At 41.1% G+C, this 576716-nt stretch overlaps 8 protein-coding genes and 1 pseudogene across 41 annotated transcripts; 4 read left to right on the top strand and 5 right to left on the bottom strand.

Moving 5' to 3' along the window:
* Nucleotides 1-45504: 45504 nt before the first annotated feature.
* On the top strand, nt 45505-76435 carry GEMIN8 (gem nuclear organelle associated protein 8). Of its 9 annotated transcripts, none has more exons than XR_004668816.3 (6): nt 45563-45731; nt 54013-54060; nt 54987-55443; nt 66331-66629; nt 67630-67772; nt 72096-76435. XR_004668816.3 is itself a non-coding variant. In XM_063601707.1 (6 exons), exons 3-5 carry the CDS (start codon nt 54046-54048, stop codon nt 66585-66587), a joined length of 729 nt encoding a protein of 242 aa, XP_063457777.1. In that variant the 5' UTR covers nt 45579-45731; nt 49310-49479; nt 54013-54045; the 3' UTR covers nt 66588-66629; nt 67630-68774. The 9 variants fall into 9 exon arrangements, 8 of the variants coding, with proteins under 8 accessions (XP_008972289.2, XP_034805898.1, XP_054962222.1 ...); XM_063601707.1 differs by lacking the exon at nt 72096-76435 and adding an exon at nt 49310-49479 and having other exon boundaries at nt 45579-45731; nt 67630-68774; XM_034950007.3 differs by lacking the exon at nt 67630-67772.
* Nucleotides 76436-136760: 60325 nt separating this feature from the next.
* GPM6B (glycoprotein M6B) lies at nt 136761-303618 on the top strand. 8 transcript variants are annotated; one of them, XM_034950002.2, is made up of 8 exons: nt 136890-137087; nt 266856-266975; nt 288807-288993; nt 291059-291215; nt 294580-294751; nt 297144-297217; nt 298365-298430; nt 301620-303618. In XM_034950002.2, the coding sequence occupies exons 1-8, from the start codon at nt 137084-137086 to the stop codon at nt 301767-301769; spliced, it is 930 nt and encodes a 309-aa protein (XP_034805893.1). In that variant the 5' UTR covers nt 136890-137083; the 3' UTR covers nt 301770-303618. The 8 variants fall into 8 exon arrangements, with proteins under 8 accessions (XP_034805894.1, XP_034805893.1, XP_034805895.1 ...); XM_003805697.6 differs by lacking the exon at nt 136890-137087 and adding an exon at nt 257363-257816; XM_003805696.6 differs by lacking the exons at nt 136890-137087; nt 301620-303618 and adding exons at nt 257368-257816; nt 300044-301201.
* OFD1 (OFD1 centriole and centriolar satellite protein) lies at nt 301381-385161 on the bottom strand. Of its 8 annotated transcripts, XM_034949994.2 has the most exons (25): nt 384968-385161; nt 370362-370450; nt 358608-358682; nt 339284-339382; nt 337952-338152; nt 335717-335785; nt 335599-335629; nt 330125-330229; nt 328185-328321; nt 327687-327860; nt 325105-325211; nt 323270-323389; nt 321194-321267; nt 319379-319470; nt 317861-318050; nt 316838-316968; nt 316184-316295; nt 313911-314516; nt 313420-313546; nt 312201-312301; nt 310793-310903; nt 307369-307526; nt 306428-306598; nt 305867-305934; nt 305424-305582 (listed from the first exon to the last, which is right to left on the bottom strand). In XM_034949994.2, the coding sequence occupies exons 3-25, from the start codon at nt 358638-358640 to the stop codon at nt 305540-305542; spliced, it is 3060 nt and encodes a 1019-aa protein (XP_034805885.1). In that variant the 5' UTR covers nt 358641-358682; nt 370362-370450; nt 384968-385161; the 3' UTR covers nt 305424-305539. The 8 variants fall into 8 exon arrangements, with proteins under 8 accessions (XP_063457997.1, XP_034805885.1, XP_034805886.1 ...); XM_034949995.3 differs by lacking the exon at nt 323270-323389; XM_063601927.1 differs by lacking the exons at nt 305424-305582; nt 358608-358682; nt 370362-370450; nt 384968-385161 and adding exons at nt 301381-304966; nt 339547-339937.
* TRAPPC2 (trafficking protein particle complex subunit 2) lies at nt 339975-362007 on the top strand. 5 transcript variants are annotated; one of them, XM_055106479.1, is made up of 7 exons: nt 339975-340105; nt 340445-340586; nt 353926-353995; nt 354441-354552; nt 357724-357872; nt 358317-358398; nt 359897-362007. In XM_055106479.1, exons 4-7 carry the CDS (start codon nt 354460-354462, stop codon nt 359993-359995), a joined length of 423 nt encoding a protein of 140 aa, XP_054962454.1. In that variant the 5' UTR covers nt 339975-340105; nt 340445-340586; nt 353926-353995; nt 354441-354459; the 3' UTR covers nt 359996-362007. The 5 variants fall into 5 exon arrangements, 4 of the variants coding, with proteins under 4 accessions (XP_054962454.1, XP_054962455.1, XP_054962456.1 ...); XM_055106480.1 differs by lacking the exon at nt 353926-353995; XM_055106482.1 differs by lacking the exon at nt 340445-340586 and having other exon boundaries at nt 339998-340105.
* Nucleotides 364430-385200, bottom strand: RAB9A (RAB9A, member RAS oncogene family). 2 transcript variants are annotated; one of them, XM_008973986.4, is made up of 3 exons: nt 384968-385200; nt 370362-370450; nt 364430-365534 (listed from the first exon to the last, which is right to left on the bottom strand). In XM_008973986.4, the coding sequence occupies exon 3, from the start codon at nt 365506-365508 to the stop codon at nt 364903-364905; it is 606 nt and encodes a 201-aa protein (XP_008972234.1). In that variant the 5' UTR covers nt 365509-365534; nt 370362-370450; nt 384968-385200; the 3' UTR covers nt 364430-364902. The 2 variants fall into 2 exon arrangements, with proteins under 2 accessions (XP_008972234.1, XP_003805740.1); XM_003805692.5 differs by lacking the exon at nt 370362-370450 and having other exon boundaries at nt 384968-385155.
* Nucleotides 385201-407372: 22172 nt separating this feature from the next.
* Nucleotides 407373-421115, bottom strand: TCEANC (transcription elongation factor A N-terminal and central domain containing). Of its 6 annotated transcripts, XM_055106475.1 has the most exons (5): nt 420925-421055; nt 418867-418951; nt 414469-414585; nt 413117-413371; nt 409492-411741 (listed from the first exon to the last, which is right to left on the bottom strand). In XM_055106475.1, exon 5 carries the CDS (start codon nt 411731-411733, stop codon nt 410678-410680), a length of 1056 nt encoding a protein of 351 aa, XP_054962450.1. In that variant the 5' UTR covers nt 411734-411741; nt 413117-413371; nt 414469-414585; nt 418867-418951; nt 420925-421055; the 3' UTR covers nt 409492-410677. The 6 variants fall into 6 exon arrangements, 5 of the variants coding, with proteins under 5 accessions (XP_054962450.1, XP_008972203.1, XP_034805888.1 ...); XR_010111305.1 differs by lacking the exons at nt 409492-411741; nt 413117-413371 and adding an exon at nt 407373-407940; XM_008973955.5 differs by lacking the exon at nt 413117-413371 and having other exon boundaries at nt 421049-421115.
* On the top strand, nt 420446-421239 carry LOC130541163 (uncharacterized). Its single transcript, XM_057301108.2, has one exon. It carries the CDS (start codon nt 420823-420825, stop codon nt 421237-421239), a length of 417 nt encoding a protein of 138 aa, XP_057157091.1. The 5' UTR covers nt 420446-420822.
* Nucleotides 421240-440556: 19317 nt separating this feature from the next.
* On the bottom strand, nt 440557-505247 carry EGFL6 (EGF like domain multiple 6). 2 transcript variants are annotated; one of them, XM_008973947.4, is made up of 12 exons: nt 504097-505247; nt 484422-484534; nt 479154-479246; nt 473911-474030; nt 470566-470685; nt 467502-467636; nt 465569-465691; nt 456175-456498; nt 454987-455067; nt 450291-450392; nt 446956-447221; nt 440557-441238 (listed from the first exon to the last, which is right to left on the bottom strand). In XM_008973947.4, the coding sequence occupies exons 1-12, from the start codon at nt 504168-504170 to the stop codon at nt 441128-441130; spliced, it is 1662 nt and encodes a 553-aa protein (XP_008972195.1). In that variant the 5' UTR covers nt 504171-505247; the 3' UTR covers nt 440557-441127. The 2 variants fall into 2 exon arrangements, with proteins under 2 accessions (XP_008972195.1, XP_003805735.1); XM_003805687.5 differs by having other exon boundaries at nt 450291-450395; nt 504097-504501.
* On the bottom strand, nt 498965-504006 carry LOC106634279 (large ribosomal subunit protein eL30-like; annotated as a pseudogene).
* Nucleotides 505248-576716: the final 71469 nt, after the last annotated feature.

The following is a 576716-nucleotide window of genomic DNA, read 5'->3' as shown; positions in this document are numbered from 1 at the left end:
AAATCTGTGTCTGAATTTCCAATCAGTTCCTTTAAATAGATTCCTAATAAATTTTTAGAAGTGAACAACTAGGCCAGAGAATGTATGAGGAACTGGATGCATGTGGCTAAACTGATTTATTGAAATGATGTACAATGCTCAACAGCACTGTCCAGAAGTGTCTGTCTCACTGTAATCATGCCAGTTCTATTACCATATTTTAACTTTTGATAATTTGATAGATGAAAATTAATATCATGTTTTACCATTCATTTCTCTGATTACTAGCGAGGTTGATCAACTTTTCACATTTATTGATCATGTTCACTTCCTCATTTGTGACTTATCTGTCATATTCCATTTTCCCATGTGTTACTAAAATATTGTTTCTTTGTTAAAGTTTACATGAGTTTTTTTTTAATATACTGGGCCTATTATTCCTTCTTATCCTTAGCAAATGCCTTTTTTTTTTTTTTGAGACAGGGTCTTACTCTGTTGCCCAGGCTGGAGTGCAGTGGCATGATCACGGCTCACTGCAGCCTCGACCACACAGGCTTAAGCGGTCCTCCCACCTCAGCCTCCTGAGTAGATGGGGCCACAGGTATGCGCCACCATGCCTGGCTAAGCATTTAAGTATCTGTAGATATGGGGTCTTGCTATGTTGCCTAGGCTGGTCTTGAACTCCTAGGTTCAAGCAATCCTCCTGCCTCGGCCTCCCAAAGTGCTGGAATTACAGGCATGAGCACCCAGCCAGCAAATACTTTCTTAACCTGTCAACATTTTGAGTTTGATATTTTCTGTTGTAGAGATAATTTTGAACTTCATACATTGATTATAGATTGACTATAGACATGAACTATAGATTGATGTACATTTATAAATCTATCAGTTATTTCCATCTTGGCTTCTTCCTCTGTTTTTATAGATGGAAAATAATTTTTTATCAAAGATTATTTGAATAGTTAACCAAATTGTCTCAATTTTATTATAATTCTGTATCTTACATTTATTTCTTCCTATCGTCTGGCATTCATTTGATGCATGGTGTGAGGTGAGGTCCTAAACTGGTTTTCTCTGAATTGCTTTTTTTAATTTTCCAAATTCAGTTTTCCCACCACCATTTATTATATAATCTACCCTTTCCCAAATGACCATTATTTTCTCTTATGTAAATATAAGGGTCTAAATACAGGTAAAAATGAGATCTAAGATGGGGGTACATACAAGAGGCATATTTGAGCCATCCCATTTATCTATCTCCCCTTCCTTACCATAGCTCAACACTATTTCAGCTATTGTCACTTAAGTATACATTTGAACATCTGTGTTAAAATATATGCCAAAAGACCACTCTACTAATTACTCCAAGTTCTTACTTCTCAGAAGAAATTAAGGGCATCTTGGGGGTATTTGTGTTAGGGAAGACATTCCCAGCATATTAATGAATAATATGTGACAGAAACCATGCACAGATAATTGGCATCAAGTTTACTAAGAGAAAAGAAACAGACATGAACTAAAACAAACAAACAAACAAACAAACAAGAAAAGCTGAGAGTAAGTGTAAAGGACACACATCATCTTGGGAAAAACTATTTACCTATAGATAACAGTCAATTTTTAATTCCTCCAGTTAAATCTGCTACCAAAAAAAAAAAAAAAAAAAAAAAGTGGCTAGAACTCCATGAATCATCAGTCCCATGTTAGCTATAACTTTACCCTTGTCCTTGGCCAAATGCATTAGCAGAGTCAACAGAAAATGTGCTCTGTGTGAACAGTATCTTTTTCTTCCCTGGTCACTTTCCTTGGGTAGGTTATAAACACAGAAATCCTCAAAAGTGTATCAGCAAGAAAGGAAACAGCAGCAACCCTGTCCTGACCAAACCTCAGATTAATTGTGTAGACCTGGACTGACAAACTATGACCCCCAAGCCAAATATGGCCCACAGCCTATTTTTGCAAATGAAGTTTTATTGGAGCACAGCCATGCTCTTTCATTTACTTATTGTCTGTAATGGTTTTCAAAATGCAATGGCAGAGTTGAATAATTGCAACAGAGACTTTATGGCCTACAAAGCTGAAAATATTTACTATCTGTCCCTTTACAGAAAGTTTTCTGATTGTGTCATGGAACATCTCCTTCCCTACTTCCCACTAGTGCAGGCCCTCACAAATATGCTTCACTGATTATAAAGACAGATTCTTATTTCTCTTTTACTTTCACCTCAGTAGTTCCTGTCTGCTTTTAATTAAAATCAAATCCAGACCTCAGTCACTCACACAGAAAACCAAAGGGTAATGCAGTCACAACTTTTAATTTCCCTCCACTATGCTGCAATCAGCTCATAAATTAAAACAGATTGTCAACGCCTGAGAAATGCTCAAGCTGTGGCCCAGAGAAATAAAAGTAAAAGAGCTGAGAAAAGGGCAAGGTGCCCCTTTTGTTGTGCTATTTCTGATGCATAACAGAAGCCTAGACTAAGGTGAGAATAGCAATGTGGAAACGTCCACGTTTCTGGATCTCTAAAATAGATGCATTATTTTTAAGCACATTTCTTCTGCCACTCTGAAACCTCTCCAGTGTAAGAGCCAAGACATGTATAGGCCTTTGATATCAGCAAGGTAATTGCTGCCTCTGGCCCAAGAAGCTCAGTCCCTGAGCCATAAATTGAGAGACACTTTTTACCAGTAATCTTGTTTCCACAGCAGCAAATGAGAATAGCAACAGACCAAATGATAACGATGTTCTCAGTCTTATACTGCATTTCAGACTTCAGTTTCTCAGCATGTAAATTATTTTTTTCAAATCCTTTCCTAAGAGGTCGTGTACAACATTTGGTGAACAAAATTATAAGAATGCCTTGCTTAGTCTACTTTATGAGAAAATGAGCTGTTTCATATAGTTTCCAAATAAATTTGAAAGTTCAGAACTTTTTAGTCATAATCACCTTGAAAAGAATTTTTTCCAAAATATATTATTTCACTTTGCATTAAACGCAAAACACTAGATTTTTCAGTACCTAAGGGCCATCATTTTGAACATTTAAGGCTCTGCCCTCAGACAACTTATCCCTCTCCTCAAGGAGTTTATAGTTCAGCAAATATTTTCTGTAAAGAACTAGATGGTAAATATTTTACACTTTGCAAGCCACAAACACAGTCTTTGTTGCATGTTCTCTGATTGTGAAGAAATAAAATTCTACCTGGAAACATCAGGCTTTTTGGAGGACCTGAGTTGAATCTTCAAAGAATAAGACTCTTTGTTTTCAAAAGTAAATATATACCTAGAATACATAAAGAACTCTTTCAACTCAACAATAAAAAGGCAAACTACCCAACTGAAAAATGGGCAAAGGACTTGAACAGACATTTCTTTGAAGAATATATACAAGTGACCAAAAAGCACATGAAAAGAAGTTCAACATCATAGTCATTAGGGAAATGCAAACCCAAACCACAAGATCCCACTTCACTTCACATTCACAAAATATGGAAAAGAATAAGTGTTGGAGAAGATATGGAGAAATTGGAACATGTAAACATTGCTGGTGGAAATGTAAAATGTAAACTGTGGAAAACAGTTTGTTGGTTCCTCAAAAAGTTAAACAGAGTTATCGTGTGACCCAGCAATTCCTAGGCATATACCCAAGAGAACTGAAAAAAGGCAGTCAAACAAGCACATGTACATGCATGTTCATAGAAGCTCCATTCACAATAGCCCAAAGCTGGAAAAAGCCCAAATGTCCATCAACAAGTGGCTACCAAGAGCAGCGGGAAGAAGGGAATAGTGAGCAACTACTTAACGGGTACAGACTTTTGTTCTGGAGTGATGAAACTATTTTGGAATTAGATACAGGTAGCGGTTGTACAACCTTGTGAATGTATTAAGTGCCACTGAAATGTTCACTTTAAAATGGTTAATTTTATGTTATGTAAATTTCACCTCAGTTGTTGAATAACTAGAAAATAAATATACAGGTAGTCATAAAGTCAGGAATCATAGATGTTATTATATTGTGATATAATATCGACAATCCATTATGTATGTATATTTGCCTGTATTTTTAGGTTTTGTGGCCACTTTGTACATGCATTTTTTTTACTATTAAGGTAATTCATGTTTGTTGTAAAAATTAAAGGCATATAGAAAAATGTCATAATGATAACTAAAATGTATTAAGTCCTGGCTATTTGGTAACAGTGTGCTGAAATATAACAATACATATACACATGAATCCTCATAAAGGCCCTGGGATCTAGACACTGTGTCTATGCCCAATTTGGAATATGAGAAAATAGAGCAGAAAAACAATTATGAAAAAGATCTAAAGATAGGAAGCTAGTAAACAGCAGAGACAAAATTTGAAACTCCACAGTCTGACTCCAGAAGTTTGTCTCTTAAACACTGCCTTCCATTGCCTTGAAAGAAAAGATAGCATCTTCCTTAATTCCACTCCCCAGAAGGAATCACCATTGACTAAGTATCTTCAGGTTCTTTTTTTTTTTTTTTTAAGAAAATAAGTATCTCACTATAGCCAATATGCCAAAAGCCAGTTTTTAAACTTAATATATCAGAAGCATGTTTTCATGTCTATATATTTATTTCATCTGCATGATATGCTATTGAACAGATATATCCCCATTCAGTTATCCAATCCCCTAGTGTTGGGCGCTTGTTTCCATTTTTTCCACTCTTACAGTGTTATGATAAAAATTCCAATATCATTATCCATTTGCTTGATAATGTTGTCAGGATAAATTTCTACAAGTGAAATTGCTTGGGTAAAAGGTTATGTCTATTAGTCACAGTGATGAATGTCGCTGAATTGTCCACCCCAAATTTGATATGGTTCTAGATTCCCACCACTAATGTGTGAGAGGGTGTCTTTTCCTCATACCATCACCAATCCTGGGTATTGTTGATCTTTTTAGTCTTTAATAACTGATAAGTCAACGTTTGTTAATAATGAAAGAAATGCAAACTTATTTAAGTTTATGTTAAGTTACTTAAGTTCACATTTCTTTCATTAACAAACTTGAGCATACACTCATATGTATTTGACATTGAACTGCTTTTAAGAATTGCTTCTTTGGCTGGGCGTGGTGGCTCATGCCTGTAATCCCAACACTTTGGGAGGCCAAGGCGGGCGGATCACGTCAGGAGTTCAAGACCAGCCTGGCCAACATAGTGAAACCCTGTCTCTACTAAAAATACAAAAAAATTAGCCAGGCATGGTGGCGCACACCTGTAGTCCCAGCTACTCGGGAGGCTGTGGCAGGAGAAACGCTTGAACCCAGGAGGTGGAGGTTGCAGTGAGCCGAGACTGCACCATTGCACTCCAGCCTGGGTGACAGAGCAAGATTCCGTCTCAAAAAAAAAAAAAAAAAAAAAAAAAAAACCATAAACAAAAAGAATTGCTTCTTTATGTCCATCCTTTGCTTATTTTTGTATTCAGCATTTGTTTTATTTATTTGTAAGACTCTTGCTACATATTATAGATATTAAATCCTCTGGTTTTGTTCTGTCATATAAGTTGCAGCTTCTTCTGTGGGCTACTATTTTTCTTTTAACTTATGGTATTTTTAGCCACCTATTAGGTTTATTGTGTTTTTTTAATGAAGTAAAATCTCTCAGTATTTTAATTTAATGTTTCTACCCTCAGTGACATGCTTTAAAGGAGGGCAGAGGGCTCCAAGTCAAGATTATGAAAATATTTTTTTCTGTTTTTCAGGAACTGTTTTACTTTTCGTAGTTAAGTCTTAGCACACCTGAAACTGATGTTTGTATGTGGCAAAAATCAGGGCTCTAACTTGAGAGATGAGGACAGCAGAAAAGATTATTCTGATTTTGCTTTGTATTTGATTGGTTGGATGGTTAATTTGAGTTTTGAAATTTGGTTTCGTTTTTGGAGGAGTGAGTTTTTTTAAATTCTAATTTTTTTCAATTCTCTTTGTGCATTTGTTTCTATGGAGAGTGATTTTAATTGCAATTCACAACAGAATTTATTCAAGAATAAAGGTCAGAGCCTAATTTTGCCTATATTGTACCCCGTTTTCCTTTCCATGGATGTGTTTTATGATTCCAGATTTGGTTCCTTGGGACTCGAACCAAAGTAGAGAGTGTAGACGTGAATAAAATCAAGATCAAATAAAAGAGAAAAAAGGAAAAATGCCTGAGGGGCGACACTATGATTACATGGTATTGACACTTACCTACAATTCAGGTCTATGCTCACATGACCAAGTCTTGCAAAACTGGGTCTGGGGCCAAGTTGACTCGGCCACCCTCAGAGCTATTCTGAGCTTGTAGTGCATTCAGTGGAGATAAAATATTGGCTGACAAGTTCATCTTTGCTTGTGATGATTCTTAATTCACAGGTGTCAACAAGGAGCTGGAGAAAGAACAACACAGTAATAGTGGTAGGTTCCCAGAGTCCACAGGGAACACCTAACTCCTCAGAGATGCCAACTCCCCTGGCTGGAATTCCTGTGCAGGACAAGGAAGATCAATGAAGAAGTGAACCCATAGTCCTTCAGGCACATCTGGCCCAACTGGCAGACAGAATTCGTGTGTCTCTCCTTTACTCCTTTAGTTTATCACTCCCCCTGTGAGATTCAGCACCAGCCTACTTGAGACCTGTCACTGTTAATACCATTGCCTTGCTTTATTTTCAAAGCACTTTCTGAAATTATTCATCTATTTTTTTTACAGGTATACATGTTGCTATGGGTTGAATTGTGTCCCCTAGAAAGATATGTTGAAGTCTTAATCTCTGATTCCTGTGAATGTGATCCTATTTGGAAATAGAGTCTTTATAGAGGTAACTAGGTGAGGTTATACTGGAGTAGGATGGCTCCTCAATCCAATATGACTAGTATGCTTCTAAGAAGAGGGAAATTTGATATGTTGTCATTCCACCCTGAATGTGTCCAATCTTATCTGATCTTTGAAGAACAGGGAAATATGGTCACAGACACAGAGAGGTAATATGGTCACGTGAAAACAGAGGCAGAGATGGAGATCAGAGTTATGCTACCACAAACCCAGGAAGGCCTGGGGCCCAGAAGCTAGAAAGAGACCAGGAAGGTTTCTTTTCTAGAGCCTTTAGAGAAAGCATGGCCCCACGGACAACTTGATTTAAGATTTTGCTAGTGTACACACAGGAATCTAATACTCATGTTTACAATCCATCTTTCACCCCTGCCCTCAACACATACACCACAAACAAACCGAGGGCAAGGACCGGTCCTGTATCTCCAACACTTAGCACTATGCCTAACACATAGTTGGTACACAATATTTATCGGAAAGAAATTATTGTAGCATGCTTTGGCTCTGTACCTGAGAAGATGTGGATGTCACTTCCTGCACTATCCACCCCTCCCTCTTGCCTGTCTTCATGTCCCTTGACTCTTCACAAATTTGTCTCAAGACCTTTGCTGGAGAGCTTCCCATGACTGCCTCTCACTGCCTCTTTATAGCTTAGAGCTGTGCTGCCCAGGTCAGTGGTGACTAGCCACACATGGCTGTTGAGCACTTAAAATATGCCTAGTGCATCTGAGGAATTGAATTTTTAATTTTATTCCATTTTAATTTAAATTTAAATATAAAAATAAATGCTCAATTCAGTTACCAGAAAAATTATAAGTGTGCCTCAAACATGTGAATCTCCTTTTTCAACTGTAATTTTAATGAAATCTAAATATGAGCTAAGTATGTTCAATAAAAATTTAGCATCCAAATCAAGATGTGCATTGAGTGTAAAATACACACTGGGTTTTGAGGATTCAGTATGAAAAAAATGTAAGAGATCTTGAAAATGTTAATATTGATTATATTTTGAAATAATATTTTAAATATATTGGGTTAAGTAAAATATATTATTAAAATTAAGTTCACCTGTTTGTCTTTAGTTTTTAATGTGGCTACTAGAAAATTTAAAATTACAGATGTAGTTCACATCGTATTTCTATTGGACAGCGCTGGCTTAGAAGTTAAGAACTCAGCATGTAGTCAATCAGAGCCTGGTTTCAGTCTCTACTTACCAGGTTTATGAATTTGAGCAAATGTCACAACTTTCTGTTTTTTTGTATAAATGTAAGGGGTCCAAGTGCAATTTTGTTACAAGGATATATTGCCTAATGGTGAAGTCTAGGCTTTTAGTGTAACCATCACCCAAATAATATACATTGTACCCATTAAGTAATTTCTCATCTCTCACCTCCCTCCCATTCTTCTCACGGTTCAGTCTCCAATGTCTATTATTCCACACTCTATGTCCTGTGTACACATTATTTAGCTCCCACTTATAAGACAGAAGATGCAGTATTTGACTATTTCCGAGTTGTTTTACTTAAGATAATGGCCTCTGGTTCCATCCATGTGGCAGCAAAAGACATGATTGCATTCTTTATGGCACAAATGGCACGACTTTCTGAGTGTCAGTTTTGTCATCTATGGCTTGCAGGGTCTTTGCTAAGCTTAAAAGAGATAAATAAGGCAATGTGTACAGTGAGTGGCAGGTAAGAGCTTAAAAATGGTAATTCTTCTTAAAATTTTATTATCATTATTACTTTTCCTGATGTGAGCATTAAAATGTTTCCTCATGCTCTGACCTGCTATAGCAATCTCTCTATTTAAAATTATCTCATCTTGGCAGGGCGCAGTGGCTCATGGCTGTAATCCCAGCACTTTGAGGGGCTGAGGCGGGCGGATCACTTGAGGTCAGGAGTTCGAGAACAGCCTGGCCAACATGGTAAGACCCCGTCTCTACTAAAAATACAAAAATTAGCAGGCAGTAGTAGCGCATGCCTGTAATCCCAGCTACTCAGGAGGCTGAGGCAGGAGAATCGCTTGAACCCAAGAGGCAGAGGTTGCAGTGAGCGGAGATCGCACCACTGCACTCCAACCTGGGCAACAGAGCAAGACTCCAAGAAAAAAAAAAAATATATATATATATATATATATATATATATATACACACACATATCTATATATCTCATCTTGACCCAGGGCTGGCTATACAATTTGCAGAGCTCAGTGCAAAATAAAAATGAGGCTCCTTGCTGGTGTGGGCGGGGGGGGGGGGGGGGGCGGCGGGGGTGAGACAGGAAAAAGTGCTCTTAACGTTATTATAATATGAAACTTTTTTTTCCCTTCTTCACAGTTTCTCTCAATCCGTGGTGGTAACTTTTATTTGCTATTTCACACCAGGTTCAGGCACAGGGTAATGAATAAGGTGAGTTACAGCCCCTCTCAGGCTCCAGGGCGGGGGTAGGGATGGGGGGCGTCTAGGTTGGCAGGGTCTCAAGTGTCCTTCTGGCGGGGATCCATCTCCCCTTCCCACTCGACCGTCATAGCCACCCACTGCTGAAGAGCAACCCCCTCAAGGCATGAAAAGCCAGAGGCCAGGACCCCCTCAGGCCCAGGGCTACTGATGGGTGGGAGTCCCACCCCTCCTGACGGGCCAAGGTCCGTGATGACGGCAGCCACGCCTCACCCGCGAGACATCGCGGGGCCTGCACTCAACCCAGCCCTCTGCATGCCCACGTGCTAGTGCCCCAAGCAGAGGGTGGCCGATGGGCAGGGCAGGTAGGCGCGGACACCAGGGACTGGGAGGTAGGGCTGCCCCTGCCCACCCCCATGCTCCGTCGTCTCCCCCCAACTTCGCTTACAAAACACATTGCAAGAGATAACGCTGCAGGCTTCAAGATGGCAACTGCAGAGGCTTGAATCCCAAGGTTCTTCGAAAGGCAGGGCCCTGTGCTGCTGCGGTGGCTGCAGGCCCCTGAAGTCGGCCCTTCCTTGACCTAGAAGTAGATACTGTCGTCACACGGCCTGCCCCTTTCAGATTCCCTTTCTAGGACCCGTGCTTCCATTGCCGGGTCCCAGCACTATCCCTCGACTTCTGTAGCCACTTCATCGTCTCGTCCAGGGAGCAGAAATGCCTGGGAGCTCACTTGCTCCAAAAGCCAACTGCAGCCAGCAGTGACCGTAGGAATATGGAGGCCTAGCTCCCTGGCCTAGAGGCTCTGAGCCTTCATTGATCCTCCAGAGCTCCCCAAGGATCAGGCTGAGGCAGGGACTTCCCTGGCCTGTTCTCCTGCCCTCACTTCCTGAGAAACTCACTGGCTCTTAGATTCTCCCGTCAGCGTCTGCTGCCGGGGAACCTGACTTCAGACAGACTTTTCTTTCACTGCTTTTAGATAATCGTATCATTTATTCAGCGCTGTCGTGTACCAGGCATGGCGCTGAACGTTTCATCCCATGAGGCAGCCCGTGTCTTCCCCGGTGTGCAGCACAGCAATCGATGATTCGCTTGGAATGAATAGCGCAAACGTAAGAGAGCAGTCGTAATTTACAGAGCTGAATGTTTGCATTGAGGGAGTGGTGTGACTCATCTTGGGTTAGCAAGGCGCTTCAGATAAGGAATTGCCAGTCATTAAGGTTCTTCTTTCAGTGTTATTCAGACAGTCAGAGTGCTCCCTAGCTAGGATTTAAAGAAGCTGAAGACTTCATTTGCTGCCTTTAAGCCAAAATATTAAGATAAGCATAAAGTCCTCACTTAGACATGACCATATGTGACACCAAGGAGCAGAATCATTTATTTTGCTCTAATGGAGTAAGTGAAAGAAACACCATCAAAAACAATACACTGAATGCAAAGGCACAGTGCACTCTGTTATTCTCTTAAAAAGCCACGTTTTATTCAGATGGATAATACTAGCTATCCTAGAAAGAACAGAAGGTGGGGAAAGGCCTCTCTTAAGGAGGCAATTGGATCATCAAAGAATGTCTTTGATTCGCAAGAGTTTGCTTGAATTATGGAATTATGTCTTAACACTCTTCACTCCTGTCATCAGACAATGTCATTTTTCTCCTTTGAAGTCAAAGCCTGACTTTTCCCTTTTCAACACCAAAAGTTAGCAGCTGTTCCCACATGAAGGTGAAAATGCTGAACAAAATGCTTTTTAAATTGAGTCATAGGTATATTTTACCTAAATGATGACTACTTACAAAAGTTTTAGTTATGTTCATTTAATAAGTCTATATTTTAGCAAACTTGGAACATATAATCCCATAGAAATAGGATTCAAGGGCAAGACAATCAAAAGGCCAGTTTAATCCATTAGGTAAAGAAATTTAATATGATAGTATTATTTTGACTCCAACTAATTCCCATTAATTTCTATGGGATATTTGTCCACAATGTCCACATGATATGCCCCAAATCTGGCTTCTTGGCAGTAGCACCTTGAAACAGAAGGGTCATGGGGTATGGTAGACAGATAGTCCAAGGCAAAAAAAAAAAATGTTTAACCATTTACATCTGTATAGGTATTATGTAGATAATTTTTAATTTTTGAATACATGCTAAATTTCCAAGGTTCAAAATTCAAAGTTACAAAAGGGCATACAGCAAAACGTCTTCTCTCAGCATGCCCATACCTACCCAATGTCTTTCTCATGTTTCTTGTTTTTCCTCCAAAGATTTTCTCTGCATGCCCAAGCAAATATGAATCCTTTTTATTTTCTTTTTATATCCATACTGTATACACTGGAATGTTTCTTGCTCTTTTCCACTTAAGGATAATGGCCCATTTTAATCAGAGGCCACATCAAATTTAATGCACTGCCAAAACAGGAGTTACTCAAAGTGACATCCAGTGTACAACCAGTATGAGAATCACCAAAAGCAGATGCCTGGACCCAGCTTAGACTTACAGAATCAGAAATATATACACACTAGAATGTGTGATCTGAGGAAGTAGAGAAAAGTACATTGGCTTTCAAGTCAGATCTGAATTGGATTCAAATCCTGTTACTGTGGGTGCCGCTTGGCACTCTCATCTGAGCAATGGGGATAATGATGTCTACCTTTCCATGCCACTGGGAGGAAGAGAGATAAGTTGCATATTTCAATTAGGAACAATCTCAGGAACTGGTTTATGAATTCACAGGCACCCATACCCAAAGGTTGGCTCTGCCTTTCCATTCCACTCTACTAGACTTTCCTTTGCCTCCCAGATAAACTGCTTGCATTCAAATTCTTGTCTCAACAGTCTTCTAGGGGAATCTAAGCTGAGACAACACCTTTCCATAGCAGGAAGGATGAAGAAGGATGCTGTGAAGATTAAAAGAGTGAATGTCTATAAAGTGTTAGAAAGTTGCCAAGTATATAATAAGCACTACATGTGTTTGCTTCATTAGTATTATACTATTATTATCACTACATCTTCATTTTTAGTGGTGGCAAGCTTACTCCTAATAATTGTCCCAAATGCATCCTACCTTGTTTCACTAAGGAATAGTTTGTTCACCAAGCAATTGGACATGGCCCATCATTTGCATTCCCCATGGGCTATAGCAGGCATTTATCCTTGGTGATAATTCATAGAATTTCAATCGCATGTATCTGAATTACATTATTTTGTTGTAATCAGTCTCCAAAGCCTTCACGCTCTTCCCTCTCACTCAGATATGGGGCATGCATTATTAATTAAATGACAAAGTTATTACAGCCAGTAATTGAATTACTCCATAGCTCCTGCCTGCAGTAATTAACATCTATCAAAATAAAAGAGGAGGAGCTGTGTCACCCTTATTACAAATGGTTTGGTTTCATGGGTTTTTGATCAAATTAAATAGAATCAAACTAACAAGCGATTGGATTAAGCCAAAAGTCATTGTACTTATATTGCCTTTATTTGTTCCTGGGCACAACTGAACACTGAGAATCCACTTTATAGGCTACATATTTTTCCTTAACAAACTTCCTCCTTCTCAGTGCAGACTCAAGAATGTGACTGGGCTTTCAAACTGATGAACAGTATTCTCATCAGACTATATTCAGTAGCTGTTTTGCACACAAGAAACTATTTAAAAGTAAGTCAAGAACAACCAATTAAATCTAAAAATGATTCTGCAGCCACTGTACCAATTATAGGCATAACCAAGGAGCAGTTTATGTACAAAAATACTCATAAAATCAGAATCATGTCAGAGTCGTTCGACAGCTATCAATTGTTATTAGTGTACAGAAACAGTAATGCCGGCAAGTGCTGAGCAGGCCAAAAAATGAATCAAAAGGATGTTTTCTCATGAATAGGCAAACAGATTGTCTCTCATAAACAGACACACAATTACATGCAGGAAAAGGATGGAGAGAAAGGGATAAAGGAAAGGGAAAGGAGAGGGAGCCCTAACTGTTGAGTGATACATGAGAAAGAGAAGATATACCACCCCCCCAAAAAAGAGCTGTCCATCAAAGCATATCCCCACCAATATTCAGAGCATCACAAACCACAAAAAAATAAAATTAAATCTGTATTTGTAACAATATTCATGACAGCTATAGACCTCAACAAAAACGTGGACTACTTTTGCTCTTTACTGCAATCCACAAAGACAAAGCCTGCTTTAATTGGAATCTTCCTCTTTTTAGATGCTGTTCCCTCACCCCATTCTGGTGCATAGGCAAACACACATGCAATCCCTCAACAGTTGGCTAAAAGCAGCTTACATATACTTGTTCTAGTTTAGGTTGCCTGGGATAGTACTGTTTATGGCTATTGTGTCAGCTACATTACTAATAGTATCATTTTCACTCTCACAGGTGTTCTGGTTCAGAGGCTGGGGATGAGGAATTAGGAGATGTTGGTCAAAGGATACAGTTTTAGTCAGATGGGAGAAATAAGTTCTGGAGATCTATTGTACAGCAAAATGACTATAATTAATAATGTACTGTATATTTAAAATTGCTAAAAATAGATTATAAATGTTCTCAACACAAAAAAATCATAAGGATACGAGGTGATGAATCCAATAATTAGCTTGATTTAATCATTTCACTATATATGTATGTATATATATATATATAAATATATAGTGCCCCATAAATACATACAATTTTAAAAAGTAGTCTTGGTTTGGAAAATAAGTTATTTGCTCCTATTGTGTCAACATTAAAGGCCTCCAATGTATATATTAATTCTCTTCTGATCTGGTATAATAAAGAGTTCTGAATCCAGTCACCATTCCTGAACATCTCCAAATTTCCTTTGGAATTATCTCTCAGGTTGTATTAGTCCGTTTCCATACTGCTATAAAGAACTGCCTGGAACCGGGTAATTTATAAAGGAAAGCGGTTTAGTTGACTCACAGTTTAGCATGGCAGGGGAGGCCTCAGGAATCTTACAATCATGGCAGAAGATGAAGGGAAAGCAAGACACCTTCCTCACGAGGCGACAGGCGGAGAAGTGGCAAGCAAAGTGGGGGAAGAGCCCCTTATAAAACCATCAGATCTCGTGAGAACTCACTATCACAAGAACAACGTGGGGAAAACACCCCTGTGATTCAATTACACCCACCTGGTCCGGTCTCTTCCTTGACACATGGGGATTATGGGGATTACAATTCAAGATGAGATTTGGGTGGAGAAACACCCAAACCATATCACAGGTGCTAGAGCATGGGGGGGCTTGCAAAATAAATTAGAGGAAAAGAAAGGGCTTGGAGATCAGAAAGTAAATGATAAAGGAATGAGAGAAAGGGATAAAGGAAAGGGAAAAGGTAGGGTGCCCTAATTGTTGACTGATACACGATGCAATGTTGTGATTCTCTATTTGTGAACACCTGTTCCTCATAAGAATTTGAGATAATTCATACAAGTTTCTTGACAAGTTATTTCCTCCCTAGTTAATATGTAAAGGACACTGAACTAAAGGCAAAGCATCATCATGGAGCTGAAGTGCTTCATGCTTACAATTTTTAGAAATAATAACAGGAATTTGACATTAAAGAAAGTAGCGTTTCACACATGCAAACAGCTCTTTAATTTCATTTTAGAAAATAGAATATTTAAACTATAAAAATATTACTGATCTAGCAATACGATCAAGTGAGTTGAAGAATATTTTAGAAGTCAATAACCTCAATTTGTCCTCAACATAATAGTATTCCACCTGGCTTTTACCTGCCTCAAAGAGATCTTCTAAGTAATCATCCATCAATATGACAAAGTATTATAAGAAGTTGGCTAAAGAAGTGGTAAAGCCTGGCTCTATCCCTAGATGTATACCAGAAGAAAATAAATAACCACCCCTCCTGAGTGCTACAGACATCAATCTTTTGGGTCAGCTTATTGTTCAAGTTACTTTCCAGCCATACGAAATCTATAATTCATTGGAACTTTGAAATCCTCTGTAGGCAATATGCTAATACAAATGTTAGAGCATTAAGTACATCCAGAGAAAATGTGACCTTGTATGGACATAAATTTGTAAATAGCCAAAATATTAAAGAATATTAGCTTGCCAGCTCAAACAACGAAACACAATTTATGTCTTAAAAATATATTCTAGTTATCCAAGAAATGCAGATTCACTGGGAAAAACTTGGAAAACACAGATATCTCAAATAAGAAAACAAGATCATTCCATTCCAACATGGTTAACATTTTGGCTTCTTAGTGTACTACTGGATGAATTACGATATACATATAAGTAAACTCCACCCAAATCAAGAACTACAAGATTCCCACTCCCCCAGAAGGTTCCCTTATGATTCCTTCTAGTCAATCCCTACCCTTCATAGGCAAACACTATTCTGATTTCTATCACTGTGGACTAATTTTGCCTGTTCTTGAACTTCACAAAAGTGGAATTACACAACATAATGTTACTGAGATCCATTCATGTTGTTGCCTGTGTATGTATTTAACTCATTTATATTGCTGAGCCATTTTCCATCATATGAATATAGTAATATTACATTGTATTGCTATGCCACATTTTGTTTACCAGTCTCCTAGGGATAGCGAAGGGTGAATAGACTCTAGAGTGGGTAGTAGAGGAAGGCGCCGATAAGTGTCCGTTGTGGCCTCAAGAACAGCTGCAGAAATAAAGACCATAGTGAAGATTCACTAACCTTCATCTTAAAAGTTTTTGCAGGAAAGGAGACCAACCAGCCTTGTAGAGGAGCTGTTCCCAGAACTTGTTGTAAAATGCAAGGACATCCAAGTGGCACAAAGGGTGGATGAGAGTGAATGCTCTGAAGCACCAGCCAGATCCCCTTTAAGAACTGAAGCACTAATTTCCCCAGCTGCTGGAAGTGCTGGTAGCTGATGGCCCTCAGCTGAAGAATGTTGACTCACACAAGCTTGTAGCCTCTCCCTGACGGAAACCAGCAGCCAACGGGTGGTCGAATTGAGGGTATAAAAGTCAGCACCTGCCCCCGCATGCTTGCTTCAAAGAAGGGCAATTATCTCAATTACAGGGTTCCCTGAGCCATGGACTGAAGCATCCACTGTAACTCGTTCACCATTCTATTTCTTCCTCTGTGTAATCATGTTTTTTTCAATCCTCACAAGTGTTATTACTGAGAGCAATTTCCAATAAAGTTTCTGTCTACAAACATCATAGTCTCAGAAGCTTTTCCTCATGAAATCTGACCCACAACAAGCACGTTTTGAAGTAAGGCCTCCAACTTCATTCTTCTGTTTCAAGATGGTTTTCGTAATTCTAGGTCTTTTGCATTAACATGCAAATTTTTGAATCAGCTTGCTCATTACTACCAAAAGCCTTTCGGGATTTGAATTAGAATTGTGTGGACTCTGTAGATCAATTTTAGATTGAGGTTCATCTTTTTCCGTATGGATATCCAGTTGTTCCAGGCCATCTGTTTAAAAGACTATGCTTTCTCCCATTAAATGACCTAGGCACGATCATATCATCTGCAAATAGAGATCATATTTATATGCCTTTTTTGTATTTTTCTTGCCTTATTGCGCTCTCTAGGACATCCAGTACAATATTGAATACAAATTGCAAGAGCAGATATCCCTGCCTTCTTTCCAGTCTTTGGGGGAAGCATTGGTCTTTTACCAATGAGCATGTAATTGTAGATGCTCCCGCCCCACCACCAACTTGTAATACTGTCTTTATTAAATACCAAATTCCTCTATGTTCACAGGTCTATCTGCATTGATCTGTCTTTTCCTTCACTAGTACCATAATGTTTTAATCACTATAGTTTTATAGGTCAGTTTTATGTCAGGAAGAATAAGTTATTCTTTTTAATTTTTTTGGTCATTCTCCGTTTATTCTTCTAGATACACTTTAGAATGCTATTTGTTTCATTTGTCTCGTATGTTTTTGTTGTTGTTTCTTTCTTACTTTCTATTTGATTAATCAAATATTGTTCTATTCCATTTTAATTCCTCTATTGACTTTTTATCTATACCTCTTTGTATTACTTTTAGTAATTATGCTAAACATGACAATACACACCCTGAATTTATCAGAAACTATGTGGATTTAACATTATACCACTTCACATCAAACATAAGAACGTGTAGCAGTGCAATTTTATTAACCCCCTTCCTTGTTACCATTGTTATGTATAAACACATATGTTAGAAACCGCAAAATAAAATATTACTTTTGCTTTGAAAAGTCAGTTGTATTTTAAGGGAATTAAGATTAAAAACAAAAAGAGAAAGTCTCATATTTATGCAAATACTTCATTTTTAGTTCTTTTTATTCCTTCTCTTATATTTGAGATACTATTTGATGCCATTTCCTTTCAGCCTAAAGAACTTCCTTTTTCATTTCTTGTAATTCAGTTGTGCTTGGAACAAATTCTCTCAACTTTTCTTCATCTCAAAATATGTATTCGGCCGGGCGCAGTGGCTCACACCTGTAATCCCAACATTTTGGGAGGCCGAGGAGGGCAGATCACTTGAGATCAGGAATTTGAGACCAGCCTGGCCAACATGGTGAAACCCCCATCTCTACAAAAAATACAAAAATTAGCTGGGTGTGGTGGTGGGCGCCTGTAATCCCAGCTACTCAGGAGGCCGAGGCACAAGAATCGCTTGACCCCAGGAGGCAGAGGTTGCCGTGAGCTGAGATCATGCCACTGCACTCCAGCCTGGGCGACAGAGTGAGACTCCATCTCAATAAAATAAAATAAAATAAGTCATTCCATTGTCTTTAGGTCTTTATTATATCTGATGAGAAACTGGCCAATATCTATATCATTGTTTTCTGATGTGTCCCTCTCTCCACCAGCTGCTTTTAACATTTTCTCTTTATCTTTGATAATCAGCAGTTTGACTATGATGTGCCTAGGTGTGGTTTTATTTGTATCTTTTCTACTTAGTGTTCACTTAATTTCTTGGCTCTGTAAATTGATTATCTTCAGCATTGGGAACTTTTCAGCCATCATTTCTTCCATTTTTTTTCTTCTCTTCCTTTCTCTCCAGTCCTTCTCAGACACAATTACACATATGTAAGATCACTTGATATTGTCCCACCTGCCACTGAGACGTGTTCATTTGTTTCAATCTTCTTTCCTCCCTATTCTTCAATTTGGGTAATTTCTATTGATTTTTCGTTAAAATACATTGATCCTTTCTTCTGCCAATTCCAAGCTGCTGTTAAGCCCATCTGGTGAATTTTTTATTTCTGTTATTGTATTTTACACTTTTAGAATTTCATTTGGTTCTTTTTTATAGTTTTTATTTCTCTGCTTTGGTTCCCCATCTGTTTACTTGTTATGATTTTTTTTCACTTAAGTTCTTGGATGTGAGCATAATAGCTCCTTCAAAGTTCCTGTATATGAATTTAGTCTGTTTATATTCACTGCTTTCTTTCCTGACCTTAGGTTATATGTTTCTGTTTTCATGCATATCTTGTATTTTTTTGTATGTTAGACATTGTGGATGGTATGTTTTATAGAATCTGGTCTCTCTTACTCTCTATAAAATATTATTGATTTTTGTTTTATCATGTAGTTAAATTACTGGCTGATAATCTTGAACTTATGGAGACTTCATTTTATACTTTGTCAGGGTAGATCTGTTTTGATTTGTCCTTAGTTTTAGGGTAAATCTTAGTCCTATGACAAAGTTTTAACACCCTAAGTATGGCCTTTCTGAGATTTCAAAGAAAATCCAAAGTACATACCAAGCTGACATAACTTGGCAGGACTCAAATTCCAATCTTTATCTCCCTTGTTTGGGCAGAGGCTTAAATCCCTGCTCACATTTTTCAGCCTTCCAGCTTCCTTTCACTGGTACCCTTGGATTCTCCTTAAGGCAAGTTCAATTCAGGGATCAGCCTGGGACTTAAGAAGAAATTGTATGCAGATTTTTATGCATATATGAGATACGTAGATAGGACTTAATGGGAGATTATATGCAGCCACCTCTGTGACTTCCTCCTTTCTAGAATTTTACATTCAAATTCTAGCCACTTTTGCATCTCCTAACTCAATCCTCTGATACCTCTAGCCAATGTGACATCAGCTTTCTGCTTGAGTTTTAACCTAGACTGGAGCATCCCTTCAGGGGAAAAGCTATATAAACTTGGATTTTTACCCAGTGCAGTTCTCTTCTTTCAAAAGCCAAATCCAATTTCTGCCTCCTTTTTGTCACTCTCTTTTGCCTTCCAATAATTATTTTGCTAATATCATGTCAAGAATTTAATGTAGTTAGAATTTTCTTCTACAATATAGTTTTTCAGGTTCAGGCATAACTTGAATGGATAAAGAAAACATGATATATATACATAATGGATTACTACTTGGCTATTTTGAAAAGTATGAAATCCTGTCATTTGTGGCAACATGGATAAACTTGGAGGACATAATGTTAAGTGAAATAAGCCAGACACAGAAAGACAAATACTGCATCGTTTCACTTATACAAGGAATCTAAAAAAATTGAGCACACAAGAGTAAAGAGTAGAACAGTGGTTACCAGAAGCTGCGGAAGGGAGGGGGGAATGGAAGAGGTTGGTCAACAGGTACAAAGTTTCAGTTAGAAAGGAAGAATAAGTTCTGTTGTTCTACTACATAGCATGGTGATTAGCAGCTAATAACAATATATTATATATTTCGAGATAGCTAGAAAAGAGTATCTTAAAAGTTACCACCACAAAGAAATGATAAAGGTTTGTGGTAATGGGCATGCTAACTGCCCTAATTTAACTATTATACAATATACGCATGTACTGAAATATCACACTTACCCTATAAACATGTACAATTATGCATCAATTATAAACAAAATTTAAAAATTTTTGAAGTATAAAAAACATAATGTTTCAAATAAACTTACTACATTTGTGTCAGAATTGTGGAAAATACTAAAATACCTAACTTTAGTTTTCTTAGAAGATTATGATGATAGTCTGGTTTGCAGCACCATAGAGATGGCAAGAAAATATTAAGTGACCTCCGTGAAAATTCAGAACTTTACAAACTATTCCACTGAGACAAATAACTTTTGTGTGATTTCTGCCTTCTGAATGTACTTTGGCTGATATACCAACCTTAAGGATATTCAAAAACTATGACTCAGGTTCTAAAGAGAACCCCTCCCTCAAAAAATTAAAAGCTCTATGCATCTTTCAGGTATTTTCCCATTTCTTAGCATGTCTTCCCTTTACCCACAAGTGTTTGCCTTATGGGAGCTCTAGGTAAAAGTGTAGGAAGAAATTGACATTAATAGCAACTCCTAACCACACATCAGAGCTCACCATTACTTGATATTTCAAGCGCGCTCTATGACTTACAAACACAGTAAAACAAGAGAGCTTGACAGAATGTGTTAAGTCTGTGGGGGACCTCTTCATACATAATACTGACAGATAAACACCCTATCTATCAGAAACAAACTGAGGTGCTTTTCCTAATATACTGTTTGGCAACGCTCACAACTTACAGTAAAGATTTCAAGCATTAGTTATCAGTTCTGACAAGATTTATATTCAGGTTTTTTTTTTTAATTCAGAGTTTTCTAGGCAATTCCATCTCCTGGAAAAAAATATATTCCTTCACAGTTTGTGCTTGTGTTTATTATTCACCATGGAGAGTAAACAGCTGAAATGAAATGACTACAAAATGAGGTTTCTCTTTAGTCATTTGAATGTGGGACACAGATTTTCCTGCATTATCATTCTGCTATTGGGGGTTCAGAAGTGGAGCTGTGATTGTCTTTACTCAGGACACCTGAGCCCCTGTATTAAAAAGCTACACATACTGGAAAATACAAGATTTCCCAGGCCTCAAATCATTAAATACTCAGTGCCAAATCTGCAAAGATCCCACTGCAGCTCTCCATTGCTTGGATAGAAGTGCTGGCTGAAAATACAAGTAATAAATGTGATAAATTATTTCATGGTGCTTACTCTAAGCTTTTTAATAAGAAACATACATTTTGAGGGACAGAAGTCATGTTTATCTTTATTTCAATCAGCACACTTTCAATTAGCCACATACACAGATGAGTGGCTTGGACCAAACACCACCACCACCACCCAAAGGTAAAGTAGCTGAATTTAAGGCAAGGTAGTATCAGGGATGAATAAAACACTTTTAATTTGAATCTTCAAACTTTAAGTTATCATGCTATCCATGAGGAAAATCAGACATCTGTCTTGTGGCCACTAGAGTATCCCGTACACTCTGAACTTTTTTAAGAAGCTATAGTCAAAGCCCTATAATTCTAGGAATTTTTCTATCCTACTCTCACGAATAGGTTCATTCTTATGTACAAGAATGATCTTCAGGTACTCGCTTGACAACAAAACATAGGCTAGAATAAATAAGAAACACGCAAAAAAAAAGGTGCAAATAACATATTTTTGCCAAAGGTAGAATGTACTGAATAGGCAATTCATGGTACTTGAAAAGCAGAAGTAATGACAACAAATGGAAATAAAGGCCACTGGCAGAAGAAACAAGGACAAATGATTGGGTAAACAAGACCCCCAAATTGGTTAAAATTTATAAAAGTGGGGCTCATAAGTGTACAGCAATAAGCCCATGTGAGTTATAAGAGAGAGAAAAAAAACTGAGACATGGTTATGGATAAAGATGAAAGACGAGCCTAGATATTATAAACAGCAGGCTAATATAAGTGCTGTACTGCTGCATGTCAGTTCACTGTTCCTAGAGGTGATGCCCATATGCCATACAGAGAAGGGGAAGAAGGAAAGACCTCATATGTCCCAAGAATTTTCTGGGGCCCGTCTGGGTTTACAGTGTAAAATGATATAGCTCCAATAGGGTCTAGAAGAAAATTCCCTTCCTAAGAAGGAAAAAAATATGGCATTTGGGGAATGCTCACTGTGAATCAGGAGCTTCACATGTTACTTTACTTAATCTTCAAAAAAAAAAAAAAAAAGGAAGAGTATTACAATAGACCCTTGAACAACATGGATTTGAACTGCAAGGGTCCACTTATTTGTGGATCTTATTCTGTCTCTGCCACCCCTGAGACAGCAAGACCAACCCCTCCTCTCCCTCTTCCTCCTCAGCTTACTCAATGTGAAGACAAGGATGAAGACCTTTGTGATGATCCACTTCCACTTAATAAATAGTAAAAATATTTTCTCTTCCTTATGATTTTTAATAGTGTTTTCTTTTCTCTAGTTTACTTTATTGTAAGAATACAGTATGTAATATGTATAACATACAAAATATATGTTAATCAACAGTTCATGTTATCAGTGAGGCTTCCAATCAACAGTAGGCTATTAGTAGTTAAGTTTTGGGGGAGGCAAAAGTTATACATGAAATTTTGACTGCAGGTGGGGGTTGGTGCCCTAACCCTCATGTTGTTCAAGGATCAGCCATATATTCATTTTAAAACCATAAAACTAAAGCTTTATTAAGCTCTTACTATGTATAAGCACTTCACAAGCATTATCTCATTTTATCTTCACAACGATCCTTCAAGTAGGTATTACTGTCTCCAGTTTACATACAAGTATTAGCTGTACTGACCCTTGCTTTTGAGATTTATATGAGTCTGAAGTGAACCCCCATTTTATGAAAAACAAATGTTAGCTACAACTTTCTTAAGGGCTTCCTTTATCATGGTTTCCTCTGCCTCTTAGCTCCTGCTTTACTGAATTTGTTTAGCTTATTAACTGTCTAATCACTCCATGTTTTCCCTTTTCCATTCCATTGTAGTCTAAACATTAGGCTTATTCCCTTTACTTAATACACACACACACACACACACACACACACACACACACACACACATCCAACCAAGACATTTATGTTTACAGCAAACTTGACCCAAGGTTTGGAAAAACAGCATCATACAAGTAACTGAAAACTAATATTAGCTCTCCCTATTCCTAAGAGTCCTTTTGCCACCCCCAACATTCCATGTAGCCCCCAAACTTTCTTACTGGCTCTTCTTTCCCTTTCTTCCCTTACTCCTCCTCACTCAGAGCCAACAATAAATGAATAATTTCTCCCATATAATTTCTTATAGAAAATGACTTGGTCCTTCTTGAGTTCTGCATTTCTTCTCCAGACCCTTCTCTGAAGCCTTGGTTTTGATGGCCAAATTACCTATTGAGATATTTTTTCAAACAAGGACAGTTCCGTCTCTAACAGGAATTCTGGTGCCAGCACACAAGAAATACAGATGAGGGAACCAAGGCTTGGAGGTGTCTAGAAACTAACCCTGTAAGGTTTGTTCTTGAGAGCTGCTTGTTCAATATAGAAGCCACCAGCCTCATGTGGCCACTCAAATTTAAATTGTACTTAATTAAAATTGAATAAAATTAAAATTTCAGTTATTCATTCTCATTACCTCATTTCAAGTGCTCGAGTGCTCTTGTGTCTAGTGGCCATTGTACTGGACAGTGCAGATGTACAGCAGTTCTACCAACCTGGAAAGTTCTATTGGACAGTGACACTTCCACAGTAGCCGTGTGGTTCCCAGACGCTGCTATCTCTTGTCCATGTGCCACTGCTGAAGATGGTGACATATCCCTCTCCTTCTTTTTATGTTGGACTGCCATCTGCTGTGCCATTTCTAAATGAAAAGAAATACACTGTCCAATTACAAGTATGGAGTCTATGAACAAGTCAGCCGATAATCTCTGCTGTCTGTGTGAAGGCCGCCTCTTACGCTGCACAGTGTCCTGCCTTCAGATGAAGAAGTCCTCAGACCATACTCTGCCAAGGTTTCTACCTGCCCTGGAGGCCCATTGAGACTGCTTATCCTCCAGAAACAAAGGCCTTATTTCATAATCAAGGCACAGACCAATTTATGAACCTGAAGAAGCAGCAGGTCTTTTAAAGAGTGTTGGTGTTTCCCGTTCACCCACCACACTCCCCAATCCTGGCTAATCTTTCAATGATAAAGTCCGACTGTCTCAAAGAAAAAGTGCTGTTAATGGTGTTACCTTGGTGATGATGCCCCAGTCCACTCCCTCTGTAACAGTTCTCACTGAATCCTTTCTTCTGATCTTTGAATTCTACTGAATTCTCTGATTCAGTTATTCAAACTGCCACCATTTCTTCATTTTAAGCTTTGATAGCAAGAGAGATGATTCATCAGGATTGAATGCCTTTAAGCCAATGGTCTCAGTGTGGCTGTACATTGCTGTCCCCTGGGAAGGTGGGAAAAATCCAGATGCTTAGGCACACTGAAAACCAATGACATGGGAATGTATAGGGTTGGGATCCAGGCAACAGCATTTTTAACACTCACCAGATGATTCTGATGTGCAGCAGTAAGACAGGCACCACTGACTTAAGTGGAGTGACTGTACTATAGAGATTCTCAAACCTCTGTAAGCAGTGACTAAGAAAGCTTTGCAAAAATACAGACTCCCAGGCTCCTCACCCACCAACTGAGTCACAGTCTTAGGACTTGGGATCGAGCTATTTGCATTTTTCTAAAGACCCACAAGAGATTCTAAAGGGAAGACAGATTTGTAAATACGTGCCTAGGTGCAGTTGCAGCCCTGCAGATATCAGGGCAAAACTGCAAGGCGAGAGAATTCTGCTTCTCTCTCTCTCCTGCACCTCCTCTCCAGCACGGTGCAAAAGCCCGCAGAGCCCTTTCCCACCTCCAGGTTTGGGTTTCATCTCTGCTTTCTAAAAAGGGAAACAAAAATAAAGCTAGAGTCTAGAAAATCTTCAGTTTGAAAGTTCCTAAGCAACGGATCCTTTTCTGTTTATAACTTTCCTGCTTCAGGATCAGCCTTTCTCTCTAGCACCCTGCCCATTTTGTAATTGAGTTAATCATGCCATAATCTTGCCTTATATGCAGTAGGTGCTCAATAAATGTTTGAATGTGAATCATAAATGTGTAGAAGTAGTCCTGTATTCATAATTTGACATCCAATGATTTTTTTAAAGGGCTGGATTTTTTTCCAGGAAAATAAAATCTCTTTTGTGTTGATCAAATTAGTTTAGGAGAACATCTCTGCATATGAAAGAGATAAAGCAAAATTTAGGGAAATTATTGAAATTAGCAGAAGATGGACCCTACAAGCTGTCTAATTAATGCCTTGGGAATTAACATCAATCCTATTTTAAATCAATTTTCTGAAGTAAGTGGAAGAGTCCACTGAAACTTTCTTCCACGTATTTGTATGAATTTTGCTCTTAAATACATCTAAACTAACTAGAAGACCAAATGAAATAGAAGATGTTACTTTTCTCTAAGGGGATTTCCTTGGAGAAACCCCAGCAGTTTCAGAGCTCATGTGGCATTTATTCAAACTGTCCATAGGTGGAAGTTGGGAGGAGGGTGAGGATCAAAATACTACCTATCAGGTACTATGCTGATTACCTGGGTGACTAAATAATCTGTACACCAAACCCCCATGACACGTAGCTTACCTACATAACAAACTGCACATATTCCCCTGAACCTAAAATAAAAGTTAAAATAAATAAATAATAAAACAAAAAAAAAAAATAAGAAAATGGCAATGATTTTCTCATTCCCAAGAGGGGATTTTTCTTTTATTTTTATTTATACATATTTTTTGAAAGAGAGTCTCGCTCCCTTTGTTGAGCAGGCTGGTCTCAAACCCAGAAAGAGATTTTTCTTTCCTTCCTTTTGCTTATGTTATCTGGCTTTCATACAATACAAATCCATGTTTAGGTAATAATAAATGTAAGTGTACCATCTTAATAGTGAATATTGGCATACACCTAAGTTTAGTTTTATTCAAGTGAAGGCAGGGAGAAGCTATTCATCTCCACTCAAAGATGGGTTAGGTAGCCAAACTAGTGTTCACTGCCTGTTTGAAATTCTCTTTTGGGGAGCTTTCTCCCAGTTTAATCCTTTAATGATAATTATTAATCCATTTTACAAGTTTCTCCATTACACAAAATTTTCCAGTTGCACATTCCTTTATGCATTCTTCATGGACAAAGAAAGACTTCAAAATAGATCTTGAATGTGGCTTTAAAAATAATCCATTTATCTAATTTTTGCTTTTGTTGCCTGTGCTTTTGAGGTCTTAACTAAAAATCCTTGCCCAGCTCATTGTCATCAAATGTTTCCCAACGTTTTCTTCTAGTCGTTTCATAGTTTCTGGTTTTACATGTAAGTCTTTAATCCATTTTGAGTTAATTTTTGTGTATGGTAAAAGAGGTAGGGATCTAGTCTCATCCTTCTGCATGTGGATATCCAGCTTTTCTAGTACCATCTTTTGAAGAGACTATTCTTTCCCCAGTGTGTGTTCTTGTCACCATTATCAAAAATCAGTTTGGTCATAAGTGCGTGGATTTATTTCTGGACTTTCTGTTGTGTTTCATTTGTCCGTGTGTTTATTTTTATGCCAGTACCATGCTGTTTTGGTTACCACAGCTTTGTAGTATATTTTGAAGTCAGGTAGTGTGATGCCTCCAGCTTTGTTCTTTTTGCTTAAGATTGCTTTGGCTATTTGGGGGTTTTTCGTGGTTTCCCATGAATTTTTGGATCATTTTGTTCTATTTCTGTGAAAAAGATCATTGGTATTTTGATAGGGATTATATTAAATCTGTAGATTGCTTTGGGTGGTAAGACCATTTTAACAATATCGATTTTTCCCACCCATAAACATGAGCTATCTTTTCATTTATTTGTGTCATCTTCAATTTCTTTCAGTGTTTTATAGTTTTGATGTAGAAATCTTTCACCTCCTCAGTTAAGTTTATTCCTATGTACATTTTATAACTATGCTAAATATAATTGTTTTCTTGATTTCTTTTTCAAATCATTTACTATCAGCATACAGAAATGCTACTGATTTTTGTATGTTTGTCAAACTAAGAAGCTTTTCCACAGCAACAGAAACAACAGAGTGAAGAGACAACCTATAGAGTGGGAGAAAATATTTGCAAACTATACATCTCACAAGGGGCTAATGTCCACAATACATAAGGAACTTAAACAACAGCAAACAAAAACATAATCTGATTTTTAAATGGGCAAAAGACCTTAACAGACATTTCTCAAAAGAAAACATACAAATGACCAACAGGTATATGAAAAAATGCTCAGCATCACTAATCATCAGGGAAATGCAAATGAAAACCACAATGAAATGTGACCTCACTCTAATTAGAATGGCTATTTTCAAAAAGATGAAAGAAAACCACTCTTGGCAAGGATATGGAGAAAAGGGAACCCTTACCCAGTGCTGGTGGGAATGTAAATTAGTAGAGTCATTATGGAAAACAGTATGGTGGCTCCTCAAAAAGTTAGAAATAGAACTACTGTATAATCCAGCAATCCCACTACTGGATATATATCCAAAGGAAATGAAATCAGTACATCAAAGAGATATCTGCACTCCCATGTTTACTGCAGCACTATCCACAACAGCCAAGACTTGGAATCAACCTAAATGTCCAAAAACAGATGAATGGATAAGGAAAATGTGATATATCTACACAATAGAATAGTATTCAGCCATTAAAAAGAATGATATTCTGTCATTTGAGACAAAATGGACAAACCTGGAGGATATCATATTAATACATGAAATGAGCCAGACACAGAATGACAAATACCACATGATCTCACTGTTATGTGGAATCTAAGAAAAAGTGATCTCATAGAAGTAGAGAGAAGAACAGTGTTTATATCAGAGACTGGGGAGGGAATGGGGAAGGGCAGGATGAGGAGAGGTTGGTCAGTGTGTACAAAGTTAAAATTAGGCAACAGGGATAAGTTCTGGTGTTGTATTACACAGTAGGGTGACTATGGTCAATGGCAAAGTATTGTATATTACAAATTAGAAGAGAGATTTTTTAATGTTCTCACCATAAAGAAATGATATATGCATGGGGTGATAGATATGCTAGCTACCCTGCTTTGAACGTTATACAATCTGTACATATATCAAAGCATCAAATTGTACATCACAAATATGTACAATTATAATGTATCAATTAAAGAATAAAAAGTTTTAAAAATAAAATAATCCAAATATTTAAAAATCTACATGCAGAAAAATCTACTTATAGTGGTAAAAAATTAGAAACAACTTAAATATCCCCACATAGAAGAAAGACCTAGCAAATTATGATATAGCCATTTGAAGAGACATTTTGAAGCCATACTAAAAACTATTGAATTGTGTATTTTAAATTGGTGAACTATATGGTATGTGAGTTATACCTCAATAAAGTTGTTATAAAAACATGCATAGTTTTGCACACACTATGAGTACAGGAAAGCATATGCATAGAGAAAAATTCAAATTGTGTGATATGATTATATAATTATAATGACAAAAATTAAAAATGAATCTGATTCATGGACAGCAATCGACGTAGGAATTTTATACCTAATTTTGTGAGCATTCCATATTGTCTTCAGTAAAGATTCATTTATTAGTTTCAAGCCAGATTCAGAACACTTGGGGATGAGGACTGTGAATAGGAGGTGACTCTCCCTAAAAGCCAAATGTAGTATAATAGATTAGAAAGGTGACCAGCAAGCACACAGTAGGTTTGCACTAACTATTAGCTGACTTTATTTCTCACATTACATCCTGAGCCCTCTTCTCTCTTCTCCCTACAGTCTCCCTTGAAATCTCATTCTTTCCCATAACTTTGACTCCTTCTGTAGTAATAAGTCCCAGATTTCTATTTCCAACACAGAGCTTTTTTTTCCCCGAATTTCAAACTCCTGTTGCTATCTGCTTCTTGTTAATAATAAATATAAAGTTTACAAATAAACCGTGTTAATCAGAAAACGAAGCACCACATATTCTCACTTATAAGTGGGAGCTGAACAATGAGGACACATGGACACAGGGAGGAGAACAATACACTGGGGCCTGTCGGGGGATGGGGCCGAGAGCATTAGGGAAAAGAGCTAATGCATGCTGGGCTTAATATCTAGGTGGTGGGTTGATAGGTACAGCAAACCACCATGGCACATGTTTACCTATGTAACAAATCTGCACATCATGCACGTGTACCCTAGAGCTTTCAAAAATAATAATAAAATAATAAATAAATAAACTGTGCTCATTGCTGTTAAGCACTTTCCCTTAGAACCTGTACTTACAAGAATCTCTTTGACTTTTATTTGGCTGAATACAAGCTTTTTATTTGAATACTCCAACCCAATACAATTGTCAAGCTAGTGGTGAGCTGGGGGAGGAAAGTGAAAAGTGGGAGAAGGAATTTAACAGTGTGCTGTGTAACTATCTCCTCTGAATTCCCACTTAAAATTGAAAGCATGTACATGTTCAAAGACAACTCCAGCCTCCAACCCCTTTTTCTCTTCTCCCACTGAACCACGGAATATGAACTCAGATTATCAAGAGATATATCAAACAAATTATCTCAGGGATACTGACAAAAGGCCATAAATGCCCCAGAACAGAAAGACACATATTGCGGTAATAATTTGCACTGTATTAATGCTCCAAATGCATTATCCCATTTAAACCTCCCATCAACTCCAAAGTGGGTGCTAATAATATCTGCATTTTCACATGGGATTCAGGCAAGAATACATTGAGTAAATTGCTCAAGATTACACAGTTAGGAAGTAGAGAAATAAGACTTTGAATGCAGTCAGACTCTAGAGCCTCACTCTGTAGATCAGGGTTCCTTTACCTCAGCACTAGTGACTTTTGGGGCCAGATAATTCTTTGCTATGGCTCTGTCCTGTGCATTGTAGGATGTTGAGCAGCATCCCTGGCCTCTACCCAGTAGATGTCAAAAACAACTCCCCAGCAGTAACAATCAAAAACATCTCCAACATTGACAAATGTCTCCTGGTGGGAAAAAATTGCCTCCAGTAGATATCAAAAACAACTCCCCAGCAGTAACAATCAAAAACATCTCCAACATTGACAAATGTCTCCTGGTGGGAAAAAATTGCCTCCAGTTGAGAAATACTGCTATAGATGGGGCAGGGGGAAACTTGCTTAGAGATTAAATACATTGCCAATCTATGACAACTGGTAAATAGCCCAATCTGCATTCAAACTGAGAATGACCTGACTCCATATGCCATTATGCTATATTGATCAACTTGGCAAAAATAAAACAAAATGAAACAAGAGCAAAGAAAAAGAGATAGGAATAAAATAAAACAAATAAACTATTATTTTGGAATGATTTGCTTCCATTTAAAGAAAAAGAAACAGAAACAGTCCCTAAAGACTGTTTAAGAAAAAGACTGTTAATGATTGTTAAAGAAAGAGTCCCTGAAATACTTAAACTTAACTAAGAGTAAGCAGAGATGTTCTATAAAATAGTATTTCTCAAAGTTGGCTACATATTAGAATTATCTAGTGAGCTTTAAAAGTACTGGTATCTGGGCCTCATCCCCAAGAGATTCTAGTTTAATTGGTCTGGGATGTGACCTGGGTTTGGGATTTTTTAAAGCTGTTCAAGTGTTTCCAATATGAATTCAAAGCTAAGAACCACTGCTGTAAAGGATTCAACTAGTATTTTATTTCTATGGGTCTTATCAATCATGCATATTAAATTGATTACATACATTTAGTTTAATAGAAAACCAATGGATACCTAATAAATTGAGAGCGTACATTACCCTTAACATTCACTGAGCTACTGATCACCAAATTTGTAGATGTTTATAGGATCATATAGCCAGAAGAGAAAGTATTCTCTAGTTCCTAACCTTTGGACCATCTTGTCCCCCATCATCCTTTCCAACAAAAAATTAGCCAAAATTTGAAAGGGTACTGTTATTTCATGATTATTCACAGTGCTTTCAAAGTGTGATGGAAGAATATTTTTTCAGTTATTGGGTAAAATGTGATTTTGGAATGGTTTCAAGACTCTAAACACTTTATTTTGGCTTATTCCAATATGTGTGATTAAGTAATTTTTCCAAACATTAACCTTGTCACTACCACCATGAATAATTCAGAATTCAATAGATACATTCATTTCTAATATGTAATATGTTCAGATAACAATAAGACACCTTAGGTTTTCATTACTGTAGCCATCAAACTACGGAAGTGATAACATTTGCTTAAATGGCTTTCTATAACAATGACCAGCAAATCTAGCCTAATGTAGACAACACTGTTATTCACTCCAAATATACTCCCTTTCCTTCCATAGACAGTCTATGCCTGCACATGGCAAGCAATAAAACAGTATGAACATTCAGATAATTTATCCAGTGTTGATGATCATTTCTAATTATACTGTATAATAATTTGTCCAGTGATTAGCATTGATTATTACAAAATGGTCACTTCTCAGACATTAATCTAAGCTGACAGGCTCAGAACACAACACCCCAAAATACAGTAGCTTGGCAATTGAGAAAATGGCAGAGGCAGGAAGGTCTCTCTCATCTTCTCCCACCATTCTCCCCTGAAACAGGCCATAGAATCTAGGAAGGTCAGTCTCTGACCCTCTCCTTCCTTTCTCCCCTGAAGACCCTCATATGAGAGGTGTCCTGCCCTATACCTAGAGTAAAGAAATGTTACACAGAGAGGCCAAAAAGAATCTGAACAAACAGGCCTTGCTAAGTTCCCCCAAATTTACTACCACTATGTCATATTATTTTGTCCTCCAATCACACTTCTGCATGACTGTCCACAAAAATACGGTTTTCCCTTAGTCTCTGGGTTTTCATTTCTGAAGCTTCCTGTGTTATGTAAAATTTATATTAAGTAAACTTGCTATGCTTTTCTCCTTTTAATCTGTCATTTGTTATTGGGGTGTCAGCCATGAAGGAACCCAAAATATTCCTGTCTAAAACACTGAGGACTATTGACCTGAAGAAGGTTAAAACACCAGAGGACACTCTGCCCCTCCCTCTGCCTGCCTGATGACAGGACAGCAATTTACAAAGACAAAGGTCTTCCTGTCCTCCTCCCTGACTTTTCCTGCCTACACTTGCTTATCAGCTGAGAGACAACAGTGCCAGAGGACCTAGGAACAAACTTGACTCTTCCCATAAGTTTACCTTCCCACATTTGCCCACCTTTTGGAAGCCTGAAAATGCTCTCTTCTTTGTCTTGTCACTATAGGATTTAAGGCTCTTTGTTGAAATACTATTTAAGCAAGTCCCCTAAGCCACTGCCTTAAGAGAGAAATACTTTTGAACAGAGGCCTCTCCCAAGTGATGGGTACAGCACGTGTCAATAAACTTCTGCTGGTTTTTCTCTTGTTAACGTGACTTTCGTTTTCAGGAGTGTCTCAACTAAGAGAGGGGTAAAAATAAGAAATTATATTTTCTCCCCTATAGTCATGAACCTTATAATGAGTGAGGAAAGACACTCCTTCTCCCCTACAAAGTGTAGATGACTTTTTATACATTGATCCTTGGAATCTGTAAGGTTCTTGAGAATTAAGCAATAGAAACCAAAAATTATGTCCCATTACAAGTTATCTTCCAACCACCATTCTGAAGATTAGGAGGTGGGTTTGCTTATTCGTTTTGTGGTTACTGCAAATTTTGTTGGGTATTTTTTTTTTTTTTGGAAGAAAGAGAAGGCTTGGAAGTGTAATAAATTTTCCCAAGCCCTGGAAGTGCATAAATACTTTCAAGAGCAGGGTGAAGCTCAACAAATTATAGTATAAACTCTCTTCAATAAAATACCCACACATCCATTGTGGCTAAGGTTGAACTGGAGTCTTATTTTAGACAGCAGAACTAAAAGAAAATAGCACTCACCCTGGGTAGCAGAAATGCCTGAGTTTATATAACACCTATATTCACAGAGTTAATGTACAATTTAGTGAAATTAAATTAATTAATTTTTAATTGCACAGAGGGTCCACTCTACTCCTATTTTTAATTCTTTTGTAGGAAGGAAAAAGAAAGGCTCCAGTGAGTTGTAATTGTGCCACTGCCCTCCAGCCTGGGCAAAAGAGTAAAAGCTTATCTCTAAATAAATAAATAGGCCAGGCAGGCATGGTGGCTCATGACTGTAATCCCAACACTTTTAGAGGCCAAGGTGGGCAGATTGCTTGAGCCCAGAAGTTCGATACCAGCCTGGGAAACATGGCAAAAACCCATCTCTACCAAAAATGCAAAAATTAGCTGGGCGTAGTGGTGTATGCCTGTGGTCCCAGCTACTTGGGAGGCTGAGGTGGGAGGATCACTTGACCCTAGGAGTTCGAGGCTGCAGTGAGCCGTAATCGTGCCACTACACTCCAGCCTGGGTGACACAGCAAGACTCTATCTCAAAAAAATTTTTTTAATTAAAAATGAGTGAGGGTAGGGAGCATAAATACATCCTTCTTTTGAGTCTCCACAGCACCTAGCAACCTGCTTTACACATTCAAAATATGTCTTATATATTTGAAATATGGGCTATTTATTGATTGGCTGAAGGAAAAGATCCTTGAATTCCATAAATTATGATTCTCTAATTTATCTTTTATCATTTCTTCTTTTCCTCATTCCATTGCTTCTTTCTCAACTGGAGGTAAATTTGTCCCAGGATGAAATCTATGAATGGAATGGATGAAGTGTCATGGAAACAGAATGGAGCAAATCCAAGTGTGGGGTTTTTTTTTTTTATATAACTATTGATTTCTTGACTCTGCTTTCAGTTTCCATTGATTTGTTGGTGTTAACTGGATTTATGACTACTATGCTTTGTTTCTGTGAGTCAGTATTCTATTTTCCCTGAAGCAACATGTCTGTTGTACACAGGCCATCTCCCTGAGACCTCAACGCATCCAGAAAACAGCCAAGAGCTGAGAAGTAAGCAAAATATCTCTGAACAACCAAAACAGGTATCACCATGTCTCCACTGTCCAAACACTTACATAAGATGGAACACCTTTTGGAGCTCTCTGCACATAATTCTAGTCAATTCGTTTGTGTGATTTTCCTAACAAGGCATGTTAGAAGCAGCAAATTTGTTGGCAGGTTAGGAAGGATAGGTTGCCAAAGGCTGGAACACTGACAATCATTAAAATGACACCTGATAGACTAAAAGTGAGAAAAAGAACAAACAACAAAAAAAGAAAACATGTAAAAATAAGAACCAAGGAATCAAAACTCAAAAGAGATTTGATCATGCCATGTAGAGGCAAATAACCCTATATTTGTATTGCTCGTTGCATTCTAGTGTGGGAGAGAAATTGACATTCATCATGGTAAGCCTGAGATATAAAGACAAGAATAAAATGTGCTCAGGAAACTGTTGGAGAAGACAGGAAAGTACACAATAGATTTTAGAAAGATTTCTAGCCAAAATGGTTTTGTTGTTGTTGTTTTTGTGTTTAGAGGAGTAAACATCAGTTAATGGGGAAAAGAAGATTCATAAGTCATTTAAATAGGCCACTTCTTTCCTAACAGACTGGACAAACTGGGCATTACTGTATTTCAAACAAAGCACGAAAAATCTCTTTAGAAGTGTCTCATTCTACAAATATACTATAACCGCAATAATGTGATTTAGGAGGGAAAGAGAGAGACACACACACAAAGACTGCTACTAACTCCTGGACAGGTTAGAAGTTATTACCATTCCATCTTTCTTGCCATTGTTCCCCAACCACATATATTCTCAACTTTTACATAGCTATTAACATAATATATGATTTATTTTGCTTTGATTTGACTTATCATTCATCACGTACTTTCCATGTGCCTATATAATATTCATAATTTTCATTTTGATGGCTGCCTAATAGTCCATGTTCCTAAATTGCTTTCAATTTTACCAATTATCAATAAACAATACTGCAATAAACACCTTCACATATACGGCTATTCTGTCCTTGTGTAGTTTTGGATTACTATCAAACAATAAATTCACCAAAGTGAAATTAGAAATATATCTAAATTAAGAAATGTATTTGAACAGTGACTTGCTTTACGAGGTTGTGGTGAAAATGAGGTTGTAATACCAGTCAAAGCCCTCCTCCCCAGATTAGCAGAAATTTAACTCCTCACTTGACTCTCCCCCACTTCCCTGAATTGCCCAAGAACCCAGAGATTCATTCAGTCAAACTCTTAGCAGAGGGAAAACTAGAGAATCTGACCACCGTCCAGTGGACACTTCTTGACGCCTGCTGTTGCTTCAGTTACTCAGTTACTCCTGTCCTATGGCACATGCATCTAATGAGTGGATATCCATGGCTCTTAAACCATGAACTCACAACACCCATGTGTGAAGAGGGCCCCGTGGGCATCATTGTTCCTCTACTAACAGATGAAGATAGGCAGGCTCTGAGAAGTAGTGACACAACCAGGAAGGGACAAAGACAGACCTTCCATCCCTCGGACAGGGATTCATCCATTTCACCGTGCAAGCTCATCATGTACAAGATCCATGCCAAGAAAAATCTGACAGTATACAGGGACAGGACCTGATTTTTTTTCTTAATGTAGAAGGGTGATTCTGCACAGTATATGTAGTTGTGCTTCTATGTCAATGACCCATAAAATATCTTGTGAGGACAGAAAACATAACATATGTAAAATTATGCTCTAAAAAAGCCTTACACATTGTTGGCCTCAAATTATTTTAGCCGGTTGAAATGAAAATTATTTAGAGATTAATTTTAACCTAATTCGGATTTTGTTGAAGATGTAGTAACTTTAAAAACAATGTGAAAGAATAGAGCTGGAAACGCAGTAGTGAAATATCATCTAAAAACAATACACTATTGAATTTTAGATGTATAGAGTCATTTACATGTGACTGACATGTGTCACTACAGCCTATGACTGAGAGATTAATGCACTTCCTTTTAAAAGCATTTCTCCAATACTTTGTACAATTGTGCCCTCTGCTGGATGCACATGGGTATTATTTTACAGGGCTATACATAGGAAACAATGCTTTATAATCACATCTTTCTAAAGTAAAACTTTTCAATACTTGAATTCTGTGTATATTTCAGCAATTAGTTGGTTCTATCCCACACAAACTTCCTAATCCTCTTTTTAAATTACTGATAATCTCATTTACAGAAATTCAAAACATTGTTAAAGATTAGCTCAGTACTGTTTAGTGCTGTCAGCTGAGTAAATTGTTACTTCTCAAAAAAGAACTCATAATTAAATATAAATATGGATAAATCTCTTGAAAGTTTCTCATATCTCAATAAAATGCATAATGAAACCATTTATTATCGTATTTAAGTTTACAAATATCCACCCAATTATTGTCTCATTTCGTTTCATTATTTAAAAATATTTATTCCCATGTAGCATACTGGATTTCAATGATACACAACAAAATAATATGTGGTCTCAATTCTCAAGAATTTTGTTATTAAATGGAAAATGGTGAGAAGTAAATGAACAACTGCAGAGTAGCACATGCCATGAACACTGGGATGTTCCAGATTCCCCTTCAATGAGGAACTTGTGGCTCCAGTCACAGAGAGCCTCCTTACGCAATGTCTCACCCCTTTTCAGGAGCCCACATCCAATGACTGATCCATGCTGGAGAAAAAAGTGCCCACGATATCAGCCCAACTTTCTACAACTCAGAAGGGCCATTCTGGCTCCCTAAATCCCCTGGGGTTTACCACAGTTGTTAGGCACACATCCAAGCTCAGCCCTTCTCTCTACCCCAGTGGTTTTCAACTGAGGGCAATTTGCTATCCCCTCCTTCCCCACCACCAGCATATTTTGCAATGCCTGAAAACACTTTTGGTCATCACAACTGAAGGGGAGGGAGGTGTGTATGTGTGCTACTGGCATCTAGTGGGTAGAGCCCAGGGATACTGCTATGCATCCCATAGTGCACAGGAGAGCCCCACAACAAAGTGTTACACCTAGTCTGAAATGTCGCTATGCCACAGTTGAAAAACCCTGTTCTACCCAATCTCGTGCTTTCCTTTCCCTTTCATAGGTGTTGGTCTGAGGTCATTCTTTTTTTTTGCGGGGGGGGGGGGGTGTTTTGGTTTTGTTTTTCAACTTTTGTTTTAGATTTGGGGGTACACACGCAGGTTTGTTACAAAGGTGTATTGCATGATGCTGAGGTTTGCAGTACAATTGAAACCATCACCCAGGAAGTGAGCATAGTACCTAACAGGTAGTATTTCAACCCTTTCTCCCCTCCATGTCTCCCTCCTCTTGTATTCCCTGGTGTCTATTGTTCCCATCTTTATGTCCATGTGTGCCCAGTGTTTAGCTCTCACTTATAAGTGAGAACATGTGATATTTGGTTTTCCGTTCCTGCATTAGTTCACTTAGGATAATCACCTCCATCTGCATCCATGTTTCTGCAAAGGACATAATTTCATTATTTATTATGGCTGTGTAGTATTCCATGGCGCATATGTACCACATTTTCTTTATCCAATCCACCATTGATGGGTGCTTGGGCTAATTCCATTTCTTTGCTATTGTGAATAGCACTGCAAAGAACATACAGGTGCATGTGTCTTTTTGGTAGAATTTCTTTTCCTTTGAGTATATACCCAGTAATGGGATTGCTGGGTCGAACAGTAGTTCAACTCTCACTTCTTTGAGAAATCTCCAAACTGCTTTCCACAGTGGATGACCTAATTTACAGTCCCACAAGTAGTGTATAAGCATTCACTTTTTTTTTTTTTTTTTTTTTGTGAGGGGAGACGGAGTCTCGCTCTGTCTCCCAGGCTGGAGTGCAGCGGCGCGATCTCGGCTCACTGCAACCTCCGCCTCCTGGGTTCAAGCGATTCTCCTGCTTCAGCCTCCTGAGTAGCTGGAACTACAGGCACGCACCACCACGCCCGGCTAATTTTTGCATTTTTAGTAGAGACGGGGTTTCACCATGTTGGCCAGGCTGGTCTCCAACTCCCAACCTCAGGTGATACGGCCGCCTCAGCCTCCCAAAGCACTTTCGCAGGCCCACCAGCATCTGTTTTTTGCCAAGGTCATTCTTTACCGAACATCCTGCACCCTAAACTCCATCAAAGAGTTGGCTTTCTGGGAAACAGTTACAATAGTATCCATAAGAAACCATTTGGTCTTATACGTGTGTATGAGAGAGACAAAGTAGTATGTATGTATATAAATTTATTAGTATGAACAAAACTAGGAGGACATACGCTAAATATAAAGAGTGGTTATTTCATTTTTTAAATGTTTTGTTTTTAATTATTGTGGGAATATAGTAGGTGTATGTATTTATGGGATACATGAAATGTTTTGATATAGGCATGCAATGTAATTATCACATAATGAAAGATAGGGTATCCATCCTCTCAAGCATTTATCTTTTGTGTTACAATCCAATTATCCTCTTTTAATTTAAAATGCACAATTAAATTATTATGAATTATAGTCACCCTGTTGTGCTATCAAATACTAGGCCTTATTCATTCACTTTATTTTTTGTGCCCATTAACCACCCCCACCTCCCCATCACCCCCCACTATGCTTCCTAGCCTCTTGTAATCATCCTTCTACTTTCTATCTCCATGGGTTCAATTATTTTGATGTTTAGGTCCCACAAATAAGTAAGAATATGCAATGTTTGTCTTTCTTTTCCTGGCTTATTTCACTTAACATAATGACTTCCAGTTCCATCTATGTTGTTGCAATCTCATTTTTTTTTTTATGGCCGAAGAGTACTCGGTTGTGTATATGTACCACATTTTCTTTATCCATTCATCTGTTGATGGACACTTAGGTTGCTTCCAAATCTTGCCTATTGTGAACAGAGCTGCAACAAACATGGGAGTGCAGATATCTCTTCGATATGTTGATATCCTTTCGTTTGGATATATGCCCAGCAGTGGGATTGCTAGATCATATGGTAGCTCTATTTTTAGTTTTTTGAAGAACCTCCAAACTGTTCTCCATAGTGGTTATACTAATTTACATTCCCAACAACAGTGTATGAGGGTTCCCTTTTCTCCACATCCTTGCCAGCATTTGTTACCGCCTGTCTTTTGGATATCAGCCATTTTAACTGGGGTGAGATGATATCTCATTATAGTTTTGATTTGCATTTCTCTCATGATCAATGATGTTGAGCACCTTTTCATATGCTTGTTTGCCATTTGTATGTTTTCTTTTGAGAAATGTCTATTCAAATCTTTTGCCCATTTTAAAAATCAGATTATTAGAGTTTTTTTTCTGTAGAGTTGTTTGAGCTCCTTATATATTCTGGTGATTAATCCCTTGTCAGAGGGGAAAATATTTGTGTTCAAATATTTCCTCCCATTCTGTGGACTGTTTCTTCACGTTGTTGATTGTTTCCTTTGCTGTGCAGAAGCTTTTTAATTTGATATGATCCCACTTGTCCATTTTTGCTTTGGTTGCTTGTGTTTGTGGGGTATTACTCAAGAAATATTTGCCCAGAATGTGGTCCTGGAGAGTTTCCCAAATGTTTTCTTGTAGTAGCTTCATAATCTGAGATCTTAGACTTAATTATTTAATTCATTTTGATTTGATTTTTGTATATGGTGAGAGAGATAGGAGTCTAGTTTCATTCTTCTGCATATGGACATCCAGTTTCCCCAGCACCATTTATTGAAAAGATTATCTTTTCCCCAGTGTATGTTCTTCCCCCCTTTGTCGAAAATGAGTTCACTGTAGGTATGCAGATTTTTTTCTGGGTTCTCTGTTCATTGGTCTATGTGTCTGTTTTTATGCCAATACCAAGCTGTTTTGGTTACTATAGCTCTGTAGTATAATTTGAAGTCAGGTAATGTGATTCCTCTAGCTTTTTTTTCTCTTATGATAGCTTTGGATATTCTGGGTGTTTCGTGGTTCCATATAGATTTTATGATTTGTTTTTTCGATTTCTGTGAAGAATGTCATTGGTATTTTGAAAGGGATTGCATTGAATCTGTAGATCACTTTGGGTAGTATGAACATCTTAATGATATTGATTCTTCCAATTCATGAACATGGGTTTCCATTTTTTGGTGTCCTCTTCAATTTCTTTCATCAGTGTTTTATAGTTTTCATTAAAGAGACATTTCACATTTTTGGTTAATTCCTATATATTTAATTTTATTTGTGGCTATTGTAAATTAGACCACTTTATTTCTTTTTCAGTTTGTTCACTGTTAGCATAAGAAATGCTACTGATTTTCGTATATTGATTTTGTATCCTACTACTTTACTGAATTTATCAGTTCTAATGTTTTGGTAGATTCTTTTGAGGTTTTTTGGCATGAAAGGATGGTGAATTTTATCCAATGTTTCTTCAGCATCAATCTAAATAATCATACGGTTTTTGTCCTTCATTCTGTTGATATGATGTATCACATTGATTGATTTGCCTATGTTGCATCCCAAGGATAAATCCCACTTGAGCATGATGAATGATCTTTCTAGCGTTTGATGAATTCAGTTTGCTAATATTTTGTTGAGGATTTTTGCATCAATATTCATCAGGGATATTGGCCTGTAGCTTTTGTATTCTTTTTGTGTTGTTGTTAGATGTGTCTTCGTCTGGTTTTGGTATCAGGGTAATATTGGCCTTATAGAATGAGTTTGGAAGTACTGCCTCTTCCTCTATTTTCATTTGTTTCAAGACATTTTTCAATTTCCTTCTTAATTTCTTCATTGACTCACTGGTCATTCAGGAGCATATTGTTTAATTTTCATGTATTTGAATAGTTTCCAAAATTCTTCATCGATTTCTAGTTTTATTCCATTATGGTCAGAGAAGATGCTTGATATCATTGTAATTTTTTTGAATGCTTTAAGACTTGTTTTATGACCTAACATATGGTCTATCCTTGAGAATAATCCATGTGTTGAGGGAAAAAAATGTGTCTTCTGCAGCTATTGGATAAAATATTCTCTAAATATCTATTAAATATTTGGTCTATAGTGCAGATTAAGTTTGATATTTCCTTGTTGATTTTCTGTCTGGAAGATCTGTCAAATGCTGAAAAGTGGGGTGTTGAAATCTCCAGCTATTATTGTAATGGAGCCTATCTCTTTCTTTAGCTCCAATAATATTTGCTTTATATATCTGAATGCTCCAGTATTGAGTGCATATATATATATATAATTGTTATATCCTAAAGAGTAGTTATTTTAAAGTAATGGCATTGCAAGCCATTCTTGTTGTTTTCCTTTGTACTTAAGTGCCTCAGTTGTCCAAGATTTGTGTTTTTATTATTGTATTTTTCTTTTTTGCAGTAAGCACATGTTACCTTTGCAGTCTGGGGAGATAAAATCTTGTAATTTTAAAGAAAAAGGGCATGGACAATAGTATTAAATACTGCAGAGAGGCCAAAGTATAGTAGATGGAAAGTCAGCCGTGATGCCAGTGAGACAGTTGTACCGGAATGGACATGCCTGAAGAGAAACAGCTGTGGGATGAGTGGAAAGTAGGTGAGGAAATAAAGGTATCTCACTTTTTACAGAAGTATAACCAAAAAGAGAGGTGGAAAAATAGAAAGGTGAGGAGAGGAGAGTGAAAAATCTGCCCAAATGATTTTAAAGATCAGAGAACCTGAGCAAGTTTGATGCTGATGGGGAAGAAGCCAGGAAAGAGAGAGGCAATGATACGAGAGGTGTACAGTTGAGGGTGTGAGGTGCCTGTGAGGACATGGAATTGGATCCAGAGAACAACCCTTGACGGGGTTGGCCTAAGCACAAGCAAAGGCATTCATCATGCCTCTTTAAACCAAGAGGCATGGTGAGTGCAGATGGCAATATATTTCAAGGTGATGAAATCCATGCCTGGTCATCTCAATTGTGTCAATAGGAAGTGGTCATCTGCTGAAACGAAGGGTCTGGGGCTGGTGAGGCAGGGGCTTGAGAAGGTGAAATCAAAGAGAAATTATGGCAGAGGACCTGAGCCGGACCTGAAGCGAGGGCCTGCTAGGGGGTGCTCCTGGGAAACTGCTCTTTCCTTTACCCAACTTCAAAGTAAGAATTCAGGACTACTGTTTGCAGGTGGTTTAGCACCATTTACTTGATCCAGGTAAGGGGACTGGTTCCCAAGCTGTTTCTTCACAACACTTAGGTGGCAGATGGGTCCCAGCTGGGGGACAGGGGAGGATCCAAAAAGCCCCATGAGATTAGCTATGGCTTCCCACAGCTGGCAGGATTTCCACACCTGGCACCTGAACTTTGGGGCCCCAGTAACAGAGTTTGAGATTCGTCTGTGCTACTTCCTGTGTTAGGTAATAACCTCTATATATTTCCTTACCATAGGGCCTTTAAAGAAACTACATCATGTAGCCACGCCTTTTGGCTTCTCTCCCTCAATCTCATCTCCTATGGTTGAGATAAACAGGAGTGAAATTCTCCAAAGTGTAAACCAGAGGACACGTCCTGCTGCATCTGGTGCCGTTTTCTCCCAGCACTGCCTCCCAATCCTTTCCAGACACACCAGGATACACTGATAGGGGACTACTATGCCTTAACAGGCACTGGGATTTTAGATGCCTTGTTTCAAGGAGTGGTTCTCAACCAGGAGCCATTCCCCACACCCTCACCCTAGGGACATTTGGCAATGGCTGGAAACATTTTTGATTGTCACAAATGGGGGCAGGGAGGGACATCCAGTGGGCAGAGGCCAAGAATGCTTCTAAATATCCTACAATGCACAGAATAGTCCCCACAATGAATTATGCAGCCCCAAATGCCAATAGTGCAGAAAGTGAGAGATCATGCTTTAGAGTTCGTCATCTGACAGGATTCTTTAAAGTTTTGCTATAATCCATTTAAAATTTGAAGCATATGCCTGAGAAAAATTAAATACTGAGGAATTGCCATTTGTAAATTTCCACCAGGTGGCGCCAAATGACAAGTGAAAATCCAACCTCCTCTAGCCTCCATTTCAAAATTCAGTTTCTCTCCCTGGTTAATCCCCTGGAGTAACAATCCCCATTCTTTTCAAATAGGATTGTCGCTCCTTAGGTGCTTAGTGTTCCCCACCACCAGTATTTTTATGCAAGTGAGTTAAAGTGAGTAATGACTAAAACTCAGATTTAAAGATGAAAAGAACAGGACTACATCCTCAATCAGCTACAGAATTTCCATTCCCTGCAGCAACAAGGGTATGGGAGAATCAGCTAGTTTCTTTTCTTCTTTAGTCAACTTTTAGCTGGGCACTTGGCCATCTGAAAAAGACAATTCCAAGCTCCTGCACCCTTAGGAGGGCTAAGTAATGAAGTTCAGGCCATTAGTAGGAAGTGATCAGAAGTGCTGTGTGCTGCCTCTGGGTAGTACTCTTAAAGCAGTGGTTCTCAACTGGGGGTGACTTTGCCCCCTCCTCCCCCAGCCCAGGAGACATTTGGCAATGTCTGAGGACATTTTTGGCTGTCACAACTGGGAGACAGTACTGGCATCTTGTGAGTAGAGACCAGAGATGCTACTAAAACTCCTACAATGCACAGGACAACCCCCAAAACACAGAATTATCCAACCCCAAATGTGAATAGTGCCAAGGTGGAGAAATCCTTAGAGGGAAAGGGCATGCCCTTGGCTTTCTCTTTCCCACTGGCTGAAAGGTGCAGTGGCGCACCATCTTGGACCATGTGGGCCAAGGCAAGAAACCAGGGAGGGTGGAGCTATGAGACAGGTGGAGCTGCCATACTCTGGACTCCTTACACCCAGACTGCCATGAGATAGAAATACACTTCTCAACAGTTTGAGCCACTCCTCTTCTGGGTCTCTGTGACGGCAGCCAACTAATATTCTATCTAATGCCATAGTATACCATATATATTGTATTTTTTCATTCATAGAACCAGGAATCGCTCTACCTGAACTATATCCACTCTAGGCCTGCATCCTTCTGCCTTTCCCAGGAACCCCCTGAGCTCTTTCTCCCTATCTTACCCCTCTCCATCTTTCTTTCCTGCCTCTCTAGATGCTGGCTTCTTCCTTGAGGTAGAGATTGCACCAGGCCCCATCTGACTTATCTGTCTCAATCCACACCTGACTTTTCCCACAAGACTTCACCCTCCTACCATCTCCTGCTTCTATCCATAGATATCTCATTTCCTCCCACATCCATTTTCTGAGGTGGAGGAATAATCTTTTCTAAAATAATCCCCCTCTATATACACATACTTTCTGGCCCTTACCCTGCTATACTGTCTTCATATAACTCACCACAACATACAATTCTATTTATCTGCTTATTGTTTATGTTCTACACAAAAGATTTAATTTTATGAGCCCCAAAACTGTATTGTTTACTACTGTGTATCCGGTAAATAGAATACCACGGTACAATAGAAATGCAATGCATGCCACATATATAATTTTAAATGTTCTAGTAGCCACACTAATAAAGTAAAAAGATAATTTTAGTCTTTAACCTCAATAGTCCTTCTCTAAGATGTTATCACTATAAAGAAATTGAGATATTTTACATTTTCTCATTCTTCTTCAAAATCTAGAGTGTAATTTACCCTTACAGTATATCTCAGTTCAGACTACTACAATTCAGGTTCTCAGGGCCACATGTAGTGGTTACAATGGACAGCGCTAACATAGAATACTTGGCACATAGCCGGCATCCAGTAAATATTTGTTAAAGTTAATATTCTTCTATACCATTTTAATTCTTCTGTAGTCCAGGAATAATACAGTAATGTCACGTCATTAATACCACCCAATTGACTTAGCCATTTCCTTGTTGGGCATTTAGGTCTTTTCCAATTTTCACTTTTTAAAATAATTCTGTAATAAACATCTATCTGGTTCGTACCTGTTTTTCCTTGGAATAAATTCCCAGAAAGTATTAAATATGGTAATTGCCCCAGAAATGATATGTCACGTAAGACTTCTAATTGTTTATGCTTGGTTCTTGTTAATGACTCTTGTGATGTTAACAGGGCAGGTATTGCTGTGATGGTTATAATTACAAACATATTAGTACTAATGTTTTGTCTGCTGCAATGCATCAGGCACTCTGCATTAGGTTATGCATATCTTATAGATGAGACACACGAGGCTTGGGGAAGTTACAAACTTAGCACTGGACTCGCACTCAAACTGAGATCTGGGTTAATCTATTTTCAAAGACTGGGTGTTTTACGCTGGGACAAATTAAGAAACTAAAACTGTTTTAGTTAAGAAAGAAAACAGAAAGGAAGAAAGAAAAGGCTAAGTAAAGACAAGGGAAGGAAAACGAAGAAAGCTGAGGAAAGGACAAAAAGTTAAAGGCTGGAAACCCGGGCGGTGCAGAAGCGACCCTTATCTCGCCGGTGCAGAAGCACCGTCCGACCCCCGGCGCGGGTGCCCGCCACAGTCCCAGTGCCCCGCCCGGTGCAGCTCCCTCTCCGCCGGCCCCGCCACCCGCAGCCATCCCACGCCTGCCGCCCAGGCGCTCCACTCGGGGTAGCCGATTAGCTGGCAGCTTCCGGCCTCCAGCACTGCACCGCCTGCGGTGCGAACGTGACGTCCGCGACACAGGGGAGGACTTCCGGCGCGCCGCGCCACGCCACGTGTTCCGCACCGGAAGCGCGCTTCCAGTCGCCCCGGCAACAGCCGCCCCCCTCGCGTTCCCCACTCCCCCTCTGTCTCTCCAAGGAAAACTAGGCCCCTGCGCGGCCAACGCCCAGGATCCGCAAGCTGCGCGCCCACGAGGTGACTTCGGGGACGGCTGGGTTTCCTTTGGGGAGGGAGGGAGGAGCTTAGACGCCCCGGGCCCTGGCTTCTTCTGATGCGCAGAGAGCCGAGGTCTTGGACGTCACATTGCTCTCATAATTATCTTAATCCCGCGACAAAAGGTGGGGCCGGAGGCCCATGAGATTCTTAAATCATTGCAGGTTAATTGTGAGAGGGGACCAGTCCCAGAGGCTCTCAGCTCTGCAGTGCTTCCGAATCACTGGACGACTCTTTAAGAATTCTGATCCCCGGGCCCCCATCCCGGACCAATGAAATCAGAATCTCTAATAGTGGGGCCCTGGCATCGGTAGTTTTTAAAGCTGCCCAGGTGATTCTGGGGTGCCGAGAACCACCGTGTTAAGGTCTATAGGTGAATTCGGATTTTGCCCGTCCAGTCCAGTATCTGAATAGAAGATCGCCCAGGACAGCCACATACTTGAAGGATGTCTAGGATATTGCCCTCTCTGCTCAAAAATTCGGGTTTCTTTCTTTTCTCTTGCACTTTAGCCTCTGCAGGAGGTCAGCTTTTGGTGGGAGTTATCTTGAGACATCTGGCGCCTACAGTTTATGGGCCTTGTGTCTCTGCCCACTTATCAGTAATGAGCTGTAGTTGAACCAGTGGCCAACGAAGTGCATTTTAGCTCTGAAATCTTGATGTTTCCTTAGTACAGATAAGATGGTTCTGAACAATTTTATTTTTTTCAGGAATGATGTTTTTAAACTCGTTTGACAGGCTAGCCTGTGTATTCAGCTGTTTTTCATCTCAAATCAGAACAATATTACTTAAAAAATCTAGACTAAAGATTAGTAACGCAACACTTCTAGGATTATTTATGCTCACAGCCCCCATGAATTGTGGGATGAGAGCTACCCTTTAAAAATACTATTTTTGCTAGCATAATTTATCGGAATAACAGTCTCTTTGTAATTTCAATGTGAACAGAAACCATATATTTTTAAAGACTGCTGGTTAGTAACTTGGAATAAGCATAACTGAAAGCAAGTTCACAGGTGTATAAATCCCCTCTGTGTGTTCATTGCTGTGCTGGGGAAGTATACAAACTAAAGTTCCAGAGAGAAATGTTCATTCTGAAACTGTTCTATAGATGGTGATTAATCATTTTGGGTTTTTTTTTAAAGGATAGGGTGAGATGAGAATGACGGGGGAAAGTTTTGAACAGTTAAGGCTAGAGTGTAAATTGGAGAGTTTGCAAAGTAGGTACAGAACTTTTTTTGAACAACTTCTCTACAAGAGGAAATTCAGCCACGGAACAGCTGGACACGTGAAAAAAGAATGTACTTGATCAAATATCAGATGAATTGAAAAGATCTTTGAAAACATAATGTATTTAAATATTTGCTTCCTGAAAAGATTTGGTGCTTTATAGTCAGTTTTTTGAGTTACTAGGTCCTCAGAGATTTTGGGGAGTAGATGCAGGAGGAGAGAACGTTATCAGGAAACAACAGACAAGCTCAACAATTTCAGCAGCATCTAAGAGCATGAAATATTAGCTATTATTTTTATGCTGGAAGGAAAATAGGAAACTTAAAAGGAGTAGATTGTAGAATCCATGCCTACAGGTAACTGAGTAAGTGCCCAAGTAAATGAGGCATAGTGAGTGCCTATAAATTCAGAAAAGAGAGATTAACATGGAATTACCATGAATATGTTTATAGAAAAAAGTAAATCTGAAATAAGACGCCTGAAATGTACTAGCGATCTTAACTACTTTAAACTAGCCATGGTTTTTGCTGTTATGCTCTTAATTTGCAGAACCTGCCTATTCAACCCTTATTACCTTATAGTCACACTAGGTTTTGCTTATGAAGGACATGCTTGCTGTGAAACAAACTTATCTGTTTCCTCTTTTGAACTATGTTATCATTATGTCATTCTCAGTCATCCCATTGCTTGTTGTGTTCCTGAGTCAGAGGGTAACTTTGTTCCTGGCCTCATATTTCACTTTTGATTCTGATATTAGTCACAAGGGGATTCAGAGAACTTGCAAATAAATCCATTCACAAATTCATCACACTTGCTGACAAATTAAACAATGCCCTTCTGTGGGTGGAATGTCATTTGTATGAAAAAAAGAATTGTTAACTGCATCCTTTCAGTCTTACTCCTTCCCCATGCTATGCCTTCTTTGTGACAGTACTTATTACAACATCCAGAAGAGGGTAAATTGGGGTTGGGGATTGAGGGAATGAAAAGAAAATAAAACTCAGTTTTTTGGCTCCCTTGCCTATCAGTTTTAACTGTAGCTATTATAGACGGGGAGGTGCAGGCTTTCTGAACACAGTGGCATGTGCACTTGAATAGGCCTGTGTCCTGCCCAAGATGGAGCTTGGATGTCTGCAGGTGGAAGAAGGCCATTTGGACTTGAGCCATCTTTGATGTCCAAATCACTAAGCAGAGACCATGCAAAGACACAGGAGGGAGGCCATGAGGGCATCAAGCCAGATGAGCTTGCCAGCCTCAGCAACCAGCCAGGGATGGGGGCAGGGCTGCCCAAGTAGGTGGGGCAGGGCTGCCCAAGTAGGTGGGGCAGGAAGCCCAGCCCTCAACAAAACCCTATTATATTCTTTGTCTTAGTGAGGAAGTTCTTACTGTTGTGTGTATTATTGGAAGACATCTTCTGTGATAGGGTTATTATTGCATGTACAGAGAGATTCCTTGGAACCACATATGACTCAATCTATCTCACTCAGATTTCTCACCATACCTTCACTTATTTTGCTGCAGTGTCCAGCAGATCTCCTTGAAACAGTGTGTACTGAAGACCTAACTAAATCCTCCAAATTACCTGGTTGGTTCAGAGAACCAAATCACTGGAGCTTTGTAGGGAAGGTTTGAGTTTCAGGGCTTTAGCCAGAGTAACTTATTTAATGATTGGCTTTTAATGTGTTTCTGTGCAAAGATCAAAGCAGGTGAATTTTCATGTATTTTTAGAATTGTAGTAGAAAAGGAAGATAGGAAAATCTAGTTCAAGTATACATTCTAGTTTTTAGGGGAATTTGTGTTTTTATTTTACTTTTTTGGTTGCTACGATTTGTCCTATATTCTATATTTATAAGAACATAAATATGTAATTAAAAGAATATATTTGATGGCACTACCTGTCAACAAAGCCACTTATTTGTGAAATTTTTTGGTAACTTGATGGAAATAGTCACCTTTTATCCATTGAAAACTACAAAGCTCTTATCTATTGTTCTTTATGTATATTTATGCATTAAAAATAGATCCTGCAGGATGAGCAGATGTACTGAAGTGTAAATCCGTTTTTTAAGAGAGGCTATATGGAAAAATATATCATTCAAGACTCAGTCTCTGCCTTGCCTGTAGGCCTCGTCAGTGTTTAGTGAATGACCTCAACCCTGTTTTTTTCCTTCCTTCTTTGGTGGTTGAGGACAGACAATGAATGGTCTCTGTACTCGCCTGGGCTCAGCTGGGTGGTGGCCATTATGCCATTGTGCTCACTGGAGAGGGCTGCCGGGTTTGTAGAGCTGCGGATCCCGGCCTTCCCTGACATTGCCAATCTCTTTTCTTTCAGCTCCACCAGCCCATTGGAGAAAAGTTACTGTTCAGTCCCTGAAGGCTTGTGCCATAAAAGAGTGGGAGACATTCCCAGGGAAGTGAGGAATGAAAGATCGAATTAAAGACCATTAAAGACCAAAGGGCATCTAAATCTGCAGCAACCATCAGCTCTCTTTTCTTTGAGAGGTAGTAGTCTCTGAAGATGTTGCTGTAATGTCTATAATTATTTAGATGTTGGCTTTTCAGAAACCCAGGCATTCTTATTAGCTCCTTAAGTTCTCCATGCGTGAAGAAAATAACCAGCTTAAAAAAGCTAATCGGACCCATCTCTAGAAGAGGACCTCTTCTTCCCTTGGGAGCTAACTGATATTAACTGACTAACTGATTGCTTAGCAGGAAAGAATATATATTCTTTCCAGGGAATAGAGATTCAGAGCTCTGTCCTGTTTGCTTTCTAAGCCCTGCTGATTGATATGGTTTTGCAGAATTTTTATTGTTATTTTTAGTTAAGTCTTTAAATGTTTATGTGGATATTTAAGAAAAGATCCAATTTCCTTATTTAGTCATGGAGAGTGTTTTTTTGTCCCACATATTAGCAACCGGTCAACATGATTGCTATTGGTCATAGTCAGTTTTCTTGCCTCCACTAGTCTTTCTCCAAACCTAATCATTTATGAAACGTGTGAGAATCGTGAAGTTCGTCTACTGATTCCCAAGTGGAAACTGAGGAACAATCAGGATGCTCAGTATATTCAGAGAGAATCTATACAACTTCAAAATGTGTTAACATGAAACAGGGGTGGGCAAAATAAAAGCCCACAGCCTGTTTTTTGTACTTCAGGAAGCTAAGAATTGTTTTTACATTTTTAAAGGGTTGTTTGGTGTGTGTTTTTGTTTTTTTTTTTAAAGCAAAGAACATGAAGACTATGCGACAAAGACTGTATGTGGCCCACAAGCCTAAAATATTTATCTCGCCCTTTACTGAAAAGAAATTGCTGGCATAAAGTAATAATACTGGAAAGACCTAGCTAAAAATAATTATAAAGCTCTATGCAAGTTGCTATTCCTTTAAACATGTTTTTCTATGCCTTATTTGACTTTTGAGAGACGAATGTGTAATTCTTCAAGTCAGTTATTCAAATTGGTTAATTTGAATGTAGGATTTTAGGAATCTTAAAAAGACTTAAAATGTAAAAGGCTATTACAAGTACAAGTACGTTTTGGGATTTTGGGAGAGAAAATAATAAAGCCAAGAGTGAGATGAGCACAGTCTACATACAGCCTCAGGACTTTAAACTTGATGGAAGATGGCAGCAAGTTTGATTATAAATGTCCCAGTGGTCAAAACTGTGAGGAAAGCATAATCAAAGCAAAGCAAAATTGCCTACAGAGTTTCTTGCACTCCATCATTAACATAAATTCATCCTTTCATAATGTCCTGGGTCTTAAGAGTCTAGCACCTTAGCTGATGAATTAATATATTTAATTAATGTAGATAGTGGGCACTCTGGGCTTATTCTGAACTGCCTCTGGTTCAGAAGCTGGAACTGGCTTTCTTCAGTCATCTCAAATGATTCTCTTGGCTTCTTTCTTGCATAAGTGCTCAGGATGTACCTGGGTGATCTCTGAGGCCTTCTAACATAGCAGCCCTTCTACCAGATGATTTGTTGGATCAAAGTTACCTCTCCTCAAACTAGTGCTCCCTCCCTCTTCTTTTTTTTTTTTTGTTTTTGTTTTTGAGACTGAGTCTCACTCTGTCACTCAGGCTGGAGTGCAGTGGCACGATCTCAGCTCACTGCAACCCCCACTTCCTGGGTTCAAGCAATTCTTGTGCCTCAGCCTCCCAAGTAGCTGGGATTACAGATGTGCGCCACCAGACCCAGCTAATTTTTGTATTTTTAGTAGACATGGGGTTTCACCATGTTGGCCAGGCTGGTCTTGAACTCCTGACCTCGGGTGATCCACCCACCTCGGCCTCCCAAAGTGCTGGGATTATAGGCGTGAGCCACAGTGTCTGGCCCCTCCCTCTAAATCACAGCCATTGACATTTGAGCAGCCTGGAGAACATCATCAATTACCCTTGAACTCCTTAAAATGGTAGTCTACTTTATCTCACATGCCTAAACTTCCAGCTTTGCAAAATGGAGCCTCTCTTAGCCGTCTGGTGGATTTTCAGAATATTGGTGCTACAACCTTTAATACCACACTGGATTTTCCCAATTATAACTAAAAACAAGATTTTGTCTATAGTAGTGTTTGATCTCAATGGTGTTTATTCCATATTTGAGGCTATCACACTTCCCGGTTTGGAATAATTGATATTTTAGTTGACCTGGTTCTAAATGCCTTATGATGCGTAGAAAGAAGTCTGGATTCAAAACACTTAATTTCCAGAACACATGCAGATGTCTCCTAGACTTTTCTAATTTAATTCCTGTGCTGCTTGTTAATCTATAAAACAAAGTTGATTAAGATACACATGCAGTTTGCGTTAATGTCATTATGTGCTGCAGGCTCTCAGAAAATTATTCAGATTTTAGTGATAGAAATATAAAACCTGGGCCGGGCACGGTGGCTCACGCCTGTAATCCCAGCACTTTGGGAGGCCGAGGCGGGCGGATCATGAGGTCAGGAGTTTGGACCAGCCTGGCCAACATAGTGAAACCCCATCTCTACTAAAAATACAAAAATTAGCCAGGCATGGTGCCACGCGCCTGTAATCCCAGCTACTCGGGAGGCTGAGGCAGGAGAATCGCTTGAACCTGGGAGGCGGAGGTTGCAGGGAGCAGAGATCATGCCATTGCACTCCAGCCTGGGTGACAGTGTGAGACTTCGTCTCAAAAAAAAAAAAAAAGGAATATAAAACCTGGTTCTAGTGAATTAGCCACTTAAAGGCTGCACCTTACAGTTTTGCTCTTAAGTACATACTAATTTCTACATAATTTCAAGTATGTTTTATTTCTCTGAGTGGTAAGCCACCTAAGTATTAACTTTTATATTTCTTCAGTGGCCTGGAAAGCACATAGCAGTTAGCTAGGTTTTCAGGTACTTGTTCATGTTTTAAACCTTTAAAACATTAAAATTATAGATTAATGTGAACTTAATTTACACTGCATTTGTTAACTTTTTCAGTTTATATTCGTTGCATGTATGCATAGTATTGAATTTAAGACAAGGAACAGGAACTATGGGCTATGTTTAAGATAAATTTACAGAAGGTTATGTCAGCCCTCTTAGAAGTACCCTATTTGAAAGTTTATTATATTCAAAAAGAATGTGAATGATTCTCTTTCAGCTAAATCTTAAAATATAGAAGTGGTTGATTTAGCATCTCAGTTCTTAATATAACCATAGCAAAACATCTGATAGAGATTATAAAACAAGTAAAGTTTGTTTCTTAAGGGTTGGGGAATGTTTTAATTCTACCCTATAGTTAAGTGAAAAGGAAAAATAAGACTGCTTTGGTATCTGATTTCCAAAGTTTCAAAACCTAAGTAGTTGTTTGCTCAGCATTACATTGTGTTAGTGGTTTTGTCTCACAGAAACTTAAATTATCATGCATTTTTGGATATTTTTGTTTAACTTTTTTAAAAGTACATTCTGGTGTGGCTCTGAACCTCTGAATAGAAAAAAAAAAAGTCTATTTTAAATAGATTGAAAAAGCTACAGCTGCAGATTAGCCATTACTTTTGGGTATTTCATGCATCGAATCAGCAAATCACAACAGGTGGGTAGAGAGAAAAGGAGTAAATCTCAGCAGAGCAATGCTATTTGCCAGAGGCAGTCTATCTGGTGCCTCAGTAGAGACTCCATGGAGTGTTTTTTTCTCCTGTGAAGAGACAGGGTGGTTAGGCAAGGAGAGTGTGATGTCACATGCTGGCTGAGAAATGCATATTGCAATCAAAATGAAAACAAAGCCCATTTGGGGAACTTAAAGCCCAGGGCACAACTGAGGCTGGAGAGATGTCTTATTCTCCAAGTCCCAAACCTAAGGCAAGACCCAACAGAGGTTTCTGGTCATTTGGAAAGATGTGTTCCCCTCAAGCCTCAGGAAGACCCAGGGTTAATTTAAGTAAGCATTAGCATGAGTTAAGGATTAGTAAATAAAGTAATAACTGTAAATTTTTAGTTCATGTTTTGTATATTGTGTATGTGTGTGTGTATATATATATACACACACACATATATATACACATTATGTGTATATATACATGTGTATACATACATATATGTGTATATATACATTATATATACACACATATATATGTGTATACATACATATACATGTATATGTGTGTATATATACATTATACATTATACATATACATTATCTGGGACTTGGAGAATAAGACATCTCTCCAGCCTCAGTATATATATCAGTATATATATGTGTATATATACTGATATATATATATATACACACATTAACTACTAAATATTTATATGGTCATTTTCATAGACTTTACTTCCTATAGGGAAATAAGTAATTGAACCATGCAGGATTTTTTGACCCACTTAATCAAACCTAAGTGGATCCCTCCTTTTCAGACCACAAAGTCATAGCCCAGGAACCAACGTCATATAGATAGGTTGCATGAAATCAGGCATGGTCCTGGGAAGAGGCAGTTCCTTGGGAGCTGCCTCACAAACCACAGAATAGCCACAAATATCACACAGCCATACTGATCAGACGTTTGCACTGTGATTCTTCTTTCCTAGTTTCAGCACCCATTTGGACTTTCACAATCAGAGATGGCAGCGGTAAAGGTAAGATTTTTATTTTTTTATTTTTTTTGAGCTCGTAAGTAAAAAAGGTCAACTTTAGTCTTTTTTTTTATACTTTAAGTTTTAGGGTACATGTGCACAACGTGCAGGTTTGTTATATATGTATACATGTGCCATGTTGGTGTGCTGCACCCATTAACTCGTCATTTAACATTAAGTATATCTCCTAATGCTATCCCTCCCCCCTCCCCCCACCCCACAACAGTCCCTGGTGTGTGATGTTCCCCTTCCTGTGTCCATGTGTTCTCATTGTTCAATTCCCACCTGTGAGTGAGAACATGCGGTGTTTGGTTTTTTGTCCTTGCGATAGTTTGCTGGTAAACTTTAGTCTTTAAAGTTTGGTATTCTCATTCCACGATGGAGAAGACCTAAGAAATACAAAAGTAAAAGCACTATTGGGTGCATTCCTAGACATCTCTTGCCCCAGGCATTTAGGGGTGGCTCAGGCCAGCAAGTTAGTTTAGGGGGCAGAAAGGGAAAAACTAAAGTCTGTCATGCTTGTCAGTCTAGTGTGGTTCTTAGCAGGCCGTTGCTCAGTTGGCAGTAGTCATTTAATTACAGTGGGTAGAGAGGGCTAAGGTGATAAACATCCAGTCTTCTCTCTCCCTGCGTCTCATCTAGAAACGATCACTAGCCTTCATCCCCACATTATAATGCTCCATAGCTTTAATTGGCTGGCTTGTGCATACCTCATGTACATGGACTTAGCAAGTGTGCATACACTTGGTGTCCACTGTGGGCCTGGACCTATCTCACACAATTTTGGGCCCAGTAGCCTCCTCATGTAGAGTAGGTATTTAGCAAATACTAAGTAAATACCTGTTGGGTAGCAGATTAAACATTTGAAGATTTCTCTTGAGGATAATAAACACTTTGGTGTCCACCCTCCACCTCCTTTCATTTTGTAGGCATCAACATCGAAAGCTACCAGGCCTTGGTATTCTCATCCGGTATATGCAAGATACTGGCAACATTATCATCAAGCAATGGCTTGGATGCAAAGCCATCACAATGCCTACAGGAAGGCCGTGGAATCCTGTTTCAATCTTCCATGGTACTTACCTTCTGCACTTCTTCCCCAAAGCTCTTACGATAACGAGGCTGCGTATCCTCAGTCCTTCTATGACCATCATGTGGCCTGGCAGGACTACCCCTACAGTTCTTCACATTTCAGAAGATCTGGCCAGCATCCGCGTTACAGCAGTAGGATCCAGGCATCCACAAAAGAAGACCAAGCTTTGTCCAAAGAGGAAGAGGTGGAGACTGAGTCAGATGCAGAGGTAGAATGTGACCTGAGCAATATGGAAATCACTGAAGAGCTCCGCCAGTACTTTGCAGAGACCGAGAGGCATAGAGAAGAACGACGTAAGTTCAGGCCTCTGTGTCTTCATGCTTCCTTTCCTTGCCCTGCCTTTTACATTTTTTTTCTCTAATATATAAAGTAATTTTATAATTCTTCATTGGCTAGGGTAATATTCCAAATCCAGTCCTAAGCCTGGAAAAGCTATGGGGATGCTGTACCTTGCTTATGTTAGTTTCTGGAGTTGTTTTAGTATAAGACTTTTTTTTGTCCCAGAACAAAGCTTATCCTAATAGTAGTTCTACTATTTATTAACCATTAGACACTCTACCAAATGGAGCGTGTATGCATGCATGCTTCTGTGTGTGCGCGCTCTGATCTACACAGCAGTCCCTCAGAGTATTAAACTCATTTTATATATGAGGAAAGTGAACCTTAAAAAGGTTAATTGACTTGTTCCGTGGTACACAACTAGTAATTTGCTGTTAGGATCCAAACCAAATCTGCCTACCTCTACTTCCTGTACTGCTTTCTGTATACTAGGACTTGTCCCTGAGACTGCTAGGTTCCTAAAATACTTTTGCCATTCCTCTGGGACACATCTTGGAGATGTCCTTGGTGCTAGAGGTCCCAAATCTTAAATAGCATGAACCTAAACAGAGTAACGAAATGCCTGGCACTTACAACTTTCCTGTTGGTTCTGCATTGAGGCCCTGTCCATGGGGTCAGAGAATTATGATAAAGGTCTTATGTCTTCAGTCAAAAACAGGAATTTTCTTTTTAAATTTCTTACCACCTTACTAGAAAGAACTAGAACAGCTTTTGTGCTCTCCTATTAAAATTCACCAGACCATTTCTAAGTACCTCTAACTGAGATACAAATGCTTCTCTCCCTATTATAACCAGTATTCATTCTCAATTTTGTTTTAAGTGAGGCCTAATTGTATGACATTTTACCTACAATTTTCCAATGACACAGAAGCGTAGAAACCTGGGAATGGGAGTTTCATTCCTGTCTGTCATTGTCAGCATTTTCCTAATGATGAATTAGCTTTTATTGATCCCCACTGGATGCCAAGAACTGAGCACTGGGCTTTGTATAAAATATTATATCCTTTAGTATCTTCGTCCGTGATTCTTCACTAAACTACTTGTTCAGATTTTTTTGACTTCCTTTCTTTTGTTTAAACTGTGTACTTCTTTAAGCATATTAGAAAGTATATCCAGCCAGGTGTGGTGGCTCACACCTGTAGTCCCAGCAACTCGGGAGGATGGCTTGAGCCCAGGAGTTTGAGGCTGCAGCGAGCCACGATCACACCACTGTACTCCAGCCTGGGCGACAGAGCGAGACCCTGGCTCAAAAAAAAAAAAAAAAGAAAGAAAAGAAAGAAAAGAAAAGAAAGAAAGAAGTATATCCAAACAAATACTTTTAAGACAGTACTTTCTATTACACACAGAATACTTTTCCTTGATCTCCAGAAATAAATTTTACCCTTTTTAAAAATATAGATACGAAACAACCATTAGTCTAATATATACAACAAATGAGAGGCATTGGAGCATGTCCATGTTTGAGTTGGAATGCTGTTTGTTACAGCTTTTGACAGAGAAAATGGGATGGAGATCGAGTTTATTACTCTTGTCCTTACCAGAAAGTAGAATAACATGTTTTGCCCACTAGAGGTTGATACTTTTATGATGGAAATTGTAATTATGGATGGAAGCAAATCCCAGTCATCTAAAAGTTGACTTTGAATTATCTGCTGGTTTAAAATAAACTTGAGTTAGTCAATAAAAAGTGGATATGAATAAAATAAAGATAAAACAATGAAATGTGTCCTTGCACCAAAGGAAAAAAAACGTGAACGGTTCAGTTACAGATATTGTTAACAACCATCCCTATTCCTCCCTCTTGCCATTGTTAGGTAGAACTCTAGGTAGGTAAACAAAATCATGAAAATTACCTGCTAAGTCATACTTGCCACTTAATATTATTTTGAGTGAATAAATGAAGTCTTTCAGTGTGAATTAGAAGCCTTAAATCAGAGGTTGGCAAATCTTACCCATAGAGTGCTACACTTGCAGTGATTCTGTGGGACATTTTACAGAATGAGCTAGGCCTTGTGTGCATTATAAACTTGATAAGCTTCATCTCTGTGTTTCATATTATTTCCAAATCTGTCTAGTTACTTTACGGCTCCAAATTGCACTTTCATCATCTGGGTTGAATTGTATCTCCCCAAGAAAGATACAGTGGAATCCTAACCCCCAGTTCCTCAGAATGTGACCTTATTTAAAGACAGGGTCTTTCCAGAGGTAATTGAGGTTAAGTGAGGTCATTACAGGGACCCTAATCCTATGTGACTCAGGTCCTTATAAAAAGGGCAAAATCCGGACACAGAGACAGACACACATGCAGTGAAAACACCATGTGAAGATTGACATTATGTCGCCACAAGCCAAGGAACATCCAGAAGCTGGGAGAGGCCTGGAACAGATCCTTCCCTAGCACCTTTAGAGGGTTTATGGCCCTGCCAACACCTCGATTGCAGTCTTCTGACCTCCAGAGCCATGAGACAATACATTTCTGTTGTTTTAAACCACCCAGTATATGGTACTTTGTTATGGCAGCCCTAGGAAAGGAGTACAATCACCCTGGGAGAATTTTCTTTGTCCCCAAATGCAATCTGTGACTGGGACATAAAGTAAACCCACAGTTCTTGTCATCTGTCTGAAAAAACTGTATTACTTATTTGTTTTACCGTGATCTAGATAGCAAACCATCATAAAAGGGAATTTTATGAAAACCCTTGCAACTTCCGTCTTGAACCTCATTTTCCATATTCATATTATTGCTGGCAACAGTGTATGGAGGCAGCTGTGGCAGAACTGCTTGAATCACAGAGGTCCAGCCTCACTCTACCACTCGCTGATTAGTGGTTCTCGTCCTCCTGTAAGCCCCCTGCCTTCACCATTCTTTGACTCAGTTGCCTCACCTATGAAATAGGATCCTAATTAGTGGGTAGTAATTATGAAGAATCCCTAATGGGTAGTAATTGTGAAGAATCCATGAGATAATATGAGAAAAGTTATAGAATGGTGCTTGGTACCAAGTTGGTGCCCAATAAATGTTATTGTTACAGTTAGTTGCTAGTAACCCATCCTTTAACATGGATTATTAACCATAAATTGGTTTTTCTCTGATACCGTTTGCCTTGATTAGTGCTTGATTGAGATTCTGTACATATATATATATATTTTTTTTTTTTTTTTTTTTTTTTGAGACAGATTCTTACTCTGTCACCCAGGCTAGAGTGCAGTGGCGCCATCTCAGCTCGCTACAACCTATGCCTCCCGGGTTCAAGCGATTCTCCTGCCTCGGCCTCCCAAGTAGCTGGGATTTCAGGCGCCAACCACCACACCCAGCTAATTTTTTTATTATTAGTAGCGATGGTGTTTCACCATGTTGTCCAGAGTGGTCTTGAACTCCTGACCTCAGGTGATCCACCTGCCTCGGCCTCCCAAAGTGCTGGAATTATAGGCATGAGCTACCGCGCCCAGCTAAGATTCTGCATATTTTTAATAAGATGTTCTGTGACTTCAGAAAGGTCATATTTCTGCTCTGGGTGTCACCTTTCAAACTTTTAAACTGATTTAGAATATTAAAGACATGAAAGAATGAAAGTTTTGGTGTCTATCAAATTTAGCAATTAACACAGTTTTTAGTTCTGTTTCAAGGATATTCTTGCTTGATAAAATTTAATGCAGTAAAGTACATGGACTGGGAAAATTAACCCACTTCAATATTACTAATAATGTCCCTAAACAAGCTTTCAATTCTTTGTATTTTTAAAATGTGTAGTTACAGCATGATTCAAAACTACTTTTCTTAGCGTCTGTGTCATGCTCCTACAGCCTTCCCTGAATGCATTAGCTGGTCCCAGGGAGATGTGAGAATTGTCTGGTGAGGGTGAGAACAGACTGTGGTGTCAGACTGGAATCTAAAGACTTTGTCTATATTAGAAGCAGCTGCCAGGGCCCGATCTTGCACCAATAAGAAAATAATGGGCAATAGATCACTAGCATTATTTTTTTCAGCAGCACTTTTGGTGGGTACAGGATGAACAAGTGTTCCTTCAAGCGGTAATGAATGATGGAATTCATATGTAAGTAATCTGAGTGCCCATGGCGCTTTCCAATTCATTACCTTCACCAGAAATTTTCATGGAGGGTTAGTTACATACACTGTTGGAAAAAGCTTTAATAAAGAGATAAGGGACCTGGGTAGTATGAATAATTGGTTCAAGTTTTTTGTTTCATTTTGCTCTCAAAACCACTAGAAGCTACTTATTCAATAAGGACATTTTCAGCTTTGAACATGAATGCTTTGAAGAACACAGGATTTTAGAAAATGTTACTAGCAAGAGGAAATGTCACTAAATTTGAAAGATTTAACTTTTCAGTATTATTCACTTCCACAGGAACATACAAGTTATGCAATTCATCATCGCCTGAGTCTTGTTTAATATTTTCTTAGGATAAAGGCCTTCAGATTGGACAGTATGTTCTTGTTTGTGATTGCTACTCAGATTCCAGATAGTCTCTACTTTAACATATTTCAAGGATAAAAAACACCAAAAGCTTGACTAGGATAAGAACTCCTTTTGTACAGTGGGAACATGCATGCTTTTGATTATGTCTGTCATCATTTCCTAACAAGATATTTCCGTTACTTAAAGCTTCAATGGAAAATAACTTATGAGAAAGTTTACAGTTATGAAGTTTTAAAGGTCAGCTGTGTTTTCAATTATTTCTTAGGAAAAATGTTTATTATTAGGTTAAGAAAAATACCATTTTGTAGTCATAAGTGACCACCGGTCGAGACTGCAAGGTTATATTGCTAATACTTAGAGGGAAAATGAGTGGAAGTCACCCTCAAAAGAGAGTAAGGCCCTCTGAAACAAACACCACCACTGTTTTCTCGGGTTTGAGCCAATCAGGTATTTATGACCTATGTTTTGAGGGTGTTGGGTCAAAACAGGGACATATTCTAAAAGCTTAAACCCCATTGGGAAGAGGAGACAAAATGAAATGTAAAGTGACACATAGAAGAAGAGTGTCTATGGTGTGGTTCATGGTTATACATGCACATGAGGGGTAGAGCCAGTGACCCAGGCAGTCAAAGGAGGAGCACCGCGGGGCAGCTGTCAAGAAGTAAGGTATGCACTAGGCCAATTTGAGGGATAGGGTCAATTTGGAATGAGAGAAAAAAGGACTTAGTTCACTCCCGGCTTAGACACTCAAAGTGCTGTTCCTACCAGAGAGCCCAGATGTGGTTTTCATATGCCCAGATGTGGTTTTCATACGTTTGAGGGGAGACATCTGCTCCATTACACTGTGTCCATCTGAGTGGGAAGGCTGAGACTGTAGTTTTCATAGTGAACCTTTAGTCAGTCAAACCTAGAGAGAACCCGGTGAAGTTTATGGCCCAGTATTTAGTGAGCTGTCTTGCTTTAGTCAATGAGGTTGAAGGATGAAATTGCAGTGATTGAGCACAATCCTGACATGCGTGTGTGTTTCATCTGGTGCAGATATTCACAGGTGCACAAAACCGATCAGTGAGATGATATGTGTTAATGGCTGTAGAAAAGTGGAAAGAAACATGAAAATGCACTTCTGTTGTAAAAGTAAAAATGGCGGTTGTCCAGTAACTTCAGGATTACATTTGTCATGGGGCAAGGGATGTGCGACGAAGAGAGAAGACCAGTCTGAAATGGCTCCAGTTCTGCTGGCATGTACCTGTGTTCTGGGTGGTTGCTGACAAGCCAGAAATGAGGCATTCATGGCATACATCAAGTTTGTGCTTTCCCTCGGTTGTGCTACAATTATTCATTTTGGCAAAATAGCAGAAAATATAATCAGAAAGATGTACTAGTCCTAGGAAAGTGAGGGAAAAAAACATTCTTTGCCACTTGCTGCCTCCATGCTTTATCCTCTAACATGTTCTGCCTTTGGGCTCTATGTGTGGAATAATCTTGGATGAATGTTTTCCTGCTATATAAGATTCTTTGAAGTCCTGGTAACTTTCCATGATTTTTTTTTTTCCTTTATGGACTATTATGTGATGTGACATTGGTCACATCATGTAGACAAATAGATTGATGTGAAAAATACCAGGATTATGTATCCTGAACCCAGATGGAATCCAGTAAAGCTTTTCCTTAATAATACATGCCTATTGTTCTTGTTTTAACCTATATGCATATTAACCCTTGTATTAGCCTCCCAGGGCTGCTGTAACAAATTACACAACCTGGGTGGATTAAAAAAAAAAAAAAAAAAAACAGATTTATTCTCTCACAGTTCTCAAATCAAGCTGTCAACAGGACCACACGCCCTCTGAAGGCTGTAGGGCCTCACCTCTTCCAACTTCTGGTGTTTCCTGGTGTTCCTTGGCTTGTGGCAGCATCATTCCATCTCTGCCTCCATCTTCATGTGGCCTTTCCCCTGTGTCTGTGTGTCCTTTTCTGTCTCATACAAGGACTTTGTCATTGGAGTTAGGGTCCACCCTAATCCAGTATGATCTCATCTTGATCCTTTAATTACATCTACAAAGCCCTATTTCCAAATAAGGTCACCTTCTGTGGTTCCAGGTGGACATGGATTTGAAGTGACACTATTCAACCCACTACAATCCTATTTTGAAGCTGGAATAGAATCAAAAAAGATTTCTGATTCATATTAAAACAAATTATCTTGCCAAAATACCATATAAAAGTGTATGGCAACATTGAGTCCTACAGCTGTTTCCAATAAAAATGACCAAACCCTCCATGACAAGGCAACTGTTCATTGGCATCTGAAGTGTGATGTCCGTACTGGTCTGCTTTGGTCAGATGATTTTCCATTTGGCTGGCTGAGCGCTCACCTTGTTTTGACAGCAAGGAAAACTGCCAGTGATTGAGAATCCGTTTTCGTTGGAAGGAAGGAAGGAAGCAATAAATAGAAAACAGAATGAGTGGATGCCTTCAAACTCTGATACTCCATTCTGAGGTTTACTTGGTCCCCTAAGTCAGTACACGCTAAAGTACTTTCACATGCTGGCTGTGACCATCAGGGCACAGCCTGTCTGCAGTTATTTGGTTTTAAACTGACTGGTTTTCAACTTGTAGCCTAGCCTTAGAACTTTTTAAAAAATTGTGTGAGTAAGTAGAGGCAAAGCAATTCGAATGTAAGAGAACAGGGTCTGACCCCAACTCATTGGTGCCCCCCCGCCCCCCCGTAGCCCCTCTGCCTGGGAGGTTCTGAGGAACCCACAGGGAAGGGAGTTCTGCCCAGCACCTAGTGAGATTTGAACATCTGTTTCTCAATCCCCGAGTTGTCATTATTGTTCTTTAACAGCATCTGGAAGGAAAAGAGCTGTTTACAAAAAAATCATGCATGGCCTTTGAGCATTCATTTGACAGTCACTTCCTGAGCATCTGCTTTGTGTCAGGCATTGTGTCCTGTCAGGTCTGGGGGTACAGCTGTGAGTAAAGGTGACAGTGCCCTTCCACCATAAATGACCCCCACAGGGTAGGTCGCAGGTGACAGGCTTCTTGCCCTTTAGTTCAGTGTTTTAGGGCCACTGTTCACTATGCAGGAAACCATTAAACCTCCAAATCTCTTGAGAGGCAAGGAGGGGATAAGGGTTGGGTCTTAAATTTTCATGAGGGGCCAGGCATGGTGGCTTTACGCCTGTAATTCCAGCACTTTGGTAGGCCAAGGCAGGTGGATCGCTTGAGTTCAGGAGTTCAAGACCAGCCTGGGCAACATGGCAAAACCCCATCTCCAAAAAAAAAAAAAATACAAAAATTATCCAGGCGTGGTGGCACACACCTGTAGTCCCAGCTACTCAGGAAACCAAGGTGGGAGGATCGCTTGAGCCCAGGAGGCAGAGGTTGCAGTGAGCCAAGATTGCACCACTGCACTCCAGCCTGAGTGACAGAGCGAAAAAAAAAAAAAGATTCATGAGGAAGCCTGAATGGGAATGAAAAACAAATAAAAGCAGAGGGCTGTGTCTTTTATTTTTGTATTCTTACACCGTATGAACTTTATTAAGAACTAAAATCATGTGATGGTAACCCATGGGCACACGCTGAGTACAAAGTTGGAAAATTGTACCAGCATCATTAACTGGGGTTGCTTTGTGTTAACATTGTGTATCATTCACAGATGTCAACAATAAGAGAACACATCTCTCTATATATAATTGTTACAAACATTTTAAATTATAAGGAAAAGAAAAAAAAAGATGCAAAAGTTCAAAGACTAAACTCACAACATCCTACTGACAGAGAATACTTAGGATAGCTAAGATCTCAGTGTTCATTCAAACTTCTAAACTCAAAGACTCGGATTTATGCAGGAAGTTGAACATGTCTTGTGTCACCAGATCTGTCAGTGAAGCTGATTATAGTCTTGGGACAAATTTGAGAGTAATGTGACAGTGGTCTGGGAACTCTGACTGTGGGCTCTGCCCTCTGGATGCAGAGACTCCAAGGCACTCAGCAAACCCACCTGTGGGATCGTCTCCTCCAGATAGACCAAAAAAAAAAAAAAAAAAGAGCCATAGGATTGGTAATGGGTACAAGGCTGCTCATAGATGGCAGAGGGACTGTGTTGTGCTAATGTGGAAATGCCAAGCCTTCAGAAAAGTAGCCCTTGAATGAGAGATTCTTCAGCCAAATTCTACCTTTCCTGGAAAGCCTGGGCAGTGCCATCAGCCCACCCACTGCCTGCTCAAGGTTCCTAGAAAGAGGCAAGTGGGAAAGGCCTGTATGAACTTAGTGACTGAATATATCTCACCAGTCTGTACTGCCCATACCAAGACCCAGTGTCCTAGGTCACCCCCGCTCTTCCTTCTAAAAGCACGAAGCTAAGCTTTCCTTCAAAGTCAGGTTCAATCATCCCAGGACAGAGGCAGGAGAAAAACAGAGATGCCCCCAGGGAGAAGCTAGTCCCCAGCGGGGCTTTCACCCTGACCTGAGTACCAGGAACACACAGAACTCTTGCGGAAATAAGAAGCTGTCATGGAGGTTGTCGAGTGCTTTCTCTAACCCACTGTTTGGCTCATCCACTCCCACGCCACTCCAACACAACTCAGTTTAGGGGGCATAGAATTTAAACACCTGTGAGAACTGAACAACTTATATGCTGATGTTTCAAACTTGGCAGAAAGACCAAAAATTAGAAACAAATGCTTGGTGGCCCCCATTCATTTGCATATTAGGCCAATATTTTGGTTTCATTCTGCATTGCCCAATGAGTGAATCATATATTTTTTCCATGGGTGAGGTAGCAGTTACGCAGCTTTTATTGTGTTTGATAGTCATTGGGCTTATTCATATAAGCCCTTAGGTAAAAATAAACTGTGGATGTTCCAAGACAGCAATGGCCACATACATTTTTAATAATGTTTCCAAGTTTATAAAACTCCTTCCCTCCAATGCCATGATGATGCTTATAAAGAGCAGGATTTATGCGAGCGACTATGCATGGCCTTATAAATATCTTTCCATTCACACTTGATTAGCTCACTACCATGTTCTGTTCCATGTATTAGTACAGGGAGGACCAACAATGGAAGAATGATTTATATGATTCTTTTATTTCCCTACAACCATCTTCACTCCTTATCTCGTGGTGTTTCTCTTGATAGCCATAGTAGCCGTGGATATGTGTTCTCTGCTATCAATTTCTCTCTTGACAGAGTCGCTTACAAGAGCTATGGAAATTGGCTAAATTTAACCTTATGCAGCATTGTCTTACTGATACTTTTATGTTGTTGCAGTTTACATAAGAATAAAAATTATGATATTGGGACTTGCCATAGTAAAAAACAGAGGGAAGAGTAAATTGAATAGATACTTCTTGCTTTACAAGAATCCATTTAAATTAGTAGGATTAAAAGTATGTAATGATACCACTTGCAGTTTAACCTAGGCCAACCTATGAAGTGGAAAGTCAAATCCCGTAGTGAGAAAACCAACCCTTTATTGCAGATTTTTTGATATAGCGGGAAGATTAGAAGTCAGAGGCCTTAATTCCATTTGTAGAATTGCCCTTTCCTCACCCTTCTTCCTTCAGCAAGTGTTGACTCATTTAACTTTTCCTTGCTTGGTATGATTTGCATTTCGAATCTGTGGAAGGATAATCAATCATCCATCATCATTGCATACTGTGCTTGCTAGCACTTGTTCTTTTCCAGGTTACCTAAAATCAATACCTCTTCCAAAGGAGTGATTTTTTCCCCCCATATCACCTCATTCATGGTGGTAAGCACTGCTCCCAACACTGGACTTTCCAGGAAGCTTTTTGTTTCCCTGCTGGCCTGGGGCAGTGTTTGAAACCAAGCAAGCTCTATCAGCCATTCCTAGCTGGGCAGGTGGTGAGTGGGCCGTGCAGATGAAAAGAGAGAACCTCAGGTGGGTTCATTTCTTTCCTGTGTTTTCAGGGCTTGTTGCAGAGGTTTGGTAGTTTGGAGTGATGAGTTTCCTTGTGGCTCTTCACCATTTCTTTTTCTTTTTTTTTTTTGACACCGGGTCTGGCTTTGTCACCTGGGCTGGAGTATAGTGGTACACTGCAATCTCTGCCCCCTGGGCTCAAGCCATCCTCCCACCTCAGCCTCGCAAGTAGGTGGGACTATAGGCACTCAACTCTTTGTCATTTCTCTCAGTGTATAATAACCCCTTGGTAGGTGAATGATGATAATAATCTGCAGGTCTTGCCTCGAAATCTGGTAAGCATCTCATCTGGAACACTTGGGCCTGGTTTCACAGTTGGAAAGGGAAAGATGAGGGACCTTAGGGGGCTGCAGATGGCATGGCCAGCAGCAGCAGCACTCACTGGGCTCCTTCTGCAGTGCACACACGTGTGTTTATGTTCATGTTCACGTTCGTGTTTGTTCTCAGGGCGGCAGCAGCAGCTGGATGCAGAGCGCCTGGACAGCTATGTGAACGCTGACCACGACCTGTACTGCAACACCCGCCGGTCGGTAGAAGCCCCAACTGAGAGGCCTGGTGAGCGGCGCCAGGCCGAGATGAAGCGTTTGTACGGGGACAGTGCTGCCAAGATCCAAGCCATGGAGGCCGCGGTGCAGCTGAGCTTTGACAAGCACTGTGACCGAAAGCAGCCCAAGTACTGGCCGGTCATCCCCCTGAAGTTCTGAGCTCAGGGCACAGGGTACCCAGCCTCTCCTTCTTCCTTTTGGGTACACGCTCTTTATCTCTCCTTCTGTACATTTCTTAGGGAAAGGGGACTTTGTACTGGGGTACAGGCATGTTCACCACAGTCCCAGTGGGCCTGTCACGGGGTGGATGTACTATGCCAGCCACTTGGAGGTCTGCAGGACATGTTCTGTTGCCAACATGATAAATTTTCTCCTGACATAAAATAATTTTGCATATACTATACTGGTTTTTTATGTTGTTGGTAACAGTTCAATTCATTAACGTTCTTGCCTAGAGATACTGCCTGGTGTTTTGCTTTTTTATCTTTTCTTGTCTTTAACCTGTCTGAACTACACAAATGCCTTTAAAAAACCAGATATCCTCTCTGACTCTAGCTCCATTAGCCCCCACTAAAAATGAGCCAAGTGTGTAGTGGGACAAATACCACTTCCTGTAGTGGAGAGGGATGCATGTTCTATAAAGGGCCAGAGAGTGAATATCTTTGGCACTGCAGGCCACACGGTCAGTGTTGTGACTACTCAACCCTCCCTTTGTAGTGTGAAAGCAGCTGTAGACAGTAAGTAAACAAATGGGTGTGGCTGTGTTCTAATAAAACTTTATTTATAAAAACAGGCGGCCGGGCGCAGTGGTTCATGCCTGTAATCCCAGCACTTTGGGAGGCCAAGGTGGGCAGATCACAAGGTCAGGAGATGGAGACCATCCTGGCCAACAGGGTGAAACCCGTCGCTACTAAAATACAAAAAATTAGCCGGGCATGGTGGTGTGTGCCTGTAATCCCAGCTACGTGGGAGACTGAGGCAGGGGAATTGCTTGAACCCAGGAGGCGGAGGTTGCAGTAAGCTGAGATCGCGCCACTGCACTCCAGCCTAGAGACAGAGCAAGACTCCGTCTCAAAACAAAAACAAAAACAGACTGCAGGCCAGATTTGGTCTACAGATGGTAGTTTGCCAACTGCACCTCTCATGGAATGAAAATCACCTGCCTGACATTTTTATTCTTGTTATCTCATTATGTCTACAGAGCTTAGATGTCATACAGAATTGAGAGCAAAGAACAATAATTCCAGCCCGGCACGGTGGCTCATGCCTGTAATCCCAGCACTTTGGGAGGCTGAGGCGGGCGGATCACGAGATCAGGAGATCAAGACCATCCTGGCTAACACGGTGAAACCCCATCTCTACTAAAAATACAAAAAATTAGCCGGGCGTGGTGGCGGGCACCTGTAGTCCTAGCTACTTGGGAGGCTGAGGCAGGAGAATGGTGTGAACCCAGGAGGCGGAGCTTGCAGTGAGCCGAGCTCCAGCCTGGGCAACAGAGTGAGACTCCATCTCAAAAGAAAAAAAAAAAAGAACAATAATTCCCAAACCTGCTCACTGCTGCAGTCACCTCTGTTGCAGAAAACGCACAGTTGATTTCTTACTATATACAGCAAATATTGATTTGATAAAGGAATACATTTCTGAAAATGAAATCTAAAAGCTGATGGAGCAGGTCATTTATAAAAGCCAGCTGCCTTTTAAATAAGTTATTACAGTACATTGCCAGGGTGAGCCCATGTTGACCTGAGAAGATTAGCACATCCATCAAAGGCTGGTGAAAAGATTTAGTATTGACATGTTTCTCTCTAAGAACAGTTGGCTTCACATTCAGCCCCTGCCCTGAGACAAATGCATTATTTTCATCAGCCCTGGGTGCTTATTTTTCTAAGCTCTCATTTTATTACTGGAGTCACAATTTGTGTGTAGGTGTTGCCGACAAAAATGATAATTAACTTTCCCTTCAGGTGACACATAACTAAAATTTCAAATCTTTAGTATTTCTCTCTTTCATTTTAAATTCATATGCCTAACTATAAAATAACTGTGACTGAGATACAAGTACAAACCAAAGCCTGGAATTGTAGCAGGTGCTGAGGCATTTGAAAGTGAAATGTTTCTCTTCACAAAGGACTCTTATACCCTCCCCTAAAGAAATCACCATGCCGGTCTCACCCCTACTGGCTTTGTTACCTAAGGCTTCACCTCTCAGTGCTTCTGGTTCCTTCCTTATCCTTAAAATGAGTGTTAATAATTCTCTCGTGGGGTCATTGTGCGGACCACATTGAGTAGTGCCTGTAAAACAGTGCTGGCTACACGGTAAATACTCAATAAATGTTGACACGTTTATTCCCTGTCTTTAAAAATCACTGGGAAGTGCCAGTGGGAGTCTTGAGTATAAAATTTCTAAATACGGAGAAATGTTTCCCTGTCAGCTCTCCGAATGGATGCGCTGGCTTCTGGACACCTCATGCCAGCCCATCCTTCCTCCTGCTTGTCTCAGATAATTTGTGATACAAGGCACACGTGACTCGTTTGTTTGTTTATCCAACAAATATTTGAATTTCTTCCATCACAGTTAGTTAAACCATAGTCTCTTCCCTCAGGATTTTTTTTCTCCCTTTTTTTCTTCTAAATCCTACTTTTGCTTCTGTCTGTTGGTGACAGTCTGATGGCTATTCTCCCTGTGTCCCTGTGTATGTGAGAGTAGATGGGCATGCAGAGCTTATTAGATGTCTCTAGCTCAGGCCAGGAGCGGTGGCTCACACCTGTAATCCCAGCGCTTTAGGAGGCCAAGGTGGGCGGATCGCCTGAAGTCAGGAGTTCGAGACCAGCCTGGCCAACATGGTGAAGCCCTGTCTTTACTAAAAATACAAAAATTAGCCAGGTGTGGTGGTGCACACCTATAGTCCCAGCTACTCGGGAGGCTGAGGCAGGAGAATTGCTTGAACCCAGGAGGCAGAGGTTGCAGTGAGCCGAGATCGCGCCATTGCACTCCAGCCTGGATGACAGAGTGAAAAAAAAAAAAAAAAAAAGTGTCCCTAGCTCTTTGGCCAGTCACAGAAGAATCTGTGGATGCCTTCACTGATAGGATCACATGGCCTTTTAACAAGGCCACCTTTGCCACCGAGGGGAACGTGTTGGAGGCACCAATGTCTGATGGAAAAAACAAACTTCTTTTTCTCTACTCGCACTCAATACAACAGAGAGCACTTCTGACACCAGATGTCAGGGGGCTTTTCCCTACACATCAAGCAATTTCTCCAGGGGCCACCAACTGGGTGTCCTATAATTCACTTCTGACACTATCTATCTGGAGGTAGCATCAGATCCCACAAGTTAAAGGCCCAGTCCCACAGGATTGCCCCCGACTTCAGATGCCAATCACAAGTAGTAGGTTGTCACGTATACTTCTGACCGAACAGCTATCAATTAGGGTTCCCACGACCTCCTCTTTGGGTTCAATTAATTTCCTAGGAAGGCTCACAGAACTCAGGCTCACACTTCTTGAGTTTACCTGCTTACTAAAGGATAGTACAAAAGATACAGATGAACAGTGAAGAGATGCATTGGGCAAGGTATGTGGAAAGGGGTGCAGAGTTTCTTTGTCTCTCTGAGCACACAGCCCTTCAGGAACCTCCACATGTTCAGCAATCCAGAGGCTCTCCAAACCCAGTTCTTCTGGGGTTTTTATGAAGGCTTCATTACATAGTCATGATTGATTAAATCATTGGCCATTAGTGACCAACTCAACCATCAGCCCATCTCCCTTCCCTGGAGGTTAGGGGGTGGGCCTGAAAATTCCAACCTTCTAATCATGTGGTTGGTTCCCCTGGCAGCTGGCCCCATCCTGAAGCTGTCCAAGAGCCCACCAGGAGTCGCCTCATTAGAACAAAAGACTCCCATCACCCAGGAAATTCCAAAGCATTTAGGAGCTCTGTGTCAGGAACCAGGGTCAAAGACCAAGTATTACAACAAAAGACTTTCCTAGTGCCTCTATCTACAAGAGTTTCAGGGGGTCTATGTCAGAGACCAAATATATATATTTTTTATTATCTCACAATATCACACAATGGGGGGCAGGCAGACCACTTACAAGCCTATTGCAGAAAAGATGTTCAACCTCACTGGTAACCAGAGAACCACTAATTACAATAAGAGTGATATTCCATACCCTTCAGATAGGCAAATGTCTAAAAAGAATAAAAATGCTGGCCAGTCACGGTGGCTCATATCTGTAATCCCAGCACTTGGGAGGCCAAGGCGGTTGGATTGCTTGAGGCCAGGAGTTCGAGACCAGCCTGGCCAATATGGTGAAACCCCGTCTCTACTAAAAATACAAGAAAAAAATTAGCCAGGCATGGTGCCATGCACCTGTAGTCCCAGCTACTTGGGAGGCTGAAGCAGGAGAATCACTTGAACCCAGGAGGCAGAGGTTGCAGTGAGCTGAGGCCGTGTCAGCCTGGGCAACAGAGCGAGACGCTGTCTCACAAAAGAAAAAGAATAAAAATGCCAAGTGTGGCAAGGATGTAGAGAGATGAGAACTCACATTGCTATGGGAGTATAGGTTGGTCCACCCTATCGAAGGGCACGGTGGCATTTTTCTTGCAAAGTTAAAACAGGCACATATGACCCAGCAATCCTACTCTCAGGTATATGCCCAAGAGACACTCTTCCATGTGGGCACAAGGAGGTGCACAAGAGAGTGGGCACTGCCACATAATAATAGCAAACAATTGGAAACAAATTAAGTGCCCATCTACAGGATGTGGGTAAGTAAACTGTGGAGTGTTCAATGATGGCATACTACAGGAGCCCTTAAGAGAAATGAGCTAGACTACATGTATGAAAATGCTAGTGTCAAGGTGAAAAAGGAAGTTGTGTAGGTATAGCATGATAACATTTAGCCATAACTTTAAAAAATACACACCATGCACGCATATATGTACTAAAATCTAGAAACATGCATGGAAAAGATTCACACACATACACCCCAACTTCAGAATAGTGGTTAGTTCTGAGTAGGGAGAGGTTGAGACACCACTCAAAGGGGGTTTTTCTATCTGTCTAATGTTTAATTTCTTCAGAACAGAAAAGCAATGGTAATAACCCAGCTTTGATGGAGGCCCCTAAGTTTATCAAACTCTATTCTAACAAAGTAGTTTATCTTTCACTTCATTTCTAGGGTTAAATGTTACAGGAAATGTTTACTTTATCAAACACTTAAATAGAGCTTACTATAAGCTTCACACTCTTCTAATTGCTTTACAAATACTAATTTCTTTAGCAATCTATCTATGACAAACCTATGAGGTAGCTATTACAGGTACAAAACCTGTTTTCCAAAACCCTTAGGTCATGTATGTTTCAGAATGTAGGCATTTTTGTACTTTTGAAAAGTAAAACAACATATTCTAGAACTTGGCCCAGTGGGCTAGGGTAGCCTGCCACCAAGATAGCTGGACTATAAAATGGAAGAATATTCTAAGTATGATAAATACAGACCATAAATATCCTCAGTTCCATCCAGGTCAGGTTTTGTCATCAAATCATTAAGGTCAAGTCAGGTTGTGCTGCCAAACAAATTTTAAAACAAGAAAAACCCTTCCAGTTTTCAGAGCTTTGGGAATTTCAGAAATGTGTTGAAGGAATATTATTCTCATTTTGCAGATGAGGAGACTGAAGCACAGAGAAATTAACCAACATCACCAAATTCACTTCAAGTGATGGATGTGAGCTTCAAACACAGATATTCTGACTCCTAACTTCCCTGCCGTTAGCTGCTCCAGCATGCTGAAATCTGGTTCTAACAACCACATTCACAGGAAGTGGAAGGTACATGTCTTCAAAGCACAGGAGCTGAGCTGAATCTGGAGCTGAGCATGAGGTTAGGGTCTAGTCCCTGCTGGGCTTGAGAACGTGTGACTCTGGATAATGCAGTTGCATTCTTTAACTGAATTTTATAACTGAGGCTAAGGCAGTGAGAAGAGGGGACACATTCCAGAGACACCAAAGAAATAGACATCCCATGGCTTGGTGACTTGGGCCAGGTGATGAACCAGCCTAGGATGGCTCAGGTGTGTGTCTTGGATGGAAGTTGTAGTCACTGAGGTAAAGCGAACAATGAGAAACAGGTTTGAGAGGGACAATCAATTCCATTTGGGACATAGTGAATTTGAGGAGTTCAAAAAACATCCAGTGACATCCTACCACTCACTGGCTATTTGGGTTTGGAACTCAGTAGAGAGGGCCTGCATTAAAAATACAGATGTTGGCTGGGCGTGCTGGCTCATGCCTGTAATCCCAGCACTTTGGGAGGTCGAGGTGAGTGGATCACCTGAGGTCAGGAGTTGGAGACCAGCCTGGCCAACATGGTAAAACTCTGTCTCTACTAATAATACAAAAATTAGCTGAGCATGGTAGTGCACACCTGTAATCCCAGCTACTCCCGAAGCTGAGGCAGGAGAATCGCTTGTACCAGAGAGGCGGAGTTTGCAGTGAGCGGAGGTTGCAGTGAGCCGAGATTGCACCATTGCACTCCAGCCTGGGCGACAAGAGCGAAACTCCATCTCAAATAAATAAATAAATAAATAAAACAAAAATATAGATGTTTCAGCCCTCGGCCTTAGGAATGTGGAAAAAGGGACAGTATGTAAACTAAGAGGAATTGACCTGTGACAGTGGGGCCCTGAAGAACTCTATTTATCTATCTATCTATCTATCTATCTATCTATCTATCTATCTATCTCTACCCATCTTATCTGTATATCTATCATCTATATTTGCAACCGAAATCTAATCAAGACTCTATGTCTAATTACCAGTCACAGGAAGTTCAGGGAGAAGACCAATATATTAAAAGACACTGAAGATGTCATCAGCCAAATCCAGAATGTGAGAAATTTCATAGGATGGAAGACCCAGTTTCTTTAACAAACTTTTTTTTTTTTTTTTTTTTTTTTTTGCTGGAGTGCAGTGGTGTGATCTTGGCTCACTCACTGCAACCTTCGCCTCCTGGGTTCAAGGGTTTCTCCCACCTCAACCTCCAGAGTAGCTGGGATTAGAGGTGCCTACCACCACGCCCGGCTTTTTTGTATGTTTAGTACAGACGGGGTTTCACCATGTTGGCCAGGCTGGTCTCCAACTCCTGACCTCAGGTGATCCGCCCACCTCGGCCTCCCAAAGTGCTGGGATTACAGGCGTGAGCTACCAAGCCAGGCCACAAATGGACTTTTAAGAAGCACATGTTGGGGCCAGGCATGGTGGCTCACGCCTGTAATCCCAACACTCTGGGAGGCCGAGGCGAGCAGATCACAAGGTCAAGAGATGGAGACTATCCTGGCCAACGTGGTGAAATGACAAAAAATACAAAAATTAGCGGGGTGTGGTGGTGCACACCTGTAGTCCCAGCTACTTGGGAGGCTGAGGTGAGAGGATCACTTGAACCCAGGAGGTGGAGGTTGCAGTGAGCCCAGATTGCGCCACTGCACTCTAGCCTGGCGACAGAGTGAGACTCTGTCTTGGGGAAAAAAGCGCATGTTGGAGAAAGAGTGATGGCGAGGGCGAGGAGGTGTTATGTGATATGGTGTGGAACTTGTATGTGTCCTAACTTGGACAAATTGATTATTAAAACACTTTTAGATCATTGAAGAAATTTGAGTATGGACCGAGTGTTAGACGATATTAAAGACTTATTAACTTTGTTAGGTATAATAATTGTTTTATGGTTATGGGTTTTTTGTTTCTTTGTTCGTTTAGTTTTTATCTGTTAAAGACACTGAACTATTTCAGGTTGAGCTGATATGATACCCGGGGTTTTCTTTAAAGTGCTCCAGTGACAGGGCATGGGAGAGGCAACAGTTGAAATCAGATCAGCAAAATGTTGAGAATTACTGAAGCCGAGTGATGGACACGTGGAGATGCAGTATGCTATTCTCTCTAGTTTTGTTTTTGTTTGAAAATTTCATAGTAAATTTTTCAAATGAAATAGAATTTGAAGGAAAGAGGTTTACAGTACTAAATGTTACGGAGAGGTCTGATAAGCTGAAGAGAGAAAAGTAGACAATCTAGAAACCATTGTCATCTGAAGGACCTTAAAGCAATTTCAGTGTATAGATGGGGAAGAAAACCAAGTTTTACATCAAAGCTAATATACTCAAAACAAAATAAAAGGATGGCGGCATGTCAAAGGGGCACAGAAGCCACTCCCGGAAGAGCTCCCAGTGGCCAAACTGGACAGCCTGAGCAACAAAATAAATAATATGGTGTTAGATTGTAACCCAAAGTATAACATAAAAATACTTGAGTCTATACTGATAAACGATTGACTAATAAATAAATATATGGAGAGAAGAGACAAATCTTCCTTACAGAATAATTCCAAATAATAGCTATAGATACTACCCCCTCCAAGATGTGGGACTCACCCTCCATCTCCATCTTTTTTAATTTTTTTTTTTTTTTTTCAAGATGGAGTCTTGCTCTGTCACCCAGGCTGGAGTGCGGTGGCACGATCTGGGCTCACTGCAAGGTCCGCCTCCCGGGTTCACGCCATTCTCCTGCCTCAGCCTCCCAAGAAGCTGGGAGTACAGGCGCCCACCACCACGCCTGGCTAATTTTTTTGTGTTTTTAGTAGAGACGGGGTTTCACTGTGTTAGCCAGGATGGTCTCGATCTCCTAACCTTGTGATCCACTCGCCTCAGCCTCCCAAAGTGCTGGGATTACAAGCGTGAGCCACCGCGCCCGGCTTAAATTTCTTTTTTAGAGACAGGGTCTTGCTCTGTTGCCCAGGCTGGAGTACAGTGGTGTGATCTTGGCTCACTGGAGTCTCAACCTCCTGGGCTCAACCAATTCTCCCACCTCAACACTTCCAAGTAGCTGGGACTGTAGGCATGAGCCACCATGCCCAGCTAATTTTTTTTTAAGAGATGGGGCCTCACTATATTGCCTAGGTTGATCTCAAACTCCTGGGCTCAAGCAATCCTCCTGCCTCAGCCTCTCAAAGTGCTGGGATTACACGTGTGAGCCACCATGCCTCACTCTCTCTCCCCCATTTGAGTGTGGGCTAGACTAGTGACTCACTTCCAAACAACAAAGTACAGAAAGGGGAAAATAACAGCTTTTGGAAGAACCTGGCAGATACCATATTATCCAAGTGATCAAGGTCAACATCACCAGTCGTAAGTTCTGCTGATGTTGTGGACAACCTGATATGATATGATGAGAAGGGAGCTTTACCTCTGTGGGATTCTCAAAACCCATAACCCCAATTTAAACATGAGAAAAATATCAGATAAGCCCAAATTGAGGGGCATTTGACAAAATACCTGACCAGTATGAGTCAAAATCCTCAAGGTCACAAAAGGCAAAGAAAGACTGAGAAACTGTCACAGAGGAGACTAAGGGGACATGACAACTAAATGCAATGTGGGATCTTGGAGCAGAAAAAGGATATTAGTGGAAAATCTGGTAAAATCTAGATACAGCTGGCCGGGCGCAGTGGCTCACGCCTGTAATCCCAGCACTTTGGGAGGCCGAGGCGGGCGGATTACCTGAGGTCAAGAGTTCAAGATCAGCCTGGGCAACACGGTGAAACCCCGTCTCTACTAAAAATACAAAATTAGCCGGGCGTGGTGACACATGCCTGTAATCCCAGCTACTCAGGAGGCTGAGGCAGGAGAATCACTTGAACCTGGGAGGCAGAGGATGCAGTTAGCCGAGATCATGCCATTGCACTCCAGCCTGGGCAACAAGAGTAAATCTCCATCTCACCAAAAAAAAAAAAAAAAAAAAAAAAAAAATTCTAGATACAGCCCGTAGCTTTATTTAACAGGAATGTGCCAATGTAAATTTCTTGGTTTTGACACATGTACCATAGTTATGTATAATGTTAACAATGAGGGTAACTGAGTAAGGGTGTATAGGAACTCCGCACTGTCTGTATAACTTTTCTATTTGAAAATAATTCCAAAATAAAAAGGCTTTAAAAATAAAAACAAAAATTTAATATCGATTTTTGCAAGTTGTGTTTATATCAGTTATACTTATTCCACTTTTCAAAGGGAGGAGATATATTTTTATCTGTCTAAAAAAAGACTTTACAAAGCCTTTTTTCTTCTTTTGAGTGCTATAGAATCTGACAGTGACACCAGAATGACAAGTCAGAAGGGAAAGTGAAGGATTCAGCCTTTACAAGGTATGTAATATGTGTTATAGTGCTAGACAACTTACACACATTACCTGCCTTGTATTCTCCTAACCACCTTATAAAGCATAAGCCCCAATTTTCTGATGAGCAAGTTGGTTCAAAGTAAGTATAAGAAGCCAAGTGCAGTGGCTCATGCCTGTAATCCTAACACTTTGGAAGGTCGAGGCAAGTGGATCTCTTGAGCCCAGGAGTTTGAGACCAGCCTGGGCAACATAGTGAGGTCCCCTGTATTAGTCTGTTTTCACACTGCTATAAGGACATACCTGAGACTGGGTAACTTATTTTTTTTTTAATATGTTTAATTGACTCACAGTTTCGCATGGCTGGGGAGGCCTCAGGAAATTTACAATCATGGCGGAAGGCAAAGGGGAAGCAAGCACGTCTTTACCATGGTGGAGCAGGAGAGAGAGAGCACGAAGGGGGAAGTGATACTTTTAAACCATCAGATCTCGTGAGAACTCAATTCACTATCACAAGAACAGCAAGGAGGAAACTGCCCCCATGAGCCAATCACCTCCCACCAGGTCCCTCCCTTGACATGGGGATTGCAATTTGAGATGAAATTCGGGTGGGGACACAAAGCCAAACCATATCACCCCCTCTCTATAAAAAAAATTTAAAAATTAGCCAGGTGTGGTTGCATGTACTTGTAGTCCTAGCTATGTGGGGGACTGAGGTGGGAGAATCACCCGAGCTTGAGAAGTCAAGCGGCAGAGAGCCGTGATTGCACCACTGCACTCCAGTCAGAATGACAGTGCAAGACTCTATCTCAAAAAAAAAAAAAAAAAGCAAAAATGGTAAGAATAAGTAACATACCTAGGGTCACATTAGCTGAAGTGTGGATTTTCCTTCATAGAGGTTAAATTTTCTCCTAATTTTAAAAATACGTCGTGACTGTTAATTTATTCTTGCCTCCAGGATTTTTAAGATACATCACTTCTATGATTTTTTTTTTTTTTTGAGACAGAGTCTTGTTCTGTCGCCCAGGCCGGAGTGCAGTGGCATGATCTCGGCTCACTGCAACCCCTGCCTCCTAGGTTCAAGCAATTCTCATGCCTCAAGCCTCCCGAGTAGCTTGGATTACATGCATGCATCACCACACCTGGCTAATAATTTTTGTATTTTTAGTAGAGACGGGGTTTTGCCATGTTGGCCAGGCTGGTCTCGAACTCCTGACCTCAGGTGATCCGCCCACCTCAGCCTCCCAAAGTGCTGGGATTACAGGCGTGAGCCGCTGCACCTGGCCTCTATGATTCTTTTGATCAGAAAAATTGCCCCTTATGTAAGTTAGCTTTTGTTACATAACAACTTGTCCCCAAACTTAGTGACTTAACCATTTTTTATGTGGGTTGGCAACTTAGGCTGGGCTCAGCTAGGTGGGTCTTCTGCCAGTCTCCCCTGGGCTCACTCTTATAGCTGCAGTCAGCTGATGGGTCAGCCAGGGGCTGGTTAGTCGAGGATGGCCTCAATCACATATCTGGGGTTTGGAGCTGGCTGTCTTATGGTTATCTGCTAAAGTAATAGGAGCAACTGGGCCACATGTCTCCAGCAAGCTAGCCTGGGTTTGTTCCCATGGTAGTTATAACAAGGGTCCCAAAAGCAACAAAAGAGGACAAGCCAGCCGGGCACGGTGGCTCATGTCTGTAATCCCAGCACTTTGGGAGGCCAAGGTGGGCAGATCATGAGTTCAGGAGATTGAGACCATCCTGGCCAACACAGTGAAACCCCATCTCTACTAAAAATGCAAAAATTAGCTGGGCGTGGTGACGCACACCTGTAGTCCTAGCTACTCCAGAGGCTGAGGCAGAAGAATCGCTTGAACTCGGGAGGTGGAGGTCGCAGTGAGCTGAGCCGAGATATCGCCACTACACTCCAGCCTGGCAACAGAGAGAGACTCTGTCTCAAAAAAAAAAAAAAAAATGACAAGCCACAGCATGCAAGCATTTTATAAGCCTCTGCTTTCTTCACATTTTCTGATGTCCCATTGCCCAAAGCAGATCACATGGCCAAGCCCAGATTCGAGGGGTGAAAAAATAGGCTCCACCTCTTGATGGAAAGAGCTTTGAGTCACATTGCAAGAGGATGTGCATACAGGGATGGGAGAAATTATTGCAGCCTTTTTTGCAAGTAATCTACTGCACCCCTTTTGTGTTCCTTTTCACGTGATAGCTTATAGAATTTTACTGCTTAGGGTATAGGATTAAGATTCTATTTCTTTGCCAAGCTCCTATGTAACTATGGATATTGATATGGTTTGGCTGTACCCTCACCCAACTCTCATCTTGAATTCCCATGTGTTGCGGGAGGGACCCAGTGAGAGGTCATTTAATCATGGGGTCAGGTCTCTCCCATGCTGTTCTCATGATAGTGAATAAGTCTCACAAATCTGCTGCCATGTGAGACAGGCCTTTCACCTTCTGCCATGATTGCAAGGCCTCTCCAGCCATGTGGACCTGTAGGTCCATTAAATCTCTTTCTTTTGTAAATTGCTCAGTCTTGGGTATGTCTCTATCAGCATTATGAAAACGAACTAATACAGATATACAATTAGCCCTTGTCTTATGACTTTGAGAATCACAGAGTTGGAAGGAGATTTAATGGCTAGTCAATTCAATATTATACTTAATAGAGGACCATCTTGTGGACACAGAAGCACAAGATCGCATCCATGTGGTAGGCCTTCAAATCCTTAAAAATAGTAGGTTCTATGATATCTCTTTTCCATTTTAAATATTCCAAATGTCGTAATGTCCCCATTTTATATAATGGACATACAAGACAAGCATTGCAGATTTACCAGATATGCTGATCTTCAGACTGCTCTTCCTCATTGCCAGCTAGATTTGACTGAGCTTCACATTAGCTTCAAACAGAGTGGGAAGTTAGAAAATGACAGGGTAGGCATGGATGTTGACCTACGTGGGTCCTTGAGGTGGTGTGATAGGCCCCCCAGTGTGTCCAGCGTTCCACAATGTGGAACCTGTGAATACATTCCTTTGCATCGCAAAAGATTTTGCAAATGTGACCAAGTTAAGGAGCTTGCCATGGAGAGAGCATCCTGTATCCTCCAAGTGGGCCCAATGTCATCACAAGGGTCCTTATAAGAGGGAGGGAGGTGGGTCAGAGTCAAAGAAGGAATGTGAGAAGCAGAGGTTGGAGTAATGAAAGGAAGGGGCTATATATCAAGGAATGCCGGCAGTCTCTAGAAACCAGAAAAATCAAGAAAACGGATTCTCCCCTAGAACTTCCAGAAGACATGCAGCCCTGCCAACACCTTGATTTTAGCCCAGTAAGACCCCTTTCAGATTTCTGCCCTCCAGAACTATAAAAGGACATATCTGTGTGCTTTAAGTCACTGAGTTTGTGGTAATTTGTCACAGCAGTAACAGGAAACCAATAGAGATGGGAAATGTGTGATTGGTTAGTGATGAGTGTAATAATACGAGCTTGCTGTGCACTGAACACTTTACATATGCTACCTTATTTCATCCCAGCACAACACTGGGAGTCAATTTCTCATTTCCCAGATACAGAAATGAACTTAGATTAAGTAACTTGTCCAAAGCCAGCAAGCTAGAAAGCGTCATTGAGGGGTGAAGATTGAACCCAGGTTTCAAGTCTTTCTGAGCCCTTGCCTCTGTGCTATACTTTACCATCCTAATAGGGAGTTGAGCCCCTGGCTTGGGAGATTGGGGGTAATGTCGCCATTGAGTGAGCTAACAAATTCAAGAAGAGAAAAGGAGAAGAGGAGGTTTTCCTATAATTGCAGGTGACAGAACCAGCGTGGTCCAGTGGGCACTTAAGTGCACTGTCGCCTTCCCTACTTTTGAGGTTTTGGGACTCTGACTGATCCACCACTGGCTTCCTTGTTCCTCAGCTTGCAGACAGCCTGTTGTGGGACTTCACCTTTTGATTGTGTGAGTCAATTCTTCGTAATAAACTCCCTTTCATATAGACACCTATCCTATTAGTCCTGTCCCTCTAGAGAACCCTGACTAATACATGCAGAAATCGTGTGGTTTGTAGTATTTCTTAATTTTTATTTTCTGGTCAAAGAACAGTTGTTCTATAGAATGGTATTCATATATGCTGACCACAAATACTCCATGGGACACAGTTTGAGGAACAGTTTTTCATGGAATGAGGCCTCATTTTAACAAGAGTACAATGTAGGGGTCACATTTGGCCACAAGTGCCATAGCAGCCACCCATGAGGTTTCAATAAAATGTGAATTCTCTCCAATGCTACTGGAACTGTTCTTTCACCACAAACATATTTTAAGCATCCATCCACCATTTTCTGGGTCACTGCAAAGATATAAAAGAGATCAGAAATGGATATTACACCAAACATTATGTAGTAAGAAATTTTTAAAGTAACAAAAGTGAGTAACAAATGTGACAAAGGTAGTAGAGACTTTGGTTAGTGAGGACAGTGCAGCTCAGATGCAGCAGGAACTGAGGGGAGGAGAAGCTCGGGGGCCAATGTGTGTGGGAGTTGAGTCTGGGCTCAGCTTCCCAGAATGAATAGAGTTGGCAACATGGAGATGGCACAAACAAGCACTCCAGGAAGAGAGAACAGTGCAAGGCAGAAAATACGGCTGTGTGTGGGAAACAGAATGGAGATCCGTCTGCCAGCTTGCGAGGTTCTCAGACCTGGCTGCATGTTAGAGTCACTTGGATCCCACCCTAGACCAATTAAAGCAGAATCGCTGGTCATCGGGGCCCAGCCATTGCTGGTTTTGGTTTTGTTTTTTAAAGCTTCCCTGGTGATTCTTGTACAGCCAGAGTTGCACCCACTAGGCTAAGTTGGCTGTTCTCAACTATGGTGTGGGGACCTACTGATGTTTAATTTGAGGTATGACAGGTACTACTTCTCAAACTTTAGTATGTGTTAGAATATCCTGGGGAGCTCATTAAAACACCGATTCCTGGGCCCTGCTGTCAGAGATTCTCATTCAGTAGGTCTGGGGTGGGGTCCAAGAACATGTATTTCTATCAAGCTCCCAGGTGATGCTCTGGTCTATAGACTTCACATTGAGTAGCACAGATGTAAATAATTTGATATAATGATAAAAGAACAGTGAAGGAAAGTTTACAAATGGTTTGCTTTCTTAAAGGATATACATCCAGGCCAGGCATGGTGGCTCACACCTGTAATCCCAGTAGTTTGAGAGGCTCGAAGTGGGAGGATTGCTAGAGGCCAGGAGTTCCAGACCAGCCTGGGCAACATGATGAGACCTCATCTGTATAAAAAAAATTTTTTTTGTTTAATTAGCCAGGCATGGTGGTGCATGCCTGTAGTCCCAGCTGCTCAAGAGGCTGATGTGGAAGGATCACTTGAGCCCAGGAGGTCATACCACTTCACTCCAACAGAATGAGATCCTGTCTCTTTAAAAAAAAAAAAAAAGTATACACAACAAAAGCAGATTAAAGCATTTGACTGGGAGACAACGTGGTGGCCTTAAGGTGACTGTGCCAGTGTTTGCAAATATCTCACAGCTCAACACCCCCTATATCCTGTGCATCATGATGGGGAGACAGTCATGAAGCCCTGGGCTAGAACAATTAGTTCATGAAGCAGAGTGATGACATAGAAGCATGGGGAAGAGCCAGTTCATGAAGGGTCCTCCCTGCTAAACCATGGATGCTGTGAGCAACCACAAGGTCTTTACAAAGGTTAGGAATGAACAAAGCCATTTCTCAAGACAAATATGTTTATAGTATCTGTTCAAAGGCGATGACAGTAATGCGAATTGATGGGGCCTACCCTGGAGAAGTGGCAGTGGAACTGGAGAGAGAAGATAGATGTGAGAGATGGTGCAGAAATGGCAACTCCACCCTTCAAGGTGCTCAAGCAACTCCTTTTTCATGCCTCCAACCAACCTATCAGAAAGCCTGCTGGATCTCCCAACTTCTCCCATCCCACCACCTCCTCCTAGTCCAAAGCATCACCATCTCTCACCTGGATTAGTTCCATAGCTTCCTAACTGCCTTTGCCCTCCTACAATCTATTCTAAAACATAAGCCAGATCGTCACTTTTCTGCTCCTGTGTCACTTGCAATATGAGCTCAAGCCCTTACAGTGGCCTACAAGCATGGCACGATCTGGCCCCCTATTATCTTTCTGTCATCGGTTCCTTCTACTCACCCATTTCTCTCATTCTGCTCCAGCCCCATTGACTTCCTAACTTTTTCTAGGACCTTGCTTCTCAAAATGTGGCCCCTAGACCAGTAACATCAGCATCAATTGGGAGCTCAATAGAAATGCAGAGTCTCAGGTCCCTCTCCGGCCCCACTGAATGAGAGTCTGCGTTTCATCAAGACCCTCAGGGGATTCCTCTACCCCTCTATGTGAGGAGCAGTGATCCAGAACAGCCCAGAACACTCCCACCCCTGGACTTTGACATTTCTCTACCTATACAGCTTGCCTGCTGGGTATCCATGTAAATCACTCCCTGCATCCTTTTCTTAAATGTCAGTTTCTCAATATTCTACTTAAAACTGCAATGCCTCCACAGCAGGGCACTCCTTAACCCCTCTGATGCCTTTATTTCTCCCACAGCATTTGTCACCACCTGAAAATGGTGACCTCTGAGAGTCAGAATAAGGTGGAGAGGTGAGGCACAGGACTACTACTTTTTTAAGTCTTAAGTTTGTGAAGGATTATTTGACATTTATGTTGTGTACATGTATATCTTTCACTTGTTTATTGGTAGAGATTAAAAACTGCCAGAGAATAAAGTCTGAGTTCCCATCAGGCTTCATGAATGAGGATGTTGAGTTCAGCCTCAGCTTCATGGCCAGTAGACGAGTACTGTGGGCAAGAAATAAATCTTTGCTGTTTCAAGCCACTGACATTTTGGAGTCATTTTCACAGCCAACTTCAAGCTTCTCTTCATTGCCGCAGGAAGAGACAATTGAAATGGAAGAACATGGTTTTTGAAAGAGTCAATAGGGATTAGGCTCAGTAAACAGTCACAACAGAGCCACCTCCTTTCCATGGAGGTTATAACTCAAATTTATAGGATGTCACCTCTTGCTGAAAGGCTGCAAGTAGTCCACAGATGTGGTTTATCTGGTTAGGATAGTATTTGCTTAAATGTTTAAACAGGGGAGATGGGAAATGTGTGTGTGTGCGTGTATGTCATTTATTCTCCTCTTAGCTATAGTCCCCACTACTCCCTATTACTTAGGACAGCCTCAATTGACTCATTTACTTGCCTGAATAGCCCTGAAGACATTTGGATTTGCAACACTGGCCTGTCCACGCATCAAACCCATTGAGAGGAGGTAGAACAGGCATTAGCATACTCACCTAATAGACAAGAAGACAGAGGCCCTGAAAGTCCAAGAGGCTTCAAAAATGACACAAGTCAATGGCAGAGCTGGGGCCCCAACTCAGGACTTCTGATGCCTCTGTTCAGGACAAGCTAAGGATGTCCCCGCTCAGAGACAGCTGCTATCTGCTGCTGCAGTCATCCTAGGAGGTTAATGCATTGATTGTATGCTCTATTGTCTAATCAGCCCACACACTGCTTGAGTTTATCACCAAGCAAATTCTCATTTGTTTTTAACAGGAAAATCACTCCATCCCAAAATGCCTTAAACCAAACTCTGCAATCTCAACAAACAGCTTGCCTTTTAAATCCATAAGCTAAACACAAGGCTCTTTGCATTCCTTCAGCCAAGCCATTGCAGCTCTTTTCTCTTTCGGTCTGAATTTGTTTGTAATAAGTACAGCCAAGAAAAGGAGTTAAAGAAATGACTCCAACAGAGAATCTCCAAGGTATATTTTTAAGTGCAAAAAGCAAAGTGCAGGCCAGGCGCAGTGGCTCACACCTGTAATCTCAGCACTTTGGTGGGCCAAGGTGGAAGGATTACTTGAGCCCAGGAGTTTGAGACCAGCCTGGGCAACATAGTGAGACCGCGTCTCTACAAAAGATAATAAATTAGCTAGCCATGGTGGTACATGCCTGTAGACCTAGCTACTTAGGAAGCTGAGGCAGGAGGATGGCTTAAGGCCAGGAGGTTGAGGCTACAGTGAGCCATGATGACGCCACTGCACTCCAGCTCTGGACTCCAGAGACCCTGTCTCAACAAAAACAAAAAAGCAAAGTGCAGAAGAGTATACATGGAATAAGCCCATTTGGATAAATGGAAAAATACATCTCTTTACATATATGCATTTATACTTATGTATGCAAAAGTGTCTCCAAGGATGCACATGATACATTATGGCCATGCCTGGAGAGCAGCCTGGGGGTCAGGAGTGAAGGAGGCAGGCACTGTGGGTGACCCATGCACTCAAGCCCTGCCAACTCCAACAATTCTCTTCTGTGACTCTTCCTGAAGGTAAAAGTGCTGAGAAGCCACACACCCTGGGGCAGCCATCAATCAGTGATTGGCAGGAATTCATAGAGAAATATACCAACTCCTTCACCTCTTGGGTGGGATGATTCTGAGGTACATGCTGTACATCTGTTCCCAGAGTTCCCCAGCATGACTCAGCTCCAGTTGCCCCCAGAGCAAATGCGCTCAACAACACAGCCTTTTCTGGCTGCCTTTGTTTTCTGTCTCCCTTTCCCACACCCTTACTCTTCCAAATGAATTTCAAGTCCTATCTCAGGACTGGTTTCTGGAGGAATAATGCTGTCCAATAGAAATTTCTTCAATGATGGAAATGTTCAATGTCTGCACTGTCCAATACAGTAACAACTAGCCACATGTGGCATTTAAATTTAACTTAATTAAAATGAATAAAATTTAAAATGCAATTCCCTGGTCACATAGCCACATTTCAGGTGCCCAACAGCCACATGGACAGCACATAATAGTCCATTTTCATGATCGCACATGGCTCTATTGGACAGTACTGGTTTGCAGTGCATTGGAGCAAATGAGTGTAGACTTGTACCACATGTGTCAAGAAGCAAGAAGATGTTTTCAAAGGGGAAAAGGATATAATATACTTCTATGAGTGTCTCTGAAATCTGTGTGTGGGATCTATGTGTGAAGCCTGACTCTCACTCAAGTACTCCTCTAAATCTATTACCTAAACCTTAACCCTTTCTGTTCTCAGCTAAGGCGCAGGCTGTTTCAAACCCCTATGGCATCTTTGTGCAAATAAGACCAAGGCGCCTCTCTTCCCAGAGGAAGCAATCCCATGTCAGTGCACACTGGATCTGAGCAGTGCCACCAAACAGGGCCCACCTAACAACGCTGCACAAGTCTGGCCTAAGGGCCAGGATTTGAAATTTAGAAGGCAGGAAGAGGTTCTTCATTGCTCTGTGTTCTGCTTCTCAATACTTCTTTTAGCAATGAGTGCAGACAGAATGACAGGGCTTGAGTTTGTGAGTTGGCGGGAAGGCCAAAGGATAAAGGAAATACCAAGAACAACAATTTTTTTAAAAACACTAATAATACTACAAGTCAAAAACATGGTCTTTGCTGGGCACAGTGGCTCACGCCTGTAATGTCAACACTTTGGAAGACTGAGGCAGGAGGATAGCTTGAGGCCAGGAATTTTAGACCAACCTGGGCAACATGGCAAGACTTCATCTCTACCAAAAAAAAAAAATTTAAATTTAAAAATTAGCCAGGGTTGGTGGCATGCACCTGTAGTCCCAGCTACTCAGGAGGCTGAGGCGGGAGCATCCATTTAACCCAGAAGTTTGAGGCTGCAGTGAGCCCTGATTGTGCCATTGCATTCCAGCCTGGGCAACAGAGAAAGACCCTCTCTCAAAAAATTAATTAAAAAGAGAAGAGTTTTGCTCCTCATAGGTAAGCTTTAACTCTCAACCTGCTCTTACTCAAACTATAACAATTTGCATTAATTCAAGTTCTATAACCCAGTTCTACCATTTTTCCAAAGTATAACAATTTGCATTAATTCAAGTTCTATAACCTAGTTCTACCATTTTTCTGTTGGGCACCGTAGCACTCACTGCAGAAAATCCCTTCCATCTTGAACATTTTCCAACTTTGACCCTTTCTTTCCATTCCCTTTCCGTGAAACAGGCGTGACTTCTTAATCCTGTATTGACATGGAATGATACTCTAGTCATCTTGGCTTGATCTAGTGTGCCTCATTGTCCTGATCAGAAAAATCAGAAACTTTGGGGGACCTGAAACATCATCTCTCTGGACTTGTTGCAAAGGTTATTGTTCAATCTGTTGACTTATTTAATAGCTCCCTTTCCTGCTCCTAGGAGAGGTTCTTTATCTTTTTAGTTTGTGACAAGTTTGACCACTTGCTAAGTGTCAGGTGTTGGGGATACAAGGGCAAGCTTCTGCCCTCAAGGAGCTGCAGTCTACCTGGTGGTACAGATGAGTGTGATGAGAAATATTCTGCCCTGTAACCCTGCCCCTGCTCAGTTGTTTATTAACTGAGAGAAGGGATGAGATCTGGAAACGGTGAAAATACGATTCACCTCTGGGCTTTTGAGTTCCGAAAGCCTCATGCTCAGGAGAGACAGATAGAACTCATATGTGGAAATACCATCAATATTGAAGAATATAAAACAATGCTTTGCCACCTTCTTCCAGCCACTCCTCCCCACCAGATGACTCCCTGTGGGAGGGAGGTTGTCAGAGGGGCAGTTGTACGTGCGCAAGTATGCTTTTGGTCCTAGAATTGCTACGCCCGCATCCCACCCCCAGAAGATTCTAGGGTAAGGAGAGGACAGAAAGAATCTGTGGCAGACACTATTGGCTGTCCTTAACCCTAATAGTATTCAGACAGTGGGTGACAATGTACTGAGCCCCAGGGAATGAATCATGATTGCTCTAAACCAGCCATTGTAATCCAGTGACCCAGTCCTGCCCAATGACTTGTGAAGGGAAAGGGTATTGTAAAGATTTTTCCTTCTTGAAAGAAAGCGAAATACCATTTCTTGCTGCTTTGGATGGTCAGGAGAGAACACGGTGCTTGGCATCACAGCAAGTATGTTATAACTAAGGGGGAAGCCAAGAGATTGGCTGAGAAAGCTTAACAGAGCTGACTACCTGAATTAGCCTGTCTACTTCCAACCTTCTTGCTATATAAAATGATTCAATCCATACTTTTAAGCCATTTGACTTGCAAGCAAAAGCCTTCTACAACATGGGCCTATGGTCTCTGGAAGAGGGGTCTCACATAGCCATGCATGAGTGTGCCAGGGTGTTCCCCATACATTAGAGGTTGGCAGAAGAGGACAGTGTCTTAGGGAGCTCCACAGAAGTTCCTGTGACCCAGCGCAGTGAGAACACATCTGTTTATTCCCATGTCCCCCAGTGGAAACTGGAGAGCTGAGAGAAAGCCTGGCCAGATAGGCCCTTGACAATGGGATGAGGAACAGAAGTCATGGGGAAGGGTGACAAAGAGCCAAGCAAGAAGAGGACACCTCAGGTGATGCAGAAGTGAACAGAGGACCCAAAGCCCAGATCCCTACCTCCACCACCCCCAACTCCAAACTTAGACCCAATGCCACAGAAAAGGGAAGAGTCATGATTCTAGTAAATTTACATTTCCTCACTCTGCTGAATGATGGGTTGAAATAGAAATTAACATGAAATGCAGAAAAATAAGGTTTTATTTCTGCACCTTAGAGCTTGAAGACCAAGATTTGAACCCACTACCCAAGTCAACAGGCCATTACACCATCATGGGAAAAGGGACTTGAGAGCACTCAAGTGGGGTGCCTGTCAAAGACTGAGGAAGGGGCTCCCTGGAGTGAGTGCAGTAGAATGCCTAGAACACAAGTAGATTAGGAGTAAGGACACAGGGTAGCCAACGACAACCACATATTCCCATCCTGATTTCAAAAAGAAATAACTTTTTAACATTAAAAAGTCCATGAGACATAAAGGCAAGATAAAGGCAGAATGAAGGACAGTTCCTTAAATAAAACTATTAAAAAATCTGTACTTTGCACAAATTTGTTTACATTTCAATAGAGCCTAGTGAATACTTTCTTGTTGGTTGGCAACAGTCTTTAGAACCAGCATTTGGGAACAACATATGGAAGGTACATCCCAGTGAACAATTTCTGGCCCATTGTGGTCATCCCCCAATATCTAAGTCCCTTCTTCCATAGTAGTAGAAACCTTGGTTTTCAGCCAGGGACATGTAAAGACTACATTTCTCAGCCCCTGTTGCTGCTAGGTGTGGCCATGTGGCTATGTTCTGACCAATGAGGTGTGAGCAAAAGAGCCCTGTGGCTGCTGCCAGGCACCTCCTTTAAAATACAGCTGGTGCATGCCCATTCCACAGTTTTCTTCTTCATCCTTTCTCCTCCTGCTGCCCAGAATTCTGACATAGTGGCTGACCTTCATTCTCCACCATAGATGGAAGGTAACACCCTGGAGACGGTAGAGCATTGAGACGAGAAGAGTGTGGGTCCTTGAAGACTTCATGAAACACAGCAGCCACACACCAGCTCTGGACTGCCCCACCCTGACTTTGACATTAGAGAAGTAAACTTCATTTTCTTGAGCTACTGTGATTTGAAGTCTTTGTTACCTACAGCTGGGGCTAATCCTTTCTGATACACGTGGCCACCAGCCATACTATGAGAAAGCCCCAGGTCAAGAGTGAGGATCTGGGCTATTGAAGATGTAAGACAGGCATGGCAAATCTCACCCATCATTGACTCCCAGCTCACATCCTCTGTCCACCTGAACCACATTTATAACATGCTTAGTCCAACTTTTCCATTTCCCTAGTCAATTTTCTTTCTACTTTCTGTTAGGGCCATTTCATAAGATGTTTCAAGTTTGTTGTTGTTGTTGTTTGTTTGTTTGTTTTTTAGCACAGTAGAAATAGCAGTAGTTACTAAATAGAAACAACACAAATAGCAGAGAATCTCATATGTATGAATGTCATTATGCATGAAGTAAAAAAGAAACTTGATAAGAATCAAGTTTCGAAAAAGAAACCATAAAAGGCATTACTGTTCACTCACATATGGCTTCCTTCCACTTTCTCTGGGGGTAAATGGCACTCCCTGTGCAAGTCTCTTTTTATGGTAGACATGCATATCTGTTATTTCTGTTTTAGGATATAGTGTGTCTCTCTAGGTCACAAAAGGCCATTGTTGATCAAGTTATGAAGAGAAGAGTATTAATACCTCATGAGCATTTTTCAGTACACAGCACTTTTCTGTCATCTTTCCAGAAAAAGAGTTGTGTGTACTAATTGGAAAAGTAGGTTTCCAATACAACATTCAATACTCTGTACTCAGTCTTGTTTCGTATAAGGAAACTATACTGAGCAAATATAGCCACAATACATCCATCCCACAAATTGGGCACTGGTTGAGTTTTTCACAGTAATTTGTTAGGTTATATTAAGAACGTAAGGAAGTCAGTACATAAAAATAATAATAATCTGTGGAGTTTAAGAGCCTAACAAATTGCAGCCCTCTTTTCTGCCCAAGTTCAGGACCAATTGAGAAGTCCAACCAGTGGAGAAGGAAATAATCAACTTTGTTACTAATAAGATGATTAAGGAGCATGGCTTTAAATCCAGCTCCAAATGGACTTCCTAATGCAGTCCCATTGACTTGAACTTAACTATGGGCTCCCCTGTTTCTGGGGGCAGTGCTTACCCCATAAGCTCCTTTCATAGTGGAGAGCAAACCAGAATGGACCCTTTATGTGGGCAGGCAAATTTGGAAGAGAAATAACCCAAAAAATCCTGAGCCAAGCATGTTCATTTCCTTCTACCCAATTCAATAATTAGAGGTGTCACACCTTTTTCTCTGGTGAGAGGTTGTTACAGAGGTGAGGCAATGGAGAGAAGTTAGACTTGTCCTCAGGTCCTTTTCCTCCTGTAGCAGACCCTGTCCCTGCCCCACCACTATCCACCAGCTTTAATTTTGCCAATTAAAGCTGCCTGTCACCATCTTTTTGCCCGAAGGCCTTCTTCAAAGCCGTGGAAGCAGCAGTCCTCAACCAATGACTGACCCAAGTTGATAAATAAATACCCCAACTCCCTTGCCCTAGTGGCTATAGAACTCTGAGGTGCATGTTCTATACTGTTTCCCAGAGCTTTCTGGCAAAACTAAGCCCCAGACACACACAATGGTAGCCAGCTCAATAATGCACCCTTCCTTGGCTTCCTTCCTTTACCTGTCTCATCTTCCCACTTGCCTAGTGTGTCCTGGAATCACCACTCAAGTATTTACTGAGAGTAAATCCTTGCTCTCAAGTACTTACTGAGAGTAAATCCTTGCTCTCAAGTACTTATCTCAAGGTCTTCTTTTAGATCAGGGGTCAGCAGATTTTTTCTAGAAAGAGCCAGATATTAATGTTTTAGGCATTGCAACTGCACAACTCTAGCATTGCAATGTGAAAGCAGTCATAGACAATATGTAAAGAAATGGGCATGGACTGTGTTCCAACAAAACTGTATTTACAAAATCAGGTGGTAGGCTGGATTTGGTATCTGAGCCAGGCCATAGTGTGCTGACCCTTATTCTAGAGGAATTTGAGATAAATCATTCCCTGAATTTGTATTTTTATAGCTGTGTAACAAATTATCACAAACTTGGCAGCTTAAAACAACACAAATTTATTATCTCACAGTTTCCATGGGTCAGGAGTCCAAGCACTATATAACTGGGTTCTATGTTCAGGGTCTCACAAGGTTGAAATAAAGCTTCCAGCTGAGCCACGTTCTCATCTAAGGCTCAGAGTCGTCTTGTAACTTCACACAGTTCTTGGCAGAATTTAGCTCCTTGCAGTTGTAGGACTCAGATCCCAGTCTTCTTGCTAGCTGTCAGCCAGGGACCATTTTCAGCTCCTAAAGGCCATTCCCTGACACACAGCTCTCTCTGCAACATTACAATTTGCTTTTTTTTTTTCTTTTGAAAAAGATTTATAGACAAAAAAGGGAAGTGAGGCACAGAAATCGGAAGTGAGGTACAGAAACAACTGGTTTGGTTACAAGTTGGTGTTTGCCTTATTTGAACACAGTTTGAACACTCAGCAGTGTATGAATGGTTGAAGTACGGCTGCTGGGATTGGCCGAGACTCAGCTATTGTTACAGGCACATACTCATAAGTTAGGTTTTCAGTCTTGTCTACATATTAAGTTAGGTTGCAGTTTGTCCACAAGGACTCAAATATAGAATTATGGAGTCCTTCTCAGGCCACATTTAGTTTGCTTTAACAATTCCCTCTTTTCGGTCATTTTCTCAATTTTGAAAGATTGACCAAAACTTTATTTTATTTTTATTTTTATTTATTTATTTATTTATTTATTTATTTATTTATTTATTTTTGAGACAGAGTCTGGCTCTTGTTGCCCAGGCTGGAGTGCAATGGTGCGATCTCGGCTCACTGCAACCTCAGCCTCCCGGGCTCAAGCGATTCTCCTGTCTCAGCCTCCCGAGTAGCTGGGATTACAGGCATGAGCCACCACGCCCAGCTAATTTTTGTATTTTTAGTAGAGACGGGGTTTCACCATGTTGGCCAGGCTGGTCTCGAACTCCTGACCTCGTGATCCACCCGCCTCGGCCTCCCAAAGTGCTGGGATTACAGGCGTGAGCCACCGCACCCAGCCTGACCAAAACTTTAGTCACTGATGTCACTGTTACCATCGTAACTGTACTTATTTGGTCTTGAAACCCACTGGGAAACAGTAAAACAGTGAGTTTTGCAAAGGTAGGAACAAGGACTGAGTAGAAGTCACCCCATCATGCTAGAACATACTGTTTAGAGGAGAAAAACAAAACCTGGTCTGTTCCAGGATCTATGTGTTTCCTTAAAGTATTAGTTTGGTTATGTCACATTTAGCATGAGCAGCTCCATTTTGATTGGGTTTTGTGCGTTGGGGTATAGTGCATGAGCTCAGTCCAAAACAGTGGCCTCCCATAATGCTGTTTTTTAAAAAAATTCCCCCTTTTTGGTCAGGTTCTAGCTTAGGTGAGAGTGTGACAAAACTTACGGCCTTAGTGCCACTCTCAGTTACCAACATTTTGGGTTTCTGGTCTCAGCATGACATTCATGGGTTACGGTGACCTCATGATCATACATTTCTTTCAGCTGTTGTCATTCCAGTTGAAGAGAGGCCATTTGGCATTCTAGAGGTGGCTGTATGTAAACATTTAAAAACTTGGAGAGAATTTGGCACACCAGGGAGACTATTTTTATTACTATCAGGAGGATAGAGTTTGGAGTATGCTCCCAAAGAATGAGCTAGGTAAAGAGTCTATTCACTTTACTAAGCAATCTCATTAATCCCCTGCAACTGAATCTCTATAATACCTGATGTTTTCTCCATAGGGCATAAGTGCCAGCAGCTGCACAGATACTTCTCTGTTTAGCCAATTCTATTATTTAGCATAACTTTCACAAAAGAATTTAAAGTCTGTTGTGTAACCATAGCCTTTACAGTAGAATCTCCTATAGAGCCTATCACGAGGGATACATTTCTAATCATTGCCTCTTTTATTCCAAACCATGGAAAAAGGACCTAACAAATGATGCCCTTCTAGAAGAGTGAAGGCTTCCTGGCATTTTTTTTAAACCCATGATGTGGGTTAAGAGGAGTGAATCAGTGTTCTGTATTTCACTGATTATGAGGCAACGTATGTACCATTAAAGTTTCTCACCTACATTGGGCTTTCATCTTTTATCTATCAAAGTATAAGTTTATCAATGTATAAGGCTGGCCACAAAATCCTTCACAAATAAAAGTATACCCCATAAGTGCACATAACAGACCCCCTTTTCATTTCTGTTGTTCATAGAGGCATAAACAAGGAAAAATATTCAAAGATAACAGTCTCATGATAGTAGAGAAGTCTTGCTCCATGAACTTGGGAAAAGCTGTTCACATCAAGAATGTCATCTTCTTCTGGGGGGAAGCTTCCCTGGTTAGGTTTACCTTAAGGTTCCAATGGGTGTACAGTTCCAAGAGTGTGGAGGGACCGTTCTCAGTTTCTTTAAAACCAGCAAGAGAATTATTTTAAAGAATTCGCTTGATTAGTTCAGGCCCTCCCAGGATTATCTCTCTTTTGACGGACTCAAAGTCAACTGATTAGGAACTGTAATTACATCTTTAAAATATTTTCACCTTTGAGTTATAATGTAACCTAGTCACAGAGCTAGTCTGCAGTGAGGTAAGAGTTAAACCCAGAATCCTGACTCCATAGCTCATGCCGTTAACCACCTTTTCATACTGGCTTGCCTCTGAGATTTTACATACAATTCCCCACATACCCAACACAAGCCATCTAAATCAGACACTATTATGCTGCATAGCTTTCTTAATATTTAAAATTTGGCCAAGCAATCCTTCAGCCTTTTTAAAAAAGTCAAGCAATATTTGCACAAACTGGGCTTTGGGCAAACCTTTCCTAAAGCTAGAATTAATCAACTATGCCAGATATAAATGAAAACTCAAGACTCAAGTTGGAAGAAATGATATAATCAACATTGCCTTCATTATTGTTTGCTTTCTCAGACGAAACAATACTGTGAAAGTCAATTTTAAAAAGGGAAGAGGAAGGAACCAAGTATTAATAGAGCATTGCATTCATTATTTCATTTGAGTCTGACATCACCCCTGGAAAGCCTATTATTGTTGCAGATGAAACTAAGCTTAAAGAGTAGAAAAACGCTTCAAACTGTCGCATAATGTCTAATCTCCCCTTCTTCATGAGTAACAGAAGGCTGGATTTATTCAGGGTAACAATGTCACCAGCTAAAAGACTACATTTCCCAGCCTCCCTTGTGGCTAGGTGAGATTATGTGACAAGTATTTGGCTAATAAGAGCTAAGTAAAAGTGTGTGGGCCCTCTGGGAGGTTGCTTAAAGAAAGCGAAATCAATCAAGACTTGACTTTTTTGTCCTTTCTTCCTTATACCTTCCTGCTATTTGGAACTCTGGCATTATGGCTAGAGCTCCAGCTGTCACCTTGAATCCTGAGGCAACCTTGAGATGGGAGCAATCTGCTAAGACATGGAGCAGGAAGGTACGAGGAGTTTATATCCCTGATGATCATGGAGCTAGAGCCATCATACCAACCCTGGGGTTCCCAGCTTTGGAATGATTGTTTTGCAAGACAGGAAAAAAAACATTTACCACTTTTAAAACCCTGTTATTTAGAGTTTGTCTTACACAGAGCTTAATAACTGATGGAGATGACCTAAATAACCTTCCCTAGGTCACCCCTTAGTAAGAAGATGCAAAATGCAAACCTTACTCTCTCAGACTACTGTATGCTTGGGGCTAATCATCTATATGTTTTGTTTGGAAAGTGGGGATGTTACGTTGGTTGGGAGATGAAGATAACCTTATCTGACCTCATGGACTTCAGTCAAGTTACTATTTCTTTTATGTATGTATGTATGTATTTATTGAGACGGAGTTTCGCTCTTGTCGCCTAGGCTGGAGTGCAATGACGTGATCTCAGCTCACTGCAACCTCCACCTCCTGGGTTCAAGCAATTCTTCTGTCTCAGCCTCCTGAGTAGCTGGCATTACAGGCGCCTGCCACCATGCCTGGCTAATTTTTGTATTTTTAGTAGAGACGGGGTTTCACCATGTTGGCCAGGCTGGTCTCGAACTCCTAACCTCAGGTGATCCGCCCGCCTCAGCCTCCCAAAGTGCTGGGATTACAGGCGTGAGCCACCATGCCCGGCATTAAGTCTCTATTTCTTAGATTCTCTTTTGAATCCAGCTTCCAGCCTCTGCAAAGTTCCTTTTATTATTGCTGACAAAGATAATATGAGTCCATACAATTTATAACTACCTTCCACAGTTGGACCTTAGTCCTCTACAATTAGAACCATGTTTAGAGTATAATTTAACCTGTTTTTACATTGTTATAATAAATCTAACACATGCACATTGAAAAAATGAGAACCAGGTCAGGTGTGGTGGCTCACGCCCGTAATCACAGCATTTTGGGAGGCCAAGGTGGGCAGATGACTTGAGCCCAGGAGTTTGAGACCAGCCTGGGCAACATGGAAAAACCCTGTCTCTGCCAAAAAAACAACAACAACAAAAAAGAAATCAGCTGGGTGTGGTGGCACGTGCCTGTAGTCTCAGCTACTCTAAAGGGTGAGGTGGGAGGATTACCTGAGCCCAGGAGGTTAAGCCTGGGTGACAGAGTGAGACCCTGTCAAAAAAAAAGAAAGAAGAAAGAGAAAGAAAGAAAGAAAAAGAAAGAAAGAAAGAAAGAAAGAAAGAAAGAAAGAAAGAAAGAAAGAAGAGAGAGAGAGAAAGAAAGAAAGAAAGAGAAAGAAAAAGAAAGAAAGAAAGAAGAGAGAGAGAGACAGAAAGAAAGAAAGAAAGAAAGAAAGAGAAAGAAAGAAAGAAAGAAGAAAGAAAGAAAGAAGAAAGAAAGAAAGAAAGAAAGAGAGGGAGAAAGAAAGCAGGAAAAAAAGAAAGAGAAAGAAAGAAAGAGAGAAGAGAAAGGTAAAGTTTTTCCTCCCCAAACCTAGACTCAAGTCCCACTACCCAGGTGTAACATAATGAATCTTTCCAGAAAGTTTTTGTACGTATACAATAATATATATTGATATCCATTATATTACAAATGAAAATACACTACATGCATGGTTTGCATTTACTGGGTCTTGTATCATATAATCACATATAAGCCCCCGGGTCATTTATTATATGGCTATAGAGCATTCCATTGTATGGGTGCAAAATAGTTTATTTAACCAGTATTTCCTTATTACTGGACAGTTAGTTTTTGTATTTATTTATTTATTTTGAGAAGGGATCTCACTCTGTCACCCAGGCTAAAGTGCAGTGGTGCAATCTCAGCTCACTGCAACCTCTGCTTCCTGGGTTCAAGTGATTCTCCTGCCTCAGTCTCCCAAGTGCCTGGGATTACAGACACATGCCACCACACCAGGCTAATTTTTGTATTTTTTGTGGAAACAGGGTTTTGCCATGTTGTCCAGGCTAGTCTCAAACTCCCGACCTCAAGTGATCTGCCTGTCTCAGCCTCTCAAAGTGCTGGGATTACAGGTGTGAGCCACCACGACTGGCCAGTATTTTCTTTTTTTTTTCTAGATATGCAATCATGTCATCTACAAACAGGGACAATTTGACTTCCTCTTTTCCTAATTGAATACCCTTTATTTCCTTCTCCTGCCTGATTGCCCTGGCCAGAACTTCCAACACTATGTTGAATAGGAGTGGTGAGAGAGGACATCCCTGTCTTGTGCCAGTTTTCAAAGGGCATGCTTCCAGTTTTTGCCCATTCAGTATGATATTGGCTGTGGGTTTGTCATAAATAGCTCTTATTATTTTGAGATACATGCCATCAATACCTAATTTATTGAGAGTTTTTAGCATGAAGGTTATTGAATTTTGTCAAAGGCCTTTTCTGCATCTATTGAGATAATCATGTGGATTTTGTCGTTGGTTCTGTTTATATGCTGGATTACGTTTATTGATTTGTGTATGTTGAACCAGCCTTGCATCCCAGGGATGAAGCCCACTTGATCATGGTGGATAAGCTTTTTGATGTGCTGCTGGATTCGGTTTGCCAGTATTTTATTGAGGATTTTTGCATCGATGTTCATCAGGGATATTGGTCTAAAATTCTCTTTTTTTGTTGTGTCTCTGCCTGGCTTTGGTATCAGGATGATGCTGGCCTCAAAATGAGTTAGGGAAGATTCCCTCTTTTTCATTGATTGGAATAGTTTCCGAAGGAATGCTACCAGCTCCTCCTTGTACCTCTGGTAGAATTCGGCTGTGAATCCATCTGGTCCTGGACCTTTTTGGTTGGTAAGCTATTGATTATTGCCACAATTTCAGATCCTGTTATTGGTCTATTCAGAGATTCAACTTCTTCCTGGTTTAGTCTTGGGAGAGTGTATGTGTCGAGGAATGTATCCATTTCTTCTAGATTTTCTAGTTTATTTGCGTAGAGGTGTTTATAGTATTATCTGATGGTAGTTTGTATTTCTGTGGGATTGGTGGTGATATCCCCTTTATCATTTTTTATTGCGTCTATTTGATTCTTCTCTCTTTTCTTCTTTATTAGTCTTGCTAGCGGTCTATCAATTTTGTTGATCTTTTCAAAAAACCAGCTCCTGGATTCATTGATTTTTTGAAGGGTTTTTTTCGTGTCTCTTTTTCCTTCAGTTCTGCTCTGATCTTAGTTATTTCTTGCCTTCTGCCTGCTTTTGAATGTGTTTGCTCTTGCTTCTCTAGTTCTTTTAATTGTGATGTTAGGGTGTCAATTTTAGATCTTTCCTGCTTTCTGTTGTGGGCATTTAGTGCTATAAATTTCCCTCTACACACTGCTTTAAATGTATCCCAGAGATTCTGGTATGTTGTGTCTTTGTTCTCATTGGTTTCAAAGAACATCTTTCTTTCTTCCTTCATTTTGTTATGTACCCAGTAGTCATTCAGGAGCAGGTTGTTCAGTTTCCTTGTAGTTGAGCAGTTTTGAGTGAGTTTCTTAATCCTGAGTTCTAGTTTGATTGCACTGTGGTCTGAGAGACAGTTTGTTATAATTTCTGTTCTTTTATATTTGCTGAGGAGTGCTTTACTTCCAAGTATGTGGTCAATTTTGGAATAGGTGTGGTGTGGTGCTGAGAAGAATGTATATTCTGTTGATTTGGGGTAGAGAGTTCTGTAGATGTCTATTAGGTCCGCTTGGTGCAGAGTTCAGTTCAGTTCCTGGATATCCTTGTTAACTTTCTTTCTCGTTGATCCGTCTAATGTTGACAGTGGGGTGTTAAAATTCTCCCATTATTATTGTGTGGGAGTCTAAGTCTCTTTGTAGGTCTCTAAGGACTTGCTTTATGAATCTGGGTGCTCCTGTATTGGGTGCATATATATTTAGGATAGTTAGCTCTTCTTGTTGAATTGATCCCTTTACCATTATGTAATGGCCTCCTTTGTCTCTTTTGATCTTTGTTGGTTTAAAGTCTGTTTTATCCGAGACTAGGATTGCAACCCCTGCCTTTTTTCGTTTTCCATTTGCTTGGTAGATCTTCTTCCATCCCTTTATTTTGAGCCTATGTGTGTCTCTGCACGTGAGATGGGTTTCCTGAATACAGCACACTGATGGGTCTTGACTCTTTATCCAATTTGCCAGTCTGTGTCTTTTAATTGGAGCATTTAGCCCATTTACATTTAAGGTTAATATTGTTATGTGTGAATTTGATCCTGTCATGATGATGTTAGCTGGTTATTTTGCTCGTTAGTTGATGCAGTTTCTTCGTAGCCTTGATGGTCTTTACAATTTGGCATGTGTTTGCAGTGGCTGGTACTGGTTGTTCCTTTCCATGTTTAGTGCTTCCTTCAGCTGCTCTTTTAGGGCAGGCCTGGTGGTGACAAAATCTCTCAGCATTTGCTTGTCTGTAAAGTATTTTATTTCTCCTTCACTTATGAAGCTTAGTTTGGCTGGATATGAAATTCTGGGTTGAAAATTCTTTTCTTTAAGAATGTTGAATATTGGCCCCCAGTCTCTTCTGGCTTGTAGAGTTTGGCCAGTATTTTCTAATGTAAATAATGCTACCATATACATCTCTGAACATGAATCTTTTTTGCACACTTTTGTCTCTGTAGGATAAATTCCTAGAGGTGGAATTGCTATATCAAAGAGCATGTCTAGCTTTGAATTTTGCAGTTATTGCCAAAGTGCTCTGCAGAGATTGCTCAAAATTGCACTGCCCCCGACAAGTGGATGAGTGTGTCTATTTCTCTTCCCTGCCCATATTGGCTATTAACAAATCACTGGATCTTTGTCAATCTGAAATTCTTTTAATGTACTTTCTTGATATCTTAATTTGCATTTTAAAATTATAAATGAAATTGTTACTATTTATTGACCATTGAGATTTCTTGTTCTGAGAACTGCTTACTCATGTCCTACCCCAATTTTCTGTTAGGTTCTTTATCTCTTTCTTATAGATTTATAAGAGATTTTTGTAATTTTAGGAAATTAATCCTAAGTCACATATGTTGCAAAGTCTTCACTAGTATGTGTTGTTTTCTAACTCTGTTTATGATGATTTTCCCTGCAGAAGCTTATTTACTTTTAGTGAAATTTATTAACCTTTTCCAGATTCCTGACCTCAGGATATCTTCTTAGTTTTATGTCATGCCTCAAAAGACTGTTCCCAAGTTAATTTCTTTGAATTTTAGTCTTGGATTTTTTTGTGTGTTTTATTTTTTATTTTTGTTATTATATTTTTTGAGACAGAATCTCACCCTGTCACCCAGGCTGGAGTACAGTGGTGCAGTCTTGACTCACTGCAACCTCTGCCTCCCAGGTTCAAGCAATTCTCCTGCCTTAGGCTCCCGAGTAACTGGGATTACAGGTGCCTGCCACCACGCCCAGCTAATTTTTGTATTTTTCATAGAGACGGGGTTTCACCATGTTGGTGAGGCTGGTCTTGAACTCCTGGCCTCAGGTGATCCGCCCACCTTGGCCTCCCAAAGTGCTGAGATTACAGGTGTGAGCCACTGTGCCTGGCCTATTTTTTTACATGTATATTATTGGTCCTTTTATTTAAGGAGAGATGTAGTGACTTCATTTTGTTTTTCTCCATATAACTAGAGAGGTATTCCAAAGCTATTTATTGGATAACCCATCTGTTTAGATTTGATACGTGACTTGCATTATATTTTAAATTATCATATGGATTTGGGTCTATTTATGAACTCTTTGTTCTATTTTGTTCTACTCAATTTATTCTTGGTCCAGAAACCAAACTATGTTACTTTATAACATATTTTACTAGCTGGTCAAGCTAATAACCACTCTTTACCCATTAATCACTTTCCCCCAGAGCTCCCTAGCCATTCTCACAGGTTTATTTAAATCCGTAAATGTTGACTGAGCACCTATGAAGTACCAGGCAGCAGGGCTAAGCACTTAGGATACAGCAATGAACAGAAAAGGGAAGATCCCGGTCCACAGGGTGCTTACATTCCACCTGGGAGAGAAAGACATAAACAAATCAGTCAAATTGATACAGTATCCGAGGGTGGCAACCCATATGGAGAAAGACAAAACAGGGAAGGTTCCTATCTAGGAAGTAGGGGAAGTACAGACCCAGGTAGTCAGAGCAGACATCATTGAGAATCTGGCAGTTGAGGTGAAGGAGTAAGCTGCACCAACATCTAGGGGAAGACTGGCGGGAACAGCACACGCAAAAGCCCTGAGGTGGGAAGTCAGTGTACCTGGAGTAAAGTGAGTGAGAAGAACGTGAGGGCAGAGAAGTAACAGGGAGTGACATCCAGGAGGGCCTCGCAGGCAAATGTAAAAACTTGGGCTGTTTCTCCGAGCAAGGTGAAAAGCCATTGTTGAGCAGAGGTGCATCATGAGCTAACTTAAAGTTCCAGAAATTGATGCTATCGGTATTTTGGTTGTGATCACGTTGAATCTTTCATTCATTTATGGAGGACTGATATCTTTATAATCCCGTGCCCTATCCAAAAAATCAGACATGTGGCAATATTATAAATGTATAAAATGACAAAAAGATCCACTTCTAACAATGTATTCTACAGATAGACTTGCATATGTGCAAAGTAACTTATGGAGAAGCGTCATTTATGATGACAAAATACTGGAAATAATGCAGACATCCAGACATCCACCCATAAGGATTAAGTCAATTATGAGGCATGCACATGACAGAATACTATGCCACTACAAAAAGAGTAAGAACTTTTATGTACTGATATGGAATCATCTCCTTGATAAACTCAGAATAAAAACAAGGTACAGAATGGTGTGTCTAGTACACTATCATTTGGGTAAAAAACAGAAAAATTATATTATATATGAGTTTGCTTTTGTATGGATAAAATATCTCCATAAGAATACATATGAAACTGCTAGCAGGACTGATCAGTAGGGAGGGGAACTGAGTAGCTTGAAGACAGAGATACAAATGAAAGGTTTCATTGTATACACTTTTCTATCTTTGGACTATTGAGCCATGTGAATATACCACCCATTAAAAAACAAATAAGTATAAATTTTAATGAAATAAAGTATGCATTTATCTCAGGGCCATTTTGGAAATGTATCCAACAGCTGAAACAGAATTAGCAGAGACCTAAATCATATAGCAAAGATGACCTATATGATGTATCTTTACATGTCAGTTTTAATAAATGTGCAATAAATATACGAATCAATAAATAGACAAATGTAAGGCTGAATACATAAATGTGCTCATTTCTCTGCCAAAATAAAAGTGTTTTGGAAGAGGACAAATGGCACAAAATGAAATTTGCACATTATCATTGTGCAAGTGAGTTAGAAGAGCTCAATCTCTTGGCCAGCCAATTGCAGATTAAGGCCTGTGATGAAGAAGGGTGCTGTATAGTCTGCCCAAGGTAATTCATAGATTCAATGCCATCCCGATCAAGCTACCAATGACTTTCTTCACAGAATTGGAAAAAACTACTTTAAAGTTCATATGGAACCAAAAAAGAGCCCGCATTTACCAAGTCAATCCTAAGCCAAAAGAACAAACCTGGAGGCATCACGCTACCTGACTTCAAACTATACTACAAGGCTGCAGTAACCAAAACAGCATGGTACTGGTACCAAAACAGAGATATAGACCAATGGAACAGAACAGAGCCCTCAGAAATAATACCACACATCTACAACCATCTGATCTTTGACAAAACTGACAAAAACAAGAAATGGGGAAAGGATTCCCTATTTAATAAATGGTGCTGGGAAAACTGGCTAGCCATATGTAGAAAGCTGAAACTGGATCCCTTCCTTACACCTTACACAAAAATTAATTCTAGATGGATTAAAAACTTAAATGTTAGACCTAAAACCATAAAAACCCTAGAAGAAAACCTAGGCAATACCATTCAGGACATAGGCATGGGCAAGGACTTCATGTCTAAAACACCAAAGGCAATGGCAACAAAAGCCAAAATTGACAAATGTGATCTAATTAAACTAAAGAGCTTCTGCACAGCAAAAGAAACTACCATCAGAGTGAAAAGGCAACCTACAGAATGGGAGAAAAATTTTACAATCTACCCATCTGACAAAGGGCTAATATTCAGAACCTACAAAGAACTTAAACAAATTTACAAGAAAAAATCAAAAAACCCCATCAAAAAGTGGGTGAAGGATATTAACAGACACTTCTCAAAAGAAGACATTTATGCAGCCAACAGACACATGAAAAAATGCTCATCATCACTGGCCATCAGAGAAATACAAATCAAAACCACAATGAGATATCATCTCATACCAGTTAGGATGGCGATCATTAAAAAGTCAGGAAACAACAGGTGCTAGAGAGGATGTGAAGAAGTAGGAACACTTTTACAGTGTTGGTAGGACTGTAAACTAGTTCAACCATTGTGGAAGACAGTGTGGCAATTCCTCAAGGATCTAGAACTAGAAATACCATTAGACCCAGCCATCCCATTTCTGGTTATATACCCACAGGAGTATAAATCATGCTGCTATAAAGACACATGCACATGTATGTTTATTACGGCGCTATTCACAATAGCAAAGACTTGGAACCAACCCCAATGTCCAACAATGATAGACTGGATTAAGAAAATGTGGCACATATACACCATGGAATACTATAAAGCCATAAAAAAGGATGAGTTCATGTTCTTTGTAGGGACATGGATGAAGTTGGAAACCATCATTCTGAGCCAACTATCGTAAGGACAGAAAAGCAAACACCGCATGTTCTTACTCATAGGTGGGAATTGAACAATGAGAACACTTGGAGACAGGGTGGGGAACATCACACACCGGGGCCTGTTGTGGGGTGGGGAGGGGGGAGGGATAGCATTAGAAGATATACCTAACGTAAAGGACAAGTTAATGGGTGCAGCACACCAACATGGCACATGTATACATATATAACAAAGCTGCATGTTGTGCATGTGTACCCTAGAACTTAAAGTATAATAAAAAATAATAATTTTAAAAAGGGTGCTGTATAGTATATTAAAAGATGAAGCATCCTAAAAATTTAAAGAAATGATTCCAGTAAGAGGGTTAGAGATTGTGGGATGGATATTGAGATTGAGAATGGGCTGTACAGATCTGAATTGGTTGGTTAGGGAAGGTTCACTGAGAAGTGATATTTGGGGAAAAACATGAAGATGGGAAGGGAGCAGCCATGTGTGAGAGAAAAGCATTCTCCGTAGAGGAAACAGACAGTGCAAAGGCCCTGAGGCAGGAGCATGCCTGGCCTATAGGAAGGACAGCAAGGAGGCCAGTGTGACTGGAGCAGATGGAGTGGGAAAGCATAGGTGGATAGGAGGGGCAGCAGATCCCACAGGGCTTTGTCAGCTGTCCTAAAGGCAGTGCCTTAATGAGTTGGGAACCCCTGGAGAGGAGGGAAATTGACTCTTTTAGATTATATACATATATGGGTGTTTTTTGTTTTTGTATTTGTTTTTTTGAGACAGGGTCTCACTCTGTTGCCCAGGCTGGAGTACAGTGGCATGATCATAGCTGACTGCAGCCTCAACCTCCTTGGCTCAAGCAATACTCCCAACTCAGCCTCCTGAGTAGCTGAGATTATAGGCGTGAGCCACCGAACTTGGAGAATTTTCAAAATTGTTTTGTAGAGACAGGGGTCTCACTATGTTGCCCAGGCTGGGCTCAAACTCCTGGGCTCAAGCAATCCACCTGCCTCAGCATCCCAAAGTGTTGGGATTACAGGCGTGAGCCACCGTGCCTGGCCAAAAATTCACTCTTATATTTTAAGAACATCCCTCTGGCTGCTGTGTTGAAAATGGGTCACAGGAAGTCAGAAGTAGAAGCAGGGAGGCCAGTGCCAAGATGATTTCCAGTTACTCCTCACATGACCGCCCTCTGAAGCAGATTCTTAGAACTATTCAAAGTAAATGTGTGTAAAGAAGCTACATTTAGGCCGGGCGCGGTGGCTCACGCCTGTAATCCCAGCACTTTGGGTGGCCGAGGTGGGCGGATCAGCAGGTCAGGAGATCAAGACCATCCTTGCTAACACGGTGAAACCCTGTCTCTACTAAAAATACAAAAAATTAGCTGGACGTGGTGGTGGGAGCCTGTAGTCCCAGCTACTCGGGAGGCTGATGCAGGAGAATGGTGAACCCAGGAGGCGGAGCTTGCAGTGAGCCGAGATTGCGCCACTGCGCTACAGCCTGGGCGACAGAGCGAGACTCCGTCTCAAAAAAAAAAAAAAAAAAAAAAAACCTACATTTAGTACACAAGCAGTCTTTAAAACACAATCCTTCTCCTGATTATAAAAATAATGTACAGTCATGGTAGATAACTTGAGAAAGCCAGAGGCATATTAATAGATAAGAAAAAAATTTACCAATAGAATACCTCCCAGATACAATACCTTTAACATTTTGGTGTATTTCCCTCTCAGTTATCTGGTTTTATATAGCTAGATTCATAAAACACATATACTGTGGTATGCCACTTAATCACTCAACCTAATATAATTAGCATTTTATCACTAAAAGAATTACTTATTCTAATGGAAACATAATATTCTATTTTATGACTATATAAAATTTAACCAGTCCACTAAATTATTAGTCTTCTAGGTTATTTCCACTTTTTCACTACTATGGATAATGCTTTATTATTTATAAATAATGCTTCAATGAAGATTTTTATGCATAAATTTTGGTCTGCATTTTAGATTTGTTTTCCTTAGAACAGATTCCAGAGGTGGAATTAGCAAGTCAAATGTAGAATATATTTTAGGTTTTTGATACTCACTATCAGATTACTCTCCAAAAAGGTCATGCCTATATAAATCCCCATAACTTTACTAAAGTCATAGACAACTTTTAAGGAAAAAAAATTCCCTAATTAGTATCATCCTCCTTTAAAAAGATTTTTTTTTGAGCGAGCCATAATTTCACACATCATATGCATAGCAGAGAGAGTGAAAAATAAGATTCTGAGTATGAAGGAGTCATTAGAATTTTAAACCAAAGCTGCAGTTAAATTATGATCCTCCTTGAGGAGTACATATGAAACCCAGTGCACATTGGACATGCTTTATAGGCATTGAAGTAGTCATTACTAAATATACGTGGTTGCTAAGATACAAAACTGAGAACTAAGAATTAAATTTAACATGTTCTCCTCAAATTGAGTTATTTCAGGACTAGCCTTCTCTTCTTTATAAATGGCATAATATGGAGACATTTGTGACAAATTGGTGTTCGGCCAGAAGAAAAGAAATGGGCAGAATTAAGAGGAGATAAGTAGGAAGATGTGGGTTCTAGAACAAGGCCTTACTTCCTAATTTCATGTCAGTCATTTGACCCTTTGGGTCAAGTATAGTGGGAATAATATTGCTTGTCTTGTCTCATCTACCTCACAAAGCTTTCTGAAGGTCAAATATGCTAATAAATGGCAAAGTGACATACAACGAGAGGGTGTTATTACCACATTGAAGTCTCAGGCCCACTGCTTTGGAAACTTACGTGTAATGAGGTTCTTTAAATTGCTGTTGCTGGGTTTCTTTTGCATTCAATTAAAGAAGATTAAATGATCTGTTTTTGGTGAAATCCGTTCAAAAAGGAAAGAATGGTAATGCAGGCCATAATTCTGAGCCCCCGATTAGACTGAAGCTTCCTAAAGGGAAAGGATTGTATCTCATTCTCCCATGCGAACAAGTGTCCAAAACCCTGTTAGGACAAAGTAAGATTATACACTCCTGCTTTGTCTTGTTTCTCAATGGTGTATTATAGATGAGGACAAGAAAGAGGCTCATGGATTAATTTCTTTCCTACCCCACCCCTACTTGCTTTTCCATATTCACCCTGAGCTGCCAGGCAAGCTACTGCTCATCACTCAAGTCAGCTCTTTCCCTGATCCCATCAATCCAGTCCCAGTCTTCCATTAGTGCCCAGTTCACCTGGTCACAACACCGTCTCATTGGATGCTATGATGCTTTCTTCCTCACTGGCTGACCAGGCTCCACGGACCTGCCCTGCCATGTTATGCCCCTTTGTATCTGCTTCGGTGCCTAGCACAGGCTCAACACATGACCTCCCAGTAAAGGAATGGCTGGGTTTTCAAAGGCCTGGGCCACAAAAAAGGCAAATGCTCACCTGATGAAAAAGAAGTCATTATGTATCTTGGTTCCAGAAACATAGCCATGAGCCAACCTCTACATAGATACATTACTACTTACTTACATGTGTTTATGTATATATATATATCCAGGATTCTCTTGGTAACACAAAATGTTGAGAATAGTAACAAGTTGAGGTTACTGAGGCCTGATACTAATCATGTTGAGGTCTTACATGTAAATAGAATTGGAGTATAGTCAGAAGGGCAGAGGATTTTTTAATCTGGTTCTTTTCAATTTTCTGTCAGAAACCTAATTCAGTGGTTCTCAGTCATCTGATGATTCTATATAGCAGTGGAAACTTTAATAAATAACTGATGTCTGTGATTCAGATGTAATTGATCTGGGGTAGGACTTGGGTGTCCGTACCTTTCAAAAGCTCCTCAGGGGATTCTAATGTGTAGTCAAGACTGAGAACCATTGCTCTAAAGTGTCTGGGGTGGAGATGACTCATCGAACTAATTAAACCTTCAGGTTGAACACACTAGGCTTCCTGGGCATCTGTATAAAGTTTCTTGATCGCTCCCACACTCTCCCTCTTTCACTCCCTCACTCTCATTCTTTCTTCTATTTATCCAATAAATTGCTTTGGAATGAGTCTCCCGCTTTTCAATTCAATCAGGAAGAGCCCAGATCCTGATGGTTCAAATTGAAGCAACCTGGGATCTTTAAGGCCCAGGACATAATGGTATAAATCATGGACTGTGAAAAGATGAGACAATGCCATTGGCTCCCTCTCCTACTTCAGCTTGTGTTATATGGGTGGCCTTAATGATGGGAGGGCATTGGAGAAGCCCAGAGTAAACACTGATATGCTGGGATTTACCAAACCTCCGAAAAATTTCACTCTTGGAATCAGGCACAGACTACGTGAAATATCATCTGACTCCCATGTGATGAATACTGTGTGGCCAATAAGTATCCTAAGATTCTCTGAAGCAGGCAGTTCCTGCAATTTTCTTTCGAGTCCCATGACTCTTGGGGTAGGGTGGAGGATGGATGGAGATGTGTGTCTCAGTGTCAGTGAAACAAAAGCACTCTTTACGTAACTCATCCTTGCACAGGGGGAGCCAATCGTGGCCAATCTCTGACTGTAAGTTCCCAGAGGGCTTAGTTCTTTTTTCCGATGGTTCTGATCATCACTGCCTCTTACGAACAGATGATCACCCAGCAGACGCTCAATGAATATCTACAAAACAAACGCCCTCTAGCTCCTCGGTATTTCAATAAACCATTGACGCCCCATGATTTGCTTGTTCTCAAGTCAGAAATTGTTAACTTAGAGACACACAGGCCCTGAGGTTTCTTCCATTGGCCTTTTTAAAGGTGTAAGGTATGAACCACAAGGGTACAAGGGGCAAGACTGAAATAACATGGGTGCCTTCCTGGTGCCATGTCTCTCTGGGGAGGGATGGTGCTCTCCTGGAGTGTATTGATGAACCAAGAGGTCTCAAAAGACTGGCCTGCAGGCTCGCTGGCAGCCACCTAGCTGGGTCCTGTCCCACGGTCCTACATGGATCATCTCCCTGACAACCAGCATCTTAGCATGATTCAGATGAATATTACTTCTAAAACCCTGAGCTTCACAATTCTCCCAAAAAATTGCATTATCCTGGGAGCTGATTCAACTGATGATCCACTCAAATTTGATTGCTATAGTCACAGTCTCAACTATCATGAGGATTGAAGAAGTAAAAATCCATGCAGATCATGATACTTTTCAGAAAACATCAAATAGCAATTGTGCCATGTCTTTTATCTTGGTGTGTTGGTTCTTTTTTTGTCCCACTATTTCTTTTTTTGTTATTACGTCACATAACCAAGGTTTTTTTTGTTTTTGTTTTTGTTTTTGTTTTCTAAAAGAAATGATTACAAAAGATTGCTGTTTCCGCTGCCTATGAAAACAGAGGAAGCTAGTCCTAAGGCTTCTGCTGGAAGGAAGCCCTATTTCTATTTTCGTTGGAAGGTTCTCAAAGCAAGTTAATGAGGATTTCTCAGGGCCCGATGTTTGCCTCTTGCCCTCCATAATGTCAGCCAATTATCATGCAGATATACTTCATGAAATTCCATGGAATAGATACATTTCATGGAGCTTTTTCCTACAGCATTTTTTTTTTTTTTTTCAAATCCTGGAACAGGCCATTCCCCCAACAGATAGCATGACTTTTAATTACACCAGACAGCCTGACTCCAAGCCACGAGTGCCCGGGCTGAGCCGCAAGAATGCCAGCAGAGGCCTCTTGACATTCATGCTCATTTCTGAATCGGATATTGCACCAGTTTTCCAGCTTCCGATTTCTGTTATAGCATCAGATTTTGGTTTTAATTGGCTGCCAGAAATAAGCAAGCATTTTTACAGGGTAGGAGGCTGTGGAGTTTTAGGAAACTCTGCCATGATGAGTTTAGAAAAACTGTCAGACAAAGCAATGTATTGTTTCCTTTCTGTCTGATGTTGAATTTAATTCCTAGATTTATAGGCTATTAAATCAGCCTACCTGAAACTCGTTTGCAGATATTGCTAATTGTGATAATAGTGGCATTTCTCAAGCATTCCTTCCTTATGAACTAGGCATTCATATGCCTAAAAATCCCGTGCCTTGGGCAGGGGTGAGCCTGCTGGACAGGGAGCCATGAGACCCAGGCTGTAGCCTTGATCCTGCCACTCCTCGGTTGTGCTATTTTGGGCAGGCACTTTCCTGAACCTCCTTTTCTTTCTTTCTTTTTTTTTTTTTCCTTAAACTTCTCTAAATCTCTGTTTCTTCTTTATAAAGTTATGTGTTGGGCTGCATGGTCTATTTCAGGTCCCTTCCAACATCTACAGTACTAAGTAGATACAAATTCCTAAAACCTCACTCAGCCCAATTTTTAAAAATGAAAGACACAAGAAGAGAAAAAGAAAAAAAATTAAAAAGAACCAAATAAATAATTTGGGTATTTTTTTGCTCTTGCTAAGCTTTTAGTTCTGTGAGTACCAGTTTTTCCTATTATGTTAGTGGGAAGGATAGAAGGGCTTAAAAAGAAGAAAAGAAAAAGGCAGAAATAGAAAGCAGAGGCGCCAAAAAGGGACGAGGCAAAGAGAAAGAGCCAAGTAGCGTGGGACAGAAGCCGCATCCCCCGGGCCTGCTGTTCCCGTCTTCTGCCAGTAGCCCTGAGAACTGCGACAAAGCACAACAGCGCGAGATGCTGGCAGCATTTCCCACTCTTATGGTCATAATATAATGGGTCATAATATAACTTGCTTCAACAAATAATGAGAGATCCCCTCTTCATATTTGAGGAATGGCAGTCTCAGGCCTCCGGAACTTGCAAGGAGATTGGGGAGAAAAGATGTTCACAGAGAAAACAATTTCAGGAGACAGAGAATTCAATCCAAGGTTGTGTGGTAGAGACAGGATGTTGTGGAGCAGTAGGAGAACAAGGGGACCTGGATGGACTGAGGAGGTCTGAGAATGCAGGGGAGAGGTGGAGCTGGATTGAACTTGAGAGTTGTTTGCAGGCAAGAAAGAACCGGAAGGACCTTCTAGATCCATCCTTTCTTTCTCCTGCCGCTGCTCCATCATGTGGCGGGGGCCTTTGGGGCACAGCTTCCCTACTTTTCTTCAGGTATTCAGTTATTGTTTTAAATCAACCTGCATATATCTGTTATTAATGAAAGAATCAGCACTTTTCTTCAGACAGAACCATTTGTCCAACACATTAAACATTTCTATTTCCTACTAATGTGGGTCTAATTTCCTGAAAATTTTTATTATTTATGTTTTTCCATTAAGACCTCGTTCTGCAGTGGATTTCACCAGGCTCAATTGATGGACTCATCCTCTCATTTGGAGTTTTACATTGTTATTTGCATGATGATCCTACTAAAGTGTGAATGATTTATTACTTCTTTTTTCCATTCCTCCATCTCTGGAGATCTGTGTTTAGGTAGGGAGGCTAGGGGGCACCAAAGAGAGAAAATAAACTCTCCTTTTTACAGGTGGTTCAGTTTCACTCACTGTAAGAATCAGCCCCTCAGACTCAGGCAAAAAAAAAATGGTCCGATTTCTGCTCTAGGGGCCCATTTCTAAAAGATGCCTAATGTCTGGATTTCACACACACAAACACACACACATGCACACACACATATCAGAAAACTATGGCTTAGAAAAAGACCAAATCTAGATCCAGAATATATAAAGAACTCTTGCAACTCAATAATAATAACACAAATAACTAAAATAATGGGCAAAGGAGTGGAATAGACATTTCTTCAAAGAAGATATACAAATGACCAATAAACAATGAAAGCTGTTCAATAACATTAGCTATCAGGGAAATGCAAATCAAACTCACAATCAGATACCACTTCACACCCACTAGGATGGCTATAACAAGAAAGATAGACAAGAACGAGTGTTGGTGAGAATGTGGAAACGATGGAACCCTCATACACTGCTGGTGTGAATGTAAAATTATACAGCTGCTTTGGAAAAGACTTTGGCAGTTTCTCAAAAAGTCAAACACAAAATTATCATGCCACCCAGCAATTCTACTCCTAGGTGTATACCCAAGAGAAATGAAAACATATGTTCACACAAAAACTCGTACACAAATGCCCATAGCAGCCTTATTCATAATAGCCAAAAACTGGAAACAACTCAAATGTCCATGAACCAGTGAATGGATAAATACAATGTGGTCCATCCATAGAAGGGATATATATTATTCGGAATGGAATATTATTCAGCCATGAAAATAATGAAGTACTGATTCATGCTACGACATGCATGAACCTTGACAACATTATGCTAAGTGGAAGAAGCCAGTCACAAAAGGCCACATAATGGGATTCCCATTTACATGAAATGTACAGAATAGGCAAATCTATAGAAGCCGAAAACAGATTAGAGATCGCCTGGTGTGGGGAGAGAGGGGGTGGCAGCTGGGTTGGTGGATAATTGGAAGTGACTGCTAACTAGCCTAATGTTTCTTTTAGAGGTGATGAAAATGGTCTAAAATTGATTATGGTGATGACTGGTACTGAAAACCATTTAAATCTTACACTTTAAGAAAAGGTGTTCCAGAAAAAAGAAATTCCAAATATTTGTCCCACTTTTGCTTGCTGACAGGCATGAAAAACGAAGGGACAGAAATCAAGCGACAATGATTCAATTGCTGCTACTTTCTAACACAATGCACCAAAACAGTTAAAACTGGTGCCCATATATTTCAATGAACCAGTCCTGTTGGCATAAATGGTTATAGGGCACATCTCATAACCTATGACGGAGGACATCATCCTGGAAGAAAAGAATCCTTGGTTGGGAGCAGGTCATCCCTCCGCAATGTCACTAGGTATCTTCCAGGACTGGCATCATTTTCACAGGCTGAAACCAAGCCGAGTTGTTCAGGAGGCAGAGGTGAGGTATTATCACTCTGTCGTGGAATCTAGATGAAAAAACAGATTTCTGTGCTCAGAAAAACAAGTTCCCGGTTTAGACACACTTCCAGACAATGTAGCACTGATTTCTTAAAATGTTCTTTTTTGAGTGTTAATTACCAGGAACCCAGCAATTCCACTTTTGGAAATCCATTCTAAAGAAAATCTTAAATTAAAAAAAAGTTATGTGCGCTAAGACATTTATCACAATATTGTTTACATTGGTGAACAGTTGCCCAAAAATTGGGGAAAGGTGAAATGAACCATTCCACAAGCATAATGCCATTGAAGTAATGGTGGTAAAACTGATTTTAAGACAACGTTCATTGAAAAAGCATTTTAAAGGAATGTAGAGCATGATGTGGATGTACAGTATATGTATATGAAAATATACCCATTGTAAAAATAGTGGTTACATTACATTAGAGTCTTAGGAAAGAAGGTGATATTTTTCTTTTTTATCTTCTCCATTTTTCTATAATGAGATTTAATTACTTTTAGGATAAAACAATTAATTTTTTAATCATTGGAAGAATTAAAATTGTACTTTTTCCTTTTAGAAAGCAATTATAGGCCTGGCACAGTGGCTCACGCCTATAATCCCAGCACAGTGGGAGGATTGCTTGAGGCCAGAAGTTCGAGACCAGCCTGGGCAACATAGGGAGATCCTGTCTCCGCAAAAAAATACAAAAATTAGCTGGGCGTGGTAGTGCATGCCTGTAGTACCAGTTACACGGGAGGCTGAGGTGAGAGGATCACATGAGCCCAGGAGGTTGAGGCTGCAGTGAGCTGTGATCACGCCACTGTACTCCAGCCTGGGCAACAGAGCAAGACCCCGCCTCAAAAAAATATATATATGTAAAATAATAAAAATAATAAAAATGAAAGCAATTATGGCTATGAAATACTGTCTGTATTTTCTGGTTGTCCAGAACAGGACTGTTTTTTTTTGAGACAGAGTCTCACTCCATCGCCCAGGCTGGAGTGCAGTGGTGCAATCTTGGCTCACTGGAACCTCCACCTCCCGGGTTCAAGCAATTCTCCTGTCTCAGCCTCCCGAGTAGCTGGGTCTACAGGCACCCACCACCACACCCTGCTAATTTTTGTATGTTTAGTAGAGACGGGGTTTCTTAAGCTTTAATGTGTGTGCAAATCACCTGGGATCTTGTTCAAATGCGGGTTTTGACTCAGCAGGTCTTGGGACATGAGATTCTGCATTTCTAATAAGCTCCCAGGGCTGCTGCTGCTGCCCCATGTTCTTGGTCTATGCAGCACTCTTGGAGTAACAAAGGGCCTAAGAGTTTCTTCAGAGAAATTGTCCACAAAACAAAAACAGACTAAAATAACACTGAAAATCATTAAATTCAGGAAACGGTTTCTATAAAATTGGTAGCGTGGACATCCAGGTAGCCAAACTTGCCCCTGGGTTTTTAAACTGAAAGGCCAGTTTTTGTCCCTATTCAGTGACTTGAGTTTAGTTCAGAGATCTTGGAAGCAATCCATGATTCCTTCCCTCTCTACACATTGACCCCCAGCTGTTGACTTTCCAAGAATAAAGCAATCAAAAGTCGGTAGACCTTTTCCGTGAAACGTTGTACAATACTCACTTTTCCCCTGGGGCTTTCACTGGGTCACTGGGCAATAACTTGCCTGAACTTTCTCCAATCTGCCAACTATACTAAAAAGTAGAGACGCTTTTCTGCTCTGCATCCCTCAGGTACAAAGGCTCATAGCCTTTACATGCTGCTGCTCATGGTATTGCCACAGTGTTCAGATAGTGATTGTATTAGTTTCCTGCTTGTGCTGTAACAAATTACCACAAACAGAAATGTATTTTCTTATAGTCGTGGAGTTCAGAAACATAAAATCAAGTTGTTGGCAGGGCCATATTCCTTCTGGAGGCTTCAGGGGAAAATCTTTCCTCCACTGGCAAAATGCATCATTCCAACCTCTGATTTCATTGTCTATTGTCACATCTCCTTTTTCTACTTCTCGTCCTCCTGCCTCTCTCTCTCTCTCTTTTTTTTTTTTTTTTTTTTGAGACAGAGCCTCACTCTATTGCCCAGGCTGGAGTGCAGTGGTGTGATCTTGGTTCACTATAACCTCTGCTCCCAGGTTCAAGCGAGTCTCATGCCTCAGCCTCCGGAATAGCTGGGACTACTGGCACGGGCCACCACACCCAGCTAATTTTTGTAATTTTTGGTAAAGATAGGGTTTCGCCCTGTTGACCAGGCTGGTCTTGAACTCCTCACCTCAAATGATCTGGCTGCCTCAGCCTCCCATAGTGCTGGGATTACAGGCATGAGCCACTGTGCCTGGCCCCACTTCCCTCTTATAAGGACCCTTGTGATGACATTGGGCCCACCCAGATAATCCAGTATAATCTCCCTCCTCAAGATCCTTAACTTAATCACATCTACAAAATCCCTTTTACCATATAATGTAATATAGTCAAAGGTTCCAGGAATTAGGATATGGATATTTTTGGGGGGTGATGTTGTTCAGCCTATCACAGCAGTCTAAATGCAGCCCATAGCTACTTGCCCTTTGTTGAGTATGTTTCCTTCTTTCTATTAATTGTTTGGTTGGCACCCAGGGTTAGCCATAGCTTACCATATGTAAGCTCAAGTAAGCGCACTGTGTTAGTTTTTTATTACTACGTAACAAATTACCACAAATTTAGTGGCTTAAAACAATGCAAATTTATTACCTCATAGTTTCCATAGGTCAGGAGTCTAGGCATGGCATGGCTGGATTCTCTGCTCAGGGTCTTTTTAGTCTGAAATAAAAATGTTGGCAGGCCTACATGACGTTTTGGAGGCTCTGGGGAATCATGTTCTTCCAAGTCCACTCAGGTTGTTGGCAGAATTCATTTCCTTATGGTTGTAGGACTGAGGCCCCCAATCTCAGCAGGCTGTTGGCTGAGAGCCCCTCTCTCAGGTCCTTAAGGTGCCCTGCATTCATTTCATTCTTGTGTAGCCCCCTTCAATCCTCAAGCCAGCAATGGTGAGGTTTCAAATCTCTCTGGCTTCTTTCTGCCTTCCTCTTGTCCAACCAGCCAGAGAAATTTCTCTGCTTTTAAGAGCTCATATTAGGTGATATTAGATGAGACTATCCAGGTCATGTCCTTTTTTTTTTTTTTTTTTGAGACGGAGTCTCGCTCTGTCGCCCAGGCTGGAGTGCAGTGGCACGATCTCAGCTCATTGCAAGCTCCACCTCCCAGGTTCACGCCATTCTCCTGCCTCAGCCTTCCAAGTAGCTGGGACTACAGGTGCAGTAATGTCCCTTTCAAAACTCAGCTATACCACATAGCATAACACAATCACAGGAGTAGTAGCTCATCACATTCACAGTTCTGGGGATTAGGGAATATAAAATCTTGGGGGATTCATTTTTAGAATTCTGTCTATTTTACTTATGCACACATAACTCTGCAACTTCCCATCCATACATCTTGTAGGTGACAAGAGAAAGCCTCAGTGAGGTAGAGTGACTCACTGTAAAAAATACTGTTGGTGCCCCACCTATATCACTGGGGGTCTTACTTCCTCAATGATACCCACCAGCCAACTTCTAACTGCCAGTGTCCACATCTCTTTGCCTAAAGTCTTTCCCTAAAGCCAATGAAGGTGACTCAGCCTGAATTGCTGAGGAATTATAACCCTCTGGGAGCAGACCTCAACTAAGACAGAGTAGCTGGTAGATAAAGACCCCAGCTCCCTCGGCCTTGGGTTAACCCTGAGACATGCATTTTATACCAGAGCAGATTGGTTATAGCACTAGCAGCAACAGCATCAAGGAAGCTTGCCTTAAATGCATATCCATGGGCCTCACTCCAGACCCGCTGAATCGGAAACTGTAGAAGTGCAGCCCAGGAATTTTACAAGCTTTCCCGGTGATCTGATGCTTGCCAAAGTTTGACCAAGTGACTAGAGGAGCATCAGTTCTTCCGAAGTGAGGAGGTTCTTAGAGTTCAGCCTGAACTCTAAGAGGTCCACAGCAGTGCTAGTAAAAGCCTGACTCACAGATTGGCAATATCACCCACATCACTTTGAGATTGTTAGAATGCAGATTCACGGGCCCCATCCCAGACCTGTTGAATCAGAAGCCTATATTTTAACAAGCCCTTCAGATTATTCTGATGCACACTAAAGTTTGAGAAGCACTGCTCTGGTCATAATAGAAACCATCTATAAGGGACTACAGCAAAGCCACCTGCTGTGTGGCTTTAGAGTCAAAATGGCTGCCTCACATTGCTCTCTATCTCAAGTTAGCTGTGTGAGTGTGGGCAAGCTACTTGTCTGCCCAGTGTCCTAGTTATCTGACTTTTAATAGGAATGATCTAACCATGCTTACTGCTCAGGAGATTGTTCTAGAGAATCTCTAAGACAATCCCTTAACAACACCTAGAATATTGAGGTGCTCATTCAAAGGGACCTTAGGGATTCCTCTCACTAACCTTTGGAATGGCATGGATTCGTAGGATAATTACACCCAAGACCTTCGATAAATGCTGGTCTGTTGGCTTTGAGGTGACACAATTTACATATTTACAAGGAGCTTTTCAGATACTGCCTGTGGAAGGCTGAATAAAGCCCCCTTACCAACCAAATATGTCCATGTCCTAATTCCAGAGGCTGAAAATATGTTGCCTTATATGGCAAAGGAAACTTTGCAGATGTGATTAAGGATTTGGGGAAGAGGAGATGATCCAGGTGGGCCCAATGTCATCATAAGGGTCCTTATGAGAGGAAGGCAGGAAGAGATGGAAGAGAATGCAATGTGATGTCAGAAGAGATTAGAGTGATGTGCTTTGAAGATGGAGGAAGTGGCCACAAGTCAAGGAATACAGGCGATAACAAGAAACTGAAAAAGGCAAGTAAAAAAATTCTTCCCTGGAGGCTGCAGAAGGAACCAGTGCTGCTGACACTTTGACTTGATCTCAGTGAAATTGATTTCACTCTTCTGACCACTGGAACTTTAAGGGAATCCATTTTGGTGGTTTTAAGCTTGTGGTAATTTGTTACAGCAGCCTTAGGAAACGAATATACTACCTTAACCTAGACCAACATCAGCATGCATCACAATCACCCAGAGCCTGGGCACAACCTCCAGAGCTTCTGATGCAAGAGGTCAAGGATGAGGCCATGAATTTGCATTTCTAGCAAGCTCCCAGCTGATACTGTTGCTGCTGATTCCACTGCTACTCTGAGTAGCAGTGACCCAAAAAACTTGTTAAAATCCAGACCCTGGCAGATAACTTTTGATTCACATGGTCAAGAGCATCCCCAACTAGCTGTGAGTCACACTCAGAGACATGAAACTTAACCTGAGCAGCTCAGAGCATGGGAACACCGTGCTTTGGGCAGGCCAGTGGCAGAGAGAGGTGTTGAGGCTCCCTTGAACCAACTAATTCATCACACAGAGGGGTCACTGTATTAGTCTGTTTTCATGATGCTGATAACAACATACGCAAGACTGGGAAGAAAACGAGGTTTAATTGGACTTACAGTTCCACATGGCTAGGGAGGCCTCAGAATCATGGTGGGAGGTGAAAGGCACTTCTTACATGGCGGCGGCAAGAGAAAACGAGGAAGATGCAAAAGCAAAACCCCTGATAAAACCATCAGATCTCGTGAGACTTATTCACTGCCATGGGAACAATATGGGGGAAACCACCTCCATGATTCAAATTATCTCCCACCAGGTCCCTCCCACAACATGTGCGAATTATGGGAGTACAATTCAAGATGAGATGTGGGTGGGGACACGGAGCCAAACCATATCAGGCTCTAACTGTGCTTGTGATTTAGTTTACCCAAATGACCATCCAACAGGTCACCAGGGCCACCAGTGTGTACACAGAGGAGACATTTACAGAGAGCAGAGACCACTGTCCTGTGGGACCAATAAGCACACTACATCACTTGGCCTCATCCTACCAAAAAGCAGAGAAGGCTGGGAAGCATCGACTCAAGGCCACGCTACCCTCTGGCTCTGTACAAAGCAATCTCTGCAATGTTTGGCTGCTCCTGGTTAACACAGAGAACAGCATAAGAAAGGAAAACCGGGGCTGGTGGGAATTGAAGGAGGAAATGGAAACCAAAAAAAAAAAAAAAAAAAAAAATGAGGCGGTGGAAGAATAAGAAAAAGGAAATCAGGAAAAAACAAATTGAGAACAGTCAGTGATTATGAGTAAGATGTGGGAACAGCAAGGGAGACAACTGCTGTGGGTCCAAGCCAAGGACACAGTGGGGGTGGGAGAATGGGGTTTAAGCAGCCGGTGGCTTCTGTCAAAACAACCAGGCTTTGCCATTAACTCGTCCTCCACCTCCCCCCCCTTGGAGCCCCCTTTATGCACATGTGGACATCCCTGCTACATCACCTTCAGTGGGGAGCAATGAACTGCTAGATGGTTTGAGCTCATAGGGAGAAAAAGCTCTCCAAAGCAAACTTAAGTTAATGCTGGGTTTAGAGCTCCATTCCAGGAATTCCTTTTTCCTTCTGATAAAATCTATTTTTTTTTTTTTTTACTTTTTTATTTAAGTTCAGGCATACAAGTACAGGTTTGTTATATAGGTTTGTTGTACAGATTATTCATCACCCAGGTAATAAGCATAGTGCTCGAGAGGTATTTTTTCCGATCCTCTCCCTCCTCCCAACCTCCACCCTCAAGTAGGCCCCAGTGTCTGGAAATGGAGACACAAAAAGCCATGCAAAAGATCAACAAATCCAGGAGTTGGTTTTCTGAAAAAATTAATAAGATAGACCACTAGCTAGACTAATAAAAAGAGAGAAGATCCAAATAAACACAGTTAGAAATGACAATGGGGATATTATCACTGACCCCACAGAAATACAAAAAAACTCAGAGACTATTATGAACAGCTTTATGCACACAAACCAGAAAATCTAGATAAAATCTTAATAAAAGGAGACAACCAAGAAAAACATCATTTAATGCTACCAAAAGGGGAGAGGTGTCAATATTTATATAAGTAAATATACATAAATACTTGCATGTATATCTCCACCTATTTATATATATACATCAAGTGGAAGTCTGGAGGTCACTCACAGTTAAAGGGTGTCCTTGAGACACACACAACCCCACACAAAATAGCATGAATTGACAAGCAAAGCCTTCTGAAGAAGCTAAGGAGTGAAGATGAGCTAGGTTTTGCCCACACTGGGTCCTTCCAGGGCCGCCCCAGCTGCTCAGTAACCATAGTTACTGTTTATCAAGAACTTTCTGAGAGTGAGGCTTGGCACTACACCCTAAAGAGTGCCAAGAGTTCATTTCATAGCAAACCTTTTAAGAGAGGCAGAATTCCTCTCCCATTCTAGAGAGGAGGAAGGGCTGCTCAAACAGGTTCAGGTCATTCAAAGTTTCACAGCATGCGTGAAGCCAGGGGCAGAATTTGAACCTCTGTTTCTTAGCTGAAATACTGGGCTCAATTTTTTTTTTTTTTTTTTGAGACAGAGTCTTGCTCCGTCGCCTAGGTTGGAGTGCAATGGCGCGATCTCGGCTCACTGCAACCTCTGCCTCCCGGGTTCAAGCAATTCTCCTGCCTCAGCCTCTCCAGTAGCTGGGATTACAGGTGCATGTCACCATACCCAGCTAATTTTATATTTTTAGTAGAGACAAGGTTTCATCATGTTGCCCAGGCTGGTCTCAAACTACTGGCCCCAAGTGATACGCCCACCTCAGCCTCCCAAAATGCTGGGATTACAAGCATGAGCCATTGTGCCCAGTCGACTACTGGGCTCACTTCTGAGTGGAGTGTAGTTTCTTGGAGCAGACCAAGGACCACTTACCATCACCACTTGCCCTTCTTGCTAGGATTTGATAATTAACTTCTCCAGAGAAGGAGCTGGGCTCAAGTGGGCCAGCAGGCAGCGAGGTGAGACACGACCACACAACAGGCATCAGGAAGAGTGGGGAGAACCGTCCCCAAAGGACCTGGCTCTGAAGGCAGAGCCAAGACACCAAGCTGTCCCCAGGGGAGGTGCAGAAGCCCTGTGCACAGCTGCTGCAAAGGGACATCTCTCCCCCAGAGAAGGAGCCTGGTTTTCTAAGACTGCCAATCTGCTCTCACCACCCACACAAACTTCTTAGCAAAGCAAAAGCCGAAAACAGAGAGAGGATTAATCCTACTTCAATAGCCGCACTCCTACATACTTTTTCCTGGCCCTTTGCTGTGGCACAAAGATGTACACACCCAAAAGTCGATTAGCAAATTGGCTTCCTAAATGGCATTTCCAATGGTTAGGTTGACTCACAAAATTGCTGTTTCCCAATGCACTCAAGGGAGAAAAACACAGTCAACTGTGGGGGATAATGGGCATGCTATTAAGTGGTGAAAAATAATGCAGTGATTTATCATTGCTTCAGAATCAGTCATTTGACAGAACAAAGAAAAAATTAACAGAGTTAAAATCCCTTTTGGGTATGTAATTATGATTATTCTAAAGCAATCATTATTCATTTTACATATTGGGAAATTGCTCCCAAAATGTGACCTGTTTGGAGATAGAAAGCTACTTCAGTGTAATTCCCCAAGAGGATTTTGATTCTTTATCTCAAATTCAATTGCATTGCAAGAAATCAAAAGAAACGTAACAGTTTTTAGAATTAGAATTAGGTTTTTTTGATTGCCTTACTTTAAACAGGACATTATGTAGCTTGACTGATTGGCTAATGTTTTATCCTTGTGTGTGCTATGCTTTCGTTTGTGACCCACAAAGCACAAAAGATATTTTAAAACTCATGATTAGATGAAGGAGGGACCAAAAAAATGGATGGAAGTGCGGTTTGGAGCAGATCAGATGGCAGGGAGAAGGCAAATCTATCTACTTCCTCATTTGCTTCTACCTTTGACAACGAGCAAAATAATGGAAAGAAAGAACAAAATGTAAAGAGGATACCATTATGAAAGGGGGAGAGAGCTGAGGTTAAGTTGAATGTGGGAAAGAGAAAAATACCAAGTAGCTATGATATAAATCCTCCTACCAACCCTGTAAGGAGGCTATTTTCTTCACTTTACAGATGGGCAAACAGAGGCTCAGCTTTTAAGGGCCCAGGGTGAGATTTGATCCCAGGTCTGTCTTCTCTTTATATTTATCTATTCATTCATTCAATAAACATTCTGTGAGGGACTGAGGACACAGAGGACAATAAGGGGAAGAGTTTAGCCAGTCTTGAGAGCATTCCAGGTGAGCTGGGAATGAGCACTCCACTGTGGGCTGAATGATGCACCCCCAAAATTCCTATGTTGAAATCCTAATCCCCAAGATGATGGTATTAGGAGGCTTTAGAAAGGTGATATGGTCAAGATGGCAGAACTCTCCTGAATGGGATTAATTCTCTTATAAGAGACCCCAGAGAGACTCCTCGCCCTTCTACCACTTGAGGATACAGTGAGAAGGCGCCATTTATGAACCAGGAAGCGAGCCCTCACCAGACACTGAGTCGGCCAGCGTCTTGATCTTGTACTTCCCAGAGTCCCCATCTCAAATAAAAGGAGACATTGATTCAACAGATCATGGCAATACCAACAAAAATAGTAAGCCTGGAGGCAGGGCTTTACCTTAAACCTTGTGTTTTCAAACATCATTTTGTGAACCTCCTCAAACTTCCACAAAGATAGCATGGGCCAATGGTATCTTTTTTTGGTTTGTTTCTGGGACGGAGTCTCGCTCTATTGCCAGGCTGGAGTGCAGTGATGCGATGTCAGCTGGCTGCAACCTCCACCTACCGGGTTCAAGCGATTCTCCTGCCTCAGCCTCCTGGGTAGCTGGGACTACAGGTGTGCGCCACCATGCTCAGCTAATTTTTGTATTTTTAGTAGAAACGGGGTTTCACCATGTTGGCCAGGATGGTCTCAATCTCTTGACCTCGTGATCCACCCACCTCGGCCTCCCAAAGTGCTGGGAGTGCAGGCATGAGCCACTGTGCCCGGCTGGGCCAATGGTATTCTTATCTGCCTCTCAAAGATGAGGAAACAGGCTCAAAGGGGTTAGGTAATTTGTCCAAAAGAAAACAGCAGGTCACCTAGTTAGTGCATCACACTTCTAAGTGGATGCTGATATTGGTAGGCGGGAAGGGAAATTCACAAGGAGTCCTTGTGACTGGAGACTTAGAAACATAGCTAAGGCACTCTCACACTGAATCTTAATTTTCTCTTCTGCAAAGTTTTGATAATACTTTTCCTGCCAACCTCTATTTCACGAATACATTGGGGAAATATATGGTGATGTATAGGGTACATCTACAAATGTATGGTGGATTTACCATACAACTAAGGTCTCTGTGCACATTTTAAAAGAAAGAGATGATTATAGGGAACCAGAAAATATCAAATCACAGCAGTTGGCTCCTCACCGTCAACTTCATTGCTCTCCTGGATAAAGTTTCTAGGTGGGAGAATAGAGACATGTTCGTCCTCCTAAAGTCTGGACTTTAGAAAGTGCTAAAGCAGACGAATGGTCATTCACAAGAGAGAAGAGTCCTGAAACCACATTTAATGGCCTCATTAGAGCAGCAGAAACTGTTGCACTGCAGGTGTTCCTTGACCTTGCTTAGAATATGGTACAAGAGCTGGTTCCTACTCCATGAGGCAGTTTCTGGGCCTTGAAATATGCAGCGGGTTGCATAATTGTTACATCTGTTCTTCTTTCTGGGGTTTAAGTGGGACTTGCTCACAGTGCATTTTGGAAATCACCCTGTTAACAGGTGCCTGTCCCAGCTGAACAGCTGAATAAACCTAGGACTTCGTGTGTGCTAAACAGACGGTGGCCTTTTTCCACAACAGAAGTTGTTATTTCCTTGTGGACAATATACAGAAATGTGTGCTGAGTGTCAGCACAATCAAGGATTACCAAGCTGGCTGAAAACAATTGTGCTCAAAGAATGCTGATCAATGAATTGAGGTCACCCTGAAGGAAGAAAGATTGTTAAGATCTATATTTTTATCCACAAGGTGGATGAAAATTTAGGAGTGTTTGCCAAGAGTAGACGGGGCTAGCTAATACACTAGGTAGAAGAATCATAAATTAATAAATCCAAATGGAGGAGGTACTCATTCATTCATTTAACAAAGACTTGAGCATCTGATACATTCTGCACGTGGAGGATACAGTAGTGATCAAAGCAAACAAGGTTCCTGCCATGTGGATCATCCAATCTACTAGATGAAACTGACAATAAAGAAATAAACCTAGTCATGACAAAATCACTTTAGGTAGTAGCAAATAAGACTGAGAAATTGAATCCAGTGAGGTCGAAGGAAAGCCAGGAATATGTGGGTTTATGAAAGCCAAGATAAGAACATGTTTCTACAAGAATGGACGCAGGCACTGCAAGAGTTCTATCTTGTCACATGGCGACTGGTCATTTGTGTCCTTGACAAAAGCAGTTTCAGCGAAATGATGGGGACACAGGCTTATGAAAGTGGGCTCCAGAGAGTGGGAGGTGAGAAAAGCACAGACAAGTACGGATGACTCTTCCAAGAGGTTTTGCTAAGAAGGGGAGTGTGAAAATGAGGCAGTATCTAGACATGTGTATGAACCAGTGGGACTGGCAAGTTAAAAAGGAGATATTGATAATGCAGGAGAGATAAGACTATTATGCAGGAGCAGAATCCTGGGAAGGAAGAGATGGGACATGAATTTAGAGAACTTTATGTTCAAAAGACTTTCGGATTTTAGTTAGCCACAAGTTCAAAGTCTCAGAGGTTCCCCAAAATGTTTTTCATTCATTAATTGGCACATTTTAATTGTACTTGCACTATAGTCATGGCCCAATGGAGGAGAAAAACAAATATTATGTATTCACATAATCCAAAGTTAAATTGCAACTGGGGCAGGTCCTAGGAAAGGGAGGTATTTGGCGTAATGAAACTCAATTGGGTCATTTGACCCAGTGGGGAGGTCAGATGAGGCTTCTTTGGAGAAGTGATGCTCAGGCTGAGAGCCAAACGATGATTGGGATCTAGCCAGGCAAAGTGGCAGTGGGAATGGTATGTGCAAAGGTCCTGCATTTGGAGAGAGGGCCTGAAAGCAAGGTAAGTGAGGCTGGAGCAGGAAGAACGGGGGCATGCAGGGGGAGATTAGGGTTGCCCTGGGCGGAGCCTTGGAAGCCATGGCAAGCAGGTCTTAAAAAATAGATCACTTAGGCCAGGCGCGGTGGCTCACGCCTGTAATCCCAGCACTTTGGGAGGCCGAGGCGGGTGGATCACGAAGTCAGGAGATCGAGACCATCCTGGCTAACACGGTGAAACCCTGTCTCTACTAAAAAAAAATTATAAAAAATTAGCCTGGCTTGGTGGCGGGCGCCTGTTGTCCCAGCTACTCGGGAGGCTGAGGCAGGAGAATGGCGTGAACCCGGGAGGTGGAGGTTGCAGTGAGCCGAGATTGTGTCACTGCCCTCCAGCCTGGGCGACAGAGCGAGACTCCATCTCAAAAAAAACAAAAACAAAAACAAAAAAAACCGATGACTTAGAATACTACTTCATACCCACTAGGATGACTGTAATTAAAAAGATGGAAAATAACAGGTGTTGGTGAGGATGCAGAGAAATCAGAACCCTCACACACTACTGGTGGAAATGTGAAATGGCACAGCCACTGTGGAAGACAGTATGGTGGTTCCTCAAAAAGGTAAACATACAATTACCACATGATACAACAATTCCACTTCTAGGCATATACACAAAAGAATTGAAAGCAGGGACTCAAACAGGTTATCTGTACACCAATGCCCTTAGCAGCATTATTCACAATAGCCAAAAGGGAGAAGTAACCCAAGTGTCTGAAGGACAAATGGATAAAGAAAATATGGCCCAACCATACAATGGTATATCATTCAGCCATAAAAATGGAATGAAATACTGCTACATGCTACAGCCTTACGCTCAGTGAGAGAAGCCAGACACAAAAGGCCACGTGTTGTATGATTCCGTATATATGAAAACCCAGAAGAGGCAAATCCATAGGGAGAGAAAGCAGATTAGTGTTTGCCAGGGACCAGAAGAGGGGGTGATGGAGAGAGACTACTTAATGGACATGGGATTTCCCTTTGGGCTGATGAAAATGTTCTGGAACTAGACTGTGTTAATGTGCCCAATCACACTGGGAATGTACTAAGTGCCACTCAATTCTACACTTTAAAACGGCTAATTTTATGTTGTGTGAATTTTACCTCAATAAAAACAAACAAACAAAATACGTATTACCAGAGTGTTACCAACTTAAGAGAAGAAAGAGTTTCAACCTAACCAGCTGGAGATGTACATCTTATCTAGAGCCCCCCACTTGAAGAGGAATTTTGATAAAATTAGACTGTGTTCACTGCAGGACAATCAGGAGGCTGATTTTCTAAACTTTCATTAAAAGTTTTGAAAAATCATAGACACTTTGATTTTGTTGTTTGCTTGTTTGGAGACAGAGTCTCTCTCTGTTGCCCAGGCTGAAGTGCAGTGGCATGATCTCGGCTCGCTGCAGCCTCCACCTCCTGGGTTCAAGTGATTCTCCCATCTCAGCCTCCTGAGTAGCTGGGATTACAGGCGTGCACCACCACATCCAGCTAATTTTTGTATTTTTATTAGAGATGGGGTTTCACCATGTTGGCCAGGCTGGTCTCGAACTCGCAGCCTCAAGCAATCCACCTGCCTCAGACTCCCAAAGTGCTCGGATTACAGGCATGAGTCACTGCACCAGCCTCATTTTGCTCTGTATAACAGAGGAGCTTGACCTAGCTTGGAATAAAAGGAGCCTCCCTCCAGGATAGGTGATGGAGGTTGAAAACACAGTAGCTGAGGATGGAAAACATTTTAACAATCACAGTTGTTGAGAAATAATAGTGTTGAGCTCCCCATCATGAAAAGTACTCAAATATACCTGAATGACTAATGGGCATGGACAGACACAAGGGATTACTGAACGTGAAGAATGGGACTGGATGAACCAAGTTCCCTTTAACTCAGAGATGCTTTGATACATTTTTAAGAATCACTTGGGGGCCGGGTGCAGTGGCTCACGCTTGTAATCCCAGCACTTTGGGAGGCCGAGGTGGGCAGATCACGAGGTCAGGAGATCGAGACCATCCTGGCTAACACGGTGAAACCCCGTCTCTACTAAAAAATACAAAAAATTAGCTGGGTGTGGTGGCAGGTGCCTGTAGTCCCAGCTACTTGGGAGGCTGAGGCAGGAGAATCACTTGAACCTGGGAGGCAGAGGTTTCAGTGAGCCGAGATCGCACCACTGCACTCCAGCCTAACAACAGAGCAAGACTCCGTTTCAAAAAAAAAAAAAAAAAGAATCACTTGGGTGGGGAGATAGCAAAATTCTAGCCCAAAGTGACATTCCTTTTTTCCAACAGGGTACCAAATTCATTATTACTAGGCAATTGGGAAGTGTAGAAGAAGTAAGAGAAATCATTGTCAGCTAATACAGGTGAAGGGGTATTTCAATACCTATTGAGCTCTTTGCATGATTCAATTTTCAGTATCATCTGTAAACACAAGGACACACTGTCAGATTAGCTATAATTTTTGGCATTCATTGCGAGTTCCTGATGCACTGCTGTGAACTCTGTTCTAGATTCACATATGTGGGTAACATAGCCACAGTGCAAAACTATAGAACATCCCATGAAAGACACAAGCTTTAGAGGTAGACATAGTCCAGACTTCGGGATTGAAATGCTCAGTAAAAACCAAAGGAAAATCACTTGCCAATTGCTCTGACTCACAGGAGACATCATGAAATGACCTGTGTTTTAAAGGCAGGATCTGCTTTTAACCAGCTGTGAACTCCAGAGGCCCTTGGGATGCTGCTATTTTCTTTTTTGCCTGCATTCTCCTCACTTCTGGCCTGCAATTCCATAAGATACATCACAGCATGTAGGCCTTTTCCCTGTTCTCTAAATTGCAGCCAAACTGGACCTAGATTCTGAAAGTGGGCCCTAGAATGTAATCCTGGCTGAGGGCTTCCACCTGTTCCTTGTAGCCCAGACCAGCAATCCTACAATCTGGAAACATCTTCTACAGAGAGTAACATGGTAGAGTAGACGGAGTTTAGATTTGGATAGAGGTGAGCCCAAATCCAAATCTAGGCTGGGGGTGGTGGCTCATGCCTGTAATCCCAGCACTTTGGGAGGCCAGGGCAGGAAGATCACTTGAACCTACCATTTCAAGACCAGCCTGGGCAACATAGCAAGACCCCCATCTCTACAAAAAAACTTTTTTTTTTTTTTTTTTTTTAGATTTGTTGGGCATGGTGGCTTTGTACCTGCAGTCCCAGCTACTTGGGAGGCTGAGGTGGGAGGATGGCTTGAGCCTAGGAGGTTGAGGCTGCAGTGAGCTATGATCAGGCCACTGGACTTCAGCCTGGGCAACAGAGCAAAACCCTGTCTCTAAATAAATAAAACCTAAATGTGCCATGTACTCAGTGTGTGATCTGGGACACACAATCTAATATCTCCAAGACCCAGTTCCTTCATTAAAGGAGCACGAGGAAAGATTCAGACACCTTAAGATAACCAGAAAAGTGTGAGAGGGAATCTAGGGTCCTCACCTGATGCTCAGGAAGATCCTCAGGAGAAAGCCAAGGGCACAGAGAGCCAGGACACCTCACTCTGTCACCTGCAGATGACTGGAAGAGCCCCCAGAAGAGTTACAGAGGTCCTGTTTTCTCCCATCCCAGAGGACAATTAGCCCCTTAAACATCTTGTAGTCAGAAATTGCATTTTCTCCTCTTCCGTCCCCAAGTTGAACATAGTAAAATGTAGGAGAAGGAAGTTGATCGGGTGCTTTATGTCAGCTTCCTCTCCAAGGTCTGGCAGCTCCTCCTTGTAGGTCTTCCTGGCTGTCTCCATGCCAGGCGCGGGCTGCCCAGGCTTCCTAGAGCTCTATAATTTCCCTTGTACTTCCCGTCTTTCCTTCTTCCATTAAAGTTGCCTACTCTCAGGAAGGCTGATCTCAAGTAGGCATTTCCAAAGCCATCTAAATTCACACTCAAGGTGTGAGTGATCTTTAGTGTTCGGGGGCATTTGTGGTCTTAAGATGTATGTATTTAAACTCAAAGTATTTTTTTTTTCTAATTAAATGATGGACAGTCCCACAGCATAAGAAAGTTATCTTTGTTAATTGCCTGTTGCTTCTTGCTACTTTGGGCTACTTTTTACTCACTTAACTACTCAAGACCTCCTGACCTCCGCTCCTCACCAATAGGTAGACAAACAAACAAACCACTACATAATAGAAGAATGGAAATCAGCAATTTCTTTCCACCTTCCAGAGCAGATGCACAGCCAAGGGAGGGCACCCCCTGCCTAAAATAATATGAGACAAAATTTCAAACCAGGAACATTCATCCCTTTCTTTACTGCAAAAGCTTGGAATGCCTTTGCCCTAAAGCTGCTTTCTGGCTACCCCAGGGACCCCTCTGGCTCCCCAAGGTAAAAAGAAGGGATAATAATGATAACATTAACAACAACAAGATCCGCATCAATAGCTACCATTTATTGAGTCCCAAATGATAAGTGCTTTACTCATATTATCTCCTTTAATCTCTACAACAATAATACGAGGTAAGGATTGGATTATACCCATTTAACAGATGAGGTATGTCGGGAAATAAGGTCTTAGGGGCCCAGAAGGAATAGAAGTAAACATTCAATAGACTCAGGTGCCTTATTTCTTTTTATTATTCTACTTTAAGTTGTAGGGTACATGTGCACAACGTGCAGGTTTGTTACATATGTATACATGTGTCATGTTGGTGTGCTGCACCCAGTAACTCGTCATTTAACATGAGGTATATCTCCTAATGCTATCCCTCCCCACTGCCCCCACCCAACAGTCCCCAGTGTGTGATGTTCCACTTCCTGTGTCCAAGTGTCCTCATTGTTCAATTCCCACCTATGAGTGAGAACATGCGGTGTTTGTTTTTTTGTCCTTGCGATAGTTTGCTCAGAATGATGGTTTCCAGCTTCATCCATGTCCCTACAAAGGACACGAACTCATCCTTTTTTATGGCTGCATAGTATTCCATGGTGTATATGTGCCACGTTTTCTTAATCCAGTCTATCACTGATGGACATTTGAGTTGGTTCCAAGTCTTTGCTATTGTGAATAGTGCTGCAATAAACATACATGTGCATGTGTCTTTATAGCAGCATGATTTATAATCCTTTGGGTATATACCCAGTAATGGGACGGCTGGGTCAAATGGTATTTCTAGTTCTAGATCCTTGAGGAATTGCCACACTGTCTTCCACAATGGTTGAACTAGTTTACAGTCCCACCAACAGTGTAAAAGCGTTCCTATTTCTCCACATCCTCTCTAGCACCTGTTGTTTCCTGACTTTTTAATGATCGCCATTCTAACTGGTGTGAGATGGTATCTCATTGTGGTTTTGATTTGCATTTCTCTGATGGCCAGTGATGATACGCATTTTTTCATATGTCTGTGGGCTGCATAAATGTCTTCTTTTGAGAAGTGTCTGTTCATATCCTTCGCCCACTTGTTGATGGGGTTGTTTGTTTTTTTCTTGTAAATTTGTTTGAGTTCTTTGTAGATTCTGGATATTAGCCCTTTGTCAGATGGGTAGATTGCAAAAATTTTTTCCCATTCTGTAGGTTGCCTTTTCACTCTGATGGTAGTTTCTTTTGCTGTGCAGAAGCTCTTTAGTTTAATTAGATCCCATTTGTCAATTTTGGCTTTTGTTGCCATTGCTTTTGGTGTTTTAGACATGAAGTCCTTGCCCATGCCTATGTCCTGAATGGTATTGCCTAGGTTTTCTTCTAGGGTTTTTATGGTTTTAGGTCTAACATTTAAGTTTTTAATCCATCTTGAATTAATTTTTGTATAAGGTGTAAGGAAGTGATCCAGTTTCAGCTTTCTACATATGGCTAGCCAGTTTTCCCAAGGTGCCTTATTTTTTAAAAAATGTACATATATATGTAACGCATATACATGGTAAAAATTAAATAGAACACAAGGACTTATGATAAAAAACAACAGTCTCCCAGCCCTCCTCTCCTAGCCAGTGGTCTCCCTCCCAGAAACAATCTCTTTTAACTATTTCTTGTTTTGGTTCTTCTGGAAGTAACTTCCACAGTCTAGACTCATGGAAGTCAGGAAGCTTGGATTTTGGCATGAGTGTTTTTAGTTGTCACGGTGAGGGGGTGTGGGGGAACTACTGGCATTTAATGGGCCCAGGACAAGGTGACAGGCCTCCTGCAATGCACAACATGGTCTTGAACAATGAAGACATGTTCCCATTTCTCACCCAGCTTACTGTCCTCTGGACATTCATATAGATGAAAAATCTGCTTCTAATTATCAGTATATCTCCATCTCACATATAAACGTGAGATATTTGGGGGGTGGTTTTAAGACATGGTGATTTTTTTCCAGGGAGGCAATTATCTTGTAAATTGAGGGAAGATTGCATTTTCTTTTGCTGGGAAATTTACCAAGTTGTTCTCTATTTTGGAACATTGTGACTTTGATGGCAAGGCCACTCTTGGTATTTGAATTACAAAACAACACATCTCTGTAGGTGGCCTTTGTCCTACTCATGGGGATTCTATAAGTAGGTTGCTTGTTAGATGACTTTATTACATCTTCCACTGTCATTGTACCTGAGGACTTACACATCAAGATAGACACTATGCATGCAATTATTTTCAGTTATCCTTCATAGTTAAGGAATTATATTGAGTTTTTTCTTTGATTTGGATTTAAGGAGCGCAGAAATGGCATTACAAATGTTTGTTTATAAGCAACATCAGATCCAGTGGGGTTGAGAACAATGGCCCTAGCCTAAAAAATATGCTTAGTCCTCTCTTTCTTGACTTAGCAACTTTAAACAGTATCTACTAACTCCCTGACATAAAAGATGAAGATTTATGTTACTTACATTAGCCCCCCTCCCAAATCTCTATTTTCAATCAAAATTTGACAGTATCTTTTGACTTCCACTTGAGAAGCTGAGGATATTAGTGATGTTGCTTTTTTTATAATGCACTTCATGTTTTTCAGAGCAGTTTTAGATTCACAGTAAAACTGAGCAGTGTACGGACAGTTCTCAGAGACCCCCTGCTTTGCCATGCATAGCTTCCCCCACTATCGATATCCTGCATCAGAGTGGGACAGTTGTTACAATGAATGGATCTACACTGACACATCACTTCACCCAAAGTCCATAGTTTACATCACGATTCACTCTTGATGTTGTATATTCTGAGGGTTTTGGCAAATGTATAATGACATGGATCTACCACGGTAGTATCATACAGAGTGGTTACACTGCCCTGAAAATCCTCTGTGCTCTGCCTACTCATCCCTCTCTCCCCACTAACCTCTGGCAACCACTGATCTGTGATGCTGCTTTTTCATTCATATTCTCCTGTGTTCCACTTTGTGTCAGCTACACTTTTACATTGTCAAGGTTTGCTAACATTTTCATTTAGTTGTACAAATGGAACTGTCTTTTTTCATTTTGTCCATAGGTGACCAGTTCATGGACCTCCCATTGGCTTGAGAAAGTAGCCGTCTTGCTGAGAGACAGGAGAGAAGTCTATAAAGGATATAAACCGGGCCAGGCGTGGTAGCTTAAGCCTGTAATCCCAGTACTTTGGGAGGCCGAGGCGGGCGGATCACCAGGTCAGGAGATTGAGACCATCCTGGCTAACACGGTGAAACCCCGTCTCTACTAAAAATACAAAAAATTAGCTGGGCATGGTGGCAGGCACCTGTAGTTCCAGCTACTCAGGAGGCTGAGGCAGGAGAATGGCGTGAACCCGAGAGGCGGAGGTTGCAGTGAGCCGAGATAGTGCCGCTGCACTCCAGCCTGGGTGACAGAGCAAGACTCCGTCAAAAAAAAAAAAAAAAAAAAAGGATCTAAACCATGCATGATATGCTGAGAAAGGAACTAGAGTAAGCAGGAGGTAAAGAGATTTGTAAGAATCAAACATCAAGCCAGGTTTCTGCCCATACAGGGATTGTGCTGGAGAGACAAGATCCCTGAGTGCTTATTAAACAGGAAGGAGTGAGGCACACAAGTGAGTAAATGTCCCCCAAAAGACTATAGTTAATATCACTGTATTGTATACCTGAAAATTGCTAAGAGAGTAGGTTGTTGTTTGTTTGTGGACAGGGTCTCACTCTGTCACCCAGGCTGGTGCAATCTCAGCTTACTGCAACCTCCACCTCCCAGCTAAAGTGATTCTCATGCCTCAGCCTCCTGAGGTGCTAGGATTATAGGCGCACACCACCATGCCTGGCTAATTTTTTTTTTTTTTTTTTTGTAGAGACAGGGTTTTGCCATGTTGCCCAGGCTGGTCTTGAACTCTTGGACTCAGGTGATCCACCCCCCCTTGGCTTCCCAAAGTGCTGGGATTACTGGCGTGAGCCACTGCGCCTGGCCTAAGAGAGTAGGTCTTAAATGTTTTCACCACACACATACATACACACACACACACACACACACACACACACAGAAATAACTAGATATGGCGATAGATGTTAACTTGATTATGATTATCATTTTACAATGTATACACATATCAAAACATCTCGTTATACATGGTAAATACATACAATTTTAATTTATCAATTATACTTCAACAAAGCTGGATAAAAAAGATTGGAACAGGCTGGGCGCAGTGACTCACGCCTGTAATCCCAGCACTTTGGGAGGCTGAGGTGGGCGGATCATGAGGTCAAGAGTTCGAGACCAGTCTGGCGAACGTAGTGAAACCCCGTCTCTACTAAAAATACAAAAAATTAGCCAGGTGTGGTGGTGTGTGCCTGTAATCCCAGCTACTTGGGAGGCTGAGGCAGGAGAATCACGTGAACCCAGGAGGCGGAGGTTGCAGTGAGCTGAGACTGTGCCATTACACTCCAGCCCAGGCAACAGTGCGAGACTACGTCTCAAAAAAAAAAAAAAGATTGGAACAGACAAAATGCATCCTTATGGTTTATAATTATTTTGTACTCCTAGATGAGGTATCGAAGTTCTGCTAAACCTCAATTTTTTGTGTGTGTTTTGTTTTTTAGAGACAGGGTCTCGCTCTGTCGCCCAGGCTCAAGTACAATGACACCATCATAACTCACTGCAGCCTCTGCCTCCCGGGCTCAAGCGTTCCTCTTACCTCAGCCTCCCAAGTAGCTAGGACTACAGCAGTGCACCACCATGCCTGGCTAAGTTTTTTGTTTTTGCAGAGACAGGGTATCACCACATTGCCCAGGCTGTTCTTGAACTCTTGGGCTCAAGTGATCCTCCCGCCTCAGCCTCTCAAAGTGTTGGGATTACAGGCATGAGCCACTGCATCTGGCCCCTCAATCAAATTTTAAAAATTAGTTGGAAATATGATTTTATTGATAGTTTAAAATCAAATTATTAGAAGACTGTATCTACTGTGGAGTAAGGTATGCCTGTGTTTTCCTCATTATAAAAGTAATTCTTGCTCATTATAGAAGTCCGGGAAAACACAACAAGGTATACAAATAAAACTAACAATTCTATTAATCTCACATCCCAGAGACAAACCCTGTTAATATTTTGGTAGAAGTGAATATATGGATATATTAGTTAGGGTTGGGTCGCTGTTATAACAAATAACTCCCAAAATACATAATGGCTTAAACATAATAGCAGTTTATTTCTGGGTCACAAACATGTCCAAGTCAGTTACAAATTGTCAGTGTGTGGAGGAGGACGGAGGCAAAGTCATTCAGTGACCTAGGCTGATAAGACAATTTCAACTTCAACCCGTGGCTTCCAAAAGCACCCTAGGGGTCAACGTCTCATTCCTGCTGGGAGAAGAGGAAGGCATGTAGAAGCGATATGTTTAAGGTTTTAGGGATAAGCCCGGAAGTGGTGGACCTCACTTCTGACCTCTTTGGCTATAACTCAATCAGGTAGCCCCATTTAACTGTTAAGGAGTTAAGGGGAAATGGAGTCTGGCCGTGTGGCCAGATAGAAAAAAATGTTGAAAAAGTAATAGTCTCTACCATAGTGTATTTTCTTTGTGTTTTTCAATACACACACACAGACACACACACACGTACACACGTATACACTAACATGACTAGGATTATGTTGTATATTCAGCTTTTTATTTGGCTTTTAAAACATCTCTGAGCATTTTTCTACATAATTCTTTGCAAACAAGGCTACATGATATCCGATCATACAGATCAGGGTTTCTCAACCTCGGCACTATTGACATCTGGGGCCAGATCATTCTTTGTTGGGGGGAGGGGAGCTGTCCTCTGCACTGTAGGACATTGAGCTGCATCCCTGACCCTTACCCACTGGATGCCAGTAAGCCCCCCACCCTATCCCCAGTTGTGACAACCAAAACTCTCTCCAGACACTGCTAAATGTCTCCTGGGGGCGAAATTGCTCCCAGTCAAGAACCCCTGAACTAGGTCGACAATCATTTATATAACTAATTCCCTTCTGTTGAGCAACTGTTGCTTTTTTTGTTTTGTTTTGTTGTTTTTTTGCTATTACATCTCACTCTACAATAAACCTCCTTTCACATTAATTTTGATCAAAACAGTTGTTATTTACTTAGGAGAGAGTCCCAGAAGAGGGATTATTAGGTCAGAGGCTGTGAATATTTTTAATTCTCTTGGTAGTACAGCCAAATGGCTTTCCAGAAAGGCTAGACCAATTGACTCACCCACCTGCAGGTGTAGTCTTGCTTTAATTTTTAAAGATTTCAGTTACTTGAGAAAAATGGTTTATTATTTTAAGATAGCATTTCTTTGAATAATAGTGAAATGAAATATACTTACTAGCCATCATCTGCATCATCTATAGCAGCCTTCACTAATTTCCCAAATGCTATTTTTTTTTCTTAAGGGTTTTAGGGACAATTGCTTGTTGAAATCAATCCATGATACTCACAAAGTGAGGAAAATTTTCTGTTAAAATGTGGCTTTCCCCTGATTGTATACACAATTGTTAGAACTCAGTTTTTATCACAGCATCCATTGTGGCTAGCTCCAATATTTAGACAGCTGTTCTTTCTTTGGGGAAAAAAAAAGACAAAAACAACAACAACAACAACAAAAAAAAAAACCTAAGACTTCTAGGGAATGACAGAAAGTAGACCAAGGAGTTTACTTTCATCTCAGTACATAAAACCTTAGAGTTCCTCGTTCCAGAGAGGCTCATTAAGGTCATGTCTTGCCAAAGTACTATTTCAGATGGTCATGCCTGAGTTCCCTTCTGTTGTTTTCAGGGTCTCCTAGGAAACCCTCAAGATGTAGGAACCGACCAAACTCACCCTTCCCTCAACTAGGACTTAGCATGAATTCCTCATTGCTCTCACCCAGTCCACCTTTGTTTTCCTCTCCCTTACAGGCAGCCTCTGTTATTGTTGGATTCCTACATACACTTGCACTCAGGAATGGCGCAAATGGATTACTTCCTCTTAACAGGAGGACAACAAGTTATACCTATGAGCTCCCTGTTGTTTTATGACTGCATGAAGATTGGTTAGAAATTACTATTCCCGTGGGATTGTGAAAATGAGCCACTGATCCGCCTAGCACAAATCTCTGTCCTTTCATGTAAAATATTATTAGGCTTTCTAGAGCTCTGCCTTGATAAAATCTTTCCTAATCCAATAAATTTCAATAGATGAAATGTTTGCCTCCTCCATCCTTTCTCAGTCCTAAAGCCTCTCTTTTGGCTTAAATGTCCCTTAAGTGTACTATCTATTGTCACTGTTTATGTAACCCTCTGTTCAAATAACATGATGTATTTTCAGAACAATAAAAGAACACAACAAAAAATATCAGGGGGGAACATCAGGCTCAGAAATGTCACAGAGAGCGTTAGTCCTACAAAAACTGCAAGGGTCTCATGACTCTTCTAATACCTTTGGAGACAGGAAAATTCTTCTCTAAGGAGACAGAAGGAATTTAAGCCCTGGACACTGTTAAACCATTTAATTCACTTAAAGGCTCAAGCGCGAGGCCTGAGCAGCGGGAGAAATGGTTGACTGGAGCTAGCCTGCAAAGTCTCCAAGAGCCTTCCAGGGGTGGACTTCCAGGAATCAAGAGGGGTGATAACGGACACCAGCAAATCTGGCACCACTCTAGATTGGAGGGTGCTACCTGTGTCTTTCTAAGTCATTAGCCACCGACAAGTTACTTATGTCAATGTTTCGCAACCTTGGATGCACATTGGAATCACCTGGGGAGCTTTTAAAGAACGGATGCCTGGGTCCCACCCGCAGAGGCCATGATGAAATCCGGTTTCCAGAAGCTCCCCAGCTGATTTCTCCTCTGCAGCCAGGGTTGAGACCACTGAATTAAGTAACGACTCGTATCTGAACAAAAGGAACTGAGACTGTGGATTGAGGCAACGCTAAGTACTAAGTGCCCTTGGTCCAGTGTCCCGGGCCTCAGTTTCTTTATCTATACAACGGGTGTGGCTAAGACCTCAAAGCCCCCCGCTCCCCCCAACCTCCCCAGGCCATAATAGTTTTCATCTGGGACGCGGATCGCCGCCTCCGCGATCCTAGAAGCCCACTCCCCTCTCTACCCATCCCCCTCGCTGGCTTTTCCGGTTCCCGCGCCCCTCGGCGCTCGCCCGGGGGTCCCAGAGGAAGCCGCGAGCTTTGCCTGCAGACTCCGCGCGCCCGCTGCCCCCAATCGGGCCCTAGCTCCGGGCGCACAAAGCCCCCGGCGCTGACGTCAGGGCCCCTCTCCGCGCGGCCGGCCCCCAGTGCAGGCGGAGCCGCGCCGCGCTCCCACCCCGGCCGGGAGCTAGGAGCCAGCGGCCAGCCCCGCGCAGCGCAGCGCAGCCCGCAGGAGCCCGGTCAGCGCACGTGCCCGCGAGACCTGCAAACTTGTGCCACCGGCTCTGCCCGTCCCCGGGGAGCCCGAACGCCCGCAGCCCTCACCCCTCCCGCCAGTCTCCAGCCATGGGTAAGCGAGCGCGCTGGCTGCGCGCCACGGCCACGGTCTCGCGCCCCCGCCCCGGGAGGGCGCGCCCTTCCGAGGGTCCCGCCCCTCCCCCGCTCAGGTGGCGCCTCCTCGGCCACCTCTGCGACGAAGCCGGGACGCTGGAGGTGGGAGGGGCGCGGCGCAGGTGTCCGGAACGCCCAGGTGCGCTTCCCTGTTGTATCCTGTGGGGGGGTGGTCCCCGCTCCGGCTGCGGCCAGGCTGCACCCTCGCACGTGCGGCTCGCGGGAGCCTAAGAGCTGGGTACCCGGGAGGGGTTGCAGAGAGAACAGACGGCGCGTCCCGGGCTAGTGCTTTATTTTAAGGGGCCAGTAGAGAGTCGCTTCTTGCCTGTTTCCCGGGACGCTCTCCCTGTCGCCCGAGCTCCCAGTCCAGTCCTGCCCCGCCCCGCCCCGGTTCTGTTCTCCTTAAGCCCGCGCGAAACAAACACCCGGTTCCCCAAGCCTGGGGTCTTCCGGGAGCTCATTTCGAAACCATGACCCTTGAAACCAGGAAAGTGACAGGAGAGAGGGACAGCATGGGACGGAGGCTGAGTCTCTCCTCTTTGTCCCTTGTTCCAACTATCAAAATGCGGCCCGGGTGCAGGTGGAGACGGTGTGCTGAGCGGGTTCCAATGCAACGGGGGAACGACTAGCAACGGCAAAAGGCTCAGCTCCGGAGGGTTAAAATCTGAAATCTCCAACCTGGCCCGAGGCTGGTGTAAGGCGGCTGTAGGATTCTTTTTGTCACTTCCTAACACCCTGAAATGCCGCCGTCAGCAACATGTCTTTAAGTGGGGACTCTGTATTGGGAGGAAAACTCGTAAAGAGTGCTGTGGAAATCAGCCTCATTCCGCAGCACTCCTGAAAACGTGTGACAGCTGTGCTTGGGAAAGGGTTTTTCTCCTCCTGCTCCGTTATCTTTCTCTAGTGACAGACTCCAGCCACAAGCCACAAAGACTGTGAAGAGCATTCCTAACGAGGACGTCAGTGGGTTTAACCATTGCGAGTTAATGGTGAGGGCTTGGGAATTGCTTGCCCGCTCCTCCGCTTCCCCTAATCATTTATCCCCCTCTTTCACATTATCTCTGCTATTAATTGTGTGTGGGGGGGCGATAATTTTGTACTGATTAAAATTTTGGTGAGGAGTAAAGGGGGCACTTTTTTGCATTTCAAAGGAAGCTCAAATAATTTTCTAGTTTACATTTTTAAAAAATTTACTAGGTGATCAAAATATGAAAGGAGATAAGGCCCACCAAATCCAACAGGAAAATTTCTTTCTAAAAAGGCAAGAACTAGCATAAGATCCTTCTAGAAAGGGCAGAATCGAGTGGCCTGTAACTCAGGTTCCTACTTCTCTTAATGTCCCCCATGTGAGCAGTCAAACCATTCAACCTCCGTTTTAAATGAGGCTCATACACAAAATGAGGCTCAGAGGATGACTGCTACTCAGCCTGTGATCACTTTGGTGATAATTGCCACCAAAGATGTTACAGTTACGAACAAGTGTGGTATTGAGGAAAGCATCAACTACTTTTTCTGAAATCGTTATTTTAATTTAACGCTAGGCGTTTGGATTTGTACGTGGAATTATCACACGGGGACCTTCTCCAGAATAGCTTTCACAATACTTTGGACTGATTTAGGGGTAGGGTGGGCTTCATTTTTAAACAGGTGTGGAGTTGGGTGCAGTTCTCATGAAGCAAAGGCCCGAGCCAGAGACCTGTTCTTAAGGAAGTACTTTGTGTTTTGGACAATTGTTGGCTCCACATTTCAATTGCCAATTTATGTTAATTTGTGCATACTTCACTGGTTCTGGCAGTATCCTTGGTTTTGGTTTTAGTTTTTACATTAAAAAGAAAGTTCCCTTCATGTAAAAAAGGAAACATACTGATTTCCTTTGGTAGACTCTTAGTAAATACACCACAGGGCCATGAACTGGTTTTATTTTTCCAGATGTATTTAATTACCGTACATCCTCTTATGAATGTTTTAATTGAAATGATTTAACGTTGGGAAAATTCTGACCATTGGCCCATTAAGTCGGGACTTTGGTTCTTAATACAATTAGTTCCTTAACCAGGATCAGTTAATTTACTGGTAAAATAAATGAGGTTTGTAGAAATAAAAGTCCCTTCAGACTCAAATTTTAAGGTATTTGCAATCTTTAACCTAAAAATAAAATAATGAGTAGTGGTGATATGTATAATTTCACTTTTCATTACATCTTGAAAGAAAACATGTGTTTTTCATTGTTAAGCCAGTTTTTTTATAGCCTTAAGATGTAATTCACATATCATACAATTCACACGTTTAAGTATACAAGTCAGTGGTCTTCAGTATATTCAGATTTGTGCAGCCATCACTACTATCTAATGTTAGAACATTGTCATCAACCCCAAAAAGAAATCTTGTACCCATTTAGCAGTCACTCCTCATTCTCTTCTCCCCCCAGCCCCTGGCAACCACTAACCTACTTTCTGTGTCTATGGATTTGCCTCTTCTGGAGGGTTCAGGTAAATGGAATGAGCCAATTGATGTTTGAAGTGTATTTGACTGTTCAGTAACTTTGGTTGTTTTGCACAATGAGATGTTGCTGTATTGTGTATGCAGTACACTACCTAAATGAGTGTGTTGAAACTAATTATTTCTCTGGCTGAAGGGTTCCATGTTTGGCTGCACATATTGTGAAGGTGAGTGAGAGTGCACACACACAGCACACAGACACACACACCCTTCAGTGTTAACTCTGGTTTTATCTGATAGGAACTTGCATTGCCCAACAGAATTTTGATTCTGTTACCTTGTTCATAGGCCTGAAGGCATAGCAATTAAGTGAATTCCATGTAATAACCTCTTATAAGGCATTTGTGGAATATCCAAGCTGCTTTAATATGGCTTATGTATCCAGAGAGAAATGCGGATTTTGTTTCTTTGCCTGTAATTTTTTAATTTTTATTTATTTATCTTTTGGAGACAGGGTCTCACTCTGTCCGTGCTGTACTGCAGTGGCCTGATGTAATAACTCACTGTGGCCTGGAACTCCTGGGCTGAAGCAGTCGTCCCACCTCAGCCTCCCAAGTAGCTGGGGCTACAGGCATGTGTCACCATGCCCGATTAAGCTTTACAGTTTTTTTTTTTTGTAGAGATAGGGTATTTCTATGGTGCCCAAACTGGTCTCAAACTCCTGGCCTCAAGTGATCCTCCCTCCTCTGCTTCCCAAAGTGCTGGGATTACAGGCGTGAGCCACTGTGAGTGGCCAATTGCCTATCATTTTAAATGGAAACTGTATACGAAATGATCAGATACAACAAAATATTGAAATAATTGTTTCAACCCATTTTGTGGTAAGGAAGTTTTTATAAGGATTATGTATTTAAATGTCAATAATTTCACTAAATAGCATTATAAAAAATTTTGGTCTAGAGCAGTTCTTTTTAATATGTGTACAGATCATCTAGCTATCTTGTTAAAAAAGCAGTGTCTGATTCAGTGGGCCTGGGTGGGGCCTGAGTTTCTGCATTTGTAACAAGCTCCCAGTGGGTGCTCATGCTTCTGGTTCCTGGAGCCAGGAAGCAAAGAAGGCTGTTAAGCAGAGAGGCCCTGGTGCCTGCCCCAGCTTGCCCACTAGTTTGCTGTGTGATCGTGGGTAAATCATTTTCTCTTCATAATTTTAGTTGACTATAAAATAAAAGAATTTGATGAAATTATTTCTTTGGGTCTTTACAGGTCAACCAATATGTAATTTAGAAAAAAAGAAATGAGAGAGTAATGTTATGCTTGAAAACCACGAGAAAACAGCTCCCTGATGGTCTAAACACTACTTGAATGCATGAAGCCAGCATCAGAAGTGTCACCTGTAGTTGGGTTAAATGCTGGCATCTTCGATGTGCATGCTTCCAGTATGATTGGCTCTTCTCCAAGGGAACTGGTGGAGGAAGCTATAATGTTCTCCTTCTTTAACACTTCCACCTTTGGCTTCTCCTGACCTCTTCTCCTTAAATCCCTTTCTTCCACGACATCCAGGCTCAAGCCACCCTCAGAGGCTGCACTCAGAAAGAAGCACGCTGAAGACCCATACATGCAATGCTTGGTTCTGGAAGCTTGCTCAGGAATTCAGATGCAGTGGGAGACAAAAAGGAATGGAATCCTGCTGAATAACTGGGCAGGAAGTGATCCCAGAATATGCTAGCTTCCCTCCCTCTGAGTCTAAAGATCTAGTAAGGAACCCACCCTTGGATCTTGGAGAGAGCTCCCTTTTAATATTGGGACACAAACCGACATTTTGAGTAAACCTCATAGTCGAATACCACGGAGTACTGTTTGTGACAAACAGGAAGTCATTAATTCTTTATTATATTTTTGCTCTACCGAAAGCTGTTGACCAAACCACCTGGCTTCTCCGAGAAAACCCTTATCTGCTACATCCAGGACCAAGCAGCTGGATGGTTTATTGAAAATGCCAAAGGGATGAATCATAAAACGTGCCACATATGTAGCCTAAACATTTTGTTTAACTTTAAACATTAATTTGCTGATATTTTATTGTAGAGTCAAGGCCTTTGCTTTGAGTGCAAGGACCTGATTGGAGTTCCTAGAAGTCTTTCTTACATTAAATCACAGCCAAAATTCATTGGCTTCTGATTTTCAGCTTCACATTCTTACATTAAAGTAGAATGAAAACCTAAAGGCATTGGGAACCAATCTCTGGGCAGAATCCCTTTATATCACCTACCCCACTCCCCTTAAACCTTTAAATTTGCCCGTACTTACTTTTGCAACTATTTTCTCAAGTGACTCATTTTTGTTAAGACTCTCCAAAGTAATCAACCTGGTTTTCAAAGAAAGGAAAAAACTCTCTCTTTTGGCACTCCTATTTTATTAGTTTATGTAATATCAAATTAAGTTTCATAATTCTAGTAACAAGTACAACTGGCATAAACAGGTTTGGGAACAAACACCACTGACTCTTCTTAAGTACACTACTTGGGGGAGAAGCAGTACATAGATATATTGCAAAAGAGCCTACAACCCAAGTTCTGGACAATGATCAGTATGGTTTAGAAAAAGAATGGAGGATATGGGGTAAATGGGTGGGGTCCTTTAGGTAAACATTGGTAAGAGAGCATCTGGTATATTTTGAGCCATCATCATCCATTTAATAATTTTAACATGATGGCTGGCTTGTTAGTGTTTTTCATATGCTTCTTTCTGTTCAAATACCAAATTTGTCAAGAGCAGAAATCGTTTTATTCATTGTTATACCCCGATGTTCATTGGAATGATTGGGATATTATAGGTGTTCCACAAACATTTGTTTAAAAATGAGGATTCATATGCATTTTATTAAGGTCTGTCAACATTAAAATTATAGATTTCAAGGTATTTAAATTAACATTGATGTACTGCAAACTCTGGTAAACTATGCTAAATTAAATAGGGTAAATTACGTAAATTATTGTTCTTTAATAATAATACTTTTATCACAGAATAACAATTTCAGAGCTTGAAGTTGCTTTAGAAGTAATTTGATTGCTGCCAGGCATACAGACACAAAAACAATTGAAAGAGCAGTTTGGATGTTCTTTCATTAGCTTTTTTTTTGCCTTGAGCTTTTTTTCTTCTGCTGCTATAAAATACTTTTCTTTCTCTGGTGAAAAGTACTTCCGTCTCATCAGGTTTTTGAAGTTCTGGAAAGATTGGGGTTGAAGGCTTTGTTTCCGTGAAACTCATTATTGCCCTGAGGATTAAAAGGCAATGGCAGCTTTGTGTTTCCATCCTCACCATGTGTATTAGGGTTAAACGAGTACCTACCACAATATCATGCAACTAGCATGTGCCAGTCTCTAAGCCTTTGAATTCCTGTCACATGTCCATCACCATGGGGCTCTCAGGGGAGTATTGGACAGCTGCTCACTCAGCAAGCATTCACAGAGTCCTGTTCAGATCAGCCAAGTACTGTGCTAAGTCTTGAAGCAAAAAATAAACAAGACTCTGTTCTCAAATAACCACAGTCATTTCTGAAAGGCAGATAAACAACTATAATAAAAGTACAAGATCCTGTAGGAAAAAGAATATCTGTCTGAGGAAAAAAGTGGGGAGGTGGTATTTCAAAGAGGTATTCCCTAGGGAGGCAGTTACTTTAAATCTGAGAGTCTTCAAGCATGAGCAGGAAGATAGGGGTCAGGGTGTCCAGGTGTCTGGGAGAGGATGGTCCAGGCCCTGGATACAAATGTGTAAAAGCAGGAGCCGTGGCAGAGGCTGCTGTGTGGGTATGTTGAGTTGGGAATGGCCTCAATGTGGGGGAGTGGGGAGAGCTGAGGCCAGATTGTAAAGTACCAGGAAATAACTTGGTCATTACCCTGTTGGTCACAGAGAATCAGGAAGGGATTTTAAGCAGGCACATGGCAGCTGGAGGGAAATGACAGTCTCCCCAAGGGGATAAAAGAAACCCACTGAGAGAATCATTTGTGTCTAACTATAAAATTCCAGATAAAAGTTTAGAAGTTCTGATAAAGGTAAAACTTTGTGGCTTATATGAAGTTTCCAGTGGTGACTTAGATTTGAGGAGTGTTGAGAAGGGTGGAAGGGATTAGGATAACCCATGAAAGAGAGGTAGGAGTGAGCAAGGTTTGTTGGGGTAATTCTTAAGAAACTGACCTGGCCATAGCAGAGAGTAGGTATGGGAGAGAGTAGGAAATACGATTTGGTCAGGGAACTGAAAGCCAGATGGGAGTAATGAATTTTAGTTGATTACAAATGGACACATATAAATGAATCTTACAAAAATGTTTTTTTGTAAGTCCATTGTTTCATCCCTCTTGAGAAGGAAGGGAAGTATTAGCTTTCTGGGATGGAAAGATATTGGGGTGATCTTTGGCGTGACTACAGAGGGGTTGAGGATTGGAACAGAACCAACTTCCATGTCTATTTATTTACTCGATTATTAATTTTATTTATTTATTTTTCTTTTTTTCTTTTTTCTTTTTTTTTGAGAAGGAGTCTCGCTCTGTAGCCCAGGCTGGAGTGCAGTGGTGCGATCTCGGCTCACTGCAAGCTCTGCCTCCTGGGTTCACGCCATTCTCTCGCCTCAGCCTCCAGAGTAGCTGGGACTACAGGCGCCCACCACCACGCCCTGCTAATTTTTTGTATTTTTAGTAGAGATGGGGTTTCACCATGTTAGCCTGACCTTGTGATCCGCCCGCCTTGGCCTCCCAAAGTGCTGGGATTACAGGCGTGATGGATTATTAATTTTAAAAGTGGGATTTGTTGTTGTTGTTGTTTTGTTTTTGTTTTTTTGAGACAGTCTAGTTCTGTCACCCAGGCTGAAGTGCAGTGGTGTGATCTCAGCTCACTGCAACCTCAGCCTCTTGGGTCCAAGCGATTCTCCTGTCTCAGCCTCCAAAGTAACTGGGATTACAGGTATGCACCACCATGCCTGGCTAATTTTTTGTATTTTTAGTAGATACAGATTTCACTATGTTGGCCAGGCTGGTCTTGAGCTACTGACCTCAGGTGATCTGCCCGCCTCAGCCTCCCAAAGTGCTGGGATTAAAGGTGTGAGCCACTGTGCCCAGCCATTTTTTTTTTCTTAAATATTTGCAAGAATTTACCAGTGAAGCCAGTTGGGTCTGGAGTTTTCTTTGTAGAAATGTTTAAGTTATGAAGTGTATTTCTTTAGCAGAGGAATATTCAGACTTTCTCTTTGTTTCAATTTTGGTAAATTGTGGCTTTCAAGGGCTTTGTCCATTTTATCTAAGTTATTTGTTGGCATAAAGTTGTTCATAATATTTTGTATTATCTGTTTAATCCTGTTATCTATAGTATCTGTAGTGATGTTCCCTTGTTCGTTTCTTTTTTTTTTTTTTGAGACAGAGTCTCGCTCTGTTGCCCAGGCTGGAGTGCAGTGGCATGATCTCGGCTTGCTGCAAGCTTCACCTCCCGGGTTCACGCCATTCTCCTGCCTCAGTCTCTCGAGTAGCTGGGACTACAGGTGCCCACCACCACGCCTGGCTAATTTTTTGTATTTTTAGTAGAGACGGGGTTTCACCGTGTTAGCCAGGGTGGTCTCGATCTCCTGACCTCGTGATCCGCCCGCCTCGGCCTCCCAAAGTGCTGGGATTATAGGTGTGAGCCACTGTGCCCAGCCTCCCTTGTTCATTTCTAGTGATGTAGGTAATTGGTATTCTCATTATTTTTCTTGATCAATATTTCTAAAATTTATTTTAATAGCTTGATACTTACATGTAATAATTATATCTGATAGGTAAGTTGACCACTTAATGAAAAAGGAGTACATTTTCTAGTAATCAAAAATAGAATTTAAGTATCTAAAAGTAAGAATTGCTTACTTGGTTAGAAAAAAATAAAATCTGCCAAAAGAAAAAGTATTTAAACCTGATCTTTGGAATTTTACTCTTAATGGCTGTATATAATTCAGTATATTTGAACTTGGTATAACAAGATCTATTATAAACAATCTTGAGTTAGAGTAGATCTTGAGTTGAGCTTAGTATTTGCTTGGGTATTTATTTGTTTAGTTTTTGTAGGACTGTTAAATTCTATTTTCTTCTTTGGACCAACTGGAGATAGATACTAAAATAAAAGAAGTCTTTTTTTCTTCCTTTCTAAGTATAGTTTTAGAGCAGGGTTTCTCAACCTCAGCACTATTGACATTTTGGGCTGGATGATTCTTTGTTGGGGGAGTATGAGGGCTGTCCTGCGCATTGTAGAGTGTTTTGCAGCATCTGTGTTCTCTACATACTACATGTTGTAACAGTCCTCTAGTTGTAACAACCAAAAATGTCTCCAGACATTGCCAGATAACCCAGGGAGGGAGGAGGGGAGCACCATATTGATAACCACTACTTAAAGGGTAAGAGGGATTGAAAACCTTTTGTTTCTCACAATATCATAAAATCTGAGTAGTAGCATTGTTGAGAACTTGGTTGAGCACATCTGCAGAATGGGAGGATTTCTTGTCTAAAAGGTTTTTCCTTCCAAAAGGAATGCTTGTTTTTTTTTTAGTTGAAGGAAGTTTTTTTTTTTTTTTAATCTTTTTCTTACGTCATCAGAGAATCTGGAGATATAATGAGGAGCTTTGCAGACCACCTAAGTCATTCTTCCTTGGAGTAAAATGGTGCCTAAACCATCTCGATAATGAGGCCAACCTCCTGGGGAAATAGTGTGCCTGGCTTTCCTTGGTAACTTCTAATGATTAGTGCACCTTATCTCTGAAAGGACTGAATCTGTGAAGATCCTTTTGCTTACTAAAATAGTTTTCATCATCTTTTGTTCTCATTAAGTGGAAAGACATGAAGGATCTAGTCACATCCTTAGTTACCTTGATGGCCTTTCCAAATTTAGAATTCATCTTCTTAGCTGTAATCAAATCTAACCAGATTAAGCCCTTAAGGCAACCTTCCTGCACGTTCCGTCCTTAGTCATGTCTTCATTATGTTTGTTCATGTGTTTGAGAGATGCAGGAGTTGGAAGAGAAAGGACTGATTTCCCCCTTGTTTAGAGATCCGTTTTCTATAGCCATTGATCTCTGCCATTCCTACATCCCAGCCCCCACAACCTAGACTCCTCCCTGCAAATGGAGACTATAAGTCAATGTTTTCTGAGACATCTGACCATACTTGCAAAATAGTTCCAGCGCAAAAAGAACAAGAACATTGGAAGCGAGGGTCAGAAGGAGCCTAGAAAACCTGCTATATTGTATGTGCATTGGGTCACTGTTTTAGATTTAGAAATGTTTCACAATGTCTTCCTGAAAAGAATGTTTAAATGGTGGATTTTAAGATGGGTGCTTAAATTCAGGCATCTGTTCCTTCACACAATGGGCAAAGAATGGAAATGTAATTAGCAATGTAAGTCAAGCTCTTAAGATAATGTGATTTGATGCAGTACTTTATATTTTCCTTTTTGTTTTCTCATTTGGCATATTCTGACAGTTTCCATGGTAATTAAAAAGAATTTGGGACCTTAAAGGGATGAATTTCCATCCTATGAATTCTTACCATTTTGCAAAGCCACTGTACCGGTTTACTAAAAACTGTTTTGAGCTCTATTATATGATGTCACAAATATTTTTAGATGTTTTGTAAGAGGCACAAATATCGTAAACTCATTAAAAATTGTTATTGAAGTATAATATGTGTACACGAAAAGTGGGCAAATCATAAGTGTACAGCTTAATAAGTTTTTATAAATGTAACCAGCAGTTATAGATTAATAAGCAGAATATTACCAGCCCCTTAGAAGCCTCCTCAGGCTGCCTTACAGATATACCTGATCAAGGCTAATCACCCCTAATTTCTGTCAGCAGAGCTTTGCACTTTATATAAATGGAATAATACAGTATGAGCTCTTGTGACTGGTGTGGCTTGCCCAACATTTGATAACATTATTTTGAAACAGGAGGATGTTTTCTGTCTGGAAAAGAGATCTGCTTCTAAATCATTATGGTTAAAAGCATTTATTAAATGCTTTCGTGTGTAGAACCGTACTAGGAAGTACACATATCATTGGTTCCTACCCTCTATTTTAAGTGGAAAGCATTGACACAGCAGCTGTGAGAAGGACTTTGAAAATCCTTGATGAAAGATGAGATAGATACATGAAAACATGTATACAGCTGGAGAGATTACAAAAATAAAGTGTCCCCATTATCCGCTTCAGAAATGGAAAGTACATTTTGAGGAGTTGTGAATGAAGACAAAGCTGTAAGTGTTGCATACCTATTCAGGATTTGATCAACGTGAATGCTTGCTAACTTCAGGACTTAAGGATGTAATAGATGTTGAGGCCTGCCTCCTCCCAATTAGTTTCCTGTAGAAGGTGAAATTTTAGGAATTGTTTGAATTAGCAGTAGTTAGTGAATCTTTGGCTAGTGGATATTCCAAATGGAGTAGAGGTGTGGACAAAGGCCCAAAGGCCTGGGATGATTTTTGGTTCTCATCCTGAAAATGGAACTACATAGGAAATTGTGGTTTGCCAGTTGACTTTTCTTCTCGTTTGTTTGGACTTAGACAATAATACTTTGCCTATGTTCCTTCAGTGAGGAACTTTGTCATCTTCTTAACCAGAGTAAATGATGCAGTCAGCAAAATGAATGCTTTGTCACCACACTGAACTAGCTTTAAATCGTATGGTGTTACCACTGCTTCTCAAGTGGTGGTATCAATTTATACTCTCACCAAGAGTGAATGAACATTCCAGCTTCTCTGTATCTTTACCAGCATTTGCTATTGTCACATTGTTTATTTTTTCAAATATCTGATAGGTGTGAAGTGGTATTTCATTGTTTTTTTTTTTTTATGTTGAATTTCTCTAGAGAGGTTGAAAGTTTTGTGTAGGTTATTGGTCATTTGGGTTTTCTCTTCCATTTAGATCCTTATTTGTATTTGTCTTGATTTGTAGTAGTTCTTTATGCCTTCTGTATACTAATCCTTAGTTAAAATGTGTTTTCAATATCATCTTCCTCTCTATGGCTTATCTTTTAACTTTGTTGAATACATCTTTTGTTGTACTAAATCTTTTTTGTTGTAATAAAGTCCTAATTATCAATCTTTTCCTTTAATTTTTTATGACTTGTGCTTTTTATCTTTGCCTTGTTTTAAAATTGTTTCTATCCCCAAAGTCATGAAAATGTTCTTCTAATCCTCAGTATTTTCTAAAAGAAAGTTTTTCTAAAATCACGCTTTTCACTTTTCAGCCTTTATTCCATTGGGATTCTATTTTTTGGTATAGTTTTAGATAGAAAGCTATTTTTAAATTTGTTTATTTCCTATACAGAAATACCATGCACTTAATAATTCACTCTTTCCTCCCGATAATATCTATATCTGTACTTCCTTACTATATGTGTGAGTACATCTATGGACTTCATTCTGTTCCTTGATCTGTTTTGGCATCTCTGTGCTACTATTACACTGTCTTCATTACTATAGATTTAGAGTAAGCCTGGCTATTTCTTAGGAGAAATTTTCCCTTTTTGCTCTTATTTAAAAGTGACCTATTCTTGATCCTCTGCTTTTTTTTTTTTTTTTTTTTTTTTTTTTTTTGAGATGGAGTCTCGCTCTGTGTCACCCAGGCTGGAGTGCAGTGGCGCAATCTGGGCTCACTGCAAGCTCCGCCTCCTGGGTTCACGCCATTGTCCTGCTTCAGCCTCCCGAGTAGCTGGGACTACAGGCGCCCACCACTACGCCCGGCTAATTTTTTGTATTTTTTTTTTTTAGTAGAGACGGGGTTTCACCGCGTTAGCCAGGATGGTCTCGATCTCCTGACCTCGTGCTCTGCCTGCCTCGGCCTCCCAAAGTGCGATCCTTTGCTTTTGGAATCAGCGTTTTATGCTCCACAAACATACCTGTCAGGATTTTGAGTGGGGTTGCAGTGAACTTATAGAATAATTTTTTTTTTTTTTGAGATGGAGTCTCGCTCTGTTGCCCAGGCTGGAGTGCCGTGGCGCGATCTCGGGTCGCTGCAAACTCCGCCTCCTGGGTTCACGCCATTCTCCTGCCTCAGCCTCCTGAGTAGCTGGGACTACAGGCGCCCGCCACCATGCCTGGCTAATGTTTTTGTATTTTTAGTAGAGATGGGGTTTCGCCATGTTAGCCAGGATGATCTCGATCTCCTGACCTTGTGATCCACCTGCCTCGGTCTCCCAAAGTGCTGGGATTAGAGGTGTGAGCCACGGCGCCTGGCCAGAATAATTTCATGATAGTCAATGTATTTACTGTATTAAGTCTTTCATTTGTGTATATGGTATATCTCTTCATACATTTAGATTTTCCTTTGTACCCCAAGATGTTTTTGCATACCTTTAAAAATTTTATTTCAAGGTCCCTCATAGTTTTTGTGGCATTTTTTAAAGGTAAAATGTAAGGTAATCCCAGTGCTTTGGGAGGCCAAGGCAGGAGGATCACTTGGGGCCAGGAGTTTGAGCAACATAGCGAGACCCCATCTCTACCAAAAAAAAAAAAAAAAAAAAAAAAAAGCCAGACATGGTGGCGCCTGCCTGTAGTTCCAGCTACTTGGGAAACAGAGGTGGGAGGATTGCTTGAGCTGAGGATTTTGAGGTTACAGTGAACTATGAATTGCACTCCAGCCTGGGTGACAGAATGACACTCTGTTTCTAAAAAATAAAAAAGTAAAGCAATTAGGGTTAAATCTAATTCCATGCAATGCCATGGTTCCCTTCCATAGACCTGTGACTTCTGAAAGTCCAGCTGGATGGACAAACTTGTTCAGATTAGCATAGAAACTGTGAAGGGAAGCTGATTCTGAGTTATCACATACCAGCCTGGTCATAAGAGCTGTATATGGTAACTCTGTGACTATGTCCCAGAACCTGCTGAGTAGCAAACGTATGGGATGCATCATGGGCTAGATCCTTTGAATAGAATTTCATCTCTTCCTGGAAGAGAACAGAATCCATCATCACTGAGGGAAAACTCAGTTTCTAAGCTGAGTTTTAGCTGCTTGCTTGTGCTATATTTTCCAACTAGTAGTATTTTCATGAAAGATATTGATTTCATTGTCATATTGATGCAGAATGAGAAGTCAAATCAGTTCTTCTACTAATTCAAGAATAAAATCTGTTTGCCAATGGAAGACAAAGCTAGTGGGTAACATACCACAATTAATTTTGCTTACCTGATATTTTCTCCAAGAGCAGGGAGCCCATGAGTCCTGGGAGTCACATGTTGAATGTTAAAACTTCCAAACAGTGATAGAGTTCACAATTTAGCTAAGAAGGGACCTCATCAAAGTCCACAGGAGTCCTGAAGATGGGATCCTGTTTTTAGATATTTATGCAGAATACAAGAAAAGAGGAAATAGAGTTTGAGTTAGATATTGGAATATCCTTCCATTGAAGGTGGTTGTGGCCGGGCATGGAGGCTCATTCCTGATCCCAGCACTTCGAGAGGCCGAGGTGGGAGGGTCGCTTGAGCCTAGCAGTTTGAGACCAGCCTAGGAAACATGATGAGGCCCTGTTTCTATTAAACTAAATTTTAAAAATTAGCCTGGCCGGTGATACGCACCTTTAGTCCCAGTTACTCAGGAGGCTGAGGTGAGAGGATTGCTTGAGCCTAGTAGATCAAGGCTGCAGTGAGCCATGATTGCGCCACTGCACTCCAGCCTGGGCGACAGAGTGAGACCTTGTCTCAAAAAAGAATAAAAATAAAAAATAAAGGATCGATTTTATCCATTCACCAAATACTTATTAGACTGAGTGCTAAGCTTGTAATAGAAGGATGGTTAAGTCATGATTTTCACACCCGGTAAGTGATTTGGTCCCATGCAGGTGAATTAAGGTTATATGCAGATGAGTCTGCTGTGTAGCAATTGTACTCTGTGTTGGCTAGTGATGACGTGTAACAGTTTCTGCCCTCAAGGCACTCTGCCTTCATTGAGGATAGTTAACAAGGTAACACCTGTCATGATCCCATGTGGAAAACGTTACGGATAAAACAGGTGGAAGACCCACAGTGCCACTCAGTGGAGGTAAAATGCCCGGGAGGAGCCTTGGAGGGTGAACTAAAGTGAAATGAGATATTTTTACTTAAACCAACCTTCACCATATCATAACATAAGAAAATAAAAAAGAAAATAAAAATCCTTAATATGTTAAAATGCAGATTTCTTCTATAAGAAAAATATGACTCGATGTGCACCATTACAGAGACCAAGTTTACATTCAAGATGCAAATTCTTGGTTGAAAGAAAGAAAAAAGGCCAGTTTTTATTATCTTAGAGCAATACAGCTAAAGTAACCCAGGAAAGATTTAATTGGAGCTCTTCTGTTCAAACATTACTTCCATGTTTGGAGATGTTATTCATGATAATGAAATTTCCTTGGTCGATTCAAGATTACCTAGTTTCCCTAAGACATTTAATGGAAAACTTCTCCTGGCAGATTTTACATAGCTGCTCACCCTGCGAAGAAGGGGCCAGCACTTGGGCTGTAGCAAGAGCTTGATTTATTCCGGAAAGCAGTTTATTCAGCTGTCAAATGAGATTATATGTGTGGCTGTTAGCCATCACTTCACAGAAATATTCTTATTCCTCAACAAGGCCTCAAACTTTTGTTTATTTAAGGGCAACAAAAATCACAAATGTAGATTCTCCTAAAACATCTCTTTGGAAATGTGATTTTTCACAGGGTGCTGCCATTCCCTGTCTGCTGATGATGGCTACAACCAAACTGGACTGCCAGACATTTTCTACATGTCACCTGCTGTCCCTGGGCAGCAGTATCCCCCACTAGCCAGCACACTTAGGTATGCTTAGGTTTTTTTTTTTTTTTTCTGAGACGGAGTTTCACTCTTGTTGTCCAAGCTGGAGTGCAATGGCGTGATCTCAGCTTATTGCAACCTCTGCGTCCTGGGTTCAAGCTATTCTCCTGCCTCAGCCTCCCAAGTAGCTAAGATTACAGGTGCGCACCACCACACCAGGCTAATTTCTTGTATTTTTAGTAGAAATGGGTTTCACCATGTTAGCCAGGCTGGTCTCAAACTCCTGACCTCAGGTGATTTGCCCGCCTCGACCTCCCAAAGTGCTGGGATTACAGGCGTGAGCCACCGCACCCGGCCAGGTACACTTAGGTTTGTGTAATCCTGAAAGGCCTCAGGCATAAAAATCCCTTTTTAAAATTAACTTCTTTTGTCATATGTTTCTGTCTTGGGGGTGGTCTCTCAATGTAGAAACTCTAGAATTTAAAATTGAAGTCTAAATTTGGATGTGAAAGTGAAGTTTATTTTTTATCTTATTTTAGCATTTAGGGATTTGAGTAAAAGTGGTGGTATTTCTACTCTGTGATTCAATTGCAGTTTCCTCAGCCCAACATGACAAGTGACATAGCATTAAAAAGAAAAACTCATATGTGAAGTAGCTGTGACGTAGAGTGGGCTGTTGATTCAAAAGGTCGACCTGGTTGGAGGCTTGAAGGCGTTGGGCTTTCCGCCTGGCAGTCTCTCCCTCGTGTACCTACAGGTAATGTTTGGAAAGTCAAGGACTGGGGAGAAATTGAGACTTCAGATTCCTTAAGAAGCAAAGGCGAGGTTCTTTTTGTCTCAAGAAGAGTTTGTCAGTTAGACTCATGGTTCTCAACTAGGGTGGATTCTGTCCCCCTCAAGGGACAGTTGGCAATGTCTGGAGACCTTGTTGGTTGTTACAGATTCGGGGGATGGGGAGGTGCTCCTGGCATCTAGTGGGTGGAGGCCAGGGTTGCTGCTAACCGTCCTATAGTGCACAGGACAGCCTCTCCTCAACAAAGAGTTATCAGGCCCCAAATGTCAAGAGTGCTGAGGTTAAGAAACACTAAGGCAGACTGAGTTTTGAAGTGAGGTAGAAAGTGGGACTCTACTCCAGAGACAGGCTCAGATGCTGGACCAAATTGAGGACTAGGTAAAACAGGGCCAGGGTGGAAGCAGCTTTCTGTAAGACATGCCCACTAGTGTGCCATGTCAGCTTACCATTGCCATGGCAACACCTGGGCATTACCTCCCCTTTACATGGCAATGACCTGATGACCTAAAAGGTACTACCCCTTCCCTAGAAATTTCTGCATGTAATACCCCTTAACCTCCATATTATTAAAAGTGGGTATAGGCCAGGCACGGTGGCTCACGCCTGTAGTCCCAGCACTTTGGGAGGCCGAGGCAGGTGGATCACGAGGTCAGGAGTTTGAGACCAGCGTGACCAACATGGCGAAACCCCGTCTCTACTAAAAATACAAAAATTAGTTGGGCATGGTGGCACACGCCTGTAATCCCAGCTACTTAGGAGGCTGAGGCAGGAGAACTGCTGCTTGAACTCGCGAGGCGGAGGTTGCAGTGAGCTGAGATTGCGCCACGGCACTCCAGCCTGGGTGACAGAGTAAGACTCTGTCTAAAAAAAAAAAAAAAAAGGGGGGGGGTTATAAATGTGATTGCAAAACTGCTCTGAGCTGCTACTCTCTGGCTATGGGGTAGCCTTGCTCTACAGGAGCAGTCACAGAGCTGTAACATCTCCTCTTCAATAAAGCTGTTTTTTCCTCTACCTCTGGCTAGCCCTTGAAATCTTCCCTGGGCAAAGCCAAGAACCCCTGTGGGCTAAGCCCCACTCTTCTACTAAAGTAGTGTAAGACCATCATTGCAAACCTTTAAAACATATAACCTGTAAGAAGGTTTGGGATTTGGGCTGGAATAGGGCAAAAAATTCTAGACAGCAAATAAAGAGACCCAGGTATAGATAGGAGTTGCCCAGTTCAGGAGGTACTTTCTGAAGGGCATCTTTCAGGACAAATCTTTTCCTGATGCAGACAGACGTAGTACTGGTTTTCATTCATTACTATTGCTGATGTGGGCCTACTTGTGTAAGTCAGTTGATATTCATTAAACTCTTACAAGGCATTCTTTATGATAATGAAACATAAATGATGATAGCATATATGATATAAAACTGAATTGTAATTAGCTTTGGAAAATAGTACTTGGAAGTTTCTATTTAAGCCTCTTTCTAGCAAACTCTCAAATATTCATGTAACAAAAGAAGACAGCATAAAACATTGAAGTGAACTGTTTTTTTCATTTACCCATTAATTTCTTTTTCTTTTTTTTTTTTTTTTTTTGAGGCGGAATCTCACTCTATCACCCAGGCTGGAGTATAGTAGCGCGATCTCGGCTCACTGCAAGCTCTGCCTCCCGGGTTCACACCATTCTCCTGCCTCAGCCTCCCGAGTAGCTGGGACTACAGGCGCCCGCCACCACGCCCGGCTAATTTTTTGTATTTTTAGTAGAGATGGAGTTTCACCGTGTTAGCCAGGATGGTCTCTATCTCCTGACCTTGTGATCTGCCCTCCTCAGCCTCCCAAAGTGCTGGGATTACAGGCGTGAGCCACTGCACCCGGCCTTACCCATTAATTTCAAGCAATAGGTTTAATCTTTTTATTTTCTTCTAAGAGCTGCTAATGAATAGTACAATGGCTGGTTTACGTATCGTGTTTCCCTGGCTTTCCCAATCCTTGGTGAAGATGTTAGGTTCAGATTATGAAATAGACAATATTTGACCCTTTGTGGTATACAAATATAGCATTTTCATGTGGTTCTAATAGAAGAAGGTAGTGATCTAAATACAACCCCACCACCCCTACCAGGGCCGTTTCCAGCCTGATACTGAAGTAGGACAAATAAATTGCCTATTTTTCTTTCTTTTTTTTTCTTTCTTTCTTTTTTTTTTTTTTTTTTTTGAGACAGAGTCTTACTCTGTTGCCCAGGCTGGAGTGCAGTGGCCCAATCTTGGCTCACTGCAACCTCCGCCTCCTGAGTTCAAGTGATTCTCCTGCCTTAGCCTCCCAAGTAGCTAGCTGGGATTATAGGTGCGTGCCACCACGCCTGGCTAGTTTTGTATTTTTAGTAGAGATGGGGTTTCACCATGTTGGCCGGGCTGGTCTCGAACTCCTGAACTCAAGTGGTCCACCTGCCTCGGCCTCCCAAAGTGCTGGGATTACAGGCTTGAGCACCTGCGCCTGGCCTCTTTTTCTTCTGAAACTTTGCAGATGTAGCTATAGTCTCATTCTGACCAGTCTTCAAAGGACTCTGGCTTTAGACCTGGGGTTTCTCTCTGAAATACTTAAGAGCCAGAGGATGCTGTCCTTCAACAGCTCCTTTGGAGAAGCAAAGACTCATCCCCCAGTTTCTCTCCTCTGTAAGTATTGATTTCTGTGTGTTCTCTTTTCTGCAGGCGTATGGTATTCCTGTTTGGGTAATTGTTAAGGATGACATGGGAGAAATTCTCGGTTATGTTCAGTCTGTCATTCAATTTATATTTCATAAATGCTTCTCAGTAACTAAATATAGGTGTATAAAATTGATTGTAATAGATATTTGCAGGAAAGTTTTCACCCATATATTTAGTTGAAGTCAGTAAAAATGTCATTTTCAGATAATTATTCAATGTCAGGTGCTTATGTTTATACAGTTTACTTATTCCTAAATATATTTGGATCTCTATCTTACTATAAATTTTCAGTTGGTGCATCTTTAACATCTTTGTGAGAAAAATTCAATATAATCTCACATACTACAGGTTGTTTGAAAGTCTTATTTTTTCATTGTTTATGTAAAACTGTTAAACATTCATGAACATTATTTAAAATAAAAATGTTGGTCTTTGAGGATGAAATTAAGAATGTAGAAATGCATACCTTGGTTTCCCAGAATTGAGTTCATCCTAATATGAAACAGCAAGAAATCAGAACCCTGTTTATTATAGTATTATCTTTGTATTTGAAAGCAGGTGTGTGTTCTTGAAAATATTAAACGAAAGTCATAGAGCTACATATTGGCCAGTCAGGAAACTCTCTTCTTCTTACCTTCCATCCCACCTCCAGACTGTTTGCCTAATCCCGCTTTGTGATGTCTGTTGTGCTGGTATAACGATATTTGAACTCTCTGATGAAAACTTTGGCCGCAATTGACCCTTTCCTAAAGTTGAAGAGATTTCTCCAAATAAGGAAATGAAGGGAGTTAAGAGGGTAAGTCATACAGTTTGGATGTGTATCCCCGCCCAAATCTCATATGGAAATGTAATCCCCAGCATTGGCAATGCTGCCTGGTGGAAGGATTGTGGGAGTGGATTTGTCATGAATGGTTTAGCACCATCTGCCTTGGTACTGTCCTCCTGATAGTTCTCATGAGCTCTGATCTTTTAAAAGTGTTTGGCACCTCCCCGCTCTCTCTCTTGGTCTTGCTCTGGCCATGTTAGGTGCCTGCTTCCCCTTTGTCTTCTGCCGTGATTGTAAGTTTCCCGAGGCCTCCCCAGAAGCCAAGCAGATGCCAGCATCATGCTTTCTGTACAGCCTGCAGAACCATGAGCCAGTTAAACTTTTTAAAATAAATTACCCAATCTCGGGTGTTTTCTTTACAGCAGTGTGAGAATGGGCTAATACAATAAGTGAGAAAGAAAGGAAAATTTGCCCAACTATATATCATCTTTCCCAGGTAATTGGGAGTTTTCTGTGCTTTCATTCCCATGAGGAAATGTCTCTATACATGCTACAGAAAAGATCTACTCTTTTGTGATTGTCATAGTCAGCTACAGTGATGCCTCGGGAAAAATAAGACTGCCACAGCTGAAGCCCAAGCTCTTAATGACCAAGGTAGTTATTTGCTGTGATGTTGCTGCTTTTGTTGATACCATCAAAGGCATTATTTGAGGCATAGCTTGCTTTCCTAGCCAGCTTCCCAACTTTCGTTGTGCACGTTCATTGCCCAAGTGCAATTGCAAGTGCAGGGGCTACAGTGATGAATAAGACAGTCCTTGTCCTTGAGGAAGAGCCCACAGTCTGGTGGGCAGAAAAATTATAAGGGTTATAAGCAAAACAATAGCAATTTTTATTGTGTTCAAAAACGCACTTTCTTCTGGTGACAGGATAGTCCTAATACTGGTCTACATTTCTACCACATATGAATATGTAACATGCATTTCTCTTTTCTTTTACATAGTAGCTGGCTATCTTAATGACTGTATTAACAATTTTCAGATTTTAGTTATATCTAAATGTCGCTACTTTTGCAAGTGAACATCCTGCTGAAACGTATTCAGTTGGGAAGAATCTGGCCTTTTTGAAAGGGCATTTTCTGAATGTAGCAAATTACCACTGATAGTTTAATGCAATTAGGAAAATGGAAGTGAATGGCAATGAAACTGATTAAAACCATGAGTTGTGTCACAGAATAAACCATAAATGATATGAGTAACTATAATGCCATAATAAGACACTGTCATTACTTGGTACTTCCTTCTTCAGAAGCCTGGTAACAGCATCACAGGAGCCTGAAAATGGATTAAGTCATTGTTTGAATGTGGACATATTCTAGTCTCACATATTTTAGTCTCAGATACGATGCTTCATTTAATTATGTCTATAAATTTATTACCTACAGACATTATCTTTAGGGTCAAGGAGACAAGGTATATGTTATTGTTCCCATGGTAACTTTGTACTTAAAATGGCAGGCTGCGCTTACTTCATTTAAAAATATCTACAGTTTGATTGCTGTAAAAACCTGTGTTCATAATTTGCTCACGTCCAGTGACTCACTCCTCATTTAACTGGCATTTCAGCAAATGGCTTGATCACATAAATTGTTTGGAGAACTAACAGAAGGTTATTGCTCTAGGGCACTAAAGATATTTTAGATTTCTATCATTTAAGATTTTGAATTTTAAAAAATAGTTTACATGTGTTTTTGCCAAGTTAAGAGTGAAACAACCTTAGTGGAATGTTTCTTTTCTTTTTGAGACAGGATCTCACCCTGTTGCCCAGGCTGGAGTGCAGTAGCAGTGATTATGGCTCATTGCAACCTCGGCCTCCTGCGCTCAAGCGATTCCCCCACCTCAGCCTCCCAAGTAGCTGGAACCACAGTTGTGCACCACCACATCTGGCTAATTTTTGTGTTTTTTGTAGAGATGGGGTTTTGCCATGTTGTCCAGGCTGATCTCGAACTCCTGAGCTCAAGCTGTCTGCCTGCCTCAGCCTCCTAAAGTGCTGGGATTACAGGCATGAGCCACTGGACCTGGCCTCATGTTTGTTGATAATTCATGGGCACAGTGATGAATTGTACTTTGGTATGATATGGGGCATATTAAGCTAGCAGAAGTTATGAGGCAGATGTGCCTACTGGCTTTTCACTTGAATTTATAACAGTGGACTTGAAAGTTTCGATCTATTTGTATCTCTCCTCTGCTGTCACAGAAGTCCCATTTTAGCCAACCTGCTGCCTTATTTTTTAAGATGGAGCCTCCTTATACACACACACACACACACACACACACACACACACACACACATTAATAAACTAATACATGTTCTTTTCAAACAAACTTAAACAGTGCAGACATGCTGCATTAGTTTCCATCCAATAGCTTGGCGTGGGTGCCTGGGAACAGCTCTACCTCAGGAGGAAGGTGCTGGGCTTTGTGGCTGCCCTTAACCACTGAGAGTCTTTATACGTGACTATTTTGCAGATGACTGGGGTTTCCAACGCACTTCAAATTTGAGACAAGCAGGGAATAACAATTTATGTAGATATATCTGAGCCTGAATTGCATTGTGTATCCCCATTGGTGACTCCAAAGTCTCCTACTTTGGAGACGTGAGCAATGACAATTCTGTGTTGGTTTTTTCTTTCTGTTTAGATATCCATTCCAAAAACTTGGGGACAGTGTAGGAAGAGAACTGCTTCCACTGTGAGCTTCTCTTTTATCCATCTCTGCCTTTATGGCACTCTTTCATTGGCAGAGTGTGTGTGTATTTCTGTGTTGGCATCTTTTTTTGATGGCTCAGACAACCTCCCTTGGTCTCTGAGAAAATAAAATTATAGCTCTAGCCTCATGAGGCAGGCCCAGAGACTGCTGCCTCAGGCGCCCTTCCTGCTGTATACCTCCTGAGGTTGGATACAGCAGCTGAAAATCCGGCCGAGCCTTTCAGAGCCTCTTAGGGGATGTTTAAGTGGCAGATGCACTTAATTATTAGACATGTTCCAAATGCAGGAGAATGAGCTTTGAGAGAGTTTTGAATTTGGGACAAAAGGATGCTTTTTATGAATCAACTTGATTTTCACAGAAATCAGAATGTGTATATCAGTCAAGAAATGAAGGGATATATACACACACATATACGTAATACATATATACATGTACATACATACCTATTATAAAATGGCAGATATGCAGGCAGACATGCATATACAAGTATGTGGTGTGTATATAACAACCATTTTACACATATATACATATTATATGCACATACACATGATACATATATACGCGCAAAAAAATTTACTGAGTCCTTACTATGTGTAAGTCCTGTTTCACCTGAATCAACTAATGTAATCCTCATTGTATCACAGATGTGACAACTGAGGTCACATGGCTAGGGAGTGGCAAGGCCAGTATTTAAGCCCAAGAATTCTGGCTCCAGCTGTGTTTCTCACCTCCTCCTGATGGAGGGGGTGCAGTCAGTGTCATTTAAAGGCATGATTGATTTGGTTTGTTGGGTGTTGGTGTTCATAACCACAAAGGGACCTGCTGAGAGAGAGAGAGAATGGAGAATGCCATTTTTCCTACCTGTTTTCATCAGCCAGTACAGGAGAGAGAATAGGGGAACTTGTGGCTCATTTTAAAATGGTACCAATGATGGCACAGGCACACCTTTTTTTTTTTTTTTTTTTTTACACATTTTTTAGAGATGGGGTCTGGCTCTGTTGCCCAGGCTGGAGTACAGTGGTGCAGTCACAGCTCTCTGCAGCCTCAGATCCTGAGCTCAAGCGATCCTGCCACTTCAGCCTCCCAAGTAGCTGGAACTACAGGGGCACACCACCACGCCCAGCTAATTTTTGTATTTCTGGTAGAGATGGGGTCTCACTATGTTGCCCAGGCTGGTCTTGAACTCCTGGGCTTAACTGATCCTCCTGTCTTGGCCTCCCAAAGTGCTGGGATTACCGGAATGAGCCACCGTGCCCAGCTGTGGCACACTTTTGTTGGTGGGTTAGATCTGGGGAAAGTAGTCACAATCAATTGGGCCAGATCTGATGAGTAAGGTGGATGACACCCCAGAGGTCTGTCATTTTAGGATTCAGTAAAAATAATATAAATTGTTGATCCTCTCTGGAGGCACTTCCAAAGGAAGAGTGGGAGCATCTTTGGCTGCCAGGTGGCTTGAAAGAACAGTTTGTTGTATGGATGCTTTTGTAATTATTAATAAAACACACCTAATTTCATTACTTCATTATACTCTGTTAGCTACAATATAGATTTGTTTGCTCTAATAGAACCCCCCAAAATGTTATTCAGCATGCCGGAAGTTTCCATACCTCTGATGTGGAAGTCCAAGCTGGCACAGGGACACTCCTCCCCAGAGGGGTCAGAGACCTAGGCTCTGTCTTATTCTATCATACTCAACACTTGGCTTCCATTTCATGATCTAAGACAGCTGCTGCAGTTCCTGCAATCACCTTCACATCCCTGCTCATAGGAAGAAGAAAAGGGAGTTTAGGCCCTTCTCTTTAAAGGCCATTCTGTGGACGTTGCATCTGTCACTTTTCACATCCCAGTAGCCGGAACTTGGTCATAGACTCACATCTAGCTTCAAAAGACTCTGGAAAATGTAATCTTTAGCTGGGCAGCCAGCTAAAAATATTATTACCATAGAAGATGGGGGAGTAGATATTGGAAAACAGTGAAGAGCATCTGCCATACTTATGTATAAAAAAAGTAAAACTAGTAAAAACATATCACATGAACCTTCAGATTTTTTTAAAATCTCAGATGTTAGAATAATTTGATTTTTCTTTCAGAATAATGATACACTGGCAATTAATGTTCCACATTAACATTGCAAATGTAAAACTTTGAAAGACCCATGTAGCTTATGGTATAACTATTAAGAAATCCATGATGAGGCAGGGTACAGTGGCTCACATCTGTGATTTCAGCACTTTGGGAGGCCGAAGTGGGCAGATCTCTTGAGCCCAGGAGTTCGGGACCAGCCTGGGCAACATGGCGAAACCCCATCTCTATAAAAAATAAAAAAATTAGCCAGGCATGTTGGCACATGCCTGTGGTCCCAGCTACTCGGGAGGCTGAGATGGGAGGATTGCTTGAGCCTGGGAGGTTGAGGCTGTGGAGAGCCGTGTTCATGCCACTGCACTCCAACCTGGGCAACAGAATGAGACCCTGTCTCGAAAAATTCACGATGGAGAAAAGGGAGAGTTTTTCACATAGTTGAGAGTATGAAAGCATGTTGAGTATAAATTTTGTTATTTTGTGAAATGCTCCAAAATTAAGACCGAACAAGACAGAACAAGAAGATACCCAACTGTTTATGGTTAGCATTTGAAGTTGGTTCACCCTCTGCTTTTGATTCATGTTTTGACCAGTGTAAATTGAGAAAGGATATATTTCATAATATGAGATTATGCTAGTTTGAAGTTACATTGAACACTGAGGCCTAACCCTACCTCAAGGTCAGGTGCAGTGTAGTGATCTAAAAAGAATGGAGGCTGGGCATGGTGGCTTACGCCTGCAGTCCCAGCACTTTGGGAGGCTGAGGTGGGCAGATTGCTTGAGCCCAGGAGTTCGACCAGCCTGGGCAAGATGGTGACATCCTGCCTCTACAAAAAAAAAATACGAAAATTAGCCAGGCATGGTGGTGCATGCCTGTGGTCCCAGCTGCTCAGGAGGCTAAAGTGGGAGGATCACTTGAGCCCAGGAGGTCGAGGCTGCAGTGAACCAAGGTTGTGACACTGCACTGCAGCCTGGGCAACAAAGTGAGATCCTGTCTCAGATAGATAGATAGACAGACAGACAGACAGGGAAGACTGGGACGTGCTATAATTGTCTTGAACTTTTTATTCAAGGTAATATCTAATATTTTCCTATGTTCTAATTATAAGCATATGGCTCTCAGCTACACAAACTTTTGATTACAAATATTTAATACTTTTCATCTAAATAAAAGGTAACTAAAGTATATGCTGTATTTTCCTCACACTGACATAAGATGGATTCAGTGATTTTGCAGATGTCAAGTGGAGTTTTCTTCAGGCCAAGATACGGAAACAAAATAAACAAACTGGAAATATGTAATTTTCCTCCTATAGTAACCATATGGGGAGTCATTTTTAAATAGCCAAGATTGTATCAAGTGCAGAAGGCGATGATTATCCTAGTGGCACTTGTAAAATGAAGTGACAGTTTCTTACAATGTTCCAACCTTCCACTGAGGAAAAGTAGGAATTCCTGCCCTCCCTAAGCTAAGTGCCCCAACTATTTCTTTCATTGCCTGAGCAGTTCTCTCTTTTGCCTTCACATTATTGGCTCTCTATTTAGATTAACATTTTAATTTTTTTTTCAAATTTGAAAAAATACTGACCTTTTTCCAGTTGTATCTATCAAAAGGATTGCTTCAAAAGCATCTTGTTCCCTAGTCTTTTACCAGATTATTCTAGGCACAAACCTCATATTAACATCAAAATCATAAAGAACAAAAGTAATGGAGGAGGTCAGATGATTTGGGGTGTTAAAGCAAGTTTCTGCAGTTGGGTTTTAGATGCTATTAAAGCATTCTGTGTACGAAGTGCTTTAAACAGTAACAACAATTACATCTTTTATTGGTTCAGCATCTCTTGGCTGTCTGAACTATAGAGATTTCGCAGCAGTGGAATATGCATCCCTAGAGAAACTACACAAAAACTGTACTTTCTTTAGCAGTGTTTTTGGAATTGAATTTTAGAAATAGAAGTTAATATTTTGGATTTTATTCTTGGATTCACTATAGATGAAGCCTATTCACTATAGATTTGGTAAGTTTGTTCACCTTTGTCTTGGCCTCAGTTTTCTGTTCTATGAAAAGAAAATAGTGGTAGGACAAAGGAAATAACGCCCTATGTGGTTGGAGCCTAGGGAAGGGCGTCTGGTGGTAATAATGTCTTAAATGTCACAAATTTGTGACAGTATTTCAGGTCAGCCAGGAGATTGGTTATTGGTGAGTGGAGTTCACATTTGCCTTACCTTGAAATGTTTTCCAACACTTTGGTAGCAAACTACATCCTCAGTGTGAAGGGAAATGTGTAACAGTTTTTCTTTGGGAAATATTTTTATTGACTTAGCTCCATTTTGTGAGTCACATATTCCAGCTTATAGCAGAGCCTGCTGCAGTTAGTTGGCCAGGCAAATACCCAATAAGATCACAGAGCTCAAGCTTGTATTATGTAAACCTCTTGGTGTGTTATTTTATTTCAGGAGGGCTTGAGACAGACTGATGAGCTGTTACATGATCGTGGAAACAGAGCCTAGTTTTAGAAGTAAATTTAGTTTGAAAAGTAATTGTAAAGGCCAAAATTGATAGACCTTTCATGGTCTGTGTAGCTGCCTTTCCAATATGATGGTCACTAGCCGTTTAAATTGAAATTAGTTACAATTAAGTTAAACTCAGTTCTTTAACCGCAGTAACTACATTTAAAATCTTCAGTGGTGGCATGTGGCTTGAGACTACTATGTTGGACGACAAAATACAGTATATTTCCATCATCACCAAAATTTCCTTGCTGGACAGCATTTGTCTGTAGCCACCTAAGAAAGAATTATGGTATAGCAAGGAGGAGGTTTGAGATGGAAGTTAAGAGATGACTCTATTCTAATTTGGGCCCTTAAAAGTTCTGTGACCATATATCTGAACCACTCTAGGCCTCAGTGCACACATCAGTACTGCAGTGACTTCTGTATACTTTTGTATATTTATATTGCAATGCTAACATGAAGATCGGATATACTAGTATCATTTTATGGTTTAGAGAGTGGACTTTGTAGTCAGACTGCCAGATTTAAAATACCAGTTACTTCTAAATTAATGTCTGGGCCTTGATTTTCTGATCTGAAAAACTGGAGCAATAAAATACCTCCTTTGCATGATTGAGTGTTAAATAGTTTCATACATGTGAAGCGCATAGAACAATTCCTGGCCCATGGAAAATAGTGTTTTAACTATTATGTATATCATCCATTGAAGAGTATAAGGTGCTATCAAAAGCTTTTGTTACAAATGCTGTTTTCAGTTTGCCGTTACTTTCTGGGTCTTTGAACCTCCTTGTAACATGTTATATAGGAATGTAAATGTGCCACATGGTAGCTTCTTAATGCTTAGTTGTCCTGCATAAATTAATCCCCTTTAGAAAGTAAATTACGTACAATTTAGAATGGCATACTCATGGTTTGTTCTTTAATCCACCTGTATAATTGGTTCTTCTCCAAAGATATTAACAAGCTTGACGTCGATGCTGAGAAATTCTAGAGCAGAAGAGCAGACTCTCCCTTCACTGTTATTTGTGTTCCTCTCTCTCCAATTCCTTAGATTGTAGGACGAAGTAAATCACAAGGGCCAGTGTCTTGTTTGGAAAGGTTTTGTCATACCGCACAGGCGGCCTGCATCCGTTTTCAGTGAGGTGGTTTAACTTGATGAGGCTAATGCCAAGATACAGTACTCAGAGTCCACCGTGTTTGACATAGTCATCAACGGTCTTCCTTTTGGACTTCTTTTTGGATGAGGGGAAATGTGCATTCGCCCAGTGGCTCTCACCCTGACTGTACAGTGGAGTCACCTAGAGAGCTTTAAAAATGCCGATGCCTGGCCCCACTCACAGAGGTTCTGATGTAATTGTGCAGGGTGCTGACTGGGCTTGGGGATTTTTAAAAGCTTCCCAAATGATTCTGATGTGTAGCCAGGGTTGAGAAGTGCTAGGATGGCCTGCACTGAGTGATATGGAAAGGATACTTTTTGAAATATGGCCCAAACATTGCCGGTTAAGGGGCAGCCACACCACCCTCCAGGGTGGAGGTAGCTGGTGGCTTTTCTCCGGGTCTTGTCCAGTTCCACAGTTTCATCAGTAATAGGAATCAGTGCAAAGTATACTGATCAGACCCATGGATAACGCGGTTCACCTGAAAGGGGAGACTAGCTGTTAGGTTACAGGTGCCAAAGGCCTTATTGACGGGTAGGAGGGAAAGATGAGTGAATCTAAGGGGAAGGCAAACCTTTTAGTTACTTTAAATAAAACCAACTGAGCAGGTATAGGATACAGAAAGCTTAGCTCAACAGCTGCATGGAAGTTTTGGTTGACTGACAGCTGCAGTAGTTAAGAGTGTATACTTAGAAACCAGTCCTGTGTTTGAATCTGGCTTTACTGTTTCCTCCTGGGGGATCTGGAGCATGTTCCTTAACCTTTCTGAGCTTCGGCCTCCTCTTCTATTTAGTGGGAATAAGAAAAGGCACCCACTTAATTTCATTATTATGATAATTAAATGAGATGATTTGTGAAAACTGTGACTATAATACCTGGCCCATAGTCAGTACCATGATTATAAATAATAAGGGCATGATTAGCATCATGTTGATCTTCGTCATCATCCTTGTAATAAGCCTGTCTGAAGAGCCTGTGGCATCAGCAATGACATAAATTGAAATATCTGGCATGGAGCATCTTCATTGTTCAAATATACCATACTAATGTAAGATATTAACAATAGGGCTGAGCACGGTGGCTCACACCTGTAATCCCAGCACTTTGGGAGGCCTAGGTGGGCAGGCGGATTACTTGAGGACAGGAGTTTGAGACCAGCCTTGCCAACATGGTGAAGCCCTGTCTCTACTAAAAATACAAAAATTAGCTGGGTATGGTGGTGCACACCTATAATCCCAGCTACTCAGGAGGCAGAGGCACAAGAATCACTTGAACCTGGGAGATGGAGGTTGTAGTGAGTTAAGATCATGCCACTGCACTCCAGCCTGGGCAACAGAGTGAGACTGTCTCCAAAAAAAAAAAAAAAAAAAAAAGGATATGAACAACAGGGCAGATTAGATGTGAGGTATGTTATGAACAATAGGGCAGACTGGGTGTGAGTGAGGTATGTGGGAACCCTCTGTACCATCTTTGCAATAATTCTGTAAATCTAAAAATGCTTTAAAGGTTAAAAATGTTATTGCCAATGTAGTACTTGGCTTAAGTGGGAATATAATATTTTTTTGTTCATTTTCCAACAAATATTTGTGTGCTAGCTTTGTGTTCAGTAAATCTGAAGTTTAGCCCTCTCATGAAGAACGAAAATGTTTTTGTGTTAAGTATTTCTGAGGCAGACGTTTCTAGGATATGTATCTCCATATGCATGCTGAACCAAATTTGATCCATTTAAAATTTCTTTATTTTGAAATAATTTTGGATACAGAAAAGTTATAAAAATAGTACAAAGTTTCTGTTAAACCGTTCACCAAGCTTCCCCTAACCTTAACAACTTACATAATCTTAGTACAACTGTCAAAACTGGGAAATTGACACTGATAAAATGCCAGTAACTATAGCATTTACTTGGATTTCCCCAGTTTTTCTCTTTGCTGTGGCAGGATCCAATTCAGGATCTCACATGGCATTGAGTTGTCCCATCTCCTTAGTTTCCTCCAACTTGTGATAGTTCCTAAGTTTTTCCTTGTCTTTTGACTTTGACTCTTGAAGAGTACGAGTCAGGTATTTTGTAGCATGTCCCTCAATTTGGATTTGTCTGACATTTTCTCATGAGTACATTAAGGTTGTACATTTGAGGCAAAAATGCCACAGATGGGATGTTGCACCCTTTGCAGTGTGTCATATAAGGGGGCACATGATGCCAATATATCTCACTGCTGGTGATATTAATCCTGATCATTTGGTTAAGGGGGGCATCTGCAGGTTTTGATCAATTTTTTTTAAGACTTAATGTTTTCAGAATAGTTTCAGGTTCACAGCAAAATTAAAAGCAAGGTACAGAGATTTCCTATATACTCACTGCCCTCACACATGCATTGCCTCCCCCAAGTTTTAATGTATTTTTTATAAGTATCTTTGATAATAGATACCACTCATGTGCCATATCACAATATAAGAGTGAGATGGGAGGAATTATGCCAACACATTAAGTGGTTTCAAATAGCTGTGCTTTTGACTTTTTACATGTAATTTCCATAATTTTCTCTCTTTAATCTCATTTGTGCTCTCAGTAATGACTTCTCCCTATTTTCAGAGTTGTGCCACCAGTAGCAATTGATAAAGCGGAGAAGCTGTTATAATTGTGTGTAAAGTAAAAGTGAATAGGCTATAAATCAAGACTTGAGAGAGTCCTCTGGAAATAAAGTACATTAATAGGTGTTATTTGAAGCATTTTTTTCTGCCAATTTTAAAAACGAAGTGCAATCTTTAATAGTCCATTTTAACATTAAACAAACCTGGATTTGAATCTATAAGTTTGTTTTTGTTTTTTTAGAGACAGAGTTTTGCTCTTGTTGCCCAGGCTGGAGTACAATGGCGTGATCTCGGCTCACTGCAACCTCCGCCTCCCGGGTTCAAGTGATTCTCCTGCCTCACTGGGATTACAGGCATGCACCACTACACTTGGCTAATTTTGTATTTTTAGTAGAGACGGGGTTTCACCATGTTGGTCAGGCTGGTCTCGAACTCCTGACCTCAAGTGATCCACCCACCTCGGCCTCCCAAAGTGCTGGGATTACAGGCATGAGCCACTGTGCCCAGCCGAATTTAACTATAAATGGTTAAGAGTAATTTGTAAAGTCAGACAGACGAACCTGGGTTTAAATCCTGGTATTACCCCTCACTAGCAAATTATTTAGCTTTTCCAAGCCACAGTCTCTACAACCAAAAAACCATCTCTTGGGTTGTCATAAAGAGTAAATGAAAAGATGTAGGGAATGTGCTAGGCTCTGTGTCAGTACATGGGAAGTACCCAATCAATGTCAGCTGCTGTCTTTGATATTATCCCCCATAGGGCTTTTGTGGTCGCTTAAGAGTTGACAGAGCACAAAAGGATAAATAATTAGCTTTACACCCTAATTAATCTGTAATTGTGCTGTAGGACTACCAGGAGACACAGAAGCAGAAAAAGCATAGAGACTATTTTGTATATTTATTCCATCATATTTATGTGTAGTTGAGATCATTCTAAAGTTAGTGGTCTTGCTTTTATGACCATCATTCCTGAATCAATCTGGAGATGACCGGAGAACACAAGAGCATTTTGCCCCATAACTACCACATAATTTACTAGTAAAAGAGGGATCTGTTGAGATTAGCTTATGAAAATTGTCCTTTGGAGTCAAGTTTGGGAATATCTGATCATTAAAAAGAGTTTATGAACTTGGGTGATTTTTCCTTCCCAATAATTCTTTGAAGTACTAGATATTTCTAATGAATTTGAGCCTAAAATATGAAGATCATATAGGCTAGACATTTCTTTTAAAACCCATAAAAATCCTATATTTGCTCTATGTCTAGAAAGGTAAGGTCTAGTTAGGTTGTGGTTTGAAAGATATGAGTTACAACATGAGTGATATAGAGTACATCCATTGAGTTTAAAATTTCATCTAATCACAATTATTTCAAACTGATAATCTTTTAACAGCCTAGCTCTATGGGTAGCCGTTAAAGAAAAAATGTATCAAATCTCCAATACTTAGTGACCAGTAGAGTCAAATTCAGCTATCCTCCCCACCCCCTTCCCCCAATAGGGACATGGTGTCCTAGAAACAGCCAGACCTATACTGGATTCCATTTTAGTGCTGAGCCTCCAAAATGGGTCTTTAGAATTAAATTTGGCTATTAGCCCAGACTTACTCAAATTTGTAACAAGCAGTGCTTTGTATTTCAGCATGCTCCCTAGCCCCCAACTTTGTAACTGGTTAGGGGAGGGGAAGTGGGAGGAGGTGCATGAACAAAAAACAAAAGCAGCTGCTGGAGAGAAAACCCAGTGAAAGGGGGTGAAGAAAAACAATTCGGCCACAGCAGCTGTTCAGATTCTCAAAAGAAGAAGCCTTCACTTTACATTTGATCTCTCTAAAGTTTTTGAAGGTTTCGAGATGTTCTTTATTTGGGGAGAAATGAAATGAAGTCTATGAAGCTGGTGGATTAATGTATAAATGAAATTGATTTAGGAGACCAGTGACTCTTGAATTAACACAGCCCTTGCCTCTTTTTACAATTCTGAACTATTGTTTAATATTCAGCATCAAGATGGATTCAGAGGGTTTTTTTTTAATCCCATTGTGTCACGAATGGAGGATATAACTGGCTCAGACCAAATCTTCTCACATCCAAGATCAAATAGGGGTTTTTAAGCTTATGGCAGTAGAATAACAAGTATATGTGGTACAAGGCTAGGAAACTGGGAAGGCAGGCAGCAGTAGAACCTTGATCTATCTTGTGGGAAGCTCTTATGATAGCTAATTACACATATTGCTGGTCTAAAAAATCAGAATTACCCAGGCAACATGGAAGAGGCAGAATGGTTGGCTGGACTAGAAAACTCCTTCTTGGAGGCGGTCATCTTCATGTTGTACTAGAAAAATCCTTCTTGGAGGCGGTCATCTTCATGTTGTACAGATGGCCTACGTATGTGCAATATTTACATCATTGCGTTTCTTAGCACCACGGGCGAGTTTGGCATCTTACAAGGTAGCTCACTCTGAAAGGTAATTTTATCATAGTATTTAGGAAATATTCCACGTCAGCCACTGAGTTTAAGAAACTGTGTGAAGAACTAAAATTCTTCATAGAGCCACATTTGAGTATGGAATGATTTGGTATGCTAGAGGCCATAGCACATCTTTGAGCATCAAATAATTGGATTTTTTGAGCATCAAATAATTGAATTTTTCTTTTCTTTTCTTTTCTTTTTTTTTTTTTTTGAGACAGGGCCTCACTCTGCTGCCCAGTCTGAAGTGCAGTAGCATGATCACAGCTCACGGCAGTCTTGACCTCCTGGGCTCAAACGATCCTCTTACCTTAGTCTCTCGAGTAGCTGGGACTACAGGCGTGCACCACCATGCCTGGCTAATTTTTTAATTGTAGAGATGAGGTCTCGCCATGTTGCCCAGGCTGGTCTCAAACTCCTGGGCTCAAGCAATCCCCCTGCCTTGGCCTCTCAAAGTACTGAGATTATAGGTGCGAGCCACCACATCTGGCTTGATTTTTCTTGAAGGCAGATGTGGGCCTGAACTGGAGGAAGCCTGCTCTGAGCCTCACTCTATCTTGATCCCAGAAATAAATTTATTGTATAGCCTTAAGTTTTAGAGAGTTCAGGACACCTAGAGGATGGTTGTGGTGTAAACTGCTTGCCTGGTCAAACCTTAAGGATCTGCTTGGACTCTTCAGGACACATACCCCGAGAGTGTCAGGCCTGAGCCCCAGCTGGTCCCAGAGATTTAATTCCTAGCACACCTAGTTTGTCTAACGTAGGGGTCTGCAAACTGTGTCTGCAAAGAGCCAGATAGTGAATATCTGTTGCAAGTAAACGGTGTTGTCGTAGTACAAAAGCAGCACTAGATGATACGGAAGTGAATGGGTGTGGCTCTGTGCCAATATAATTTGATTTGTGCTATAGTTTGCTAACCCCTGATCTGGAGAGAGGGCTCCCAAACAAGTGAGTCCACATGCCTCCAACAGGACTGTGGGGGATAGAACTCAGGAGGGATTGGGATAGGAAAAAAAATCTATCTGTATTGTCACTAACCTCTAACTGAAACAGCATTTGTTCTCTTACGAATACAGGCAGCAAACCAGTGACTTAGCAATACTTGTGACTTTGGTCATTAATAGAAATCAAAGGTAATTTCATATCCCATTACAGTTATTGCAGGTATCTCAAAATATCATTAAACTCATCACTACTTTGGAAGTGTATGTTATACCTCCACTAGCATTAACAGAACATATGTATTCTACATTTATATAAAATTAAATGATTACATATATTTATTATATATTATGTATTTCAAACTTGTTTTTTATTTTGATGTACTTCAATTTAGTTTTCTTTCTAATGCTATGTATATTTTTTCGTGCATTTAAGAACACTGTTCTGTAAAGGAGATCTGGAGGGTTCAGCTGACTGCCCAGGGAGTCTAAGAAGCCCTGTCTAACTGGTGTCTTCATAATGGGGAGAACCTCCCCTTCCTCAAATGATCCTATCCCTCTCCTCCCAGCCACTGAGGGGCAGTCATCTCTAGCTCTACGGAGATGCCCCCACCCCATTTTCTCATATCATATTCCACCCAGCCTTCAAAGCCCTGCATGAGTCCACCTAGTCCTTTGTTCCTCTGGCTCCACCACCCTGGCTGCCAGACACAGGCATTCACCCCCGGCCCGTCTCATGGGGTGTTCTATTTGTTTAGTTTATGTTTCAGCCCTAGTGAGAGTCAGTTCTGGAATCCAATGGATCTGTGATTCCTTGTTGGAAGGAACCACTTCTCTTGCGCTGAGTAACGCATTGGTGTTGGATGACGGTGTTCATGATGACGAACTTATGCTGTCCTGACCATGCCTGGAGACTGGCCCTGCATTGGAGAAGATCCAAGAGTCTGCGTGGTAAAATGATAATGAACGTGAGCTTAGGGGCAGAATGCTGATGTGTTTATTCTGCTAACTATGTGCTTTGGGCAAGTGCCTATACTTATTCTCCCTGAGCTTCAATTTCCTCATTGGTAAATTGGGGATTATACTTACCTTTCAGGATGACATCAAGAGTAAATAATATACTGACTCTAAGAAAAGTGCCTGGAGTGGTGCCTGGTGCATGGCAAATGCTCAGTACCTGCGAGGTAGTATTTGCCTGGGCTGGTTGATGGTTGGGCGCTGGGGGTTAGCCTGGTATAAATCGAGATTTTGAGGTGGCCCTGTGAACCCAAAGATGCCTTGAGACCCTGCGTGGGAGACAGATGGAAGGAGATGTCTAGGCCTGGTGTCAAGGTGCTCTCACCTTGCAGAGTCACAGTTGGGAGTGGTGGACCAGGAGAAGACCCCTTAACAAAGTGTGGGAGTGAGTCTGTCTAAGTCAGCTAGCCCTTAATGAGGTCCTCCTCGAGTGAAGCTCTGATTCTGACACCCATGTTAGGTTGTGGTCATTTCTAGGACCCAGGGTCCAGCCCCAGAGATTCCTAGATAGTTCTAGGACCATCTGGTGGAATCAAACTATGGATAGACCCATTAATATCCAACTGGGTCCTCTTTCCTTGAGTCTCCCGCCCTCTTGAGGGAGACTGATCTTTAGTAACTTCTTTATGAGACTGGGTCAGGTGGGCCTCCTGTTGTTGTCTGTGGTGCTGCAGGTCATGTGCTTTGGTGGGCACCAGTAACTGTCATTGGAATTGCCAAGGTGGTGGGAATAAAGAGAGATGGGCTTCTCTGTGATTGAATTGAAGTTTGGTTGTGAGTGTGGGTCATGAGCCCTGACCGGGTAGGAGACAGAAGCCTGTGGTTCTTCTGGTTTCCTTAGGGATTTTCGGCTGGCTCTTGGGCAGCTCCTTCAGGTGGTAGCTGTTGTGGCAGAATAGAAGAGTGCTGGACTGAGGAGCAGAGACCTGGGTCTCATGAGATCATGAGAGATCAAACCACTTAAACTCTGTGTGCTTAAGTGACTTCGTTGGCAATAGAGTAATACCCTCCCTGAAGAATAAATGAGGCGATGTTGAGAAAGCATTTTATGAGCAAGCCATTTTCATTAATGCAATGGGGGAAACATGCTATGTCTAGCTTAGAGGGCTGAAACGGTCAAATGAAATAATCAACGTAAATGCTAAAAAAAAAAAAATCCAATCCACATTTATGGAATTGCCTTTAATGACAAATTGAGCGAGGGTAAACATTCGTGTATTTAAGGCATGGAGTGTTTCCCAGTTGCTTTTGAAGGTACCCATTGTCACAAAGGAGTAAAGACCTTACTAAATGGGATCTTATTTGTATTTCTGTAGCAAAGGATTTTTGTTAAAGAAGATTCAAACTCAGAGATGGTAGACTGAGTCTGCCAGGAAAACCACACACTTATACTCCTGTTCCATAGTCAACTAATATTCTGCTTCTGCTACAAACTTAATGATCGTATAGGAATTATGAATTTAGACCAACAAATGCCAAAACTTGAACTATACAAGTGTATAGTTTTAGTGTAACTTTGTGTTGTCACTTTTTGCTTCTGTGTGACACTTAGCAATTCTTTTTTTAAAATAAAACAACATTAGAGGTCATTTAATTGTAATGACAAATAAAATCAGCAGGTAGACTTAGGATTTCAAAGCATCTCTTTCTTGGTTGGGAAAGCTCCCTGGAGGTCCAACTTGTAGTCCTAGGTTGAGTAGGGATCAATAGGAGAATTTACTGAAGGGGCCCTATGCTCAGTTTCACCAAGTTCACAGCCAGGTTCTTATGATCTGCATCCTTCAGGTACAAGTGTGTGTTCTCTACTCCAGTAGCAGACTTGAACCCAGAGTCCCCAGTACAAGGAAGCACATATTTTTGGATTTTGCCATGTGACCTTGTCTGGCTGGCTGGACTTTAGGAACAACTGGTCCTCATCCCTGGCAGGTTTAGGGGGAGAGTGAAACCAAGTCAGATGACTCTGAAGCTCCTTCAAACACCACGACAGAAGGAATGGATTGAGCAAGAATAATTTTTATAGACTTGGAAGTTTGAGTCCTTTTTTTAAAAAAAAAAAAAACAAGGAAGTGGGGCATTCCAGATGGTAACACAAGAAACCAGGGAGATGAGAGCAGATGAAACCTTGAGGGAGAAAATGAAATTCTCTCTGAATTAGGAGAAGCGGCTGCTTTCCCTCACATCTTCCTGTGTCTGTAACTAGCTTAGTGTTTGGGATGCTTATTTTCTATTTTCTCTTCATTTTTTTAGCTGCCTCAGTGACCACTTGACCATTTATGCCGAGGCAGTAGTGGATGTTTCCAATTCAGTGCTCCTTACCTCTTAGAAAGAGAAGGATTATGCTTTCTTCATGATTGTGAGTCAGTCTATGTTCAGATTTACATTCAACTAATATTTTTCAAATATTGGCCCAGATAATTTCAAGATATGCTATCTGATCCTCAAAACAATCTTATAAATGAGGCTCAGAGAGGCAAAGGGACATTGCAAGTCATACAGGGGTTTGCATATAGCCTCCTCTCTGTAAGTCTAGAACCATCTCTGCAGCTTCCTCCTGTGTTCACCATGTTGTGTGACTTTTGTAAATACTTGAACTCTATGGAAACTCAGGAATGATGTGAAATGTTATTAGTTGGAAGCCTTGTCAGAGAAAAATGGGCTAGAGAGTTCCGTTTGCAGGCTTGAGACTATAGTTGATGGGTCTGATTCTGAATTAAAACAGCCTTTAGAAAATAGATCCCGCTTTTTTTAGAGACTATCCAAGATTTAAAAGTTAAGCAGCTTTGGAATATAGCAGGCAGATAGTTCTCCTGTAATGCTTGCTTTGAAACCATGAACAATATGTGCATAATCAGAATCTTGGATTTGCTTAATACCATTTTTTCTTGCTGAAACATTAGGTGAATGCAGAAAACTGCGCCCACCTGAACTACATGACGTCAGAATACACAAAACACGCACGTGGCACAACCTCATATGTCTACAGCTACCTCAGTTTACCCCGCGTGTTAAGAGCCACATCTGTCCATACCTGGTGTTATGACCGTCCCTCCAATTTCGGGTAACCCTCCCTCCAGCCCTTCCCAGTAACTCACCAACCGCAGCCCTTCCGACACCCACCCCACAGCCAACTTCAGGCCTTTTTCTAGGCGAAGTGACACATTTATTGTTGTGTTTATGTATTTCTTAACTATTTAATGTGTGTAAAATGGTGCTACTATTTTTATTAGGTTGCAATCTTTTTGTAAATGTCACTGATTAAATTTTTGAGTGTTGTTTTCCTAACCCCATTTTTCCCATAAGCCCTGTGTTTTTTATTGTGCATTTTGCAAAGAGTGATGATTTTTAGGACCACCTATGAGGCATTACAGAACAAGTGACTGTGTGAAGCTTTTGGACTAAACCTTCCATCTAACTTCACTCTATTAAATGAGTTATTTTCAGGATAAGACAGTCTCATCTATTTACGAATACTTTATCATATAATAAAGTTGTACTTATGATTTATTCAGAATCCACACAAGAAGGCATAGATTTGCTCAAGGAACAAAATTAATGACATTTAAAAATCTTACAACTGGAAAGGATGATTAATGGGAAAAGAGCTAACATTTCACGAAAACTAGCTTTATGCCAGGTCCTGTTGGATGCCTTCCAATAATGACTGCATTTCATTCTCATGTCAACCTGCTCGGGTGGTAGGGAATTTGGGCATGGAGAGAGTGAAAGTTGCTCAATGTCCGTACAGCTCCTAAGTGACTGGGCTGGGAGTCACCACTGAGGAGCAGCCCATCTGGAGGTATGATCACAGCAACATGGGCTCCAGACTGTTCTTGGTCCTTGTTGTTCATCGTCTTTCCCATTCCATACTTGCGTGTTTCTGTCTTCTGACACAAATTGACTACTAGTGGGTTCCTGTGGGTTGCTGCTGACAATCCATCCATTTACCCAGGCTACATTTTTGTATCCATTTTTTTCAACCTTTTAATTTTTTATCACCCCACAACCTGGGAGACTTTTTAAGCATTTTTTTTCCTAATTGCCTCCCTATGCAATCTTTTTTTTTTTTTTCTTTTTCAGACAGAGTCTCGCTCTGTCATCCAGGCTGGAGTGGCACCATCTCGGCTCACTGCAACCTCTACCTCTTGGGTTCAAGTGATTCTCCTGTCTCAGCCTCCTGACTAGCTGGGATTACAGGCGCCCACCACCACGCATGGCTAATTTTTGTATTTTTAGTAGAGATGGGGTTTCACCATGTTGGTCAGGCTGGTCTTGAACTCCTGAGCTCAAGTGATCTGCCCACCTCAGCCTCCCAAAGAGCTGGGATTACAGGCATGAGCCACCATGCCCAGCCCCTATGCAGTCTTAACACCCCAGATACACTGCATATCTGTCTATGTGCTGTGTGTATATTTGTGCTTTATATGCATTAAAGAGTAAAGTTGTTTTTGCCCCTCAAGAAGCCATTTTCATCCTATTGGGGTGATCTTGCCTGTGTTGAAAAGGCATGTTCTGTATCTTCAGTTATTTTTAATATGTAGATCCGCTTTTAAAATTAGTATCATGCTACCTTAGAAGCATATACCTGAGTTTGTAGAAGACAAGCCCCCTTGTCTGGGCTGTGATTCCTAGTATCTTATGATGAGCCTGACAGGATGACACAGCCAGGTGACTCACATAGAGCTAAGCTCTGTGAGAAAGCGAGGCCTCAGAGGTAGCACATGATTTCCCTTCTTCCAGTTTCTCTATATAAAGAAATAAAGAGCACACATCAAACCAAACATAAATGGAAAGAAATCAATGGTTGAATGACACATGATTCTGGCTTGTCAGCCCTAGTTGGCACCTTTCGCTCCAAATCATCATCTTTCTAAGATACTAAATTATAGATTCCAACCAAGGTGATTAGTGCTGCTCACACTTTAATGTGCATTGGCATCACCCATGAATCTTGTTAAATTGCAGATTCTGATTCAAGTAGGCCTGGGATTCTGCATTTCTGACAAACTCCCAGGTAATACAGCCACTTCTTGGTCCCAGAACCATACTTTGAGCAGCAGTAGCCTAAGAATACACAGAGGCAATTGAAACTAGCCCTCAAACTATTTTAAGAATTTCAGAAAGCCGAAAGCAGTGGTTCTCACTCAGAAGCGATTTGTTCCCCAGGGGCCATTTGGCAATGTCTTGCAGACATTTTTGGTCGTTATAACTAGAGGATGCTACTGACATCTAGTGGGTGGAGGCCAGGGATGCTGCTAAATAGTCTACAATTCACAGGACAGCCCCCATCAGAAAGAATTATCTGGCCCAGAATATCCATTGTGCTGAGGTTGGAAACCCTTGCCTAAAGGAAATCACACATTTACTCCCAGTAAAGCAGCATGGACAAATACAGATACCCTCTCTCCTTGGCAAGAGTGATATTCAATTCAATGTGATAGCCCCAAATAGTTTGTAGTGGTCAAGCTCTGCAGTTGACATTAATAGATTACTCTAACTGATATGGGGAAGTAAGTTAATTGTAATATAAAGAAATGCAGTTAAGCAGATTAAAAGGAAAACACTTTTGGAGTCATGAGCTGTCAGAGGAGATTTACATGTAGCAAAGGAGACCCTGCTGGTTGAAGGATGGGAATGCCTGTCCCTTATTGGGCAGGAATTAGGTGGGCTGACCAGGCTGTGTACGCCTGGCTGGCACTGTTTATTGGAGTGGTGTTCGAGCGAGCCCATCTGGACATTTTTGGAACAAACTTGGGACATTCCTTTGGCCTTCTGAATATGACTTGCAGCTGGGTAGGGAAATAGTGCAATATTATCCACAGATTGAAGATTCTTTCAACCAACAGAAATATTCAAGAATTCACTGTGGAGGATTTTCCCCTCCAGAGAGTAACAGATAGATTGATGCGTAGATCTAGGTATGCTTATTAACAAACCATTCCTGTTTCATGGGATGTACATGTGGCAGCATCTGGATTATTTAATGTGTTAATATAGTCAGTTTGTATATGAATAATTTAAAACAGTAGCAAGAGATAAAAGTGGCTCATATGAAGAAGGGTTGTTTGAGAGCTTTTTTTCTGTCAAGTATAATTTTACTCTCAGGTTAAATGAAATTTATTAAGATGCAATTTGCTCCTGGGAGGTATTTGTGAGTTTAACCACAGTCTGTCTTGGAAGATATTATGACAGTAAGTAAATGTCACCTGGATAATACTGATCCATTCATAGAAGGGAGAAAAGGTGTGTTGGGTCAATTAAGGTGGTTTAAAAATGTGTTGACTCTGAAGAAGAAAAGCATCTAAAGTACACAACTCTAACAAATCTCAAGGCCAGTGGGACTTTACAGACTGAGCCCAATTGTGTTGAGTCTGTGTATTGTATATACTCAAGACAAGCAAATACAGACTTTTTCTACAAATGAAAACATGTCTGCTGAGCAGTTGACTCAGTCATCTGGAATAAATGTTCTTTATTTGTGTTTCCATGGGTAAAATCAAGTTAATGAACTGAACCATCACAATTTCTCTTATTTAATTTTTAAAACTCTAGATTACCCTGTCTTCTATCTCTATGTAATTCCTGTGTTAGAGCAAACATAGGAAATTGTCAATATGGCAGAGTGCGGTGGCTCATGCCTGTAATCCCAGCACTTTGGGAGGCCGAGGCAGGTGGATCACCTGAGGTCAGGAGTTCGAGACCAGCCTGGCTAGCATGGTGAAACCCTGTCTCTACTAAAAATACAAAAATTAGCTGGGTGTGGTGACACACACCTGTAGTCTCAGCTACTTGGGAGGCTGAGGCAGGAAAATCACTTGAACCTGGGAGGCAGAGGATGCAGTGAGCCGAGATCACACCACTGTGCACTCCAGCCTGGGCGACAGAGCAAGACTCTGTCTCAATTTAAAAAAAAAGAGAGAAATTGTCAATATGGGGCCATGTTTTACCTACAAAACTAGCAATTTCATGTTGTCCTGTCTAATATTATTTAGGAACATTTTAATTCTTGCATTAAAAAGTAGCTTTTATAAGCATGAGGGTTAATATCTAGGCATAATGTGTTTTCTGAACAGCTGGCTCTGTTTTTCGTCTCTGTGCAGGATATGATTTCACACCAGTAATCCTTCAACTTGGGGTGACACCTTTCATAGGAGTCATGGTAGTTCTTTCTGTTATTTTTCTAGCCATATGGAGGTCTCATTTCTCTTAATTCTTAAAATGATGGACTACCTGTCTTCTAGCTGTATATTATTTACTTTTTTGTTCATAAGCACCATACTTAAGATTTTTTTCTTTTATTTTTAAGGAGAAAAAAAGGCTGCAGTGAGCTATGATTATGACACTACACTCACCCAGGATGGAGTGCAGTGTCATGATCATAGCTCACTGCAGCCTTGACCTCCTGGGCTCAAGAGATCCTCCTGCCTCAGCCTCCCAAATAGCTGGGACTACAAGTGTATGCCACCACACACGGTTAATTAAAAAAAAAAAAAAATGTTTTTCTAGCAACAGTGTCTCACTATGTTGCCCAGGCTGGTTTTGAACTCCTGGGCTCAAGTGGTCCTCCCATCTGGGCCTCGCAAAATGTTGGCATTACAGGAGTGAGCCACCATGCCCAGTCCCATATTTAAGATTTTTCTAAAGCCCTAATTTTAAGATTTTCAAAAATGCTAATTGTATCCTAGTGTTTCTGCCCCAAGAACCAGACACCTAGATCGCAAGATATGGACAGGTATTTATTGGAAAGAAATGAGGATTTTGAGGTCATAGAAGTGTCTAAAACATCAAGATTTATTAAAATGATTTTTTACAGCTGATGTTCTAACATTCATTATTGTTTCCTATGATAGAGATACAAATTGAGTCACTTTTCAAACATACTTTACTGTTGAATACCTATAAAAATCTCATGGAACTAGCAGTCCTTAGTATACAGTCAGGAAAATTCTGTTTTACACTAGTCACTTTCCAGAAAGGTTTATTAATAACTGGCTATATAATTCTGTCCCCAGAATATGTTGTTCTTTGTGGGTTTTTTCACCCCCCACCCCCAGCTTTTGGTCTATTCCAAAATACACACGGGCTTGACCTAAGAATTTTGCTAAAGGAATTATTCTCCTCTAGGGAAATGAAGCAGCATGTTTCAACACAAGCTTAGAAATCTTAAAACAACTAAAAATGAAGAAAAAAAAGTACCAGGTCGTTATTATGTTCTGCAAAAATTAGATTTACGGGTTTTACTGTAGCCATTGTCAATGCCTTACTGAGGGATAGGATCATAGCAGAAAGATGCTAAGGAGCTTATGGTCCCCCTGGGCTGTTGTGATTATGTGGATATATTTAGAAGCTACAAAGAAAGCAGAGCATCAGCTGAGATGCCCCAGTAGGCACTCTCAAATTCAGATCTCTCCCATTATGAGAAAAACCCTCAAAAGAAAATATTCACTTGGCAAGGAATGAAGAGCTTTTTTTCTCACCAAAATGATGTTGTAATGTTTCAGGGAGAACAGTGACTGCGACTTACTTATTATTGTCATTTATATCTCCTAGGGCTGAACAGTTGTCAGAGAGGATAAGAGATAGGGGGAGTGTATGGGAGGCCCGCTTTGGTTCTCTGCTTATATAAACCTCCACATTTTAGCAGATTTATGTTTCATCCTTAAAATGAGTTAAAAACAGCAGACCCTTTTGTTGCAGATGCAAGATATAACATGTAAAGTGGTTCCATAGCAAATTGCTATTTAGAAAAGAACCCAACGTTATTTTTAACCAACTGTTTGATCTCCTGTATTCTTTCTTATGTGGTTTTATGAATTTTTGTTTCACTTGTAAATAATCGGTAGCAAATGAGTGTGTGAGGCTATGATTTAATTTGTAACAAGGTACAATAAAATACCTCAGCCTGTGACTCAACTATTTTAAGAGGACAAATATGCTAAATAGGAATATTCGTTTCTAACCCTATAGTAAATGAAATGTACCTAAGATCCATGGCTGAAAAAACCTGCCTTATACAAATTCACATAAGAGAGATCAAATGTGGTGAAGGTTGCTTGATAAACTTCTATTGTCTAGCTTGTCTGATGAGCTAGATTTCACAGTATTATGTCCAGATTTACCACAATAATACTGCATAGTTTTTTTCAAGTCTTCGATCTAAGAGTGAGGTTCTAGTTTGAAGAGGAGGGGTTCTGTGTCATTCATACAGTGGCTGTGATGCACATCCGTTTGATCTGTGGGCTCATTTAAAGGCTTAGTGGACTGAAATGTTTTGGGGTCACCTGGAGGGGATCAGTGTGTCTGGGCTTTGCTTCCCTGTCTTCCTTACGTATGTGGAAACGGTGAGTGTTGTTCCCTGAGATGTCCTAGAGAGACAACCTTTTCCCAAGTGACAGTGAGTTTCCATCTTGGAATCAGCTTTGCTTATCCCGGGGAGGATCCAGGCCTGGCGCCAGCAAGTTCTCCCCATGAGGTCTCTGAGGATGTGGAGAGAAGGAATGCCCTGCAGAGTTTCAGCCTGTTACTCTAAACCTCCAGGCATGTTTAAGACCCCTTGGGAGAAGAGGAGGGAGACCTCCATCCGTTTACAACATCTCTGCACAGAAGGCAAATTCTCTTCTCTTGCATAGTACCCTAATGGCAAAGGCATACATGCACCAGGCTCAATTACTTTTAGTGAAGAAAATAAACCAGATCTGTGGAAGGCTTCCCTTCAGTGACTTGGGGAACTCTAGTTTATGAGTGAAAGTAAAGATACGAGCTAGTAGGTGACTTTTGGTGTATGAGCCCTTATTTGTGGGGTATTAAAAACCATGGGCTATCCAGTAACTCAGTAACTCAGGACACACACAGCATTTTGTGGTCCCTGATGTCTTTCTTTGTTTTGGCTGCTGCTTTGGCCATTCAGTCAAATTTGACCATTGGTTTTCATTAAGATTGGCCCTCAGATACAGAGCAGGGAAAAGAAATGAAATTTAAGCTTGCACATGATATAAATTGTCATCAACTCCATTAATGTGTTGGTCAGAGAGAAGGCGGAAGCCAATATTTGACAGGAAGCATGTTTTTTTTTTTTTTTGTAGATTCAGTGTGACCACCACACCGTCTCGTGCTTGTAGGTAATTTAATTTAACCTAGGAGGAAAATCTAGTCATTTGAGAAACTAAGATAATTAATTATATGCTTTTAAGATGGAGTTCTTAGATGTGAGATCTTGGAGATCCCTGAGACCATGTTTAAGAAATGCTACATTTGTACTGAAAATCTTTGACTTGATATTAAGTTATGATAAACACAACTGCCAATTCAGGTATGTAATTTAGGGATGAAATCTGATCATAAAATGGCCGTCTAGATCAGAGTTTGGCAAAGCATGACCCATGGACCAAATCTGGCCCGCTGTTTTTGAACAGCTCACAAGCTAAGAATGATTTTTAAATGTTTATTATGTATTTGTTTTTGAGTCATGGTCTTGCTCAAGTCACCCAGGATGGGGTACAATGGTGCAATCATAGCTCACTGTAACCTTCAACTTCTGGGCTCAAGCAATCCCAAGTAGCTGGGACTACAGGTATGCACCACCATACCCGGTGAAGGTATTTTATTTTTGTAGAGACACGGGATCTTGCCCAGGCTGGTCTTGAATTCCTGACCTCAATACTCCTGCCTCGGCCTCCCAAAGTGCTGAGATTACAGGTAAAGATTTTGTTATTTGCAAAGAGCTTTTCAGAGGAGGGACTAAAATGATAATTCACCCTGTATTTACTGGGTAAACAGTATTAAGACCCCAGATTTTGCCAGTAGCAGTGGCATGTGCCTGTAGTCCCAGCTACTTTGGGAGGCCAAGACAGGAGAATCACTTGAGCCCAGGAGTTTGAATCCAGCCTGGGTGACAGTGAGACCCCATCTATTAAAACAAAACAAAAAACAGATTTTGTCTGAAGAAGTGAGTATTCTTGGACTTCTCAAAATGTCAGTTTGGAGACAGTTTTGGTAGGCCACTTGGTATATAAGCATGGACAGAAATTGTGTGTGTTGTATTAGGTTGGTGCAAAAGTAATTGTGGCTTTTACCATTAAAAGTAATGGCAAAACCCGCAAATATTATGATCTATGTTAGTCCATGTGAGAGCATATTTATGGAGAATACTGACATGATTTGTCAAGTTAGTAGACAAATAATGACTGAACACTCAAAGGCAACATGATTATCCTCCAGCTGTGCCTAGGAGATTCTTGATACCATTTTACTATGTCAATATTCAGCTACATGGACAACCGCTATTGTTTTGAACGCTCGCTTTTCCTTGAGAAAGGGATTTCCAGAAAAAGAAATTCTGTCATAGCACCAAGAGCTATGCTGGACAGGAGGTTCAAATGTTCATTTTCCTGGCCCTGAAATGAAATGCTTCTTAGGTACACAATTTGCTGTCCAGGTCTAGAGCCGAGCCCAGCAAGAAACATGCCCAGTGCATGGTAGGCAGAATTTTCTGCCTGTGGACTTTCACAAGGCTGCATTGTGGGAACAGAAGCTGCTCAGATTGTTCATTGTTCTGTGGCTCCTATTTGGCAGCCAGTGGAGAATTCATTATGCAGTGACTGGCATACTTTTCTTCTGTTTTTTCCCTGCCCCGAGTACAGCAGTGCATCCGTGCTCTCTGTAACCCCTTGCTTCACCCCTTACTGTTCTAATCTTCCCCTCCTTGCCTTCCTCCAGCCTCACTGCTTTGCAAAACCTAGAGACAAGCAGACTTAAATCATATGGACTGATTAGGGGATCAATTTCCCCCAATGCTGAGGAAACACACTTTGTTCTCACATTTGGGTGGGTGAGCCTGCCACCAAATATTAAACACCCACGGAACACATAGCAGTGCGTCGGTTCCCTTTTTGGGGACTGCAAGCTCAGACAAATGTCCACAATGGCGAACATGCCACATTTCTCCCTCTGTGTTTCCGCCCCCAAAAGTGTGGCCTCCTGGGCTGAGAGGAAGAAAATTGAGAAGCAGCTCTTTCAAAATTACCATTTGCAGGGTTTGTTGTTGTTGTTGTTGTTTGTTTTTTTTGGTTTCTATCTGACTTGCTTTGTAAAGCTGGAAGAAAAGATTAGCATGACTCCGAAAGCACTATTTTTTATGAATTCCAGAGCAGCAGTTCTCAACCTTTAAAATGTATTTGAATCACCTGGGGGTCTGGTTAATATGCAGATTCTGATTTGTTGGGTCTGGGGTGGGGCCAGATTTCTAATGACCTTCCAGGTAATGCTGAGACTACTGGGCCATGGACCACCACATTGAATAGCAAGTATTAGGTTGGTGCAAAAATAATTGTGGTTTTTGCCCTTTTTTTTGAAAGTAATGGCAAAAACTGAAATTACTTTTGCACCAATCTAAACACTAGTTCAGTGGCTCTCAACCTTGGCTGCATGTTGGGATCACCTGGGGAGCTTTAAAAACTACTGATGCCAGAGCCCCACCCTCAGAGATTCTGGTTTAACTGGTCTGGAGTGTGATCTGAGCCTAGGGAGTTTTTAAAACTCCTCAGATGGTCTCAATATGCACCATTGTGGTTATATTGCAGCTTTACAGGTGTAAGAATCGGATTTGTTCTCTTAAAAGGGAAGATAAGTCTTCTTTTTGGTCCTAGGTCAATCTGAGCTGAGTTCTTCAGCCCTTGAAGAAAGAGCATCCTTCTAACTCACCAGTTCTCAACCAGGGGACATCTGGCAGATGCGTTTGGTTGTCACAACTGGAGTTGGGGGTGCTACTGGAATTAAGTGGATAGAGTCCAGGGGTGCTACTAAACATCCTACAGTGCAACAGCTCCCCACAGCAAAGAATGAAAGGGCCCCAAGTATCGATGGTGCTGAGACAGAAACCCTGGTATAGCTTACCTCACTCCCGCCCTCAAAAGGCTGGGAAGTTCAACACTTCCTTCTTCAATGACTATTGAGAGTAACTAACTAATAGTGTTACAACAAAGGGGTCCCAATCCAGATCCCAAGAGAGGGTTCTTGGATCTCATGCAAGAAAGAATTCAGGGCGAGTCCATAGAGTAAAGTGAAAGCAAGTTTATTAAGAAAGTGAAGGAATAAAAGAATGGCTACTCCATAGAGCCATTTTATGGTTGTTTCTTGATTACATGCTAAACAAGGAGTGGATTATTCATGCCTCCCCTTTCTAGACCATATAGGGTAACTTTCTGACGTTGCCATGGTATTTGTAAACTGTCATGGCGCTGGTGGGAGTGTAGCAGTGAGGACAACCAGAGGTCACTCTCATCACCGTCTTGGTTTTGGTGGGTTTTAGCCAGCAAAACTTTACTGCAACCTGTTTTATCAGCAAGGTCTTTATGACCTGTATCTTGTGCCGACCTTGTATCTCATCCCGTGACACAGAATGCCTTAACCATCTGAGAATGCAGCCCAGTAGGTCTCAGCCTCATTTTACCCAGCTCCTATTTAAGATGGAGTTGCTCTGGTTCACATGCCTCTGACAATAGCACGTAGCTAATAGCATTTCTTTCATGTCTAATTCTGTTTTACAACACACTACTGTCGCAAGTATTCTGAACTGGAAAGTCAGTCTTCCTCCCCTGTAAAATTAGGCTATTGAAATACAAGCTTCCAAAGTCCTTTTCAGTTAAAAAAAAAAATTATGTGATTGCCAGGGGGAATGGGGAGTAGTTATTTCATGGTTACAGATTTTCTGCTTCTGGTGATAAAAAAAAAAAAGTTCTGGAAATGGGTGGTGAGAGTTACATAACTTTGTGAATGTCATTAATGCCACTGAACTGTAAAGTTCATGTTATGTATAGTTTACCACAATTTTTTTTTAAAAAAACCATGATTCTGAGATCATTGGTTGAACCATAAACCATATGCTTGCCTGCATCTAATGTGAAACCATCCCTGCTCCATGTTCTTAGCATCCTAGGTTCGTTTCCTTCTTGGCACTCACCGTGGCTTGAAATCACATGGATTTATGTGATTATTTGAGTAATGCCTTTCCCCACTAAACTGTCAGCTTCATGAAGGTAAGAACCAAGTCTGTTTTATTCTTCATGGTACTCCCAATGCCCAGCACAGTTTTCCTGGGATTTAGTAGGCATTCCACAGATATTTGTTGGGTAGGTGGTTTTACTACTAGTACATATGTTAACCTCCCTAGGAACAGGAATTAGCCATTATCCACACATTTGTATTTAGTATCATCTGTCTCCTAGCCCTTTGCTACTGGAGGAATTGTGGAATGGAGAGGTTATGGCTAAGTACTATTTTATGATGTTATTCTCTGGGAATTGGCTTAGATTAGAATCACCTGGAGTAGTTTTATAATTATTAATGGCCACATCACAAGGATTCAGGTTCTTCAGGTTCTGTTGATCTGCGGTGGGGTTGGGCATCAGTAGTTTATAAAGGTCTCCAGTTAATTCCAACGTGCATCAAGACGGAAAACCACCGTGTAACTCCTTGCTTCTCAAAATGTCCCAGGACAAAGGCCCCAGGTAGATTGTTTGTATATTCAAGCCTGAGAAACCTACAGGTTCCTTTCTAGTTAAAAGCCCATTGTTCTAGTTGGCCTAGAGAGCTGTTGACTCCGCAATGAAGGAAAGTGTTGTATATTTCTGGAGGCAGAGAGAGGTCTGCAATGCAAAAATAGTTTACAGAGAAAGCGGTATTGTTACCATCAGAATCAGTTGTGATTCTATTTTAGATCATTGGCTTCAGAGGAAAAAGGCAAAAAAACATTTTTTTCTACTTCATTTCTAGTCTTGGTTTTTCACCACCAAACAAAACAGGAAAAAAAAGGGGGTGGGGGGTTGGTGGTGGCGAGGGACTGCAGGAACCAAATGGATAGAATAAAATAGTCTTGTCTCATGCAGAAGAAAAATAAAAGACAAGTTACATCTTTTTCTGCTAGAGACAAGAATGTGTTTCCTGTTTGCCCTCGCCGAGAGCCTGGGCATAATGCGGCAGTGTGCACAGAGCCGCTGAACAAAGAATACAGAAATGGCTGAGAGGACAGAGTTTGAACCGCCAAATACTGGCTCAGTTAGAAACCATGTGACAGATGCAGCTTCTGATTTCATTTACTAGGGCGAAACAGAAATGTGTATGTGTTTCTCTATATCCTTGGAGGCTTTGAGTGAAAGAAAATGGAAGGTAATTAATTTTCCCTTCCAGAGTTTTGCATGTACATTGGAAGATCTGTTATGATTGAAAGCCTTTTAAATACCAAGCTTGTTAACCAAATGGCTTCTGCAAGAAAGTGGGCTTTATAATAAGCCCTGGCTGCATAAAGAAATGTTCCCAAACCATGACGTTTTCCGTTGGTGTTTATAACATTCCATAGATTATGTGAGATGCTATTCGAATCACTGAAAAATAGTTGGGTACTGAAAGTGTCTTTAGGGATCATCTAATTCAGTGGTTCTCAATCTGTTTTTCTGTCCTCAACACACCCATAGAATATAAAATTCTGCAATTAGGAGCGCCAGCTGTATGTCTTTTTAAGCTGGGTGTGGGGCATAGCAGAATCAGGAGGGGTGGAGAAGAGGCCATTTTATAACAAAAAATCCTCAGTAGTTCTGAGATGCCCATATCCCACTGGTTCTCAAACTTCACTGTACATTGGAATCAGCTGAGGAGCTTTGCAAGCGACTGCTCTCTGGGTTCCATTTGCAGAAATTCTGATTTAATTTTTCTAGGGTGCAGCCTAGTGAGAGACTATGAAACTCTACCCAGGTGATTCTAAGTGCAGCCAACTTTAAGTCTAATTTCCTTAAAAACCACCACTCTTTTCTCCCTCCGTTGCAAATGGCTGTATTTTGAATACTTACAGAGGGGAGAGGTTGTATGTTTCCTCTTGTCCCATTTATTTGCATCTTTGTCTCTTTGATCTGGAGTCCTTGGTCAGGAATCCAGGCTCAGTTATCTAATGTCTGTGGGAAAACGCAGCCCACTTAATTATAACTTCAAGGAGGAAAGTAAGCCCAGGAGGCTCAAATCTGTGACTGGTCTGTGGTAAAAACAGACTGGTGGGCTTCTGAGACTTTCCTGTGGACGCTGTTGCCTCTGCAGCCACTGGAAGAGATGTGGTGTCCTCTTGTTACCAGTGTGTCTTGTGTAATCAAGATGGTATGCCATGCTATTCACTCCAACATGCTTTTCTGTATCTTCCCCCAAGATGTCCCTACAGGCCCTCCTGAAGGAGAAACCCAAAGTGATTAACTTAACTCTTCCCTCTTTAGTCCTCATCATTTGAGGTTATCTTTTGTCATTGTTACCAGCAGGGAAAACACAAAGCATTTATCAGTGGACAGATTGGCATGGATAGGATGGCAGTTAATGTCGTTCAAAGATGAAGGCTTGGGCCAGGCACAGTGACTCAAGCCTGTAATCCCAGCACTTTGGGAGGCCGAGGTGGGCAGATCACTTGAGGTCAGGAATTCGAGACTAGCCTGGCCAACATGGCAAAACCCTACCTCTACTAAAAATACAAAAAAATTAGCTGGCTATGGTGGCATGCACTTGTAGTCCCAGCTACTCGGGAGGCTGAGGGAGGAGAATCACTGGAACCCTGGAGACAGAGGTTGCAGTGAGCCGTGATCGTGCTACTGCACTCCAGCCTGGGTGATAGAGTGAGACTCCATCTCCAAAACAAAAAGATGAAGGCTGTGTTAGAGGGGGCATTTGTAGACTGGTACCCAACATCATACATCAAACACTGAGAACAAGAGTTTCTAGATTTTTTTTTTTTTTTTTTTTAGTAGTGACTTAAGGTAGAGAGAGGTGGCACTTAGGAGATGTCATTCTCTTTGGTTTGATGTTGATGGTCAGTCCTGTTCAGGGCTGGGGAAGTGACCATGTCAGCAGAAGAACGACTGCTTAGGGTTTTGTGGCCTCTTTTCATGTAGGCTAAGAGAGGAAATGTCTTGAAATTCGGGTATAGAGGTGTGGAATGACTGGGATTATATAGGGACTCTATCCCTTCCATGCCCTGTAATGTCCATAGTGCTGGGAACTTATAAATACTGCCTTTGTGTGGAAGCGTTTTTCAGGTACTCAAGTAAAGTAACTCTATCCTGATACTCACAGTACTATAAACATAAAGATGAAAAAATGCAGGATTTAGGGGAAATGTTTTCAGATTTCACTGGAGAAAAATGTAGTAGCCTACAAAGATAGCAATTGAGTTCCTAAAGGCATTTGGGTTAAATTAATCATTGATTAAACGTGAAACTTCAGAGTGAGATTTTGCTTTCTGATTCATTAGCTTAGATTTGAATACATTTGCATCCCTGCATATGTAGAAAGCTAATTCAGTGAGGTCTTTTTGCAGCACATAATGAAAAAAATGAATGTGTTTTATGCTTAGGAGTTGTAGAATCAGGAGAAAGTGGTAGATAGGTCAAAATTTTATTTCTGTTGCTAACTTAACATATTACAAGTATATCGCAAAAGCATACGTATACATTTTGTGCTTCTTAGGCATTCGTTCTTTGTGTTTTAGCTTAACAAAAAGATATGTCAGTTTTTCATTTGGAGCCATTATAACATTGGAAAGCAGTAGGAGTGAAAAACTAAAACCACCCGAAACTCAAACATAAAATACTATCAGACTTCCTCTCTAAGGCAGCCTTGTTTCTCTGGCACGCACCCTTTGCTTCTCCGCTCATTCTTGCGGTCACTGACTGCCTTGACTGTACTTCATAGGCACCATCCATCACGCTTGTCTGCAGCAGTGACTTAAGATGGAGGGGGGTGGGACCACAAGATGCCTGGCCCTCGGTGGGGCGGGGGCGGGGGGTTGTTGTTCATACAAAGGACCTTTGCATCCTTCCGAAGCGGGTGGCACCTCCCTGCCATCACTTGGGCATCCTCCACCAGCCTCTGAAGATTTCGCTGAGGAGGAGGGGCCAGAAGTAGCAGGGTATAGGATGGAGGCCAGGGCCACCTCTAGGAGCCCTGGCCCGCTCACCCCAATCAGACTTTACATGCCTTCTTTCACTATTGAGAAACTGTAAGGGTTAATTTTGGGGATGTCATTTTTGAATGCTTCTATTTGCCAGGGGGAAACTGATTAAAAGGAAAAAAAAAGAGAGATTGAGCTTAAACTTCCTGAACATCTATTTAAACAGCTAAGAATTCCTTTTTCTAAGGTGGCAAGTAAGATAATTAATGGAATATTTGGTGCTTATGTTATCTAATATGTTAGTTTGGGATGAAATAAAGTCACAATGAAATTTTATTTTTTATATGATACCTATATACTTTATAGTAAACCAATCCTCCGTGTATACTTGATAATTTTACTTATGCACAGGTTAGGACTTTGTAAGAAAAGTGGTACAGATAGTTGTTTTCAAATGTCCTGTTCTGGGAATGCAGAGTTGGGGAACAAGATGCCTTCCTGTACTAAGAAATTACTGGATGTCTCCCTCGATGAGGTGACATGTGAAGAATATATAGAGATGCCCAACAAATGTTATTTTCTACCCCTTTTTCTGGGTTTTTCGTTTTCTCTCCTATAAATTTTGGGCAGGCCGTGTGCTCTGTTGGGTCGTGTCATTTGAGTCCATCACTACATAGAACCTTCTCTCAATATTTCAAATACTTACACAAGCTAGAGGTTGTATGTTTCCTTCTGTCACATTTATTTGCATCTTTGTCTCTTTTATCTGGAGTCCTTGGTCAGGAACCCAGGTTTAATTATCTGATGTCTATGGGAAAACTCAACCCACTTAATGACATGCTGCATTATTTTGTAGCTCTCAGGGGAAAATGTGGCAAGAAAATGGAGACTGCTTATTATTTCTTCTTACGCCATGGTTCCAGAATCTTTTCATGAGAGTAAATAAAAGTGAGGTAAAATCTGCAGAATCCTTAGGTTAGAGAGTTTGCATTATCGATTGATAGGTCCTTAAAAACATTTTCTCTTTATTTCAGAACAATGGTTTATGACAACCCCATTCACTACTCTTGAAACTGATGAGGAACATCAGATTATGTAATCTTGTGCATTTGGCTAAGTCAGAGGAGGCCTGGTGAATTCATTTGTCATTCAGAGTCTAGAGGAATCTAATATTTGTTTCCAGATAAAAACCTGACTGAGAAAGTATATATTTCTGACATGGAGAACTATGCTAGATATTTTATATAATATGAACTATTCTAGAGTATTCTAGACCAGCACTGTCTGATAGAAATGTGAGCCACATATGTAACTTTTTTAAGGTTAGCAGCCTATTGAAAATTATTTGAATGGTTAAAATCAGGTGAAATTAACTTTTTAAAATTTATTTATTTTTTGAAATGGAGTCTCACTCTGTCGCCCAGGCTGGAGCGCAGTGGTGCGATCTCGGCTCACCGCAACCTCTGCCTCCCGGGTTCAAGCCATTCTCCTGTCTCAGTCCCCCTGAGTAGCTGGTATTACAGGCGTGTGCCACCACGCCTGGCTAATTTTTGTACTTTTTAGTAGAGACAGAGTTTTACCATGTTGGCCATGCTGGTCTTGAACTCCTGACCTTGTGATCTGCCCGCCTTGGCCTCCCAAAGTGCTGGGATTACAGGCATGAGCTACCACGCCTGGCCGTGAAATTAATTTAACAATATATTAAAAAATTTTTTTTTTGGTTTAGAGACAGGGTCTCACGCTATCGCCCAGGCTGGAATGCAGTGGTGCAATCATAGCTCACTGCAGCCTCAGACTCCTGAGTTCAAGCGATCCTCCTTAGTAGCTAGGACTACAGGTGTGTACCACCACGCCTGACTAATTTTTTTTTTTTTTTTTTTTTTTTTTTTTAAGAGACGAAGTCTCGTTATGTTCCCCAGGCTGGTGTCAAACTCCTGGGCTCAAGTGATTCTCCCACCTTGACCTCTCCAAAGTGCTGAGATTATAGGCTTGTATGCCACTGTGCCTGGCCCTAACAATATATGTCATTTAACCCAGTATTTCCAAAATGTTATTTCAACATGTGACCAATATAAAAAATTACTGAGTTGTTTTACATTATTTTTGAAGTCCAATGTAAATTTTACACTTAGAGCACTTCTCATTTGGGATTAGCCCCAATCATATGCCCACTGGTGACATGTGGCCAGCGGCTACCATGTTGGACAACACAGCTTTGGACCTTCATTCCTAAACCCAGGCACTGAGAGATTGATAACCAATCAAGACTCCTGCTCCGATTTAGAAAGAGGACTTAAACATTGAGAAAAGGAGCTCTCTGAAAAAAAAAAATATGAAAGACTCCTTCAAATAGTTGATATTAGAAACTAAACCACTTTCCACATAAAATCTGTGTTTTTGTCTGAAGAGCGCAGTGGGGAACTAGCAATTTGTAAAATGTTTCTATGTGAATTGGAAGAACATTCTGCCTTCAGATTGTGCTTCTGGAAAACCAGATCAGGATGACATTGAGAGGCAGATGATTGTATTGTAGCTTTTAAGAGAATAAGCTCTGTAGCTTCAATGCCTGGATTCACAGCCAAGCTCTGCTATTTAGGTTGGTGCAAAAGCATTTGCAGTTTTGGCCATTGCTTTTGATGGCTAAAGCCGCAATTGCTTTTGCGCCAACCTAATACTTGCTCGCTTTGTGATCTTTCGCAGATTCCTCTTCATGTGTACTTTTCCTCACCTGAAGACTCAGGACAGTAATAGTAACTATCTCCTAGGGTCATGAGGATTAAATAAACTAAAACAAAGGCCTCAGATTGGTACTTAGCAGTGAGCTATTCTATTACAGCATTAGCTGTTAAATCATCATCATCGTCACTGAAAATTGTGCTCTTATATCTCATTCTTTTTTTTTTTTTGGTGACAGGGTCTTGCTCTGTCACCCAGGCCAGGGTGCAGTGATGCAATCATGGCTCACTGCACCCTCAGTTTCCTGGGCCTAAGCGATTCTCCCACCTCAGCCTCCCAAGTAGCTGGGACTAGAGACATGTGCCACCATGCCACGCTATTTTTTAAAAATATTTTGTAGAGATGGGGTCTCGCTGTGTTGCCCAGGCTGGTCTCGAGCTCCTGGGCTAAAGCAGTCCTCCCACCTTGGCCTTCCAAAATGCTGGGATTACAGGCGTGAGCCACGTGCCCAGTTCTGTATTTCACTTTCGCACTCTCTATGCTCCACTTAGTGTTTCAGTTGCCTGTTTCAGTTGCTGGGCCTATAGTGGTGGGCAAGGTAGACAAGATTCCTGTTCTCACATCTTACATTTTAGGGATGGGAAATAGGCAATAAACAAGACAGGAGAACAGGCAAATGAACAAGGTATTTCCAGAGTGTGAGCAGAGTGTTCAGAGAGTCTCTAGAACAGGTTAACATGACCATGAGAAGCTGGAGGTGATGTTTGAGCCAAGACATGCATGACTTGGTGCAAATTTGGGGCAGAGCATCAAGCCCAGGGAACGGCAGGTTGCAAAGGCCCCATGGAGAAACCGGTGTAACGTATTTGAACACCTGAAAGCTGGCTCCTGTGTTTGGAGTGTAAGAAGGGGGTAAAGATTGGAGATGAGGTCAATAAGCAGGCAGGGGCTGGAACCTCAAAGGCCTTGCAGAGCTTGATAAAGAGTTTGAAATTTTATTCTAAGAGCCTTGAAAGGTTTAAGGCAGGGAAGTAATAGAACCTGATTTGCCTTTTTTTTTTTTTTTTTTTTTTGAGATGGAGTCTCGCTCTGTCTCCCAGGCTGGAGTGCAGTGGCACAATCTTGGCTCACTGCAAGCTCTGCCTCCCGGGTTCACACCATTCTCCCGCCTCAGCCTCCCGAGTAGCTGGGACTACAGGCGCCCGCCACCACGCCCGGCTAATTTTTTGTATTTTTAGTAGAGACGGGGTTTCACCATGTTAGCCAGGATGGTCTCGATCTCCTGACCTGGTGACCCGCCCGCCTCGGCCTCCCAAAGTGCTGGGATTACAGGCGTGAGCCACCGCGCCCGGCCTGATTTGCCTTTTTTTAAATGGTCACTCTGGCTTCAGGAGATTTAATGGGAGCAGGAGAGAGAGGACCACTACTATCTGCTTTCAAGAATGTAAGATTGGACATAGCTCTCTGTCCCCTGCTTTGAGCATAGCTGATTCCTCTACAACAACCCCATCACTGGCCTTGTGTTGTGAAAGAGATCATTTTCTGCTTGTATAGGAGAGTAGAGAGACCTTTACGCTAACGTGGCCTGCCATTTCAGACTATGACGTAACCATGCACATGCTCACACATTCCTAGAAGAATCCGTGTGTTAGCAAAAAGATTGTTGTGTTCTTTGCGAAGCAAGAGCAAAGAATCCCTCACAGAAGCTGAAAATTGCCACTGATGAGTCAAATGGCCATGCTCTGGCCTTCATAAACAAAAGGCAGGCTCTGATTCCTCCAAGTGCAGCTAATTTTCAGGTAGTACTAATGGGTTTATACTAGCGGTTCTCAAAGTGTGCTTCCTGGACGAGCAACATCAGCATCACCTGGGAACTTGCTAGAAATGCAAATCCTCAAGTCCCACCCCAGGAGACATACTGAACTCTGAAGTGGGCCCAGCAATGTGTTTTAACAAGCCCTCCAGCTGATGCACCTCAGAATTTGGGGAATCCCTGTTTTTTGCTGATAGAGATGATTGCTCAGAGTAAAAAGCACTACTAAACATGGCTGGGGAGCAGAGTGATATTCCTTTCATTGTAATCTTTTTAATGTAAATGCTGAGTATTTGGGTAGCTTTTGGAATCAAGTGTTTGAACCAAGCCTTTTGTGTTTGAAGCTATTCATGTTTTATTTAGGTTCTTTTGTTGGATGCTGCTGTATGGTATAATATTTACAAGGTTTCCGGGCTGGCTTCTCCTTACTGGAATTTTCAGAATTGATGTAATTACATCCTCCCTGAGTCGAATTTAACAGTCTAAATTGGAAGAAGCCTCTGGCTGTCCTGATAGAAAGTTCCCACTGAAAACAACCAGCAGCATTGTATTTGAATCTTTGTTGTCCACAGGTAGACTGTCTATACTACAGCTTCCCTTCAGTGAGTTTTTAACCCCTGGGTGGCTCATGCTGCCAGCCAATCTGTTCTTATGTGGATCTTCACTGTAAGTTATGACCTGCTTACGGAAAGCAGACAGATTTTTAGTTTAGATACATCATAAAAGGTATATCTACTTGTTGGGGGAGGGAGGGAAATAAACATTCCAAATACAGTACTGTTGTCAAAGCCAAGGATGTTCTACTGTGGGGCTGTTCTTATATCCCTGCTGTATCTGTTTCCTGTGGCCGCTCTAAGACACTACCACAAATTTAGTGGCTTAAAACAATGCAAATTTGTTATAGTCCTGGAGGTCAGAAGTCTGACGCAGGTCTCACTGGGCTAAAATCCAGGTGTAGATGAACTGTGTTTCTTTCTAGAAGCCCTAGGGGAGAATCCATTTCCTTGCCCTTTCCACCTTCTAGGGGCTACATGCATTTTTTGGCTTGTGGCCATTTTCCTACATCTTCAAAGCCAGGAACTGTGGGTTAAGTTTTTCTCACATCGCATCACTTGGACCTCTTCTGCCTCTCTCTTGTACACTTAAGTACCCTGTGATAACGTTGGGTCTACCTGGATGATTCAGGATAATCTTTGGTCATCTGATTAGCAACCTTAATTCTATCTGCAACCTTAATCCCCCGTTTGCCATGTCATGTAATTCACAGGTTCCAAGGATTAGGATGTGGACATCTTGGGGTGGGGGGTATGATGCTGCCTACCACAGCAGGCCACTAAACTTCCTTACAGCCTCAGTTTCCTTATCTGCATAATGACATTAGTAAAAAATTATTGAAGGCTCTCCTTGAGCATTACAGGAGATACATGTGAAATTATTTGGCACAGAGCTGCCCTTCAGTAGATGCTGGTGGCCTAACACTATTTTATGTTCACAAAGTGTCTACATAGATTCTTTTAAAAATTATTTGAATGCTTGCTTCTCACTCCCAGACCCCTCTGCTCTGTTCTTTGGTACCCCTTCCCCCACCTTCCCATTGGGCGGTCTCCCTGACCCATGCTGATAGGAATAATTAGAGCATATGCAAGTGGAAAGGGTAGGGGAGAGGAAAAAAAAAACCTTCTTGTCTCTAATCAGTTACTATTTTCCCCCATACTTTAAACTCTGAATAGAATATTCGTAAGAGTTTGGGAGATTCCTTTGATTTTTTTTTTAACAGCTTTATTAAGGTATAATTTTCCATTTGTCGTTCTCTACCTTACTAGAGTTACTTCTGACCTTGTCAAATCCTGGTTCAATCAAACCAACTGTCATTAACTATTTGGGGGGATAATTGTTGAAATTTGAATATAGGCAGATCTTGGATGATATTAAGAAACATTAACTCTTGTATGAGTGATAATAGTGTTGTGCTTATGTAAGAAAATGCTTATTTTTTCAAGATACTTACTGAGATATTTAGTTGTGAAATGTCAGAAGGACTTAAACTGGGGGGAAAAAAAAGGCGAAGCAAATATGGTGAATTTTTTTTTTTTTTTTTTTTTTTTTTGGCAGAGTCTGGCTCTAATGCCCAGGCTGGGGTGTAGTGGCATGATCACAGCTCACTGCAGCCTCAACCTCCCTAGGCTCAGGTGATCCTCCCACCTCAGCCTCCCAAGTAGCTTTGACTACAGAAATGTACCACCATGCCTGGCTAATTTTCAGGGCTTTTTTTTGTAAAGATGGGATTTTGCCATGTTGCTCAGGCTGGTCTTGAACTCCTGGGCTCAAGCGATCTGCCTGCCTTGGCCTCCAAAGTGCTGGGATTACAGATGTATGCCATTGTGCCTGGTTCATTTTTTTAAAATATTAGATACAATCAAGTGATGCAAAGGACCCAGGTGGCCAGATGTATAGTTTCTGGAACAACTTCTTTTTCTTAATACTGCACTTAAATGACTTGGTTCTCTGTGAACTTTACCAATTCTAGTCCACTCACTCCCAAACTCTGCTCTGTTGACATAGCTCATGCTTTATCAGATGTCCTAAGGAAACTCTACTTCACTATCCTTGTCAAGTTTACATGCTCCCACACCTTTTGGTGGAACATAATTTACATTTTAGAGAACATTGGGATCTTGTTAGGTTTGTTTCGTCCCGTATCACAATCCACTCTTCAACTGCTAGATGATGCATCCCACTTCTAGAAAGAGAGCCTTACTTAGTGGGACTGAGAGCTGCTCTAATCATCTGCAGTTCTAGCTGTTACGCGTTTCCCAGTGGATCTTGAGCTGCCTTGGGGTGGTGAGGGGCTGTTTTGTGGAAGTGTAAGGTCAGGGAAGTGTCCTCTCCTGCCCTGTGACCCAGGCCTTGCAATGATACTGAAATACACAGCTGGAAATTGTGTGATCCAAAAAATGGTCTTGTCTGTGCACTTGCATGAACTACAGCCCTGCCCCCAAATTCGGGAGTTGAGATGGTGTTCCCAAATTACTCCAGTGAGTTGTCTGTTATTCCAGGAGGTGACACAGCATCATGGTATGTGCATGATGTCACCTCAGACGTTGCCAGACAACAAGCCCACTCAAGTCGGACATACAGCACTTTATAATGGAGGCTGGGTTCCACCGAGAACAGCCATTCTCTTGTCCGCTGTCCCCAGTGATTATAGGCAGATGTGCTGTGACTTGAGCTTGCACAGGCTTAAAGTTCCTTCTGCCTTCAGAGTCAGCAGTCAGCCATCTTCACAAATGGAAGATTGTTCCAGACCATCATTGACCATCTGGCTGGATCCATCCCACCATCTGCCCTGCACAGTGGCCTCTCATTTCCTAATGTTTCTCATAAACAGCTTAAAGTTCCCTGTGACATTATCTACTGCAGCAGGGCTTTTGGTACCACTCCTGGGCATGCCAGGAACATAGGGCCTATGGGTATTCATCAGAGAACATTTGTATGTCAAAAATTTTAACAAATGAGACTTCCATTTTGAAGATAATGATGCAGACATGTTGTACGTTCACTTATGTGTCTTCCTTGATAACCAGTCAACAATTTATCAGTGATCCTTTATGGACATATTAATACACTTATTGGTGATCTGGAAGTAGTGTAGGACCTAATCTGTAATCTTAAGCTGTGCAGAGCCTTGAGGATGGCCATTGTTTGTTGGTTATGGTGTCCTCCTTGATCTTTGATGAAAGAAAGATTGCCTTAGGTGCTTATATCAAGTTAATCTCATCTCTGTGACAATTGAAATTACCATTGGTTCTCTTCTTTCCACATAACACATCGTTGTAACTCAGCATGTCTTTTTCGTTGTTGTTCTTGTGGAATTCTTTTAATTTAATTTATCGTGGTAAAATATGTCCAACATAAAATTGATCATTGTAACCATTTTAAAGTGTACAATTCAGTAGCATTTAGTACATTCACAATGTTGTACAAACATCACTATCTAGTTCTAGGACATTTTTGTCATCCAAAGAAAACCCTATACCATTAAGCAGTCACTCCCCATCTCCTTCCCCCACCTCTGGCAACCACTAATCTGCTTTCTGTCTCTATGGATTTGCTTATCCTGGACATTTCATATAAATAGAATCACACAACATGTGGCCTACCGTGTCTGGCTTCTTTCACTGAGCATAATGTTGTCAACATTCATCCATGTCGTAGCATGTGCCAGGAGTTCATTCCTTTGTATCGTTGACTGCTATTCCATTGTACAGATAGATCACATTTCATGTATCCATTCCTCAGTTGATGGGCATTTGGGCTGTTTTTACCTTGTGGCTATTGTGAAGAGTGCTCCTGTGACCATGTGTGTACAAGTGTTTGAGCACCTGTTTTCAATTCGTTTGGGTATGTAGCTAGAAGTGGAATTGTTGGGTCATACAGTAATTGGATGTTTAACTTCTTGAGGAGCTACCCGTGGCCTTTTGCTCATGCCAGTCCTCCTCTGCCATATGATGTCTGTTCTCTTTCAAACCTATGTTAGGACTCGCCTCCACCTTGATTCCTTTTCCTGATAGTCCCCTGCAGCTTCCCGTAATTCATGCATCCTTACTAGTCCCTGTGAGCACCCCTCATTCAGCTCTGCCTGGAGAAACTTCACTTTTGCCTCCTCATATATTCATTTGGGGTTACCCTACTTCTTTTGGCTTTGAGGATGTTTTTCCCACTAACTGCATCCAACTGTCACCATCTCAAGGATGGAGATGGATACTCGTTCTCTGTGCTCAAAGGCACTTGTCACTATTTTTGCCTTTCTATTGTTGGGCTATTCTAGTAACAGCTGGAAATTACAGAAATAGGTTTTGATTTTATTGCTCATCAAGGTCAGGTTTCCACTGAAATACAGTCATCATAGGGCCTATCCTGTTTGAAATATTAAAATGTCAGAAGATTCAAACAGGCCAAAGAGGGAGAGTTTGAAGCGGGGGTGGGGGGGGGATTGGTATGTGTATGGAGTATAAATAAAGAGGTTCAAAATAACAATAATAGCATTAATGCAACCTTCTTGAGTTTGACCTCGTTTAGTCTTCACAACGACCATGTGAGATGGAGATTTAGTGTGCATGGCTCAAAGCCACACATCCCTTATGTGGCAAAATCAGTATGTTTGACTCCAGAGTCTGTGTTTTTTTGTTTTTGTCTTTTGTTTGTTTGTTTTTGGAGATGGAGTCTTACTCTGTCACCCAGGCTGGAGTGCAGTGGCATGATCTCAGCTCACTGCAACCTCTGCCTCCCAGGTTCAAGGAATTCTCCTGCCCCGGCTTCCCAAGTACCTGGGATTACAGGGATGTGCCACCATGCCCAGCTAATTTTTTTTTTTTTTTTTGTATTTTTAGTAGAGATGGGGTTTCACCATGTTGGCCAGGCTGGTCTTGAACTCTTGACCTCAAGTGATCCACCCATCTCGGCCTCCCAAAGTGCTGAGATTATAGGCGTGGGCCACTGCGCCCACCCTGGGCCTCCCACTTTAAAAGTTGCTCACCAGTTCTTGTATCCCTAGCACCTTCCAGAATGTGTTGAGTATAGTCAGTGCTCAGTGAATATTTATTGAATCTAATTGTCAAGGAATATGCCATTTGCTGTGTTAATTTTCCCCAATATAGTTTTTGTTGTTACATTTTTCTCCTTAAGCCCTAGAAAAGTGTAGGCTTTTTAAAAAATGAAAATGTTTCATTTTATTTCAAGAAAGGAGCCTTAATCTTTATTTGTATCTATTTACAAACTGTTAAAGATTTTGACTGCCTCCTAATGTCTTTCTTAATCTCACACTTTTTGAATAAAAAGTGTTAATATATCCATTGTAAATTGCTGGTAGCTCAATTTGAAATATCTTTTTGCACAATATGTACTATTAAGTATTCTCGTGTTATTGCTCAGGGTAAGAAAAGATGACTGTTTTTTTGCCATTTAAAGCAGTCGTCTTTTTTTAATGCTGTATTTAATTTTTAAAAGACAAAGTACAGCTTAATGAAACAGGAACTTGCTGTTTCAATGTGAAGGACATGATACTCCAGACACATTCTAAAAGGAAATACATTTTTAAATATAAATGTTTGGTGTTTAATCATTCATTAGGCAAAAATGGAGACATTTGAGTTGTCTGGATCCCTTGAGCACATTTTCATGGCACTTACATGTAATGAAGCAGCTGGCCCAGGATATAATCATAATCAGTGTCACTGGAGGGCTTACCATATGCCAGGCTTGGTTCTAATTGCTTAATGTGGATTGACCCATTTAATCCCAAAATAACCCTACAAAGTTGATGTAGTCATCCCTCTTTTAAAATTGAGATTAAATTTGCATAGCATAAAATGAACCATTTTAAGATCAACAATTTAGTGACATTCAGTCCATTCACCACATTGGGCAACCACCAGCTCTATTTCCAAAACATTTTGATCACCCTCAAAGGAACCCCATAATCCCTCGTTTAAGAATCGGGAAACAGAGACATGGAGATAAGCCCCTTTCCTTAAGTTACCCAACTGGGAAGTGATGGAGCCATGTTTGAGCCCGGACACTGGGACTCAAGGCCACTCTCTGTCGCTCTCTGAAGATCTATACTTTAGTCCCACTGCCACCTTACCCACCTCCTACCAACCTCCAGTGTAGTGGGGGCAAAGCACTTCACTTCTAACTTCAGGTTCTTGAAGTGAAAAGCAGTAAGATAATGTGCTGGTTGCCAAGACCTCGGGGCTGCAAAAAAAAAAAATTCCTTACGCTATTCTCCATGGGAATCAGGCCAAAGCTTTTCTTCATCAAATTTCCCGACCCCATTTCTGCAGAACAAACAGCACACCAGGCAGGGAATCCCCTCTGTTTCTTGATATCCCACTTCCACATTTATCTATTATCATCACTCTCTCATTCATGTTTCAGAAGATTCCCACCTCTTCACTAGGGTCGAGACTAGCATAAAACAAAAGAGATGACCAGGGTGCGAAATGGAAGGGGGCACTCCCTCTCAGGGTCCTGTAAGCCGAGTAAGTACTCTCTGGCCTCACGTAGTCCTGGTCCTGCCCCACACCTCCTCCAAGATCATGTTCAGTTGCTACTCCCTCTCATTCCTTGCCTCCCTCTAAAGAATTCTAGGATCCTTTTCACTTCTGACTCCTCGTCCTGTCTCTGACCATTTATGTCCCTCCTCTCTGGAGATCCTCCTGCTCTGTTCGCCCTCTAAATTGTCTTTTTTTTTTTTTTTTCTTACTCTATATCCAGCTGGGTCATCTCGTCCGCTCTGTGTGCTACTGTCTTTGTGTTAACTCTCATACCTGCAGTTCTCTTTCACCCTCAGCCTAGGTGACCGTATGTCCTGGTTGGCCTGGAAAGTCCCAGTGTATGCTTGTTGTCTTGGAATCATTATTGGCAGTGCCTCTTGTCACTCTCAAAAGTGATATGTAGGCTTGGCATGGTGGCTCACGCCTGTAATCCCAGCACTTTGGGAGGTCAAGGCAGGAGGATTGCTTGAGCCCAGGAGTTTGAGACCAGCCCGGGCAACATAGTGAAACCCCGTATCTACAAAAAATAAAAAAATAGCCCGGTGTGGTGGCACATGCCTGTAGTCCTAGCTACCTGGAAGGCTGAAGGTGGGAGGATCATGAGCCTGGTAGGTTGAAGCTGCAGTGAGCTAAAATCACGCCACTGCATTCCAGCCTGAGTGACAGAGTGAGACCCTGTCTAAAAAAAAAAAAAAAAAAAAAAGTGATGTCACATATTGCAGCCTTCTCCCCAGCACTCCTATTCTGCTAGCATGTTTCTCAGGCATACAAAATGCAACAGATCAGAAATAAAACTTCTCAGGGTCTTGCCTAAAGGCTGCACCACCTCGATTTTCTCTATCTTGACTAATTATATCCACAAGGAAAGCTGTTGGCTCTTCATAAACTCAATCTCAGTTCTCCAAGGCTGAAGGAAGACCACCACACCTGGAAGAACAGCTGGACCCAGCAGTCTGCACCTCTGTTCCCTGTCACCCTTCCTTGGAATCAAGGGCTACTGCTCATTTAATTCTCTAGCCCAGCACTTCCCAGCAGCTCTTTCCGCCATGACAGAAATGCTCTATATTTGTGTTGTCCGATTTGGCAGCCACTAGCACATGTGGCTATTGAGCACATGAAATAGGGCTTGTGCAGCTGAGGAACTGACTTAACAAAGTACAAGTAGCTAGTGGCTACTATATGTTATAGAGCAGCTCTACCTCAGTACTTCTCAAACTTTAACATGCATACAAAACACCTGGATCTCACTGAAAGGTGCAATCTGCTTCAGTACATCTGCAACAAGACCTGAGCGTCCCCATTGTAGTAGGCTTCCAGGTGAAACTGACACTGCTGGTCTAAGGGCCACACTTTGAGGAGAAAGGCGCTAATCTAACTCGATTCTCATCCGTGGCTCACATGAGCCACACCGGGGAAGGTTTAAAAATGTGTCAGATGCCCAGGGCCTTTCCCAAGTCAATTAAATCAGGACCTCAGAGAGTAACCTGGGCATTGACATGTTTTGAAAGCTCCTCAGGTGATTCTAATGTAAGATGAGCCCAGACTGAGCTGCTCAAATAAGACTTTACTAAAGATTTAGGGTTAAGAAGATGGAATTAACCAGTGAATACAAGTCAGTTAGCCACTGGGATTTCTGTGTGGCACCTACTCATCTTCAGCCTGAAGTCCCTAATAGAGTCTCTGTATCTGCCTTCTCCCCCAGATCTCCTGAAACTGGCAGAGAATGAAACAGCTCTAACTTCTTTGTTTTGTTTTGTTTTGTTTTGTTTTTGTTTTTGTTTTAGAGATAGGGTCTCGCTCTGTCACCGAGGCTGGAGTGCAGTGGTGTGATCATGGCTCACTGCAGCTTCAACCTCCTGGGCCCAAGTGATCTACTTCAACCTCCCAAGTAGCTGAGACTGCAGGTGTGCACCACTGCACCTACCTAGTTTTTATTTTTTTTGTAGAGACAGGGTCTTGCTATGTTACCCAGCCTGGTCTAACTTCTTTAAATAGATCTGGAAGGTGCCAGACATAGCCTCACAGTTGTAAAAGATTTCTGTCTTTGCAAAGGGCTGTTCTAGACAATGTGGCTTTTCTGACATATTGCATACATACTCTTTGAATTACTTTATACTTTTCTTCACACACATGTTCATTGTATACTTTTTAAAAAGCAAATACAGAGACCAGAGCTGTTTAATAGTTGAGGACCTCCCTGGACTCAGATTCTCCCTGAAGCAGTGTTAGGGGCTCTGTTTTCTGTGTTCATACAACCCTCAGTCCATACCTTGTTGGAATGGTTGTTATTGCTTTATGATTTCTCTATTTGTACTTCTTTCTAGACTGAGAGCTCCTTCAAAGTAGGGCCACTGCCCTATTTCTCTCTGCCTGTCTATCCCGGCCACTATCAGAACCTCCTGGGGAATTCCTCCCTCAGACCTACTGGTTCAGAATCTTAAGGGGATGAGCCCTAGAATGTGTATGTTTAAAAGGCTTCACAGATGATCTTTATTTTCAGACAGGAATGAACATCATTGCCTTAGAGACTGACATTATATCTGGAACATGGTAAACATTAAATAACTATTTGTTGAGTGCATGAAAATCAGTCTTAAATTCGACTTGTGGCATCTCGAGGCAGATGCCACCTTAGCCAAGTGATCAAGGTTAATGTCATGAGTAACCTGCATCAATACCATTTGCCCCCCATGCAATGCATTGCAAAGGATACAGTATTACTACTCTGGTTTCCTTCCAAGTGATGCATAACCCCAGCTGAATCATGAGGAAACAGCAGACAAACCCAAATTGAGGGATATTCTACAAAATTTGTGACCAATACTCTTCAAAAGAGTCAAGGTCATGAAAAACAAGTAAAGACTGGGGAATTTGCACAGATTGAAGGAGACCAAGGAGACAGGACAACTAAATGCCGCACAAGATTCTGAATTGTATCCTGGAATGGAAAAGGGACATTAGTGGGAAAACTGGTGAAATCCAAATAAGTTCTGTGCTTTAGTTAACAGCATTGTGCCAAGGCTAATTTCTTAGTTTTGATAAATGTTCTGTAGTTATGTAAGATGTTAACATAAGGAGAAGCTCAGTGAAGGATGTATTGGAACTCTTTGTAATATTTTTGCAACACTGCTGAAAGTCTGAATTTATCTCAAAACCAACAAAAGGTTAAATTTAAAAAATGAATGGAAGATAATTGAAATGTCACTGAACATGGGCATTCTGGAAGGAGAGTAAAGAAGTCCAAGGGGAGACCATTGGTTCGACAATCGGAACCAAACTGGACCATCATAGATTACAAGTTGATGCCCCTATGGTTTTGTCAAAACTCCCTCATGTTTTTATAGCTATTTTGAGGTATAATTTACATACCATACGGTTCACCCATTTAAAGTGTATAATTCAGTGTGTTTTAGAATATTTACAGGGTTGCACCACCATCATCACAATCTAATTTTGGAACGTTTTTGTCCCTTTAAAAAAAAAAAAACAACCTATATCCATTTGCTGTCACTCAATATCCCACCCCACCACCTGTTGCCAAGCAACCATTTTTTTCCTTTCTGTCTCTATAGGTTTTCCTATTCTGGACATTTATTTTAAATTGAATCATATGTGATATTTTGTGTCTGGCTTCTTTCACTTAGCATGATGTTTCTGAGGTTTATCCATGTGGTAGCATGTGTCAGTACTTCATTCCTATTTGTGGCCCAATAACATTCTGTTGTATGAATACGGACCACATTTATTTATTCATTCATCAGTCGATGAACACCTAATACCTTTTGGACTATTATTCTGATGGGTTTGGTTGAATACTAGGGTAGACTGCCCTTCCAGCCTCCCATGCTCTATGCATCCATTGCTCCAGAAGATAGACTCTTAGGATAAAGAGTTGACACCATCTCCAAGCATCCCAAACAGCATTGTGTACTTATATACATGATTAGCCACTTTGGAATGTCTTTAGTGTTAAGGCAAGAAATGTCCTTAGAGTCCCAGAGAGGGAAAAAATGGGGGTTATGTTATGTCCAAATCCATAACCACCACTTCAGGGAGTTGTGCAGTGAATTGCTTTATTGAATAAGTGTGAGAAAGGAAAGATATTAGTTGTCCAAGAATGCTATTGCCAAACTTTGTGAAAACAGAGTATTTTCTGTGGAAACAGCATACATTTTATTCTGTGCCATGGAATTTCCCCTCATTTGACCCAAGGGATAAAGAAAAACTCTTATGCAACCATCCCATTTTAAAAGTTATTCTTTTATATGTAGGCTGGTTAATAACCAACAACAGACAATTTTATCTAAGATGACTAAGATCTTGCATTTCGCTTTTAGTGAGAGCTGATTTACATATCTAATTCATGTTCTATTAGCAGAGTTATGGGAATATAAGGAAATGCAAGAAAAACCCAGAACTTGGATCAGATTTTAAAGTCCTACAGTTATATACAGTTGTGAAGATGTCCTTCAAAATCCAGAAACCCAAACAGACTCTGTCATCTTACTTTTTGCTGAGGTGTTGGCCTTTTATTTTTGAAATCTAGCAATTTTCACTTCTTGTTATCTAAAAGTTATTAATACAAAGCATTTCCTCCCGTCATTTACATAACTCTTTTCCAGCAGTATGCACGCGTACACACACACACACACACACACACACAATTTAAATGTCTATGAGCAACTTTTGACTTTCCGGAAAATTCTTTCCCCAGCTTGAAACTTTCTCCATATTCTGCTGTTTCACCTGAATGTGAAATGAAGACATTTCACAGAATCTAAGAGTTCAGAAAGAGGCGCCGTGCTAGATACTCATGTGCATAGTTTCTGGTCTTCTCACTGGCCCTTCCAGTAACTTGTGGTTATTCTAGAAGTCCATGTCCAGAACAGAACACTGAGCAACAGATATCATCTGGGATCCATGTTTTTGGTCTAATTGGCCTTTTGGGTGAACACATCATTTGGGCTCAAGTTGATGATTGTATCAAGTAAGCCTTTTCAGTCTCTTCTGTGCTGCCACTGAGCCTGTTCCACCACCACCTTCCCTCACCCCCATCTTGAAATCATGCATTTGGTTGCTGAGACCCAAGTGTAGGATACAACCGTTTGTTCCCATGACCTTTTCAGGTCCTCCTCATCTTTCTGGTTTGTCTTCCTTTCAGCATCTGGTAATTTTGTTGTTGAATGGGTTGGCCTCACTTCCTAGCTTCATGTTACCTGCAGACTTGGTCACGAAGATGTGTATAACTTCATGTGAGCCATTGATAAGCAGGGCAAAATAGGGAAAGTGCCACCCCCACACCATGCCCATCACTGGAGACTGCTCGGCAGTTTCATACTTTATTACCCCTGAGATCTGTTGTGAATCAGCCTCACTAAAGGTCTTCCCCTCTACATTCCCTTGTGAACAAGAATAGCTGGAAAGCCCTTACAAATGCCTTGCCTGCCAGGCACAGTGGCTCACGCTTGTAGTCCCAGCACTTTGGGAGGCTGAGGTGGGTGGATCGCTTGAGCCCAGGAGTTTGAGACCAGCTGGGGCAACGTGGCAAAACCCCATCTCTACAGAAGATACAAAAATTAGCCAGGCGTAGTGGCACACACTTGTAGCCCCAGCTGCTTGGGAGGCTGAGGTGGGAGGATTTCTTGAGCCCAGGAGATTGAGGCTACAGTGAGCTGTGATTGCTCCACTTCACTCCAGCCTGGGTGACAGAGTGAGACCCTGTCTCAAAACAAAAACAAAAATAAATGCCTCTTCATGATTCCCATGGTTTGTGTCTAGAGATTTCCCTCAGCCTAAGAATCTAGCCATACCAAGTGAAAGCAAGAGAGGCTGATCTTGCATGTAATAGTCACTGAATGTTCTAAGTGCTTGCAGAATATTCTTCAATTGTCTCTTCTAGACTCTTGACTAGGATGTATATCAGATTCACCAATCTGTGGTTTTTGAAGCATGTTTTTTCCTTTTCCCTTTTGAAAACTGCAAATGCATTTCTCTGACTCCATTCGTATTACAGGGGAAGATTTAGTTATTTTATCTTCAAGTTCTCCAAGTATCTGGGTATAATTTGTCTTCACTATAATGCTAAAATTCATTTAGAATATCTTCTAATCAATTTGGGACCTCAGTTCTCTCTTCCTAGATTTTTTTCGTCTACTCTTCCCTGGCTGAAGCTCATTGTTTTTTTAAAAATAGATATATATTTTTAATTTTTAAATAGTTAATTGACATGTAATAATTGTACATATTTATGGGGTACAATGTGATATTTCTGTACATTAATGCATTGTGTAATGATCAAATCAGGGTAATTGGTATATCCATCACTTCAAACATTTATCACTTCTTTGTGGTGAGAATATTCAAATTCCTGTCTTCTAGCTTTTTTGAAATATGTGTTGTTAACTATAGTCATTCTAGTGTGCATTAGAGCACCAGAACTTATTCCTCCTAACTGGTGATGTTGTACCCATTGAGTGACCTCTTCCTACTTTTTTGAGACGGAGTTTCACTCTTGTTGCCCAGGCTGGAGTGCAATGGCGCGATCTCAGCTCACCGCAACCTCCGCCTCCCAGGTTCAAGTGATTCTCCTGCCTCAGCCTCCCTAGTAGCTGGGATTACAGGCATGTGCCACCACGCCCGGCTAATTTTGTATTTTTAGTAGAGGCGGGGTTTCTCCATGTTGGTCAGGCTGGTCTCAAACTCCCGACCTCAGGTGATCCGCCAGCCTCAGCCTCTCAAAGTGCTGGGATTACCGGCGTGAGCCACTGCGCCCGGCTTGACCTCTTCCTACTTCTAACTCCCCTCACCATAACCCTCCATAGCCCCTAGTAACTTCTATCCAATTCTCTACTTTTATGAGCTCAAGTTTTAAAAATTCCACATACAAGCAGGATCATGAGGTATTTGTCTTTCTGGGCCTGGCTTATTTATTTCACTTAATATGATGTCCTCCAGGTGTATCCGTGTTGTCAAAAATGACAGGATTTATTGTTTTTTTATGGCTGAATAGTAGTCTGTGTTTTTATCCAAGCAGTCAGAAGCAAAGTGCAGAAGAGAATGGGTTTTTTTTCTTTCATTTTTTATTTTTACTTTTTCTTTTTGAGACAGGGTCTTGCTCTGTCACCCAGGCTGGAGAGCAGTGGTGCAATCTCAGCTCACTGCAGCCTTGACCTCTTGGACTCAAGTGATCCTCCTGCCTCAGCCTCCTGAGTAGCTGGGACTATAGGTGTGCACCACCATGCCCAGCTAATATTTTTCTTTGTTTTTTTTTTCTTTTCTTTTCTTTCTTTCTTTTTTTTTTTTTTTTTGGAAGAGATGGATTTTTACCGTGTGGTCCAGTGATCTGCCGGCCTCAGGCTCCCAAAGTGCTGAGACTACAGGCATGAACCACCGTGCCTGGCTGAGAATGGGGTTTTCTTTGCCTATTGTAATGGAAACATAAATCCGTGAATTTGGCCCGTGACCTCTTTGCTGTTTTTTATCACAATGTCATGAACTGCTTTGCAGTTTACAAAGTGCCCGCATGTGCATGTGATCTTTACAACCACCTTGTGAGCTAGTGAGTTTACTACCTATATTTTAGAAACAAAGAAGCAGAGTTGAACTTGCATTTAGTGACATGGAGGGTTGGGTGACTTTTCCAAGTTGTGGAGCCTGTTCATGACCAAGTTGGATGCCTCCCAGCTTGTTCACTATGCAATCTTTGCCACATTTATCACATACAGTAGTCCCCCTTTATTCACGGTTTCACTCTCCATGGTGTCAGTTACCTGTGGTCAACAGTGGTCCAAAATAGGTAAGTACAGAACAATAAGATAAGAAAGAGAGACTACATTCACATAACTTTGATTACAGTATATTGTTATAGTTGATCTATTATTAGTTATTGTTGCTAATTTCTCACTGTGCCTAATTTATAAATGAAACTTTATTGTATGTATATACAGGGAAAAACACTGTATATAGGGTTTGTTACTATCTGCAGTTTTAGGCATCCACTGGGGGTCTTGGAATGTATACCTCATGGATAAGTGGGGACCTGTACTTTACTATACGTTGGAAGCACACCTTTCTGACTTTCTCCCCTGAAATCCTTGTTTACTCTTTAATTCATGCCATTCTCTGTCTTTCATACACAGTATGTGGGAAGGGTGATGCCCATAAGCCACTCTAACTTCCTGCACTCCCTTTCATTTCTCTGTGGGGCTCACCGATGCGTATATTTCCAGAACATCATTTCTGACATCATCCAAATCCTCTAAAGCAGCCTTCCTTTAAAAACTCCAACCCTGGAATCTAATCTGCATTTTTGGAACGTTTGGAATATGCTGAAGTCAGAGCTACTCCCTTTGTTGTGCCCCACGTGCCTGGGCACCAGCCCCTCGGCTCCACCACCTGATGTGCAAGTCATGTCAGTGTCCTCCCAAGATTCCTTTCACTTCCCCAACTTGGTGCCCAAGGGGGGTCTGCACTGGGTCTAGTGCAGCATCCCCCCTAACGTGCTTTCTACAAGAGGGAATTGGCAGCAATGCTAGGCAAGGCGATTCAGAATCAGCGACTCTACTTTTTCGCTGAATAAGACACTGCAGATCTACTTTGCTGATTTATTTACATTACTCTGCATGTCCTTGGAGAGATGGCAGAAGGTTAAGGGACAGCATCGATTCTTTCAGATTCCTCAAGGCTCTTGCAGATTTCCCATGGTCCTTTGTACTACAAAGTGGGAGAATCAAGCATCAGATGACCTTTTCAATGTTACTCTGTTGGTTCAATCTGTAACAACTTTTTCTCTTGTCTTCACCAACCTCTCACTGCTTTCCACAAAAAATGAACCATGGCCTGCTATTATTTGTTTTCAATTCTGAATATAATAAAATAAGATACCATAAATTGCTTTCACGAAAGTACTGATTTGATTATCACTTATGATACAAATTATGAAACTGCAACATGAGTGTTTTCTCTCTGATTCCTTTCACCATTTCACTGCAGACTTGAAAAGGGACCAGAATGGACCAAAAAGAAATTATTTCTTTGTTGTTTTGCCAAAGACCTTTCCTTTCAAAATGCACACATCCTGGAGTTTTGAAAACTGCTATAATTATCACAAGGCAGTCTTTCTCTGGGAAGAAAGTGAGTGAATTTCCCATTAGGAGATCATGGTTAAAATAATCTCTCGGCTCTGGGACCAAATGGAACTAGAAAGTGTGTTCAAAAGCTGCATTCATTTCAGAAGGGAGAAAGAACAACCTTTCTCATAATGAGCCCTGGGAAGCAGCCAGCGTGGAAAAAGGTCACACAATTGCCACTTTGGTATCTGAATAACTACTCCTAGCTTACTTTTGCTTGTGGTGTGATAGCTTTTGTGGTTTTCTCTGGGGCTGAATCCCTGCTGTCTTCAAGCATAGTTTTCACTGAGTCTGTCTTGGAAACCACTGTGCGTGTGGCATTGTCATCTACCATTTTTATAGGAGACAGAAACAGTTACTCTGACCCAAGTGACTAAAATGCAGCTCAGTAATTTTTTTTCCCAATAGTCTTAGCATGTGGATAGGACATTTGTTCTTATCCAGAAATGAAATGTGTTAAGATTGTGTGAAATTATCTGTATCTTTTGCTGCTCATTTTTCAAAGGTTGCCCCTGGAGGGTGTTTTGATGAAATTATTTATGGAATATGTAAAAATGTTCAAGACCCCTTATCAGAACAGAACTGAGGAGGATGCTGTTCCTGAAGATTCTGCCTACTGCCTATCCAAGATGCAAAATATTAGTGGTATTGAAGATAGATGAGAGGGGAGATTATTTTAAGGTTATGTGTCTTTCTACAATTATACCAATTTTTAAAGTGTATTTCCAGCTGGGCATGGTGGCTCACACCTGTAATCCCAGCACTTTGGGAGACCAAGGTGGGAGGGTTGCCTAAACCTTGGAATTTGAGACCAGCCTGGGCAATGTAGCGAAACCCCATCTCTACAGAAAAAAAAAAAAAAAAATCACAAAAGTTAGCCGGGCATGGTGGCATGTACCTGTAGTCCCAGCTACTGGGGAGGCTGGGGTTGGAGGGTCACTTGAGCCCAGGAAGTCAAGGCTGTAGTGAGCCGTGATTGTGCCACTGCACTCCAGCCTGGGTGGTAGAGACCCTGTATCAAAAAAATAAAATAAAAAATAGTAAAGAATATTTCCACAAATCAGAAGTGAAAGAGACAGCTCTTGGAGAAGGGTTCATATTCATAATACTTTTCTCATTGCTTATTTTCCAAAAGCTCTAAAATGGACTTCTATGTATTACCACTGCTTCATATTGCCCACCTACCCACCTTGTTGCTCCTGTCATCTAATGTTATGAAAATACTGTTTGGGATTTAAAGCGGAAGCCATGGGTTGATTTTTAAGAAGTCACAGAAGCCAAGACTGCTGAGCACTCTGGTGTCATCAGAATGAACATTCCCTGACTCCAGTGAGTATCCTGACGTGTGTAGTTAACTCTCACAAACTCAGGCACGTGAATGATCTCAGCAGAAGAGAGAGAAGGGCCAGTGGTTTACCCCATTGTCTCTCCCCTCTTTCAACATAGGTCTTGACTACCTTGCTTCCAGGAAGCAAGGGTGACAGCTGAAAACCAACCGGAAGCGTTGTTTTTTTTGTTGTTGTTGTTTTTTGTTGTTGTTGTTGTTGCTGTTGCTTCTGAGCCTCCAAAGACCAAGATCCGCTTAATAGACCGTGGCATTTTTGCCTTATCTACTGACTTAAGAACTTAATCCATGACCCTGTCACTACACCCCCTGCACCCCCACCCATGCACATTTATATGCTCACTCGTACACTCATTCACACTCACCTCTACCTTTAGATTTAACCCACTGAGCTGTACTGAGCCAGATGAACTGGACTGTTGATTCTCGCCATTTCTGGATCGTGGGTTCCTGAAGAATCTGGTGAGAAGTTGTAAACCCTCTTCCCTGAAAAGTGTCTATACAAATGTGTGCAGATTTGGCTTATGATTCTGGAGGGATTCATGGCCAGGAAATCCATGTTAGGGGATTTACTTTTCACTATATACCCTTTGTTTCTGTTGTGAGGTTGTTACTGTCTGTGTATATTACTTCTGTTAATTGAATCTGTCTAGGTTACTTTTTCAATTAACAAATTAATTAGAAGACTAAGAGCCTAAAAGAGATTTTTCTTATCTGATTAAGTTCAGTATTGAATCCTGAGAGTCCATTTGAAAGCGTAGTATTTGTCGGCTTTTTCAATTGCAAAATATTTATCGTGATTGCCAAGAAATATTGCTGAGAGCCAAAATAATAATAGAGGAAATGATCTACAGTTGAATTTTTATCTGAATTATTTTGAACATAGAAAATGAATTTTTGTAAATAAAAAAATAATAGATGTTGGTGTGGATGCAGTGAAAGGGAACACTTCTACACTGCTGGTGGGAATGTAAACTACTACAACCACTATAGAAATAGTGGGGAGATTGCTTAAAGAACTAAAAGTAGATCTACCATTTGATCCAGCAATTCCACTACTAGCTGTCTACCCAGGGGGAAAAAAAATCATATGAAAAAGATACTTGCACGTGCATGTTTATAGCAGCACAGTTTGCAATTGCAAAAGTATGGAACCAGCCCAAGTGCCCATCAATCAACGAGTGGATAAAGAAAATGAGGTGTGTGTGTATATATATATGTATGTGTGTATATGTATATATATGTATGTGTATATGTATGTGTGTATATGTATATATATGTATGTGTATATATGTGTGTATATGTATGTGTATATATATGTGTGTATATGTATATATATGTATGTGTATATAGATGTGTATATATATGTGTGTGTGTGTGTGTGTATGCACATTCATTCTGTGGAATACTCAGCCATATAAAGGAACTAAACAATGGCATTCGTGGCAACCTGGATGGAATTGGAGGCAATTATTCTAAATGAAGTAACTCAGGAATGGAAAACCAAACATCGCATGTTCTCAGTTGTATGTGGGAGCTAAGTTATGAGGATGCAAAGGCATAAGAATGATACACTGGGATTTGGGGACTCGGGGGGAAAGGCTGGGGGTGGCAAGGGATAAAAGACTACACATTGGGTATAGTGTACACTGCTTGGGCTATGGGTGCACCAAAATCTCAGAAATTACCACTAAAGAAGTTATTCATGTAACCAAACACTACCTGTTCCCCAAAAACCTATTGAAATAAAAAATAAAATATTAAAATGAATTTTTGTGTTAATGGTCTCATATTCAGGTGGGAAAAATCTCCTTACAGTTGCCAAAAATGGTTACCTGGTAGTATGAAAAGGGTAAGAGTTGATAATCCTCGAGAATAAGGATACCTTCCTACAGTGTTTTCAGCATAGCTTATTTTGTGTGATTCTTTGAGAGCAAAAAAAAAAAAAACCCACGTTTTGGGATTGTAGTGACTGCTTTGCCTTGATTGGGCTCCTCATGGGAGCCATTTCTTATACTGAATCTTTCACCATACCAAAGAGTGTTATAACCTTCATGTACATTTTAAATGACAGTCATATTTTACCCTTCCCAACAGGGTTTATGTAACATCTTTGTGCAGTATGCTTAAAATCCACAAAACTAAAATATCTCAAAGGAGAAAAGAGAGGTTAGTGATGAATAAAAATTGTAGTGAAGATTGTCTTGTTTTTTCCTTCTAAAATTCCTTCCTGTGTAAAAGCCGCCTGGCCAACTGATAGTTTTTCTTTCAACTCACTGTGAAATATTTTTCTTAGCTTGCGTGTTAGCACCAAGTGATGTATCCATTGTCACTACTGTGTGATATCAGTTGCTGAGGTGATAAAACATGGATTTCTTTTTTAACCTGGTACTGGAATGGAGGATGGGGAAGAGAGTCAAGAAAAGGAATGATACAACTGACAGGCATACATTAGTGAGGTGCCCTATTCATTTATTTCAGTAGCTGTACATCCTTACTTTCCAGCACTATTGAATACTCTGTGGGTGGTAGGATCGTGTGGGGGAAAGAGCATAGTTATAATAGCTGACATTTATTGAACATTTGCTATTCTAAGCACATTATTTATATTAACTCATCTAATCCCTATGACAACTATATGGATTAGCTGGGTTCAAATCCGGACTCCTCCACTTCCTAGCTGTATAAACTTGTGCAACTTCACTTTTTTTTTAGATGAACAAAAACTATCCATCTCTTAGGGTAGATGTTAGCATTAATTGAGATGGTAGTTCTATTGCATATATAATCATGTCTGGTATATAAAAGAACTCAAATGATGTAAAAAAAAAAAACCTCTGTACACAAAGACTTCATGGCAGCATGATTCATAATAGCTCCAAACTGAAGACAGCCCAAATGTCCTTCAACTGGTAAATAGATTTAAAAAAGAACTGTGGTATATTCATAGTATGGAATATTACTCAGCAATGAAAAAAAGGACATGGATACACACAAAAACATGGAAAAATCTCAAACATTATGTTAAGTGAAGAAATAGAAACACAAACATACTGTGTGATTTCATTTATGTAACATTCTAGAAAAGCCTAACTGTGGCAACAAAAAGTAGATCAGTGGTTGCCAGAGGTTGGGGAAGGAGATCAGCTGCAGAAAGATACTAGGAAACTTTGTAGAGTGGGGGAACTGTTCTGTATGTTGATTGTGGTGATTACACAACTGCATATGATTACTAAATTTCGTAAAATTGTACACTTAAAAATGGGTGAAGCTTAATGTATGTAAATTATACCTCAAAGCTAGAAAAACACTTGCTGCAAATTGTAAGGTTGTATAACATTAGACTTTCTCGTATTTTAGAACAGTTGAATGGGTTTTATGCAGCTTGGGTTTTCAGAGCTACTTAGATTATCTCAAAGGAAACTTAATGCAGGTGCTATTGAGCACGCTTCATACACATGCCTATGAAAGGTACAATGGATGATGCCAAAGGGACCTGTGATAGTCTGTATTAGAGAAATTGTAGAGAAATTGCAGACAGTTTATATACACTAAACCATCAAGAAATCCCATGAGAATTGAGGATATGTGTCGCAGGTGAGTATTGGGGCAGGTCAGAAAGAAGGGAGATAATTTAGTAGGGATAGGGGTGGTCAGGGAAGGCCTCTGACAGAAATAAGACTTGAAAGTGTTGGATAAGTTTTCTGGAAATAATTTGAGCAGAGATGTGGCAGTTACAATACATACTTAAAAATGGCTGGACTGGAGTATGTTGGAAAGACTCGAGGACTTTGAGGTCTGTCAGCTTCACAAATAAGGTTGCAGAGTGTTCCCAGTTCTCCAGCCTGGAGCTTGTGTGTACTGGTTCTTACCCTGATTATGTCCTCTTCCAATTCTGAGTTTAGTGACGTTTCATTTATTGCCTGAGATTGGCCACGCTGGGAATATTTACAGCGTGCAAATTGACAATCATTTTGGAAATCTGTCTCCGCCAACTTCCTACCCACCCCACCAGCCAGTTGTCAACCATTCACCAGCACACTACTGATTGTAATCCTGAGAATTATGAACTTCAGAGAGGAGAACGAACAGAAGATCCAGAGGTGGCTGGAGAGGTGTAGAGAGAGCCAAAGGGGAAAAAGATACTCTTAAGGGAGATGACAAGGCACAAATATTCAATGCTGAAAGAGAAGTAGGATTTTTGTTGTTGTTTCCAAGAGAACTGAAGCAGTAGGATGCCTTATCACAAGCACACATGTAAAAAGCACCTCTCATACAAGTCTTTTCAGACCTTCAGTAAACAGTGCTCCTCCTTGCCTCAACTTGTCTGATATATACACAGCACTTTGATGGTCAATGCATGCAGTGCAGAATTAGGTCCTCCCTTCTCTGTGCTTCCTGGTATTCTTTCAGTTTCTGGCACATGGAAGGCAGTCGTAGTGGCTGAATGAATGAAATCATGAACTAATCCTTATTGCGGTATTGCTCATACTGTATGCTTGCAATACAAAACCTTGCTTACTTGTTTATCTACCTCATTGAAGTGCAAACTTCAGAAGAACCAGGAATTTTGTATCTTGTTGTACCCTAGCACCTGCCACTGCACAGTTGGTGCTCAAGAAATGCTTATTGAAATAATGAAATTAGGCAATTTCAGTTTTAGATAACATGCAATTACCAAAAGATCAAATAGCATTCTGTTCCATGAAACAAACCCATGTCCTTTCTTAAAACATTCAAAAGAGGTGCTATTGAGTTATGTAAAACATGCTAGTCTCTATTGTGGGAGGGCATTAGTCTGCCAACATCTCAGTTTCTTTTTAACAGTACAGAAATTGAAGCAACTTACTATCAAAGTTTCTTCCAGATCTAAGATGCTATGATTCTAAGAGGAAAGAAAATTCAGACCTTGTGGGCTTAAAACCAGGGGTCCTTTATTGCTTTCTGTTAAGGTGGAAAGTTATATATGACATAGACACTTTCTGTACTTTTGGCTTCTTTATATGGATTCTATCTATATAAGTGATAAGTGATTAAGTGAGGTTGGCTAGTAATTATTGCCTCACTCTATTCAATTTCTCTTCTGTCTTATCTGTGGTAGGCTGAACAATGGCCCCCCTAGATGTCCAGGTCATAAGCCATGAAACCTGTGAATATGTTCCCTTATGTGGCAAAAGAGACTTTGCAGATGTGATTAAGGATCTCAAAATGGGGAGATTACTCTGGATTATCTCAGTGGGCCCAATGTCATCACAGCATCCTTATAAGAAGGAGGCAGGAGAGTTAGAAGGAGATGTGAGGATGGAAGCAGAGATTAGAAAGACAAAGATCGGAAAGATGTTATGTTGCTGACTTTGAAGATGGAGAAAGGGGCCACAAGCCACAGATTATAAGAGGCGAGTAGAAGCTGAAAAAAGCAAGGAAATGGATTCTCCTTTAGAGCTTCCGTAAGAACTCAGTCCCCCAGTGTGGGCAATATGGCAAATCCCTGTCTCTACAAAATATACAAAAAGTAGCTGGGCATGGTGGCGCATGCCTGTAATCCCAGCTACTTGGGAGGCTGCGGCAGGGGGATTGCATGAGCCCAGGAGGTCAAGGCTGCAGTGAGCTGTGATCACATCTCTGCACTCCAGCCTGGGTGACAGAGTGAGAACCTGTCAAAAAAAAAAAAAAAAAAGAAAAGAAAAAAAAAGGTGCAGACACCTTGACTTCAGCCTAGCAGAACTGATTTTGAACTTCTGGCCTCAAGAACTTTCAGAGAATAAATTTGCATTGTTTTAAGCGATTAAATCCGTGGTCATTCGTTACAACAGCCATAGGAAACTAATAAAACATCTCTTCTGAAGATTTAAAAATAGCATTCTTTGCTTTCCAAATTTCACTGTGCATAGGACCACCTGGGGATCTTGTTAAAATGCAGATTCTGATTCAGGGGGGTCTGAGGATGGTCATGAAGATTTACAATTGTCTTGAGATCCCAGATGCTGCTGCTGCTGCTGGTTGTAGCCCACACTTTGAATGGGAAAGCTCTAGAGGAGGTATTCATTGTCTGGGCTTCTCTTTCCTTTATTGCCTTTGGTCATCATTACTAAAATATTGTATCCTGTTGGGACTCTTTGGTTTCTGTGAGCATGTAGAGAATTAGAAAGCCACAAAGACTTGGAGTAGAGCCAACATGGGGAGGATTTTAAAAAGCTGCAATTGTTCAACCTGAAGAAAAGACAGAAGATGATTTAATAATGATATGTAAGAAACCAGAGAGTTAATATGTGGGAAATGGTGATTAACTGCCCCTCATCTTTACTTTACAGGATAAAATAGCAAGAAGAATTTGGGCTTAAGAACTCCATACTGGCAGGGAGGTGGTGGTTCTCTTTGACTGTTAGAATTGTACAGCTGCAAGGGCCCTGGGATCCATCTAGTTGTACCCACTCATTTTGTAGATGAAACTGAAGCTGAGAGTGACCTTTGGAAGGTCACAAGCAAATGACAGAATCTGTACTAGAACTGGTGGCTTGGCCATGTTCACTGCACCACCGCAGTGGAGGCTGTGCCATGGGGTTTAGATAATTGGTAGTTGCTCATCACTTTGAAGTGATTTAAAATTGGGGCTGTCCCAGGGAGCCTTCTAGGGTGACAGAAGTGTTCTGTATCTTGCTCTTGGGTTCAGTTATACAGGTGTATGCATGTGTGTGTAAAACTCATCAAGTTGTAAACTTGACCTTTGCATACTTGACCGTACACTGATTATTCAGCAATTTTGAAATTTTTTGCTAGCATTTAGAGAATGAAAATGCTGAACTCTTCGTTGTAGCCAAACACTGGAAATGATCCAAATGTCCTTCAAATTAGACTAGATACATAAACTGTGGCAAATTTATAGAATGGATTTCTATATAGCAGTGAGAGTAAATGAACTGTACCATACAGCAACATAGATGAGTCTCACAAGCATGTTGGTGACTGAAAGAAGCCAGACACAAAAGAGAACATTCCATAGGATTCTATCTATATAAAAGTCGAAACTGAGCAAACTTAACATGGCCTTAAAAGTCAGGGGAGCCGGGCGCGGTGGCTCACGCCTATAATCGCAACACTTTGAGAGACCAAGGTGGTCAGATCACTTGAAGCCAGGAGTTTGAGACCAGCCTGGCCAGCATTGTGAAACCTCCTCTCTACTAAAAATACAAAAATTAGCCAGGTGTGGTGGCATGCGCCTGTAATGCCAGCTGCTTGGGAGGCTGAGGCAGGAGAATCGCTTGAACCTGGGAGGTGGAGGTTGCAGTGAACCGAGATCGCACCACTGCACTCCAGCCTGGGGACAGAGTAAGACTCTGTGTCAAAAAAAAGGGGAGTGGCTAACTATGAGGGAAGTATTAGGGACACAAGGGGGGCTCTACCTGGCTACATGGTTATATCCACTTTGTGAAAATGAAGCACAGTGTATTCATTTGCACATTTTCTTTATGTACATTTCAATTAAAAGTTAAAATTGGTTGAGAGAGGTTGGGAGAAGAACTTCTCACAAACCTGTATACTATTAAGCTTTGAAGAATTTAGGTTTTTTAAAGCTTTTTAAATTGACAAATAATAATTGTTCATATCCATAGAGTACGTAGTGATGTTTCAATGCATATAATGTTTAGCAGTCAGATCAGGGTAATTAGCATATCCCTCATCTCAAACATTTATTTCCTTTTGTTAGGAATGTTCAATATCTTCTTAGCTATTTGAAATGATATATTGTTAACTCTAGCCATCCCAGAGTGGTATAGAACACTAAAACTTATTCCTCCTGTCTAGCTGTAATTTTGGTTTCATTACTTATTTTTTAAAAGCACAGGTGGAGGTAATTGCATTAGAAAACATGTACTTTCATAGAATCCCTGGAAGATAACTTGCTGTGGAGAGAAACCTTCAGTTAAGGAGTCTGTATATTTAAATCTCAGTTCTAAGCCAAAAGCCATCTCTTCTCTTGTCAGCTTTCTCTCTGAGCTAGTACAGTCTTTCTTTCATGAAAATCTATGAAGCCAGCACCATCCTCAGATCCTTTTTGGCCCTTTGTAGTTCTACAGAATGGGGGCATTTTTTAAAAGAAGCAGCTTGAAATAAATAGTAATTTTGTTAGGAGACAATGTTGTCATGCCAGGCACACTTCCCTGCAGCAGTGCCTGGAGCGCCACAGTTGGTTTCAAATGGTGTGAAGCGGTTCCAGACAAGCAGCCGACCAAACAGAACTTGTCACCCCAAGCCAGAATTCCCCCAAAGCCATATCTGCTTCCTGCCACTGGTGGTATAGTTTCAAACCAGCTGGCTAGCCTACCTGAGATAATTTCATCATGTGAGGTTGTACAGAAAAGGGTTGACTTGGCCAATCTGAGACTATCTTGGACAAGGCCAGCTTGCAAGGTTGGCCCTTGGCTGGCATCGGGAACTTGGTGGTAAGCAGTTCCCTGCAGTGATAAGAACTTTCCCTAAGTGATAAGGCTGGTTCAGGATGGCTAGACTGTGCTAACACTATGGCTTATGCTGAACACCTTTCCTTCCTTCCTGGAGTCTGGAATTTCAATATGTTTAGGCAGAGGGTGCCTCCATGACCAGCCTGCCTTTCTAACCAGCTTTTCTGGGCAGAACTGTCACACATATTATTGTGACTTCATTGGTAAGGGCAAAGTGTGCCCATGCGATATCTCCTGGGAAGAGAGAGCATAAGGAAGTCTGCATGTGGATTCTTCCAGACTCCACGTGTGTCTTTTTCCCTTTTTTTTTTTTTTTTTTTTTTTTTTTGGAGGTGGTGTCTCACCCTGTCGCCCAGGGAGTAACCTCAGCTCACTGCAACCTCTGCCTCCCAGGTTCAAGTGATTCTCATGCCTCAACCTCCCGAGTAGCTGGGATTACAGGCATGCACCACTACGTCTGGCTAATTTTTGTATTTTTAGTAGAGATGGGGTTTCACCATGTTGGCCAGGCTGGTCCTGAACTCCTGACCTCAAGTGATTCACCCACCTCAGCCTTCCAAAGTGTTGGGATTACAGGCATGAGCCACTGTGCCCGGCTTGTGTCTTTTTCCTTTATGATCCGTGTATCCTTGTTAAGTTGCTGTAATAAATATTGGCTCTAAGTACAACTATATACTAAGTCCCATGGATCCTTCTGTCGAATCTCAGAACATGGGGTGGTCTTTGGGACGCAGGTACCTAAGTGAATATTTAAAGTAGTTTTCAGCTTTTTTCCTGATGAAAATAAGGTGAGAAGATACTCCTGGGTGCTTCTGGTGGGAGTACGAACATGGAACAACCCTTGTCGAGGACATGTTGTCAGTTTCTAGCAGATCATACATTCATTGACCCTTTGATCCAGGATTCCCACTTCTGGAAATTTATCCTGTAGCTGTAACAATACCTGTACAAAATGATACACATAAAAGGTTTTTGGCTGGGCATGGTGGTGTGCACCTGTAGTCTTAGCTACTTGGGAGGCTGAGGCGGGAGGATCACTTGAGCCCAGGAGTTTGAGGATCAAGGCTGCAGTGAGCCATGGTCATGCCACTGCACTCCAACCTGGGTGACAGAGTGAAACCCAGTCTTTAAAAAAAAAAAAAAGTTTTTGTTGTACTCTTCCCCCAGCCTTTATTTGTAATAGCAAAAGACCAGAAACTAGTATTGTCCTGTATGGGGCTGCTGAGTCTCTGAGGGTACATTCACACTAGGAATGACTGCAGCTAGAATAGAACGAAGAAGTTGTATGTGATTAATAGAAAGTTTTCTCATGTGAATTAAATCAAAAGCAGGGTACAGAACAGTTAAGTCTAGTACTGTGTGCTCCTTTTCTGGGCGAAGGGTGTGTGATGCTCTGAATAACTATTAAAAGTGGTGACCTGTAGGGGGCAAGTTAGACAGTGAATGAAGGCAGAAATGAGAACTCTGTGTATACTTCCTTATATTGCTTTCATTTTTGTGTCAATTACCTATTAAGTTTTTTTAATTGAAAATGAAAAGAGCTGAGAGGAGGCAGTCTGCTTGAGGTGAATCAAAATCAAGGTATTATAAGTGAAATAAAAATTTTACATACTTAATTTTCTCTTTGTTTACATCAGGTATGGCCCATGAGTCAGCCACCTGTTTTTGTAAATAAAAAAATCTTGGAACACAGTCATGTCCATTGTTTTACATATGCTCCTTGGCTGCTTTTTTGCTACAGCGGCAGAGTTGAGTCATTGCAAAAGAGACCAGATGGCCCACAAAACCTAAAATATTGACTATTCTGGCCATTTACAAAAAAGTTTGATGACCCTGCACCTGTAGTGTTTAGTTATGGCTTATATCAGTGTTGATGCCCTGCCTAAGGATATCAGGATGGATTGGAATTTGATTCATCTGTAGTAGGTAAGACCAATGGTAGTCATTTGAAAGATGCCATTTTTTATAAACTCTGAGCAAGTCTCCATGGAATTTGGTATGTGTTACATGATTGCTGGGGGGTCAGGGGAGGGGGATTTTACTCTACAAAGACACATTAGTCTATTTCTAAAACCTGCCAAGAGAAATTTTAAGAAGCAATGAATGATCTCTTTTCTAAAGTGTGGTGCCTCTGAGACAATCTACCTTCCTGGCAATGATACCCTAGCTAAATGTTGTCTGAAGATTTATATCATCAGAATCATGGAAACTGGACCTCTCCAGGAGAAACTGAGGTCTGCACTGTGCAAGATGGGATCATTGTCCCTCGATTTCAGCTGTTTTTTTTTTTTCATTGCATGCCTGAGGTGACTTTACCCATCCTTCCAGAACAAAATGGATTATTCTTTGAGATGTCTGGTGATTATCATAAACCATTATCATATGGTTCTGTGATATAGAACCGTAAGCAAGGCATTTGAATAATCATGATTTTATATGAGTAATGATGATAGCTACTGTTCACTGAGGGCCTACTGTGTGTCAGGCAGCGTGTAACGTGTTTTATGTGTATTACATCTATTTAATCTTCCCCTCAACCTTCAGGGATTGATATGATCATTTTCACTCTACAGGTAAGGAAACCAAGGCTTAGAGTTTAAGTTACTGAAGAGGTGATGTTGCTGGTAAGTGGCAGAGGTGAAATTAGAACCCAGCTCTGGCTCAGAATCTATATTCTGTTCCATACTTCAGTGACTTGGAATGGGAATTAGTTACGAGGTAGAACCCCATTCAGATTAACTAACTTTTTTTTTTTTTTTTTTTTTTTTTTGGAGATGGAGTCTCGCTCTGTTGCCCAGGTTGGAGTGCAATGGCACAATCTCGGCTCACTGCAGCCTCTGCCTCCTGGGTTCAAGCGATTCGCCTGCCTCAGCCTCCCGAGTAGCTGGGACTACAGGCATGCACCACCGCGCCCAGCTAATTTTTGTATTTTTAGTAGAGATGGAGTTTCACCACTTGGCCAGGCTGGTCTTGAACTCCTGACCTCAAGTGATTTGCCCACCTTGGCCTCCCAAAGTGCTGGGATTACAGGCACGAGCCCCCATGCCTGGACTAGATTAACTTTTTTTCAAAGAAGTGAGTTCAATATAGTTTTAATTTATTAGTAAAATGAATCATTACAAATATTTTAAATAACGATACCAATAAAAACAATGCTTTTATTCATTGCATGTCCTAAAGACTACATGTAGTTTCATTGACGTCTTCCATTGACTTTGTGAAAGATATTTAGTATTCTCATTTTTTCAAAGAAGCTGGATATTAAAGAGCTTAAGTATATTGCCCATACTCACATGTATGGTTCAACCAAGGTCCAGACTCCCATCCCCTGGAACCTGTTCTGTCTACTGTGCTACATGGATTTAAGACTTGAATTAGTAACTTGGCAGACTGTCCAAGAGACAAACATGCTGTTCAAAGTATTTGTCCTAGTCCATTTGTATTGCTATAAAGGAACGCCTGAGGCTGGGTAATTTATAAGAAAAGAGGTTTATTTGACTCACAGTTCTGGAGACTGTACAAGAAGCATGGCACCAGCATCTGCATCCAGTAAAGGCCTCAGGAAGCTTCCACTCATGGCAGAAGGGAAAGGAGCTATCACATAGAGTGTGAGAGAGGAAGCAAGAGAAAGAGGGGAAGGAGGTGCCAGGCTCTTTTTAACAACCAGCTCTCTCAGGAGCTGACAGAGGAAGAACCCACTCACTCCCTTCCACTCAGAGAGGACATTAATGTATTCATGAGGGATTCACCTCCGTGACTCAAACACCTCTCATTGGGCCCCATCTCCAATATTGGCATCAGATTTCAAAATGAGATTTGGAGGGGACAAACATCCAAACTATAGTAGTGTTCCTATATTTTATTTATTATTTTTTGAGACAGAGTCTTGCTCTGTCACCCAGGCTGGAGCGCAGTGATGCCATCTCGGCTCACTGCGGCCTCTCCTTTGCAGGTTCAAGCGATTCTCCTGCCTCAGCCTCCTGAGTTGGTGGGACTACAGGTGCGTGCCACCATGCCTGGCTAATTTTTGTATTTTTAGTAAAGATGAGGTTTCACCATGTTGGCCAGGCTGGTATCGAACTCCTGACCTCAGGTGACCCGCCCCCTCAGCCTCCCAAAATGCTGAGATTACAGGGATGAGCCACCACACCGGGCCTATATTTTATTACTCTCCCCCCCACCCCCAAAATAACATATATTAAAAATGTTGCTTTTGGCCAACTCCCTGATTCTGTTTCTATTCCCTTTTTGCCATCAATTATGGTAGTTATGTTCTAACAAATTGATTTTTACTTTCTTGTGCTGATGACTTTAGCAACTCCTATGTGAAGGTAATTGCTAGTTTTATTGTCTTAACATTATGCTAACTGTTAGTGTAATCCAGAGTAATCAATGGTATCCAGCCTGGAGCTGATTATGTTCAATTGTTTCACCAATCATTTGTCTGTATTTATGATACACCCATGTACACATCTGGCCTCCAGGCAATGGCAATGACAGTGTGTATGAAAGAATCAAGTGAATGTAATGTAAGGCAGTGTGTGATTATGTCAAAATGGATGGGACAGGGTGTTGGTGCCGTAAGAGTTCACAGAAAGCTAAAGTGGTAAGAAAATGCCTTGTGGAAACCCTGATGATTCTATCTTCTTGGCGTCAGCCTACTTTTGAATTCAGCCTACCTTTCTCAAATTCTGTTTCTACCTGGTCCAAGTCACCATCATCTCTGATGTGGATTACTATGCTTACTCCCTATTTCTTCCACATTTTTTTTTAAACAATTGTATTTTGGTATAATTTACATATTATAAAATTTACCAGAATATTTCCATCACTCAGTAAAATTCGATGAGCTTATTTACAGTTAGTTCCTATTCCCATCTCTAGTCCCAGGTTCCTTGAGGAACCATGCATCAAGTTTTCATCTCTACTGTGTGCCTGTTTTGGACATTTTATGTAAATGGGCTTACATATGTTCTTTTGTGTCTGGCTTTTTTCTCTGAGCATGGTATTTTTCAGGTTCATCCATATTGTACCATGTATTAGTACTTTGTTTTTATTGCCAGAAAATGTTCCACAGTGTGGATTGACCATATTTTGTTTATCCATGTACCAGTTGATGGATGCTTAGATTCTGTGAACATTCATGTACAAGTTTTTGTGTGGACAGAAGTTTTTATTTCTCTTGAGTATATACCTAGGAGCAGAATTATCATATGATAACTCTTTAACTTTTTGAGAAACTTCCGTATTGTTTCCCAAAGTAGCTGCATCATTTTATATTCAGTGTATGAGGGTTCTTGGTTTTCCACATCCTCACTAACACTTGTTATTGTCTTTTTTCTTATAGCCATTCTAGTTTGTGTAAAGTTGTATTTCATTCCCTCTTTCAGTCTCTAAACAACCGGCAGAATAATTTTTTATTGTTTTTTTACAAATGCATATCTGCTATCTTACACCCTGACTGAATCTCTTTAATGGCTTCCATCACATGTAAAATAAAGTCTAAATAAATTCTTTGACCTGTTGTCACAGGTCGGGTTCCCTAGGAAGTACACTCTGAGATGGAGAGGTTTGTTGAGGATTGCTTTCAGGGTAAACACCTGTAGGGGCATGAAAGAAGCAGGACTGAGCAGAGGGAGAAGTTGGGCTGCAGCATCATCCCAACCAAGGTCTCAGCTTATCCTATTGGAACCTTCAGAGGTGGGAAGGCTCTGCAAGGTTGGCTGGACAAGGGATCTGGGTCTTTATGCACCCATATTGACCAGTCACTGAGTGCCAGATGCCCCTGAGCCAGGGACATGACCATGGGCAAGACGGCTTTCTTCAGTAGAGTACAATCACTAGGAGGAAGTCCTCAGCCACAAGCTGTCATCTGTCAACTTTGCCAGCAGCTGGGGGTATCAGTATATCAGTCCGGAAGGAGGGGAATCTGGGTGATATATTACAGCATCCACTATACCTGAGCTGAGAGCCATCACATTCTGGTCTTCTCTACTTATCTCTTAATACTTCTTTTCTTGCTGTCTGGGCTCTAGCCACACTGCTTTAAATTTCTTTATGTTCTCAAGTTTCTTCCAACCTTAGGATCTTTGCACATACTATTCCTATTGGTTTATGGCCATACCAATTTAAACACCTCCAATCTCATCTAGAAAGTGAGAGCATTTTAAAAATCAGTGTTTAAATCGTATTTGTAAAGTTGCTTGAAAAAGGACTAGGCTATTAGGCTAGTGTTAAAGCTGTCATTTGGAGGGCCTTTTTAGCTTTATTATAAATTCCAATATTGGGAATTGCTCATTTGACATGATGTATAGGAGCCATTTTCTAATGGACCAGCATTAATCCACTTATAGCTGAGTGGCCAACAGATGAGCAAGCACTTCCATTTTCTATAAAGAAATGGATATTGTAAAGGCCTGGGTGATGCTGAGGAGGAGGCTCAGTAGGATCATATTTCTTGTATTCAAACTGCAAAAATATAAGTAGGATTAATGTTATGTTAGAGTTTAGATGGAGGTATTAATACATTGCATTTAGAAATAATACACTGAAATCTATAAAGAACAAGAGTATTTGTTTAAAGTAGACTTTGGAGAGAAACTCATTGGTAAATCTTGAAATTTGGTCTCTAAATAATTATATTAAAAGTTGTTTGGATTTTTAAAAAAATTGCCATGTTTCCCTCTTAACTGATTTTCTGCCAAATTTTCCTGTTCAGCACTCAGAACTTGGGCAGCAGTTGGTGTGTAAGGGATGTTTGCAGACATATAAGATGGTTTTTTTTCCTTCATCTCTAATGATTTCATAAGGTCTCAGTTCTATATGACATTTGGATTTTGAATTTATAATACCATGTTTATATATTTAACATGGACACATGGCAAGTGCTGGGAATTAAAGCTAAATATAGACTTGTTGACTGAACAATCAAACTATCTGCTTGTCTTAGTCCATTAGTAGTAGTTTCACTGGTATGGTTGATAGAAAGCACTCACCCTCCTCATACGTGCATGAGACGAGGCCAAGAAGTGATTCCTGTTTAAATTGGCAGCCATGACAGTAATGATGTTTGCCTAAAACATGTGTCAGTAATAGGAAAGATGATTAGGCAAAGAAGAAAAAGTTAAAAAAAAAAAAAAAGGCCGGCGCGGTGGCTCATGCCTGTAATCCCAGCACTTTGGGAGGCCGAGGCGGGTGGATCATAAGGTCAGGAGATCGAGTCCATCCTGGCTAACATGGTGAAACCCCGTCTCTACTAAAAAAAAATACAAAAATTTAGCCTGGCATTGTGGTGGGCGCCTGTAGTACCAGCTACTTGGGAGGCTGAGGCAGGGGAATGGCGTGAACCCAGAGGGCGGAGCTTGCAGTGAGCCGAGATCACGCCACTGCACTCCAGCCTGGGTGACAGAGCAAGACTCCATCTCAAAAAAATGAAATAAAAAATACAAAATAAAAAAAAGATGGTCGAGGGAGAGATGCGTATTTGCTCTGAGTGTTCAGAGATTTCCTTACACTTCTCTATATAGATAAGAAAACAAATATGAGCCCACAGTGGGTATAAAGCAACCTTTTTCTAAGAAGTGGACTGGAAATAAGTCTGGTTTTTGGTTCAAGGAGGGCCTGGGAAGTATCCAGCATGCTGTCCGGGAACACAGATCAGAAGTAGACAACTGAGCCTAGAAATGCTGGGGTTGAGTGGGAGATGGGATGGATGCATGAGTAGGTGGGTGCGTGGGTGGGAATTCAGAATTTCGTAGAGGAAATGGAAGTAGGGAAAAGGGACAGCACTCAGGTGGGAAACTCAGAGGTTTAGCTGTCACTGGGAGACAGCCAAATGGGAGAGGAAGGGAAAGGTGGAAAATGAGAAAGAGAGAAAGGAATGCAGGATGGAGAACGGGGTTTTGGCATTCTTTTCTGTCCTTACTTGTTCTACCTGTGATAAAGAACCCATCAGTTTGGACACAGTGTCCCTTCATGGCCTGGCAAGAATCCTCAGTAGGACACAACCTCCTATGTGGGAGTGGTGATTCAGAGAAAACACATGGTGAGGATAATTAATTTGGACGTTGACCATGTTCTGTGTGGGTGTTTACCTCTTTCAGAACATGTAGCTGAAAGTTCAGCGTGTACTATTGAAAAGCTCTCTTGCAACGTTGCTGGCTGTCCTTGGTCTTGAGACTAAAGCATCCCATAGAAGTGGTGGAATGCTAAAGATTGAAACAAACCACTGAAAATTGATTTATAAATATATAACTAGTTGTAAGCTGAAGACTAAAGCATCCCATAGAAGTGGTAGAATGCTAAAGATTGAAACAAACCACTGAAAATTGATTTATAAATATATAACTAGTTGTAAGCTGAAATCTAAATAACTTTTTAAGTTAAATATAAATACAAAAATATTAGAAGAAGGAGAATTTTCACTCTCAACTCATTCTTGCATAGAAAAATAAAATCTATCATCTCTGTATATTAGAAGCATTTTGTTTTTGGAAGAGGTTGTTGGAATAGGTTATATGGAAGGCCATTTCATTCAAATGAACAAAAATTATGTGAGATGGAAATTGGCAAATTTATCCCAAGTAAATACTGAAAAACCTGGAAGCCTTTCAGGTGCTCAGATTTCCACTATAGAAAAGAAAACATTCTGGCCAGGTGCAGTGGCTCATGCCTGTAATCCCGGCACTTTGGGAGGCCCAGGTAGGTGGATCACCTGAGGTCAGGAGTTTGAGACCAGCATGGCCAACCTGGTGAAACCTCGTCTCTACTAAAAATACAAAAATTAGCAGGGCATGGTGACGTATGCCTGTAGTCCCAGCTACTCGGGAGGCTGAGGCATGGGAATCGCTTGAACCCAGGAGATGGAGGTTGCCGTGAGCCAAGATCACACCACTGCACTCCAGCCTGGGCAACAGAGCGAGACTCCGTCTCAAAAAAAAAAAGAAAAAAAAAAGAAAAAAAACGTTCTGAAAATAAATAAAAAGAAACATTCTGGCACATATTAGAAGGTACCAGAGTAAGAGAGGCAAGATAAATCCCAGCTTTGTTGGTCATACTGCATATCAAAAACAATGAATTGTCTTTTCTGTTTTCTTATTTTTGTTTAGAGCATAGTCAGTGGTTCAAGAACTCTAAGCCATAGATAGCTCAGACACTAGGAAAGATGTTGGCTGACTTTGAGGGGGAACCACTTGTAGCTATAGACAACCAGAAAATGCTGTGGTCCATACCATGAAATATTTTGTCTTACTGAAGTTTGAAGATCCTTCTAGATCCCAGCATTGATCTGGAGAATGATATTCTCCACATACTTGGGCTCCAAGTCTTTGTGTCCAGGGCTTGGCAATTACCTTATTGTATCCAGTGGATTAATAATTTTGATGCTATTTGTTCAAATAATTCTGAATGTACTAAATGGATGACATTGTTAAATGGGACATTTGGCTGTTACAGGATGTGTGTGTGATTGATTAAAGCAAATTTTAACTATCAGAAGATGAAGGCACTAAAAGTTTTTGCCATCTAACAAGCATCAGTCAGATATGAAAATAGGTGTTTCCAGTCACTTTTATTAATAACATAATCAACATTTGTGCTAAACTAGAGTTCTTTCAAAATGGAATTTGGCAATGCCAAAATAGCCAAAACTACAAAGCTACCGTGTGGTACTGGCCTAAGAATGGACATATAGATCAATAGGATATCATTGAGAGTCCAGAAATAACCCTTATGTTTATAGTCAATTGATTTTCATCAAGGATACTAAGACAATTCAGTGGGGAAAGAATACTGTTTTCAATAAATGGTGCTGGGACAATTGGATATCCACATGTAAAAGAATGAAGTTGCACCCCTACCTCATATACACAAAAATTAACTCATGATGGATCATAGACCTAGATGTAAAAACTAAAATTATAAAACTGTTAGAAGAAAACACAGGAGTAAATCTTCATGACCTTGGTTTAGACAGTGGTTTCTTAGATGCAACAATAGCAACAAAGGAAAAGAATAGATACATTGGACTTTATCAGAATTAAAAACTATTGAGCTGCAAAGGACACCATCAAGAAAGTAAAAAGACAACTCACAGAATGGGAGAAAATATTTAAAATCATATATCTAAGAGACTTGCATCCAGAATATATTAAAAATAATAAGACAACCCAAAATAAAAATAAAGGATGTGATAGGCATTTCTCTAAAAAATTTACAAATATCCAATAAGCTTATGAAAGACGTTCAACATCATTAGTTGGGAAATGCAAATTGAAACCACAATGAGATATCACTTCACACCCACTATCATGGCTGAAATCAAAAGACAGTAAATACATGTTGGTGAGGATGTGGAGAAACTGAAACCCTCACATGCTACTAGTGGGAATGTAAAATGGTACAGCTGCTTTGGAAAACATAATGGCAGTTTCTCTAATGGTTAAATATAGGATTACCATATGACCCAACAATTCTACTTTCAGGTATATACCCAAAAGAAATGAAAACTTATGTTCACACAAAAGCTTGTACATGAGTGTTCATAGTAGTAGTGTTCATAATAGCCAACAGGTGGAAACAACTCAAATGTCCATCAACTGATGAGTGGATCAACAAAATGTGGTATATCCTGCAATGCAGTATGATTCAGCAATAAAAAGAAAGGAAATACTAACACATGCTACAGCATCAATGATCCTTGAAAACATTAAGTAAAAGACTCCAGTCACAAAGGACTACATATCCATGTGTCCAGAAAAGACAAGTTTATGGAGAAAGTAGAAAGTTTATGGAGAAAGCTCCTAATGGTTGCTTTGAACCAGAGTTGAGGGGTGAGGGTAGGGTAGGGAGGAATACAGATTGACTGCTAATGGGATCTTTTAGTAGGGACTGAAGTGTTCAAAATTAGATCGTGTTAACAGTTGCGATCATATATTTTGAACAAGTGGAAAGGGGGGAATATATTAAAAATTGTACACTTAAAATGGTGAATTGTATGGTATGTCAATGATAATAAAGGTGTTTGTTAAAAAAATGAGTTTTGGCTTCATCGTAATCAGTGAAAGAAATATGTTGAGTAAATATTAATACATTATTTTATGCTGTGTCCATTGACTCATATTTTAATCTGGGAAATATGCATCTTTAATTACTGCCATTGTGTGCTTAAGGCTGATGTGTTTGGGTAGCTTTTAAAAAATTTTTTTTCTTTTAAAAAATTTTTTGTAGACATGGGGGCCTCACTATGTTGCCCAGGCTGCTCCTGAACTCCTGGCCTCAAGCAATCCTCCCATCTCAGCCTCCCAGAGCACTAAGTTATAGGCATGAGCCACCAGGTCTGGCCACAGATCTTTTTGACAATGGAAATGGTTGTTCTTTGGTCAGGTCAATAAAATAATTACTGCTGGCAGAGGGATGTGCCTCCTGTTCAATGTGGAGGTCATTAGGGGCCCCTGGGCTTCATAAACCACAGGGGGAAATTGAGAACTACTTAGTGTTTCTATGCACTGAGCTGCTACCAACGTAATGTGTTAGGTGTCTAAATTTGCACTTTATGATATATTTTGCCAAATTTTCTCTCCCTGGCAATGAAGTGATGTTTACTTAACAGTTTCTTAAAAGAGATGGTACTCTGTGATCCATTTTTATTTATGATAGGAAAATTATACTTTTATTTTAAAAGCCAAAGGTCATAGCCATTGCAGATATTCTAGTTATTATTATTTGAGAAATCAGTTCTCACTGAATGCAATGACAATTTTCTAAACCTAGAATAGGTGCTGTGGCGTGGTACCAGAGGAGTAACATATGTGGCCCTTGTTCCATGAGAGATCAAAGTCTTTTTGGAATGTAAAACTTAAACACATGAATAGTTTGGAGAAAAAGAATGTCATATTGTAGTAAATTGGGGGGACAGAGACCTATGACATGGTGAGAATCGATTCATTGAGGTTTCCCACAAGCTGTAGCCCTTGAGTTGCACCTTGAAGATGAATAGAATAGAATTAGAACAAATCGAAAGGGAGGAAGAGTGAGAAGGAAACTGGTCCAAGAAGCAGAGGTGAGTAGGTACATGGGGTAGCCAAGAGAAACATGGTGGGCGAGCATGGCAGAGAGTCCAGCAATCCATGAAGGTCGGTGATAGCCAGCCCATCTATTAAGCAGGGGTTCCATTGTAGATTGGTTGAACAACTCCATGAAAGTGTTATTTCTGGACAGATAAGCCTTGGCCTGTGATTTGAAGTGGGAGAACATAGAAGTAGAAAACCAGGTAGATTGCCATTACCTCCACCCAAGTCTGAGGCCAGGAGGAGAGGCTGAAGAAAGGGGCGAGGGTGGATTTAAACTACTGACAAACACCTCCCACCACCGCCCCCACACATGTATATTTGGTGACTAATCAAATGTGGGGAAACCATAGCTAACTCATGTATTTTAGAGAGAACATGCCTACGATATGTAAAGGCATTCTGTAGATCTTGGATGACTGCTCCAGACTCTTAAGGTGATGTCAAAATATATTATGACAACCATCATACAGACATCCAGAGGGATGGAAGTGAGATAACTTCCCATAGCGACCTAGCTGGCAAATGGCAGAGCTGAGGTTCTGAAGTCTTGAAATGAAGATGTTGGAAGGGTAGTGATGCCTTTGATGGGAAGGACAGCCTTGGGAAGGATGACGGAGGCATCTGCTGGGGAGTGGGAAGATGAACTCAACTTATCATACTGAGTTTAGGAGGATGTGAAATATTTAAGTGAAAGTATGTGTACGTATAAATGTGTATATGTGCATGGATACATATGTATATGTTATGTATATATAAATGTGTATGTGTGGGCACATGTGCGTTCATGCATGCATGTATATATGTTTATTCATATATGAATGTCTAAATTATGCAGGTATGCCTTATGCATGTATATATGAGACATGCACATACACCCATGCATGCATATATGCAATGACATACTTTCACTTAAATATTTTACATCCTCCTAAATTCAAAATATTCTAAGCTGAATTCATCTTCTCTGTCCCTATCCGACACCTCCTTTGTGCTTCCCTTCATATGTGTGTATATGTGCATATATGTAAATGTGTATATACCTACATACACACACACATTTGTGTGTCTGTGTGGTAAATGAGCCATTAGAGCTTAGAAAAGAAATCATGGCCTAAAATTTAGAATTGAGAGTTTGGGGCCGGGAGGAATCATGTGAATCTATTATAAAGGGTAATGTCCGGGGAGAGGAGAGAGAGGAGCCTTTTGAACATTCACAGATAGATCACAGGGAGAAATGGAGATGTAGCCACAACAAAGGAAGATTCGCTGGGGGTGGAGGAATTCCTTCTTACTTGGGCAACTGCTCTAGGGAGTGCTAGCTTCCAAGTAGGAGCCCAAGAAGTATCATCTGATGTTTGTCAGTATTTTAAAAAATATATTTATTGTGCTCCTACTATACACCAGTCAACAAGTGAGGGGATGGGGACACCAGGAAATGTCAGGCGCGTGGTGTCAGCCTTCCCGGAGCCCGCAGGCAGGGAGGTTGTGCTAAAATTGCTAGCATAGCACACTGAGGTGAGCTGTGGCTTCCCAGTACAGAGCAGCTTAGATTGCTGTAGGTGGGTGGCTGGAGGCAGGGGTTACAGAAGAGAGCATCAGAGCTGAGCCTGGAGGGTCGGTGGCATGCTGCTTAGTCAGGTACTCCTCTTGGAGGACAGGAATGAGGTATTGCATGTAAATTCCTTAGCTAAATGAAATATGTCTTTAAAACTTTTCGTCCAAGTATTACATGCCTTCTCAAGCTATCATTTTAATAAGGTCCACATTGCCAGTTGTTTTCATTTGTGGATTGTACTTTTGGTGTTGTATCTAAACACCTTTGTCAAAAGCCAGTTGACTACATTTCTGTGGGTCTATTTCAGGGCGTTCTATTCTGTTCTACTAATCCATGTACGTCCATTTATCACTACCACACTGCCTTGATCTGCATAGCTTTATAGTTGTCTTGAAATCCAGTAGTCTGAGTCCTCTTTGTTCTTTTTCAGAATAACCTTGGCTATCCTAGATTCTTTTCCTTTCCGATAAGAACTTTAGAATCAGCTTGTCAGTATCTACAATAAGGCTTGCCAGGATTTTGACCTGATTGCATTAAATCTATAAATGAAATAGAAAATGAAACCCTCATTTTGAACATCAGTTTTCCAGTTGGGCTTTAATTCCTAGAAGACCTGGAATTAGGAGAGGCCCAAATTGAGACATGATCCAGGCCAATGAAACATCACTTAACAGGGAAAGAGGGGTGTGTGTGTGCGGTACATGAGAAAGCAAGATGGAAATCAGAACCAGAAAGAGGCTGAGCCAGGATCAATGACTGGAGACTCGGTCCCACAGGCATGGATGTTGGTCCCAGTGTGGTGTATCGCTGAAAAGAGTCAAACTCTGTAAAAATATTTAAAGAAGTTTATTCGGAGCCAAATATGAGTGACCATGGCCCAAGGCACAGTCTCAAGAGGTCCTGAGAACATATGTCTAAGGTGATTGGGTAATAGCTTGATTTTAAACATTTTAGGTAGACAGAAGTTATAGGCAGACATCAATCAATACATGTAAGATTGGTTCAGTCCAGAAAGGTGGGACATCTTGAAGTTGGTGGGGCAGAGTCCAGACCATAGGTGCATTTAAAGATTTCCTGATTGGCAGTTGGTTGAAATGGTTAAGCTCTGCCTTGAAGGGTTGAAATCAGCAAAAAGAAATGATAGTAGTTAAGATAAGGGGGGTTGTGGAAGCCAAGGTTCTTCTTATATAGATGAAGCTTCCAGGTAGCAGGCTTCAGAGAGATTAGATAGTAAATGTCTCTTATCAGACCCTAAAAGGTGCCAGGGTCTTAGTTAAATCTCTCCTGGATCAGGAAAAGACCTGGAAAGGGAAGGGGATTCTCTATAGAATGTAGATTTTCCCCACAAGAAACAGCTTTGTAGGGCCATTTCAAAATATGTCAAAGAAATATATTTTGGGGTAAAATACTTTGATTTCTTTCAGGACCTGCCACCTGTCATGCGAAGCTGTACTAGAGTCAGGTTGGAATTTGGTATATTATTGCTACAAATATTCTGTTTGGTCCATTCTAAGATCTCTGTTTTAATGTGAATGCTGGTCAGTTGTGCCTTATTTCCAAATTGGGAGGAGGGTATCATGAGGCATCTTGGTCTGAACTAGTTTTTCAGATTTACTTTGGAATCCCCTTGGCAGGAGGGGTCCAGTCAATAGGTTGGGGGCTTAGAATTTTATTTTTGGTTTACAGGAGGATGGGCAGAGCTGAGCACCTAGGCCTGAGGGAGAGGGACAATGTCTAGGCCTCTAATAAAGGCAATAGGCTACAGTAGTTCTGCAGGGACCATGTGTAGGATGCCAAGCACATGGTCCCTTGCCATCAGGTTCAGCTGCCTCCTCTTCCTCCCTTTGGGCAGGGGAAGGCAGGAATGCATGGGCCTTCCAGAGCCAAGCTCAGCCCCCAGCTGGTGCCTGGTTCCACCTTGGCCCTTAGGAGAGCTCTGACACTCTGAATGTCACTGGCCTTGTCTTAGGGGCCTTAGAAACCAATGGGTGATAATTAAGGAACTGGAGCTTGTATGAAGAAGGTGCCACTTTAAGTGTCCCTGATGGTTTTGAGTTGCCACTAAAGAGCTCAGAGCCCTTTCAAAGAATTCAGTCTGAGCCAGATGAATCTTAATTTCTCACCCTCAAATTGAGATGCAGTCCTTTGGAGAATTAATGTTTAGTGGCATGGAACACAAATCATTTCTTTTGCTGGACTCTTAAAGATGTACTAGATTGATTTTGTTTTTATGATCTTTCAAAAACATCGCAGTCTGTTTTGCTAGCTCCAGCCTGTTGAAGTTTTAGAACTCGTCTTTAGCAACATCAAAGGTGACAGGGACAGCCTTTGAGAAAGGTACGCATGAAGTGATTGCTGGCATCCCATAGTCAAGTCTCAGGATAAAGCATCCGTATTGCCTTTTTTTTTTTTTTTCTTTTTTTTCCTTTTTACTAGTGGAGATAGGAAACCTATAAATAAGCATGGCAGAGGTGTCCCCTCTGAAGATTGCCCCTTAGTAAGTATTTACAGTAACTGGATTTCTTTATTTTGTCAGTTTCTCCAGGAAGAAAGGTGATGTCATGCTCCATAGCAAGATGAGAGAAGGAGTTTAGGGTTTGTAATTTTTTTTAATCAAAGAATTTAATTGCAATTTAATGATGAGAGAGAGGATGTTTATTACACGGTGGTTCAATAAATACTTTCTAATAAGTTTTTAAGCCATTTGAGGGAAGGCTTGCTACAACAAAATTGACAAACAGGCAAGCCGCTTTGAAGGAAGCAAATCCATGAATTTCAGACACTGTTGCTAAGCGCAGCCTTGCTTTCCCCTCTGCTCCCCCGCCCCCCCCCCAACTTGCTTTGAAAAAGCAAAGCTTAAAAGCCTCTATTGTGTGGAGGGGGGAAATATGCTAATTTGCAGCACATTTCCCATCAGACTCTTTTTTTGGCCTGTCATAGCTGAGATATGAATGATGATAAAGAGAGGAGAAGGTGGCATTATGAGGGTTCGGGGTTTTGTTATTGTGCAGAGAGAAAGGGGATGAATAGGGTGGCACCTCCAGTCACCCGTGAAGCCCCCCCGGGTCTGCGGGCTGCCTGGAGTTGAGTGGGTTCTCATGGGTCTGTTCTGCCCTTCCCCCAGGCACTGCCACAATCTACTGGTGACTCAGCGGCCCCCTGGGGGAAGGCCGTGTGTGTAAAATGAATAAACACGCCAGGGTGGGGAACTTCTACAGGGGACTAGGAAAGGGGACTTCTACCTCCTAGATAAGTCGTAACAAAGAAAAAGAGAAATCAGTGTTTTGACATGGCAGTAACAACTTTATGATGTCAAGGTTGTGATTGAAGGGGTATCTAGATACATATCCCTTCAAAGCTGTCATGTCGTGGTTTCATACAATTTGGGTTGCGTTTATTTTTGTCAAGTCTTCAGCTTATTCAGTTGGCTCTCTTGCCGGATAACTAGATATGTAGTTAAATTTTTATGCATTAAATATTGATTTTTATGGGGCAAAGTTAGCTAGCATTTCTGAACAATGAGACAACAGTATTGGATGCTTACTCCTGTGTTCAACAATATGAAAAACATGTTTTCCTTCTTGCTCTGAGTGGTTGATTTTTTTTGCAGGAAAGCGCATTGATTTTGTTCCTCGTGAGCACTCCTTAGCTCAGTTTTTTAAATGTATGAATTTTATAACTGAAGAATAATGCATGCATTAGCAAACAGCTATTAAGACCTGCAAAAGTGCTTCCAAATTGAAATTTCGCATGAGTCATTGGAGGCAATTTGTATATGTCAGGTACACACGTAGTGTGTTCTGTATAGTTTATGAAAGTGAATCGTTTGAAGCTAAAAAAGGAATGTTAATTGCATTCTAGGTTTGTGTTGAGTACTTAGTAGATACTGATGGTAGTATGCTTTAGGTGTGAAACAAAAATATAGGATGTATTTACTGCAATAGTAAGGTGCTTTTAAAAATAAATACATAAATAAATAAACATAGCATCTTTGCTTCTCTTGACTCTAAATTCTGAACAGCTAAAGCATGACAAATCTTTGCACTGTAAAAATGGGATGTTATTTATATCCACAGAACTTCATTGGATAGAAACTAGGGTTAGTGCTCATTCATTTACCTCTACAAATAGGTAGCTCACTTATCCAGATGCATGCAGGTATTAAATGATTAAGCCTCTGTAGATTTTTTTCTTCCTTAAATTAAGGTCTGGAGTCTTCTGTTTGGTGAGTCTTTCACTGGTATGGTAAGCATGCTTTAGCATTAGAATCACACAACCCATTAAGTTACCATTAATTTTTTTCTGATTGAAGTTGTAGCAGATCAAGGATATCATCGTGAAGGAGCAGATCAGCCACCTGTATGAGTGATTTAAAGTGCAAACTGCTACTGGTTGTAAGCCTAAGACTTGTCTCATTCAAACTCTGGCAGATCACAAAACGTTTAACACATCTTGCTTATTAACCTCAACAGGTGGTGTAAGATTAGCATTTGAGAGCCACGTGTTCTGAAGACCATCCTGCATTTGTTTGAGTCAGCTTTGGCATGTGGCTAAGCTGTCACTCTGTTCATATCTTCAGAAACTAGAAGCTAATACATTGTCTTGCCAAGCATTTTTCACATCTAGCACTGATGGTGTACCTCTGTGTTTTACTATAAAATGTAAAAGTTGAATGAAGTTGGGAGTTAAGCAGACTCTGAAAGTGAGACTTCTTGTCACTGATTTGAAACTCAGGGATGCACTAGCCCCTCTTAGTTCTTGATGTTTCAGGCAAAACCCTGATGATGGTGCCATGACTGGAAAAAAATCCTGTATAGACAGCTTTTTAAAAGGTACGCGTAAGACTAGCTTTTATCTACATGTTGTATTTAATACTTAATCTAGCCAGGAACTCTTCTCATCTGTTTACTACATCCTCATTTAATCTTCCCAGTCACTTGAAGGTGGATATGACTAAATATTACAGTGTACAGGTGAGGCTCTGAGGCACCAAGGAGTTAAGAAACTTGCTCCCATTGTAGAGTTGAAGAAAAAATCCTAGCTTTTTCACTGGGGTCTAGGACACCCCCCAAAAAACTGAAATTCCTAAAAGTGTATCAGATAGAGAACTTCTGATTATTTCTCAAGTACCCATTCAGATAGTATTTCTTCTAGGAAGCCGTGCTTGCCACACATCCTCTGCCCCTTCCAGCTTTTATTGGCCATTCTTGCTGGCAGAGTTAAGCTTGACTACATACTTGCCCCCATGGTTCCACTCATCCTTCCATGGGTTGTGTGAGTTTGGGAAGGCTGAGGACCAGATGGCTCTTGTTGGCCATTTAGCAACACCAATAATAGTTGTCCCGGGCTAGATGCTGGGTCTATATTGGTGAATGAATGAGACATGGACCCAACATTCATGTACTCATGCACGGTTTAGTCTGCTGAGATGCTCTGTGGTTCTAGCTGCCATGACAGTGGCACCACTCCCACACACAGGGAAACAGGTAAATATTTGCTGAATAAAAAAATTAATGTTTGTGTCCCTCTGTTCACATGAGCCCATTAGCTCCTCCAGTGAGAAGCAGTCTCCACTCTTTTTATATCCACAGTACCTGACACAATCCTTGGCACATGGCTGGTACTTGATAAATATCCATTAAGTAAACAGATGAGTTATTAACTGACAGCTAAGATGTTTCGAACTGGTATGTCTTAATACGATGACAAGTATCCATTTATTCTTATGTACCACTGTTGCTGCCTTCCACTGAGAAGCTTTCCTGAGAATGAGTGGGATCTCAGGTTGAGAGCTAGAAATTGCTTATAATCCAAGGTTCTCCCCTGTGAGTGGGTGGAGCAGGTGACCATTATCCATCTACTATACTCTGACAGAGACAGGTTGACAAGCTCCATCCCAGAGTTTTATTGCCTTCATGAAAAAAACTTTTAAGCCCTACTCTGGCCTCGCCTATCAATCATCACAACTACTTTTTATTGACTGTTCCTTGGTCTTGAGCAAAGCCCATGGCATGCATTCGCTTACTTAATTGTATGGCATGGTTTGTCAGTGGCTTTTCATTAAAAAGATAAATTGACATTAACAAGCATTGATTTCCAAAGACTTATGTTGTCTTCTCTATTGTGCTCTCTCTTGGCCCAGTAAGATTTTACTTTTAAAAGGCATTTTGTAAAAATACAGGAATGTGGCTTGGCAAAGATGTAATGTATATCTTTAGGAAGAATTATCTCTGCCTAGTGAATATATTGTAGATTTGGCATTTGAGCCTTATCCTAACAGAATATTTGCTTTGCTAACTATACATCAGGTGAAAAAAGAGCATGTTTGGGTGGGAATCAAGAGACTTGAATTCTTTAGTCCTATCCATCCTGATTACAGACTGGAAAAGGAAAGATGAGCTGGATGGTTTTAAAATTTCCCTCCTGTTTTAGAATTCTGGGCACATAATGTTTATTTCAAATAAGACCGGATAATCAGAAGAATTGAACAAAATTCTTCTCGTTGTAGTTTCTGGGAAGAAATCCTAGGTTGTTTGACTCCAGTGCCTTCATCTTAAATGTCTGTGTGGTAAAATGAAGGTACATAGCCTGCCCTCTCAGGGCCCTGGGTGACATTGTCACCTTCATGGCATGAACCAAAGACAAAGCCCAATGGCGGAGCACTAGAAACCTTCCTCTCTGAATTGAAAGCCATCACTTAGTTACCACTTAGAAAGCATGTTAGCCCGTTCTGATTCCACTTGAGTGTATGACTAACTGACCTCAAATTGTTTGTACATTGAAAGCACAGATGAACACAGTTTTGTTTTTGTTTTTTAATAGGGTCTCTCTTTGTCACCCAGGCTGGAGTGCAATAGTGTGCTCATGGCTAACTGCAGCCTTAAACTCCTGGGTTCAAGAGATCCTCACCCCTCAGCCTCCTGAATAGGACTACAGATGCATGCCACCAAGCCTAGCTAATTTTTTTTCTAGTTTTTTTTTTTTTTTTTTTTTTTAAGAGATAGAGTCTTGCTCTGTTGCCCAGGCTGGGCTCGAACTCCTGGGATCAAGAGATCCTCCCACCTCAGCCTCCCAAAGTGCTGGGATTACAGGAGTGAGCCACAGTGCCTGGCTGACACAATTTTTAAAGTGTACCATTATGTTACTAACATTGCACTATCTTATTCTCAAATATATGGAAAGAGGTTTTATCAAATAGCTTGTGAGGTCAGCATAGACAATAGCATTCACTTGATCTAGTAATCCTATCTAAAAATAGAAAATACATTTGTTTCGGCAATACAGTATGTCATTGATGTAGAAATTATGAATGTACAATTACAGGATAAATTAAAACTGCCCAGCCCTTAAGTTATTATGGGTTAATGCGAGTGGATATTTGTCATCTGCTGTATGAATGTCAGCGTCATACACAGATTTTTAGGGAATGCTGAATGTCAGACAGCTCACAAAGAAGCAAAGATCATAACTCACTATAACCTCAAACTCCTGGGCTCAAGTGATCCTCTTGGCTCAGCTCTTGAGTAGCTAAGACTACAGGCCTGAGCCACCAAGCCCAACTGTTCCTCAGATTTTGACCTTTCCTCGGAGATGATCTAAATCTGCAGATTCTGTGCTATGAAAACATTGTGTGCTTTTTAATGACTTAAAATATTATTGGTAGATTCCATGAGATCACTGAGATTTACTCTTCATTGGTTGCCCTTTCTACCCAATAGGATATTTTATGTTTGACCTGGCAGGGATCATTATTTCAAGTTGTCCCAATGCTTTTCAATTTTCAAAGGCCACTGACTATTTAGTGGATTAAAGGACCTAAATGACTTCATCCTACTTCTAATTTCCATCCTAGAAGATAAACAGATGAGACAATTGAACAAAAGATTGCATTTGAATAATGTGAATATATTTTAAAATGTGTGGCCTTGTCTTAGTGTGAATTATCATCAGCAATAGACCAAATGAAATAGCTCCAATTTTTGTGCAGTTTGTGTTTTATACCAACCGTGGCCCACCCAAGCAGCTGACCCAACAAGGCACTGGTTTTCTGTAGACTTTAGTCTGAGGGCCATTGACTTACATATCTATAAGTCCTGGGTACTTTCCTGAACTAGCAAAAGCAAGAATGCTAACATCAGAAAGTAAATTTCGGATACTTCAACAAGCCACATGTTGGTAAATTTCAAATATTTTGTCTAACTGCGTGTTGGATAGTCACGTTCTTCTGTAAATTAATGGTTTTCAGTCTTTGGTGTATCTCAGAATCACCTGGTGTGAGGCTGCTGGGTCTAGGATGTTCATCTCCCTTCATTTGAGTAGGTAGCTTCATGAAAGTCACACTTGCAGTAGAGTCAAAGGAAGGTGACAACTACATGCTCACTCAGATCACCTGAATCCACCCTGCCAGTTAGAGGGCTGGCAAATATATTCCTCCTAGTCTATCAATAGCCTGTTTTTTTAATTGTAAAAAGTACATAAATATATTGTTTTAATTATATTTAACAAATTGTAATTCCCAGTTCGTGAAAAGATCTTAACCAATCTTAAAACTCTCTATCAGATTTCTGTTGAGGGTGGGGAAATACATTCGAATGTTAAGTTTGGTTTTTCAATTTTTATATATTTGATAGCACTAAATTTTATCCATTTTGTTTCTAAAATACATCTCCAAGCAGATAACAGAGCCTGAATTTTATTATAAAATATCTTTGTAATGGTTTTATTGGTTTATCTTTTCATTTTTTGCTCTTAGCAATCTGAAGATAATAATTTCAGTGTAACTGCTTTGAGAGGTTGAAGGGCACAGGTTAGTAAGATCAATGCTGAGAAAAACTTAATTGCACCATATACTTTCAAAGAAACAGTTTTGACATCTTGCCCCAAAGAACGCCAGGAGCCCAGTGGAATCCATCCCAGGGTTGGATGATGTTTAGAGGTCAGTAAGAGCAGGTGCATAGTCACTTGACCTGCACAGTCAGAGGATGGCTTAGGTCAGTAGGAGTGGTGATGGAGCTGGGGCCATGCCTGCTGGGTTGTAGGGCTTCCTACCTGATGTTCTTTTTTCCTTATAACCATCCTGCTGAACTGGTCACTTAAGACCTAGCGTATCTTAGAGCCAGGACAAGCTCTATAAGCATCTTGTCCATGGCCTCGTGACTGGCAAGTGACAGAGCCAAGATTAGAACCTTAGAACCCAGACCTCCCAATTCCCATCCCAACCATCAGAGCCAACCATCTCAATAGATTTTTGAGACCCTAAATGTTTAGACAGGGCCTGATTGTAAATAAACCAGTTTCCATGTGGGTTCCCCAAGCCATTTCTGTGTGTGTGTGTGTGTGTGTGTGTGTGTGTGTGTGTGTGTGTGTGTGTGTGTATGTGTATGTGTACTGAGCTCTTCTACATCCCTTTACTCACCATATATTGGTGAGTAAGCCTGTGCCTGCCTTGTACTATAGTATCCATAGCTTATTTATGAAATGTCATCGAGCCAGTAAGGGGAAGGTACCAGTGACCTGCCACAGCAGCAAAAGAACAGACTCCTATAGAATCATCACATACACCCTTAATCCCACTGAAATTGCATTAGCATGCCACCACATGGCCACAGCGACCCCTGCCCCCTTTCCCTTGCAGTGACAATTTACTGGATCAGGCCTTGCAGTGAGGGGCCAGCTTCTGAACTTGCAGAGCCAGGTACAAAATGAAAATGCAGGCCAGTTGTTCAAAAGGCAGGAAAAAAGGGCCATTCACGATACAAAAATAAAAACGTTTCCCTTTCTTCCAGTTTCTCTCTCGATTTGTCAAGACATTTTTGTTTGCAACTTAATGTCATTTTAAATTATTAGTGTGAATCTTACCAACCATCCTTCAATTGTACAGTGCAAATTTTAGATGCAAGTATAAGACCATTTGCTATGTATGTGGGATCACTGACACACAATTTGTATTTTGTAGCTAGTACATACGTGTATTTTATACTAACTAGAACAGTGGAAATGCTGCACAAAGTTAACTCAACTGTTTTGATTTTACTTATTGATATTAGCACATCCTCAACACTCCCGCCCTGTGGCTTGCTAGTAAGTAAGGAAGAACTGAAAGGAAAAGGAACTCGGTTGCCCTATCTTTCCCTTTCCTTCTGGATTATTTTCAGTTTAAGTGCTTGGCCAATACAGGGAAGTAACAGGAGTAAGGAAGGATATGGTCAGGTTCCTTGGTCATTCATGTCTCTTAGAACTCCAGTACCTTCTTTCTGCATTTGAAGCAAGTTGAGCTTAGAACAGAAAGTGTGACCTTTAGGACTGTTCACACCAGTGCTTACTTAGTCATAGATGGAACATGCTTACCTTTTACGGACTTTGAGTCCTTATTGAACTCCCCATGCACCAGGGATTCACAAGAATTCTGAGCTCATGGGACATCATGAATGTGGTATGCAACTGAGGTGGCAAGGAGCACGTAGCTCCTTTGCTCACATGCGTGCATCATGGTCCCGTTGGACTTCACTTGAAAACACAGGTTCGAAGATAAAATGATTAAGAATTTCAAGACAGTGCCATCAGAGTATTAAACCAAGCTTCAGGCCCTTCTGAGGGCAAGGCTCTATGCACATCACATGCCCCTGTAGCTGACCCTGCTTGCCTGATTCTCTGACATGAAGAAAGAAATTCCACTGTGCTTTAAAAAAAAAAAAAAAAAAAATTCAGGGCAGATTTAATTTGGACTTGAGTACCCAGGTGTTAGCAATATCCTACAGATTCCAGAAAACAATTTAGTCCATTGTTGAAAGAGTACCCTTGAAGGCATGTCTTTTTTTAATCCCATTATCTTATTCATCTCAGTTCCTTTTATTTATTTGCAACTTAGTCAATCTCAGGTCTCACATCCAAACTGGACCTCCTCAGGGAGGACCATGCTACAATTTGAGGACAGAGCACAGGTCTGGGGTGGGACCGGGTAGAGTGGGGAGTGCCCCTAGAAATCCAGGCCAGGCAAGGGCACAGAAATGAACTTTTCAGGGTCAGGGAAAGATCTAGAAGGACGTGAAATCACCAGCTAGTCTTTCCTCTCTCTACCTCTCCCTGGGACCTGTATGATGGTGGTGGGAGCATAAAGGACTTTGAAAATAGAAATAGCATTTTGTAAGTGTCATGTAGGAGGTATCGTGCTGAGGTGCTGCATGCAGTGTTACACTCCTAACAATAGCCTTATGGGGGAAGTTCTCTTATGAGTCCTTTTGGTAGACAATGAAGCTGAAACTCAGGAAGGTCACATGGTATCATAAGGCTGGTAAGCATTGGAGTGGGGCTGGCAGGGATGCTGGACAAGGTTGCAGACATGAGAGCCTTACTGAGTTGCGGAAGTGTGTGGCCCCATGTTTTATCAGAGTTTGAAGGGGAACTCCAGATTACTAGGTTTTGGGGAGATAGTTGCAAGTGATGGAATAGCCATTCTGAGTGAAGCTTTCTTTGGTGGTGACCTGGAATCTCTGAGTTCAACAGTTGATGCTGCTGATCACCTAGTCACCTGGGGCCTTATTGAGCTTTCGTTCCTGCCATCATTGTTGCCTGACTCTTGGTTTCCCTACTCTGGCATCCAATGGCCTGAGTCAAGGTTCAGCTCAGCTTCTGACCAGCTTCTTGACCACCTTGGCCAAGTCCGTGTGCAGTTCCCTTTGGTCTTTGTTTCTTCATCCATGCAAGGGGGATGGTGATGCCCAACTCTCAGTACTGTCATGAAGGCAAAAATGAAATAACTTGGGTTAAAGTTATTGTAGTAGTGCTGGTGCTGAGGAGACCCTCAGCTTTGAGTGTTGGCTTCTGTCCATTCCTCCTGAGCTACTGTCACATCTCATGTGGGTGCAGTGGGTCCTCTGGACACAGCGTTGAGCCCAGTCCATGGGTTCCTCATACAGCCAGCACCTTGGCCTGTAGCAAATAAAAACAAACCACTTGAAAGGAACTCGCCAAGTATCCCTGATAGCTGGCACTCACAGTTTGTTTGTGTGATGACTTTGCATATTAGTCATTTTCCTGTTGCTTATAACAAGATACCTGAAATTGGGAAACTTACAAAGAAAAAAAATTATTTCTTACAGTTACGGAGGCTGAGAAGTGCAAGGTCCAGGGGGCTGCATCTGGTGAGGGCCTTCTTGCTGATGGGGACAGTCCCAAGGCGGTACAGAGCATCGCATGGCAAGGGGGCTGAGTGTGCTAACTCAGGTCTCTCTTCCTCTTCTTATAAAACCACCAGTACCCTCCCATGATAATCCATTCATCCATTAACACATTAATTTATTAATCATGAATGATTAATAAATTATCATGACCCAATCACCTCTTAAAGGACTCACCTTTCAGTACTGCCACATTGGGGATTAAGTTTCCAACACATGAAATTTGGGGATACGTTCAAACCATAACAGTTGGTGATAGTTGCAGAGGAGCATGTACAAAGATTAGAAAAATATAACCAACCCCTGGGTTTGTTGGATGCTTTCTGTTGCTCAGATCATTGTGACATGAGCACTGTAGGAGGGGTGGATTTGAAGGGGTCTGGTTCCCCAAGAGGTATGTGGGCATCTGTGTGCCTGCATGAGAAAGCACCTTTCCTGGCAGCCCGACAGGTAGAAACTCATTAATCCACACATTGACTCTATTTCAGGGAAAGATGACGTCAACTCCTGCATGTTGAAGGCAGGGAGTGGCTGAAACAGCATCAAGGCGTGAAGGCTTCCCTGAGCCACCCTGAGTTCTCAGAAGTGTTCTTAAAGAAGTCACGTCATCTTTATCGCTACTTCTGCTGCACTTATCCCATAATTTTCCAACTTCTGTTGTGAGAACTTTTACAGCCCAAGTGTCCTGTGATTTAACCTTCAATTTGGTAATGTCTGTCTTCCTTTAGCAAAGCAGGCTGAAGGTGTTGAGATCCGCCTACCTTGGGAAGCTTTCCATGGTGGCACAGTATTGAAGGTTAGGCCTCATCCAAGTTGGCACAAGCCTTTGTCTCCAACCTGGGTGGGAGGAAGGTCAAGGCAGATGAGTGTCCTTTCAGTGCAGGGAACTGCCATCCAGGGAGGCTTGCATTTATAACTGAGAGACAGCGGGGTGAGTTAGAATGCTAAGAAGGGGGAAATAGGCTGGGCGTGGTCACACCTGTAATGCCAGCTATTTGGGAGGCTGAGACAGGCAGATGGCTTGAGCCCAGGAGTTTGAGGCTGCAGTGATCCATGATCGCACCACTGCACCCCAGCCTGGGTGATAAAGTGAGACCTGGACTCTAAAAAAAAAAAAAAAAAAAAAAGGAAGTGGGTAGTTCACCAAGGAGGCTTTAGCCCGTGCCTTTCAGGAGGGGACTTGGAGATGGGGAGACAGTGCGATTGGGATTTTGGCAGATGATATAAGGCAAATCTTCAGCAGAGCACCCCGGGTTCCCCCAGCTTTGTGGTTGAGTTGCAGACTCTTTGAGTGAGAGAATAACCCAGCCCCGGTGGTTTCTGCTGAACCGAGAAGGAACTGCTCCAGAAACATGACAGGGATTCCAATAACGGCGGTTAAACAGCTAACAAAGAGGAGTCTGGAAGGCTGGCCCTTGTTCATGTTGGCTGGAACATGCTGGGTAGATGAGTTAATTGGGGGCCCTCACAGGGAATGCTCATTGTGCCACTCTTAATGAGAGAATCCAAGCGCCCCATGGGATGTAATAATTAGGAAGCATGTTGTCAGTAGATCAGCTGTCTGTCTCCTGATGTATGCCTTGTGTACACAGGAAGAAATAGAAGCTTTCCTTTAAAAAAAAAAAAAAACAAAAAAACCAAAAAACCAGGGTCTCACTCTGTCACCCAGGCTGGAGTGCAGTAGTGTGATCATAGCTCACTGCAGCCTCCAACTCCTGGGCTCATGCGATCTTCTCACATCGGCCTTCTGAGTAACTGGAACTATAGGTGTGCCCCGCTACACTTGGCTATCTTGTATGTATGTATGTATGTATGTATTTTAATAGAGGCAGGGTCTTGCTATGTTGCCCAGGCTGGTCTTGAACTCCTAGGCTCAAGCAATCCTCTGCCTTGACCTCCCAAAGTGCTGGGATTACAGGCATGAGCCACACTGTACCCGGCCAGAAACTTTCTTAAAGCTAGTTTAAAAACCCATCATTTGGTCCTCATTTCCCGTTTTGGCTTTGTTTCTTCAGCGTGGCTCTGTCATGTTGGGGCCCATTCCCCTCAGGATGGTGAGACGTAAGGTAAGGGTATTCCTTGTCTCCTTCACTCTACCTCCCTAGGGTCTCTGTGCCCCTGGAAACTCAGCCCCACTCAAGTCCCCGGGCAGTCTAGACTCAGGGCAATCCACCTACCTCACTAAGACTCAAGATCATCGTGCCTTCCGTTTTGTCACCCATAAAACAGAGCTGATGCTTTCTCCTTCTTAGGGCTATGAGGTGAACTAAATCAAGACACAAATGTACCCTTCTCAGTGCTGGACAGGTTGCCCTTTTAACCTCTCCATCCCTACTACCTCTTCTAAGATGAAATTCCTTAAATCTTGGAGTTGGATGACTTTTCCTTTTCCCTCTATTTCCTCTTCCTCACTTCCATTTCAGAAGGAGAAGCATCACATCCTGCCACCCACAGCTGGCCCTCTTCCTCTCCTGTGATCTCCATTCATCATCTGTACATCTTCACCGGCATCTTTTGAAACCTGTCTTTCAGTGGCCGTCACTGCCTTTTCAGCATAAGACATGTTTGGGCCTCTCTTCCTGACTGTGTTTTTCTCCTTAAGCTGCCTGCATCTTTCTCTGGCCTTCCCCTCACCACCAAATTTCTTTAGAAAGTGGGCTGCCCCTGCTTCCTCTTCTTCACTTCCCAACCGAACTTCTGTAGCCCCCCTGTAAAGTGGTTTCCATTCCAGGCTTTGCACTGATGCTGGCAAGGACATCGGAATTTTCCATTTCAGTGGCCTTTGCCAAGTCCTCGCCTTCTGGTTGCCTTGACTGTGGGGACACCCCCTCCTTCTTAAAATTCCCTCCTCCTCTGTGACAGGGCCCTGTCCTGGATCTTTGCCAACATCTTGTGCGTCCTTCGAGGGTGGTTCTCCCACTAGAGATCCCCTGAATTAGGAGGCACCTGAAAGGTTTTCTCCTCTGTACCTTCTGCCTTGGCATCCCACCCACTCCTGTGATGATAATAGGTTCCTCTCTGCTGATGGTAACGCTCAAGTCTTCATTTCCAAACTCTGCTTAGATTGAGCAGCTGCACAGACACCACCCACATGGCTTCCAAACTTGATAGTCCTTCTCACTCTCCTTATCTGGTGTGGGTAGGATTGTGTCCCCCACCCCCCTCAAAAAATATGTTGAAGTCCTAACTCCTGCTACCTATGAATGTGGCCTTATTTGGAAGTAGGGTCTTTGTAGGCATAATCGAGTTAAGATGAGGTCATACTCAATGAGGGTAGGCCCCAGTCCAATGTGACTGGTGTCCTTATAAGAAGAGACACAGACATACACACACAGAGAGGACACCATGTGATGACGGAGGCAGAGATGGAGTGATGCATCTGCAAGCCAAGGAACGTCAGGATTGCAGGCTGAAAAAAGGATCTTCCCCTAGAGCATTCAGAGAAAACATGGAAAACACGGCCCCGCCCACACTTTGACTTTGGACTTCTCAGCTCCAGAACTGTGAGAGAATAATTTCTGTTGTTTAAAGCCACCCACTTTGTGGTACTTTGTTCTGGCAGCCCCAGAAAACCAATACATCACCCGATCTCTCCAGTTCCCTATGGGACTCACTATCCTTTTAGGGATCCAAGCTGAAAGTCTCAGGATCAACCCTGAATCTCTCCCTCTTGCCTTAATACCCAGCTTTTCATTTCTGCCTCAGCTGAGTATGCAGTCCCCACCTCTTCCCTAATCAAGTATGGTCGCCCTGACTCTGCCCTCTTCAGTCTCCTATCTGTCCATCCAGCTGCCCTCTGGACACTTTTCCTAAAACAGCTGTGATTGTATCACCATCATCGTAGCACACATTGTCTGTTTCCCTCCTGCCTCCAGCAGTTGGCTGCATATTGGAATTACCTGGGGAGATTTGAAAGCTCTCATGCCCACCACACAACCCCATCTGTCAAATCAGAATCTCTGGGGGTGATGCCCCAGCATCAATATTTTAAAAACTTCCCCTATGATTCCAGTGCACAGCTAGGCCTGAGAACCGTTTGCTGATAGAATATCACAATAGCCAGACGAAGCTTAGGGAAGAAAAGATAGCTCTAAGGCAATGGTTCTCAACTGGGGATGATATTACCCTCCAGGAGACACTTGGCAGTGTTTAGAAACATTTTAGGTCATCAGAACAGGGGTGGTGCTCCTGGCATCTACTGAGTAGAGGCCAGGGATGCTGTTACACATCCACAATGCCCAAGACAGCCTCACAATAATGATCCAGCCCCAAACATCACTAGTGCCAAGGTGGAGCAATCCTGATTTAAGAGCGAGGAGAGGAGCAGCAATACCGACCTTGACTTTGGGACAGACAGATGCAGTAGACACCAGTGCTGAGGAGGCACATGCCCCCTCATGCCGCAGTACTGCCTGTGCTGTGCCCATTTGGCAGCCCAGTATGTTGAAACTTTTCATGCAGCACCAGTTTCCATCACAGGAAGCCTCAGCCTGCTGGTGCCAAACTTATTCTCTTGTTCTCCTTTTGAAAATGAGGTTCAGTGGAAGCTGGGTGCGGTGGCTCATGCCTAATCGCAGCACTTTGGGAGGCTGAGGCAGGCGGATCACTTGAGGTCAGGAGTTTGAGACCAGCCTGGCCAACATGGCAAAAACCCTTCTCTACTAAAAATACAAAAGTTAGCTGGGCATGGTGGCACACGCCTGTAGTCCCAGCTATTTGGGAGGCTGTGGCAGGAGAATCGCTTGAACTCGAGAGGCAGAGGTTGCAGGGAGCCGAGATCATGTCACTGCACTCCAGCCTGGGCAACAGATCAGGACTCTGTCAAAAAAAAAAAAAAGTTCAGTGGAATGTTTTTGTCAGGAGAGAAAGGGTCATTACAACTCAAGTTGGCTTTTGCCAAACTCAGCAATCACTGTTTTGGTGGCTCCTGAGGCTCCTAATGAGGACACTGACAGTCGTTAAATAAACAAGTGATTAAGTTGAGAAGAGACTGGCTAACAGAGGTTCCATGTGTGCTCATTGTCATCGATGTTAGCCAGTTTCATGACAGTGACCTGCCTGGGCTCCACCTCTACCATTAAAGAGAAACACTAGCAATGATGGCTTATAGTTCACGTAGCTTTACCATTTATAAGCATTTTCCTATACACCAACCAGTTTGATTTGTCTTTTCAACTCTTAGCTTTATGCAGTGTCATTTCCTATAAAGGAAAGTATAGCAAATATACAAGAGGTACTCAGAAAATACAAGAAGAAAAAAACTAAAAAGAGTAAGGGATCAAAAGATATTTTTTTAAAAACCCACATTGGATGAAAAATGAGAAATTTAATTCCGGTAATGGAGGACAAAGTCTTTGCCAAACTGATAAAGCTTTGGGAAATTCTGATTATGGAAAGGACCCAAATGTAGACAATCACATTCTAAATTCCTGGCTCCATGCTATGTGTCCAGTTTCTGTGTTTTTAAATGTATGCAGCATTTTTAACATCACAGAATTATTAATATGTTGAATATCGTTGCTACTTTATATAAAAAGTATCTTTTCTGTCTCCTATTTAAGAATTCTTGCTGTATTCATCATTCTGTTTTCTCCAAGTAGACAGAGGGCCGATGTATTTGATACCAGAACACATCTTTGATTTTGTCATGGGGAGCAGTGTGAAAATAGGAGACACAAGACCAGGCGTGGTGACTCATGTCTGTAATCCCAGCACTTTGGGAAGCCAAGGTGGGCAGATCACCTGAGGTCAGGAGTTTGAGAACGTCTGGCCAATATGGTGAAACCCCACCTCTACTAAAAATACAAAAAAAAAAAAAAAAAAAAATTAGCTGGGCGTGGTGGCCCCACGCCTGTAGTCCCAGCGACTGGGGAGGCTGAAGCAGGAGAATCGCTTGAACCTGGGAGGCAGAGGTTACAGTGAGCCGAGATTGCACCACTGTACTCCAGCCTGGGCAACAGCGCGAAACTCCGTCTCAGAAAAAGAAAAAAAAAAAATAGGAGTCACTTAACACAAACTTATTTTAAGCACAATTTATTTACAATTTAGAAAAAAGAAAAATTGCTGTGTAATGGGGCTTGAAGAGAAAAAGAAAATTTGTTGAGGGAGGTGTGAGCTTGTTCTGGGTATTGATTTCCTTTGAGGGGCAATAAGGAAGGATTATGCCAGGGTGTTTCTTGTTGCTTAAATGTTCCATGAAACACCAAAATTGCAGAGGTATTAGTAGTTAGAAAGAATGTGGAAACATCCCTCCTTCTGATTAATGACTGCCCCCTGAGGAGTCCTTCAAAAGCCAGAAGAAACCTAAAATATCATCCTAGAAAGTTGGAAGGAGGCATTTGACAAAGTCTTTGCTAGCTATGTGACTAGGATAAGGATGTGTCAGTATATCATTATGCAACTTGATGAATTCTCGGTCAGCTGAACAGTCATAGTCATATTAGCATAGAATAGTGATTCGGGTCAGGCACGATGGCTCATGCCTGTAATCCCAGCACTTTGGGAGGCTGAGGCAGGCGGATCACCTGAGGTCAGGAGCTCAAGACCAGCCTGACCAACGTGGAGAAACGCCGTCTCTACTAAAAGTACAAAATTAGCCAGGGTGGTGGTGCATGCCTGTAATCCCAGCTACTTGGGAGGCTGAGGCAGGAGAATCACTTGAACCCGGGAGGCGGAGGTTGCAGTGAGCCGAGATCACGCCATTGCACTCCAGCCTAGGCAACAAGAGCAAAACTCCGTCTCAAAAAAGAAAAAGAAAAAAAAAAACTGATTTGATTTCTGGCCTTTAATAGGTGCTTAATGAATCTTGGATGAATAAACGAATGAATGAACAAAGAAATGAAAGAATGAACCAGCCAACTGACCAGGACGATGTCCATAGAGGTCTACATGGGATTCCCTCACCTTGGTCTTGTTGTGTTCAACATTTCTATCAATGATTTGAATCCCAGACACACAAAGCATATTTACTATACTTGGAAGCAGAACAAATCTGGGAAGATCATTAATGTAATAGATCACAGAAGAAAAATCCAATATGATCTTGCCAGGTTAAAAACAGGGCCAAGATGTACAGGCATCAGCCAAAGCCCTATGTATGAGTTTAACATGTCAACTGGACCTTGGGAGCCTCCTATTTTGAGGGTGATCGTGAAAGAGACTGGGAAGTGTTATATCCTTCCCCATCATTCAGCCTTCTCACAGAAGTTCCAAAGGCTATTTGGTGGTAAAACTCCTTTCTGCTTGCTAGTCCTCATCCTTTTTCCTCCTTTTATGGTATTTGACACTATTTTACACTGTTAACTTGATGCCCTTCACAGAACCTTTCTCGAATTTCATGATTCCACTTTGGTCTTATTTCCCTCGTTTTCTAATTTGTCCTTCTTTGTTTCTTTTACCCTCTTTTTAAAGTTTTTCCTTTACCTTTACATTTAAAAGGTAGTGTACCCTAAGCTCTAATCTTGGCATACTTGAAATCTGTATCTCTCCCTGGTTGTTTAACATTCATTTAGAATAGATTTTGTTGAGAACCCGCTATGTGCCCAGAAGTGTTCCAAGAGCTCTTAGAATGCAGTGGAGAATAAGACAACAATTTCTGCCTTTAAGGAGCCTGTATTCTAGGAGGATGGGAAGTGATGAACAAATAAGTGAATAACAGTGTTGAGTCGTGGTTAAAGCTATGATGAAACTCAAATCCAGATTAAGGGGACCAGGAATGTCAGGGCTGCTATTTTAGACAAGAGTCAGGGAGAGTCCCCTGAGAAGATGGCATTTGAGCAGAACTGGGCTTCTTGTACTCCCAGGGCTACCTCCACACTGAAGACTCCCGGATGCTGCTCTCTGGCCAGCTCCTCTCCTCTGGAGCCATATTCCTGAATGCCTCTTAGTCCCTGCAGGATGTCCTAAGAGCACCTTCAACCACGCTTGATAATCTCCCCTACCAAACTTCTTCCTTCTCTTTGGTTCCCCATATTGGTTCCCAGCATGACCATCTCCTCACTCACCCAAGCTAGAAACTCTAGCCTCCCCTTCAAATCCTCCTCCACCTCTACTCATACAGATCTAATCCAATGACATCTGGGTCCTCACTTCCTCCCTGTGCCATAGTTCAGGTTCACACTATCTCTTACTGGTACTGTTTCAGGAGACTCCTGACTAGTTTGCCAGCCTCTAGTCTCATCATACTCCACCCACCCTGTCTTCCACATTACCAATAGAATGACCTTTGTAAAGCACGATCAGCTCTGCTCTTGAGCCTTCTATCTCTACCTACTGCCTCCAGGGCTAGCAAGGTGTTCAACCTACCTGGTTCCCAACCTACTGGCTCAGCCATCTCCCTTCAGTCCCTCTGTCAGAAAAATCACTTCCTGACCCTTTGACAGTACCCTCTTTTTCCTCTCATATGCCCTTCAGTTTTTCCTAGAACTCTTTCCGTTCCTCTTTCCTACTTTTCCCTTCCCTACCCTACCCAGCAGGTTTCTAAGCATTACTGCAATAGCCAACTCAACTCTGCAAAGCTTTTTTCAAATTCTCTTCCCCCTCCATCCATTTTCTTTGTTGTGATACCATAGTGCTTGTGGCAGGCAGGAGCACCCTGTTTTAGAAGAGTTTTCTGTGTCCCATTAGCCGTGGGTTACCTGGAGACAGGCATCGTCACTTGTGCATGTCTGTGCTGCTTGTAGATGTTGGCACTAGGGAGGTTACTTCATGCATGTTTACTGAGCTGGCTGCAATTATACAGAAGACTTACAAACATATAAGTCAAACCACGTGAAACTGCTGTTCTTCTTGGTCAATATCAGCAATTTCATATGTTTATTCTAATCTGTTTTGTTCAGTATTTTGTATTCCTGTTTTGGCTTTCAGAAGTGTTCTTACCTTCAACCAGACTGCCTTAGAGCATGGGGCTCAAAGAAATATTTTCAGCTCTGGAAGACATGTTCCATCCTACTTCTACATATAGAACTTTTCTGGCCAAAAATGGATGCATATCTCAGAAATGTAATAAGCAATACTCTTCTCTCTTCCTCTTGACAATTGTTTTTCAAATGGTTTATCATAAACATCAGTGAGATCTTGAGGCTGTTATAAAGTGATATAATGGTAATTTCTAGAATTGTAATACATTATCCTAGTGAAAAGAAAATGATGAAGTTGTGAATAAGGCAAAAGTGATGAATTGCTCATTTCCATGTAGTTTTTCAGGCGGAAAGTAGGTGCAGGTATCAACTGGAGGATGTGTGAATATTTTGTCTAATGGTTTTGATCTCGATATAGAACTAGAGTTGTTCTTAAATTAAGAATGTCTTTCATATTCTGCCTTTTCAGCAGCATCACTATTAAAATAATATTCTTAAGCAACAGCCAAAAAATTATTAGGATCTGCTGGTTCTATAATCAGATGATTTTGCTGGACACTTTAAAAACCAATAACAGCTAATCACAGTGTCCTCTTTTGTGCTGAATTGAATTTTGTTTTGGTTTTAATTCTCATTCGAACTGCTGGGAAAGCAAGCCTGTTACATACCAACACTTGCCACCTTTCTATATTTGAATGGACCTAAGTAGTCTTTGCAAAAAATGTCTAAGACTGTCCTATCCGGACACACCATAGGGTTTTCCCATGGAAATAATTATATCACAAACGAATCTTTTTTCTAAAGTCTGTGGTTTTAGGCTGCCATACTTCTCAATCCCCTGACCAGGAGACAATAAAATTGGCTGGGGCCTTAATTTGAGGGGATACATATTTGATTGTGGGCGTGGTCTTCTAAGACAATGGTAAAGGGAAAAGCAAGATGTAAAATTAAATGTTGAAACAAGCTAAACTGGTTTTCAAAATCTTCTCGACTGTAACACATCTAGAAGTTCTAAATATAAGAAGGTTTGAGGGATTATCTAAAACCAAGGTATTAAAAGATCAGGTTTTTAGAAGATTTTGATTCAGTACCTTATACTTTTTTTTCAAGGAGTTGAGCAAGAAACCATCAAAACTTAGGAGAGTGATTTTAGGAGAGGGTGGTCTCCAACTTGTCTTTATGTTTGCTTCCAAGATAAGTGTTAAGCCCAACCAACTAGCAGACTATTCATGATCTGGGAATCCTATCAGTGGTCATCCCTGTATTTGACTTGAGTCTCTCTCATTTTTTATAGGGACGGCGAAGGCCAGTTGGTCAGCCAAATGCATAAAAAATGGTGCAGAAATTAGTGATGCTTGGAAACATGGCTCATAATCATGATAAAGGCTTATATGTTGGTATGGGTTGAGAATGTTGGCCTCATGGTATCTGGGTATGCAAGAAGGCAAATCATTATTGGTATACTAGCCTTTATGTTGAATATTTAGAGAGCTCTTGAAAACACCCCTTCGATTTGGAGCGAGGAATTCTAATGAGTAAAACTCCATGTAGAAATAACCATATCCAATTAAAAAACTATTTTGATTTTCATTCCAAGAAACTACCAAAATGTCAGCTAGATATACTTGTGAACATGTTATGCTTATTTTTAAATAAGGAAGGGTGCCTTTTTACAAATTAGGCTTGAGTTTCTCTTACTATCATATATATTAACTATAGACAAGGGAGTGGGTTCTAATAACAAATTGCTACATTGCTATCGTTAAATCCATGTTTGAGTTTTCTTCCCTCTAATGTATTTTCTCCCTCTCTTTAATTTATATTTTTAAAAAGCAATGTACTTATCTAGAAATTGTATGAAAGACAAATATTTAAGAAAGTAAATAGAGACTATGGGCACGTCCTTTGAATATGTTTTGCCAGGGTCGAGGGGTAAATGAAATAAACTGATACATCATAAATGGACCACACAGGAAAGAAAGTGTCATGCCTATGCAAAGACATGCATTCTCCTTAGAGACGACATATATTGCTGTCGACCAACAAAGTCACGTGGTGGGAGGGGGCTCTTTTCTTTCTCCTTCACATCCCCTCCTCTGATGTCACAAATCTATTTTTTCCTGGGAGAATTAATTAGCATTCATTGGGTGTACTTGGCTAGAAGAAATGAGGTGGGGAGAAAGAGAGAGAGAGAGAGATCGAGATTGAGATCTTAAGAAAGAGAGCAAGGAGGAAGAGCCCGGTGGGGAGCAGGTCCTTCTCCCCCACCCCCCTACCCCCAACTCCCACCGGAGCCACATTGAGACTGTAGGCACCACCGGGTGCCGAATGGCTGTTTTCTAACTGGGATCCTCGGTGACGTATGGCTGCCTGCCCCTTGGCAGCTGTCTTTATGGACCAGTAGGCAGAGCGAAATTGACGCTGACAAGACTTTTGCATCTTGGAAGGGACTGTAATCTACTGTAGTGAAGAACAGAGCCTCTCAATCAGACGGGTGTAAATAAGAGACGGAGGGGAGTCCAAAAGAAAAGGAAGAGGAGGAAAAACAAGTGTGTGTTGGGGGGAACAGGGGGAAAAGCATTTTTGGTGGATGGTATGAAGCCAGCCATGGAAACTGCAGCCGAGGAAAATACTGAACAAAGCCAAGAGAGAAAAGGTACCCAGCGCTCTGACAATAGCCTGTTTAAAGCTTTTCACTGGGGGGTGCTTAAAAAGGGTTAGCTGGGTTTTGTCTCTCTTTTAAAATGGCTCTGAGACAATCCCTATGGCATGGTCTTGCTTTCAGGGTTGATTTTTTTCCTGTGGGCTGATGTTAAATTAATAGAGCAGCCTTTCTTCAATCCATTCCTGTTCCAAATCTTTCTACCGACGTGATATTTCATAGAGGGATGTCTATAGTTTGTCACCTTGGGCTGATGCATTGGGGAAACTGTCTTTTTTTATTAATATAATTAATCGTAACTTAGGTCTTGTGTCCTGCATGTTATATTCCAGGAACGTGGAATGTGTAGTTTTCTGCTAATGCTGAGGAGGAACTGGAGGGGCATGCATGTTAATTCTGCTTTGGTTCCGCTAATGCTGTAGTGATTTGGGCATTCTCTAATTTTCTCATTCTAATATGATTGCTCTTTCTTGTATCAGGCCCTGACTACGACATGTAATAATCATTTACAGTTGGAGCTTCAGAGAGGGGACATCAGCTCTGTCACCCAGTGCTGATGGAAAGGCAGGGCGGGGGATCTTCTGCTAATTATGACTTGGAGACTGGGGGGAAGAAAATTGATAAAGGTCCTATTTCTTAAAGAGAATCTTAGAACGTACCACAATTTTCATATGCAGAATGGTTTTTTGGAGGAATAAAGTGTTTTTGCAGTAAGAAAATGGCAGAAAGTAGGAACTAAAATTAATCTCTTTTTTCTAAATAATGACTGATTTCAAGTTTGATGTCCCATAGAATCGACTCAGCCACTGTTAGGTTAATGGATCTCACTGCATTGTAATTTTCCCTCACTCAAAGTCATAGACTGTCATAAATGCCCAAAAACATATTCTGTAACCGCAGTGGCTCTAATATAAAAAGCCATCATGCTAAGGTTATTTCTCACAGCCCTTGCGTCCACTGATAGTCACTAAAGAGTAATTCTCCAGTACGGGGACAAAACTTCGTTTTATTTATAAAGATACAGGCTGAACCATATGAAATTGCTGATAGTCAACCATTTTAAACCTACAAAAACGGCAATTACATGTACTTCAGCTTCACAGTATGCTGGGGTAAAGACTGCTTGTTTTTATATAAAATTTCTTTGGTACACAATAATATTTTATCCTAAACAGAGCAATTTTACTTTTTAAATTAATTTTTTTAGGTATCACACAATACACATAACATAAAATTTACCATTTTAAGTATACGATTCAGTGGCATTAAGTACATAGCACCTTAATTTTAAAATCGTTTGTTTAGTTCAATCCTCTTACCAAATCTACACCTCCCCACCAAAAACCCAGCCTGTATTTTCTTGTGTGTCTTTAAAAAAAAAATCTTCATCAATGACCAAATAGCTATAAGAGAAGCTCTTGGGAATATTTATCAAGATGAAGAAGTGAGATCAAAGTTTTTTCCATGATGACTAGAGACTAAGTTGATTGCATGTTGTCGGGGCATGATAATGTAATAGCATTGTTCCAAGGAAGCCTATCACGATTTTATCCTAAAATGATGATTTTACTTAGTACATACTTTTAATTTTTATTAATGTGGTATTCAACCATGGCAGATAAAACCGTTTTGGTCTTTGCAAAAAAATCCCTTTTTTAAATTTCTCTCTGAAAGGAAGCAAAGGTCATAGAACCAATATAAAATCATTACTACACAACTGTGTATCTTATCACTTAGTCTTATGGACTACTATTATTTTATGTCAATTAAATCTTATTTAATAACAGATCTACAGGTAGCTAGTACATCCCTGACAACCTGTATATGAAAAGTCATTAGTTGTGATTTTAGAGACAAAATTAGAAGCAAAAGATAATTTCCGAAGGAACTTTAAAAATTACCTAAATGTATAAACACTAGCTGCTTGTTAAATAATTCAAAAATATCACACTACCAGAAGCTAGTGTGACATGTATGGTACATGCTTGAATAAGAATACAAGCCAGGGGATTTGTTTTTCCTGATCTACAGCAAGAGGGGTTGTGATTGTTGTGTGACCCACCATAATTGTTGATCTGGAGGGTGGCTTATCTAATCTGCATTTAGATGAACAAGTTCATTTGCTGGCTACACAAAATCAAAGCCCACACAAGACACTTTGTAGTTTCCCAATTTGCTCACCCATCATCATTAAGGTACACATAGGATAAAATGATAGCCACAAATGTTTCTGCGTGATTGTCACATCAGTATTCCTTCAGATTTAACTTTGTTTATTAAAAAATTATTTTTCCATTGAAATTAACATTTGAAAACTTGACATAATTATTTATAGAATGTGTTATATAATTCTTGAGCTGGTGGATCCGTTTTTTATGTTTTTCTTTTAAGCCTTTCAGCAAAGGATTTTATTCATTAAATTTAATCCTGTAAATTTTGTCACTTTACGCAGAGTTTTTTATGCACATATATATTTTTTTCCTGTGTTTCTCCTTTCCCATCTGTTTTCAATGGTTGGTGATGGAGTGATGCCTGTCTCTTAATTTGGGGCATTATTGCCCAATGGCTAATACCCAATAGCATGTGAATTAATATCTTTGGATAATTATTTCAGTGTCTATTAAGAACTAAGAATGTAAATTAAACTTAGCTTTATAAATTGACCTTGCTTTTCTAGTTGGGATCTTTCCTGGGAGTTTCAGCGGGACAACACAACCCAGCTATTGTGATTCACTAACTCCTACAAAGAGAGCTCTTTCTTTAAACTTAATCACAATGACTTTGTTTCTACTTTAGACAAAATTAACATGTCCTTAAAAAAGGAAAGCATTTGTGTTTTTTCAGTCTCATAGTTTTCATCACAGCATGCTACCAGATACCAAAATTCACAAGAAGTATTTAGTAGATATTTAGGGATTTTTAAGGAAAACAAGCAGATTTTCTTAGATGGATGTAAGAAATGCCAAATTATTACAAATGATAGTTTTTAAATTAAAAGCATTAAAGTGTGAAGATTGAGTAAGCAGATTCACTGACATGGAATAAGCAGAGGAAATGAATAAGACAGAATCAAAAGAAATAGATCATGGAACCCAATAATAAAAAGATGGAGAGTCGGTTTCCATTGATTTCAGTGGAGTATTACTTGTTGTCATTTCATTTGTGAAAATAAATGCATCTGAAATTGCTGAGAGTGGATAATCACTGAGTAGAAAAACAATTGAATCATAACAACTTTGTATGCTCTATTATGGGGGAAAAATCTATCTGTTATGAAAATTATTTTCATTATATGTAGGTAATTGAATTCTACTGAAACAATTACAGTCAGGTTAGTTAACTTCCTATGAATCATTGCTGAAATAAATTACAGGCATCAAATTAAATTCCTAACCACACAGGAAGAAAAATATAGTGAATGGGAAACAATGTGTAATTTAAAATAAATTACAGGATATAGTCAAAGTAAGAAATGAATTTAAATTATTGACTTCCTTAAAAAATTAATACATCTATTTTAATCTTTTTGATCAAATAGATACAATTTCTTATGTTTTTTTTTAATTTAGCAAAATGTATGCACTTTTGGCTCTCATTTTTCGTTTAGGAAGAAAAGCACTCCTCTAGAATATACGACTTGTGTGATTAAAAACCCAAAGGGACACATAACACACGTCACACTATTCCTGATGATCTGCGAATTATTGCATTTTGAAATTTGTGTTGACATTTTCTAACTTGGCTATATAAATATGGTACAGAGGAAGTTTTAGATGCAGTTATTATCTGTAAGAATTTGCCAAGGTGGACATCTGAAGAGTTGGTGTCTGGGGAATAGGCTGTAGAGAAAAGTGGCTGGCCAGATGGTGCGGAACATATGTGGTAGGTATGATACAGCTTCCTTTGATTTTTTTTTTTTTTTTTTAGAACATTTAAATGTGGAAAAGATCTCAACGAGCCATTTGGTACATCTTCTACTTTTACATTATTAATTCCATTAGGATTTTTTTAAAGACTTGGCCTTGCTATTTCGTTAGAAAAAGAATTCTGGGCCATTTTTGGAAATTTAGATTTGCCTTCCCTGAAATTGAGTGTAAACCCTGAATTAAGATTATTATGATTTTCAAGATCACATTTCTCTGTTATTTGGAAGTACAGGGTCAATTTAGACTAAATGATCTTAATAAAGTGACTTAGTCTTGATGTATCTGAGAACATGCAAAATAACCAGTGTCCCCATGACTTAAACTTCCCCTCTCTGTGACTGTGATGGATTGGATTGGATTGTTACAAAGACACTCTCGCTTTTTTCTCCTTTGGACCAAATGTACATACATGGGAGATAGTTGGCCAGGAGTAGGGATGGCCATGGAATGGAGGAAGAAAGTGACCACACCGACTGTTTTTAAGAGAGGAAGGTTACAATCCCAGTTTCACAAATGTGCTTTGTTGTTCATTCATTGATTCGTTTAATGGTGTTCTCTGCCGGGTGTGGTGGCTCATGCCTGTAATCCCACCACTTTGGGAGGCCGAGGCGGGCGGATCAAGAGGTCAAGAGATCGAGACCATCCTGGCTAACATGGTGAAACCCAGTCTCTACTAAAAATACAAAAACAAAATTAGCCGGGCGTGGTGGCGTGTGCCTGTAATCCCAGCTACTCAGGAGGCTGAGGCAGGAGAATGGCGTGAACCCGAGAGGCGGAGGTTGCAGTGAGCCGAGATAGTGCCGCTGCACTCCAGCCTGGGTGACAGAGCGAGACTCTGTCTCAAAAAAAAAAAAAAAAAAAGTGTTCTCCTTTGAAATGTCATTCTTCCTCTGTCCCTTCAGCTCACGTTACAGGAGTACAAGGGTGCTAAGTCATCGTAGGGACCATTAGGGGTAGTATAATCTTGGTTTTAATAATAATTTTGCTGATTGGTGGCAGATTAAATAGCAGACAAAATGCCATAGACGAGAATTTTGATCCTTAGCCAGCTGAGTGATATTTCTCGTCAAAGAGTGTATAAGAGAAAATGTAATAATTTCCTATTTGATAAGCTGATTTTATCAATTGCATTAACTGCTTTATGTAGCCAAGCCTTACTATGGTATATTTAAAATCAAGGGTCAACACACTTTTTCCGTAAAGGTCAGATAGTAAATATTTTAGGTGCTGCAGACCACTCAGTGTCTGTTGTAACTATTCAAATCTGCCACTATAGCATGAAAGCAGCCCTAGATAGTATGTAAACAAATGGGTGCAACTGTGTTCCAATAAAACCTTATAAATAAAAACAGATGGCTATAATTTACCAACCTTTACTATATTTATAGCATTGTTATGGCATTCCTTAATATTTTAAATAATAGCTAAAAATGAAGGATAATAAATATAGCTTTGAAAGACCTTGCTCAGTGAATATGGTCTTTCTTGGAAGCTCAGTGTTTGTCACTTAGTTGCTTCCGGTGATAATTTCCTAGGTGCTAAGAAGCATGACAGTCTGAAGTTCATTTGTTCAGCCTTCTCACTAAATTACATTAAATAAGTAAATGGGGAAAAATAAACAAGGCATTGTTTTGCTTTCCTTTTTGCAATTTCCCCTTGTTTCATGCCCACCTTTGGCAATGACCACTCACAGCTGTGTCTGTCTTCATAAGCCACCACTGGTCACCTCATCTCTATCTTCACTCTCTTAGGGGGAACATTTTGCAGTTTTCCCTCTGCAGGGCATAAACCATTTTCCCATTTCTTTCCAGGTGCCCAGAATCAAGACATTTTAAAAGACCTTTTGAGCCAAGGCATCCTCTTGGAATCCTGTGACTGCCTTTTAGGTGTTGGGATCCTGTCCTTGGGATTAAAATGTATACTGTGTTTTTTGAAATTTTATAAATAACTTTATATTTAATGCCTTTATTTAAATTTGGCTCAAAAATATAAAATAGAAGTGATTTTTCTTTTCTTTCATATCTAAAGATTTACTGTTGTAAAAAGGCCCCTCCAGAAGTGTAGGTCCAGGGGATTTGGAACACATCCATCCAGTTGCCGATTCCATCGGTGTGTCTTCTGGATCTATTCTTTTTTTTTTTTTTTTTTTAATCCTGAATTAAGGGTCTTAGGCATGGCTGCCATGTTTTTCTCAGAAAACACGTTAACATTGAGCAGTCCATGGTTTTTCATTGTCATTGCCTAGCAGCCTGTGCTTGCTTGCCTGAACATCTGGAGACTTATCCCATCCATATGAGGAGATGAGCACAGAGCATGGATGAATCTTCTGCAGAGATACCCTGAATTGCATGGCCTGGCTTGGGTAAAAGTCAGCATGGTGGGGGATCTAGAGGTCCATTTCTGGTCCACAGGGTCCCAGGGTGCTCCCTTCCTTTCAACCAAATATTTATTCAGCCAGCGTTTATTGGGCACCTGTGTGCTGAGTATATAGAGACAATTTTTTTAAAAGGATAAAAATTTCCAGATCAAAAGTGATAGAACTACTTAGAATCCTCTTGCTTAGGGGTCTATGTGGAGGGCTCATAGCCCCCTTTACCAAGAGGAAATCAGATCATACCATGAAGTGCCTTGACCTTCTGTTTTTTTTCTGTCAGCCCCACTGGGTTTTCTTGCCTTTGAAGAATGTAGCAACATCTATTTCTGAGAGAGAATCTCCTGAACAGTAAAGCAAAAATCTAAATCTGTTTTTTGGGGTTTTTTTTTCTTTCTTTTTTTGAGACAGAGTCTCACCCTGTCACCCAGGCTGGAGTGCAGTGGCATGATCTCAGCTCACTGCAACCTCCACCTCCCAGGTTTAAGTGATTCTCCTGCCTCAGCCTCCAGAGTAGCTGGGACTATAGGCGTATGCCACCATGCCCGGCTAATTTTTTTTTTTTTTCCTGAGATGGAGTTTTACTCTTTTTTTTTTTTTTTTTTGCCCAGGCTGGAATGCAGTGGCGTGATCTCAACTCACTGCAACCTCCATCTCCTGGGTTCAAGCAATTCTTCTGCCTCAGCCTCCCGGGTAGCTGGGACTACAAGTGTGCGCCACTATGCCCAGCTAATTTTTGTATTTTTAGTAGAGACAGGGTTTCACCATGTTGGCCAGGCTGGTATCAAACTCCTCACCTCAGGTGATCTGGCTGCCTCGGCCTCCCAAAGTGTTGGAATTACAGGCATGAGCCACCACACCTGGCCAATTTTTTTTTATTTTTTTTTATTTTTAGTAGAGACAGAGTTTCACCATGTTGGCCAGGCTGGTTTTGAACTCCTGACCTCAAGTGATCCGCCCGCCTTGGCCTCCCAAAGTGCTGGGATTACAGGCGTGAGCCACCGCACCCAGCCCACAAAAATCTCAATCTAAGGAAGACTGAAAGTTAAGAAATTTTAAGAAGCCTGAGATAACATCAGTAGCTTAGGACCTGGACCGTTTCTTTAGGAGACGCAGAAGCACAACTCAACTGCAAATGCACCTCAGAAAAACTCTCATTGGGTTAACTGTTGCCTCAGCAGAAGAGTAGAAAATTGCAATACATGCAGAGGTCACAGTAGGATGTATGGTGGTTTCCAAAGTGTGCCCTCTTGAGTGAAATTGCTAAGGTTCACATTCAGGCTTCTCTACCTCCTGGCTGAAAGATCTTGGGCAAGTGATCTTTACCTTCTCCTTGCCCTCGGGTTGTTCCCTTGTAAAAATGGAATAATAATAGTACCTATTTCAGAGGGTGGTTGTGACAAATGTAATAAGTACCACATGCTGAGTGCAGTGCATAGTACATCATAAGCACTCCATAAATTTTTGCTGTCATCATCATTGACCACAAAAATAGTTTCATTGTGCAGTTCTGATCTTATCCCAGCATCTTTTCTGTACCTCCCTACCCTGGTTTTAAATGAGTTATGTATACCTTACCTTGAAGTCAAATAGATTTTTTCTAAAACACTCTAGAAAAGCATGTTTCTGCTTCCAAACTTGAAATACCTTACAAGTTTTCAGAGATTGTGGAGAGTGGAGTTGGGATTTTATAAAGGCTTTGTGAGGTTTTACTTGCCTCACACTGTGGCTTTAGTAGGTTCTTCTCCTCAGAGACCTGAGCTGCCAGATGGTGCATTATGACCTGATCTTCTGATGGAATCATTACCCACATCAATGGCACAATTTTTTTTTAATCCTTAAATATTTGTGGTGCCCCAGAGGATATAACCCCTTATTAGGTTTTATGGGATTCTCGGAGATAAACTGGCCATAGCGACCTTATGATCTCTTTGAGATTTCAAGATTGTAATTCAACTAACTTTTATGAGAAGCCTACTCTGTGCCAGGCAAATTGGTAGGTATTTTTCTTTGCAATCCCCTAAGAAGTGGGAAATATTGTATCATATTACCAGATAGAGACCTGAGTCCTCAGGGAGTGCCACCTGTCACCATGTGTGTAATTAAGCAGTGGTTCGAGCCCAAGACCAGTAGCCCTTTCTGTATAGCACATGGGAGAAAATTGGAACAGGATTTAATCCAGAACATTCTAGACTCTGACGTTCTGAGTTTAAGATAAGGTGACAGACAATACTGCAGACGTCAATGGGAGGACAAGCATTTCATCCAAGAAACAGCAGACCATTGGGTTGTTTGCCAGGTTTTCTGGACTAGAGCTGGGTACCCTTACAGAGAGGGAGCCTGCGTTCACCTTTGCTAGTGCAGCTGGCAATAATTGTAGTGCTCTGTTAGTGCTCTGTTGGTCTGAAAAGGAAACAGAAAGAAAAATATTATTGTGAGAAGCCAAATTTTCACTATAAATAGTATCTTCCCCAAATGAGCATTTTAAGAAGCAGGATATGGTGTGTGGGGGGGAAAGATGTAGAAAATAAAGATCATTTTGGTGATTTACATAAACTTCAATTTAGAAATGGAGGACATTCTTAATGGATCATGCTGGTACTGAAGGGTTGCATTTCAATAGCATATTTTTTAAACTCCCCATTTCCTTTCTATGGTAAAGAATAAATAAAAATGCTGATATAGAATCTTTGCTGGAGATAGAGACACTGACTCTTTGCCACCTGAAATTGGCAGTGAACAGCAGAGCTGAAATGGAAATTGGCAGGTACCACTGGATGTACCCAGGCTCAAAGAACCACCAGTACCATCCCGTGCCAACCCTGGGGGACAGGGCTAGCCCCTTGAGCAGTCCAGGTAAATACAGCCTTGGGGTGAATTCTAATAGCAAGTCAACTGTTATCTTTAATATTATTTGTAATGGCTCTTGCAGCTTGGTGATATTTTATGTTTTGCTTGGTGCATTAATTTGTTCACACGGGCATGGGTGGAATTCGCCCTATAAACATTTTTTAATCATCTTTCTTTTTCTCTCTCCCTCTCCATTCCACCCCATCTTTCTCCACTTTCTTCTCCTTCTTCCCTCTTCCCTCTTTCACCTTCAATCACTTCTTCTCAAAGGGAACAATGTACAGTGAGATATGCCTTTGGTTAACCATGAAATTTCCAATGCCTGAACCAATAATGGGGGAGGGGGGCCACCCACATCCCCCATGTGGCCAAGAACTGGGCCAGGGCCTTCAAGGAGCCTTGGCTCTGAGAGTACTGTGAGTGTCCCCAAATGTCTTCCCAGCCCTGCTGCTCTGCACCACCCTCTCACATCAGTCATTGCCTTTGAGAAAGAGAAATCAAAGCTGTGAAAGTAGGATTGGATAACCATGTACCCGATTCCCATCAGGTAGGTTCAGTGGGTCCGGTTTCCATTTTCCTTGCTCGTGAGGAACATTGGCCATTCAGAACCGCTAGGTGCTGGATCTGGGTGAGGTGTGCGACAGCTGATTTGGGGACCTAGAAGGGGCAAAAGGTGAAGCAGTATGAACATCCAACCTCCCACGTTCCCAAAACCAACACAAGTTGTAATGCCCAGCTCAGTTAGCTAAAACTCAATGATTTTGCCAGTGTACAACCATAGTTCAAACTACATAAAATGCAGACATAAAGGGCTGGTGGTAGGTCGGATAAACACAGTAAGAGGCTTAAAGTATTTCTGTGATTTTGCATCAATCCATAACATTTCTCCCAAATGCTTGCTAACTTTTTCAGGAGTAAATGTAGCATGGTACAGCTCCAGAAAGGGCAATCCCAAGGTACAATGTAAGTTACCCATTGAATTACAAAGTCATAAAATCCATGATTAATAAAACCTTTTCCTTTAAAATCTAAATTGTGTTGTCAGGTTAATTAAAATGAAATCTGACGTTGGATTTAGTTCTGTCTTGGGTTATGCATTCCTTCATCTGTCCTATGGCTATCAGGTGTTGGTTCTGTGTGTGCCTGTGCAGCGCTGGCTAAATAGGGTGAGCATGAGGTGACATCAGCCATCCATTCTCATGGATCCTATAAAGAATATGGAGGGTTCTGGAATCTTGATTTAAAAAAAGTCATTAGACGTGATATATCCATACAATAGCTACTATTCAGCAATAAAAAGGAATGAAATATTTGTGCATGCTACAACATGGATGAACCTCAAAAACATCATGCTAAGTGAAAGAAGCCAGACACAAGAGACCAAATGTTCTACCACTCTGTTTATGTTAAATTTACAGAATTGGTGAGATAAGAAGTAGATTAGTGGTTGCCAGAGGCTGAGAGAAGGGAGGATTGGGGAGCAACTACAGATGGGTACAAGGGATCATTTTTGCTGTGATGAAAATGTTCTAAAATTAGATTGTGGTGATGGTCACACAACGCTGTACATTTACTCAAAATCATTGAATTGTATAGTTGAAACAGGTGAATTTTATAGAATATAAATTATATCTCAATAAAGCTGCTTTTGAAAAAAAAGCAGCAAAAAAAACCATGAGATGTGCATAATTCAAGGGTGGGGAGCGGGGAAAGGGGTATTTTTTAACATGACAAGAAGCCCCCAAGTTATCAGAAACTACTGCTTGAGGGAGGAGTCCCTCTTCATCTTAAGAGTCTTTAAGAGTCTTCATTTTAAGAGTGTTGAATGACATCAGGCCAGCTGGAAACCCAGAAAAATACTTATTCTTTTCTGTATTTTAGTTCATTAAACTGGTAAAGAATAAACACAATATCTTATTGGGGGGGAATAAAAGAAACCTCTATCAATTGCTCTTGAAGAGTTTTCTCCACTTGTTGAGCAGTTCCCTGTAAAAGCATTGCAATAATATTTGTGTGCTTTTGATCCTACGGTGAAACACCAGAATCTGGGCATTCATAGCAGCAGTGGCAGCTGAGAAGAAAAATACGAGGCTCCATTTTCTGTTTTTCTGAAACTGATTTCTTTCAGAATTCCAAAGAATTTGGGTTTCCAAAAGATAACATAGTGCATACATCATGTACTGCATGATACTACCACTGAGTGTCTCTGCAGATCTAACTCATTAATCTTTCTGGAGAGCCCAAGACTATAAACAACTCCTTGTCCATTCAGGTGAGATTTTGGCACCAAGGAAGATGAGATCAGAACAGGTTTTGCTGCCAGATGAGTTAGGGGAGAAAAAAAAAATTACTTTTCAAGTTTTTTGGAATTCCATAATGATATGATGAAAGATTGTGGAAGTCTAATAGTATCAGGTTGCTGGTGATACTACTGCAAGCGAGAATTCCATGAACTAACAGGTTCTTGCCTGAGGGGGAGAAACAAAATCACTGAATTTGATTTAAAGAATTATCTTCCCAGATCCTGAAACAATCTCCACCTACACATAGTTTTAACTTTTTGTGTGTATTGATGGAAATAATCGGAAAAAAGATGCCTCCACGGGGACTGTTAATGTCTGGAGCTGTCTGCAGAGACCTTATGTGTGATAGTGTAAAGCCTACAGCGCAGGCCACAGAGTGAAGGGACCCACTCCAGCCATGCCATCGCCTTTCCAGACACTTACAGATTTTGTTGGGTCCTAAATCAATGCCGTTGCCATTCTATACTTAGATCTCCAACCCCAACCAGATGGTACGAGGCAAAAAATAGGGAATTCTGTATGGCTCTTTTTTTTTCTTCTTTTTTTTTCTTTTTTTTTTTATTAATTTTTTTGCAGAGTTGTCAGCCTTTTTCCATGGGGGAAAAAGAGGTTTTGATACAGGCTGACCAGGAAATTTTTGCCAAAGGAAAATGCCTCTCCCACTCATGCAGTTACTGTAGCGGAGACTGCCCTTCTCCAGGAACTTCCTTATTCCCCATTGGAAAGGTCATGGCGGTTCCAGGATGGTTCCAGGGTCCTTTTCATGGTTTTCTTTTTCTTGCTACTACTTCCCAGTAGAATTCCATCTTTAGGGGTTAGATAGTTATTCTTTCCTTATCTCTTTTTCCTTTTCAATTTTTAGCTGCGTTGGACATGTAGTGTCCACATCTTTTCTGCCTTCAGGAGATGAAATGATATATGGCCACATGGGCTACCCCCCCCCCCCCCGTCCATGATGCTGCCCTAGGGGCCTGGCCTGAGGTGGTGGTCTGAGATGCAGGCAAGCGATGAAGCAGGAAGTAGTTCATGCTAAGTCTCCAGTCAATGGAATATTGTGCTTAACATTGGAGGGAGCACTTCCAGACTGTTGTAGATTGTGTTACACAGGCTCCAGAGGATAGCCTAAGAAAATCTAGATTCTCTATTCCAAGTGCGGGCTGTGGACCAGCAGAATCAACACCTCCAGGAGCTCGTTAGAAATGCAGAGTCCCAGGTCCCACCCAGCCCCACTGAATCAGAATCTGCATTTTCATAAGACTTCCAGGTAGTTCCTATGCACATTAAAGCTTGAGAAGCAGTAATTAAGAGCAAGGTCCAAGAGCAAGAAGGGAGAAGACAGGAAGGAATTGATTATGTGAATTTACCCTCAAGAGATCTAGAAATCTTTATCTTTGGAAAAGATAAAGAATTGCTCAAGGTATTCATCCTTTCTTCTTTCCGTTTCTATTTAGGGAGAGGCATGTCTAAGCAATGCCAAGGCAGTCATTAATCTGTTGAGTCCTGGCTGCTTTGAAAAACAGTGACCTTGCTTCTCTTACCTGCTTGTCTCATGAGGGGGTTTGGGGAAGGGGCAGTGAAGGTGAGAAAGGTTTGTTTCTTTGTGGCAAAGTGAGGGCCAGAGGAGAAAGTAGTTGATGGAAGCTTGGGAGAAATTCTCAAATGTCTCTCATCTCCCTCTTTAATATAATCCAATGACATGCAAGATGCCATGACTAAATATAGGCTGCCATTTTTAGTGGACTAAGAATGGTTCTTTATATACAGTTAAATCTGTAATTCAGAATTCAGTCTCACAAGGAAGGAGTAGAATAACCACCCACTTCACATATCACCAATTTCCCCCTCTCAAATCCAAAATGCTCTGATGTTTCAGTTAAAATGGCCACAGATAATTCCAGAAGTCGGGACAAAGAGCACACCCTCTACATAGGGACTGTCACAGAGGATGTCGGGAGAGGAGGGCCCTCCGGAGTGTTGGTATTTAGCAAGAAGCCCAAGTGTTGTGATTTGCACCACAGAGAATGGATTCCTGAGTCGCCACGGGGTTGTGGGGTGGGGGCGGGTAGCAGACTGACGGAGGGCCCAGCACTGCTGTTAACTCATGTTGCACCTTGTCTGCCCAGATGTAACCACGGGCTGGCTCCTGGGAACTGCAGACTTTATCCCTTGGCCCCCTTCTAGGCTGAGCCTGGGACTTCTCTCTCACTGATCTGCTTTGTAGAGGGACACCTGTAGCTATAAGTCCTGGGAAATGCTACTGGATTTTTGTCATTGTTCTTTAGTGTCACTCTTTCCTAACCTAAGGTTGTAAGGCCACTAAGTTCGAGGTCTTCTCCCAAACCACTTGAAATGTATTTTAAGGGGGAAGAAAAACCCTTAATCCTTCTGCGTGTACCATTCCACCTCTGGCCATAGTTGGGTGTCGACCATAAATGACAGTCTGGTCGTGCCGTGTGGGTTCTGCTGGTGGTATCATTCTGTCCCCAGAGGCTGGTTGCAGAAGCTTTTGTAGCTTATCCAGCCTAAGCCAGTGGATACTCTCAGTCTGTCTGATGCCTTCCAGTTACTCAAGATATTTCTGATTACATAGAGGTAAATGGTGAACACAGTGGAAGCACATTGTAGCTCAGGCTCATGCTGTAAAGTCCCTGAGATTTTTAGAGTACTTTGCCTTTTGTTTTCTGAAATGTATCAATTCTTTCATTTTCAAAGCACCTGCAGTTTTCACCAAAAAAGTGCCATATACAGCAGTTAACGATTTTATAGTTTATTTACTGACTGCTATGGCAGTCTTTATATATATATATAAAATAATTTATATATAGCTGTAAACAAATACTTATCGATATAAGTAATTTCTTGATTGTTTTTGAACGTTCCATTGTTTATGCGCTATATTGTTAGTCTGTGATTAGCACCTGATTATGTAACAATGGCTTACTGTGTCTGTGACATATCAGCTCCCTTTGTCTTTTGGTCTCACCTTTGCTTCTCACCTTAGAGTAGGCAGACAGAGAAAGCAGAGATAAAAAGCAGATCGATGAGTATTGAGTGTTGATCTCGGGCTTTCTGTCAGACATGTCTGATTGTAGGGACACTGACTTGGATTATTCAAGACTGAGTACTTCTCGGTCTTTGAGAAGTAGTGTCATCTGGTCTTTGCTGCCTTTGAAATGTCCCTTATGTTATATGTTTTCATATAAATCTAACTAGAGTCCATTGAAATTAATTTTGCTTTGAAATCTTTTGCCACCCTTAGAGGTAACTGGAATTACTCTGAAGTAGCTGGGGAGTAGCTGAAATCAGCCACTTAGGTCTTCCCACCTCCTCAGGCTGTGTCCTTTTGGGTGCCGAAGTTCACTCCCAAATAAGCCACATATACCCCCACCCCCTGAGTGCGTCCACGTCTATGAAAAGCTTATATGAATTGGCTTTTGTACTAAATGGAATGCTCTGGGTGTCAGAGTCATTTAGGTGGGACAAATCTTCCTCTGAAGATCATCATGCTTGTATTTTCTGGAGACTTCCATGAACAATGCTTTCACCCCCAAGGACCAGCTCTAGGGGTGAAATGTCAGGCTGGTAGGAGAGGTAATGGGATCGAAACAAGACTTCCTGTGTCTTGAGAAAACCTTGTTTATATTCATGTGCTGTTTCCCAGTGGCAATAAATCGACATTCCTGTGAGGATTTGACAGACGAGGCTGGTGATGCCACCCACTGTTTTTGTAAAGAAAGTGTTATCGGAACCAGCCAGGCCCATTTGATTGTCTGTGGCTGCTTTCGTACTCCACTAGCAGAGTTGAGAAGCTGCAACTATACACCCTGCAAAGCCAAAAATATTTGCCATCTGGTCCTTTACAGAAAACAATTGCCAATCCTTGAATTAGAATTTGCAAAGTGTGTCAAAATGCAATACTCTATCTACTGATGTTAGGCAACACCTAAAAACTTTGCTCGGCACTCAGTTTCCTAAAATCTTCTCCATCAAACATCCCTCATCCTCTGCCCTCCAGGCCCCAGAATCCTTGTTCTCTGTGGGGAATAGGGACTCCCTGCTCACAGGCTGTCAACTAAGGCTCAGCCCTTCTTCAGAGAATTTCTTGGTACTTTCTAGAAGCTCAGCCCCTCTGGCCTCTTTCAGGTCCTTCTCTGAGTTTTCCCATAATAAACCAAGTCCCGTTAAGTGGATACTGTGAGCTACTTTCATCTAGTGTTCTATTCAGTGCACTTTAGCAAGTTTTATTTCCTGTGTATAGAAAAGATATTTGTGGTTTACTAAATGTAGTGTTGGGGATCATTTCTTTCTTTTCTTTTTTTTCAAAGTATGAGGTTCCAATGCCCTGAATCGGAATCGCTAAGAATGCTGGTTAAAAATTCAGATTTCATATGGGCATGGTGGCACACATCTGTAGTCCCAGCTACTTGGGAGGCTAAGGCAGGAGGATCACTTGAGCCCAGAAGTTCAAGTTCAGCCTGGGCAACATAGCAAGACCCGATCTCTTAAAAAGAAAAATCAGATTCCCAGTCCCCACCTACCCTCTCTGCGATGGGTCCCAGAAATTTGGCCCATTTTAAGAAGCTCCCCCAGGCAATTCTAATGCACAGTAAAGTTTGACCACCACTGCTATATACATAGAAGGCCATAACCCCTCATTATAACATCTTTGGTAAAGTATCGTTTCAGTTCAGCCTGTGTATGTATATGTTCAACCTGTATATGTATTTACAGTTAAGATGCTCAAAGTCAAACCTCCGCATCCTTAGCAGACAGTACTATTGAATTTGAAGTAAATTCCTCTTGAAGTAATGTTTCGCTATTGCCACTATATCTTTGTGTATAAGAGCCAATGCAAAAACATTATATTGTAAAGCTGTAGGCAAACATCAGAGCTCAGGCTGTGTTATCAATTGTTGCATAACAAATTCCTCCAAAACATAGTGGCTAGAAACAAAAATGTATATTATCTCGGCTTCCTTAGGTCAGGAGTCTGGGCTCAGCTTAGCTGTCTCAGAAACTCTAATGAGATTTCAGTCTCATCTGAAGGCCTAACTGGGGAAGGATCCACTTCCAAGCTCATTCATGTGGCTACTGGCAGGACTTGGTTACTTTGGGACTGAGGGCCTCAGTTCCTCACAAGCTGTTGGCCTAAAACCTCCCTTGATTTTTTTCCATGTGTGGGCTCTCCATAGCTACTTCATGACATAGCAGATGACTTCATCAGATAGAGAGAGCAAGTGAGCAGGTAAGAAAATGTGCCAGCCAGAGAGACAATGCTAACAGGACAGAAGTCAATTTTTTGAAACCTAATCAGGGAAGTGACATCTCATCACTTTTGCCATATTCTAGTCCTAAGAAGTAAGCTACTAGGTCCAGCCCACATTCAGGGGAAGGAATTACACAAGGCCATGAATGTAGGTTTGTGGGGATCATTGGGGGTGGTGTCTTAGCTGCCTGCCACAGTCTGTATAAACATTTCACAGTGCAAATGCATCCTCCATCTCCTTAATGATCATAACCTCTTCACTTTCTCAAAGCCTCACCTCTCAGAGAATGTATCCTGGGTTAAATGAGTACCTGGCAGGTGTTTGACGGCCTTCCTGAGGTACTAGACTCTAAGCTCTCTGTGAGCAGAGGTCTTCATGCCTTGCTCCCTGCTTTGGCCTGGCTCAGGACCTAGGACCAAGAAAGCAGTCGTTCATAGTGTTGAATGATGATCACTTTATTTTTAGCACTCATGATGTGGGACTCTATATGAAATTGTCTAATTTTAGTGTCCATTGTGTACATGGCTCATTTCCTGGGCCAGGCTGGTCAAGACCTTGCACTCTGAGAGTTGCATAGGAGCTCAGCAGGTGTTTGTTAAGTAAGTTCAGATTGGCTACTCGTTGTCAGGAGTTTGAGACCAGTCTGGCCAACATGGTGAAACCCCATCTCTACTAAAATAATAATAATAATAATAATAATACAAAAATCAGCCGGGAGTATTGGTGGGTGCCTGTAGTCCCAGCTACTTGGGAGGCTGAGACAGGAGAATCACTTGAACCCAGGAGGCAGAGGTTGCAGTGAGCAGAGATTGTGCCACAGCACTCCAGCCTGGACAACAGAGCAAGGCTCTGTGTCAAAAAAAAAAAAAAAAAAAAAAAAAAAAAAATTAGGTTGGCTAATCGAGGTTTCTAGAATCATCTGCATGTAAATAGGGTTAACTTTGTGGGATGATTTTCTTGAATAAGAAGTTCTCAGCCTGAGCTTCACAGTAGAACCCTGGAAGGAAGGGGAGGTCTTTTAAAATTCCGAAGCCACATCCAGACCAAGTCATTCAGAATCTTGAGGGTGGGACCCAGGCATCAGTGTTCTTGAAAGCTCCCCCACCAGGTGATCCTCTGTGCAGCCAAGGTTGAGAACCACTGTGGTAGACCAGTGTTTCCCAATCCGGGGGAGTTTCTGCCTTTCAGGAGATGCCTTTTAGGCATCTAGTGGTGTAGAGGTCAGGGATGCTGCTAAACATCCTACAGTGCACAGGACAGCCCCTCCCCAACAAAGGATGGCCCATGCCAATAGTACCAACAGTTGAGAACCCCTGGGCTAGGTCCTACGCTTTGAGTCAGGAAATTGGTTCTAAGTGAAGCAGTAGAAGTCCATGGGGTAGCTTTGTCCCAGATGTTAAGCTTATTGCAGGCATGGATAGCTTGATAAGTCTGGAATATTATATACAATCTATGTATCGGTGTTTCCTGAAGAGAAACTCACTCTTTTAAAAGGCACGCAGTGCATAAACCAATACATTTAAACCTACATATATTTATTTATGCAACATAATAGCATACACGATTGTTTGCATATAGCACGTGCTATAAACACCCTATGCATATAGAGATGTATGCAGGGCATATGAGTGTGTTATTGTGGTTAGAGGAACAGGTATGTCTTCCTCAGCGCCCTTTATTTTCCTTCCACCTCACTGTAGCCTCCTGCCCTCTGCTTGTCTAGTAAAAGCCCTAAGGCCTCCCTGACCCTTGCTGTCCTTACCCTCAGTCCAGAGGATGCCTCTGCTGTGCCTTGCTGCCTGGAGGGTTCCCATCACCCAGGTTAATGTGGCTCTTGGCTTTCACCACCAATCCTTAGTTTCTCAAAGGGGTTCACAACCTTTTTAAATTACTGGTGTGTTTTGTAGAAATTGAACTTCACAAACAGGTCTTTTGAAAACGCTTTCTTGTGGTGTAATTGATATGCATATGGTGCATCTCTTTAAAGTGTCTGACAAGCCTTGACATACATGTGTGCTCATGAAAGCAGCACCATGAGCAGAACGGCAATGTGGCTGCCACTCCCCACTCTTTCCACCCTTCCTATGCTCCCACTCTCCCCAAGCAACCACTGATCTGCTCTCCTTCTCTGTGGATTAGTTTGCATTTTCTAGAATGGCCCTTGTGAAGATGTGTTCACATAAATTCTCTCACCCTTTCTCACCCGAATAGAAAATGTTGCATGATGTTGATTGCTTAATAGCTCCACAGCTTTGTCCAATTTTTATCCTTCCTGCTTTTACTGAAGATGTCCTGCCCCCATGAATAAACCTCAGAAGACCCATTCTGCCACCGCCTACCACTGAAGAGTTTAGCTTGCACCCACTCCAATCCAGCCCACACACCAGTGCCAGATTCATCTCTTAAAAGCACATCCTGAATCACGTCTCGCCTGCTCACAAACCTTCCCTCTTTTCCCCTTGCTGCAAAGTGAAGCACAGAGGCTTGAGGCTGGCTTGGACATCTTCCATGGACCAGGCAATGGGGGGACCTACCTTCCTGACTTCTCCCCAACATTACCCTGGTGTCCTTGATGAACTCGGCTACACCCTGAACGCTCCCCACGTCTCCCACACCACATTGGTCCTGCTGTCCTTCCTTTGTGCTTTTCATGGAATCCTTCTGTTCTTCAAGTCCTCTTCACCTCCTGCCATCCATAAACCTTTGCCTTAGCAACCCACACCAACCAAGGAGATCTGTCCCTACCTCACTCCCCCATATCCCTGTGTCAGCACTCTCTTTATTCTACTTTAGTGATACCTTATGTGTCTGTGTGTCTTACCGCCCCCTCACCCCACCCACAAGGATCAAAGCCAGGAGGGCACACTTGCAGACCCCACCACAGTGGCTTGCACATGGCAGGGATTGGACAGACACTCATTGAATGGAATGGAATCCAGGAAAGTAGAGACACTGTCGCCCAGATGGTCAAGGAAACTGATTGCTGCTAAAGCTCAAAATTGCAGATATTAAATACTTCTCAAATGTCTGGAGTAGCCTCCAGATTGCTGTGCTCTTAAAATCTGTGTCATCTGGACTTAGAGCTGGCTTCCCCTACTCTCCATTGATCTCCATGATTCCTTGCTGTCCCACTTTACCAGGCTAAAAGCCTTTGGCAAAACCAAAGCCAGTTCCCACAAAAGGCAAAGGAAGAGACTAACAAGTATCTGGTTGTTGGATTTGTTTATTCCCAGTCATGGAAGCGTATCATTGCTTTTATTGACTTGCTTATCTTCTGCTAGTACCATATTGCAAATGTTAGAGGCTCATCTATTTTAAGACTTCCATAGTGTTTTCAAAAAAATGAAAATCCCTTATTAAACAGATTTTAGGACAAGCTTCTAAAAGGACCTGCCAAAAAGTGATTTCCTTTCTATCATTAGAAATAGTTTCCACATTCTTATCGTTATGTAGTTGAACTTTTATGTCCAGGACTGCATGAAAGACGTGAGAACTGAGAAGCAACCTGTATTTGATTTTGCACTTTGTTCTTGGACAGGAAGCCCCTGTCAACTGACTTCACATCTTTTTAATGCACTATATTAGTGGTTCACAGAACTTTCTGGGTGTTAGGTCCCTTTACGTGCTTAGAAACAGTTGACCCCAAAACGCCTTTGCTCTTCTGAGTTGTGCCTATAAATATTTTCTATATTAGAAGCTAGAACTGAGGGCTGGGCATGGTGGCTCATGCCTGTAATCCCAGCACTTTGGGAGGCCAACGTGGGCAGATCACCTGAGGTCGGGAGTTCAAAACCAGCCTGGTCAACATGGCGAAACCCCATCTCTACTGAAAATACAAAAATTAGCCAGGCCAGCCGGGCACAGTGGCTCACACCTGTAATCTCAGCACTTTGGGAGGCCGAGGTGGGCGGATCACCTGAGGTCAGGAGTTCGAGACCAGCCTGACCAACATGGAGAAACCCCGTCTCTACTAAAAATACAAAATTAGCCAGCATGGTGGTGCGTGCCTGTAATGCCAGCTACTTGGGAGGCTGAGGCAGGAGAATCGCTTGAACCTGGGAGGCTGAGGTTGCAGTGAGCCGAGCTGGCACCATTGCACTCCAGCCTGGGCAACAAGAGTGAAACTCCATCTCAAAATAAAATAAAATAATAAATAAATAAATAAATAAGCCAGGCATGGCAGCATGTGCCTTAATTCCAGCTATTTGGGAGGCTGAGGCAGGAGAATCACTTGAACCTGGGAGGCGGAGGTTGCACTGAACTGAGATCGTGCCACTGCACTCCAGCCTTTGAGTTTTTTAAGATGGAGCGAGACTCCATCTTAAAAAAAAAAAAAAAAAAGGAAAAGAAATTAGAACTGATAAGTTTATTACTTAATAATAAACTTAGTCATTTAAAATAATAGCAAATCCATTATATGTCAACCTAAGTAATGTTTAGGAAAGATAACGATTTTCAAAAAGAAAATAATATTTTAGTGTGAGGAATAGGACTGTTTTACATTTTTGCAAATCTCTTTAATATCTGGCTTAACAGTAGACAGCTGGACTCTTACTTCTGCCTCTGCATTCATTCAGAGGCATCTTGGGGTATCTTGCTTTGGTTGAAGTATATGAAGAAAACTCAAATTTCTCACAGGTATGTGCTTGGAGAATGGAGGAGTGTTTTAATGGCCTTTGCAGATAATTATGAAATTCTTCCTTGATACTACACCGAAATTCAGCAGCTAGTGGTTTCTTAAAGACTACTTGTAATGTGGAATCTGAAACCATATTGATGATATTTTTGTACTCTGTTCCACTAAAATTTATTGCTTGATCTTGCACTTTGACTCTTATATTCAAGAATTATTTTCCCTTGGCTATTTGGAAAATATTGGTTCTCTGAGTTATGCAGATCTTCCAGACGTTGACACATTTAATTAAACCATGTCAAAAAAATTTCATTTGTTAATATCACCACCGATTTCATCAAGAAGTCTGGTAAGTATTTGGAAGCTGTCAGTCTCACTATGGCAGGTACAAGTTTTCCAAAATTGATTGGCAACAGATACTATCAGTTGTTTTCTTTGAAGTGACAAGCGGTTCATTTTTGAGAAAGTTTCTGCCAAATACTTAAGTCTAAAAAACTATATCTTGTCAGGCATTCTTTCAAGAAAGGGGGTGTTTGCCCCCAGAAAGGTACAAGTTTGGCTCATAACTCAGTTACATAAGAATGTTTCCTGCAGCCCACTGTCACACGCTGGTTTGCGGCAGAAGGGCTCTCTGCATCCTCTCACTCATTTCATTACACAAACTGTTCGAAAGGCACATACTCGGGGGTTGAGATTTAATCAAATTAATAATTTTTTATTGCATCGAGGACATTTGGAAGTGAAACTGGCTTTTTAATTTATTTTCTTGCGAGCGCATGGTGGTGAGGAATGTGTTCCTGCTAAGTACACTATGGAGCCACTGCCCGATTCACGCTCAGGCATCAGCAGTTTTACTGTGCAAATGTCAAGCAGTGAAAAAAGTAAATAACATCTTGGTGCTATTATAAAAAGTTTTGGCTTCACAGTCCTCCTGCAAGGATCTTGAGGTCTACCGGGGCTGCACAGACCGTCTTTGAGGGCCCACTCCTGGCTCAGAGTGAGACTGGTGGGCAGGCAGGATAGAATCTCTTGGGAGCTCAATGTCCTTTCCAGACCTGCCTGAACAGAATCTGCGTTTTAATGAAGTCCCGAGGAGATTTATACGCAGGTTAAAGTTTTCCTGTAGTCCCAGCTATTTGGGAGGCTGAGGCGGGAGGATGGCTTGAGCCCAGGAGGCAGAAGTTGCAGAGAGCTGAGATTGCACTGCTGCACTTGAACCTGGGTAACAGAGTGAGATTGTATCTGGAAAAAAAAAGAGAGAGAGAGAGAGAGAACCACTGCTCTTTAACAGAGGTCTGCAAAACTTTCCTTTAAAGGGCCACATAGTAAATACCTGTGGCAACAACTCAACCCTGCCTTTGTAGCTTGAAAGTAGCCATAGACCATATGTAAATGAATGAGCGTGGCTGTGTGCCAATACAACTTTATTTATAGACACAGAAATTTGAATTTTGTGTACCTTTCATGTGTCACAAAATAGGTTTTTTAATATATTCTAAGCGGTTAAAAAAGTAACCACTTAGAATCATGTCAAAATCATTCTGAGTTTGCAGGCCATGAGGAGAGCCAGATTTAGCTGGTGGGCCACAGTTTGCTGACCTGTTCTATATAACACTGAGTGCTCATTGAAGTTACCGGGGGAGCTTCAAAAAAACAAACCCCAACCCTCTAATTCCTGAGTCCCGTCCCCAATAAATTCTGATAAAATTGGTCTGGGGTGAAGCCAGGGCGTCAGGATTTTCAGATGCTCCCCAGATTATTCCAATGTGTAGGAAAAATGGAGAACCTCTGCTCTATAATGTTTTCCAAGAAAGTTAGTTTTCTTTTAAGCATTTCTTTTTAAGATTTTAGAATTTGGCAGTGTCACCAAATGTCTGAGACCAGAATTATGTATTGTAACCTTAGAGCAGGGTTTCTCACTCTTGGCACGGTGAATCCAAAGCTATCTGAGATAGGTCTCAATCAATTTAGAAAGTTAATTTTAGCAAGCTTAAGAACCTGTGACACAGCCTCGGGAGATCCTAATAACATATGCCTAAGGTGGACGGGGCACAGCTTACTTTTATACCTTTTAGGGAGACATGAGACATCAATCAATACCTGTGAGATGTACATTGGTTCAATCTGGAAAGGCAGGACAACTCAAAGGGGGTCAGAGGGTGGCTTGCAGGTTATAGGAAGATTTAAAAATTATGTAAAGACCTGGAATCCATAGAAAGGAATGTCTGGGTTATGATGATAAGGGGTTGTGGAGACCAAAGTTTTATCCTGTAGGTGAAGCCTCCAGGTAGCAGGCTTCAGAGAGAATAGATTGTAAATGTCTCTTAGCAGATTTAAGGTCTGTTGATGTTAATGCTGGTTGGCTTTTCCTGAATTCCAGAAGGGAGGAGGGTATAATGAGGTATGTTTGACTCTCCCTTCCAATCATGGCCTGAACTAGTTTTTTCAGGCTAACTTTGGAATCCCCCTGGCAGAGAGCAGGAATCTATTCAGATGGTTGGGGGTGGGGTGGGGGGTGCTTAGAATTTTTTTTTTTTTTTTTTAAACGGAGTCTCACTCTGTCGCCAGGCTGGAGTGCAGTGGCGCAATCTCAGCTCACTGCCACCTCCAACTCCCTGGTTCAAGCGATTCTCCTGCCTCAGCCTCCCAAGTAGCTGGGATTACAGGCATGTGCCACCACACCCAGCTAATTTTTGTGTTTTTAGTAGAGATGGGGTTTCACCATGTTGGCTGGGATGGTCTCGATCTCCTGACCTCGTGATCTGCCTGCCCTGGTCTCCCAAAGTGCTGGGATTACAGACGTGAGCCACCCCGCCCGGCCCAGAGTTTTATTTTTGGTTTATAGCACTATTGGCATTTTGGGTGTGACCATTCTTTATTTGGGGATGGGGGCTGTCCTGTGTATTATAGGAGGTTTAGGAGCATCCCTGGCCTCTACCCACTAGATGCCAGTAGTGTCCCCCACCCTCAGTTGTAACAACCAAAACTCTCCAGACACCGCTAAATGTCCCTGGGTGGCAAAATTGCCTGGATTAGGAACCAGTGGTCTAAACGATGTAGATGTTTTTTTATGCTACTTCAGAGAATCTCCACATTGGAGCTATTGACATCTGGGGCTGGGTAATTCTTTGTTATAAGAGCATATTCTGTACACTGTGGGTGTTGAGCAGCATCCCTGGTCTCTACTCACTAGATGCCAGAAGCACCCTCTCCCCCAGCTTTGGCAACGAAAAATATCTCCAGATATTGCCAAATGTCCCCTGAGGGGCACAGTCACCCCCTGTTGAGAATTGCTTGGCCAGCTCAGAATCAGGGAAGCTTCTGTCCACTGACATTCACTGCTGCTTCTCTTAGGATTTTCGCCCTCTCCATTTTCCCATTGCTTGTTGCTTGAAAGTTGTAAAGCTTGGTTCCTGCATCTTTTCTTTTTAATTTTGTGGCTCATTAGGAATCAGTAATATAGCAAGGAAGGCCCCATGTAGAGAGGTAAGGGGGTGGTTTTTTTGTGTGGTGTTTGTTGGGGGGTGTTTGGGAGGGTGTGTGTGTGTATGTATGTGTGACATTCATTCCCTGGGGAAGAATCTGAGCCCTTGTTCCTGCCAGCCCTACGTCTGAGCCAGCATTAAATCTGCAGCCAAGATCACAGACAACTTGGGCAAATCACTTGGCCATTATGAACTCACAGCCATGGCAACGGCCATCCACAAGCCTGAGGACAAAAGGTGTTTTATTCTGTTGTTCTGCACAAAAGGTTCTAGGGATACTGGAGACAAAATAGCCTTTGAGAGTTAAAGGCATTGATGTGTATTTTTTTTTCTCCCTACTACATGGCTTATATTTAAACTGTCTTAGGCTAATGTACACTGTAATTTTTGTGTGAATCAAAACCTAAAATTCTTTTTATCCAGAGGCCAGCTAAATGAAGGCATAAGAAAGCCCAACAGAGGCTTTTAGGGTTTGGTGAGAGGTATTGAGAATTACTAGTAAAATGTGCTAGAAAGCCTGGCATTCTAGCCTGGCCAACATGGCAAGACCCTGTCTGTACTAAAAATACAAAAAATTAGCTGGATGTGGTGGCATGTGCCTGTAATCCCAGCTACTAGGGAGGCTGAGGCATAAGACTCACTTGAACCCAGGAGGTTGAGGCTGCAGTGAGCGGAGATCACACCACTCGCTCCAGCCTGGGCAATAGAGTGAGACTCTTTCTCAGGAAAGAAAGAAAGAAAAAAACCTGGCATTGATTTTTATTTTTTTACATGAATACATCACAGTCATCAAAAAAATGCTTTCCTTATTTTTTCTCGTTCACGTTACCCAATGTTGTCATTGCTGGTTTGAAGCTTGGGAAAATTCAGTCTGTGGATTTATAGGAGCATCCAAGAAAAGCACTGATCTTCCTTAGCTATCGTAAACTTTTAACAGCATGGTGTTCTGCTGGTACTTGGCACCACCCCTATATTTAAAAACATCAGCTTGCCTATGACTACTAAGGACAGCCTGAATCCCAGATCTACTTCCTTTTTGTGCACAGGCACTCCCAGCACTGCAGGGGGTTGGAGTGTGTGTGTTTAGAAATCTGCTTTCTCAGGTGACTCAATTCCCGTCTTCTCAGACCCTGTCTATGGCATGACACTAAAGCATGAAAAATTCCAAGGTTAACAGTACTTGTTTGGCTCACAAAAATGCACTCTAGCTGCACTCTTTTCAAGACGGCTGGACAACTTGGAACATTTTGTTTTTCTTAACTGTAGTCCTTGGAACTTGCCATTTGATTCACAAGTGACTGGAGGGTTATGGCCAAACCCAGTGGGCCACGTCTTAGAGAAAAAACATCACACACCATTGAATATGAAAGCAGGCACTTCAAACAGACTCAGGATGCCACACCTGAGACCGGGAAGATGCCACTGTTGACTAGAAATGGGCTTCTCAAATTTTCATGTGCACACAAATCACCCCAGAGGCCTTGTTAAAATGCAGATTCTGACTCAGTCTGGGGTCACTTCCAACATTCTTTATTTCTCACAAGTTCCTCCCTGCTGAAGCTGACACTGCTGGTCCAATGAACACACTTTGCAAAGCACATGGAATTGACAAATGACAAATGGTCCACTCATATCTTTTCTTGACCTCTGATAGTTTTCCTTGTTGCCCAGTAGAAGCTGCCAGCATCCAAGTTCAGCTCTTCTCAGCTACAGATCCATATATCCCTTCACATCATCCAGAGTGATCTTTCACAACCCCAATCTGTTTCCCATGCTTAAAAATGCTCCCTGGCAGACCAGGCATGGTGGCTCACACCTGTAATTGCAGCACTTTGGGAGGCCGAGGCGAGAGGATCACTTGAGCCCAAGAGTTTGAGAACAGCCTGGGTAACATAAGGAGACCCTGCCACTACAAAAAATTTAAAAAATAAAAAATGAGCTGGGTGCAGTGGCATGGGCCTGTGGTCCCAGCTACTTGGGAGGCTGAGGTGGGAGGATCGCTTGAGCCAGAGAGTTCAACACCGCAGTGAGCAGTGATTGTGCCACTGCACTCCAACCTAGGCAACAGAGCAAGACCCTGTTTCAAAAAACAAAACAAAACAAAAAAAAAACCGCAGTGGCTTCCCATGATTTTGTTTTTTTGTCTTTTTTGTTTTTGTTTTGAGATGGAGTCTTGCTCTGTCACCCAGGCTGGAGTGCAGTGGTGCGATCTCGGCTCACTGCACGCTCCGCCTTCCGGGTTCACGCCATTCTCCTGCCTCAGCCTCCCGAGTAGCTGGGACTACAGGTGCCCACCATCACGCCCAGCTAATTTTTTGTATTTTTAGTAGAGACGGGGTTTCACCGTGTTAGCCAGGATGGTCTCGATCTCCTGACCTCGTGATCCGCCCGTCTTGGCCTCCCAAAGTGCTGGGATTACAGGCGTGAGCCACGGCGCCTGGTCAAGGCTTCCCATGATTTTGAAGATAAAGTCCAGAATTCTTAAGGTGGCCTGGAAAGCCCTAGGTGGTCTAGCTCCTATATTACCTATATCCTCTAGCTCCTAAATAAACACATTTAGCTGTTTCTTACTAACTTTTTGCAGCAGTTTTGGTTCCTCTAGGATGAGTGTGTGATATGTGACTAAATTGCCCAGTGTTCAAAGATATCATGCACACTGTGACCAGAGGTGGCTTCTATACTGACATAGAAGATACAGTGGAGAGTGATCCATTTATAGATTGTTGGATATCTACCACACATGCAATCTTAACCCTGAAGATAACTGGTCAACCAAGCTAGAATAAGCTCTACATCCAGCTGTATTATGTCCTATAAATTTTTCCCATATTTTATGTCACTAGCTTCTAGTCATGTTGGCTGGCACAGTCCATAAGAGTTTTATCTGTGCCAGTGGAGCAAAGATGGTGATTTCTGTTCTATAGGAGCCAGGGTTCCTACAGCCACAAATAAAATCATCTGCTGAAAACCTAAGAGCATTGGCATCTGCTGAGAGAGCATGATTCATTGAAGTGATCCCCCAAATTCTTGAGTTCCTGGTTTTCCCTGCTGTTATAAAACTAGATCCACAGCATGAGGTATATACAGAGTCCTTGAGAGATATAAATTGGAGGGAAACTTTAGCTTTGATCTAGTATTGAATTTGGGATTGAACAGCATCATTCTTCTAACCCCACTTGTCTTTTTGAGCCTGGGAGAGCTGTGATATTTCTTTGGAATGCTCTAACCATTTGGATGAAAGACTGTTTGAAGTGGCAACTGTGGATTTGGAAGGATGAGTTCTATCATTAAAGGGCGAGTGTGCTGCACCATAACACCTAACCCTAACTCCAAATGATGAAAAAGGGTGTGGGTTTAGTTTAAAAATATATATAGATGTATACATCTATATATACACACAGAGAATTAATGAACAATTTTATCTGGTTATATATCAGTGTCACCACATCAGCTGTTTAAGTATTCTGGATACTAGATCTTTCTGTAGAAGGACCCATCCAGTATGAATTATTTGCCCTTCTGATCTTCCCTGTCCCCCTTCTCTCCACTCTCTTTCCACTGGCTCTGCAGGGGTCTGGATCTTTGCCCCCATCATGCTGGACTATAATAATTGTGTTACTTGTCTGCCTGCAGTATTGGATTTATCTTGAAGCCAGAAAGGTATCTTATTTCAGTTTTGTGTACTTGGCACCCAGTAGGTCTTCACAAAGTACTGAATTAATGAAATCCAACAGAAAACCCAGTTAGAACCCAGCTCCTGGGTTATAGAAAATCAAATATGTGACAATTCAAAATGTATCTTCCAAAGCAGTGTTCTGTGATGATGAAATGTCCTATATCTGTGTTGTCCAATACGGTAGCCACTAGTCCATGTGGCTTTTGAGCATATGAAATGTGGTTTGTGCAACAGAGTACCTGAATTTTTCATTTTATTTAATTTTAAATAAACGTAAATAGCTACATGTCTTAGTGGCTACCATTTTGGACCACACAGCCCCAAGGCCTCACATCTTTATCCTTTAAGAACCAGATACAACTTTGTTAGCCAGGAAAGCAGGCATTCATCTTTTTCTTAACATGATCATAGAGGCTGAGAATGTGGGGAGGTTGTGGATGATACAATACCCATGTCTGTTTTCTCTTTATAATGAGATACACCAAGGCCAAGGATTCTAGTTTCTCTTAGTTTGGGAACCTGGAGAGAATTTGGACTTTGAGTTGCATTCCTCTCACCTCAGTCCCCAGAAAGTCATGTGACAAAATAAGATTGAGCTCTCACATCTCTGCTCACAAATCCCAAGTGTCTGAAGCTCTTTAAGATACTGACTTGCTAGTGAACTTGAACCATATTGTGCACTGGTTCCCTTTTTCTTTTTTTGAGACGGAGTCTTGCTCTGTCGCCCAGGCTGGAAGTTGAGTGGCGCAATCTCGGCTCACCGCAACCTCTTCCTCCTGGGTTCAAGCGATTCCCTTGCCTCCGCCTCCCAAGTAGCTGGGACTACAGGTGCCCACCACCACACCCGGCTAATTTTTTGTATTTTTAGTAGAGACGGGGTTTTACTGTGTTAGCCAGGATGGTTCCCATTTTATATAGTTTCCCCAGTCCACTTCAGGGAAGTTGGTCTTCCTAAAAACAGCTGCTCATCTTTTGAAATTAAAGGAAGCACAGCTTTCTTATGAAGCCCTGATATTTTTTATTTTCTAATGAACTAAAGAGAAATCTAGTAATGAGTTTTCATAGTCACTTTCCGTAGGTTTAAGCGAATGCTAGTTTAAAAGGAATGCTCACTAAAATGAAAACATTCATCTATGGTGTTTTATGCTGGGTTGTCATTCCATGACAACTATGAAGACCATTTGGGGGATTTTTTTTTTTTTTTTTTTTTTTTTTTTTTTTGCCGGCTTAATGTGCTTGCCCTAAAGTAATGAAGTGCCCTTGATTGCTGCTAAACACCATAATGCGTTTAAAGTTCAATTTCCCCGACAAGCCATTTACTTAAGGGTCTGGATAATATAAACAGAGACGGGAGGTTAGGAGAGGTACTGACATTATCCTGAGGCCAGTGCTGCCTTTACTGAAACATAAATGTCTCCAAACTGAAAACGTCACCTGGCTCTGCCCCTGAGGCAGGTCTTTATGGACATCTCAAGTAAAAGTTTATTTTAAAAATGAATACAAGTCTCATCTTTTCAAGATTAAGAGTGACTTACGGCTGTCTCTCCTTCATTCCACTTCATGGATGTTCATTTTGGTTTTGTTTTTTTCTTCTGTTCTTTTTTCTCCTTCAAGTACTTAAATATCACCCACCAGTTCTGGGTTCTGACTCTGAACGTGTGTGTCGGGGAAGGGGGCAGGTGGAAGCCGGGGAGGAGGAGGACTGTGAATGAATTGCTTGGGCTGACTGGGCTGGGGGGAAGCATTTTTATTAAAAATTTGAGATAATTTCTGATGTCAACTTGAATGAAACTTGAGTAGACCCACTTGAGTGGCTCTTGGTGACTTTGTTCTTCACTGAATTATGGACCAAAATACCTGTGACCTTTCCAAAACAATCACCTTGCTATTTGTTTGAACCTGGCGACGGCATACGAACCTGGCGACGGCATAATTGCTGTATCAGATTCTCCCAGTTGCCCCGGAGGTCCAGGGCTTGGGGAAAGCCGTTGGTTGCCACAGCAGCAGACGTATTGAAACCCCAGAACTGTGAGGCTGGAGACGACCTGACTGTTGCTTTTCTTCACAGAGCTGCAGCTTTACTGCTGTCCTCTCTTTTGACTGTGTTAGTGGAATGAGTGCTTCTTGTTGGCACTTGAGCGGGGCTCTCCCCACCACTCAGTCGATCAGGAAGCTCTAGAACTGTAACTACCTTATAACTCTTTGTCAATTGACTGCTCTGCCATTCACTACCCTTCCAGATTCTGAGCAAATTAGGTTACATTCCCTTTTGGAGCCTCAGGGTCCTCACCGCAGAATGTGAGATCACGGTAACTACCACACTGGCCCTTGGGATGTCGAACTATTAATATTAACCATAGAGCCTGAGAGGGGAGATGGAAAATTATAAGCCTTCTCTGTGAATATGGGGTATTCTTGAAGACCAGAGGTGTTCTTGCCCATAACAGCTATATTTTCTCTCCTTTGGGTTCAGGCTGCTTTGAATGCTGCATCAAGTGTCTGGGAGGAGTCCCCTACGCCTCCCTGGTGGCCACCATCCTCTGCTTCTCCGGGGTGGCCTTATTCTGCGGCTGTGGGCATGTGGCTCTCGCAGGCACCGTGGCGATTCTTGAGCAACACTTCTCCACCAACGCCAGTGACCATGCCTTGCTGAGCGAGGTGTAAGTATCCGGCTCCCTTTAAAAATGTATCTAAGGCCTGGCGTGGTGGCTCATGCCTGTCATCCCAGCAATTTGGGAGGCTGAGGCAGGCAGATCACCTGAAGTCAGGAGTTCAAGACCAGCCTGGCCAACATGGTGAAACGCCACCTCTACTAAAAATACAAAAAAAAATTTAGCTGGGCGTGGTGGTGCGTGCCTGTAATCCTAGCTACTTGGGAGGCTAAGGCAGGAGAATCAGTTGAACCCAGGAGGTGGATGTTGCGGTGAGCTGGTGAGCCGAGATGGCAACACTGCACTCCAGCCTGGGTGACAGAGTGATACTTTGTTTAAAAAAAAAGTATCTGAGATGCAACCACCTCATGATGTTTTTCAGAAAGACTACAGTGTGCTTTCCTAGCAGAAGATGAATGCTTTTACTTAAAGCTCACTTTATGTAGTTAGAAAAAGGTTCATGAGAGAAGGAAAAAGAAAGGGCCTAGAATATGGTAGGTGTTTAGGCCCCAGGGTGGAATGTTACTTGGGAATGGTAAGGTGCACACATAGGACACTCCACACATGGTAGCTGTGGACATGGGGAGCTGTGACATGGTGATAGGTGATGCTGCCGATTGTCTCAACAGAATTGTGTTGTTCCCAAGTAACAGATGCCTCCAGCTTTCTCCCAGGAAGTGACCATCCCTGGAATGGTAGGAGCCCTGTTGAGGACTGACCCCAACTCTAAGCCTACAGGAGCAGTATTTTAACATTAACTCTTCCAGCAGAAGAGCAGATCCCAGGGCATCCTCCATTGCAGAAGAGAGGAAGGTCCAGGGGTTTAGCAGCAGATCTCTGCCTTTCTTTCTGGAAACATTCTCAATGGAGTCGCAGTGACTCCCACACATAGATTCTTGTAGCTGTGCAAGCTCAGCAGCAATCTACTTATTTCCTTCATGTCTTCCCCTTTCTCCATTTCCTTCTACCGTTTCTTTTCTTCCCTTGAATCCCAAAGTTCCAGTGTTAATGTGTCTTATGATTATAAGAAACTTCTTCACCAGACTGAAAAAGACATGAATGAATTTTTATGGAATGGTCATGGAGTCATGTTGGAGACTCTTCAGTCCTTAGGGAATTTTATTCTTTCTTATCTGTTCACAAATGACCTCCAAAGAAATGAACACAGGTTGGGGAGATTATAAGGAGGGCTCAAGCGGGACAGGGGACTCACTGAGTTCCAACTATGTGCAAAGAAGAAATGTTTACCAAGACTGAACCTGGGAAAGGTGTGTTGATTTAATTAGGTAGTGATCTCAATCTGTGGCTCTCAAACTTCTGAGAAGCTTTAAGAAAATCCCCATGCCTTACCCCAGACCAATTAGGACATAATCTCTGGGGGCGGGATCCAGGTACCAGTATTTTCCAAGCTCCCCAGGTGATTCCAGTGGGCAGCCGAAGGCTGAGGACATGTCATTTGTCTTTGTTAGCTTTTGTGGGACAAACTGCATTGTGAATTAACTTTCTGTATCTTAAACCTACTCGACCTACTACTATTTGTGTGGTGGGAGTCACAGTGCAAAAGACATCTCCCCAGATTACCCCCTAAAGAAGCCCTGAGTGCCTACTTAGGGGTTTTATCAGAGTGACATTAACCACTAGGCCTGGTTGGGAGGCATTGTGAAAGGGCAGAAAGAACATGTTGTCCATTGGGCCAGGGTTCAGATGCTGGCTTTGCCACTAACTGTGTATCCTCCGATGAGGAGCTTAACTCCTCAATGCCTGTGTTTTACTTATGTGCAAAATGAGGATTCTAACCCTGGCCGCCCAGGACTCAGGTAAGGATTAAAAGATTACAACTGGATGCTGCCCTGAGCAAAGGAAACATCATTCCCACCTTGGAAGGAAGGCCCAGGTTGCTAGGACATGGGCAGGGATGCCGCCCAGGATGCCCCACAAGTCCATCAAAGCCATCAGTGGGGCGAGTGACGCACTCACAGGAACATCCCCCTCATGTCCTCTCTCCAGCGTCCAGAAACATAGTCACTACCAGGCAGTGAATTTAATGGTTCAGGATCTCTTCTTCTCTTTGTAGGATACAACTGATGCAGTATGTCATCTATGGAATTGCGTCCTTTTTCTTCTTGTATGGGATCATTCTGTTGGCAGAAGGCTTTTACACCACAAGTGCAGTGAAAGAACTGCACGGTGAGTTTAAAACAACCGCTTGTGGCCGATGCATCAGTGGAATGGTGAGTTGAACCTCTGATAACTGATTGTTTGATATACAACCAGAGCCATGCCTTGATGTATTTCCTTGTATTTGGCAAAAGCTACCAGGTATCGAGCGTGAATGGAGGGTCCATGACACAAATATTGGCCTTACCAATTTAGAGTTAGGACTATAAAAACCTTCAACATGTTATTGATAGTAAACTAAAGTCTATGGCTGGCAGAAATAAATGAAATGTTTTCATCAGTGTGAAGGTGAAAAGGGTGCTGAAGATTTTTCAAATGCCAAGTTCCCACTATAGAAGGAGGTAACTTTCATGTGGTCTCAGTGCTCCCCTTTGGTTGTCTTTAAATATGGATCATGGCCATAAAGACATACATGAACCATGGAAAATCGTCCTGATCCTTCTGTAAATACTTACCAGTACCTGCTGTACAGAGCGCCTAGCTGGGCTTTGCTAGCCACTAGAGGTGCAAAGATTAAAACACAGGCTGCTTTCTCAAGCAGCTTATAGTCTAAGACAGGGGTTAGCCAACTAGGGGCTGTGGGCCAAATTTGACCTACTACCTGTTTTTGTACAGCTCAAGAGCCAAGAATTTTTTTTTTTTTTTTTGAGACGGAGTATCACTCTGTCTCCAAGGCTGGGGAGGGCAGTGTCGCGATCTCCACTAACTGCAACCTCTGCCTCCCGGGTTCAAGCGATTCTCCTGCCTCAGCCTACTGTACAAGTCAGGGGAATGGTTACTTTTGTAGGGGAAGGAGGCAGCTGTTAAATAAAATGCCTGTGGAAAGCAGAGGGAAAATAGCCACAAAAAGTGGGAATCCTCCTCCAAAGGAAAAAAAAACCAAAAACACCTCCTCACAGCTTTAAAATGACAGCTTTCCCCCTCACTTCTACCCATCAAGTTTCAAAAATAGAGGTCTAGTTTCCACCAGGGCACAGCATTAAGTCATCCACTGCCTGATGTTTAACATATTTGGATCCTTTGAGCATTGGTCAGGACACAGTACATGGTGGAGAGGAGAGGAGCTTGTTTGTACTTGAGCTAGTGGCACTTCACCTAGAGATGGGGACACTGTGAGGGATCCACAGCCCACCTAGCATGGCCCGCTTTTAGCTCTTATGTCAGATTTTGTTGGAGAAAGTTGAAAGCCCCCTTAGACTGGAGAGGAGCTTGACCATCTTGCTTGATTTCATTGCCAGTCATTCATGCGCTGTCTGCATCTCTGGCCACTGGCACCTCATGTGCTTCCGTTTCATCCATACGCTTAACAGATCACAATGCTGACCTGCCTTGGAGGGTGTGAGGAAGATGCAGGTGACGGGGCAGGGCTGAGGATGCTGGGGACAGAAACAGGACAGAAAGTCATGTGAGGTGGAGAAGGTGGATGAGATCTGCCCGCTAGGGAAGCAAAGCTGCCACTCCATCACCAAAGGCCTTTGTCTCCTCAGTCCTGTGAACCCAAAAGTATCTGAAACAGGTATCAGCCAATTTAGAAAGTTTATTTTGCCAAAGTTAAGGATGCACCCATGACACAGCCTCAGGAGGTCCGGACAACATGGGCCTAAGGTGGTCAGGGCACAGCTTGGTTTTATACATTTTAGGGAGACGTGAGACATTTATCAATGAATGTAAGATGTACATTGGTTCCGTCCAGAAAGGTGGGGACAACTCGAAGCAGGGAGGGGGCTTCCAGGTCACAAGTAGGTGAGAGACAACTGGTTGCATTCTTTTGGGTCTCTGATTAGCCTTTCACTGAATATACAATTCACATGGGAGAGGAGGGTGGAGGAATAGTCACTTATGCCTGGTCTGGCTTGGTGAAACGACAGGGCAGAGGAAGCAATCAGATATGCATTTGTCTCACATGAGCCTCAGAGGGATGACTTTGAGCTCTGTCCTCTGTCCACGAGGAATTTCCTTGTGGGCAAATTGTGAGGGAGGTATGTAGCTTTATCTTTGTGCTATCTTGTTTAGGAATAGAATGGGGGATTTGCCTGTCGCAGTTCCCAGCTTGACTTCTCCCTTTGGCTTAGTGATTTGGGGGTCTGGAGATTTTTCTTTCGTAGTCCTGTGTGGGAGGTTTGTGCCCAGGAACTCACTGAGGAAGCAGCTCTGGACGCTAGAGGCCTCCATGACAGGGCCAGCTCGCAGCGGGGACCTCTGGGAGGGGGACAGTGGCCTTCCCTCTGGAGTCCTGGCCTCTGACAGAAGGGAAGGCTCACTGAAGCCAAGAACCACCAGCTCCCTCCTGCTCAGGTCCTGTTTTCTTTTGAAGGGAAAGAAACCTAGTCTGGAGCAGCAGTGGGAGGAAGTGGGAGGTGGAACTGCTGAAATCTGCTTCTCTGAATATTTTTGGAGGTGCAAATGCTTCCTTGCAGTGCAAGGGAAAGTGTCTCGTTTCTGCAGTTTCCTGGCATTGTGACCATCAGGAGGTGGCCTCCAACCGCCCAGGTATCTCCTGCAGCACAGAAAGTTAGGGGGGACCATCAGGTCTCCACCATCAGCTTCAAAATAGAAAAGCCAAACTAGCACTCCACACCCTCTGTGGGCGCGCCTTCTGAGAACACAAATACCACGTTTTTGAGGCCGCCTCACAAAGCTCTCTGAAAAGTGGTCAAGGCAGAGGAAAGCCAAGCAACGGGATTCTATTCTTCCTGGATTGCCCATGACAGTGTGTGGGTGAACACCTGAAGCTTTTTCCCTAAGCCGTTGCTTTGCTTGCAAAGCTGCTGTGAGTCTTAGAGACAAAAGAAAACTAGAGGAAAATGAGAATTTTATAGATCGAGCATTAAGCTTGTATTCGTGATTATTTGAAACTTTTGGTAATTTTGCAGAATCAGGAAACTAGCAAAGTTCTTTTTGAGAGAGGGCTTCTTGTGGCAATTGCTATTCTCTGTGAGCCAACCTGTTACGAAAAATAAAGGTAACTTTTGAGAAATTAATATGAAGTTATAATTCAGTGGTATATGGAATACATCCAGAATCTATCCCACGTTAAGTAGCATGTTCTGCATTTTCAGAACGGCTATTTAGAAAGAGCACCTCTTGAGAGGCTGCCACTGATTAGCTCTGTGACCTTGGATGAGTGAGATCACCTCTTGGGGTCTCCTGTCCTTGTTAGTTCAGAGTGACCCGAAAGGCCCTGACATTGCTTCGGGCACTCCAATTCTAGATCCTCTAGCTCTGGGGAATGTGGCTGGCTCTTACTTCCCCTGCTCCAGTGCTGGCTTTTCCTTCTTGCTACCAATGCCGGGGCGAGGGTCCCCACAATGTGTTCCACAGGTCAGTATTGGGCCTGAAAATGCACAATCCTTCCACTCAGGGGACACACATCTACCTGTTTCAGTGATGATTGTCCTTCCTCTTGTTTTGGCCTAGTTCGTTTTCCTCACCTATGTGCTTGGAGTGGCCTGGCTGGGTGTGTTTGGTTTCTCAGCGGTGCCCGTGTTTATGTTCTACAACATATGGTCAACTTGTGAAGTCATCAAGTCACCGCAGACCAACGGGACCACGGGTGTGGAGCAGATCTGTGTGGATATCCGACAATACGGTACTTCCTTCTAACTCACCCCTCCCCCAGTTATTTCATTATCCTCTCGTGCATATGTCTGGACCTAATTATTACATGCGCATCCTTTTAATTGTCATGATCTGTTTCATCCCTTCTATTAGAGTAATTTTATACTTTTCCCTTCAATATGCTATTTTCTGGGTGGAAACTTTAGGGAGGCTTTTAGCTTGCTAGGTATCAAAATTTCGTTATATTTTCATGTTAAGTGTGTAGTGAAAGAAGCTTTTCTTAATATGAAACTACTTTATAATGCAGTTCAATCAAAAAAGACTTCTGGATCTCCGCTATAAAAAGATTATATTTTTTCTTTATTTTCAGTTTTATAACATCCAACTTTCCATTCAAAATAATATTGCACACATTGTATAATTCAATTAATTTGCACATCCAACTTCTCAAATCTGGTCTTTTTAAAATGACCAACTGCCTAAACTTCATCTGTATTGAAAAATACAACGTTAGATCCAGCCATATTTTAAAGTCATCAGAACATACTCTATAAAAATCATTATCAGCTGTTAGAAACCAGTTCAAACATTTTCTAATGAGTGAGATCCTTACAATGGGATCTAAGGTTGGTTCATTGTGACAAACCCCAGAAGAGACCACTGGCTCCTCCTGTCAATTAATTTGGGACTCGACTTCGCTGCTGAGTAAGAGAGGGCAGCTGAGTAAGAGGGCAGCGTCCTAAGGGAGGAGTCTAATTACTGCTTCCAGCCACGATGGTAGGAAATCTTTTCTTGGCAGAAACAACCGGGGGTGGGGGGGAATAGCTTTCATCAGAATTGAAGAGGAAATAACTGTCCTTCCAGAGCTTTTCTGAAGAGAGATGACTATTTCATTTTTGCTGTTTTTCTCATGTGGCTTAGTCTCAACATCTTACCTTACAACATAATACTAAATTTGCTTGAAACTACCTATCAGACTAACCTCTTCTCACAAAGACCAAGGCTGAACAACACTGTTCTTTATGATAGAGCTAAAAACGGAGCCTAAAGTTGGCTGTTAAAGTTATTTGTAAATGAATATCTAAATGTATATCATTCTCCTATTCCTTAAAAGTAAGTGTTTTGCCACAAATTCTTGGTAATCAGCAATCATCTTTTTAAACCCTCTATATTTGCCTATTTATTGTTATAGTTACTGGTTTCACTGATAATTTGGGGTAATTTCCCATGCTTCTGAAGTATAAAGATGTACTCTTGGCCCGTGTCAAGGATGAAAGGAATAAGGATTTTTTTTCTTCTAATACTCCTTTCCTTAACCTCCTATGAGTGTTTAATATTTAAGCACAAACTTATGCATTAAAGGGGAAAAAAAGCAGCAGCCCACTGGACAACTGTCATTGCAGAGGAGCCTCAGGGTTTAAGTGAGAGAGAAATCATAGACTCTGCTTGTCCCACCCTCTGGGGTAAAGGACAGTAGTGTTTTTCCTTTTAAAAAATTTCCGGCCAGGCACGATGGCTCATGCCTGTAATCCCAGCACTTTGGGAGGCCGAGGTGGGTGGATCACGAGGTCGGGAGTTCAAGACCAGCCTGGCTAAGATGGTGAAACCCCGTCTCTACTAAAAATACAAAACTTAGCTGGGCATGGCGGCAGGCACCTGTAATCCCAGCTAGTTGGGAGGCTGAGGCAGAGAACTGCTTGAACCCGGGAGGTGGAGGCTGCAGTGAGCCAATATCGCAGCACTCCACTCCAGCCTGGGCGACAGAGCAAGACTGTCTCAAAAAAAAAAAAAAAAAAAACCAATTTGATTTTCAGTCCAAAAATATTTTCTAATATGTTTATAAGACATAATAAAAATGAATATAAAAACAAAGACAAAGTACAAATCCAGAGTTTTTTATTGGATTCCCACAAACATAAATTACTCTGTCAAATTGCCATGAAAGTTTGAGTGTATACTTGCAATTTTGGAACTTAACTCCTGGCAGACCAGTAACAGAGCTTGGACAGCAAGGCCACAGACCACAGCATTCATGAGGAAATGTATTTTGACCTCAACGTGATAAAATGCTTTATGAGGGGGTTGTCCTGCAGTAACTATAGGGAAAGCCTGGCTTTGAAAATTAATCTTTACAAATATGAACTTCCAAATGTGAACCCTCACTGAATAAAGCACAATTTGTAGGGGGAAAAAAAATCAGGCTGTTTAAATCTCTTATGGACTAGTTGGCTTTGCTTTTGGCCTATTGTTCAAATGGGGCTATTTATTCCAAAATGCTTGTTCTGCAGACAGCAGATCCATCAATTCTTAATGAAGAACATAGCCTACAATTACACTGTAACTGGCATCCAAAGTGGTGGGGTCTATTAAGAACATGAGGCACTATAGTTTGTACTAACATCCTATTGGGGTTCATTTTACAGGTATCATTCCTTGGAATGCTTTCCCCGGAAAAATATGTGGCTCTGCCCTGGAGAACATCTGCAACACAAACGAGGTAAACTCATCACAGTTCAGAATAACCCTTGAGTATTAGGCTGAGAAAAAAGGGTTCTCCCAGCTGTAGAAAGAGCGAGAGAGATGGTTAAAATGCCATTAAGGAAAGCTCCTTGTTTAGAATCTTTAAGATAGAGCTATATGTAACCATCACTATTCAGCCATTTTTGACCTACAAAAATGGTCACTTCATATGGTCCAACACATTTGGTGAAAATCCTTAAGAAGTGGAGGGCTTTTCCTTTGGGCAATAATTTAGAGGTGATCCCAAACCTAGAAATCTAATAATATATCTAGGGCAATAATTTAGAGGTGATCCCAAACCTAGAAATCTAATAATATATCTAGGGCAATAATTTAGAGGTGATCCCAAACCTAGAAATCTAATAATATATCTAGATTCTTCTCTCACCTCTTCTTCTACTCTTTCTACTTTGAAAGATTTTCAAAGTAGAACACCTGTCACAGAACGGATGTAAGTTAATTTTCATAGAGGAGTCCCTCTATTTCATAGAGGAATTTGTGTATATACCCAACTTTTAATAAATGAGGCCACAGTTAATCATTTATATTTCTGGAATGACTTGCTACTTCTCTAATTCTCATTCGTCCTTACTAGGGAGTGTGTCCTAACACTTTGGTTTAAATTGTCTCAGCCCTAGAACATTCTTCAGTCATTGGCTTGTAACTGTTTATAAAGGAAAATTCTTAAATGCATTCGTAGGTGCTTGTATATTTGAGAAAATCCTGGCAAGCTTTTAAGAAGCAGTGAGTTACAGAAATAATCAGCTCCTACCCTATCTGACTTGTCAATTTGTATATCCATAATATGCAGTGGCTTGAAGCAGGGCTCCCCACCGTGGCTGCATGTTACAGCCATCAAGGCAGCACTATGTTATACTGATGGCTGAGGCCCAGCCCTTAGGTATTCAGATTTAATTGATTTGGGGGGCAGTCTGGGCATCAGAAAGTTTTTAAAGCTCCTCGGGTGATTCCACCATGAGGCCAGAGCATGAAGAGAAGGCAGGCCTGTGCCCAGTCTTGCAGAGAATAGCTGCAAAGGAGACAGATGAAGCAGCACCCCACAATGAGTGTAGGCCATTTCATTTAACATCAAATGCTTATGTTGATGCCCTGTTCTTTTGTAGTTCTACATGTCCTATCACCTGTTCATTGTGGCCTGTGCAGGAGCTGGTGCCACCGTCATTGCCCTGGTGAGTAATGGCCCCAAGACCACCCTAGTCTAGCCTCCTCCCTCCAGCCTCTAAATGACAGATTTCCCTTCCAGCTTTTACCAGCCTATTGAAGCCAATGATTCTGGCACTCAACCTTGGTTAACTGGCGCCTGTGTTAACTTACCACATGTAGTTTACAGAAAGTATTAGTTGGTTACCTTGGCACTGATTGTAGGTGATGTAATTTGGACTCTGGAAAGAAAAGAGGGTATCAACACCTATCAACTAGGCCTAGCATATTACCTTGTTGCACTGAGCACTTAGCTTCATGACTTCAGTCGCAGACAGATGCAATGCTCACGTGAGGCATTACCCATTTCTTTGCCAAGGGATATTAATTTACAAGTGGAGATATGCACATATACATACATTTATATAGTCACTCATACAGGGTAGCTGTGTTCCATAAAGTCACCTCAAGCACTGAATTAGCGAATGCTGGACCACTGCTCCTAGGGGAAATACATGGCTAGGTTTCTGTGAGCCTCTGGTCACATCATTTTCAGCAACCTATCAACACATAAGCTTGTTTCGTGTGTTTCTGTGTAAATACACCATATTTAATATATATTGTTGATTCCTTAATATTGAATTCATGGCCAATAGCTCTATCCCTATGCCTGAATGAAGCTTCTCTAATGAACATTTTCTCTGGTCAGGCAGTTTGCAACCTTCTTGCACTTAGGGACTCTAGACAGCACTGCAGCACTATGCTTGGGAGCCATTTTAAGCAGCAAAATCACCCACAAAATGCACAAAAATGTGAAAAACGTGGCACTAAAGATACTTCGAGTATACTTATTTACAGTCTGAGAGCTGAAACAAGAAGGCAGAGTATTGCCTTGTTCAGCCTCAGCTGGGAATGTGCATACCAGGCAACTCAACTTTCACCGCTCTGCACATGTCTGCTAATAACTGCGAAAGAAGTGCCTCAAGTATTAAGGATTACAAATGAATCTTAGCAAGTAGGCAGTCACAAATATGGAATCTACAAGTAATGAAAATCAACTGTATAAATACACGCTCTTATGTATGTATGTTTGTATACATGTAATTTTGGAGGGCTTGGTTTGTGATTTCAGGAAAACCAACTAAGATTGGTAGAGCAAGGGAAAAATCTCAGCTGCTTGTAAATTATTCATTCCCAGTTTTTCTGACCATTAAATCCCCTTAGAATCTATGAAAAAAACCACCTGTAAAATCATGGGGTGACCTGTTCTTTTGGTTGAGCAACAGGTAGGAAAGATAACTGCCTGCTGCTGAGCAGGTGGTTTTGGAAAGATGAGAGGATTAAGGCATTTAGCTTCATCCTTCTCATGCTGTTCACCCAGCTCTCTGTCTTGTTATTCTTGAAACACATCCAAGTCCTTTTAATAAACTCACTGAGGGCAGAACCAATGACTTACATTGTACATGTGTGATGAGAAAAAGTCTGTGTGTGCTAGATAGGAAAATTGTCTGTTGTGATTTTAAGTGGGAAAAAAACACCTTAGACTATGAGCAGGCACCCGTCCCCACCCAAGTTTAGAAGTGTCATGGCATCGGCCCTCACTGCCTGTATCTTACTGTCCTGTTTTGTTCTCTTCCACCAGCTGATCTACATGATGGCTACTACATATAACTATGCGGTTTTGAAGTTTAAGAGTCGGGAAGATTGCTGCACTAAATTCTAAATTGCATAAGGAGTTTTAGAGAGCTATGCTCTGTAGCATGAAATATCACTGACACTCCAGACTAAAGCAGAGTCTAGGTTTCTGCAATTTTGTTACAGTAATTTGTAAATAGCTTTAGTAAACTCACCTTGCATGGTAGATTAATAAGATGACTTACTGTACATGAATTACACAATAATGAGATCTGGCTATTTCCACATTTTGAAAAGGATTCAGTTATTTACTGACAGTGGTGAGCATCCTTTTTAAAATAATGTTCTCATACTTAAACATTAGAGAGCAGTATCTTTAAATGAATTATTAACACTTTGGAATACTTACATTTTCTGTTATTTTTGATTGCCTGATAACCAGTTTCAATGATGAAAATGAAAACAAGTGCTGAAGATGAAATGGAAGAGAACCGTTTTAATCTGGATTTTGTTTTGTCACACCTTCTGGAAAATACTTTGCAAATATGTTCTAAATTTAAAACAATTTTTTTATGATCACATGCTTCACTACCAAATGACCCTCAAATAAGCCAGATGAAAATTTGAAGAAAAAGGTCACCCAGTTCTCTGAAAAAAAAAAAAAAAAAAAAAAAGGATTTATATGTGGGTAGTTTTTTTTTGGTACAACACAATCATTCTGTTAGAGCCCACAAAATTGGTAACCTTAAATTGTGTGTTTTGGTAAGTAATAACTGTTTCCTCATAGCTAGTTCTCAAGCTGCATGTAAGATTTTAATGGGAAGAGAAAATAGGCCTGGACCTGAAGGTCTCAAATATGTTGAGAAGGAAGTATGAACTATAAGGAACTTGAGATGTAGATTTATTTTGCAGGAAATACGAGGAAAATAGGAAAGAAGTGTTTGCCGCATCAAGTGTAAAGAATGATACTGAGGATTTTTACATTTTATGAAATGAAATAATGGCATTTACAAAATGTAAAGTAGTTTCACAACTAAATTTTGTTAACAGAGACTGCATGCTTTGCTTATAGTTCTTAATTTTGGTTTTGACATTCATTTAGTTTTTTCCATGTTAAATATGTAGTTTAATTATTTACTCAAAATAAACATTGTTCATGCTTTTAGGCCTTTGGGGGAATTGATTTTTTATCCACAGGTAGAAAATGGTCTTTGCACACACTACACTTATTTCAAATATACAATGTGCTCCCGAACTTTCGCATTAGTCTTTAAAATTACTCTCAAAATGGTATTAAAAAAAAAAAAAGCACCCTCTCGTATTTCATTTTTGCTTTTTCTTAACAATACCTTTGGCCATTTTTTTCCAGTTCACTATGTTTGTATACTAACTTTTCTTCAGCCTTTTAATGCGAAGCCAACTAGTAGAGCATGCTTTCAGGATCTGACAGCTCTGCTAGTAGAGCGAGTATTAATACTGAATTAACCTTCGTCCCTTTAAAGTCAAGTCCGTCTAATCTAACTAGCGCCTCGCTTTGCCTTCTCACATGCTCACTAGCCATCATGCTCACCCTTCTCTTCCAGATCCACTTCCTCATGATACTGTCTTCTAACTGGGCTTACTTAAAGGATGCGAGCAAAATGCAGGCTTACCAGGATATCAAAGCAAAGGAAGAACAGGAACTGCAAGATATCCAGTCTCGGTCAAAAGAACAACTCAATTCTTACACATAAATGTTTGCCAGAGTGTTTCGGCCGACGTATTTACAGCTCTGACAAATCATCAGACAGCTGCTCTGCAGTACAGATGTGTATCCCACCAAACTAATGTAGATGTACAAACACTTCACTGTCTGTCTCAAGCTGCTGGGATGTATCTCTAGGAAAACCTTCCAGTGGGTAAATCTTTTTCTTTAGAACAAATATTGGAGGTTTCATGTTAGCCATTTTAAAAGGCAACACTTTGACAAAATGATCGTTCATACTTTGGGAATTTGTGGCATGTTCACATTTATTGCTAGGGCAATTCTACCAAGACACTCAATGGAATATGTCACACTCCTTAATAGGGACCTGTGACTCCTTAATAAGGACCTGTGACATGCCAGCATCAAGGGATAAGACCGTAAATTCACATATATGCCATCTGTCCTCAAGTGTTATCTACATAGGAAATAAAATGGAATTGATGTAAAGTTCCATTTCTGACAGCTGACATTTATTAAACTTTGGATCAAAGATAATGTGATTCTTATGATTGATTTCTCAAATTAGCTTTTCCCTCCCAAGTCCAGGACCCATTAATTTCCTGAGCCAATCAGAAATATATTTTTCAATAATGCTAAAATTAGCTACAATTCTGCTGACCCTACTATTAAAGAATCTGGATGCTGGACTCATTGACAAGCTTTCCAGAAGCAATTTTATAACAGATTTCATTTTAACAAAATACTGATCCAATTTTCATTATTCTTGAGAAATGTCAGCTTTGCCTTAATGAGTATTTGCTTTAAATTTCTAAGAATTTATATCATAACTAGAGACCCAAATATCTTTCACAGAATTTTGTTCCATAAATGTTTTTCTTAATTAAGAAGTGTTACCTTATTAAAATGACCACCATTCTAAACCATTTTTCAGTGGTCTGGATACTAAGTTTACAGTTTCATACCAACTATCTAAAACCTAATTGCAAATTGACCACAGACCTCTAACCTCCTACTTTTATAGACTTGAATACTTAAGTAATTTAAATTAGGGTTGGTATTTCATTTTTTTCTTATCTATATCTTAGTTTCCTGGAATAATAAAGTTTGATGTTCAGCAAGAAAACTGCTTGAGTTTAAGCCATTTTCAAAAGAAAATTGCCTTTTACATTATTGTGTTCCAGAACATTAAGTGACTGTAGGTACTGGGTATTAGTGATGGTAAACTTTGTGTTGTTCTTTATGAAATGATCCATATAACTGTTGGGTGCATCAGTGCTTTTCAAAGGGGCTGCTTACTATAGGGTTAACTATGTATATTCATTGTTAAGAGTTAACTTGTGGTTTGGCTGTTTCCTGGATTTTATAACATATACATGTGCAGAAATGTATTCAAATGAAAGGAAGCATACCTTTATCAAGATGCTATTAAAATTGAACATCAAGTATAATATTTCATTTGGATTCTCTTTTTTGGTTAATGCCTAAAAATGCCTATTTGGGATTTTTTTTTTTTTTTAATTAAGAGAAGCTCTCTTCTGTGTAGAACAGTTGTTCCAAAATAGCTTAGTGTTTTGTTTTCCTGTTGCATGACAGATTTAACTATTCTTTCCAGCAGTGGAGGTGCTGTCAGAGTCCAGTGTTCTAGAAGAGGCAGTGTCTAAAGCCTAATTTTACTTTTCTAATTCTGGTAGCTATTACCAGGAATTTTTGAAAGTTTTGTTTAAGTAGTCTAATATTTTTTATGTAAAGAGCATTAAATTTTGCTATGTATAAATTTTTGTAACCTAACAGTGAATCAATATTTTCTATCAGTGCCAAGGGCTTCCTGTAGTTCTATTCAAGTGTTACAATAAATATTTGTAGATAATAGTCAATACTTGTGTATGCTTATTTTAAAGATCTATTTAGGTGGAAATAGTTGTGGATGTACTAAGAGTAATGAAATAAAATTATAGCTTCATTCACTTGCCTTTTTACCATACATAAATCCTATCTTTCTTTGTTCTCAGTATGGTTTCACTTTTGAATAATGTGCAGAGTCAAGATTTCACATTGGTATGGAAATCAAATCTGTGAGTGCTAATTGTTTTATTTCTGGCAAAAATCTCTTCAAAGAAAATATTAAATAATCCACTGGGCTGTATTGGGCATAAAAGTGCCACTAGCACGTCTGTAGTTCTCTATAAAGTAAGAATTTTTCTGACTAGTTTTTCAACAAATAAATGCCATCTACCTATAGGATCAACAAAGCTTAAACTTGGGCAAAGCAGAAACAAAATAAGGGCATGTGTGTAGTTATTTTTCAAACCAAAGGTACAAAAGTCTATTGAAAGATTTACTCTGGAATACAAAAAAACCTAGTTCTAACAGTTGACTCTCTAGAGTAGCCGAGCTAAATATGTTACTTAGGATTTTATTTTATAATCTGTTTAAACTCTTATCTCTCAACATGATTATGCATTTGGATTCTCTGCGTCTGACCTTTCTTAGTGAGGCCCAGCCTTTGTCACTATTGACACATGGCCATTCCTAAATGAGGTGCTGACTCTAGATCATCACCCTTCCTTCATGCATGGCAGAACAATCAGGAGGCTCAATTAGTGTGCTATTTGTCACACTACTTAGTATCTTCTGTTTAAGTAGCATTTTGTGCAATTATTTAAGTCACATGAGTCACCAGAGGAAAACTGTAAATAATGGTTAGATAAAATCACAAGCAGCCTCTTAATTATCCATAGTGATCCTGCCACAAAACCTAGGACCCTTTAGAGGGTTCAGTAGAGATTTTTTTCCAGTTCTGCCTTGTAAAACTTGATTTTTTAAGAGATGAAAATGAAGTCAATTATAGGGAAGGAGCCCATTCATTTAAAAACAAACGAAATACTTGAAGCCCATTCATTAAGTATGAGGACCAAAGGTTCCATAATAAAGATGCTATCTCAGTCTGTTCCTGCTGCTATAGCAAAATACCTTAGACTGGGTAACTTACAAAGACCAGAAATGTATTTCTTACAGTTTTAGAGGCTGGGAAGTCCAAGATCAAGGAAGGCACTGGCAGGTTCGATGTCTGGTGAAGGCCCGGTCTCTGCTTCCAAGATGGTGCCTTGTTGCTGTGTTCTCCAGAGGGGATCAATGCAGTGTCTTCAAATGGTGGAAGGGCAAAAGGGCCTAGCTAGTTCCATTGAGCCCTTTTATAAGGTCACTAATCCCACTCTTAGTCACCTGCAAAAGGTGCCACCTCTTAATTCTATCACACTGGGGGGTTTAAATTCCAACATATGAATTTTGGAGGGACACATACATTCAAACCACAGACATCAGAAGTAAAGACCAGAGGCAGTATCTTTCTTACTATTTCTAATGCCTAGAAAAATCTGTTTTTATGTTCAGGGACAAAACAGGAGTGTGCTAGGAAAAATGACCTCCTGTTTTACAGGTGGCAGCCCAACTTTGGAGAGAAAAGAACACAGCTTAAACTTCCAAAATGTAGGCCTGCAGTTGAGCAATAAGATAGGTTATACTCATTTATAAATTTAAGACAAAAATAAGGAGGTTAAAAGCCAGTTACTTTTATTATAATGAATGAGAAATACTATGACTGGAGAAGAGGTTTCACGTGACTAGATTATTCTTGGTTCACACACTATGGTATCAAAATTAATTATGGAAAAAACCCACATTGGATTACACACATTTTTATTGAGTTTTGTCTGATGATAGGGAAACATTTACAAAGGAGTAAATGTTATGTAACTTCTCACGGTATGTAAGTTAGAAGCTGGGCAGCAAACATGGTTACCAAGAGTCGTCTAGTTCTTCATGAGAAAAGCCTGTTAAACTAAATTAGGGAAAGATAAAAATTAAAATGTAAAAATTTGTGTCAAGTTTATTTGCTATCTTCATAATGTTCTCAATTCCTTCCCTGGGGGGTTTCTGCCCTAGTTTACAATTTATATCAGGATCAATTTCACAAGTCAAAAAACTCAATTGTTTTTATAGTCACTAATTTTGACTGATTCAATAACTTCTTACAGGCAATCTCAAACATCTAACTGTTTCTCTTGGCTGACAAAATGAGCAATTAACAGTTTGTGTATGAAAGTGTGTAGGGAAAACAGGTACCTTTCGACTTTGTCACTAGATTGCAGCGTGTCCACTAGGGAGCCTTCTTGGACCATCTTTTTTGAGCTCTGATTACATGGAGAGGGTGGAAAATTTTGAAATTAGATATGCATTAATTTTATGAAATACTTTAAGAACCATTTTTGAAATATATATGTAATTTAAAAGTCTAAAAAAGAGGTGACTTTTAAACATGAAATTTAGCAAGCACATCAAAATAAACTATAGGGTATGCATTTAACACCCATAATACTTCAGGCCTACATAAAATATTAATGTCAGTATTAATGCATTTGATAGATCTTTTCTTTCTTAATGAGCCACCCCAACTTTTACAAATTAAAATCTCTTAAATCTTTTACCTTAAGCAAAAAAGCTATGAATTTTTGTCAAAAGAATAGTATATTTAAAAGACTCAAGGTTCCATTTGAACTTTGGATTTTCTATACTTTTCACCTTTTTGTCTTCAATGGAGAAGACGGATTCCCGTCCCAAGAAGTTAAGCCATGGAAGCCCTGGATGTCCCCCACCCACAGATTGCCCTGCCCATGGCACTGGCACCTTATCTGCCGACTCCTGGTCTTGCTCCTGCTGGATGATTTTCATGTATTTCTCTAAAGGATTTTCACTGTGAGCAGATTTGTCTTTTATTTCTTGATTACTCATTTCTAATTCATTTTCCATTTCTAATTCCTTTTTTATTTTAATCTTCAGTGATTCTTCAATCATCTTCTATAAAACAGGCACCAAAACAGAAAATACACAAATACATTTGTAAAACTTTTAAGTGTTTTAAAAATGCACTAATATTAATCCCGATCCTCCAAGTACAGCCTGTATGCCAGAGGACTAATTTTTAAAATTGAAGTCATTGCTATCATCAAAGGAAGACAAATATGTCATCTCAATGAAGGAAGGTATTAATTGGCAAGTGTCCTGTGCTTTGGACTTGAATTAACCAAGAGTCCAAGGAACATTCATATGTTAGAGTAATTCAAGCAAGACTTAGCAGGTGTGTTAAGTGGACAGAGTAATCCATCTGCTAGGACTAGAATTGGGACACAGAAGGCAAGAAGAGAAATAGAGAAAGGAGGGAGGGAGTGTGTGCCCCTGGAAGCAACTGTGAACTGGCAGCCATCTCCTCCCTTGGGTTCTAGTCCCAGCTAGCTGGCACTGACAGTCTCTTCTTTAAACCCTGTTTTCAAAGCAAAGTTCTGCAGCAAAGCACAGTCTACCTTTTTTACAGGCTTGTTTTAAGGATCAGATGAGAATGTACAAAAATTACCTTCAAAAACTATCCTTTACTACAAAACTCCTAAGCTTCACATTCTGTGCAGCCTTTCCCACTGCTTTTAAGACAAGGAGAGGACAGGGATGCCTTTTAAGGCACCTGCCGCACCTCTGACTTTGTACACCAATTGACTCCCCTCCCTGAGCTCAATGTACTTACGAAAGGTGTACAATGGAGCAACCAGTTCAGAGAATCAAGTCATACTTATTACCCTTTCCTGATACAGTTTTTCCAGTTCTCTTCGTTCCCTTTCTAAAACTTCTTGTAGGTTACTCTGCCTTCTTTCTTCTCTCTGCCTTCGTTCTTTCACTTGCTGTTCCCGTATTTTTTCTTCTTCCTTTTGTTCTTCAATTTGTTTCTGATCTACACCTAATAGGACAGAAAATAAAGAGTAGCTTCCAGTATCAGATTATTCAAATGAATGCAGGACCAGTCTGCAGGAGCCCTTGCCAAGACCCACGGAGACTCTGCTTGGCTTTTAGTTGACTCTGTGACCTGCTTCAAGTCACTATTTCATTTTCACTGACTTCAAGCTCCCGACCCCACTCCTTGAACTGTACCCTACTTCACTTGACTGAGACAAATACGTCACCCTCACCATAACCAACTCCAACTGTCCTCCTTCCATGTCACATGTTCTCATCCTCTTCACAGATCTCCTCCCTCCTTTCCAAGGCAAACCTGCATCTCTGCCTCTGCCTTTGATTATAATCCCTCCGCTATCTTTAGGACCCAGACTGAGCCATTAATCCCTATTTCTGTACACAGTAGTTTTAGAAGTCTTACTCCCATAAAGATGCTCAAGTCTGTCCTACCCCAACAAAACAGAACAGAAATCACACCACTGCCCTCCCCCTGCCATTCCAGCCATCTCACTGTTCATTCCCCACTTCCTCCAAACTGACGGCAGCCCTTCCTGGGGTTTTAGCGATCACTTGTATATGGATCCTTTCCCTATCTTTTCCTCTACTCCTGGTCTCTCTCCCTAGCCTCGCGTCCACATTTCTGATAGTTCCTTGCCATCCGCATGTGGAAACCCCACAGCACTAGCTTCATCCCGGGCATGATCATCCCGGTCCTTCGATCATGCTCTTTCTACCCTCTATCCACTCAGCCACCAGCGTTTGCAGGTTCACACTCCCTGTCCTGTGGCTGCAACAGGGGCCCTTCTCACCATCTCCCTGGACTACTGAAACAGCCCAGTCAAGGCTCTTCCTGAAGCCAGTCTCTGCCTTCCAACAACCTGTGGTCATCTGCACCAGGCATTTCCTGAGGGGAAGATGTGGATCTGCTGTGCAGCATCTCCGCTAAGAGTCCTACGCCATGGTAGTCTGGGCTCTGACAACCTGCCCTTTTCTTCCCAGATTGATTTCCTACATCACCACCAACTTTGTACGAGAAATATTTCATCTGTACCAACCCACTCACTGGGGCCTGGCCGTGGCTCTATCTTCCTTGCTTGACATTCACCTTCACTGTCTCCTCAGCCTGTAGCACTCCCTTGCTCTCACAAAGTCTGAAATGCTATTCAAGACCCAACTGAAATGCCACCTCCTCCTTATTCCTGAAGTGACAACTAACCACTCCAGCATCTTACTTGCAGGATATCTTGTACCTGATCTGTCAAAAACTACATGTACTTGTTTCTTCCACTTCTATTCCTTCCAGGCAAGGCCCATACTTTAATTACTTGTCTGTTCCCTCTGCATCTTGGCACAGGTCCCTATATCTCAAAAGTTTTAATTAGACCCCAATCCCAGAGACAATTATGCTGACCTTTCTCTTCTGGCTCTGACCCATAACCTACATTTTTTTTTTCAACCCAAGCAATGCTAATAAGTAGAAAAATTCATAGGTTCAGCAGAGGACTTTGAACCTTTTTGCTGTGCCTTGTTCTAAAGTGATCAGCAGGAACTGAGTTTTACTAATAGGAGAGAAGCAACACAGTTTCTTCTCTCTCTCCCCCATCTCTTCTGAATCCTTCTCATGAAATTAAAATACCAGAGGAGACAGCTGATCATTTCCACAGGCAGAAATGCAACTTCCTCCTTGCTAGAGAAGAAAAAATAGTTACTCCTAAACAAGATCGCTTTCTTATATGGAATAGTAATCTCAAAATAGGAATGTTGTTTAAGCACCAATTACAAAATAAAGAGGAAAAGTGAGCTGCTTCTCTACTCTGGTGTATATTTTGTAGCTGCAGGGTGGTATACAGAAATCTCTTGGACACAAGGGGAAAGGAAGGAAGCATGTCCACGGGGCACCTCCGAGACACCAAATTTCACCCTTTTTGAATTCCCTTTGTGCCCAGATGAAGAGATGAAATGACAAATATAACAATTTCTCAATAACCAAAATGTCACTCGCCATGCTGCTTAATAATTTTTAAAGCAAATATTATAATCTATGTTCCATCTCAGCGGCAGAACACCTAGTTACTCAGTTGATTTCCCTTATCCTATCACGTTATTTGTATTCCCTCGCTCAGGTCTGTGCCAAATGAGTGCCTGTAGACACTCCCTCTTGTGGCCACGGCCCCTACTCAGCTGCTGCAGCCCCTCCCTGCTGCGGTCCTGGGTGATGGCCTGCTGACCATCTGCCTCCCCTGCTAGAAATCCAGGAAGGCGAGGGCTTGAGCTATATGCTCAGCGCTGAGCAAAGTGCCCAGCAGAGACAAGGCTTCTAGATCATGTCTCACTGAATGCTTTCCAAAGCAGATTTACTCTGGAATCAGCAACATCAACCCTCTCAAAATCTCTTGCCTCTTTCAGTTATTTTATATGTTCCTGGGTACCATGACTAAAACCAAGAAACTGCTAACAGGGGTTTTGGGTATGATGTTTTTCCAATGTTTGGGAGGGACTAAGAGGTGGCTTTACTTGAGAAAATTCCTTTCAGATTTGAGGATTAAACACTTGGTCCAAGAAGAAAAGGACCTGGCTGTTGGCTGAGCCCTGGAACAAAGCACAAAGCTCCCACGGCTCTCTTCCCATCTCCCTCCACCCGCAGGGAGGGAAGTGGGTAATCTGGAGGAGAAGAGGAAAAAGAGGAAGTGGGCCAGAGAAGAGAAGTCTGATGGCCAGTTTTCCTCCAGTGCTACGCTAACTCGGTGTCACAGCTTTTCCAAAGATTGAAATACGAAGTTTTTCTGTCCTAATTTCTTAAGACACAAAGGAAACAAGTAGATAGAAAAATAAATAATATTTAAATGTTACAATCATATTAAAGATATATGCTGGGAGTTAATTATTATTTCAATTTTTCACTGTGATTTCCCAAACTTTAAGGTTCCCAAGGAACAGTTTTTGCAGAAGAGTCTTGGGGAAAAGTCCAACTACTATGCCAGGCACTGAAGAGTAAATGAAAACACTTTTTAAGCAACTGGCCTGGGAAGCCTAAATGAGAAGCCTTTCCTTCCAACGTGTCCTTTCTCAGCACTGTCTTTACATGTTCACATGGGAATTACTTCAGAAATGTCATTAACAATATAATGACACCTATAACCCCCAACCCAAGATTCTGACTAATTTACACCTACAAGATGACTTCAGTGATACATGAAATAATTCACAGAGCACACGGACTGGTATTTAGTATGCGACCCTGCTGACTGTTAGTTCAAAAAAAGAACTTACTTGGGTGCTGATATGAGAGGGGCACAGCAGCTGCAGCAGCGTCCACATGAGACATATCCCCGGCAGGAGAAAGCCCGCCCATTTCCAACTGCCTTGGCACGTTCCCTGCAGCTGCATGAGGCACAATTGTCCCATGAGTCCTTAATAATAACACCAAGACAAAGAAGGGCAGTGCAGTGTGGGGGCAACTGACTGGAGCACGGGAACTGAAGCCAAAGTAACTGGGTGCGCCCTTTCCTAACAGGATTCTATGAAGTTCCCAACATAACCACTTGGCAACGTATTTGCTTGTCAGAGTGTTCTCGTAGTTGAAAGAATTAACTTTGTTTACAAAATTAGATTCGTTACCCAACAGGAAAATCAACCCAGTGACAGTGAAGAATTCAATTGGCTTGCTGATCATCATTTGAATTCTATTAAAATATCAATGATTTAACACAAAGACTTTAACAAATATTCACAAAATTTACCAAGCCCTCTCATTTAACTGTTCAAAATATTAACACTTTCAGATTTGAAGATGAAGTTTACAAGGCTAACCAATAGCTTATATGCAAATATAAAGATTTCTCAAGCTGGAAAGAACCTTAGAGATGATAGGCTCTACATGCTTATTTTACACTTACAAAGTGGCTACAAAGTAAGACAGTCTAAGGCAGGGCCATAGCCAGGACACCAGTTTCTGGACTCTTAATATTCTTTTATCTCTATTCTTTTACTAAAAATGAGGTTTTCTAAATCTGAGGCAATCAACTGAATCAGTACATTTAAAAAATAACATCCTTAGGCCGGGCGCAGTGGCTCATGCCTGTTATCCCAGCACTTTGGGAGGCCGATGCAGGCGGATCACTTGAGGTCAGGAGCTCAAGACCAGCCTGGCCAATATGGTGAAACCCCATCTCTACTAAAAATACAAAAAAACTAGCTGGGTGTGATGGCATGCACCTGTGGTCGGTCCCAGCTACTCAGGAGGCTGAGGCAGATGAATCGCTTGGACCTGGGAGGAGGAGGGAGATTGCAGTGAGCCAAGATCGGACCACTGTACTCCAGCCTGGGCAATAGAGAGAGACTCCATCTCAAAAAAATAAAAATAAACATTCTTGTATTCCATCAAAGGAAAAAATAAAGAAAAATCACTTATTTAACATCTGATAAGTTAATAGTTCATTTATAAGCTTAGCTCAAACTCTGAAATTATTAGTCATACTGAAGTTTTTAAAAAGTAAACACACACATGAAAATCATCATGGTAGAAAAATGAGGTGATACATCTGTACTTGTGGTTGTATCACAAAATAATGACCCAATTTGTAACTGCTTTTCTTTTTAAACCAATGGATACGTTTCACCAAAACTAAGCTTTCTAGATTTTCAACATATAAAAACTGGTATTTATATTTGAACTTACATTCAAAAGATGATTCAAACTCCTCATTATCCTTAAAAGCTAGCTTGTCCACATCTGAAAATTCACTTTTGTCTTGAAGTTCAGTTTGTCTTCGATAAAGACTAGATTGGAAGGATAAAACTCGTGAAGTTTCAATAATGGAAAACCAAAGAGTACAAGGTGACAAAAAGCCTTTTGTGACTCAAGAAAAGGCTCTACAAAATTCCCTTTCTCTGTCTTGTAAATAGCTCCACCTCACCACCACCACTAGGCATTGTTTTCAGCAATTAATACCTGTTTAATCAGTTACTCCTTGTAACTATTTCATGCTGTGAAGTAGGTACTACAGTTGTTAATAAAGAATAATGTTGTACTCTGAATGCTATTCCTAGGAAATAACCATAAAACATTTCTGAAAAAAAATTCTGCACACTATCAGCATGAACCAGATGAAGATGCAACACCACAACCTTGAGTGAGCAAAGCGCCCTAACTCAGCATATGTGTGTGTCTTATCCTTCCTTTTGGCTTATCACAAAAAAAAAAAAGCTTTAGGACTATGACAGGCCCATGTGGCAGAGAACTACATTAACATGCAGATGCCCGGGATCGAGCCTGGAGCTAAGGAGTCAGTTCCCTCTGCTGTGGGGCCCAGGTATGGGTAGGAGTCTGCTCATGACTCAAATCATAGCCTGGCTGACCCAGTGGCCTAGTTTCTAAAAACATCCACTCCTTCCTGTTTCAACAATCATACACCAGAGCCCGCTACCACGTTTGAATTTATTTCAATGATATGCAGGTCAGAACCTTATCTGTTTATATTTCAATGCCAAAATATTTTAAAAATGACCTTTTAATGATGTGTAAAATTGTTCCAACTTTAGAAATAACCTCCATTTGTTTGCTTTCAGATTTTGTACATTTGTTTTTTATCTTAATAAACCAAATCTATTCACAGAACTAGGAAGATGCTTATTAATACCAGATTGCATGGTCCATATATCAAGTTTAGCAAATAAGCATTATCCACTTATTTGCTAAAAGCAATCTTTTTCCCTCCAGGTAATTTAGATGATTCTCAAAGATGACATATCATTTTGCAATCTGATTGCAAATTCTATACTGCCACGTGATCTATAATAATTATCTCAAAAAAAAAAATCCCAGTAAAACAAGTGAAGGCTGACAGAGCAAGTAACATTATTCAGCTGAAGCTAATCAATCAGAACGTTATACTTACCCCACTTTCTGCTCCGGAGGGCTGGAGACAGGAGGGATGGAGAGGCTGTGCCTAGACTCAGTGGGTGATGGTAGGGGCATTCTGTCAGGACAAGGACTGGGGGAAGCAATGTGTGATCTGCCCAGACCTAAGGTGCAGAAAGAACCAAGGCAAGAATATTACCAATTGCACGGAGAAGATACCAACGTGGTTTCTAAAGAGCTCTATTAGTTTGAAAATAAACTGTTATCCTCACAAATAGCCAATTATGATGCATAAGATCCACAAAACTCATGATTCAAGCACCTAAATTAAATTGCAGTGGCAATAATAAAATGCAGGAAACCAACAGGCAGCAAAGGCAAGGCAACTATCACTCTCTAAACAGCTCTGTGTGCCAAACACTAGACCTTGCCACTCTGGCCCGCTGACCCTCACGGCAACCCTGTGTCGTGGGCAGGGTGGCTACCCAACTCCAGAGCACCCCGCAACCCTTTGTGCGGGTGGCTTACCTCCCAGATACATTTCACTTTCGAGGCTTCTTTTTGCTTTTGGAAGGGGTGTGGAGGAGAGGCGTCTGGAGGAAGTGCCCCCGCGGAGCCTCGAGGCTGCACTGCCTGTCAGTGCTTCCACGACGTCATTCCTTTCTTCAAGTGTGCCCACTTGAGGCTGCTCAGAGACAACTCTGTCCTCTCCAAAAATATGTCTTTCCGGGGAACTGGAAGTAATGTTTTTGAAGGCTTCCAGCAAGTGCAGAGATGGTGGGCTCTTTGCTGCTAGTGGGCTTTTGGCAGAGTTTTTAATGACTCTCCGATGGTAACTTCTGAAAGCCTTTTCCAAGCGTTCGGCCTCTTGCTGAAGCTCTTTGACCCTTGCCTTAGTATTGGCTACAAACTCAAGCTCAGAATCAGGGGAACTACCCTCCACCCATGCAGTTGGATAATTTGTGATCCTTGATGCAACCATACGTGCTAGAACATTTTCCTGTTTAAAAGGATTGTTCAAGAAATCCCCGCTTATCTCACCATTGCAAGGCACCACATTGCCATTTATTAATCCATTGACAGAACGATCGATCACAGACTGCTTTGGATTGCAGTACACTTCATTCTCTAGGGCTGCAGGGTACAAAAAGCCAATTTCAGAAGTAAGTGGACAAGGCAGAGAAGAAAATATACTTGAGAATATTATTTTTTTGAAAAATGGAAGAGAGTAATAAGGACAAACTTGCACTATACAGTTTCTGAAGCCATGGTAACGATAACCACTAACATTTACTGAGAGCTTATTGTACCAGCTACAGCTTCGTATGTCTTTTGTAACACGATATAATTTCAGAATCCATTATGCACAATTTTGAAAGCCACAAGGCTCTGAGAACTGAAAATTTATTCATAATTTATTTGGTGGCAAAGCCCAACCAGACTTGAACTCATTTGGTTGAAAAGTTTGACCTGAACTGATGTAAACCCATTTATAATCTTTATTTATCCCAGCATGAATATTCATACAGTTGACTGCAAAATAATTAATGTGCTTTACTATAGGATGCTGTTCAGAACTCCCAGGGCTATTGCGAAATCCACAGCATATGGCCCGAGTTTCATATAAGGAAGTGAGGACCTGCATTCACAACAACACTGTGGTCAAGAAACTCTCACTGCTCCCATTTTACAGATGGGGGACTAAAGCTTACTGAGGCTGGGTCACACGGTTAGCAGGTCTAAGAGCTACTGGGCTTTCCTAATGCAAAGCCAGTGCACCTGCCCCTCTCTCCTGCAATGCCTCCCCGTGATGCTACAAGAAAGAAGCTTGCCCTCGGCAACACATGCATGCGAAAGAGTTCTATCCTCATTCAACTATTTTTTATTGATAGGAGACTGCTATGATTTCAGCTGTGAGAAGTTTCACAAACAGAACTGAAAGAAAATGAGGAACAGAAAAAAGCAGAAACGAGTAGAGATAAAAATAAAACAAGTGCTGGTAGAAGAGAGCAAGGAGCTGATGAGGAAACAATGCAGGTGGGAACAAGGAAGGCTCAGACCCAGTTGAACTGGTAACACATACGTACTTTCTTTGAACTTGAAAGCAACTGAAGAATAAAGTATCTGAACTTTAATATCCTTCTTACGAAGTAGGAAGGGGCAGAGATGCATCCACAGTGAAGACACAATAATAAAATGATACCAATAACCATTTCCTGAGTGTCTTTTATGTCCCAGGCACTGGACTGAAACCCATTTCATCTTTTTCATCATGGCTCAGTAGGTATTATTATCCCCATTACAAATGAGGAGACTGAGGCCCAAGGAAGTTAAAGTAACATGCCCAAGGTCAAACAACTTCAAAACGGGTCCAAAAGAAGAACAGTTCTCTGATTCTGAAGGCAATATTCTTTTTGCTAAACCACCCTGCTTGTCCTGTATATTTATATATCTATCAAGGAATCCGTAAAACTACTGAATTGGTGTTAACATTGGGGTAACAAATAAAAAAGGAAATCCTAGAATGAATGTGGGGACTTCTATGTTACCATCACGCCTTTCCTATTGGGGCATGAGACTCTCCCAAGCCATGAGGCACCTATGAAGCAAAATACTTTTGCTGATGATCCAGATGGTATTACCAAAATGGATAGGGAGTTTTACTTCTAAGATGACACATATTTCTATGGCTTTTCCCCTAAAACAATAATTAATATTCAATAAATTATGATCATTACATTTTCACAGACACCAGAAGCTTTATACATACAAAAATATTTATGGGTTAAAACGTCTCTAACCTGTCTGAGTTTGCTTCAGTTGCAATTTTAAATCGGCAACCTGAGTAGTTAAACTCTTTACAGAAGCTTTGTAACCTAGAATCTGGGCCTTCAGCTGTGCAGAATGCTCAATCTGAAAAGATTCAGAATAGGAAAAGAAATCAATGTAAAACAAATCACAGCTTGCTTCAAAAGGAAAAGTTCTCTTATCATGTTTGTACTCTTTTTGTTCTGCCAATTCCAAGAAGCTTTATGACAGTAAACAACAGGGTCCCTGTTAAAAAAAAAACACAAGCAGAACACACAAACAAGTTCTTCACCATCTTTTTCAGTCATATCAAAGAACTCTAGGGCATGCAGGCAGAAATCAGAAGACAGTGAATGTTTGTAATACTTATCAGGATGAGAATCAAGAGATAACAGTGGGCACCATCAGGCACTCAGAAAATTTTATGTTTAGGTGAGTTTGCTTTCTTCTCCATTTTATTACTATTACGAATATAAAGTCACGTTATCACTGCAGAATTTTCTCAGATGAGAAACGATACCTTTAGCATATTTGGGGGAGTAATGTTTGATGTTAAATCTGATTTACACTAGTGTGACTTGTGCCAAGTTTACGTAACTATGAAGTGTACTGGTATCACACTAGAACTGAAGAAGAGCAATACTCACTTCGTCTTGCAGTTGTTTGTGCAGAGCTTGCCTGCGGCTTTCGAACTCCTCATGCTCAACCACTATAGCCTTTTCGGCTTTCCGTAGTTCTTTCTGAAAGACTGCAAGTTCAGGAGCCGGCTGAGCTAGGCCTAAGAAGGTAAAAAAAAAAAAAAATCCTAGTCATTACCAACCTTAAGTTTTCTTATTTAACTTAACAAAAACAGTTAAAGGGGTTTTAAAGTGTTCTTTGCTTTGTACTGACTCAATAAATATGATAATAATTCTATTAAATGAGCTCAGAGCAATCCTGACTCTCAAATTTCACAACAAAAGAATTTAGTGCATGTTAATGCAAACTTTATTACCCCTGGAGTCCTACTCCAAGTAAAAGAACTCTTTCAAATTCTCAAATTAACCTGAAAGCCTGTTTCTCTCCTCTACTGTGCACAGAAGGAGCTCTCTATCTGTTCTACCTGTTGATGACAGCCCTGGGATCCAATATGATCTGGGCATCTGACAGCAGCAGTTGGGATCCAGGCAGAAGGCAGATGGCTCTCACGGTCAAGGTCATCTAAGAACCCTTTAATAAAGGTTGACTTATTCAGGGTATGCACAAAGGATGGTGGAGTTCCCTGGGTGGGCTAGTAACAGGGCCATACTGTTAGCGCTCCTTGGGCCTGGGGAATCAGAGGAGGGAGAAATTCTCAGCACTGGAGACAGGGAGGTGGTGCAGAGCACTTGGAAGAGGTAATCGCAGGCACTATGGCCTCATTTGGCCATGAGGCACAGTGGCCAGCCTAGGGCCACTGTATGTAGAGGCTGGTGTCCCCACTGGCCAAACCCAATCAGCAGTCAGAGGGCAAGGGAAGCTTTGATACCACCTAGAGGCAGGTTTGCAGAGTTTAATCCAAGAATCTTAATTTTATAAATCTTCCCAATGTAAGCCCCCTACCTTATACAAGTACAAAGCATAGTTTTATAATACTGACCTAATGCGAATTACTAAAACATGCAAGTCAGAAGAAAAGAAAAATAACATACGGTTTAGGAGACGCAAGTTTTCATTTCTACTCTCTTCCAGTTGTTGTTTAAGTAATTTATTTTGTGCCAGAAGCTCCAGTTTCTCTTCTTTTAGTAGTGAATAATCACTCATCTCTTTAACCTTTTCATTCAGCATATGGTTTTGTTTTGTTATTGCCAAAGACTGGGCTTTGACAGACTCTAATTCAAGCTAAAATTCAAAAAGGAAAATTTACATTTGAATAATGACTTTATAGTACTGCAAAAGTAAAAGCTGGCAGGCTCCTTTAAGCATGGTGTCACAATTTAATTAAGGTCACTAGACAGAAGTCTGATTCTCTACAATAAGACTCTAACTACAATAACGAAAATTATCTTCCGCCCTACAGTTGGGGCAGAACTTTTATAGGCCCCATCCCATGAAGCAAGTCCTTCTAAGATTATCATCCCATTTTCCAGAGGCAACCAAGAACCCAACAATAATCACACATCATAGCAATATATATTTTTTAAATATGAAAGGTAAGATAAAAATGGCTGAGCATGGTGGCTCACGCCCGTAATCGCAGCACTTTGGGAGGCTGAGGCAAGAGGATTGCTTGAGCTCAGGAGTTCGAGACCACCCTGGGCAACATGGTGAAACCCCATCTCTACTAAAAATACAACAATTAGCTGGGTGTGGTGGCACATGGCTGAAATCCCAGCTACTTGGGAGCTGAGACATGAGAATCACTTGAACCCGGGAGGTGGAGGTTGGTTGCAGTGAGCCAAGATCACACCACTGCACTCCAGCCTGGGCGAAAGAACAAGACTCTGTCTCAAAAAAAAAAAAAAAAGGAAAGAAAGGAAAAAAGATTCTGTAAAATGTTGTGAAGTGCTTCCCTTTTCTTAGTATATCTCATATTTGAGTAAAAAGCCTACAAAGTTCTCACATAAGTCACAGTTGCTAAAATAAATTTTATATACAAAATATGTTGTAAGTACCTAAAGTTCCAGCTTCATCCTTCAGACAGCAAGCACATGAATGAACAGAAAAGTAAAGAAGCAATGATATGTGAAAAATGTACCTCATTTTGTTTTAATCTGTAAGATAACAATGTAATGACAGGAATTTTGTTTACCTGCTGCTGATAGAAGGAGACAACAGGCTGATGTAGAAACTAATAGTAATGGCCACCTGCTATGAACTAGGCACATAAGTTAGCTTACTGAATTCCCTCAACAACCCTATAATGTGGAAAACATCCTAGTTTACAGCTCAGGAATCTGCAGTCACAGAACTTACCTAGCGACACACAAGCAGTTAGAGACACAGACAGGATGTGGGCAGGACTCCAGGACCCAAAGCTCTATCTACACTTTCCTATGTGACACTGACTGAAATTAAGAACTATTGAATTAACTTCAGCCAACACCTTCTTAGCCATATAAATGGCAGTCCAAACATCTCAACGGGATGACTTAGGATAAATTATGTATGACTAAAATTTCATATATTGCTTAAAATCTATTTCAAAAACCAACAAGCTTAACAATTACCTCAAGTTCTTTCACACGATTTACAGATTGATTGAGTTCCTCCTTTTTTGAATTAATAGCTATGAGCTCCTCTTGCAAATGAACAGCTTTTTCTGAAAAAAAGAGCCCACCAATTAAACACCATAATGTTTTCCTAGTGAATACAAAAGCCATTTAATATTTATGGCCAGTATGTCAGACCTAATGACCACTGTTTCACAATCCAAATAGCAGATGTAGCGGGCAAGTAAGAAATAAACCCTGTTACCCAACAGGTGATGTGAAGCTATAACTGTCATATATGTGGTGAAATTCCACTTGCTATACATGCTAACCAGAGTTATACCATCTGCTCAAAGCACAGGGCCCTAATACCCACAGCTCTTAACTTCCTTGAAGACAAAGATCTGTCTGTTACTATATTGTAGTTACTATTTTGTAGTTTTCACTTCATCTAACACAAGTCTATGTAGATATATTATCAAACCATAATTTGTTACATACGTAATGGTATTAATGCATAAAAGAAGTATTAGTCTCCACAAGATAGTAAAAGGGGCTGGGCACAGTGGCTCACGCCTGTAATCCCAGCACTTTGGGAGGCCAAGTCAGGCAGACGACCTGAGGTCAGGAGTTCGAGACCAGCCTGGCCAACATGGTGAAACTCTCTCTCTACAAAAATTAGCCAGGCATGGTGGCGCACACCTGTAGTCCCAGCTACTTGGGAGGCTGAGGCACAAGAATCACTTGAACCCAGGAGGCAGAGGTTGCAGTGAGCTGAGATTGTGCCACTGTACTCCAGCCTGGGCAACAGAGCAAGACTCCGTCTCTTAAAAAAAAAAAAAAAAAAAAAAAAGACAGTAGCCACACATTGGGTATCTGGTCAACAACAACTATCTAACCCTGGTTTCCTCCCAAGAATCTACTTGAAATTTCCACCAAAACTTCAACTTCTTGTTACAGCAATTTCCTAGGAATACATTGAAATGGGTCGGGCGTGGTGGCTCACGTCTGTAATCCCAGCACTTTGGGAGGCCGAGGCGGGCGGATCACGAGGTCAGGAGATCGAGACCATCCTGGCTAACACGCTGAGACCCCGCCTCTACTAAAAATACAAAAAATTAGCCGGGTGTGTTGGTGGGTGCCTGTAGTCCCAGCTACTGGGGAGGCTGAGGTGGAAGAATGGCGTGAACCTGGGAGGTGGAGCTTGTAGTGAGCCGAGATCGCACCACTGCACTCCAGCCTAGGTGACAGAGCGAGACTCCGTCTCAAAAAAAAAAAAAAAAAAAATACACTGAAATGTAAAACATCTGAAGATTGAAAAATTATTCAACTTCCATAGTCTCAGGCCAATGTACACAAGAGTTCAGAAGGTTATACATCAAGTAAAAATATTATAAAGCATAAAAATATATTAGAAGCAAAAGAAATAAGAAACTAGGTCACAGAGGACAGAGAAGTTAAAGTTTTCCGTAAGTGAAAAATAAAGTCTCTCATGGTTAGGAGTAATACGTACTTGACAGCAATAAGTTGCTGCTACGTTCTTGACAATTGCAGATTTATCAAAATATATGAAATAAAGTTGGATAAAATATCCATGATAAATCACTGGCCTTTGTGAATATACAAACTATTAAACATGAAGGTTCCTCAAAAGGCAGTGAAGACCATGATTTTTTTTTAATTTATAAAATTAAAATTACAAAAAATGTGTAATTTTGTATGAACAATGAAGTGTAAGCTGTATTTTTTAGAATACAGAAAAGACCCAACTTGGGAAGCTAATAACCTACAGCAGAACTGAAAAATACAGCTTATTTCCCCCCCAAACATCACCTTTATTCTTCCTTTCATCTTCAATCAGTCGATTAGTTCTAATGATGTAGTCATCCTTCAGTTCAAGTTGATACCTGAGAATCAGAGTGACTAAATATGAGCTCCTCAGTCATTTTTCTGGAAAGACTGTTATCAGTGCAGGAGCTTATCTATGGCACAGGAGCACCTGAGGGCGCTAAACATGACAACGTGTAAACTTCAAAGTCCTCAATACTAAAGCCAGGGATATAACCCCTGAACATAAAATGCCCAGTAAAACCCTTCCTTGATCCTATAAACTGGGTCCCAAAACTCAAATCACACAAAATGAAGCGTCGTGTTATCATAAGGTTACTTACTGAAAGCAATCACTTTTCAGTTGGTCTCAACTGACACAAAGAGCAAAGGGGTAAATTAAATTTACACAGCACACAACAGACTCAATCCCAAATGATAATCAGACAGTCACTTCCAATCCACCTGTACCATCTGCCCACCCCCAACCAAGGTAAGAACTTTTGTGCTCAGGGACTAAGCGCAGTCCTGAGAGCCAACTGCCAAGAGCATTATATCCGGATTAGCAATACCAAAAGGCACATTTTCACAGTTTCACTTCCCTTTCCCAGCTGTTACCAGCTGCCCTTTTGGTTCCAAAAGGAAATAGAAGCACTCCTGTGGCAAAGAGCCTCCAAACTCCAACACCTGCCAAAGTCATATGAGGATTCCCAAAGCCAGGCAGACACCATGCAGCCTGTGGAAGCTGTCACAATGACACCAAATAGTTCACTAGCTCCATAACTATGTAAAATTAACACACATACTTTAATTCATTTATTCCTAAAAATTCAGCAACTACAGACACTTCCATTTTAGCTATTTTAGTATAGAAACTGACACAGAAGATGTGGGTAAAATACATCATTTCAAAATCAATAGATAAAAAAACTGCCATATTTTTTAAAAATAGGATTTGTTTAAAGGATTACCTCAAGAAACCTTTGCAATACTATGTAATGGAATATCGATGACAAATTATGAGGAAGGCAATAAAAGAGGCCAAATAAGAAATGCCCAGAGCACCTGAGTTGAATCATTTCCTCGTGACACATTTACAACAAATATTAACTGAGCACTTTTTATGTGCCAGATGCTTTCCCACACACTGAAGAGAAATGTTACCACATGGGCATAATGTTGTAGCACTGAGATATTATTCACTGATAGACAAAACTCAGACTACAGAAAAGCCAAAGTTACCATAGTTGTCCATATTTTCCTTTCCCTATATCACTTTTTGCCTCACATAGTTAATTTTAGCTCTTTTGATTCTGGCTTTGCTGAATCTTGAAGGAATACAAGGCACATGTTCACTGACAAATACTATGACCACTAGTATAATTTATATATTGTCAGATAACCCCATCCTTGTGACTGTATGAGTGAGGTAGAGGAAAAGATAACTAAAAGTGGTTATAATTCCAATTTTACAGCTTATCAACTATGCAAGCTAAGCAAGTCACAAGGTGTCCTGAAAATTAAAGCAAATCACAGCCCACAATAAACGTTAGAGAAGCCATAAGAAGCGCAGAGGATGTGCTTCTCTGTATTTTTTTATTGTTGTTAATTTTTGAGATGGATTCTCACTGTCATGCAGGCTAGTAGAGTGCAGTAGCACAACTTCAGTTCACTGCAACGTCTGCCTCCCGGGTTCAAGTGATTCTCCTGCCTCAGCCTCCCCAGTAGCTGGGATTACAAGTGCCCACCACCACACCCAACTAATTTTTGTATTTTTAGTAGAGATGGGGTTTCACCATGTTGGCTAGGCTGGTCTTGCACTCCTGACCTCAGGTGATCCGCCCACCTCAGCCTCCCAGAGTGCTGGGATTATAGGCATGAGCCACCACACCCGGCCCTTATCTTTTAAAAACTATCCTAACTCAAATGCAGGAAAGGATTGACTGTATCGATAAAACTATGTTGTTTTTTTTTTTCAAACACTAAAGTTTGCCTAAGTTACAGACTACTTTGTCAGTTTTTGTTATGTTTCTACCAACTTAATTTAAACATATTAGTTATTTAAAAATGCTAAACAATTACTTTAGAAGTTCATTCTTGAGCTTTCGGTCATAGGTCTCCTCAAAACTCTTTATATTCTGCTCCTGTCTCCTAAGTGCCTCAGTTATGCTTTTATGTTTTTCTTCCTGGAGCTTCTGGTTCCTGAAATTAACAAAAATATAAAAAGTAAATAAACTACCATAGCTGAGCTAACAAATTTAGGAAAAAATCACATGTGTCTAGTTCCACAGACTAAAACTGCTACATGATATCACTACTGGGAAGTAGAAGGAAAGAGCCAGAAGTCCTCAGTGTATTTTATGAACTGACCTAGTTACATCATATCGAAACTAGCAGAACTGACTGTGCTTTGGGCTGAGGGGAGTGGGAGAGTCTCAAGAGGGAAGTGGTTTCTCACTGAAAATAAACACTCAAACAATGGTTATAGGTGATAAATAGCCAAAATCAATCCTGGGATGAAATAATGATATTATTAGTTACAAAGTAACAAGTAAGTGTACTTATGTGCTTAAATCTTCTATAATGCTGTTTCTAACTGTGGGATTTAATTAATTAGTCCATACATATTCAAGGTACAATATTTGTTTTTGTCATTTAATAACCAATCAGCTTTAGCCAAGTGTGGTGGCCCGCACCTATAATCCCAGCTTTTCAGAAGGCTGAGGCAGGAGGATTGCTTGAGCCCAAGTGTTTGAGACCAGCCTGGGCAATACAGAGAGACACTGTGTCTTAAAAACAAAACAAAACAAACAAAAAACCCTATTGATTGAATATTGAAAAAAGTACCAAAAGAGAGGGCAAAAGATAGATGGATCAATCAGGGCTTCCAAATACTGAAAAATAGAATGGTCTTCATAGTGAGACTTTAAATCAACCATAGCGCCAACTCCTTAGCCAGGGAGGTAGGTTCACGGGTGGTGAGATCCAGCCATCCTGAGAAGTGCTACAAAATGCTGACTAGTCTAAGAACAGGTAAAGGCTCTAGGTATTAGCTCCCTCTGCTGGTAATCTGGAAAGCCATGGAGAGGTAAACTACATTTATTTAGTTTATATGCTGAGAAGGAGGGAACAAGAGTAGAGAAAATGGAGGTAAAGGAATGATGAACTCTCTCCGCCCCAATTTTGTGCCTATTTTCTCTCTCTTGATCAATTTACCTTTTCATTATTGCCAAAAAGAGAGTAAGGTAGACAGAGAGTTGAAATCAAACAAATCAAGCCTATAGAAGTGAGAAAAAAACATTAATGGAGACAAATTATTTAATGAACTAAGATTCCTGGAGTATCTATGGGTGTCAATAGCAGATTCCCAAAGGAAGAGAAGGCTTATTGCACAAACTATAGACAGGTGAACTTGCCATCAATCCCAGGTAAGATCTCAAGGATGAAACATTTGTGAGCACTTAGAAAAAGTGAGTAACAAAGAAATGGTTTCACCAAGTACAAGTCAAGTTGGACCACCATACTTCCTTTTCTGAGCACACAGCTGGTAAAAGCTGCAGGCCTGGATATATGGAATTCAGTTACTATACATACACACACGGAACTATCAGATCTGAGGGACTGAATGTAACTGCAAAACATACGATCTGTTCCAGTATTAACAGCTTCTCCAAATAATCTGTCTGGTCTTACTGTAGCCTGATGATAGCATCTCATTCGTCTTTTCATCTTAATGTTTAATATTTCAAAAACAAAACCCCAGTGTTTGTTCCTCTTAATTTGTACCTTCTAGGTGATATCCCCTTTACAAATAAGAACTCTACTTGGCAATGAACATTAGAATATTTAGACATATATTTAGTAATTCTTTTTAATCTCATCATTCTGAATATCCAAAATGAACATGCATTACTTACAATTCAAAAGCTTCAACTCTTTGCTTCAGCTCTGCTTCTCTTCTTCTTAGCAAATCCATATCTTTTAGTAAAAGTTGCCTTTGAGCATAAATTTCTTTTGTTTCAATCTGTATAGAAAAGCATTAATTTTTAGCAAGCAAGCTAATGAAAGCAAAACAGATTTGAATGAATATACTGCTTCCTACATTCCAAAAAGCAAAGTACAGACATTTAGGATAACAATTTCACCTTCAAGAGATTCCGACTCAAGGTATACTTTTTGCGTATTCTAGTTGCATAAAAATTTACTCCCCCAATGACTGTTAAACTACCATTACCCTACAGTCCTAACATGCCATGTGAAATTTATGCTATTTAGTTCTTTAACATCTCTCAGTCCCTTATCTAAAAAAAATTTTTTTTTTTTTTTTTTTTTGAGACAGGGTCTCACTCTGTCACACAGGCTGGAGTGCAGTGGGGTGATCTTGGCTCACTGCAACCTCCACCTCCCAAGCTCAAGGGGTCCTCCCACCCCAGCCTACCGAGTAGCTGCAGGCACTACAGGCACACGCCACCAAGTCCGGCTGATTTTTTGTATTTTTGTAGAGATGGGGTTTTGCCATGCTGCCCAGGCTGGTGTCGAACTTCTGGACTCAAGCAATATGCCTGCCTTGGCTTCCCAAGGTGCTGGGACTACAAGCATGAGCCACCACACCTGGCGCCCTTACCTAAATTTTGGCAAGTTCCCCAGGAAGAAAAATTAAGCAAAATGTACATTCAGCAGTAAAACTCCAAAAGAATTGAATCCCCATGGTTTTTAGTGGTGGTGTCGTCTGAATGTTTCAGTTCACGGGTCATTCTGACTCAGAGTTAGCAAGCTCATATGAACTCCTAAAGAATGGGCCATCCTTCCATTTGTGTGTTCACAGAGAAAGAATTTACTAACTACCTATGACATGTCAAGCAGCATACTGGGAACTGGATATAAAAAGGTAGACAGATATAGTCCTCATCTCTAAAGACCTCACAATTTAGTCAGGGAGTGAGAAACAATCACACTAAGATGTGATGATTTTGTAACTGAAGTACATAAAGACTGATGCAGGAATGAGGCCTAAATGGGTCGCTCAGTGGGAGTCAGGGACAGCATCACCCAGGTGACATCCAAGCTGGGTCTTGAAAGACACTATGGTTTTTATCAGGGAGAGAAGGGGATGGACAGTCCAGGTGAGGGAATAAAGATATGGTGCTTCTTATGAGGATGACAATCTTCTTCAAAGCCTTCAGATGATCAGATAAATAAACAGGGATCTAGTCAGTCACCTATCTTGAAGGTTGAAGTTATTAGTCTAAACACAATCCAATCATCTCAAAGATATGTGCTTCTGACATTCATTTTTATAGCTGAAGCAAACCCAATTCCCAGAAATGCTATACAAAATTTTAGAGGGGGTGCCCTTAGCATTAAACAACTAGGTCTTATTGAGAAGCCCCAAGCAAGAGTGGACACTAGGGGGAAGCATTCCTACTTTCAACATCTGACAGCAGTAGTTCTGGATGTATGTTGGAAATAGTGCTGTAAATCTAGTTTGGTCTAAGACACGCCCTTGGGAAAGGAATATGATTTAAAGGAGTAGATCCAATCGTGCTTGCCAACATGGACTCCCTCTCACTCCTCACCCTCTCTGTCTCCTGTCCAGTTACTTTCTGGGGTGACAAGATCAAATGGTCACATGGATGACCCTTGTGGTGACTCCTTTACCCCAGGGACCTTCACCCTTGCTCATTTCCATGGCTCTCTCCAATGGCAGCATACTGCATTTGGTTTCTAGTCTCCACCTGAAACCTCATCCTGCAATTCTGTAATCTTGGACCATCCTCATTCTTCCACCTACCAGTCTATCCAGATCGAGTCCTTGATCACTGAGACTGCCACTCAACCCTCCCTTTCCCCCTAGGTTAGCAGCCACCTGCCCTCTCCTCTGCTTCCCTTCACTACCCAAGAGAGCCCCAGAATCTTCGATTAAGTAGGCTGCCTTTCTCTAGTCAAATAAGGCTCTGAAAAGCTCCACTTCCCAAGTATCTCCATCTTTCCACCCTCACTAAAAGGGACAGAGAGATACTTACAAATCCTCCCCAGAACTAGAACAGAAAACTCACTTACAAGCATCTGGTTTGATCTCTCTCAATTCCAGGCTCCCCCAACCACAGCTGAGCCCTCAGTACAGGTGATCAGTCCTCTCTGCTTTAAAGGGCTGTTCTTCCCTTACCCACAGGAACTACTCTGCACCTCCAATCTGCTCCTAAAACCCAAGATCTAACCCTCTAATCTGCCTGAGGAGATGGAGCTTATTTAGGGTGTGTTTCTCATAATCCCAACTTGATTGTTCACCTCCACAGTTCTCGCCTTTCCATCAGTCTCAGAGGAAGCAAATTGGTGTATCCTTTTCAAGGACCATCCTTCTATTTGCACTCTTGGCCCCAGTCCCTATTGCTCTTCTGGGGCCTTGTTCCATCAACTGTACCATCCTGTTGCTGGATCTCGAGCCAACCTACTAATAGCTGCAGGAAATAGCCACCCATAAAATATTTGTAAATACCACCTCTTGGTGCTTGTGAATTCTTTCAAGGGTACTCTTTTCCCGAAGAACGAGAGCTTCAGATTTTGCTTGACAAGCTTTTTCAAAATCATTCTGGAACATGGTTAACTCCTTTTCATACTTTTTTTTTGCTTCCATTTTAATTTTTGCTATCTCGGTATCTTTAAAAAACTTCAACTGCAAATTGATCACAAAAAATTAAAAATACCAACTATTATACTATAAAAACAGGAACAAGTTCTCTCTCTACATCTAGGTTTAACATTAATGCTCTGTCCAAATATATTTATTTCATGTTAGTTTTATCTCATTCACTGTATTTGTAGGATTCACTCAAAAGGCATAAACAAATGTCACCAGAAATTAAAAAAAAAATTGCACAACAGTACAGTATCCCATTCGTTATTAAAAGTTCTAGATATTTTCCCATATACCTATGGTTAAGACTTTAGAAGACAAACAAAAACATCACTCTTGTTTACAGTAACAAAATGTGTTTACCTTTTGACACATTTCTGCCCGAAGTTGCTCTTCTATTTCTCTCTTATACTCATTTAGCTTTATTTCTAAAGATTCGAACTTGATACGCTGAGGGTAAGCATCTGCAAACTGATCATCAATAAGCTGAAGCTTCTCAGCTATTAAAAAATAACACATCAAATTAGGACATAGAAACATCGTCAGGTGCGCAAGACGCCAGACCTCTGGTTCAAAAGTAAAGAGGATACTTAGGGGAAAGTGTAGGGATTATCTGCAACTTACTTTGAAATACAAAAAAAGGAAGGTGGATGAATGGATGGACAGATAAAAATGATGAAGCAAGTATAACACAAGTGTAATAGTGACATCTAGGTGGTGGGTATACAAGTGTTCACTAAAATTGTTTCAACTTTTCTGTATGTTTGAAAATGTTCATCATGAAATGTTAGAGGAAAAAGAAAGCCAAGAGTACAGTTTAAGTCAGAAAATACTGGAGTCTCTTCCTACTCTCTAACTGCTAAGGCAGAGAGCTCTTTATTGGACTCTGGTTAAAGCTGACTTACATATTCAAAACAATAACTTTAAAAGAATCAAAGATCACGTATATCAACCCCTCCCCTTTACAGATAAAGAACAAATGCTGATATAGCTTAATAAGTGACTACATGACAGCATAACCAGGATTAAAGTGAGGTCTACTGACTCTTTCCTTAGTCCATGGCCCTCAAACCAACTATTGATCAGAATCAACCACATAGCAAAGTGCAAATCTGAACCCAGAGTACAATCTCAACCGTGTATAACGCCCACCCAAAAAGTATGCACAGAGGGGAAAAAGGCTGGCAGAAGTAGATTAAAACATCGATAGTGTTTATCTCTGGTAGGGATGACTTTAGACATGTTTTTCCATCTACTTTTCTGTATTTTCCAGATGCTGTCCAATACAGGACTCTCCAGCCACATGGGGCCATTGACACTTCAAATGTGACCAGACTCAACTGAGATGTGCTTTAAATGTAAAAAACACATGAGATTTCAAAGACAGTGCAAAAAACAAATGTGAAATATCTTAGTATTTTTTATATTGAATATATGCTGAAATAATATTTTGCATGTATTGGGTTAAATATATTATTAAAACAAATTTCACCCGTTTCTTTTTACTTTTTTCAATGTGGCTACTAGAAAATTTAAAATTATGTATGTGGCTCACACCACTGAACAGCACTGCTTGATAATTAGCAAGTAATATGTTTCTAATTGAATTAAAAATACACTTAATTAAAGGCATAGTCATATAATACATTTTATGAATTATGAACTTATCTTCTTGCAAGTTACCATTTAAGAGTAAGGAAGGGCCAAGAAATCCATTAAGCATATCGTTTTAAACAGCTGTTTCCCATCTCTACTGAGCACGAAACTGACAGACAGCATGGTACTGCAGACCAGCTGGATAGTACAAAAAGCTCCAGATCATGGATGGGAGAACTTGGACTCCACTATTAGTTCTGATGCAGACTGAGTGTTTCCAAGTTGCTCTTCCTCTGAGGACCTCAGTTTCCTCAACTATAAAATGAAGTGATAAGTCACTGACTTCTCTAGTACTTTGCAAAGCAAGTAGTTTATAATCTTCTAACTGGGTGGCTGTAAAGTTAGACAAGACACGAGGAAGAACCTCCCAGTTAAGAGAAGTCAAACTCAACAAACAAGGAAGAATATGGGCCTTTGAATCCCTGCATGATTTGGCCAGTGTAGCCCTGGCATTCATGAGGCTAGGGAATGACACTGGAGAGCACTTCCTGGTCCCCCAAGATGATTCCAGAAATGAATTCCCTTGTTGCCTGCCGGCTGCATCCCTCCAGTTCAAGGAGCAATCACACAATATGGTAAATCAGATAATTTCCTTCATTCAAAATGAAAACAGCAGAACTGAAATTAAGAAAGAAGGCTATAATTACCCAGAGAATCTCTGTTAAATGTCGAACTTGTCTGAGTTTCCATATTACAACTCTCTTTAGCTTGATGATATTCTGCCAATTCTTTTAAAAAATGCATAAGAAAACCTAAAAAACATATGCATACAGTTTTGTTTCAGAACTTTCAACCACTGCTCAGTCACTGTTTTTACAATCTTAGTTTTAGGACATTATCATTTTTTACATTATATATCTTTCCTTTTTTTTAGAGACAAAAGTCTTGCTCTGTCACCCAGGCTGGAGTGCAGTGGTGTAATCATGGCTCACTGCGGCCTCGACCTCCTGGGCTCAAGCAATCCTCCTACTTCAGTCTCCCAAGTAGCTGGGACTAGAGGCGCACACCACTACCCACCACGCCCAGCTAATTTTACTTTTTGTATAAACAGGGTCTTGCTATGTTGCCCAGGCTAGTCTCAAACTCATGGCCTCAAGCAATCCTCCTGCCTGGGCCTCCCAAAGTGCTGGGATCACAAGCATGAGCCACTGTGCCCAGTCATATCTTTTAATAAATCTGAGAAAAGGCCTTCCCAAGCATGATACAGAACCTGGAAGGAATAAGGAGAAATATTTATCAATCTAACTACATAAAAACTGAAAACTTACATATGGCATAAAATAAAAAATAACACACTGGGAAAAATAGTTGCAATAATATGGAGGCATAACCAAGACTAAAGTGATGACATTTTCATAACATCAAAGAACTCTTACAAATCAGTTTAAAAAAAAAAATCAGAAAAATGGGGAAAAACACGGGTAGTTTGCAGAAAAAACTACATTGTCAAAGATGAACACAATTTTTAGATGCTGAATAAACATGAACAAAATCATAAATGCAAATTAATACAACAGAGAAACCATTATTTTCCCTATAACACTGCTAAGATTAAAACTTGTATAATGCTAAGTGTTGGCAAGGGAGTGGATATATAGCTATACTCATTCACTTGGAAGAGAAATTTGTCAGTGCTTATATATATTCGAAATGCATGTGCCCTTTAGTCATTCCACTTCTATGAATTTACACAGGTATACTTTCACAAGGGCACAAAGGGTGCACACTGCACATTGGTTACCTGTAATGGCAAAAAGCAAACAATAAAACAACCAAATCTCCATCAATAGGGAGTTAAATACATTATTTAAAAATAATTAGTCTATACTGCTACAGAAAGATACACTGGTGGATTAAAAAAAGCAAATTGCATACAGTATCTATGATATAATCCCAATTGATTGTGTTTTAATTACAAATACATAGTTTCAACCTCAAACAATTCTAGAAGATAAACAAGAAACTGTTAATTCTAGTTATCAGTGGAGTGAAACTGTTAATTCTAGTTATCAGTGGAGCGTGAGATTAGAGAACATGGGCAGAAACTGCTACTTTGCTTTCACTTTATATCCTTCTGAATAGTTTGAAACTTTGTTTTAAACCACAAGCATAAATTACTTAAGAAATGTTTAGTTTCTTGGAACTAAAAACAGTAGTTAGCTCAGCACCTTTTCCCCCACCCCCACTCCCTTCAGGAAGGGGATTAGATTTTGTCACAGTCTGCATACCATCCTGGGATCACCTGACCTAAATTTGCAAACATTAAGGTTCACTCTTGATGACATAAAGCTCTATGGGTTTTGACACTGGGTCTTTCATTCTCTTAACAGCGTCTTTTGGCAGGGTGCAGTGGCTCACGCTTGTCATCCCAGCAGTCTGGGAGGCTGAGGCGGGCGATCACCTGAGGTCAGGGGATCGAGACCAGCCTGGTCAACATGGTGAACCCCATCTCTATTGAAAACACAAAAAAATTAGCCAGGCGTGGTGGCAGGCGCCTGTAGTTCCAGCTACTCAGGAGGCTGAGACAGGAGAATCACTTGAACCCAGGAGGCGGAGGCTGCAGTGAGCCGAGGTCACGCCACTGCACTCCAGCCTGGGTGGCAGAGTGAAACTCCGTCTCAAAAACAAAACAAAAAGAACAGTGTCTTTCACAGAGATGTTTTTAATTTTAATAAAGTCTAACTGATCTACTTTTTTCTTTCATGTATCTTGCTCTTGGTGTTACATCTCATCACGAAACCCAAGATCACATAGACTTTCTACTGTTCTCATCCGGAAGTTTTATAGTTTTGCATTTTACATTTAGGTCTATGGTTCATTTTGAGTTAGTTTTTGTGTAAGGTATAATAAATAAGATCTGTGTCTAGGTTCATTTTTGCGCATATGAATATCCAACTGTTACAGCACCACTTGTTGAAAAGACTATCTTTCCTCTATTGAATTGCCTTTGCACCTTTGTTAAAAAAAAAAAAAATCAATTGACTATATTTGTGTGGATGTATTTCTGGACTTCCTAATTCTGTCCCCATTGATGTATATGTCTTATTCTTTTGCCAATTGCAGATAAGAATTTTAACTTCCAAAAAGCAAAGGGCCAATGTCCAAATTTTCTTCCCTCATCCAAATTTTGTGCACATCATTTTCTGGATATTGTCAGGCCTCTGAGCCGAAGCTCAGCCATTGTAACCCCCGTAACCTGCATATATACGTCCAGATGGCCAGCTAAAAAACCACAGAAGTGAAACAGCTCCTGCCTTAACTGACTGACCAACCTTACGACATTCCACCATTATGACTTGTTCTGCCCTGCCCCAACTGATCAATCGACCTTGTGACATTCTTCTTCTGGACAATGAGTCCCAAGATCTCTCCACCATGCACCTTGGGACCCCCTCCCCTGCTAACAATAAATAACCACCTTTAACTGTAACTTTCCACTGCCTACTCAAGCCCTATAAAGCTGCCCCTCTCCTATCTCCCTTCACTGACCCTCTTTTCGGACTCAACCCACTTGCACCCAAGTGAATAAACAGCCTTGTTCCTCACACAAAGCCTGTTTGGTGGTCTCTTCACACAGACACGCATAACAGATATCATTATCTCTGAAAGGAAAATTAGCAGTGGGAAGAATGGGTGACTAGAATCTAGGAGGAAAAGTACCAAGGCCATTCAACAGCTTAGCACCCCCTGAGCATAGATATGGTAGGATAAGACCATAGGTCTGAGTCAGGAGACAGACAACGGTTAAGTACACAATATCTTCCTACATGTTTTCTGTTAGCTAATTAGAAGACACCAATTTTTAAAAAAATGTTATCTTACCAGGAGCTATTTTGTTAGCTAAGAGTTCTATCCAAATTTTGGCACTAGGATGCCTGACCTATCTGCTACTCATAGTTTTTCTGGCTTCCAGAAATTTTACTGGGATGCTAGGTGAAGCTGGTAAGGGCTGTTGGCCAGATGTCTTTCTGAACCAGATGCATTTAAAGAGACTGTGTAAAAACTATTTTTTTTTTTTTTGAGACGGAGTCTTGCTCTGTCGCTAGGCTGGAGCGCAGTGGCGTGATCTCGGCTCACTGTAACCTCTGCCTCCTGGGTTCAAGCGATTCCCCTGCCTCAGCCTCCCAAATAGCTGGGACTACAGGTGCACGCCACCAGGCCTGGCTAACTTTTTTTTTGTATTTTAGTAGAGACGGGGTTTCACCATGTTGGCCAGGATAGTCTTGCTCTCCCGACCTCGTGATCCGCCCACCTCAGCCTCCCAAAGTGCTGGGATTACAGGCGTGAGCCACTGCGCCCGGCCATGGAAAAACTACTGTTAAGGATAATGTATCTATAGTAACTACATAGATTTTTTTTTTTTTTTTTTTTGAGATGGAGTCCAGCTCTGTCACCCAGGCTGGAGTGCAGTGGCGCTATCTTGGCTCACCGCAACCTTCGCCTCTCTGGTTCAAGCGATTCTCCTGCCTCAGCCTCCCAAGTAGCTGGGATTACAGGCACTCACCACCACGCCTGGCTAATTTTTGTATTTTTAGTAGAGATGGGGTTTCACCATGTTGGCTGGGATGGTCTTGAACTCCTGACCTCAAGTGATCAGCCAGGTTTGCCCTCCCAAAGTGCTGGGATTACAAGCATGAGCCACTGTGCCTGGCCCATAGATTATTTCTTAATATCCCTTCAAGCCACAAATTTCCTTTTGAAGTAATAGTTAAGCAAAAGATACTAGCTATATACCTCAGATTTATGCTAATATGGTAGTCACTATGCACGTGTAGCTAATTAAATGTAAATTAAAAATTCAGTTATCCAGTCACACTAGCCACATTTCAAGGCTCAAAAGCCACATGAGGATAGCAGCTACCACATTAAACAGCATAGATACAGACATTTCCATAATCACAGAGAGTTACACTGGACGATACTTAGAGTACAGAATATAGGATCATTTACCATACTGAACTTCAGTAGAGATGGTCTAGTTTGCGGGCAGTCCAGAATATCTTGTGCTCCAATTTATTTATATTCTGCTAACATTACTACCAAGAGACTTGGTGATTAAGTCACAGACTTAATGGCTGGCAGAAAATAAGTATTCAAATGATTAAGTTCTAAATGAATTGGCGAATGAATGGATGAATAAATGAATGTCCTTGTGGGGATGATAGTGCAGGCAACAGACAAAATCCAAGGGTGTACCAACACAAAAGGACTATTACTAACAGATTATTTTAAAAGACCTAAAGAATAACTATGCATCAAAGCCAAGTTGCCAGCTTATGTTCGTGCTACAAAGCCCATCATCAAGTCTAACCAATGGCCTGAAACCCACAGTAGTTATGGACTCTATGAATGGCTATTATCAAGGCCAAAATTAAGGCAACTTATTAGGTCTATATAAACATTTTTTTTTTTTTTTGAGACGGAGTTTTGCTCTTGTTGCCCAGGCAGGAGTGCAATGGCGTGATCTCAGCTCACCGCAACCTCTGCCTTCCGGGTTCAAGCGATTCTCCTGCCTCAGCCTCCTGAGTAGCTGTGATTACAAGCATGCGCCACTACGCCTAGCTAATTTTTTTGTATTTTTAGTAGAAACGGGGTTTCTCCAGGTTGGTCAGGCTGATCTCGAACTCCCGACCTCAGGTGATCCACCCGCCTCAGCCTCCCAAAGTGCTGGGATTACAGGCGTGAGCCACCACGCCCGGCCTGTATAAACATTTAAGAACAAAAGATATATAACACATTACTGAACACAACTCTCATTCTTTAAGGAAATATTAATACATCTAATACCCTACCAATTATACTTGAGAGGGATACCTAGTATACAAAGACACTTGGCCTAAAAGTTGTTTTTTTTTTTTTTTTTTTTTTTTTGCAGAAATATTCCCAACAGTGGGTATTTTTACAAACAGTATCTTTCAGCCTGTCTGTAGGGCCTTTGATACTGTCTGCAGTTTTTTTATTTGAATATCTAAAAGTTATTACAAAAATGGAAATATAGGGAAATCAAATAATTTAAATCAAATTAAATTTTACTCTTCTCCCTAAAAATTTGCTTCATTCTTTTAGAGGAAAAAGTACATAGAAAACTGTTGCTGTTCTCTACAAAGATGACGGCTCCTACCTTTTTGATTTTCTTTATCAGATCCTGAAACCTGTTAAAAGAAAATATTTCACTTTTATTCAGCTATTCAGTTATAATTAACAAACCAAAGTAGATTACAGAAACTAAGCCATCTTACCAGTGATTTGTAGAGACTGGAAGTAGGGTTGATTTTAATGAGTTGTAATAGATCCTGCATAGTAAATACCTTAAGAAAAAACAGGTTACTAAGTAGACATATTTTTATATCAGTGTTTAAATGATAAATTAGGATATGTTTCTGAATATGAAATTAAGAAACATCCTTCAGATTAAATAAGATTATAACTATGCTAATAAAGCAAATTTCAAGCTCTTTCTTACACTGTTAAATAAATTACTATAAACATATCAAGGTCAAAAGGATAAAATATCTTTATCATCTAATTAACTTCTAAGTACTTCACATCAAAGATGATATGCCTAACAGAAATGTTTAATGCCTTACAGATGACACTGAAATATCTGATGAACCAATGAATACATGACTGAGTTCCTGGGTCATTCAATTACAATTTTTAAAAAAGTATTGTTTAAAAATGTAAATAGATTTTTACTGTCCTTAAAACCGTAATTAAAATGTACTTAAAATATTGTTAAACAGACATTTTGGGTAGCTATTAAAATATATTTCTACTACAGTATATATCATTCACTATGTCTGCTCTGAGAACACTGATATTTGTTTTCAATTGGTTTTCCTTTAAAGTAAATATTCTGCATGGGCATTTTACATTAGTAGAAACCGTTAAGTTGTATGAATGGGATTAATTCCTGCTATATAATTGTATTATTGACTATTACACAATAAGTAAAAGTATAAAGTGATTAGAAAGTTAGAGAATGATGTATTAAAAATGAATTCCAGGCCAGACACGAGGGCTCATGCTTGTTATCCCAGCTCTTTGGGAGATTGAGGTGGGCAGATCACCTGGGGTCAGGATTCGAGACCAGCCTGGCCAACATGGTGAAACCTCCTCTCTACTAAAAGTAAAAGAGTTAGCCAGGTGTGGTGGTGGGCACCTGTAATCCCAGCTACTTGGGAGGCTGAGGCAGGAGAATTGCTTGAACCCAGGAGGCAGAGGTTGCAGTGAGCCAAGACTGCGCCATTGCACTCCAGACTGGGTAACAGAGCAAGACTCTGTCTCAAAAACATAAATTAATAAATAAATTCCTAATGCTAACAAATAAAATTTGGTTGCTTATGAAGAAATGCAAATTATTTTTCATTCAAATACTGTACTAAGCTTGTGTCACTAAAACTTTGGAATATGAAACTTTTGGATAATTACAGAAAACACAAAGAAAGTAAAAACATATGACCACCACCAAGAGTGAAATTTATTTTATTTTTGAGACAGTCTCGCTCTGTCACCCAGGCTGGAGTGCAGTGGCATGATCTCGGCTCACTGCAACCTTCACTGTAAACTATGGCCTCTGGGTGATAATGACATGTCAGGGTAGGCTTATAGATTGTAGCAAATGTACCACCTTGATGCAAGATGTTGACAGTGGGGGAGGCTATGAGTGTGTAGGGGCAGCAGGTATATGGCAATTCTCTGTACTTCCCACTTAACTTTGCTGTGAACCCAAAACTGCTCTGAAAAAATGAAGTCTATTTAAAAAAAAAAAAAACACGCACATATCCACAGGGAAAGTCTGCTGTATCTGCCTTTAAAATAATAAAGTAGTACTAATGTTCAACAGTAATGGTGAAGAAATATAGTTAAAATAATTAGAAAAGTAGTTAAAAAAAAACAAGTGTTTTTAATATTTGAGAACTTTACAGATTTTTTAAATTACGTATTTCTCACTTATCTAATTACAAAGAAGAGAAACATCTGAAGAAACTAGTGCAGGAAAAAAAGAGCTCATGTTAGAGATCTAGATTTACCACCCTGCATTGTCACTTAAAAGTTACTTGATGTTGGGCAAATTGATTCACCTCTCCAGAGTCTGGTTCCTCATCCGTAACACACAAAACATCTGCAGTGTGCCTATCACAGTGCCAAGCTTACAGCAGACATTCAGCAGATTGGCAGAGTCTTATTAGACAAGATAGAGGATAGATAGATCAATTATAGGTCTGAAACATTTAGAGATTCTATACATCACTGTTTTACGTGAGACTAAATGAGATGCCAAGAAATTAATTTCAAATTTAGTACCCACTTGTTATATAACAAATATATTATGTGCAGGTACAATGTGAATTCAAAGAGGAAATAGAAATGGACCTAGTCGAGGAGCACTTAGCTATCATACAGCACTTTACTGTCAGCAGAGGAAGAACCTGTTAATAAAAACTTCAGAAACAGAAAAGGAAAGACTTTACCTTTTCTTTTGCCAAACCACTTTCTGGAAAGAAAACAGAAAGTGAATATTCATAGCCACATCTTTGTAAGTGATCTGCCACTAAAGAGTTAGAGGCGCCTATTAAGAGGGAGCTCCCTTCTACTGAAATGGACCGAGGCTGCAGTTCTCCACTCAATACAGGGTGCATCAACTCATGAATTAGCTGGTTTCGAAGTTGTGTCTAGCATAAAATAAAAACAAAAATAAAAAAGAAACACAAGGGAAAGAAATTTCAGCAGGATTGTTTCATTAGATATATACACAGATGAGCTACATTCACTGGAAACTTTCCTTCTATTTCCATAATGGTTCTAGATCCATGGCCAGAAGTTAGAAACCTTCCCCTGCACACTTTGTCTTACCCCGTGAGACAAGCAGTCCAGTGGGTTCTAGAAAAAGCTTTCTTTCCCCAGCTTCCAAATGAAACGGGTGGTTAGCCAGATCCGCTTGCAGACTCATAACTTCACTTCCCTAGAAGCCCATTTCAGCAGCTTACGATTGGGATATTAAGTATAGGAAAAAATTCTGCCACTTCATCACACCTCTGTGGACTGTTGGAGAATATAACCAAAATATTCAACAACAGGGGACTGCTATATACATTACAAAAATATCCAAAGATAAGCCTGTTGCCACTGAAAATGAAGATTTCAAAAAACTTTTAAGGAAACAGGGAAATGCTCACCATATAATTTAAATTTAAAAAGGATACATACACAGGATATAGCTACATATTTTAAACGTAAAATATGCTTTTGAAATGCATATTTCAATGAAAACACGTTGAGCTAATCCTACTCCGGGCTGTTAATCCAAATATAAAGCATACTAATAGGTATTTTCTGCCCAAACTAAACATTCATACATTTCAATATAGTTTAAAGATGAAATTTTTCATTTCCCAAACTATTATTAAGCAGTACACTAGTATTTTCTATATGGTGTCAATGTCCTTCATCCAAATGTATTACAAACCCACTTATTAATTTAGGAACCTATAAGCCATATTTATAAAACAAGCCTAATCTTACTGTGTTCATTATATAAATATTTCCTTCTCCTATCTTATTGTCAGTTCAATTAATTATTTGAATATGCTCCTTTAAGACGACTCAAACTCAACATTTTCTCAAACATTTTCAAGAGACTGTAATGTTTCAGGATACAGAGTTATTCGGGAATATAAAAATGTAATTCACCAATACAATCTATGTATCATACGATTATTAAAACCTAAACCTTGATTGAATTTGAACTACCTGTTACAGGTTACACTTGTAAAAGTTGACACAGATACGCCTAAATCCGATACCTTGAGTGTATCCAGTATACCCCGATCCTTAAACGTCTGGTATAGCTTTTTGCGCAGTTCATCTTGACTCAACACATCAGCCACGGTGAACATGTTGGACTGAAAGACAAAACGGTTACAGGTTACCTGCGGGGCAGAGGGAACGTGAACGTCTGAAAACAGACCAGTGGCCTCCGGGGAAGCCATAAGAGGCCTAGCGGCGAAAGTTTAACGAACACAAAACAAGACTTTATTTCCGCCCGAGAAGGGGCAGGTGTGTCTACCTGCGCCATCATCAGGCGTCAGCTCCCTCCGGAGCCCGCCTCGCTCGCCCCGCCGCGGCCCGAGTTTAGTGCCCAGCCCGGGCGGTGGGGCCAAGACGAGGGGGAATCCCTGCCCTCAGAACCCTGCCTCTGTCCCGAGGGTTCGGGAGGAACAAAGGTGCTGAACGTTCTCTGCCTCGCACTCCCAACTAGGTTTCCTAGCAAACACGCGAGCGTCCTTTCTTCGCGGTTCTGAGGCAAGGGCGAGGACCCAGGCACGACTCAAAGGCGGCTGGAGGGCGGGGACCCAGACACTAGGGACTGAAGGCAGCGAGGAAGGACCGCCTCACAGCCAGTCCTGCAACTTCCGGAAACCTGCTAAATATAGCCTTCCCGAGCTGAAGAGCTACGGCGCATGAGCTTGGTTGCCCAGCACCGGCCGGAAGCTCCACCTACGTATCGCGAGAGCACATCCCAGGGTATCGCGAGAACTGCTTCGGCGTTCTGGCTACAGGTTCGGGGCGCGGGTCTCTTCCGCGGAAACTGACATTGCGTTTCCGTTGTCGGCCTCCCACTGCAGGTAGGGAATGGAGCAAGTGAGGCGGGGGGCGGGTGTTTTGAGTCCCTGGAGGACTTCGTAGCCCCTGCGTGACGCGGATGTTGGTCCTGTACCTCCACCCCTCCCCGGGGTGGCCGGGCCGGACCTGCCAGCCCTCCGCTGGCTCATCCGCGCAGCCGTTCCACCTGCAGACGTCCGCCCTCTCGGGGGCTGTGGTTTCGCGGTTCACTGGGTCATTCAGCTAACCCAGGGTTTCTTAACGGCTGCACTGTTGCCTTTTGGAGCCGGAAGATTCTTTGTTTTGGGAGGCTGTCCTGTGCATTGTAGGTTTAGCTGTATCCTTGCTCTCTATTTTGTCAGTATCACCTTCTCCCCCAAGTGTGACAACCAAAGATGTCTCCAGATATTGCCAGATGTCCTCTTGGAAGCAAGATCGCTCCGGGTTGAGATCCACAGAGCTAAACGTTTTAGAGTACCAACCATTGTGTGCTGTGAGGTAAAGGTGAGCCAGTCCTCATGATGCTTAAATGTAATTAGAAAGGAAAGGAACCAAACCTCTCAGAAGCGATAATGAAAATGTTACAGCCAGAGAATTGAACAAGAACTAAGATACATTGTAGACTGGATAAAGAGTTTAAAGGGGAGGTGGTTGAAGATGGAAGTGATCCAGATCATCTCTGTGGAAAAAGTGTGTCTTTATCGGGGCCTTGATGGGTAGGATTCGGGTGGTGAGCAAAAAGGAGAACATCACAGGAAGGGGAAAAATGAGCAAAGGAATCATTAAAAGAAAAAGAAAAAAAAAAGCCACGACCTTCTTGGGAGCAGTGAGGAATCTAGCCTGACTCCAGAGTTGTGTGCTGGGAATATAAGCCTTATATGGTATCTAAGTCCTGTGAGGACAGAATTGGATGTCAGCTTTGTGTACAGCATTGAAGATGAGTACGATGAGTTTTGATCTCTGGCTGTGAAAAACTTAAAGTATTTAAGAGGCAGTAAGAGTGACAGGACTTCATAGGAGGTGGAGAACCTGTAAGTTTTTGTTGGAAACAATGGAAAAGGAGGAGAGGCTTAGTTGGATTTTAAAGGATGGGTAATGGTTGCAGACAGAATAAAGGAGAACATTCCAGGCATGAAGAGAGAAATGATAGTAGCTCTGAACTCGATACAGTCAAAGTGAATTTGGGAGAAAAAATAAGTAAACGAGTCAACGCTAGCAGAGGTGGAACAATAGGGCTGAGAAAAGACACGTGGAGCAATGTGGGAATCTTGAATACTAGTACATGATCCCGTAGCTGAGATGCATCAAAGGCTTTTGAGTGGAATGATGAAAACAGTGTTCTAAAAAGATGTTGATATGTTGTAAATGTTGTTAAGTAGAATCACTTGTCCACTGTTTAAAAAAAAAAAAATGTTCCTGAAGACCCCCTTACTCCCACCTCCACCTTTGGTCCCACAGTTGAATACATGAATATAATTAGATAAAATGTTCTCCAAAAACTAGCATAACTTCTAGGGGAGGGAGAATTGCTTATAATATTAATAGAAAAATGTCACATTAAAGACCTATCAGTAGTATTCCTACTGCCCCTCCTCATTGTAATAGACATGTCCCATGCCATACCAGTTTAGTCTCATGACCCCAGGTTTATGGAACAACTGAAATCACTGCTCTCGCGAGCACAGGGCAGTTTTTCTAGAAGCTCTTCTATAGAGGTTGTAAAGAGGCATGCTACAAAAATGGATGTCTTTGGAACTGGAGTCCATGAGTTTTATCTTGCATTTGTCTACAACTTAAGAGAAGAGACTTCCAAGTTCACTGAGCATCCTCCCACTCTGGCACTGTTGGTGTTCCACCCACCCCTTAGTTTCTAGTTTCCCAGTGACTTCAAATGAGCAGCCCTGGGCTTGGCCTATGGAACGGTTTGGAATAAGTCTGTGTAGTCCAGAGTCAGCAAATACTTGGCCCTCCTGTAGGTACTGCACGTCCCCAAATTCATAGCAGACATGGATAATTGATCACAGCATTCTTTCCTGGTGACCACATTTAGTCTCAGAATCTTTCTCAGCGCCAGTTCCTGGCAGTCACTACCAGTTGATTAGAATTCGCTTATGAAAGGAAACTCATTTGCCATCCCTAGCCAAGTCCCTTTTTCATTAGATAGCTTATCGTATTTAAAGATAGTACTGTGCTGTACCCCACTCCCTTTCCACCCCAAAAAGGTCTCCCCTACTCCGTTTAAACATCCTCTGTTACTTCAGTTGCTCTTGTCTGGTTTCCAGAGCATTTCCTAGCCTAGATCCTGCCCTCCCTTCCCCTGTAACACACAGAGTTATTGATCCTTTTACAATATGATTCCCAGAACTGAGTACCTTCCCCAAAGATGATAATATTATTGAAGAGGACATCAGCATTCTCCCTGACCTTGCTCTTAATGCCACCTAGAATTCATTAGCTTTTTTGACAAACCTATCAGACTTTTGCCTCTTACCGAGCTTGCAGAACTTTTGGGTTGATGTAGATGAACTGTTCTTAATCTAGGTTTCCCTTGTCCTTTTGTACAGTTGATTTTTAAGCCCAAGTACAGGGCTTGCTTTCTTATCCTCTTAACTTCTATCTTGTTAATTTCACCTTACTCTCCTAGCCATGGAGATCTTTTTTAATCCTAACTTCTGCCTTCTAATAAGTTAGCTGCCCTTGGTGTTATCTTTGAATGTGATAAGTTATCTTCATTCAAGTTATTGATTCAAATACTGAGCTAGACTAGGTTAAGGTCAACCTCAAAGCCTTACTAGAGACCCTGTGCCATAAATTGACACGGAGCACCCAATGTTCTCCGAGTATTGACACTCAAGTCGGCTATGAGCCACCCCTCATTCAGCAAATAATGAGTGCTTTTTGGGTCCCTGGCACTGTTGTAGCTCTAGGGATACCATAGTGAATGAGACGAATGGTGTATCTGCTCTCATGGAGGGCAACATTCTAGCAAGACTGTATTTTCACTCAGGCTCCAGGACTCCAGTTTGTTCTTAGGTAGATACCAAAATATTTCGTAAAATGACTTTCTGTTTACCTACCGTATCTCCCTTCAGAAACAAAAAATGTAAATTTGGTATGACTTGTTCTAGTACAACCAGGAGTATATGAATGAATAATCTGTTTTTATCTAGGGATTCACATTAAATGAATTAATGTATAATAAAAGTGCCTGGCATGGCATCTGACTGAAAATAAACATTTAATACACGTTTCTGTTGGTGTTCTAGTCGCTCTGAATGTACCCTTTTATAGACTAGGAGATAAGCCTTTTTCCTGTTTCTGAAAATAGGAATAGCATTTAACCTAGCGGATGATATGGCATTTTTCTTGCAATTTCTCAAATGTCACTGATCAGCAGTTATGCAATCACATTTGTTAATCCAAGGTATATAATTTGTCAGGACCTGATGACTTGGATTTATTGAAATGTCTAGATGTTTTCTTTTTTTTTTAGTTATACTTTTAAGTTCTAGGGTACATGTGCACAACATGCAGGTTTGATACATAGGTATACATGTGCCATGTTGGTTTGCTGCACCCATTAACTCATCATTTACATTAGGTATTCCTCCTAATGCTATCCCTCCCCCAGCCCCCCACCCCCTGACAGGCCCCAGTGTGTGATATTCCCTGCCCTGTGTCCAAGTGATCTCATTGTTCAATTCCCACCTATGAGTGAGAACATGCAGTGTTTGCTTTTCTGTCCTTGTGATAGTTTGCTCAGAATGATGGTTTCCAGCTTCATCCATGTCCCTACAAAGGACATGAACTCATCCTTTTTTATGGCTGCATAGTATTCCATGGTGTATATGTGCCACATTTTCCTAATCCAGTCTATCATTGATGGACATTTGGGTTCATTCCAAGTCTTTGCTATTGTGAATAGTGCCACAATAAACATACGTGTGCTTGTGTCTTTATAGTAGCATGATTTGTAATCCTTTGGGTATATACCCAGCAATAAGTTTGCTGGGTCAAATGGTATTTCTACCTCTAGATCCTTGAGGAATCGCCACACTGTCTTCCACAATGATTGAACTAATTTACACTCCCACCAACAGTGTAAAAGTGTTCCTATTTCTCCACATCCTCTCCAGCATCTGTTATTTCCTGACTTTTTAATGATTGCCATTCTAACTGGCGTGAGATGGTATCTCTTTGTGGTTTTGATTTGCATTTCTCTAATGACCAGTGATGAGCATTTTTTTCATGTGTCTGTTGGCTGCATAGATGTCTTCTTTTGAGAAGTGTCTGTTCATATCCTTTGCCCACTTTTTGATGGGGTTTTTTTTTTCTTATAAATTTGTTTGAGTTCTTTGTAGATTCTGGATATTAGCCTTTCGTCAGATGGGTAGATTGCAAACATTTTCTCCCATTCTGTAGGTTGCCTGTTCACTCTGATGGTAGTTTCTTTTGCCGTGCAGAAGCTCTTTAGTTTAATTAGATCCGATCTGTCTATTTTGGCTTTTGTTGTCATTGCTTTTGGTGTTTTAGTCATGAAGTCCTTGCCCATGCCTGTGTCCTGAATGGTATTGCCTAGGTTTTCCTATAGAGTTTTTATGGTTTTAGGTCTAACATTTACGTCCTTTTTTTGTTTGTTTTTTGTTTTTTGAGACGAAGTTTCACTCTTGTTGCCCAGGCTGGAGTGCAATGGTGCAATCTTGACTCACTGCAACCTCCACCTCTTGGATTCAAGCAATTCTTCTGCCTCTGCCTCCCGAGTAGCAGGGATTACAGGCATGTGCCACCACGCCTGGCTAAGTTTGTATTTTTAGTAGAGATGGGGTTTCTCCATGTTGGTCAGGCTGATCTTGAACTCCCTACTTCAGGTGATATGACCACCTCAGCCTCCCAAAGTGCCGGGATTACAGGCTTGAGCCACCATGCCCAGCCCTAACATTTAAGTCTTTAATCCATCTTGAATTAATTTTTGTATAAGGTGTAAGGAAGGGATCCAGTTTCAGGTTTCTACATATGGCTAGCCCGTTTTCCCAGCACCATTTATTAAATAGGGAATCCTTTCCCCATTTCTTGTTTTTGTCAGTTTTGTCAAAGATCAGATGGTTGTAGATGTGTGGTGTTATTTCTGAGGCCTCTGTTCTGTTCCATTGGTCTATATATCTGTTTCGGTACCAGTACCATGCTGTTTTGGTTACTGTAGCCTTGTAGTGTAGTTTGAAGTCAGGTAGCGTGATGCCTCCACCTTTCTTCTTTTGGCTGAGGATTGTCTTGGCAATGTGGGCTCTTTTTTGGTTCCATATGAACTTTAAAGTAGTTTTTTTCAATTCTTTGAAGAAAGTCATTGGTAGCTTGATGGGGATGGCAGTGAATCTATAAATTACCCTTGGGCAGTATGGCCATTTTCATGATATTGATTCTTCCTATCCATGAGCATGGAATGTTCTTCCATTTGTTTGTATCCTCTTTTATTTCACTGAGCAGTGGTTTGTAGTTCTCCTTGAAGAGGTCCTTCACGTCCCTTGTAAGTTGGATTCCTAGGTATTTTATTCTCTTTGTAGCAATTGTGAATGGGAGTTCACCCATGCTTTGGCTCTCTGTTTGTCTATTATTGGTGTATAGGAATGCTCGTGATTTTTGCATATTGATTTTGTATCCTGCGACTTTGCTGAAGCTTAAGGAGATTTTGGACTGAGACCATGGGGTTTTCTAAATTTACAATCATGTCATCTGCAAACAGGGACAATTTGACTTCCTCTTTTCCTAATTGAATACCCTTTATTTCTTTCTCTTGCCTGATTGCCCTGGCCAGAACTTCCAACACTGTGTTGAATAGGAGTGGTGAGAGAGGGCATCCTTGTCTTGTGCCAGTTTTGAAAGGGAATGCTTCCAGTTTTTGCCCATTCAGTATGATATTGGCTGTGGGTTTGTCATAAATAGCTCTTATTATTTTGAGATATGTTCTATCAATTCCTAGTTTATTGAGAGTTTTTAACATGAAGGGCTGTTGAATTTTGTCAAAGGCCTTTTCTGCATCTATTGAGATAATCATGTGGATTTTGTCGTTGGTTCTGTTTATGTGATGGATTATGTTTATTGATTTGCGTATGTTGAACCAGCCTTGCATCCCAGGGGTGAAGCTGACCTGATCATGGTGGATAAGCTTTTTGATGTACTACTGGATTCGGTTTGCCAGTATTTTATTGAGGATTTTCGCATCAATGTTCATCGGGGATATTGGTCTAAAATTCTCTTTTTTTATTGTGTCTCTGCTAGGCTTTGGTATCAGGATGATGTTGGCTTCATAAAATGAGTTAGGGAGGATTCCCTCTTTTTCTGTTGATTGGAATAGTTTCAGAAGGAATGGTACCAGCTCCTCTTTGTACCTCTGGTAGAATTCGGATGTGAATCCGTCTGGTCCTGGACTTTTTTTGGTTAGTAAGCTATTAATTATTGCCTCGATTTCAGAACCTGTTATTGGTCTATTTAGGGATTCAACTTCTTCCTGGTTTAGCCTTGGGAGAATGTATGTGTCCAGGAATTTATCCATTTCTTCTAGATTTTCCAGTTTATTTTCGTAGAGGTGTTTATAGTATTCTCTGATGGTAGTTTGTATTTCTGTGGGATCGGTGGTGATATCCCCTTTATCATTTTTTATTGCATCTATCTGATTCTTCTCTGTTTTCTTCTTTATTAGTCTTGCTATGGTCTATCAATTTTGTTGATCTTTTGAAAAAACCAGCTCCTGGATTCATTGATTTTTTAAAGGGTTTTTCGTGTCTTTATCTCTTTCAGTTCTGCTCTGATCTTAGTTATTTCTTGTCTTCTGCTAGCTTTTGAATTTGTTTGCTCTTGCTTCTCTAGTTCTTTTAATTGCGATGTTAGGGTGTAGATTTTAAATCTTTCCTGCTTTCTGTTGTGGGCATTTAGTGCTATAAATTTCCCTCTACACACTGCTTTAAATGTGTCCCAGAGATTCTGATACTTTGTGTCTTTGTTTTCTTTGGTTTCAGAGAACATCTTTATTTCTGCCTTCATTTCGTTATTTACCCAGTAGTCATTCAGGAGCAAGTTGTTCAATTTCCATTTAGTTGAGCAGTTTTGAGTGAGTTTTTTAATCCTGAGTTCTAATTTGATTGCACTGTGGTCTGAGAGACAGTTTTTTGTGATTTGTGTTCTTTTACATTTGCTGGAGTGCTTTACTTCCAATTATGTAGTCAATTTTGGAATAAGTGCAATGTGGTGCTGAGAAGAATGTATATTCTGTTGATTTGGGGTGGAGAGTTCTGTAGATGTCTATTAGGTCCACTTGGTGCAGAGCTGAGTTCAAGTCCTGGATATCCTTGTTAACCTGTCTTGTTGATCTGATATTGACAGTGGGGTGTTAAAAGTCTCCCATTATTATTGTGTGGGAGTCTAAGTCTCTTTGTAGGTCTCTAAGGACTTGCTTTATGAATCTAGGTGCTCCTGTATTGGGTGCATATATAGGATAGTTAGCTCTTCTTGTTGAATTGATCCCTTTACCATTATGTAATGGCCTTCTTTGTCTCTTTTGATCTTTGTTGGTTTAAAGTCTGTTTTATCAGAAACCAGGATTGCAACCCCTGCTTTTTTGTGCTTTCCATTTGCTTGGTAGATCTTCCTCCATCCCTTTATTTTGAGCCTATGTGTGTCTTTGCACATCAGATGGGTTTCCTGAATACAGCACACTGATGGGTCTTGATTCTTTATCCAGTTTGCCAGTCTGTGTCTTTTAATTGGAGCATTTAGTCCATTTACATTTAAGGTTAATATTGTTATGTGTGAATTTGATCCTGTCATTATGATGTTCGCTGGTTATTTTGCCTGTTAACTGATGCAGTTTCTTTATAGCATCAATGGTATTTTACAATTTGGCCTGTTTTTGCAGTGGCTGGTACTGGTTGTTTCTTTCTATGTTTAGTGCTTCCTTCAGGAGCTCTTGTAAGGCAGGCCTGGTGGTGACAAAATCTCTCATCATTTCCTTCTCTGTCAAGGATTTTATTTCTCTTTCACTTATGAAGCTTAGTTTGGCTGGATATGAAATTCTGGGTTGAAAATTCTTTTTAAGAATGCTGAATATTGGCCCCCACTCTCTTCTGGCTTGTAGAGTTTCTGCTGAGAGATCTGCTGTTAGTCTGATGGGCTTCCCTTTGTGGGTAACCCGACCTTTCTCTCTGCCGCCCTTAACATTTTTTTCCTTCATTTCAACCTTGGTGAATCTGACAATTATGTGTCTTGGGGTTGCTCTTCTCGAGGAGTATCTTTGTGGTATTCTCTGTATTTCCTGAATTTGAATGTTGGCCTGCCTTGCTAGGTTGGGGAAGTTCTCCTGGATAATATCCTGAAGAGTGTTTTCCAACTTGGTTCCATTCTCCCCATCACTTTCAGGTACACCAGTCAAACGTAGATTTGGTCTTTTCACATAGTCCCATATTTCTTGGAGGCTTTGTTCGTTTCTTTTTATTCTTTTTTCTCTAACCTTGTTTTCTCGCTTTATTTCATTAATTTGATCTTCAATCACTGATACCCTTTCTTCTACTTGATCAAATCAGTTATTGAAGCTTGTGTATGCATCATGAAGTTCTTGTGCCATGGTTTTTAGCTCCCTCAGGTCATTTAAGGTCTTCTCTACACTGTTTATTCTAGTTAGCCATTCGTCTAATCTTTTTTCAAGGTTTTTAGCTTCCTTGAGATGGGTTCAAACATGCTCCTTTAGCTCAGAGAAGTTTGTTATTACCGACCTTTTGAAGTCTGATTCTGTCAACTCATCAAAGTCATTCTCCGTCCAGCTTTGTTCCATTGCTGGCGAGGAGCTGCAATCCTTTGGAGGAGAAGAGGCGCTCTCATTTTTAGAATTTTCAGCTTTTCTGTTCTGGTTTCTCCCCATCTTTGTGGTTTTATCTGCCTTTGGTCTTTGATGTTGGTGACCTACAGATGGGGTTTTGGTGTAGATGTTGTTTTTGTTGATGATGATGCTATTCCTTTCTGTTTGTTAGTTTTCCTTCTAACAGTCAGGTCCCTCAGCTGCAGGTCTGTTGGAGTTTGCTGGAGGTCCACTCCAGACCCCGTTTGCCTGGGTATCACCAGCAGAGGCTGCAGAACAGCAAATATTGCTGCCTGATCCTTCCTCTGGAAGCTTCATCCCAGAGGGGCACCCGCCTATATGAGGTGTCTGTCAGCCCCTACTGGGAGGTGTCTCCCAATTAGGCCATACGGGGGTCAGGGACCCCCTTGAGGAGGCAGTCTGTCCGTTCTCAGAGCTCAAGCACCACGTTGGGGGAACCACTGCTCTCTTCAGAGCTGTCAGACAGGGATGTTTAAGTCTGCAGAAGTTGTCTGCTGCCTTTTGTTCAGCTAAGCCCTGCCCAGAGAGGTGGAGTCTAGAGGCAGTAGGCTTTGCTGAGCTGCAGCGGGCTCTGCCCAGTTCAAGCTTCCTGGCCACTTGTTTACCTGCTGAAGCCTCAGCAATGGCGGACACCCCTCCCCCAGCCAGGCTGCTGCCTCACAGTTCAATCTCAGACTGCTGCGCTAGCAGTGAGCAAGGCTCCGTGGGTGTGGGACCTGCCGAGCCAGGCATGGGAGAGAATCTCCTTGTCTGCCGGTTGCTAAGACCTTGGGAAAAGCACAGTATTTGGGTGGGAGTATCCCATTTTTCCAGGTACAGTCTGTCATGGCTTCCCTTGGCTAGGAGAGGGAAATCCCCCGACCCCTTGCACTTTCTGGGTGAGGCGACGCCCTGCCCTGCTTCAGCTCGCCCTCCATGGGCTGCACCCACTGTCCAACCAGTCCCAATGAGATGAACCAGGTACCTCAGTTGGAAACGCAGAAATCACCCATCTTCTGCGTTGATCATGCTGGGAGCTGCAGACCGGAGGTGTTCCTATTTGGCCATCTTGGAACGGATCCCTAGACGTTTTCTTAATATACCTATCTTGAGGTTCGCAGCCTGCCTAACCTTGTTTCTTCCATGCTTGCTATTTGAAAAGCCATTTAACAGAGAAAATGGAAGTTAAACAGATCAGCATCCACCATTATTTCAGTGTGTGGCAAGCGCTTGAAGCAGTTGACCCTTCTCCCTTGGTTTTTCCTGATCGTAGCCTAAAAAGCCTCTTTTTTTTTTTTTTAAATATATATCACACACTTCAACTCATTGTAGGCCTTTGCCCTTCTGATGCTAGCCTCACTGATTTCTGGTCCCGTTTTTATGTTCATTACTAGTCAGTGTCCTACTTCTTACATCTTCCATGTGGCCTCTTTAAATTTAAGGTAGTCAGAGAGCTCTTTGTATCACCAAGTTTATTTCTTTAGTCTTCTCCTTCTCAAAAGCCCAGGTTTCCTTAGCCACTGAAGACAGCTGCTGTTTCCACCACAAGTGAGAGTCCTGGCTCTCACTTGAGAGCCAAACAAGAATCTGTTTCCTTGTACTTTCCAGCTTCTAGGGGCCTCCTGCATTCCTTGGCTGTGGCCCCTTCCTTCATTTTCAAAGCTGTCAAGATCACATTGCTGTGACCATTCTTCTGTCACTTCCCCCTGACTTTCCTCTTTTGCTTCCCTATTCTACTTTTAAGGCCCTTGTCATGACATTGGGTCCACCTGGATGATCCAGGACAATGTTCCTATCTTAAGGTCAGCTGGTGAGCAACCTTAATTCCTCTTTGCCGTGGGCCCTAACATACTCACAAGTTGCAGAGATTAGGATGTGGACATCTTAGGAGAGGGGCCACTGTTCTGCTTGTTCACCTCAGCTAGACATATGGAAACCATCCTAGATTCCCCTCTTGTCCTCAATTTCCCAGTTTAATGTATTCCCAAATTCTGTGTAGCTACCTCCTCAACACCTCTGGGCCAAGCCTCTCTTGGAGATGCTTCAAAGGCCCCTATTTAAGGTGATGGGAAAATCGAGCAGACCATACATACACAGTCATGTCAACGCAGGTAATTCAGTAATGGCAGTTGCTTTATCTGTATTATATATTGGAATTCTAAGTAATACTTGTTTTTGTTGGTGAAGGGAAGGTGGAGGAAGTCACAGAACTTTTATAAAACGTTTGGAATCAGGCCGGGCATGGTGGCTCATGCCTGTAATCCCAGCACTTTGGGATTACAGCTGTGCTGTCTAGTACTGTGGCCACTAGCCACATATGGCTATTTATGTTTAATTAAAATTCAGTTCTACATTCTCACTAGCCACATTTTTTTTTTTTTTTTTTTTTTTTTTGAGATGGAGTCTTGCTCTGTCACCAGGCTGGAGTGTGCAGTGGCACGATCTTGGCTCACTGCAAGCTCCGCCTCCTGGGTTCACACCATTCTTCTGGCTCCGCCTCCCAGGTTCACACCATTCTTCTGCCTCAGCCTCCCGAGTAGCTGGGACTACAGGTGCCCACCACCACACCCGGCTAATTTTTTGTATTTTTAGTAGAGATGGGGTTTCACCATGTTAGCCAGGATGGTCTCGATCTCCTGACCTCGTGATCCACCCGCCTTGGCCTCCCAAAGTGCTGGGATTACAGGCGTGAGCCACCGCGCCTGGCCTACACTAGCCACATTTCTAATGCACACTAGCTCACATATTGGACAGCACAGGTGTAGAACATTTCTGTCCTCGCAGAAAGTTCCATAGATTGGACAGCGCAGAATCCTAGCGTGTATCTTACCTTTGCTCCATACCCTCAAGTATTTGCTAAGTGTTTGCAGCTGTTCCCCTCCCAAGACAATGAGGTCATTTTCTCCCAGGGTTTTCAGTTCTTCCACTTCACCTGTCAGTTTTTCCTTGGCAGAACTGAATGAAAAGCTACAGCCCTTCTTGCTTCTTCAGCTGTTTACAAAATCAAATAATTGGCAGCTGAAGTCAAGCATGGAATGTATATAAAGAAAGCTCTGTCTCATCTTTTGCGCAGCTGGGTAGTTGGTAACAGCATCCTCATGCAGTCGGTCTTTGAGTTCCCTTTCTGTCTTCCTGCTGACTTAGCGCCATGCTGCTTGCCCATTCGTGGCTTTCCATATAGGGGTGAGTGTGGGGATGCATGTTATCTTGCTTATACATATATGTACATATATTTCCTTCTGCTGCTGCTTTTGCTTTTTTTTTTTTTTTTTTTTTTTTTTTTTTGCTGCTGCTTAAATGTGCTGAAGAAAGTAAGAAGCCCTTCCCTTGGCAAACTCCAGCTCTGAAATCTAGTCCAGCAAGAATTCATGATATCATTGTTTACTTGGTTCAAATTTCAACTCCCTGTCCTTCCCTTCACTTTGGAGAATTATTGCCAGTTCTTCTAGTTTTGCATAGCTTTTTTATCATTCCAGCTCGTCTTTGTTATCCACTTTTTCTGTTTGGACCTTTTTCTTATCTTTCCCCTAAAACAGGGGCAAAGATTTTCTTTAAAGGGCCAGATAGTAAATATTGTTGGCTTTGTGGGACAGCTGGTCTGTGTCACAGGTGCTTAACTCTGCCATTGAAGCGTGAGAGCAGCCTTAGATGGTCGCAAAAGGATGGGCAAGGCTAGATTTGGCCTGCAGTCTATAGTCCCCCACCCCTCCACCCCTGCCCCAAATAGCATTTTAAATCCTACGTCATCATGCCAGGAGTTCTGATCTGCCTTTTCTTCCATAGTCATGGCCTTCCAATTCTAGAGTTAAAAGTGCCAGCTGTGCCTTGATTTCCTTTATAAAATGTGTCATTCATTAGCAAGTACATATCAGATTTCTTCTGATTTCATTGTGTGTTCTGTGTGAATCAGCAGAAGGCCCAATGAGGCTTGCTAAGTCTTGGCTTCTAACACACCTCAGATATATGTTCTAGGAGACTGACTGTAACTCCCGGTTTACTTGATTTCCACTCCGTGTTGAGAAGTTACTAGTCACCACATCCCAGTGTGCATACGGTCTCCCATGTTATTCCACATAACATTAATTGAGCATGTACTGTGGGTCAGACACTGTACTGGGTACTTTACATGCATTAGATTGTGTGATCCTCATAAGTGCACCATAAGGTGCTACAGTGTTAGCACTATTTAACAGATGAGAAAACTGACATTAGGAAGTTAAGGACTGCCTGTGGTCACACTGCCAGTAAGTAGCAGAGCTAGACCTGAACCTAACTTTGACTCCAAAGTCCTTGTGTTAAAAATACACACCATGGGGTTACCTTGGGGTAAATCCATCCATGCCCCCACCCATCCATCATTCATCTAGATTTCAATTATCTGTGCTAAAAGCCATGGAATCACTTATATTTTTCCCCCCAGTTTCTCATAGTTTCATCTCTTCTGCCAATCTGTTTTTTTTTTTTTTTTTTTTGAGACAGGGTCTCATTTTGTCACTTAGACTGGAGTGCAGTGGTGCGATCTTGGTTCACTGCAGCCTTGACCTCCCTGGGCTCAGGTGATCCTCCTGCGTCAGCCTCCTGAGTAGCTGGGACTACAGGCACATACCACCATGCCTGGCTAATTTTTGTATTTCATGTAGAGATGGAGTTTCACCATGTTGCCCAGGCTGGTCTCGAAGTCCTGGGCTGAAGCAATCTGCCCATCTCAGCCCTCCAAAGTGCTGGGATTACAGGCGTGAGCCACTGCACCGGGCCCAACATGTTAAACTTAGTTCCAAGATCTTTCAGTGCCTCAGAATGTCTTCCTTTATGGATTATTTCTTCCATCTTTTCTAGAATACAAAACTCTTCCTTTCTTATAAATTGGTGTATAAAGAGGCATATCATAGGCTCTTAGATTTGCAAAGACTTACATTTATAGCACACATACTTCAAGTAGAAAGAAGACAAATACAGCACACGCAGTCTGCGAATCAGTGATACAGTGTCTGTCCTTTCTAGGTAAGTGACATGAGGTAGAGCTGGTTTTAGCTTCCCCCGACGGATGCCTCCTGGAAATTTCTAAGGCAAGGTAATTACTTCCTTGGTCTTCCCACTACTCTGTATTGTCCTTGACTTACCACCACCTTCTGTTAATCCTTCTAGGTGTCCGTGCTGCTACTAACTGGTCCAGTCCAAATGAAGCCCAGCTTACTCTACCAGACACTTAGGGCCCCTTGAGCTGAATGAGCCATATTTTCAGATCATGAGAATGTTGTCTTTGTGATTTCATGTTAGAGGTCTTCCAGTTTACTTATGAAAATACATTAGATTCACAGATTCATATCATAGATACATAATTTGTTTATTCCAGAAGCTACGTATCTTCGCTAGTATACTGGAAACTGCCAAGCTTAGTAGCATCTTCCTCTACAATGTCAGGTTTAAATTAAAAAAAGAATTCTACACTTCCCATTAGTCATTTTTTAATTTGAAGATTGACTACTAAAAATATGTACTATTTTTCACTTAATTAGGAGCCATATATTGAAGACCATGTCTGGGAGCTTCTACTTTGTAATTGTTGGCCACCATGATAATCCAGTTTTTGAAATGGAGTTTTTGCCAGCTGGGAAGGCAGAATCCAAAGTACGTAAGAATTTTTATGCTATTGTAATGATATGGTATAATATGATTTTAGAACTGGAAGATCTGGACAGATAAGGTAACTGAAATCCACCACAATTAAATGAGGCTTGCTCAGGAGCCCACAGACTGATAGAAGCCAGCCAGGGTATGTCCTTGGAGATGTTTATTCATCCGTTAGTTCAGCACAGACTAGCATGACGCTCTGGCATTCCCATCATACTCAGTTCACTATGTCACCCACCATGAATTGCTGTTGCTTAAGCACATAAAAACATAGTTCACCTGTAGTGGATTGCCGCCTTGAAATACCATGGAAGTCCAGGCTGTTTTCATGAATCATGTTTTTCATCAGGACCTACTGGGTTAGAAAAGACCCTTACTTCCCTGTCTTCCTGCTGCCACTGGGTCTGCAGCACCTCACTTCAGGGGCCTTCTGCAGCACTTCCTGGCTGGGTTGAGCCTGTATGCTCCCCTCCCCAGTGACACCTTGGCCATACACAGGAAGCTCAAAAGCAGCACCAGAGGTGATAGCACCCGACTTGCTTGTCAAGAATGGTTCCAAAAACCAAGCTTAGCTCGAGGACATATTGCCATTCAGACCCATAGAGTATTTTTTTTTGTTTGAGACAAGGAAATGGACCATATATTTTAAGAAAGATTACCATCCCAAATGCTTAAAATAAAACCATTTGGATCTTATTTATTTATTCTTTTTGAGACAGAGTCTTGCTCTGTCGCCCAGACTGGAGTGCAGTGACACGATCTCAGCTCACTGCAACCTCTGCCTCCTGGGTTCAAGCAATTCTCCTGTATCAGCCTCCCAGGTAGCTGGGATTATAGGTGCGCACCACTGTGCCAGGCTAATTTTTGTATTTTTAGTAGATACAGGGTTTCGCCATCTTGCCCAGGCTGGTCTCGAACTCCTGACCTCAGGTGGTCTGCCTGCCCTCGGCCTCCCAAAGTGCTGGGATTGCAGACATGAGCCACTACACCTGGCCCAGACCTGTAGAGTTTTGACACGAGAAGAGCCCAGTTCTTTCCAATTTCTGTTTCTAATAAATTGCTGACAAGTTTGCTATGTTTCTCCCAACCTCCAAAAATTGGCTTTAATGTCCTTTAAGGAATTGATGTTTTAAGTTAATTGTAATGCATAATATATGGTATTTTTCAACTATTCAGGCCTTGCCACCAAAATAAGATAGGCATTTGTTTACGGGATTCTCTATGAGGTGGAGTTGTGACATTATTTTCTCATATTATGAGAACACTACTCATTAAAACTTGTTTTGAGGTATCTCTGTACCAGTACTGCTTTGTGGGATGCAGCTACTTGTATGTAATTTCTGTGCACTCCACTGCCCTTGTGTTGGACAAAGCACACATAAAAATACTTGGTTGCATAACTTGATTTTAGTTCTTTCTCCTGCTACCACTCACTTTCTTAAAGCGTTTTCAGTTTGCTCCTAATTCTTCAGGATTGATCATCATTGTAAAAGAAAACACTGCTGTGAGCCAGACACAAAAACATCCATTTCTCTAAGGATTCACTTAGCTTTGTCATGGCAACATGAGTGAAGTAAAACATGCTTTAACTATGCGTGGGATTCCACGGCAACGGGCCGCCCTCCTCCAGCCCAGGCATGAGAACAGCCTCCTTGGCAAGGAAGCCGTCTTGGTTTCCTATGGCTGTTGTAACAAAGTACGAAAAACTGAGTGGCTTGGGACAGCAGAAATTTATTGTCTCAGTTCTGAGGGCCACCATCTGAAATCAAGGTGTCAGTGGGGCCATGCTCCCTATGAAGGCACAAAGACAAGGGTCTGTCCAGGCCTCTCTCCCAGCTTCTGGGAGTTCCTTGGCTTGTGGCAGCATAACTCCAGTCTTCATGTGGCATTTTTCTCCCTGTGTGCATCTCTAAATGTTCCCTTTTTCTAAATACACCAGTCCATTGGATTAGGGGCCCACCCTACTCCAATGTGACCTCATCTTACACATCTGCAACAACCTCTTTCCATATAAGGCCACATTCTGAGGTACTGTTGCTTAGGACTTCAACAAAGGAATTTTAGAGAGGAAACACTTCAACCCATAACAGGTATTCTTTGAAAAATGGCTTGGGTTTTTTTGAGACGGAGTTTTGCTCTTGTCCCCCAGGCTGGAGTGCAATGGCGTGATCTCGGCTCACTGCAGCCTCCGCCTCCCAGGTTCAAGCAATTCTCCTGCCTCAGCCTCCCGAGTAGCTGGGATTACAGGCATGCACCACCACAGCCGGCCAATTTTTGTATTAGTAGAGATGGGATTTCACCATATTGGACAGGCTGGTCTTGAACTCCTGACCTCAGGTGATCCACCTGCCTCAGCCTCCCAAAGTGCTAGGATTACAAGCATAAGCCACCGCGCCTGGCCAAAAAATGTATTTTCAAAGAACTACATTGGAGTAAGACTGCATTCCAAGTTCTGAATTCCGTCTTCACATTATGGTCAGACAGTCCCACCTTCTGTTCACTTAAGCCATTTCAGCCCAGGAAAAGGACACTCCCAGCTCTGACAGGACTGTGTCCTGCTATTGACACAGGCGACTGCTCACAGCTGGGGCTGAGCATCACCTCCCACTACTCCTAGGTCCCACTGTCATGTAAGCTCCATGCACTGGAAAGAGGCCTCTGGCAGGCCGTTATAAGCGCCATTTCAACTGTCTCTACTGCTTACCTGGTGCCACTGTGCAGGAAGCCCCACCCTCTCAGTTTCCTCCCAGACCTTGAGGCCTGGTGTGAATGGCACCTCTTCTCCACAGGATCTTGTTTTTTTTTTTTTTTTAACATAGTATCCTTTTTTTACATGTTTAGATGGTTACAGAATTTGGTAACTTCCTTCTTGAAACATGAAAAAAAATTTATATGAAAAAGATTTTCAATAAATGATTTTGTATAAATCCTCTATATATACATTTCATTTATTAATTGGCTGTTTCTGTTGAGATGTAGATATCAAATTTAAAAATAGAATATAATATGAAAACAGATCTTTTATAAGTCTCATGACAATAACAAAGTATAAAAGCAAACTGTTTTTTCCCCACAAGAAAACCATCTATAGAATTTACAGAATGACATGTCAGCATTCTCGATGCCATATGCAAATGTTAATCTGTGGTTGCTCACACTGTCATCTAGGACGACCATCGTCATCTGAACCAGTTCATAGCTCATGCTGCTCTCGACCTCGTAGATGAGAACATGTGGCTATCGAACAACATGTACTTGAAAACTGTGGACAAGTTCAACGAGTGGTTTGTGTCGGCATTTGTCACTGCGGGGCATATCCTTACCTTCTTAGTAAAGGTAACTAACTAAAGTTTGGGCTCACAAACCAGAAGAACATGGAACATAGATGCCAGGCTCTGAGTCTGTAGACTTCACAGTCAGGTGAAAATGTAAGTTTCCATTTATGGGGCTACTTTTCTTTTTTTAGGGGGGAAAAACATTTTGTTTAATAGCTAATTTTAAAACTAAGTCTCATACACAAAAAGAGTTTATCTGGACCCTATCAAGGGTGATTTTACTTTATTTTATAGTTATTTTCTAACTTTGAAAGCTTATGTTCTCTTTATGATAAAACTAAGCTAATTTTAAACCCCGTTTATATATTCAACTTTTCCATCACAAATACACTGCATGTGACTAATTTGAAGAATACTGTATCAACGAACTGGTTGCTTTTTGTTTTTCATTTCTAAGAAAGATTATGCCTTAATTATTTCACATATGAGGTTTATTATGCTTCATGACATAAGACAAGAAGATGGAATAAAGAACTTCTTTACTGATGTTTATGATTTATATATAAAGGTACGGTATGTTCTATAATTTTTAAATTCTGATGAGAAAGGATTTGACCTTTGTCAGGAAACTGGCCTATTGAAGTAACTCCCTTAGGCTGCAGTTTACCTTTCAGACTAGCTTTCCCCCATCAGAACTATCTCTGGCAACTCCCTCCGCAGGTAAGTCTTCACAGCCAGGTGAATATGTATTTAGGAACACAACTTCATGGTAGTTACCTTTAGATGATTGTGAAGGTAAATTGGTTTCATTCTTCACCTTGTTGTCCTCATAGCTGATTTTATTAGGGATCCCTAAAGACAGCAAGAAAGCAGCCTATATAAGGGAAAATTACTTCATAATTTAATCTAAAATGTTTCCATCTACTTTACAAATAAGTTACAGTGCAATAGAGATCATAAACTGGCAGGAAGTGATTTTTATATGATCAAATAGCCACTCAAGAAGAATGGCGCCACTTGCATTTCTTGATTTTGAAAAATAAAATAATAATAGGACGTCATGGTTACACTGCAGTGATAACAATAGTATGTTTTGTTTTGGAGACAGTCTTGCTCTGTCACCCAGGCTGGAGTGCAGTGGCGTGATCTCAGCTCACTGCAACCTCTGCCTTCCAGGTTCAAGCGATTCTCCTGCTTCAGCCTCCCAAGTAGCTGGGACCACAAGTGTGCACCACCACACCCAGCTGATTTTTGTATTTTTAGTAGAGACGAGGTTTTGCCATGTTGGCCAGGCTGGTCTCAAACTCCTGACCTCAAGTGATCCACCCGCCTTGGCCTCCCAAAGTGCTGGGATTACAGGCGTGAGCCACCATGCCTGGCCCGTATGTTTTTAATAATTTAAATAAGTTCTGTATTTGGACAGAATTTCTTGCATATCAGCACAGTAATACAATTTAACAGTATTCCTAGTCAGAGGTAGTAAGTAATATTTAGCCCTCTTATAAAGATGAACAATGTCAAGTGATTAAGGTATAAAAATCAGCAATGCCTTTCCTCATTAGAGATTCCATTTAATGATTTTCTGTCATGCGTTATGATACACTAATTTGAGAAGCTGATCATTTAGCAATCTTGTGTTAAAGGAGAGTATTAAAAACCTGATTGTTAAAAGATTACCACACAAGAATAGCTTTTTCTGAACTCTGAGCACATGGCAGATTTTTTTGTTTTATGTAGCCAAAGGGCCATAGAGATTAATCCATTTATTTATAATGAATATGAGTATTTCACACACAGGGTAAATTCTGAAAGTTAACTGACACAGGCAACATTTATCATACTGCCATTAGTTTTGCCACAGATACTTCTCAAAACCAAAACACCAAAATAAAAATTTCCTTAAGAGGATGTTATTAACAATGCAGCATTTTCAATAAAACTTAAAAATGTGGTCTTTAGACTTTGGAATGTCTTTGGTTTTTAATTTAAAACTTTAAAATGATTTCCTTTCAGAAACTTAAGATTTGTCAGCTTTTTTGCTTCACTAATACTTTCTTCTTTCCTAGTTTTCAATGAATCCATTTTATGAACCCAATTCTCCTATTCGATCAAGTGCATTTGACAGAAAAGTTCAGTTTCTTGGGAAGAAACACCTTTTAAGCTGAATGCAGAAAATTCCAAAATAAATGATGTCACCACAATGGTGTATACTCAGGAATGTGTACATTGTAAGTTACTTGATTAAATAGCCTGGAAAACTTTTGTGTATTCTCAGCTTATCTAAACCTAATGAAATTCCTTTTATATTTAAAAATAGTACATTCTTTCTCATGTCACGTATCAATAGATCAATTGGTATTTCCTTGTGAACACTGTTATTTATAAAGAGTTCATTATCAATAATCATGTTTTTTTTTTTTTTTTTTTTTTTTTCTGATACAGAGTCTGACTCTGTTGCCAGGCTGGAGTGCAGTGGCGCAATCTTGGCTCACTGCAACCTCCGCCTCCCAGGTTCAGGCGATTCTCCTGCCTCAGCCTCCAAGTAGCTGGGACTACAGGCGCGTGCCACCACGCCCGGCTAATTTTTGTATTTTTAGTAGAGACAGGGTTTCACCATATTGGTCAGGCTGGTCTTGAACTCCTGACCTCGTGATCTGCCCGCCTTGGCCTCCCAAAGTACCGGGATTACAGGCGTGAGCCACCGTGCCCAACCATGAAATATTTTTACTTAAAAATTGGGAATAAGCTCGCTTTTTTTTTTTTTGAGATGGAGTCTTGCTCCTGTTGTGCAGGCTGAGTAGAGACAGGGTTTCACCATATTGGTCAGGCTGGTCTTGAACTCCTGACCTCGTGATCCACCCACCTCAGCAAGTGCTGGGATTACAGGCGTGAGCCACCACGCCCGGCCATGAAATATTTTTACTTAAAAATTGGGAATAAGCTTTTTGGTTTTTTGTGGGTTTTTTTTTTTTTTGAGATGGAGTCTTGCTCCTGTCGTGCAGGCTGGAGTGCAGTGGCACAGTCTTGGCTCACTGCAACCTCCACCTCCTGGGTTCAAGCAATTCTCCTTCAGCCTCCCGAGTAGCTGGGATTACAGGCATGCACCACCACACCTGGCTAATTTTTGTGTTTTTAGTAGAGACGGGGTTTCGCTATTTTGGCCGGGCTGGTTTCAAACTCCTGACCTCAGTTGATCCACCCGCCTCAGCCTCCCAAAGTGCTAGGATTACAGGCATGAACCACCGTGCCCGGCCAGGAATAAGCTTTTGACTTGCCCAATTCAGATAGGTTGATCTTTGGGGTTTTTTTTTTTTTTTTGAGATGGAGTTTCGCTCTGTTGTCCAGGCTGGAGTGCAATGGCAGTTGTTTCACCGTAACCTCTGCCTCCTGACTTCAAGCAATTCTCCTGCCTCAGCCTCCCAAAGTGCTGGGATTACAGGTGTGAGCCACCGTGCCCGGCCCAGATAGGTTGATCTTAATGTAACAACCCAAAAATAAATGTCATAGTCAAGATTTGGTAGATAAATTTAAAATTAAAATATTCTGCAGTTGGGAGTGAAATGTGATAGCACATACGTTGACATTATGCATTTAGAGATGTTATAAAAATGTATAGGCAGTATACACAGCACTACTCAAGAAGCCAAAGAAACACTTGTGCAGTGCTAAGTGTCACATGTCTGCTTCCACCAGAGGCTAGGAATAGTGATCCTGCTATAATGTGAGAACCCAAATCATGTTTATAAAATAGGAGGCTGGGAGCAGTTGCAGGCCACAGTGAAGTGTGTTGCTTCTGTCACTTTATATTCTTATATTTCCTTTCCCTCAGACAGTAAACTGTTGATACTCGTACTTGTAAAAAATTGTAAGGCAATTTTTAGTACTGTTGTCAAAGAAAAGCTTGGATTACATTAACATTTGTATTCAGCCTTTTAGGTGATACACCAGAGGGGGCTGGGAATTGTCTCTTTGTTCCTATAAGTAGATCTTAATGTAAAATAGTAAATGTCCATTGAAAAGCAAGTAATACAGCCTGTGCTAATTGGGAGCACTTGAACAATTTTGTTCCATTCTGAATAACTTTTGAGCAAGTAATTCTAAGCTTTGTCTTGTATCCTTGTGTGAAATTGCATAATTTTTACCCTATTTGATTTCTTAAATAAAGATGTTTGCTCAAGATCGTGGTAGTTTAATATCCATTTTTAAAGTGCTGCTTTCGTCCTATTTCTCCTATTGATAGTCTGCAAACTAATATGATGTCTTCACCTGTTATAGAGCTCAGATTGACTCAAACTAGATGCCAGAGCTTTGGGAGCAGAAAAATTTACATACTCAGCTAGAAATCTAGGAGTAATTTCAGCAAACGTGTATTTTTTTGTATATAGTTGGCCCCTCCCTCAATGAGCATATCATCCAGAGGGCTGTGATGCAGGGCAGCCAAGAGCAGCAGGGTGATTGATTGAGAGCAGGAAGACTTGGCTCAGCTGCACAACAGTGGTACCCTGAAAATAGCCTTTTCTCCAGGCTGGTGAAGGTGAGGTAGGCACTAGTAATACACTTGTGAGTATATTACTAAAGTTAAATGCCAAATTTCATGTGTGACTGAGTCTTCAAAGGAGCTGGAAGGGAAGTGGAGCATTGAGTGGGACCTCCAAGGTAGGCTGCACAGGAAAGCATTGCAGGTGTGAAGGTGTGAAGAGCACTTGGGCACATGGGTGGAACTGACAGCTGATAGATAGATAGGAGCTGATCATGAGGAAAGCTAAGCTGGCAAAGCTTGGATCTGGTAGGTGATGTTCCTTGAAGGTTCTGGAACACAAGAGCAATGGGGTGAAGTCAGTCTTAAAATCAGGCTCTCCTGAGCACATGTATGTTAGCACAAAGTTGGTTATCTGCTTTAGTGCTCCAAAAGTGATCCAGATAAAACGTACACCGAGTTTTGTCATCTTGCCATAGCCAGAAACTTACTAGGATGCTTCCTTTGGCATGGACATAGATCGTCTTAGTCTCTGCTCTGCCCATGCTATTACCCATGCGCTTTAATTTTTCAGTCACTTCAACACTTCCTGGTTGACAGTCCAGAGTTCCAGAAACCACTGACTCTCCAGACACCACCTTTCACTGGGTACCACACTGGTGTGTTTTTCTACTTAACAAACACTTTACTACTCTACAAGACACGGATATTGTGTGAGAACTTGCATGGTCGTGTCACAATATTAAAATGAAAAGTTTGTACAGAAATATAAAAAGGTTTTCTTCTAAGACAAGTAATAGTAGGAATGTTTTAACTTCAACTAGGAAACTTTCCCCAAGGGTGAAAAATAAAAACATTTAGTCCATTAATGAATTGTAATTTTGTATCTTCCACACAGCACATTGTAATTGTTACATCAGTTATCAAACGCAGGTTTGTCTGTTCTCCAGTTCAGTAGTTTGCTTTTTTTTTTTTTTTTTTTGAGCTGGAGTCTCACTGTCACCAGGCTGGAGTGCAGTGATGTGATCTCGGCTCACTGCAACCTCCACCTCCCGGGTTCAAGTGATTCTCCTGCGTCAGCCTTCCGAGAAGCTGGGACTACAGGCACGATGCCCAACTAATTTTTGTATTTTTAGTAGAGACCGGGTTCACCATGTTGTCCAGGATGGTGTCGACCTCTTGACCTCGTGATCTGCCCGCCTCGGCCTCCAAAAGTGTTGGGATTGCAGGCGTGAGCCACCGCGCCTGGCCTTGCCTTTTTTCTTAAAACCGAACTGTATCTCTGCTGGGGGCAGTGGTTCACTCCCTACATGACAGTCAGCTCCCCTCACCCAGCATGTCCTTTGATATCCCCATCACTCCCCAGTTGAGGGTCTCATCCACACTCAGTCTAGGCTTTGGTTAGCCTCCATAGAATCAGATAGTCACCAACCACACAGCATATGAACTTCATCCACAAAAGACCACAATTTGCTTTATCAAGTCTGATCATTGCAACAAGTCTTTTTGTAACAAAAAATCTCCTTGAGAGCAAATCACTAAATGTTCAGTAATAGAGAAGACACTAAGTAAATACACTGCCGAATAAAGATGTCTTCGTTTACCCTCTCACAAAGTACAATCCTTCTTAGTATTTCTTCTGAGACTGATAAAGTTAGCTTGTGTCTTGTGTTATAAAGGAATGTTTTAACTTCAATTAAGAAACTTTCCCCAAGGGTCAAGAAAGTAACAAAAATATTTAGTCCATTAATCGAATTGTAATTTTGTATCTTCCACACAGTACATTGTAATTATTACATCAGTTATCAAATGCACATTTGTCTGTTCTCCAAGTTCAGTAGTTAGCCTTTTTCTTAAAACTGAACTCTATCTATGGAAAGGCTTTCCATTCATAGACAACTTGAATTTAGCTGGATGTATTACAGACTGTATGAAGCAACTCTTGTACCACTGGGGGCCCACCCTCCGCCTGAGACTGTGGAACATGATTTATGGGGGTGGGGGTGCATGAATGGCACACAAATGATGAGTAATTACTAGTGAGAGTAATTCTAGTATGTAGAATGAAAACAGGAATGGTTAAATCATTTTGAAGAGAATGAAGAAGTAAATTAACAATGCATTGCAAATACATTAGATTTTAATCTTTAATATCTAACATTATTGCTTTAGGAAAGTATTTCCCTGAACCAAGAATACAATGCTAATTGCATAAAAACATACACATATAAAAAGTAGTTCTCCATTTTCCCAGGAAAAAATCCAAGTATAACTTCTAGAATAGTCAAGTTTCTTATTTTTATTATAATTAAAGTCTTGGTCATTTCATTTATTAGCTCTGCGACTTACATATTTAAATTAAAGAAATGTTATTAGACAACCGTTACAATTTATAAATGTAAGGTGCCATTATTGAGTAAATATATTCCTCCAAGAGTGGATGTGTCCCTTCTCCCACCAACTAATGAAGCAGCAACATTAGTTTAATTTTATTAGTAGATGATACACTGCTGCAAACGCTAATTCTCTTCTCCATCCCCATGTTGATTTTGTGTGTATGTGTGAGTTGGTTAGAATGCATCAACAATCTAACAATCAACAGCAAGATGAGCTAGGCTTGGGCTTTCGGTGAAGATTGACTGTGTCTGTCTGAATCAAATGATCTGACCTATCCTCGGTAGCAAGAACTCTTCGAACCGCTTCCTCAAAGGCTGCTGCCACATTTGTGGCATCTTTTGCACTTGTTTCAAAATAAGGATAGTCGCCGTTGTCCCTGCACCAAGCTTGGGCTTCTTCTGTAGACACCTGCCGTTCGCTTATGTCAATCTTGTTACCCAGAATCACAAAAGGAAAGCTCTCAGGCTCTTTCACATCTGCATAATATATGAATTCTTTCTTCCAGTTACTTAAGTTCTGGAAGCTTTGTGAATCATCGACACTAAAAGTAAGCAGGCAGCAGTCAGAACCTCTGTAAAATGGTGTCCTCAGGCTTCGGAATCGCTCCTGACCTGCCGTGTCCCAAATCTGCATGGTAACAAAATGTCCATCCACTTCCAAATCTTTATTTAAAAATTCCACACCTATTGTATGGAAGAGCTGGGTATCAAACTTATTAGTTACATATCTGTTCATAAGTGAACTCTTCCCAACTCCACCATCTCCAAGGAGAATTACTTTAAAAAGTGATGATTTTCCTGCCATTGTTAATCTCAAAAGCTTCAAGAACCCTGTAAAATAAAAAGGCACCATTACATTCCTTTATACCTACACATTCTTCTACATGACTCTACGAATATCAGCATTTAGCTGAAATAAAACATATGGCCCCAGGGAATACCTAATAATAAGACTTGTTGTTTACTGAGCACTTAGCCATGTGCAGGCCACTATTCTACCATTATTCTCTGAAACAGCTGGGAAGGGCTCACTCTTCCCCTTTCTCAGGTCACAGTTGACTGTGAAGCTGGCACTCAAGCCCAAGTCTGACCCCAAAGCCCTTGCTCTGAACCGTTACTCTATGATAAGCCCCTCTCTGCTCATAGTAAGCCCCACCATTTGTTAGAGATGGGTAGGAGACCAAAGTTCGCATGTTGTTGTTGTTGTTGTTTTGGTTTTGTTTTTTTTTTTTTTTGAGACAGGATCTCGCTGTCACCCAGGTTGGAGTGCATGGGACCATCTTGGCTTACTGCAGCCTTGAACTCCCAGGCTCAAGCAATCCTCCCACCTCAGCCTCCCAAGTAGCTGAAATCACAGGTGCACACCACCATGCCTTGCTAATTTTTCTATTTTTTTGTAGAGACAGGGTCTCAACCCCGTTGCCCAGGCTGGCTTCAAACTCCTGGGCCCAAGCAATCCACCTGTCTTGGCCTCCCAAAGTGCTGGGACTACAGGCTTGAGACACCATGCCCAGCCCACATGTTTCTCTTAACAACTTCAAACAGCCCTTCAGTGCACAGTGATGGTGTTCACTTAAGGCCTCTCTCCTACCAGGGACTTTCTCTACTACTCCCTCCACCTCTCTTCAGACACAGGTGCTGTTAACCAGGAAAGCCAGAGACAGAAACTGACTTACCCGGCTGTGAAATAAAATATGAACCAACCACTGAGTAAATGGACTTTATTCTCTTCATTAAGAACATTATTTTGAATTTGTTCAAATTAATGTCAGCAGCAATGGAATTTTTAATATAATCTAGCACATTCTATCCACAAGATTCACTTGGGCAGTTCAAACACTTAAGGAACATGAGACTGCTGCTACTTGTGTGTTTTCAGGTAGAATGAAATAAACCTTAAATGAAAATGTGGTACTATATGTGTTCTTTAGAAGTCCTGTGGCAGGATTAAAAACTTTACTACACTACAAGGGCCAGCCTGTGGGGGGTGAGATTTCAGATGCCCGTTGACAGACAGCTACTTCTAGGTGCTGGTGGGAGCACAGTTCCTGGTTAATCCTTCTGCTTACATTTTTATTGTGAAAAATGTAAAACATGTACAAAATTTCTATATAATGAGTACAATACAATGAGCTCCCATGAACTCTAAACCCAGCTTCACAATTATCAACTTATGGCAAATCTTGTTTCCTCCATAACCCCTCCAACTCTCCCTTCTCCCCAGTTATTTCGAATCAGATTATATCATTTAATCTGTACTTTAGTATTAAATGGTTTTTAAGTATACTAAAATGTATATAAGAAGATAACTATTAGAGCAGCACTGTACAAGAGAATTTTATGCAACAATGGAAATGTCCAATACAGCAGCCACTTAGCCGCATGTGACTGTGGAACACTTGACATGAGGCTGATGGAAGTGAAAAACCGCATTTTAAATTTTATTCAATTTTAACTAAATAGCCACATTTAATGAGCCAATTGGAGAGCACAGATCTAGAGCAAATTTGGTCAATAACCTTAAGAGGAAAGTAGGTATTATGAATCCCTCCATGGGAAGGCAATAAAGACATGAACAATAATTGTTATATTGACCAGGATGAATTTGTAAAATCACTGCAGTAAACATTATCTGGCTGTCTCCTGGTTATATGCAATGTGAGCAACTATAGTGTAATTGAACACTTACTGTAACATGTAGGAATTCTGCACTTCTAGCCACATGCTCCACTGTTCTGATAAAAACCTTGTAGTCGCTTGTATAGTGAGAAATCAAGTGAATGGGAAATACTATTAAAAAATGATGGGACATACCTTAGTCCCTACCTCTTACTGGTTCTTTCAAATTACTACTACAGGCCAGGCACGATGGCTCACGCCTGTAATCCCAGCACTTTGGGAGGCCGAGGCGGGCAGGTCACTTGAGGTCAGGAGTTCGAGACCAGCCTGGCCAACATGGTGAAACCCCGTCTCTACTAAAAATACAAAAAAAAAAAAAAAAAAAAATTAGCTGGACGTGGTGGCGAGCTCCTGTAGTCCCAGGTACTAGGCTGAGGCAGGAGAATCCCTTGAACCTGGGAGGCGTAGGTTGCCGTGAGCTGAGATTGCACCACTGCACTCCAGCCTAGGTGACAAAGCAAGACTCCATCTCAAAAAACAAAACAAATTAATACTACAGTAATTACTACAATTAATATTAATACAATTTAAACTGTCCAACACAAGTGTGTGGCAGTTAAGGTGCATACCTTTTGAGAGACTTTTTCAATTTCAAATGTATTGCTCAATATCCAGACTATTAATGTTAAAGAGGAAACTGCAACAGTCCCAAGCCCCTTACTTTCCTGACATAGGTAACAATGTGCTAAATTGACTGCTTTAATTCTTTGGCATCTTGCTTCAACAACTTAAACTTAAAGAGAAAAGATTGAAAACCATAAAAGCAAACCAACTATTTTGACATAGGGGAACCATCTATCTAATGTCTCCTCAGAATTCTTCAGTGGGTTGTTTCCCAGAGATCCAGGACTAAGTCCAACTTCTAAGGCAAGACACCTGGCCCCTGCTCTTGGCCAGCCTCACTCTAGCCACCTTCCCCTCACAGTCTCTGCTTCAGTCATTCTGAATGCACCATCACCCGGAACTAAAATTCAATTCCACTCACTCAGCACACCCCACACCCTCTTGCCTCCACCCTGGCATATGCTGCTCCTTGCTGGTGACCCCCCCAATGAACCGCTGTGCCTTCAGAACTGCTTAGCATGGTCATCACCTCCACTGGGAACCCTGCCCCAGCAACTCTCCCAATGTTGTTCCTTTCACACAATTTCCATGTTGTGTTATGAGAGTACAACAGACATAATTTATTCCAGTATTTTAATAAGTCTCTACTGATCTAACAGCCTTACCAGACACAAAGTTTTACTGTACATCACTGAATTTTTAGCATCTTTATATCAAATTATAAGCCAGATCATGCAATCTAACAAACTCCACCCAGACTATTGGTTGCATATATCTACTAAATTAAGTTGTAGAAATTCCTTGAAAGTGGTAATTTGTAATTTTTCCAAGACACTTTGACAGTTTTTTCATAATAATGTGGGACTTCCTAGTTTGTCTCATTCTGACCAAATGAATTTGGGGTATGCCAGCCCACCAGGAAACAGAGTATAGGGTACAATTTTTTACATTTCCCATCTACAGTTTGAGGCCTACCAGATATTCCTATTTGGGAATATATTTGCATTTGCTAAAATAATTAATTTCTACATGAATATCTCTCTAACTCTAGAGTTGTATAAAAACACACATGGTGATATAAATCATTGTACACACCATCTTATTTACCAGTGACATCTAACAAAAGCCAGTTTCATTTGATCTATACATTAATATAACCACAATCAGCTTATGGACATTAAAAATATTATTTTTTCTTTAAAAACAGTAAAATCCTTTGAAATTTCTTTAGTATAAGTTAAATAAATAAAGGGATCCTACTATGTTATTTTCAAAATTTGCCTAAAAAGGTAATGTGAAGTCTCTTATACTTCACAGTTTAAAATGACTGTCCAAAGGCAAACAATTTTCACCAAGGTTAAACATTAGTAATTCTGCTAAATTCTATAAAGAAATCTGAATAAGGGGCCAGGCACAGTGGCTCATGCCTGTAATCCCAGCACTTTGGGAGGCTGGGGCGGACAGATCACTTGAGGTCAGGAGTTCGAGACCAGCCTGGCCAACATGGTGAGACCTCATCTCATCTCTGCTAAAAATACAAAAATTAGCAGGGCGTGGTAGCACATGCCTGTAATCCCAGCTACTTAGGAGGCTGAGGCATGAGAATTGCTTGAACCTGAGAGGTGGAGGTTGCAGTGAGCCAAGATTGCACCACTGCACTCTAGCCTGGGGGACAGAGCTAGACTCTATCTTAAAAAAAAAAAAAAAGAAATCTATATAAGAAAAGCATATTACATAGGTCATAAATTTTACCTTAATTTAATTGTTCAATTCAAGCATCATTATCTACATAAAAAAGTTAGAAAGCTCACCTTAGCAGTGTATGTTTTCATAATTTTAAGAGTAAAATGAAGAATTAAAATGTTAAAGTACAGTATCTGACTTCTATTAACAGCCAGATTCTTAACTTAAAAACCTGAATACTATCCATGACCTTTCTCAGCCCAAAAAAGTCATACAATCAATATTCTACTTTAATCATTGCATTTTTCAAAAAGTTTTTCATCTACCCATCTTCTTTTCTAAGTTTTATATTCAGAGATAGCTATGAAATTATATCAAGAGGAAATGTGTAATATTTCATTCATTCTTCAAAACTTGCCCAAATTTTCGGTGGCTCAGAATGAGTCATATTCCAGAGAATACAATAAAGATAACACAAAAGGGAAGACAGAAAAGGGCCATGTGAGGGAGGGGCACCAACGTGATATAGGAAAGGTCAAGCTAAGGCTCAAGGTAGCCCACCTTCAGGGCAGCCAAGGCAAAAATGAAAACGCTCTTGTTTCTGTGCAAATCAAAGCACACTGTCAGAAAAGAAAACTTGTTCCTGGCACCAAATGCCATGAGCACAGCCCCATGGACGAGCAATTTAACATCCTGAAGCCTCATGGGAACAACAGTGACAACAGTACCTACCTCCTAGGGTTGTTGAGAAGATGCACTCAAACGACACGGGAAAAGTGTTTCATCACAGTGCCAGGCTCATTACAGGAGTGCAAGAGTGTCTGTGAAATGAATACATGAAGAAGTCTTCACTGGCAGTTTTACAGACAGGTTCTTTTTATGGTCATGTCTTACATCAACCTTCAGTAAGGGCAACAGGCAGAACAAATTAGAGGATGATACAGGCCTACATTAGGAAGCTGAAGGATCCTAGTCCTACAGATCAAATTCAATGTCAAGGTCTCCCAGTGATCACTATGTGGAACTGTGCTAAAGTACTAGCCTCTATTGGTCTGAACCAAAGGTTTCAACCACCCTCCCCACCCACCACTTTTTAAAGCAAAGGGCATTTTTGTGGGACTTACATATAGCAGTCCTTAACTTATAAATTCAATCAATAATAAAATGAGACTTCAAAATCCTGACATTTGGGGTTGAAGATGAAACGACAACAACAGCAGCTAGCCTTGAGCCCAGTATGGTATGCAAGCTACAACACTGTGTTTATTCCTCACAAGTTTCTTAGTACCTATTACACATGACGATACTGACTCAGAGAGGTTACATACATGCTCAAGGTCACACACCTACTAAAAGGTGGGAGTAAGATATGAACATGGCCGACTGACTCTAAAGCCCAGGCACTTAACCCACTAGGCTACGTCAATCCCAGCTGCCTATGCATCTGTTTCTGAGATTCTACTGTTGTTGCTGCAGGTAGAATGAAAATAAGCAATTGCAAATGGTAAGAATCTTTCAACCACTTGCTTTATTTCAAAATCTGCTCAAGAGCAAGGTTAACCTGACAGAACTAGTAATCTCCAATCTTACTGACATGTAGCATAAAGCACATGTGAGTGTCTATGCTTTATTAGAGTTTAAGTAGTTTAAAACATGTTTTACATGAAATGAGTCAAATTTTGCAGAAGCTTACCATTTGGTAGAACGATTGGGAAAGGAATTTTTCAATAAGTATTTAGTGAGTGCCTACTATGAGCCAGACCCTGAGGATACAAGCCACACATACAGTCCCAAGTTTGTGACATCCACACAAAAATGCATTTAAGTCACAACTGTACCTCACAAAATGAGAGGTATATGGTACAAAGTACAACTATTCACACTCAACCAAAAATCAAAGAACACCTTAAAATAGTGCAAGGGATTCTGCCCACCATCTCCCTCAGTGAGTGAGACACACAATGTGTAAACCTGGGGCTCTCTCAATCACACTCAGATTCCCCATGCCACTATCTTACGGAGTTGCCTGAGTCCATGAGAGTCCAGCCACCTGGGGGACTTAATTTACATGCAAACATGATCCTGTAACACAAGCTAACTATTTCACTTGCTGAGCTACAGTTAAGGAAAAAGAGGTAACTTCTAATACCAGAGGTAAACTAGGCTGTGTTACACTGTGTTAATGAGAGACTGTACATCGGTTTCTAGTGTGATGTGTTCCAAAGCAATGTCTCCATGATCATTTTAGCCACGTGCTGCCATGAGAACACAGCCCTCACTAAAGTCTGATTCTGCTGGAGGGGGATTTGACCCAGGGGAAGTAGGTTTGACCACAGGCTAAGCTCAGCAGGAGAAAGAGAAAACTATGAGAAAAGAGGAGGGAGCAGGAACCAGAAAGTGGAACCAATCCATGCCAAAGCCCTGCCAAAGAAGCCTGGCCCTGGCATGAACTGGGAGAACTCAAGGTAGGCCCGAGCACCCGGAGGCTAGAGAGTGAAGAGTATGCTACAAAGACAAGACTGAAGGAAGAGGCCCAGGAGCAGGGAGGCGAGTAGAAGCCATGGAAAGGATTTCTGCCTGTACTCTAGGAATGATGGGGACCCTCTGAAATAGCTTCAGCAGTGGGTGACCTGGTCAGATAAGGAGTCCAGAAAGCTAACTGGATGCAATGGGAGAAGGGCTGTGGGTGAGGTGGGGAGGAAGGCCTTGGACAAGCTGGGATGGATGCTGCTATGATCCCTCTCCACTAACAGTGTCAGCTGGGCTTACGAATGAAAATTGAGGTGGTTATACCTCACACTTGATCCTCCAGTAAGATATTTACTATATGACTTCGTGTTTTACCTTGTTCACATTCAAATCCCTGGCCCTTTACCTGTCTAACTCCTAGTCAGCCGTGTGGATGCAGCTAGACCTCACCTCCTCCCGAACACCTACTGGACATCTCCAACTGAACCCCCTTCCTCGACACTCTTAACCATCCTGTGCGTGCCTCTACCATTTACCATAAGGAATTCTGTAATTGACATGCCTACTATGTCTAATAAAAGTGAAACATGCTCTCTTAACCCACATTACATGGATGTGTACTATCCAATTACAGAAATGTCCATACATTTCTGAGTTGTCAATGTTTTAGATTGCACCAAAAAAATGCATACCCATACTATTATCAAACCACCTTCCCCTAAAAAGAAAGACAATGTCCATCAATTAATGAATGGATAAATAAAATGCGTCATACATCCATGCAATGTTGTAATGTAGATAAACCTCAAAAACATTATGCTAAGTGAAGGAAGTCAGAACAAAAGGCTACCTATTGTATGATTCCATTTATATAAAATGTTCAGAATAGGCAAATATGGAGATAGTAGATTCATGGTTGTCAACAGATGGGGCGGGGGGCAGTGGCAGGTAAAGGAGGAGGGACTGCTAATGGGTATGGGGTTTTTTTGGGGGGGGTAATAAAAATATTCTGGAATTAGATAGTAGTGATGGTTGTACAACTCTGTGAATATACTATAAACACCAATCAATTGTATACTTTAAAAGGGTGAATTCGGCCAGGCGCCATGGCTCACGCCTGTAAACCCAACACTACGGGAGGCGGAGGCAGGCAGATCACTTGAGCTCAGGAGTTTGAGACCAGCCTGGGCTACATGGTAAAACTTCATCTCTACAAAAAATACAAAAATTAGCTGGACATGGTGGCGCATGCCTGTAGTCCCAGCTACTCAGAAGGCTGAGGTAGAAAGATCACCTGAGCCTGGGGAGGTCAAGGCTGCAGTGAGCTGTGATCACATCACTGCACTCCAGCCTGGGTGACAGAGCGAGACCCTACCTTGAAAAAAAAAAAAAATGTTACTGTATGTGAAAATATATATGCAAATCTCCTGAGAATTAAAAATATGACCCTAGAATTAGATTTACACTACTAGAGCTACAAATGTTCTCCTTGTCCCTTCAGCAGCATCCCTTTAAATAAATCATTTACATGTACAACAGACACTACTTTAGGATTCCCACACCACGTGCTGGTACCAACATATGCTGTATGTGTCATACACTAATCCGAATGTAAAGGTGGATAAGCAGGTCACTGGCAGGAAAAAAAATGAACCACATTGCCAGCAGATACAGCAAAATTCAAAAGACAAAAGAACATTTTATGTTAACCCTTTCCTTCTTATAACACTATTTTCCCAACTTTTCCATTATGTACTTTTATCTTATACTATCAATTGTTCATGAATAGTTTATCAGTAGTACCCTTTTCTCTGGCCTTCTCCAACCCCTTGCTGGCTTCCAAAGCCACATCCTACAATAAACCAAGGGGAAGAACAGAAAGCCTCAAGGTCCAAGCATCAAGAATTTAAATCTGCTGGCCACGCACGGTGGCTCATGCCTGTAATCCCAGCACTTTGGGAGGCCGAGATGGGCAGATCACTTGAGCCCAAGAGTTCAGGAACCAGCCTGGGCAACATGGTGAAACCCCATCTCTACAAAAAATACACAAATTAGCCAGGTGTGGTGGTGCATGCTTGTAGTTCCAGCTACTTGGGAGGCTGAGGCAGGAGGATTGTTGGAGAGGCAGAGGTTGCAGTGAGCCGAGATTGTGCCATTGCACTCCAGCCTGGGTGACAGAGTGAGACTCTGTCTCCAAAAAAAAAAGAATATAAATCTCTAATATGACTGTGTATGTGACTGAAGTTAGACTTTTTTTATTGGTCCTGGATCTAATTGTCTCCATTCTTACAGATAACTAAATTCATTTATTTATTATTTTTATTATACAGGATTTTGAGCATGGCATTCAAAGAGCTATCCAATGTCAGTTACAAGCCTGTCCCAATTATATCCCTACTACTCACCATCCCCACACCTATCACTGGCATTTTCTGTCCATATCTTTGCTCGGGCTGTTACTTTGGCCTGGGAGGCCCCTCCCTACTTCGACAGCTATGACAATCTTAGTCATCAGAAGCCTAGTCCAGATTACCTCATGTAGGAAGCCAGGGCCGCCCCAGCAACCTAATCTTTCTCTTTTCTTTGCTCTCATCATTTCCACCTCTTTACAGCTCTCATTTACTTATGCTCTAATCACCTTCAGTTGTGTATGTGTCTGCTTCCTAATTACAATGTCAACTCCCTGGGAGGGACACACAACACCTAATTGCATCCATTCACTTGTCCCTTTTTTGTTCTGCCACTTCTCGTACAATGCTCTACATTTGGTGAGGTGCAAATAAATGCTAAATTGAGAACGAAGAGTATATTACTTCCTCTTTTATTCTTGTTACTCTATTATTATTCTATTTGTGCTTTCTGTACCTAAAATTCTTTGTTTCTCTATCAGTTCTCCCCGCATTCTATTTTTGAGGTCTATTAAAATGTGTGGGTAGGAACAAAAACATTGATTCTCACTTGCAATCCCAATGAGAATCCCACTTTAAAATAAGTACTATTGATTGACTGCGACAGGGAGCTGGCAAATGCTGAAAAACGACTACATTCCTTAATAAGCTGCCAAAGGGAGAGCAGGCATCATTTGTAAACTGCCTTCTCAAAACTTGAGATTTTAAAACACATACTCTGTAACCCCTCCAAAAACTTAAAATGAATTTATCACTCCTGGTTTAAATTTAGGAACAGATTTTTTTTTTTTTTTGGTCAAATTCACAAGTTCCTTTGGATTCACCCTGAATGTCCTACTTAGAGGTGTACTTACCACTTCATTTCACTTCATAGCTTGAGGAAATGAGGTTCAAAGAAAACCAGGGAAACAAAAGCATGGATAATCTGAAAATTATTTCTATTTTTGCTGGAGCTGTATTTATTTCCTCATAGCTTAATTTAGGCGTGTCTCACTTAACAGCCTAATTGGTTCCACTGTTTGTTTCTAAAAACTTCCTGATTGTCTTACAGAAATTTATGAGCAAGAAGCAAGTCAAGGAAAGTCATTATGTCTAATGGGTACCAGCTCTACAGCAAGAAATTACCAAGAAAAATAAATAAAGAATTAAGAAAAATACTGTCAGAAAATACCATATTTAGTGTGCAGGAAGAAGCAAAAGAAAGAAAAGGAAATACCATAGGAATAGGCCAACTTGGAGGCAAGACCTGCCAAGGTGAAATAAATTATCTAGTCCTATCTAGTTAATCACTGAGCATTACCTCAAGAACAGGAGGCAGCCAGAGGAGAAAAACTGTATTATCAAACCATACTATCGCTATGTCAGAGCACCTCCCCTATTGAAAGAACTTATTTCAATTAAGTAACTTTTTTTGAAGCTGAATCAGCTAACTTAACTTTTAAGAAATATGTTAACATTTTTCTTAAAACAAGGCACCTCTGTAGGTATGTTAACTAATCACTAACAGTGGTGGGGGGAGTGGGAAAGGAGGAAGTGAGAAGGGCCAAAAAAAAAAAAAAAAAAGAAAAAAAAGAAAAAGAAGACTTAGTTAAGGAACTAAATCTTAAACCATCATGAAACTATATAGTGCAGCAAAATCCAACAGACCCTTCTGCAATGACGACAATGTTCTATAATCTGCACTGTCCAATATGGTAGCCACTAATCACATGTGGCTATTGAGCACTGGAAAGTAGCTGGTCTAACTGAAGAACTGAATTTTTCATTTAATTTTAACTAGTTTAAATTGCTACATGAGGCTAGTGGGAACTGTGTTGGACAGTGCAGGCCTAGAGTGTGGTTAATTGAGAGTCCATGAAATGAGCTTCAGGGAGAAAATACACTCCCTAGAATCACATGTGAAATAAGGATGAGAGCATTGGTGGAAGCTTGTGTGCTTGCGCTTTTTTTCTGGAAAGAACAAAAAATGTTTCATCAGATCTTAAGGAGTTTGGACACCAAGAAATGATTGCTACATGCCTGCATCATTTGTATGTTATGTGTGATCCATTTCTGTAGCTCATAACACCCTTCAAGAGTTTCTGTCTTTAGCAGAATTTCCTCTTTTTCTCCCTCACCCATGAGACTTTTATGAATATCACACTTTGACCATAAACTGTGATAGTTCAGTGAACAGCCTTACTCATGGGAAACTGCTAGTCCTGAGAAGTGAGAATAATTTTTTTTTGTTTTGCTTAAGTTTTAAGAACCAAGCATAAATCTACCTGCGATGACACTTACCTGTAAAAGGTACTTACAATACTTTTTGACAATAGAGTGCACTTTGGAAGACAGAATTAAAATGCAAAGACATAGATAAAAGTCACAAGATGAGAACATGGGGAATTAAAGGTAGATATTTCAGGAAGAAAAACAAATTATGAAAGGAATGAATTTGAACATATATGTCAGAAAAATATATTAAAGCAGCAAAACACAAATCAAAAATGATCTGCAACGTTCTGCTATCACCTAAAGAAACATTGGTTCTGAGGCCTCCCTTCCAGTTAGATAAGAAACCAAATGTCTTTAATTTACAGCAGACAAAGCTAGGGGTTGGGGAACTATACAAACTCACTGAGTGAGGGGCTCCACAAGGCACGGAGCCACAGCAAAAGGAAACTTCTCGACTGTTAGAGAAGTTAATTACAAGGAGTGAGGATTTCCTAAGAAGATATATTTAAAGAGGGGCAGCTATGTCCGGTATATAGGACTCGACTAGACTAGAGGCTCCCAAATACCACTCTGCAGGGAAGTTGTCACCAGCTCAACACTGCAGGCAGCTCTTCATCAAGTTCAGTTTATCCAATGTAACTGTCACTTTGTCAATGATCCCCCAGGTCTGCCCCTATCGAAGTGTTGAAACTGACTTTTCTCACAAAAAGCTTTCCAAGCCCAACCTCACTCTGCCCATCACTACCCATTTCTCAATGTGCCTGCAAACCTGATTAACTCTCTGCTCAGTTTATAGGACACCAGGGCTCCCACCCCATCCTTTCCCCCTGATTGTCAGCAAAAGTCACCAAAGACCTCCTAATGGCCAATCCAATGGCTTTTTCTCAGTCCTCATCTGAATGCCCTACGGCACATACAACCCTAAGGTGAATACAGGGAAAAGTTCTTCTCTCAGGACTTCATTGTGTATGTTTCTAGAAAACACCTGCAAGTTTGACCAGCATCTCCACCTGAGGCCCAGCTAGTATATAGTGAATTCTCTCAGGTGTAGCCATCTGTCTGAATGTGCATGAACTAAAATCTTGGAAGGGTACCCAAGTCTTTTTTCTTTTTTTAAAAGACAGAGTCTTTCTCTACCACCCAGGCTGGAGGGCAGTGGCATGATCATAGCTCACTGCAGCCTCAAACTCCCGGGCTCAAGTGATCCTCCCATTTCAGCCTCCAGAGTAGCTGGGACTACAGGTGCATACCACCAAGACTGGCTAATTTTTTTTTTAATTTTTTTTTTTTTTTGTAATGACAAGGTTTCACCATCTTGCCCAGGCTGGTCTTGAACTCCTGGGCTCAAGCAAGCCTCCCTCCTTGGCCTCCCAAAGTGCTAGGATTACAGGTGTGAGCCACCGTGCCTGGCCTCAAGTGTTTTTTAAAAACAAATAAGGAAACAGGTCTAACTGGGAAAGTGTCTTACACAGGATCACACATCTAGCTAGAGGCACAGGGGAGACCTTCAAGTCTGAGCCAGGACTTACCACCCATTACTGCTTCTATCAGGTCCAAACAGCCTGGCAGTAATCCTCTTGAAAATGTTTCCTAATTGTCCATAAAACCACTCTGATAATAGGTTCTGCTTTCTCTCCTCCTTGGCCCCTTAGCTTTCTTCAACATAGACAGCTCCCTTTCCTGACAAGCTCTTCATGAAGCTATTTCACGAGACTGAAACCCTTACCTGTTTCCAGATGGTATCTCCCTGGGCTATAAAAATCAGTGATTCCTAAAGTCTACCTCCGCATGTCTGAGCCAGACAAGAATTTGCAACCCCTTGTATAGTATGTTCATCTGGTACCCTGATGGTAGTTCAAATTCAACATATCTAAAACTGAGCTAATTATTTTCTCCATTTCGAAAATCTCTTTCTTTTCTCTTATGCACTTCATTCAGCCACACATGAAATATGTCCACTTTTCGCACTACCTATTGCTATTGCCTTGCTTGCTCAAATAATAAATGCTATGGCTGTAATTATATTAGCAGCCACTATTAACTGAATATCTACTAGGTACCTGGCATATAGCAACTTAAAATTACCTGCAAGTTGGACACTATCATCCATGTTTTATAGATCAATAAATAGAAGTCCACAAACTTCCCCAGGTCTAACTAAATAGGGCAGGTCAAGTATGTGTTATCTTCACTCCGACCCAGTGACAGAAAAGGTCTACGTAAGGTACAAATCCAAAAAGGACACCAAGAAAGAACAACTGTAGATGCAAGACAGCAACAAAATTTAGAAAGTGGAAAGCAAATGGTCCGGGAGTGACAGAGTGAAGAGACAATGAAACCTAATGCGGAAAGCAGCAGCCAACAATAAGAAAGCTGATTCCCACCAGAGAACCGGAAAAGAACTGAACAGCACACGGGCACTTCTCGAGACTTCTCCAGACAGGCCGGGTCCGGAGGCTCGAGGGGTCCCTGAAAGGCTGTAGATTCCATGACCCACATCCTTGTGCTACCCTAGCAGACCCACTTCCTAAGGAATTGCACCCAGCAGAAAATGGAGAGAAAGCACAAAGGAAAGTGGAGCTGGAGGGACGATTTGCACAGGAAACCTGAACTGCAGTCTCTTTCCTGTCTGTCCCTCCCCTCAGCCTAGCAACTAAAAGGGTAGCATCCCAAAACTGCAAAGCTCTGGGGGAAATGAGGGGCCCAAGGGAAAAGCTTACAGATACTGGAAGGGGGGATGGAGAATTAAAAACGGACTTTGATGCCTTTTCTCCTCACCACTATACCTTGTAGTCCATAAACTAGAGCCAATAATACCAACTTCTAATCCTGAGGTTCCCAAACTGCATGCTGAGGTGCCCCAAAGCATCACGGCAAATTCACAAGGGCAGGGTGGGCTATTTTAAATTTCTGAGGGAAACATAGATACTTGACATTTGTAGGGCACCCCACTGGAGGGGAGTTAATTAGATTGCACTGCATTCCTTTCGATGACATCATATCTTCATGAAGCTAGGTTTTCCAGGACTGCTGTGATAAAAATCAAGTACTGGGCACAAATTAAAGTGGATTATGAGGGTGGCAACTGTTTGCTCCCAAACAACTATTTTTAAATGTTATTTAAGAATACTAGCACTCATTCCAAAGAATGTTCTGCATTCACCAATGGGTAGTCCTCAGGCAGTTCTAATCTGACTTCCAACCACATTATGTATGTATTTCCAGGTATATACATCTGATCAAATACACAGGTGTGAAACTGCACAGACCAGAGCAGTCACCTAGCTGCATAAACACTCCTATCTGTTAGAGTTCTGCACACCAAGTTGTAGAAACAGAGGTCTGTAAGGCTTTTTTTTTTCCCAGGTTTTTCTAACTCTGAGAACATAGACAGTCTTATGGGCACTAACCTTTTGGAAATTACCTTAGCTTCTGTACCCAAAAATCTAATCCAATTCACAGGAACTTGAAATTAAAATACAGTAGTCAGTTCAACTCCTTTATACTGTTTTGCTCTCTGTCACACTTGAATAAAGAATGTGGCAATGAAATGAATGTGTCCAGTTGTTCTATAGTGTTTCTCCATCCCCTGTCAAACAACAGAATATGTTTGTACGAGTCAGGCCTAAGACAAAAGTGGAGTCTGTGTCCACAGACTCCCAGAGAACTCCTGGAGAATGCAATGAGCTGGCTTCCATGCAGCCAGAATGTGAAGCCTGAACAGCCTGTTTCACTTCTCCATTTTTTTTCCAAAATACACACCCAGTCTCTCTCCACCTCAGGCAGATCTAGCTGTTACCTTACATTCATTTACACCTAGTCATCCTCACTGTATTCATAATAAGCAACATAATAATAACGCCTGAACTCACCATGGTCAAAAATTAACAAAAGGATTTGAAAAATCCAGAATGTGGAAATACCCAGAGCACACAGCTTCACAACATGCACAGTATCAAGAGTCATGGTGAGAAACAGAGATTTCTCCTCCAAGTTATCTAACTAGCCCTGGCACCCCTGGGCTCTCTGGCAACACGGCCTGGGACCGCCTCCGACCTCCCTCCCCTCTGCCTACACACCTAGGTGGCTCCACGTCTCCTCCCTCAGGCATCCTCGCCTTCCAATTGCATCATAGCTTTCCACCAAACTCCCTGAAACATTTTTTGAGTTCACCCTCACTCCTCTACAAAAAAGTCCTTAATAAATGTTCTCTGTTGATGGCCTACTTAGTCACAAATCCTATTCTCTTATGCTTGGTTCTGACTGAAGAGTCTATTATCTATACACCTTTCAAGTTAGATGCGTTGCCCAAACACACACACACTTCCATTTGGCTTACTTCCTCCTGCTGCTTAACTAACACATTGCCTGGGCAGAACTACTTGGAAGCTAATAATTTGCTGCCTCTACTTTGTGACATATAATCTCCTAGAGATTATGAAGCACAGCCATCTCATTTTACCCAGAAGGAAATGTGGTGACCTAAGTTGGCTGGAGGAGCAAGCCAATTAATGATCAAACAAGACAACTGTAGCACCAATTTATCTCGACCTTTCCCAGAATAAAACACGTCACTTTTGTTAGATTCCATGTGTATGCACTAGCAATCATTTTGAGGTGTGTAACTCAACATCCTCCCTACCCCACAGCAGACTACTCCTGATAAGAGGCAGAGAAATCTATTCATCAGCAAAGAACGTGCTGTGCATTGGCATGAGTCAAAAGCCAAAGCTACCGACAAAAAGATGCCATGTTGATTGCGTGAATAACACTCAGTGATGCCTAAAAAGAGATGCGATCCTTTTTGACTGCTCCAGTCAACCACCCCCTCCCAAAGTTCACCTAACAGTTAATACTGCCACCAGAATGAAGCAGTACATATTTTGAAAGGCCTGATCTTAGACAGGCACGAAAAAGAGACCAGAAAACACCAGAAAGTTATGGAAAAGCCATTAAAAAATTCATCATTTCTTTCTCGATTCCAGCGATAAAATGCAGGCATAACTATTTGTCTGGTGAGGTGAAATTTAAGGATGAATTTTATGCTCAACAAGAATGGCTTCTCAATTTGATTCTTGTAAATATTCACACGTGGTTAACCGTACAAAAGTATAACACACACATCAAGTTTTCTCCATTTTATTTAAGTCTGCCCACAGTAAACACCATGACACAGGTACTTCTGTGCCAAGTGTGGAGTTGTTTTCTTTAATTATTGTTATTTTTTTAGCGACAAGGTCTCACTCTATCGCCGAGGCTGGAATGCAGTGGTGTGATCATGACTCACTGCAGCCTTGAACTCCAGGGCTCAAGTCGTCCTTCTGCCTCAGCCTCCAGAGTAGCTGGGACATGCACCACCACACTGAGCTAGGCTAATTTTTTTTTTAATTTATTTTTTGTAGAGACGGGGGTCTCACTATGTTGCCCAGGCTGGTCTCAAACTTCTGGGCTCAAGTGATCCTCCTGTGTGGGTCTCCCAAAGCGCTGAGATTACAGGCATGAGCCACCACACTCAGCCTGTTTTGCTTTTTTTTCCTGTTTTGCTTTTTTTTAATGAACACCTGGCCCCTGTCCTTGAGTAGCTCAGGCAATAAATTCTGTTCTAGGATGATGTCAGAACCTAATCTTATGACTGTGATTGGACTGTAAGCTTCAGGAAGGTTGGGACTCCCCACTGCCCTTCTCATCAGCACCTTTGTATCAGTGCCCCACAGGCTGCTCAGACAACTGAAATAATGCAGAAACTAAACTTTCTAAGTCCACTTTAATGGCTCTGAATAGCTCTAAAGTTCTTTTTGTCATTTTTGCCTTACAACAAAAAACAGATTCTGCTACCAGAAATTATTTGGTCTTTTTTTTTTTTTTTTTTTTGAGATGGAGTCTCATTCTGTCGCCCAGGCTGGAGCGCAATGGCGTGATCTCGGCTCACTGCAACCTCTGCCTCCCAGGTTCAAGCGATTCTCCTGCCTCAGCCTCCTGAGTAGCTGGGATTACGGGCATCCGCCACCACGCCTGGCTAATTTTTGTATTTTTAGTAGAAACGGAGTTTCACCATGTTGGCCAGGCTGGTTTCGAACTCCTGACCTCGTGATCCGCCCACCTCGGCCTCCCAAAGTGCTGGGATTACAGGCGTGAGCCACCGTGCCCAGCCACTCACTCTTTAATCTTTCAAGTGAATATGCTTCTCAGTAGAGAGAATTTTCCCCTGCTCACTGTTAAAATGATGAGGTATCCCAAATAGGAAAACGACACTGCATTTGAAAAACTACAAAAGCAGTTGAAATGTAAGCTCTGGGGTTACTTGGACTGCTGAAAAGGAGGGTTTCTCAACCGTGGCACTAGTGACATTTTGGGCTAGACAACTCTGTTGCGGGGGGCTGTCCTGTAGGTTATAGAATGTTTAGCAGCAAAATTTAAAAATTAAATAACAAAAATAAAAATAAAAAAGAATGTTTAGCAGCATCCCTGGCCTCTACCCACTAGATGTCAGCAGCACCTCCCTTGCCCCCAGGTGTGAACCAAAAATGCCTCCAGGCATTGCCAAATGTCTCCTACGAGGACAAAATTGTCCTCTCTTCCAGTTGAGAACTACTACTCTAAAATTACCCAGACCTGCTTTGAATCCCCGCTCCACCCCATCACAACCTGGGTCATCTTGGAAAACAGATTGAACCTTCCTATGCCCCCCCAAATTCCTCAACTGTAACATGGCGCTCTTACTGAAGAAATGCTATGAAAATTAAATAAAATGATGTACGTACAGGATTTACACGTACGGAATATTCGCCGCAGAGTGAGTGCTCAATAAATGGTCAGAAATGAGGGGAGGCTAAAAAAAAAATTTCGAGAACTCAAGGATCTTATCTTTAGGCCTCCAGAGTACTGTAGTCCAGACAGAAGAAATGGTTGAGATAGAAACAAAAAGAGATGAGAGAGGTTGGAAAAGAAGTGATAGCACTAAGGTATTATTTCCCTTATCTCTAAAACCCGGCTTGGAGTCAAAGCCAATGATGTTCTACTTAGTTTTTGCCTATCTACTTTAACATTCCAAATAATAAACGAAAAAATATGCCCAGATCCCAAAAGTCTCCAGAAGAGAAACTTTGTAGTATAAACGAGGAATTTACTACAGCAGACACAAAAATACTAAAAGCACCAGACTGCCACAGCATTGTCTTAGATTTAGGAATTCAAATAACTACTAAAGTTCTAGAGAAGCAATCATGATAACTTCATAATCTTCTAAAGGAAAAACTAAAGGCTGGCTTCTTAAAAGTTCCTAACTGAATCGTTCCAGGTTTCTTTATCTCTAGTTTTGCTACACTGGACAGCTTCTGAGAGTACAGGCAATGTAGGGATTTTCCATTACAATGGTGCCAGAGACCGAAGGACAAACACATTTTTAAAGAAGCAATCAAATTCTGCCCATTGATTTTTATCAGGACGCTAAAATCCTATGAAAAGATTGTGGTCACGTGCCGATTTGGAAACTAGCAGAAAAGTTATTCCTCAAAAGAACTGTAGTCACGAGATGTGTCATCCCTTACCAAAAAAAAAAAAAAAAAAAAAGCAATACGTCCACCAACTATTTATTAAGTTCAGCACTTAAATTTCTCATCTTGCCTTTTTACTTACCAAGTTGGAAGAAAAAAGGGAACACGATTGTGAAACGTTAGCCAGCGTCTGAATCAGATAATGCCCCCAAACCGCCTGCAGCCTCTAAGATTGGCTTTACTTTCCGAATTCCTCACCCGAGTGGTCGTAAGACATCGAGCAAACACGTTCTGCTAGGTGGAACTTCAGAGGTCGCCAAAATCAAGTCATGGGAGCGCCTTTGTTTTCCCTACATTAATCATTCGGGTGTAGGATTTGGTTTGGGGTCTGTGGATGTGTGTCCTGGAGTGGTTGGGGAAAGGCTGGCGTGTACGTGTGTTCCCAGGTGACCGGGTGTATTTCTCCGTGTGTATGTGCACGGGTGTCCGGGCTTTTGTATCTCCCTTTCTCCAGTGTTTGTGTGTGTTTCTGTGAGTCCCTCTCCCCCAAGGGTGTGGGGACCGTCTTTCCTCCTGCGTCAGAGAGGAGGCAGGGAGACAACCAGCCGTCCTCTCTCCCGGGGCGGCCTTGTGACCCGCGCTAGCCCCGCGCGCACCGCACCCCGCCCCAGCTGCCCGAGGCCCGAGCCGCCCCCTCAGACCCCGACACCCGCGCACTCCGCCCGGTCCCGAAGGAGTCCCGAGTCCCGCTCACCTCGCGGCCACACGAAAGACGACCCGGGAGCTCTGGGCCGGCCCGTCTGGGCGCAATGAGGACAGAGAGAGGGTCGGGGACCTGCACAGCAGGAGGCAGCCGCGGTAGCGCAGCCAGGCTCCCGCTCCAGCTGCTCCCGTCCAGCGCGGAGGGAACAACATGGCGACGGGCCGGGGCGGGGCCAGGGAAAAAGCGGGGCGGGGCCTGGAAGGCGGGGTCCCGCGGCCGAGACCCTGGGGGACGGGCGCGGGGAAGGTGGAGCCGAGGCAGGCGGGGCCTGGATCGTGCTTTTCCTTCGGGTCGATTGCTCCTGAAGTGTCCTCCCGTCTGCGTTCGGGCGACAGCGAGTACGAAATAACTGTCATTTTGAAAAGTTTACGTAAAGTGGAAATAAACAGACCTCATGAGCACAGTCACAGGATGTCGTGATTACAATGATAAAAACGACTAGTCAAACGGACAAAGAACAAACAGGTGGATGAAAAATGAAAACAGTTGTGATACTGTGGAAAAACAAGAACTTTTTAAATGAAGCTATTAAAACTTTCCTTTAATCTTGTTAAAATACTGCCTCTGTCATCTCTGAATAGAAAGCGATGGTGCAAAAGGTGGTATTGGAGAAGCTCTCCTTAAGTCCTTGCTTTATGTATGAAGTTGAGTGCATGGATCCTATGATACAGAACCCTACAGGCGGGAGGGACTCATAGGGACATCTCAGTACGTTTTGTACGGTGATTTAGTTTGTTTATCAGAAAACCAAATACTGCGTGTTCTCACTCATAAGTAGAAGCTAAATGATGAGAACTCATGGTCACATAGAGAGGAACAAGAGACACCAGGGCCCACTTGAGGGTTGAGGGTGTGAGGAGGAAAAGGAGCAGAAAAAAACTAGGTATCAAGTACTATGCTTATTACCTGGGTAACTAAATAATCCGTACACCAAGCCCTTGCAACAGGCAGTTTACCTACATGACAAACCTACACATGTACCCCTAAACCTAAAATAAAAGCTTTTTAAAAAAGATTTAGTCTGTTTATTTTCCAAGACAAAGATCTCACTTTTATGATGCTGGGGCTCACAACAAGTTAAATAATCTCCAGCTTTTGGGGGAGTCATTTTCAGGTAATGACTTTTCATTCAGCACTAGAAAGGTCATATTTGAGAAAGTTCCTCACAAATTAAAAAGGCAATTTTAGAATGCTTCTGAAAACGACACATAAGCTTAAATAATTGTTTTCTCATAAACAGAAATCTATTCCTTATCTGCAGGTCATTTCCCCAAGGAAATATGTATAAACGTTTATAAAATACAAATCTGTTAAATTGGGGGGAAGAAGAAATATACACTATCTTGTTTTAAAACACATATTAAAAGTACACAGTAAAACATTATATATGAACACTAGAGTTAATTTTCCAATAGAAAAAAAAGTCATGTACATTGGGTCAAATTGCAACAAGCAATCCACAGGGTAATTAAAGAAATGCCACCTGAAAATCGTATATCCTAACCATAGTCAAGGAGTGATCAAATAGGAGTTTATCTGTGCAACTGCTAATGCCAACTAGCTATTAACAAGTGATCTCATAAAATTATTGTATTTTGAGTTAAAATAAACCTTGACAAACCCAACAGCTTTCATAAAAATGTTCTAAGAAGGTTCCATAAGTGACTCTTAGGCTGTTCCAAAATGTAAGAAGGCATTCAAACATATTTGAGTGTAGCTTATAGTACCTTAAGAAAGAATAAGGAAAGTTACTTTCTCTAAAATTACTATCAGTTGGATACTAGCCAACTGACATTTAAGAATGTTAGTATATTCTGGTCTCTTCCACCATTCACTTCTTAACCACATTTCTATGTCAGTGCAAGAGTAAAGTGGGTTAAAAGATTTTTCTCTGAAGGGCAAGTTTGGGGGATTTTTGTTGTTGGATGTGTGTGGTTGGTAAGCTGATGCAAGTTGGATAGACAGTTGCTATCTCTCTTGCTCCATAAACTTGTTCCTTGATGAAAACATTAAAGAACTAACCTAGTTTGACTCCCTTCATCTAACGAAGATTTTCATCTTTATATTCTGTAAACACCAATGCATCACTCACGGGAGAGAAAGAGGCCAAAGTTGCTATGCATAAATGATTCTTTTACTTAAATAACACCTACTTATTACTATAAGTACTAGGAGTTAATACCCCATCTCAAGCTGGAGACTGAAAGAAATCACTTCTGGCATCTCTGATGAAAAGCTACAAGTGGCTGGGCGTGGTGGCTCACGCCTGTAATCCCAGCACTTTGGGAGGCCGAGGCCGGTGGATAATGAGGTCAGGAGTTTGAGACTAGCCTGGCCAACATGGTGAAACCCCGTCTCTACTAAAAATACAAAAAAATTAGCTGGGTGTGGTGGCGTGCGCCTGTAATCCCAGCAACTCGGGAGACTGAGGCAGGAGAATCACTTGAACCCGGGAGGTGGAGGTTGCAGTGAGTCAAGATTGCGTGCCACTGCACTCCAGCCTGGGCAACAGAGTAAGACTCTGTCTCAAGAAAAAAAAAAAGCTACAAGTAAGTGGGCCCTAGACTCGGGTACAGTAAATACTGATGATAATTGAACTGCTTTTATTTTCACATACAAGGAAAAACACAGAACTCAGTTGTAGACCATTTCACCATTATATTACATATGTAAATAGTCACAAATTTGATATTTTTCCTAAGTCGTTTGGCCAAATAACAGATTTGGTCGTAATACTGCATAGATGTTCTTCTATAGCTGTACTAAGAAGGGGAAAAAGCATAAAATATACATAAAAGTAACCCAAAATTTGTTATATTTGGCTTTAAAGTCAAGCCGGAGTGAAAATTCATAACAACATATGTTAAGTGAAAAAGAACATTACCAAATAGTATATGGAAGAAAAATCCCAATTTGGTTGAGGAAGCATTTTTTATAATATATAGCTTTTCAACATATATTGACGTATTTAATAATGCATTTATTTATATACTTACATATTTATATAATATATACATCTTCAATATTTTATACCAATGTCACACTTACCCAGTTTGCCTAGATACTAAGTTCAGCATGTTTCTTGCACTAATATAGAACTTTTGATAGTGATTCTTAAGTCAGATAAAATTTCAATGTATAAGGAAATGCCAGAAATTGGATTTCTTCACTGCTCCGCTTAAAAAGGAGTTCTCAAGCAAAAATGAATAGGAGCATCATCCTTAATCCATATATCACCAGTGAGCAAATTTCAGAATTTCCAGACTCAGATTGATGTAAGCAAATGAAAATTCTGGCCCTCAATCAAATAAAACATATATTCTTTCATGAGTCCCATGAATTCTATCCAGTGGACACTGTCAAATGGCAACCTGGGCATCAAAAGCCATTGCCATGCTTCCTTCTGTCAACCTACACACTGTCAGAAGGGAGGTGGGCATGGCAGGCAGGAGCCAACACAACTCACGCCTCTCAAGTTTGTGGGTAACCACCACGCTCACCCAAATCCCTCCAATGCCTGCAGCATAGACACACGTTTACTGTCTCTTCCCTTGGGTGATTTTAAGATTTGCAGGAAATGAAAAGTCAGTTCATGTTAATACTTATTTATTCAACAAATATATAGTGAGTGTGTACACTGTGCTAGGTGCTGAGAATACAGAGTAAATAAGACACAGGAGGAATTCAGGGGGCGTCCCCAGCCACCATCCCCTTCTCTGAGGACAAACACCCTCCTCCACATTTTGGCTCCCATCCACCAGTTTTTAAAAACATGTTATGTGACTTTTTCTTGGTGAACAAAATAGATTCAGTTCCTTTTCTAGGAGAGCTTAGAGAAGATTGGAGGAGACATTCAATAAGTAACTAAACAAACGTGTAGTTACAAATGGACTGCAGAAAATAATCAAGGTGCAGTAGGTGGGAATATAGGGCGATGATACCAGAGAAGGCAGGAATGAGGAGGTGACTCATGTTGAGCCCTAAGAATGAGCAGGCAGCAATGGGAAGGGCTGTGGAAAGAGTAGTACAAGCTTAGCAAACAAGGTCACAAATAACTTAGCACATAGCAGCTTTCAATAAATCTTTCTAAATAAAGAAAACAGGCAAAGTATTATTAAATTTTCATAACTGGTGGAAGAACTTAAAATTGTAATGCTTTCTCTAGCGATGCAAGATCTAATGTACTCTCTTAAAAATAATATGTGTATGTTGAATAGTGCTGCACTTTCTCAACCACACTCTAAATATAGCTTAACTCAGTTAATTAAAAAAATGGCAAAATGGAACAAGCATTAAAATTCAGGAATGAAGTGAGGAATTCAATCCCTTTGCTGATTTGCTGATGAACATGAGTCAAAAACTGAACTTAACCTTTAAAGGCAATGGAAGGAAAATCGCATACACACCATGGTTACAATTATGTAAAAAGTATATGTGTGTGTTTGTATGAGTGTGTATATATGAGTGCTTATATACAAAAGAATGGAAGACAGCAAGGAAAATCAAAGCAGTTGAATTATTATGGCAGTAGGATTCTAGGTAATTTTTATTTAAATTTTGAATTCCATGTTATATTATTATTTTGGGAAGTAAGTGGAAGTTTTTCAACGAAGCAATTTTAAGAAAACTTTAAAAGTACTTCATAAGGCCTCGCAATTTAATCTTTGCCTTAGGCTATAATGGTTAGTGCAAGGCAAAAGTCCAGTTATCTTGCCAACTATTTCCTTCAGACATAAGCCCACACAGACATGTCCAAAACCATATGTGCTGCTCCTAAGACTCAGGATAGTGATGCTGAAGTGTTCCTCTTCCAGCCGCGCTGTGATCTTCTATCTAAATACCCAGTGCTCATTTGCAGCTTTCTTTACTTTTTGGTTTAAGAGCTGAGACCGCCATCACCCTCACATAACCAGCTTCTTATCCTCTCACCTCCCCTACCCTCACTCCATCCACAGGAGTGTAAATAATCCAAGCTGGTGCTGGATCCTAGTCACAGCTACATCTAGGCTCCGGCTAAACGAAATCCCTGATTAAATTTGATAAATCCCTCACTCTATCTACCTAAAAGTGGAAAGGGTGAACCCTCACTGGTGGAAGACATTATGTGGACCATTTCTGTTTCATTTATATACTATGTCCCGCATGCAATAAAGTGTTAGATATGCAAAGAGGGAGGAAAAAGTGACTAATAAGAGAAAATAATAGAATTTCATTTGTAATGACTAATTTGGATGTACCTCAGGAATGCAAGGGTAGTTTAACATGAACAGTTCAAAGGGAAAACAACATGCAGTCAACTCAATAGGTGAAGAAAAAATTCATTCAATTAAATTCAACACCCATTTGTGATAAGTAATCTCTTAGCAAACCAGGAATAGAAGGGACTTCCCTAACCTCATAAGGAATATCTACTAAAAACCTATACCAAACATCATTCTTAATGGTTAAAATCCATTACGTATGCCATTTAAAATAGAAAAAAAAAAAAAGATAAGAATGTCTGCTCCAACCACTCTCTTCAACATTGCATGGGAGGTCCTAGCACACAGCAATAAAAGCAAAAACGTGTGAGGACTGCAAAGGGAGAAACAAAACTTATTAAACACAGACAATATGATTAGAAAATCTAAATCACACTATAGAAAATCTATCATTGAAAGGGTTTAACAAGGTGGCTAGATAAAAAGTGGTTAACAAAAATAAGTTCCCTTTATATAACCAACAAAACACAGGAAACATCGATTGTTTTTTTTTTTTTTTTTTGTTAACTTTTGCCCACTTTTTTTTTTTAATTATTATTATACTTTAAGTTTTAGGGTACATGTGCACAATGTGCAGGTTAGTTACATATGTATACATGTGCCATGCTGGTGTGCTGCACCCACTAACTCGTCATCTAGCATTAGGTATATCTCCCAGTGCTATCCCTCCCCCCTTCCCCCACCCCACAACAGTCCCCAGAGTGTGATGTTCCCCTTCCTGTGGCCATGTGATCTCATTGTTCAATTCCCACCTACGAGTGAGAATATGCAGTGTTTGGTTTTTTGTTCTTGCGATAGTTTACTGAGAATGATGATTTCCAATTTCATCCATGTCCCTACAAAGGACATGAACTCATCATTTTTTATGGCTGCATAGTATTCCATGGTGTATATGTGCCACATTTTCTTAATCCAGTCTATCATTGTTGGACATTTGGGTTGGTTCCAAGTCTTTGCTATTGTAAGTAGTGCCGCAATAAACATACGTGTGCATGTGTCTTTAAAGCAGCATGATTTATAGTCCTTTGGGTATATACCCAGTAATGGGATGGCTGGGTCAAATGGTATTTCTAGTTCTAGATCCCTGAGGAATCGCCACACTGACTTCCACAATGGTTGAACTAGTTTACAGTCCCACCAACAGTGTAAAAGTGTTCCTATTTCTCCACATCCTCTCCAGCACTTGTTGTTTCCTGACTTTTTAATGATCGCTATTCTAACCTACTCATCTGACAAAGGGCTAATATCCAGAATCTACAATGAACTCAAACACATTTTTTTTTTTTATAGACAGAGTCTCACTCTGTCGTCCAGGCTGGAGTGCAGCAGTGCAGTCTCGGCTCACTGCAAGCTCCACCTCCCAGGTTCACGCTATTCTCCTGCCTCAGCCTCCCGAGTAGCTGGGACTACAGGCGCCCACTACCACGCCCTGCTAAAGTTTTGTATTTTTAGTAGAGACGGGGTTTCACCGTGTTAGCCAGGATGGTCATGATCTCCTGACCTCGTGATCCACCCGCCTCGGCCTCCCAAAGTGCTGGGATTACAGGCGTGAGCCACCGTACCCGGCCAAAACATCGATTTAAAACTATATTAACTTCAATAACAAAATTATAAAATACTTAGGAATAAATCTAACACAAAAAGAGAGAAGACGTTCATGGAGAAAATTAGGTGTGGTACCTGAATGGACTAGAATTGTGCTGTTCAATATGGTAGCCAAGACGCACGTGTGGCTATTTAAATTTCAATGTAAACCAATTAAAATGAGATAGCATTCGGAATTCAATTCCTAAGTCATATTAGCCTCATTTGCACTGCTCTATTTAGGCACATGTGGCTAGTGGTTACCCAACTGATGGAGTAGATATAGAGCGTGTGCATCAGCACAGAAAATCAGACAGCACTGGACTAGAATATGTCCATCCATCACATATACTTTCAATTAGAATGCAATCATTTATACTACACTGCTTATGTCATACCTCTGTATTAGTCTGTTCTTACGCTGCTAATAAAGGCATACCTGAGACTTGGTAATTTATAAAGAAAAAGAGATTTAATGAACTCACAGTTCCACATGGCTGGGGAGGCCTCACAATCATCGCAGAAAGCAAAGGAGGAGCGAAGGCATGTCTTACGTAGGGGCAGGCAAGAGAGAGTGTGCGGGGGAACTGCCCTTTATACAACCATCAGACCTCCTACGACTTACTCACTGTCATGGGAAAAACCCACCCCCACAATTCAATTACCCCCCACGACATGTGGGGATTATGGGAGCTACAATTCAAGATGAGATTTACGTGGGGACACAGCCAAACCATATCAACACCCATAATGGAAATGCAGAAGAGAGTTGTAAAGTTTGCTTATCTTCTTTTTCTTTTCTTTTTTCTTTCTTCTTTCTTTCTTTTTTTTTTTTTTAGATGGAGTCTGACTCTGTTGCCCAGGCCAGAGTGCTGTGGCACGATCTCGGCTCACTGCAACCTCCGCCTCCAGGGTTCAAGCGATTCTCCCGCTTCAGCCTCCCGAGTAGCTGGGATTACAGGCGTGCACCACCACGTCTGGTTAATTTTTGTATTTTTAGTAGAGACAGAGTTTCACCATGTTGGCCAGGCTGGTCTTGAACTCCTGACATCAGGTGATCTGCCCACCTCGGCCTCCCAAAGCGCTGGGATTATAAGAGTGAGCCACTGCGCCCAGTCAAGTTTGCTTATCTTCTAAGTTTGTGGGGGATATTTGTCTTTTGTAGGGGATGCGGTTTGGTTAGCATCTGAAAGTCCTTCCGACACTTAAGAAACCAACTATCTTGTGAGTCTTTTCATTATAAAAGTCCCAATGGAGAGACACTTGCTCTTCCAGTACCCTGACAACAAAAATACAGGCACGAGACCCAAAAGACTAGCCAATCAGATACTCTCTTTGAAGAGCTGAGTCTTGGGCAAGCAACAAAGAGATGCTGCATTAGTTCAGGGTTCATTCTGGCACAGGTAGTGGTAGCCTCTAGTATCTAGTGACCACCATTGGTGCTAGTGTCCAGAATGCCAGTGGCAGTTTCCAGTACCTAACAGTGACAGCATCTTAATCAGGTCATTCACGTTCCGGCCATGGCTGCAGCTCCAGCCTCGTGGATTCCCTTTGGTGCCTGCCCACACTCCAAACTTCAGCCTTGCCTCTAAGAGCTACTTAATATCTCCCCGAATAAATTCCTTTTCTAAGTTAGAAGAAGTAGATGTCTTATAGATTATCTAGTCTAAGCTTACTGGGATTCATAATATAAATGCAGGTAAATGGAATTCTATCTCTCTTAAAACTTATTTATCTGTCAGCTTAGGCTAAGTTACGCTGTGGTAAAAAATGACCTCCACAAACCTCAGCAGCTTATAAAAACAAAGATTTATTTCTCACCTTAATGTCCATTATGGGTCAGCTGTGGTTCCCGTCCATGTCATCTTCCCTCTGGACCTGACGAACCTGAGCTAATGGATCAGCCTCTGTCTGATATATTGCAGGTATCACTGGTTGAGAGAAAAGAGACCAAAAATAAAACCCCTGCTGGCTCTTGAAGCTTCCACACAGAAGTGATGTTCATCATCTCCCTTCATATGATGTTCACCAAAGCAAGTCACACATCGTGATGTATAATCTTCCTAAAGAGAGGGACATTGCAAATCACATGGAAAAGCTTGATCTGAGTGATGTGGTATCCTACAATGGTCCCACCGGGAGGGTCATCAAATATTTGAACAAGAATACAATCTAACACAGCCTGTTATGACTCAGGGCTTTTTTTTTTTAAATTATACTTTAAGTTCTAGGGTACATGTGCACAACACGCAGGTTTGTTACATATGTATACATGTGCCATGTTGGTGTGCTGCACCCATTAACTCTTCATTTACATTAGGTATATCTCCTAATGCTATCGCTCCCCGCTCTCCCCACCCCACGACAGGCCCTGGTGTATGATGTTCCCCAACCTCTGTCCAAGTGTTCTCATTGTTCAATTCCCACCTATGAGTGAGAATATGCAGTGTTTGGTTTTCTGTCCTTGTGATAGTTGGCTCAGAATGACGGTTTCCAGCTTCATCCATGTCCCTACAAAGGACATGAACTCATCCTTTTTCGTGGCTGCATAGTATTCCATGGTGTATATGTGCCACATTTTCTTAATCTAGTCTATCATTGATGGACATTTGGCTTGGTTCCAAGTCTTTGCTATTGTGAATAGTGCTGCAATAAATATACATGTGCATGTGTCTTTATAGCAGCATGATTTATAATCCTTTGGGTATATACCCAGTAATGGGATGGCTGGGTCTAATGGTATTTCTAGTTCTAGATCCTTGAGGAATTGCCACACTGTCTTCCACAATGGTTGAACTAGTTTACAGTCCTACCAACAGTGTAAAAGTGTTCCTATTTCTCCACATCCTCTCCAGTACCTGTTGTTTCCTGACTTTTTAATGACTGCCATTCTAACTGGTGTGAGATGGTATCTCATTGTGGTTTTGATTTGCATTTCTCTGATGGCCAGTGATGATGAGCATTTTGTCATGTGTCTGTTGGCTGCATAAATGTCTTCTTTTGAGAAGTGTCTGTTCATATCCTTTGCCCACTTTTTGATGGGATTGTTTGATTTTTTCTTGTAAATTTGTTTAAGTTCTTTGTAGATTCTGGATGTTGGCCCTTTGTCAGATGGGTAGATTGGAAAAATTTTCTCCCATTCTGTAGGTTGCCTGTTCACTCTGATGGTAGTTTCTTTTGCTGTGCAGAAGCTCTTTAGTTTAATTAGATCCCATTTGTCAATTTTGGCTTTTGTTGCCATTGCTTTTGGTGTTTTAGACATGAAGTCCTTGCCCATGCCTATGTCCTGTATGGTATTGCCTAGGTTTTCTTCTAGGGTTTTTATGGTTTTAGGTCTAACATTTAAGCCTTTAATCCATCTTGAATTAATTTTGTATAAGGTGTAAGGAAGGGATCCAGTTTCAGGTTTCTACATATGGCTAGCCCATTTTCCCAGCACCATTTATTAAATAGGGAATCCTTTCCCCATTTCTTGTTTTTGTCAGGTTTGTCAAAGACCGGATGGTTGTAGATGTGTGGTATTATTTCTGAGGGCTCTGTTCTGTTCCATTGGTCTATAACTCTGTTTTGGTACCAGTACCATGCTGTTTTGGTCACTGTAGCCTTGTAATATAGTTTGAAGTCAGGTAGCGTGATGCCTCCAGCTTTGTTCTTTTGGCTTAGGATTGCCTTGGCAATGCAGGCTCTTTTTTGTTTCCATATGAACTTTAAAGTGGTTTTTTCCAATTCTGTGAAGAAAGTCATTGGTAGCTTGATGGGGTGGCAGTGAATCTATAAATTACCTTGGGCAGTATGGCCATTTTCACAATATTGATTCTTCCTATCCATGAGCGTGGAATGTTCTTCCATTTGTTTGTGTCCTCTTTTATTTTGTTGAGCAGTGGTTTGTAGTTCTCCTTGAAGAGGTCCTTCACATCCCTTGTAAGCTGGATTCCTAGGTATTTTATTCTCTTTGAAGCAATTGTGAATGGGAGTTCACTCATGATTTGGCTCTCTGTTTGTCTGTTATTGGTGTATAGGAATGCTTGTGATTTTTGCACATTGATTTTGTATCCTGAGACTTTGCTGAAGTTGCTTATCAGCTTAAGGAGATTTTGGGCTAAGACCATGGGGTTTTCCAAATATAAAATCATGTCATCTGCAAACGGGGACAATTTGACTTCCTCTTTTCCTAATTGAATACCCTTTTTTTCTTTCTCCTGCCTGATTGCCCGACTCAGGGCTTTGTTATTAATCTGGTAAATTTTAAATTCCATAACATGAATGAAATGAATTTATCTTGAAAAATCCATTTTTCTGGAGATTGGGTTTGAAACATTAGTAATAGTAATATTTGATCCCATTTATTAAGGTTAGATGCAGGGCTTCCAAAGTGTGACATCACTGTACAAAACCAAAGCAAAGATGAGGGCATATTGAAATTCTACTGTAATTTGAAGTAAAAATCTATTTTGCAAAATTGCATTAAGCATCTGCCAAACCTAGAGTTAAACCTTGGGGCTTTGAGGGGATGTAAATCTCACTACTAAGACCTGCATAGGAAACTTGATGGGCAATTAAAGAAAAAAAAATAAAACATGTTCACAAATAATATAAAGCAGTGATAAGATAGAGCAGAGATGGAATAAAGGAAGTCCATAGGATGGGCTAAGTATGGAATTCTGTAGCTTAGAGATATAATGGAATTGTGTGAGGAACAGATTACTTTTCAATAAGTCATGCAATGCAAACAATTGTATACCACCCCCACACACACGCGCACATACACACACATACATATGTATATTTTTTGAGATGGGGTCTCACTCTGTCCCTCAGGCTAGAGTGCAGTGGCACAATCTCAGCTCAACAAGCAATTCTCTGGCCTCAGCCTCCCAAGTAGTTGGGACTACAGGCATGAGCCACCAGCTAATTTTTGTATTTTTAGTAGAGACGGGGTTTCACCATTTTGCTCAGGCTGGTCTTAAACTCCTGAGCTCAAAGCAATCCACCTGCCTTGGCCTCCCAAAGTGCTGGGATTACAGGCATGAGCCACCATGCCCGGCCTACATATTTTATACCACAGGATATGTATGTTTGGGAGGAGACATACGGGGAGAAAAAAATTGATCCAACTTCTAAGCATTCCTAAATTTTGTCCTTACTAAACACAATGGCTCTAGTGATGAAATTTCATTAAATTCTTTTTTGCCAAATAAGTTACAAAACTAGGGTAAAATATCCTTGCTTCCTTTTTTTAAAGAAAAAAAATCTTGTGACCTTCATCTGTAGATAACAGTGAGTATCTGAATTTCAAAATGTCAAGTTTTGCATGTGGTTAATCAAAAATAATTTTTGACACAAAAGTTGGAAGGAGTATAATTGTGACAGGTAGAAATGTCAAATTATTTATGCAAATTCAGCTAAAGATGTACTTTAAGTAAAGGTCAGTATAGTTTATTTGGTTAGTAAAATATGGTTTACTTCTTGAGTTAAGAAAAAAGAAATGATGTGAAAGAAGCCAGACACAAAAACCTACATATTGTATGGTCCCATTTGCATGAAATGTCCAGGATAAGCAGATCCATAGAGACAGAAAGTAGGTGGCGGTTGGGGGGCTGGGGGCTGGGAAGAGGGTGGAATAGAGAGTGGCTATTAACTGGTACTGGATTCCTTCTTGGGGTAATGAAAACATTCTGGAATTAGATAATGATGATAATCGCACAACTTTGTGAATATACTAAAAGCCACTGAATTATAACAAAAATAAATGCATATAAACTTTAAAAAACTCGTAAGTTACAAATAGTGTTTATGTATATGATTTGGGGAAAATTATTTTCAAAGAGTCACTTCTAGAATTACTAACATATAGCCAAGTACAGTCTGTAATGCATGCTAACAGACAACTAAGTCAACAACCACAAAATCACCAAACAATTTTAATAACCTTTTCAACTATATTCCTTAAGTACTTGCAGGGTCTTCCGGCAAGTAAAACAGTGAACAAATAGAATTTTTTTAATCTCCTTTTCTTTCTAACAATGCTATTGAACATTAAAACAGAAAATAACACACAAGAAAGGGAAGGATTATAAGACAATTGAACAATTAGCTTTATAATAGAGTTTGAGCATATATGGCCTAAGACTTTATAGTATATGTGATGTTTACTCAAAGATACTACATACATGGAGAAGAAAAGCTCCAAAATGTTCTGGGGAAAAAAAATGCTCTCTCTTTTCCAATTGCCCATTCTTTCCACTCTCAAATTGTTTTGTCTGTCATAAACTACAATCACTCCCTCTGAGCTTGTTTTCAATCTTTTTAAAAATTTTTTTATTTATTTTTTTGAGACGGAGTCTCGCTCTGTCGCCCAGGCTGGAGTGCAGTGGCATGGTCTCGGCTCACTGCAAGCTCCACCTCCCGGGTTCATGCCATTCTCCTGCCTCAGCCTCCCGAGTAGCTGGGACTACAGGCGCCTGCCACCACGCCTGGCTAATTTTTTGTATTTTTAGTAGAGACGGGGTTTCACCGTGTTAGTCAGGATGGTCTCAATCTCCTGACCTCCTGATCTGCCCGCCTCGGCCTCCCAAAGTGCTGGGATTACAGGTGTGAGCCACCGCGCCCGGCCTAATCTTTTACCTAAATGTACGTATGTGTTGATCTGTCATATTCCTGGCTCTTCCAAATTTCTTAGGTGCACTCATTCAACAAATATTTCTTGAGGGCACTCTGTGTGCCAGAACTATTCTAGGGGCTGGAGATAAGCTGTGAACCAAAAAGACAAAAATCTCTGACCCCGTGAGCAAGAGCAAGGCATTGTATTTCTTTCTTTCTCTTTCTTTCTTTCTCTTTCTTTCTTTCTCTTTCTTTCTTTTTTCTTTCTTTCCTTTCTTTCTTTTCTTTCTTTCTTTCTTTCTTTCTTTCTTTCTTTCTTTCTTTCCTTTCTTTTCTTTCTTTCTTTCTTTCTTTCTTTCCTTCTTTCCCTCTCTCTCTTTCTCTCTTTCCTTCTTTCCCTCTCTCTCTTTCTCTCTTTCTTTCTTTCTTTTTTTTGACATGGTCTTGCTCTGTCACCCAGACTGTAGTGCAGTGGCATGGTCTTGGCTCACTGCAACCTCCACCTCCCGGGTTCAAGCCATTCTCCGGGGCCTTGGGCTCCCAAGTAGCTGGGATTACAGGCACATGCCACCATGCCTGGCTAATTTTTGTATTTTTAGTAGAGACTGGGTTTCACCATGTTGGCCAGTCTGGTCTCAAACTCCTGACCTCAAGTGATCCACCCACCTCGGCCTCCAGTGCTGGGATCACAGGTGTGAGCCACCACGCCCAGCCAGGGCATTGTATTTCAATGGTGAATAAGCTCTATTAAGGCATGGGCAAGGACTTCATGTCTAAAACACCAAAAGCAATGGCAACAAAAGACAAAATTGACAAATGGGATCTAATTAAACTAAAGAGCTTCTGTACAGCAAAAGAAACTACCATCAGAATGAACAGGCAACCTACAAAATTGGAGAAAATTTTTGCAACCTACTCATCTGACAAAGGGCTAATATCCAGAATCTACAATGAACTCAAACAAATTTACAAGAAAAAAACAAACAACGCCATCAAAAAGTGGGCGGAGGACATGAACAGACACTTCTCAAAAGAAGACATTTATGCAGCCAAAAAACACATGAAAAAATGCTCATCATCACTTGCCATCAGAGAAATGCAAATCAAAACCACAATGAGATACCATCTCACACCAGTTAGAATGGCAATCATTAAAAAGTCAGGAAACAACAGGTGCTGGAGAGGATGTGGAGAAATAGGAACACTTTTACACTGTTGGTGGGACTGTAAACTAGTTCAACCATTGTGGAAGTCAGTGTGGCGATTCCTCAGGGATCTAGAACTAGAAATACCATTTGACCCAGCCATCCCATTACTGGGTATATACCCAAAGGACTATAAATCATGCTGCTATAAAGACACATGCACACGTATGTTTATTGCGGCACTATTCACAATAGCAAAGACTTGGAACCAAGCCAAATGTCCAACAATGATAGACTGGATTAAGAAAATGTGGCACATATACACCATGGAATACTATGCAGCCATAAAAAATGATGAGTTCATGTCCTTTGTAGGGACATGGATGAAATTGGAAATCATCATTCTCAGTAAACTATCGCAAGAACAAAAAACCAAACACCGCATATTCTCACTCGTAGGTGGGAATTGAACAATGAGATCACATGGCCACAGGAAGGGGAACATCACACTCTGGGGACTGTGGTGGGGTGGGGGGAGGGGGGAGGGATAGCACTGGGAGATATACCTAATGCTAGATGACGAGTTAGTGGGTGCAGCGCACCAGCGTGGCACATGTATACATATGTAACTAACCTGCACAGTGTGCACATGTACCCTAAAACTTAAAGTATAATAATAAAAGAAAAAAAAATCAGAGGCCAGGCGTGGTGGTGGCTCACTCCTGTAATCCCAGCGCTTTGGGAGGCTAAGGCAGGTGAATCACGAGGTCAGGATATGGAGACCAGCCTGGCCAATATGATGAAACCTCGTCTCTACTAAAAATACAAAAAATTAGCTGGGCGTAGTTGCAGGTGCCTGTAATCCCACCTACTCAGGAGGCTGAGGCAGGAGAATTGCTTGAACCCGGAAGGCAGAGGTTGCAGTGAGCCGAGATCATACCACTGCACTCCAACCCAGCAGACAGAGTGAGACTCCATCTCAAAAAAAAAAAAGAAAGAAAAAATCAGAGAGGGTGCTAGGGAATGTAGGAAGAGGCTAGGGAAAGCCTCACAGCCTCAGGTGACATTTGAGCTAGGGCTTGAGAGAGGTAAGTTAAGTCATTAGGAATCTGGGAGACTGGGTTCAGTTGTTCACGCCTGTAATCCCAACACTTTGGGAGACCAAGGTGGGAGGATCGCTTGAACCCAGGAGTTCAAGACTAGCATGGGCAATATCATTGGGACCTCATCTCTACAAAAACAATTTAAAAATTAGCCGAGCATGATGGCATGTGCCTGTAGTCCCAGCTACTTGAGAGGCTGAGGTGGGAGGATCTCTTGAGCTTGGAAGGCAGAGGTTGCAGTGAGCTGAGATCATGCCACTGCACTAAAGCCTGGGGGACAGAGCTAGACCCTGTCTTAAAAAAAAAAAGGAATCTGGGGTATGAACATTCCAGGCAGAAGCAATAGCCAGTGCAAAGTCCCTGTGGCAGAAATGTGCCTGGTATCACCAAAGAGCAGCAAGGAGGCCAGTGTGACTGAATGCAGTCTCCAGCAAGGGGGTAAGTATTAATAGCAGGCAGGGAGCTCAGAAAGGTAACAAGGAGGGGCCAGATTAGTGAAGCTTTAAAGACCACTATAAGAACTTTGTCTTTCTCTTGGAGACAGGAGCCAACAGAGAGTTTTGAGCAGAGAGGTAACCTGATCTGATTTGCATATTCCCCAGGATCACTCTAGCTGTTGTGTTAGAGATGTACTTGGGAGACAAGAGTGGAAGTCAGGCAACCACTTAGCAGGTGGTATCTGTATGACAATTGGTCATCCAGGTGACAGTCAGCCAGGTGAGGATGATGCTGGCTTAGAACAAGACAATGGTAGAGAACATAATATGTGGTCATATTCTGGATATTTTTAAACAGTGTTATTGAGGTATAATTTACATATGATAAAATTCACTTGTTTTAAGTACACAATTCAATGATTTTTAAACAGATTTACAGAGTTATTTAGCCATTACCACAATCCAATTTCAGAACATTTCCATTACTCCAATAAGGTCCCTTGTGCCCATCTGTAGTCACTCCTCTTTTCTCCCACCAGCCCCAGGTAACTGTGAATCCACTTTCCATCTCTGTAGATTTGTATATTCCAGACACTTCACATAAGTGGAGTCATTCAATATGTGGTCTTTTGTGATTGGCTTCTTACATTTAGCAAATGCTTTCAAAGTTCATCTGTGCTACAGCATGTATCATTACTTCACTCCCTTTTATTATGGAATAGTATTTCTTTGAATATCTATACCATATCTTTTTGATCCATTCACCAGTTAATGGACATTTGGGTTGTTTCCACTTTTTGGCTACTATGAATAGTGCTGCTATGGATGCTCACAGATGAGTCTTCGTGTAAATGTATGCGTTCATTTCTCTTGTGTACACGCCAAGGTGTATAATTGCTGGGATGTATGGTAAATTTATGCTTAATTTCTTTTATTTTTATTTTTAACCGAGTCCTATGTTTACTATGATGCTTAACTTCTTAAGAAACTGCCAGGCTGGGCGCGGTGGCTCACGCCTGTAATCCCAGCAGTTTGGGAGGCTGAGGCAGGCGGATCACGAGGTCAGGAGATCGAGACCATCCTGGCTAACGTGGTGAAACCCCGTCTCTACTAAAAATACAAAAAAAATTAGCCGGGCGTGGTGTGGGCGCCTGTAGTCCCAGCTACTCGAGAGGCTGAGGCAGGAGAATGGCGTGAACCCGGGAGGTAGAGCTTGCAGTGAGCCGAGATCGCGCCACTGCACTCCAGCCTGGGCGACAGAGCGAGACTCCGTCTCAAAAAAAAGAAACTGCCAAACTGTTTCCCAAAGTGTCTGCACCATTTTATATTCCTGCCAGTAATGTACAAAAATTCTAATTTCTCCACATCCTCACCAACACTTGTTATTTTCTGTGTGTGTGTGTTTTGTTTTGTTTTTTTCTAATTATGGCCATCCAAGTGGGTGTGAAATGGTTTCTCGTGGTGGGTTTAATTTGCATTTCCCTAAGGACTAACCATGTTGAGCATCTTTTCATGTGCACGTTGGCCACTCCTGTATCTTCTTTGCTCTTCTTTGGTGAAGCGTCTATTCAAATCTCCTGCCCATTTTTAAGTTGGGCTTCTGGATATATATTTGAAATAGAGCCAATATGATTTGCCAACTGATTGGAAGTATGATATGAAAGAAAGAGAGGAGTTAATGATGACTCCATGTTTCTTTAGCTCAAGGTACACAAGGATGGAGTTGCCATTCAGTGGAGAAGGAGGCGCTGGAGAGAAGATTGGAAGCTTGATTTTAAACATGTTAAGTTTGAGATGCTCACTAGACATGCAAGTAGAGTTGTCAAGTTGACTGCTAGGTTTCTGGATCTGGAATTCTGAGGGGGAGATGCAAGCCTGAAGATAGACAGCGGGGAGGTCCTTAGCATGGAGATGATGCAGGAAGCCATGGAACTAGAGAAGATCACCAAAGGAGTGAATGTAGATAGAAGGGATCCAAGGATTACATTCCAGGACATTCCAGTTAAAAAGTCAGGAAAGATGAACCAGCAAATGATACTGAAACAGAGTGACCAGTGACAGGGAAAACCAATGAGAGTGTAACCTACTGCAAGCCACATGAAAATGTTCTCAAGAAGGAAGCAAGCATGTCAAATGCTGTAGATAGGATTCAAGGCTGAGAACTGTCCCCTGAATTTAGTGACGTAGAGGGTGGAGGTCATTGGTGACCGAGGCAATTGGAGAGATCCATGTTAGTTTCCATGCTAGGATCTCAGGCATTTCATCCAAAGGTATAAGCAGGAAGGCAGACTTCATAGGGCCAGCTGCTGTGGACAGTTAATATGCAGTTGATTGCTGAGGACTTGGTGAAAAATGTAGATTCGGATTCAGTAGGTCTGGGATGCGGCCCTTGTTTTGGTATTTGCTCCCAGGTGATGCTGATGCCATTGATCCCAGGGCCTCAATATGAAGGGCGAGAGTGCAGGGCTGATTTCATTTGTGGTTATTACAATTCTTTTCTGAGTATAACTCTCACTGGGAACGAAAATGTCAACTGTTTGGGGTTGATTCTAGAGGATTTTTTATTTTCCAGGGGTTTAATATCATTGATAGTTCAGCTCAGATCTGTGGCTTGAGAAATGGGGAAGAAACACAAGGACCGATGATTTGGGATCCCCGTTGAGCCCTGTGAGCTGTGTGAAAGCAGGTTTTATGCAGAACCGCAAATGCTAGAGCCCAGGAAACTGCCCTGACAACTTTGAAGGCATTGGGAGACTCACTCTTTATCTGTCAGTGATGTGGCTGGGGCCTCCAGAAAGCCCCCTTTGAGAAAGACTGTCATTACGAGCACGTATAAATTGGGACTAAGGTTCAGAATGACTCACTGAGATAAATATCCAATAGAGACCCTCTCTCCAATTTCTTCCTTCCATTCATCTGATTTTTTTGGGTAACAGCTTTATTGATATTATTTATACTATACAATTCACTCATTTAAAGTGTACAATTCAGTGATGTTTAGCATGTGCATCCATCACCACCACCAATTTTAGAACATTTTTAGCACCCCCAAAAAGAACCCCCCATGTCCTTTTTGTTTTGAGACAGAGTCTCCCTCTGTCACCCAGGCTGGAGTGCAGTGGCACGATCTCAGCTCACTGCAACATCCGCCTCCCGGGTTCAAGCAATTCTTGTGCCTCAGCCTCCCAGGTAGCTGGGACTACAGGTGCGCACCACCACGCCCAGCTAATTTTTGTATTTTTAATAGAGACAGGGTTTCACCATGTTGATCAGGCTGGTCTCAAACTCCTGACCTCAGATGATCCACCCGCCTCAGCCTCCCAAAGTGCTGGAATTACAGACCTGAGCCACCGCATTCAGCCTCATTTTTAAATGTTCATAAAAATCCACTAAGTCATTTGGAAACTTTCTGCTGAGCAATTTGTGAGATTTCACAAAGCTGGGGGACAAAAGCCCATCTGCTGAAAGAAAACAAAACTGAAGGAATAGAAATCCTCGGTCTGAAAAGATAAGACAAAACAAGATGGCCTGGTGGACTCATAAACACCAACACACAGTGCATGTAAAATCTTCAAGTCCTTTTCTGCTAGACATGGGTGAACTTTGACTTTTAGCTCTTCCCAACTGACACGCACATGAAGTCACACGCCATGGGGAAGAGCTACATGGGAAACTGTTGGACAAGTGCCTGGGTGTGCTGTGGTTAGAGAAAAAAAAACAAACTGAAACTGGTTTTGCAGCTCTGTCTTCAATCATTCACAGATAGGCGCATTAGGTGGAATCCAGCCAGATGACTCAGGGCCTCACCGGCACCTTGGAAATTTCTGAATTTTTTGTTTCAGTCTACAAAGGGGAATTTCGTGAGTTACGACATCACTCTGAAGCTGTAAAAGTAGCTGCCGGGGAGCTACCTGTATCTGTTTACCTGCATTTCAAAAGTGAATATGGTATATTCCAAAAATAAAAAGTAAAGAAGTTTTTGAATGGGTGAAGTTTTAACTTGCTTATTAATTGGATATGTAACTTTACCATGGTTGTTTTAGATTTTTTAAAAAAATTTGCCACCATTTGAAAAAGATTAATGACTACTTGGAACCTACCCCTATTTGTATCTCATTTACATTTTAAAAGAAAGCAAGAGTATGTCCAACAAATTAATTTTAATTCTATTTTTGACTCTCTGTCCAGGAGGGTACTTACAATAATTTAACAAAGGATTCTAAATAACTATTTTTTCATAATTGATTGTTATTTTCCTAGATCATACAGGCAGAACATGAAGATAGAAAGGCCCTATATTTGGCGGGGTATGGTGGCTCACATCTGTAATGCCAGCACTTTGGGAGGCTGAAGCAGGTGGATCACATGAGGCCAGGAGTTCAAGACCAGCCTGGGCAACATGGTGAAACCCCCGTCTCTACTAAAAACAATACAAAAAATTAGCCAGGCATGGTGGTGCATGCCTGTAATCCCAGCTACTTGGAAGGCTGAAGCACGAGAATCACTTGAACCTGGAAGGCAGAGGTTGCAGTGAGCCAAGATCGCGCCACTGAACTCCAGCCTGGGTGACAGAGTGAGACTCTGTCTCAAAAAAAGAAAAGAAAAGAAAAGAAAGGCCCTATATTTTATAGGAAATGATACCTGAAACTGCATTTATATATTTATAGTCTTCAAATTCATAAAAATATATAAACATGTAAATATCCCTTAAAAAGCAACATGTTCTTATACTGTCAAATTTCAGTATTTTAAAAATTACTTACTTTTCAGAAAACTGGATAAACCACATGGATGCCACGAGAAGGTGTCAGAAGAGCCAGCAATCCTAGCCAGGTGGTCCCTCCCAATCTCTCCATCATCAGGAGGAGTGCACAGTACTGGGGTAAGGTGGGATCCATACACCACATGCTCCTGTCATTGAAAGAACAAACCACAATTATAAAATAGCAGGACCTCACCTGGAATTAATAGGAAACCTGCTGTTATTTCTAGAAGCAATCTGACATGCAAAATAAACAAATAAAACCTACCCACTTTGTTATGAGTTAGTCCTGGCTTTGTCTCTGTGTACCCTTGGGCAAGTAACTTAATCTCTCTCAGCCTTAGTTTCCTCACCTCTAAAATGCTGTGCAGCAGGGTAGTTGTGAAGATTAAAGGAGATGCTATACATAAAGTGCCAAGAATCTAGCAAATATGGTGCTGGAACAGACTTTCCCATTTCCTCTGCCTGGCCATCTTCCTCTCAAGATTTGCCCTAAGGGTCACGGCCTCTATGAAGCTTTCCCTGACCCTCCCACACTGGGTTAGTTGATCCTCTGGGGTCATCTGCACCCCTTTCCAGTGGGTGTCTCTCTCAGAGCTCTTAAAAGGTAAAATGATTGCTGGCTGCATAGCATGGCGCTTCCCCTGCGTTTCGTGGGGCTTGAGGCCTGGGATGGTGTCTTAATCATCTCTTTGCTCCCGGCACCTGGAAAAGTGAAAGCAATGTGCAATCATGAACACAGAGCATTTCTGATGATGCATGCTAACATTTGTGGAAATCTATTATTATTATTATTTTTTAGATGGGGTCTGTCTCTGTCACCCAGGCTGGAGTGCAGTGGTGCAATCATGGCTCACTGCAGCCTCAATCTCCTGGGCTCAGGTGATCCTTCCACCTCAGTCTCCTGGGTAGCTGACACTACAGGCACACACCACCACGCCTGGCTAATTTCTATATTTTTTGTAGAGACGGGGTTCAGACTGATCTCCAACTCCTGGGCTCAAGTGGTCCTCCCACCTTGGCCTCTCAAAGTGTTGGGATTACAGATGTGAGCTACCACGTCTGTCCAGGAATCCCAGTTTTAAATAATAATGCAAATGGGACTATATGAGGTTGTCATCTGGTCTCCCTTCTGATTGTGGGGCTCTTCTGAAAGCCTAGGTACTTACAGTATCTGAGAGATACAAAAATAACTACTTTAGTAAAATATTTTGCATTTACTGGGAAGTTATAAATAACAAAGCAGTCTGACCCAGAAGATGAAGGCCCAGCCCTTGCCAAAGCAGTGGAGCACTGCCAGCTGCAGGCTTCCTGACTGGTATTTAGAATGGTAGTGGCGAATGAAAGGAGCCTCTCATCACAGGAAGTGCTCAGGGAAGAGACAGAGCTCCAATTGTATCCAACTTTTTATCTCAGAAAAGTAACACAGACAAAAGGAGAGTGATGTGGGAAAATCCATCAAGAGTCAAGAGAGCGTTCCTGCATTCAGGTATAACAACTGGTGTTTATGCCCTATGCAGGGACTCCCAGTAACCATGGCAACCCGAGTATAGGATATACTTGTCCAATGCTGAATTTCTGCATTGTCTATTATTGTTTATTATGGGCCATGGGTAGGGAATTTGGGATTTAGTGTATTTTATGAAATATCCATTTGCAAAGTTGTCAAGGACTTTGCTGACTATAAGGATTCGGGGAGCCCAGACTCTGTGTACTCTTGCTTGAAGCCAGTTATTTGACATTTGGATCACTGCCAAGGGTCACCTGTTGTCCCTGCATGCATCCTTGCTTCCTTCTCTTCTAATTCAATATAACAGCCAGAGTGATCCTTCCTAAAGGGTGTTAAATCTCATCACCACAAACTCCCTAGCTTCAGTGGTTTCCCATCATGTTTTAAGAAACCCTCCCAAATCCTTACCATGGCCGACCGACAAGAGCCCTCACGATGGCCTCTTTGACTGCATCTCTCATCCTTGTTCCCCTTGCTCACTGTGACTTAGCTGCCGTGGACTCTTGCTGGAACTTGAGTGTATCAGGCACTCTCCTGTCTCAGGGTCTTCCATTTGCTGTTTCTGTAAAAGTGATTTTAAATTAAAGAGTCTTGGCCAGGCACGGTAACTCATGCCTATAATACCAGCACTTTGGGAGGCCGAACACTTTGGGAGGATCGCTTGAGCCCAGGAGTTTGAAACCAGCCTGGCAACATGATGAAACCCTGTCTCTACAAAAAATACAAAAATTAGCTGGGCATGGTGGCACGTGCCTGCAGTCCCAGCTACTCAAGGGAGTGGGGATGCTGAGGTTGGAGGATTGCTTGAGCCCGGGAGGTTGAGGCTGCAGTGAGCTGAGATGGCGCCACTGCACTCCAGCCTTGATGACAGAGTGAGAACCTGTCTAAAAAAAAAAAAAAAAAAAAAAAAAAAAAATCTTTACCCTGCAGTCAATTTTAAAGAAAGTCCTTTCCTTTTAGGGGAAAGGACATAGGATGTGAAAGAATTACCTATAGGCAGAAAATGTAATGCTGTCTCATTAACCAAAAGAAAAACACACAGATTACTATTTTCCTATCTCAAGTTGCAAAACTCACGAATAAAGATGAAATGAAATGAGGAAGACCACGCAGATTGGTTTTTTTGTTTGTTTGCTTGAGGTGGAGTTTCTCTCGTTGCCCAGGCTGGAATGCAATGGTGTGATCTTGGCTCACCGCAACCTCTGCCTTCTGGGTTCAAGTGATTCTCCGGCCTCAGCCTCCCAAGTAGCTGGGATTACAGGCACCCGCCATCATGCCCAGCTAATTTTTGTATTTTTAGTAGAGACGGGGTTTCACCATATTGGCCAGGCTGGTCTTGAACTCCTGACCTCAGGCAATCCGCCCGCCTCGGCCTCCCAAAATGCTGGGATTACAAGCATGAGCCACCGCACCCGGCCAGACCATGAAGGTTTTTATATTTTGGAGAGTAAGGAAATTTCCATTTTAATTACTTTTATTTGTCTGAACATTTAGTTTACCAAATTCCAATATAAATAAAAACTACACACATACACACAAACCCCCAAAGCAAAACATAAACACCGACTTGAACTAATCAAATTTGGTTTTTATGTGCTGTGCTCTTTCGTAACCACTGAATAGTTTTTCAGATTATTCCAAGTCATATGAAACCACACTTTGTGAAACTTCGAGTTTTAGATGACCTTGCAAGTTAAGGACTAAACATGTTGCATCACAAAAAGCAGCCCTGGGAAGACACGGGAGCAAGTATATCAAAATAGATTTTACACTTGATGGCATTGAGCCGACTCTTCCAAATTATTTGAAAATACGAACATATTTTACTTTTATGCATGTTTTGGAGAATTCTGTCAGGCAGGTAAAGTGTACACACAGTTAGGCCTTCAGAGCTCCAACAAAGGAAGAGAGTTAGGAGAAAAGAACTGGTGAGAAAGTGAAATGGTAGGTTTGTAGAGACCGCCAAAGTAAACTTTTTAAAACTATAAAACGGTGAACATTCCATGAGTTTTTTAAGGAAAAAAAATCAGCCATAATCACATAGAAGGCGTGTTGTAGTCAAACAATTATATAAACTGGTTAAACACTGTTTGCAAAGGCCTCAAAGAGGTAATTTTATCTTCAATTCATTTATTAGATAAACGTCTGTTACTACATTCAAAGGCTAAAGTGATGGGCTTCCTCTGACAGACTAATGACCATTAATGTCCATCTCAAGGACACTTGTCCTTGAGAACATGAAGACTCCTGACATCAGAAACTAAACATCCTAGAGTTTACATACCCCCGAAAAACCTGTTCACAGGGGGAAAAACAAAAACAAAAACAAAAACAAAAAACAACTACGAAACTCCTTCAACTAAGCAAGAGGGCTCCAAACAAAATTCTAACTGCGGGATGAGTTCCAGGGTGACTTTTGTGGTTGAAGGGAGACCTATAAATGAGAAAAGAGAGGGGAAAAGAATGAAGATCTAGTCACTCAATGTTGGAGTTTAAACACATTCTTCATTTTGTCCCCGACCTCCAGGAATACATTTCTCAGAAGTCGATATTGAGCCAGTCTCAGTGAGTCAGGAGGGAGAAAATCTGGGATCTGTCAGAATTGGTACTATTTATGGTTGTGTCACTTGGACATGTCACCACACCTCTGTGGACCTGTTTCCTCATTCGTGAAGTGCCTGGAATAACATTCTTGTCTTAGAGCTGTAAAAAGGATCAAATGAGAGCCTGTTTCTGAGTAGTTCTCAACTCTGACTGCATCTTAAAATAACTTGAGGAATGAAAAAAGAAATGTTGATGCCTGGGTCCCATCTCATAGGTTCCAACTGAATTGTTCTAGGGTGGGGTCTCAGCACCAGTGGGTTTTCAAAGCTTCCCAGATGATTTTAATATGCAGCCACTGCTGAGAGCCACAGGCCTATTGCTAAAGTAGCACTTCTCAAACTATCCTATCCTGGAAGATTACCTGGGGATGCTGTCAAAATGCAGATTCGGATTCAATGGTGTGAGGCCTGGGAATGCATTTCCCACAGTCTCCCAGTTTATGCTGGGCTGTTCTCACCCACACTCTGTCTACAGTAAGGTACTAAATGGCCACAAGGCACAATATAAATAGTCATCCACTCCCTCTCCCCAAACTGTAACTTTTAGGGATGGTGGTGGCAGCTTCAGCTAATGACTTTCTTTCCTCCTTTTTCTGTTTTAGAGAGTAGTGTGTATAAGATTTTTAAAAGCACAAAAGGGTTGTACAAATAAAAGGTATCACTCCGGTTATCTGTTAAGAGAACACTGATTTACAGTTACAAGCACACCCACTTGCTATGGTACCACTGCTCCCCACATTCGTTACAAATTACATAAGTCATCATTTGTTCATCTGGGTTTGAATTCCGCACCCAGCTGGGAAGGAAAAGTGTTCCTCTGTCAATTACAGTGACTTTGCAATTGTATTTTTCACAGCGTCTGCATTTTATTTTATTTGTCTGTGTGCCATCAATTACTTGGGGAAGGTAATGTTCCTGGATACAAGATTCCGTGTAGGAGGCTCTCAACTGCTTCAGTTCCTTATTTGCCATCTCCATGACAGTCATTTCAGCAAATTCTCGTGGAGACGTGGTCCCAGAGAGCAAGTTTTGTTGTAAATGAGAATTTCTGGGGTTCTTCAAATTGGCAACTTTGCTTCTGATGCAAGTTTTATATTTTTTGATGTTCTTTGAATAAAGGGTAAAAACATGCTCTTCAATTTCTCTTGCAAAGTTTTGCCACAAATCAGCTTTGGGTTGATCTGTGGAAGAACTAGTTAAAGCTGCATAAAGAAGCTCTATGCATTTAGTTCTCATGGGTGTTGTGGGATCCAGCAACTCACTCGATCTCTTGCCAGTGGATTCAGGGTCACCATCCCCAAAATGCTCTTCCTTAGGTTTCAATTGAGTGGCTCTATTTTCAGGCACAATCATTTCACTGAGTTTTGCAACGTCTTGGGAAGACAGAGAATTCGAGCTGCAGATGCCCAGTGTCTCATTCTGACTTGGGTCATGAGAAGGTCCTGAATTTTCTTCTTTATTATCCCTCACAGGAAATAATTTAGGGCTGTTCCTCGCTTTGGAGTGAGTCTGTTTATAAACAGCTTTCCACTTTGATAGCAAACACTTGGCTTTCTTTTTCAAAGCCACAGAGGGGCAGTTTTTGAGGACTCTGTACACAGCTCTGACCACATCTGTCTCCTGGAGATGCTCCTTAGTCACATAAATTGTTTCTAGCTCAGTAAGGTGGTTGCCAAGATCCTCAAAATTCCTTTTGGACATCAGTTGCTCAATAAGAGAAGCTCTGGCAGCTATCTGGTTCTTGTCAGACATCTTTACAGCTGCAAAGAAAAAAGAGGTTTCAGTTTTCTTAAGTTTGCCGTTGCTAGTCGCAGCTTCTGGATACTAAAATAGCACTTTCTGTCAGTTACCTAGGCAATGTTTTCCGAAGGAGTCATGTAATACAAATGTATGCGACACGCTAGAAAATGGAATCTTTAAGGTGGTATGGTTTACTCTCAAGAGTTTAATTCCTAAGAGTGAAAAACAAACAAACAGTATTGCAGAGCCTCTACATAACATCTGCTTAAGAGGCTTGCCGGAGGATCTGCTATAGCTTTTCCACCTCCAATTTTACAAATCAATGATCTTTCTAGATTAGTCAATCCATTTGGGTGGAATCCGGTGGTCATGTTGGAGATGAAATCATGCCGGTGTCAGCATCAATACGGCAATGCTGAACAGTGCTAGACAATTTTTCCCCAGAGTCAGCTATATAACTGAACTACTTGCTCATTTCATAATCTTTAAAGTGGTACTCTTCTGAAAATAAAAGAGAAACAAGACAGAAAGGGTTTGCTAATGTCTCAAGCAATCTAAGGAAAATGTGAGACAGCACAGGTTGAAAAGCAGCTAGAGATATGTCTGCGGGTCCCAAAAGCCAACAGGCTACACTGTGCTGCCTTAGGAGTCTTCTGAACAAGGGAAAGGTTCAGACTCAACGATCCAGATGATTTATGACTTTAGACTAACTGGTTCTTACATTTTGGTTTTGTTAATTTTTAAAAAATTTTTAAGTGTAAAGAGTTGCTCAATGATTATGTCTGTGTGAATTTCATCCTAGGCAGGCAAATGTTTACTTTTATCTATGCAGTCTATTTTTTCCCTCCACATAATGTACATAATCTTGTCTATATAATACCCTTGGATCTATATTTATCTGTCTGGTCTAAATGTGAACATAAGCATCTTGATGGCAGGGACTGTGTCTTTTCAAAAATCCATGGGCTCTGTTTTATAGCACTTGATATTAAATAATCACCACCGAACATACACAGGCTAAAAACACTGAAGTGTTTAGAGAGAGAATTCACGCAATCTTCCCAGACACCATATGACAAGTGACATAAAACATAATGACCTTTTAGTAATTCTACTTCCATAAATTTACTTTAAGGAAATGAGAGATGTGGAGACTGCATATGTAAGAATTTTCTTCTAAGGAGAAATTGGAAGGCCCTCAAATGGTTAAATGGAGAATGGTTAAAAATATGGCACACTCCTAGGATACAATAATATAACCATTTAAAAATCATGTATTTAGATAATATTTAATGACATGGAAAAATGGTCATAAAGTTAGGTGAAAAACAATCAAGATGTAAAACTATATAAAAGATTAAACAGTTAACATATGGGCCGGGCATGGTGACTCACCCTGTAATCCCAGCACTTTGGGAGGCCGAGGCAGGCAGATCACGAGGTCAGGAGATCGAGACCATCCTGGCTAACATGGTGAAACCCCATCTCTACTAAAAATACAAAAAATTAGCCGGGTGTGGTGGCGGGCACCTGTAGTCCTAGCTACTTGGGAGGCTGAAGCAGGAGAATGGCGTGAACCTGGGAGGCAGAGTTTGCAGTGAGCCAAGATCGTGCCACTGCACTCCAGCCTGGGCAACACAGCAAGACTGTCTAAAAAAAAATAATAATAAATAAATGAATAAACCAGTTATCATATGACCCAGCAGATCCAAGAGAAATGAAAACATATGTCCACACAAAAACTTGTATACAAATGTTCATAGCAGTATTATTCACAATAGCCAAAAATGGGAAATAATCGAAATGTCCATCAACTGATGAATGGATAAATAAAATGTGATTTATCCACACAACAGAATATTATTCTGCCATGAAAAGGAATGAAGTATTGATACAGTTACAACATGGATGAACCTTGAAAACATTATGCTGAGCAGAAGCAGCCAGACAGAAAAGTCCACATATTGTATGATTTTATTTACATGAAATGTCCAAAACAGGCAAATCTATACAGACAGAAAATAGATCAGTTGTTGACTAGGTAGGGTAGGGCAGAAGGGCAGTGGGGTGAAGGAGGAGGAGCAGCTGATAAAGTTCAGGGATTTTCTTGGGAGGTGGTGGCACACATAAATCTTCTCAAGATTTATTTGTGGTGATGGGTTATACAACTGAGTATACTAAAAAACACTGAATTGTACACTTTAGGTGAACTGTATGGTGCGTGAATTACATCTGAATAAAGGTGTTATTTAAAAATAGAATTTGATCCAAATTTTATTTAAGAATTACATGTGAAAAGACTGAAAAGAGATACACAAAATTTTAAAGAGGGGCATTTTCTGAATGGTAAGATTTTAGGTAATTTTCATTTGTTATTTTCCTCTTCTGTATTTTCTGTGATGAGCATGTATTGCTTTCATAATCAGAAAAGTTATTGGTCTAACGCAATTTCATGATAAACTATATGCACTTAAGATATACCTACTGAAAAATGGTATGAGCAATGAATCAATCACCTTCTACCCACCTCCCCTCTGGAACGAGAATGTACATAACACTACTGAACTGTATACTTAAAAAGGCTTAAGACAGGCTGGGCGTGGTGGCTCACACCTGCAATCCCAGCACTTTGGGAGGCCAAGGTGGGTGGATCATGAGGTCAAGAGATCGAGTCCATCCTGGCCAACATGGTGAAACCTTGTCTCCACCAAAAATACAAAAAGTTAGCTGGGTGTAGTGGCGCATACCTGTAGTCCCAGCTACTCGGAAGGCTGAGGCAGGAGAATTGCTTGAACCCGGGAGGCAGAGTTTGCGGTGAGCCGAGATCATGCCACTGCACTCCAACCTGGCGACAGAGCGAGACTCTGTCAAAAAAAAAAAAAAAGGGCTTAACACAGTAAATTTTATGTTTTGTATATTTTATCACAATTAAAAATTTTTTAAAGAAATATGAAGAAAAGGTCAATAAAAGAACATATAAAATGAAGAGCAAAGTGCTTTTTGGTTGTTTATACATAAATACATTAACTTCTATAGATTTACTCATTTTGCTGGTAAGACAAATTGCTGCTTTCACCCCACTGAAACCCCGAAGCTATAATTACAATTCCCTTTAAGAATTACCTTGAAACTCAGACCTTCAGTTGAGAAATTCTGACCTGAGTCAAATATTGCTTAACTTCCTTTTGGGCGCTGTAGGCCCATCTCTTATTCACCATCTTTCTCAATGCCTAGCAAACCTCCATCCTGATTTCAATAGTAATGCATATAGAATGCAGGCACATTGAATGTTTCTTCTTTGTTAGGAAACTTTTCAACGAGTCGGGGAGGGCTCAAGTATATTGAATAGCTTGAAACTTTATCACTGTGACACAACTGCGTGACTTCAAGATCTGAAGCAGACAATTCTGAGAGAAATGTTCGCTAATAGAGGGTGTGAATATTTTTTATTTTTCTGTGCTGTCTTGCCTGTTGTTTATTGAGAGTTTGATTCTTAGGAAGACCTCTTTTACTGTATGCAGTCTTTAAAAGTGGAATTTTAAAAAGGCAAAAAAGAATTATCTTTTAAGTGCTGGTTCACAATAATTAGGAAAATTACATAAGATCCTGAATTGATGGCCCTTTGTGAAACTAACTTTAAAACAAAACAAAACTGACTGCCCCAGGTTTTCTACATTCCAGCTCCCTCTGGTGGTTAAAAATGTAGGACTCAGAATCTTGGTTATGTAAGGGTACTTAACTCTTCATATTTGGGGATAAAGTTTGAGGGGAGATGCACCTGTTTGAGATGCAGTAATCGATTTCTGAGGCAATTATGAATACTTATCTGAATGCAAAGCCACAGGTGATATAGCCACTCTTAAGAGACGATATTCACATTTCAGAGGGAAGGTGGGTAGAAGGTGATTGATTCATTTCTCACTATACCATTTTTCAGTATGTATATCTTAAATGTATACAGTTTATCATGAAATTATATTAGACCAATAACTTTTCTGATTATGAAAACAATGCATGCTCATCACAGAAAATACAGAAAAGCGTAAAAGAACAAATGAAAATTACCTAAAATCTCACCATTCAGAAAATGCCCCTCTTTAAAATTTTGCGTATCTCTTCAGTCTTTTCATATGTAATTCTTAAGTAAAATTTGGATCAGATTCTATTTTTAAATAACACCTTTATTCAGATGTAATTCACATACCATACAATTCCCCTAAAGTGTATAATTCAGTGGCTTTTAGTATATTCACAGTTGTGTAACCCATCACCACAAATAAATCAACTTTAGAAGATTTATCTGTGCCACCACCCCCCAAGAAAATCCCTGCACTTTAGCAGCCACTCCTCTTTCTTCACTCCACTGCCCTTCTGTCCCACCCCACCAAGTCAACAACTAATCTTTTTTCTGTCTGTATAGATTTGCTGTCTGGACATTTCATGTGAATAAAATCATACAGTATGTGGTCTTTTGTATCTGGCTTCTTCTATTCAGCATAACGTTTTCAAGGTTCATCCATGTTGTAGCATGTATCAGTACTTCATTCCTTTTCATGGCAGAATAATATTCTGTTGTGTGGATAAACCACATTTTATTTATCCATTCATCAGTTGATGGACATTTTGATTATTTCCCATTTTTGGCTATTATGAATAATACTGCTATGAACATTTGTGTACAAGTGTGTGTGTGTTTTTTTTTTTTTTTTGAGATGGAGTCTCGCTGTGTCACCCATGCTGGAGTGCAGTGGTGCAATCTTGGCTCACTGCAATCTACACCTCCTGGGTTCAAGTGATTCTCGTGCCTCAGACTCCTGAGTAGCTAGGATTACAGGCATGTGCCACCACGCCCGGCTACTTTTTGTATTTTTAGTAGAGACAGGGTTTCATCATGTTGGCCAGGCTGGTCTCGAACTCCTGACCTCAGGTGATCCACCTGCCTTGGCCTCCCAAAGTGCTGGGATTACAGGCATGTGCCACCACACCCGGCCTGTGTACAAGTTTTTGCATGGACATATGTTTTCATTTATCTTGAATCTGCTGGATTATATAACTCTGTTTAATCTTTCATATAGTTTTGCATCTTGATTTTTTTTCACTTAGCTTTAGGACTATTTTTCCACATCATTAAATATTCTCTAAAAACACGATTTTTAAATGGTTATGTTATTGGATCATCCTAGGAGTTTGCGATAGTTTTTAATCATTCTCCTATTTGGGGCCTTCCAGTTTCTCCTAAGTTTGAAGAAAATTCGTACATATGCGGTCTCCACATCTCTCGTTTCCTTAAAGTGAATTCACAGAAGTAGAATTACTAAAAGGTAAATATGTTTTATGTCACTTGTCATATGGTGTCTGGGAAGATTGCGTGAATTCTCTCTCTAAACACTTCAGTGTTCTTAGCCTGTGTATGTTCGGTGGTGATTATTTAATATCAAGTGCTATAAAACAGAGCCCATGGATTTTTGAAAAGACACAGTCCCTGCCATCAAGATGCTTATGTCCAGCACTCTTTTCATCCTCCCAAACTGAAAACTCTGCACCCATTAAACAACTCCTCATTCTTCCCTCCCTCCAGCCCCTGGCAATCACCACTCGACTTTCTGTCTCTATGGATGAGACTACTCTAGGTACTTCATGTGAGTGGAATCATACAGTATTTCTCTTTTTGTGACTGGCTTATTTCACTTAGCATAATGTCCTCAAGGTTCATCCATGTTGTAGCATGTGTCAGAACTTCCTTCCTTTTTAAGAATGAATAATATTCCATTGTCTATACATAACACATTTTGTTTATCCATTCAAATGTCAACGGATACTTGAGTTGCTTCTGGCTTTTGGCCATTGTGAATAACACTGCTGTGAGCACTGGTATACCAATCTCTCTTTGAGACCCTGCTTTCAATTCTTCAGAGTATATACTCAAAAATGGAATTGCTGGATCATATGGTAATTCTATTTTTAATTTTTTGAGGACCCACTGTATTGTTTTCCATTCCCTTCCACATTTTTAACAGGATTTAAATCCAGTCAAACTTTCTAGTCCTCTGTGGGACCATCATGTGGATATAAAGGATTTATTGCCCTAGGAGGGTATAATGTGGAAGCCATTGAAATACAAAATTCTGACAATTGCCATAAAAAGACAAAGTAAGGCATATGTCCAGCTTAGTTCTACATAGTTCATTCAATAAATATATATTAGGGATTGAGTATGTGCTAGATGCTGAGCCTAAAGAGACAGTCTCTGCCTTGAAGGAGCTGATAGCCTAGTGGAAGTAATACTGGCAAGAAACTGGCCAGTTACAACACCTGTGGAATTTCAACATGGACAGACACTGGCTGCTAGGGGAAACACACGCAGGATGGTACCAAACCCTATCTGGGCTCGCCATCATCTGGACAGCTACAATTTGCTTCTTTACTGCCTTCACTCTACTTCTGGTACTCACAAGGCCCAACTGTGAGTCTGGCACTTTGTTAGAGGGATCATCCTCTAGTACAGATCTCAGAAAGATATTCCCTCATTTTCCTGCTGAAAGCCCTTGAGAGGTTTCCCCTTGCTTTCATGATGGAGCCAAAGCTCCTTGGCCAGTGGCAAAAAGAGCCCTAGCAGGCCTCCCTCTTGACTACTCTCAACCACTGATGGGCACGGCTCTGTGCCTTTGCTCAAGCAGCATCCCAAGCCTGGCTGATCTCTCACCATTAGTGGTTCTCAAGCCTGGCTGCACATTAGAATCCTCTGGGGAAATTAAACAACAAAAAACAAAAACAAACAATGGCAGGGCCTCACTCCAGATAGGATGAATTAGGATCTCTGAGGGTAGGGCCTGCATATTGGCTCAGCTCTCCAGGGTGACTCTGATTTAAACCACACACAGGCATACAACCCTCTTCCACACCCCAGCAGGACCTGCCAGTTAGGCTGCCATCAGCCCCAAAGACAGCTCTGGTTCTGCTCCTGGACCGAATGCAGACAACTCTATGACTGGTTTTTCTAGATGAGTCCCATTCAGTCAGAAAAGATTTAAAACACCTACTGTGTACAATGCAGCTGACAACCTTCTCTACAAATTACAAATGACAACTGTAATATTTTAAGTGTCATAATGTACACAATTCCTGATATTCACCCTCTCACTTACCTCTTCACAGTGGAAGGCAACATATATTTATTGAGCAACTCTCCAGGCCATACACACTCCAGTCATCTCAATCCTCACAACACTCCTGAAATACAGATAATGGCTTATTTTCATCTTACAGGTGAGGAAACCTGCTAAAAACAGTAAATAATTTGCATGTTTTTTTTCATGGTGTTAATCACATTTAAAAAACGTTTTTACTGCCTTCCCCACAAGACCATAAGAGAAGATCCACATGTTTTATTCACCTATACACACCTAGCAAACACCCAGTCAGTGCTTACTATTACTTAACACATTTTTGTTGTTGTTAAATGAGTAATGAGCATCCAGGATGCTCTCTCTCTTCTCTGCTTGTGAGCTTCATTTCTTTTCACTACACACCAGCTTGCTTGTACTCATTGCACCTAAGCCCAGTGCCCCTTGGCTTCTTTCGTAGGAGACCAAGCCCATCTCGATTCTAGTTCAAAAAAATCATTCAAAAATTCTAGTTCAAATAAATCTTGTTAAAAAAAACAAAACAAACAAACAAACAAACAAAAAAACCATGGTGCCTACTGTGGGCTAATGAAGTGGGTTTGAGGGGTCAAAACATTTGCATAAGGAAAGTCAAGCAGGTCCAGTTCCCAGAAGTGAGGGGTGCTGAGCAAGTTGGATAAGTTTCTTGACCATTCTGTGCCTCAATTTCCTCATCTACAAAATGGGAGAAATCCAACATCCTAGGATTAATGAGAATTAAATGAAAGTCTTGATAAAGTGCTTTGAACTATGGCTGTCACACAGTAAGTGTGAATAATAGGATGTGAATCTACAATTAAAAGGCTTAAAAATATCTACCAAACCAGGCATTGTTCTACAGCAGGGGGTCAGCACACTTTTTCTGTTAAAGATCAGAAGGTATATATTTTAGGCTTTGTAGGCCATACAATCTCTATGGACTACTCAACTCTGCTGCTCTTGTAGCAGCAACAGCAGATACAGAAAATAACATAAATGGATAGGCATGATCTTGCTCTGGTAACACTTGTTTACAAAAACAGGCAGGCTGGATTTGGCTGCAGGCCATAGTTTGTTGACCCTTTTCTAGAGCAGGGCTGTGCAACATATATATAACATGTAAACCACAAATATGATTTAAAATTTTCCAGTAGTCATGTTAAAAAATAAAAATTGGTGAAATTAATTATACATTTTATTTAACCCAGTGTATCCAGAATAGTCATTTCAACATGTGATTAATACAAACAAATTGAGATATTTTACATTCTTTTTCATGCTAATTCTCGAAAATTCACTGTGTCTTACACTTACAGCACATCTCAATTCGGACTAGCCACATTTCAAGTGATCAAGCCTTATGTAACTAATGGCTATCATTATTGGGACACCACGGTTCTAGAACTGATGCTAATATGGATAATGCTTAGGTGCATACCTATACCAAAAAGTGTATACAGTGCCAGGAAAAGTAGGCACGAAATATGGTATTGGATCCATATAAAAACTTATAAAGATTAGCTAATATTATAGTAAGCAAGGTGCACACATCTGCACAAAAATGGCCTAAACCCTGAGAAGAACGAGAGGAAAGGTCTGGAAACAATGTTTCCAGAAGTTTGTAACAAGTCAAAAATAACCTAGATCTGTTCAGATCTTTAGATCTCTTTAAAGCCTAAAGAGAAACTGTAACTTTCTAGCCCTAACCCACTTAACAGTTCCCCAGCTTCACAGGGAGCCCCGCCCTCTATGGAGAGAAACGATGCCAAATGTTGGCAGCGGTGTAGCGGTTACTGAACAGCCACTCAGCACTGCACTAGGGCCATTTCCCTTAATGGTGACCCCTAGTAAAGGCGCAGCGAGAGGAAGGGACCAGCCCAACTGCCCGGTCTAGCCCGGGTTCGAGTTCCGGTGGGTGGGGTCGAGCAACATGCAAAGCCTGCCGCTAATCATCTTGGGATGACGGCCCGGCACCCAGCACACAAACAGCGACAGTCCCGAGGGTTCAGCCCACTCTGGCGACCTCGACAGTCAGAGAGGAAGGGGCGGGGGTGCGAGCACCTTCGGATCTACGCCGCCCAGGGCGCACCGGAAAGCTGCCGCGAGCCGGGGTGGGCTTCCGCTGGGAATAAGGGCTCGCCTTTTTGCGGGACACAGGCCCTGGCAAACCTGAAGCATGACTCACCGAAAAGCGCAGGCGCAGTTCCGGAGCCTTCAGCTGCCCAGTGCCCACGGAGAACTTCCGATCACCCGGACTGGGACAACGTCAAGGCTCAGCCAATCCAAGCCCACAGGCCGGCGCACGTGGTCCTGGGACCCAGTGCAGGCGCGCTAGGGAAATGGCTGCCGTGGGACTGCGCTCGCGCGGCTTCCTAGAGGAGGAGCCATGGCCCCGCCCCGGGCCCGAGAGAAAGAAACTGCACTTTCGTTTTTTAGCAGCAAAGTTTGTTGATGTACTTTACAACTTATCTTTTCTGCTTCTACTCAGGACAGTCAAGACAGTGCTCAGCTAGATGTTCACATAACTGTAGACATAAATGTGAATCTATTTAACGCAGTAATTAATTCAAAAAGTGTTTTTAGCATCCTAGCATGCATCAGTTGATATGAAAGTAGTAAATGTTAATTGAGTGGTCTTGTGCATCCTGGACTTCTCATCTGTGCATATTCTCATTCTTTGCCTGCAAAGGGCCAGTAAAAGCACAGTGATGGTTGAACGAATGTGACAGCCTCCTTTGCTGATGCCTTACCCCAAGGTAATTTGGGGAAAGGTTCAGGGAAACAGAGTATCCAATCCAATACTCTGGACTGGGTGCTGGCAGGAAGGAGGGCGATTGTATGATTAAGTATCATAATAAATCTTACCTAAAAGGAGGGGAGACAAGACCAGTGACTCATTAACTGGGATAGGGGATGTTTGGTCATTTTTGTGGTTTGGACAATGTTTACGTTTTTTCAGCATTCCCACGTGATTACAAAGGAGTCTTGTTTTTGTCTTGATCCATCTGGTCAAAGAGTGGCCACGTCTGATGGTGTTCTGTGAAGTATTTATGTTCCACGCAGCACCAAGGCCCAGCTGTGACTGCCGGGGCAGCTCAGAGCTGTCAGGGGTTACTTTTTTCTTGCTGTCTATTATAGGGCTAAAATGTTTAAGGATTATATAATACCTTTTTAAAGAAAAAATTATTTGGCTGGGCGTGGTGGCTCACGCCTGTAATCCCAGCACTTTGGGAGGTCGAGGCAGGCGGATCATGAGGTCAGGAGATCGAGACCATCCTGGCTAACATGGTGAAACCCCGTCTCTACTAAAAATACAAAAAATTAGCCAGGCGTGGTGGCACGTGCTTGTAATCCCAGCTACTTGGGAGGCTGAGGCAGGAGAATCGCTTGAACCCGGGAGGCGGAGGTTGCAGTGTGCTGAGATCGAGCCATTGCACTCCAGCCTAGCGACAGAGCAAGACTTGGTCTCAAAAAAAAAAAATTATTTAATGACACTTGTCACTTGTTAAAGCATGGTAAGGAAGACTTTATTCAGGACCACTGAGATAGACATAGGTACCACTGCAACAGGGTCTTGCAGTGGGGAAGAGAGATTGGGCTCAACTTCAATTGTAGCATGGAAAAGTGAGAATTTATAGCCAAGGAGCAAGGTAGGGGGGGTCAGTGGATGGAAAATTATTAAGAGGAAACATCAGGGGTAAGGGGGATTCTGTCTAAACCAACCTGACAAGATTCTTGCTGAAGACGGGCCAGGGTGATCAGATGTCACCTGGAGGTTGGTGGAGGATGAGGAACCAAATCAGATATTAAGGGTGATCAGATATTGAGGGTGGTTGCTTTTGGCTAAACTGATTTATGAAGGCTTTTTGCTAAAACTGGATTTTACAAGGAAGTGCACAGATAGGCCTAGTCAGGAGACTGACTTAAGTTTGGTTGGAAAAGAATGCTTGATAATCTTTACTTTTGCCTGTTAAAATAAAAAAAAAATTGACGTAATTTAAATTTGGCAGAGTTTATGTGAGCAAAGAATGATTCATGAATCGGACAGCACTCAGAATCAGAATAGGTTCAGAGAGCTTTGTGGGCCGTGAGTATTTATAGACAGAGAATGGAAGTAAAATACAGAAATAGGCTGATTGGTTGCAATCAATGATCAGATCATTTGGATATGATCTGAGAAGTTGGCAGCTTGTGATTGGCTGAAGCTTGTCTGCTTGTGTTTGGCTGAGACTTGGCTGTTTATTATACTCTTCCTTAGGTTAAGCTTTCAGTGTATTTATGTACTAAGTTAAATTGCAATTCATTGTGTAGAAAATCAAAGTACAGAGACAGCCTTGAGCCAATAGCCTCCTGCTTATTTAATTTAACGTGCTTTAATGGTATTTCTCTTCTCATTGTTACTTTTTTGGTTCATTTTATGAGTACTCTTGCCCCACTTTGTAAACACTGATTTAAAAATCCGAAGGACTATTGGCTCCTAGACCAACCATCTCTAGTTTTAGACAGTTACCTAGGAAAAATACTTTCTTTGTGATCAGATTTGTAACATGCAATTCTTAAAATATCTGATATTTCTCAAAACAATGGCACTCAAACTATGAAAGGCTCAATCTGAAGGAGTCAGTTTGGAAACTAGAAGTTACTACAGAAGTGGTCATTAGAGCTTTGAGGCATATTATAATCAATTTCTCATGAACTCTATACTGAAGAAAAAAACAGAAATTACTCAAAAGTCTAAAATCAAAAACAACCTAGTGTTTTCTCTGGTGTGAAGGATAAGACCATTATTTCAACTAAGAGGCAAGCTATAATTACTGCGTAGTCCTGCCTCGTCTACTACAGTAGCCACATGTGGCTATTCAGATAAAATTTAAACTTCAGTTCCTCAGTTGCACTAGCTAAATGTCAAGTTCTCAATAGCCACCTGTGGCTAGTGGGTACCATATTGGATAGCACAGATATAGAACATGCTCATTGCTGTAGAAATTTCTGGCTGAGTTCATCTGGAATGAATCTAGGGCTGCCAGTGGATTCTAAAGAGGTTGCTGAAAAGTTTGTTCTTTTGGGCAATTTAAAAATGGAATGCCTATAAAAGTACTCACATCTATGATAATTTATCATGCATAGTTTTCAGGCCTTTGTTTTAAAATCATCTTTCAGCTGCTTCAATACTCTGGAATTCTCTTTGATAAATTTCCCTTAGTGCAGCGGAAACCTCTTTTCAATCCTTATTAAGTGTCCGAGTGGCAATATATTAATAGATATTCTGAGCTCATGCAGACAGCCCTTTCCTGCGAATTCCCAAGGAAGAGAGACAAAATCTTATGGGCCTTCTCCAGAGGCTAATGTTACACATTGCTGAGGGAACAGTTACAGATATTTTCCATGGAATGAGGTCATAGAAACTGCCTCTTTCTGGGTTCTGAGGTGCCGGCCGGTGTTCATTTCCTGATAAAACACCAGGACCAGACACTGGGCTTAACTGGGGATGTTCTTATAAGTCACAGTACATAAGGCATGGGATTAAAACGATGAAGAGTTCCCTTGAAATCTCAGGAGTTACAGAATATTAGGAAATAGAACAAAAAGTCATACATTATAGAAACAGAAACCTTATGTTTAAGTTCTGCAACATATTTCTCAGACTTATGCAGGTGAAATGACAGAGAAGCAGCGAACATGGTATCTCCAGTGAACATCCCCAGAGGCTTCCAGAAGAGCTAGTTCCACGGGTCAGGCAGTCCCTGGCTGGTGGGCCACAGATTGCTTAAACCAACCTAATACCTCTTTTGTTCTTTGGAGGGGCCCACTTTGGAGATTTTTTGGAGGACCCTCCCTTTGCTGGTAGCCCCTTATTACCCATTCCATGGTTCAGATGCTGCACCCTCTGGTTAACCGCTGGCTCCCGCTTTTGGTAGCACATCCCACACAAACTTTTTCTGTCGGGTTACCTCACCTGCAGGCCTGCTGGTCAGGGTCCTTCCAAGACAGCCTAGGCCCAGCTGCTTGCTTGATGTGCACTTAGCCCATGGGAACAACCCAGCGGCTCTGCTCCCCGCCCAGCCCTGGAAGCAGGGTTGTTCCCTCTGCAGCCCTTCTCGTCATCTTCACAGTTGGTCTTAGGTAGTTCTAGCTGGCTTCTCGCCTATTCATTGTTTTTTTTTTTGGAGAGTCAGACACCATTCTACAACAGGGGCACCTGTCAATCTCTCTGAGTGGTTCTCTCAAAGTCACCCTCACTTGCCTTGGAGTGGGGGTGGGAAGGAAGCTTCCAGAACTGTAACAACCCTCTTTCACTGTTGCCTTCTCCTGTACATAAGCTGAAGAGTGGCAAACGGGCATGGGTGACAGGAGTTTTTGGCTCATCATTTAGTAAGCCCTGGGTAAATGGTCTAACATCTCTCATTAGAACCAGCAGACACTTAACTTTGTGCTCTCACCTTTGGGGCCTTGGACAAAACTCTGAGTCAGGAAATATCCCATTTAACACCTTCTCGTACCTGTAGTAATCTCCAGATCAGTTCCATACCTCTTATTCTCCTTTTCTATACCATTTGTCCATTTTGCTAATTTCTCTAGAAGGTATGTTATTCTACCGTAGATTTATGGCAACATTTAGTGGAGGAATGATGAAGGACCAGAAAGTCTGGCTTCAGTCACCTCTTGGTTGATATGGTTTGGCTGTGTCCCCACCCAAATCTCATCTTGAATTGTAGTTCCTATAATGCCTATGTGTTGTGGGAGGGACCTGGTGGGAGGTAATTGATTCATGGGAGCAGTTACCACCATGCCGTTCTTGTAATAGTGAGTTCTCATGAGATCTGATGGCTTTATAAGGGGTGTTTCCCCTTTTGCTCTGTACTTCTCCTTGCTTTCACCATGTGAAGAAGGATATGTTTACTTCCCCTTCCGCCATGATTGTAAGTTTCCTGAGGCCTCCCCAGCCCTGCAGAACTGTGAGTCAATTAAACCTATTTGCTTATTAAATTACCCAGTCTCAGGTATTTCTTCACAGTGGTGTGAGAATGTACTAATACATTGGTGCATATCATAAGAGGAAAATTCAGAGGCAGTGCAACATCTTTACTATTTTGTTACTAGGGATTCTTCAAAATTCTCTTTAATCAGAAAAATATAGAACACTTACAAAATGAAATGGAACAAGGGGACACCAACTCTACTCAAAGACCTCTGCCTGCCTGCGCAGTTGCTGTTTCCATTGCTATGAAGAAATCCAAACTGAGGCCTGTCATCTGGGGTTTTGTTCTGCCAGAGTGGCTTGTGACCAGGAGTAGTACAGTCTGGAGGTGATCCTGACATGTGGACTGCCCCATGAAATGCCTCACTTCATTTTGGTTTTTGAGTCTTTGTTTTAAAGGGAAGTAGTTTTGTAACAGCAGTTCATCGGCATAGCGAGACATAAGCATTAAACATTGAAGCGTTGGTCTGTGCTGCTTCCTTTATCTTTCGTTCTTGCACCGCGTGGCCTCATGACTCATTCTCATGGACTGACACTATACACACCACCCACAGCTGTCCTTTCATGATATGACCTGACATGCTGCCAGGAGGGCCTATTTATCAACAGTGACAATATAAAGGACAGCCATGTTCTCTTCTTAGTCTTCAGTGGGAGACACATTTGGCCAGAAGTATACCATTCTGATTTACAGTGCCCAAGAGAAGCGCTTTGCCATTTCAGCCTCATTTTCTCACAAAAACCTAGTACATGGAGTTGCTGCACTATTTGGCTCATATAATAATGTTTTTTTTAAAAAAAAATTTTAGTCATTTATTTTTGAGACGGAGTCTCACTCTGTCACCCAGGCTGGAGTGCAGTGGCGTGATCTTGGCTCACCGCAACCTCTGCCTCCTGGGTTCAAGCAATTCTCCTGCCTCAGCCTCTCGAGTAGCTGGGATTACAGGCAGGTGCCACCACACCAGGCTGATTTTTTTGGTATTTTTAGTAGAGATAGGGTTTCACCATGTTGGCCAGGCTGGTCTGGAACTCCTGATCTCAAGTGATCCACCTGCCTCGGCCTCCCAAAGTGCTGGGATTACAGGCGTGAGCCACTGTGCCTGGCAATAATGTTTATATTAGTTGTTCTTCATTTCAAACCTTGACTCAGACCCCACCTAGGTTTCTGGTTGCTGAAGAGAATGAAGTTGTCAACTCTTTTGTCGTTATGAGAGTAGATCTATTACACTGGTATGTGGCCTGGGATAATTACATGTACTCGATCTCAGATTTGCATGATGGGGTTCATTCACATGGTGGGCTTTGGTGAGTTTGGACCACCCAGCTTCAGCACACCTTCCAAACAGCCAGTCAGGTGCCTATTCTGCCCTAGCCAGGTGGCAGCCAGATGACCCCAGCTGGCCCGATTGCACATCCTCCCTGGAATGTGAATTTTAAGCAGAATGATGTGGAGTCTAAACATGGTGAAAGATCATTAAGGTGAGGGTGGCGTCCTTATGAGACCATTCCTCCAATGGCTCCTTTCCCACAGTTCTGCTTCTAGCGCAGCGGCCCATTTCCAAAGCTGGCTGGCTGGTCTCTCCCTCCACCTGTACATTCCTGCTATCCTTACTGTAACTTCCCTCTGCTGGGTCTGTTTTGGTGGCTTGCTAACAGTAAACACTAACTGACACAGCCTGTCTTAATATGGCTGTGTGATTTGAGGGACATCAGAAGAGAACCCCTGACCTTACCATGGTGCTAGAATTCCTTTCTTACTCATTCCTTTGGATGATGACATTGAAAGCTGCTATTATAAAACAGCAACTATTACTTAGGAAAGGTTACACTTGAAGCTGTTTATTTGCTATGCCTGAGTTATATTGTAAGGATCGTCTCCCTTGTCAGAGACCAATGGAATGGGACATAGGATAAGTAAATGTTGATGGGGAGAATTGGGAGGGAATGAAAGGTCTGAAAGATTGGATTCTTCGAGATCTTAAGGGTGACTGAATTGGAAGGTTCTGGGTACCCAGAAAGAAGCATGAGTTCATAAAACACCAGGGAGGAGAAGAAATGGAGCAAAGAGGGACTAGGAGGAGATCCTGGAAACAGTTCTGCTGTTTGCCTGGTGGCAGCCACACACATGCAGTCACAAGGGGGCACTGCTGGAACTCTGAGAGAAGACTCCAAAAAACTGATGCAAGTGGAAAGCCGTTCACATTCAGCAGGAGAGCTGGGTGAGGTTAGCCTGGACTAATCCTAGGAGGAAAAAGACTTTTAAAAGAAGTAACAGAGATAGAAAAGGGAGACGTAGAAACTTCCATCATTGTCCAGAAAGACTAATAGATGTGGGGCAGGTGAGAGTTCCAGGCTCTTGAGCAGCAGGAATATTTCCTCAAACTTCAGCCCCTGGGCCCGTTGAACTTCCTCTCCAGATTCCCATGCCATTCACCTCCAGCAGCCTGGATGGCAGGCCAGTGAACACCCACAACAAAAGTCATCCGTGACTGGATTATACCTGAGTCTGTGTAGCTTCAGCCACAACCTACCTGGCGCTGAGAGCTGAATTCACTCTAGGTGTCCCGAGTCATTCAGCACAATGTCAGACAGAAGAGGTTCATCTTAAGGGGTAGGGGGAGTAATACTTTTATTTTTGAAAGAAGTTCTTACTGAAGTATGACACATATATAGAAAAGTCAGTGTACAAATCATAAGTGTACTGCTTGTTAATTTTCACAGTGAACATGTCCATTCAAAAGGCACCATGAAGCAGAATTACCAGCCCCCCAGAAATTCTCCCCTTGTGTTCCCTTCCAGCATCCCGCCCCCACCACGGGTAAAAGCATAAACAGAATCCCAACTTTACCGCTATAGATCAATTTTGCCTGATTTTGAAACTTAAGTAAATGGAAGTGTACAGTATGTACTTTCTGGCTTCTTTTGATCAATTACATATTTTTGAAATTTGTCTGTGTTGCTGTGGGTAGCGTTAAGCTATTCATTCTCGTGTCTTCATAGTCCTTTATTGAATGAATACACTACAGTGCATCCATTCTAACAATGGACATTATGGATATTTGGGTTGTTCCACTGGGACTAATACAAATAGTGCTACTATTCATTTCTATTAGGTATATACCTAGCAGTGGAATTCTGGGTTGGTAATGCTATTTTTGGTCATAAATGATGACCAAAAATTTTAACCATAAATTGACAATGCCAAGTCTCTTGTATGATTTGTGTACCTGAAAAAGGCAATTTCAAATGTGTTTTGAGCAACATTGTCATTAAAATAAATATATAGGCCGTCAAAGAAATTATTGAGAAAGAAAGGGTAATTAGCTCTTACCTAATGACATTCAGCACTCTTAGTGGCCACAGAGTGGAGGAAACCAAACCAAACAAACAAATAAGACAACATAGAAATGTAAAACAATTTATATGACACTACCAAATTGATTAAAGATATACACAAGATAATTATTTTGGTCAAAAATATGCATATGTAACCCCTCTATCTTATGCATATGTAACCTTTCTGTCTTAAGCCCACTTAGGGGCAGCTCTTTCTGGCCCCAGGCAGACTCACCACCACACCATACTACTGCCTCCCAAGATGTAAGTCTATACTACTGCCTCCCAAGATGTAAGTCTATACTACTGCCTCCCAAGATGTAAGTCTATTTTACATCTATAAATCATTTTACAGATTTTTTTCATGTGCATATTAATACTAGAATTTTTTATGAAGCATAGACATGACATTTAAAAATGCCAGATTTCTAAAAAGGTCAACCTAGAACCCCATTCTCCACACACAAAAAGGACCCTTGCTTGTATGTACAAAAATCCCAAAGTTCATATTACCTTACCATTCCTTGACCAGACAGAATGATGAAGCTGCATCTACACAACTCCAGGACAACACTTTGAATAGAGACAGAACACAGCTATTTGGTATCTGTAGTCACGGTCTGATGGAGTTAAAGAGAAAAAAGTTGAGTTCATTTACGTTGGTTTTTTAGATGTTGACCCAGTCTAAGCCTTTTTGACATTTTTAGAGGGCCTCAGACTTGTCAAAGGAGTTTTTTTTTTATCCCAATTAAAATCAATGTACTGAGATAAATTCACCAACATTCAATAAAAGCCAGTTTTAAAAATAGAAATGTGTCTAGCCACTACCTCTACCCCCTATTCCTTCTTGGGGAGAAACTATCGGTGCTTTAGATTGTCAGGCTGATAGCTTTCCACCTTCCATGAGAACTGCCTTTACCCGAAATTATGCTAAATAGTCATTATCCAATTCATCCTGTCAGGTTTCCAAAACACGTTAATTGTTCCAAGAGACAAGCCCATTCGACTCAAAAAACAAATAACCACTTTTAGAGGAGATTATCAAATTATAACATGTTCCAAAACTGTGATACTTCTCCCTCAAAATTTGGAATGATTTCACTCTATGTTTGTTTCTTTTGCAGAAATTAAATCACCTAACTGATATCTTATGGTCTGATTGGAACAGGATTTCAATAGCAGCCCTGGGAAAGTAAGTTCCAGAAAGTATACTTCTCTTCACTCAAGGAAAGGTAGCTGGGCCCATATAAGGGGAGAGTGTTATTTGCAATGTTACGGATTTGTGAGAGATCACCATTCCTATCAAATCTTTCTGTTGTCCCCTCATCTAATGAATTCTAGAAAGTGAAGAGTCTATGTTAGGAAGTGATTCGCCATAGGTCTGCCCATCTTATACACATAAGCCCTGGCAGCCTTTGTTCTGAACTATCTTTTCTTTTCTTTCTTTCTTTTTTTTTTTGTGAGACGGAGTCTCACTCTGTTGCCCAGGCTGGAGGGCAGTGGCAAGATCTCGGCTCACTGCAACCTCTGCCTCCGGGGTTCAAGCAATTCTCTGCCTCAGCCTCCCGAGTAGCTGGGATTACAGGTGCCCGCCACCACGCCTGGCTAATTTTTTTGGTATTTTTAGTAGAGATGGGGGTTTCACCATCTTGGCCAGGCTGGTCTTGAACTCCTGACCTTGTGATCCATCCAGCTCGGCCTCCCAAAGTGCTGGGATTACAGGCATGAGCCACTGTGCCCGGCCTCTTTTCAAGGATGTTTGTATAGTGAACAGCCTCAGGGAACAGGGATAGCATCTTCCTTTTGGGGGGCAGACTTGGTTCTTGACTAAGATGATAAAGGTATTGTCTCCTTCCAGGACAAAGTTTGGGAAGCTTTGCTCTCAGCCCTCTTATTAGATTGGGGCTTTCCCAAACTCAGGGCTCAGCTGTGGCACAAGCCGACTGTGAATGCTGCACTCTGTGGCCCAGGCTGGAGTGCAGTGGCACGATCTTGGCTCACTGCAACCTCCACCTCCTGGGTTCAAGTGATTCTCCTGCCTAACCCTCCTGAGTAGCTGAGATTACAGGTGTGCACCATTACGCCAGGCTAATTTTAGTATTTTTAGTAGAGATGGGGTTTGGCCATGTTGGCCAGCCTGGTCTCGAACTCCTGACCTCAAGTTACCTGCCTGCCTCGGCCTCCCAAAGTGCTGGGATTACAGGCATGAGCCACCATGCCCAGCCAAGCTGTGTTTTTTTTACCAATATCTATGAAACCAGGACAGGACAACCTGCTAGCTTGTAATTCAGGTAAAACATCAGCCTTTTCACGGTTCTTTTTTTTTTTTTTTTTTTTTTGATGTTAAAGCCCATGGGCTAGTTCATATACGTCTTTATTTCTTTTTTTTTCTTTTTTTTAAATTATACTTTAAGTTTTAGGGTACATGTGCACAATGTGCAGGTTTGTTACATATGTATACATGTGCCATGTTGGTGTGCTGTACCCATTAACTCGTCATTTACATTAGGTATATCTCCTAATGCTATCCCTCCCCCCTGCCCCCACCCCACGACAGGCCCCTGTGTGTGATGTTCCCCTTCCTGTGTCCAAGTGTTCTCGTTGTTCAATTCCCACCTATGAGTGAGAATATGTGGTGTTTGGTTTTTTGACCTTACAATAGTTTGCTGAGATTGATGGTTTCCAGCTTCATCCATGTCCCTACAAAGGACATGAACTCATCATTTTTTATGGCTGCATAGTATTCCATGGTGTATATGTGCCACGTTTCCTTAATCCAGTCTATCATTGTTGGACATTTGGGTTGGTTCCAAGTCTCTGCTATTGTGAATAGTGCCGCAATAAACATACGTGTGCATGTGTCTTTATAGCAGCATGATTTATAATCCTTTGGGTATATACCCAGTAATGGGATGGCTGGGTCTAATGGTATTTCTAGTTCTAGATCCCTGAGGAATCGCCACACTGACTTCCACAATGGTTGAACTAGTTTACAGTCCCACCAACAGTGTAAAAGTGTTCCTATTTCTCCACATCCTCTCCAGCACCTGTTGTTTCCTGACTTTTTAATGATCGCCATTCTAACTGGTGTGAGATGGTATCTCATTGTAGTTTTGATTTGCATTTCTCTGATGGCCAGTGATGGTGAGCATTTTTTCATGTGTCTTTTGGCTGCATAAATGTCTTCTTTTGAGTAGTGTCTGCTCATATCCTTCACCCACTTGTTGATGGGGTTGTTTGTTTTTTTCTTGTAAATTTGTTTGAGTTCATTGTAGATTCTGGATAGTAGCCCTTTGTCAGATGAGTAGATTGCAAAAATTTTCTCCCATTCTGTAGGTTGCCTGTTCACTCTGATGGCAGTTTCTTTTGCTGTGCAGAAGCTCTTTAGTTTAATTAGATCCCATTTGTCAATTTTGGCTTTTGTTGCCATTGCTTTTGGTGTTTTAGACATGAAGTCCTTGCCCATGCCTATGTCCTGAATGGTATTGCCTAGGTTTTCTTCTAGGGTTTTTACGGTTTTAGGTCTAACATTTAAGTCTTTAATCCATCTTGAATTAATTTTTGTATAAGGTGTAAGGAAGGGATCCAGTTTCAGCTTTCTACATATGGCTAGCCAGTTTTCCCAGCACCATTTACTAAATAGGGAATCCTTTCCCCATTTCTTGTTTTTGTCAGATTTGTCAAAGATCAGATAGTTGTAGATATGCAGCATTATTTCTGAGGGCTCTGTTCTGTTCCATTGGTCTATATCTCTGTTTTGGTACCAGTACCATGCTATTTTGGTTACTGTAGCCTTGTAGTATAGTTTGAAGTCAGGTAGCATGATGCCTCCAGCTTTGTTCTTTTGGCTTAGGTCACAGTTCTGACCTATGAAGACATCTCCAGGTAAAAAACATTCCATAGCCAGCCCACAAGTATTCTGTGTTTTCAAGTAAAAAGGAGAGTACAAAAAAATGCAGGCTCCCAGCCTGGCGCGGTGGCTCATGCCTATAATCCCAGCACTTTGGGAGGTTGAGACAGGTGGATCGCCTGAGGTCAGGAGTTTGAGACCAGCCTAACCAATATGGTGAAACCCCATCTCTACTAAAAATACAAAAATTAGCCGGCTGTTGTGGCATGTGCCTGTAGTCCCAGCTACTTGGGAGGCTGAGACAGTACTGCTTGAACCCAGGAGGTGGAGGTTGCCGTGAACCGAGATCGCACCACTGCTCTCCAGCCTGGGCGACAGAGCAAGACTCCATCTCAAAAAAAACCGGGCTTTCTCAGGCTAGGCTGGAAGCCAGTGCTGTCTTAGGGAGGCATCAAGTAAGTGCCTGAGCAGTGGGGATACAGGGGTCATCCAAGTCCCAGCTGCCATCTTGCAGAAGAGGTACAGCATACACCCTCCACGCTGGGTGGAAATCCCCTGAGGTCTGTAAGGGAGGGGCAGGACAGATATCCCCAGCCACAAGGAAGCTTTTCCCAGCCTCCAGAGCTGATGGTGAACATCTGAAGCGACCCACAGGTGAGGCAGAGGCCTGACAGGTTGGGTCAGGAAAAGAGGATGTGAGGGAGAGCCAAGACTGGGCTTCAGAACACTGGTGGTGACTCAAGGATAAAAAGACATGATCACGAAAGCAGAAGTATAGGCAGCCAGTGGACCTGCCAAGATGCCCCATCTCACCGTAATCAGCAAGGAGCCGGTGTCTGCCCCCAGTGAGGTTGACTACAATGGTTTGCTAATATGAACTGTGTGCAGAGGGTAAGGGAATACTACTCTCACCCCACTGCTAGTGGGCCTGTGAATTGGTGGAACCACTTAGGAGGGGAACCCAGCAGTAACTATTACAATGAAAAAAAAAATCTGTGCATGTCCCATGGGAGAAATGTGCACTGGAGTTCAATCAGCACCCTCAGAAGCCAGGTGCTTTCCCCTTGAAAATGGGAGAAAGAGAAGCTCTGTAGATGACATCTCCATGACAGCAGTGAGCATGTCCAGGCCTGATGACATTTTGTGCCTTGGGGTTTTACCTGGTTTGGGGTAGGCTTCCATGTTGCCATCCTCATTTGGGAAAATCTGAGGCAGAGAGAGGGTAGGTAACCTCCCCAGGGATTCTCACTACTTGGCTCTCAACCACTGTACTCTGCTGTGTGGCAGGGGAGTGGAGGGAGGCCACTGTCTTGTTGGAGAGTTAAAGCGACCCCTCCCATAGATCCACACATCTTACAGATACTGAGCCTCCGCCCCAGAGCCTGCCCATAATTGTGCTGCTGTGGTAGCAATGCCAGCTCTGGAACCATCACTCCTGGCCTGGTCTTGGTTTGGAAGGCCTAGAGAAGGCCAGTGGGAAATTGATTCTCCCAATTGCTAGGGGATTACTAGGAGAACATTTTCCATACATCTGAAGGTTTAATGCTTCAAGATCCAAATGGTGGCCGGGCATAGTGGCTCATGCCTGTAATCCCAACACTTTGGGAGGTTGAGGCAGACAGATCACCTGAGGTCGGGAGTTCAAGACCAGCCTGGCCAACATGGTGAAAACCCATCTCTGCTAAAAATACAAAAATTAGCTGGGTGTGGTGGCACATACCTGTAGTCCTAGCTATTCGGGAGGCTGAAGCGCAAGAATAGCTTGAACCTGGGAGGTGGAGGTTGCAGTGAGCCCAGATTGCACCACTGCGCTCCAGCCTGGGCAACAGAGTGAAACTCAGTCTCAAAAAAAAAAAAAAAAAAAAAAAAATCCGAATGGTTTCATTTTAAGCATTTGTGATGGTAATCTTTCTTAAAAATACATGGTCTATTTCCTTCTTGGTTTGTTTTTTAATGTTTTACTGTGGAGAATTTGAAACATACAAAAAAGTAGACCAATTAGTATTCTGAGACCCCCATCACTCAGTTTTGTCAATTATCAACTCATGGCTTTTCTTGTTTCCTCTAGACCAGAGGTCAACAAACTACAGTATTTGGCCTCAGTCTGGCCAGCTACAGGCTTTAAAATTAACTTTATAAAGAATGCAGCCACTCCCATTCGTTTACATATTGCCTATGGCTGCTTTTGTGCTATAGTGGCAGAGTTGAGTTGTGGTGACAGAGATGTCTGGCCCACAGAGCCTGAAATATTTACTATATGCCTCATTCCAGAAAAAAATGTTTATCATCTTTTCTTCTAGATACCCTCATCGACTCCCTCCTCTCCCCTCCATTGTTTTCCAAGCAAATCCCAGATCTCATGTAATTTCATTTAAGTAGTTCAGTGTGTTTCTCTAAAGGGAAGAATTCTTTCTTTAAAAAAAGCATAACTGCAGTACCATTATCCCACCTAAAAGTATTGCTTAATATTGTCAGATATCCTGCAAGTGCTCAAATTTCTACTTGTCTCCTTGTTTTCTTAAACAGTGAATACTCAACAACTACATGCGGAGCCAGTGCTCAAGTGTCATCTTCTTGCTTTGCTCTTAGAGATAATGGAGGGACATTTGAAGGTTTTTCACATGTGACAAAGTTCTGAGACCAGTCTTAAGGTTATAGCAACACGGCTCAGGGTTCTTTGTTCTAGGAGTGAGTTACCTAACTAAAGGTACAACCCCTCTCCAGGGCCCCCCATTCTGGACAGTTTTGGATCATTTCCTTGGTTAGGGTCAGCCTTCAGTCTGGGGAAGAGTGGAGGCAGTGTTTTGAAGAAGGAGTAGTAGCCCTTCTCCTTGGTCATGTGGCTGGACACAGCCACCCCTTTGTGAATTATTAGAAGAGGATCCTCACAGGCCAAGGACTACCCAGCCTGTTGCAGGCAGGCCTGTTCTCCCAGTTTGTTTCATATCCTCAGAGGGAGTGAGTGACACAGCCTGTAGAATAGGGAGAGGATCATGCCACAGCCTGTAGAATAGGGAGAGGATCATGCCACACAGGTCACATCTGCTGACAGTTGCCTACCTCCTTGCCTTTGAGACCTCCAAACAGTGTCATTCAGTACCCATCCTTGCTGTGATAAAGGCCCAAATGTGATCTCAAAATCCTCAACTCAGGGCTTTAGTCAGAATGACATTCAGCCTTAGCAGGCAAAAATGGGGGGACATGTCATTGTTATTTCAGTAGTTAATATTAACTTATGGGGCTGTAGGATGTGAGGACATGGTGCAGGAAGTCAGGGACCCTGAACAGAGGGACTGGCTGGAGCCGCGGCAGAGGAACATAAATTGTGAAGATTTCATGGACATTTATCACTTCCCTAATAATACTCTTATAATTTCTTACACCTGTCTTACTTTGATCTCTTAATCCTGTTATCTTCGTAAGCTGAGGATGTACATCACCTCAGGACCACTATTGTACAAACTGATTGTAAAACATGTGTGTTTGAACAATATGAAATCAGTGCACCTCGAAAAAGAACAGAATAACAGCGATTTTTAGGGAACAAGGGAAGACAACCATAAAGTCTGACTGCCTGCGGGGTCAGGCAGAATAGAGCCATATTTTTCTTCTTGCAGAGAGCCTATAAACAGACGTGCAAGTAGGGAAGATATCGCTGAATTCTTTTCCTAGCAAGGAATATTAATAATTAAGACCTTGGGAAAGGAATGCATTCCTGGGGGGAGGTCTATAAACAGCCGCTCTGAGAGTGTCTGTCTTATGCAGTTGAGATAAGGACTGAAATACGCCCTGGTCTCCTGCAGTACCGTCAGGCTTATTAGGGTGGGGAAAAAAAATCCCGCCATGGTAAATTTGAGGTCAGACTGGTTCTCTGCTCTCAAACCCTGTTTTCTGTTGTTTAAGATGTTTATCAAGGCAATACGTGCACAGCTGAACATAGACCCTTATCAGTAATTCTAATTTTGCCCTTTGCCTTGTGATCTTTGCTTTTGTCCTTGCCCTGTTACCTCAGAAGCATGTGATGTTTCTTCTCCCTTTTGCCCTTTGAAGCACGTGATCTTTGTGACCTGATCCCTGTTCATACACCCCCTCCCCTTTTGAAATCTTTAATAAAAACTTGCTGGTTTTGTGGCTCAGGTGGGCATCATGGTCCTACCGATATGTGATGTCACCCCCAGAGGCCCAGCTGTAAAATTCCTCTCTTTGTACTCTCTCTTTATTTCTCAGACCGACACTTAGGGAAAATAGAACCTATGTTGAAATACTGGGGGTAGGTTCCCCCCATAGGGACATCCTGGTGAATGTTACTTAGTGTGTACAAGCAAACAGCCAAGCACTGCTCAGTGGTAAATAATGTGGGCAGCACTACAGGTTTGTGGAAGGTTGAAGATCATGGTTTTGTTGAAGGCTCAGCCTGCACAGTTGTATAACTTTCTCTAACCATGCTTAGCAGCCTGGAGACACGATGGAGAAAAGAAGGCAGTTGGGTTGATTGAGGGCTCTTCCTGGTGGCAGTGGAAGACACACGAGCCTGGGACTTGAGGGGCATTGACAAGAGTGTCTTTGAAGAGATGATGGGCCTCAGAGTCTAGGCTATGTTTTATTAGAGAGGAAAGTCAAGCCAAGAGGAGGCCAAGAGATAGGAAGAAAATGGAGCTGTCAAGGGAATGGAGGTCTCAAAAAGGCCAAAGAGTAAGTGTAGGGGGAGTAGGATGAGGAGGAAGCCAGAGAGACCAGAGAGTGGGATGTTGGAGTTCAAGAGTTCAGAGGCAATGATCAAGTCCAAGGGGTGGCCATGGTGCAGTGACTGAGGAGGAGGTGATGGTAACTGGGATAGATGAGGTCAAAGGACTCTGAGGCTAGGATCCTGGATTGGTATTTGCATGGATATCGCCATGCTGGTCAATGACAATGGCTAGCCAGGACAGAAGGCTGTAGTACTACTTAACTGCATCTCCAAAGAACAGCAGCTTTCACATTACAGAAATAAGAGGTGGTGAATAAGAGTGGAGTAAGGAGAATGCCACCCTCAACTTTAGACCCTGCCATGTGTGGAATGTGGGAAGATGAGTGGTTTTCATTTGATAAGGCTGCAGGGGGAGAGGTGTCCCTGGGAGAGAGCTCAGTTTCAGCTAAGCTTGAGAAATGCAGGAAGAGCCCTTTAAGCATGAATTAAGATGGAGGGGGATTTGTTTACCAGACAATGGATCATGTGTGATGGGGGTAGAAATAGTGGGGAGAAGTGCCAAGTAGAGTGGGCCCATAACAGAGTGGGGATGAGAGAGGGGGAGATGATGGGTGAGAAGAGGGAGAGTTTGCATGTTGGGTGGTAGCCAGGGGCAACAGATACGGAAGTCATGGCTGAACTAGCTGACTTAAGTTCTGCAAAGGAATCTAAGTATGGTTTAGTGCTGGTGCAGGCTAGAGCTGATACCATAGGCTATTGACTGGAATTCAAAACAATATGTTGCTATTTAAGGATCTAAGAAGTTAGTCCATAAGACTCTCCCAGGAGAGTGATCACTTGGGTCTGCATTGTGCTGTTTGAAATCCTAGATAGGCCAACAGAGGGCTTTTCTCTTAAGAAAATGTCCAGCAGTGACTAGTCTGGGATAGGGGTAGAGACTTCACAAAATCATCAGGGACCCAGGCTTCCTCCAGTTATGTACTTCACAAGGTGAGGGCCTTGCCCTCTTGATCACAAAGTGGTTCATGGACCTTCTGCCTTTACAGCCACATTGCAAGCAGGAAGGAGGAAGGGAAATGCCAAAAGAGGGGTCTGCCAGCTGGAAGCCCCCTTTAATGATCCTTCCTGAAAGCCCCAAGAATGACTTCAGCTTCCATCTCAGGGGCCTCCCCATCTGTAAGAGAGGCTGGGAAATGCAGTCTATTAGTTGATCACATTGCCTACCTCCCCCTGCTAAAAATCTATTTATATGTGGTCATACTGGTAAGGAAAAAGATGAGAATGGATATTGTGTAGGCAACCACGGTCTCTGCTGCAGACTTTAGAGAAACATGAAACTTAACTGAGCTTTGTGCACTGATTTTCTATCCATATGTAGCAGAGTTCCCAGGTCTCCTTATTTCATTTCTGGTTTAACGTTTCTTCCTTTAACCTAAATCACTCGGGCACTGCCTTTCATTGTAAGTTCTCCCCTCCATTGTCCTTTCTTTCTTTTTTTTTTTTTGAGACAGGGTATCACGCTGTGGCCCAGGCTGGAGTGCACTGGTGTGATCACAGCTCACTGCAGCCTCAACCTCCCAGGCTCAGGTGATCCTCCCACTTTAGCCTCCTGGGTAGCTAGGACTACAGGTGCAAACCACCATGCCCTGTTAATTTGTGTAGTTTTTGTAGAGATGGGGTTTTGTCCTGTTGCCCAGGCTGGTCTTGAACTCCTCGGCTCAAGAGATCCACCTACCTCCTCCTCCCAAAGGGAGTTGCTGGGATTACAGGTTTGAGCCACCATACCCGGCCCCATTGTCCTTTCTTCTAAGCCACATTGTGCTCTCAAATGTCCTTGGTCATGGAAGAGACAGGGGGTCTTCTTCAAGTTCTACCACAATATCAGAAATCACCTATATCAGTTAACTTTTGTTGTGTAGCAAACTACCCCAGAATTTTGTGGCTTAAAATAACCATTTTTATTATCTCTTAGGATTCTGTGGGCTGATTTGCCTTAGCTGGGCAGTTTTTCATCTGGTCTCACCAGAAACACTATTTTTGTGGTTTCCATAACTAGCAGTTATCCTAACAGATACAGTTACAGTCCTATATAGATTTTGTATGCCCAGATTCTCTCACACTAGGGATAAACAATGTGGTCCCCACCCCATCTTAAAAGGTTGTGTGTGTTGGTTGTATTAAAGAGAACATTGTTGAAGAAGACTTACTTAGGGTTTAAGTATTTAAAAACCTTCAAGAGTGGGGTTTTAATTTTGTATTAAAATTAAATTTTAAAGATTAGTAAGTGGATCACCTCTCTTTTTTTCCTACCATGGTTCAATGCCTTAATTGCTTTAGGTAACAGAGAGCAAATATCTGGAGAACCTTCTGTTTGGAGGGTGTCTTAGACCTGTTTCTAACCCAGAATCTTAAACAGAATATAAAACCGTCCTCAAGGAATACACTCAAGATTCCTACACAAAGCTCTTCCTGAATTTGGAAGAAAAGAGTAAGACAAAGAAGTCATCCATGTTTCTTTGAGTCCTGCTACCTGCTCATTTAGTTTTAGGTAGTTCTCTGAGGCTTTGAGCTCAACAATATATGCTGGCTGGGTGCGGCGGCTCACTCATGTAATCCCAGCACTTTGGGAAGCTAAGATGGGAGGATCGCTTGAGGCCAGGAGTTCAAGACCAACATGGGCAACATAGCAAGACCTCATTTCTAAAAAATAAAAAACAAACAAAACCCCAATATATGTGAATCTGCTTTGCAGTTATAAGGCCTAATAAAGCAGTCATATTTTCCCATAATAGAAAGTACCTTTAAAGAATATGAAGTAATAGTGAAAAGATAAAAACTACATTTTTCAGAAAAGCAAATAATCATTTACATAAGTAAACACAGAATCAAGAACATATTTTCTTACCTAGAAAAATTAAACCATGACACAAGATGATGATTTTGATATTATTATTACAAAGAATTTAAATATACAAGTTTGGCTATGAAAGACCCAGCTAAGCCACTTAGGCAAAAGTCTATCTTTGATGTCATAGTTTCCAAGAAGTATCATAAGAGTCAAACAGTTAAACATTTCTCTGTGCTTTTTTTTCTATTTTCTAGAAATGTTGTAGAGAGAAGCTCATCAACTTACTTATACAAATCAGATATACTGAGGAGGGGAGATAAACTGACATTTCCATATTTTATAATATAATGTGGAAAGATTCAGAAATGACTGAGAAGATACAGTGATACGATATTTAAAGCAAATATTGGCATATCTTATACAAGAAAGGCATCTTACAATAATATTTCTGTTGGTACATTACAATTTTTCAGCTAGTAATTCTAAAATGCCAGAGGTCCTATGATGCAATATCAAAAAAACCAGGGAACTGACATACAAAGTCAAATATAAAGATAGTAACATTCAGTCATCCACAGATAAAAGGCTATCTGGACATAAGCCTGAAACAAGCAAGACGCCATCCACTGCGATTTCGCCGGTTTTGCCCTTGCCACGTTCTGCTTCAAAAATGATCTAATAATGGAGAGAGAATAAAAAAATTACTCCAAACTGTTCAAAACAATGATATAATCAAGCTATTTAATAGCTATTAACTCGTGTCCCTATTTCATAGAAACCGGCTTCGACATTGAATATACTGTAATAGATTATTTTTTAGATGCCAGGTGTCTGCGCTGAGAGAACTACATTTGGTGAAAACAAGGTCATAGCAAAGCCCACATAGATTCTGAAAAACGCCATAAAGCTGAGAAGAATAAGATTTAAAAGGAAATTTTGGAATTCACATTTAAAGAAAAGCAAAACAAAAAATAAAATATGGTTTTCTTTACAAAAACCAAGTGAGAAGAAATTTGATATTCCCCTTGAACATCTAATAAAAAACTATATAGTCAAGGCCGGGCACGGTGGCTCACACCTGTAATCCCAGCACTTTGGGAGGCCGAGGCGGGTGGATCACGAGGTCAGGAGATCAAGATCATCCTGGCTAACACACAGTGAAACCCCGTCTCTACTAAAAATACAAACAAATTAGCCGGGCGTGGTGGCGGGCGCCTGTAGTCCCAGCTACTTCGGAGGCTGAGGCAGGAGAATGGCGTGAACCCAGGAGGCGGAGCTTGCAGTGAGCCGAGATCACGTCACTGCACTCCAGCCTGGGCGACAGAGTGAGACTCTGCCTCAAAAAAAAAAAAAAAAAAAAAAAAAAAACCAAAAAACAAAACTATATAGTCAAAGATATATTTAGATTTTGGTAGTTTATAAGAGTGTAATTATTATTATTTTTTTTTTTTTTGAGACGGAGTCTCACTCTGTTGCTGGGATTACAGGCCTGAGCCACCGTGCCCGGCCTAATTATTTTTCTTAAAATATTGGTTAATGTATTTGGAGATTATCTGGAATGTTGTTTTCATGTGTTGAAAATATTTCATAATATGCTATAATCACTTTTGTCTAATAAATTTATTAGTAATCAAAAGAGAAACAAACTTCTTTATAGTTTAGAAATTTCTATATAGAGAGAACAGAGGATGAATACTAAAAAAATTATCTTCAAATTGGACACAAAATGACAGGGGACTCATTTAACAAAATTAAGGATATACAGTGACTATTTTATATTCATTCATTTATCCAAACATGTTTTCAAATAAATATAATTAAAATCAATATTTGCTGAATGAAGGTTTTGTTTTATTTATTTATATTTATATTTATTTTTTGTGAGACGGAGTCTTGCTCTGTCACCCAGGCTGGAATGCAGTGGCACAATCTCAGCTCACTGCAACCTCTGCCTTCCAGGCTCAAGTGATTCTTGTACCTCAGCCTCTGAGTAGCTGGGATTACAGACATGTGCCACCACGCCCAGCTAATTTTTTAAATTTTTTAAATTTTTAGTACAGGGTTTCACCATGTTGGCCAAGCTAGTCTCGAATTCCTGGCCCCAAGTGATCCACCCACCTAGGCCTCCCAAAGTGCTGGAATTACAGGCATGAGCCACTGCGCCCGGCCTGAATGAATGTTTCTTCAATATTGTAATTTTTTTAAAAAAAATAGTTCATGTTAATTTTATAATCAGATAAAACACTAGAAATATTTGTTAAATTCAATAATTATGAAAATAATAATAGCTACAATTTATGGAGCACCTATCCAGTAACATTCACTCTAAAGAGAAGTATGTCTCCCATGCCTCCCATAAAGAGCAGACTAGGCCTAGAGGGTTTCTACAATCTTCAATATCCGAAATAAGCAGATTTAGAGGACAACAAAATGATCCTGATTCAAAGATGACTAAAGTTACCCTGGAACAAACATAGAGGGAAAAGAATATTTCATTTGGAACATGGTATTCTTTAAAATAACATGCACATATAGCCTATCAAAATGAAATTCAACAATAGCCTACGTATACTGCAGTTACAGATAAATAAAAATATACATTCATGTGCAAAGTAAAATGTGAAATATAAAAGCACTCATGTTACTGTAGTATGATTATGAATCTTTTCTTATTTTCAAAAAAGTAATTTCCTTTTGTCATTTCTAAACTTTTTAAGCTCAAACTTATATAAATTCAAACTTGTATAAATTGGCATTTTAAAGAAAGACCCTTTAAGAATCATGCTCACAACAATGCCATCATGCAATTATTCACTATCCCCAGCACCATCTCTTTTTTGCTTAATAAAGAATCACAGAATAGTCTTCAGAAATGAAGCAACTTTAGGCTTGCTGTCATCACCATATCCAGTTTTCTCTGGCTCTCCAAAGAGGAGAAACCTCAGGGAACAAATGGAGATGACAAGGGTCTATGACTGCTCAGTACCTGGGCTGCTCTCTTTTGCTCTCAATCTGAGTGCATTTTCTTGAGAACTATTGGAAACAAGTTATTACTAAGCAGCCAGTGATAGCACAACTGGGTATAGAAGTTTCTTTTTCCTCTAGTCTCAGGAGGGAACTGCTTTCAGAAAGATGTTCCTTTTGCACCCAAAGGAACTTTTTTTAAAAAGTAGGGGTGAGCCAAACAGCAGACCCCTCACAGCAGCTGCAATGGGTGGGATAATGAGGGTGGCTATGTCAACATCTTGGCATATGGTGGCTTTTCCAACACTAAGACCCCTGACTGATAACCACTGGATAACTAGAAATAAATGTCCGGATAATTAATTGACATACTAATTTTGTGTTTTTCACTATATTTTTACCTCCTCTATCCCCCCCAAAATTAGGCAGGATTTTAATGTTCTTTTTTATCAAGGAGATTTGGGATATAACAATCAAAAGCAGACTTTTCTGGAAGATGGTCCCTTTCCTGACGTTTGTTACCCACAAGCTTAACTTTCTGAGACTGTGGCTGAAGTTAGAAGGTTAAAAGGAGAAGTGGTGAGGGGAGCCATGAGATTCTCCAGGACTAGGATGCTATACCACTGCATCTCCCTGGCAGAGCCCTGGGCAGAAAATGGTTGCCTGATGTTCCTATTGAGGCTAGATTCTCAGCAACAAGATTCCAACCCCAGTAAAGGTTTCTGTGTCTGGGCCTGGCATGGAAGTTGAAGAGATGAGTGACTTCAAGGGCCACGTAGGTGCAGAAGATATGGGTATCCATGGCCCCCATGATGAAGTAAAGATGTGTTGCCCCCTTCTTAATGTCTGGACCATTTTTAGCCTTTCAAAAGCACAGGCTACCCTAGGGAGGGGGCCCCTATTCCAACCCTGAATGAGGAAATAGCCAAGATTAAATTTCCCCCCCAGCCTAATGGGATGGGGCTTTGGATTCAGAAATAGTTTGATTTCGAGAAAGCAATGTGACTTATCTTGTATGCCCAAGTTTATGCAGCAAGAGTCACATATGTTACAAATGTCCACAGCCAATATGACATTGCTAAACTGGAATATATTCTTTAGTCTGGATTAGTCAGCTTCCTTACCCTTCAATATCCCCCCATCAAGATTTCCCCTAGAACTAAAGAATTCAAGGAACAGATGCCTGGGTCTGAGAATGCCTCTTATGAAAGCACTGCTGTGTTCCAGTGTGATTGCCGGCCAGGCTCTTTGGGGGCATGTCTACAGAAATGTGCATTTAAAAAAAAAATCACTGTTTTGCTAGTATACCCTCCCTGCAAGCTACCATGTTATATTAAAAATATTCTCCATCACATGAATTCAGTCAACATGAAAGTAACTATGAATGCTGTGCAGAGGCATGTTTCAATTCTCCAGCAGGGGATATCATCCATATATAGCATGGCTCAGTGCCACAGTCCCCAAACCATGCTGCAAACACAACAAGAAAATACGTGGATTGGATTTGTATTGATTTAAATGTACTGCTATAAGAATAAACTCAAATTAATGCATGTGTCATTCCTAAACAAGCACTGGCTGCTTTTACCTCAGAGGGGAAGAGTGGTTAGGAAATTCATTAACTGGTACCCAACATGTACTTTTATTTATAGTCATGTCTCATGACATATTTTAAATAAGATGTTCTGCTTTAATTAAACTATGACATGTAAATGAAAAGATGTTAAATTTGCATTAGTCATCTTTCACAAGCAAAGTATAAATGGAATCCCAATACATGGATCTACTAATTGCTCTTCCTATTATCACCACTTAATGTACCTTTTTCTAGCTTTCACCCTTTTTCCTTCCCACCTTGACCAAACTTTTCATTTGTTTGTTTTTTCGGGTTTTTTTTGAGATAGAGTTTCACTCTTGTTGCCCAGGCTTGAGTGCAATGGCACGATCTCGGCTCACTGCAACCTCCGCCTCCCGGGTTAAAGCAATTCTCCTGACTCGGCCTCCTGAGTAGCTGGGATTACAGGCTTGCACACCTGGCTAATTTTGTATTTTTAGTAGAGATGGGGTTTCTCCATGTTGGTCAGGCTGGTCTTGAACTCCCAACCTCAGGTGATCTGCCTGTCTCGGCCTCCCAAAGTGTTGGGATTACAGGCGTGAGTCACCTCGTCTGGCCTACCTTGACCAAACTCTTTATAACGTCCACAGTGGCTGCCTTCAGGCTCTGATCCCTTCTCTTTTCATCTTTCTGAAGTGTGACCTTCGACCCTTCCCCTCCAAAGAAAGAACTCTTGCAAAGGTCACTAGCCACCTCCTGATGGGTCAAACTGAATAGACTCTTTGCCATTTTTATTCTGCTTGTTCTTTCTCAGGGTTTCATCCACTTGACCAACTTCCTCTTAAAACTCTGTTTCCTTTTCCTTTATTAAACCCACTGTGCAATAAAAGATTAACTCAGTAGGTCTGGGTTGTCCAAACCATACACATTCCAAAGAAAGGTTTGGCCCTTGACTGGTTCTTAGGAGATAACCTCTAAGCCCTTGTAATACCCTCTTTGATTAAGAGTGCCTTTGTTTACCTGAGGCCTTGGGCCATGCCAGATAGTTTATGGTAACAATGTGACTTATGGTGGGGGCCTTGAGTCACATGGTATCAACTTGACCACTAGAGAGGCTGGAGACTAGATAACTAAAGTCAGCTATGCAGGTGATCACATGGGCAGACTGACCCCCAACAAAAACCTTGGACATGAAAGTTTGGGTGAGCTTCCCTGGTGGGCAATACTTTGTAAGTGTCATCATGCTTGGTTGCTGGGAGAATTAATAGCTGCCCATATGACTCTACTGAGAGACAAAAACTGCAAGCCTCTGCCTGGTCTCTCCTGGATTCTGCCCTACGTGTCTTTTCCCTCTACTGATTTTAATCTATACAAACTGTACTTGTGAATATAACAGCTTTTCTGACTTCTGTGTGAGTCCTTTTATGGAATCACTGAACCTAAGGGTGGTCCTGGGGACACTGACAATAGCCACTCTCTCAGTTCCGTTTAAAAAAATATTTAAAAAAAATCACCTTCTAGCTGCCATTAATTGTAGTAAGTTCTGGGCATAGAATGAATGAGCATGACATTCTTTTACATAGTACGGAATGTATAGCATGTATAGCCTGATTTGGAAGGACGTTGGTGAGAGGAGCCTGACAAACAGGTTATTTCCATAGAACGTGATATGCATACGCCAGATAAGTATCCATGAGTTGTGCCGATTAATCACCTTGCCTATTCAGCTCCAGAACGTATTCTTTAAGTGTAGGGAAAAAGTCTTATCGTTGTATCCTTAATGCCTACATACTTCAGTAAATGTTTTGTTTCATTTGTTAAATCATTGCAAAAGAATGCAAATATTGAGTTTAATCATTTTTTTCCCACTTACGCTTTTGGTAGCATCAGTTCCTTGATACAACTGAATTTTCCCTGTCTTCCACTTTTCATCCTCACTCGTGGTCTTCTCCCATGCCAGGGCATTGTTACTGTTTTTCACAAACACTCGAAGTTTCCCGACTTTGTCTCCGGCCAGCCGGTAATCAAAGAGCAAACAGAAGTTGCTTTGGGGTTGCAGGTCAGGTAGGAGAAGTTTCAATCGGCCAATGTCTTTCTTGTGACCTGCCAAGGCTGGAACTGCCATATAGAAGCCAATAGCTTTAAGAGAAGGGAAAAATGCACAATTAATGAGGCAATTGTAAGGAGTTTGGCTTTAATGTATAAAAAAAGCTATAAAAAGTAAACAATAGTCTCCTATAGGGAAAGCTGAAGTCCTTTTCATTTTGAACATAGGAATAAAAGTTTCATGCTAAAATGGATTTTAGGGATCACACAATTGAAATCTTTTGTTATATAGACAAATTGATGGTCAGAGAAACCGAGGAATTTTTTGCATACACAAAGCATACACAAAGATATGGGGTAAGAATCTAATTAAATGATCCTTTAGCACTGCAGGTAATCTGCAGTTGATGGAGAACTTGTGTTCCATAATTTCATTTCCATTTTGGTGACTTGAAACTTAGAATGCACTTCCCCACTGAGTCAATGACATGTAAGATGATCAGCTCCTTAAATGGGTCCAGAGTGTGGTGTTTAATCCAAAACACACCTGCACCTGTACTAGTGGTTTCATGGAGCTCAACTACCATGTGTAACATATCACTCCAATTTCTGATTTAGGATGACAGGAACACTCTCCTTCAAATCCTGCAAATCTTCTAAGTATCTTTTAACCTGTGGTGTAGTGGACTTTTGCTCATATCCAATCTTCAGGTTGTGGCTTTGATGAACTTGGGCAAAAACTCTCAAAGAGTAGGGTATGAAGAAGTTGATAAGAAGGAAAAATTTCTATAGAAGCCAGGAAGAAGACATTGGGGAACGGGTGGTCTTCTGCTACTGCAAGTCGGAGATACTTGCAGGACCCAGGCTGACATTGCCTTAGTTTTCAATGCATCCAGAATCTGGTCTTCTTCCCCAGCTAGTAGGGTATCCAGATTTAGCAAATAAAAATATAGGATGCCCAGTGGAGTTTGAATTTCAGATAAAGTACATGTCCAAGACATACTAAAAAGTATTAATTGCCTGTCTGAAATATAGCCATCCTATATTTCATCTGGCACCTCTTTCAGCTACGCTTTCTGTCACCTACTGTGGCAGGTTTCCCTTTCTCTCCCAGATAAAGTCCGCTTTGAGCTGTCTTTGTGGTTTTATCCCTCTAATAATGCTAACTCATTCATGTCTCTTTTCTTTTTTTTTTTCTTTTTTGAGGCAGGGTCTCACTCTGTCACCCAGGCTGGAGTGCAGGGGTGCCATCATAGCTCACTATAGCCTCAAATGCCTGGGCCCAAGTGATCCTTCCACTTCAGCCTCCTGAATAGCTGGGATCACAGGTGTATGCCACCACACCTGGCTAATTTTTTTCTTTTTCATTTTTTTGTGTTTTATTTTTTATTTATTTATTTTTTTGGAGATGGAGTCTTGTTCTGTCGCCCAGGCTGGAGTGCAATAGTGCGATCTCAGCTCACTGCAACCTCCGCCTCCCGGGTTCAAGCGATTCTCCTGCCTCAGCCTCCCAAGTAGCTGGGATTACAGGCACACACCACCACGCCCGGCTAATTTTTGTATATTTAGTAGAGACAGGGTTTCACCATGTTAGCCAGGCTGGTCTTGAACTCCTGACCTCAGGTAATCCACCTGCCTCGGCTTCCCAAAGTGCTCCCAAAGTGCTGGGATTACATACATGAGCCACCGCACCCAGCCTATTTTTTTTCAATTTTTTGTAGCGATGGGATCCCCCAATGTTGCCCAGGCTGGTCTCAAACTCCTGGGCTCGAGTAATCCTCCCACCTTGGCCATGTTTATTTTTCATATTTAGCTGTACAGAGGGAATGAAAAGCTCACCTAGAAATCCAATGGAGGTGCAGGAGGAGCAGGGGTATGATTTGAATGATGCAGAAGCTGAGAACCCTGGGGTTATTTGTGAATTGAGTGTTTGTAAATAGGGAACTTCCCTCAGACAGAAGACTCAACTTAAGACTTAACATAACCTTATATGAGCTGTGGAGGTCCTGGAATAACCTATGGGCTCCCAATATGATATAGCTCTGGTAGACATAAATTTAGAGATGCCATTATGGAAGAAAAGAGAAACTCAGTTAGTTATCAACAAGATAGCTTTTCCAATGATATGATGTTTTCAGCCTGGTTAAATTTGCCCTTTGCTTACACTGAATCTTTAGTAAAAGTCCCATTCACACAACTGCTGTGTGAGATGTAACCCCTCTCCCCTAACCCCAAGTTCAAAAAGGAATTCTTGTTAGGGGATATCTAGGTTTTCTGATTGCATGTGAGGGCATGAAAGGAAAGATGTTGGAGAGGAATTGGTCTAGAGGAAGGATCTAAAAGAAAGATCTTTTAACTGAGGGCTGAGCCTATACATCCCCAAAGAAATAATTTGATTGATAAGTAACTGGAGTCCTTGAAGGTGTAACAGTTGTCTTTAATTATATAGTCAGTCTTCAGGAGACAGAGATTCAATTTGTGCTCTAAATGGGATCTGCAAGACAAACACTAAGGGGATAGTTAGGGTCCGTCAATAGTGTTTAAGTAGGCAATGGGAAGAGTGGGAAATCCGCAGCTCACAGATAAGATTGAGAAAAATTCAAGGACAGGTGGCTCAAAAGAAATCCTCAAGCAACAAACAGAAGGGAAAGCTCAGTTCAGGAGTTCAGGTCATTGACTTGATGTTCATTATGGTTTTCATGCTTTGAGGGGCCACTCTACTAAAACACCAGGTTTAGGTGGAGGTTATATTTCCTTTCAAGATTTATTTCCCCCATGAAAACAAAACAAAAAACAAAAACTACAAGATGCCATGGCTGGTAAACTGGGAAGAAGAAACCATTTCTTTCTACCTTTTCCCTAACTCTCCCAAACTTTATACAAATCTCAACATCTCTCCCTCAGCAGCAGGAGAGTGAATATGGAAGAGGTTTGCTCCCATATCCTTTGTGGTGGCAGGTGTGTGGGAGACGGATTAAGCAGGAGAATATATGCTGGACCAAGTTAGTCATCTATCAAGGGAGAGCTCAGAAGGTCTAAAAGTTTCCAAAAATGACAAACAACCCTGCTCTGATGAGTAATGGGAATAACAACCCATCACTCATGGAGGGCTTTCTATCCCTTCACCATATTGCAGAACATGAAACTGTCAAATATAAATACCATTATCTCGATCAGCAGGATTCCAGTCAAAATCATCTTCTCTATCCTGTTTCCAGTCACAGATCCCATGATTGAAGCTGCAGTCAACCGAGATATTTAAATCTGCTAAAAAGAAAGAACATATTTCATAACCCCTAAAAGCATTAGGAAGATGTCTAACATTTGGGGCTTTGGAAGGCAATACCTTGTTTTCAGTCGCACAGAGTACAGATCATGACATACCCTGTTTTGAGTTATGTCTGTGAAGCCATTCTGAACAAATTCAGTTGTGATCTTAAAAAAACAAAAAGCTTTGGGAGGCTGAGGTAGGTGGATCACGAGGTCAGGAGTTCAAGACCAGCCTGGCCAACATGGTGAAACTCCGTCTCTACTAAAAATACAAAAATTAGCTGGGCATGGTGGCAGACACCTGTAATCCCAGCTACTCGGGAGGCTGAGGCAGGAGAATCACCCAGGAGGTGGAGGTTGTAGTGAGCCAAGATCACATCATTGCACTCCAGCCTGGGTGACAGGGTGAGACTCTGTCTCAAAAAAAAAAAAAAAAAAAAACCCAAAATAAAACAAAAACCCTATTTAAAAAAAAAAAAATAATAAGTAATGGGCGAGAACCCCATGCACAAAGAGAAACAGAATATAAGCAATTGTTTATCGAATTCAGGCCAGAAAATAAAATATCTCCTACCCAAATAAACCAGTGAAGACCTTGCCGGAACTTTCTACTTTCTTTTTCTTTTTTCTTTTTCTTTTTTTTTGAGACAGGGTCTTGCTCTGTCACTCAGGCTGGAGTGTAGTGGCACAAACACAGCTCACTACAGCCTCTACCTCCTAGGCTCAAGTGATCCTCCCACTTCAGCTTCCCGAGTAGCTGGGACTATGGACACATGCTACCATGCCAGCTAATTTTTAAATTTTTTTTTTTTGTACAGATGGGGGTCTCATTGTGTTGCCCAGGCTGGTCTTGAACTCCTGGGCTCAAACGATCCACCTGCCTTAGCCTCCCAAAATGCTGGTATTCCAGGTGTGAGCCACCGTGCCTGGCCTCTAAACTGTTAATGACTGCCTTGTTTAGATGTGTCAGAGAAATATAGGAGTTCATTCAGCTAGTTTTAAGTTTTGAACCAGTGCCTGTGGTTACTTTTATGTAGATCCTGGCCCACTGTCTGTTTTATAAAGTTTTATTGAAACACACTATGCCCATTCATTCACATAACATCAATGACTGCATCTGAGCTACAATGACGGAGTTGAATAGTTGTGAAAGTAGTTTATGGCCCACAAAGCTTAAAATATGTACTATGTAGCCCTTTATAGAAAAAAGTTGGCTGACCTCTGATGTAGATAAATACCACTGGGAAAGGGCGGGGGTGAAGAATGAGATATTTTTTATTTATAACTAAGGCTAGCCTCTGGCTCTGATTTTGGGGCTTTATATGTTTTAATGCTGGGGAAGAAAGGAATGGTAAGGAAAGGGAATAGGGTAAAAAGAAACACAGCAGCAGCTGATTCTTGACTCATTTTGATTTGCCAAATATTTTATATCATTTGATTAGGTTGTTTAAAAAAAGTCTAGCATCAGACTCATTTTCAGGAAACTAAAACTAAGGCTCAAGTTCTGCTGACACTGAATGCTGGAGTTGGACCTGAATCCCAAATCAGACTGCAATCCAGGACCTTCCATCTTGCACATATCCTAAGTGAGCACATACGGTCCCTTTCCTCACTTTCCTTTCTTCTTAACTCCCTATTTTTTCTCTGTGCAGCAAATATATTTTCTTTCTAGTCCCAGTTTTAAAAGTAAAAGATGCCAGGTAATACTTGCTTCCAGTCTTCAGTATTCTTCAATGAGTGCTAATACTAGTTAGATAGTTGATGTTATTATCCCACAAATAGTGGAATATCAGCTTTTCAGTTGGTTTACAATTGTGGTGGAATGTTTCTCCCAAACTCTTCCCCTTCCTCCACATGGGGAAAGCGAGTGTGTAAATTGGGATGATGGAATAGTATATAGCAAACTATTCCATACAGAGATAAAACTCAAGGCTTTGGTCTCACAGGCACATTCTTTCATTTGTATAGCACTTCATGGTTTGGAAAGTGCTTTCACATATATTCTCTGGTTTAATCCACACCTGCCTTGAAGCAGATGCTGTTGGTGCCACACAAATATCTGTCAGTACTTATATTCTCTTGCAGGCATTTGGCTTTCTACTGGAAACACTCACAGCTCTCTGTGTGAGGGTGTTCTCTGGCTGGAGCATTCTTGGCCCAACCAGGTGAGCTAGAATGCTGGGAAGTTATTTTCCCAGGGACAGCCCTCAACCAGTGATGGACAGGAGTTGTTGGATAGATACCTCCATTTCCTTGCCTTTGGAAAGGACCACTAAGTGCTGGAATTGAATGTGGACTAAAGTCAGTTTGGAATTCAGGCTTCCCCTGTCTTGTCGAGGGTCCAAGTGGGATTGAGATCAAGTTGCCCCAGTGGTGCCCTTCCTTGCTTTCATGCCAGGCCAGGAGCACCAAGGAATCAGCACCCTCCTGGGAGCAGCCTTCAATCAATGCCAGATGGGAGTTGGTATATATATGCCCCAGCCTCCTTACTCCTTCAGTAGGATAATTATGAGCCATGTGTTCTACACTGGCTTCTGGAGTTCCCCAATGGGATTGAGCTCCAGTTGCCCACAGTGGAAACTTGCCTGATAACATACCCATTATTGCCTCCTTGTCTCCCCATCTCACTTATGTACACCCCCAACCACCATTTCCTGGGATCATCTTCCACATAAACCACTTGCACACAAATTCTTATCTTGGGGTCTATTTCTGGGGAACCCAGCCTAAGACAGCACCTAAGAGATGAATATTGCTCTTATTCCAATTTTATGTATGAAAGCAAGGAGGCACTGCAAATCCAAGTGACTTGTCCAAGGCAAACAACCAGTGGAAGAGTTGCAGTATGCATCTGAATCTCCGATTGGGACTGAGCTTTCCAAGACAACTTACTCAAGGACTGTTGAAATTACAGGGTCATATGGTCATGTGCAAAATTTTAACCTTTCTGTGTTTCATTAGGAATCATGGAATAGAAAGTAAACTAAGAAATCTGGTGGTTTGGGGATCCAAAGAGGAGTCAACGGATTCCTTCATGTCACTTATCAAGGGTAGACAGAGCTTGGGCAGAACTTGTGAGCACCTGGAGAACGTAGCTTACCCCCTGTACAATGAAACATTTTCTTTCTAACCAGGAAAATGGGCAATAAGTTGTCTAATGCAGAGAAACAAAAACATAGAATACTTAGGAGAAATATGGAAGAAAACAAAATGCCTGTAGGAGTTGGGTCATAGGTTACTAGGCTTTGAAGAGTTTTAGTAGAAGCTTCTCAGATACAATTTGGAGGACTGAATTAGAGAGGTACATTTTTTTTGCGGTAGAGATGGTCCTGTAAACCAAAGTGATAGAACTGGGCAATGCACTCACGGGGTAAACACAAAAGGGAATCAATTAGCACAAGGTTATGCTAATCTTTTACTTACCACATGTATAGTGGTAAGTAAAAGGAAGTTTGAAAAGGAAAAGGTTATGCTAATCTTTTACTTACCACATGTGTAGTGGTAAGTGAAAGAAACTTTGAAAAGGAAAGAGATGATCAAGGCATTCATACTTATACCAAGTGAAAGGGATAAATATATAAATGGGCTTTTCCCTGAGGTCTGTGTAATTTGTCATGAGTGGTGAATGTTCTAAATAAACCAAGAGGAATTAGGGATCATGCCTAAGAAACTCCAGATTATGAGGCTTTGGTGGAATGATCGCAAAAATGGTCCTGATTTTTATCCCTCTCTGTATCCACACTCTTTGTATGACTTCACAGCTCCTTCCACAACCTTGAAGTCTACGCTGGCCTTGTGACTTGGCTTGGCCAATAGAATATGGCAGAAGTGATGTTGTGCCATTTCTGGGCCTAGACCTCAAAATATCTTGTGTGCTGCTGCTCTCTTTCCTGAAACCCTGCTGTTGCCTCATGAGAAACAGTTTGGACTAGCCTGCTGGAGGATGAGAGACCACATGGAGCAGAGCTGAGTGAGTCCAATCCTCCCAACTGAGGCCTCAGGCATGTAAGAAAGCACAGCCAAGATCAGCAAAATCACGAAGCAGGCCCACAACTGACTGTATGTGGACACATGAGTGAGCCCACCCAGCCTAGCTCAGGGCAGCAGAACCGTCCAGCCAACCCATAGACTCATAAGCAAAAATAAATATTTACTGCTGTAGGCCACTGAGGGCTTGTGGTTGTTTGTTACACAGCATTATTATGGCAATAGGTAACTGATACAGGCACTTTGGGCCAAATTTAGTACATGAGGACTTTCAGGTTGTGGGTCCTCAGGCAGTAGAGTTGAAGAAAATATGTAAGTTTCTCCCATCTCCATATATACAGTCTGCTTCAACCATTCACTCTCAGCATCAGGTGGGAGTGGTGGGGAGAAGAGAATAGCCTTACTATATTTCAATCATTAGTACCAGTCACACAAGGACCTACTATTTTAATACTGGCACTGTGTGTGTGATGTAATGATTTTTCCCTTGGGGGTTTACGAATGAAGCAGGGATTCATAAACAATCATTTCACTGTGTGAAGAAATGAAAACGACCAGGACAACGTGAAAGAGCATACACTTGGGAGAAAGAATTATTTACCTTTATGTTCCAGTTTGGAAGTTAGTGCTTTCCTTTGGACCAGAACCAGGCCGAATTCACCTGCTTCATTCACCTTAGGGACTAATAAAGAACACTTGGTCAGTTAAGAAAAAAACCTTAAAGCCCACATGCTCAGAAGGTATCAATCAAATGACCAAACAAAGAAGGTTAGATCATGTATTCTAATTACAGAATATATTAGAGCAGCGTTTCCCTAACATTTCCAAATAATTCACATTGGATCCAGTTTCCTCATCTAAAACATCTTTTCCAGACGTTTCCTTGGGTAAACTAAGCATCTACACTCTTGATACATCCCTTCATACTAGGTTTTGGAAATATGTTTTTTTTTCTTTTTTTGAGATTTTTCACTCTCTATTAAGGCAGAGAATGTCACCGGATGCTAGTTCTTGGATGGGTGGGCCTGTGTCTATTTTTCCTTTGGTTAAATCCATCTGGCATTTGTATATATGACCACCAGTCACAGAGCCGAGACTAGATAAGGCAAAATATAGAGGGAGCAACAAATGCCCAGCCAGAATGAATGGGAAAGTCTCAGTGTAGAGATGCAGGGTGGGTTAATATGGAAACCCTCCTGGGGGGACTGAGCCTTATGGTGGGTTCTGCACAGCAACTAGTGGAAAGGGAGTTACGGCAGTTCTCTAGTTCACATAGAAAACTTAAGCTCCACTATAAAATTTGTCCTCCTACATTTGTCGATTTTGGCTTTTAAAATCATAACCACACAACTGTGAGGTTCCATTTTCATAGACTAGGCCTGTAAAAGTGCCTTCAAGAAATAAAAAGGTAGAGCTTAGCAGATCCATGTGGTGAGCCTGTCTTTGATTTGGGGGCATGCCGCATGGAGAGCTGGGCAGCCAAACCACTGCCCTTGCAGGACTAGCAGGCTTCCTTGGCTGGAAGCTAGAAGAGAAGGTCTGTGTCAAATAGGAAACCCCCCAAGTAGGGGAACAGGACTTCCCCTCCTTGGTTCCTAGAGCAGCAGGTTTGATTGGGTATTTGCAGAAGGTATTCGTTTCTAGGCATTACAGAGAATGTTGCTTCTCAGGACTTAAGACCCAACCCATTTTACTTAAGCTGTGAAACCGGCTTTTTGTCTTCTTTCATTTGCCAGGAGAAATTGCAATTCATTTTTCATAAAACATATAAAATAAAAATAACACTCACAAAACACATCTCCTCGCAGGCTTCGCTCCTCTATGTCATTCTTCAGGGCTTTCTCTTCTCTTTTCTCATCCTCAAGCCCCTCTTTCATTTTCTCTTCATTCCCTTTTTTACCTCCATGAGAGTTCCCACCTCTGGAAACTATCTCTTCATAGTTGAAGGGCTGCAAGTTCACCTTAGGGGTAGGAGTCCTGGTGGGTTCTGGGGTAACATTTTTAATTTTTACCTTCTTTTTCATGCTGTTTTTGTGAGCAAGCAACTTCTTGATTCTGTCTTTGATGGTACCAGGTGCTCTGAGGACTTCCTTCACAGAATTTTCAGGGATAGCTAAAACAAATAAGAGGCAATATGTTCCAAATTGGAAGATAATTAAATTACTCACAAAATGGAGCATTTAAAAAGTGTTAAAGTGTAGTAAGTGAATGCTTCCAGAATGAACCCACATGAGGCTCTACTATTTGATAAATTAGGAAGAACTATATTTGTATTGTTTTAAGCAGTTCCACTGTTATGGTAGTTATCTTAATTACCTTTTGTTGCTTTTGTTTTGCTTCGGAGACCACTTTAGTGAAACACTTATTACTACCCAGTTGGGCTACAGATCCCAAAGACATGGATTTGCCATGTTCGTCTAATATTTCTGCTTTCATTGTGGTATTCTTCAAAAACTGGTATTGTCCTGATAGCCCTATAGATTTGTCCAAATTTGATATTCAAAAATTACAGCTACAGCATTAGGTTGAACCATATAAAAATTGCTAATAATGGACCATTTGTGACCTACAAAAATGGTGACTTATGGTGCAATATACACATACCCAATTTTCTTTCTCTCTTCTCTCTCCCTTTTGAATTTTTTCACCTCAGTCAACCATTATCTAAAGCTAAATGAGTTTATTTATTAAATATTTCAGAGAGGCTTCTATACTTACTATTTTTCATTCATTTTCTATTTCCCACCACAAAAGTAAATTACTTTAAAAATGTACCTCTAGATCAATTCTTCTTATCCCTCAGTGGACTAATGACCCTTGGAGGAAAAATGTTGGTGTCGAAGAACGCAAGAGGTACAAAAAAGTTCATTTAGTCCAGGACTCTTGTCTTGTCGATGAGGCAACTGGGTGGTGTTAAGTGACTTGCCCAAAGGCACTCATCATGTTAGGGACGGAGCTAAGATTTGGCAGTAGAGCATATGAATGACTATTTTTCTTTTCTTTTCTTTTCTTTTTTTTTTGAGACAGAGTTTCACTCTTGTCACCCAGGCTGGAGTGCAGTGGCACGATCTCGGCTCACTGCAACCTCCCCCTCCTGGGTTGCAGTGATTCTCCTGCGTCAGCCTCCCCAGTATCTGGGATCACAGGTGCGTGCCACCACACCTGGCTAATTTTTGTATTTTTAGTAGAGACGGGGTTTCGCCATGTTGGCCAGGCTAGTCTCGAACCCCTGACCTCAGGTGATCCACCCACCTCGGCCTCCCAAAGTGTTGGGATTACAGGTGTGAGCCACCATGCCTGGCCATGAATGTCTCTTTTTTCCAGTCCTATTTCTATGATAGATTTATTTCTGCTTTAAGATTAAGGTTACTTTTCTCTAGACTGTTTCAAATTCCTTGAGATCTATAATTCAAAGATATATGTCTCCTTTTCAGGGATATACTCATGATAATTCAGAATATCCAACTGATGTAAAGAAGTAATTAATTTTTTAAAAATTAAATACACTGATATTTGAAATCAAATATATTGTCTCACTATAAAATATCTACGCATGTACTAATCTAAGACTAAGCAAGAAAGGGTCTAATAACACCTCAATCAATTCACTTAATTCTATTATTTGGACATAGTTTAGAGAGAAGTGAAACAATGGAGTAGACATTAATTTTGATGCCAAAAAAGAGTACTATAAAAAATTGGAGTGGGATTTTATTAGAATATTTTTCTTAACAATGTTTTAACCTCTTCTCCTGCTTTGTTCCTTCTCCATCATTTGGCTGATTCAATCTATATCAAAGTAGTAGAAAAATAAACAAGCAGAAGTCCACAATATTTGGGGTAACCAAACGGGGGAAAAATGCTTTGAAAATATGTATGCTCTTAATTAATAATTGCTTTTACTTTGGAATCAAAAGAGCAACATTTTTCTTTTCAATGAAATATTCTAGTTATTTATCATTGTGACAGCCTGACTATAGGTAGAAAACCAACAAGCACTAATACAAGTAATGCATCATTACTCATTTTCCTGACCTTCAGATAGCCTGTTTCAGCTACTTTGCCAGAGACTGCATGTTAAGTTATGACCGTAATGTGTGATCATATATAGACCTTCCTCTGGAGGCCCCACTGTAATTCTATCCATGGTCGACTGCATCTTTCTCCAGCACCTGGCAAGAAAAATTAACAGGAAACCCCTATTCCCTGCAAATTTCCTTTTTGCAATCAGTAACATAAAACTAAAGACCTTTAATAAATAATGAGGAAAGGGTTTCAGCTCACACCAGGCAAACCTAAACATCTGCTTTCAGTTTCTGCTTTGAAGTTTCAAATGTTCCTATTGAAAAGAAACAAAAACTAAAACATCATAATCTTGATAGTGTTGACAATTTCATTCTCTTAGTATGTAAACAGAAAGCTGGGCAAGGATAAAAATGCACTTTAATGATATGCATATGCATAAGTAGATTTGGATTTATCTAGGTATTGCTGTTTCAAATTTGACATTATGACGGTTTTCTCTTAAAGATTTATTGATTATTGCATCATCTTTTTGAGAATATAAAAATGTGGGAGGGCCCAGGCATGGTGGCTCACGCCTGTAATCCCAGCACTTTGGGAGGCCAAGGCAGGCGGATCACTTGAGGTCAGGTGTTTGAGACCAGCCTGGCCAACATACATAGTGAAACACCGTCTCTACTAAAAATACAAAAATTAGCTGGGAGTGGTGGCAGGTGCCTGTAATCCCAGCTACTCAGGAGGCTGAGGCAGGAGAATTGCTTGAACCCAGGAAGCAGAGGTTGCAGTGAGCTGAGATCATGCCACTACTCTCCAGCCTAGGCAACAGAGTGAGACTCCATGTCAAAAAAAAAATATATATATATATGGAGGGAGTTGCAGTAGAAGGGTCTTTGGCACATTTGGGGAACTCAGATATAAAACTTAGGAATTTCAAAGTCTTCAGGTTCACAGTCCAGTTTTTTGTAAAGTTGACAATTTCTCTTGGGAGGTATTTGAGATTTCTCCAAACACCCATGTTGTCAAACACTTCTATCAACCTGAAAACCCTAATTTTAATTTCATATCTTTGGAATAAAACTTTATAGAAGATCACTCTTAGATGAGAATATCTTACCCAGGAGGAATATGACTTTGACATTCATTCAACTGTGCTTAGTGCATTAGATGATCTATCATCTGGGAGGAGAAAAGTTCTACTAATCTGAGCTTTGGACACAGTCCTGGAAGAAGCAGCTTAATCACAGATGAAGAATGTGTTCCAGCATGGGACCCAGGAAACAGGAAGGGGCTAGGACAGAACAAAAGATGAGCCAAGAGAGTTTGCTGAGGAGGGCAAACTCTGTGAGTTCTCCATCACAGAGGATCAACCAATTGGTCATGAACACACCTGTCCTGTGTTTAAGCACATAATCCTGAAGCCCATTTTCCTGAGTTTGACTCCTAGCTCCCACGTCTTCTAGCCATATGTCCTCAAATGAATAATTAACTTCTCTTTGCCTCAGTCTCTCCATTTATAAAATTGGGATAAGAACAGATTTTTTTGGGAGGCTTAAATGGGTGAACACACATCGATTACTAAGATTAGTGCTTGGCACACACTCAGCATGTGTGCTATTATTTTTAGCATTCATGACCAGAATGTTTAAAATCTTTTCCAGAGTTAGAAAAATTCCCAGGCCATACCTCCAAATTTCTAATGTTTATAATTGAAGAAAAAAAATGGGGATGGCCTGGTTGTAGCAAAACCCATATTCTTGAATACACACTCTACAAACTGAATTAAGCCATCAGCATATTTTTAGTGACTAAAGAAGCTGCTTTTCAACAGAAATGACTGTTGAATTTTGGTAAGGAGGGCTTTGTCACTATTACTCCTACTCCTAGCACATACTTATTGAACATTTCATATATTCTGGGCTGGTGCTAAGCTCTTTAGATGGACACTCACTTATTCTGTGTGAATAAATTTAATCATCAAAACAATATTAAGGGCTAGATACTATCATCCCTATTTTGCAGGTGTGGAAACTGAGGCACTGAAAGGTTGAATAATTTGTTCTCACTCCACAGGTAGTAGGCTAGCAAGTCAGGAATCAAGCTAAGGTAATACGATTCCAGAAGCTGTGCTCCTCATAAGCCAATGACAGTTTCCTTTCCTAAGTTGACTGTTACTCCCCAAATTGAGTATTATCTGGGTTTTGATTTTCTTAGAATGAGGTGTAGCTGCTGTCAAATCAAGACCAAATTATCTGGCAGTATATTATTAATACTCATATTAGAACAGTGGAACATATACACATCTACATTTAGGGTGCTTCTTCCTTTAGGTACAGAGAATGGGTTAGGATAATCTAACTCTTTTTCCATATTGCAATGTAGAGTCTGAAATTTTCAAAACAATGAACTTAATAAAAGTTGCTACATCAATGCCATATATATGACATATATATATATGTATATATTTATGGAGATGAAGTCTCGCTCGGTCGCCCAGGCTGGAGTGTAGTGGTACGATCTCAGCTCACTGCAATCTCTGCCTCCTGGCTTCAAGCAATTCTCCTACCTCAGCCTCCCGAGTAGCTGGGACTACAGGAGCACACCACCATGCCTGGCTAATTTTTTGTATTTTAGTAGAGGCGGGGTTTTACCATGTTGCCCAGGCTGGTCTTGCACCCCTGAGCTCAGGCAATCCACCCGCCTCGGCCTCCCAAAGTGCTAGGATTACAGGCATGAGCTACTGCGCCCGGCCTATGCCCTAGATTATATAATAACAATTTATGTGCATACAAATGTATTTGTAATATAACATTTTATAATGTTTTATAATGCTGAATGCTAACTAGATGCAATTCTCTCATTTTTGTTTTTATGACTCTTGTATGTACATAAGCGTGGATTTTGGCCCGGCCAGCCGCCCCGTCCGGGAGGTGGGGGGCAGCCCCCGCCCGGCCAGCCGCCCCGTCTGGGAGGTGGGGGGTGCCTCTGCCCAGCCGCCCCGTCTGGGAAGTGAGGAGCCCCTCTGCCCGGCCGCCACCCCGTCTGGGAGGTGTACCCAACAGCTCATTGAGAATGGGCCATGATGACGATGGCGGTTTTATCGAATAGAAAAGGGGGAAATGTGGGGAAAAGAAAGAGAGATCAGATTGTTACTGTGTCTGTGTAGAAAGAAGTAGACATAGGAGACTCCATTTTGTTCTGTACTAAGAAAAATTCTTCTGCCTTGGGATGCTGTTAATCTATAACCTTACCCCCAACCCCGTGCTCTCTGAAACATGTGCTGTGTCCACTAAGGGTTAAATGGATTAAGGGTGGTGCAAGATGTGCTTTGTTAAACAGATGCTTGAAGGCAGCATGCTCGTTAAGAGTCATCACCACTCCCTAATCTCAAGTACCCAGGGACACAAACACTGCAGAAGGCCACAGGGTCCTCTGCCTAGGAAAACCGGAGACCTTTGTTCACATGTTTATCTGCTGACCTTCCCTCCACTATTGTCCTATGACCCTGCCAAATCCCCCTCTCCGAGAAACACCCAAGAATGATCAATAAATACTAAAAAAATTAAAAAAAAAAAGAGTGGATTTTGGGGCATCCTTCTTTAAGCAATGAATGTTAAGACCTTCTTAAGATGAATTTTCAATAGTAACATGGCTGTTTATTTTATGGAGAATTAGAGAATTAAAGCAAAATGAAAAGGGTTGGACAAGTAATATAGTAAATGACCCAAAGATAGTTTTCTCCTTTAAATAAACATTCCAGTGAAAGACTAAAGAAATAATTTAGCTGCAGAATGGATAACAAAATGCATAATTTTCAGATATTGAATAGAACAGTGTGATGAATTTGAGGTTTCAAAGAATAAAGACAAATTTCTTTTATCCCAAAATAAAGTTGGATGGTCCAAGAAAAACAGACATTTTCTTGACACAAGAAATGTTTGTGTTGATGTGGGATTTACAATTTCAAAGCACTGAGTTACAATATAGAAAACACAGGCTGCAAACATCTAATTGCATGCTTAAAGATGTTGCCTTCATTTGAACATTAATAATACATTGCAGTTTAAGGGGATCAAATGACGAGGAAGAAAGATGGCTCCATGTTTACTCTGGGCCTTCAATTCCCCTCTAGGGGTAGGAGAGTGAGTATGTGGGGGTGAGTTGCCCACTTATTGAAACAAATGCTTTCCTGAGGTGTCTTTTTTTGTATGCACAACATTTTCATATTTACCTTTGTGAAATTTCAGAGTGGGTGGCCCTTAACAAACAGCTGATTGAAATGATACTAATAACAATAACAATCACAGCTAACTTTAATGAGCATCTACTATGTGGTCCCGCTAAACTAAGCTCTCTCTCTATATTACCTCATTTAAACCTCACAATGAACCTCTGTGAGACATATTTGTCTTAGTGTGGGTTCCTCTAAGCAGAGCCTGAGACAAGGATTTGGGTGCAGATGACTTATTTGGAAGGTGATTCCAGGAGGCAGAAACTGGGGAGAGGAGACAGTGAGACAGGAAGGGAGAAAAGCCAAAAGATGGTGCTTAGATGGACAGGTAATCTCTGTGGGTAAGTGGGGCTCAGTCCTGCTGGGGACATCTGGGAGCCAGTGCAGAACACACCTCAGAACTGTCCCACCCCGTGAAGTGGAAGCTGGAGACTCCTGTCAGAGAGAGCACTGCTAGAGATACGCATGCAACTGTCTACCCTACCTCAATAGGATTAGGGAGCTCCAAGGGACTGTGGACTGGCCCATTACAAGAACCCACCACAGTACTACCATAAACCCCATTTTGAACAGGAGGAAACTGAGCTTAGAGAGGTTAAGAAATTTGCTAAAGGTCACAGCCAGCATAGGGCAGAGCTAAGATTTAAATTCAGGCCTTCCCAACCTGGAATGTGCATGTTCAAATTTGGTGGCATAAAGGAGCTTTGAGCACAGGTCCCTTGGGCACTCATCCAATATGGAAAGCTGATTTATTCAGTCTCCTCTCTGGGGGCCTCCCAAGGTTATGGTGTCCTTCCCCCCAACCTACCTATGCACAGCCCTGCCTGGGCAGCCAATCTCTCTCTCTGAATCAAGTTTCAGAAGGACATCATTGGATACTTCTATCTAGAGGGATAGAAACCATGGCATCCAGTTGCTGGACACTAAGTGGTCATTTAATACCATCTCCAGCCCAATGCAGGAATCCGTCTCAGAGCCCCCAGCCTGCAAGCCAGGGGCAGTGGAATGTCCCTACTCCATGGGGCTCCCTGCTCCACTCTTCAATACCTAGCAGCCATTTTTAAGAGAGAATGTAACCTCCACCCACTGGACTTAGTTTGCTTGAGAAAGCCACTTTTATTTCATATTTCTTAAAGTATTTACAGGCACAATTTATGCTTTTCCATACTATATTTCCCAGACTAAATGCTGCCCTGTTCTTTTGGCAGTTCTTCACAGAATTTGATTTCCAGACTCATTTTCTTTGGTTATATTCTTTTATACATACTCTTGTCCAGTGGTGCTCAACAACAGCCCACTGGGGTACTGTGAACCTTTTATGGGTGTGGCGCTAAATGTCTAGCATGGTACATATAGTTTATTTTTGTATGACTGAGTAGATACTGTTACAGTCATTTGCATCATTGGGAGCATTGGCCAGATGGGTGTATGGAATGTGACGTAAGTTAGGGTACACCTTGCAGCCATATTTATCGAACATGCGGGAACTCTGCTAAGGGGTATATAAGAGAGTTGAATCAGGGCAGTCAACAAGTCTAGTCACACTATGAGCTAGTGCTAAAAGGGTCATGACCAGAGGGATAAACCTGGATGACTTTATTTATTTATTTATTTTTTAATTTTTTGAGATGGAGTCTTACTCTGTTGCCCAGGCTGGAGTGCAGTGGTGCGATCTCGGCTCACTGAAACCTCTGCCTCCCAGGTTCAAGCAATTCTTGTGCCTCAGCCTCCTGAGTAGTTGGGATTAGAGACGTGCACCACCATGCCTGGCTAATTTTTTTGTATTTTTAGTAGGGACAGGGTTTCACGATGTTGGCCAGGCTGGTCTTGAACTCCTGACCTTAGGTGATCTGCCCACCTGGGCTTCCCAAAGTGCTAGGATTACAGGTGTGAGCCGCCACACCCAGCCGAACCTGGATGACTTTCAACATTGTAAGATATTGTTAGGGAAGTGATTGTGCTGTAATCATAGCTGCCTTGCCTTGGAAGACATTCCTGGTATTCACCAAGATTTCTAGTTTTCTTCTCTTTTGGGGCACACAGCAAGTTTATTATTATTTTTGTCCCTTGAAGTTAGATACTTCCAAGCTGAATAAACTAACAGCTGGTGCATGACTGTTCATGCTTCTTTCTCTGCTGTGACAAACCTTAAGGCCTTGAATTGAGACCATGGTACCATAAAATGATGGGGCCTCTGTCAGCCTGTGTCCTTAAGTGATTTTATTGAGAAGAAACCCCTGAAAAATTCTCTTTGGACATATTACATGAGTGAGAAATAAACCTTTATTGTTGCTGTAGTTATTAATAGCAGTGACATTTTATTGTTAGATGTCTGGTTTATAAATTTAAAGTTTTAACAAAAAGTATTAAATAATTCACCAGCAAGAATAATGGAACTCTCTGCTATATACGTTAAAACAAGTGGATCCAGCGTTGAGGATGACAGATAAAGTAATGATACTTTAATGAAGATCAGCTTTGCCATACTTTGTTTTGGTTGTGCATTCTGGAAAACGTCCGGATTCACTTGGTTAAAAAACCTTTGTGGTTTTAAGCCACTGTTATTTTAGGTTTGCTTGTTACTGCAGCATAACTCAGTCTATCCTGATAGATACATTTGCTCAGTGTCTTTTGTCCTTAAATGTTATGTTCAGTATTTGAAGTATGTCATGGCCAGAAAGATATTAAGTACCCTTGCTGTTCTTTAAGTTTAGTGCCTACAACTTCAGTGAGTATTGGAGATGTGGTCCAATTAGCAAAGAGGAGAAGGCTGAGGCAGAGAGTTAAACACTGCACACACACACAGAGTGAGAGTAAGGGAGAGGGAGAAGGCGAGGAAGACAAAGAAAGGAGAGAAATAGAGGGAGGAAGGAGATATGGGGAGAATGCTTCATTGGGAATAGCTAAGACACCATGACCAAATGCTACTTACCAGAACACCGAAGTCCATTGCCTTTATATCCCTGCTTGCATTTACACTTGAAGGACCCTTGGGTATTGAAGCAATTGGCATGGTGGCTGCACGTATGGCTATCCATAGTACATTCATTTATATCTAAAAAAGAACATTCCAGTGAATGACTCTGTGGTACAGGGCTTGCTGAAAGACTCACCCTTACACTTGATCAACTGTAGGGCCAAGCACTAAACACCCCTGACAAACCAAGCATTGCCTGAGAACTGAGAGGTGTTCAGAACTGCAGGCTCATTGGCCAGCAGCCCTGGCTTTGTTTGCTGCCTGGTATGTAGGGAGTGTTTGCTGCTTCCCTCCCCCACAGCAATTTAATCTCCTGCTTATCAATGCTATTGAAATCTGTAAGATGTTTAGGTTTTTCTCTTAACTTTTTCCTCTAACTTAGAACTAAATAACAATATCAGAAAATCAATTCTATATTCAGAAGGTCTTGAAACTCCTAACAAACAAAGGCAAGATCAACTAGGAACCGTTGACATCATCTAACTTATAGGCACAGGCATTTTGTTCTAAGACTGCCAGGAGAAAGGGTCAGGCTGGCCTGAGCTTGTCTGCTGGGTTTAGAGGAGGAAAATTTGCCAAGTTCCAGCCAAGCGAGAGGTTTGTTTGCCGTATTCTCCACCCCATTTTCTATCTACGCATTTGTAGACATATATGTACAAAATAGTCTGTTGGTTTTAATTTAGCCACAAAGCTGAGCTCAGATGTTAATCTTAGTCACCTTTAAAGTCTCAAAGATTTGTTTCCTTTTGAACCTTTCCATGTGAATTCCACCCTGTTCTGTGGAACCTCCCCTTAGGTATCAGGAAACAGGATTAAACTCTGTAACACAGCATCATAGGATTACTGGGCTGGTTTGGTCTGCAGGAGGGCATGGGGTCCAAGTCCATGAGAAATATGGATTTTATGATCCTCTCTAGGATGGACTTTGTGTTTGAAATTTGAGGGAAGAGTTGTAGAGGCTTCACAAGACGGTTCGAAACCCAGCAATTGTGTGTTGTCCCAACATGATTACACAAGACGTGTCCTGGGAAGCCCTGAGTATAGGGTTGAAAGAAATCCTATTTTTTCTCAACTATTAGCCTTCCATGTCATGCATATAGCTTTGTTACACGTGTTATGGGCAGAGAAATCCACAGAGAGCCCGAATTTCCCTTCACTATAGGGCAGGCCCCATCCTACATTATATAAAGGGCAATGGGAATGCATCCAAGGTCTCCCCAAATACCCCACCTCACTTGTTCATGGAGGCCTGAAATTCATTCACTAAGGAATAAAATATTTATTTCACATAGATTAGGACAATAGCTGACTGGTACCAGAATCTTATCAGAGAGAAATTTTGGTAACTGTGGAAAGGGAACATTATATTTGGAGCTTGAACTATGAAAGGGCTGAAAGAGGGGAAAGTAAAGAGCATAGGCCTTCATGTCTCTCATACATTTCTCTAAAGCCACCCCTGATGGAGACTGTTATAAACAGATCACTGAGATCAAGATTAGATAGACCTTGTTATTCTTCCTTTTACCAAATATAAATACTGCTTTATTGTTCCGATTTTTAGATGTGTAACTGGAGATAAAACAAAAAATATAAACAAAACAAAAAGCCAAATTAAAGAGAGTCCCACCAGAATCATCTCGAGATAATCGTTTCCACAAGAGAGCTGTATTCCTTACTTTAAATCTTTATTGACCTAGCTTTATAATTGATGTCATTGGAATTCCCTAAATGCCAGACACCTAAAAAAATAACCTTTCCTTATTGTTAAGCTGGTCAGCACAGTAGATTGTTCAACTAATAGCTTGAATTGACATCAAAATATCTGCAGAGAAGGCTCAAAAGTTTGGTGGGGACAGGAAAAAAAGGAAAAGGTGCCATCGAATCTTACCTATACAGTCATATCGTCCACTGATATATTGTAGTTCGAAACCAATGTGACATTTGCAGTAGTAGCTTCCAAATGTGTTCACACATCTTCGATTGTAGGGACAGATGACTTTACCAGAGGCACATTCATCAATATCTAGGGTGTAAAAACCAGAAGGTGTCAGTGATAGCAAGAAAAGTAGCCACATACATGCACGCACGCACACTCACAGCTACTTTTCTTTATCTGGGAAACTGATAATAGTATACTGGTGCCAACATCATATCCTCTGGCAAGTGTTCTAGATCCCCCAGGCACACACACAGCTCTTCGCTTTATGTATTTATATTATTTTATACCTTTTTAAGATGCATTATCTTTCCATAATGTCATTACTTACATTCACATCTTCTGTTAGGCCCTGGCTGTTCTCAGGCAGGGAGCATGTGTCTGACACTTGGTACCTATACATTACGTGTGTGCTGAGTGAATATTTTCTCCAGCTGAGTGAATATTGTATATTGTATAACATATACAATTTTTGAAACTAGAGTCAGATAGCTATACTTTAAGTAAACCAAACACACAGACTTTTACAATTTGCATTTTACAAAATAACTATTTCATGAGTAAGACTGTCCAAGGCCCCTGCAATATTGACTCACAGAAATGTGGTTGTGAAGGCATGCACTTATGCATAAATTGTGGGTCAGGTGTAATTATGTAATGATGTAATTTTAGCCAACAATAGGTGTGTTGTTCCTTTTCTACCATTGAAAGTCAGGTAACAGAGGGGCTGACAGCTATGCTGACCAACCCACTAAGACTCAGGCTTGGTTTAACTTTCAGATGTCAAATCAAATAGATGTTAGTTTGTTCTTCTGAACCTGGCTTAAACCGGCAAGTTGATGTTGTCTTACTATTTCCCTTGCAATCTTTTTTTTTTTTTTTTTTTTTTGAGACAAGGCCTGGTCTGTCACCCATGCTGGAGCATAGCAGAACAATCATGGCTCACTACAGCCACAAACTCCCCAGGCTCAAGTGATCCTCCCACCTCAGCCTCCTGAGTAGCTGGGACTACAAAGCATGTGCCACCATGCCTGGCTATTTTTTATTATTTTTTTTGTAGAAATGGGGTCTCCCTATGTTGCTCAGGCTGGTCTCAAACCCCTGAGTCCAAGCTATCCTCCCACCTCAGCCTCTAGCATAGCTGGGACTACAGGCGCACATCACCATGCCCGGCTATTTTTAACAAAAGTTTTTTATAGAGATGGAGTCTTGCTATATTGCCCAGGCTGGCCTCTTGCATTTTCCAAATAATAAATAAGTGTTGGGTTGAACAAAATTATTTTTGGTGATCATTTTCATGCACATCACCTTTCCCTTCCAATAAAAATGGCACCCAACAACTCAAAGAGTTGGGTGGAAATTTGTATTCAGTTTGGTCAATAATTAGCCTTGTCATATAAATCTTATTATACTAAAAAGTAGTAAATCCTGTGAACCTAATTAAACCTTTGATTATTCGCAGAGTAGAGACAAAATTTTAATTTACATGTATATTTTTAAAAAGTGTTTAGCTAATTTAGGATCCATTTGGCTGAACTTTCTAAATGCAGTTTTTTTTACATTATGTATAGTTAGGATAAATAAACATCTAGCACCTTGACTGAAAAATATTTCTATTGTAGTGAAGAAGATTATGAAATCATACTGATATGTGCTTCTTTAAATCACAGATTAAGAACTCTTTCAACATTCTGATTTGGTTTGACATCCCTCATTAATGCTAAGTGCTCACTTACTCTAAATATTATGTATATTAGGTGCAATGTAATTAAGTGTTATGAGTATATACAATTTGATGGCAATTTGATGGTTGAACATAATTCAAATCCACAAAGGAACCAAAGCACAAAGTGAAAAAAGTGTTGCTTCAGTCACTGAGGGTGCCCTGTGGGTGATCCATCCATAGCTCCTCAGCACTCAAGTTTCCATACCTGCCAAAGGCTGCTTGCTGCACCTACAACATTGTGCTTTGCTCCCGACCCAGGCTAGGCTGGGAGTGCTGGGGGGTCATGTCCCAGAGCAGCCTCCCATCAATGAAGGGCAGAAGTTGGTGGATGAATATCCAGCACTCCTGCCCCAGAGGGAAAATTCAGGGGCAGCTTCTCTCTGCCTCCCAGAGGTGCCCCCAGCTCATTTAACCTGCTCATCAGATTTACCCAACACTGGTGCCTTCCTTTCCCTGGGTTACTTCCCTACTCCTCAACCAGAATCTTACTCATAAGATTCTGGTAACAGTCAGCTATTGCCCTAATCTATGTGAAATAAATATTTTATTCCTTAGTGAATGAATTTCAGGCTGGGATCACCTCCCAAATCAACTACTTGCTCAGGGTCAGCTTCTGTGGAACCCAAAACTAAGACACAAAATAAGACAAAGGAGAACAAGAGAGGAAAGTTCTAAGCCAATGAATTTGACTAAATTCAAAGTTATAAACAAATAATTTTTATGTTCCCTTAATTAATATTATGGACTTAATCTGCTCATTTTCTCCAGTTAAATTAATTATACTTAGTTCATATAACTTGGAGCAAGTTTTAAAGACAACATGAAATTTATTACATGCTAATGTAAATTATATAGAAGGTGTATACTATTTTCAATAATGTTATATCTAAAAAATAAGTAAATATAGTTTTTCCAGAAAATATTAGCTAGAACCCAGAATAAAACCCAATGGTCCTTAGGACCTTACTCATTAAATGACAAAATATAAGTAGTGGAGTTTATATTGGATGGTAATGTAAATAAAATGTACATAGTAAATATACTAAAATTATCCCTTTTCTACTATGGCATTAAGGCAATACAAAATAATAGAAAAATGCATTTTTTAGCATCCCAAAGTATGTTTAGAGCATATGTGGCTAAAAGTATCTCAGAAACTGATATAAATCTGTACTTTTAGAAGTTTCCAATGTCTAGTCAACAAGCTGATTGTGATGAATGAAAAAAGATTCAGTAAAAGGGAAGTCAAGGGAGGAGAAGGAGGAGTAGAGGTGATTCCTGCTGTTGTACCTAGACAGTCTCTTCCATTTGGGGCCAGGCGGAGTCCTGAGGATGGACACAGGCACTGTGGCCCTTCTTCTGTGTCTTCACAGCTGTACTGACAGTTTATCATGGCACATGTCCTAGAGTCTGAAAAAGTAGACAAGGATTAGCCTTTCTCTCTTGAGATGATAAAAAGAGCTTACTAAGAAACTATCACCAAATTCTGGGCCATTGAATGGAACACGTTGCATGGCATTATAGGACAAGTTTCATTGTCTGAGTCCCAAATGGAGAGCCAAAAGGGATCAGTAGGGGTGGCATCTTGGTGGCCCTGGGACTGAATCCTACTCATGGTCTGCTTTCTTGGCCACTTCACTGAATTTGACTGTCTTTAGGCAGAGCATGCACCCCTCAAACTGTATCACTTTCTCCACTTGTGTGTGCTCTAGCCACTCTTTTATGTCACCTGGCTGGCCTCAGTAGGTTGAAATGCAACTGCTGATGGAGATTATCAACCTGAGTAATCAGGGTAAAAGAATCTACTCTGGAGATCTCTCCATACATATCTAGCCTCAGTGAGAGTCACTTAAGTCACAAGACTCGATCTTTTAGGTGACTGAACTAAAACGTGTGGCAGATATAGCTGATCAGCTATCTGAAAGCCATTCTGGACTCTTCTCTTGCCATTCCCAGCACTGAGGCTTTTCCCAGCTTTCCTTCAGCAAGGAGTGGCCATATGATGCAGTGTGGCCAAAGAGATACAAAAATAAGTCCACTGGAGGGAGTGGGGCTTCTGGAAAAGATATTACTGCATGATAAAAAGAGACAGGCATGAAAGAGGCATTGGTTCATTGGCATCACCCGTACCCACTTAGTTTTGTCTATTTTCCATGTGTGTGTGATCTCTGGAGCTAGGGCAGCCATATTGTAACCATGAGGCCACAAGTGTGAGAGTAAAATCAATACTCTGAGGATGACAGAGATGGACTTCTTCTTGAGCTGCTCTGGAACTGCTTGCCTTCAGCTTTTAAAGTAAATGAGACAATTTACTTGGCTTTTTTGTCACTTGTTGCTAAATATAACTTATCTCACACAAATGCATTTTCATAGCAGCAGTCCAGTATGTGTGGATTAGAAATGCAGGGGGGCTAAGAAACTCATATGGTTTCAGCCCAATGTCCATAACAGAGGGGCATGGTGAATGTACTCCCTCCCTCCATCCCCCTCCAGAACGTGCCAATCACCCAGCTGGACAAAAGAGACCCAAGGGGCCTGGTGGAATCCAATCAGCATCCAGGAGAGAGTTCTAGGGCTATCTGGACACTTTGAGCTATAAACAGGGAGGCACAGGTAACCCCTAGATATACAGAAAGAGACCCAATGTATTGTAACAAACATCTACCTATGATTATATTACTCCTTTATTCTTTCATCTTTTCTCTTTAGTTGTCTTCTTTTAAAATTAATCTTCAAAATTAACCTAATTCTATCTTTCCATTTGAGGAAAGATATCTTTTTTGGCACTGACTGGGTTTTCATGGAATGTTTCAGAAACATCCATTAGTGTACATCTTTTTTGAAATTTTAAGTGATTACTATAAAAGCCTGGATAGTGGTTCCCTTTAGGGAGGGGTGGGAGGAGGAGGTTCTGGCAGAGTTCTATTTGGTGATGATTACAAGGGTGCTTGCCTTATAAGAATTCATTAAACTATGCATTTGTTTCCTGTGAGTTTCTGTTTCATTTATAATAATAAGGATTTTTTAAAAAGGCCCTTCCAATGCCCATTTTCAAATGCTTGCTTGCTAGCAGAAGATCTACGTGACTGGTGGTGTTGGGACACTTTGCCAAGGAGAAGCCCGTGCACTAGGCAGGATTTTATAATCTCGGGAAAACCCAGGATGGGCTGGGGAGTCTGTGCAACTCCGCAACCACAGGAAGCTGGCTGAAGGCACAGGCTCTGGGTTTGTTGGGGGCTGCAAGGCAGAGGAAAGAAAGATGGAGAGAGAAAAGGGGAGAAGGGAAGGCAGGCAGGGAGGGTGGGTTTCCCTTTCAACTGGAACATAAAACCTGAAAAGCCTTCCCTCTCAATAAATGAATAGGTATAGACTCTCACTCTCCCACAGGACATGGGTTTTTCTTTATCACAGAAGGGCTTTTCTTTCAAGGAATGTGAGTAAGTCGGAATGTATTTCCAACAAGTATCACTAATCTTCGGTAGTGGGGCAAGGGGCGTGAGAAAGTTAGCTGGTGGGAAGAATTGATGTTCCGAGAAGGAATTTAAATGTATCACTTCCCTAAAACAATCTGCTTATTTTGTTCAACGTGCTTATTTTCATGAGGAAACTCAACAGGGCTCTGCATATATATAGATGCAGATATAGATATATAATTTATTTTTCTTCTAGTTTGCCTTTTTATTTATAAAGTAAGCATCCAGAATAGGCAAATCCCTAGAGAAGGAAGGCAGATTTGTAGTTGCCAGGGGCTGGAGGAGGGGGAGTGAGGAGTGACTGGGTCTGGTTTCCTTTTGGAGTGATGAAGATCTTCTGGAACTCGATAGGGGTGATGGTTGTACAACACTGTGAATGTACTAAAAGCCACTGAATTGTTCACTTGAAATTTAAAATAATGTGAATTTCACGTTATTTTACCGCTTTTTTTTTTTCTGAGATTACAGGTGCCCTACCATGCCCAGCTAATTTTTGTATTTCTTTTTTTTTTTTTTTTTTTAGTAGAGACAGGGTTTCGTCATGTTGGCCAGGCTGGTCTTGAACTCCTGACCTCAGGTGGTCCACCTGCCTCAGCCTCCCAAAGTGTTGGAATTACAGGTGTGAGCCACCGTGCCCAATCAGCATTTACTTTTTTAAAAAAATTATGGAAGCTGGGCATGGTGGCTCACGCCTGTAATCCCAGGACTTTGAGAGGCCGAAGTGGGTGGATCACCTGAGGTCAAGAGTTTGAGACCAGCCTGACCAACACGAAGAAACCCCCTCTCTACTAAAAATACAAAAAGTAGCCAGGCGTGGTGGCATGTGCCTATAGTCCCAGCTAGTCGGGAGGCTGAGGCAGGAGAATTGCTTGAACTCAGGAGGCAGAAGTTGCAGTGAGCTCAGATTGCACCACTGCACTCCAGCCTGGGTGACAGAGCAAGACTCTGTCTCAAAAAAAAAAAAATAAAGAAGAAGAAAGAAAGAAAGAAGGAAAGAAAGGAAGGAAAAGAAAGAAAGAAACAAGTGCCACAAAACATTTTAGCTGGGGGCAATATTAGAGATTTTTTAAAAAATCACTGAAGTCAGCTTTTCCCCAAGCATCAAATGGCAAAAGCCAAGCCTTAAACATTGACTGAGATCAGCGTGGCTGTTGAAACTTACTCACACACGTAGCATCTGGCATGAGCATGTGGCCACTGAGGCAAAAGCACTTGTAGCTTCCGTGTGTATTCACACATCTGTGTTGGCACGGCCGGGGTTTCATTCCACACTCATTCACATCTGCAGGGACATTTAGAAAACAGGGAAAGGTGAACTGAATCAGGAAACTTCCAGATGGGGAATATTAGACCCTAGTCTTGGAAAGGACAACTGGGTTAGCTTCCCTGAACACCACCACTTACCCACCTTCTCTCTGACCATCAAATTCCATTTTAAAGGATTGGCGACAATGTGTAGCAAATGGAATAATTATACACCACTGGAAGGAATGTAAATTGGTACAACACTTTGGAAAACTGCTTGGCAGAATCTACTAGAGCTATATTTAGACATACTCATGACCTGGAAATTCCAGTCCTGGGAATATACCCAAGAGAAATATAGATTTTTGCCCACCAAAAAAACCCCTACATACTAAAATGCTCATAATAGCATGATACTAGATAGCCCCAAACTAGAAGTAATCCAAACACCTCCCAACAGAAGAATAGATAAATGACTTGTGTATTCACACAATGGAATACTATATAGCAATGAAACTGAACAAATGACAACTATAGGCAACAATGGATGAATCTCACAAACATGATATTGAGTGGAAGCTGGATATAAACGTGTATATACTGTATGAGTCCATTTATATACAGTTAAAAAAATAAGCACAGCTAATCTGTGATATAAGAGGTCAAGATATGGTTCTCTCACTGGCAGTGGAAGTGACTGGAAGGTGTGTGAGGGAGTCTTCTGAAGGGCCAAGTTTCTGGCTTTTGATCTAGATACTAGTGACATGGGCATTTAGAAAAATTCATCGAGCCATACATTTTTTATATATGCACAATTCTATGTGTATACTACTTGAACAATAATTTAGAAATAGATAATTTATATATTTCTGCCTTTCATGCTATCCCAAGCAGCCACTGACATAGGCTGACAGCACAGCCTCCTGTCAATTATTATTTTGGCTGGCCCCTGCACTGGCCAAATTGCCTTGGCTCACATTCCTCTAGAGGGAGCCCTGTCAGACAGCTCTTAGTGGTGAAGTTGGAGGACAATATTTAATCCTAAGTAAAGATGTTCACAGGATGACATTTGGGCTGGATGATTTAAAAAATATATATATATATATGAATTATATATATGTGAATTATATATATGAAATATATATATGAATTATATATGTGAATTATATATATGAAATATATATATGAATTATATATATGTGAATTATATATATGAAATATATATGAATTATATATGTGAATTATATATATATGAAATATATACATATGACGTTCACAGGATGTTAAGTGATAAAAGAAGGTTACAAAACTCTGTGTACAGATCATTCCAAAATTGGTTTAAAATATACATAGGAAAAGAAAAGCCTAGGAGGGTATGCTCTAAATGCGACTAATGGTTATCTTCAGGTGGTAAGATCGAGGGTGACTTTCTTCTCTGTGCTTTTTTTGTTTTCTAAAACAACAACAACAACAACAACAACTTAAGAATAAGTAACATTTTTATTAAAATAAAAAATGACATAGAAGGAAAATAAAACTTTAAAAAGGATTATCTGTAGAGGATGTTGACTTTGGAAATGTGGTCATGTGAGGGTTTCATATCTTAACTCTACCAGGGAACATACAGAGAGGAAAAAAACAAACAAATTCCATGGAAGGCAAAAGGTCAGCATGGTAACAGATTCTTGAAAATAAGGAGCTGCTTTCATCTCTGAAAATATCCTTATATGGGGATTTTCCAGCGCCCTAGCTGGACATTTGAAACCCTCTTCTCCACTGCCTATCCCCTTTACCCTACCATCTCCCTCATAGAACCTAACCTCTTCAAATGGGGAAATTGAAAAATGCTGATTGGACATAACGGGAAACCCAGGAATATCCCATAGCTTGCCCTAACTCTGAGGTGACTCACTCATTTCTTGGAAGAGTGTTTTGGGAAAGACATGAGTTGAGGGCTGAGGCCTGTCACCATTAATGGATGTACGTGGACTTTGATCAGGCTGCCACAGGGCAGGGAGGCTGTGGGAAGAAGACAGACTGCCTCAAAACTTGATCCAACTGGACCACTCCCTCAACGTTAATATTTTGCTGAGACTTTAAAACTAGCATGGAAAATATTGTCTCTATTCCAAATCTCTTGAGACAGTATCTTGGTTCAGAATCCAAAACATATGGAAAACCAAGTTTTCTGCTGTAAAACCTCTGGTGAAGGGTATAGCTGAATTATAAAACCAAGTTTTCTGCTGTAAAACCTCTGGTGAAGGGTATAGCTGAATTATTACTTATGAAAGCATGATTTTTTTTTTTTGAGATGGAGTATCGCTCTGTTGCCCAGGCTGCAGTGCAGTGGCGCGATCTCAGCTCACTGCAACCTCCACCTCCCAGGTTCATGTGATTCTCCTGCCTCAGCCTCCCGAGTAGCTAGGATTACAGGCATTTGCCACCACGCCTGGCTAATTTTTGTATTTTTAGTAGAGATGGGGTTTTGCCATGTTGGCCAGGCTGGTCTCAAACTCTTGACCTCAAGTGATCCACCCACCTCAGCCTCCCTAAGTGCTGGAATTACAGGTGTGAGCCACTGTGCCCACCCTGAATGCACGATTCTTGAAGCACCTCTCTCAAGCAATTGCATGCAATTCTAAGAAACATCTCCAGGGCTCTGGCCTCTATGCTGGTGGCAGGACGCAGAGAGCCAGATTGCTCTCCGAGACTGTAGGGCTGGCAGCTCAAAGAGCGGCTATTTCAGTTTATGGGGCTAACCTCTGGGCTTGGCAGCAAGGGCTGGGAGTGGTAGAGTGGAGTGGGTGTCCAGTCTTCTCTGAAACTCCATTCTCCAAGGGCAGCTGAATTTGATTTACTGCTCTTTGTTCAACTTCCTTATAGGACTGGGGACCCTTTCTGAATTATTGAAGATTTCTTCATGCCAGGGTTTCTTAACTTCTGTTGACACAAATCATTATTTGTTGTGGGGACTGTTCTGTGCATTGCAGGATGTTTAGCAGCATCCCTGGGCTCCATTCACTAGATGCCAGGAGTACCTCCCACATCCAGTTATGACAACCAAAATTGTCCCCAGTCATTGTCAAGTATCCTGTGGATGACAAAATCACCCAAGTTGAAATCTGCTGATCTATAGCAAAGACCATATCCCTTGCTCCAATGAGGCACTTTTATTCACCACGTTTAGAGCAGGGTTTTTCAGCCTTGGCACTACTGACATTTGGGTCTGATCATTCTTTGTTGTGGGTACTGCTATCCTGTGCATTGTGTAAGGTGCTTAGCAGCATCCCTGATCTCTACCCATTAGACACCAGTAGCACCCCCTTCAAATGTCTTCAGACACTGCCAGATGTTGCCCGGGATAAGGCTCCCAGATTTGGCAAATAAAAATACAAGATTCCAGCTGGGTGTGGTGGTGTGTGCCTGTAGTCAGGAGTCTGAGGCGAGAGGATTGCTTTGAGGCCAGGAGATCATGGATGCAGTATAGTCACTGCACTCCAGCCTAGGCAACATAGTGAGACCCCCATCTCTAAACAAAACAGTAAAGGATTCTCAGATAAATTTGAATGTCAGATAAATGACTAATACTTTTAAAGTATACACACTTCTCATATACTATTTTGAGAGCTTGTTTGGAGGTTCTAGCAGGGGAGCACAGCTAATATACCCTTGACTGAAGGTAAGTCCTCCTCTATCGGGGATGGTCGTCCTCTCCACACGAGCGCGCAGCTTCAGGAGGGACACACATGGAGCAGTGAGGGAGGAAGGGGACATCTGCCTAGCCAGCCAGATCAGCCAAATCAACCCAGGTGAGCAATGGGGTGACAGATGTCACAGCCAGATCGCCCTCACATCCCCTATATACTATTTTGAACAAACATATACTATAAAATTATTTGTTGTTTATCTGAAATTTAAATCTAACTTGGTATCTGTATTTTATCTGGCAACGCTTCCTGGGAGACAAAATTACCCAGGTTGAGAACCACTGTTATAGATATTATCATCTCTTTAATGTTTTCAGACAAACAATCTAGGATGAAAGTTATAAATTATCTGTTATGATATATCAAGGCCAGGTGTGGTGGCTAAGCCTTTAATTCCAGCACTTTGGGAGGGCAAGGCGGGAGGATGGCTTGAGCCCAGGAGTTCAAGACCAGCCTGGGCAACGTAGTGGGACCTCGTCTATACAAAAACTGTAAAAAGTAGCCAGGCATGGTGGTGTGTGCCTGTGGTCCCTGCTACTCAGAAGGCTGAGATGGGAGGATTGCTAGAGCCCAGGTGGCTGAGGCTGCAGTGAGCCATGATCACGCCACTGCACTCTACCCTGGGTGACAGAGCGAGACTCTGTCTCAAAAAAAAAAAAAAGTATATGAAGTATAATAAAAATATGCACGTTGTTCAACCCAACAATTCCACTTTTAAATATTTTTCCTACAAAAATATTCATTCAAGAAAGCAGGGCTATGCATAGAACAATGTTAGATTTAGCACTGTTTGTAATGGCAAAAAATTGGAGACAACATAAATGATAATGGTTAAATAAAGCACACTTTTGCACAAAGGATAAAAGTATTCACACTAGGGACTAGGATACAGCCTTAAAAAATGTAAAGTAGTTCTGTGTGTGCTGACATGCAAAGATGCCTATGAGAAATACTTACATTTATACTATCACAGAAAAAGACTTCCAGGATCTAAGACAAACTTAACTATGCTTATAGTAAAAACTAGTGGTGATCACTCTCACTTTTAAGTTTATATTTTTTTGCACTGCTGGATTTTTAAAAATAAAAATATACTTATAATACATAGGTAGTTTAAAAAGCAATAAAATTATTTACTTTTTAAAAACGCTCTTTTTTTCTGTGTTACGGAAAGAGATGAAATAAAAAAGTAAAAAATATAAAAGACCTTTAGCTTATTTAAAAAAGTTAAAAAAAAAAGAAAAGAAAAAAGGCCTTTTATTGGGCATCTTGACAAAAACATCAGACTTTTTACATTTTTCAAGGAGAAGAGATTGAAAAACTTGTCCTGAAAGCACCTTCATTTGAAGATTTGACTTTAAAAAAACCCTAAGAAATCCTGCGTACCATGTTGAGTCACCAGCCCTGCTGCAATGATTGAATTTGAACTATGACCCTGGGCTACCTTACTGACCTTGACTGCAGGTTTTCCCGGTGTATCCTGGAAAGCATCTGCATTTGTTTGGTCCCACGCACTCACCAAACTTACATCCAGGTTCGCATGCAGCTGTGGAAGGAAAAGATGTCTTGATGATAAAAGAACAGTAGTTAGTGTAGTGAAATGCACGCCAAACTTCGCTGCGTTCTGTGTGGCAGAGAACTCCATGGGGACATACAGAGGACAATCTGCCTCCCTTTGAAGGGAGGCAATACCACACTTCCAGTGGTATTCAATGAAATATAAAGCCTTCCAGATCACAGTCAGCCAGTTTTGCATGCAAACACAAAAGATTTAATAAAATAAGTATAATGTTGGAACTGGAAGAGACTCCAGAGTAACCCTGGGCAAATGCCAACGTCATTCCCCTTCCTTCTGTCTCTTGCCTCATTTCATCTCCTCCATATTTTCTCCATTTCTCTTTTAAATGATCAAAATCTTTTAATGCTGCACATTATCAGTCAGACTGAACAACCAACAGATTGGAGGGAGGAAGGTGCTACTTCTAGCCCTAAGGATGGGAACTAAAAGCATCGTGATGATGATGAGGATGATGATGGAGGCATGAGAAAGCATGACAAAGGTAGGATTTGTTTTTCTATTTTATTCACTTCTGTATCCCAACTCCTGACACAAAGTAGACAATAAATATTTGTTCAATGAATAAAGTGGTAGAAAAACAACAGGGGTAGGATGTTATAACCGATTCAGTTGGGGGCAAGAAAACAAACAGTCAAAGATGATGGACAGTTTCATTCCAGCTCACAGGGAGGTTATAAGGAGAAAAAGCAGTAGATAGGAAAAAAGGAAAATGGGAAAGCCTCAAGAGTAGAAAGGGAGAGGATATAATATATGAGAGAGAAAGGAGACTTTTAGGGTATCAAGGACTCTCAGCAGTTTCTGGATATAGTAGGAGCTCAAGAAATAGCCATAATAGGAAAGAATGACTCAGCAATTGCCCAGGAATGGTGCCTACTTCTCCATCCATCAATTCCCCTGGCTCACAGTAGGTCCACCTCTAAGAAAGCCTATTCTTAAAGATACCAGCATCTTTCCCTACAACCCCAGATCCTATTTTTTGTTATTATCATCATTCCTCTACCAGTTACCTGGACTCAAAAAATTCAGTTGTCTATTTTTTCTTGTCTCCAGACCACTCAGTTGCAACATCCTATCCCTGTTTCTACCACCAACTCATTCATTGAACAACTATCTATCTAGCTAATGGGAACTGCCTTGCCCACAGATACTTGGAAGATGATGCTGAATCCCTCTCCCTGCTTTCCCCACCACAGCTTGTGACCAGTGCCTCACTGATGCGGGAGTCTAACAGCCTAGTTCCTTGTTTCTTGGCAGGACAAACTCTGGTGCAATTAACCCCCTAGAGGTCCCTGTGGGATCAGGCTGAAGCTAGACTTCTTCTGAAACCATATCTCTGCCTAGCCCCTTCCCATGCTCCCTCACTCCCTTGCAAATTGCTCCTAAGATACCTTTCAATGGAATATTTGTACAAGAATCCCCCTTTCAGGCTCTGCTCCTAGCAAACTTTACGTCAGACACGACATTAAACTAATAGTCCAAAAGCATAGCTCTGATCATGCCACGCCTTGCACAGAGGTCATAATATAATCTTTGTTCCCTCCTGAATACAGTACAGGTATCATAACCAAGTTAAAACTAGCATGATCTGGCCAGGCATGGTGGCTCCAGCCTGTAATCCCAGCACTTTGGGAGGCCGAGGAGGGTGGATCACCTGAGGTCAGGAGTTTGAGACCAGCCCGGCCAACATAGTAAAACCACATCTCTACTAAAAATACAAAAATTAGCCAGGCGTGGTGGCGGGCACCTGTAATCCTAGCTACTTGGGAGACTGAGGCAGGAGAATCACTTGAACCCAGGAAGCAGAAGTTGCAGTGAGCTGAGATTGCGCTGCTGCACTCCAGCCTGGGTGACAAAGCAAGACTCTGTCAAAAAAAAAAAAAAAAAAAAAAAGAAAAAACCTAGCCTGATCTGGCCTCCACCTTCTTTTCTAGCCCCCCCACCCCCCCGACAAAGGCAACACTGTGGGCAAAAGATATTGCTTGCTATTCTCTAGACCTACCCTTTACTTTCTACCTTTTCCTACCCCTCCCTAGGATACTCTTCCCTGGGTTTCCAGTAGTTCATATCCTCCCCATTCTTCAAGGACCACCTTGCATGGCCCCTTCTTCTAAAAGCCTTTACAGATTTCTCCAGCCACCTGTGAATGCCCACTCAACTTCGAGAACTCCACAGAACTTTGGCAGGCCTCTCCTGTGCAACTGATCAGTTTTTGTCTTATTAAATAATGAGGCATATATTTGGCTACAGTGCTTGTCTTTCATCCACTACTTGTTTCCAAGTGCCTTCAGGACAGGGACTTAAACATTCATCATTGTTTCCCCTGTAGCATTTAATATAGTGTTGTAAACATGTTAAATATTTGAATATTTTTGAATAATGAATAAAGTAATTACTGTAGAACTTTTAATGGGGGAACATTTTATGGCCCTGAACAAATCATAAGGGAAAAATGCTTCCCCAGCAAGATTTTTCCACTTTTAGAGACAAAAGAGAGAGAATTTAATTTCCAGTGTCTACTTTGTTATGGATATGTACTTGGAGTTGCAACTTTAAATTCAGATGTTAGAAAAATAAATCTTTTTTTTTTTTTTAAGCCCTGAAGACCTCTAGTTGTTCCCTGGAAACTGATTTCCAATGTGGTCCAGACAGGAAAGCCCAGCATAAATGCCAAATAGAACATAGGAGAAATGGTGAATAATACCCTTGCTATAAGGTTAAAGCTTCTGTAAGATGTTTTCAATTTACAGTAACTTTGGATCTGTGACTTTAACAGTCAATCGACAGCAAGGGAAATTCAGTTTGTGTTTAAAATGGCCTGAGATTGAAGCATGATTTAGACAAAGTAAAAGTCTTATTTAGTTCTCCCCCAAACTTCTCTATCTGAAGCTTTTCATCAGGTACTTGTTTATGGACAATTCTGTATTTCATCTCACTGAAGTGGCATACATTTTAAGGTTAATGATATCGAACTGATGAGACCCTGCCTTGGGAGGAGATTTAGACAGGGTAGAGGCTGAGAGCTAGAAGGCTCCAGGATACATAGAGGCAGGGCTTCAAAAGGAGTGAAGGGCAAATAGATGGACAGAGGGGAAGGCCTGGGTAGACTGTGACCTCACAGCCTGGGGTCTGGCTCTCCTTGTTGGGGCAGGTTGATGTGTATTCTTATTATCATGCAACCCACAACTCTGGCTTAAAAATCAGAAACCCAGCAATCAGGGAATAACTACCCTGTTATTTGGTGCTTCAAGAAACATGACTTTACCATCAAGAAGGACCATGCAAATTGGATAAAACATGATACACATTTTAGATCTAAAAATCATTGCAATTTAAGACCTGAACATTTGACTGGAGCAGTAGGTGTGCTGACCGTCTCTTCAGCTTGCAAAACTTGCATAGTGAGCATTTTGCTTGAACCCCCTGCACTTGCCCTTTTAACACCTTGCCTTCATTTATTCACCAGCGACATGCTGGGTCTTTCTTACAAGTTTTATGGCAGTAGACGCTGATGTTCGTGCAACTGTAAGAGAGACTCTAAATCATGTGTTTCACGTGGTTTTTGCCCCTTTCCACCTGACTGACTTCAAATAAAAATGTGTTATGTTGTGTGTAGCAAAAGAATAAAGCCACATTTAATTCCCCCATCACCTGGTGCTTTAATGACGAGAAGTCTGTGATGAGAATTATTGGTCCTTCCTGAAGGAATGGTAATTTATGAGGTATTTTCTATGCATGCCAGGTAATGAACTCACCCTTTAATGCATACATTCCTTACTCTCAGAGGTAGGTATTGCTTTCTCCAGGTTGCAGAGGAGGAAATTGAGCCTTAGCTAGCTTACCTTAGCTAGCTTGCCCAAGGTCACCCACGTCAGTCTGGTTCTCAATGCCCTTGATCATGACACTATCAATCCAATCAGGATGAGGACCCACCCTTTTAATTGACACAAGTCCCAGGAGGATATTCTAACTTCCTTTATCTAAGTGGGCAATGATGATCTTTGTTTTTGTCTAGTATTTTTATGCTCTTGTCATCTTGTCACAAGCAAACTATGATGGCAGAAGGTTTAGCATAATATGGAACATGTGGGAATGATATCAATGTTTTCTATTGTTTTATAGATTTTGGATATTATCAAGTTCTGACCCCACTTATGGTCAATCCAGATATTTTTTAACCAGCCAGAGAGAAGGAGGTTGGGGCAGGAACAGACTAGCAAAAAGAAGGTAGCATTGTTATTCCTAAAAATAGCTAACATGTTAGTGCTTTTATGGGACCTGCAATTGTGTTGTTATCCCATTTAATAGATAAATAACTTAGGATGAGGCACATGCTACCTACTGAAGGACACAGGGACAGTGAGAGTAGACTACTGCCCTGAAGGAATACACCCCTGGTGAGACAGTCAGGAGGAATGTGGATTTGGTTCTGCTACACTGCCAGTGTTGGTCGTTATGGAAAGTCATAAAAAGAAAAACAAGGCAAAAACTTTATGCTCATCTCTGCCCTCCCCAACCTCCTTGAAATGATCAGAGGCCTCTCTCGGAGTTCCTAACACATAGTCTGAGAAACAATGTCCAAGGCAAATTATGGTTCCTTGGTTTGCAATGTACAAAAAAATCAGCAAAATACTTAAAATCTTTGCATATATGCATATGTACCTTGAAAGCATTTAGAAATTGGAAGTATGAATTTTAAAAATGTGAGTTATAAATCTATAAGCTAAAAGGTGTACTTATTTTGTGGCTGAAGCCTACTGGTTGGGTGATTAATAATTAAAGTTTATTGCATTGGAAATCACTTAAACTATAATTAGAGGAGAAATTTACCAGCCTGCTTTTGCCCATCTTAGTTCCTTTAGATTAAAAAGAAAACCAAAAACAAACAACCCAGTCATACTCATTAAGATAATCACAAAAATAATTGACAAGACAGTCTTCTAAAATAAATCATGCCAAGTATGATGGCGTCAGCCACATTTTGTCTGGGAAGAGATCTCATAGGAACCCAGACCTTGGTTATTGGTAGTTATGCATGTCCTTGCCTGAGAGATCCACTGGCAATTTTGTGGCAGTTCATGGTATGACAGATAAAAACCGAAGGGCCCTGATCCAAGTGCAGGGTCTGAGTTTTTACAAAATTACCTTCACAGACTCCCTTGCTGTTTCTTCTCCAGCCGTAGCAGCAGGCCAGTTTAGTTCCATAGTGACAGACCCCAGGCTGACGTGCCGATGCTAACAACCCGTGATGCCTTGCACTGCAGATAAAGAACTACATGTTAGTATTGAGAAAATAGAAAAGACAACAGAAACTCTTCCCTACTACTAAAAGAACCAGAGATGTCAATTACCTGGTTAATTTCAACGAACCCGCAGTAAGTGCTAAATTAGATTTTGAAAACCTGAATTTTGGGGTTGCCAGCCAGCCTTCCTCAATAATTAGTTTCAACCATTTCCTTCTTCCCCACGGTTAAAAGAATCTATAAAACTAGGGCACATGAAGATGTCCAAAATGTATGTTTTTGAACCTTGTAGAGTGCCACTTTTCAGATCTGCTCTGTATATGCACAGCAACTATCCAGTTCTTTGTCTATTTCAGTCACTTTCTAATCCTGTGGCTTTGTCCCAGACCAGAGCTCTGCACTTTTATCCCACTGGCACCTGGGAACCATTGAATAGACTGGAATCAACATACACTATAGATGATTAAGAGCTGGAAGGGCTCGTTCAGCAAAGCCCTCTTATGTTACAGAGGAGGAAACTCCAGTCCAATGGAGTGGAGTCACATCCCCAGCAGAGCTGGGTGTTGGGAATTCTAGCCCAGGGCTCGTTCCCATTCCACATGACCTCCTGGAAACCCAATTTGCTAAACTGCTTAATTTTAGAGCAGAGATCGGCAAACATTTTCTGTAAAAAGCCAGATGGTAAGTATTTTAGGCTTTGTAGGGCCATAAGATATCTGTCCAAGTACAAAAGCAGCCATAGGCAATAGTAAACAGATGCGCATGACTGTGTTCCAATAAAACTTTATTTATGGACACTGTAATTTGAATAGCATATAATTTTCCTGTGTCATGATATAGTATTCTCCTTTTGCTCCATCTTCTAACATTTAAAAATGTAAAAACTGTTCTTCGCTCATGGGCTGTTTATAAAGAAGGGATCACCTAGCTTTGGCCAGCAGGCTGTAGCTTGCCTGATCTAGATGCCTGAAAAAGGTGAGCCCCCTGTCCCCCACCAAGTGCCCCCAAGTAGTGCCGCCATGGATGAAGCTCACTGCATGTTTACCTACTTATTGTCCTGGTATTGGACAGGGTTGCTACCAGACTTTGAAGGAAAATACTTGCATTGTATGTTTAGTGGAGGGCTGTGATTATTTCCTTACACATATTAAATACACTGTAAAAATGTTTCCTGGGCTCTTTAACAGACAAAGGAATGCACATTTTACCATGTGCTTTCTGCTACAGAACTGAACTTTATGCAAGTTAATAATATCTAAGTCAAGGTCGGGAAGTTAAACAACCTTGTAGATTTCCCTCAAGATCTGCCTCTCCCACAAATGTGATTACTCAGTTAAGAGCTATAAAGATATGGTCTGAGACATTTCATTTACTGAGAGCACCAAATGCGAGGATGATTTTAACATTTACTTTTTCTTGAAGGGGACTTTTTTCCATTTTTTAATGGAATTAATTTTAGGGATTCATAAGTCACTCAAACATTTAGAATAGGGTTTCTCAACTTCTACACAACTGATATTTTGGGCCAGATCATTGTTTGCTGTTGGGAGGTGTCCTGTGCATTGTAGGATATTTAACAATGGTCTTTATCTACAGTTGCCAGTAGCACACACCCCTCTAGTTCTGACAAACGAAAATGTCTCCAGACATTGCCAAATGTCCCCTGGAAGGTAAACTTTTCTTTCATTAAGTAGTAGTACTTTAAAGCAAAACATTTATTGTGCATTTGCTATGTTCCAAGTACTGTCTCAGGCACATAGAGTACAGTGACGAAAAGGGCCTGGTCTTTGCTCTCTTAAGTTCACAGTCTATTGGAAACATATGCATTCAAGTATAGGATAGCATGCTAAATATTATTAAAATGCTCTGCTAAAGAGTTTTGACTGAGAAATAATGCAGCCATGTGTCTAATCTGATTTGTATATTCTAACAATTCTGCAAGGGATACCACAATCTTGACCCAGTCTGCGCCTAACAGTTTCCAAAGAACCTATGATAAACTCCAATATTCTGTAGCACAGTAGGGTGACTACAGTTAGCAACAATGTATTGTAAATTTCCAGGTAGCTAGAAGAGAGGATGTCAAATATTACCAACAAATAGAAATGGTAAATACTCAAGGTATTTGAGTATTTGATGGGTACCCCAAGTACCACAACTGGATCATGATATAGTCTATGCATGTAACACTCACATGTACCCCATAAATATGTAAAATATTTTGTATCAGTAAAAAAGAAGAAACTATGGGCAACTAACCATAAAGTATGCTGAGTAAATAAGTGCCAGTCCAAATACAGTGATGTCCTTAATAATTTTTTTACTTTAGTATTTTAAAAATTGAGATATAATTTACATAACGTAAAATTCACCATCTTAAAGTATACACTTCAGTGGTTTTTAGTATTTTCACTATGTTATGCACTCATCACTTCTATTTAGTTCCAGAATATTTCCATCACCCCAAAAATAAACCCTATCCCTATGAGCAGTTCATCTTAACTAACTTTTCCCTTCATTCCCTGGCAACCACAAATCTGCTTTTTGTCTCTGGATTTGCCTGTTCTGGATATTTCATATAAATGGAATCACACAATATGTAGCCTTCTGTATCTGGCTTCTTAGTATGTTTTCAAGTTTGATCCATGTTGTAGCTTGTAACAGTACTGTATTTCTTTTTATTGCTGAATAATATTCCATAATATGGATATACCACATTTTATTTATCCACTCATCAGTTGATAGACATTTAAGTTGTTTCTACATTTTGGTCATCATGAATAATGTTGCTATGAACATTGGTGCACAAGTTTTTGTGTGGACATATGTTTTAATTTCTCTTGGGTATATACACAGGAGTGGAATTGTTGGGTCATATGGTGCAATGGACAGAATGTTTGTGTCCTCCAAAATTCATATATTGAAACCCTAATCCCAATGTGATGGTATTTGGTGGTGGGGTCTTTGGGAGGTAATTAGGTCATGGGGTTGGAGCCTTTATGAATGGGATTAGTGCCCTAATAAGAAAAGGCTAGAGAGCTTGAGAAGTCGGCAGCCTGCAACCCAAGAGTGCCCTCACCAGAACCTGACCATGCTGACACCCTAGTCTTGGAATTCTAGCCTTCAGAATGGTGAGAAATACATTTCTATTGTTTATAAGCCACCCAACCTATGGTAATTTGTTATAGCAGCCTGAACTGACTAAGACATATTATAGTTGTATATTTAACTTTCTGAAGAACTGCCCGACTGTTTTCCAACATGGCTATATCGTTTTACTTTCCCATCAGCAATATATGAGAGTTCCAATTTCTCCACATCCTCACCAGCACTTGTTATTGTTCATTTTTAAAAACTCTAGACATCCTAATGCTTGAGAAGTAGCATCTTGTTTTGATGTGCATTTCTCTGATGGCTAATGATATTAAGTGTCTTTCATGTGTTTATAGACCATTTATATATCTTCTTTGGATAAATGTCTATTCAGGTCCTTTGCCCATTTTTTAACTGGGTTATTTGTTTTGATGTTTTTAAGATTTGAAAACAAGATTGAAATTTGTTGGTAAAAACAACTATCCCCATACCTTGGTGAAAAACCCCTTCCACATAGATAAACAGTAAGTCCATTTCTTAACCATACACATCTGTGAGAAACCTTGACAAAGTACTACAATCTGCTTTTACCTCTTCCTTTAACAACATGAAGCTGATGCCTGGGGGAGCAGAATGGAGAGAGGAACTAACCTTGCTTGGGAAAGAGGAGGAAAATGTCACAGGGTAGGTGACATTTGAGTTGGATTTCAAAAGAAAACATGATGAAAGAAAAGCTGTATAGGGGGAAATTCTGCCTTTGGAATTTTAATTTCATATTTTTATAAGAAATGTGGGATTCATTTAATTAGAATTCAATCTAGCAACAAAATCTTAGAGATGATCTGTCAACTTCTTGACTGCAGGTTTGCAAGCAATATGCTCCCCAATCACAATAGGAAGGACCTTACCTATTTCCTGATGCCAAAAAAAAAAATCAGTATAATCCTCAATAGGGCATTAATATGTATGGACTATAGTGCTAGGTGCTGAGGATACACTTATAATCCTGGCATAGAGGGTCCCCTACTCATGAGCTTTTAGACAAGGGGTTCAGGGTAACAGAGGCACTCAATATATTCAGTCTATTACAGAAGCTTAAATCAAAGGAACATAATCCAGTCTAAAGGGTCCCAGATGTTCCCTTTGAAGGTGCAAACTTTAAATTAGACTTAAGACAAACAGGGTTCAACCACATAAAGTGAAAGAATATTAGAGGCAAAGGGAATAGAATGAGTGCAGACTAAGAGGTAAAAGACACCATGCTTGTGCTTGAGGAATGAGTAGATGACCAGAGGATTAGAACAAAGGGAGGGAGGAGTCAGCTTGTGAGAGATGAGCCCCGAGAGGTTGGCAGAGGCTACATCACAGAGGGTCTTGTGAATCAAGTTAGGGCTTTGGGTTTTACATCTTAATGGCAATAGAACAGCACTGAAGGGTTTTAAGTAGGAATGTTATTTGATAAGGTTTTTCTCTTGAAAAACAGTACCACGAAAGCAGTCTGGAAGATAGATTGGAGGGAGACAGAATGGAAGAAAAGATACCAGTTGGCTCAGAAGATAGATTCTGGTTGCTTGGACTGGAGCAGAAGCAGTGGAGGTAAGGAGAAATGAATGGCATCAAAGTGGGACCAAAAGATTTGGTAATGGATTAGAGTCATTCATTCATTCATTCATTCAACAAGTATTTATTGAGTGCCTATAATGTATCAGACACTGGGCTAGTTTCCAGAAGTTCATCAGCAACCAAAAGGGAAATAAGATTTCTGTCCTCATGGAGCTTATATCCTAGTCGATTGGATATAGAGCGTCAGAGGGATGCACCATCGGGTAGATGTTAGCACTGTATTTCTGGAATGAGGAATATGGGTGGAGGAACACGTTAGGGAATAGGATAGATGATGAATTCTCTTTGGCACATGCTGATTTTGAGTACTCATTAGACGGACAACCTAGAAGAGGTGTTGAGTAGGAAGTTGGATATTTGGGTGAGGAGTCCAGGAAGCAGAACTATATTTGGGAATCATCTGCAGGTAGATGGTAACTGATTCTACAGAAGTGGATGTAGTGTAAGAAAAGAAGGAGGCTTAGGGCACAGTCCCAAAGATGCCAGCATGTAAGAGATGGACCAAAGAGCAGGAAGGTCCAGAAAGAGGCCCAGGCAATGCTCAGAGGAACACCAAGTTAGTACATTGTTGGGAAAGCCAAATGAGGAGAGTTTTTCTAGTAAGAGAGTGGGATCAACTCTGAATGTTGAGAGGCTGCATAACATGGTGGTCAGGACTATGGTCTCCTTCCTGGGTTTGAATTCTGGCTCTACTATATATTAACTCTGACCTTCAGCAAGTGACTTTGTCTTTCTATGCCTTAGCTATCTCTTTTCTAAAACAGGGAAAACAACAGTATTTACCTTAAGGGTATTTGTGATAATGAAATCATTAAATATATGTAAAGGGCTGTGAATGGTGACTAACACAGTAAATGCTCCCTAATTGATTGCTTTTATTATTCGTAGTAGTAGGATTAATATTATCAGATGTGTTGACCTTCAGAGGAGAGCCACGTTTCCCACAGAAGGACCTGCCTTAGTATCCCTGCCATGCTCAGTCATTGGTGGCAGCAGCCTGTGGGAGTTGCAGCCTCACTTAAAAGTGGTGCTGGATTTCCAAGAGCAGAGTAGTTGGGACCCTGGGTCAATTATGCTCCCTGCAGTTGGATGTCTGCGAGGCATATCCTCATAGCTGTCACAGGTTCCATGTGACTTGCCTTTTTTATGTTTGTAGGAATAACTGTTCATTCTAAGGGGAGATTATCATAGAATTTCACCTTAAAGAAAGCAACCTTAGATATCATCTGGTTCCAACCTATCATTTTGTGCATGAAGAAACTAAGGCCAAGAAAAACTGAGTATTTCATTGGTATTAGGAGCCAGAGGGGAACACACTTCACCAAACTATTCACCTACTCATTTGTCTACCCAAAATTTATTAAGTAACTACACACATCAGGCACTGTACTAGGCACTGAGACTACAGGAGGTATATGAGAGAAGCCCCATTATATTCCAACATATGACCCTACCAAAGGGGCAAGTTCTCAGGAGCTAGAGGGAGATATGGAAGTTAGTACATTGGGATGGGTGGGTGAGGGGTGTTCTGGAGGAAATGGGGCTCAATATGAATGGAACTTAGCCATGGAACTTAGGAGAAGTGGGAGGAGGCTGTATGGTGGGGAAGGTGTTCCAGGCAGAAAAAATAGCCTGTGCCAAGGACAGCACCATTAAGAACATGGGGAGTTGGTGGCCTGAAAATTTGAGTGTAGATCATGGTGTGTGTTAGGAGCAGGAGTGAGAAGGGCAGCAGGGGAATGGTGGGATAGAGAAGGGGCAGGGAAACAGCAGGGGGCAAAAGAAAAAGGCCTGTGTCCCTCCTGCAGGCTTCAGACAGTGACAGGTAGATTTCAAGCAGTTGGAAATATCAAGAATTTTGTAATACACAAAACAGCCTCCTTAGAAGTAGGGTGAGCTCACTAAGCTCCAACAATATTTCTGAAACAGTTAGATGTGAAATCACACAAAACCAAATAGAAATTTGTTGAAATCTGATATTTTTAAAAAGCCTAATCAGAAACCAGCCGCGAGTCCTTGGTACAGGTGGTCAAACCTACTTCATATGTACCAGTCAAAGTCAATTACTTGGGATTGCAAAGAATACTGCCTGGGGTTAACTAACAGGAGACAGTTACCAGAAGATAAAATTCATATACTGTTTGACATTACCACAACTCTCCAGAGAAATCCTCATTTTCTCAATCTTTATTGCTTTCACATGCCTGCTTTCAGGTGAAAAGGTGAAACTGAGAAATCTGAGGTGTATTAATTTCTCCCAAATCATTGTTTTTGATGTCGTATAAAGTGTTACTTATAAAACTCCCCCAAATGTTAATGACTAACACTTGGGCCATCAAAAATTTATTAACTTTGTTAATAAATTAAGATTTCTTATCTGCTGTAAGGAATTCCTTTCTCAGTCACAAAAGCATCTTAGTATTATAGTTCTGTCGAAAGATATAGGAGATTTGCCATCAAATCTACATCACTCTCATTTGTTAAAAAATGGAAGTAATTGTTTAAGAATCAACTCGGCCGGGCGCAGTGGGCCACGCTTGTAATCCCAGCACTTTGGGAGGCCGAGGTGGGCGGATCAAGAGGTTAGGAGATCGAGATCATCCTGGCTAACATGGTGAAACCCCGTCTCTACTAAAAATACAAAAAATTAGCTGGGCATGGTAGCAGGGCCTGTAGTCTCAGCTACTCAGGAGGCTGAGGCAGGAGAATGGCGTGAACCCGGGAGTCAGAGCTTGCAGTGAGCCGAGATTGCGCCACTGCACTTCAGCCTGGGCAACAGAGTGAGACTCCATCTCAAAAAGAAAAAAGAAAAAGAAAAGAAATAGAATATCTAATTTTGGACTGTGCTAATCCCATCAACATCCTCTGCCACCTTGGAAGGTCTAGATGGACTGGCCAGCTTCTCTCTCACTCTCTCTCTGTCTCTTCCTAAACAATATTTTGCACATATGAGGCTCAGGGAACCGAGTCTTGAGACAGGGAAATGCTAATGTAGGTGAACAAGTCTCTGTGGAGTGGAAGCCCTGAGCTGTGGGAGTCTTAGCTAAATGCTGAATTGCCCAGTTTCTTTAATGCATTATACAGCTTGCTGTCTACATTGATCAAATTAATCAGAAAATCGCCATCTCCACAGCTGAAGTTAATTTAAAAACATTCCAGGGATTGTGTAAGTAGTGTAGTATTTCTTCATAGGATTCCTTATTTTCTGCAAAAACATACTGTGCCAGAATTCTTAGTATGTTTGTTTATGGTCAGGTTCCAGAAAACTTCATGATATTCTCCAAGACAAATTGAGAAATTAAACTTCTTTTGCCGATGTTTAAATACATTTAAATATTGCCATATAAATGAAATAAAAGATTTTCTAAATAGGGATAACAAGGTCCAGCCATGAAGATTTTTGTTGGCGGTGGTTTTGATTTTTGTTATTTTTTTATCATAGCTCCCAGTATGGCAAGTTCACTGTACTTAGCCAGTTAAAATTAAGTCTGGGTTCCCATCTACCATCAAGAAACAGAGTACAAGTCCAGCGGGTCCAGGGATACCCCAAGACATCTCACTTTCCCAGATGTGTAGGGGCTTATGTGCCCAGTGAAAAACTTGCCTGGGTTATAAAGCTCTCCTATACTAGTGTGTGTTGATGTGTCTTCAAATTTCTAATGCCATGACTGGTAGGGATAGTAGTAAACTTCAGGCAAAAGTTGGAACTTTCCATTGCTTCCTCTATTTCCCTCATTTATCTTCCAAGCTCAGGAGTTATGTGGAGATTGGGGATGGGGAGTGTCTTGGTTTTGGCTACCCCAGAAGCAGACCATGAGACAAGAATTTGCATGGAAGTGGTTTACTTAGGAGGTGAAGGGAACGTTGATAAAGGAGTGGGGAAGTGAGACTAGGAAGGGAAGGCAGTCAATAAAGCAAGTGTTATCAAGACAGCTACATTTATTCTCCCTCTCATTCATTCATTCATAGTAAGCATGGGGGAGAATGATATAAGATGGAAGATGGAGTTAGAGAAGTAGTCAAAGTCTAGGTCAAGTAGAGCCATTTATGTCATTTTAAGTAGAATGAATTTTATTCTTAATCTGGTGGAAAGTCACTGAAAAGTTTTAAGAAGAGGGCTGACATGGTCTAATTTAAATGTTAAGAGGAACACTTTGGAGCATGGACTAGAGGGAGCAAAAGAAAAAGTAAAAGGAAGCTATTGTGGTGGTTCAGGTGAGAGATAATGGTGGTGTAGCTGGATGATGGTAGGCAGGGGCAGAGAGTGGGGATAGAAGGAGATGGACTTGAGACATGGTTTGTAACAGGACTTAGTAGCAGATGTAATACAAGTGGGGAGGAAGAACCCCACCTGTCAGCAATGATACCCCAGTTTTTGGCTTGAGCCAGTTTGGATGCTGTTTGTTCTGGGGTGGGGAGAAAGGGTGAAGTGGAGGGAAGCAAGTTCTGAATGATGATCAAGAGTTCAGTTTTGGATGTCTTAGGCTCAGTGAGACATCTCAATGAATAGGTCAAGAATGCAGCAGAAAGAGGCTGGGGCTTGAGATTCACATTTTGAAGACATGAATATATATATAGATGGCATTGAAAGTGCTAAGACTGGGAAGATAACCTGGAGAGTGTAAATAAGAAAGAAAATAGGGTCAGAGGTTAATCTCTGTGGAAATACAGCACTTTAAATCCTGTTGAAGAAGGGAAGAGTAACAAGTGTGGGCGAAGGCAAACCAGAATGTGTTGTATGCTGTGATGGTTTTAAAATATGTCCATAAATGATCTGATGCTCATCCTTTCAAAAGGTGAAGTTTAATTCCCCTCCTTTTATGTGGGGTTGTACTTAGTGACTGATATCTAACAAAGAATACTGTGGGAGTGATGGGGGTAACTTCCGAAATTAGGACACAGAAGGCATTGTAGCTTCCTCCTTGCTCTCTCTCTTGGATTAGTCACTATGGGGGAAGTCAGCTAACAGTTGTGAGAACATTCAAGCAGCCCTGTGGAGAGGTCCACATAGAGAGAAGCTGAGGCCTCCTGCCAACAGCCATGTGAGTACGCCATCTTGGAAGCAGATCCTCCAGCCAGAGTCAAGATGTCAGATGACTATAGCATTGATCAACAACTTGATTGTAACCTTGTGAAAAACTCCAAGCCCAAGCAGTATGGCGATTCCTCAAAGAATCTACTATTTGAGGAAATAGTAAAAACAGAACTACTATTTGACCCAGCAATCCCATTTCTGGGTATATATCCAAAGGAATATAAATCATTGTACCATAAAGACACATGCACACAGTGTTCATTGCAGCACTATTCACAAAAGCAAAGACATGGAATCAACCAAAATGCCCATCAGTGATAGACTGGACAGAGATACTGTGGTACATATACACCATGGAATACTATGCAGCCATAAAAAGAATGAGATCATGTTCTTTGCAAGAACATGGGTGGAGCTGGAGGCCATTATCCTTAGCAAACTAATGCAGGAACAGAAAACCAAACACCACATGTTCTCACTTATAAGTGGGAGCTAAATAATGAGAACCAATGGGCACAAAGAGGGGAACAACAGACACCAGGGCCTATTTGAGAGTGGAGGGTAGGAGGAGGGAGAGGATCAGAAAAAATACCTATTGGATACTAGGGTTAGTACCTGGGTCACAAAATAATCTGTAAAACAGCCCCCCATGACATGAATTTATCTATATAACAAACCTGCACAGGTACCCCTGAACCTAAAATAAGAATTAAAAGACTCCAAGCCCTTTTGCTATGAATCTAAAACTGCTCTAAAAAATGTCTAAAAAAAACCCCAAGCCCCATCTTGCTAAGCTGCTCCTGAATTCCTGATTCACAGAAAATGTGTGAAATAATAAATGTTGCTTTAAGCCACTAAATTTTTATTTATTTATTTATTTTTATTATACTTTAAGTTTTAGGGTACATGTGCACAACGTGCAGGTTACATATGTATACATGTGCCATGTTGGTGTGCTGCACCCATTAACTCGTCATTTACATTAGGTATATCTCCTAATGCTATCCCTCCCTCCTCCCCCCACCCCACAACAGGCCCCGGTGTGTGATGTTCCCCTTCCTGTGTCCAAGTGTTCTCATTGTTCAATTCCCACCTATGAGTGAGAATATGCGGCGTTTGGTTTTTTGTCTTTGCGATAGTTTGCTCACAATGATGGTTTCCAGCTTCATCCACGTCCCTACAAAGGATATGAACTCATCATTTTTTATGGCTGCATAGTATTCCATGGTGTATATGTGCCACATTTTCTTAATCCAGTCTATCGTTGTTGGACATTTGGGTTGGTTCCAAGTCTTTGCTATTGTGAATAGTGCCGCAATAAACATACGTGTGCATGTGTCTTTATAGCAGCATGATTTATAATCCTTTGGGTATATACCCAGTAATGGGATGGCTGGGTCAAATGGTATTTCTAGTTCTAGATCCCTGAGGAATCGCCACACTGACTTCCACAATGGTTGAACTAGTTTACAGTCCCAACACTGTAAAAGTGTTCCTATTTCTCCACATCCTCTCCAGCACCTGTTGTTTCCTGACTTTTTAATGATTGCCATTCTAACTGGTGTGAGATGGTATCTCATTGTAAGCCACTAAATTTTGAAGTATTCTGTTGCATAGCAATAGATAACTAATAAATGTGATATCCAGAAACCGAGCAGAACATACTGAAGAGCAAGGTGATGATCTTTGTTGATGTTTGTTGCTTTGGTATTTTGAGTTTTAATTTTGTACTTAAATTCATTAAATCTGAGATATCATAGATTATAAGCATTCTATTACTATGTACATTAGAAAAGAAAAATGCTGCTAATTAAACTAAACTATAGCTCATTACCTTAATAATTCTGTGCAATTGTGTCATAATTCTGTGCATGAATTAGTCACGATCGTGTTAACTTTAAAGAACACAGAGCCCGCAATGGCCTGTTTGCTTGCTATTGTTGTCAGAACCAAGTCCAAACTCCTTGGCTCAGTGTACTGGGCTCCTCACAGCCTGGTTCCAGCCTGCCTTCTTTGCCTCTTGGCAGCCACTGGGCTTATTACCTAAGATTCTGGCCAGTCCACTTTCTGTATCTTGGGCTGATGCTCACCTTATGCATTCTTTTTGCAGGTACGTATCTATCCATCCATTCATTTACTCTTATGCAATACCTACTAGGAATTAAGCATTGGAATGTTTGCTTTCTATGCCCATTTTATATCAGGTGGGCTCACATTTGCTCCATAAGAACACTATAAGTGTCATCCACTGTATTCAGTTTTCCCTGATTCTCTCATGTGGACTCAGTTTCTCTCTTATCTGTATTCTGTGGAATGTTTTATATGTTTATATATATATGTATATATATAATATGTATATATATACACCCTATATAAACTTATAGTTTTATATGTTTATACATATGCATATAGACATATATTCATTCTTTGAAATGCTATACTGTATGTGTGTGTGTGTATATATATATATATACATATTATTCATATATAAATAACATTATGTGTCTCTCCATCCCCCCTCTTTGGTCATTTATTAATTTACCTAACTTTTAATTCAGCACCTACTATGTGCCAGGCACTGGGCTAGAACCTGGACTTGTATCCTTCTTCCCTGGCTTCCCTGGCCAAAAAGGAAAGAAAGACATTTTGATGGCCCTATGAAGTTGTCTAGTGAGGGAGGCAGTAGTTATGAATCTCTGGCATTCAGAAGAATGTTTGGGCACATCAACTGTTCAGTTAATGTTGCATTAAACTGAATTAATTTTAACACTTTTTATATATTTTTTTTCATAAACAAGACCTTCACATTGAAAACAGGTCAGTTATTAAAACTTACCCACTGGGACCCAGCAAGTTAACTGATGAAACTAGAAGTACTACTGATCTCTCTGGGTAAAATATTTCATGAAAAGTGACTTAATCATCCTTGGGAAACACCATGGCTTTTAAATCTGTCACCTGTTCAATGTGAGATTCTGGGCAAATCATTTAACAATCTATCCTTTTGAAATTCAGTTTACTCATCTATATAATTGGAGATGTGATCTGTAATTTACACATGGTCAACATTGCCAGTGGGACCTCAATCTCTGTTCTCCCCTTCCTTCTTAGTAATAAGACCCCTATGACATAGCTACTCAGAATATAGGCTACATTTCCCAGCCTTCACTTCAATAATATGTGGCCATGGAACTAAGTTCTGGCCAATGGGATGTAAACAGAAGTGCCATGTGCAACACTTCCAGGATGTGGCTGTGAAGGGAGGATGATGTTCTTCATTTATTTCCTCTTATTGGCTGGTGATATAGATGGGATATTTATCTCTCAAATCTCATGTTTAAATGTAATCCCCAAAGTTGGAGGTGGGGCCCAGCAGGAGGTGACTGGATCGTGAGGGTGGATTTCTCATGAATGGTTTAGCACTATCCCCTTGGTGTTGTCCTCACGGTAGTGAGTGTGTTCTCATGAGATTTGGTTGTTTAAAAGTGTATGAGTGTGTGGCACCTTTCCCCGCCCTTGCTCCTGCTTTTGCCATGTGAGACACCTGCTCCCGCTCCACCTTCTGCCATGATTGGAAGCTTCCTGAGGCCTCACCAGAGGCAGAAGCCACTATGCTTCCTGTAAAGCCTGCAGAACGGTGAGCCAATTAAACCTCTTTTCTTTATAAATTACCCAGTCTCAGGTATTTCTTTATAGCAATGCAAGAACGGCCCAACACGGCTGGAATTTGGACATGTTTGCTGAAGCTCAAGAAGCCATCTTAGGCCACAAGGGGAGGGCCTTCTGATGGAACCATAAAATGGCAGCATCTGGGTCCCTGACTCCATTGAAAGCCAGCCATATCAGCCCAACTACCCACACCTTTGTGAAAGAGAAACACATGTCTATCTTGCTTAAGCCAAGGTTATTTGAGTTTTCTATCACTTGCAGCGAATTCTGAAGGATCAAAAAGCAATGTTGCCATGCTAGTTAGCTGCTATGTGCCCATTATCCATATTCTGACATTTCCTGCTTAAACCCCCCAATGTCAAATAGCTTGTGAGGCCAGTTTTCAATTTGCATTCAACTGAAAATAAAGATCAGGTGGACTTTTGTTTTTTGATCCTATGCGGTTTCTATCTTTTCTGAACGTACCTTATGTATTAGTTTGCTGGGGCTGCCATAACAAAGTACCACAGACTGGGTGGCTTAAACAACACACATTTATCCTCTCACAGTTCTGGAGGCTGGAAGACCAAGATCAAGGTGTTGGTAGGGTTGGTTTCCTCTGAAGCCTCTCTCCTTTGCTTGAAGATGGCTGTCTTCTTTTTGTGTCCATACATGGTCTTTCCTGTGTGTGTGTCTGTGTCCTAATCTCCTCTTTTTGGCTTGTTTTTTGAGACAGAATGGCATGATCTCAGCTCACCGCAACCTCCGCCCCTGGGTTCAAGTGATTCTCCTGCCTCAACCTCCCGAGTAGCTGGGATTACAGGAATGCACCACCATGCCTGGCTAATTTTGTATTTTTAGTAGAGACAGAGTTTCTCCATGTTGGTCAGGCTGGTCTCAAACTCCCAACCTCAGGTGATCTGCCTGCCTCGGTCTCCCAAAGTGCTGGGATTACAGGCATGAGCCACCATGCCTGGCCTGTTTGTTTGTTTGTTTGTTTTTAAATAAGCTTTGGCAAGTTTTAGTAAAGAATAATTTTGTATGGTTTACCTTTCACCAGTCTGTTATGGCATGCTTCTAATGATATCAGAATCATCTGGATAAATGATAGCTAGTGTGCAGAATCTGTAGTATTTTCTGCATGCTGTGCACAATTCATTATTATTGCCACTGTAGTGATGGACACCAGTTTTGGCCAATATGCTGTAATAATGCTATTTCAGATTTCCTCAAAGCTGTACAATTGTTGGCAAGGATGACAGTTTCACTTTGCCTTGTCTGATCATCTTCAGAGTCTTCTTGTACTCCAGCATGTACTTTTCACTTTTCATAATGAGTTGGAGCCTACAGTTGATTGACTCCGGTGATTTTTTTTTTTTTTTTGTCTTTTTTGCAGCCACAGTCTTCCTGTCTTAGGTGTGGGATGGCCCCCAGCCAAGAGCATCCACCAAGATGGCTGGGGAGGGAGAAAGGCCCTAATCTCCTCTTCTTATGACAGCAGTCATATTGGATAAGGACCCACCATAATGAACTGATTTTAATTTAACTGCTCCTTTAAAGACCCTATCTCCAAATGTAATTACATTCTAAGGTAGTGGGGTTAGGGCTTCAACATATGTATCTTGAGGGAGTACACAATTCAGTCCACATCACCTCAGGATACCTGCATGTCCTGCCCCCACTGTCCTCAGAGGAGTTTTTGTCCTGAAATTTGTCACCAGGAGCACAAGTTCATCAGTGGTAGTTCCCTGTTTTACTGGCTCAGTGGCAAATAGCTGTTGGCACATTGTGGAACCTGACCAGCCTCATTTCACGATTCCTGAGAACTTTTTGTCTTGGCAGGAGCCAGCTCTTCCTGTGTGCACAGTAGGCTGAAAGTGCAGAATCCCCTTCCCCAGAAGCCCTCAACCAATGACTGTTGGGATTACAAACACCCCGGCTCCCTTGTCTTCACAAGGGATAACTAGGATTCTCGTGTTCTACTGTCTCCTAGAATTCCCCAGCAGGATTGACAGAGTGGTGACTTATTTTTACAACACTTCTTTCCCTTTTCTGTCCCACTTCCCCACTTCTCTACCAGAACTTCCTGGGGTCACCTCTCAAATAAATTACACACAGAGTCTGCTTCTGAGAAAATGCAAACTTAGAAAGGAAAGTGGTGGTACTGGGTGGATGGAGCACTTACTCTACATATGTCCCTTGAATGTGCTGAACTAGAGTCAAGCTAAACAGGATCACTGGTGATCATTTGTAAGAAAGCCCTTTGTAAAAATGTCAGCTTTTCTGTATTCACTTTTTTTGAGGGAATAAATTTGGAATAGTGGGACAACACTGGTCTTAGAGCAGAAGACCAAATCAAATGTAATTCATGGGAAATCACCTAATTTCTTCAAGTTTCTCCATTCCCTTGTCTGTCAAATGAACACAATACCCATTTCTTAGGGTTGTTGAGAGGATTGATTGAAATAACATTGAAAATGGTTGACACTGACTAGGGCCTCAATAATATCTGTTGAATGCCAATCTGATTTATGAAGACTAGGTAATATACTTATTTTCATTGTAATGTTTACATAGCCTTGATTTATGCTCATGAATTACACATAAATAGGACTTTAACACTTTCTAAGCCAGTGAAACTAACTATTGAAATAAGGCTGCCCAGAAATGATTTTTAAGTTGTAATTAGATGATTATTATTTCCCAGAAACACACAGCTCTTTAGTTTTGGGTACATTCTCACAAATTACAGCTTGAAGAATAAAGAAATAAATGATATACCAATCATTCGAAAATCACCAAAATCATGTTTAAAGATAAAATCTAGCCCATAGAAATAAGAACAACAGACTTACAGTTCAGGCTTCCTGTGAAAGGCTGAATAACGCCCCCACCCCGCAGAGGTATACATCCTAATCCCCGGAACCTGTAAATGTTATCTTATATATCAAAAGGGACTTTCCAGATGTGATCGAGTGAGGGATCTTGCAATGAGAAGATTATCCTGAATTATCCGAGTGGGCCTGATATAATCACAAGGGTTCTTCTTAGGAGGAAGAAAACAAGGAAGAATCAGAGAGAAGGCAAAGTGACAAAGGAAAAAGATATTGTGCCACAAGCTAAGGACTGTTGGCAGCCTCTAGAAGCTGGAAGATACAAGAAATGGATCCTCCCTGGAGCCTCCAGAAGAAACCAGTCCTGCTGATGCCTTAATCTTAGCCCCATAAGATTCATTATGGACTTCCGGTCTTCAGAACTGTAAGACAATAAACTTCTGTTGTTTTAAGCCATGGAATTTGTGGCCAATTTTTACAGTGGCACTTTGCTACCAGGGCTTTGAGAAAAATCAATTACCCACATAGCATGTGGTCTCTGTAAGTAAAGCCTCTCAGCAGGAACCTAGTCATTCCCTCCTCTCTCACATTATTTTTACTTGAATTCAGTAGAGAAAAAAATATAAAACAGAAATATGTTGTAAGGAAGGAGTTGCTCCAAACGTTAATCTCCAGAATAGCAAAGTTAATAATATATTTATCTTAGGTACTCAAGGCAAAAAGATCCCAGTGTTAGGACTTAGAACACTCGAGATGGAGTTCAGATCAATAAATGTTCTAGACCAGCACTGTCCAATAGAAATAAATATCCATATATGCCATTTAAAATTTTCTAGTAGCCACATTTTTTAAATGCTAAAGAAACAGAAGCAATTAATCTTAATAACAATTTTATCTAATGCAGTATATCCACATTACCATTTCAACATGTAATCAATATCAAATGATTAGTGAGATAGTTCCTGTTCTTTTTTTGAAAATTAGATGTGTATTTGATACTTTTTGCAGCACATCTCAACTTGGACTGGTCACATTTCAGGTATTCAATAGCCACTTGGGGCTCCTGGTTACCATCTTTGCTGTATTGGACAGGTCTAGGGTATCTAAATAGTTCCAATACCCAAAGGACATAAAAAATATAAGGCAAGCCAAATTCTGAAGCTTAAGGGCAGGTACATGCATGGAGCTAATGATTTATTCATTTGATGAGCGTTAATTATGTACTATGCACTAAATACCATTTAAGAAGCACATAATTTTCTAGGTTATAAAATCATAGTGCAGTGTTTCAATTAAAAAGAACTGATGCTTATACTGGAAATCTCTATACAGCAGCCACAGTTTTTCCTATAAGTTGTGAAACCCCAGGAAATAACCAGTAGACACAGTTTTCTGCAATGGGTGCCTTGCCTTCTCTGTAACAGTGTCTTATCCATAATGTGGAATCTAGAGCTGATTAAACATGGGTCCTGGACATTCCTGAAGAGCTGACCACTTGATATTTCCAAGCACATTGAGCAAATAATAAACACACCAGCTCATAAACTTGATAATCGTCTAAAGAAACCATGGTTCACATCTTGAAAACTGCAGAATTGCAGAATCCTGACATGGATTCTCCAGTTTAATATGCTTTGGTTTATCCAGGGGCTTTTGGCTTTTAATTTAATTAGGTGGCACTTTGAAAGTGAAGCTCCTGGAGGTCAGTTTGCTGGCCGCTAAAGAACTATTAATCTCATCTCCAAATAGCATTTGGTCTTTTTTAAGTGGGCTTTCTAGCAATGCAAGAACCTCTAGCATTCAAGGAAAACGTGATTATGAGCAAATTGCATCTGCTTACATTTTTATCATGAAAAGGAAATTGAAACTTGCGATCATACATTCTAAGAACCTGGTTTGAGGTTTGTTCTGTTTTAACTTCGAAATCCTTTAATACCATGGCTAACTCTGATGAAATATTTTTTCCTGTAAGTCAAACAAAGATAGGCAAACCTTCGAGAAGCCTGTACCAAACCAAAGCTCTTATCCTACTCTCCTCAGGAATCATCACTGAAAAATTTCTATAGTTCAGCAGTCTCCGCTAGGAGCAATTGTGCCCTCCAGGGACCTTGGGCAATATCCCAAACCTTTTTTTTTGTTGCCACAACTTGGTGGTGGTGGTGGGGGTGGGGGGTGGGGTGGGGTCAAGGTTGCTACTAGTATCTAGTGAGTAGAGGCCACAGGTGCTGCTAAACATCCTACAATGCACAGGGCAGCCCATCACCCCAACAAATAATTATCCAGCCCAGCCCGAAAGGTCAATAATGCTGCGGTGGAAAAACCATATTCTAGTGGACACCTAAGTAGAAAGCAAGACATCACAGTTAGAGAACCAGAAAACCTCTTCCGTTGCCGGAAGGCTGCCCTAGTGCCCTGGTGAAGAACAGACTTTGGGCCAGAATACCTAGGTTTGCACCCTGGCTCCATCTCTTACTGGCTATGCTTCCTCAGGCAAATTACTTTACCTCTCTGTGCCTCGTTTTTCTCTTCTACAACACGGAGATGATGATAATAGTACCTTACACACAGAGCCATTATGGCTTTGGGTAGGTTAATAGTCCTGAAGTGCTTAGAACAGTGCCAGGTCGACAGTCACCATGTAAGCGTGCATTTACTAAGCGTCTTTGCCGATCTCTGGAAAAAATATTTCAGGTCTCAGCTAAGCTTAAGGGCAGTAGGGAACGGCTTCAGAGTCTGCATTGCCATAGCAAGAATGAGAATGGTTGTCATCTGACAACCGTGTCCTTTCTTTCCAGTTCATCAACCCTAATCAGAGAGCAGTGAGGAGAGCAGCCCGGCTGGCTCAGCTCAAGAACAGTAAATGCTTTATCGTCCTCGGTTTCTTTCCCTCCTTCCCCAGCAAAACTAGCGACTGACAAGCACTTGGTGTCCTGTGAATACAGTGGAAAACACAAAACCGCACAGACACAGAACCCACCCACCGACACGCATACCAACCCTCACACACCTGCCCCTACAGCAGGTCTGCAGACCATCAAGCCCGCACGCACCCACGGGTCTGCGTGCAGAGCCTCCCTCCTCCTGAAACCCTCCGGACGCAGCCAGGTGGGGCACAGCTGATGCAAAAGGAGCTAACTAGGTGCAAAGCCCCGCCACAGGAGAGCAGGGAGGAAAGCCCGTGGGCGCTCCCGGCCTGGTATCCAGGTTAAATCCCGTCGCAGCGCGCACAGGCACACGTGCACACTCACACCCATACACGCGGGGGTGCCTGCAAAGACATGGGGCCCCAAAGCGGGACCTCAGGCCGGGGGTGGGGGGAAGCCAATCGCCAGTCAGACACTCACCTGGCCGCGTTCCCGAAACCACCTGCCACCCAGGAGAGCAGCAGCGGGAGCGCAAGGCTCCAGGGCAGAGGCATTCTCGCACGGGTCCTCCTTCCTCCTCCTGAGCCCCCCTCGGGAGGGCGCCGGCCGGACCCCGTAGCAGCTAAGCCGCCGCCTCCTCTCTCCTCAGCCGCTCGGGTCCTCCGCTTCACTCGCAGTTACCGGGTGCTGTCCCTGCAGGCTGGGAGGGGAGGCCAGGCACCGCGGCAGGGGCGCTCGCGGCCTGGGGAGGGGCTGGGGGCGCCCTGGCAAGCCTGGCCGAGGCTCCTCTGCGGATGAAGCTGGACGGGGTGAGCGAGGCAGGGCGGGGCGGGCTGTGCACATCTGGCTGGGACCCGCCTCCAGCATGACCCGCGCATCCTCCGCGCTCTCTGTTCACCCAGAAACTTCCCCCAGATTCAGGTCACTTCACGCTTGTCAGAGTCACCATCTACTACCATGTATTTCAGGCATGGGGCAAATTTCGGTGATACCTGCACTCCAGGACTTAAGAATTTAGTTGAGAAGTCGAAGCAGGATGGAAGGATGCAGGTTCCTAAGACATGATCCCTCACTTCTCTTTGGGTTTTCACGTTCTCCCGGTTTTCTTCTACAAACTGCAAATAATGGGATGCTAGAGCTGGAAGGTCACTAAGTCCTGGGCAACCCTGTCATTTGGCAAGTAATCTCTCAGGCCCATTTGCAACAGCTTACTTACATGGGACCCCAGATGATATCCCAATATAGTAACCAGTGCAGAAATTCATGGCAGAAACATGAATGCTATATGAATTCAGATCCATTTGGGTACTGACACATTCTTTGTTCTGACAACGTGTTACATTAGAATGAATGACTGATCCCTTTCTGTCCTTCCTACGTCCACACCCTTTGGCTTCATGGTAGGCAGACACTGTGACCCCACACCTTGGCTTTGGACTTGGCCGTGTGACTTGTTTGATCAATGGTTTAAGGGCAGAAAAGTTGCAGTGTTCCAGTTCCAAGCCTAGGTCTTAACACACCTGACCCTCTATCATGGACATGAGAAGACCTTGCACCACCTAGCCTGGTGGTCCAAGGAGAATGAGAAACAGGTGAAAAAGCTACCTCGTCAACCTGCAGATCTATAGCTTGAAGCAGAGCTACTCGGTGGAGCCTCATGTATATTACCCAATCCACACGTATATGAATGAGCTCAGCTAAGGTTGCCCGGCACCAGCCAATCTACTGAGGCTTATTGTGATAGTCCTCTGACACACAGTGGCCCGGTGTGAGAAATGAAATGAAAAAGGATACAGAGAAAGAGGAGGTTTATCTTGATTGGAAGCTTGATTCATGGTTTTATAGGCATATGCCTTAATTCTGGCCAATGAAATGTGAGAAGTAGGGAGGGGGGAGATTCTTGCTGCAGAATCTTGCTTTACATTGTAATAGATGTTCTTATTGGTGCAAGCCATGTTTAGTTGGGTCTTCTATTTTACAGTTGAAGGTATCCCCATGGATTCAGTATTCTTGGGTAACTAGTTAGACCATTGAGCTGCTCGTAATTAATAGTGTCAGACCTTGTCCTAAACACATATGTTATCTGATTGAACATCCACAAGCCTATGGATGGAGACCATTAGTTCCCCCATGTTTGAAGTGTCAAGAAACTGAGTCGGAGAGGTTAAGCAGCTTGCCCGACCAAGGTCATACAGCTAACAAGTATAGAACCAGAACTGGAAACCAGGGCTTTTCCCCACTGGGCTCTGCTGCTGTTATATCAATCTCTTTTCTCATCTTCTCACGTATTGGCAGATTCACATGTCAGATGAGTATCATGAATAAGGTAATAAGATGAGCTCTTCAAGGTTGTCATCAAAACACTTTGAACTCTTCATACCATAACTTATTTTATTTACTGAAAATATTAAAACTAAAAGAAAATAATATAAGTTATGAACTCTATACCTGTGAGGATCTTAAAGAAAATGGAATATAAAATTTGTCTTGTTGTGGGTTTCCCCACAAGCAGGCCCTGAGGCAAAGATTCAAGTAAAAGTAGTTTATTCTGGAGGTACAGAGAACATGGGTAGGTGAGTGAGGAAATGAGTTGGGAAAGAAGACAATATCAGGCATATATTAAGTTATCATTGTGAGCAACTGGAGGTTCATGCTGCTGGGGATCTCCCAGAGCCAGCATAGAACAAGCATCTCCAAATGATTTTACCTAAAAGGCAAGGGAACTGGGTATTTATACACCACTTCCATTCACTCATTGCCTGAAAGCTTCAACTGTGGTACTGATCCTAGAATTCAGTCTTCTGTGCTGAAGACAGAGTGGGGCTTACAGCCAAAGAAAGCCCTCAGGCAAATGGCTAGAGATACTGACTGTTGAAGGTCCTACTGAAATGTAAGGCCTGAGGGGATACGGGTAGTGGCATGACATTGGCAGCTACCTAATATCTGGAACTTGGATCGAATTAAAAATTATGGATTTTTGCCCATGCCACTTCTCCCTTAACATTTGGATACTAATCACTCCCTCCTCCAAATAAACCATTACTCAAAAAAGTCCTAACTAAACATGATTAGTCTAAAATGTGAGGGCTATCTGCCTTCTTAGTCCTGAGTTACAAAGTCAGAATAACATCTTGCATTGACATTATCTGTAACTTTCTAGCTTTAGTTTCAGTATTTTGATGCTTTGTGCTTTTTGTTTGTCAGAGCTGAATTCTCTTTTGTAGGCTTAAAGGAGGTAATGGACATTACAACAGGAAACTTTGGGGGAGGTCAAACACTCCCCAGCCAACCCACCTATTATTTCCTGGGGGAGCTGTGAACAAAAGAGCTGTCACATAATATGAGCAACAGAGAAGGAACCTGCAAATGATGTGTTGCCAGGTGAGAAGACGTTGGATACAAATTGCCACATGGAGGCAGTTGTTTTTAATAACTGCACTGGTGTTGCTGACTTTGAAGAGGAACCTGGAAACTGATCTTTAGGGGACCCTACTTCATCATTCTACAAAGAAAAAACAATCTTTGATCAGAATCTCATAAAATCGTCAGTGCCTTTTACAGGGCTACATTTTCTTCCAATCTATTTCCACTTAACCCCCGTGTGGAACAGGTGTGATGGGATATTTCTGTGCTTTCTGAATACATATACATGACACACGTATAAAACTTTTAACACTTACAATGTGCCAGGCACTGAGATCTAAAAATTATTGTAATATCAGCACCAAAAGCAAAGCATTGTCAGAAGAAAGAGCTGCATAGAAGAGTGCCTAGGCCAGTGTTTTCAAGATTTAATGTCAGTACAGGTTGCCTGGGGATCTTGTTAAAATGCAGATTCTGTTTATTTAGGTCTGAGGTAAGGTCTGAGAATCTTAATTACTAAAAAGATCTCAAGCGACACCCATGCTGCTTGTCTGAGGACCACACTAGGGGTAGTGAGGATCCAGAAATCACCTGGATCAGTAGTTCTCAAGTTTATCTGCACATTGGGATCACCTGGGAAGCTTTGAAACTACTGATGCCTGGGGCTCCACCTTCCAAGATGCTAATGTCTGGGCTATGGCTAGAGCATGGGCACTTTCAGAAACCCCTCTGGTGATTCTAATGAACAGCTGATGTTGAGAACCACTAATATGAACCAACTCCCACATTTTACAGATGTAAAAGCTCAGCTCCAGCCTGTGGAGCAACTTTCCTGATGTCCCACATAGGATGAATTAATGTCTCTGTGTTTCTGCTATAGAGTCCTCCCCTTCAAACGTCATGATGTTTTATTGATCATCATTCCTACTGAAGACAAAACTGGCAACTCTTAATTGTTAATCTTCTGTGTTAACTGTAGCCCAGTGCCTTGTTCTAGAAATTGATATATTTTCCTGGTCTGTTTCTTTCCATTTCTTCTTATTCAGTGAAAGGAGTCAATGAAGAATTATATGTCTTTTGATGCAGACACTGCTAAATTCTGTATGGGAAGGTGTTTCTTGAGATACACATCAATTTTCTTCATCCTGTGCCTGTCAAGAACCCTGCTCTTGGAGCTCTATGGTAGAAGAAAAGTCCCAATCACTTTCAGTCTTCTTTTCCTTTCTTTTCCACCCATCCCTCCTTTTCTCTCTCTCTGTTCCTTTCCTTCTTTCTTGCTCACACATTTATTGGGGCCCTACAAAGTGCTGGGCCCTGTGCCAAGTAGTGGGGGCCCTTGGTGGAAATGTGTCCACCAGACAGTTCCTGTTTCTTTTTTCTCCCTGGTGAAGTGGGCTGGACGACTAACACGTGGTTCTTAGAATGTCTGGTCTCCCTCAACAATATAATTCTCACCTCTTGTAGGGCAGGAAAAAAAAACTAAGGCAAGATTAAAAGGGAAAAAATGACACCTTGATGCATTTTTCTCTCAAGTTTTGCTAGGTCTTAGAACTCACCACTTAGTAATTGAGGGAGAGGAAGAAATTGATATTTGTAGAATGATTATTATATGTTAGATATTTTAAAAAGAGTAATCATTTAATCTTGACAACACCTGTTTAAGGTGGGCATTATTATCCCACTTTACAGATGAGGAATGTGAGGTTTAGAGCAGCTAAATATCTTGTCTAAGATTACCTAGCAATGTAATGAAAAGAACATGGGCTTTGAAGTCAGACCTCACTGGAGATTAATTTTGCCACCAGATTTCATTCTTCATAGCAGGGATTTTTAACCTGGCAAATGTGGGGTAGTATCAATTCACCACAAGAAATAGCAAATAATACTTTATGTGTAGGAGAGTATGTTATGGTGAGGGACAACATGGCTTTCCTCTGATTTTTTAAGGGGGGTGGTCCATGGCTCTTTAAATGTCATTATTAAATAAAAGAATCCCCTTGCCTGTGATTGAAACCCCATTGCCTAGATGTTAGCTCCCTTGACTTTAAAGCAAATTCATAAATTTCCAACTGAAGGCATTCAATCAGCAGGGGCTTTTCTTTTTGTCTTCATTGTGGGGAGGATTACTGCTTGAGTCTATCCTGTATGCTTTCTTCTTCCTGGTCTGTGTATAAATATCCTTTGCTATTTTATTGTTCACAATTGAATGTAATAATAACTTGGCATACTCTTGCAAGGCTTGTCTATTTATTTTTTCCTACATAAATTCTATATAATAATTTGTGAGAGTGAAACCCAGGCAACTCCGTTTAGATACGCCTTAAAAGTAAAGACTCTTATTCAGAGTCACTCCAACTTGATTTGGAAATGTTTGGTTGAGAAATGCTCTGTGGACTTAAAATTGGAACTACATTTGTGATCCCTTTGTTTTAAAGAAATAAAACCGGTAAAATTTTCTAAAACAAAAAATGTCTTTTTTTCTTTTGTAGAAAACATATACCTTCCTATTTTCAGAAAGTTCTCATCTATGGTTTGTAGGCTTGTTCATTCCTTTAACAAATATTTACTGTCCCTTCACCAATCATGTGCTGGACACTGTGTTTGGTTGGAATATAAAGATGAATAAGACATAATCCCTCCCCCGAGTCACATAAATGTAAACATGTTATTAGAATTAATGACATAAGTATTAACAGAAGTACTTCAGGGTGCTGCAGAAACAAGGGAAAAAGATCAGTTCTTCCTGCCCTATACATATAACTGTCCTTGTTTTATCCCCTACTTTTACAAATCATTTTATGAAGTAATTTTTAGACGGCAAGATTTTTAGAAAATAGAAAATCTTAAAAATGATATTCTCTCAGATAATAACTCGTTGTGAACCACGTTGTTCTGACACAAAGGAGTTCTGCTACTCTTGAGTGAGGCAGCATTGTTGGGTAAAGGAGCCTAGGACTGGAAATTAGGAGGATGAAGATCTAGTTCAGGAATCTACCAACTAACTTCCTCAACCTGGACAAGCCCGTTCACCTGTTTGGGCCGCACTTTCTACATCTATATCTCGGCATACCTCATTTGATTGCAGTGCACTTTGTCGTGCTTTGCAGATACTGTGTTTTTCACGAACTGAAGGTTTGTGGCAATTCTACATTGAGCAAGTCTATAGTGCCACTTTTCCAACAGTATGGGCTCACTTCGTGTGTCTGTCACATTTTGGTAATTCTCACAATATTTCCAACGTTTTAATTATCGTTATATCTGTTATGGAGATCTGTGATCAGTGATCTTTGATGTTACTAGTGTAATTGTTTTGGGGTGCCATGAACTGCACTCACAAAAGACGGCAAATTTCAATAAATGTGTGTGTTCTGACTGCTCTGCCAACCTGTTGTTCCCTGAGTTTTTCCCTCTCCTCAGGACTTCCTATTTCCTAAAACACAATAACATTGAAATTAGGCCAGTGAATAGCCCTACAATAGCCTCTAAGTGTTCAAATGAAAGGAAGAGTCAAAGGTCTTCAGCCACAACATTCCCTTAAGCCAAAGCCTAACCCAGAGCAAGGCCCTAACTCTTCAATTCTATGAAGACAGTGGTGAGGAAGCTGCAGAAGAAAAGTTGGAAACCAGCAGAGGTTGGTTCATGAAGTTTTAAGGAAAGAAGCCATCTCCATAACATAAAACTGCAAGGTGAAGCAGCAAGTGCTGATGGAGAAGCTGCAGCAAGTTATCCAGAAGATCTAGCTACCATCATTGATGAAGGTGGCTATACTAAACAACAGATTTTCAGTGGATATGAAATAGCCTTCTATAGGAAGAAGATGCCATCTAGGATTTTCATAGTTAGAGAGAAGTCAATGCCTGGCCTAAAAACTTCAAAGGACAGGCTGACTCTCTTGTTTGAGGCTAATGCAGCTGATGACTTTAAGTCGAGGACAATGTTCATTTACCATTCTGAAAATCCTGGAGCCCTTAATAATTATACAGAATCCACCTGTCTGTGCTCTATAAATGGAATAGCAAAGCCTAGTTGACATCACATCTGTTCACAGCATGGTTTACTGAATATTTTAAGCTCACTATTGAGACCTATGGCTTAGAAAGAAAGATTGCTTTCAAAATATTACTGCTCCTTGACAATGCACCAGGTCACCCAGGAGCTCTGATGGAGATATGCAACAAAATTAATGTTGTTTTCATGCCTCCTAACACAACATCCATTCTGCATCTCATGGACCAAGGAGTAATTTCAAGTCTTATTATTTAAGAAATACATTTTGTAAGGCTATAGATGCCATAGATAGTGATTCCTTTGATGGATCTGGACAAAGTAAATTGAAAACCTTCTAGAAAGGGCTGAGTGCAGTGGCTTACACCTGTAATCCCAGCACTTTGGGAGACTGAGGCAAGGATTACTAGAGGCCAGGAGTTCTAGATCAGCCTGGGCAACATAGTGAGACCCCATCTCTACTAAAAATAATAAAAAATACTTTCTGGAAAGGATTCACCATTCTAGATGCCATCAAGAACATTTGTAATTTGTGGGAGGAGATCAAAATATCAACAATAACAGGAGTTTGGAAGAAGTTGATTACAACTCTCATTGACGACTTCGAGAGATTCAAGACTTCAGTGGAGGGAGTAACTGCAGATGTGATGGAAGTAGCAAGAGAACTAGAATTAGAATCTAAAGATGTAAATGAATTTCTGCAATCTTATCATAAAGCTTGAATGGATGAGAAGTTGCTTCTTATGGATGAACAAAGAAAGTGGCTTCTCGAGATGGAATCTACCCCTGCTGAAGATGCTGTGAACATTATTGAAATGACAACAAAGGATTTAGAATAGTACATCAGCTTAGTTGATAAAGCAGCAGCAGGTTTTAAGAGGATTGACTCCAATTTTGAAAGTAGTTCTACTGTACATAAAATGTGTGTCAAACAGCATCACGTGCTACAGATAAATCTTTTGTAAAAGGAAGAGTCCATCAATGCAGCAAATTTCATTGTTGTTTTGTTTTAAGAAATTGCCATAGCCACCTAAACTTCAGCAACCACCATCCTTATCAATCAGCAGCTATTGACATCAAGGCAAGGTCCTCCACCAGCGAAAAGGTTACAACTCACAGAAGGCTCAGATGATCATTAACATTTTTAAAAAATAAAGAATTTTTAAATTAAGATATGTACATTTTTTAGACATAATGCCATTTCACACTTAATAGACTATAGCATGACCTAAACATAACTTTTTTTTTTTTTTTTTTTTGAGACGGAGTCTCACTCTGTCGCCCAGGCTGGAGTGCAGTGTCGCGATCTCGGCTCACTGCAAGCTCCGCCTCCCGGGTTTACGCCATTCTCCTGCCTCAACCTCCCGAGTTGCTGGGACTACAGGCGCCCGCCACCATGCCTGGCTAACTTTGTTTTTGTATTTTTTTAGTAGAGACGGGGTTTCACCATGTTAGCCAGGATGGTCTTGATCTCCTGACCTCATGATCTGCTCGCCTCGGCCTCGCAAAGTGCTGGGATTACAGTAAACATGACTTTTATATAAATTGGGAAGCCAAAAAACTTGTGTGACTCACTTTACTGTTATAGTCTCTTTATTATGGTGGTCTGGAATGAAACCTGCAATGTCTTTGAGGCATGCTTGTATTTGCCAAGGATTCTGGATCCTCAAGTGCCTTCCTTTAATGTTCTGTGATTCCAACATTTTCTTTGGCAGGACAGTGAAAAAAAAATCAAACATGACCCCAAAATACTGTATTTGAAATTGCAAGGTTGGGTTAATTTCACCAAAGAAGGGATGTTAATCCAATGAATAAATGATCAACTCCCCCCGCCCGACCCCGCATTTTGTTAACTAGTTCCTACAATCCTACTGAAGTGGTGGCCAAAAATAGTGGTTTGTACCCTATGACTCAACTGTCCTAGGCCATAGCTGATTGGACCAGGGTGGATATAAAAGCCATGTTATTCCTTTCAGGAATGTGGAATTGGGACACTAAGGACTGTAGTTGTGGTGGGACAAGTCAAAGGCATGTCCAAAATCAAGTTAGAGCAGGGGAGCTCTAACTCAGTTAGTTGGGGGAGCAGGAGGAACAAGTTCAATGAATCAGGAGGGAATGCTTAGGAACTGGGTGGCCTTGGATATATCTATATCTACATGTATAGGTTGGTGCAAAAGTAACTGTGGTTTTGCCATTACATTCCATGGCAAAAACCGCAATAACTTTTGTACCAACCAAGTACATCTACATATATATACATTGATATCTAGATATTTCTCAATATCTATAACTCTATGTCTATAATTATATCTCTATAACTTAACTATAATTATATCCATATTCATCTATATCTACATATCTCTAATTATATATCTATCACTATTGCTATATCTATATATGCATAATTATTTCTCCCTATGTCTATATATCCCTAACAATATCTCTTCTGTATCTCTATCACTATATCTGTATCTACCTACATGCCTATAATATCAATATCTCTATATCACTATATGTATAATTATAGCTCTATCTCTATATCTTAGTTATCTATATCCCTATGGCACTATCATTGTACCTATATCTGTATATCTATAATTATATCTCTTGCTATAACTACATTTATATATTTGTAACTATATCTCTTTCCATTTCTCTATCACTGTATCTATGTCTATCACTATATGTATCCCTACCACTATCTCTCTATCTTTATCTTAAGTTAGTTTTATGATTCTTCTGTTTCATTAAGACCTGGATCTACTTGCTGCCCTCCATCTCTATAAGACTCCCTGAATCATTTTAACATACTTCCTTTGAATGTTGAGTTAGTTTGAATGAATTTCTGTTTCCTGCAGCCAGAGGAGTCCTGGCTAAAACACCATTCCATTTTACCTCCCAGCTTTTTGCATAAATGTCAAACAAACAAAAAACCACACACACACACACATACACACACACACACACACACACACACACCAGAAAGTCCCCAGCAGTTGAATCCTAGCTCATTGTTTGGCCCCACACCTTCCATTTTACTGATCTTGTAAACGTGATGTTTTTGGGTGTGGTATGAAATTTGTATGGTGTGAAAATGAAAAAACAAAAAAATCGCATCTTTTAAATTTTGTTTTCAGTTCAACAAAATACACCATAAGTTCCCTAAATAACAGATTTCTGATGTATGTAAACTCTAGTATTTCCTGCTTTTGTCAAATGCATTTTACTGCTTGGATGCCAGGGACAAGAATTTATGTAACTGGGAGCTTATTGTAAAAACACAATATGTTAATAATTACATATTTCCTAGATATAGTTATCTTTGCCAAACAGAAAAAGAAAACTTAATAGTATTTTGTTGATGTTAAATGGTCTTCAGATTATGAAAATAAAATATCCCGTATTTGCTACTGAGTTCCAGTAACATCGCAAACCATTTTAGATGAGTGTATATATTCAGGAATTAATAATACAACACAGCTCTGATGGAAATATTTGTGCTTAAAGTTTACAGCTAAAGGTTGATTTTTCTTGTTCTTTCATTCAACAAAGGTTTACCTAGTGCCTACCATGTGCTGGTCACTGTGGGACAGAGAAGGGGACAAGAGAAAACTGCTCTAAGAGAGCTTCCTCATAATGAGGAAAGATAGACAAACAGGTACACAAATATATAAGTAATATAATTGATACTTAATTTGTAGACAGATTTTTTAAAATAAGCTGAACATTTTGTTGCATATATACATAAATATATAAGTAATATAATTGATAACTTTAATTGTAGAGAGTTATTTTTAAATAAGCTGAACATTTTGTTACATATATAGACCTTTTTCTTAATTTGGCTTTATAATAACAGGAAAAGGATTGAAGGTTTTAGTAAAGTTGTTGGTCCATGTTTGGTTTTACACAATATTTATTTAAACCACAACTGCCTTCTAAAGTATTTTTCATAGAAACATTTTTACAAAGATTTTTTAAGTAGCAAAACATTCACTTGGATTCTTTTGGATAAATGGATAGGGGTATTAATTACATGTGTGTTTTGCAAATGTGACACTGGAGCTCATGCAAAACAGCTGCCCAAAGCCTAATATGAGGGGTCTCATATTAGTTCATGGAAAATGTATATTATGAAAAAAGTATGCATGGATTTCCATTTTTTTAACAAAAATAAACTTTATTTTATTTTATTTTTGAGATGGAGTTTCGCTCTTGTTGCCCAAACTGAAGTGCAATGGCATGATCTCAGCTCACTGCAACCTCTGCTTCCTAGGTTCAAGTGATTCTCCTGCCTCAGCCTCCTGAGTAGCTGGGATTACAGGCATGCGCCACCACGCCTGGCTAATTTTGTATTTTTAGTAGAGATGGAGTTTCTCCATATTGGTCAGGCTGGTCTCGAACTCCCGACCTCAGGTGATCTGCCCGCCTTGGCCTCCCAAAGTGTGGGGAGTACAGGTGTGAGCCACTGCACCCAGCCCCAAAATAAACTTTTTCACTTGTTATAACATGCCTGAACAGGATCGCGTTTGAGGCACTAAGAAGGATAAGACATCAGTTTGAAAAGAGTCTAAAATTAAAGCAAGAACAAACATCAAATTTATGGTGCTCAGCCTGGGCAATGTGGCAAAATCCCGTCTTTATAAAAAATACAAAAAATTAGCTGGGTGTGGTGGCAGGCACTTGTGGTCCCAGGGAGGCTAAGGTGGGAGGATCACCTGAGCCTGTATGATCGAGGCTGCAGTGAGCTGAGATTGCTCTGATTGCTCCACTGCACTCCAGCCTGGGTGACAGAGTGAAACCCTGTCTCCAAAAAAAAAAAAAAAAAAAAAAAAGGTTAAGCTTGGGTGGAAGAATGGTGAAATCATTGATGTTTAATGAAAAGTTTATGGGGACAATGCCCCAAATAAATCAGCAGTTTACAAGTGAACAATTTGTTTTAAGAAGGAACGAGGTGACGTTGAAGATGAAGCCTGCAGCTGAAGATCATCCACATCAATTTGTGAGGAAAAAATTCACCTTGTTCATGCCCTAATTGAAGAGGATCGACGATTAACAGCAGAAGCAATAGCTAACAACATAGACATCTCAATTGGTTCAGCTGACACAATTTTGACTAAAAAATTAAAGTTGAGTAAACTTTACACTCAGTGGGTGCCAAAATAATTGCACCCACATCAACTGCAGACAAGAGCAGAGCTTTCAAAGGAAATTTTAAACAAATGGGATCAAGATCCTGAAATTTTCTTCAAAGAATTGTAATGGAAAATGAAACATGGCTTTCCCACTACCATGCCAAAGACAAAGCACAATCAAAGCAATGGCTACCAAGAGGTGGAAGTGGTCCAGTTAAAGCAAAAGTGGATGGGTCAAGAACAAAGATTATAGCAACAGTTTTTTGGGAATGCTCAAGGCATTTTACTTGAGTTTTTGGAGGGCCAAGAAACGATAGCATCTGCTTATTATGGGAGTGTTTTGAGGAACTTAGGCAAAGCTTTAGCAGAAAAATTCCTGGGGAAGTTTTACCAGAGAGTCCTTCTCCACCACAACAATGCTCCTTCTCATTCTTTTCATCAAACAAGGGCAATTTTGTAAGAGTTTTGATGGGAAATCATTAGCTGTCCACCTTATAGTCCTGACTCTCTCCTTCTGACTTCTTTTTGTTTCCCAATTTTAAACAATCTTTAAAGGGTGCCCATTTTTCCTCAGTTAATCATGTAAAAAGACTGCATTGATATGCTTAAATTCCCAAGACCCTCAATTCTTTAGGGATGAACTAAACTGCTGGTATCATCAATTACAAAAGTGTCTTGAACTTGATGGAATTTACGTTGAGAAATGAAGTTTCTATTTTTATTTTTATCTTTTAATTCAGTATTTCCAGGAACTTTTTGAGGTCCCCTCATGTTACTAAGTCCCAAATGCTCAAGGGATCATTCAACATCAGGAAATGTGAAAAAATAATACAAGTGTGAACTTTGGTAATAAAGCAGCATAGGATATCCTACTCCTTAAAAGAGGGAAAAAAATGATGTCTTTACAGTAGTTGCTCTGTATTGTTTAATTTTACTTCCAGTTTGAAAGAGCTAAGTTAAGAATCTCCTGTTCCCTATCATTCTTAATGAATTGAACTAAAGACCTCACCTAAACCTGCCATGGGTGTCACCTAGATGTCAACAATACTATTGAAGTGTAGCCCAGGTCTGATCTCATCACCCTGAATTTTGCATGATCCATTTTCCTGTAATGAGAGTCCCAGGCATGGATTTATGAGATCAAATATAGCTGGACTTCTAGGACTCACAAACCAAGTGATTTATCTAAAACTGCTACTAATTCTTGGTAAAGGTGAATCATTTGATGTTGTATTTCTTCACTCATCTCAGAGGGTTAATGAGAATAATTTTAGGATATAAGACATTTAGAAAGTTTGTATTCTCATTTGAGTGTAGGTAAAAATAGATCACAGGCACCACTTTTAAAAGAGGTGGGTCAAAGCCTGCCATCCATGGTATTATGCCATGATTCCCTTCTGGTGCCTTTCCTTTTCTGTCCAACTCAAATTTCTTCTAAAACTGAGAACTCTGGTTTCCATTCTTATTAGTAAGGTTATGGGCATGAGAAATGATGAATTATAAGACAAGGTCTCACTCTGTCACCCACACTAGAGTGCAGTGGTGCAATCATGATTCACTGCAACCTTGAACTCCTGAGCTCAAGCGATCCTCTCACCTCAGCTTCTCAAGTAGCTGGAACTACAGGTACACACTACCACACCTGGCTAATTTTTGTATTTTTTTGTAGAGATGAGGTTTCGCTATGTTGCCCAGGCTGGTCTCAAACTCCTGGACTCAAACAATCCTCCTGCCTCGGCCTTCCAAAGTGTTGGGATTACAGGCATGAGTCACCACACCCAGCTAAAGTCAGTGTTTATTGCAAGAATTTTGCTAACACTTTCTAACATTAAAAAAGCTTATTAAAAAGACATGTCCTGTTTTGCCTCTTGTGTTCTATAATAAGGCTTTATTCTGAAGCTACGTAAGATCTGCAACACTCACAAACATGCCAATGAGAAAATTCAGTCAAAAAATGTTTATCATATGGTGATGTAGGGAAACATTTGTGTTTCAATGAAAAGCAATGCATTGTTTAGATCACACTCTTCTTGGTTTTCTGACTCTAGCCTCTCATTGTCTTTGAACTATTTTACAAGCCTTCAAGTTATAGGTGACTATAGCAATGCAAAATCACTTTTATCTATAGATGTGTACATCCTGTCCGCTGGAAGTTCAAGTGACTTTCCTCACCCAAGCCCTTGGCACACACTTTTGCATTTAGTCATCATATCAGCCTATGACATAGGAACTATTATCATCCCCATTCCCCCATCAGGAAACGGAAGTCTAGAGAGATCCAGAAACTTGCCCAAGTCACTTTGCTGGTAAGCAAGGAAATCAGGATCAAACCCTGTCAGCCCGATGAATACAAATTATGTTAGTTTTCAGGTTATCATAGAGAGAAGTATGTTTATGGTCAGGAGGGAAGACATTCCTACTACCAATTTGTCATCAAGTGTAACTTGTGTTGTTAATTTCCTCCTTATAGAGTTATTTTTTTTAATCTAAATAGATTACAGTTCCATGGCTTACCTCTGCATTTCCCTCTGTACCTTCTTCCTCTCATCTCCAAAGGACAGACACCATCTGTGAACAGGTGCAATGGTATTTAAAGAGGACAACCCCTCCTCTAGGGATCTCAATGCTAGTGCTCTAAATATGGCAGGCAGAGCTGGAAACCCTGCTGCAGTGCCAAGGAATTTCCAGGATTCCCAGCGAGTGTCTTGAGGTCTCTTGGAGATATAAACCTTTTGTAAAAAGATCTCCTTGGACTGATCTGGATGGTATAATTCAAAGCATGCAGCCCTCGTGTCAGAGATGCTCTGGGTTTGAAGAACCTGGGCTATTTTTTAAGGAGTCCTGAAAAAAACCAGAAAAGCTCTCTCTTGTATAAGTCCTGGAGTAGCTGGCACCAGGTCCCCGATCTGCCTGCACTTGGACTGTGGCATAGCGAATAGAAAGTATTATATAAGGAACATTTGAAAAGGAACTTTGAGAGAGGACTGCTCTGTTTCTGAAAACTTGATAGCTCAAAGCAAGACCAGGTTTATATTTTTAATTTTTATTTTGGAAAGTTTTAAACATTTGCAAACGTAGAGCAGTATAACGAGGCCTCATGAACCCATTAGCCAGCTTCAACTATGACTGTCATTCTGACATTAAAATTCCTCTTCTATTTTGCTGGAGAATTTAAAGCAAATCTAATGCATTTGTATACTTTCACCAGTAGATACTTCTGTATTATCTTCTAGCAGATAAGGCCTTTAAAATAATAACAATAATGCCTATGTATTTAAGAGGAAAGAAAATGTATCCCAAGTCTATTACTCTGGGTAAAGCCACTTACATAGGTTATTTGCATTCCTTTTTAAAAGGAAGAAGTTTGGTTCTTGGGGGAGCTAGTCTGTTCTGTGCAGTGTCTACCTGGCTGTCTTCACAGGAGCCAAGCAGCCTCCCTGAAGAACACAGCTATGTTGACAGGGAAGCCTACAGCTGATTGGGAATGAGGATCCCTCCCAAGGGCTCCTGAGAAGGTTGGAGAGCCTAGCCCCTGGATGGAGGATGGCCATAGGCCATTGTAGAGGCAAGCTAATTCCTCTACCATTCAGGCAGACTGAGGCAAAAGAGGAAGACCAGCCTGAGGAAGATACCACAGACTCCAGAAGCAGCCCCATCTAGTCATCAATTTAAAATTTTTACTTTCTGTTTTATCATTTCCTTCAGTGATGTACAAGCTTTCAGTCAAGCTTTGTTAAATACTGAGCAGAGCTTTGTTCAATATGGTGAGCTGCACAGTGTAGCATGTGGCTGTGGCTTATTTGGCTATCACAGTTCTCAAAACACATGTTTAAAACAATGTTAGAAAATTGGTAAAATTTCCCTCCAAACCTGTTCCTCTGGCTTCTCTTTCAAAATCAGAAAATATGGCAACGTGAAACCTGAACTCTGCCATGGTGCCATTTGATGGGGGCTGAATAATACAGCCTATGTCCCTAGACTGGACACGTTTGCCCTATCTCCACCCTCACCATGGGCTCTGTCATCTCCCCAACACTCAGGCTGAGGGCAGTTGTCATTTATTAATGAGTCTGAACCACTCTTTTTCTTATAGAGGAGAAATATTTCTTTGTATCCAGTTTGTTCCCTAAACTAGTAAAATGAGAGATAAAATCTACCGAAAACTTGGCAGAAGTTTTCAAGAAAAATAGGAGAGAACAAATGTTTAAGTGAGGACCATTTCTACTTAATATCCAAACAGCTCTCCCACTCCTTCTCTTATCTTTAAAAAATTTTTAAATTATTCATTTATTTATTTAACTGACAAGTTAAAATAATATATATTTATGGTATACAACATGATGTTTGGAAATATGCATACATTGTGGAATGACTAAATAAAGCTAATTAACATATCCATCCCCTCACATACTTATCATTTTTGTGGTAAGAACACTTAAAATCTACTCTTAGTAATTTTCAAATATATAACACATTGTTATTAACTATAATTGCCATGTTGTACAATATATCTCTTGAACTTATTCCTCCTGTCTAACTGAAATTTTGTATTCTTGAACATCTTCCCAACTACCCCTTGTCTTGTCTTGTCTGATTCCAAAGGGAGTTGTACTTTAGGAGGGTATAACTAAGGTTGTGTCCCCATAAGTAGCCCCTAAGAAAAGAGATTTACTGGGAGGTGTTACCAGGGAAAGTCAGAAGGGAGGTGGGAAGGACCAGGAAAGGAAGGTGCATAGGCAAATATGTAATGTTGGGCAAAGTACTACAGAGAGTTCTGTGGCCCAGTCCCACAGGAGAGCTCAGGAGATAGCGAAGGTTGTGACTCAGAGTTGTTCCAGTCAAGGTGCAAGGGAGCTGGGGTATTTATACCTCCTTACACATCAGTCTTGAGTTGATAGCTGTTTTTGGCAAATACATAAATTCCCACGTGTAGGTGAAGTGGGGTCAGGCAGCTGGAGGCTGTTCCACCTACAAATGGGCATCAGTGTGTTGCTGGCTATTGAGAGTGAATGCATGCTGGGAGGTACTGTGCTCTGAAATGCAATGGGCACCAAGGGCAAGTGGCTGAAGCACTGTCAGCATCTGCTACAGAATGGGACGGGGCCAAAGCCTTATCTTTGGTGGGGACAGAGGTGTGAGAAGGGCAGCAGCTTCATGGAGGATGGGAAAGTCAAAAGGCAAGAAGTGATAGCTGAGCAGAGAACCTGAAGCTGTGCTTGTCAAGTGAAAGAGACAAGCAACAACCGGGACAGACTGGGGGAACAAGCACATCTCCTTCACAACTTCCATAATTCTAATTCACTGGGAAGGGGATTTGGTAAGACTCCTTGCCACTCAAGGGGATCAGGGGCTTGCTCCTTGGTGACTTGGAAAGGAAAGAGTTGTCCCTGAAAGCTGGAGAATCTGGAGATATCTGACCTATAGAAACATATGTACATATTTCCCAATAGGCTAACCACAGCATCCTATAGTCTCACCATGCCTGCCACATATTCCAGAACACATATTGCCTAGTGCCACAATACTGAAGGAGAATTCTGGGCAGCCCTGGCCCTCTGAAGATGTACATTATTCCAGAGAGCTTCTGTTTATCACTTATGGGCTCAGCTAGGCTACTTGTTGTGCCTAAACAGACAACAAGATCTCCAAATGTCCAAACCTATATCTTCCATGACTGCCTGCCCCCACCCCTACCCCTTACCCTGGTAATTCCCTGGAGAGAAATGGGGTACTCCAAGCATCTGAGACAAATACCTACTTTATCTCTTCATCACTGGCTAGGGTTAGCTCCTACTCTGGCCTAAGCTATATGTAATCCTCAAGAACTCTTTCTGCTTAAGACCTATACTAATGCAGACCTACACAATTTAACCTCCCAGAGAAACATACTTTTTGTATCTTCTGAGAAGGAGACATCTCAGGGCTCTGGCCACAGGTGTTAAAAGAGAAAAAAGAGTGATTGAAATGGAGTAGGAGTTGTCAAACTTGTTCTGTAAAGGACCAGATAGTAGATATTTTAAGCTTTACAGGTCATGTGGTCTGTCACAATTACTCAACTCTGCTGTTATAGTACAAAAGCAGTCACAGATAATACTTAAATGAATGAGCATGGCTGTGTTCCAATAAAACTTTATTTATGGACCTTGAAATTTCAATTTCATGTAATTTTTATGTGTCAAGAGATATTATTCCTTGGCCAGGTGTGGTGGCACATGCCTTAATCACAGCACTTTGGGAGGCTGAGGCGGGTGGATCACTTGAACTCAGGAGTTAGAGACCAGCCTGGCCAACATGGTGAAACCCTGTCTCTACTAAAAATAAAATAAATAAATAAATAAAAATTATCTGGTTGTGGTGGCATGTGCCTGTAATCCCAGCTACTTGGGAGGCTGAGGTAGGAGAATTGCTTGAACCTGGGAGGTGGAGGTTGCAGTGAGCTGAAATAGTGCCACCGCACTCCAGCCTGCCTGGGCAACAGAGTGAGACTCTGTCTCAAACAAAAAAAGAAAAAGAAAAAAAAAAGGAGATATTACTCCTCCTTTAATTGTTTTTAAACCATTAAAAGAAAAACATTCTTAGCTCACAGATGTATAAAAACAGCTTGTGGGCAGGATTTAGTTCAAGGATCATATTTTGCTGAGTCCTGCTATAGACAGAAGAGCAGTTGCCCCACCCACTCATATTTATCCACTTTTTATTTCTCCTATTACACACTCCCATATCCTAGCAGACCAGGCTTGATGTGTAATCTGAAAACTCTATTTTGTCCTCAATGATGATGAGTGTCCCTTTCTTGGAGGAAGAGCTGGTAGAGACCTAAACTCCCCTTGGATGTTAAATTATGGGACCAAATTAGCCAATGTTGGGTGGAATTTTAAATTTAAAAAATTAAATCGAAAACTTAAGTAATATATTTCCAAAAGTTTAATGAGGCCATTCCAAATGTACACATTTTTTTCCAACTTGAACCAGAACACGAAAATATTATAGAAATTGAAATGACTGAATAAACAAGCCACTTGGTCTGCGTTTTTGGAGAAAGAAGAAGCTATGGAAAATACCAAAACCATTTAACATTTGTCTGTGGAAAGCCCTCAAAGACAGAGCACAGTAGTTGATCCAACATGAGAATTTCAAACATTTAACTGGGAGTTAAACATTTTGAGTGTTAGGGCCTCATCAGAATCATAGGCAATGTTTTATTTCTTGTCAAAATGCCTTTCCCACTGTACATTCAGCATAAATGACTGTCATTTTAGTAAACATTCAGTCCTTAGTGTAAAAGAAAAAGGAAAGTTATATTAAAATGACTCAGTGTTACAATGAGTTATGTATTACATAAAAAATACAGTTACAGGTTTTGCAAATGTCAGCCTCTGGTATTATGAATGTTGACTTTCAAAATCAATCAGTTAGGCAGCTGAAAGCAGTTCATAGGAGTCATTGGGGTTTAAATTACCAGAAAAAAAAAATAATTTGGAGAGAAACAGTGGCAAGGTTATATTTCTAGACTTGAGAGGGTTTAAAAGGTTTTTTAGAAAGTTTGGCACTGACTGAGACAGGACTGCTGTTTTAAATAAAGTATTGGTTTTGACAGTAGCCCACATTTTATTTGTTGTAGCGATACTATTTTGAGGTTAGAGTTGTAAGTTGAGGAATTTTTTCTGCATTTACTTATGGAGAAACACAGGACAGACCATTTCACCTGGAAGTCTAAGACACTATAATGGTTCTAAGAAGACCACATCAAAGTGTCCTGTTCACTCTTAGAATTACAGTCCAGGGAAAGGAGGAATTGTGAGGAAGAATAGAGAATACAGAGAATTGTGGGATAGAACAGAGAATTGTGGGATAGAACAGAGTATTGTGGAATTATGGAGTAAATGGTGAATTATAGGAAAGGCAAGGAATTGTCAGAGAGAATGGGGAATTGTGAGAGCCACATGGAATTATGGGAGAAATAGGGAATTTTGAAAGAAACAGAGAACTATGGGAGGTAATAGAAATTATAGGAAAGGCAAGGAACTGTGGGAAAGAATGGTGAATTGTGAGAAAAGTAAGGGATTGTGGGAGAAACAGAGAATTGGGGAAAAGAAAGTACAGTATTCCCCACTACCAAATCCCAGTGGATGCCTAAAACTGTGAAGAGTAGCGAATTCTACATATACTATGTTTAATTTATAAATTAAAATAAAAATTAAGTGAATGTGGTCTCTCTCTCAAAATATCTTATGGTACTATATTCACCTTTCTTCTTATGATGCTGTGAGATGACACTGTGACTAGATGAAGTGAGGTGAATGACGTAAGCATTGTGATGTAGTGTTAGGCTACCACTGACCTTCAAGTGACACGCCAGAAGGAGGATGGTCTGCTTCAGGTGATCCTGGATCATCGAGCCATGATGATGTTGATGGTTGGATGCCAGGAGAAGTTGATGGTTGGGGATCCTTGATGGTTGACGGTTTTGTTTGTTTGTTTGTTTGTTTGCCAAAACCTTTTGGAGAACATTGTAATTGGAGGTTGTTGTCTCTTTCTCTTTAGCTCATCAAGATGTTGCTGCAGAGATAGTAGATAGATAGTCCTTCCATGGTCATACGAGTGCTTTTAATGCTGCGTTCCATCCAAGGATAGTATTCCATAATTTTGTCCGTTAATGTATGTGCACTTCGAAACACTTCAGCAAATTTCAGTATTGACCTCGTTGCTGGTTCTGTATGCTAGCATAAATCTCCTTTTCCTTCTTCACAATTTCACAGATAGAAAATTCATTTTTACCATAGATCTTAGCAACCTCAAAATGCAAGTTTTTTTCTTTTCTTATTAATTGGAGAACCTCATCTTTTCACTTAAAAGAAGCATTTTACAGCTTCTCTTTGACATATTCAAATTGTTACCATCACTACTCTTGTGCTTTGGGGCATTAAGGAAATTAAGGGTTACTTGAATATGAGCACTGTGATATCACTACAGTCAACCTAATCTCTGATTTCTGATCTCAGAGATGCCTCCTAAGGTATGAGATTTTATCATGCTACTCAGAACAGTACAGAACTTAAAACCTATGAAGTGTTTATTTCCGGAATTTTCCATTTAATATTTTTGGACTGTGGTTGACTGCATGTAACTAAACCTTGGAAAGCAAAACCATGGATAAGGAAGGACTATTGTAGAACTGTGAGAGAAAAGAGAATTGTGGGAGAAATGGAAAATTGTTGGAGAGGCAAAGAATTGTGGGAGAGACAAGGAATTGTGTGAGGGACTGGAAATTGTGAAAGAGAATGGAGAATTGAGAGAGAAACAGAACTGTAGATGCTCTGAGAAATGCAAAAGCAGCACTGATAATAAAGATGAGGAACTGTAGTTTGGGAAAGGTGACTCATTTTACCAGGGCCGGTTGTAAATTCAGTTTGTAACTCCCAGAAAGCTGCTGATTTTTACTCTCTGCTAAGCCCTGGGTTCTGCCAGCAGCAGTTCCATCACACTACCATGAACTGGCAACTTCACAGGCACTGCCCGCTATGTGCTAGTTCCGAAGTCTAGGATTATTACTCTAGACTGTCTCCATTCTCTCCCCACAGAGCTTGCTCTGCCACAGTATGGAAAGTTAGATGCTGTGCTCAGTGGCCCTTACATTTGCCATACCTGTGGACCTACCGTTAGGAGCCCTAGAGATGAAGTCAAACTTAGGCAACTGGAGACACTCATTTTTCATGCCACTTTGGTTGTCAGTTTATAAAGAAAAAAGCAACATATATGCTTTGCTGAGTGACATTTTCCCTCTTTTGTACTTTAGTTTTCATTGAATGCTGGGAGGTCTTCTCATTCACCAGGAAATTGATTGTTTGTCATTTTCATGAATAAATGTGATGAGAATGTTAGTTTCAGCTTGGAAATATGCTAAATATAAATTACTGGCTTTGGAATGAAAAAAATATATTTGCTCACTTCTGTCCAAAAGCTGAGAGCTTCATATTGCTGCATTTATACATAGGTAATTTAGTCTCTTATTTCCTAAGTGTTTATAATTATAACCAGGGTGATATCCTGGATGTAATTCAGGACTTTTTCACCCTTTGGTCTATAATGCTTTCCACATGTTGGTTTAGAAATGTACTTCTCTCTGTTTTCTCTTCTTAAGAAGCCATCAGCTTTTAAAGACATTTAGGAATATTTTACTTTTTAAATGGGAAGAGCATTGTAATGTTACAAGTAGTTCATTTCTCTTTAGGTACTTTTGTGCATATACATATATGTGGGATTTCTAAAGACTTTGCTGTCTAACTGAAAGCTAACAATCACTGGGGATAAAAATAGTTAAATTAATTCCTTTTCCCAGAAACAAATGAGTGGAGGCAGAAAGTGAGAATTCAATTCTACATTATCACAAAAAGAAAGGCATTAAGGCAGAGAAATGGTGGTTGGTAAGTCGAGTTAGCGGCAGAGTTGATCAGGATTGTCACCATCCAGCTTTGATTCCAGCAGGTCAAGCATAGAATGAAATCAGCTAGGTAAAGCCAAACATCTAAATAATGCAAGAAGAATTACATTCTCATTATTTGATTTTTTGTCATGAGCTAATCCATTTTGTTGTCTAAGAACTTGAAAAAAAAAATCCTCAGTACAAAATTCAAAAGTTTCCAAGTTGTATAAGTGAAAAGTCAGCCTCCATTTTGCCCCATCCCCTAGTCACTCAATATCCCTTCATAGAGACAATATTGATACCAGTTTCCTACGTAGAGATGATTCATTTTCAAAAGTAAACAGGGTCTTGAATTTGAACTATTTTCTACTAATACAATTGAATATTTGATGTAGCAATGTTCCAACAAAATAAGTTGCAATGAACTGAAGTGAGATATGACCTGTATTTGTGTAGCCCACACTCGTGAGCATAAAGTGGTTAAGTAGCAAAACAGACAGTGGGTATATCTGAGTGGGAGACACTGAATTATTGAGTAAGTGACTTCTGTGCTGGGGGAACTTTTTTGCGTTATTTTAAATCTATACATTGCTACTTCAAATATCCTGCAAATTAAACCCTCTTCAGTGACTTTACTGCAACTTACAAAGGCAAAACCCAGAATGTCCCCAAATTATGCAGTCTAAAGAGAAACAAAAGACATGCTGAAGTTAACAGGGGATGGTGGCCAGCATTTCCAGGTTGTGTAAAAGGAGAGATGGCCTACCTAGAGCAATTAGGCAAGAGGAAAAAATAAAAGGCATCCAAATTGGAAAGGAGAAAGTCAAATTGTCCCTGTTTGCAGATGACATGATCTTATATATAGAAAAACCTAAAGACCGTACCAAAAAGCTCTTAGAACTGATAAATTCAGTAAAGTTATAAGATAGAAAATTAACATAGAAAAGTTGGTAGCATTTTCTATACACAGTGAACTAGCTGAAAAAGAAATCAAGAAGGCAATCTCATTTACAATAGCTACCAAAACAGTTTTTTTAAATACCTAGAAATAAATGTACCCAAGGGGGGGGAAAGATCTCTACAAGAAAAACCACAAAACATCAATGAGAGAAATTGAAGAGGATACAAATAAATGGAAAGATATACCACGCTCATGGATTAGAAGAATTAATATTGTTAAAATGACAATACTACCCAAAGCAATCTACAGATTCAATGCAATCCCTATCAAAATACCAATGGCATTTTTCACAGAAATAGAAAAAACAATCTTAAAATTTGTATGGAACCACAAAAGGAGAAACTGGGGGACAGAACTGGGGAAGCTACATTGCCATCAGACTTCAATCCAAGTCTGACCCCAAGTGAAGAAGAAAAGTTTGGTGAAAGAATCCGACTGCGAAGCAGACAAAAGGAAGGTTTGGCAGAGCTGCCTGGAAGTCTTGAAGTCAGAATCTTCCATTAGAGGAAACTTGTGTATCCCAGTAATGGGCTGGCTTAGTACCCACCACACTCAATCATCAGCAAGGGCAAGGCATGGGAGGGGTGGCCTTGGCACAAATGCTGTGATGAATTTCAGAGGCAGCAGCTGGGGCCGTCAGTCACTTCAGCTCCTTGCAGTTAGACATCTGCAAGGTATATTTTAAGAGCCCTCATGTTTACAAATCACCCCTTTCCACTGAGGTCCATTTGGGAATTGTCACAACTAGCCCATCTCTAGTCCTGCCTTAATCTTTTTGCTTAAGTTAACTATTTATAAAGCTGTGTATAGTTCATTTTCCCAAAGGTGGATTTAATTATTCTGAAGTAACTTTTCTGTTTTCATGCAATATTGTTGGTAATGTAACTCTTTCAATTGTGGTTAAAAAATAATTGGACTGGTGAATTTTGGCAATTGAAATCAAGTTTCAGGTGCTCAGAAGAGGCAGATCAAGTTAACACTGTGCAACATGAGTTCTGATAAGGCCTGCATCTTTGGGTGTGTAAACATTACCTAAGCACCTGTAGGGCAAAAAGCCAGGGCCAAAATATGATGGAGCAGGTGCAAGCGATGAAGGAATAGTAAAAGGAGGCTGCCAACTGAAGCCAAAAATATAAATGGGAACAATAGCAGGCCCCAGTGGTGAGAGAAAATTCCCCAACTCTGCTAATCTCCTGTGCCCTTACAAGGGCTCCATGTGACAGAACTGCAGTGCTTCAGCAAAATCCCTTTGAGCAGAGGAATAGGAATGCTTTATTTGCATGTATTTGGGCCAGAGTTTGTCTCTTATTTCATGGTTTGTTCTTCTAGTTTGTATGAGAAGTGGAGATTACAAAACTCGGCACATTTGTGGGAATGGACTTCAATGCCTGGCTGTGAAATTAAACCCAGGGAGAGATAGGGGGTGTTTCTTCAATGTGGCATGCTGGCTTCACCCACATAGTCCCCCTGACATCTATCTGTAGGAGCGAAACTCAGAACCGAGTTATCGAAGCACTGGAAATGCTTCTTGGCTCTCAGCACTTTCCCCAAAATTTCAATGAACACTGCCCAAGTCTTCTCTCTACATGCAAAGCCATTTTGGAAGAATTTTAAACTGTAGCAAGAAAAGAGGTTTCCAGAATTTGTGGTCTTAAACTGTTTATTCATTTAAAATATAGTATTTGTTTAAAATTTAAATGTATGTTAGGTAGTCTTTTTTTTCTTTTTTTTTTTTTTTTGAGATGGAGTCTCTGTCTGTTGCCCAGGCTGGAGTGCAGTGGCGTGATCTCGGCTCACTGCAACCTCTACCTCCCGGGTTCAAGTGATTCTCCTGCCTCAGCCTCCCAAGTAGCTGAGACTACAGGCGCATGTCACCACGCCTGGCTAATTTTTGTAATTTTAGTAGAGACGGGGTTTCACCATATTGGTCAGGCTGGTCTCGAACTCCTGACCTCAGGTGACCCCCCCCACCCCCCACCCCCGGCCTCCCAAAGTGCTGGGACTACAGGCATGAGCCACTGCACCCGGCCTGGTAGAAAAAATTTTTAAAGTACAAAAGGACATGCCATGGAAACCACTGCTCCTTCTCTCTCCAGTGACAATATGGAGACTTACCTGAGCCCTACACACCTGGAAAACAGCAGAAGGCTCAGAAACCCCCTCACCCACTTTTTTTGTGTTGCAGGAAATGACTATTGCAAAGAACCACCTTTCCTCATATGATGATTTAGATAACCCCCCCTCGTTTACCTAGTACAAAGCCAGATACAGATTCTCCAAATTTCTATTCTTTTCCTTAAAAATGACTAGCTGAGCTCTTTTGTCCCTGCTGATCAATCAGGACAAAATGCTCTTTCCCCAAGACTCTGACATTCTGGCCCAGCCGCAGTCTAAACCAGCCACTCCAGAGAACAAGCTGGCCTGGGGGTAAAACCTTCTCTGATCTGCTGTTCCACGATGCCACTCTCGTTCATCCCACTGCCCACCCCTGCTCATTTTTGGCTTGATTTACTCATTCCTATAAAAGAAAAGTCATTTTTGCCTAAACCTTGAGAAGCTTGCAGATCTTACTGTTGGAGTATCCTGCCTAGAGCAATAGTCCCTTGCACCCCCTTACAATAATACTAATCACCTTTACCTACTAAATCTGGATTATTATATTTAGTTTTCTATGTGACATCAGTCCCTCAATTTTTCTCCCTGAAGATAACCACTGTTACCTTTTTTTTTTCAGACCTTTCCTTAGTCTGTGTATTTATAAAAATATGTTTGTAAATATTTACCCTGCTTCTACTCTTATTTTCATTTAACATTGTAGTTTACAGATTATTCCAATTATATTTTAAGGTTATAAAGTCTTCCATGGCATTTTATGGGTGCACCATCATTTACTTAAACAGTCCTCTCCTGACAGATATTTAGGGTGTTATATAAACTCCACTGTAATGAATTTTACATATATTTGATATTATGCATATGTGTGAGTATGTCCATGAGAGAAATAACTAGTTGGGGAATTTCTGGGTCAGAGCGCACAGGCAATTTTAATTCTGGTAGACAGTGCTGAATTGGGCCCCAACTGAGATTTATAGAATCAGAATTTGCACTTTAACAAAGCCCCAGGTGATTTTTTTTCTTTTCACATTAAAGTTTGGGAAGCTGCCCCTAAAGCAGCAGTTCTCACCCCTGGCCACATATTTTACTCGCCTTGGGAGTTTTTAAAAATTCTGATGCCCAGGGCTCATTTCAGACCAATGAAATCAGAATTTTGGCCGGGCATGGGGATAGGGGTGAAATCGATGCATCAGGATTTTTTAAAAGCTCCCCAGATGATTACAAGTTGGCAGTTATAAATGATCTATTTTATTATTACCTGCTTCTTTTTAAAAATGAAAAAGCAGAATATTTTTAAAAGCCAGTTACATAAGGGTTTGGTGAGGAGTGTTCTGGCTAACTACATGATTATACTTGGCTGGATGAAATGAGTTTGGCATAATACTGACTCATAATAATAGTGTTTATACATAGCATTTTATGTTTTGCTATATGGCATCTGATTTAAATTCTCTTTCATAAACCCTGTTGGAGCACTAACTTTGTACCAGGTTCTTTGCTAGGTACTGAGAAAACTGGACTGAGGTATGTCTTATTTATGCCATCAAGAGGCCTCCAGTTTAGAGCATGTCATAACCAGCCATGGGCATATTGGGATTTCAGTAACATGGGCCAGTGGGTGAAAATTGGGCCTGTCGTACTCTGGAGAGAAAGCCAGCAGTCCAAGTTACAGTGTTTAGAGTAGCCTGGTGAATTGGACTTGATTAAAGCATCAATATGGGGGAAAGTGGGGAGGCAATGAAGAAAAGCCTAAATTTGCTGTAACGAGTTTTGGGCATGATTCGTTTTTGCTAGGCTGTAGGATGGGCAAATCAGGAAAAGAGTAGCATCATGGTTTTCTTGGATTTTCAGGGTAGAGTGCGGCTCTCACCAGCAGCAGAGCATTCAGGGATGGGGCCCAGTTTCCAGGAGAAGGGGGACTAGCTTACACTAGATCTGGAAAGCTGAAGAGGACGTACAGACTGCAGCCATGTGGTAGGAACTGGACAATCATGGCTGGGTCTAGGGAAGTCCGTAGACTGGTAGCCATTCAGGACACTTGGGGCTCCCACTTCCCATAGGCAGAAAAAAAAGAAAAAGAAAAACCATGATGTGGACAGCAAGGCTAATTCTTTGTGTGTGTGCGTGTGTTATTTGGTTATATGAGTAAGTTCTTTAGTGGTGATTTGTGAGATTCTGGTGCACCCATCACCCGAGCAGTATACACTGAACCTCATTTGTAGTCTTTTATCCCTCACCCCCTTCTCACTCTTTCCCCCAGAGTCCCCAAAGTCCATTGTGTCGTTCTTATGCCTTTGCATCCTCACAGCTTAACTCCCACTTACGAGTGAAAACATTTGATGTTTGGTTTTCCATTCCTGAGTTACTTCACTTAGAATAATAATCTCCAATCCCATGCAGGTTGCTGCTAATACCATAAATTCACTCCTTTTTATGGCTGAGTAGTATTCCATCATATATATACCACAGTTTATCACTTGTTGATTGATGGGCATTTGGGCTGGTTCCACATTTTTGCAATTGCAAATTGTGCTTCTGTAAACATGTGTGTGCAACTATATTTTTCATATAATGACTTATTTTTCTCTGGGCAGATACCCAGTAGTGGGATTGCTGGATCAAATGGTAGATCTACTTTTAGTTCTTTAAGGAATCTCCACACTGTTTTCCATAGGGTTTTACTAGTTTACACTCCCACCAGCAGTGTATAAGTGTGTTATTCTACAATGAAAATAGTTTTTAAAAATTAAAAATTCTAATCTTGAAGTACGAAGTTAAATCCTTCTAAGGATATTGGTTGCAGTTGGTGCAGAAGTCACAGTTCCTTTATTTATTTATTTACTTAATTAATTTTTGAGACAGAGTCTTGCTCTGTTGCCCAGGCTGGAGTGCAGTGGCACAATCGCATGATCTTGGCCCACTACAACCACTGCCTCCTGGGTTCAATTGATTCTTATGCCTCAGCCTCCTGAGTAGCTGGGATTATAGGCACACGCCACCAAACCTGGCTAATTTTTTTTTTTTTTTTTGTATTTTTAATAGAGACAGGGTTTCGCCTAGACATGTTGCCCAGGCTGGTTTCAAACTCCTGGCCTCAAGCAATCCACCTGCCTCGGACTCCAAAAGTGCTGGGATTACAGGCATGAGCCACTGTGCCCAGCCCCTAGAAGTCACAGTTCTGTTGTGGACTATAAGTGAGGGCCAGAACATAGATCTTTTTTATATTTTTCAAAAGTATGAAATGAAGTGAAATACGTGCAGGTCAATATGTTTATGACTCTTTTATGGTTATTTCTTCCAGCAGTCTTTAAGATAGTAAATATAGGAATTTCAAATGACTTCTCATGAACCATATCACTATACATGCTCTCTTTTTTCCTGCAAATCGGGTTATTTTCTTTGAAATAGGAATAGGAAATTGAATGGAATGGAATGTCCTTCCACCCATCTTTCATCAAAGGAATTTTTATTGTAAGTAGCACCAGAATCCTGGGCCTGCCTCTTGAAAGGAAAAATGAAACACATCTCTTCCCACCTCCTCTGCCAACAGGCATTAGCTATCCCAAATATTAACAGAGATAACCTCCTAGCAAAAGATTTAGGCCCTTAGATTTCCTTATAAGCCCTTAGAGGAAGAAAAAAATATACCGCCCTAATCCCGAGTAATTCCTGAGCTATGCGGCTCAAACAGAAAGTCAAATAAAATAAAAGTATATCTTTCTTAAGTGAAAACTGTTTTGCAATGAAAGTCAGGGTTATTTATACTGGCTGTGACTGAGTGTTGCCCTCAGAGGCATCTTTGCATTTCCCACAAGCCATTACAAGTTGGGTGCTGCTCATCTTTGGTGGAGAGAAACCAGTTCCTGATCATATTCCCCTCAGCCAGACCCGCCATCAGCTGGTTCCCCTTAAGTCCTTATCTCCCTGTTACGTCCCACTACCATTTCCAGGAACAATGTTTTCTTTTTTATTCCTTTTTTTCCCCCTTTTTTAGAGACAAGGTCCCACATGTTCCCCAGGCTGGCCTTGAACTCCTAGCCTCAAGGGATCCTCAGCCTCCTTAGTAGCTGGGACTATAGACACATGCCACTGCCTGGCTCGGGAATAATGTTTTAATAACTAGGTAGCAACAAGGGAAGAAGAGCTCTAATGAAAATGTCTCTGGGACACTCAGAGGCTGGGCCAGACTGTAAAGTAGAAAAATTTTTGAACCTTTTCCACGCATCTGTCAGGAGCAACCCAAGCCAATGTTGTTTTGTCGCCTCCACAGCTACCTAAGGGTTGTGCGTTGTTCTACCTTTCTTTTTCTTTTTCTTCTCGTCCTGCTTTTATATTTAAGAAATGAAATTGTATTATTTTGGGTAAGTTCAGGAATCTTAAGGCATGCCAAATTACCTGGGCCAGGTGGGTAGTCTCCCATATATATTATCTAATAAGAGTGAGTATCATTCCATCATTATTATTTATATATTGTTATTATATATGAGTTTAATTTAAATCACTTCAGTAAGCACTGAGACTTTTATGTGTCCAATTTGTTTTGGGCACCAGATATACAATTTCACATTATCTCAAAGGCATTTTGAGCAGGGCTTAGATGTATAAAAGCAGCTTCTCAAAACACAGGGTGCCTCAAAAGGTCAAGGACCTAAAAAACACAGATGGAATCTGGATTCTGACCAACAGAATATTTTAGCTGTGTCCAGAGACACATGGGTAGGCAGAAGAGACAGGCTGCTGTCTGCTAGGAATGCCTTTTTGTTGGTTTCCCCTAGTTGAATCAGCAGCCACATCTGCCATGTTGGGGCAATCTAGCTGTTAAATGTATCACAGGACTGATTAACTGGAAGGACAGAGTGGCACTCCAGGTATGCTCACTAGGGAGTATAATTTGGAATTTCTTCTATTTGAAACATTTTCTTGAGAAAAATATTTAGAGAAGCTTGGCCAAATAGTATATGGTCCATCCATTGCTCTAGGTTAGCACTGCTCAAAGGTGTTTTGCATCAGAATCAACTGATAAGGCAGTTAAGAGTACGTATGTTATGGCTTCATCCAAGGGTCATTAATTCTGAGGTTTAGGAAGGAGTCTAGACAGATGAATTTGGAATTAGGTGGCTCTTATGTCTGCACATGGTTACCCTTTCATGAACACCTCCATTCTCCATGAGGTCCTCACCCTAGCACACGTAAGGGATTCACTACACAGTCATGGTAATACATTTGGGGACACGCTTCATGGAAACCTGTCAAAAGGAAGGGAGTGGTACTTACATAGTTTGAAGAAGCTTTCCAGTTGATTCAAATAGGCCCCCTCATTTCCCTGTCTAGACCAAGAATCACAGCTTTACAATTGATCCTTGTACTAAACAATCTATCAGAAAGCTGTTTAGGCCAGGCACAATGGCTCATGCCTGTAATCTCACCACTTTGGGAGGTGCAGGTGGGAGGATCACTTAAGCCCAGGAGTTCCAGATCAGCCTGGGCAACATAGGGAGACTGTGTATCTACAAAAATAAAAAATAATAATAAATTAGCCAGGCTTGGTGGCAGGCACCTGTGGTCCCAACTACTCAGGAGGCTGAGATGGGAGGGTCACTTGAGCCTAGGAGGTAGAGGCTGCAGTGAGCTGTGATCATGCCACTGCACTTCAGCCTGGGCAACACAGTGAGACCCTGTATAGAAAAAAAATAAAAAGGAAGCTGTTTAACTGGACAAAGATATATTGATTTCCAAGCTCTTTGCCTAAGAATTGTCTTTCGAAACTTTCGGAGTTGCATATTTGCATTGGCCTTACTAGAAGAACAAACGGATCAAACTTGTTTATTTTTCACAGGGGTGTTGATGAGGTCCTTGTTAGGCACTTTTGCCCCATCCTCTTTGCTAGGACTAGGGGAGAAAAGAACTAAGAATTAGTTTATGCTTTCTGGATGCTGAATCATGTAACTGCCTATGTCTCTGTCTTTGAGTTGGCTGCTTGAAGGCTTAGAGCCTAAATTTTGGCCACAGTATGCATGTTGAGTAGTTCACTCTTGGCTGCTTCTTATTTTTCTTTACCTAATTTCTTCACTTACTTTTTGTTTGTTTGAGATAGAGTCTCTCTCTGTCAGGTAGGCTGGAGTGCAGTGGCATGAACACGGCTCACTGCAGCCTTGATCTCCTGGGCTTAAGTGGTCTCCCACCTCAGCCTCCTGTGTAGCTGGGACCACAGGTGTGTGCTGCCACATGTGGCTATTTTTAATTTTTTGATTTTTTTTTGTAGAGACAAGGGTTCACTGTGTTGTCCAAGCTGGTCTGGAACGCCTAGGCTCTAGCAATCCTCCCGCCTCAGCCTCCCAAAGTGCTGGGATTACAGGCATGAGCCACTGGGCCTGGCCAAGTTCAGAGCCCTTAATATATCAATAATATTTGTTTTAAGTTTCTTATCTGATAATTTCAAAATCTGAATCACATCTAAGACTGATACTGATGCTTGTTTTGTCTCTTTAGACTGTATTTTTTCCTTGCCTTTAGCTTATCTCATAATTTTTTTTGTTGGAAGTGATCATGATATATCTGGTAATAAAAACTGAGTTAATTAGGCTTTCAGTGTAGGGCTTTATGTTAATTTGGCTAGGAGGTGGGCTATGTTTAATGTTAACTGTAGCTATATGTGCCAAAGGCCCTACCCAGACTAACTTACTTTTTTAATGTAACCTTATCTCTTGTGTTTAAACGTTGTTCCAATCAATACATTTAAAAGTACATTTGTAATAATCAATACATTTGATACAATGTATAAAAAACACACATGTAGCAATTGATATATTTGTAATGATTGATACATGTATAGCAATCAATGAGTTTAAAAAATTTGCAATGTTTTATATTTGCAATGATTTATATTTAAATCCATTATTGGAGGATAGCCTGGTATAAACACAAAAAACAACAGATAGACACTATTGTTTTCTAGATGTACTGATGAAATATCCAGTAATTTTAAAAGAACATGGCTGTTGGTGGAGGAAATGGGGTACAACATGCTTTTACTTTGGTCAGTGGCTTTTCCAAATTGTTTTCATCTAGGACTTCCCAAAAGAGGATCACTTGGGGAAACTGAGGCATCTTAATGCCTTTTAAATCTGCAGTAACTCAGGTCTGTCTGCTTAGCAGCATCCAAACTGACCATTGTTTCTAGATTTCTAGGGTTCTCGCTGATGTCTGATTCATCATTGTCTCTAGTGTCTTCTTGATATTAACGAGGATCCCAGAAACAAACAAAAAAGTACACTTTTTCCATGTATATACACATATACGTTGTATAAACCATATTTTAAGAAAATGACATTTTAAAAGAAGCCATTCCTCTTTATCAATTCCTCTTTTCATTCTCCTTACTCCTAACTGTGCCCTGACTATGGTGATGGTGCACATATTTTCTTTAAAAATGAGGGAATGGCCATTCGAGGAAAATCTGCTTCGAATCTGAACTTATTTTCTACTCCACTCTGGGAGATCCTTTATAATATGGTATAAAATGAGGCCTCAATTTCCTCAGCCTATAAAATATCCAGAGGTATTCAAAGCTGCCTTCAAAATGCTGGAAACCATGCCATCTGAGACTCAGAGGAATAGCCTACGCCTCACATTTGGAAATGTTGTTAAAACCTCATCCCAGAAGTTCATCGTTTTCCTTCACTCTACGAATCCTGCTTTCATTTGTATGAAATGTGTCCTGGTGGAAATAGCAAGAGTGAAGCTGGCTGGGGCTGCTGGGACCCCGTGAGCCAGTGGTGAAGGCAGTGGGGGATGTTCTGCTGGAAATAACAGAACTTGAAAACAATGAACTCATATGATGGGGTTTGCCTGCTAAGTCATTCCTTGGTCCCTTCCATTCAATTCTGAGAATGGGTCTTAATAGGCAAGGCCCCCTCAGAGGCTGGGGAAAATGACCAGAAAAAAAAAAAAGGCTCACTGGGTATATTTAGTGAAGAGAAAAGAGCACAAAATATAATTCACTCTTAGACCAGTGCTGTACAATAGAACATTCTGTGATGATGGAAATGTTCTATATTTGTGCTGTCCAATATGGTAGCCACTAGCCATATGTGGCTACTGAACACTTGAAATATGGCTAGTGCAACAGAGGAACTGAGTATTTAATTTTATTTCACTTTTATTAATTTAAATTTTAATTGCCACATGATGGTAGTGGCTACTGTCTTGGACAGTGCCGCCTTAGACAATTTTGAGGATAATGAAGTATGATTTGGCTCGCAGACATGCAAAATGCTAGGCCTGCTCAGTATTTCTTAGCTACTTTCTATGTGTCTAAGGCTGTGATCCCCAAGGATTTGTATCACTCAAAATAAGTATGGCTGTGTGCCAGCTTGTTTATCTCTGCCATTTTTGCTATAGGTTCCTTCCTCTGCAAACAGACTTTCTTTCTTTTCAGCTTGCTTTCTGCAGAGAGCCAGAAAACAGGGCTGCCTGCCAGTACTTTACCCCCATGGCTAGGCTCAAAGAGGATGAGAGCTAGTCTCTCAGGGAGGATTTGCTGAGACAGATCTCTCCAGCGGTGAGGGCTGGGGCAGTCTGCCTTAACACGACTCAGTTACCTTCTCCTAACAGAACGCCAGGTGAATTTAAATTACTTACAGATGGGGAATGTAGGTCACTAGCAAAGCGAGGTCCTGAACAAATTGTGAGCCTGACAATGCTACTTCAAGTTTACCTCTAGCTGGGGCTATGTGACTGTTGAAAATCAAATACAAGACCCTAAGTCTGGGTTTGCTAAGTCATTTCAAAGCCCTGTAAGTGGTAACTCCAGCAGTCTTACCCCTAATTAGGAAGTTGGCCCAGATCACAGGTTGTGGTAAACCATCATGACCACATTTTGCAGCCCTGGCCTGGGTCACAGCATGGCCCGCAAATTCCAAAATCAGATGATAGCAGCTGAAAACTAGACCCACAGTGCATGATAAGTGTGTGTGTATCCATACAGCGATTCATTAAAAACACGGATTAAGTGGTTACTATTCACCAGGCCCTAAGCTGGGAGCTAGACATTCAGGAAAGAAGGAAAAAAAATCCTCTGCCTTCAAGTTGCTCACCATCCAGTGGAAGACATAGCAGAAAAGACTCAAATATTGCAATAGACTGTGGTAAGAATGTGTCATGATAGGGTGAATGGGATATTGTGATTGTGGAGCCTGGATTCAGCTTTGAACTTCACCAAGGCAGCTTCCTAGAGGAGATGCCACGGGTGCTGGACCTGAAAACAGAGTAGGAATTTGTCAGGTGGGCAAGGGAGTTCTAGGCCAAGGCATTTGTCCAGAGGAATAGAAGCAGGAGAAGCTTGGTATATTTGGGGTAGCCCAGGTGGTGTATTCTGACCCTCAGTGTATGTGTAATGACTCAGAATTACACAGAACTGTCTAAAATAGAAAGTCCAAAAAACTCTTTTGCCTCAAATTTCATGACCCAGAGACAACCACTGTTAACTGTTTGATGTATCCTTATAGACTGTACACATAAGTATAAGAAATGGTGCTTTTACCTAGTAACTGCTCAATAAAGTTAGTTCCATAAATGTTGACTCTGTATGTGTGTGTGTGTGTGTGTGTGTGTGTGTGTGTGTGTGTGTGTCTGAAATGGCCACAAAGTTCAGCTCAGACTCCCTCATTCTCCCCCAAACATGAACTCTCCATGTTCTCCTGGTCATCTCCCTCCATTCTCAGACCTGGAAATCATGAGAGAGAGCCTTGGCAGCTGGTTTGAGGTCTTTGTTGATGAGACACAGTCTCAGGCATAGAGCTTTCTGGCCACTGAATGTCATGGTTTGGCTGGGAGGTTGGTTTTAGAATCTCCTACCCCCAAATCCCATCTCATCTAAAGCTATGCCCCATTTGAACCCTGAAGAGAATCCCCCTAGTAGGGCTGCCTCAAAGCCATAGTTGCCATTTAAAATCGACTTTGCTCCCATTTGCCTGGTTCTTTAGCACTTAAAGTGTGGCTCATGGACCAGCAGCATCAGTATCTCCTAGAAGCTTCTTAGGAATGCAGAATCTCAAGCCCCACTCTATCCGAATCTGTAGGCTAACAAGATCCCCAGGGGATTTGTGTGCGCATCACAGTTTAAGAAGCTCTGGCCCAGTCAACACAACCTCTTTTTGTGACAGAAACCCAATTGTTGGCCCTTCACCTCAGCTCAGCCAGCCCTTCCCCTTCTCCCTCACTTGCTTTGGCTTTTGAAACCACCCTAAAGAGAAAATGGTAAATTTCTGGAAGGTCACTTGTGACATTTTCTTCTTGGATTAGCTAGGAGCCCTTCATGCTCTTCCTGACCCTCCAAACACTCCCAGTTCCCCTTGGAATTGCTACTCTCAGCCTTGATCCTCTGCTGGTCCAGCTTTGTGGCTTCTGTCCTCTGCCTCTGCCTCACGTTTTTAGTTATGCAGAGAGATGGCATAGGACAGTTAGCCCATGTATGACTCATGGTACTCACGTGCCAGGATTCCAACCCTAAGCACTTGTATTGCTTTGGGCAAGTTACATCATTTCTCTGTGCCTCATACGTGAAAACAGGGGATACTGACAGTTCCTGCCTTTCAGGGTTGTTGCAGGGAGGATTATGTGAGTTAATAAGTATATATGAAGCATCATACGTGGGAGCTCTTTGTGGTAGATGAATACTAGCTGAACACCAAAATCCATGATTATTTTTTCTCTCTGGGCACAAGTGAAACTTTAAGTTTGGGCGCATGGCTAAATTTTCCAGCCTTCCTTGCAATTAGATGTGGCCATAAGAGTGAGTTTGAGCTATGAGAATGGAAGCAGAAGTGATGAACATTACTTCCAGGCTTGACCCATAACATCTCTCATGTATGTTTCTCCACGTTCTTCCACTTGGCTTGAATGGAGATCACCTCTGGGGTGGCCTTGGAAGCTACATGTTGAAAATAGCAGAGGCTTTGTAAGCTGTTTACCCCTTCTGGACTACTATAGGAGGGAGACATACATTTTTGCTGTGTTTGAACCATTATTCATTTTTTTAGTCCATTTATTACAGCAGTTAGCCTACCCTAACTAAGATACCATTATTGTCTGCCCTTGTTAGCTCACCTGCCTGCCCTGTCCTCCCGCACCCTCTCTTGGATCTGGCACTAGCTACCTCCAACCCTTCTGTGACTACCTTTATTGTTCATAGTATGCTTTCAGACAGAGGCTGGCAAACAGGCCAGATGGTTTTGTTGCAATTACTCAACTCTGGCATTGTAGCATGAAAGCAGCCAGACAATATGGGAATAAATGGGCATGGCTGTGTACCAATAAAACTTTATTTACCAAACAGGAAGCAGGACACATTTGGCCAGAGGGTCACAGTTTGCCAACCCCTGCTGTAAGTCCAATTTTGGTTGAAACTGGCAGAACCTCAGAGAATCATATTTGACTTGATTGACTGATGATTTTTACAGAACTGCCTTGATAATCATATCTGTATTTTTTTCCCCAGAATCCAGGACGTTTACATTCTAAGTCCAGTTCAGTGCAGACTATAGAGAAGTTGTGGATCTCTGCTATAATGTCAGCCTGCTTTTCTGAGCCAGATGATAAAAAAAATTTAGTCTACTTGCCCCTGTGATTATTTCACATTTTCTCTTGTCAGCTAGCTGTTGCCATTCTCTCACTATTGTAGATGGTTCTCTTTTCAATGTGGTGAATCTGGCAGCTCCATTTCCCAGAAGACCCTTCCCTGTGTGGTTCTAGGTTAGAGTAGGTCAATGGAAGAACTTGTGTGAGATTTGAAGGGCAGAAGCAAAGAAGCAGCCCTTAACCTTGGAAGATTTTGAGGCCAAAGAGGGTGAGGGACAGACATGGAGGTGCCCAGCAGCTCCCAGTTTATCCTGCTTCTCTATCACCTGCCTCTAGCTTTTTTCCCTAACTCTAGGCTGCTGACCATCAACAGTCTCAGGCCCACTACCAGATGCTGGTCTGCAGATCCAGAAGGGTGGTAACCAGAGGCAGCTGCCTCCCTTAGATCTCACCACCATCTCCCCCATTGCATTCTGGACACTAAGCTGCTGGAAGAGCTTGGTTTCTAAGGTTCCTTGGTTAGTGCGTCCTCTGATGATCCTCCAAATTTCCCTTTGGATCTTCACTTACCTAACCAACTCTCCCCCACCAAAATTATGTAATGTGTAATTCCTCTCATGAATCCCTTATGCTAAAAATTCTTAGTGGTTCTGCATCCATGAATGGACCCTAATACACCCACAAAGAGTCACAAGTTCTGGTAGTGCCATGGTTTGGATATCCTTCGTTTGTCCCCACCAAATCTCATGTTGAAATTTGATCTCAATGTTGGAGATGTGGCCTAGTGGCAGGTGTTTGGGTGATGGGGGTGGATCCCTTATAAACAGATGAATGCCTTCCCTCAGGGGTAAGTTCCTACCCCATTATTTTCCATGAGAGCTGGTTGTTAAAAAGAGCCTGTCACTGCCTTCCACCCCTTGCTTTCTTTTTTGCCATGTGATCTATGCACATGCTGCTGGCTCTCCCTTGCCTTCTGCCATGAGCGGAAGCAGCCTGAGGCCCTCATCAGATGTAGATGCCTAATCTTGAACATTCCAACCATCAGAATCATGAGCCAAATAAACCTGTTTTCTTTATAAATTACCCAGCCACAGATATTCCTTTATAGCAACACAAAAAAGATTAAGACAGGTAGAAAATATAAATGGAACACATAGGTTAAGAGAAGTTTCTGAATTAGGTCAGCAGTCACTGGTGTTTTAGTTGTACTTGCTTACCTCTCTAGATCCCTGTCCCCTTGACTGTCCTATCCATTGGTCCCGAGTCCTAGCTTGTTCCTGCAATCTTCAAGTGTTTACTTGTTGGTCCTTTTCTGCCCAACATCTTATTGGCTCCTGAATTAATTTGCATAGACACACATCCACACTGGTGTCTAAATCCTAACTCATGTCATTTTTCTAAGCTGGCCTTTTCTACCATGTCCAAGACTTCCCATGCCAATGTGACACATAGAGAACCACTCCAGAGACAATAAATGGATTTACTGTTTTCTTGATTGTGATTTACATAGACTGGCTGGCTGTTGGCCCTACCCACAGGATAGAACAAAGGTAACCAATTATTTTTCTTGGTACTATTTATGACTATTTCAGATGCTTTGATAGCTTTCCCTCTCAGAGAATCAAGGACTTCAATGAAGGCTTCATAGTGAAGCTAGGTTCGTGCACACTTTTTTTTTTAATAGTGAAGCTGGGTTCATGCACACTTTCCCAGAGTTCTGTTTATCCAAGTGGTGAGAAGATACAAAAAGGCTGGATCTAGACACATCTAAGAATAACCCATATTTACTATTTTGCTGATATATAAAATGTATACATATTTCAATTTTAAAAGGAGAGGTCTTTAAAAATAAAATAATATGTACACACTGATGATCAGTTAGCCTACTCTAAGTAAGACACTGACTAATGTAGCTCCCAGCTTAACCAAGTTGGCAAGAGAAAAATACAATGTGGGGATGGAGTTGGGGAAGTGGTAGTGGGATGGCTACACTACATAAAAGTGAACTAATCGCAGAGGCAAGGAGTGTGTGTGTGTATTTCCATATGTACATACACATATGTATGTGTTTAAGAGGAAAGTGTTATTTTGTCCATGTAACTGATTCTGAAATCCAGCAGGATTTGCATTGCTAATTATCCTAAACAAATGATTCAATTGTCTACCTAAAAAGAAATCAGAGGATAGTGGTACTTGGGGGGTTGATCACTCAAAATCCATCTTCATTTCAGTGATGAAGGTGTTTCTGTATCAGGAATAGAAACAGTGTTAGCTCTAACATAACACTCATAGGTCCTCTTATCATGTTATGGAACCAAGTCTGTGGCCTTGAACTTTAGGACACAAAGATGTCTCCATGGCTTTTGAACTGTTATGGATTGTAATCTTAATTAATATAAATCTAAAGTTTAGGGAAATAACCCAAACTCAGCTCTTATTTGTGTAGCCTATGGCTTGTTAATTTCATTAAGAAAGCTAGGGGTTGAATGTGAAATTCTTTGAAGCAAAATGTTACATTGCTATGGATGAATCTTGAAAACATGCTCAATGAAAGAAGCCAGATATAAACACCACATATTGTATGCGTCCATTTATGTGAACTGTCTAGAAAAGGCAAATCTACAGAGATAGAAATTAGATCAGTGGTTGCCTGGAGCTGAAGGTGGGAATGGGGGTTGACTGCAGATGGGTACTGTGGATCTTTTTGGGGTGATAGAAGTGTTCTTAAACTGGATTGTGGGGATGGTGGCAAAACTCAGTAAATTTATTAAAAATTACTGCATTGTACATTTAAAATGCAAAAATTTCATGGTATGAAATTATACCTTAATAAAGCTGTTAAAAATCCACATTACGGCTGGGCATGTTGACTCACACCTGTAATCCCAGCACTTTGGGAGGCCAAGGTGGGCGGATCACTTGAGGTCAGGAATTCGAGACCAACCTGGCCAACATGGTAAAGCCTCATCTCTACTAAAAATACAAAAATTAGCTGGGCCTAGTAGTGCGTGTGCCTGTAATTCCAGCTACGGAGGCTGAGGCAGGAGAATTGCTTGAATGCGAGGTGGAGGTTTTAGTGAGCCGAGGTTGCACCATTGCACTCCAGCCTGGGTGATGATTTGAGACTCCGTCTCAAAACAAACAAACAAACAAAAAATTGAGATTGCCATATTCCCCCATCAGTAACATAATGGTGACTTTCTTTCGGGGCTCAATAACATTGTTGCTGCTCACTCCAGTCTTTTAGCTATGTAACTTTTGTCTTTTGATTACCCTCTTTAATATGTAAAATGTAAACAGTGAATGCAGGATGATTTGGGATTTTAGGGGGAACAGTGAGGACTGGAGACATGTATTTCATGCCAGTTAATGCAGTATACAGTGGATTTCTACTACCCTAATGCTATGGACTGAATGTGTCCTCCAAAATTCATGTGTCAGAAATTTAATCCCCAATGCAACAGTGTTGAATGGTGGGACCTAATGGGAAGTGTTTAGGTTATGAGGGCCTCACATTAATGGATTGATGCCACAATAAAATGGACTTGCAGGAGTAAGTTTTTTCTCTTCTACTTTTTTGCCATGTGAGGGCATAGCATTCGTTATTTCTCTTGCCTTTTTGCCTTCTTCTATGTAAAGACACACCAGATGCTGGCTCCTTGATCTTGGACTCCCCAGCCTCCCAAACTGTGAGAAATACATTTTCATTCCTTATAAATTATCCAGTCTCAGGCATTCTGTTACAGTAGCCCTAAATGTACTAAGACACCTGGCATCATAATTATCATCATCAGCTTGGACCAATAAGATGAGGAAAGGAAAATAAAATTCATTCTAGCAGTTACAGGCTGATTTGGTTCTCTTTGAGTTGAATTGAGAGTTGACCAGATAATTGCCCACTTACTCCAGCCCTTCTCCAGGTGCAGCTGGATTTTGAGTTAAAAACTATTGGAGAAACAGAACCAAAGACAAAAACCACATGATTATCTCAATAGATGCAGAAAAGGCCTTTGACAAAATTCAACAACACTTCATGCTAAAAACTCTCAATAAATTAGGTATTGATGGGACGTATCTCAAAATAATAAGAGCTATCTATGACAAACCCACCGCCAATATCATACTGAATGGACAAAAACTGGAAGCATTCCCTTTGAAAACTGGCACAAGACAGGGATGCCCTCTCTCACCACTCCTATTCAACGTAGTGTTGGAAGTTCTGGCCAGGGCAATCAGGCAGGAGAAGGAAATAAAGGGTATCCAATTAGGAAAAGAGGAAGTCAAATTGTCCCTGTTTGCAGACGACATGATTGTATATCTAGAAAACCCCATCATTCAGCCCAAAATCTCCTTAAGCTGATAAGCAACTTCAGCAAAGTCTCAGGATACTAAATCAATATGTGAAAATCACAAGCATTCTTATACACCAATAACAGACAAAGAGAGAGCTAAATCATGAGTGAACTCCCATTCACAATTGCTTCAAAGAGAATAAAATACCTAGGAATCCAACTTACAAGGGATGTGAAGGACCTGTTCAAGGAGAACTACAAACCACTGCTCAATGAAATAAAAGAGGTATTTACAAACAAATGGAAGAACATTCCATGCTCATGGGTAGGAAGAATCAATATCATGAAAATGGCCATACTGCCCAAGGTAATATATAGATTCAGTGCCATCCCCATCAGGCTACCAATGACTTTCTTCACAGAATTGGAAAAAACTACTTTAAAGTTCATACAGAACCAAAAAATAGCCCACATTGCCAAGTCAATCCTAAGCCAAAAGAACAAAGCTGAAGGCATCACGCTACCTGACTTCAAACTATACCACAAGGCTACAGTAACCAAAACAGCATGATACTGGTACCAAAACAGAGATATAGACCAATGGAACAGAACAGAGCCCTCAGAAATAATGCCACATATCTACAACTATCTGATCTTTGACAAACCTGAGAAAAACAAGCAATGGGGAAAGATTCCCTATTTAATAAATGGTGCTGGGAAAACTGGCTAGCCATATGTAGAAAGCTGAAACTGGATCCCTTCCTTACACCTTATACAAAAATTAATTCAAGATGGATTAAAGACTTAAATGTTAGACCTAAAACCATAAAAACCCTAGAAGAAAACCTAGGCAATACCATTCAGGACATAGGCAAGGACTTCATGTCTAAAACACCAAAAGCAATGGCAACAAAAGCCAAAATTGACAAATGGGATCTAATTAAACTAAAGAGCTTCTGCACAGCAAAAGAAACTGCCATCAGAGTGAACAGGCAACCTACAGAATGGGAGAAAATTTTTGCAACCTACTCATCTGACAAAGGGCTACTATCCAGAATCTACAATGAACTCAAACAAATTTACAAGAAACAAACAAACAACCCCATCAACAAGTGGGCGAAGGATATGAGCAGACACTACTCAAAAGAAGACATTTATGCAGCCAAAAGACACATGAAAAAAATGCTCATCATCACTGGCCATCAGAGAAATGCAAATCAAAACCACAATGAGATACCATCTCATACCAGTTAGAATGGCGATCATTAAAAAGTCAGGAAACAACAGGTGCTGGAGAGGATGTGGAGAAATAGGAACACTTTTACACTGTTGGTGGGACAGTAAACTAGTTCAACCATTGTGGAAGTCAGTGTGGCGATTCCTCAGGGATCTAGAACTAGAAACACCATTTGACCCAGCCATCCCATTACTGGGTATATACCCAGAGGATTATAAATCATGCTGCTATAAAAACACATGCACACATATGTTTATTGTGGCACTATTCACAATAGCAGAGACTTGGAACCAAGCCAAATGTCCAACAGTGATAGACTGGATTAAGAAAATGTGGCACATATACACCATGGAATACTATGCAGCCATAAAAAAGGATGAGTTCATATCCTTTGTAGGGACGTGGATGAAGCTGGAAACCATCATTCTCAGCAAACTATCGCAAGGACAAAAAACCAAACACTACATGTTCTCACTCATAGGTGGGAATTGAACAATGAGAACACATGGACACAGGAAGGGGAACATCACATACTCGGACTGTTGTGGGGTGGGGGGAGGAGGGAGGGATAGCATTAGGAGATATACCTAATGCTAAATGACGAGTTAATGGGTGCAGCACACCAACATGGCACATGTATACATACGTAACAAACCTGCACGTTGTGCACATGTACCCTAAAACTTAAAGTATAATAATAATAAAATTTAAAAAAAAACTATTGGAGAATAATAAGCATTCCTGGAAAGATAACACATTGTTCACAGAAAGAGTCATCAGGTGCCTGATATACATTGTTGCCTGAATTCTGCTATTCCCTTTTGGAGATTTGTCACTTCATACAGCCAAACTAGCTATAAATTTGGAAAGACTTGGGGAAATTTTGAGGGCCAAACTCCACCATGTTGCTCCTGAACTGCTGTGAAAAACTGTGTGTCACTGTTGCTTAGATATTAAATATGATCTCTAGAAGAGATTTTGTTCTTCTTTGCCCTGATGTGGTCTGTCAAGGGGCTTGGCTGCCAAACGTTTTTCCTATGCTTCTGCGTAATTGTACAGCACAAAAATGAGAGATTTGAAAAACACTTAAGAATGGCTCACCCAATGGTACATGAATATATGCCAGAACCCATTTTATAGCAAATAAAAATGTTAGATAAGCAGTTTTAAGCCTTTTGTGGAACCTCTTAACTTAATCCAGCAAATGTTTGATGATGCTTAAAGCTTTTCTTTTCTTTTCTTTTCTTTTGAGACAGAATCTCACTCTATCATCCAGGCTAGAGTGCAGTGGCACAATCATGGATCACCACAGTCTTAACCTCCCGGGCTGAAGTGATCCTCCCACATCAGCCTCCTGAGTAGCTCAAACCACAAGCGTGTGTCACCGTGCTAATCTAGTTTAATTTTTTAGACATGGGGTCTCGCTATGTTGCCCAGGCTGGTTTCGAACTCCTGGCCTCAAGTGATCCTCCCACTTCGCCTTCCCAAAGTGCTGGGATTACAGGCAGGAGCCACCACACCCAGCCAAAGCTTGTCTTTTCTTAGTGGCCTGAAATGTTTAGCAATAGCTACAAGAATTTTTCTGTTACTTAGTTATTCTAGGTTTCAAAACATTCTTGATTTTAATCTCATCAAAATGAGAATTTTGATCTTGAGCACTTGCTGTAATGTGGTTTTGTTGGTACTCCTGATAACCAAAGACCTCCTTCAATGTCTTCGAGGTTAAGCCAATTGTCAAAACTGTGAAGGGCTTGAGTTGTTACCCTATTTACAAGCTAACAGGTTGGTCGACCATAGTTCCCTACAGATGGGCAGAATGTAGAGACTCCTGGGTCAGATACAAAGGACTTATGAGCCTTCTGTTCACATCAGTATCTCTTGCCCCTGAGTCCCATAGGGTGATGCAAAGGTGGATGTTGTATATGTAGTGGCTCTGTGTCAAAGCCCAGGAACCCTGGGCTTAGAAAACCCCTGATTGCATGTAAACCTGCCCAATCTTTGCCCTGGAGGCAGACATTATCTTTATTATCCAGATCAGGAAATGAATCTGCCTTCTGCCTCAGAGAGAGACACCATCTCTATCTTCCAAGGCTGGCTGCTATACAAACATCATTGGAAAAATAATCTGGAACAAATGTTGCCATGTGTTTGCTCAAAAGATGGGAAGAAATGCAGAAGACCTATGGAGAATTTTCTCCAAACACCACCATCTTCATCAGGTGTCTTCTCAGATGGCCTCTCTCTAAAATAATCCCTGGTTGTCACTTGCTACCCCTTTCTTTGCTTTGTTTTTCTGCATAGCACCTACCATGTCCTGATATCACATTACATTGTTATTTGTTTATCGTATGTTTCCTCCACTAGAATACAAGTCTCATGAGGGCAAGATATCATCTGCTTTGTTATTGCTGTATAAGCAGGGTTTAAAACAATGCTTGGCGCACAATAGGTATCCAATAAACATTTACTAAAGTAGTCAATAAATTAATGATAATCTGTCATTGAGTATCTCCTTTGTCCTAGGCACAACATGTTGAATGAGAGTACCATGTGTATCTGAACTTGCTACCTTTTCCCAAAAGAATTTATTCAGATGCTCTGCTCAATAACAGGGAACTCTTAGATCATGCACAACCCCCCAAAGTTTCCAGGATTCCTTGATCACCCCACATTCAGAAAGATCCTGCCCATTTTGGGTCCAAGCTCATAGTGCAAAGCCTTCATTTCTGCCTTTTGGTGATAATGACACAGAAAGAGAAGGGCAGGACTCTAGGACTGATCTCTTTGGAGAAAGTTCAAAACTGCAATAACCACATGTCCTGTGCTCCTAGCCATTAGAAACCTAAGGCTGGACGCAAAATGTCTTGGGAAGTAATTCATAGTGGTACGGAAAACAGACCACAGGCTCAACAATTTAAACCAAGACATTGGCATTTATGAGAACTTTATTGCAAAGGAAGAGGAGAATGCCCACTAGCCAGAGACTTGAAACCCCATGCTGTGGTTCCTTGACTCTCAAAATTATGAACTGCTTTTAGAGCTGAGCATACTCAAGACACCCATCAATACCCACTCCCTTGTTTAGTAATGACTTTGTATTTACCAACAAGCTTCAAAAGATTAAACTGATACTTTCTTTGAAAACAAGGGTAATCACAGTAATCTGTTCAGAAGAAAAAAGGAAGTGTGCCAGTTATTAAGCTCTTGTCTCTCAGCCCCCAAATCACTCTGCTGCATTTCTGCTTTGCCGGTTGCTCCCTGTCAGACTCTGCCATGAAGGGATAATAGAGGGATGCAGCAAGACTGGAGGAGAGAGAAGAATGTGTTCCTTCTTGTTTATTAACATTCCTATTAGTGTCTTCTCATGAATGGTTCTCCCTAGCAGGTGGTTCCAATTCTTGTTTTTTCTCCTACATCATTGGAACCATCCTTATCCCACCCACTCAACCATCAGGACCACCAGAAAGTTTCCCCACTCAGAGCTATGGGTGACAGCCTCATAGGGACCCTCCTCCAATCTTCTAGGTTCAGAAACCTCTTCTCCCTGTTCCCACCAAGCCCTAGGGGTAGTGGCTGCTTCCTGCAGTTACAATCTCTGAGACAACTCAGGATTCTCTTTACTTGTCAGTCCTCCAACACCATTAACCAATTCCTTATATTAAATTCACTCTATTAAAATAACTGGTATAGATCCTGTCTTCCTGATGAAACTTTGACTGAAAAAGGAAGTATGACATTGAAGATTGGTCAAGAGTCATGGTATTTGTTCACATGAGTAAAACATTAATGATCTCTGTTAGTTGACCTCTTCAACTTTTGGATTAGATGACACGAAGCTCTATTGACTATGGAGAGATTGACACCACCGTTAATGGTGGGCAGCACCCCTTCGTTATTATGAACTATGTTTTTCCTACTTATTTCATGGAATCAGTGAAGAAGTGACTATTAGGTACCTTGTGCATTGTGGGATGCAAGCACAGAGTCCTATATTCTAGTAATAATAGTTTCAGTGCATATGTAATAGACCATGCATTTTTCATCATATCACAAAGAAGTATGATCTATGCCAGATGTCACCATGCTCTATTTTAAGTTTTTCTAGAGGACAGGCATTTCCACACCACATATAAAACTAAAAGGGACATTTTCACAGTAATGTAAGGGAAAGGAGACGTTTAGCACAACTGCAAGATGACATCCCTTATACTCTGTGCTCCAAGAAGCCTTCCTCAACAATGTTTTCTGAGTTTCCTCTGGGCAGGATTACCTAATCACAGCTGGTCTCCTCAGGGGTTGGGGATGTTCTGTCTAAATCAGCATTTCACACCTGAAAACAGAAAGCATACATTTTTCTTATAAAAATAGCTCAAGGGACAAAGGATACTTAATATGCCTCTTGAGGAAAGAATACAACACCACCTACAGACTTGCCAAAGTAATTGAACTTGAGTCCATTTAGACCTCTGAATCCAGATGTCAGTGGAAGGAAATAGAAGACAAAGGTCAGGGTTGAACTGCCCATGAATAGGAAATAGCAAAATCCAGACACTTACAAATCTTATAGATTGACTGGCTTTGGTTTTTCAATAGGTAAATTATAAGAAAAGAAAGATGGAGGAAAACATATGTAATTCTTTTTCTTTTTTCTTTTTTTTTTTTTTTTTTTTTTGAGACGGAGTCTCACTCTGTCGCCCAGGCTGGAGTGCAGTAGCGTGATCTTGGCTCACTGCAATATCCGCCCCCTGGGTTCATGCCATTCTCCTGCCTCGGCCTCCCGAGTAGCTGGGAATACAGGCGCCCGCCACTACACCCGGCTAATTTTTGTATATTTAGTAGAGACGGGGTTTCACCGTGTAAGCCAGGATGGTCTCGATCTCCTGACCTCGTGATCCACCCGCCTTGGCCTCCCAAAGTGCTGGGATTACAGGCGTGAGCCACCACACCCGGCCATCATATCAAGTTTTAAAAAATGAGCCAGACAAAACTCCAGTGTCTAGAGAGAGACACCGTCTGTTACAAAGATAAAGAAACACAAGGAAGTGATGACTAGAAGTCAGTGATGGTGGCTACTTTTGGGCTGTGACTGAACTAGGACAACTGAAGGGCTTTTGGGATGACTGCCAAAGCTCTATTTCTTGACCTGAATGATGGTTACAAGGCTGTTTATCTTATAAAAATTCATTAAGCTACGTCTTTGTTGTGCATAGATATTTATATCTGGATTTTATTTCATGGCAAAGATTGAGAAAGAGAATAGCCCCTGGCAGCCTGGCACTATCAGCTAGACCAGGGGTGTCCAATCTTTTGGCTTCCCTGGGCCACATTGGAAGAAGAAGAATTGTCTTGGGCCACACATAAAATACACTAACATGAATAATAGCTGATGAGCTAAAAAGAAAATTGCAAAATAATCTCATGATGTTATAATAAAGTTTACAAATTTGTGTTGAGCCACATTCAAAGCCATCCTGGGCTGTATATGGCCCACAGGCTGTGGGTTGGACAAACTTGAGCTAGACTTTGATGTTGCTAGAAGCTGGCTTGGTACTTATGGTTGGGTCTTGGTGCCCTCCTATTGAACATAAATATTTTATAAACCAACAACATCAGACAAGGCCACTCTGTGACCATGATGGATAAAGATAAAAATAAAGACTGGCCTGTAATCATGTGTGACTACAGAAGACGGAGCATTGTGAGTCACAAAAATGACCAAATATGGCCAGTAATAGAATTACCTCCACTTCTTAACAGCAACCACTCTAAAGCAAAACCTTGCTTCCTTAAACCCTCCCCTAAATCACCTAACATAAGCCCACACCCCAAAATAAGTTTTTTCTAAAAATCTCGTAATGAGATGTCCAATGGTTCCCCCATGGTGTGCAGTCTCCCTCATTGCAAAAAGCAATAATCCCAATGTGTTCAACTATAGGTATGTTCCTAGCAGTCCTGGGCTGGAGGTCTTTGACAAGATAAACAACAAAGAAAGAAATAAAAATGAGAGAAAAAAAAGCCCAAGGGCTACCAGTCCCTGTCTGTCTGACAATGTTCCAGGCAACCAGAAATCTCTTCAAGTCAAGGTACATATTTGCCGTGACTGGGAATATACAATTCTGTGTGCTGAAACATTTCTATTTCCTGATTCTTTGGGGAAATGGAGAAATACCATTGCAGTTGAGTGTAAATTGGAAAGCATGTTGGAAACATCTGGATATAAGTTCCAGAAATATCTGGCCTCTCTGCTGGCTTCATCCAGAGGGAGAAAGCCAGACTGCTTTGGAATAATCAGCAAGTCACTCTGAAACCACCTGACAGTTATCAAATTTAGGAATCTAAATTAGTCTGAGACCCAACACAGACATCTCCCGAAATATTCATATTCATTTCAGGTTGGAAAAGCTATTTTGTGCATGGCATAACCACAATCCCTTGTACTTGTGAGGCTTTATAAAGGCTTTAAAGAGCTTTCATATACCTGGTATTATTTTACCTTCAAAACAACTCTGAGAAAAACTGAAAATACATTGTTATACCTATTTTATGATGGAGAAAACAGAAAAGAGAAGTGACAATCTCAAGTACACATAACTAGCCAGGGCAAAAGCCAGGCCTCTGACCCTCTTAACTTTTCACTTTAGAAAATACTTAGTCATGACAAACCTTGATCCTTTCAGGGTTGATGTGATTGTTTGAAAGAGTCACATTTCATTTCAGCGAAGTCTGGACAGTGAAGTGAGTAATACTTTTTATGGTTAAGGAAATGTAGAAGGTGTTATTCTTAAGAGTAAGAGTGATTTTTTTTGTAAGATATTTTCTGGCTCCTTGGTCAATTCTCTTTCCAAAATATCATCACACAGCACATCCAGGGGGACAATTAAACTTTCTGCTTTAGGGTAGAGTAAATACAGTTCGAGGGAATGGAGAGTTTGCAGGGAAACATGTTTAACATATCATCCCTCTATTGCTCTTCAGGGATTTGTGAACACGAACCAAGACAGTAAATTCTATGAAAACAATGGTACAATATTTGCTTCTGGAACTTTCTGTTCACCCACTCAAGAAATGCAGTATGACCAGGCCATGCCAGAAGGCCCTTTGTGTTCTGTGGTAACTTTGAGGCCCTTGGGTAAGTCATGGAACCTTGCTGAATCTCAATTTCTTTGTCTGTACAGCGAAAGGTGGGACTAGAGGAGCCCAGGGTGGCTTTTAGCTCTGTAATGCAATACTGTGATCTCAGCAGGATTTCACATCCCTCCTCTACTCATCTCTGATGGAGAGCGTAGCTTAGGTGATCATTTTACCTTTATGCCGAGACACACACAGAGGTTTTCCTATACCGTTTTCTTACGACAAATATCCATACACTCTTTTTATAACAAATAGTTTACAGTGCCTGTTTTCCTAGTTTTACTTGAAATTCACAGACAATACAACCCACCTTTACGTACTTTTGCCCCAAAATTGGTATGATGCTCTAATAGTAATACAAAAAGGAATAAAATGAAAGTAATTCAGAATAAAATGTATTTAAACATGTAAACAGTCAAACATGACAACACTAGAAGTGTCCTTGCCCTCTGTCCTTCAGAAAAAAATTTTAAAGGCTCTGTGATCAAACAAACTTGGAAAGTTTTAGATTAATCCAAGTCCAACATTTTGCAGGACTTCTCAGAGACTTGAACATACTACTGTCCATTGCCAAGTTACAAGGGAGAATTTGGAATATAGCATTTTCCCAAATCTTAAGACCATGCAAGCCATTCTTTAGAGATGTTTTATGCAACTAGGGATCCTGAGGACATGCTTTGAGAAACTTTCCAACATCCATCATGAGGTACATCCAATCACGAGTGACAGCACGGCCCTGTGAACTGGTCATTGTCAAGGCTTAGTGTTATTGGGTGTAGGAACACAAACTAGAGCAGAAGCTCATTTAGCAACACCCTGGCCTTTACCCACTAGATTCCAGTAGCACTTTCCCACCCTTGCCAAAGTTCTGACAACAAAAAATGTCTCCAGACATTGCCAAATGTCCTCTGTGGGGCGAAATTGCCTCCTGTTGGGAACCCCTTATTAAGTAACATGCAATATATAACATTACTTTTCCCCTGCTCACATTTTATGAAAGATATTTTATTCAGATTCTCCACATTCAACTTCCAACAATGATGTCTTCACTATTCTGGGAAGCACTTCTGGAGCCATCTACAGGCATCTTCCAGGCTTCCACCATCTTTGTTTTTATCTAAGTTGTTTTGAGATACAGCCACTTGTCTCTGGGGACCACTGAGTATTCAGTTCTCAGCCATGGTTTTTACGTTCATTCTGTATGCATTTGTGATCTTCAATCTTAATGGCAGATTCTATTGCTTCTAAAGAGCTTCTGGAAACAGCTTCACATTACCTGCAGTGCTAGTGACTACCACTTTCTGGTACCAGGGAAACATCTGCTGCTCTTGGCCATCTCAGGGGTCTGAGAGACTCTTGGAGATTCTCTTAAACTTCCTGCAGACACAGCAAAACGGATGTGCCTTTTGCTCCCACAGTACGCTGGGTACAGGGAACCCTAGGGTCTTTCTGCCCACTTGAGCTTTAGCCATGGACAGAGCATAAGTTCCCCTTGCATTCAGATCCTCAAAGCTAGGCTGGTCTTCCATTATTTCCTCCTCTCTGCCCTGACTTGGCCTTGTCAAGGGCACAGGCCTGCTCAGGGACCCACTGACATCTAAAGGATTTTCATTTACCTTTTATCTCTCTTTCTCCCACACATCCCAGAGAATCTTCTCTAGGCTTGAGCATGGCACAACTGTACCTGCTTGACGATGTTTTCTTCCAGGTCTTTGTATCACGCCCAGCCTGGGCTTTTGGAACTCAAAACTTTGACTGCCTAGTTGCCTGTATCATCCCTTTCCTGAGGCAACCACGGCTGACTTCACAGACAGGAGTAAGGGTGGGGCGGGCCGAAAGAGTAGAAAAAGCAGCAGATGTTAATGACCTAAAATAGCATGCCATCACATGGTTAAAGGTGTTTCTGGTCATAGCTGAGAGACAGAGAACAAAGAACTTACAAAGCAAAGTTTGCTGGCTGCCCCAACAGAACAGGAGCTGATGCAGAGATGGGGAAGGAATTGGACTGGTTTAACAATTGTGATTCACTATCACACAGTCTATTATTAGTTCTGCAATATTAAATAAGAATTTCAAATTCAGTTACGGTAACAATGAGTCACCATTTTCTACCCCCAGATGAAGCTAAAGATAATGCCATAATAAGGTAAATGACACTGAAAATAGGCCAATAACTTTTCTGAAGTGGTAGGCTGAGTTTTTGTTCATTTACTATTTGCCTGGGTATGGAGAAAGTGGAAGGGCGGTGATTGTATTTGTGGCCAGGATGTAATGATGTTTTTTGTTTGTTTGTTTACAGTTATGACTAAGAGTGTTAGTCGGTCCCATTGACCTGGGAAGGCACTCTTTCAGGCCTTGGCTCCTGGAGTGGGACATAAAGATTCATGGGAGCTGGTTTGCTTATAATACAAGCATATTTCATACTTCTTTACCCACATTTGCAGCCTCTAGAACAGGGGCTTGGTAGGTGGTAGTTCTGTGGAATGTGATTTACCATAGGACATCATCTAAAAAATTTCCAGTGGCTCGCTTTCTCTTGCCACGAAGGTTTCGATGGAAAAAGGTTTCCACCACTTTCTTTTCATGGTCTGAAAGGGCTTCTGAGTAAATAAGCCATTCATATGGTCCTGAAATGGTGCTTCACTTGGGCTCAGAGTTGGGGTCAGGACATGAAGAGCATGGCACCAGTCACTGGACCAAGCAGTTTTCAGGAGATAGTATGACTACGGCACTCCTGCACCGTCCTCTGCTAATTGGTAGGAAATCACTCGGTGTCCAGGGGAAGCTGTGATCAAGTATGTTAGCGTGGCCAAGGCAGAGACAGAAAGAGGAGAGAGAAAAAGAAGGGTCACAGGGGTCCTATACTTGATGCTGCCACAAGTTTGACAAGGAGATATAGCAAAATGGTCTTCCAGACTTTTGCTTTTGTTCCCAACTCTCCCTCTTCCCTCATGGTCTCCTGGTTTGCTAGGCTACAGGGGTCTGCAATGTTTGTATGTACAAGGCAAGTTCGTAAATATTGGAGGCTTTGCAGACTAATAGTCTCAGTTGCAACTATTCAACTCTGCCATTGTAGGGGCAAAAGCAGCCATAGACAATATGTAAATGAATGGCCATGACTGTGTTTCAGTAAAACTTTATTATGAACACAGGTGATGGGCTGGATTTGGCTACAGGTCATAGTTTGACTATACCCCTGTGTTAAGTCATGTGTATGCTGTAGTGACATCTTTTGCTCTGTCCACAGACAGCCCTAAGGAATGATGAAAAGGCACCTCCTTGGTCTCTTTTCCCTTGGCAGCATAATGATTGTGTCCCTTTTGGTTTGTCATTCTACTCTTGGTGAGAGATGGCAACGATCCACGTGGAAGTTCTCCAAGAGAAAGAGTGGCTTTCCCTGAGACTGGCAGTGTCTGGCCAAGCTGTCCACCTCAGGCCCCCACCTGGGTTTCTCCATGGATTTCAGGGAATGGAAAGCCCTGGCCTTTTCTGCCCCACTGGATCTATAGGAGAAGAGAGACTTTAATGAAGGTAACACCAAAATGAAGGGTGAATCCAAAGGGTGGAGCCAATGAGACGCCACAGCATTTAGAGAGCTGAACTCATCACATTGCTGATTCTAACCCCAGCTTCACAGCCCCCAAAGCCCCCGAGGGACACATTTTATCCTTGACCATCCTTATGTGTGGAGAGAAACCGTATATAAAAAAAGAAACACTGCGATTCCAAACATATTTGATCAATATTTCATCTTATTATTTTAATATCTCATGAAATATTAATAACTCTGGTTCACCCCCTACCATGATCCTACCTGCTCATCACAACCATACCTGCTCCATCATTCTAGGCATGTAGGAGCTAGTAGTGAATCCTGTAGCAGGGTGACCAGCTAGAGAGTTAACCCAGTTTACTAGGTTAACTAGTGTTTTGGTTCAGCTGGGGATGTCCCAGATAGTTCCCCTGTTCTTCCCTGGGAGATCAATCCTGGGTGAAGAAGAGGAGATCCCCCTGCCAGGTTCCCCTCCACCCTCTGATGAAACATCAAACTCCATTTGGAGAAAATGAGTGGAATCAACCCTTTGTGTTTCAAGGGCCTATACAAGCAAGAAGTAACTTGAGTTTTACTCAGTCTACCTCCCCACACATACACCTGATTGGAAAAGGAGATGCTGGCTGCATGTACCAAGGATGACATCACCTGAACCATGCCTGGACAGTGGCCACTCATGATGGCACAAAGTAACAATCATCAGATCACATATCAAGTTAACTTCACAAAACTAAGGGAAAAAAGAATGCAAATATCCTCTGAATAATTATAGTCCCATATTTGAAAAGCTGGACCCCCACCAGCTCTCACATGCCTGGGTGGTCTTCACTAGAGCAGTTAAATTCAAAGCATTGCTTCCTTAACACATGTGAGATCATTTTGAACCATGAGGGGTTTGAACTGTCAGTGTTTCCCACAGGAAGCATCATGCTGGGGAGAGTGGAAAACACACAAGGGGCCGACTCAGATCTGAGGCACATTAATCAGACACTCCTACTAATATATATCACTAAGGACAGAGAGGATTTTCTCCTGAAATTTGTCTTTAATTACCTAATTTCCTGAGATAGATGCAAAATTATTCTAATTCATACTGATCTGGATTTGACCTTCATGTGGCCAACAGATGTGTCAGTGGGTTACAAAACATATTTTCTAAAATAAAACCATGCAATGGTAAAAGAAATTAAGAACTCTGCCCCTACTGCAGTGCCCCAACTTCTGGGGCATGGAAAATTGCATGGAGAAGGCACCCCAGCAAAGCCTTCTGGGGCATGGAAAATTGCATGGAGAAGGCACCCCAGCAAAGCCTTCTCCATGCAATTTTCTTAGGCCTCAATTAAATATTAAGCAAGCCCTGCATGAATTGAATATAGACATTGGCAAGATTTTAGGAATTTAAACATTCTTTTGGTGACTCAAATAAATCATTTTCATGGGGCTGCTATCAGCCCTTCATGGGGAGTACTCCTTTTAGAACTTAGAAAAATCAGGACTGTGAGTCCTCAAACTCTTGGAATTGGAGTTTTGCTAAGCTGGGGTTCTAGATGTTGGTTGGCCCTCGGGTTTACTCAGTAGTAGATCACCTGTGGCATGGAAACCATATGATGAAAGAACACACAGGCTTCTCACTCTTGCCAGGGCCCACCCACACAGTTTGCAATGGAGAGCATGTTCTCCAAATTCTGGGAGTTCACACAATCTCAGGAAAACTACTTTATTTCAGAACATAGACTCCATCATTGAAGATTGAAGTAGGAAGTCTATTTCTCTTTTTTGACTCATAGCCAAACATCTCAATGAAAGTTATGTCCATTTTAGGTCATTGTCTATCTTTTTCACTGGCTTGTTTTCTTTTTTCAACTTTTAAATGTTGGGGTTCTTCAGCACTTTGTTCTGGGCCCTCTGCTCTTGTCCTTCAATCTAGGTGACCTAATTGGAAAAATTAAATGGCATCATTTCTCTCTTCCACTTAAAATTCATCAACGTTTTCTTATTGCACATATACTAAGATCCAAAGTCCATGATACAAAACAAAAACAAAGTCCATGATACAGTCGACTGGACCTTACAAGATTCACTGCCTGCCCACCCTTCAACCTCCTTTTATGTTTTGCTGGAAGGGCCCTCATTGCTATACGCACTTTGCTCCAGAAATACCACTTCTAGAAACTTACCCTGGAATTTATGCAGATAAACTCCTACAAATGTGAAAAAGCTTAATTCAAAGTTACATATAGTATACTTTGGAATAGAAAAGATTTAAAACAATCCAACTGTCAATTAAGTATAAGGAGCTCATACAACTCTATAGGAAGAAATCTAATAATCCAATTAAAAATGGGGAAAAGGTTTGAATAGATATTTATCAAAACAACACATACAAATAGCAAACAGATAAATAAAAAGGTGCTCAACATCAGTGATCACCAGAGAAATGCAAATCAAAACTACAATGAGATATCATCTCACCCCAGTTAAAATGGCTTTTATCCAAAAGACAGGCAATAACAAATGCTGGCAAGGATGTGGAGAAAAGGGAACCCTCAGACACTGTTGGTGGGAATGTAAATTAGTACAGCCACTATGGAGAATGGTTTGGAGGTTCCTCAAAAAACTAAATATAGAGCTACTATATGATCTAGCAATCCTACTTCTCGGTATATATCCAAAAGAAAGGAAATCAGTATATCGAAGAGATAGCTGCACTCTTGTATTTGTTGCAGCACTGTTTACAGTAGCTAAGATTGGAAGCAACCTAAGTGTCCATCAACAGATGAATAGATAAAGAAAATGTGGTGCATATACACAATGGAGTAATATTTGGCCATAAAAAAGAATGAGATTCAGTCATTTGCAAAAACATGGATAGAAATGAAGATCATTATGTTAAGTGAAATAAGCCAGACACAGAAAAACAGACATTGCATGTTTTCACTTACTTTGGGGATCTAAAAATCAAAGCAATTGAACTCATGGGGATAGAGAATAGAAGGATGGGCTGGGCACGGTGGCTCATGTCTGTAATCCCAACACTTTGGGAGGCCAAGGCGGGCAGTTCGAGACCAGTCTGACCAATATGGAGAAACCCTGTCTTTAATAAAAATACAAAATTAGCCAGGCATGGTGGTGCATGCCTGTAATCCCAACTACTCAGGAGGCTGAGGCAAGAGAATCGCTTGAACCCGGGAGGCAGGGGTTGCGGCGAGCTGAGATCGCGCGCCATTGCACTCCAGCCTAGGCAACAAGAGCAAAACTCTGTCTTAAAAAAAATAGAAGAATGATTTCAAGAGGCTGGGAAGGGTAGTTGGGGGCAGAGGGGCTGGAGGGAAGGCAGGGATGGTTAATGGGTACAAAAAATAGTTAGGATAGATGAATAAGGCCCAGTATTTGATAGCAAAACAGGGTGACTATATTCAATAATAATTTAATCATACATTTAAAAATAAATAAGAGTATAACTGGATTATTTGTAACTCAAAGGAGAAATGCTTGAGGGGATGGATACCTCATTTTCAATGATGTAATTATTATGCATTGCATGCCAGTATCAAATCTCATGTACCCCATAAATATATACACTATGTACCCACAAAAATTTTTTAAAAATTTTTAAATGTTGAATAACTAGTGAATAAACTATTATACATTCATACAATGGAATACCATGCATCTTTGAAAAAGAACCAGGCAGCTCTTTTTATATCAATATGGAAAGGACTCCAAGCCATAACCCCACCCCCACTTCCCCAGGACTGAAGCACTTATCCCTTCGGATGCTGGAAAAGTTGGCAAATGACACTTTACAGCTGAATTCCCGTCTGGAGATTGCCCTTGGCTGAAGAAAGCCACCTCTCCAAGTTTGTGACCCCTTTCTTGGGCAGCCCACCTCTAATGACTGATCAGTGTGAGGTTATAAAGGCCTAGCCTCTTTGTGCTAATTTGAGACAACTCGTCAGAGCCCTCCCAAGTCTAGAACTCTCCCAGGATTGCATAGGTCTTTGTTGTGACTTGCATAGCAGCCCAAATCCTCCCTCTGCCCAGTCTGACTTACTTTACTCTCCCAGAAGTCTTGATCTGCAGGGTCCCCACCAATGAACTTCCTGCATACAAATCTTCATCTCACAGTAAGCAACCTGTGATGATGGTTAGATGCAAAAAGCAAAGTGTATAGCAGCATGTGCCACGTGCTACCATTTGTATTAAAGAAGAGGGAGGAAAGGCTCTAAGAAGCTGTGTTGGTGCCTTTACTTCCCTTCCTTCACACTTTGAGAGTCCCTAAGAAGTCTGCAGCTATCACAATGTCAGTATGTCTTCGTGATTCTTTTTAGAGTGACTTCTTAACTTGAAAAGTGCCTGTAATTCCTGAAAGTATGAGAAATTGAATGCAGGCCAGAGTGACCCTTGCATGGCTGGTCCCAGGAAGCATCCCAGGAGGTTCCCCTCACAGTCTGCTGTGGGAAACACAAGGAACCCACAGTCTCTCCTTAGAGGAGGACACCAATCACAAAATCTCACGCTCAGACCTGTCTGCTGAGAAGACAAATGATCCCTTAGCTCAGAGGTGCCTCTCATTTTGCTGCCAAATTTCTTTCTTGACCTTTGACCCCAATGCCGTCTTCTTTCATTTATCATGTGCTTCCCTTCATGAAAGAATTCTTTAGGCTGAGTGTGGAGGCTCACGTCTACAATTTCAACACTTTGGGAAGCTGAGGCTGGTAGATAACTTAAGTTTGAGACCAGCCTGGGCAACATGGTGAGACTCCAAATCTATAAAAAATACAAAAATTAGCTGGGTGTGATGGTGTGTGCCTGTAGTCCCAGCTACTTGGGAGGCTAAGGTGGAAGGATGGCTTGAGCCCGGGAGGTTGAGGCTGCAGAGAGCTGTGATTGCACTACTGTACTCCAGTCTGGGTGACAGAGTGAGACCCTGTCTAAAATAAATAAATAAATAAATAAATAAATAAATAAATAAATAAATAAATAAATAAAAGAATTATTTACGTTAAATTCCTGGGTGTTCCTCTTTCCCCAATAAAATATTCCTGAGATTTGCCTCAGAAGTGGTAAGATATGTTCAACATTTTAATTCACTTGTTCATACATTTGTTCATTACTTCAGCAGTTACTTATAACATCTCTTGTGTACTGTGCTGTGTGCTAAGGTGTAAATATTTGTTCAAGTCTCCCTCTTCTGGAAAAACTGTCCCATACTGCTGCCTCCTTCTCAAGCTATTCTCTTATCTCACTTCTTCCATTTTCTGTCAAAAGACCAATTTCAACCCAGTGTCTCCACTTCCTCACCCCTCCTTTTATTTCTAAACCCACAACAATCTAGCTGTTATCTCCTCAACTCTGTTAAAATACTTCTCTGTCATGTCACTATATTAAGGAAACTAACACTAATTTGGGTAACAAACAACCTCCAGTTCTCAGGGGCTTAATACAATAAACAGTTATTTCTTGTCCTGTCATTGCATTTTTTTTTTTGAGACAGAGTCTTACTCTGTCACTCAGGCTGGAGTGCAGTGGTGTGATCACAGCTCACTGCAGCCTCTACCTCCCAGGCTCAAATGATCCTCCCACCACAGCCTCCTGAGTAGCTGAGGCTACAGGTGCACGCCACATCCGGCTAATTTTTGTGTTTTTTGTAGAAATGAGGTCTCACCAAATTAGCCGGGTGTGGTGGCAGGCGCCTGTAGTTGCAGCTACTCGGGAAGCTGAGGCAGGAGAATGGCATGAACCCAGGAGGCGGAGCTTGCAGTGAGCCGAGATCCTGCCACTGCACTCCAGCCTGGGTGACAGAGCGAGACTTCCTCTGGAAAAAAAAAAAAAAAAAGAAAAAAAAGAAATGAGGTCTTACCATGTTATCCAGGCTGATCTTGAACTCCTGGGCTCAAGCAATCATCCCTCCTCAGCCTCCCAAAGTGCTGGGATTACAGGTGTGAGCCACCATAACGGACCTAAGATATCCTTTTTGCATATCAAAAACTTTTGCACAACAACTATGCAATATTCTGCACGTGCCCTTTTAAAATTTTAATTTACTTTGAGACCATTCCATGTCAATATGTTTGGATTTACAGCTGCATTATTACTGTTATTTTATGTGGTCTTTCCTCAGTCTTGACTCTCATTTCACTAGACTCTTAGAACACTGGTTTGTCAGGTTAGGAATGAATTCAGTGATCACATGGTCCCAACCTCTCATTTTACCCATAAAGAACTGCAATCTGCCATAGTGGAAGGATATTTTTTAGCTGACCCTTTACTTGGGTTATATCTGAGGTTTCATAAATCTATGAGTGCATTAGGGTCCTCTCAAAAGGTAAGTTGAGGCCCATAAAAACCACCAGTGCACATAACACATATTAAGTAGTCAGTATGGATACACTTCTTACAGCTAGAAAATGAACTCTGTGGGATGTGTTGCCTGACAATGAGAAGAAAGTCAGGGAGGACTTTCAAGTTCCCAGCTTTGGGATTGGTAAGTCATGATGTACTAACTGAGGCTAGGAACAGCAGTTCCAGGGGGAAGTTGATGGGTGCAGTTTTGGATATGCTGAACTTGAGCTGGTCAAAGGAAGTTCACATGGAACTTTCTAAGCAGGCAGTCAGATATATTAATTTGAAAGAGTGCTAAGGCTGGAGATGCAGAGTGGAAAGTCATCATTTACAGGATACAGCCAAAGTCATAAGAGTGCATGAAAATATACAAAAAAATTATAGAGAGAGCAGAGCACGGGGCCACGGGAGACACTGGGGAAGACCAATATTTAAAGAGTGGACATAGGAGAGCATAAAAGATAGATATAGGGAGTCAGAGATAGAAGGAAAAGCGGGCAAAAGCAATGTCAGGTCAGGGGCAGAGAAGTGAGTCTAGAATGTCAAGGAGCAAGTGGCCAATACAGCTGAAAACACACTAAGAAATGGACAAAAAAGAGTTCATTGGGTTTCATAGTATGGCAGTGATTTGTCATCAATTTCAGATCAGCTTTGGTGGCGTCACTGGGATAGAATCCAGACTGCTTGCAGAGTAAAGGGGAGATGGCTAGTGTAGATGACCCCTCTCAAGGAGCTGAGAAGAGCAGATGGAGATAGACTGTAGCTGGGCACAGGGAAGGATCAAGGAAGGCATGTTAGAGTGGGAAGCTTGAAGTGATTTATAGACCTAAAGAAAATGCCAGTGGTGAGGGGGAGGATGAAGACACAGAGTACTGAATGGGTGATTGATGGAGAAGGCTTCAGAAAAGAAGCGTTAGGGTCAAAACCAGAGACTGAGGGTTGGCCTTGAGGAGAGACTCCTCATCCTGTGGGATTGATAGGAAAGGATAAGGACAGGTTCAGATCCTAAGTAGTTCATTGATTGGAAGGAAATAGGCAGCAAGCAATACCTAATGGCCTAACTGTTCTGGAACAGTAGTTGGTCAAGTTTTTAAATGGAGAGCCAGACAGCAATTATTTTAGGGTTTTGGGGGCACACAATTTCCATCACAATGATTCGCCCTTCTCATGGTAGCACAAAAGCAGCCATAGATGCTAAGTAAACCAAGGGACATGGCTGCATTCCAATAAAACCTTATTTATAGAAACAGGCATTGGGATAGATTCAGTCCATGGAGTTTGGGGTTTGCTGAACTCTGTTCCTGGAGATATAGGAAGTGAACCATGTGCTAAAAGTGGTAGGTGTGGGAATTGAGAAGAGTATTAAATGTTTTGGACAGTCAGGGGGTGATGGATGAGAAAGCTGACAAAGCATAGATAAAAAGGTTTCCATCCTCCCTGAGGGATCAGTTGGGGCTGGAGCCCAGGATTTTGTGATTGCACCAACCTGTCCTACTGCAGGTAGTGGAATTACCTCCGGCATGTGCTGGAGAGTAAAGGCAGAGTGAGGATCCTGGTTTGGAGTTTCATGGGTTGCGTCTGGTGGTAGGACAGTGGTACAGGGGAGTTGGGTGTGTTGATGAGAAAATGTTTAATGCCAGCCATATGATCTATGCTGGGTAGAGAAATCATGCCAGGAGTGGGCTGCTAAACTGGAAGAAACAGAAGCCTCTTCCATAAGCACAAAGAGAAGGTGTGTTGGAGATGAGGCAAGGATAAGAGACTGCAGCTTGAGATTTAAGAGACTGGAGATGGGGGGCAATGATGGGTTAGTGCGGATTCAGAGTGGAGCTATGGAAGATGGTGGTCGACATAGAGGAGAAGTGAAGGTCATCGATGGACGTTCTTTGGAGATGCTCAGCTCTCCCGGTCCACTCTATGATTGTACAAATTGATGCCTGTGGTCCATTTTGGTAAGGCTATTTCTACTTTCAGTAGCATTTCACCTTTTATTGATGTAATATAGTTGTATATTGTGCATCCTCTTGTAAGCATAATTAATTTGTTTGGCTTTATCAAAATAATATTTAATAAATTATGTGCCTTTTACACATACATCTTGGGTAACTGGTTCAGGCCCAGAAGCTTGGAAGGCTAGCTTCCCAGGCTGCTGACTTAGGGATTGTTGGATCATGATGGACTAACCAACACCATTTGCATTAAAGAAACCCAGGAGCTTTTATCACTTTGGTTTTGCGTTACTGTTTTCAGATATATTTGCCTTATGTACTATAATTTTGCTGATCTTGCAGTGTTAAACACAATAATAAATTCCAGTTGAAAATTTGTAATTTCTCAACACATAAAATAACTCATTTGGGAGACTGTGAGAGCTATTTGACCGTCTTTCTATGATGAATTGTTGCTTTAGTACTGGTGACATTTTCATATTGGAAAGACTGACCCCGTTACCTAAGAATGGAGCTTGGTCTTAGCAACCAATAGCCTTTCTAGCAACAATTCATTTTACTTCATCAATATCTATTTACACAGGGATGATGTAGCTTGAACAGGGAGTATATGTTCAGCTGGGACCTTCCAGTAAATTAGGAACCACATCCAAGGGAAACGTTAGATTCTTTCTGCCATTTCAGTATGAATCCTGGAATCAAAGGCATTGAATTTCTCCTCGACTTTAACCTTTGACATTTTAGTCAGCAACAAATTCAACCCTTCAAGACAGCAGGGAACACATTGAGAAAATATTATTACTCTTCACTGTTTTTTTTTTGAGACGGGGTCTCGCTCTGTCGCCCAGGCTGGAGTCCAGTGGCGCCATCTCGGCTCACTGCAAGCTCCGCCTCCCGGGTTCAGGCCATTCTCCTGCCTCAGCCTCCCGAGTAGCTGGGGCTACAGGTACTCTTCACTGTTTTAACCACCAGTTCTAGAGAACAATACAGTTTAAAAATGATATGTCAACCTATCTGAAGAAGTTGCACTTAGCTGCATTATTTATTTTTTAAATAGCTGAATTAATACTTTGTTATAGGCTTGATGTGGTGGCTCATGCCTGTAATCCCAGCAGTTTGGGAGGCCGAGGCGGGTGGATCACTTGAGGATAGAAGTTCGAGACCAGCCTGGCCAACATGGTGAATCCCCATTTCTACTAAAAATACAAAAATTAGCCGGGTGTGGTGGTACACACCTGAGGTCCCAGCTACTTGGGAGGCTGAGGCATGAGAATCTCTTGAGCCTAGGAGGCGGAGGTTGCAATGAGTTGAGATCGCACCACTGCACTCCAGGCCTGGGAAACAGAGTGAGACTTTGTCTCAAAAAAACAAAAAACAAAAAACCTTTTTTATAATAATAATAATTATTATAATATATATAACAATAATAATAATATATAATTCTTATTTGCAGCTCTTCCACTTAGATTTGGTTGATGGTGGCTTTCCTTTTGTGATGACATCTTCATCAAAAGAAATCAAAGTGTCCTAATGGAAGTTCTTAGATATAACTCCTTTGAAGCAAGTCTCCTCAAAGGCTCAAAAATCCTGAAATAAGTGGGGCCTGTTAAAAAAATCCCCTCTTCTGCCATGCAGCAAGAGCGACATCTGCTGGCCGATGTCAGACATCTTTATTTTGGAAAGCAATCTTTCCCTTCTTAAAAATTATCTTTGTTGTTTTTGCTGTTGTTATTTATTTTAAAAATATGTTCTCGTGCTTCTACAGAGTCCTTAATAGCAAGTCCCAGGCAGGGTTCTGGGGTTAGAATCAAGTTTCTACAGAAGAAGAAACGGCTAGCCCCATAATTTGCGGGGCTCGGTGTAAAATGAAAATGTGGGGCTCCTGGTTCACAAATTAAGAATTTCTAGATGGTCTAGATGACCTAGACCATCAAGCCAAGTGCAGGGCCCATTTGAGTGCAGGGCCTTGTGAAACTGCACAGGTCATACACTCTGGAAGTGGGTCCTAGTGTAATTGCCTAGTAGTTTCTTCCTGCCTACTGCACAGACAAATCATTTCACTGAGACTGCTGCATTGTAGTAGAGAAAGAGTTTGACATGAAACTGGTCACATGGGAGAACTGGAATTATCACTCAAATCCATCTCCCCAAAGGCTCAGAGATTAGGGTTCTTACAGACAATTTGGTGGGCAGGGGGCTACAGAATGGGTGTTGCTAATTGGCTGGGGATGAAATTATAGAGATGTGGAAAACTGTCCTGATACACTGAATTGGCCTCTGGATGGGACCACAGGGGCACTTGAGTCATGAGTCATGAGTCCGTATGGGGTCAGTCTGAAAGATGTCTCAAAAAACCAATCCTAAATTCTACAATAACGATGTTGTCTATACGAGCAATTGGGGAAGTCACAAATCTTGTGACCTCTGGCCACACGACTCCTGAGCAGGAAGGGATTATGGAAACTACATCTACGTTTTAGCAGAGTTCAGGCCCCCCTCAAAATCCTGTTCTTGTTGCCTATCATTAGTCTTACCTGGGTTGTTTTCGGTCCTGAGCAAGGAGGGCATTAGTTTTATGTAGGGCCTATTATCATCCTTGCTTTCAAGTTAAACTATAAGCTAAATTCCTCTCAAAGTTAGCTTGGTCCACGCTCAGGAATGACCAAGGACAGTGTGGAGGTCAGAAGTAAGGCGCAGTCAGCTATGTCCGATTTATCTTACCGTCATAATGTTGCACATGCAGTTTTACTAGGTGAAGGGTGCTGGGAGAATGAGCCCAGTGCTCAGCTTCAGAAGGTAGAGTGTGCAGGTGACAACTCAATGACTTTGGAGCCTACAAATGGCTCCTGTGCCATGTATCACGCCCACTCAGGAGGGACTGAGAGGAAAGTGACTTGAATTAAAGAGAAGGAGAGCAAGTTAGTCATTAGGGGCCACCATACAGACCACACCTTCTCATGTTCCTCCTCCTTGGTAAAGGTTTGGTGCTTGGAGAAGAGCTGGATGGGTGCTCAGGAGGGAAGGCCACCTGGGTTCCTCTAGAATTAGCTTCCTAGAGGAAGGGACTGAGTGGATAACACATTTCTGGTGTCTCTCCAATGTTTATGACTCTTTGGACCTTCATATCTTCCCCAATCATTGAATGACAAGGGAGAAAGCAGGGGTCTGAGGAGAAGCCACCCTCCTTTTCTTTTCTTTCTTTTTTTTTTTAGAGATAGAGTCTGCTCTGTCGCCCAGGCTGGAGTGCTGTGGTGCGATCTCAGCTCACTGCAACCTCTGCCTCCTGAGTTCAAGTGATTCTCCTGCCTCAGCCTCCTCATTAACTGGGATTACAGGCACGTGCCACCATGCCCGGCTAATTTTTGTATTTTTAGTAGAGACGGGGTTTCACTATATTAGCCAGGCTGGTCTTGAACTCCTGACCTCAAGTGATCCACCCACCTCGGCCTCCCAAAGTGCTGGGATTACAGGTGTGAGCCACCACGCCTGGCCACCCTTCCTTTCAAAATGTCCCCAGAGTGTCTTGATGAGGCTTAAGTAATCACAACAGCTAACATTTATTGCACAGCTATTTTGCCCTTATACCAGAGGCAGTGTAACTAACACAGATTGGGGGCCTACTATATACCAGGTATTAGTTCAAGTGCTTAGTCCTAGGTGCAAAGTACATGTACCATCTCGTGGAATTCTACCAACAAACCTATGAGATAGTTGCTGTTGTGGTACCCATTCTACAGATAAAGAAACTGAAGGCCAGGGGTCTTGAATAACTCGCCCAAAGTCATGAAGCAAATAGATCATTGAGCCAAAATGAAGAACCCAGGCAGTCTGACTTGAAAAGGTAACACCTGCTGAGAACATACACTGGGGAAAGGCCAGTGTCCTCAATAAGTGGTGCTGGGAAAACTGGATATCCATATGCAAAAGAATGAAACTAGACCCCTATCTCTCGCTATATACAAAAATCAAATCAAAATGGATTAAATAATTAAATCTAAGATGTCAAACTATGAAGCTACTAAATGGAAACATTGGGGAAGCTCCTCAGTTCGTTGGAATGGGCAAATATTTCTTGAGTAATACCCCACAAGCACAGGCAATCAAAGCAAAATTGGGCAAATGGGATCACATCAAGTTAAAAAGCTTCTGCATAGCAAATGAAACAATCAACAAAGTGAAGAGACAACTCACAAAATGGGAGAAAATATTTGCAAACTACCCATCTGACAAGGGATTAATAACCAGAATATATAAGGAGCTCAAACAACTCTATAGAAAAAAAAATCTAATGATCCCATAAAAATGGGAAAAACATTTGAATAGACATTTCACAAAAGAAGACATACAAATGGCAAACAGACATATGGAAAGGTGCTCAACATCACTGATCATCAGAGAAATGCAAATCAAAACTACATTGATATCTTACCCCAGTTAAAATGGCTTTTATCCAAAATATAGGTAATACCAAATGCTAGTGAGGATGTGGAGAAAAGGGAACCCTTGTATGCTGTTGGTGGAAATGTAAATTAGTACAATCACTATGGAGAACAGTTTGGATGGTCCTCAAAAAACTAAAATTAGAACTACCATATGACCTGGTAACCCCACTGCTAGAGATATACCCAAAAGAAAGGAAATCAGTATGTTGAAGAGATATTTGCACTCCCATGTTTGTTGCAGCACTGTTCACAATAGCCAAGATTTGGAAGCACACTAGATGTCCATCAATAGATGACTGGATAAAGAAAATGTGGTACATATACACAGTGGAGTACTAGTCAGCCAGAAAAAACAATGAGATCCTGTCATTTGCAACAACATGGATGGAACTGAATATCATTGTGTTAAGTGAAATAAGTCAGACAGAAATACAAACGTCGCATGTTTTCACTTATTTGTGGGATCTAAAAATCAGAACAATTGAACTCAAGGAGATAGTAGAATGGCTACCAGAGGCAGAAGGGTAGTTGGCGGGATGGTGGGGGGAGTGGGAATTGTTAATGGGTACAAAAAAAATATAGATAGAAAGAATGACTAAGACCTAGTATTAGATAGCACAACAGCGTGACTATGGTCATTAATACTTTAAATGTACATTTTAAAATAACTCAAAGACTATAACTGGATTGTTTGTGACACAAAGAATAAATGCTTCAGGGGATGGATTCTCCATTTTCCATGATGTGATTATTGCTCATTGCATGCCTGTATCAAAGTATCTCATGTATACCATAAATATATATACTTGCCTTGAACCCATAAACATTTTTTAAAATTAAAAAAATTAAAAACAAACAAACAAAATTTAGCAGGTGTCAGCGCCTTTTTCAGACCCAGGAGTCAAAGCCCTATAACTTAACAGCACAAGGACTTCAAAAACAATGCAGAAAGTTACATGGATGGAAAAACCTTAATTCTTTTAAATCTCAGTTTTTCTAAGCAATCAAATACCTAATAATAATGATGACATAGAAATTCTTGTGATAAAACATAAAATCTGTTTCTTAGGCCAGTTACTAAAAGGCAAAGAAAGCCCTTCTGCAGTGTGATTGCTACTCCTTAGGGGAAGCACATTTAAATAACCTGAAAGTCAAACCTGATGAAAAGGGTACTTGAATTAATCAGACACAGGAAGAGCATGTCCAGGGTCATGAGTGAACCTTATGTTATAGAGGAAACAAGAAACTAGATAACTAGTACTTTGAGCAAATGAATCAAGTTATGCTGGAGAAAAACACTGCTTTTCTAGACTTTCAAGAAAAACATTTTAGCGTCAGGCTACAACAGCAGGTAGAACTGGAGGAAAAAATTACATGAGCTGGTGAAAAAGTTGGAGGAGAGGGTTATCTCAGCCCTTTTGAAGGGGAGAAAAAAGGCTGAAAGCAGCAAGACACAACAAAGTTGCACTTCTGAGATATGAATCTGAGAAGTTTCCAAAAAGAAACAGATTATAGAATCAAAATCAAAACCTCTTGTAATTTTATTAACAGCAAATCAGTATTTTAAGGAAAACTTTTTCTAACATAGAGGGCCAGTCTTAACTTTTTCACATCTCTCTCCCCTACTTACTGGTTCCTTTTTATCTTGTTTCATAAAAAACCTTTCCAAGTCCAATTTTTTTTTTTTTTTTTTTTTTTCTGAGATGGAGTCTCACCCTCACGCAGGCTGGTGTGATCTCGGCTCACTGCAACCTCTGCCTCCTGGGTTCAAGTGATTCTCCTGCCTCAGCCTCCTGAGTAGCTGGGATTACAGATGCCTGCCATCATGCCCAGCTAATTTTTCTATTTTTAGTAGAGACGGGGTTTCACCATGTTGGCCAGGCTGGTCTTGAACTCCTGACCTTGTGATCCGCCCGCCTCGGCCTCCCAAAGTGTTGGGATTACAGGTGTGATTGAATTCACCTTTATATAACTTCTGAATTAGACAAAATTATTATTTTTCTCAATGAGAACACATCTTCTTTGGCACATTTTATATACAGAATTATGTATTAACTAGAATTCTTATTCTTAGTAACCTTAAATTTTAGTGAAAACCTAGGAAGAAATCCTGAACTGTCTATCAAACATTAGCATTTAATACATGAGAACATTCCATAATTTTAAAAAAGAACAAACTTGTTTCCCCATATCATCACCCTTTCTTAGTTGGAAATGATGCAGACATCTACTGAGCATCCAAAATAATATCAAGTTTTAAAATTACACAAAAAGTTCACCTATAGTGTTTATCCTATTTATATTTTATTCATTTTTAGCAGTTTATCTAGATTACTTATGAGAACTGAAATATTAGACAGAGCTAGTTATTATGTCCTTGTTAACCACTTTTATAACTTGTGCATATTAGGTGTTCACTTCAGTTAAGGACCTTAAATACATGGGTATTTTTGCCAATAACACAGAAGATTCAGCTGGAGTTTTGGTAACAATGTCATAGTTTATTTGTCACTGCACGTAATTTAGCCCATCTGGATAAAGGAAATGACAAACACTATCCTGAACCTTCACTTGAAACAATATATCCTGGAGATCTTTCCATTTTATTGATAGGTGCTATTCCATTTTGTAGACGTATCATAGTTTATTTAATTAATCCCTTTACAATGGACATAGTTTAGTTCCAATTGCTTGTCATTATGTATATATATCATTATATACATATGGAGATGGAAGAATGTTTTAAATGGTTGATGTGGAAAATGGGACGAAGATTTGACAAAGGAAACACAAAGATTGTAGCAACATTGAAGACCCAACTGATTTTGGATCCTATAAATTTGTTGTAGTGCAAATCTGAGAGATTGTATAGTTTTTTTCTAATTCTGCTGAGTAGCATTAGAAGAGGCAGACAGTTGGACCCACTGAGGATGGGGTTTTGACAAATTGATTGGAGAGCTGGACAATAGGCAAGGGGAATGAAGACCTTGGCAGAAGAATGGTTGAAATGTAGGTCCAAGTTATCTGAGCTGGATAGGAAAGGAAGTGAAGAAAGGAAGAGAGTGTCTGGGAGGGAGGAAGTTTAGGGACCAATGGGCCTGATGAGGCAGGAGAACCAAAGTATTGGGAGAACCAAAGTATTGGAGAGGAAATATGTAGTCAGAGTGCCAGATATTTGAATTTGTGATTTCACAGATGACAATAGGTGTTCTTTCAGATGAAGGGTAAAGTTTAGGATGTGACCATGTGGCCAATATGGAGTAGAAGAGGTCATTGGAGACAAAGAGAAAAAGGAAATTAGAGGCAGGATTTGAGATGTGACATTCATTTGCGATGTGACATTCATAGTCAATTACAATGTCCAGAGTGGGATGATAATTAGCCTGGTATAACTGAATGCATTCAGTCTGGCCATTAAAATGGGGTGGTCCAGTCTCCTAAAATATATAGAAAATAAGCCTGTTTTAAACCCTTGTGTAGACATGGACCCTGACTCAGTAGCGGCTGGAAGAAGAGCCCCCTCGGAAGTGAACCACCCAGTGAAGACGAGTGAAGTCTGTTCTCTTGACAGATGTATGCTTCTGTTTGCCATCCTCAGCTACAAGCTTACATGCATGTTTACTTGGCAGTCGCATCAGCAAGTGTGGAGAGTAAACGTATGTATGTTTTGCACCTGCTGGCGATGTTTATTTTGAGTAAAGATATGCTTCTGCCTTTTTCTTGACAATGTGAAATGTGCATGTTTTTGTTTTCCTTTGCTTACAGTCGGGCATTGAGCAAATTCAGTCCGTATGTTTTCCCTTGAAATCTATCTTTTACTATTGGCTTTAAATATTATCGTGTCAGTTTGTTCTCATGACATCTGATGGCAACAAGCATTTCAGAGGATAGAAATGATTTTTTGCACTGAAAAGGTAGTTATGTGGCATTGTATTTAGCTGGCATCAGACACCACACTATTGCTACTGCTTGGCTACTCAGATGAGACTTTATATAGTACCTGCTTTCAGTGTTCCCACCTGCCTGGTGCCGCTTCTTTCCCTGCACCCACACACCCACACACCCACACCCATCTCAGCTTTAGCAAGATTGATTATCTCCCTGCTTTAAGTTATACAGCTTCTGCCTGCTTTTCCTGGATGCTAAGAACTTCAACTGCATGGAGAAGAGCTAAAGACTTGGAACTGACAGTTGGGTCGTTTGGACCAGTTTGAGATTTTCAGCCTTGGCAGGACTGTCAGAATAATAAACCCTTAGACTCTTCACTGTAATGTTTCATGAAATAAAAGAAGAAAGTGCTTATTTTTCTTAGAAGAGAGCACACAAAGCTGAAATAAAGTAAAATTATTTGTTACTAATTGCAAAGACAAGTTCACAGTGCACTGGTTTGTGAAGAGGCAAATTTAGTATTTACCAGTTGGAAAACCTATAGAAAGTAAAAATCACTCAACACATAGAACACAGAGACATAGAGCTTTTGTTAATGACTGTTGGGAGACAATTCTCCACCGACCTTTACAGTTTTGTCTTGCTGGCAGAGGTGCTGACAACCTTTGTTCTGCACATTTTTGTCAAGGATGTTTGTATAGCATCCTTTGAAAGGTAGAAAGAACATCTACTTCCAGAACTGAGGGCAAGTTTGTTTGCTGTCAAGTATAACCAAGATAATATCTGTCTCTCAAGCAAAAGTCAGGCAGGTTTACCTACCGTCCATTGTCAAAGATTTGGGTTTCCTAAACTCAGGATTCCTCAGTTGTGATGTAAACCCACTGCATACACGGCATCTACCTGGGCCACTCTGTGTAACTCCCATGGGACTCGGGAAGTGAGAAGGATCTGATGTGAATATGAAAACTCATGCTGCTTGTAGTTCTGAGAATAATGAAGTCTCTTTTGTCTCTGACCCAAGAGTCTCACATCTTTTGCCAGAATCCATGAAACTGTGGCAGACTAACTCATGAGACTGCTAGTAGGATCAAATCTCAGATCCTTCACAGTTCTTGACTCTGACAATGCCATAGTTTCATCCATTTCCCTGACTTGCAGTTTGATATACTGGTTTGAAGTTGAGATGTGGTTTCTTTTGGAGGAGCTATGTAACGGCATGCTGGAATGAATGTAAGAGACACTAATGTCTATATTCAAGGCTCAATCATTATCAATGGTTGAAAGTGAGATGTTATGGCAGAAGTGGAAGTTAAGGCTATGAGAGTTCAGATTTAATTCATATATCTTTTGAAGAAGCATTGTAGAGTGGTTGCTAAACTTTGAATTGAGATAGACCTGGGATCAAGATCCAATTCAATAACAGCAGTGTGAGCAAGTCCTTAATCTCTGCATGTGTCAGTTTCCTGATCTGTGAAATGGGAAGACAATATAATTTACCTCTGTGGTTTTGGGGAAACATTTAACACAGGGGTGGGAAATAAATTTCTGTAAAGAACCAGGTAGTAAATATTTCAGGCTTTTCAGGGCCCCACAGTCTCTGTGGCAACTACTCCCCTCTGCCAACACAGTATGAAAGCAGCCATAAGCAACACAGTAGTGAATGGGTTTGGCTGTGTTCCAATAAAATTTTATTTACAAAAACAGGCAGTATGCCAGATTTGGCCCTTGGGCCATAGTTTGCCAGCCTGTGACACAGCAACTTACTTGGCTCACTGCCGGTATCTAATAAAGGGGTTCTTCTATGTCACCCACTATAGTTTGTTTTTTTTTTTTTAAAAAAATATAGATTCAGGGAACGTGCAAGTTTGTTACGTGGATATATTATGTAATGGTGGGTTTTGGGCTTCTAATGTAGCCATCACCCAAATAGTGAACATTGTATCCAATAGGTAATTTATCAACTCTCATCCTCTTCCACTTCCCCCTTATGGAGCTCCCAGTGTCTATCATTAATATTTCCATTTTTAAGTCCATGTGCACCCATTGTTTAGCTCCCACTTATAAGCGAGAGCATGTGATATTTGATTTTCTGTTTCTAAGTTATTTCAGTTAGGATAATGGCTTCCAGCTCCATGCATGTTGCTGCAAAAGACATCATTTCATTGTTTTTTTATGGCTACATAGTATGCCATGGTGTCTATGTACCATATTTTCTTTATCCAATCATGTGTTGATGGATACTTAGGTTGATTCCATAACTTTGCTATTATGAATAGTGCTGCAATAAATATACAAGTGCAAGTGTCTTTTTAATATAATGATTTACTTTGGGCAGATACCCAGTAGTGGAATTGCTGGGTGGAATGGCAGTTCTATTTCTCTCTTCACATCATATAAATCTTTCACCATTTATTATGTTGTCTGTATTTGTTACTTCACTTAATCCTTGATAAGGTAGCTGATATCTCCTTTTTATAGACAAGGAAACTGAGGCTCAGGGAAGAGAAACAATTTGCTAAATTCCCATGACTGGGTAGTCAAGGTCAATTCAAACTCTGGCCTTCTGACTTTAAGTCATTATTTTTACCAACATCCTGTGTTACCTTTGGACAAATATCTCCATTCCTAAGAGTTTTAGAGGCAAACCTCAATTTTGTTTGGGGACAAATTCTTGTTTGTGGATG

The sequence above is a fragment of the Pan paniscus genome, chromosome X (genome assembly GCF_029289425.2).
Source record: "Pan paniscus chromosome X, NHGRI_mPanPan1-v2.0_pri, whole genome shotgun sequence".
Taxonomy (NCBI): Eukaryota; Metazoa; Chordata; class Mammalia; order Primates; family Hominidae; genus Pan; species Pan paniscus.
Note: the sequence above shows the minus strand (reverse complement) of the source record. Positions and strands in the feature narration are given on the sequence as shown.

Coding starts and splice junctions, on each gene's coding strand:
- GEMIN8 (XM_034950009.3), top strand. CDS start 49,122: ATGACCTCAACCCTGTTTTTTTCCTTCCTTCTTTGGTGGTTGAGGACA. Junction 54,061..54,986: donor CAGAGATGGCAGCGGTAAAG/GTAAGATTTTTA, acceptor TTCATTTTGTAG/GCATCAACATCGAAAGCTAC. Junction 55,444..66,330: donor GAGGCATAGAGAAGAACGAC/GTAAGTTCAGGC, acceptor GTTTGTTCTCAG/GGCGGCAGCAGCAGCTGGAT.
- RAB9A (XM_008973986.4), bottom strand. CDS start 365,508: ATGGCAGGAAAATCATCACTTTTTAAAGTAATTCTCCTTGGAGATGGT.
- OFD1 (XM_034949994.2), bottom strand. CDS start 358,640: ATGAAACCAATTTACCTTCACAATCATCTAAAG. Junction 307,527..310,792: donor CCTCTCATATCAGCACCCAA/GTAAGTTCTTTT, acceptor CTGTCCTATTAG/GTGTAGATCAGAAACAAATT. Junction 305,583..305,866: donor TCTAGTGACAAAGTCGAAAG/GTACCTGTTTTC, acceptor TCCCTAATTTAG/TTTAACAGGCTTTTCTCATG.
- LOC130541163 (XM_057301108.2), top strand. CDS start 420,823: ATGACGGCCCGGCACCCAGCACACAAACAGCGACAGTCCCGAGGGTTC.
- EGFL6 (XM_003805687.5), bottom strand. CDS start 504,170: ATGCCTCTGCCCTGGAGCCTTGCGCTCCCGCTGCTGCTCTCCTGGGTG. Junction 470,686..473,910: donor GCCAGATGCTACGTGTGTGA/GTAAGTTTCAAC, acceptor CTACTTTTTCAG/ACTCTAGGACATGTGCCATG. Junction 441,239..446,955: donor GAACTGATGCTACCAAAAGC/GTAAGTGGGAAA, acceptor CTCCATTATTAG/ATCATTTTTGAAGCAGAACG.
- TRAPPC2 (XM_055106480.1), top strand. CDS start 354,460: ATGTCTGGGAGCTTCTACTTTGTAATTGTTGGCCACCATGATAATCCA. Junction 354,553..357,723: donor CTGGGAAGGCAGAATCCAAA/GTACGTAAGAAT, acceptor ACTGTCATCTAG/GACGACCATCGTCATCTGAA. Junction 358,399..359,896: donor TTTATGATTTATATATAAAG/GTACGGTATGTT, acceptor CTTCTTTCCTAG/TTTTCAATGAATCCATTTTA.
- GPM6B (XM_003805697.6), top strand. CDS start 257,756: ATGAAGCCAGCCATGGAAACTGCAGCCGAGGAAAATACTGAACAAAGC. Junction 291,216..294,579: donor GCCGATGCATCAGTGGAATG/GTGAGTTGAACC, acceptor GTTTTGGCCTAG/TTCGTTTTCCTCACCTATGT. Junction 297,218..298,364: donor ACATCTGCAACACAAACGAG/GTAAACTCATCA, acceptor GTTCTTTTGTAG/TTCTACATGTCCTATCACCT.
- TCEANC (XM_008973955.5), bottom strand. CDS start 414,550: ATGATCTCGGCTCACCGCAAACTCTGCCTCCCGGGTTCAAGCAATTCT. Junction 411,742..414,468: donor CCGAGTAGCTGGGACTACAG/GTATGCGCCACT, acceptor TTTTCTTTGCAG/CTGTAAAGATGTCTGACAAG.